We start from the raw sequence: 489,504 nt of genomic DNA on the forward strand, positions 1-489,504 counted from the left end.
ATACCCTCGTGAGGGGATACATATACATTGTACACGATGTGAAGACTTGTCTACGAAACATAATGTAGGGTAGAATATGAACGTAAGTGAGCGTTCACTTAAATACGCTTCTACATATTAAGAGCACACACAGAAAGGTCCATAAACTCACTGATGCCCACAGTCCCGGGCACGTGCACTCGCACACCTACACACAGATTAGGCTACTGCTGGGACTGAGGAAAATGGCTTTAGGGGACCCATGGCAGCGGCAGTGGTTCCCTGTCTCTGGCTTAGACAGAGCCACGTCGATAACTAATCCTGACCTTTCCCCAGACACCAAATTGAAAAATAAGAATAAGAAAAAATAAAATAGATGGCGGATGCTATCGAGACGGCCTCTGCTGCTTCCTGCGGGCGTAAGAAGCGTTCCATCTATTGGATCGTGAGGAGGGGGGGGGAAGGAAAGGGTGAAGGGATGGGTGTTGGGTTGGCGGTATCAAGTTTTCACAGGGTTCCTTCAAGATGGTGAGACAAATTCTAGCCTTGGTTTTCCTCACTGGCTCTGTCTGACCATGAGGAATCAGTCATAAGGTTGATTTTGTCTGTCATGCAATGCAACTGTGTTCTAATTAAAGATACCAATCCAAATCGAAGAGGCCGATATGACATATACATATGTAGACGTCGGCCCGTGATCCCCTTATGAGAGGAGTTGTTCCTGCACACCCTCCCTTGCTCTGTCATACCTGTTAGAGCTCTAAATGAACTTTGCCACAAGCATGGCGAGTGTTGCCACGCATCTTGCAATATAGTGAATATATTTGGTTACATTACCCTACCACCTGTGGTGTGACGCTAAGGTGGCAAAGTGCTTTTACTGGACACCCCACTACCACCAGGATGGATCTAGCCATGTGTGTCCACCATCAGAATAATTGAAACAAACATCCCATTACGAATAAAGTCCATCATATCTGGTGAATAGTGCTCATTGGAAGTAAAGAATATCAGCGCTTCCGCAACATACAGATGAAATTCTTGTCGTTCCTTGATAATCAGCGATTGTGCAAAAAGGGAAATTGGGGGAGCCGAGCGTTACGTGTTGCACGTGGAAATGTCTATTTCATTTTATTGAACAAGATGAAGCAGTGACAAAAGCACGTAGAAATAGTGCAAAATGAAACAAGAGAAAACTCATTTGAAAACAGACATCAAATTACTGCAGTCTTGCCCAATGAGATCATTTTCTCGCCCTGCCCAAGCAAAGAGCGGAAGTATCATTTGTGAGGAATCTGTGTGCAGGAATTGCAGCAGACACGCACACACACAGAACCACGGAGAAAGTAAAGTCTTTAATGTGGATGACTAAAGAGCTCTCCATTATGATTCAATAAGTATAGGCAAATAGGAACAAACATAATGTACAATCCATGTGGGTGAAACAGAGTGATATTCCTATGAGATCCACTAGGGGGTGTAAAAGTTTTTAGTCCCAAAGAGCCTGCTTCAATTCCTCTATAACTGAATCCTTACTTTGTAAGGTCCTCAGGTCAGTTCATTGCATATATTGATTAAAATCCAGTGCCTTTATAATCCAGTGTCCATTCAATCATCACAAAGTGGAACATGTCCGAAAAGAAGCTCAAATTTAAAATACAATAAAAAATATCTGAGTGGAAAACAGGAAAAGAAAGTAGAAGACATTGTACTTGTGAGTATATGTTAACATAAAAGTAAAAAAAAGGTTTAGTGCACATAGATGCAAGCTAAATAAGACAAATGACTGGAGTATAGTAGTAAACACACTATAGGATAGACTGCAGAGTGTTGAATGAAACTTCTCTTGCAAATTATGGGTGTTACGCAAAAAAACGAAACAAACCCCCCTCATCATACTTCTGCATTTCATTCCTCTCGCTCTACTGGAAGATGAACAGGTCACACTGGTAGTTGCTTGTCATTGTTAAAAATTTGGTACACTGCATCAGTGAAACCTTCCCTCATCTTTGGACACAAATAATAAACATTACAAAGAGACATTAGTCAGTCAGTGAGTAATGGGGCCAAAAAAGTAGACATTCATGTTTAATACCAAGTGTAATGCATTAATTGCATTATTAAATTAATTCATCATTTAGCATCTTGGGAGCAATGCAACAACCTGCCTAGTTATCTTTAAAAGATGGTCCACTACATCTAACAGGTAGTGGGTAACTTTGTTGTGTGTTGCTCAACAAGATTGGTCTCACTACCAACTCATCACCAATCAACATTTGGACAGAAATTTTTGGCTACATTTTAACACACTGGATCATTTATTAATGTACAGGATTCATCCAGCCCTTACATCATTAAAGCTAAACTATGATCTTCTCCTAAACCTAACCAGGTAAAGTTGGTGCAGAAAACCAATAAAAGCGTGACTGAAACTTAATGTAAAAGTGAGTGAAAACAAACTATGCAGCGATGAAAATGAAGCTCCCGCATGACAGAGGAACTTCTGTCTCTTAGAAAGTCTTCTCCTCCACACACCAAAGAAAACTGACCACCTAAGAATAATTAACCAAAGCAGCTTTTACTTCTCATTTATCCAGCAAAATCAAGTACGCATAGTCTATGTTTTAAACCCATGTTTTAAACCCGAATGAGATCTATTCAAAGGCGGAACAGGCAACAGGTCAAAGTGTCCCGTGTCCGGATGGAGCTCATCCTATACATCATCTGCTTTCCCAGGCTTTGTCAGAGAAGGTCACTGTAGAGCACCCTCCAGTGGTAATGGTAGAGCTATTTTCTGCTGTGTTTTAGCTCTTTTTAATGGAATGTTTGCCTCCAGCGATCACATCCACAGCATGGCTAATTAATCGGAGTAATTATTTGCTTAGGCGGACAAAGCGAGCGTTTTGTCTGTGTTCGGCAGTTTTCGACAGGAGAACATTGTGTCCGGATGAGGGTATGGGGACTAGAGCATGATAACTGGGGACGTAAAGACGGGTTTATGACTCATTAATAGAATAACTTTTTTCCCCTACAATATTCTTTTAGTATATGTGAGTTTGTGCTGGAGTCTTGTACCTTTGGTGCCAGTTTTGCAGTCTTTGCGTGGACACTAAACAAGCAAGTCTTGACTTGTAGGCTGAAATGTGATTCAGTGATCCTGTTAAACTTCTGACATTTGATAAAGAAACATTCAAACAAAATTAGAATTTAACAATGTGGGGAAATTCAAGGCTGACAGCTATTCTAACCCTAATATAACCTCTTTCCGCATTGCTGGACAGTCACACTCACAGATCATTTCTGCTTAGGTTTCCTCCAGTGATGTTCTAAACTGTATCTTTCAAGAAGAAGGGGCAAAATTTAGAGAGAAAACCAAGACCTTAACTACTTGGGCCTGTAAAAAGACATACTTTGAGCAGGTAAAATACACAAGTATATATAGGAAGGAAGTTCATCATCTAATTAAATAACTTCAAGATTTTCTGTTTGCTTGTACAATATGAAATATAAAATACTGCATGGGTAAAATTCACTCCAAAAGTGCTTTGTTCACAGTGATTTCATTGAAGGAATATGTAAAAAGGCTCTGCTCTCCTTGTAAAAGAAAAAGCATGTAGGTTAATAAGGCTACACAAGAGCTCTATAGCCTGTCTGGAGATATACATAATTAATAAAGTTTCCTGTGTAAAGTGAGTACTCCTTGTTTTTCAGTGGTAAATTGTATGGATTCTCCTACAGCTAAAGTCAAAGAAAGAAGGCCAGCTTACTGTGCTCCGTGTGAGGCAGAGTCTAACAACATATTTCAACATTTATGTGAGCTGGTAAATCTGTAATACAATACGAGATGGAGCACAATTGGAGTATCAGGAGAGAGCTCTGATCTTGCGGGCTTTGTAGTTACGAAAAGGCAAGAGTTTAAATTAAAACAACATACAGATTGTACCTTTTGATTATGACAATTATGGTATGTGTGTTGCTGTGATAATAAAAAAAGATGCCTCAACTGTAGCCAGATGAGCTGAGGATACACTAAATGATCTGACTTTGCAAGCACTGAAAACTTGGGGCGTATTCAGTATAAATACAGTGAGCTCCCAGCAGATAACCTTCTATAGGTGCTGTGGTTGGCAAACATAGCAGGTTGCTCAATGCACCCATGTTTCTATTTAAACAATCTTTTTGCAGCATTTTTCTGGGGTCTGAAAACAGCCCTGTTGTGCGCACTCCTTCACACAGCGAAGGCCCAGTGACAGCAAAACAGCCAACAACAACAGAGTAGATGTGGCTGATTCATTCTAGCGAGAGCCATTGAAAGTACAACAAAAAAATACTTTTAGCCAAAAAATAAAACCACTCATCCAAGTACTGCAGTCCCCAGCGATACATCCATCAAGTCTGAAGCAGTTGTTGAAAGAGTGAAGAGGAGCCAGACTGCTGGATAAAGATTTCTTGACTTGTTTCATTAACCCTCTCAAGGCAGGCGTTGCAGATTTGCAACAGTTAAAAACTAGCAACCTGATTACCCCACATACATATTTTACAAGTTTTTTTTACTCAGAAGTACCACTGCAGGACTTGGTTGTGCATTAGCAACAAAAAGTTTAATTTGAGCCTGAGAGGGTTAAACAATGCATAATGCATAATATGCTATTTCTAAAATTACAATATTGGCAATATCTTGATAAATGCTCAATTATCCAGATAAGTAAATCCCAAAAAGTTGATTCTGTTCATCTGGACGTAGCGTTTTCAGTGGGAGAAACGTTTCGTCACTCATCCAAGTGACTTCTTCAGTCTCAACTCAGCCACTGAATGAACAATGGGCTTGTTGATCAATAGTCATGAGAATTTCCATATTAATGATCAAGGAACTGACCTCCCAGCCCATTGTTCATTCAGTGGTGCTATTTTCAGTCATTGTGCAATGTACTGTTCATAAGGTTGGGGAAACCTGGAGTCAGCTGAGACTGAAGAAGTCACTTGGATGAGTAACGAAATGTTTCTCCCACTGAAAATGTTACATCCAGATGAACACAATCAACCTTTTGGGAATATTGGCAATAGATTACCCTCATGAGAAAGTCCTGAAACCGAAATGGTGTTCATGTAAAAGGTGAACTTTATGAAAGGTAATTGGTGGAATTTACTGTCTTGTTATCGCCGTGCGGGAGTAGAGCCGCTCCATGTCCAAGTCACCAAGCGTCGGTTCAGATTTGCCGGTCACATCCTTCGACCCAAGACCTGCCCATGTCGCGATTTCGTGGAACCCGAAGAATGGAAAGAGACGGCGAGGAAGACCCAAAATAACATGGAGGAGGACTTTCCTTGAAGATTTACGCTCAGTCGAACTGTCATGGGATGAAGCAACAACCGCTGCGATGGACCGGGTTCGATGGCGTTCTCTTGTCGCCCGATGCGCCGATGGGCGCGGGAGGATCTAAGTCTAAGTAAGACTGTCTTGTTAAAATGTTTGAGAACATCATCTGTTTTGTGCTGAGGTTGTGTTGGTATACAGCAAACAGCCCTATTGAACTGCTGTACTAGTACTTTTGTATTATGGCAATGCATGGTCAGCTTATAGAAAAGAAAGTCCAAATTATGTTAAGCTATAAAGATCATTCAGTTCAGAAAATTTCAAAAACTTGGTTCATTCTCTGCAACAAAAACTTTCTCTCATAGTTACCATCCAAGCAAAGGAAGATGAAGACATACCCACATTAGTTACCTGCCTCAAAATCAATTAATGGCACCCCCAGATTGGAGCCTACATCAAAGGTTCACATTTCAGATACATCTCATATTTGTTGGGACGTGACAGTTGAATAGACTTTTTGTTCAAACTGCTGCAAAGAAACTACAAACAGGGGAATTTCTTGGGAAAAGTAACACAAGAAATGCACATCAAACAGGATATTTAGTGCAAGCTACTATACCCATAATAATTAGAAATATAAAACTGCATAAGCATGCATGGTTCCCATTCTGTACTAACACATCTATGCTTAACCAACATGGCTGTCACAATGGTTTGTAGCAACATGCCCATTTGGTTTAAGCATAGCGTGACATCATGTCAGGGTTTGTAAGGGCTATCTGACGAAGAAGAAGAGTGATGGAGTGCTGTATCAAATGACCTAGAGGAAAGAAAAGTATCCAACAGGCTCGGCACATGAGGACTCCTTCAACACTTAGTTAAGCGTTCCAGGTGACTGGTTAAAAAATATGTAAGTGTGTACAAAGCTGCTAGCAAAGAAAAAGCAGTATACTTTTAAAAATAGTGGGAAATTATATTTTGATTTCCTTACAGTCGTGTTAAACCGTGTCGTGTCATGTCGTGTTACAGTCATGTAACATAAATTAGAGCATTATTTTATACCATCTCCCAGTCAGAAACTTAGCTAGCTAGCATACGTTGAGGACATTAGCATGCACTTGCTAGCTCAAGTTATAACTGGGACGTAGTTTTAAATCTAAATAAGGATACTAGTATATGACTATGTATGGGTTTGGTCACTGTGTTGTAATGGCGGTAGGTTACTCGTTACATAAACTCCATTAGATTGCAGTACATCTCCTTTGCTTAATCACATCACTGGACTAGACTGACACAGCCATGCGTCCCTACCCATTACATGACTTTATGTATCAACGAGCAGAAATAAAGGTGGCATGAACTGTACATTTAGCAAATCTTAGCAACCACATATAAACAAGCAGACCCACACGCTAACAAACTCACACTCTTGCTCCTGCCTATATTGAACAGGCTGGGTCCTTCGAGCACTCTAAATCTGTTCATCTGTCAAAGTGTCAGAGTCTATGCATCATCCCTGAGTCTTAGGCGCTCACACAAACATACACACACAAGACAGGGAGCATCTCTCAGAAGCAAAGCAGAAGGCTTTACTATATTTTAAATGAAGCAGGCTTAGAGATATCAGATTGCTCTCCATCTTATGGGAGACTGTCGCTGCTCTTGTGTGCGTGGGAGTAACAAAACATTAACTATTTTAAAGGAGCCTTACCACATCGCTTCTTAAGACCAAAGGAATAAAACAGATTCATATTTCCAGAGTAGTCAAAAGCATACTGATTATGCCGTGCAGAAGAAATTTGTTTACCTTGTTCATATGCTGACAACATACTGAAGACATTTGGGTACACATTTGGATAAATATATTCAGGTTACTCAAACAGATAGGAACTATATATATATATATATATATATATATATATATATATATATATATAATTTTTTTTTTTTTTTTTTTTTTTGTGAAGACAGATGAATATGTTTTTCTGCCAAGACAAAAAATTGGTTATTTCGATTTATGATGACTTGTCAAGGTTTTGGTCAATATTTCTGTTGGCTATGATACCTCTGCTCACCAGATTCATTTCTCATGCTTTTTTTTAAATATAGATAGACTATCCAAACCACTTTAAGAGTTCCAGTAAAACTGGCCACACTACAATCTTCTTGTTTTACAGAGAATAAACATATAAATACGTAAGAGTATGATACTATAACTATCAGATTTTGCTATACTACACTCCCCAACCTTAGTTTTATAGTGTTTTCTGGAGCAGGGTGGGGTGCAGGGTGGTGGTGGTTGTAACTGGCATATCAAATCAGAGTAAATGCCATTATCGGAAAGTAATAACACCATCATAGTGTATAAAGTTCGCCTAGAAATACTTAATAAGTCTCAAAAAAAAAAAGAAACAATTAAGAAAAGACATGTTAAGCCAGTATAAACAAGCATCACGGATGCATACTACATTCAGTTTTCACACAAAATATTGAATTACTGCTAAAATAGAGCATCGCACTACTGTGATTCAAATAAAGCAGCCACAACTAGACACACCTGTGTGTTAAAGTGGAGAGTCATGCAGATAATAAATCTCTTCGGTCAGTCTCAAGAGCTAAAGTCAACAGCATAACAACAGCCTATCTGCACCCGTGTGAGTGACTCAGCCTAAGCAAAGTCTTTCTAAAAGTCTTCAGAAACTTTGTTGGGCAGTTCACTGTCTTTACTCTTAATAGTAATAACTAGTGAAATTATTTCCCTTGTAGCATCAACAAAGTATCTATCTACCTACCTACCTATCTAGCTATCTATCTGTACAAACAGTGTAAAAGGCTTTCTATCTTCACCACAAAATAAGATCTTAAAACCTCCTTCTGCACTGTTGTTTATGTCGACTGCAATCTTTGTGAATGTTTTGTGAATGTGCGTTACTGAAAAGAAGACCTATCCATCATGGTGATTTTTTTTTAGTTCATTAACATATATAATTGTGTTTTGATATCTAAATAAAACAGTAATCATCAATACCACAATACAGGATGTATCAAAGAGAATCATTTGATTTCAAAGTGCTTTAACTGGGCAACCGTCCACCAGTAAGAAAAACGCATACTGTTACAAAGAGCAGATTCATGAGTGCTACGTGATCGTTGGTGTGTAGCCTAATAGCAGTGACTCAAGACATGCTGGCAAAAGTACAGGACATGTTATACTATCTCATAGGCATATGCCCTGCTCCGGTGGGTGACACTTAAAAACATTATAAGCTCTGTATGTAAAACTTTATATTCCGCCATGCATTTTTAAATTTACTGCAGCCTCCATGTCCATTACATTAAAAAATATGGCTTTTTGAAATCATATGATCCTTTCTGATACACCCTGTATTGCCTAACCCATTTATAATACTGAGAAAAACTCCAGGTTTCGTGTCCAAGAACAAGAACTAAATGGTCACTGTGGTGCGATTTTATCAGCTTTGACAGAATGTTATGGTTGGTCAAAGGTGAATAAATAAAAGTTTTACAATCAGTGCAAATAGAAGTTAAACTTGGATAACCTAGTCAGTCTGATCAATGTTTGCAGTCTTGCCTTGTTCCACAATCACAGCAATTAACTTGATAAGGACATTATAATAATAATAATTATTATTATTAGGAACAAAAAATAAAGCAGACATAAACCCATAAAAACATACAGCGTGGAACATTTTAGATAGACTTTCTGAAATGCTCAGTATAATAATGTCCTTATGTCATTGTACCAAAGTAACTCCACTTGTAAAGTACTTGAATTCTACAAAGAGATACTCAGCGACCACAGTTGTGTATTCCCCAGAGGCTCGGATGTAAGTGGCACCAGTACAGTGTGTGCGAATATGATTATGGTTCGGAAAAGGGCACTGAGCCTCCGTACAGGTAAGGGCAATTGTTCTGTTGATGCAGCTATAAACAAAAACTGATTCTCATGCTAGTTAGAGGGCAAAGTCATTTGCAGTATTACACTGTCAGTGGAATGGCAAAAGCACATACGCCTTCTGTTCCCTCTGTCGTCTCCTGTCCCCGTCGTCTCTTTCTCCCTCTCTCTCGCTCTCCCACGCACACATTCGCAGTTTCTGATGGCCATAATTCAAAGGTCACGGGCGCCCTGGAGCGTGTAGTATCTTACCACACCTCGGTGGTCCAACACAGCTCCCAGGTGAGAAGGGATGCTGTGGGCTCAGCATGCTGATGCAAGCATGCTCCTCCACAAAGAACAGAGCAGAGCAAAGTAATTTGTTTGTGTGTCATTGTCTTTGATTGTTGGCAGCTGTGCGTAGATTTATGCATGTGTTTCAAAACGCACAGGTTTTCCTACTTTTCCAGATGCCTTTATTGGCGGACATTGTTGCGGCGGACAAAAACATTATGTGCCAGAATCACTCTAATTCATCAAGCTGCCACTTTCTCCAAATTACCTTTGTTACAATGATTAGTTATTTTGACAGGCTTCATTTAAACATCAGCTATGAGACAAGGACCGGTGCTGGTGGACATTTCAAAAAGTTCTCTCTGAAAATAAAATGGTAAAATGGCCTGTATTTGCGCTTTACTCGTCCCTAAGGACCCCAAAGCGCTTTACACATCCAGTCATCCACCCATTCACACACACATTCACACACTGGTGATGTAGCCACAGCCACCCTGGGGCGCAGACAGAGGCGAGGCTGCCGGACACTGGCACCACCAGGCCCTCTGATCACCACCAGTAGGCATCGGGTGAAGTGTCTTGCCCAACGACACAACGACCGAGACTGTCCAAGCCGGCCAAGGCCAAGGCTCGAACCGGCAATCTTCCAATTACAATGCAAACGCCCAACTCTTGAGCCACGATCGCCCACATAAAAAAAGGTTTGTTCCAGTATTACCAAGGATTAATGTTGCAAACAAAGACACACACATACAATCAGATAGTTCACAATTATGTTTCTGGAGCCCCGATTGTTGTACCCATCAACCTTGGCTACAATTCACAACCCAGTAGTTTTGTTCCATTGTCCCCACATCTGTTTCTTTGACTGCTTTTTGTCTGAATACAAAATAAATTTTTTAAAAAAAGTCTTAAGTGGATGCCCCACAAACCTTTTTGGGGAACAAATGCAATTTTAGAGTAGGTACACAAAATTATTGAGACAGCCATTAGCTAATTGACCATTGGCTAGATTTTGTCCCAGCACAGATATTGTCCAGTCATAGCTTAGCATCTGTAGGCACAACAGGACTGTCAAACTGGATTTTGTCCCGTGTTAGAACAGATGTCATTGGTGCTGTAGTAACATCAATTCATAGAGTAAAAAATACATTTTCACACAACTGTAAAGAGTCACCCATACCGCTACAATCTGGTCTTTAAGTGATGACGTGACGAATCCTGCTTCCGGGCCCAAACTACCCTGCGTTTAATAAGGCTTTTGTGTTTTTAACATGTTTTAATGCTTTGTATCTTGTTCTATTTAATCTCAAAAAGCCCCTAAAAACAGTCAGTGATCACTGTCGGCCTCTCTCGGTTTTTATTACCGCTAATCATTTTAAAGCTCAGTTTTTAAAACCTTACGGTGTAACTACAGCCCAGGCCATGCAGCAGTATATTAATGGCTACCCTTGTATTGTGGATGGATTATCTCAGTTGTTCTCCTGACTGAAGTTCGGTTCGTTTATAGCATCCTGGCACGCAATTGCATTTGTCCCTAACCACCGAGAACCCTCAAGTTAACTTTTATCGAGTGGAAAAAAGTTAGCGTTCATCCTCCAGCTTCACTGTTTCTGTTATGCTAACATATCTTTGTCGCTAGGGATCATGTAGTGCATTGTTATATACCAGATAGCCAAACTTCAGTAACCCTACAAACGTCACTGTTGTTTAGTTTGCTGTCTTCATTTATGTCGGAAGTGATAGCAGAGCTGTACGTCTTAATTTGTTTCAAAAATCCGCCAGTCAGGACATGCTATATTGTATTTAGATGGAAGCTACCGAGCTAACTCCATGCTAACTTCTAACTCCGTTCCATCCATCCGCTTCCGCTTATCCTTTTCAGGGTCACGGGGGGCGTTGGAGCCTATCCCAGCTGTCATAGGGCGAGAGGCGGGGTACACCCTGGACAGGTCGCCAGTCTGTCGCAGGGCCTACACACAGAGACAGACAACCATTTGCACTCACTTTCACTCACACATTCACACCTAGTGGCAATCTGGATTATCCAATTAACCTATCCCCACAAGTTGCATGTCTTTGGACGGTGGGAGGAAGCCGGAGTACCCGGAGGGAACCCACGCAAACACGGGGAGAGCATGCAAACTCCACACAGAAAGACCCTGGCCTGATGGTGGAATTGAACTCAGGACCTTCTTGCTGTGCGGCAACAGTGCTAACCACCGTGCCACCGTGCTGCCCTTTCTAACTCCGTTAAATATACCTGGTAGAGCAGAACGCTGATCATTTTATTATAGATGAAAGGATTTAGACTGTTTTTAACTCTTAGTGATGCTGTAGTGATCGCTTGACTTATGGACCTGCAGCGGAGTTTGGGCCCAGACACGGCTAATGACGTCAGACTTAAAGACCAAATAGAAAATAAAAGGGTTAGCAGCAGCTAGCTGCTTCTAATACAATGCAATTGGTTAACTAATCATCAGCAAGTGTGAGCACCTCTATAAAAGCAGAAGTTTTGGCACTTTCCTGCTCTGGATCATAATCACAGTCTTTCTCAGGTAAATTTCAAAACTTCTAAGAGTCTCAGACTCTGTAGACATCAGATAGCATGTTAAATATTCAAGTTTAATTTGAAAAAGACCAAACAATTATGGCTTGTTTAGAAGAATTGGCAGGGGTCTTCTCTCTAGCACATGACAGCATGGTTTAGGTTTGCAAAGTCTTGAAATTCTTAAATAATGTCCTTTGACTGATGAGACTAAGCTGGAGATGTTTGCCACAACACCCAAACTCTGTCCCACCCCTCCCTTATACTGGCTGAAGATGTTCCTGTGTTTCATGTCATTGGCTGAAGTCTGATTCTGGCAGCCAATGGATAGTCTCCAAGGCCTATATAATCTGCCTGAAGCTACACTTCAGAGCCTTTTGACAATTTTTGTGGTTGCTGGAATGTCAAGTGCTTGAGCATGCTGCTGCCAACCTGTCTGAAATACTGTTGCAAGAGCTTAAGAGAGCTGTGAATAGATGAAAGCCTGCAAACCTCACTGAACTAAAGCAATATTGTAAAGAAGACTGGTCCAAAATCCCTCCACAATGTTGAGGTGGCTGATAACGAAAAACTAAAAACACTTACTTCAAGTTATTGCTGCCAAAGATGGTTCTACAAGCTACTATATCATCGGTTTACATTCACTTTTACATGATTGTATTTGTACAAGTCATGCTGGCTACCTTAAAATCTAGGAACCTAAGCTTCTTCACAACTGTGGTCTGTATCAGAGTATATGGTAGTTCTCTCCTTTTCCTGTTGGACTTAGGGAAGTGTGTCCTCCAACAACCCCAACCAAATCCATTATCTGAGATAGTGTTTTGTTTCATGAAGTGCATATTTACAAAGTTCTCAATTTAAAATGCCAAACTTTAGACACAAAGAAGAATAAAGCTACCTAATCCCAGATAAAATTGGCCAGTCAGCTGACATTTCAGCTGCAGCCAGCTAGAACTGCGATGGCTGCTTTTGTTCATCAATGTATGAAATCAAGGGTCCCTTGTTATGAAAAGCCCTGAGACTATTTAGATTTAGGTAAATCTGTCAAACTGTATACTGTAAACTCTGCTCTGTGCAAGTGGAAAACTTGGCAGCTGTAGCAACAGTGACAAATGGGTGCAGGGCCTAGCGAACAGTCAATTAGGCTGCAACACTGAAAAGATGCCCCCCCCCAAACTTTTTTTTTTCTTTTCGAAACTTTGTCTTCCTCAATTTTTTTTTCAGCCTGCCTTTTCTTTTTTGTATTGTTGCATTTTTTGTCTCTCTGTCGTCTTCTCTTATCCTTCGTCATAGTCGTAATCACACCTTGTCCTCCACTCACTGTACCCTCATTCCTTCCCTCTCTCCTTCACCACCTCATCTCCTCTTGTGAGTAGTAAGATGAGAATGTGTGTTTGAGGGGGGCTGAGGGGAGGGGGGTTTAATGTCAGCCCGGGCCATGATCCGCTCTGAGGAGTTGATTTGCTGCGGCTCAGCACCCCAGAGGCTGATTAGCATTCCACCGCTAACTCCCCAACTCCCTCATACTGTACAGCGGCACAACCGCCTCAGCTTTCCCTCCTTACTTCCGTTTTTTTAAAAGTTTTTTTTAAGACAGTCCTGCCATCCTGTCCCAATAATGAGCGCTACAAATATCACTCTTACGCTCTCTCGCAGCTATCCTGGAGCACCCCGTTTGATTGAGCAAAACGCCTTTCCGGTATGAAATAATTATCAGTGGGCTGAGATGGCCTTTCGTGCCTCTTCCACCTGTAAGTGTGAAGTTTTCTTATTTTGACTGCGCAGTGACTGTTGGCTCACCCCTAAGACAATAAGCTCAGAGGAGCGGCCGAACTTGTGGCCGTCTAAAAACATTTGCCGAGCTCATTGGCATTAAAGCCCCGTGTGTGAGGCTCCTGGGGTTTGATGCTTTTCCTCTTACTCAATGAGACAGCCCTAATGATAGGTGTGCCAAGGCAGCACAGAGGCATCGATTGGGAAGAAATAACCAGATTAGTCCCTCATTGGGTCTGGGAGTACGGATAAGCTACAGAACTGGGTGTCAAGATGAATTGGGCCAGATATCGAAAGATAAATGACAGCTCAGTCAGAGTTTCAGGTGCAGTTTTGACCGCCGGTGCCAACGAAATGCAAAGAAATGCCACTGAATTTGCAGAGGTAACCTTTCATACTTATTTTTAAAAGTCGCCATTTCACGATGACCTCTCTGCCGAAAGTTATAGCCCATTGTTTCCTATCTGAGAACGCAACCTAAGTGGACTCTTAATGGACCGCTATTACATTGTGTGATGAGAATACAGCTGTTTGCTTGAGCATCTGGCAATTCAATATCAGTTATGCGAGACATATCTCATGGGCAAATTGATACAGAGTGCTCCTTTATTGAACTAAAGCAGGAACAAACTTTAGGTTTATTGAATACACCCCAGGTGCTCAATAACCGCCAGACCTCATCAGACGACAGGAGCTCTCTATTGAGCAACACAGATTAAGTTTCTTGACTTGAGCCTCTCCAGCTGAGAACCAACATATATACCCGAATAATGTCGAGGAGAGAGACTTAATGAAAAATAAGATACAGAGGAATGAAAGACAGAGCATATATTGGCATCCTATTGGCATCTCTCAGCCCTCGGCCATTAATGTACACTCTGACATGGTGAATAGGACGCAGTGGCTTAGATAAATAATCCTAATGAAGAGTAAGAATTTCAAAATGCCAGATTCAAACAAAAGTGCTCAATCATCTGCATCCCCCACTCCTCCTCCCCACCCTTTTCCTTGCATAGGTGCGGTTTGTGAATGTCCCAGCATTGTGGGTAGGCATTAATTCACCTGAGCACTGTCGCTTTATTCTTTCATACATCAAAATAAGAAGTGAGTGTTGTCTTTTTTTTTGTCTGCAAGTGTATATTTACAAATGAGGGCTTTTAATTTAAAAGAATGACCCAATCCGTAGGTGGTGTCAAAGACATGATGACGAATGCTTTGCCTGGAGACTTGCTGCAAGTGATTGGTTTTCTGTTGCATCAAAATCAGAGATTCATAGATCATGATAAAGTGGTGCTGCTGGGACAATGCTTCATTAATGGCCAGAAAGGGACGCAGGCTGGGGAGGGTTTCTGAAGTTACAATATTTTTTCCCCCCTCATCTTCAGCTCAATAAGGTTTTAACAGGGTTTTTTTTCCCCATCCCCCTTTTTCTTTTTCAAATGTGGCCGACTTCAACTTGGCAGAAATTTGAAGCAAATACGAGGTGAAGGGCAGACACTTCACAGAAATGGCAAACTCAAATACTCAAAGTATTTTGCAGAGGAGCATTTCTGCTTGGAAAGATATAAGCTAGCTTACAGTGTATGTGGATGATTAGTAGGTAAGACAGTCTGCCGCCTCCTCTTTTGTATTTGTGGACATTTTCTCCTTCCTCCAATAGCAGCAAGCCTTGAAATCCATAAGGGGACCCCTCTTCAGCTTGATCTGTGCCCCTACTGTCTGTACGTGTCTTTAATAAAGACGCTGTCCTCACTTCCTGCCTACTCCCTTCTGATTCACAGCTCTATTTACAGTTCCTGCATGGCCCTGCCAAATCAGGGGCCCTCAAATTGGGTAGTTAAAGGAACTGCGGGCGGAGAAGCGCATTTTATCACCAGATATGCCTAGAAATCAATGCACCCTCTCAAATGGCTGTCTCTTTATGGACCGTCAGGGAAATATGAGTGGAAATGGAGAAGCGGGAGAGTCGTGATGTGATATGAGTGAAGGCCTTCATTCCTGAGTCTTACCTCCCGAGTTGAAAACAGACATTAACACCAAGGGTCCCATTGGTTAAAACTCCCCTTTCTCTGAGTGTATTGTGTGCAGTCATGCAAGGTTTGTACCTGATTACTGGACATAAAATCACAAAAAAAGAAAGTGAAGAAAGTACCACAGGACAAAAAAGAAGAGAGCTAACATTAAAGAACAGCAGTGTGACTGAGCCCACAGAGTCACATATACATTTCATGCAAGCTTTTCACTAACGAGATAAGTAACAAATTACTTTTCAGTGCTCATCTTCCTTGCCACCACTGTAATATTTGTCAAAACAGACAATATATACTTCAGTACTAAGTCAAATGTATCTGTAGCCCCGGTGATCTCTTTCTACATATGTAACTAGGATAATCATCAGTCTTACTAGTCATCCAGGTAGGCTAACTTACAGGGAATATTTTTCTAAGTTTGGACAAGAATTGTTTTTGATTGGTTCTCTTGTTAGAATTTGCACCGCCTGTTGTTTGGAAGCCAAATCAGTGTCTAAGCACCTGAGAGGGTGGACTTGTTGTTCCACAATAAGTGCTGTAAATTCATCAGTGCTTTACCTCCCTGAAATTTAAAAAAGGGGCTGTAATATTACAGATTTGAACTTGTTTACCCATAGTGCAAAAGCTGGAAACATGGCCATCCTCCATGTCAAACTGAAAGAAACATCTACAACCTGTTGTAGATTTTTTTTGTTGTTGCCCAAGTTTAGATCATTTGTTAGAATAAATCTCCCAAAGTAGCTAATCAAAGGTAATAAGCTCTATTATTTTGATGAAATAATCAAAATTCAATTCAGTTCAGTTTTTTCTTTATATATTTTATATAGCGGAAAAATTACAACCACAGTTGCCTCAAGGCACTTTATATTGTAAAGTAAAGATGCCATAATGATAGGGAGATAGCCCCAACAATCATAGAACCTTTGAGCAAGCAATTGGTAAGCATGGGAAGGAAAAAGTTCCTTTTAACAGGAAGAAACCTTTGGAAGAACTGGGATCAGGGAGGAGTAACTATCTGCTGGTTTTGGGTTGCATAGTTACTCACCATAAGTCTATGTAATAATGTGTATCTTTTACAAGTTTAGAAAGGAACCCTGTTTTAACCCTGCTTGTAAGCCATAGGATCATCAAAATTGGATTACATCCCATCTTTGAAGCTTGTATTTAAGTAATCCATGTATGGATAGCATGTGAATTCCAGAAGCACCTGGGGTACAAATGAACTGACAGAAAACGTCTGACTGCAAGCCAATAGCAAGGTCAGATATTCTATGGTTACAATGCCTGAGTTTTAAGGCAAAAATCTAGTGTTTTGGATTAACATCATTGGTTGTTATGTTAATTAAACCTCTCTCTTATCACTCTCTCTTCACCATTTACTGGTTACAGCAGATAGCTGTCCCTCCCTGAGGTTTCTTCCTGTTAAAACAGAGTTTTTCCTTCCCACTTTCACCATGCTCATAGGGGGTTGGCTGACATTTGGGGTTATCTCTCTATTATTGTATGGTCTTTATCTTACAACATAAAGTGCCTTGAGGTGACTGTTGTTGTGATTTGTTGCTATATAAATTCAACTGAATGTAATAAAATTGCACTGAAATCTCTGACAGACTGATTCAGCTCCACTCCCACAGTCTGCATAGCTAGACTGTGGCCTTGGAAGTGATTGGAACACCTGCCTTCAATGATATGGGTGGGTGGGTGAATGCTTTTGGCAATACAGTGTATCATACTCTTATATTACACGGTATCTATGTGGCAGAGAAGTGTCTGCCAGGTAATGCTAATATTATTCCATTAACATTTTAACTGTCGTAACAAGAGAATTAGTCAATTGTGGCATAAATAAAGTCATCTCAACTCATCACCTTATCCTGGACAGTTAAAAGAAAACAAACACTTACTCTTTAAAGGACAATAGGGTCAAACAATCATCACACAGTGACACCACTGCGTATTTCCCAATATTAGGATTAATTCATTGTAGTTCATGTGCACCAAACTGACATAAAGTAGACAGTAAAGTAACATGATAATAATAATAATAAAATTCTTTTGATTCTTTTAGTGTAGAGAAGTACAAGTAATTCACATTTAATGAACCATCCATTAACAGCCGAGTGAGTAAAATTTCAACAGTTTCTCATTTTTATCCACATATAGTCAGTCCGTTGTAATAAATCAAAGAAATGTGTCAATGCTTGGCTTGACTTCCCCGTCTTACTTCAGTGTGGTGTTTCAGGGCACAGATAATGTCTTTGTCAGGAAGCCTGACAACGGTTCAGACCTCTGACAAGAATCTCACGTGTTTAGCACCCCTGCCGTGCAACGTGAAAACGTTTCATCCGACAGCCAAGGGTCGTATTTACTACTGCATTTGAACAGTCTCTTTTGAGTTTGGTCATCTCAAAGTACATTCAAGGCCATTTTTATGGGTTTAGTGTTACTGATGCAGTTGTTTTACTGTTTGTATTCACATAGCAGTGAGCTACTACAGCAGTTTTGAAAGTCAAAGCAGTTTAACTTACATCAATCATGCACGCCACCGCTACATGCGAGAAACTGTAACGTGTCCATGTAATTGATCTGCGTGTGGCCATTGCCTAAAAGCTGCTGCTTTGGTCGTATGGAATACTCATATCAACTCAGTGGCAACCTGCTCTTTATTTAGAGGCCAGTCTCCATAGATTAGAACCCAAGGTCATTGCATAACACTTTGGACGCAGGCTGCCAACAAAGTAGCCTATCAGTCATCATCCTTAATGAATAGGGTGTGGTGTAAAAATAGATACAAAGACACGCAGTCAGAATACAAGCTTTCACATGCAACAGTGGCATTGGCACTTGGCGACTTGCACCTCTTATTATCAGTCCACATAGCTGTGTCTTTTCATGTCCAAAACGGTTATCTTTAGCTTGGTGAAGGTTATTTTAGGGACCACGTGCAGAATGAGATACACCAGACTACAAGGACAAACATTAAAGATCAGGTCTGAGTTCAATTAAGGGCAGTTTAAAGCTTGCATAGTAAACTCTTTTCATTCATTCTTACATTCTTATTTTTCTTCTACAAGAAATGAAACTGAAATATATGTAGAAAATAACTCACGACTAACAAGTCGCTTTATTTGATGAAACTGCACTGACGCATCTTTGAGAACGCACACATAGAAACAAAGCTTTTCCAAAGCTTGTGTTGATATATGATCAGTCTTTGCCCTCGTGGGATCAAGCCTTAACCAGTGCCCATCATTAGAAACTCTCTCAAAAGCAGGGATTAGCTGCTTGGTTTGATTTTAAAGGCGAGCTTAACGCCACGCTGCGAAGCAGTGTTTCTCTGTCTTTTCTGGGTGAAGATTTTAGCTTTGTTCACCTCGGACCACACGCAAATCCTCTACAGGCTGTGGTTCGGTGTGTAGCACGAATGACTGTTTTCAAAGCGGGATGCAGCCATTGTGAAATCACCCATTTGCCCAACTTGAGGCCTTGCTGGGTCAAAGGAGTGGACTGCTAAGTAATGACTTAACGCTAGCTAGTCCATAAAATGTATGGGTGTATTAAAAATCACTGCTAAATAACATGCATAAATGCTAGAATTTAACTGAGGAAACCTGTTCTACAGATGTTGACACAGCAAGCCATAAAATGTATCTGGTAATTTCATTAGAAATGCTCCAAATCGCTACAAATGGACTAAAATAAGCCGAAGCGGCTACATCCTCCTTTGACCTGTCACACAAAGCAGTAACTTTAAGCAAATATACCTCCTTTACAGTTGTCATGAAGACGGAAATTCACTATAGAAACCAATTATATATTTTTTTATGTGTTTATTTCTGTCTAAAGTTGAACATTTTAACATTTTGGAGTCTGTGAAAATCAATTTTTGCAACCATCCTTCAGGTTTTCTTCAAGTTGGCTTTGTTTGTCTGGACGTGGCTTGTGCAGCACCTGTAATCTGTAACCACACCCAGTGTCGCTTAAAAAGAACAAAAAAAAAAAGAAGATTTTTCAGGGGCTGCTAAATTACTTCTGCTAAATAACGATCTTAACATATTATATTGATAATAGCGTATGTATACATATTAGTACATTGACCGGTCTTGATGAAACTTTGCATAAACATTGCCTATTGCATTGTAAGTGCCTACTTCTACATGGCACATGCAAATATTTTATCAAAATTCCACAGCTATACGTATTTCCACATTTGACATTTCTACATGCAACTTCGTTTGCCGTGTACATATTTGCTGACGTCTCGAGTGTGCATGCTACGTTCGCACAGCTTGTGCACGCTGTGTATTTAAACAGTCAGCACAAATTTTTAATCTTCCCAGAGCAGCTGAGCGGCTGCTGATTATTGATCAAGTTACATGTTTGGTTAAGAAGACAAAGTTTGGATGAGGATCGTCATGTTGGGAGACACATTATGAAGCAACCCATTGAGTAAAATAGTTAAAAATATGACATTTAACAAATTTGTTATATTATTATCATGCAGTAATGTGTGGGAAAGTAATTTTGACCTTTGTGATGTGTTAATAAAGCATTTGTTGAAGCACAGTGTAGGAAACATTTTTCATATTGACTGTAAGAATGCAACGCCGTGTTAACATGCAAAAATCTGTATCACATTTTCAGTGATCAAACAAGCGCTGCGGGCTAGCAAAACCTGTCCATATGAAACATAGAGGAAAAAGATACATATACTTACTAAAATAAACATCTGTGAAACATTTTATATAATCACAATTAAGAAAATATAATTATGATTCTCTTAACAGTTGCTTATTGACCTGACACCAAAGCAAAAGCCTGTGGTAGTAGTGGGAGTTTGCTAGTGGGAGTAAAACAACAATGTTAAGGTTTCAGAAGTTTTTTTGGTCCAAAAGAACAAAAAAACCCCAAAATACAGTAAAACCAGCCGTTTTAAAACTCCATTCACAACCATTAAAGTAGAAAATAAGCAAACAGGTTTCTTTGTAAGGCCAAAAATACTTCAGTCAAAGTGAACCAAACCAGAAATCCACAATTAACTTCAAAAACACTAATCTTGTAGCTCTTAAATCTAACTTAATCGTGGGGTCAGCTCCAAAAGATTCTCCATTACCTGCACGAGGCCACAGCCACACACAGAAATTGAGTTTTTTAACAGTGTTGTGTCGGTTCCTTTAATAAACCCAAACTGGTCCTCGGGATTTAGAAATGCAGGGCGGCAGATGGCCGGCCCCCTCGCAGAGTGGCTCCGCCAGCTTGGGCTAGCACACATGTTCCCTGAGTGCAATTAAGTCTAGCTGACCCCTCAGAGCCCCCAGCATCAGCGGGGTGTTTCCGTCACATTCCTCCATGCAGATGCTAGCACCGGCGTGCTCTATGTGCAAACCTTTGCCATGCGTATCACACTACGCGCATATGGCCGCGCCGTGTTCGCCATGTTTAATAACGCGGACATGTTTTAGCGGAAAACGTTAAGGCAGCAGGAGACCTGGACTAAATTGAACATCCGTATGACAAATAAAGCTGTTTCAGGTTTGTACAGTAAGCACGGGAATGCAAACAGTGATAAAGTAATAATAGATTGCAAAGAACACGAATGAGAAATGTGTGCACTCATTCCTCAGCTCTTTAGTTGTTTGCTTATGCATGGGGAAGGGGGGGAGTGTTTTGCTCTCTTGCAGCTCTTAAATCAAATTCTTTTTTTTGATTGCAAAAGCAAATCACTCACCATTTGCAATGTGACTCCTGAAACAGCATCTCACTCTTCCTCCCCTCTCCTCTCCCCCCCTTATCCATATGTACAGTGAATATATCTCTTTATTTGCATGCACAGACCGCAGTGAGGCATGACAATAAAAGAAGCAGCTTAATATATCAAAAAATCTGTTTTATTTATTGCCATCTGAAGTGTTTGCTGGCAACAAAAATCATTCCCATACCAAATAGTCTTTGTAAGGCTTGACTGCTATTTACTGTCATGCGTCTCATTTTAGTGTTATGGGTGATTATGATGGGGAGGCCTGTGCCGCCATATATTAGCATGCGCTGAATGAGCTGTGGGACATGATGCCCCGTGACTGCAAGGTAAATGGAAGCCGCTTGCTTATGCAGATGCATTTACAGCCTGACATGAAGCGAAAATGGCCCACATCATTATGCAGAAGTGTAGCTATGAAGATATCCATGCATTTTTGGTGTATTTATGGTTCATCCATCAATCCTTCACCCCTCCCTTTTTTTCTGCAAGTGCACATCCTCCTATCAGCAAGTCTATTTTTTTTCCCCAGTCGGTCAATCCTATAGTCCAACATCCATCTAATTTGGGATTTGACTAAGGGCCGACCCACTGTTCTCCGGATTCCAGCAGGGAAACCGGAATGCTTCAGTAAGGCTGTCACTCTGTGGGTAAATTACTGTGGTTCCCACTGTCCTGCAGCATGCCTGGGTCAGACTACGCCATATCTGCCCCTTTCATCCAATTAGGAAATGAGTTAAAACCCTTCACTTGTGCTGACACAGACAGACATGCGCACACATACGCACACACACACACATGCGCAAGCACAGGTGATGGCCGCTGCATCTGCCCCATCGGCCGCGCTATTTCTTAATTTAGATCTCAAGTAGGATAACCGGTCAAAACACACATACAAATACACCGAGGGATAAATAGACCGTCTGTCTCCCCACTTCCCCCTCTGTCTGCCACATGGTGCAGACACACATCAATTGATTTGGCATCTCTCTTCCCGTCTCCTTCTTTTTCTCTCTCTCTTTCATACACACAATCACATACACAAGCAGGAAGTCCCTCCCCTGGGGATGCAATCACTTACACACACACACACACACACACACACACACACACACACACACACACACACACACACACACATATACAAACACACACAAATATCGGGTGGCTCGTTGCTGGAGTGGACAGGCCTTTGTGAGATAACGGGCAAACGCAGCCTGACAGGCTCGGCTGGGCCATTATTGAATTGCAGTGAAGACTATATTACTTTAGAGTGAGATAAAAGACTACATACAAGACGGATGGGTGGGGGACATCAAACAAGACTGTGTCCAGATTGTGCCAGGACTAATCCGGCTGAAGGCAGTGCTGATTTCCCCCAGGCCAGGTGCCATTTCTCCTTGAATAATTCTTATGAGGAATCCAACAGCAGCTCCGCCTTTGTGCCATAATTTGTATCGTCTCTTCGATTCCCTTCCATCATATCTTGTTTTTTGGGGGCTTTTTTCTTCCCCAGATCTGGCCCATTCTTCTGTCTTGATTCTTGGATTGGTGTTGTGCAAAACTCAGATGTTACGATTGTTATTCCTCAAAACCATTTAACTTCATGTGTTGCACCCTCGACCCAGGGTTGTTTCGCAACCATGAATGGAGGTAGGTAGAGGCGGGGATCCTCAGGGGAAATACTTGTGATGGTGTTCGGGAGGTTTGGCCTAGAATGCAATATGGATCGCAGTGGAAGCCATCTGATGTCGAGGAAACATTTGGCACCTCGTGTCATCTGCTGAAGTTGTTTGCAGTCAGAGGCGTCTTTGATCTCCAGACAAAAACAATGTAAGCAGATGCGTTGTGTTTCCTCGCTCTGAACATCTTAAGCTGCAAAAAGGCTGACAGGTATGATGATGACAATGCTGTGAAGTAAGGTGATCATTACTCACTTCAAAGAGGGAAATTAACAAATAAAACAAGGGGAAAAAAGAAATCATGACAAGAAACTGAAATAACAGTGGCCCTGATTTTCCTCTGTTCTATTATCTGCTGTAAGGTAATAGCACTTTTTTGTAGCTGGCAGCACTGAATGGCATTGAACTTGACAGTGATGCTGGCATGTCGTTAATCAAATATATAAGCATGGAAATCATCTGGGCACCCCGCCATAGGTTATGCTCAGGTGGCAAGGAATAAAATAAGTGGAGTGAAAAGAGGCCTTTCCCACAAAGATTCAACACAGTTCCTGCAGACTTTAAACAACAACAACAAACAAAAAACTAAAAAAAAAATCAAGGCTGGCTCGAATATAAATCCATGGTCCACATTAATAAAATATCAATGCTCAGTGATTTGGGAAATCGATCTATTTGAGCTGCTTCTCAGAATCAAAACATCATGGAAATGTAACAGTCTCCAAGCTGTAGACATGACACATTATTAGAGTGTCCTCTGAAATATTCAGTTGCATTGTGGTTATGTTCACATGGTTGGTGTGGCTTATTCCATGCAAGTGCACTTAACAGAAACCATGGAGTTTTTGCACTTTGTCCAGGAGAGACCAAAAAGAATGCCAGTTGTGGCAAGCTGTGGCCAGTCATGAGCTGGTTTCAAACACAAGTGAGAGTGCCAATGTCTGACACAGTCACAAACAGGTCAAAATCCACTTGATATCAGAACTGCACATACATGAAAACAGTGGCGGTAACTGTCCTGTGAAATTACACACGGTGAGTGATTGCCCTGTTCTAGCAGTGTGCTCCATGTGAGAAAGGAAAACTTAAGATAATAATCCCCAAATTGGGAATACATTAGAAAAATTGACATAGCCATAGTTTGTGAAACAATTTCAAAAAGCATCAACAAAGGGGGCTAGAAGTGACCACATTTGGATGAGAGGGTGGCGTGCTAACTTTTTAGCTAATGCTAGCAGGCGTGGTTAGCATACTGCATTTCATTGAGATTTGTCTGCCATATTAGATGTAAGACCAACTTCAGTCACTAAGGGAAAAAGTGTATTCTCCGATCATTTTGTGGATGGTTCCTGGAGGTTGCTGGCTGTTGCTGGGTGATGTCAATCGCAATGAGGATGCTGCACCAAAAACCACCATGTGAGCACTTTGGCTTCTAGCACATCGCCATGGTTGCCCGTATGCATGGAAGATGATGAGTTGCTTTTCACTCATGACATAATGTTTGCCTCCAATGTAAAAGTTGTGCCTCAACAATGCGGCCAATACATAACACAACACATTAAAGATACAATTTTAACTTCAAAGGAAGCAAATTTCGTCTCTGGTCTGTATCACGTTTTTCAGTTTTACTACCACTCAGAGAGTAGCTGGTGAGTAGCAGATAAGTCAAAACGGTCAGTCCTAACTACAGGTCACTGCGGCAAGCTGCTAGCAACAAAAGCAACTGTAAGGACGTTTTGGTTTTTTTGCCAACCAGAGAATTCATTGTTCCTTTGCAACAGGTGGTTGCCAGGTGGTGGCAGACCAGTCTCTGGCCAGTGTGTGACAGAGGTCTTATTAACTTGACAGAATATTATTATGTCTAAAATGGTGGACAAGTTAACGTCACATAGTTATTGGTCACATAGTTATTGGTCACATAGTTATTGGTCACATGGCCAGTGGTCACATGACTGCAAAACCTCAAAAAATATATGGGTGGGTGTCAGAGACATTTTGGGAATGAAATTGAAAATGCCTAAGCTGCAAATGCTTTAACCTTTTGACAGAACTAAACTGTTAAAATCTGCTCTCTAAGGCCCTTCTCATCTGTCTGGCTTTCCAGACAGTGTTTTATGAATAAAGTTTGCTTAGCAGAAAACAGTTTAAATTCCATCGCAATTATTGCTGCAAGAGTGCAAATATACTTACAGTGGCATGTCTTTGCTCCCTTCCTGATTTCCTAATGTTTTTGCATATTTGTCACACGCATCAAACAAATTTTAATATTAGACAAAGTTAACTGGAGTAAATTCAAAATGCAGTTTTTAAATGATAATTTCACTGATTAACGGAAAAAAGTTATCCAAATCTGCCTGGTCCTGTGTGAAAAAGTAATTTCCGCTCTTGTTAAATCATGAATTAACTTTGATTAACCACATTTTTTGGAAAGCTGAGTTCAGTCTCACTAAACACACTCAGGCCTGATTACCGGCAGCCCTGTTGAATCAAGAAATCACTTAAATAGAGCCAGTCTGACAAAGTAAGGCAGGGTAAAAGATCTTAAAAAAAGCAACACATCATACCACAATCTAAGGAACCACTGAGAAACAAAGTCACTGACATCTATCAGTCTGTAAAGGATTACAAAGCCATTTCTAAGGCTTTGGGACGCTATTGAACCAGAGTAAGAGCCATTATTCACAAATGGTGACAACATGGAATAGTGGTGAAGCTTCCCAGAAGTGGCTGGCCAACCAAAATTATTCCAAGAGAACATCAATGACTCATCCAAGAGGTCACAAAAAAAACTGAGAACAACATTAATGAACTGCAAACTTGTTAATGTCAGAGTTCATACTTCCACAATAAGAAAGAGACTGTGCAAAAATGGCCTCTGTAGGAGAGTCCAAGGAGAAAACCACTGCTGACCAAAAAGAAGACAAAAGCTCGTCTCACATTTGTCAAAAACATTGTGATGATCCCCAAGACTTTTGGGAAAATACTCTTTGGATTGATGAGACAAAATTTGAACCTTACGGAAGTGTGTGTCTTATTACATCTGGCATAAATTTAACACAGCATTTCAGAAAAGGAACATCATACCAACAGCTAAATGTGGTGGTAGTGTCATGGTTTGGGACTATTTTGCTGCCTCAAGACCTGGAAGACTTGCTGTGGTAAAAACATCCTGAATGAGAATGTTTGGCCATGTGTTCGTGACCTCAAGCTGAAGTGAACTTCTACAGCAGGACAGTGATTCAAAACACACCAGCAAGTCCACTTCTGAATGGCTTAAGAAAAACAAAGTGAAGACTTTGGAGTGGCCTAGTCAAAGTCCTAACGATTGAGATGCTGTGATATGACTTTAAAAAGGAGGTTCGTGCTCAAAAACCATCCAGTGAGGCTGAATTACAGAAACTGAAAAGATGAGTGGGCCAGAATTCCTCCACAGCGCTGGAAAAGACTCATTGCCAATTATCACAAATGCTTGATTGCAGTTGTTGCTGCTAAGCTTGGCTCAACCAGTTATTAGTTTTAGGGGATGATCACTTTTTTTCACACAGGGCCATCTAGCTTTGGATTTTTCTCCCTTAATAAGAAACACCTTCATTTAGAGACTGCATTTTGCATTTACCTTGTCTAATATTTAAATTTGTTTGATGATCTGAAACATTTAAGTGTGACAAACATACCAAAAAATAGGAAATCAGGAAGGGGGCAAACACTTTTTCACACCACTGTACTATGATCCTGCAATGTCTCGTTTAAAATCACTAGTTCTTTCCAAGTATGAGGTTTACTACTTGGGAGATGTAGTCCAAGTGTAGTGTTAGCCTGGCAGTGTGAGCCTTTGAGTCTGACCTTAGGACTAATGAAATCCCTGAGCTACAGACCACACACATGTGAATACGAAATGCAAAAAGACAGCCAACCGAGAGAACTATATGAGGTGAAAATTAAGAATTATTCATAGTCCTAATATAGATTCTCATTTCTACTTTGTACGTTACCTTTTTTTTTTTTGAGTGGATCTTCTGCACATGCACAACCTTTATGGATACTTGCACAAAATAATGAGGGGAAAACCTTTCTGCACACATTTGTAAACACGCTGTAAAACGCTTATTTGTGCTCGAGAGGCTCGTGTCATGCAGCAGTTCTAAAATTGAAGGCCTCGCTGCTAATGTAATGCACGTGCAAGAATGTAATCCTAACCTTTTGTAAGTTTATACAAGGCCTTTGAAGTAGAGCACCTTTCCAAATACTTATATGTAATTCAAAGAGTTTGTCAGAGCAGTTCGACTGACAGTCTGTAATCTTCTATTGTCGCCCCCTTATATAACCTTATTTTTCCTGTAATTGGAGTAGTCACAGTTCACTATAGATTAAAGTCTTTTTTTTAATCATTTATCCTAGATTGAATTCCCTGTTCACCCTGTAGTTTGTGTCAATGACTGTGAGCTAAAAGCTTTCAGACCCCTCTAGAAGAACAAAGTAAAGATATACTTGCTATTCTCTGATTGAAAAACTGGGTTGCGTGTTACCCCTCCCAACAAATGCTCCTCCTGTTGGGGGGTGTTATAGAGCAAGACAGCCTTATTGTCTTATTTATTTGCTGATGTGATTCACAACACCATAATAATAATTAACTGAGGTTATTAATTTTTAATGAGAGACCTAAATGGTGCACCCTAAGGGCCTATAACCTCTGGTTTTAATTAATATGTGGTGGGTGCACATTAGGCTTTCAATTAGAGTGAGGGGAATGGCCGGGCAATCACTGAACACTTTTAATCCATATGCTCATCAATGGTCCAAGTCATGCCTTTTTAATCAGGCACACCAGACCTGAAAAAGAGCAAAAAACACATGTACATCAGTCATTCGGCGGCAGCAGCGAGAGGAGCTAGAAGTGATTCTGGACTCGGAGAAAAGTGCCGTGTTTATTTTAATGAGCTTGGCTAAAGACAGTACTGTGGCATGGAACAGCGAGGGATTTTAGAGAGAAGAAGGAGGAGGAGAAAGTGGAGTTTTTCAAGAAGAGCTGGGAGGGGAGGTGGGATTAATGAGATGCAAATTAGTCCCCATTTTTTTTTCAAACGGTGACAGCTGAAGCGTCGCTTTGACAGGGGACACTGTCAGTCCAACAAGCCCAAATAAACACTTCTCTGTTTTTGCCGCACAAACAAATGGCTTTCCCAACGTGCCAAGACGTGGCACATTCAGCTGGCTTGCCGCAGGTGACTTAATGTCTTTTGCGAAAATGAGAATCATGTGCCATGAGGAGATACTTCCAATGCATGCGTGTTGGACGGGGGTGTTTGTACATCTTGTAAGACAATACCCCCAATGCCATCTCTTCCCAAGAGCGCACACAGAACCCAAACCTTGGCTGAATCACTGGATAAACCAGGTGTTTTTATGTATGTTGGGAAGTTTAATTTTCCTCATAATGGAGAGTCTTTGCTTTTAAGATAGATTTGAATAGAAAGGTTTATGACTAATTAGTGAATCTGTTTTTAAGCCTATATATGTGGAGGAAATGAAATGCTGCTTACTTTAATCACAAATTTAAAAAGCAAATAAAACAAAACACATGAATTTAGTTCTATGGCGCAGGCATAAAGTATGCAGATATAAATGCAGGTGAGACGAATCTTTTTCGAAATGCGTCAGAGGAGAGCGCGCAAGCCTGCATTAAATGACATCAAAGCGCTTCACAAGTAGAATCAGCATTTGAATTAGAGAAGAAAGGGGGGGAAAATAAAAATAAATTGAGACAGAGCGGTGACACGGTGAGGGAAATAAAAGCGAGATTTATGGAGGGAAAGGAAGTCAATAGATACATAGACAGGTAGACAGAGAGAGATCGGGAGGTGGGGGGGCGTTGTGCAGCAGCTAATGCACACCAGCAATTATGGGCCATCATAATCACAGCATCCAGTGACAACATAATCATAGCACAATCAGGTGGCAAATCAGAGGCAATTTGCAGACTATCTGTACAACTTGGAGGGGCTGGCGAAATTCCCCATTTGTGTGCAGCAGGCTGAGAAAGCTTAATTATCCTGATGAGGGGGTGGCAGGGAAGGCACCAGCGACCCCGGCATGTGCTTCGAGCCACCTATGAGACGAACGACGAGCGTCTTTTGAGGCCTTAAGACACCTGGAAAGCGGATCTGTGGGCATCACCGAGAATTCTGTTGGCAACAAACAGGTGTCAAATTGATCCTGATTGAGAAGACAAGGAGGAACAGATGCACGAGCCGCTTGCAATTGGCCCTGCGATCTCCTCTCCCGCGGCTGTATGTTGCGTGAGCTTTCTGCACCATGTGGGTGCGTTTAAATATATCATACATGCGCTTAAAGAACTTCGACGATGAGCTGCAAGAACATCCTATTTTCTTGCCACAGAGGCTGATTGTCTTGTCAAATTCTGGCTGCTGGCCGAGATCCGAGCATAATGATAATCTCTGAGAATTGATAATGTATTCATGTATAGGGAATGCAAAATTCGAAATCTACAAGGAGACAAAAATAACTGCAGAGGAGAAGCTCATGAAAATTTCTGTGTTCAAAGAAAAAAAGGAAACGAAATACCTTTGGGTTATGTTATTAAACTTAGAAATGAACAACAAGGAAGCTGAATTAATCTCCACCATGAAGGGGAGCCAGATAATTCCAGTTGAGCAAATTGAATTGGAATGTAAATGTTAAAAATGATCCACATGCCGTCCCTGGGTTCCTGTGAGCACGGGCTCCGAATTCTGTCTGCGCCTTTCCCTTCATTGCTCAAATATGTGGATAACAACAAAATTAATTATACATATTAATGCTTGCTTGCCAATTTTTCCATGCGCATCTCCCCGAAAACGGCTTTCTTCAAAAAGCACCCGTCTAGAATTTGAACTAACTAATCTCCAATTGCCTGGGGAGAGAAAACAAGCGCTTTGAGGGAATAAGTTACATTCTGTTGCGGCGTTTACACGTGTGGCTGAGCACAGAACTTCAGAGCTGGCATTTCAATCGGGAGCCATCAGAGGCATCCTTGGCAGATAAGAGGAGCTGCACAGGCTCTTCTGCTCTAAACTCTAATAGCGTGTTTACGCTGGAGATACACTCTGCATACAGTAGAGTGAATTGGGGGCTACACTGAGACCTTCTGCAGAAGCTTAGTTTTCACTGGCCTATATTCTAATCAAAGGAAAACTTAAATGTAATGTTTATTAAAGTGGGCCTGTCGTGCTTTTCCCCCCTCCCAGTACCATATTTTTGTTCTCGTAATGTACGAGATTAACTTTACACGATTCACAGTTCAAAATAGTCCTTCTTTATGTTAAACTAGACAGTACATCCAATATCGGAAACAAGTTGTTTTCAGTTGTTAAAGCAAACTTTCTTGACTTTTCTCCTCATAAGCAGAAGGTCTGAACAGCCGGTGGGTGTGGCTTCTATAGTTACAGCCAGAGCAAGCATTTAGAGCAGTCTGAAGTGACATAACAAGGAGCCTTGCATCGTTATTATTTGAGTTTGGCCAACTTCAGTGTGAGCATTCAAGATTGTAAAAGCAACCAGGCATAACACTGTGACCATGTGTTATATTGTGTTGGTCGTCGGTTGCTGCGCAGCCCTGATCTAACAAGACTGTTAGGGTCCTGGGTCGCCCTGGGCAGTTCTGGACATGTGTATTTTTGGTGCTGCTGTTCCTCGTCTTCCTGGTTTGTGTGCTGAGCACTGGTCTACAGGAGTCTTGTCTTGTGTGTCCTGCCAGGTGGCTGGCCACGCCTGAGGACCTCACACACCTGCAGCTGATCTGGCTCGTCGGGGGAGCCACATAGGAGTGTAGCTAAGAGCTCCTCGAGGCGGGATCGTTGAGTTGCACTCCAAGTTAGTGTGTGTCCAAGTATAGTATCGTGCCGGCCCGCGGAAGTCAATGTTTGACGGCTGCCTCTGTTGTTTCCCTGCAGGAGGAGCGTGGAGCAGAAAAGGACAGCACGCACGGGGAGTGCGGAAACACAGGAGCGGAGAGCACGAGCACGGACGTTTGAGCGAAGACACGACACGGGAGTCTAGGGAGCTAACGGGAATTTATTGTGTTCTTGTTATTTACTTCACTGTAAATAAATGCACTGCCTTCATTAAAGAGTCCTCCTTCCTCACATCCTCATGGTTGGCCGTGACAAATACACAAACTCTACTAGACCCCTGAAGGTGTGCTGTGGTATCTGATACCAAAAAGTTAGCAATTAAACCTTTAAGTCCTGTAAGTTGTAAGGTGCAAGGACTTGGACTTGGATTCGACATGTTTGTCCAGCACATCCCACAGATTCTCAACTGGATTGAGGTCTGGAGAATTTGGAGGCCAAATCAACACTTCAGACCATTCCTGAACCATTTTTGCTTGGTGGCAGGGCGTATTATCATCGCCCACAAAACAAATGGTTCAAATGTCAAAAACCACCTACTGGCACCATGGGAGCTTATTACTGCAGTATATCTTTGTGCTTTTTTGTACTCTTTAAACTAAAACAAACTGTAACAATGACATGATGTGTTAGGACAGCAAACTTTTTTCATCATCAGCAGAGTCCCTCCATGTTGATTCTGAATAATCATCGTTTCCTTTAAGCCACTGTCAGAGATCATCAAACATCCACATGTAATTTTTCTAAAGCCTTAAAGCAGCTACCATGTGTACATACAGAATGACTCAGTTGCTAATGAAAAAAATGCAATTGAAAGAGTTACATCTCCAGCGCTGTCAAGGCCGTTTGCGTTTGCTCTTCAAAACTCCTTTGTTATGTCAGATAGATTTCCTGGATTGCTCCCAATATCCTTAAGGCTTATTGGAGTGATGCATCCACACAACCCACAGAGGACACCCAAAGATAACAGGAAAAGTTGGACCTCTTCCTAAAGTGAGGTATTACGGTGGTTAGCCATGTGGTGCACTGGGATTCGAATCCACAGCATAACAGGTTTATAACACATGGTGTAAAGATTCATTGGCGTGATCACCGAAATTGACTTTTAAGTGACCTGCTTGCTATAAAAATGAGGCTAATTATGCCGGGATGGGATCTTGTCACCTTTGTGAAAATATCCCATCTATCGATGCCTTAATTTTAATGACACGTGTGACCTTTGTGAGTCGCACCCTCGAGCTAGACAAACACAGAAGAGAGATGTCTTGGCTTATTCCGGTGAGCTCAGAGATGCTCAGCCTTGCTGAAAGCTCGTTTCATCTTTTACATTTGCAAAGCCTCCGCTCTGCTTCCTCTTAGCTGTTTTTTTCCCCTTCTTTTAATTTAGTTTACTCCTACATAATTCAGATTTCACTAAATTTAAATAAAATGTTACTCACTTCCAGCTTGAATTGTCAGCAGCAGATTATTGCAACATGTGGCGGTGTCGACAATGATTAATGCGTCACGAGAGCATGGGAGCTACTCCGCTAGTGGTGCTTATCCTATGTGACATCATTTATGTTTATCATTACATGGCCAACACACCACATGCACCTCTGCATTAGTGTGAGAGGATTTTAATATGATGTCTGGCTGTCAAACACGCATCATGTTAAAATCCTCTCGTGCTATTGCAGAAATAGGTTTCGAAGACCATATGTGTGGCTGAGGGCAACAAATCATGTTTTCCACCACAGACGACTAACAAGTGGAAAAAATAAGTCAGTTGATTTTCTTCTTATCTTAAAATCGTATTATTCTTATGAGAAAAATCTAAAAATAATTGTAGTGCCTGATGATTACATTAGATACATTGGAAAAAGTTTTTCTAACACTCTATATAGGAGTGCTCTGCAAGTCCATATTTTCAGGCTCCAAAGGCCAACTGAAACTTGTATGGATTTCTTAAAAAAGAAAAGAAATGTTGACGAGTCAGCAGTGGCAAGCTGTAAGTAAAATAATACCACTGAAATGTTTATCTTGTGTCGATAACTGTGCTGAATATCTTGTGACTACAGTTTCACAGAGTACACTGCTCTTTATAACTCAGTGCTATATTCTCCTCTCTATTTGATTACTAAGACACATTCTTTTTTGTTATAGTGTTGCTATTTGTCTCGGGTTCAAACCCACATTATGACATAGGGGGTGGCTGTAGCTCAGGAGGTAGAACAGGAAGGTTGGTGGTTCGATCCTTGGCTCCTCCAGTCTGCATTTCAAGTATCAAGATACTAACCCCAAGTTGCTCTCCGATGCGTTCATCGGCGTGTGAATGTACTTAGGTAACACTGAGTATAGATAAAGTGATTGGGTGAATGTGGCATGTTGTATAGAGTGCTTTGAGTACTCCGGGAGAGTAGAAAAGCACTATATAAGAATCAGTCCATTTACATGAGCTAACCAGCTAAGTAAGGAGACACTCTCTACATCATAGTGTTTTGACCTCTTGGGCTGATCAGTCCTTTGTTATGGTTAACTGTCAACCAGAGCCTTCAACTGAATCTACCGTTGTTATTGCAAACCCTATCAGATCTTAGCACATACGTCAAACCCAACTAAGCATTACTAAAGCATTTACATGCTATCCCTTCCTATTCTTTTCATAAGCTGTATAAATGTCACACTTTCCCACTGTATGTTGTTGTATTCTATTCTAATATCTACACTATGTAACTTCACCATATACCAGTATAACAATAAACACCCCACTGCAACAAACTTTCACTAATTTCTTGAACAATGTTTACTTTGTTTAGACTGTTGTGTTTTTAAAAATGTGATGCCTATTGTATTATGCATAACATACACACTGAGATGCATAACCGCTTTTGATTTCTAGTAAATCCTTTGAGAATACCTAATAATCCCGTATATCACTGCTTCAAACTGCTATTTATGGGTTGGACCCCCTTTTGCCTTGAGAGTTGCCTTTAATTTTTACAGATTCAACAAGGTTCTGGAAACTTTCGTCAGAGATTTTGGTCAATATTGACAGTTACTGGATTTATTTACACTCTCCCATTCCACTGCATCCCAAAAATCCCAAAATTCTGATCTTATCATCTAAATATCATATATAATATAACACAATATTGACGATCCTGTGTGAAATATAGCCTCAGTTTAAGCTAACAGGAGTGGCAGCTATTGTGGTCTTCTGCTGCTGTAGCCCATGCTCTTTAAGCTTTGACCTGTGTTCAGAGATGCTGTTCTGCATATATTGTTTATTATAGTTAAGTAAAAGTAAATTAAAAACTCGAATTAGGTGTGAAAAATAATTTTAGGTTTAAAGATAAAAAAAAATAGAGTTAGAAAAAAACAATAAAACTAACCGAAACTAGTTTGTGAACTTGACTGATGTTGGTTTGGTGGATGTGTTTTCTGACTGATTTTTCCTAAATCCTGTCTCTGACATGCCATCCACACAATAACAATTAAAAAACCAAAGCTAACACTGCAGCTAATAGAAACTAAAGTGAATTAAACATTTTCAAGCAATAAAAACTAAAAGAAGGAAATCCATTCTGGAAACTAACCAACTAAAAATAGAAATAAAGTAACCAGTGGTTATTTGAGTCCCTGTTGAGTTCCCCTCTGACCTCGGGCATTAAAGAGACAACAAAAAAATGCTGATCACAGGAAATCTTCTCATTTTTGGCCTATTATCTGTAAAACCCACAGATGATCATGTAGTAAAAAATCACTCAAATCCCCTTTTTCACCATTCAGATGCCTGGTTTGGACCTGATTAATTGATGATTGCCCGATTAGATATTTGCATTGTACCGTTCCAGCTGGCAGAAAGCTGATCACTTCTGGCTCAGAAAAACAACAACACGGTGTCGGCTAATATACTAACAATGATGCCTCAGAATTAGCCTTTTTAAAACAATGGGCGATATCATGTCCTGAGTTGCATGCCTCACTTCAATGTGCAGAAAAGAAAGAGAGTGAAAAGCAAAAGAATATAACAGGAACCACCCGAGTGTTTGCAAGTTTGGACATCAGTTATTCTGAGCTGCCACATACAGTAGACACACTGTATGCACACTGATTCGGCAAATGTCTGTACTGTCAGCTGGGAAACTTGATTGATGGCTGTTCAGCGCCAGAATTTGCAATAAGTTGGAGAGAAAGACAATCCCAGCGCTCCAACTTTTAAACAGGTGTACCTTTGTAAGAGCTGTGGCAGTCCGGTGTTTAAATGCATCGAGATTATGTAAATCACATTAGTGGTAATAAGAAAAAAATCAGCTCATCTTAATGTGCTCCCACACACAGCTACATAGACTATTACAACAACTCAGCCTCCTAATAAATCTACAAGCCCTCAGTCAGTGGTCACCATCATTTGAATGACACTTCCGTGTTCAGGCAGAAATCACATCCGCCCAACTAAATTGACGTGGACCAGTTTTCCATATCAGAGGTGCTCTGCAGCAGTCAAGTGTGTGTGTATCTGTTTGCGTGTGTGTTTGACTTTGTGTTCCTGCGTGCATGTGTGTGCGTGAGATCTCATTTCTGTATCGTTTCGGTGGTCTGATGCGTGCGTGGGACTCAAGCCCACAGCGGAGAGTCAATCTGAGACATCTATTATGCACTTCATCAATCTTTTTGGACTCTTGACATTTCACTAGCTGAACAAATTGTCAGTTATCAAAACTCAATTTCAGAAATGACATGTCGAAATTCACTCCTATACCCTCCCCCGAACCCCTCCTCCACTCTTACTCACTCTTCCTCTCCCCTTTCCTCTCTCTCTCTTTGCATATATCTCCTCACATTTACCTACATGCCATCACAGAGAATTCACCTAAACAAATTCACGCACAAACACGCGAGCACGTGCAGACGCATATGCACGAGGACAAATGAAGTTCATTTTTCTCCCCCTCAACTTCTTCCCACCTTTCCCCATTGCTTAAATAGCTTAGCGATGGCAGTTATGTATGCAAAGAGTTAACGGCTGCTGGAGTTAATCGCTCCTGGGCTACCGGCGTTCCTGTGAGCAGATAAGGCCGTTTCTAAATTGATTTGGTTATGCTTCATTGATAGTAAAAGGAGCCAGGCTTTGTTTACCTAACAAAACACATACGCACACACACACCACATGCCTTATCCGATCCCAGTTAAATGTGAGTGTATTGCACGTGTAGGTGCATAGGTATAAAACAGAGGTGTGTTTGAGGGTGTGTGCAAAAGAAAAAAATGAAAGAAGGAAAGAAAGAAAGTGCTGGCCATTGACAGGGTCAACCTTGGGAAAGGATGTAGGGACAAAAATCATTAGCGTAAAGTAAAAGTGAGAGAAGGCAACACTGAAGGGCCCCAATCCTTGCTCAATCTTGTTAATGAAAGTCATCAGTCACATTCTTATGAATACTAATGACATGAGTAAGTGCAGTGCCTGCAATCTCACACGTATGTGCACGCGTTTGTTCGCAAATGCGTGCTCGTGATGTGTGCGCTCCAGAACTTTTGTATTTAATTTAAACAAACTTGCAGCGTGATTCCATCTGCACATGGCGGGCAGTGCGACTCTTGTTTGTCTTTCCTCAGATTAACCTTTGAGAAATGCTTAATCCTGAAAACTAATCTGTAACCTGTGCCACCTGCTTCGTTTTGGTGCCTGGTTATCTGGTGTGTGATAAGCTATTACTCTCCCCCCCCATCCCTTGTGAACACAACAAATACAGTGTTACTGGCGAAGACAAGCCCGAGGGAGGATTTAAATGAAGTCTCGTACCTGCAGCACCATCCAGTTTAAAATAAAGACAAGAGACTAAAGGGGAAAAAGGACAAGTCAAGGATGCAAGACAAAGTTATGTTCAAATTATTTCTGCTTATATGTTCTGATTAAACTCAATTACCTTTCCAAAACCCTGCAGGCTACATTTTTAACATTAACCCATCAGCCTCTGGAGACAATAACTGTTTTAAGTCTTATAGCCAGCAGACAGGCAAGCTTTTGTTCTGTCTTTCAGTCATTGTTTGCCAATCCAGATCATTTTTTAAACAAAGTCATCATCAGGGTATGATCAAGGATTTTGAAACTCTTTGTCACCAACTTACATGTAAACAAATCTTCCAAAATCTAAAAATTCATCAATAGAGCCCAAACTACAAACTGACTATAGATGAAAACCATAAATTTTCCAGTAAAACACAATGAATAAATGAAACAAGAAATTGCTGCCATAGAGATTGTGTATATATAATGTACAAAAATACTCCATTGAGCCACATCTCTTAGTCTTTAAATTCCCATTGTTAGAGTTATATAAAATGAAACATCTGGCCACACAAACATCTGTAAAAGAATGCGTCATTCTAAAAAGCTTAATGGATTACTGGCTGACTACTAATATGATGCCACCATTGCAACAAGCCAGTCTATTATATTTCTTAACTCCTAGCTATATCAAGGATTGGAAGTGGAAGCATCTAAGAACTTGCACCGTGTAAAGTGTATCACTGATTGTTGAGGTGTACAAATCGACAATGCTCTTCTTGCCCAATAACTGCAAACCTGCTCTGGCATTAACATCAGCACAAAAGCTGTGTGCCGGGAGCTTCGTGGCTTGGGTTTCCAGGGCCAAAAAACTCCTGTAGGTGTAAAGTGTAGGTGGCCCAGTACTTACAGCACACCTATTTGTAGAGATTACGTTAACATTTGTTAAGTTAGTATTTTAGTTACTAACCTAGTGTGGATCCAAGTCATCAGTGGTTTCAAAGTGATATTTAAAAACAGACTTTTTACCTTTCATTCATGCAAGTACACAGTGGTAATTCTAGTGCAAATGACATTTTCTATTATTAATAAAATAACAGAGACCTGTCCTTTTAGGTAACAATGACCAAGACAGAGTTGGCTGGTGATGAAGTATTAATCCTGTCCCTGCTAGCTTCTACGTTCGTTCAGGATGCTAGCTATGCTATGCAGCTGCTAGTGCTGACTTGCTAGATTAGTAGCTGAATACACTAGGCTACGTTGCTAGCTAAACTATGCTAGCCATGTCAACTGAAAAGTAATCTGTAATCTGATGCTTCCGGAAGTCATTCAAGTGGCTCGGCCACACAGTCAGCAGCATTTAGTGGTTTCGATTATTTAAATGTTAATATCTGCTCCACTGAACTTTTTTCCTAGTCTTCCTCTTTCTTCTTTTTTTCAATTTCTGTTTTCGTTGAGAGTTGTCATTAGGTTTGTCTTAATGATTAGTGTGCCCCCATCCCCATTGCACAAAAGATTTTTAAGAACTAAATTAAAAAAATGTTGGATGTAACAAATATGATACAAATATAAATTAATGTTTGCAAATTAATGCTTCAATATTCTTTTTTTCATTTATCAGAAGGTAAAGAAACACTCCAGTTTCCCCCAGAATTTATTTTCTGGCAATTATTTTCATGGTTCAGGCTTTTCATGGTTAATCAGAACCATGGACGGCCCTTGGAAGGGCAGACAGTGGAGTCAAGCGTAGTCCCCTTAAGGAGTTCTGGTCTCTAAAACTGCCACTATCACAAGCTTTGCACATTGCCACTGCTGTAGTTTAAAGTTTGACAGCCCCCACTGTCCTGGGGCTCCAAACTGTTGCCTGCCTTGCCTTGTGGCAAATGGCCCCCTCTGCATGTACAAAATATGATGTTGACACCACACACCTCTCTGTTTGATGATTCTACATCAGCATTAATGGGAAGCGAACCTGAAACTAGGAAAGCTACCACTAGCCAGTAACAGCATTTTCAAATCACACTGAAGCCTAACTACACATTTGAAGAAAATTACTAACACCTCAAGCAGTTTTATTTATAAGGACATCACCATATACAGTAGCTTAGTTGAAAGTACCAAATATAGATGGATCACGCTGCCCCGAGAATCAAGCTGAAAAACAGGCTATCTGAGGAAGTGAAACATTTATCCTCCTTGGGGACTGGATAAAGAGTTTCCCAATGTTTCATTTTTTCTTGTCGGTGTGGCAGTACACATATCTGGGCCATTTCTGATTCAGTGGTTGAAAATATATATCTAAAAATATATATCATATCCATGCATTCTCTTAACTGCTTACCCAACACAGGGGTGGGGGAGGAGCGGGAACCCTGTCAGAGGGCTAAAGGTGGGGCAGACTATACCAGCCTGTCACAGGTGTAAGAAAAAATTAAAATGTAATCAAATTTGAGTTAAATAAAGCTCCTTGAAACTGAGCTAAAATGCACTAAACCGGCTTTATGCATGATATTATTTTATTGTACTATTACCCATTTTTTTGGTCATTTTTTATCAGCCCTTGAACCGGATCTCCTGTTGTGACAAGCAAAGAGACATCCCGGTGCTGTGTAAAGGGAAAAAAAGTAACATTTCCAGCTTGCGTGTGAATGAATAACATTAGAGAACGTGTGTAAGAGAAATGCGATACGTGTTTTGCAGGGACGCACTGAGATGATTATACCAGCTGCATACGAGGTGAACTCTATTTAGTGCTTTTCAATTTTCCTTCAAGCAGTGACAGTGTGGAATTTAATTTAGCATTGCATCTGCCCGTGTAACCTTGACAAGTTTCTGGAATCATTTGATTTGCCTCTACTACTCACAATCTGTCTGTTTATTTAATGACATTACCGTTCCTTATTAAAAACCACCCATAAGTACAACACTCTCGTGTTTACAGTATACAGTATGAGGCAGAATAGGTGGTTAAGGAAGGCATGTCCACCTATTGGAGACAAACTTTGTTCAGTCCCGTACAGCCAGCCAGAAGATTTCAAGAACCTAACAGCAATGCCAAGAAAGACTGGTTTATTTAGACTGAGCCCAAATAGACTTGGTCTATTATAGTGCAGGAATTTTTTTTTCTCAGCTATTTCTCAGCTGATTTATGTTTCCACTGAAAATATTCTGACCTCTTTTTGACACTTCCCATAGAAACAATTCCCCCTTTTACACTAAAAACTGGTTGCATGGGAGGTACAGTGGATTACAAGATCAGTAGCTCCACTCAGGGGACACTACTGGCTCAAGATTTATGACAATCAGGAAGCTCATCAGAGGAAGAGGGGAGAAAAGGGGAAAAAAAAGAAAGAAAACATTGACTCAGAGGAAAAGTTCCAATAATCATAAACATCCGACTCATATTCCCTGAACAGTAAGTCCTGCGTGGAGCTCATTAGCATTCAGTGGACCCACCAGATTACTCGGGGCACTCTGTAATTTGCAATAAAAAATAAAGATGATGCCAAAACAAAAACAAATCTGAGCTGGTACAAATTAGAAGGAGCGCGCTTGGTTAGTCTGCCAAAGCAGTAAATTTCCTCGCGCCTCGCGTGAAAAACTCAGGTCACCAGGCTCGAGCACAGGCGGGGGGGAAATTAATGAGCTGTCTGTTTGTGTGACTTTATTCCCCTTGTATTTCCACCATTTTGCCTGGACAGCGTATCAATCTGCCTTTACGGTAATGATGCTGCGGTGCTGGAAATTATTGCATTAAAGTGATCGGGTTCATTTTGATTGGGGAAATAGGGAAGTTTTGAAATAAACAGCTGCACGCGTGCACACATCGCCGGTTTGACTGTTTTTGCAAGATGAAGACAAATTTTTACATTTCCCTCTTTAGAGCACAGAGTCCACCCCTGCTCTGGAGTTGTTATACGGGACATTTATCACATCTCTACAGTTGGCCTCAGCTGGTTTATCAGCCAAACCAGTGATGTCACCCAATCCTGAGATGTTTTAATGAAGCCAGTCCTTCCCTCCGTTGCCAGCGAGGGTCTCTCAGCATGTAGACTCCAGCTGCTGGCTGACACACTGATAAGCCAGACCTCTCACTCCAACATCTCACACTTCTCGTGCTGACTCATCACGCGGCCTTTCAGATTAAGAGAAAGGTCTGGTGGGTGTCGCCATATGTGGAGGCGTGGGGGAGGTGGGGGGGCCTAAACACCACCTGCCGGATCTCAAACCCTACATAACCTCTGTTTATGCTGATTGAAACATGCTGATATGGGAGAGACGTTTCGGGGGGGGGGGGGGGAGTTGGTATACAGACCAAAATAGGTTAGGGAATGAAACGCTTGCTGATGCTGCACTAACGTGGCAGATGGGAAATGAAATTGTCGGCTCTTTCCACTGCGTCCCTGTATCTTTTCACTCATCCATCCACCTAGTGAGCAATCCGCCAGCAGCAGGAAAAAAAAGCAGAGGTAGAAATGTAAGCCACCTGAAGCTTTCAGGTCAGCTGTCATGGGACATCACCCATGCATCCCCGAAGACTTGGTCACAGAGTCCTAACCTGGCAGCACGGCTGACCTCCCTTCATCAGCCTGCTGCACACAGAGTAACACAGAGGCACTGTCATACCCTGGACACCTGTGTCCAATCTCTCTGCTTGTGTATGCATCAAGCAATTTTCAGATGCTTGTAACTGCGGGGAAACATGGGTGCCCGTCTCTCGGAGCTGCATTCTAACCTGCTAAGTTGTTGTTCTCATTTCTCGCCTCGTGTTTCACTTGAGGTCGATAAAACTGACATTATGGGTCGCCGAGGAAGTTACAAAGGGCTGTGAAAGGGAAAAATAGAAAACACACAGCTACTGTACGACATCAGGGAAAGTTGTTGGCGAGTTTGTCACACTGTGTGGCTTTCACAGAATTGTACAGAACTAGTAAAACTCAAGTGTACAATGCCCTGCAGTAGTTTGTTTGGTTACTCTGAGCAGAGGAATACATATCGCACATTATCGCACATACATACACACATCATGAGACATATGATGTGTGTCTCTAGCTTGCTAGATGATTGGTTTGCTTCATTACTTAGATGCAAAACTTTCTCATCTGTACCACACAATAGGATTACCGGAGCTTCTTCTCGCTGAAAACAAGATTGATGGGTTGATGGGAAACCGGCTTAAAATATTCAAAGATTAAAAAATCTGACAGCTATCATGTTACGTCAAAGAGGCCTTGTCACAAAGATATCTGCTGAAGTTAGCATGCTTTGTGTGTCTTTGTGTATAATGCTTCTTTAGACCTCAAGATGGGATAGTGAGACAGTCTAGCATAGTTAGCACTCAGTCCACCATGTAAAAGAGAAGTAAAGGTTCAGTGATTGTATTTTCCTTTTATCTGCCTCAGTCACTGCAGAGAATGCGCACTTTTCTCACAACCAGCAGTTGTTCCCGGATGGTTGCTAACCAGTCTCTAGGCCTGTGTGACTGAGGCCATACTCCGTATGATTCCAGCCTCTTGCCAATTTTGTTAAAGGACCACTAGAGAGAACAGGATAGCCGAGAGATGAACTGGACTGCAAGAGTTTGCTTTTAGTCTTGAAATAGAGATAAGCTGAGCTGTGTGGCTGCATTTATTTGTATGTTAGTGCATTAGTGGCCAGGTCCTTACTGTAACCCAGTAGCTTTTTCCAAGTATATTTGATATTCAGTAGCTACCGTATGTTTAATTGCATTTAGGTCATTATGGTTGAATACTCAGAGGGTTTCTGCCTGTCTATTCCAGTATCTTGCCTGGCATAACTTTGCCTCATGCTGTGTACTTTTTTTTTTTTAACCCAAAGCTACAGTTGTTGTTTCCTAATTGCTTAATTAATATTATTAATGCTGCTTCATTTGACACATATGAATACAGCTTGAAAAAGACCATAAACAAGTTTAAAAAGGGATCAATGATTATTTTCACCTGATATCCTGACTAATATGTCCAGTAATCATTCTTTGCTGTGTGTGAATGTTTGTGAATTTGGTGTCTACAGTATCTGATTCGTGTGTATGAAACGACTACTATGTTTTGTTGTTACAGTTTGCATACTTGTCTCATGTGTTTCATATATTTCTACACAGCTCTGATAGGAGCTGAGTGAAACAGTCGGACAGCTAGTTCTGGTATTGTCATCTTCACATAAATCCCTGACATGGCTGTCTGGAGATATTTACGGAGAGAGAAGGCATCGGGGGACGGCAAAGTGCTGAGTTAAACTTCCCCTCATCCCCTCCCATTTTTATATTTGAACCCACAAATGTAAACATATACATTCCTATTTGCCAAATCAGTATGGCGGCTGAGATGCATGGCTGGCGACAGGAGGAGAAAGAGATGCGAGAAACGATCCATCATGCCCAGAAACTGAAATAGCAGCCCTAAACCTCTGTGGACAACCCAGGCTGTGTCTTCTGGCCTGGACTGCAAGGATGCTTTCTATAGGACCCTTGAGCAGCTCGAAGATTATGGGATGAAGGAAAAAAAATACCATCTTTGTCTGTTCCCCCAAGCTTGGCTGAGGTTCTTATTGCAGGCTATGTATCCATTACTGCCTTCCTCTGGTGCCCCTGCATCAATACGACGCAGAGAAAATCTGGTATGGCGGCACCTTCCATTGACAAAGCATGTCTGGGTGGGTCGATAGTGTATTAATATGGGACAATAGTGCTAGCCACGTGTGGCTCGCACCACTAGGCCATATCGGAGTCTCTAGCACGCCCAGGGGCTGTGTGAATGGACCTTAGCTCCACTGGGGCAGTGGAGGCTTCTTGTATGTGTGTGTGTGTGTGTGTGTGTGTGTCTGTGCTTAGACTGTTTTTAAAGCCAGAAGTCCCAATAACTGACTACCGAACCAAAGAGAGAGTGTGAGAGACAGAACAAGGGAGAGAACCATGCTCCACTGCTAACAATTTTACTACCTGCCTGGGAACACTACAGCAGAAGCATGCAACGAGGGAAAAAACAACCTGCCCATTTATAGGTGAATGTCCAAAAAGTGTTTGAAATGTGCTATTTTGTTTCCTTTCAAATTAAACTGAAATTTGAAATTAATTTTTTTTAAAGAAAAGTAAACATTAGTAGAGGCACATGTCAAAAGCAGTCTTTTCTTCATGCTGCAAGGCTTAAGTGATTTTACTCTTGCCACCCCGCTCTTGCCAATTCAAAAATAGCTAACAGCATAAGGGGGTCCTCAGAATTACAGCCAACTTCAAAGAATCATCCTTAAAGCAGGCACGGCTGAATGCGCGCAAGTACATGTTAGTTTTACCATTGCTTGGGTTTATTTATGCGCCTGTGAGGGACCCCGTTCAGTCACCAGCCAGTGCTTGCTTTGGCCTAAATAGATTTTTGTCAGTTTAATCCATTTTCTAAACTCTACATCGCTGTGTTGGTATTAGATCAACACATGGTCACCGCTGTCCTCGTATAATTTGGTTAAAAGGAAAGAGAGTAAATCAAGATCTGTGCGAAAGGTAAAATGCAGAAATCTGTATGCGTTTATCACTTTCTCAACCCACCCCATGATTACATGTAAATATTGTACACAAAAATGACACAATTTAAACCCGGAGACCGCTGACACACCATAAACACACATATTCAGTCACCCAGTATGATGTCCCATCTTGTGCCTGTATGTACACACACATACACATAAACACACGAACACGTGTGATTTACTAGTACAGATGAGGCCCTGGGAGTACCTCTGCCACCACAGCACTCAAATCAAAGCTGTCAACAGGGACCCTGGAGGAAGGGAGGAATCAGAAAATATCTCCTTGCTTTTCCTCCTCACCATGACCTGTGTGTGTGGAGATGAGATGGTGTGAGTGCATATATCTTTTTTTTTTTTTTGTCCCTGTGTGTGGAGGTAGGCTATGAGAAACGTTTGAAAAGATGCGCAAAACCTATCAGCTGGCTGTGTGGGAGATCAGCAGGATGCCAGCAGAGCCCAATTTACCTTCTCCCCCCTCTGCCTGTCCATTATACCTTGGGAAATATACACCTTTGGATGCACGGTGGCCAGAGGCTTGTTTACTTGCTAAACAACCTTGGTTGCGGAGTGGCATTTTCAGTGATGCGGCGAGGAAGATTGACTGTCCGCCGGCCCTGGGTGGGTGTCCACAGTCCTCGTGTATTCTTTACTATCCCTGCCAGCTTGCTCGCCTCCCATTACACACCAGCTCGCCTCACAGGCAGAAATGCACAGATTTGTGTACTCATCTGTGGGCTTACGAGCACATATGCAAATTTACACACACGGACACACGAACACACGCACACTTCAGACCATTTTCAGCCAAACGAATTGGCTGCTCCACGCGTTCATGATATACACCCCACCACCACCCCGATTCAATTTCCATGTTGATGAAACTGAATTTACAGTATAGATGCATCTAAACATACTGGTGTGTGAGGTGTCTATTATAGTGCAGCTGATGAGCGATTGCACGGGCTTTACTGTGCCATTATCATTGTAATCACTGTAATCATTTGACCCTCTTTTGGGTCTTTCAATGAACGTGCAACCTTCATACCTGGCAGTATCTCTGTGTGAAACGATGCAGGAATGACTTGGGGAATGGAGCAAATTGATTTAGGGAGGCAGGGGAGAAATGCCTGCCAGTTTGCTATCAAAGTTCATGCATTGTATTTACCCGAGCCCGATTAACTTAACAAGGCACATATATCACATAATTAATCCACAAGATTACCATCAAAAATCCATAAACCAGTAACATGCTTCCTTGCGCTCTGCCATTAATTATATTTGTGGCACTGAAAAGAAGAGATTGCAAGAAGGGGAGGCAAAAAAATTGAGAAAAAGGAATACACAAGATAGAGACGCAGCCATAGAAGAAGAGGCAAACCACGTTTTTAAATAAATATGCTGATTATACTGTACAGTAACTCATCATCTTCAGATAGCGATAAAAAACATATTTATATGACTATACACACATAGGACATATTATAAAGTGTCATAATTGTACTCACATACTAGAACCTGTAAAAAATATAATGGTGTCAGATGAGATATTTACATTCAGCACATACTATGCTCAGATTTAAAAAAAAAAGAAATCAAGGCTGACAACTCTATTACTGATCAATTTTGTCAAATTGCAGGAAATCCAGCTAAGCTGATTGAGGTTTTAAGGCACAAGGGTCGATTTCTAAAGCCCATTATTTTCTGACGGATATAGACATTGTCAGCTAGACATTTAGGCCTCCAGGCATAGCTGGAGGATGGTACTGGGCCCCATTGTCTGACTTTGATTCCCCTTCAACCATCTTGTTCTTTCTTCGTAGACATTCTTTCTTTTTTATCCCCATCAACCAACTTTGTTGTCGTTTTTTCTCTCGTGGTAGGAGTACTGTAAAATTATCTCACATCTATCAGAAAGTGTCTGCCACTGTGTATAACATCTTTATCACTTTTGGCGTTGGGCTGGTTTTGCTAGCCTTACCCGTGGCAGTTATGGACAAAAGAGAGAGAGCCCTGTCAGAAGGTCACAGCCTTGAGCGCAAACAAAAAGACACAGAGACACAAATCAAAGTTTTCAAGAAATCGGTAAAGAGTTTTTAGACTCTAACCCATTTCTTAGTTTTACAATCTGTGGACCTGATGCAACACACGGCGATGACTGGTTTCATATCTGAGGATAAATCGTACTCTTCTGTCTTCAAGTTCTGCCTTGCCAAAAGTGCATTCATTCTCTTTACCCTTTTCACCCGGTGTCCCATTTACACTCTTTGCCATCTCCTCCTATATTCTTCTGTCTCCATTTGTTACCCTGCCCTCTCCGTCTTTCCGTTTGATGCCAACACCTAACTTTTTGTCTTTGTGGATCTTGTGCATCTCTTTTTCTTCGTCTCTTCACTCAATGTCTCATTGCCCCCTCCCCCAGCCCTCTTCTCTCTTCTTTTTGCATGATGGTGATGGATGGGGCCTATGGATGAGTGGGCCGTGAGAAGGGCTGTGATGAAGATCGGCCTTGAAGGGAAGAAAGTGAAAGTAAGATGTGGGCGGGGCAACATGAACAAGAGAGAAAGTAGGATATGTAGAAAGAAGGACAGAGAATGAGAGATGCAGAGAGAGGTAGAGGAGAGAAAATGCATATGATGAGGGAAAAAAACAGAAGATGAGTGCAATAGAGCTGAAAGATGATAATGATGATGGGTTTAGGCCCGATAGTTTTGTTGCGAAAGTAAGAGAAGGCGTGATGACCCTGTGCTTATCCTCGGGCTCAACCCTAGCAATAGCTTGCGTTGCGGTCAAATAGTGTTTTTTGCTTAGGAAGGTTAATACCAGAATGAAATGACCCAGAAGTATCTCAGGATCAGCAATAATAAGAGGCGGTCAAATGCTATAAATATTAATGAAATGTATTTCCGTGCTTTTTTTCTTATCTCCTTTGGTATGTATTTAACTAAACGAAGGATATAATGCTTCCCCCATGTTTATAACCTGCCTGTAACTCTATCTTCAGAACAACATACTTTCAAAACAGTAGACCACCTGTGTCGTGACGACTCTTTGATCACCACGGTTTTCTTTGTGAATTCTCCTTAACATGTTTCCTGTCATTCCTTGATACGGTTTTCCAGTGAAGTCAAGGAAAATTGTTTTGAAAAGTGATAGGAAGGAATCATGCGGCTCTAATTTGCCCTCACTTGTGGTCATATGGAGGGATGGGTACCGGTATCCGGTGCCATTATGGCACCGGTTCTGACATAAACGGTAGTAACCAGACCGAAAAGCAGCGCACATTTCAGTGCTTTATTTCGGTGCTTTTTTTTCCTGAGATGTCATACACTTTGGATTCTAGCCAATCATTTTACCTTTGCAAGCGTAGTAGGCGGGCCCAGGTACGTACGTTCTTTTAGAGCAGAGCTACAGATTAAAAATGCCCAAGGCGAAGCGGTCAAAGTCTGGCTGTACTTCACAGCAAAAGATGCAAACTCAGCAGCCTGCAGCAAGTGCTTTAAGCTGATACTGTGCAAAGGAGGCAACACCTCGAATCTGATGAAACACCTGGCGACGTAGTGCATTTTGTTAAAAGCCGAGAAATGCGCCGTATTTGATAGCTTGCTGCAAGACCTCACACCGAGCACATCTACTGCGGGTGTGGTGCCTGTTATCGGACCAGGAGTTAGCAACATCCCCCAAAAACCCGAAGAGGAGAGTCCTGGCCCCTAGCCCTGTCAGTGTAGCAGAAATGATGACGGATGATGACGGCAGCAGCCGTTCTTCTCTGCGTGAGTAGCTTAATGTTGTTCGTGTGTAATTTACGTTGAGTAGGCTAACCACGTTATTACATTAATGCATGTAAGGTGAACTAGCAAACACCGTCATAGTTACATGAGGCTGTCTTCTTGTTTGATGGCAGAGCTCCCTTCACCCTGGCCAAAAAGGCTAAAATGACCAAAGAAAAAGTGGAAAACAGCTAAACATGAGAGGTTTTTGGACAAAGTTTGTGTTTTTTCCATTGTTTAAGCACTGCTTCCAGCCCAGAGTGATGCCATAAATCCCCTATAGCTTCAGAAAAGGCTAACATTGTTAGGGTCAAGTGGGTAAGGCTTCAGTCACACAGACCTAGAGCCCAGTCTATGAAAATCTCAAAACCACCAGTCATAAGGGAAAAACATGTATTCCCAACCTGTTGGCAAGCCCCAGTCATAGAAGCCTAGAGATTGGTTAGTAATCCCCTGCCAACCACTGATCCTTAGGAAAAAGAAATATATATCCCATCATTGTGATTGCTTTGGTTCTTTTTTTGCATGAAGCATGTAGACTTCTTTACAAACACCTATTTGCTACTCTGAGTAGTAGTGAAACCCTAAAGATTCCAACACAAACTGATACCATCGTACCTGTTAGCAACCAAAGCAATCACGAGGCTCGTGAAGCAGCATCCTCTTTGTGACCAATTTCAGCTAGCGTCATCCAGCAGTCTCCAGGAGCAACTCTCGAACCAGTTGGGGAAGGAATATTTTTTCTCTGAAGACTGGTTCAATCCCATCCAATACGGTGGACAACTCTCGAACAATATGCACATGAGACACCTCTGTGCACATGATTTCAGAAAGTATTGTAACTGAAGACACATATGACTAAATAATCAAGAAATGGATGACACGGATCATGTGAGCCAGTATATATTTTGTTATATTAGCCAGAATATTCGAGTATAACAGGCTATGAAGGCTATTGTTAAAGACATATTTCATCCAGGTCTTTACTACCTTAATGGTTCTCTCCAAGGTACTTTGTTTCATCTGTATTATATTTCTCTGATCACACACTTTTGAAAATAGGAACTTAAAACATGGCTTGATCTAGCTCATCTCTGACTACATATGAACAGTCAAACATAATCCTATTGTTGCAGCATTCCGTTCAAAATGAGGTGATGGGTATGCATTGCGCGTTAGGTGCCAATTTCAGAGTCTGTCTTTGATATTAAAATTCATGTGGGTAAGAAAAAAACACGTCTGACAGGTGCGCAAGCATATATACAAGTGGTTTTTAAAGTAGAAATACACAAAGGGGAAACAGCAAAATAGAGAGAAGGAGACTCACGGTCTCCATGTTTACCACTTCTTCTGCAGTCTTTGTAAGGACTAGAGATATTCCCACATAATGGATATCATCTGATTTGTACAAGGCACAATAATGGAGAAGAATGCTTTAATACTGAGTGAGAAAATCTGTTTTACTCTGCCATATATCTTTACATCCCATTGCATCCTACACATAAATGCAGGGATCTTCAGATGATAGCCTAATTGTAAAGCCCTGTGATTTTCTGCTAGCATCATAAATATGCCACATCCCATCCTGTCAGCGACGTAGCCCATCCATTCCGCTTCCTTCTTGCATTCTATTACCGGCTAGGAAATGAAGGATTCCACAAGAGACCCTAAAGGAGATCCATTTAGAGAGGAGGGGAGTGGTGCATTGGGAGATTTTTGACCCCTTTCACCTTAAAGCCTATGGGGACAGCAAGGGCTCACATAGTTCTGTCACTGACAAAGCCCCAGGGTCTTGACACCTGCAGAGATCAGCAATGTGACAACAGGAGACAGAGGAGGCCAAGACTAGGTTCCTGATGACAGACCTCCTTATGTCCCACAGCTGCCAGACAGGTGAAGAAGGTCAAAGTGAGTTAAATGTAAGGATAAATGCTGTTGGAACCAATGGAATCATTCAATAGTTGGTGGGAGGTAGCTATTTTCATGTATTTAGACCAGGATTCATGTTTATCAAGTTCCTATGCTTTGGTTTAAAAAAGACTCTCTAAAGAAAACTGCATAAGCTTTTCTTTGTTTCTGTATTCTGTGTTTTCTACACTACTGTGAGAGTACAAATGATATAAAATGGGTTGTTTTTAAGACACTAAACACAAAAATCTGAACTTAGGGCTGGCATGTATATGTTCAGCATGCCCATTGCTTTAAGGTTCATTACTTAGGATTCAGAACAAATGCCTGACAATCTCAACTGGTGCCTTTGACGCAGGGGGAAAAAAAATCTCTCGAATGACGCATGTGAATCCTAAAAATACATTCTCACCAAAAACCTGTAAAAGTAAAACACAGTGTGATACCAAATTACTATTCATCAACCCTTTTAAAAGGCCGAACCCAGTTGAGTTCAATCAAATATTTGATTTTGTACAGCTGTCAGACTCCTGAACTCTGCCTCCTGACATCTGACCCACGTTAACTCATGGACTGAACATACACACACCCACAATGGACAACTGTACCCTCAAACACAATAATAACATGGACTGAACCACCACTCACAACCACTAGCACTTTATATAGCCTCTGTAGAAACTATCTACACCCTCACTTATCTTAACTGCACTACTGTATAGCTCTGTGTAAATAATCATTCTGTACATTCGATAATCTTTAATCCTACAACTGTTTACAACTTGCATAGTTCCCATTTCTGTATAGCTGTATATCCCAGATTCTGTAAAGTTATTTATTTCATATTCTGTATAGTTTTTCATATTTATATCCTGTTCATATCCTGTACATAGCTTGTACTCACTACAGCCTGTACATACTTAGTTATAGAATATTCACAACATACTTCATACCGTGTACATTATAACATACCATAATAGACCCATTTCTGTAATATACTCACATATCTATATTATTGCTAATATATATTGTAATATATCTATATCACTAAAGCACTTCTGGATGGATGCAAACTGCATTTCGTTGCCCTGTACCTGTGCATGTGCAATGACAATAAAGTTGAATTCTATTCTATTCTATTCTATAAGCAATTGGACCAATTCAGCTAAGACAACCAAATTTGTATTTGTGTGCCTCTGCATGTGGCCATTTTATCAGCTCTAACTAAATCCAAGAAAATGGGTCCAAACAAACCACTTTCATGACATTTTGTCCCACCTTTAGTCTGCCTCTACCCTATTATTCTTGTCTGGACAACAGCAGCCTCCTTGCCTTTCTTTCAAGGTCTACAACTGTTCACATCTTCCACCTTTCTTCACTATTTGCTAACTGCAACAGTTAACAGTAGTTCATCCTATCTAGCCCACACTGGTGATGGCTTAGAGGCATCTTCATGGATTAGAGTCAATAAGAATACAGTATACGTACTGTTTCTTCTACAAATGCGTAAAGTAATGACACCCAGCAGAACTCCTGGTCCTGGCGCTGATGAAACTCATGATCACTGCTAGTTTCTCTGCTTGAAATGTGATCATTTTGTGTCATTTAACAGCTGACAAAGTTTAATCTTCTGAAAATGTCCATTGCTAGGTTCATCTAGTATTTTGCCACCCATAATCTAAATTCTTCCTGCGCCCTGTATTGACAAGAGGACTGTAGTAGATACTGTATCATTATGATGTAGGTCAAGAGTGCAAGCCACTAACTCAATGTACTGTACAGGTTTTGGCAGAGAAATGGAAGAAGAGTTAATTAGTATTGTAACATGCATCCAGAGCTTGTTTGCACATAACCTTGCGAGACATTGCATTGTCTGTTTGTATGCTATACAAATAAATCCACTAATTGATTATGCAAAGAACAGCAGTATATCAGTGGCAAACACAAACACATTGACAACCAAAGCAGAAAGTAGTGTGAGCAATTTAATACAAAAAAGCCATCCTATATCTTTGATTGACAGTGTTAAACATTGAGCATTAGGGCCACATTAAGAAACAAAGTATTATTGATGATTTTTCAGAATAGTCAAAATTCAGAGAAAAAAAGGCAAAATGGAGAGATTACGGCTTTTCCAAGGCAAACTGCCGAGGCTGCTATGCCCTCTAGAATGCCTTGTGTAGATGAGTTAGTGAAAACAAATTGATCGGCCGTGTTATTGTGTCTTGTGATACAACATACAACCTGTTTATTGCACAAGGGTGTAGCCATCAATATCCTTCTATCTGTCCACTGCGCGCCAATTCATTTTGTACAAATCCGCCCAACTCTTCCAAGTTTGTGTTTTGTTCCTTCTGACCTGCACCATCTTTTCAGCTTTCTTATATCGATCAGCAAACTGTGGATAAATCATCTCTTTGTAAATAAAAATGATTCTGACGTACTATTTCACTAACTCATCTACACAGGGCATAGCAACAACTGTAATCTCCACATTTGGACTTTTTTTCTCGAAACTGTATTTCAACTTTAATCTCAAAATTTCGACTTCATTCTCAAAATGATTAACACCATTGTTTTCTTAAAGTGGCCCTAATACTCCACCGCAAAAATAAGATGAACTGAAATGCATTCAAGATAACTTTGAGCTAAGAAAATTAATGCTACCCAATAGCTATTTCACCAAAGAATCAAATTTATTATGTTATTATAACTTGGCTGCTTCCTGGCTTTTCATAATATACTATTAAATAAGATGACAAGGTATGATAGTCGTGTCATACCTTTGCTTGTGCCTCTGTATGTGTTTTTCTGCCTGATCACTTAAGCGTTGTGCTGAAATCCAGAGGTCTCCTTTAAAGGGAATGAGCTGAAAGTGGCAAAGTCAACCCATCCCTTCTCATGCTCCAACATGATCTAGCACAGGTAAGCCCATTAACACGGGGAAAAGGTCACTTTGAGAAGTGGAAATCAAATACAGGGATTTGGGCAGGGCCATTAAGCTACCGGGGCTATTAGTATTCATGCGGTGCAGATTAATGGAAAATATGAGCCCTACAGAGGGACTGGTATTAAACTCGATAAGAGCTGATTTGCCCAACCTCTGACATCTCTGTTTTCCTATACCCAATTCTACTCTTTCTATATTAATATTAATGATTATATTTTTTTGTCATTTGAAGCACAATGCTGTTAGATTACAGGGTTTTCTGACTCACCCACCTGTCACCTCTGTGATTGGCAAAGGTGTGATTAATGGTCAACTACAGCAGCTAACCATGTAGCCATGCAGAGCAAAGTTTATTAAATTCATTATTCTTAAAGATACAGTGTGTAAAACTTTCACCACCAGATGTCAGTAGACTGCAGTTCGCCATCAACTGAGTTCTCCCTTTTTACCCCCCTCCCCCCCCCTCCCCCCAATTCAAGTGATAATCCTACAGTGGCCTTGTAGGACAAAGGTCTTTAATTCACCAAAGAGAGATGAAAAAAAAAAAACTATAATGGCCAGCGTGTTTCTATGATTAAAAACAGCTGTTTACCTCAGCTGTCAATGTCGGGTAAGATGCGTCAACGTCTCCTTTCTAGTTTGTGCAAGGAGTTGTACGGGTTAATGAGTCAAAAACGCTCACTTCTGACTCTGACGTCTGAGTTGTTGAGAAAATGCTAACTGCTGTTTTTGTGGCTGTTAGCTGAAATTAGCCGAGGCTAGCTGCTGTTAGCCGACATTAACGAAACTTTCTTTAAAGTGGATTTAACTATGGTGGACTCGGACATGGTCCTTCATATCTTGAGTCTGAAGATTTAGACAAGAATTGAAATGTTCTTTTGTTCTCCGCAGGATTATTCAGAAAGTAAATGTCCAAGGATGCGAGTGCTTGTTGGTTCTGGGTTGCATTTCTATTTGTGCTCGGTCCTTTTATTACATCTTGCCCCCCACCCCTTTTTTCTCCTGCCTGTTTTGCCTTAGACATTGTTATATTGTATACTACATACCTTCATTTAGATCATAATTCTAATTGCAAAAGCTGCCATGCAGGGCTGGATATAAAAAAAAAAGTTCTCGGCTACTGTTTTCAACTATGGCAGGGGAACACAAATCACAAACCCATTCCAATCTATTTTTAAGGGATTAATCAAGTTTAAAAGAACACGTCGGTTTGTTGAAGGACATAATTACAAACTAATCTATGTATATTTATGAGTGCTTCTCCTGGTAATATACTCCAAATGTGCCAGATGCGTGCTAGTATTTTCTGTTTACATTAGTATCCCCATGCAGCAAAGCAGGCAGTGCTGCGTGGCCTCTATATTTTATGGCAGTTAATTCATAATAGTCCACGTGTGTTATCGATGTACTTACCTTGGTTCCTTGCCCATCTCTGACAGTGAGAACAGGTTTTTATTATTGCTCAGAAATCTCAGCCCATGCAGATTGTAAAGCTTTGACATACCAGTTGCCACTCTTGGCAGATACCCACTGAAAACTGACAATACCCACCCCTCCTCCAGCTCCTACCCCTCCACCCTACAGCCGCCCCTGTCCCCGCAGCACACTCCGCCTTCCGCTCCATCTGTCGGCCAATAACCTGCTTGAGCCCACCATGCCGTTTACGCACCTGTGCCTGCCACCTCAAATAGAGCTGTTTGACGCACGCAGGCGGCATGCAACCACACACACACAAACACACACACACATCCTATATCCCCTGATAATACTGCAGTATGTCTGCTATCTGTGTCCTCAAAAGGCTGTGCCATTTCTCAGGAGTACGGCAGAGAAAAGGTACTTCATTGTTGCAGATATGAACTTTCTTCTCACGAATACACTTGCTTCCTGGGCCGTGACCACATGGGCACAATTGGCGTGCCTAAGGGCACAGTCCTACTGTGCCATTACCTTACCCAGTCCATGCTTCTGTCCACATGAGGCACACATGCCACAGGGAGTTTGGCCATCTTTTTCCTCATTAGTTATAAAGTAATGGCTGTAGTCCACAGAGCCTTGCCCTCCACCCTCCTGCACAACACCTGTGCCCACTGTCCAAAACCTTGCCCTTGCCCTAGCCCCCAAGCAACCATGTATCTCTCTGCTTCTCTTTCAGCCTTGTGCAAATACACTCATCAAATATGGACCAATTATTTTGACATAAAAAATTTAGCCAGCAAATACTAAAACATCTTACTCAAATGGAATCCCACTTTGCTTTTTTAGTATGAATGTAAGCCATGTTATGGATTTCTTTCAAATGTCTAAAGATTTATAATCAGTCAAAAGTTTAATTGAGCACTTAGATTTTAACTTACTGTTTCTAACCACATGCAGTTCACAGACCTTTACAGATTAACTCCGGTTAATGCATCCCAACTGGGTCTTGAATGGCACTCCTCCAAAGGCAACGGCTTTAATCCTTCAGTTTGGGCAGGAGCATGCCGTTCCAACATCTGTCATGCAGTTCAAATGTGATTCAAGCATCTTAAATGACACTTTGAACTGATTTTGGACTGATTTTACTCAACAGTTTTAAGAAGCTCAAACCAGGGGGACATTTATAGACTTCATTGCCACAGACAAAACCTCAGTGAAATGAATATGATTAGCACATTTTAAAATGATAAAGCATAATGAACAAATATGCATTTAAATTGCTATTCATTCTCATTGCATACAGAATCGACTACAATGCCACTTCATAGTTTACATCACATTTTGATTTGTAGTTGTTATGCTAAATTCCTGTGAGAACATTAGCTATAAGTGTGCATTAGCTGGTAAGCAGGTCATACATTTTGAGCGTATTTGATTTGCTGCCTTTGAGTAAATCTGCTGTTTGTTAATGTTAAGTTACATCTTACCAATAAAAATACAGAAAGAGCATAAAAAGGTAATGTTACCATCAGCACACCATTTTGCACAGGAGCTGTAACCGTGGAAATGAATGATATTTTGCTAAAGAGCCACAGTAATAGCATGGAAGCAAATTAGCAATTATGCTAATGGGTGTATTTTAATGGTAATTTCTTGATTATGTTACATTTGTCAGGAAGCCTTCATGAAGTCTCACTAAAGTCTTATCAGTGTATGTTTTGCTGCATGTGTAATTTATGTAGAGAAGAGCAGCTTTTATTTAGTGTCATTTTGTATGGTTAACTGTATAGCTGTGCCCGCTGTGATAAAAAGTATTGTCTTTGTCGATTATGGTGCAAATAGTTTCTTTATAATCACCCTTCATTCACAGCAAGTGTCATCATGCGCAAGAAGGATGACAGTGATGTGTTGTTCTTTGGGGCAACCTCACAAATGTTGAAAGCTTGAGAAAATGAGTACCAGTCAGATGGTTGATGTATACACTAGTGCAAAGCATGAGTGAATGTTTCACGAGGCAGTACAGTAATCTTTGCCATTCAGATTAGAAATGTTTTTTTGGGTAAGAAATAATATTTGTTATAATGCATACTTTGGGGCAGTAGAACAAAGATAGAAAGAGTGACAGATCATTAGGATACCAAGAGGGAAGAAAAAAGCACTGCCAGCGATTGATGTGACTAATAGCAGAAAACTTTAGGAGGGGCCAAGTCAACACTCTAGTACATTCTTAAATAGAAGAAATACACTGATCAGCTTAGCCACACCAAACGGTCTGAAAAAAACGAAAGAAGAAAACTAAAATGTATGATCACAACATTTTTCATTGGTTACAACAAACTCTGCAGCATCTAATCAAGTTAAGAAAACTCTTAAAGAGGTCGGCATTTCATTGTCAAAGTCTATAATCAAGCGACACCTTGAATGGAAATAGAGAGGGTATTTTCAATAAGGTGCAAACCACTGGTTGCACTCACGAATGAGAACGACAGATTAGACTTTGCTGACATGATAGGAAGACAAAAGTACGGTGAAGGAAACCAAGCATAACCAAGCAGAGACCCACAATAAGCAGCAACTGAAGGTGGCTACAGTAAAGGCCTGCAAAGCATCTCAAGGGAGGAAAGGCAGCATTTGGTGATGCCCATAGATTTTAGACTTAAGTCAAAGGAGTTTCATCCAAGTAACAAAAACAATGCTTATAAAGTTATATTAGTTTGTCCAGTTAACCCTCTCAGGCTCAAATTAAACTTTTTGTTGCTAATGCACAACCAAGTCCTGCAGTGGTACTTCTGAGTAAAAAAAACTCATAAAATATGTATGTGGGGTGATCAGGTTGTTAGTTTTTAACTACGCCTGCCTTGAGAGGGTTAATGCAAATCTTTTGTTTAACCCCTTGAGTTAAAGCTGAATGTCTGGACTTCAGTTACATCTTGATTGTCTGATTAAAAATCCACTGTGGTGGTTTACCGTATTTAAAATATTTGTTTACGGATATTTGCCTCCTGATGTTTTAAAGAGGGTGATTACAAAAAAGCTCAATTTTAAATAACAGGCAATTAAAAAAGAAAAGAAAGCAACAAAATACTGATGTACCTACTGCCAGGCACAAAGCCTTATAAACCTTAGTTGAAGGTAAAGTAGTATTTAAGTAATCCAAGTGAATCAGAGACCCACAGTCCACAGAAAACATTAAGTGTCCTGGGAAAGTCACAAGTGTCACTCTTATTCTTCAACAAAAGTTGAGTCAGATGCTTTCACAATGTCTTATCATGAACAACAAAAAAGGGTCACAATTAGTCAGCATTAGTCATTAATGAATAATTGATTTTGATTTGAAATTCAGATCAGCCAGCGTATTCCTGAGTGAAAGCCTTGACACAACAAAAAGCTTGCGAGGGCCAAGATGTATGTTTAAGTAATACTTCACAACCCCAGTGGGAAGTGATAGTACCACTCCATATCAGCAGCCAAACCCGCTGTTCTTCTTGGCAGTCTGCCTTCATTTTCAATAATCAAGAGAAATGCTTTTTAAAGAACTGAGATCTCGTATTTTGCTCCGGTGTCAGTCTAACGAAGCAATAGTACAGGCATTTATTTTCATACTTGCTCATTCAATCAGGATTAGCCTTTGTAAACCAAAGGGAACTGCTTCTACAAAGATGGCTCATTTCCCACACACTTTGTAGTGGCAAAAAAGATAAAAAATCCCAGGACCACACTGCCAGAAGACAGCAAAACCTAATCTTGAAAAGCTGCTGTCTCAATAATTATATACACAAGGTGTATTATTTTGCATTATCTACAATTTGAATCTAATTGATGTTGCTGTAAGTGCCTGCATGCCTACACAAGCTTGGTCATATAGTGTATGTTATGCACCACTACATCTAAAGGAATTCCCATGAAAACATCCCTGTGCATCCTTGTAAGTGCACTACATAAATGTAGCCCTTCTAACACCATAAAAGCATTTCCAGGGAATGCAGTTGAAGCAGAAATTGTGTTTTCCCTCATTTTTTTTAGCCATTTCTCTAGGATGTAGAGTTAAACAACTGAACCGTGTTTACAAAGATTTTGTTGACATTTAGCAACGTCTTCAAAATTGCCTTAATTGTTTATGAAAAGCAGTTCAATGTTCAAGAAACCAGTTTGAGATGATTTGAGCTTTGAGATCCTGTGGTTGTAAAGCCATGGACATGGTCAACAATATGCTGGTATGCTGTGGTGTTTAAATCATATTGAGTTGGTACTAATGGGCCCAACTATCCAAGAAAATATCCCCCACACCATTACACCACCAGCAGCCTAGACTCTTTATACAAAGCAGGATTCATCCATGCTTTTATGCTGTCTATGTAAAATTCTATCCCTTTTGTCTGCCCATCAGAAACTGAGACTCATCATATCAGGCAATGTTGTTCTGATTTTCTGTTGTCATATTTTGGTGAACCAGTGTGAATTGTAGCCTCAGTTTCCTGTTTTGAGCTGACAGGGGCACTCGGTGCGGTCTTCTGCTACTATAGCCTGTCTTGACTGAGGTTTGAGGTCTTGTGCATTTAGAGATGCTCTTCTACATACCTCGGCTGTAACAAATGCTTTTTTGAATTACTGTTGTCCTCCTGTCAGCTCAAAGCATTTTGGCCGTTCTTCTCTGACCTCTGGCATCAACAAGGTGTTTTCAGCAAGAGAACTGCTGCTCACTGGATATTTTCCCCTTTTCAAACCATTCTCTGTAAACCCTAGAGAAGGTTGTGTGGGGAAATTGCAGCAGATCAGCAGTTTCTCAAATACTCAAAGACCAGCCTGTCTGGCACCAACAAACATTTCACCTTCAAAGTCACTTTAAATTAGATTTCCTCTCCATTCTGATGCTCAGTTTGAACTTCAGCAAGTTGTCTTGGCCATGTCTACATGCTTATATGCACTTAGCTGTTGCCATGTTGTAGCTTAATAGTGATTTTATATTTGCGTTCATGAGCGGTTGAACAGGTGTACCTAACAAAGTGGCTCACAAGTCTATAGCATACTCGGTATGTTTGCGTAGATATAAATTTATACAGGAAGAAGGAGAAAGTGAGACATCAGAAACCGGGAAAGGAAATACAGGAAGAAGGTCTTGAGTTCTTGATTAACGCATACATCCAAGGGGAAAGTTGCTAGTAAAACTATTTTCTTTTACTAGCTAACTGTTACCACCGTACATTGGCAGTAATGCGTAATCCGATTACTTTTTTCAAGTAACGAGTAAAGTAATTATTATATTGCAAAAAAGTAATTAGATTACATTTACTTTCCCGGTAGCACGCTGCATTACTGTGTTACTAAACTGTGATTTTGTTTGTGAGAGTGTCTCATGACGAACGACGTGAGTGGCAGCAACAGACGTGTGTAGATCAACAATGGATAATATGGAGCGCGGGGGAGCGTACGACCATGCAGCATTTAAAGCGGGGAAGTACTGACATTAGTTTGAGTTTGATTCTGTAAAAAGTGACAAAAACATTATCTTCTGCTGTAAACTCTTCTACAGCGAAAAATGAAACTTAAAATCTGAGCAAGCACCTAGCACGCTGCCACGGGAATGTGAAATTCACAGAGAAACCCCCGGATCCTCCCACTGGCATGACCTCTGCGGCACCGGGCAAATCTCCGACATCCCCACTCCTGCTAAACAGGTGGAAATAGACTTAAGAGTGATAGGACTTAATGGCGCTGAATCTTTGATTTGTGTTTTACTTGCATCTGTTTGAAAGAGTGAGTGTAAACACAAAAACTTATTTTATTTTATATGCTGGAATATGCAGAAAACAGGTTTAAATGTTAAACAAATTTCAAATTACAAGGTCAAAGAAAATTTAATTTTTCCTTAATGCAACGTGCATAAAGTTAAAAGATTAAAACGAATAAAACAATTTTTAAAAAGAGACTTTTTCATTTGATTCAGTTTTATATGATGGATTATGCAGAAAAACTAGAATTGGGCTGAAAGGTCTATTGCTTTATTACGTATTCAGGTTGTGCTTTTAGTTACAAGTAACTAAGTAAAAAAGTAACTATTTCGTTTTGGAAAATAAATAATCAGTAAAATAATGTGATTACCTTCTTGGAGAAGTAATCAGTAATTAGTAACTAATTACTTTTTTTAAAGTAACTTGACCAACACTGGCTACCACTGCTGTGCTTTGTGAATCCTGGAATACAAAGTTAATCTGGATACAAAAATTGCTTAGCTCACAGTTACACCTCTTAGCTGGGTCCAGGATTCGGTTGGGTCTGGGTTGTTTTGGTTCACACCAAAAAACAAAACAAATGTCTGACAAGAGTACAGCTGTGAAACTCTATGAATTCCTTTAAACTTCTTTTTAGTCACTAGTTGAAAGCACCACAAAAGAGTGTTCACCAGTCTGTTTACAACTGTGTGCTGCTTCCAAAGGACTCTTTTAAAGGTGGTATGAGTGGCAGTGATATTTCTATTTTCCAAATTGCTGTGTGACAATTTTGCCTGCAAAAGATGTCTTCTATTCAAGGACCAAATGTTCCCTGTGTTGCAAGATGACCTCTCGACAGGCGAGCAATCACAGTCGTCAGCATTCGTAAGCCCGGTGCTTGGCTGAGCTTGCAGACAGAACCAACACGTTTTCACTCAGCTTGATAAGACAGTAATACTGAGGAAATAACCTTGCCAGGTTACGCCTGTACACTATCATTGATCCACCACAACAGCAAATAAGGAAAATGGAGACAACAGGATAGAAACAGGACATTCTCCATCTCTTGTGTCCTTTTAATCAAGAAATTGTACTTTTTCCTTTATACAGTCCTCAGAGTAATGCTTCTCTCCTGCTTTTACAATTTAATAACTACCTCTGTTCCTTATCGGAAAGGGTTTTTTTTAGGTGTAGGTGGTAGGGGGGTTGCTTGTCAGATAAAGGCCAGCGCTGTCACCAAACTTCTCTTTTTGCTGCAAGACAAAGTCTGTTTACTTTTCCAGTCATCTCGCTCCTCTGTCAGGGAAAGGAAATGCAAACGCTCTCTATAGAAGCCTCCTGGGTATTTTCTTTGCTCATCTCTGTACCCCATTTACTCTCTTGTTCTCTTTCATCCACTTCGGGTAGTTAAGTGCTCATTGATATTCCGTTGGTCAACATGAGGACCAACAGACCTTTTTCTCATTGGGATTCGGAAGTGGCCACTTGCAGATTGCTCCTGACACTGCCTGATGATAATTTAACAAAGCATGGCACTGATGAAAAGGATTATGACTTTGGGCAAGTCCCACCCCTCCCTTCACATCATGTCCAACACTAAATGCATTTGACATCTTGTTTTGTATATTGTGCACAACTGATGGCAACTTGATATCATCGAATCATTAAATCAAGGTGCCACAACGGCCCAGTCAGAGTCTAGACTTCAATCTGATGTTGTGGTCGACCATTAGGAGAGCTGTGCATAAACGTGCCTGCAAACATTGTAAAGAAGAACTAATCAAGGTGAAAAAGATTATTATTGTTTCCTGTAAAAAAAGGATACTGACAGAAATTTTTTATGTGTTTTATATGAGTATTATGAACAGTTTCAGTGTGATGTCTAAACATGAAGTCATCAGGAGTGACAGAAATTCAGGGTTAAATACAAAGACTGGAGTTTAATAATCTGATTAGACGTATCCACAGGAGACCTACCAAATATTTTCAGCTCTTTAAAAACTGTGTCCTTTGTAATTTAATGTGAAAGTACTCATTTATTTCAGAAGCACATCAAAATAACACCGGATCATTTTCTCTATAATCTGTCACTATACCACAGATGAAATGATAGGCAGCTTGTTCTGCATTTATCTGCGCACTATTATCAAATTCATCTTTTAAGGTTCCACTAGAACGCATTTACCAATCTGTTTCTGCATCTGCACAGTCTAATTTTTCAGAGATGCAAGGAGCCTTGCATTAGATATTGCTGACCTGAATCTCAGCAGCAGAGTATTTTGAAATAGCAGCAACTGTATAAGTTATAGAGTACACTTTGTCCCAGTTTGCAGAGCGCTGTTGAAGAGCTACAGTATTTTAAATTCCAGGGAAAAAAAAAAGGAATGCTGATAATGTCTGGGCTATCCCCAAACTCCTCACCTCCTCTGTCAATCAATAGTCTCTTTCATCGGCATGGGGTTGAGCTATCATTAATAATAGCTGACACGCTCCTATAGTGGTAATAAACTGAGGGAATCTGGTATGTAATGGTACAGTAATGGCACCTGGGCAGGGTGTTACACACTCGACAGCTGCTGATGGATAAACCCTAGGTAAATGGATTTGAGCTCATCCAGGGGAGAGGAGCTGCTGCTTTTGGACTGCCTCTTTTTTCGAGCCTCAGTGGGTGAAAGGGGCCAGTGCCGGAGAGTGGAAGTGCCGGAGAGTGGAACAGAGCAGGTGGAAAAGAGCTTTCCACATTAGACAGCGGGGTGCTGGTGGGCACTGAAAACCGAGAGATGGACATGTAGATTTAACTTGAGTCCCTTAGCAACGAGACGCTGGCGTGTTAGTAGGGAGTGAGAATGTATTAGGTGAGTGCTAACTGGGGCATGTTAAAGCAATTGTCATTCCCCCCATCCCTGTCGCCACCATGAAGATTGATTTGCTGCTTGGCATGCCATTTTATCTCCTCAAAACATAGACAAATGTGGACCTGAGGATGGTTGAAAAAGAACCAAACTTCTTCCATCATTTCAGAAGTCTGGAGAACGTAGAATTATATGATTGATTTTTAGAGTTGATGAGTTGTCACTTTAGACAGTGGGGATAGGATGAGAGAAAAAAGTTGAGCAAAAGATGAGAGGTATTTTTACTCATCCAACTGACAAGCTTGAAATATGGTCTATTCTGGTTAACCAAAAGGAACACATACATTTCTACATTAGAAAGAATTCCCATTATTTCTCTCTGAGCCATGAAAATCAATTCTAAAATGATTGCTTTCAGTGACGATGGGGAGAAAGGGAGAGAAAATAGTTGATGTGCCGTTGGCTGGTCCAATAGATAGAAATAGAGGTTGTTTTTTTCCCCTCTATTCTATTTTCTCATGAGAAATTGCTGAAATGGGGAGTGTCTAACAATTTCACTTGTTCTTTCTTCATTTTCTTGTCAACTTTCGGTGCAGCTCTTTGTTTATTTCCCAACGCAAGGACCCAAATCTTATAGCATTACATGATTCCTCTGTAGTTCCAAATCCAAGGGTTTGTTGTGCTGGTACCAAGTGCTTGCTTTGTTATCCCATTATGTGATTCGTGGCAAACAACAAAAACAGATTCTCTCACTTCATTGGCAATGCTCATCAGCTTGTTTCGCATTGTCTTTTCCCATTTAATGAAGCATTTAGCAGCAGATTAGGAAATAGCTCATCAAGTGCCAGTTTTACAGACTAAGTAACTGCTTAACCCTTTAAAAGAAAGTATTTAGACTATCTACTTCTTCTTTTCTCTACCCTACCAGATCCAACATTCTTGGTAGAGTGCTGTAAAAAAGTATTTCCCCCCTACATGATTTCTTCATTTTTTGCACATTTTTCACACAAGCTAAGCAAACCTACCTGGCCCTGTGTGAAAACTAATTGGCCCCTAACCGTCCAGAGGCGGACTTGCTGGTTTGTTTCAGATAACTGTCCTGCTGCATGAACCAAGCTTGAGTTTCTTTGTTCTCTTTTTATGAAATACTGTGTTAGCTTTATGTCAGATGTACCAGAATTCAAACCATTTCAAAAAAGTTCAACTTTTACCTTTTTAAACTACAGAATATTTTCCAAAAAATCTTGGGAATCATGAGGATCTCTTTTGGCAAATGTGAGAAGAACCTTTGTGATATTTGAGGTCAGCAGTCGTTTTCACCTTGGAGCTCTCACACGTGTTGTGTATGGGAATTCCCAGGTTCCTGGCAGAATCAGCAGTACTGAGAATAGTGGGTGTATTAGTGTGAGCTGCTTAGGTAACAAAAGGCTGTGCACCAGGAGTGGCCGGCCTTTTTCTTGCTCAGTGAACGTGGTTGATTCAATAAGGTCCTCAAAGCTAAATGCAATGTAATATGCAGTAAAACCCAGACCAGCAGTTCTTTAGATGTTGCTCTGGGTTCTTTTGTGACCTCCTGGATGAGCCATCATTGTGTTCTTGGAGTAATTTTGGTAGGTCGGTCACTCCATGGAAGGTTCAGAATCAGAATCAGAATACTTTATTGATCCCTGGGGGAAATTATTTTTTGTTACAGTGCTCCATTATAAACCAACATAAACCAACATTAAGACAAGACAGACAATACGCTAACTAAGAATAGTACAATATATTCATATATATACATACATAAGTCACTCATAAATAAATAGCTGGAAAAGAAACGTGTAGTTGTAGCAGTAACCAGTGTGTTAACTGGATGCGTTGTACAGGGAGATGGCCACAGGCAGGAAAGATTTCCTGTGTCGTTCAGTGGTGCTTTTCGGTAATCTCAGTCTCTCACTGAACGAGCTCCTGTGACTGACCAGCATGTCATGGAGTGGGTGGGAGGTGTTATCCAACATTGTCTTTATCTTGGACAGCATCCGCCTCTCCGACACCACCTTGAGGGAGTCCAGCTCCATCCCCACAACATTACTGGCCTTACGGATTAGTTTATTAAGTCTGTTGGCATCTGCGACCCTCAGCCTGCTCCCCCAGCATGCAACAGCATAGAGGATCGCACTGGCCACAACAGACTCATAGAAAATCCTGAGGATTTTCTGGCAGGTTCACCACTGTTCCAATTTTTCTCCATTTGTTGATAATGCCTCTCACTGTGGTTTACTGGAGTCCCGAAGCCTTAAAAATGGCCGTGCAACTTCTTCCAAATGACAGATGTCAATAATTTTGTTTCTCTGCTGTTTCTTTATGTCATAACATGATTTGTTGCATATGGAGATCTTTTAGCCTACATCTATTTAAGTGATTTCTTGATTCAACAGTAATCAGGGCCGGAACCAACGTTCCAAAAATATGGTTAATTCAGTTAATTTGATTGATTGCAGTTTCTGATTGATTGCAGAATGCACTTTTTATTTACTTGTGTTATCTTTAGCTATAAGATTTTGTCACACTTAGATCTGAAACATTTAAATGTGACAAAATATGCAAAAAACTAAGAAATCAGAGGACTGTATGTTCAGATTAGTTGCTCATAAAATATGTTTTTCCAGTTAATAAAACACCAACTACTTGCTATGTATTGCCTCATCCAGCTCAGTCAAAAGATGATGTCAGATGTTCAAGAGACTTTCATACATTTAAACTGTGTGATGACCCTTGTCTAAGAACTCTAAATTACTGTATTGTGTGTAACCTTTCCCAGTCTACACTGTACCGTGTCAATGGCTTTCACTCAGAGTAGAATCGCTAACCCTTCAAAAGGCCGCTTTCAGGCAAAAGAGGCGAGAGGCCATCAATTCACCTAACTGCATTCTTATTCCATGAGTGCTGGATAGAGTTTCACGGCCTGGTCGTCCAAGTAAAGTGACCCCGCCTTGTGCCACGGAGACAAGCTGTGTCTAAAATAAGCAATGGCAGAATTGCCTTCAGAAAGCCACAGGAGACATGACTCCCCTTGGCGATCTCTTCACATTGGTACTTGTTCTACCACAGAGAGGCAGAGGTAAGAATGAGTTCACTGAGGGAGATGGGCAAAGGGTAATGGATTGGGTGTCTGGTTGTGTATGCTGTGTATGCTTGGAATTACATTGTCATCGGATGATTCTGCACCTTACAATTTACAACCAGCGTTCACTGCTTGTACTATGTCATATAATGTATGTAGCAGCGCTGACCGCAAATGTGCGGTCGGGGAGGTGGATGAGACATACTGTAACTGTTTGTGTTGCCTAACCCGACCTTATCCTAAAACTAGGACGATGTGTTTGTTGCCTAAACATCCCACACATCAATAAATGGAATGCCTCCATAGCTTAAAGATGCGGATGTAAGCCAGTTTGAGTCTAAGCTTTATTGCATGCCATCTCCACACAGCTGTTATTGAATAATTATTATCTAATAATTACATCTCCAGAAAGCAACAATCTTAGCTGCTGAGTATAAAAGATGAGTATAATGACTTTACTAATCTGGCAGTATGATCGCTCACCTTTGAAAATGTGTTTTTGAACGTGTACAGCGGGGGTGTCGAATTACTCAGATGCTCGAGCCACTTCTGTCTGAGCATCCTCTGCCCCTTAGGTCTTTCCACATATGCTCATCTTTTAAGTGGTGGCGACTGATGCCCTTGAGGAGCTATTGCTGCCTCACCAAGGGGGCAACAAAATGAAAGAGGACCCGCTTGAAGATGGAGACAAGCAGTAAGAAAGACATATAGAACCTTCATGGGCAGGGAAAGGGAAAAAGAATTAGGTTATATGTGCAGAATTCAAAGGGGAATGTAAAGAAAACTACAGCTGAGAAGAAAACCAGCAAAGCCACAAACCTGTTTACCTCATATGCACACATATAGCAAAGATGCACTCATCGTCTCGCTTTTCATGTTTTTCTTTCAGTCCCCAATGCTCAGCGACCTACCTAAACTGACCCCACATCTCTAATTTGACTTCTCGTCTATCATGTGTGCATTAAACATAAATGAGATGGGCTCGCTATCCCGCTCGTGGCTTCTTTGAAACGTAGTCACTTCACTGCCACAACCTACCGTCTTGAGTCTGCTTTGCCTATTCTGGCCCTGTTCCAGTTTTTTTCATTCTCCTCAAAGAATATTCAGGGTTATTACTCTCTCCAAAAGACCTCTTAGGATGCACAGAGGAAATATGTTGACTGATTTTTGAAAGGGGATTCAGTGTATTTCTGATCCCCTGGTGGCATTGTTCACTATATATGAAGCTGCAGTGTGGTTTTCAATGGACCTAAGGGAACACATTTATGAACTGAGTCGGTGGCACTGGTAGGAAACTATTTGCCTTCAGAAGCATGACAGTGGAGGGAACACCTTTTGCAGTGCTATATTATACATTAAAAATTGAGATGGGGTGACTTTGGTCTGCTACTGACCTCTATCAATATTTGATAGCTGCGAATAGCAACTAGTAAACAATAGAGAGAGAAGGTGACTCGGGGGATAGGTGAAGGGCAGGACTCATGAAGTCCAAAGAACCGCACGCTTGGAAAATACTTATACTAGAAACTGTTGCATGCCAGTTTCATGCTTAGACGTTAGGTTGGCCTTTGCTCCTACATTTTATGCATGCCTTCTCTCAAAAATTATGCATAATACACAAAAACATTTCTCCCATTCATTGCAGGCCAAAGTCATTGTAAACACTTCACATCACATAGTATCCAGACACTTACTTGAGCAGTAAGTTACAAGATTTATCCAAATTAATTTGAACTTTAGTGGACACTTATACATTCACTAGCTGGGCCCACGTCCTCATTTTACGTTTGACAGCATTTTAGTAGGTAAAAGTGAATGCTTTGACATGAACTGAGCTGCGGTTTGGGGAAGGTCTCGAAGGGGACTGGCGATGGTTCCCAGGCCTGGCAGATCCCCATGTACTAAATAGAAATGAAGAAGTTAAAGAATTGAGAACAAGGAGGTAGGGAGGGTGGGGCACGTAAACGAGAATGAACAGCTTGCAGAACTGGGGGAACCTATGTAGATGACAACCGGAAGGAGTGTGTTTGGAGGCGTGGTCCTGCTCCTGAAATTCCAATACATAATCTCCAATAAACACCATCTCTATAGAATCATCAGGAATGCTGATAAAGAAAAAAAGCAGAAGAATTTTTAAATAACTTGCTGACTTTGCACGAAAATGAGGTTTTAAAGAGTTTCGAATTAGGTTAAAAATGGCATTAGAAGTTATACCTGTAATACCATCTTTGCTGCTGGAAAATTCTCCCATAGATTTCAGTTCAGGTTTTCCTGAGTGGTTAGTAAGTACTCACCTAGATTTGATGCTGGGTATCTTCTTGCTGGTATGATAATCACAACACTGTCAAGCTGATGGACCTTCAACTAGGATTTAGCATGTGCTCAACTCGTGGTCTGCGTGGAGTTTGATCATATGTAATATTCTGTATTAAAATCTACATCTCATATAAGTTGATTTCAAATGACAGGGTGTACTGGCATGCTCCATGATATTTTGGGATATTTTTAGAACATATTTTGAATGGCAGGTGTCTATGCTGGTCACTTGAATAAAACAGATTATGATCTTTACATTTCTCATTGAAAAGGTGAACTGATAAGATAATAAAATATGTAATAAAATAAACATGATTAAAGAACAAAAGCCACAGAAATACAGGTATACGTAGCTGTTACAAAGAAAGTGACCCATGTACTTACTATAAAAAACAGGAGAGGTGTAAGTGCTTATTAATACTTTAGGTCATAAATCCAGCATGACTCTTTTTGTTTGAGGTGTTTGATTTGATCCCCATCCCTGGCACCAAGTGTAATAGTCTCAATATCAGACTTTTCAGGTTGAGTCACTCCCACCATGTGCTTTTGTGTGGTGTTTGGCTATGGGATACTTCAGTTCCTGTCCCCCAGCTTCCTTCAAGTGAGACTTACATACAAACAACCGCAAGTGAATCCAAGTATATATATGACATGATTATTGTTACAATTTATGAAACTGGCCAAAGGATATATTTTATTGCTAAACACATCTTTAAAAGTGTTTTCACCATATTCTCGTAATAAATGCAATTACTGCACCAAAAATTGACCTTAGGCCAGTGAAGTTTCAGGTTTAAGAGCAGGAAGGTAACTCCTGACTAGTTTACCCTTGATTGTTGGGATTCCTGGGGCTTCAGTACAAACCTGCAGCAAAGAAGTGTCACTCTCAATAATGTCCTGATTTTTCTTTATAATACTTCTGATCAGGACAGCCTCTAAGTTTGCTCCTGGTTCCATTTAGAGCTTAACAGTTTCCTCCTGTCAAGTGAGAGAGCCTTGACTGAGGCTGAGTGGGCAGCTGGTGTTTGCATCTTCTCTGTCTAAAACACTGCAATAGGCCCAGAGATTAGAACTGCAAGTCTTGATTAGAATCTCATATGCGTCCTAGTCCCTGAAATTGTCCAAAAGGGATATTCTTAATGAGCCGTGGGGGATGAAAACTGTAATATGGTGTCGCGGTCAGTCATTTTTCTGAAGATGGAAATAGATCTGTAAATTCAGAAAGTTAATAGCCTGTAGATCATATTCCGAGCTCAACTTCAGATTCTCATTTAAGTTGTTCACATAAACTTGGTAATCTAAGAAAAAAATCTTCTCTTCCATGAAAACCCCCCAACAAAAATCATCAGAATGACCCCATTAATGTGCCTGCTCCACCACACGTTTATTCATTTTACTTTTGCTGATTGGACCCAGTGATGCTCAGGCAGATGATATCCTTGCATTTACTTCAGGTTTACTATAACAACATGTTGAGGTTACAGTTTGAAAAATAAATCTCGGCGAGATTGTCATGTTACGTAATCAAGTGAGTTCTGCTTTCTGGACCCTCCTAATTTAAGTACATAACTCTAGCTAAGGTGGCCACTGTAGGACAAACAGAGTGGCTGCTATTCATCTGTAGTGAGTGAGTAGTTCTGTCAGTCAACTGTTTACCTCAGCTGTCAATATGTGTCCATGTTACATTTATTCTTGAGAGGCTTTAAAACTTTGTGAAAGGAGCCCGAACTAACCAAGTTTTCTGTTGGTTAGTGCTGCTGTTTTGCTGCTGTTAGCCGCTGTTAGCTGCTGTTAGCTACTAATATTTCTGGACTCAAACACCTAGCAAATATGTTCTCACATGATGTGAGAATGTAATCAAACTGTTTATCAGGGGGAAAGTGTGTTTTTTTTTAGGACACTCAAGTGTAACATTAGCTGCCACAATATTAGCTTATAACAATCTGCTCTTTTTGTTTAGCATGCTCATTGCTAGCTGTCCAGAGGCGCAGGGTTGCATGTCTGCAGTCAATAAGTATTTGCAACAATGCCATGCATACACGAGCATGTTTATGCACGTGTTCTTTTCTTTGAGCCCTGATTTCAGTTCAGGAGAGGAGACTTGATGCGAGGAGAAAAAGGATGGGATTTTATCCAAATGCTGGTAGTGTTTTTCTTCTTTGGTAATACGGAGCTCTTCTCAGATGATAAAAAATAGGTATGATCCTTCATATCTTGAGTCTTTTTGTTTTTGCACACAAAATTATAAACGCCCTAGCTTTAGACGCCTGCAAGATGTCTTCTCCTCTGCTTTTTGTGTATGTATATGGCCTGTCTTTGGCCACACTAATTAGGAGGAACGGTAATGTCCATCCCGGCCAGAGAAGCCTTTTTTGGATATACGCCCTAATCTATGCGTATTTATAGATACAACATTATTTTTCTGTTAAATAAACTAAAAAAAAACAACTGGGTGTACTTTAAAAAAAGATACTTTAGCGCCATCAACACATGCAAGACTGTTAAGGGCAACATACACCACTACACTTATCTTTGCACTGAGTTGCTATTTTATGTAAGCCTACACCCACATTCATTGTGCCCTTTAAAGCATTTTTTTTCCTTTAAAGATTTCCTAAACTTGTTTTTTTGAAGCTAAAAAGAATGACGGTAGACGTTTGGGGAATATTATTCCTTTATTAGTCATCGATGGCATGAAGATAACACAAAATGTGGGAAGTGGGAGATGGAGATTGACACGTGACACAACAATCCCCCAGCTGAATACACAAACAACAAGCACAGCAGCACAAAAGTTCAAACGCCAGCGTGGCTCAAGGTGAGCCATTACTCTGCTGGATACTGCACTATGTTTATGAAAACAATCCAGTACACAGACACAGATCGACTTACAGTACGGACTGTCATCTCGGTGAGGGACCTCGGATTATTTAGAGACAGCTAGGGTTGCCAACCGTCCCTTAAAATACGGAATCGTCCCGTATTTCGAAACAAAAGTACACGTCCCGTATTGAGCTAATAAGGGACGCACTTTGTCCCGTAATACAGTGAGAATCAAAAGTAGTCTATAAATGTTAATGGAATTAACGCTTTGTTTGAAAACATAATTCCCAGCCCCTCTCCTGCTTTGTGACCAATGAGCTGACAGCACACTTATGACAATTCGAGTATGACAATTCAGATTACCGCTCATCTCATTGGTCGAGGAAAGGTCGCTTGCGGAGAAAATACCGGAAGACAACAGATGACCACAACAAGAAGCATGGCCAGCAGGGGAACAAACGCCGACTCTGCGGTGCAAGTCTCGGACGACAGTACACCTAAAGCTGGGCAGACACTGTGCGATTTTTTCAGTCACGTTATTCAGCTCCTGCTCAAACTGCACGATTGACTCACAGGGGTTAGACGTTCATAGGTCACGATGTACTCTCACACTATACGGCCCGATGCTCTGATGCGACCTGAGTGCTCACACTGTGCCTCCATAAAATGAAGGTTATAACAGAAAATCTGTCGCTCGCTCTCTGTCTCTCACTCACACAGACACACCACCACCATCAACTTTGCTAAATTGCTAATGAAAAACATGATCAGGCAGCTGTGATTGAGCAGCGATGTAGATCCAACTATTTTCACGGTTGTTGTGGTCGTGATCATTTGTGATGCCACATCGAAAAGGCTCGGATGAGCTTTCCAAAGTTCTACAAGTTGTGCCTCCATCGCTTGTGTCCAGATCACACGCTGCACAGCCGTGCTGCTCCATCTTTTTCACCGATGTTTACGTTTGCGCGTGAGCAGTGTGAGCGGCTGTGGTGACACCCTCGCGAGCGATTGATGATCGGGAGCTGGTCGTGAGGTGTTAATCACTTCTTGTTACCCCACGTATACTACACGACGCACGATGAAGGCCAAAATCGGTCCGATCACTCAAAAATCGGCTCAAAATGGGCCAAAAATCGCACAGTGTGAGCCCAGCATTAGAGCAGCAATGTTTGTTCCCCTCAGAGAAAGGGAAGAATGGGAAAAGGAAAACACCTGGCTGGAAAACGTTAATATGGGCATGTGCAGTGAATATCAGCGCTATGTGGCCAGAAGTGTGATAATATAATTTATTTTGTGTAATAAACAACTGCAAGGATAGATGATTACAACAAATTGATGACTAATACATAAAAGTAATACATAGATGAATAATGATGATGAGTTAAGATGCGTAATCATGGGAACAAGCGGGTTTACAAACAGGAGCAGCTGATTAGCATTAGAAAAGCTGAAATAATACCTCAACTGAAGCCAATTGTACTAAATGCACTAAATGTGCACTGTTACAAGAATGATTTTCTTTCTATTGTTTTCTATTAATTTATATAATTTTAAGTTAAGCAGGACAGAGTTCTTTTAAAGAAAGATTTACTTATATTCTCAAAAGTTAAGCATGACAGGCTTCTGTTTAAGAAAGAGACCTGTTTTATGTGTTAATGTTGTCATTTTGAGCTAAAAATAAATGGCTAAATGATCATTTGTTTCCCATGTGTTCATATCACAAAGAATAGAATATGCATCTACTTAAATCAACTTCAAGTCAAATGGTTAAAAAAATAATTTCACACACAAAAAAAGAGCTAGAAAATTCACCACACTGGGAAGGGTGAAGGCAACTGGGTCGCCCGGCCCTGGCCACGAGGTGTCCCTTATTTATTTTTCAGGGAGTTGGCAACCCTAGAGACAGCTAAATAGGCTGAGTCTTCTCTGTGGCATATTGGCCTGTCACATAAAAACTAAAACACGTGCTCGCTTCTATATGTGTCATTAAATTAGAAATCATCTCGGTAGCATGTGGAGAGAAAGAGACACAGGAACGGGGGGGACAAGTTAATCATCTCAGGGTAGCTTCTCCCATCAACTGGCAGTGACTTTAATCAAATTATGACCTTGTAAAGCATGCACTTGTCATTTGGGACCCTAATCTCCTCGCTAATGACTAATTAGCTTCATCACCTGTTCCTCTAAGCTTCCATTACACCCCCAACAAAGCTTTAACCCTTTACAGCCGATCGGAGCGGGCACGCTCTGTTTTGCGTAACTATTTTTAAATCCCGGTAGCTCTGCAACCAAGTAAGCTAGCGCAATAATTTTTTTTGCATATGAAACTGGAGGAGTTGTACTTACATCTTATGCCATCAGCTTGTCCTAGGTCACAGTTTCCTTCCACATATAGCTTTGCAAAAACTGCATAAAAATCACTTGCAGCAACAAAAACACGCTTCGCCGATCCATCAGCTGTTTGTAACACTTCCTACGTCCATCAGCGCGAACTATCACATGACCGCATGACCTGCCCGAAACCGGAAGTGACGTCATTTTGCGGAAATGTAGTTTTTTACGATCGGGGCCTTATGAGCTTGTGTTTTACTTGTTATGTGTTTTAAAAAGTTATGTTTGACTTTATGACTTTCTGTGTCGTTTCTGGGATGCTTAAGACTCATATTGCACTGCTGGAAATAGTTTATTTTGATGCATATGCTGTTATTTTGCAAATTTGCACTATAATATTTATTTTCGTTTTTCCTGCAGTATATAAAAATTGGTGTATTTCAAAAATGAAACTATGAAGACACTCAAAATAAATTTCCTGTGGTGGGAAACTAGTTTGTGTAACTCTTTTGTATTTACAGTTTTGAGGGATAAGCCTCTTAAATTTCTCTAACTAGAAATATATGTTAAAAAAACAAAAACGATTTTCAATTTTTTTGTAGTTTATTGCACTTTTTTGCAATTTATGTAATTACTATGCACCTAATGCAGACATATTATTAAAGTTTGGGCTATAATGGTTGTATTGATGTATAGCAACTTGAAATGCTCCCAAAAATGGCTCCACAGCATGTAAAAATATAATATAAGCTCTGGCGAACTTGGTTCTATGGTAGGTCTTAAAGGGTTAAGATAATGGAATAAACAAATGTGGGGGAAACAATGCCACGAACTCACAAAAAAGCGAAAAAGCAGACCAGACAGACTGACACATTGATTAGAGACTGAAAAAAATGTCTTTTTTTTGCGGTTGTTGGGTTTTTTTTGTGATTTTGACACAAGGCCACTCTTCAGCGCTCTAGAGGACAATATGGATACAAAAAAATCATTAGGAGTAATTAATCGCAAATAGCTCCCGAACACAGGTGGGGAATTGTGAGAGAAATCAGCATAGTGACGGTACCCCAGCATGAGTTTGGAGCGTGCAGACAGTGAGGTTGTGGAAATAATCTAGCGGCCTTGTGGCATCAATAACTTCACCTTCAGTGGAGACAAAGCCCTTTAGACCAGAGTTACAAATGAGTAAAGCTCACTTGTTTGCTTTTGTGTTGGGTCTTGTTCTGGATTAACTCATCTGCCTCAATCTGAAGCCCCGCACGTGCACAGCATCCTGGCTTTTTGCTGTGGATTTCCAAAAAAGGAGGCGGGGGTGGGGTGGGACGGGGGGATTGGGCGAGGGTTTTGTTTGTGCCATCCAGCGCCTGTGCAGCTGCACTACTTGGCGGCAGGCACACAAACAGGCGGCTCCCATTCATTAGGCCTTTTTATATCAGAGATACTCTCCTTCTGGGGGCCCGAAGCATCTGCCTTCACATCAGTAAGAATGAAGGGGTGGGGGGAGACGGGGGTGGAGAGAGTAAGCAGGGAAGCAGAAGAGACGGAAAACTGATAAATCTGGGAGGGAGATAAGAGGTGCACTAGAGTTGCAGAAACAGAAGAAAACTCACAGCAGAGTGGCAAACTGCGCTGCAGAGCGAGTGCAACAGCAGCAGAAAGTGGCTACTCTGCTGCAGCAAACCTCATTATTCCGTTGTCTCTCCTCCTCTTCTTCGCGCCTCCTTCATCCTCCAATCACAGAGGCATCTGGCCCTGAAGAATAATAAAAGACCTCTGGACAGGCATTCATAGATCAGACACACACATTGGGCACACGCCTCAATAAGTTATCCAGGGGGACCCGTGGGAGTCGGTTCACACAGCACGGCACGGCTGCAGAGCAACAGCATTTTCTTGAACACCGATTACCCGCTGTTGTTTTTACAGATCTGACGGCAATAATGTTTTAGACGAGCGCATTTAGTGCTGTCAGATCGCTCTAGTTTTCTAATTTCATCACGTGCAGGACAGAGTAGTGAAACCAGTGTGACCGGATTCAACAAAAAGAGAAATAAATAAAAAACAACTTGCAACTTGTTATGGCAGAAACTGTGGCCTTTGGTTCTTTATCTCATTGTGATGAATGAGGCATGTCACATCCCAAATGAAGATATCCCACAGGCCACCACCATTGCTGTAATGAAGCACTTCAAAATGATACGGCCAAGCCCAATAGAGGTTGCGCTAAATTTCATCTCGCTGAATTTCATTAAGGTATATGCCAGCAGGTGCAAGGACAGTGGCTGTCTTTCCTTTTGTTTTTGTTCAGCACGTATAAATCATGACACCCAGAGGGCACCCGCAGGTTGTCTCGCAGGGCAGAAATAAATAAAACATCAGCTCCATCTTCATACAAATCAAATTTGATGAGAAATAAGGGGGGGGGATGTGCGGGAGAAACAGTCGAACCTCTCAACTAAGACTAAGACTGTACCGGGATCTGTCAGCAGGGGATTGATCTATGATTTTGGTAGGAGATGGGGGGGAAAAAGCATAATTGTAAATCTAGCTGTTTCTCTCTATCGCAGCAATACCAGTTATGACAACAAACTGACAAACTGAACAGGGATTTTAAACATTTTCTTATTTATTTATTTTTTTCCAGCACATGCACACTTAGTGACTGAGAATTCAACAGGCTGCCAAAGTGGCTGCCAACCACTGTCAACGCTGTTTTGAAAGATAGCGGGACATTATGCAACTTGGACGGCAAATCAGCTTCATTATATCCACAATCTGTGGAAATTAACATCCACAATTAACCTTTATCTGTTGCAGACAATGCACCTCTGGCCAGGTCAGACAGCCCATTTGCATGACATTTAATATAAAGCATCCTTGAATGCAGAGCAGAGGTCTGTGATATGTTAGAAACACAGCCTCAAATCTAAATGGAAATTGTGCAGGCCGCGGACCCAAGCGAAAGAAAATAACCTTGCTTTGTTGAACCAGGCCCAAAGAATACTGATATGTGAAAGAAAAAGGAGGGAGGGGTTGGGGTGGCGGCGTAGATACAGCAAACAAAATGATTACACATTTTAGAGCAATTTCTGGGTCCCGCGGTCATAATCATTCTGTCGATAGCCTTCCAGTGTGCAGGTGCGCTGATACAGATGGTTTTATGAAGATCCATTAAAAATAATTTCGCTCATCGCCAGGCCCAGGAGGGGCCCAACCCGACAACTGGGAGACGAGCCCAGATGCCTGCTTAGGCTACAGCTCTAAGCACTCGCCCCGCATCCCTGATATGGACCACCCTGTCACCATGGAAACGCGGTCAAATAATAAAACCCGTCGAGGGTAGGTAGCAAGGCTTCTCGTGGACACGCGTGCACAAGCTTAGAATCAGACATGACATGCGCACGCACACATCTCAAGGAGAGGAGCTCCACTGGAGAAAGTTTAAAAAGCAGGCGTTTTCAACTTGGGCAAGAGTGATGGCAGCTTTAAGATAAAGTTTTTCCAGCGATGCAAATTCTTTGAAAAAATAATAAAAATAGGTGAGTAAGCACAAGGCTGCTGATTTGACTGTCACTTTAGGCTATTGCAATAACAAAAACTACTTTCTCAAAAGCATTGCTGCAAAACAAGGCAGCCAGCGAGCGAGGAATTCTTTCGGCGTGGTTGTCCTTGGTGGCAAACATTTGATGTGTTTTGATTAGACTCTGGTGGGGGGGATTATCAAAGGCTAAGAGAAATCAATGTTCTTTTAATAAAGAGGACTTGGGTGGGAGGGAGACAGACAGTTCTGTTCATGACAGGGCCTGTCTCTGCCTTATCTCCTGCTCCTCAGATCCCCTAGACAGGCAAATATTTTAACAGTAAACACCCGTGGCTCGACAGTCTGCGTGGGCCTCCTGTCACAGGCTTTTCCACTTACTACTTACCTACTCTTTCGCATGAGCAAATATGTGCTCGTATGAATATAAAACCACATACAAGAAGTAAAATGATGCATACCTGCACACAGTGTACCATACAATACCTTCTACAATTATCCCAAAGCCTCATGCATACGCATTTTTGATTTCAGAACAGTGTTACATATACTGAGTGACACCTCCAGCTGCCATCCAAATCCACCGTCATCCAGATTAGCCCGGACACCGCCAGATGCCTCACGGCCGGCAGAAGAAGAAAGGCATAGCGAGGTGCGGTGAATTCCAGTAATTAATCCCAGATTACATCCTGTGCCTCTCCATCAGGCGAGTTAGCTACAGTGTGCGGAGAGGCTGACTAGTTTGTGAGAAATACAATAATGCAAAGCCAATAGGGGCACACTTGAGTAGTCCTGAGTTACAAGGAGGTTTGCAAGTAATTGCATTGGAAGTAATGATCTGTTAGAGAGCCTCTGTCTAGAGTAAAGAGCCCCTTCATCCAGACGAAGAATAGTAGCAAACTCCAAAGGATCACAAGTACAGAGGATATAGAGCGCTTCTTGTTTTTAATTAAAATACAAACATTTCATTGAAAGTCAACTTTACTAATGATATCCCAGTTCTTATGTATGTCTATGAGTATAAATATACTCATGACAACGTGAACACACTCACTTGGGAGGGAACGCTAGTTACATGCTTATGACAGCTAGCTTGCTAAGGGTGTCTGCCTTGCATCGCTCTTGGCTAGTAATGCAGAACACATCTGCTAGTTGTGGACCTTTCCTTTGTAAGGTTAGATAATCTACTGATGGATAAAATCAACAGCTGTCGGCCATGTATAAGTGATAGAAGCAAGTATGTAGGGGATGTAGGGGGAGCAGCCATTTTTTTTAGTGACGAATATAAGACAGAAAACAAATAAATGCAAATGCAGCACAAGCTCAGGATGTGCACCATCAACTGAAAGCTCAACAGCATGCAAAATAGAAGACAAAATAGAGGACCTCCCTCACCCCCCACATCAAATTGGTCTTGTCCCACCTGACATTGGGCACCCAGCTGTTAATTAGCTAAACTATTCATTTGAGGAGGCAGTGAACACGTACAGATAAATGGTTTGGCTCACCTTTCTGCTTGTACTTGATCTTCTCCTGGTGCTGACCATGCAGCTTTGAGCCACTTTCGGAAACACCTTAATGATGCCGCAACAACACAAGTAACTGACACCCCATTAGTGCTGCTGATGATGAACAGCCACCCCGCCACACTGATGATCTCACCTTTAACCTTGTCATCACGACAAAATGGCAATCGCTATGCGGGAAACACCGTGCAAACGGCACCCGCCCTTATTCTAAAGGATGGGGAGGTAAGTGTTTTGGATTTGCAGTGAAACAGTGATTTACATCTGCTTATAACCTCCGCATGGCACGTAGGAAGGAAATGTGGAGCCTTAGCTACAAGGAGAGAGATAAAAGCTTCCCTTCAACTTCCACGCCGTGTCCCCCGCATACTGAACAGAAGCCTCTTTATCCATCAACTGAGGGGTTGTTTTTTTTTTTTTACTCTATCATCAATAAAACTTTGAAGCAATTTGTTGCCGCCCAAAAATGTTCACGCCACATTTTCATACTCTGCAGAGGTAGATTTGTTTGAAAAACTAACAGAGTGCCGGAGTGCTCTGGAATACTTATATTTAGTCTGACCTTTCCAGCTTGATTCCTTTTCTGTGGCCATCAACTCTTAATTATATAAATGAGCTAAATTAGACATTAAAAGGACATTTCAGTTAAAAATGGTGATCCTTTGATGCTGAGGCCTGAGTGGTTGATGTGCTCGGAAAAGCCACAACGCCCCCACCGAGAGGCCTCGAGAAGCTGCTTGCTTCAGATTAGGTCCACAGTCATTTCTCACTTGGGAGGGAAAAACTTTGTCTGTCTTGAAATAAACACGAATGGTTTGCAAACCTTTCAGGAAATTCTGAGTTTTGTAAAGAGAAAAGCCGGCATGTGTTTGCTGCGCGACTTCTCTATTCTGCCTTTTTTCCCCACTTCTTCCTGATATTTAATATGGAAAAGCATCAGTAAGTCATCTTCAGAGCCCGGTGTCCCCCCCCAAGCGCCCACACCCCACCACCCTCTCTGAAGACAAGCCAAGAGCCCTTGAATTAAGTCAGTCATTTAGTCGTAACAAATTAATTAAAAGAATAATTAAATCATTAACACATTAAATATGGCAATTAGAAATCTTGTCCTACATGAGTGAATTTGAGTGAATTTAATGGAGGAAGCAAATGGAGCAATGGGGTGTGCCTAAACAAAATTTTTATTTAATGCTGCTTTTTTTCATAACAACAAGCACTTTGGGGTAACCCTTCACTAAATAAATAAATGGTCGGCTAATGCTGTCTCATAATGATATGAAAATAAAAATGGGGGAACTCACAGTTCTGTTCTTTGTCTGGAAGTAATACAGACACAGTAACAGCAATGTAAATGTAGAGCCTAAGTAGATGTAGATCATGTATATAGCTTTTATAATAACTGGGAACAGCTTGTCTGGCCTCGATAATGGCTGCTGCCCCTCCCTTTCTTGTTGCCTAGTAACTGCAGCATTGCCTTTAGGAGGCAGAATATGGGGAAGAAGGGGGTCAGGAGGGCATCAAGGGATAAAAAGGTTTTCCAACCAAACTATCCGGCAGCTTACGAAGCTCCGCAGGAAGGATGGCTCGGCCAGAGCAACATCCTCTGATAGCAAGCTAAGTTATGAGCAGTGTTGTGGAGCTTGTTAATTCCATGCTGTAATGCCCTCCATATATCCCCTGTCAACAGACATGATCTTTAAGTTCCCAACCTGCAGATGAGAGCACATATACTGCAACACTGCAATATACTGCCGGACAAATCCTATTAGAGAGACGCGAGTGATGGACTGAAGTTGAGATAATGAAGATAAAGCAGCTCAGTGATGCCTCGTTCTAGTACAGGCAGACTCAGAAGTTTTACTACACATGTTCCTTAATCATATATGAGCCTGACCTATCTCTGACAGCCAGGCTGTCCATGTGGACAAAACGGTACTCAGTCAGTGTGTTAACACAAATATTCAGTAGCACAGTCCTCAGCTCCTTCATTCATCTCTTCGCTCTCATTCCACTCTTATTTCTTTTTATTGATTTCTGTTTCTCAAATTAGTTCCAGAGCACTGTGGTACTGCCAAATGCATGTATTTCCTCCCCCCCTCGCTTTTTGTTTTGTTTAATTTGCAAAATGCACAGTCAGTTAGCTAACACAGGCTGGACACACAAATATGAGCCTGATTTCTTTTTAAATTGATGTTGTCATTGTAGCTCACTGCCAAGTGGAACAGCATGCTAGAGCACAGAGAGGCTTCCCACTGTGTTCAAACCCACTGTAGAATTATAACACATAATCTTGTTCCCTTTTTTTAGGCAGGTTACGCAAATGGGACTTGCACTCTCTATTACCAAGACAACTCACAAAAACGTACCTCTAGGAAAGCAGTCCTCATCAGTGATCAGAGGATTTACTTCTATAGCTGTGTAGCACGGACCATAACTACAGACTGTATATGAAAGATGGATGTAGCTATCATCAAAACTGCGAGTTTCTAGCAGTTTGTAGGCCCTTTTTATTGCTAATGTGGGGCCATTATTTACAAAATAAACATTACATTGTATTCACAAAGACTAATCTACTGACTGAGACAGTAAACTCATCAGGTTGTTTTTCCACAGACTTCCATGCAATCAGACTTCTTTGGTAACCAGAGGAGTCGCCCCCTTCTGGCTGTTAGAAAAGTGCACGTTCAATGCTTTTTGCTATTAGCTTCATATCGCACAACAACAAGCTACCTTCATCTTTTGTATATAATCTGTAAACTTACCAATACATGCAATACTGGCCATATGTGCGATACTGACAAAACTTTAGGTGTAGAGCCCCAGAAATTTATAACAGCAACTTGGGCTATATACGTTAATACAAGACACTTAAAAGATTGTCGTATTTAGTTATTTTGGTCAAGTTTTTAACCATTTGCAAAATATAATGTTTTTATTTAAAAAAAAATTCCAATAACATTTTTTTCATTTTCAATCTGGAGCCCTTGCATTATTACCTGAAGTCACAATTTCAGTCACTTCTTAAGCAGTCAGTCTTTCAGACAGACACTATCTGACGTCCTCCTTCCTCCCTCATGCCTGCCAGTAAGACTAGCACCATGCAGTATTTTGGACAGCTACACCTGCACCTGGATTTCAAAGACCAAAGATGTTTGTGAATAAGCATCTGGCTTTGGCTTTGTTCTCTCACTCTGGTGTGCGTGTGTGTGTGTGCTGAGGTCACAAGTTCACCAGAATATAGCTGTATACATAAACCACATAGCTATTCATTGAAAGTCATCTTCATGTAAATAAATTTTTTCCATTTCTGTCTAAAACTTTGATGAAAATTGATCAAATGAGTAACCCATTGTGACTTTATGCCATAGCCTCAATTGACAAAAAATTTCACTGGAGACATTAATTGGTTGTAGTGGCTCATTTAATTTTGCACATACAATATATTTACATATTTCCTCTGGTTTTCTTTTCTCTTGATGGAATGATATGTTCCAATGTCATAGAAATGCATCTAGGCTTCAGGTCAACTTGTAAGTACTTAAAAACCTGCATTCTTTCAAATAGCCCGCAGGGGGCGACTCTGGTTGATCAGAAAATGTGTTACTTCTAGTTTATGACGTCAGTGTACAGTTTCCTCGTAAGGTAGTCACCTCAATCTCTCAAATCTAGTCTTAGCTGATACGGCACTGTGTTCATTTTGAACGCTTTTGTGCCATTTCTGGTAAAATAGTTTGGAAAGCAGAGCATGCTTTAGGCGATCCACTCCATGTGCATGAAGCGTCCTTCTGTTTCTCAGTGAGATCCAACCCTTTCCTTCTCACATTTGTTTTCCATAACACTGCAACTGCACAAAATCTCATCTTGAAGTTTCAGAAAAGTCGTGCACAAACTATTTTAGACAGATTATGTATCTCTACTAATTTATGAGTATGTATGACATAGATTAGAGCAGAAGAGCAGAAGACAGACAAAATATGAAAAGATACAAGAGTGCTTACACCACAGAAGCAGAAAAATAAAGGTGGCAGCTTATGATTGCTAAAAATATAAGTGGACATCAAGTCCTCTGCTACTCTAGCAATAAAGTTGACACTTTCAGACTGGTTCAACTTCCCCTGGGTCCAGCAATTGTCAGATAATGATCAACTGGCTTCAGAAGAAAGGCTAATGCAAATGACTCGACAACAGCTGTGTTAGGAAGTTTGCCATGGGAGTGCAGAAAAATACGTCCTCTGCTGAAAGTAGCAGGAAAGGAAAATCTCCCGACATAATCACATTGAAAAGAAAAGCGTCTCTGACAGGACATGCGCTGCCTTTCACAGGCATTATTCTAAGCGTGAGGTTTTATATTCTCTGAGACAAGCTCAACCTTGCATTATGATATGTAAAAAACTGTACGTGCACAAGGGAAGAGGAGCCAGATATAGTAGTAGTGGCTGCACGGGCTCCGGGAGTAGCATCCCGTCAACAACAAGGCAACATAAGCATAGAGCCCTAAGGGCACTCAGTACCATCAAAGGTCTATTTATGTATACATATCGGAGCAGAATGGGAATGATCTTGTCCATTGATCCCTCGCTGGTGGAAACATTTTTAGAAAGCCACTGATTATATCGGCCGGTATGTTCTGGGAAGCATTAACAGAAAAATGTAACTGTGTGCGAGTCTCCATGCTTTAGTGCAAATATACAACGAAATGTCTGCATATCAGCAGTATGGTGATAGAGCTCAGTACACAGAGCAGCATCGAGACCCCCAATGAATACTTATTTAATCCTACAAAACACAAGCGTACCTGTATAATTTGGGGGTTAAATCATCGCTAGTTTATGCGACTGGCAGTGCAGTGGTGCTCAGTGTTATCTCGAAACTGCTGTTTGTTTCAGCGATGGAGGCCCACTGGTTCTTTAGGAAATGTCACAACAGCAAGCCAGATCAAACAGCCAGCACATACCGCATCCTTATTTCTTCACATTGCAAAGTCGGCACCAAAAATACACACAAACAGCAGGTTTAAACAATCATTCTGGTACATTCCCTGAACCAGTCACTGCATGCATACAAATGTGAATGCACAAAAAAAAAACACCCTTCACTTTTTTCTAAACAACACAAATGGATGCTATATAGGAATTGATCTCTCTGTGCAGTTAATCCATCGTTGCCTCTTTAATGAAACTATTGCAAATTAGCACTATGCCCAACATTAAATTGTGTAAATAATGGATTCAAAAGTAGATTCTACCAAAGAGGCGATGCTCTGCTTCTAATTGCACAGATTTATCTGATAGCATAGCGTGTGTTGTGTGTAATCTTTCTGGAAAATTGCTGGATGCCGATTTAGCAGATATCCTGGGAGATATGTGTTGCCGCGGCTAACTGTACTGCAGGCGAGTTCTGTACCTAAAATCAAAGTGGTTCACATTCAGCGGCTTTTAACACATCAAAGTGTATACTTTGAAGGAAAAGATAGTTCTTTTTTTATCACAGTGGCAGCTGGAACTCTTATACAGCCACTGGGCCAAGTGTTAAAAACAAAGAATAAATAGAAGCTATTTTGCACATTGCACTGTGCACTGAAGTGCATGCAAAGTTATGCATGTTTAAGCAACAAACAATAATAAAAACAAGCACACAGCATAAACTTACTCTATCATATAAATATTGCAATCTTTTGTCCTGGCTTTAAACTATTTATGATGGCACGCGACAGCTCATGGTTTAATTATACCCCAATGACTAGAAGCCATTTATATGACAAAATACTATTAATATGCTTATTAAGGGCCAAAAGGATCAACTTAAATATTACCCCCTAAAACTAATGTATTCTGTATCTTTGTAGTCTATATGAATTTGATAAGATTAACTCAGGACATTAGAAATTCAGCATTTCTGATTCATGCTCGTTGTTTACACTTTAGTATGTGACAAAGTGCAAGTCATCAGTATAGATGTAAGCACAGAAGATCCACCCACCTGCTATTCAAGCTATCTAGTTTGTGAGAAACTTCAAGAGAGAGTGGACTTATTTCAGACTGTGGATGAACTGAGGGAATGCATAAAATATATAAGGAATGAGGATTTTTTTTCAGTTGTGAATCATGCAAAGCAACTCAAGCAGAGTGGAAGAATAAAAATATGGAGCTGTAAAACAAGCTCGATAGGTCATGTTTTTATAAGGTATCGATGTAGGAGTACAGAAACCCCCCTTTCTTTTTTAACAGCCATCACTGACTGTATTCATACAGTATGTAGCTCAAGGAATAGAGCAGGTCATCTGCTAATTGGAAGGTTGGGATGTCTCATGCGTCTGATGTGTTCATCGAAGTATGAATGTGTATGAAGGTTAGATAGAAGCACTACGGTGTAGAAAAAAGTGCTTGTATGGCTGGATGAGAAGGATATGTGTTGCGTATATAGAAAGTGCTATTTATGACAAAATGTTACCTGTTGTCATATTAAAAGACTTATAGATTAATAGAAATAAAGAGGCAGTAAATTTAGCTAGTTGAAAGTCTGGAGCATCGGCCAGACCCAAGCAATGAGGTTCTTCCTTGGTTGGGTGATGGACTGCACCCTCAGCATGCTCCGCACACATATTGGTGCACGCCTACACAGAGACTCTGCAAAACCACCACACCACACTCAGCTATGACATGATTTAAGCACACATTCATGTTCTTACAAGACATCTTCTTAACAAAATATTTGTGAGTGTGAAAGAGTTCATCACAGTTTACCTGAAGGTCTGTCAGATCCCAATCCATTTGTGGTGATGAACCTTCCATGCATACACAGAGATGGGCATTCATGCCATCTCTGACTACAAGCCCAGCAGTTCCACACAGACAACCATGAATGTGTCCTTCCTCAATGAGCTAAATGACTTCTACGTCTGCCAAAACCCTACCCCCTGATGAATGCCATAACCTTACTCTTATCACCATAGATGTCCATAATGTATTGGACAGTAACAACACTCACAAAGCTGCTGGCCCTGATGACATTCCTGGATGTGTGCTTCAAGCATGTGCTGAGCAGCTTGCAGGGGTCTTCACAGACATCTTGAACCTGTCGCTTGCCCAGACAGTAGTACAAGTGTGCTTCAAGACCACTTCCATCATGCCAGTGCCGAAACACTCATCACCAACATGCCTGAACGTCTATCACCCTGTTGCACTCACACCCATAGTTATGAAGTGCTTTGAGCGACTGGTCCTGGCACACCTCAAAACATGCTTGCCCCCCAAACTGGATCATCACCAATTTGCCTATCGAAGCAATAGTACAGAGGATGCTTTATCCACAGCGCTTCACTGTGTACTCTCACACCTGGACAACAAGAATACTTATGCAAGAATGCTGTTTTTTGACTTCAGCTGAGCATTCAATACAGTTATTCCCTCCAAGCTGATCACCAAACTTGTGGAGCTTGGAATCAACCATCTGTAACTGGATCATGGACTTTCTGACCAACAGACCCCAGCATGTTAGGTCAGGCCATAACTGCTCTACCACCATCACACTCAACACTGGCACTCCACAGAGTTGTGTGCTGAGCCTGCTGCCCTACTCTCTTTTCACCCATGACTGCAGACCTAGGTATGGATCCAACCCCATCATCAAGTTTGCGGATGACACCACGGTGATTGGTCTCATCAGTGACAACAATGAATCTGACTACAGGGAAGAGGTAAAGCACCTAGCTATGTGGTGTGCTGGCAATAACCTCTTCCTGAATACCAGCAAAACCAAAGAGCTCATTGTGGATTTCAGGAGAGAGAAGAGAGACATCCATACCCCCACCTACATAAATGGCACAGCTGTTGAACGGTCTCCAGCTTCAGGTTCTTGGGGACCCACATCTCTGAGAATCTGTCCTGGTCAAGTAATATCTCCAGTCTGGTCAAGAAGGTCCATCAGCGCCTCTTTTTCTTGAGTACACTGAAGAAGAACCACCTGTCTACTGACATACTGGGTAACTTCTACCGCTGTGCGATAGAAAGCATCCTGACAAACTGTGTCACGGTCTGGTATGGGAATTGCTCTGTTTCTGACCTCAAGGCACTGCAGCGGGTGGTGAAAACTGCCCACCGCATCACAGGGATTCCACTTCCTGCCATTGAGGATGTCCACAAGAAGAGATGTCTACGCCAATCACGCATCATTCTCAGGGACTCCTCTCATCCTGCCAATAAACTCCAGCTCCTTCCCTCCGGAAGACTCTACAGGACCCCACTGACTAAAACCAGCAGGTTTAGGAACAGCTTCTTCCCCACAGCTGTCACCCTACTGAACTCAGTCCCCCGATGAACCTTTCCATGCACATTCACTTGATCTTTCTACACTCTTCCTTCCCCCTTGCCCTCCCAATCACCGTGATTATTACTGTCATTCATTCTCCACACATTCACCATATGCTCACATTGGTTACCCTTATAGTTTTAGGACACTGACATAGCATAGTCTCTGTTATAGTGCGTACACTATTCACTATTATAGTCTGTTCAGAGCCCTACGCTCCACTACTGTAAATGTATTCAAAGCAGTATGTAAATCTGTTTAGCACACACCGGCACATCTCTATATATTAGGGGTGCAACAACACTTGTATCAATATTGAACCGTTTGATACAGTGCTTTCGGTTTGGTACGCATATGTATCGAACAATACAAATTTTTTTTATTTATTTTATCAACTTTTCTTCTGCCGATGCTGTCTGTGTTGAGCGCTCTGTCGAGTGCAGATCCACTGAGCGCAGCGCAAGCTAGCAAGACAGAAGCTAAGCTCGTTGCAGCATGGCAACTGCCTCAACGCTACCCGAAACTGAACCTTGAACCTGAATGTTAGATAGAAGCACTACAAACCTTGGGTAAAGTGTCCAAAAGTTGATTCTGTTCATCTGGACGTAGCGTTTTGTGGGAGAAATGTTTTGTCACTCATCCAAGTGACTTCTTCATTCTCAGCTGACTGCAGGTTTTCCCAATCTTATAAACAGTACACTGCATAATGACTGAAACCAGCCCAGTGAAGGAACAATGGTCTGGGAGGCCTGAAGAAGTCACTTGGATGAGTGACAAAACGTTTCTCCCACAAAACGCTACGTCCAGATGAACAGAATCAACTTTTGGAGATTTACTTACCTGGATGATTGAGCATGCATCAAGACCTTAGGTAAAGTGCTTGTGTGAATGGGTATAATTGGGTGAATGCATGAGTTGTATAAAGCGCTTTGAGTGCTCAGTGAGAGTAGAAAAGCGCTATATAAGAACCAGTCTATTTACCATTTATATTGTTCATAGTACATCTGTATATCTGCCCGTCTGTATAGCAATATAGAACATCTGTATGCTATACAGATCATCTGTATATCTGTGCATATATATACAGCAATACAGCTGTACATTTGTCTGTAGTTCATCTGTATATTTGGTCTCTCTGTACATAATCTGTTCATAACTATTAGACCATGATTCTACCCTTTTCTGTAGATATCAGTATATCTGTGCATTTGCCCGTAGTACATCTGTATATTTGCTCTCTACTTAACTTATCTGTATATAATCTGCTCTTATTGCACTTACTGCTCTTGCCCTTCTGATTAGATGCAAATTGTATTTCGTTACCCTGTGTTTATACATGTGTAATAACAATAAAGTTGAATCTAAACCTAATGCGATCACACTTGCGGATCACACACACACACACTTGTTTTCATGTCTTAGTGAGGACATCTAATTGACATAATTCTTTCACTAGCTCCTTACCTTGACTCTAACCATCAAAAATGAATGCCTAACCCTAACCCTCAGCCTAAACCTAATCATAACCTAACTGTAACCCTGATACTTAAACCACAAATGCCTTCAAACTCGTGAGGACAGGCATTTTGTCCCCATAAGTGACTGTTGGTCCTCACAAGTATAGTAGCATTCTAATTTGTGGTCCTCACAAAGATATCTTAACATGGTACACACACACACACACACACACACACACACAGTTGTGTTTTTATTAAGCGTATAACTTTTAGGAAGGATCATGTCAGAGGAAGTCTGGCGACCTGATTCATGGCCAGATATTCATTGGTATCACTTTAGTAGACAGCTATGGGTTTGACTCCCTCGCCATACAATCCACACATAGACACACATGCACGCACATACACAGACAGACAGACAGACACACACACACTCATGCATATATAGCCAAGTGGTGCACAGTGTACATCTCTGAGCAGACCATCAGTGGTTGTAAAACAGTAGAGTCGTAATGTCCCCCCCCCCCCCAGCCTTGGGGGCTTATTAGGAGGCATAAAAGCTGCATGCTACCTTCATTCATATTCTCCATAAACACCCTGCCAGATCGCACCTATTTATTTATTTATTTACTTACTGCCTTCCAACTCTGGTCAGTCAGAAAATATAAGCCTCTGCGCCACTGTTTTGTGCTGCATGATTGATTTGCAAAATAGGCCTGTACTGGAAATGTACCTGAATAAGGCTAGGATTTGCCTCTGTGTGTAAGTGCAAATTGCAGTGTCAGATCTCCGCGTGGATGTTATTTGTCAGCCGTAAACTCAGCATGGCGGCAATTTTTATTCCTCTCTTTACACCGATGTCTGTATAATCTGCAAAAATAGGAGCTGTCGTTGATTATAGTCGAGGAGAGAGAAAGGAGCGGGCAAATTGACATTTCCAACTCGGAAATTCGAGTGAATAAAAAAAAAGCGCCGCGTGTCTCAAATAGTTTTCAGATATGAGAATAGAATTATTCATTTCCCCTACAGTGTGCAAAAGTTCAGTGCGGCAGAAATGTGCTGCAGCTCAAGTGCAGACAATTACAGGGGCCAGTGTGCTGTTGTTGGAATCTGATTCTGAGCGAGTATTATCTAGGTTTGAAAACAGGGCCAGGCCACTGAGATCACACCTCTTATCTCCTCTGCGTGTACGGTGTGGCAGTATTGAAGACAATCTAAATCACTGCTACTGCCTCTTTCCCAACTGTCGGCTCACTGTAGAACTAGGTCGCTTGCATTACATGACAGGCAAGACGGGAAGCAGAGAAAGTTAGCGTGTGTATGTGGGTGTGTTTATAATGTGAGTGAGATCCTGGGAAAGAAATGGGAAAAGAAAATGAAGTGGAAAAATGTAAGACATGAAAAATAGAGACGTGGGGTAAAAGGGGGGGGAAAGAAGAAGAAGAAAAAGAGGAGGAAGCGCTAGAGAGGATGTTAGTCTATTGTGAAAAGAATGAGCTATACTGAAGCTACATGTCATTTGATTGCCCCTCCCCATTACTGCCATCCTCCTGCTGTCTCCCCGCTCATCCACACAGCACGGGAACATCTGGCTTTAAAGGAGACCAATAAAAGAGCCACTGGGAGGCGAGGAGTGAGCAAGAGAAAAGGTGTGGGAGAATGTGTGAAGGATAGAAAGATAGATAGCTGGCAGAGAGATAGCGGTACACAGGCAGTGGAAAGACAGTGAGGCTGGAGTGCTCGGGGGCTGTCATAACTGCAGAACCTGCCCCTTCAAATGACATTCTTCACCAAATCATATTTCACACGTGGCTACAAAGGCCACACCACATTTAGAACACTCCATCCCCTCCAGGAATGGCAACGGCATTCTGGGCTCTGATTCTCCTTCCCACCCAAGAAAATGGCCACTTACTAACCATGTGTCTACTTTTACAGCATGTAATAAAATAAATAGTACCAGCGCTGGCATGAAATAGTACTTCCACCTTACTACATGTGCATGTACGTAACAGTGAAAGAAAAGGTTTTAAAGTTAAAACAGTCTCTGGAATTCAAATCTTGTATTTAGTTACATCACGTACTTAGTTACAACAAGTGGAATTTATCAAATGTATAATAGCTGTATGTAAAATGAACAATTCCTTATTAAAGTTTATTTAAAAGGAGACCTATCGTGCTCACTTCCAGCTACATACTTTTTATTCTTGAAGCCTACAAGGCGAGATTTGCATTAGCTACAGTTCAAAATAACCAGCGTTTATCTTATATCGGCCCTTGGTGAAGGCCCCTCACTCCCCCTACTCTCTGGAACAAGCTGTTTTTGCCCACAAGTCCTCCTCTATTTAAGCTACCATTCTTCCAATTGGCTGCTCTTTAAAAACACTTTGAACCCAGTATTGGACAGAAGACCTCTACAGGCTAGACATCACACTTGTTGAGATCCTTGGAGCCATTGTCAGACCCTACACTGGTGCAGTGGGTCCTGGGTTCCTCTTGGTGCACAACAATGCCTGGACTTGTGTGGTGAGAGGATGCAGGCTGTTCCCAGAGGATGAGGAATTGATACTATTGGCTGACCTCAACCATTGACTCACCTCACTTAAATCAAATGGAACACCTCTGGGACATTATGTTTCAGTCCATCTGGCGCGGCATGGTTGCACCTCAGACTGTCCAGGAGCTCAGTGATGCCCTGGTCCAGATCTGGGAGGAGTTCTCCCAGGACACCATCCATCGCTCACTAGGAGCATGCTCAGACATTATCAGCTAGGCATGTGGGGGTGGGGGTGATATAAACTACTGAGTACCATTTTTAGTTGCTGCAGTGAAATTTCTCCAAAATGGACTAGCCTATACCGCATCATTATTTCATTTTGATTTTAAGTGTCTCTTTGATTTCAGCCCTCTGTAGGTTGATCATTTTCATTTCCATTAAATGATGTGGGGTCTTTTCATTCCTATCACATTACCCACTCTATATCAGTACAAATATCCAGCATGATTTTTTTTTAGATCTGATGTGTTTAATAAATGTTCTTTAATCTTTTTGTGCAGTGTATATGTCTGTGTCAGAAAATAACAATAATGAAAATACAGATCCACTTTAACAACAATGATTTCTTTAATGTGTCTGGTACTTGCTGTATCATTGGTTTTGGTCTTTTTTCCTTTATGACATGACTGCACTATCCTCATTTTCCTTCTCAGACCAACTGTGTGCAAGACCAAAATCCCTCGTTAAAAACACGGAGCTGCAGATACTGACTGGGCTCTGGAGCTGACAGAATGACAGGTAGCCCATTCTGACACATACCTGTCAAGCAGGTGGAGTGTTGTGCTTAAGTCGGAGTGTGATCACAGTCATTTGAAATGCTGAGCAGGTTTAAAAGAGGTCCTTAGGCAAACCAGGCACACTGTCAAGAATTTAAACCGTTCAAAAATCACCAATTCAAAACCTTTTCCAAGAAAACCACCACCAGACAAAATGTATCATGATCAGCTTTGAAACAACATCTTTAAAATAGTCAGCATCCATGAAATGCACTAAGTGTGGGCCATGTAGTCAACCCCCCCCCCAGTTGCATCATGTGCCTGGAAATCCTTGAAATCCAACAGGCAGGAAGCAACAGATTCGATTTGCATTGGTACTCAGCGCTTCAACAATCCCCGCTCCCAAAGTAGGTCAACACGAATCGGCGCCACAGAAAATAATAACAAAAGGTGAGCCCTTGCTCTCTCAGGGGTGAATGCTCCGTTTTCGTGCGTCTTAGACGCTCCCACTGCGAGATGTGCCACGTCAGCATTCTCCAAATCTGTAGGCATTATAGTGGGGCATATTAAGGCACAATATTGCATTCAGCATGCGAAGGCGCTCTGCAGCCATTGTAAAATTTTAACAAGACAATAGCGGATACACACACACACACACTGTAAATATGCAGAGTTTTGTTAGGAGGCACTGAGGCTGAAATTGTAATGATGTTAGTGTGTGACGAGGGCTCCTGCGAAGACTGAGTGCGCCGCTATAGCCTCATCCTTTTTCATCAGTGTGTTTCCCAACCCGAAAAGTGAGTTGGGAAACACACTCTATTCCTTTTGGGGGTGTGTAGTAAGTCAGGGCACTGTATATCACCTCAGCACAGGCACGGCATCCTCACGCACGCACAAACACCCACGATCGCACTACAGCATGTCCTCGCTTAGTCCCAGATTCACAAAGAAACACAGCGTGCCCTTCCTCTCTGCTCCGAGCCTCACACATCCGCACACGTGCCCTCTGTCAGTATTTGAACTGTACATGCAATGTCCAGAGACCAGGCTTCATGCACAGTTAATGTCTCTGCTGTCCAGATGATTAACGTTAGCCAATTCACATTCCCAAGCGTTGCCCAAATTCCACTCTCCTCCCGCCTCATCTCCTGTGCTGAGCTCACTCCTGGGCTTCAGGTAAAAATAGCGGCGCTAGCCTGTTTCTCTCTGCCATCACACCCTGTGCTTGTGCCTCCGCTGGGATATCAGACCTGGGAAAATTTGATTTTTTTAAGGAGAAAGGCTTACAGATGTCATAAAATTCATTGCACTACAGAACTTTGGATTTTAGGAGTGAAGATAAAATTAATAATAGTAGCAGCCCCATTTTTGTAAGTTTTAACACAGAGACGTGCCTTGGGCTACTCTGCAGCATATTGTTCTCTTTGCAAAATGATAGCGAGTTTGCTGAAGAGATAATCAGGATAGCAAATCATGTGAAGAGGAATCAGGTTATATTTGTTAAAGCACCGGTGATGGAAAAATCATAAAAACACAGTGACAGCCACAGTGTGCATTAGGACCATGAGAAAGACAACATCAGACGGTAAGTTTCTAGCAGTGTGGTTGGGGGTAAATACACTGCTACTTAAACAGCACTTTCACTTTAATTAAGTGGTCGAAGCTCTTTTTCCAAGCGCCATTCACCCAATCACACGCGCATTTATACAGTGCTTACAGTTCTATTCTTTGCCTGAGGGCTTTATCTGACATTCACGCACACACTTACATGAATCATAGGGGCCAACTCGGGGTTCAGCATCTTGCCCAAGGATATGCCAACATGCAGATCGGAGGAGCTGGCGATCAAGCCGCCGATCTTCCGATTGGTAGACGACCTGTTCTATCTCCTGAGTCACAGCCACCCCTTAAGCCATCCAGTCAGTCCAAGCTGACAAATTAGGTGAGTGCTGTCCAAACTTCCTGTCTTCAGTATAAACTTCCCCCCTTTGTGCTGCTGTTCTTACTCTGCAGCTCGGCAAGAAACATTCACGGAAACACAAAGGAGAGACGTTTGTTCCAAAAATGTTACCTCAGAAGGATCCTCTCTTCATATGACAAATTCAGACTGTTAAAGCTGTCAAGGTTCCCGTTTGTTTTATTTCATAGATGTCCCTACTTGTACTTCTTAGTACTTGTCTTTTACTTATTCTTGTCTTTTTGTCTGGAGTATTTCTTCAGTACATCTAGGAATCTTTCAGCAGCCGCATGTGTCAAACTCCACATGGAGTTTGTGTTGTCTGGGTGTGAGAGTGTGTGGGGAAAAACTGAATCAGGCCAGAGTCTTTTCTCACTCTCAGCCTTTCCACCCTACTCTCCTTATACACTTTCACTCTGTTTATGTGAAGAATCCATCGCATTAAATGACGCTGGAATCACTCATTTGCCTGCTTTCCTGGCTGATCAGCTGCTTGTCTGTCCTTTACATCACTTCTACTTTACCATGCTGTAAAATGCTGACACCATTGCTCTAGTCCAATCATATTCGCGCCTGCCTTCTTCGAACCAATCATCCTCCACTTGGCGTGGTTTAAATCTCACTGCTCTTGTATCATTCTCCCTTTCAGACTCTCATTCATGCAATCTACCTCCACCCCATCTGTGCCTCACCCGAGTCACACATAGCTCCATCTTCATCTTCACCACCACCAACACCTGGACTAATCTCCTGATCTAATGCCTATGATCACTGGGATTTTGTTCTGTTGTGATGGTTCATCATCTAATCACCAAAATAGCCTAATTGAATTCTTAATTGTTCAGTTATTCCAATTGATCTGTCCCTAGTGAAGTGCTGCTGAGTGTTGGAAAGGAAGGAGGAGCAGGGGTAAAGGTGGGTTGCAGAGTGGCTTGCAGATGTGTGCCAACTGTGAGCAGAATAAAGCTACTTAAATAGACGAACTCATATGAGGTTTGCCAAATGAAAGGTAGGAGTGTGGAGAAGGGTATCACCTAAGTCATCAGCTGAACTCCCGGGATTGTGGCCAAGCTTAACTTTGAGGTGTGCCTCAAAAGTTAAAAACAGTCCCTGTGATTTTGCCTACTGATGCATGTGGAATAAGCAATGCCGGAACAACAACAAGCCAATCACAGTAGTGACCTGAAAGTCGCACTGAGCCGCAAAAGTTTGGTTTCTGTCACATTCTCACCGGGATCTGCAGTACAAACACGCGGAATGGATAAAGGGAGCTTTAACTTAGCACTGAAACTTCTAATATTTGATATGTTATACGAGTATTCAAAGCGTCCGCTTATTAACATGTTAGCCCTAAGCGCACGAAGCTGTGATGGATATCAAAGATTTTTCTTTTCGGTTTGTTTTGGAGTCTTTCTACCCCACTTGTCACAGATCACTTAATACAACTTAAAGTAAATCTGTCAGAATTTCCTTTTGACAAGTGATGCAAAACAGCTTTGGGAAGCCTCCCAGAATTCTTGGTTGCCATGTCAGTGATAGGAGTGGATGTGAAGTTGTTGCCTGTGGCCAGAATGCACACATTATGAGTGAGTGGAAGCTTTCCAGCATGGCATATTTCTTTATGTAATGCAATAGGATCTGCTGAAGGCATTGACATAATCCCAAAACTGAGCCATCCAGACAGCATGCCAACAACATTGCAGACAAGGTATCTAAAATTGGAGTTTTCTACCACTAAACTAGCAAAGAAAGAAGAACTAATTGTTGTGTAAAAGTTCTTGGTAGAGGAAGACAGTGTTTGCTGAGGGAAGTGGCTTCACAATGTGATAAATACCCTTTTAATTGGAAATAGTTGTAGTTTGGCCCAATGGCTCCAAGCTTTATCTCACTGTACTGGTATAAAGACAATATTAAAAAAATCTGTTTACTAAATAGGGCTAAAGCCAGGCTGTCATGTGAGCCTCATGCTTCGTGTTACCTTTCTTCCTGCTTCAGATTTGCAGAGGGAAAGTATCACAATGCAAGCGCATGCTGGTGTTCACACGGCCTAAGTTTCACATAACAAGGTCAGCGTGCATAAGGTCCTGTGAGCCAAAAACTCGTTTGTTTGGTTCGAGGAGTTTTTCTACCCCTGCCTCTGTTTGATGAAGAACAATGGAAATATGAAATAAAAACAAAACAAGAATCGCTCGCTCAGCTCAGCTCTGGGCTAATGTGTGACATAATGCATAGCATGCCTCTGGATATTTGCAAGTTAAACATAAAATTACGAAGGGAAAGCTTTATTTAAAAGCCGATTATTAACTTCTCCTCCTTCCCCAGAATTAGACTGCGTGTCCTATCAGCTGCGCTGTTTGCATGTGGGCATGTTGCCACTCTCCCAATCAACATTGATTGAGTCCAGGTGCAAGTTTGTCCTTCCAAGTGAATCGATAACAAATCGCCCGCCAAATTTGTTCATGCTTGCAAAAAAAAAAAAACAACTCTTGAATTACAGTATGCTGTGCGGGTTTTTTTTTTATTATATGGAAATGGTGTCAAATACACATTGCAGACACGGTGGGCTGACATCACATGCAGTGTGCGGCACACTTCCTGTGTCCTGTGTTGTCCTTCAGCGGTGCGTGTTAGATCCTTCTGTCCTTGTATCATGTGTCAGAATTCAATACACTGTGTCTGGCTGCAGGGGTGTCACCCAGAAAGATTCCTGCATGTTGCATGTTCCTGATGGTTTGCTGCAAAACCCTCAACTGAGTGCACTGAATTCTTCTTAAAAAGTACTTTTCAGAAGAAGCATGTGGCTCAAACTTCTTGAGATTATCAAACATTAAAAGCATTCCTTACACACTTACAAGACAAATTGCTAACCATAATAATTTTGACTATGCATTGCGAGTACTGACACATATATTATATGCATAGACAGCTCCTATAGTTCTAGTCAGTGTAATACAATTGGTTGCCATCTAACGCAATGAAGAGGCTTGTCACATTTAAAAATAAGCATTCATGAACTGTGAAGACTTCCCACAAACTTCCCTTTGTCCTACAACTTATTGCCCTGTCTCTCTTTAACAAGAAGCAGGCGTGCTTGAATGGAAGAATGGCTCTGTCCTTCACACTGTCTGATTTGCTTAGGAAAGGCGCTCACGTCTAATACTAATCTGAACAACAGCAGTGGAAATCTTGGCTCGGTTTCAGAGGCTAGATTGGGCCTGGCCCAATGACCTTCTCTGAGAGAACATGGAAAGTTTGCCGGCTCAATATGTCACAGGCAGCACGAGCTTAGAAAGAGAACAAGAGTGATTAAATGGGTTGGATCCACGGCTGGCTTTAGTATATGTCGGGAGAAGTGCAGCTCTGGTTGTACTATGAGATTATCTGAAGCCGCATCAAAGTGAAATTCTCTCATTGCTAACGCGTGCAACTTTGCAAAGGAGAGAACCGAAGGAAGAAAAAAAAGTTATTATATCAATCATTCCAAAAATATTTCAATCCTTGATTCAAAGGGGAAAGTTCAGTTCACTGCGTATGAGTATATGATACGTCAGCAGGACTCAATAAGGCTCTCTGTTTAGTTTGGAGACGCACAATAATCTGCCTTCAAGGCATCCCACTGGATAAGAGCACATCCTATCCACTGAGAATCAGTGCCTCACTGACATAAACAACTGATAATTCAGAAATTGGACGTTTCTTAAAGCATAATTATAGCAACTGAAGTAAGTTTAAAGCAAATTAGCCTCACAGGAAGTTGAAACAAAGTGTTAAAACGGGGTTAATTGAATTGTAAGCCTTGTCACAGAAGATTACCAAGTCCGAGAAACACCACTTTAATTGCGTTATTACCATGTGGATTAAGGCATGGGGTATTTTTGCCCAGTAATTATAGCTTGAATGTCTGTGCATTTTAATGCACTTTAGTCAGGATGATTTGAGCTGAAATTTTTGACAGTCCAAATGCAGAGAAAAAAAACCTGCGAATGTATCTGTAATGCTCTGGGATAACACTGGCATTTCTGTTGTAATTGTGCCCATAAAATAAGGATTAAAAGGATATGTGATGATAACGGGTAATTAATTTGACAAGACGTGACCTTGATTTGGTGCTATTTATGTATCAGAGGGGAGAATCTGTAAAGCCAAAATCAAAGAGACTTTTTATTTTTTATTTTTCAGGTTGTACGGAAAACGGTTCTTGAACATTTCATGCTAATTTAATTTAAAATCCTTATCCATTTCTCAGCAGCTACCGGATACACCACAAAGTTCAGACTGTTAGGGCTGGTCAGTCCACCATGGAAATTTTATATGGACCCATGTGGGCTAGCGGATAAAGGCCCGTGACTTTTTTTTCTTTCTTTCTTTCTTTCTTTCTTTAAAGTGTAATTTCTTTGTTGATGTATTTGGCACATTTAGAGGAATTTTAGTCGTCCCGCAGACATTTTCTTGCCTGTCTATTTATTCATTGGTCAAATGTATCAACAAATTCTGAGTAAATTGTTATAGACTTTGGTTCATATATTCATGATGAGTCCTACTGAGTGACTTCATTTATGATTTAATGCCAAAGGTGGGCAGATCAATCCAAATATGGATGGTATCGATACAAATGTAGGTATCGGTACTGGATCAATACTATCGATGGGGTCGATACTTTTTTATCCCCTAAGGTCAGGATGTAGGCCACTGAATTGTCTTGCTTTTTTTTTTTTGCTCACCACTTTCTACATTTGGTCTATTGGTTAAACCCCAAAAAACAACATCCGAGCGGCTGTGGGGATCATTGGTCGAGGTCACCATGGGACAGATGTGTCCAGACGCTGGAATTTGATCATGGCTCTCCAATTAAGCAGCAGGCATCCCCACTTTCTCCTACTTCTCACATTCGTGATTTCAACAGCCAAGGAAAGCCAGGACGGTTAAAGAATGTCATTAGCCTAATGGACGGGAGCGCAGAATGGCAGGAATGAATGATTGCATTACGGTGCCATTTGCTGCAGACTGTACATTGACGTAAATAGTGCAAACAAACAATAACTGTCCATGTGCCCATTCTACTGTATTGTGATGTCTTGCTTGTGTGATACATGGGTTCAAGCTGGGGTCTGAGAGAGAGGGAGAGATGCTCTTATGGGCCCTTGGGACAGTGTGCGCAGGCTCGGTGGGGGCTAAGTAGCTCGGAACTGGATTTAGACACAACTGCCCCGATCCGCAAGGACCACTCTGCGAAAAATACAAGGAGCAGATAAGCGAGAAGGAGAGGGACAGCGGAAAGAGTATGTACAGGCAGGGAGAGAGCACTCAGCTTTTCTCTCTTTTCGAGCCATCTTGTCAAGAATGCTTGAATGGAGCCATTATGAAACCCAGATCCAACTAGTATGGGACAGTTTAAATAACAAGAATATGAAGTACATGGCTAGCCTTACACTTTCTGAAGCAGTGGTTCCCATAAGGGGTTTAAATCCCATGAGTGGGTTTTCTTTTTCTGGAATTTTCCATATTCTTTTCCACCATTTGCTCTGATGTGCGAGAAGAAAAATGTCCTTAAAAATCTCAGAAATCTGGCATTGCTTTATTTAGAGGATAAAAACCATTTCATACTCACGGATCTAGAGAATGCAGTATGTATACGAAAGCTAGAGTCACATCGTAACTCAGGTCTTTGATGCTATTTTTATTGGCAGTGTTTAGCAGACTGTAAATGACCTATTTGTATGAAGGAAACAAACATATTTGATTTGTCACTATTTTGAATGAAGTCATTAAGAAGTGAAGTCATGGAAATTACACTAATTGTTATTGATGCTATTCCATGATTGCCAAATAATTACTGATGATATGCTGCTCACATCGTCACATTTACATGCTGCTCTCTATATCAACTCGTTAATGGCGGCGCTGTGATGCCGGGCCCGATCGGGATCCGCTCTCACCAGCTGCACACTTGGGAGTCTGAGGGCGAGGTGGATGGAGCGTCTGCAGGGTGCCGTCACAGCTTTGACCCGGAGAGCGCCAATCGCGGCCTTGTCACGTTGAGTCAGTCGCGCCTCGTCTCTTTTCTTTCTTTTTTGGTCAGGTAATGTGAAACAAAAGCTGGGCTTTCTGCATCCTAACGCCTCTCTGTCAGCTGGCCATCCCTGCGGCTACCGTGAAGATTCATCTTTCTGGCAGAGAGTTGCAAGCTCCAGGCTTCTTAAAAGCCTGCCATGGCCCGGAGCCACGTAAAGCAGGTAAACACTAGCCGCGTCAAGCAACCAACCAACAGGAGCAAGTTGGTAAATGATCAAAAAGGCCGAATTACCAAGTGACCTCCTTGCGGGCCTGATTCCTGTATGAATTCTCACACATCATTACAGGCGTTAAAACACTGGGATCTTTTAGGTTTCCCTTTTTTTTGTTTTTCTAATTAATACGCCACGTCTTGGGCACACTCGAGGTAATTAACATTGTTTTTTGCCAGCAACACACAGCAGATGGTGATTGAAAATAGAGGGATGAGTCGCTCAATCAACCACCATTTGTCTGTAGCCATTAATTATCTAGCGAAGAATACATTCAGTCCCCAAAGTTGATAGTTTGGGGAGGGGGGGAAGAAGAATATTGTCCTTCTGTTCCTCATTACTCTTTAACAGCAAAAACTGCTGAAACTAGAATGCCGGATAGGGAGATTGCGACTTTAATAGCATTGTCATTATCTTCTCCCATAAGGTGCCATATGATGGAAGGCTTGTAGGAGAAAAGAGGGAAAAAAATGGCGCTAACAAAAGAAGCGTTTCAATAATCGAAAGCCAGGCAACATCTTGCGGTTCATTCTGTTTAGATTCATCAAAGGCCACTTTCAGAAATGATAGGAACCAAATGCACAGTTTTATTCGAGACGATGGGTCCGCAAACCGCCGCGGGAAATGTTTATTTTCTCAACAATCAAATCGGTGCCAGCAGGGTCACATGACTCCTGCAACAGAACACCACCGGGCCATGTGACTTAACCGATCATCCCCGAGCTTGTACATGCAGTCTGATTGGAATAACAGCCTCTCGCCCGCAGCTATTGTGGTTATGATATCATAATGTTCCAAAACCCTGCTTCTTCTTCTTCTTCTTCCAGTTCTGGCAAAAATCTTCTTGATCTTGTTTCGCTTAGGCACCGACTGCCGCCTGGCAACAGATTAATGCTACAAGCTTAAGAAATCTCCTAAAAATGAAAGGGCACAGGGAGAAGGAGGGACCGAGAATGAGAGCGAGAGGGGCACTGACAGAGTTTGGGGGACTGAGCAAAGAGAAACCTTGAAGGGACACTAGAGGCAAGAGCCCAGCGACACAGCATTGCACCCTGGCATCACTTCTTTGATGTTATTTTGTCATTGCCAACAGCTCCCTAATCCCATGTCGTTGGCACACTTTAATCTTGTTGTTATTCTCTCTGCCAGCCTTTTAGTCAGAGATAATCAGTTTCAGCTAACTTTAATTATTGTGATAGAATCTGTGATGATTCAATGTCACTTGTCTATTCATAGAGAAGGGAAATTGGTAGTCTTGTGCTAGGCCGAGACTCCCCCCCCTTTTTTTTTTTTTAAAGGGGCTCTTTATAGTAAATTAGCAGTAGTACCGCTCATGTTCCACCCCACAGGCTTTAATTAACTAGTCTCAGGTAGTCTGATCTTATTATCAAAGACTGCTTTTTCCCACACGCAGCCTTGCTTACAAGATATTAAGACGTTCACCAAAGAGCTGCCAAAATTGCGCAGTTTATTTCTTTTTGTTTTCAGTTGCTTTGCCACCAGAACCATTTAAACATTCCCATCACATTGCTGGAAACAAAGGGTGTATACAGCAAGTGCCATTTTCAGGATTTTCAACAGCAACAGCCGCAGCTAGATGCCAAATAAAATACAAGCTGCACAACTCAGCGGCAGCATCTCAGTGTTTGTCCCACAGAGAGCCCAGCCCCATCAAACCCCATTATCTCCAAGGCTACCACTTACCTCCAACTGGAGTAGAGATAGCTGCTTATCTACTGGTTAATAATAATAAAAAAGACATATAACAGATAAAAAAAGAAGAAGAAGAAGAAGCCATCCTATCATGACAGGGAGCAGAGATTTCCAGGGACAGTTTCATTCTGTGGAAAGGGCAAGCAGAAGGAGACCTCCCGCTGTAACGCGGCAGCCAAGCCGAAATGAAAGCCAGCCGCTCTCTTCTCCGGGGCTAAACAGCGGCCTTAATAAAAAACACAATCAGACCCCCAACCTTACAGTTTAATGCACATTCTTCCCATATTTCCCTTTGTGCCAGCAGAAAAGAAAAGGAGACGGTGGAAGCTCCTGGTGCGATTCCATCTCCCAGGCTAGAGGGTGTGCGTTAGTGTGTGTGAGTGTGTGTGTTAAAGAAAAAGACAGGATTGTTATAGTCATAATGAAGCCTCATTGAATATCAAGCACACCATCAACTCACTATAGCTCTCCATCGTGTTAATGAAATTGTTCCCCCTAACTTTTTAATTAACTTGCACGCTCGTGGTGTGGAGTCAAGTTGTGGACACAGACAAAAAGAAGACTGCCGCCTCCTCTCCCAGGTGATGTGAATTTCAAAGAGGGGAAGCTGCTCTGCATTAAGCCGACTTTCTTTATTAGGAGACAGATGTGCTGAGGACGGACTTGTGTCACTTCTCCCGCGTCAGTCAGCTCAGTGATACAGAAGCACGGCCGGGAGGAAAGGGGGTGGGGGGAGGATGATAAATATGTTGCGAATTCACATTTGCGGCGTGAATTGTTTTCATAACTTTTAAATCTCCCGTTAAAAAGAAAGAGAAAAAAAAATCAAGGATGTCTCCTTGATAGTAATCAGAGGGAGAGGAAATCATAATCATTCCTCAGCGCTGAGTGAAAACGGTACAACGGCGCTTGATGAAGGGACATTCATCACAAGGAAAGGAAGATAATAGGCAAGGCGCCGAAAGGAGAGAAAGTTCTTTTGGTTGGGTTTTGTTTTTTTCAAACACATTTCCCTTTATTGGCATGGTGAGGCTGATGAGAATTGCACATAAAAAATAAAATTCACAAGAAAGTCGTACAATAGGTAGAACCACAAAGGCATTGGTAAGGACTTGGCAGAAGGCAACGTGGATAGGACACAAACAGGTAACAACCCACAGCGACCCCTTGGCCCTCCCCTCCCTCCCCCCACAAACACACACACACACACACACACACACACACACACTCACACACACCGACATACACACACACGCATACATTTTCCAATAAACATATTGTCCTTCCAAAAAAAAAACAAGAAAAAAGAAAACATGATTACCCAACAAACGTTTAAGCAGTGGCAATGTCGTCCATATTATTAAAAAGTCCGCCACAGTTGAAATTTGAACCATAAGGTGTTATAATATATTGCTACTCTAGGCAATTTACAAAGCTTTTTTTTTCTTTATTATTACAATGATTAAAGCCACATCTATCAAATGGGACACGACACCATTACCCAAACGCTATACAGACAGCAAAAAAGTAAAACAATGTCTTAAAAAACACAGGTAAAGGGATTTTTTTTCTTTCTTTCTTTTATTTTTTTGGAGGGAAATCCATCCCTAAACCAATTTTTGCCTCTTTGCATCACAAAAATTAGCTGTTTCTTGTCTCCACAATCAAACTCGATGAAAGGAAGCTTGTGATCAGCAAAGCTTTTATACAAAAGTTTTTTTTTTTCCTTCCTGTGATGGAAGCCGGTTCTCTCATTACTTGGCTCGCGCTCGAAACGGGATATTAATTGAACCAGAAACCGCAAGGTTACCTTTTATGTCATGTCGACGGCGCTGTGATATCTGGACTGTGTGTGTGTGTGAGTGGGGAGGAGGGGTGCAGCATGCGATACATTGTTGAGTAGATTTTTTTTCTTCTTCTTCTACTAGGCTTTATAGAGCGTCATTTAAAATCTGCCAAGTTAAGAGCTGAGAGGCAGTTATCCAAAGTGGTGTATACACCGCACCGGCGTGTCGTCCTGTAATAGCCATGCACTAACACAACAAACACGTTCAACTCGACACATTTTAAACACACAGGGTTGGGGTTAAGAGCCGGTCACATGTGCACTGATGTCACAAAGCAACGCGTGCATTACGACATACACAGACTCAGTTACGTATTAAAGGGAAGAGCGGGTGGGCGACGACATATTCAAGTGTTTTACCGCGCAAGGTCACGCCACGGTGACGAGATGCCGAGATGCTGGGGGGAATGGAGTCATCCTAACTACCAGCGACTGGGTAATGGGTCAAGTCCAAAAATCACACAACAATAGGAGCTAAAATACAACTCTGAAAAATAATTTATTGCTTTTTATATAGTTTTTTTTCCTTTCATTTATATTATTATCATTAATCATCCTGTCATTATTGTGAATAATATTAGTAGTATATGTATATATATATATATATATATATATATATATATATATATATATATATATATATATGTGTGTGTGTGTGTATATATATATATGTATATGTATATATATACATACATATGCATATATATATATATATATATATATATATATATATATTGTACATCAAATACAAGATCTTTTAAAAAATTCAGGAAAAGGAAATTGTAAACTTTTGTTTGGCATTCACATAATCAAGCGTGAGTGGAGCGATGACGGCGTGTGTGTGTGTGTGTGTGTGCGCGTGTGTGTGTTCACAACGGCACAACAAAATTCCTGCAAAATCATTTTATTGCTTCATGTTCTGTGTTTGTACGGGAGGAAAAGAAACAAACGGAAGAAAAAGAAATAAACCCAAAAAGATTTATGCGCTGCAGATGTGACTGTTAGGGGAGAGGCTGACCGCTGGACTGATTAGCTGAATGTTTTGATTGTTTCGGAAAGGCATAGAAGGTAATATTATCCCCACCAAACCATTTATTGTACACCCTGTCTAGTGATTGCGAGTTAAATAACACAAATCAAAGGACATAACATAAATAGCAAATAAATTTCATGAGGTACACCACGTTCAGTGAGGAGTCCATAAATATTTTTTTTTCTGATTCAAATATTAAAATAAATAGATAAATATGTGTTTACACTGATTGAAAAGATGTGAATACAGCTTTCTCTCTCTTTGAAGGTAATCAAACAAGGACCATATATATATATGTATATATGTATATATATATATATATATATATATATATATATATATATATATATATATATATATATATATATATATATATATATATATATATATATATATATATATATATATATATAATGAAACAATTGGGTTAAAAAATGGGCTAACGTTCTTTGCAATCATGAAAAAGACGTTAAAAATGCATTTTACAGTGGCTGTATAAGCAAAAAACACCGATTGAGAAACTTTAAAAACAGACATAAACTACACATGGTTGACTGTTTTTTTTTTCTCCCACAAAAAAATAACTTAAAAAAAAAGAAGACACATGTTCACGTGCTCCCCCAAAACTGAGCATTCGGACACATCTTTTTTTTCTTCTTCTTCTTCTGTTTTTTTCTACAATCATGTCATGTCTTCTACACATCATGTAGGTGTACAATAATGTTTTTACAGTATTGTAATCACTACAGATCGACATTCTGAATTAAGAAATGTTCTCCGCATTTTTAAAAAAGGCTGCGTTTTACAGTGCATAGCTGTAACAAATAAAGAACTTTGATATTTACATAAAATAAAAATATTCCTTTTTTTTTATAGTATTTGTAAATACACAGCTACAATTCTCCGTTAAATGTAGACAATGATGTTACCTTGAGAATTTCACCAAACTCTTTGTTTGCGATGTAACACCGGATCCAAACACCAGATTGCAAAAGGGAAAAAAAAAAGGAAAGAATAAACAAACAAAGAAGAAAACAAACAAAAAAAAGGTCAACAACAACAACAAGAAAAAAACAAATCTGGCCAAACAAGCTGCGTGTTTTCACTTCCTCACCCCAAAAGAATTGTGGGTATTGTAGTGCTTGGAGCAACAACAACAACAACAACAAAAAAACAAAAAAAGAAAGAAAAACAAAAAAGAAAGAAAGAAAAAATAAAGTTCTTTTTCTTCTTTCAGCAGTAGAGTGCACCAAACCCGTGCAGATTCTGAGGGTTCACTGGCTTCCCAGAACGCAATGTCTCTTCCCAGCTCTTCAGCAGCTATGTTCATGTAAACTTTATTTTTGATATATTCATTTATATTGATATAGGTCTATAGACTTATTCTTATATACTCTTTGACAGAGTGTAAAACTTCTGGTAGTCTCGTCATCAAAGGAGCGAGAAACCACCGTGAGGTATCAGAAGTCCCTCTTTGTGACAGACAGCAGGTGCCACTGAACAGGTTACCTTCTCAGGCTGTGCTGGGCCTCCCTCAGCAAACTGTCAAAATCCATGGAGTCGTACTTGCTTTTTGTGGAGGCTGGATCGAAGTCGTCTGAATGGGAGTCTGGAAATGGAGCAACAAGGTTGTGCGTTTAGCGTGAGGCGGAGCTGCATTTCTTAGAAGTCGCACATAAAACAACAGGGTTCACCTTTGTGTTCTCAGAAGTGTTTGCGGTGAGGGCTCTGGGAATATTCTGCACTTACGGTCACGTGCGGCTCTAAAGTTAAACCGATAGTTTCTATGCTTCCTGCGTTTTAGCAACAGACCAACAGGAATCACGGCGCAAGGACAGAATGCTCTGCTTTTCTATATTTTTTACACAAAGACAGCAGATGTGTCCGTCCATCTCTCATAGCTCCTGTTTTTCTCGATCAACCTGATAATACATAAAGAGCATCTTATCTGTGCCAACAGACAGCTTCACAAATGGGGCCCCCCCAAAGGACTCGGCAGCACACACCTAGTGCTTTGAGAAATGGGAATGACCGTGGCAGCTGGGAGACGCCGGTTTGATCTAATGCAATGGCCAAGGGCTGGATTGTGTCACGCTGCACACCTTGAGGGATGAAAAATACCCCGCTGCTCTACTTAAAACTAATGGACAGTGTCTCTGAAAAGAAAAAAAAAGACGAGAAGATGGGAAGAGGTTTGGATACCTCGCTATTAAAAGATTCTCCCTTCCTCTCAATCTCTTATCTCGTGCTATCAATATGGGGGCTGACCAAAATAGCCCATTCCTGACAAAGAGGTTGTCGAATGAAGGCCTTTCCATTCCAGCAGGCTGATTAGTCAATCTCAGTATAATGTCTAACCTCAAGGCTTCAGGATTAGCAACTGTTTCTCTGTGTGCCATGCACTCTTTTAAAAGGCTAACGGCTTCAAGAGCGTGCTTTGAAGAAGTAGAGTAACCGCCTCATTTAATGGGAAAATTGCTCTTTTTCTCTTAAAATGACCCGCTGACCCTCTCGTAGCGTCGCATTTTACATTTCTGACCTCACATATTGCTTCCAGAGCAGTCAATACTCATCTTTCATGTTGTCTCCGAGTGGAGCAGATGATCTTTTGTGTTTGTGCAGTACTTAAAATAATGGGGCACATGCTACTTAAGTCCCAACGCTGCTTCGCTTCTCAATTGTCACCACCTTTTATCAAAGTGCATTTCTTTCCTTTTTCCACATGTCAGAAGCGGGGCATCACACCAGAAGAAGAAGAAAAAAGCCTCGATTTCACAGATAAGCTTGCATTATTTATCAAATGCGTCACTGCGGTTCGGGTTTCTGATTGAGATTCACGTGTCGGGCCAGTATAGAAGCTAAGCATGTTTACTCTGAGGAATAACTTATGTTGAATGAGTTCTGCTGTACTGCAGCTACATCCTCCACACTCTCAGCAAAGGCAGCAGATAAGCGCAGACAGAAGTAGCTGGTAGGTAGGCAGAGAGCTGCTGAGGCGGCCCCTCCCCCCAATGTAAATTATTGGCCCCTAAGTGCCACATCAAGGATCTACCTCGTTTCAGCACCACAACAGCTGGCAGCAGATGGACTTTAAAGGGAGTGGAGGGGGTGGGGAGGTTGTGGGATTTCACCTTGCTCCCACTTTCTTCTTCTTCGTCTTTTTTTCTTGTCATTCTTCTACAACATCTCGCTCCTACTAATTTCATCTAGCCCTGACTTGTCTTATTAATGAGATTCCCACACATACGTGAAAACACACAAGATCTGCTTTTAAGCTCAACAAAGTAAAAGCAAGCATCTCACGTGCACATGAGTAATGGAGTCTGCCTCGTTTTGCTTCAGATACCGAGGCTACTCGTCGGCATGTTCACAGCCCGACCTCTGAACTCTCTTTGCAATCTCGAGGCGGGAACGCCCGGCCGGACACATTCTGGGCTGTAGGAATTGCTATCAGCGCCGAGATGGGTACGTTTTGATCTGGAAGCGTCACTCAAGGCTTATTCGCCTTCCCTCCCCACGTCCCGCTGACAGTCTTGCGTGCATGCAAATGTACAGCACGACCGCAGGGGGCTGATGGAAAGAACAACAAAGCTGCACTCACCCAAGTCTGTGTAATGTGATTTGCAGAACTGCTTTTGTCCACCGAAGCACAGCTCGAACTGGGGCTCGTTTGACCTGCGTAAGGTGTGTCCATTCTCAAGGGCGGCAAAGGCGTCACAAGTGTAGCGGTACGTGATGAAGCCAAAATTGTCCCTGGTCAGGAATAGAAAATAAACACGTCAGAGTGTTGCTGTGGGGCAACAATGACTCAACGAGGGTGGGGGTGGGGGCCTTGTCGGTCATGACCATCGTTCTATTTATATGCAAAAGACAATCAATAAAGGTGCGTCTTTCAGGCTCCACGGGCCTAAATGCAGATGAATCGGGAGACGCTCTCAGATTGCAAAAGCTCTGTATTTGTCACCGGCCTCTGCTGTAAGTTCAGCAGTTACAGTAGACCCCCCCCCGTACGGTATGCTAAAACAACACTAAAGCCAAGATAGGACACAGATGCACACAAAGACAGAACATCCTGAGGCCTTACCCATCGTCCCTCAAATTCACTGCGCATTCCTCTATTTCACCGAAGAGTTCAAAGCGGCGCTTCAGCTCCGTCCGGGTGCAGTCGGACCTCAGTCGCCCCACGTACACCACTCGTCTCTCCTCCTGCTCGTTAAGAGGACAGACAGCGCAGAGGGAAAGAGATTAAAAGGGGGAGTCTTGTTTTTCCTTTCCCCCTTCTCCTTTCTTCACCGAGCACCTAATGAATTGGTCTTGATCACTCCTGTGGATACTGCCGGCGACTTTGGGGGGCCCCCCCTGTTTTTGTCCCTCTTTTCCATCTGTCTGTTGTGTTCCCTCTGTGATTGGTTCAGCCTGCTTCCTCTTATCTGATTGAGTTGCAGTTTGGAAGCGCCTTCAATCTGCCTTGGCACTACAATTCCTCTTTCTCTCTGCAACTCATCAAGCAGAGGCAGAGCGATTTTTATCAAATGATGCCATGTCTTAAGTTTGGGGCTGCTTCTTCCTTTTTGTGAAGTCTAAAAATAAAGCAGTGGGAGTGACTCAGCTATATATCACAGAAGCCTGCTTCTTTCTTTCTGTTTTTCTTTCCAGCTTTCGGGAGTCCAACTCACAATACACAGCAAACTTGGCGATGTTCCCTAAATGAGAGGCCTGTTAATATTGTAAGGTTATTCATATCCAAGAGAGAGGAAGCATAAAGAGCAGCAGCAGAGCGCCTCGGGGCAAAAAAAAAAAACCTGCTCCCTGAACCTCAGAGGACGTGAGGGTCATAGTGGAATAATTCAGGAACAAACTGCGCCAGGCTGGCTTTTGAGTATTTTAATTGCAGCTGCTAATCATATAATACAGTTGAGGCCCGAGGCTATCGTGTATGACTGGTATTATTTATTTATTCATTCATTTACTTGCCATTACTGGGTAAGTCCATTGAGGCCTGTTGGAATTCTGAAAGCTGTCTTCGGGGCAGTAGTGACACGTATGGAAATCGGATGCCTGGCGCTAAACTCAAAGTTCACCTTTGCTCATTTGAGCTGCAGCTGAGGAAAGCAAGTAAAGATTAACCACGTGCGGCTGTCCTGTGCTTGGTCCCCTCTTTAATGTTGCACACTGTTTGGAGGCTAAAAATGTAGAGCGTAGTTGCTGACGGCTGATAAACAAGGCGGCCTTGGCGTGCCCGTCCCTTTGACAGCTCGAGCTTCACCGCTGGGAATCTTTCGTCTCTCCATCGCCGAGATCGTTCGAATTACTGCGCCACCTAACGTGTGCTTTATCAACGGGTGGTAGCAGCGCCATCCCGCTGGAAACCCGAGTAATTTCACACTGAGACAAGGAGAGCGGAGATAAGGGTGGAGAAACGTGATGTTCACTGAATCTGCATGATTTTTCTTTAAAGTAGATACAGGAAAAAGAAGAGATTGGAGTGGAATTAGTGGCTATTTCCTTCTTTTTATTTAAAATTAAAGATCCTCTCCTTTTTTTTTTTTTTGCTCTCTTAGTTTTCATCTATTTTAACATTTTTGCCCCTGTGGTGTGATTAATAAGAGTCGACAGTGTTTCCAGACGGGAGACGTTAAAAATACACAACCCAGAGATAAAGAGGAAGGGCCTGTCGCCTGAATCATTCAGGAACTCACTTTGTATGTATTCTTTCAGCACGCACACACACAGGGAGAGAGACACACTGTGGCACATGGCACCGGGCTGGAGGGCTGTGTCATCCCAAGTAATCTGTGCATGTCTGTGGGAGGTTTTTGTGCGTTGTGCCACAGCAGTGATTACATGTGGTCTTTTATCAGCTTTGTTGCAGGAAGACCCAAAGTCAAGCATCAAACCCCACCCCCACCCCTTTCCCCCTCAAAAAAAAAGCTACAGAGGGAATGTGATGGTAGTTGTGTCAGCTGACTCACAATAGCTTTCTGCCTTTGTCTCTCTCGCTGCTCGGCCCTCTCGAACTCCTGCTTCTCGTAGTCCCGGCGGTACTCCTCCCTCTTCAGCCTCTCGTGCTGGTACTCCTCGTAGCTGTCATACCTGTGGAGACGAGGACATATTGCGAGATCACTCCCTCATCCTCTAAATTCGCCCTTCCCGTTGATGCTTATGAAGAACAATCACCAATATTTGCCGCGAGGGCTGCAAAGAGAAGGAGACGGACACGTTAATAAGATGTCTTTTTTGCCACCGCCACGATTGCGAAGCCCGCGAGTGAGGCCCGCGGGAGTGCCGGCGAGCAGCGCAGTCGGGGAGCTGAGCAGCTGCAACTGTCAGCACAACTTCACATGTCATTACTTTCTGCTTAGTTAGGGCTTCATCAAGAAGGAAAGTGCAACTTTCTCCCCCAGCCTGGAACAGTACGAGACATGTCCGTTAAGTTTTCGACTGATGAGCGACTCTCGGGCTTGTCGGGTGTCATTAGGCGCGTGGGTGCCAAATCAGCTCGGAGCACTGGGATGGTGTCAGTCTGTCTCTCTGTCTCTGTTTCAGCACAGCGCGAGTACATCTCTGCATATGAAATGGTCCCCTCTGCAGTGGCTCATGCAAAACTACAGAGGCAGTAAGTTGAATAAGTGGCATTATACAGCTGGGAGCGTCAGCTCACGGGTGCGGCACGAACGCGCATCAGTGTGATTCTTTTGTCACTCGTCTAATAAAACACGATCAATTAAACATATTTTCCCTGCATGTTTGTCACCCCCCCATCCCCCCCATCCCCCAACCCGTTGGGACAGGATGTGGAAAGGCATTCACAAAGAACTCAAAGGATTTCTGAGCGGTGACAGCAAAAAGTGGTGCTGTGCTTTCATGCACGCCATTAAGAAATCTTAAGAAGAAAAAACACACAGAAAAACCAAACATTTGTCGTGACCCGAAGCGTGTAACTAAAAGTTTTAAGCACATGACAAATTGAAGGTTAAATGATTCATTTAAAACAATCACCTTGGCCTGCGGCTCAGAGGAGATCGAGGCTGGGGGTGGGGGCTCTTGTGATTCCTGGAACGAAAAGCATTCAAATCTGTGCTGTGACGAGACCTGAAGGGAAAAATAAAGTTAAAAGTCACTTTTTTTGCAAAAACAAAGGAAACGCATTCATACTGTTGCAAACGTGTGACATTTGGTTAATTTGCTTTTGGCTTTAAGAACTAAATTAACCTCTTAGATATGCACAGGGCCCATTAGTCTGCATTAAAGAGCATCGTCTCCTCTCCTTGTGCTGACCTAACACAACCCTCGGAAAATGTGCTTGATTTGCTGCAGGATTTTTATACGCATCTGCGCTAGCATACGTGCACGTGCTATCTATGTTGTATGAAGACGTGGTCAATACTTATGGCCTTAGTGGCCTCACTGTAGAGCTAGTTCCCCTACACTGCTCGAGCTTCTGATGCTTAAATATTTAAGTGCTGCTGAAGAAGGAAGACCTGAATAATGGAAGGAGAGAAGTTTGGGAAGCTCAGTGAAGCAAAGGAATGCCAGTTTGGAAAGATCAAGGATCTTATGCTGCGAAATTTTAAAACAGTGAGGAGGGATTTAGAGAATTATTTCCCTGAAATTCTGTTTATCTTCTCCTGCGTGGAGCTATAACAAGCTTACTGCTCTGTCACGTTCAAACTCCAATCCCTATGCAGCGTTTTCAGAAAGCTTGTCAGTGTCAGATTTTGATGCAACGCCTTGAGACTATTACTGTATAATTTGTGAGCGAGAGCGAAGAACAAGGGCCCGAATAGAATAAAGTGATTCTATTGGCTCCGCGGAGTAAACTGACCTTTCAGTAATCATGCAAACAAACTGAGTCACAGCGGTGGAGTCGTACACTGGGAGTCACTCAATGAGCCGCTCCTGACAAACTGAATTTATTCACATCCCTCTCGGTTACTCCAGTTTGCCTCTGTTCTTTCACCAAAAGAACCCAACCAGAATCCCCCTCGGCTCTGATCAAAGGGAAGCATGGGAAATGTAGTTCTCCCAGAAAGCTATGATGATAGGAGTCTTTTTTAGAGAGGGGTTTGGAGACTATATTCCCACAGACTGGTTCTCGCTTTCATCTCTGGGGATGTAAAAGACGAGGGTTTGCCACTCAGTAAAAACAACAGCTGCCGCTTAAAACAATAGCCCGAGCATCAAACAAAAAACGGGAGCATGCAAGGGAGTGAGTGAGAAGGGGTGGGTGGGTGAGAGTGTTAGAAAGACACTCAAATAAAACTCCCTGCCTAGAGATGAAAACTCACACTGTTCAAAAGTCCAGTGCCTCTGGCACCTTTCATGTTCTGTTTTTTTTCTCTTTTGTCCTTTGTCTGTTAGTTTAGGGGGGGACCATTCAACTAATCTTTTTCCCCCATTGTCAGCTCAGATCTAAGTGTCACCTGGCATAAAGGCATCATCTGAGTCGTGTAACAACTGCAATATGGTTAGAATCTATTCCATCACAGAATAGCAGGAGGTGAAGAAACATCCTAAAAAGGCCAGGTCACGGTCTATCAGAGGCAGTTTTTTAAATATTCTGAGTCAAAATCACATGCAGAAAGGGAGAGTTGAAGGGCGTGACCATGTTGTTTTAAAAATGGGCATACAAGGTGGTGTAAACATTTCTGAGAAGTGGTTTCCTGCTTGCTATGAGTCCTGTTTAAACTGCATAACTTTGAGGTGGAGCAGCCAAGTGAAAGAACAAAAAAGGGAGAAGGGGGAGTCTGGGGAAGAGACCGATAACTTACCAGGAGGACGGGCGTCTGTCGGGTGAGCTGGAGAGAGAGCGCCTGCGGTATCGTGAAGAGGAGCTGCGGGACCCAGACTGGGAACGGGAACGAGAGCGGGACCCGCTGCCGGCCCAGCAGGAAGGTCTGCTGGGTGACAGGAGCAGGGAGGAAGGTGGAGAGACAGAGCCTCGTGAAGGGGAGCAGCTGGATGGTGGGGAAGAAGAGGGAGAGCAGGGGGCGCAGTCAAAGAGTAGATCCAGAGGGGTGCCCTCCCATGGAAAGAGGAATCGACTTTCACGGCTCTCGTCCAGCTCTAGTTCGTCGTGAAAGGCCAGAAACCCCGGGTGAAGGTAGCTGGAGGCAGGCAGCCTCTGGGGGTAGCAGTCATTCTCTCCCCCCTCGAGGGACTGAGGAGCTGTAGCATTGTTCGTTTTGCTGCTTGATTCTTTCTCCTGGCTACCCGGGCTGTAGAGGGCTTGCAAAGGGTAGCCAAAGTGCTTGTTAAGTTCTGCTCGGATTTCCTGGTCGCACAGGAGCTTTCGGCTGGTGGCGCAAAGATTGTGTTGGTCCCTGTCAATAGTGGCCTCTTGTGAGGGGATCTGAGCGGTTTGTCTGAGGGCGTGCTCCCCTAACCCCCGAACCTGGCCCGCCTCTCCATCCACAGACCCAAAATTCTGCTGTTTAGCCAAAAAACCAGGTGAAGCTGATGATGGAGGAAATGATGAAGATGACGGTGGCATGGCTGAATCCTTAAATTCCACATGCCTGCTCTCCACTTTGCCTTCAGCAGGCACTGGAGCATCAGTGGCACCTGAGGTGAATGTCATTTTCACAGCTGTGGTTGTGGTAACAGTGGCTGAGCCCCCATCCTTCTTATTACCAGCTGTTGCCTGGCAATAGTCATGGTCGCTGTAGTTACGGGGCGTTGCCCGCTTAGTGTTGCCGGTGCTGCGATACTCCTCAAGGCCGCCCCCCACTGCGTGTTGAGTGACGGAGTAAGGGAGGGTGGTGGTTGCTTTGCTCAGTTGGGCGTAAAGCTCAGTCTGTTCAGGACCCTTCCTGGTGGGGCCCCTGCCTGAGGCACCTGGGGCCGGGGCCAGAGCGCCGGGGCCCAACTCACTCAGCCTGGCTCTTTTGCATGCCAAGGCCGAGGAGGAACATGAAGACAACTTGGTTTTGAGAGATGCTTTGAAAGGATTCTCTTGACTGGCTTTGTGTGGGGGCGTGGTAGGTGGTGTCAAACCTGCGAGGGGAGGAAGAGACACAGGTTGGGTTGGGAACAGTAAAATGAAAATGGAATCATAACGCAAACCTCCCCACCTAGCCCCTCCCTCCTCTGCCTCCTCGCCCACACTCCTCTATAAACTCCCGGGTCAGTTTATGGACAGTGGACACAGATACATGGCTGATTAAAATATTCACTTTCCCTCGGCCTAATCCTATTTTATTGCAATCTTGACAGATTAATGTAATGCTTGGTGTAACTTGATATGGCTGCACTGTAATACGGATGACTTGCCATTCTCTACCTCGCTGACCTTGAAAAGATCCCTTTTCGTGGAAAAAGAAAAAAGAAAAAAATATAACCCCGGAAAGGACAAACGTAATGCATCTGATAGCAGGCAGGAAAAAAATTAAAGTGAATGTATCATATCCCTGCCCGCTTCATAGAAACGTCTGGTTTCATTCCGATGAATTGGTCGCCGTCCCGCGCCAAGACCCTTTTGCATGTGTGTGTGTGTAGTCTCAAAGAACAATTGTGTGTGTGACGCAGTGCATGTTTAAAGATTAGCCAGCACCATCCACATTTTCTGTAAGAAGAGAACTGGATGTCACCGCTCTTAATGTTGCCTTAGCAAGCCTGGTGGTGGATCACTGGAAGCACTGGGAATAGGTTAACATTCCTTTCAGATGGCATGTCCCTATTGGATGTGCCCCCCGCCTCCTCTTGCTTCCCTCTCCCTCACAGATTTACAACCAGACAGATGGCAGTTATATGGGAAGTCCTGAGATGAGCCCACTTTATAGCATTGTTAATGCACTCACACAAACAGCCGACACCATTACTCTCGTTCTCCCCTTTCCTCCTCTTCCTCGTCGATCGCCCCCTTTTCGCTTTAGTTCGAGTCTGCCGTTCCGCCCTGTTCTCTCTTCCCGTCTGCCACCTTCCACCAGATCAATCTCTCCTTCTCCGGCTCTGTCTCCCTGCATCTTTTCCTGTTTTTATCTTCCGCAGAACAAATGTGCCCACACACGCAGGCACACTCATCGCTAACAGACTCTCACTGGAGTCAAACTCAGGCACTTTGAAACACCTACGCTCTCCCCTCTTCTTTGCCATTCTTATAATGCAGATCATTCTTCCTTTGCTGGCGAATTGCACCAAATGACAGCTATTAGTATCAAATCCCGTGTTAGGATGTGCACCGGAAAGACAGCCTGGCAACGAGCGTGTGGGATCGCAAAACATAAATGTGCATGTTTCGGCTGTGTTTGGAAGGCCTGATTCACCAGCTTATCATCCTACTTATTATCTGGATGTGCCTATAAGTAGGACTGCAAGCGCCCACTCCCCTTCCTCCCTTCCTTTCCTTCTCCCTTCTCGCTCTCCTCTGTCTCGTTCTCTCGCTCACTTCCCCCCAATCCTCTTCCCCAGTCATGATAGCGAGACAGACATATATTTGCATTATGCCAATTAAATGAGCTTTGGAAATGAGAAAGGAGAGACGCAGAGAGGGAGAGTGGATGCTACACAATGCCTGAAGAACTTCTGTTTCACCAATCAAACGCCATCTGTCCAAAACAACGTACGCACGGGGTCATAAACTAGGAGCCATTAGCGATAGGCGGAAATAAATCAGAATTAGATAAAAATGTGCCTCTCAGTCAAACTTGCTAGTGATGGATGATCTGCAGGTGTGAGCACCAATCATGCGGGGCCCGGAGAGAAAGCAGTGGCGCAGCCATCGAGGCAGAAAGAGGCAAGGTTTTGGGATTTTTGGGGGTTTTTTTTATAGTTCTATTTTCTCGTCCAGCTGCAAATTGTGAAGGGACCTCGGCGCGAACAACAACTCCAGGCTTAAAGAGTTGATCCGGCAGTAAGCTAGGCAAATAACAACACACAGACCACCTCTGTGTCATGAGATACAGTAATTAAAGACAACACAGCAGTACAGGGTAAATCTATTAGCTTGATAGAGATTAGGTCTGAACAGTCAGATCCCGGGGGGGTGCTCACCGTACCTCTCCGAGAAGGGTCAAGAAAACATGCAGTCAAACAGTCCAAACCTCGCTATTAATAACTACTAATCATCATTCGAGTAGGTACAAAGTGTACAAGTCCTCACAGTTAAATTTATCTTTCTTTTAATGAGTGGTTACTACTACTACAACTCATCAAAAAGGCATAAAGTAATAAACTACTGGAAGCAAGTCAAGGAAAATTCCACCAGCGCATGGTCGACTTGCCCTGGGAGTAGAAGGTGGGACCGCCCACCTGGTAGACTGCCATTTGATTATCAGTAGCACCACCCTTTATCTCTATTGTAGTGGGATGATTCTCTAACTCTACGAAGGAACGTGTAAGTCCGAACCTAAAAGCTGACAACTCTGCTTACTGGGATCTATATCCATCTGGCTCGTATAGCGCTGAGACTCAAAAGCTAATCTCTAAGTGAGAAAGGCGCTCAGCAGCCCAGAGCTTTCTGGACTAATGACTTTCCTGCTAATATTCAATCCTACATTTTCCACAGAACGGGTTTAAGTCAGGTGAAAGGCTTTATTTGACCGTGCTTATAAAATGGATGTGTTGGAAAAGAACAGATGGCTTAGATTTGGCCACAGGTCAACAGACTCGCCCACGTGCAGTAAAAGCGGAAGAAATATTAACTGCGTTTGATTGCCACAGAGATTAAGGGGCATTGCTCTTTCCAATCTTTAGGTCTCAACAGACATCCCCCCTCTGACCCTGAAAGCTTATCTACATAAATGGGTTAAACAGCACTTCAGCCAAACTGAGAAGGACAGGGGGATACCTCTGGAGGTTTGCTTTTCCACCCCCACAGGAGCTAAGTAGAAGACAGGGGGTATTATGAGGACCATTTCCCTTGCTAGTAAATAAATAGACAAAAGGGCCAGGGCTGCTATTTTGTTTTATTGACCTTAGGTAATTAATTGTAAGAAAACGTGGTAATTACTAACATCATTGACATAAAGAGTGAAAGAAATGGATGACCTGCAATACTGCAGCTTTTCCCCTCACATTTTCATCCCTTTTGTCTTTTAAATACCAATTACATATAGTTTTTTTTTCTAATTTAGCTGAGCATAACTCAATAACACGAAAGGATGAAGTGACTGATAATGAAGAAATATCCCCAGTCTGGCAACATCTACGCAGCTGCCTGTGTCCACAGGGAATTTGAGTAAGGAAGGCGCTGATCATACAGGCAAAACTCAATTACACAGCAAAACCCAATGAAAACAGCAGCCATCTGAATTTTCCCTGCCACGTGTAGGCTAAAGCTCCTTTTACTCATACACTGCTTTCCATTTAATTTGACCATGTATGAACATGTTGGTTTCATGTATGAATGAGCCTCCTGGTCCCATTACTGCAAAGGTGATCTTTCAAGTTTGGACCTCATACACATTCACGCGTCGCTTTCACGACTGCAAAACGCCCCCCGTGAATTGTTCAGCTCAGTAAAACATGACTGTTAAGGAGAACCAGTTGAACAGCACAGGAATAAAATTAACGCGTGCGTAACAACAGCTCTCGCTCGCTGAGCCCGCGTGATTGGGGCAGGGGCAGCTTTCTCAGCAGCACCGTGCAGCGCGCGAAGACCCTGCTCTTTGCAAAGTTTTCAAACACCTGACTATACTTCACTCGTGTCCATGCGGACGTGCGCAACGATTCCTTTGCACTTCTTTGTCACTGTCGCGGTTATGTCTGAATGAGCTTTAATGCAGCCGTGACCTACGTGTAAATGACAGGATGCCATTACTTGAACAGATTGATGAAGCCAGCATAGTTGTGTATTCTGCGCCTGGAGAGGGCTTGAGTGAGCTGTCAGTCAGAGAGCATTAGGATCTGGTGGAAGGAAAGGTATATTAACTCTTCACTAACAAACCAGTGGGCGTGGTAGGGGAATGGGAGGAGTTTGCTAATAGAAGCCGAGGAGATTGGAAGACCTAATCAATACTTAGGCGCATAAAATTGATCTCCTTATGTCTTCACCTTGAACTCTGAACTGTGATGGAACTATCAAGGCTCCCGAAAGGAATGAACCCATTACTTCCTACCACAGCTATAAGTACTCGGCCGGTCATTTAAAAAAAAAATTTATATTGTCAGAAAAAGTCTGCTTACCTGGGGTTCCAGCAATCTCCACACTTAATGTGCGTTCAGTGGTTTTGTTCTCAAACGGTGATCCCTTGTAGTCACTGGAAGACAAAATAAAACGTAGAACGTCTTACTTCACAGGTGAAAGTAAGACTAAAGAAAGATGTAATGGAAATGAATCACAAAAATGCCTCAGGTTGGATTCTAGTCTATATAGCTTTCTTTGATTTTGTCTTTTTTCTGTAGTTTCCATGTTGCCTTTTTTTTTGCCTAGAATAATGTGGAAAAACTTCTCACACTTACTTTGGAGACTCTGGGGTCAAAGGAAGTGGCAAGGTGGTTGGTTTGGCTGCAGAACACAAAGGAGCATGGGTAATTATTGATCTAAGTATAACACTCATGGTAGAAGAGAACAGATCCACAAGTCTGCAACAATTAATCCCAAATTGGCTCAACAAATGCAAATATTACTACGAAAAAAGAAATAAAAAAAACACCCATTTCTAGTTAGAAAGCCTTACTATGGACACTATTGTACAGAGTATATCTTTTTTTAGATTGACCCCATTTAAAAAATTTATTCTCTTAGGATAGACTGTTCACTCTGTGAGGCAGGATGAAGTGATGGTACGTGTTTCACAGGTGTCTAGACACAGACACCACGCTCAAGACAACAAACAGATCGAAATGGAAAAAGACATACAGAGAGAGAGACGATGCCACAAACAAGACACATGACTGTGGGTGAGCCCCTCCCTAGACAATAAAGTCATAATCGCATGCACCAACAGCAGAGGAGGGGGGAGAAAAGAAAAACAAAAAGAAGCAAGAAAGGAGAGTCAAGGAAGCTTGTGCAGTTGCCCGAGGCTCTGGCCGGCTTGTGCTCCAGCTAAGAGAAGTGTGGCTTTAGTAGCGCGATTCTAGAGAGCAGCACCGGGGCTCTGAGTCTAAATGTACATATTCAGCACACTCAGCTCAATCAGCCAAAGATGATTCAAGGATTGGCTTTGCGAATACAAGACGTACAGTAGCAAGACATGGCTCACCCCTTTTCCCACCCCCTCCTTTGTTTTTTCAAAGACAAAAAAAAACCCCACTCATTTTTGAAAATTGAAAAGAGTGCCTCTGCGACTAGCAAAAAGCATTGGCGAGCAGGCTGTTTTGCTGTCATTGTTGTTGATGCCCTAACAATGACTTGTTAGATTCAAATTAGGACAGGGGGTTAGTCGTGAAATCAAACCGGGAAGTGGTTAGAGCAAGAGAGGGAGAAAAGAGAGCAGAGATAAGGCCAGTGGGGGGGATGCAGTTCATGATTACCTAACAATGGGTGGCCCTGGTCATCGGGGTGCTCGCTGAGTGCCTGCATGTGTGGGTGCCCTTGCCCTTGTATGATGCAGGGAGGGGTGGGCTCTGCAATGCTAGTATCTGGGAGGAGTGGGCTCGGTGGGCCCTGTGAGAGCACCGCTGCGGGGCTGCCCATGACATGGTCATCATCATCATCATCACCATCAACAACAACACCATCATTATCATCATCATCATCATCATCATGGTTAACATCCTCCCTGTAGCCCCCCTGGCTTGGCCACCCCAGATCTAGTCCAAAGGCCATGTCTAGCCCTGGATCTGGCTGGTTAACCCAGCTCTCTAGGTCAAAGGTGAGAGGTGACAACAGGGGCCTTGAATCAGGCTCCTCAGCTTGATTTACTCCCTTGTTTCTATCATCAGTGGTCCCTCTGAGCTCCTTCTCCTCCTTAACCTTAGAAAAAGCCCGGGCTGGACTCTCAGACCTCGCTGCTAATTTGCTCTTACTGCTCCGTAAAGGGGTAATGGGAGTATGCGGGAGGACACGGGCCTGATACTGAGCGGGCCTGTTTTTGGAGGTGAGCAGCTGGCTAAGTAACGGGTGCCCCGGCTTCTCGTCTCTTTTCTTTATAGTCACTGTGATGTGCCTATGTGGCGCACGGCTGGCACTGTTACTGTTGCTACGGCCTTGCCTGCCAAAGCCCTCACTAGCCTGAGTGGCGCCTGCAGCCTCTCGGCAATGCTCACAGCTGTGACTCGCCTCTCGGGGAGGGAGGGAATAAGAGTGCATATACCTAATAAACCTAGCGGCAGCCAGGCGGCCCGCATCGCCTGGCGGCCTTCCTTCTTCACTGGGCGGCCCGTGCTCCAGTTTGGGGCGGGCATGGCCGCAGGCGGAGCTTCTGTGGCCAACAGGGATAGTAGCACCCTCCGACTCCTCAAACCCGTCATCGTGAGCGCAACGCTGCCACTTCCCAGCCCCAAGACCAGCCATACTACACTCGCCTCCAGCCCGGCTCTCACCTCGCTGGTGATGCTGCTGTGGCGGCTGCTGCTGCTGCTGTTGATGAGACGGCACAGCCGGCTTCTTCTTGGAGGTGGTAGAGGAAGAGGAGGAAGAGGTGGAGGAGAGGGAGGAGAACGAGGAAGTGGATGACGAGGACGGTGAAGAGGAGGAAGAAGAGGCACCGAGACCCATGCCACTCTTGTCCCTGCTACTAGCACCCCCCCAGGCGCTCTTGGCTTCGCTGGCTTTGGCGTGGAGGAGGATGTCATCGGTGGCGGTTAGGTATTTCAGCAGCTCGGTGCAGGGCCGCCTCACCGGGCGGTTCTGTTGGCTGGAGCCCCCTCTTGCTTTGCCGTTCCAGGGGCTCTCCATCTGCGGAGGGACGAGCAGAGAGAGAGCGAATGACTTAGTTAGCTCCAATAAAAAGTTTTGCACAGTGCAGCTGATCTAGTTGCGAGAAATGTTAAGTATTTTATTTGGAACAAAAACAAAAGTAGAAAAGAGACGGAGGCATGGAGAGCCTAAGAGTGTGACTCAAACAGCTCGAGCGCAGTGGTTGCCCAACTGTCTAGGAGGCGATGGTGGGAGTGCTGTCCGCCCATCATTTTAATTGCGTGGCCCCCCGAGCGCCACCGCGCCACTCTGTACGCACACCACGTCCTCCGGGAGTCCTCATTCGCTCTGCTCCAGAAACGGATGACTCAAAGACACAGTATGAAAATAGACTCTGTGAAGAAGGGTTGACGCACTGCATGTGCAAACACGGTACGCAGAGCTAACATATGTCTGCGCCGCATTCACCACACAGTGAGATACAGATGTTCTTTACATTGTGATGATTTTGTGCATGCGTTAAGGCATAACAAATGCAGATTTCAGACAGTCCTACCGAGCAAGAGAACACAATTAAGTGCTATATGCTGATATGACACTGAATGCACAGTATGCCACATTCTGGCGTGAAATCCAAACGGGCGAGAGTGAAATAATCCCATTTTTTCATTTAGCAGAATTCACAAAACCTGTGATACTTACGCTGACTAAAATTAAATCTTAATCAAACCCACCCCTATAGAAAAACACTCTCTTCAGAGCCATCTAATGAGTACATCAAGTCTGATATTTTGATCTTGTCGTCTCAAGGCATCAATCTCGCCGCAAGAGCGCCTGTCGCTGCTTTTTTTTTTTCTTTCTTTTTTTTTCCCGTCCTCCAACAGGCACCATACCAAGGCGGATAAGTGGTGGAGCTAATGAGACAACGGTGCCGACGCCTCGCCTGGAAAGCCCAACAGCAATCAGCCTGTTTTCATTACGAGATGGCCCCCTGGGACAGTAGACTGCTAGAGCAGAAGTCTAACATCTTCTAAAGGCGGCCACCAAAACAGGCAAAAAAAAAAAAAAAAAGTGAGAAGGAGGGAGGGTGAGCAAGTAGCGAGAGAGAGCAAGAAAAGAGTGAGAGAGATAAACAAACACAAACAGGAAAAAAAGTGTGTGCACGGGAGTGAAATCAACAGCGTGTGCGTGTGTGTGTGTGTGTGTGTGACTCCCTACCTTGACGACGGCAGGTGGTGGTCTGATCCGGTGGTTGCTGCTGGCTGCATGGTTCTGTGCCTTGCCACCTGTGTATTGATTATAGCTGAGCTGGGAGTTTGCGGGTGCCAGAAGGAGTTTCTTCAGCTGCGAATGGACCCAAACAGAACCAGAAAGGTGGGAGAGGAAGAAGGAGGAGGAGGAGGAGCGGGGAGTCAGCGTGGGTTATGCAAATGGCACCTTTTAATTCAATTCGACTTTATTTAAACAGTGCCAGTTTACGGCGGCAGTCATTTCAGAGCACTTTACATTGTAAGGTAAAAGATTTACAATGGCAGCCTTTCAGTTGCTTTCATTTTTTAACTCTGCAGTTAAAAAAAAGACTTCTTTTTTTTAACTTAAGTGCATGCTACGTGACATGAAAAGTCAAGCCTCTTTTTTTTTCCAGTGCAGGTGTTTTTGTGTACACACCACTAGGCTTCTCTAATGTGATTGAATAAACACGCTCAGGCATTTGGCTAAAGGTCATTTGGAAGGGACCAGCATGGAATAAAATGGACTGCAATGTCACATAACATAACGTTTTAGGTCAAAGCCTATAAGCTAGAGAAAAACCCAGATGGCACGGATGTGTGTAAAAATAACAGCACCAAGGTAGGCCGAGTTCTTATTTGTGGTGGTGGGGGTGTTTGCCAAAAGAGATGACACAGGGGGATTAGCCGAGACCCTGCTGAGAGCAGACGAGATGAGATAGATTTCCTTTTCCCCCCGACTTTCATTACGTCCCGGCTTGATTTCAGGGCCCGTGGCACTGTGTCAGCCGCAGTTGTCCCCAACCACAGCGTTCGTATCACTGAACTGGCGCCACGATAGCGCTGTTATGTAATTAGCGCTGAGCAGCAAACACACTGATCCTTTCCACTCATTTCCCTCCTACTTGCATCTGCATCCCTGCTTGCTGCGACTGCACATAAATGAACACATTGTGGCAAATACGGAGTGTGAAGTCAGGCAAACGTCACACAGACAAATGACCGCTACTGGGGTTCTGGTCTTGTTGAGAAGTCTTATCTGATGTGTGCTTTGGACTGCCAAAAACACAGCGTACGTGTGAGTACGTGCGAGACCGGAGGTCAGGTCTCGGGTATAACTCATGTCTGAACTGTAGGATGGTGCTGGTGTGAGAATCGTGATAAGGAAGAGCTGTAGCTGTTACCAGGGAAGGCTCCTCGGGCTCTGGGGTGCGCGGTGAGCCGTCGGGAGAGGAGGGACAGCTCTGGTCACTGGCATTGGTCACGTCCCCATCTGCCAGGGCCTCAAACGAAGGCAATCCGTCCTCATCCACCGGGATGCTGTCCAGGGTCTCTGTAAGCACTGCCAGCAAGTTGGCCTCATTTTCTTCATCTATCTTCTTAGGAGGGGGGGGGTAGAGGGGTGGAGAGGGGGGGGGGGGTAGGGGGGTGGAGAGGGGGGAAGACAGAGACAAAAAAGAGAGGGGGGGGGGAATGGGACATTTTAGTCAGAAGAAGAAGTTGCATCCCTTTTTCTTTATTTCGGGGAAGTAAAGGTGGTGGTTGGCTTTCATTGTTAATATAGAAAACATTTGTTTTTTCTCGTTTTTTTTATTTTTATTTTTGTGCAGCAGCTGAGCTCACTGCGTTCTGGCAGCCTTTTTTACAAGAACACTAAAAACCCAAACAAAATTTGCCTCATGTGCATGTGAGTCAAGCCTGTCACTCATATTTTAAGCGAACAGCTTACTGGACCAAAATAATATCTCCCCCAAGAAACCCATTACCAACGCTGACAAGTAGCAAGTATCTGGGGGAAGACAGCAATGGGTTGGGGCAGGCTGTGGTATGGAGGGGTTTATGGTGTGTGTGTGTGTGTGTGTGTGTGTGTGTGTGGGTGTGTGTGTGTGTGGGTGGGTGGGTGGGGGGGGATAAAAGGAAACAATGCGCAGAAGTTCTCTTCTCTCTCTTCAGCCCACAGCTTCGAGAGTCGTCGCTTGCCGACAAGATGTTTGCGAGCGGCCCTCAGATAAGGAGAAATTACGACTCGCCAAAGCTAAATAAATCTGATTTATTTAAAATTGCTGGTGTGACAGGCTGACATTCACAATGGGAGGGAACTCAGCTTCAACACTTTGCTATAAATAAAGCTTGCTTTTGCTACTCGGACCCCTTTTTTGAAGTGCAGGAGAAGTTGTGCGCTCGCAGCTTATAAATGTGTGAGGAGTAAAGACAGAGAGATGAATGTATGGAGAAGGCCTTGAGATGGGGAGGGTGAGGTGTGAGCTGCCAGCTATTGACCGGGGATAATAACGGCATGCGTGTCGGGAAAAAAAAGACAGAAAAACAAAGAAAAAGGAGAACGTATATAGATCAATGTTAAGACTGAGAGTAATGCAGCTCACTTGACAAAGGGGAGCGTGTGAGTCCATGTGAGGAACGACTGTGTCTTTTCTCTCGCTCGCTCTCTTTTGCATTGACAAGTGACGACAGGAACTTAAGGTTCCAAGGCCATAAAAACCCCACGGGGCTTCGGGACAGCAGAGAGATAAACAGCCTCATCACCCTGGGACGTTCTGTGGCCAGCCCAACAAGAGCAAATCCCTTCAAGCACACGATAGGATTCACGTGGCTCGGCGATGGCACACGGCCATCATTACGCCTCTCAGATATCCACGCTGTTCCTCAGAAAAATCCCACATGCGCACGCTTCTATCTACCCTCACTTATTTAACACAATTACACACACAGCATGGACGCCGCTGTTTTGGATCTGCCGCCGAGATAGCGGCCATTTTAATGCCTCAACCCCCACCCTCCCCTCCTCCAATTTTCATTTACAGATGACACAGATATCTTGGACGTTCACTTAGCTAGCTAACAGTGAGGAAAACGTTAATCTGATGTTTATTGAGTAGATTTTCTCCTAACAACACGAACACTCAGTCATTATTAAAAAATGATAAAGGGGACATATTTCACAGAGATAACGCGGCGTAGGCTGGGGCTGTGCTGCATTGGCAAGCACATGCTTTGCAGGAAATTGCTCTGTATGAGGTGGCGTGCTGTTTAATTACTTTCAAGAAGCTTCAAAATCCACTGTGCTGGAACCCCCGCTCTATTGAAATGCTCACCGTTTTCCAGCATCCCAAGTTATTACCTGAGCACTAAGCGGATAGGTATTAACTGCTGATAAAGCCGGAGCCTTGGCTTAACCCAAACGCACATCCTAGCATGAGAAATTAAAATTTAGGAGCAATTTCAGATGATCAAAACCGAGTCTTTAATGAACTGGCCTTCTGGTTAGGCACTCATTAACCATTCAATCAATGCTCCGTTTAAGGCGTGGCTTTATTTGCCTCGCAAGAGCGACTTTAAACCAATAAATCTATATCGGGAAGAAAGTGCATTACATTAAATGTTGGGAGAGCTGTGCAGGCTTTGTTATGTCATGGTTTGAAAGGGATTGGGGCATTTCTGCAGACTCAAATGTAGTCCTGTTTAAAAAAACACACACATACACACACAAAAAATCCTCCACCAATTGGCAGACTCCCACAGGCGCACTGTATCCCCAAAGATAACCCAGAAGGGACTCTCGTATTCTGTAAGAGACACTTGTGAAAACCCTGAGTCGTGACGATCATGCAACAGCCACTGCTGCGGCTCTAGTGGAGGCACTCATAGGCCAAGTGGGGATTTGAGAAACTGGGGTAAAGAGCAAACCTCTGCTCTGGAGAGAGAGAGAGGATGATCTAATGCCTCTGTCCACGAGGACGAGCTTTTCCACGCCAGCTTAAAGACCACACCTGGTGCACCAGAGTCAATCTACTGGCAGCGACTCTCTGGCCACTTGTTTATTTATAAACAAAGTCTCCATGTGGGTGGACCTCAGAAGCTATGGCACCCAAAGGCGGTAACACCAGCACAACCTAGCACCTCGCTGACGGCCCGCGTCCGCTTATATTGATTACTACAGCAGCTGCTGAGAGGGAAAAGAGGACAGAAAGAACAAAGAGAGGAGAGAAAAATTGTCTCGGCGGGAGCACTTTCTCGTCCATCCCGCTTAATGGACCTCACCGAATTAAAGAGATCTTAACAATCCTGGGCTAATTGTGGGATCACAATATATTAACCCCACTCCAATTCTAAAGGGTGCCGTTTTGCAGCAGTTTTATTCCAAATGCTTCAATTAGCCATAAAACATGCTGGCAAGTGCTGGCAGAGCTTCTCTTTACCCCCCGCTCCTCCTTCACCCCAGCCTCCCCCACGCTGGAGCAAAGAAAGCCAACTTCAGTTGTTCATTATTAGGTGAGGCCCTTTTGTTATCAGACAGGCTGTCTTTGAGATTGTCCTTGCCTTTAACTCTTTTATTGAGTTCTACAGCACAGCATTATGTTCCAGGAGATACTATTCACACGGGCTGATAACGGAAGGTGAAGGTGCTGCTTTAGACAAACACTCGCTCCTGCACGCCGGGGCAAATAGCCAAATTAAAATCTGCTAATTGCTTCCCGAGGATTCCACGCTTCTTAGCGAATTTGCCAGCGATCAAATTTTAACGGGGGCAATGGATGATTTACACGTTTAAGAAGAACCTAAAAGTGTTTTGAAAGTGCCAGAATGACAAACCTGGTGGCTGAGTAACATCGGGACGGGGTTTAGACGGGCTAAACAGCCCCTCCGCAATCTTAAATTGAGAAGCAGAACACGTGACAGACACTCTGGGTGCGCGAAGATAAAATATCTCCCATAAAATGGGTCATCTAGTATTTAAAGTGCTGTTTATTCTCGCTGCCTCTTCCTGCTCTTTCTTTCTGTAAATACAAGCACGCCAACCAGTTAGCGCAGACAGAAAACGTGCTTAATAAATTGGCCACAAAATTGGGTGGTAGGGTTAAAGCTACGCCCTGACAATTTAATTGCTTTGCTCCATCTCCATCTTTGTTCTCCCCACCACCTCCAACTCTGCTCCCTTCTCTGTCAGATTTCAAAAGCGTTCCCTTGGATGAGGTTAAGCTTGACACGGGCCAGACCTAATCATGGCACAATCAGAAACTGAAGGGTGTGATTGTGTGTGCAGCATGTGGGGTTGTGGTATCAAGTCATCACATCTTGACTCTGCCAAGAGAAGCAGCCTTGGATTTGATAAACAAATAATGTCATTCTGTGTTATTACCCCCGGCCCCCAGATTTCAGAGGAAATAAATCAAAGTCAGGCTTGCCGTTAAGGCGTTAGTCAGGCCTGACACGTCGGCTGGTCACACAGGCACAACATATGGCAGCGGGGAAGGAGAGAGAAAGGAGAGGCAGGGAGGGTGAGGTACAACACGGCGCGCGGTGGAGAGACAAATCATGGCAGCCACCAGAGACGTCTGGTCATTTAGCATGAGCTTACTGAGATGGAGAGAGGGTGATTATGGCCTATACGGAGCGATGAAACCATACATAACACTGTTAAGTTCCTGTGAGTGTGTGTGCGCGCGTGGCCGTCTGCGCGAGCGAGGCGGCGGTGGCACACAGTCTGATGGTGTTCCAAATCATAAAACTAAATGTTAAACCTCAATTGTGGTCAGGGCTGTGAATGTTTCACGACATGTAGCTGTGAACTGAACACTCATGTCATTTTCCATGTGACTACAAAGTCAACAGAGCATCTCGTTATTTAGAAACCATTTCCAAAGCAAATGATCCTATGAAGTAGATATGGTGGCTCTACGTGTTCTGGACACACACCCAAAAAGAAAATAAAAAAAATCATAGTACTGGTAGTATAAAATCTTTTGCTTTCTAAATGGAGACAAGCTTGTCCAGCCCCGGCACCAGGCAGCTGATTTTAGCCTTCCCCGTCCTACTTAGCTGTATTTCCATAACTGGTCTGGATAATCCTTTTTTATCGTGCACAAAGTCACTATTTTCCATTTAAACAAAAACGGCATCTCTGTAAATGAGACAGTGATGTCACAGGAGTCGACTGCTTAGATGCCAGATGCCTATCCGGGTTTAGAAGGCTACGTGAGTTATAAATCAGCGAGGAAACGGTTCGAGCCATCAATAAGGAACAGGATGTGTGTGCGCGCGCGGAGTTGATGCATCTCCGGGGAACCATTTGAGACTGTTACAGCACTATCAGATGAGTTGATGGGGGAATGAGAGAGGAAAAAGGGAAAGTGAAAAGAGGGGATATCTTTCTCTGCGTTTGTGTGTGTGTGAGACAGAGTGAGCCGAAGAGAGAAAGAGAACTCTTGTTACACTTTTTGACACAGGCCAGATCTGATTGTGACACCTACCCAAGGGATGTTAGCAGTGCTGTTCTTTCTGGTTCTGTGACGGGGGAAAAAAATCCTTTGACTGGTAACCTTGCTGCTCAAACTCACCACCTGAACTCTGTCACACATCTGCTGAGATCAGCTGTCACATGCCTTCAGACCCGTCAAGCCCTTTCTGTCTAACTTTGGGTCACGCGGTCTCGGGGTTTGTGCCTTTTCGCAGAAGCACACGTGACCCGGAAAGATTTGCAATCTTGCAAAAAAAAAAAAAAAAAAAAAAAAAGCATCTCTAGAGACAATGCAAACTGCCGTCGAAACACATTATTTATGACACAACCGTAAAATAATCCAGTAACCTCTATCTAAACACGTCGTAAAACGCACGCACGCACGTCTACATATCACACATTCTCGCACAGCTAACCAAATAACAGCTCGCAGGAGGCTCCGGTCTGTCCCGGTACAGCCTCCCCATCTACAGTCCTGCCCCAAGCTGCTGTTGTTTTCCTTCTACAGCCATCCAACAGATGGTCCAAGCAACCGTTTGCTAACACCACCAAATCACACACCATCATAATGATTGGACACTCTTTTGTTTTGGCAGCTACCTCCCAATCGGCTTGGCATGTGGAAACACTGATTGCTGTGATTGCTCTGACTGTGCCTTGCTCTGACGGCCACAGCAGGAGGGAGAGCAAAACAGAGATTTGGAGCTTCAAATAAGGAATATTCAGCTAGATGCAGAGATGTGATGAGGAATGGTGCTTCTCTCTGCTTTTTTTCCCCCTTCTCTTCCTAATGGCATGCAAATAGCTATTTGCTTAAGTCAGCAGCTCTGAATGTGCACTACTAAGCAAGGGGCCTTTGAACCTACTGTTACACTGCTGATAATGTGTTGGAGGAACACAGGGAGGGGGGACAGAGTGAGTGCAGAGAGGGGCAGAAAAAAAAGAAGCAGACACAGTGTTTCCACTGTCCATCTTGCCGCTACATTTCCTGGCTGGAATGCAAATCTGTCATCGGCTGTCAAGTGCAGCTATTCATAAAACAATTACATACAAAGAGAATGCAGGCCACTTCAGTTCTGACATTTACACAGATTTGAGAACGAACCAGAGTTTGTTGTTTTTTTTCCCCAAAGAAGACTCAATGTTATTATCCTCCGCTGACACCACCTTTAGACACACACGCACACACGCGCACCTTCACAATGCAGCTCCCTGACCTTTCGGGCCCTGCCGAGCCCATCGAGAGTTCGTGGCGTTTCATTTGTCATGGTAATGTCTTCCTCGGAAAGACGCCAACCCGAGGAGAACCAGGATGGAGTGGACAAGATATAGTCGTCTGCAGCGTTTTCAAACCACAAGACGCCTCGAGGTGTGCTCCTGTGTCACTATCCCGCTGAGCATCTTTGCGTGTGCGTGTTTGTACACACGACAGGGGACCCTATATCGGAAATTTATGGTAATTGAAAAAGGCCCAATCTTTCGGGAGGGGAAAAATGCAGTCAATTTGATTCCGCAGCGCAAAAAAAGGTCACCCTATTCAATTTGCACTCAATGCCATATGTGGCACGACAGGGAAACACCTGAAAGCAAACGATCTTATCGTGGCCTCGCAGGCTTCGCCACTTAACCGCCGCATAAAGCTATTTGCTGATTACTAAATAAACGCATTATCTTTCACTTTGATTTTTGCTTGTGCGCGCAAGCCGGCGCCTCGTCGCTTTTGGATTCAGGTAGAAAGCTGCCACAGCGGCGTGTGCGCCTCTTATCCGTGTCGTGACTTTGCGAGCGTGTTATCTGAGTGTTTCTTTCTTCTTCTTCTTCTTTTTTTTTTTTTGGCCTCGCACACTTTCCACTGCCGTGTGTGTGCGGGCTGCACGTCTGGTCGAGCATGTAGGGCTGCACGAGCTCTCGCATGTTGGGTGAGCGGTAACAATGCGGGGGTGCGCCCATCTTTACAAGCAAAGAAATGAAGAAAACATCAAAGGAACGGTGCACGTAAGTCGATACAATCCCAACCCATCGATGTGAGGCAGGGATACGATGAGAAAGGATGAGGGGTTGGGAATGTGTGGGGGCATGAAAGCTCTCACGGTCTTTCTTTGTAGCTGCCAGCGCCGAATTCTGAGCTGAATTTCATCTTAATCTGGGATCTATTCTCTGTGGAATACTGATCATGTTGCCTTTTTGAATGGATAGGCTTTACATTTACATTTAGCCGAGCAGACCCGACACACCTGCACCCACTAGTAGAGTGCGTAACGTCTGCCAAACACAGAATGATCAACGGTCGTTGACCACTTGATGACAAGCGTCCAACACTCGAAATCCCTTCCCTATCTGCCCATCAAGTTATTATACAACAAAGCCCACAGCAATATGAAAAGAGGTTTGGCAAGCCAGTGTGTAGCCTGAAAATGGGTTTCTGGAAAGAGCTGATCAACAAGCAGACAATTTTAGAGCCGTTGACTTCCTGATGTCAACAGCACTATCATGGCAGACACATCCAGCAGATATATCCCAAATACACCACTTCACAAATTCACAAAACACATATTTTACAGTTAAATGGAGTCTGTTTTCAATGTGTTTGTGCCAAGTAATAATAATGCTTACACGTACATCGTAATTTTGAATTGAACACCTGCAACCCATAACCCCCATTCTTTTGGAGACACCCAGCCTGTTTCTACATCCATCTCTGACACAGCTAACCCCCCCGCGACTGACGTCTCCTTCTTAAGTCTCAGTCTAATCCAAATGACATTTTAATACGCTCAATTTTTGCTTTTCAAAAAGTCAAACAAAAAGCGGCGTTTTTCCCTCCGCGCTGACAAAATGTCTGCAAAAGCATCAGCTCCTACTGCAGCTACTGATTGGGCAGCAAGTGAGTCATCCAAGCATCGAGTCACTCATGCATCTGCAGAGCCTCCGAGAGCCTCTTGAACTATTTGAGGCCTGTGCAGACTTAAATGCTTCAGGAATAAGCTGGAGCTATGAGCATGCAGTGCACATAATAAAGCTCCTTTCAAATGGGGAGGGGTTTTTTTTCCTCTTTTTTTTCTTTTCCTCCAGCTTTTACAAACTGAGTCTCAAACAAGGGAAAATCTTCACATGTACAGTGCAAGACTGCAATAAGACACGGACAAATGCATTTACCTAAACTGTATACCAGCAACAACAAAATAGACGGAAACTTGCTTTTATTTCATTACTAACCTGTCGTGCAAGTTCGTGTGGAAGTCGTGTTACAACCAGCAGAGCCTGACAGAATATGGCAGACTGACGGGGTAGAAGACTTCTACAACTGCTGGGTTTACCAGCATAAAAATATAAGCAGGCCTTTGCTGAAGACGGGCAGCAGCGTTTTGTCCAAAACTGACAGCGTTTCACCCCAAATCGAGGCGCGCACTGATTGAAGACTTGTCTCCATGCTGTTCCCCTCTTTCTCAGCATTTCTATATATATTTTCCCCCCATTCCACTCTGTTATTTTATATTGCTTTCTCATTACTGGCTAGTGCTTTCTCTCTTACCTTTGCTCATCTCTCCCTATCAGTCTGATCAGCTCATTTTATCTCTTTGCCCAGGAGGAGCCTGCACTTCCCGCCTTTGTTGCATTAGAGAAAGAGTATAAAAGCATTCCAGGAATCCCTGTTTATATATCTTCCTTCCACTCTAAAGTGTACACTGTTAAATAGTACAAGGAAAGTTGGCCTTATCGCGCGGCATCAGCGTGACATGTTGCTGTGTGAGTGAGAGTATAAGTCGGTGGGTGGGGGGGTGGGGATTATTGGCTTAGTGTTTTGGCCAGGTTAAAGTGAAACAGCCCTGAAAGGCTCTTAGTGAAGATTACCCCACGTACTAAAAATAGTCATTTTCACCCAGTGCACACACACGCACACAGACACAGACACAGAGACAGGAAGCAAGTGTCTAACGTGATGTGTCTGGCCAGAAAAAACCCCCCCCCCCACTATCTGATCTTAGCATTGGGCGTCTCAATTCCACAAAGACACAAACACACACATGCACACACTGAAGGCTCCGCTCTGATGAGAGAGATGGGTATCCACTTGGGGCATGGGATCAGCTGGGGCAGGAACACCAAACCATGCCTCAATCAGCAGCAGTGGCCCAGTGGGAATATGTGTTGAGTGTGTGTGAGAGAGAGATGAGGGAAGGGGGGACTAGACAGGGAAGCCAAGCAGCCACCACCAGACCCAAAGATGTTCCCTTGCTTTTTTTCCAAACATTCCCTGTGGGGACTTTATTTTGGCTATATTCACCATTCTGCTTACTATCCTTTTATTTTTTTCCCTCCTCCTTTGCTCCCATCTCCCTTCCAGCCTTTCCTTCCAGAAGCGACTGTTGGGGGGCCAGAATATATTTGTTTAGCCACTGCTGCTCCAACTTGCCATGAGCCAGGGACAAATGCCTTGCCTTGGGAGTGAAAAGACAGAGAGCGGGAGAGAGGCGGAAAAGGGAGCCTACAGTGTTATGGGGCAGGCGGGTTGAGAGCTCTTGTTGTGGAGTGGATCTGACAGATGCTCCGAGATGACACAGGCTTGGACAACCCATGTCGGCATCTCTCTCTACTATACATCTGAGCCTATTTGTCTGCGCTCCCTCTCATTTATGTGTCTTGAAACGGAGCGGCACAGCAGAGCTGCGGGCCTGAAAGCCGCGGCTTGCCTTCAGCTCGACAGTGATGGAGGATTTCTTCCAGCAGACAGTGCAAACAATGTCTCGGCACAGTAAAACTGAAGAGAACTCGAGATGAGGAAAGTATGGTGTATTCTAATAAGACTCACTTGAGAAAATCATATTATACAGAGGAATATGATAATTCATACACCCTTTGCTGGAGCAGTGAACTGATGCGGGTGGTGTACTCTCAAATGTCAGCATAAATTTGCAAAATAAACGCAACCAGCATTCAGCAGGGAGTAGGAACAGGGACAATAAGGGTCTCTGCTGTGTGTGTGTGTGTGTGTGTGTGTGTGTGTGTATATGTGTGTGTGTGGGCGTGACAATTCCTCTCAGAGGGTCTATGGCTTTTTGTGCTTGTTCCTGTTTCAGCTCACAGGAGCTATAACGCCAACAAGTGTGTGAGCTAATCTGTGCTTACACAAGTAGGCAGGGCTGCTTGAGGAAAACATTTCATCACAGCATGTTTTATCAAAGCCTTCTAAAGATGACCCAATAAATCTAATCTGCCTTTACTTAAGAATAAGCGCCTGAGCATCTGTCCAATAAGGCAAAAACAAAACAAGACAAAGCACCATAATGCCTTTTGAAGGCGAGTGCCATCACATACACACACACACACATTCTGAACACACAGCATCCTGTTGGAGTAATATAAAGAGTTTTCATATGTGACACGGACCACATGCATGCTCTCACAGCACGTCTCTGTATGATATCTGAATAATGCTTTAAGCCTCGGCTTCTTATTTTACTACATACTAAGCCCATAACATTTTACTTCCAATCCAGGGGCTTTCGTTCGGGCTGGCACAAGCCCAAGGCCCTCCTGGTCTATACGTTTTCACCATCCATCTGTCCCCATGCCTCTGCATCTGTCCTGTCATTTGCTGCTCTTTCCTCTTTGTTTCACTCTTTATCTCACCCTTGTCCTGTCTTTCCACCTGTCCATCTATCATAAGCGCATCTCACACGTATCGAGGTATAGGCAGCCCTGACATGCCAAAAGTTGCACTCGGAGCCAGTTTTCTTTCATAATAGCGCAGGCTGACTCGCAGCAGAGAACAGCTGTAAATGCCTTCCCATGCATACATGTGATGTGACCGTCCCACGTCCCTGAGGGACCGCCGCTAGGACGTCCACAGTGGAATTTGAATTAAGCCCAGACCAGTGTGACACATTTCCATCACTCAAACGGTTGACACGAAATCTGAGTAGAGACCTGTGGTTCCAAAGACACTGGGTCACACTTCTATGCTGTTATCTTTGGCAGTACATTGGGAACTTATTGGAGTAACTACCCCTCAACAACTGCAGCCCAAAATAGACCGTGGACTTTCACAAGCCGGGCCAGGAGCAATAGCTTTTATGTGTGTGTGTGTGTGTGTGTGTGTGTGTGTGTGTGTGTGTGTGTGTGTGTTACAGAGGGGAGGTGGGGGTCTATCATTCTCTACATTGGTGTCAGGGACAGTTGGGACAGTGGCAGGGAAAGGAGCAAAAGGCCAGCCAGGGGACAGCTTGTGATCTAATACCAAGCACTGCTTCCAGAACAGAACGCATATACACACAGAAACAGACACAGACAAAGTATTTTTACACACACATGCTGCTTAAAAAGTGTGCAAACACTTCCCATCGACCCCTTAATAAGAAAATAAAGACCTTCAAAGGGATGCACTCTTTTTATGCAACCAACCCAGTAAAAGCCACATATCACTTTTAACTCTTTACCCCTTGAAAGCCAACTATGAGGAACCATTGAAGGTCTGTTCTGAACTGAGCGGTTTCTGTCATGTTTTAGGCCTGCTTATAGAACAAAATGACTGCGTGTGCATCAGAGGGTGGTCTCTGGCTATGCAGCTACCCTTTGAAAAACCTGGAAACTATTCTAATGGTCGTCAAACCAAGTCTTGATTGATATACACGAATGAGTCAAAGCATGTCATTAATGGTACAGGGGAGGTCTTCAAATGTGGTGTTATGGTGGAAAGAGTTAGCATGGCACTAGCCTGAAATGCACAGAGTCACATTAAAAGACAGGCATGCACATAGGAGGCCTGTTAGTGGTGATGACAACAGCAATGGCGACTGTTCAAATGCCACTTTTTGTTCTTGTTGTTTTTTTGTTTCTTTGCACACCCTAGCTTGGGCTTCTTTAGATTCTCCAGATAAAGCTGTGTAAAAGTGACCCACTGTATTTGTAAAAGAAGGACCGCCATCACTTTAACCTCTTGCTGTACTCGAACCTACTTTAAGCTGGCGACGTTACCCACTCCCTGCGTGAAAATGGCCCAATGATTTCCATGATGCATTACTTCCTGTCCCAACTGTCAAGTCAGACCCTGTTTACTCATTTGCTACTGTACTGCGTCGCATTAAAATGCAACCAGAATAAATGCTCCGGTGCAAAAGAAACAGCGGCATGTTTTTCCTTCTGTCAAAGCTGCAACCCGTTTCAGCAGCTGAATCACTTAACAACTGAACGCAGGTTCAAACTTCCAGGGAGTAAACTTTAAAAAGAGGGGCATCAGCTTGACAGCTGCACCCAGCTGTTACACGTTTTTGGAGACAGCCTTGATAATCTGCTAGCTGCTTTTTCTCAGAACGCACATATAGTCAGACTCAGTGAGTGAGGTTTATTTATTTGGAAGGAGAGGAACATGCATTAAAAAAAAATAAAATAAAATAAAAATAAATATATATATATATATATATATATATATACACACACACACACACACACACACACACACACACACACACACACACACACACACACAATTACAGGCTTGAAATCTAGCCAGTTATTAACAATTTCTCTAATCTTTAACTTTTCACTGGATGCTTCTCTGTTCTGTGTTGAAGCCAATCAAGGGGGTGGGGTGCAGGAAGTACAGCTGCAGCCCCCAGCCTTCTGATCCTTGCCGAGCAGCAAACTTTCCTCTGTCAGATTAAGTAGGATTAACTGGGTCCTGCAGTATGATGAACTGAGTGCTTCATATGGTGACTAGAAACTTTCCAAAGATGGAAAAATCCCTGGTCAGGGAAATGTATTACTTCCTTTGAAACCCCAGTTTTCACTGCTTAATTGGAAGCCCTTCCACATTCTTGGCATAAAACAATAGCTGCTGGCTTGATGAGCGCATGAAAACATCACCCGCTTACTGCGACGTACGGCGTTCACGCGCTGTCGGACACGTGCCGTAGGTGTGCGGGAGCATGTGCACTTGTAGGCACGCAAATACAAGCTCAGGCTCACAGTGGAAGTCAGTCACAGCTTCTCGCTCGGAGCTAGTTCCCTCATCGGGGTCCTCAGTGGGTGCTAAGTTCCATTGTGTTTTAAAAACGACACACACACGCACGCATATACACTCTCATTGGTATTTTTATCCATCCCCTGAGCCACTCGGTGGCTGCAAGCCATATCACTCTCAGACGACAGAGGAGCCACAGTCACACCAGCTAGTACTTAAGACCCCACCACCCCCCTTTGTGTGTGCGTGTGTGCGTGTGTGTGTGTGTGCGTGTATGTTGGGGTGGTCCACGGTGGGAGAATGTCTGGTGATATAAAGGTGGTGGTGGTAGTAGTGGTGGAAAGAATTTAGTCTGTTATCAACTGTTGCCTGCAAGACCACCGAGGACACGCACAGCCGCACAAAACACACAACAGAGACCCGAGGAGTGTGACTACAGGACTACGCTACAGGTACACACATGCACTGCCTTCTCAGATGGGGTTTTTCCTCCTGAGGCGAGGCTAAAGCATCCAATCTCAGTCTTTCTTGTCTATCTCTGGCACTGATAAAGGCTTATAATGAACTGGGGACTGGAACTCAGTCCCAAGACCAATGGCTTTATGGCCTCGGCCAGATCATCACCCGCTGACGTCTGTCGCCGGGTGAGAAAAGAAAGAGAGTCCAATGGAAAGAATAGTACAGAAGTGCAGAGAGAGAGAAGCAGAGGGGGAGAGAAGTGAAGCGGGGCAAAGATTAAAGTTTTACACTCCAACCTTTGAGAAGCATTTTGCAACACAGTGGCCCCGACTATAAATTTACTACGGACGCGTTCTTTCAGATGTGTGCCGCATTACCAACTCTGAACTGAAATAAATGCTCCAGGATTTGATAAGGCTGTCTCCCGTCACGGCCAGGGTCCAAAAAAGGGGACAAAAGTCCTTTCGGGCTTATCGTTCCTCACACCGACTCCTCCTGCAAAAAGCGTATTTGTAAACTGGCAACAGTTGTGCATTGTGTTTGGCTTGCATTCAAGAATGCGATAGCCTGGCCGTGTTTTTATCCCAGCTCAGTGCTGACCCCTCGGAGAGCAAATAATGAAATGACCATGGATGCAAAATGTCCCACAGCATTTTGCTAGCCGTGTTATGAATAATTCACGTACAATGAGAAAGACATTAATGAAGGCCGTTAATAGTTGGATTTGTGATATTTATGTACTTACCTCAAAAAGATTGGACGCTTCGTTCCCATACTGAGCAGAAATGATCTCTGATTGGTCACTGTACCATTTGAGGCCGCCCAGGAAACTGTCTGCGTCTAAGTCACTGACATCCAGCTCTGAGAGGTCAAGTTCAGGTAAGTCTGGGCAGAGGGGCTGGTCTTCACCAACCAAGGCAGCACACTGGAGAAAAGATTAAAAAAAGAAAAACATCATGGATGGTTAGACAGAAATGACAGATCTTTCATGTGCAAATCAGAAAATGAATTATCTGAGCCATCCTGCAAAAGAATAGAGGGACTGGTAATCTGGGCATGACAAGGGGAACTCATACATTTGTATTATGAGCCCGAGCTTCTCGTCTTAGTGACAATTCACGTTCTAATTCCCTCATTTGATCATTCTGGATGCCTCTGCTGATCTGCCACTTTCATGTGACACACTAAGTAGCTGGAATTCATGACTTCTCTCACTGTCGCTCCATCGATAAGTAACGGAACAGCTTTTCTGACGGGCTTGTTTTTGCACAACAACGTGCAAGCCCCGCAACCTGTTTCCACTCAGCTTCTCTTCAGCCTCCCAGTGTGCTGCTTACACTGCCACTGGTAACGGCCTCCCCGCTACTAAATGCTGCCTGTTGACATTTTGTTATTCACCAGCCACTTTTATGTAATCTATCCAGTGTGTCCTGTATGCAGAAGATGTTACAGCTTCTGCCACACACAAATCATCAGATGTGGGGGTGTGTGAGTTTGTTTCCCCCCTGAACCAGCAGCTGAACAAGCAAAAGTCTGCTTCTTCTGGGGCAAACTATGAACCAGAGAGTCAGTGGTCATTAAAAAGGAAAAATTAAAATTAAAAAAATAAAATCCCCCAGAGCGGGGATGTTTGCATGTTTACACTTTTGACTATGCAAATGCTGAACCCAGCCTGTGAAAACAGCTTCATACTGTAGTCTACACACTCCTTGACAACGCGTCTGTTTATGTATTAACGCCGGCCTTAAGAACGACATAAGAAGCCCGGATGTGTTTGGCCCGGAGCCTGAGGAGGGGTGAGAGTCGGGTTCGGCTCAGGGCAAAGCTGAGAGACGGATGCTGTGCCAAGAAGGAAAAACCGCCCAGACACCGGTGTCACAGTTCATCTGTCCTCGGAAACGCACCAACACGAATACACGATGACTTAAGACCGTGATGAGACAAATCCGTTATGTTGCGACTGCGAAGAGGAGGACAGATTCACTGCGTCTTAGGTTTCCCCCCACCCCCAGATGATCCAGTCAGACAAGACACGGAATGAAGAAATGGCAATAAAGCCGTTAGGATATTCAGAGGATGGACGTTCCTGTGCTCAATTATCTTATGGATTTCTTAGCGAACAAATGAAATAGCGCCGCCAGACAGACAGTCAGGGTGCACCACAGCGCTCCGGTGATTTACGCACGCACCGCGCATAAAAGCACCTGCTAGAGAGATTATTAAAGTAAGGAGCGCGGCGCTGATTGACAGTTAAATAGCAGGGCTTTAATACGTGCATACATTTTTTATCAGCATCGATCGGCTGAAGGAGGACACGCACATTGGTAGGGTTGAGAGTGGAAACTAAAATCGCAGTCTAAAAAAAGAAAAGATAAGGAAAAAAACGATGCTCTCCTGGAGCGTACCTGGAAGTAAGTGCAAAGGAGGGTGTCCGAATAACAAACAATCCCGAAAACGGTCTGCAAAACACACACACACACACGTCCATATACAGATACACAAACACACGTACACACAGAGCCGCATTTTAATTAGATAAGAGCTGATTTCTTTCTCATAATCTGATCACGCAGACCACAAAATCGCAGCCGTGCAGCCGGATTGCAGTCATGTAGTTACTGTGAAAAACCCTCTCTGAGGCATCACTGAGATAATGAACGCAGACAAGTACCTCTGTATAACAAGCTGGGTGGACTCGGAAGATTAAGGGGTAAAAAAAAGGGGGGACGAATAAGTATCCTTTTGATGTGCGTTATTGTCTGCATGCGCTTTAACCGGGTAAAGTAAGCTGCATAAAAAAAGACAGGAGCGATAGTGAGCTAATGACTTGGATGAAGCGTTTAAAATCAGCAGAATGTTGTAAATAAATTCGCAAGAACACGGAATGATCTACTCTAGCTGGACGCGATGTTGCCGTCCAGCCAGGGCAGCATTCCTCCGGCAGGAATGTTGACACACAGACGTGGTACCGGTACCGTTAATATTAACATGCTCCTGCGCAATGCCAGATACCCGGTGCGTCAGTGTGGACAACCTTTGCACTTGCATTTGAAAAAAAAATCACCTGGCTATCTGGACACAGCACATCAAAGGAATTATTTTCGTCTTTGGATTTCATGCGTCAGCGAAATACCTGACTTTGAGACATTTCAGTCATTTCGGCACGAAAACCTTCTCGGCACCGGAGCGCGTACAGTCCGCGGTTGGAAAGATATCCGCCAGCTTGCAAGCACTTGCTCCGACTAAACAGGGATCCTACGTGGAGAGCAATGGTCCCGAGCCCGTGCACGCGTTACAACAACTACATCTTTAACTGGGCTGAAAAGGGAGATTCCGCACATTCCCTCCACTTGTCATATATTCCCGTGTCGTATATCCCTCGCATCCTCAACCGTGTCCAGACGCGCACTAAGCCACGAACAGCACCGGCAACAGAGGAGGAGGAAGAGGAGGAGAGAGAGAGAGAGGGAGAGAGGGAGAGAGTGCAGACTTATGTGGAGATCATCGTGCCAGTGTTGTCCATCGTTCCAGAGGGGAGGAAAAAAAGTCCAGAGGGCTAGAGAGATGAAAGAAGCCGGATTTTATTTGATGCGCTCACCTCTAATTCTCTCCACACCGAGTCCTGGTTACACCTGTCCCACGCCATCCAGCCACTGAATGACGCTCCGAAAAATTAAACAAAAAAGAAAAAAAAGAAAAAAAAAAGGGGGGGGGGGAAGAAACCAAGTAAAAAAAAAAAGGAAATCCACACACGCTTCCCACTCGCTCTCACAGAGGCAACTGCTGCCCCTCGCCGAGAATGAACCGAGGGCACCTGTCTTACAACTGCTTTCCATCACATGACAAAGCTATTAAAAGTAGTCAGGGGAGTGACTCCGCGTCCACACACTACTCGCCAGTGACGCGCGCTGAGCAGGCGGGGTCTGGCTGCGCACATAGTAAAATCCTTTCCGTGCACTGCAAAAAATGCCAAACTCAAAACCCATCTATCCATATGCCGGGCGGGGGGGCATTATGAAAATAGGTTAAGAAGGGTGGTTCGTGGGATTTGCACAGACTAAAAAGAGCAGTCCTTAATTCAATTTACTTGCTTTACTGGAAGATTAACTAGAACGAAATCAGTAAGATTCTGGATGTGAACTTGTGTCTCAGCCTCGTGATCTCAGTTTGTTTGCAAATGTGCAAGGCATATTGATATTACAATTCTTCTGCAGCAACTTAATAGTAACTGTATCACTGATTCCAGGAAAACTTGGAGACCATATAATGGAGAAAGCACAAGTCAAATGATGTCTCACCAGCACTGTAAAGCACAATTTAATGAGTTTAAGCACCAGTGCAATCTGTCATATTAAGTTTCAGCTTTGTAATTATAGGTTTTTTTTTCTCCACAATAAGCAAAGAACATATTGCATTTTCTGCTGCATGAAACGATTGTTCATTTAAAGTACTTTCTCAGCCTGATCTGTTCCCGTTTTACAACCCCTCCCCATGCCCCCGGCTCTCTTTTTCCCCCCTGCAGACATGCTGCTGTGATATGCGCAGAATGTGGTTTGGCACCGTCTTACTGAAATAAGCCAGTCTCTGCCTAAAAGATATGTCATCTAGTCGGCAGCACATGCTGATCCGAATCCTGCAGAGACTGTTCAGCGTTAATGGTGCCCTCGCAGATGTGCCTGCTCATGCGCACCTACATCAAGATAACAAAGCTGCAGGATTTCGGGTTGGAGGATGCAGTGTCCATGATTTTCAGAAAGAACCTCTAATCCTGAACCATCATACCGCAGGATGATTTCCTGACGCCCTCAGAGTACATTTTTAAATGAGGCTGTTGCGCGTGTTGTCCTTTCAACCTTGTTTATGTGTTTCTTTTCTTTCTTCACTGACAGTGATTCTCAGAGGTTTTTCTCAACTTCATGCAGCAACGCAGCCATAAAAAAAATTGACTTTCGGTCTTGCCAGCTAAATCCAATAATGGAATTATAATTAGGGGATAATAATAATGATATTAGAATGTTTAAATGTTTGAATTACTGAAAATGTTCTGAAATTGCTGCACTCTTTGGTTGTGCAGAGTGATAAACTGTTCCCGTCTTTACTTCGTAGAATAGACTAGACTTTATTGTCATATATGGTTTGCAGTTCTACATGTGTTCAAAAGATTAAGCTAAAGGTATAAAAATAAACATAAATAGTAAGAAAGAAAATGCAACAATACTGTGCAGAGGTTCAGCAGCATGTGGTGTGAAAATGCACAGCGGCTGATATTCACAGATCAACACTGCAGTGTTTACTTAAAGACTCACTGCCATGCTCTTTGTACACCTAATCATATTACTGACCAATTAACCTAATTAGCTGTGAGATCTTCAACCGGGTCAGGCAGCTGTGAAAGTGGTGATGTCATCAAATCCAAACAGAGTATTCAATTCAACAATCACAAGCATTACTTTGCATTATTTTCTGTAAATATGGGGGTTAAATCATTTGAAATCCTTCCTTTTAGATTCTAAAATAGGTTTGTTCTTTCATGACTGGAAAAAAAAAGAAAAAAAAGAAAAGAAAAAACAGCTTTGTTTTTTTGGCATATAATATATAGTACAAAGAAGGTAATTCTGCCTTTTGGAAAGTAATTCTTTGTCCATTCAGAGGCAATAAAGAAAAGGACAGGTGGCAGTATTAACCATGTATACAGTGTAAACAAGAGGTGTATAGGCAACAGTGCCTCAGTAAAATAAAAACAAAAGCTTTGTGGACATTTCAAACAGTGGTTTTTCTGTTGGAGCACTGACAGGAATTCAGCAGGAGTAATTCACTGTGTGCTAAATGTTATTGTCTCCCTTTCATCATCCATTACAGCTCAGTTCTGCACTGAAGCCGTCAGGAGTTAAGCGTCAGTTGGGAATTTTCTCAGCGTTTTAATGAAATATGCTATTACAAACCCACACTATTGCATTAGACTGTAAACAAATAACGCTTGTTAAGATGTAAGCATTTTCTTGTTTGGATATTATTCTCGGGAAATTCTGACAATACATTTCTGCAATAAGAAACTCGCTCGACGGGATATTTCATCCCCTATCCGATTGTGTGTGCATGTGTGTGTGTGTGCGCGCGTTGTAAGTCTGTTAAGCCAACCTGCATGCAAGGAGCAGCTGCCTCCCAATATTAGCGATCCACTTACAATAAATCTCATTAAACACAAAATTGCACACAAAGCTGGAAATGCAAATTGTAAACTGCACCGATTATGTTCAAGGAAAACCAGTGTATGCTCAGCGTGCGTGTGTGTGTGCGTGCATACCATATGAGTGTGTGTATGGTACGCTTATAGGCATGTGAGGGCATGTGTACCACCAAATCTATATATCTGCCTCTCCACGCGTGCCCAGAGATGCCAACCAGGAGCCAAGGCGAAACCTGATCGGAGCAGGTGGCGTGTGCAGTGACCTCACAGAGCCCAGATGGACCAGCGCTACACAGTTAGTAATATAGGGGCAACATGGGAGTGACATGGAGAGTAAAGGTAGGCGGCTTTGTGAGTGCGGCACGGATAAAACGCTCAACAACCTGGACTTAAGTCCTTCTGTGATCAAAGAAAAAAAAACGTGTAGATGAAGTGGGTCGACACTGTTTGTGTGTCTAACAAATGTCTGTTAGTGCAATGACAGGAGATACCGGTCGGATAGACACTTTAAGGTTCATGGTTTACTAAAAAAAAAAAAGAAAAACAAACCTTGGTAAGAGACCAAAGCCGGTAAATGATATTTCTCCCTCTCCTGAAGCAGCATGTGAGTCACAGTCAAATGGCTTATCTGATTGTACTCTTCATGCCAATTAAGACTACAGAAGCTAAATATAGATGTACTATGATTTTCTTTCTTGAATGGCCTTTGATTCATTTTCTGTTGTTGTTTTTTCTGCGAACACTTTCTTGCTGTAGGCTGGCTGTTTATGTATGCAGTGGTGGAGATGTTTGTAGATATAGGAGTCGTTTCAAAAGAGGTGGGGGGGGAAACGGGGCTCTACAGCCCTACTGAAGTACAGGTAATCTTTGAAATGCCACAGCTTTTGTTTCAGTTGCAGAGAGCTGATAATGAATGGCTAAGTACGAGGGGAGACTGACGCAGGCTTGTGCAGAATGAGAAATAGGTGATGTTTAGTAGCCCACGTCAGAGGAGAAAGTCGGGCCAAAGCACTGCGAGCTACGGGACCAACATCACGACGTGTTCAATCATTCTGCTCCCGCGAATGGCCCGGGGGTCTTCGCTTTCTCACCACCCTTGCATTTAGCTGCTCTTATAGATATCACCTCGCAAAAGGCCCAAATCTACAAGATGGAGTGTGAAAAGTTGCCAGCACCTATTTGATGCATAGCATGTCTAAAAAACCGCTGCTAACGGCTTGAATATTGCAAACTGCTGAGCGTTAACCTGCTTCAAGATGGACCATAAAGAAAGAAAGAAAAGCGACCGCTGATCCAGTCTCTAAAAAATCAAGCAATGTGATCTGTTAAATGAGACATACGTGCTTTCACAAGGAGGCAAACTACATGGTTTTTTTTAAACAAAGGATTAGAGGAATTCAATGAAAAGTCAGTTGACAAGAGAAGTCATCAAAGCCAAAATGGGTCTAATCCACAGATAATTATCTTTGCCGCCTATTTGCATTTCTGGTCTTAGATTGAATCTGATATTAACATTTCTATTTAAGAGCAGAATTTACATGGACGGGTTCTGCGGGTGAAATTAAGATCACGAGTCGACTTCGAACGCATCCTGTTTAAATCCGCGTCAGCTGTGACTTAAACTTTAAGTGGCCGTGTCTTGTTTTGCTTTATCTCTAAATTGTGTCACTGGCCCTTTGAGAGTGTGCTTCTGCACACCATGGGTGTGTGGGTGTGTGTCTGGTGGGGGGGGCGTGATTCATATCACTTTGTTGCATGTCATTGCTCCCAACTGAATCCATCCTAGCATCTGGCCATTTTAATACATGGTGGCTGGATTCATATGAATTAATTGAGGGCAGAGGTAAAGCAGAGTGCTGCATCTATTCATGTGCCACTCAGGCCTATAATAAGACAGCTTATGCTTGGCATGGCGCGCTGTCGGTGGATGTGCTTTCGGATCTTCGGTGCACGGGGGTCGTTTTTCCACTGGATGAGTCATATTGTTTTCTCCTTATTAGGGGACAGAGGAGGAAGTGGTCACATTTCGCAACAGTCAAATGCTCTACAATAACATAGGATGTAATGCCATACAGAACTGGCTACAGGAAATGTAATGGATACACAGTGCATGCATGGGCTTCTGATATGGTGTCGAATTAATACACTGGGTTGTGTTCAAAGTAGGCTTTGCTAAATCAGAAAAAAAAAAGACAAAATACAAATGGGTTAGACTTTTAAATGTATGGCAACTTTTTAAAAACAGTTTTCATCTTTTACCTCTCAGCACTGCAGTGCATGTCCACACATCTGCTCAGGCTCCATAGGCTGCCAACTCATGCATTATAAGTGAGATGAACAGTGTGACGCTACAAATTATGCCGACGCTCGCCCCCTTTGACATACAGTAAGCTAGTGCGTTCTCCCCCTGTGAAGATTCGCCTCTCTTTGTAGTGCCCTTCAGAGGACCCGTTGCCTCGCCGCCCTGCGTGCAAGCATGTAATCCTTTCCATCAATGAACTCCACTGTGTCATTTAGCCACTCTCAGGATGGCGGCTACTTTCCCCACGGAGCATCCAGCCCATATTATTAAGGCAAATGGCATCAAGAGGCTAGGGCCAGTTAGACATGGCTGAGACTTGGAATTGAAAATAGCATCAGTCCCACGCAGGGACTGGTAAACACAAAAAAGGAGCCTGGGGCGCAGCGCAGGACCACCCTCCCCCTTTTCCTTACTCCAGCTCTGTTTTTTTTTGGGAGGTGGAGAATAAGCAGTAGCGGCCGTTCCTCCACCACCACCATCACCAGCCCCCCTCCCACCACTATGCTCAAATAATATCACGGTCACATGGCAAAGTGAGTTGTAGACTCCCTCCGAAGCCGCGTGTTGTGGTGCTGTTGTTGGGCTTGTGAGTCATGCAAGATGCATGTAGAAAGTGGCAGCAGAGAGAGAGAGAGAGAGGGAGAGAGAGAGAGGGTAACTGCAAGCACGGGCCTGGTGTGAAATGCATCTTGGTGGAGAACTAGCGCTCTGTGTAGGGACTTGTGAGGCACTTTGTGTTTTGCTTGGGTATAGTACTCACAAGGAATATTAAAATTTATGGACCATGAGGGTTTGGGTTGCGAGCGCGCGCACACATAAACAAGACTCGCACACTCCCTGTGCTTAAAATGCTTCATACCCCGAAACTTTGAAATTGCTGTAAAATCCAAACAGATGCCACATGCCCAAAGATGTAACTAGAGGAAATGAGATGCACTTGTTTCGCAGTCAAATATATATATATATATATATATATATACATATACATTTTATTATTTTTTCTCCTACTGAAAGGGCATGTGAAAATAGTGCTTGTCACGCTGTCCGCTAAGGCAGTTTTTGAAGTTTAATGCAAAGTTTAAGCTGGTGAGCCAAAAAGCCGTGGCCTGTAAAAACGGATCTGTGCGGCACAGTAATCATACAGGCAACAGAAGAACAGGAGTGCCAGTTTTCTGCTCGTTGGATCGTGTTTAACAAAGTGAAAATACGTTAACGGGGTCTCATCACTGGGCTGCGGGCAAATGTAGGTGCATTTTTTTTCTTCTGCAAACTGCAAAATGATCTCCAGTGACTCACGAGTCGGGGGGGTGGGGGCACAGCACAACAGATGTTGCTTGATTTCTAAAATAATAGAGAGGCAGGGCTCAGTGCCTTGACAGCGCAGTCCTTATGAACTCTTAACACTGGAAGAGTGCCAAGGAAGAATTAGGTCAGCTAAAGTGCGCTGCACCTTGTGGAACTCCACATTAAAACAGCATCAGGGGGAAAGGCGGGAGGGGGGCGTGTTTAGTGGCGCACAGGTAGAAATTTCTGGAACAGCACAACCGGGGTTTTTTGTGCTTCAACTCACTCTTGTATCACAGAAACGTGAGCAGAAACGTTACACCCCTGAGTCCAGACTGCAGTCTAATTATTTTGAGCAATGAAAAGAGAAGGAAAAGGGGGGAATATGAGAGGGGGGGGGGGAGAGAGAGGGAAAAATGCATGCGAATTGCAATTCTTTCATGCAGCCTGCTGCATACCGGGTGTATAACCACAAGCCTGAAAAAAATCCTTACAGCACAATAAAACTGATTGTATCATCACCTTTTTTTCCCCTTACAGGGTGCATTTCTACTAGTCTTCACATCACCTCCTAAAAGGAGCTTGTAGTGCTGGAGTACACAGTGACGTTAAAAAACAAAATGAAATAAAATAATAATAATAATAATAAAAAAAGAGCAGGGATGAGAGGAAAGAGAAGACACAGTCAATACCCATTTTTTGCCAAGGCATCCTAGTGAAAAAGAGCAAAGAGACAAAAGGAGCAGATGGATGGAGATGGAGCTAACGCTGAAAGAGAGTGTGACAGGGAGTAACAAAAGCAAGAGGGAGCTGCTGTGAGTGATAGAAAGCGTTGGACAAAGACGGGCATGAATTAGAGGCAGATATGGAAGGAAGGGAAGGAAGATGGAAGCCTAAGTACAGGAAGGCGTGATTGGGGGGGACAGGAAGTATCGGCCTGACAAAGGGTCAGAGCGATGGGAGGCCGACGACCGTCTCCCCGCGCTCTCCGAAGCTGTTCCATCTCTCATCTGAAAGATAAGCCACCTCACGATCCCCTGCTTGATTTCCCAGTGCCAGTCTGTCCACACCCAGTATCTCAGGGTTAAATCTAGTGGTTACTACACTCCCATCCCGCGCATATTCCAGTCACGGTCTGATATCTTTCTGCTTACGACGGGTATCTGCCTCACATGTCCTACATGTTCGTTTATGGGAAGGTCTAGATTTTCACACACAGATATACGCACGCAGGCCCCCGCTACCACCAGCATGGCCTCGTTGCCCCCTCGCGACTGTCACATTTTTGGAAGTAAAACTGAGTTGCAAAAATACTCCCCCCCACTCTCCCGCTCTCTCTCGTTAGCAACAACAACTAAGAGATAATGAGATGCGGATTTGAAGACGACAGAAAGTAATTGGTTTTGATGTGTGTAAAATCGTGATTTTAACTGGACATGATATTCAAATGACTTGGCAGCCGTCCATCAGCACGAAAGCGTGTGTAAGCACATTGCAGGGCCCGGGCTGAGCAATAATGCTGGCTTTTTCCTCGTGAGTAAGCAACCTCAGTGTTTTTGGCAACCAAAGCGTTCCTCGTTTTTTCCACTCAGACGTCGTTATGCCCCGAGCCGTTTCCACTGTCTGGAAAATAAAAGCGATTTTCATCACTTATTTTCAGTATATCTGATTATCAGTGGTTGAAATTTACAGCGTTGGGGAAGTGTCAGGCAGCCGCTCAGTCAGCCAACCCTTGCCCTGGCTTCCCTGTCCCTGCAGCCTCCTTTCCCGATGCCTTTCATAATCCCTCGTTGTGTGCTTTTGTGGTCGTCTGTGTCCACCGGGACTGTCATCAGTGCCACAATAAACAGGATTAATCAGCACTGGCATTGGGCACTTTGGTCCAGATGACGCGTGTAATTAAGGAGTAATTGGCATGTCATCTGTACATGAGAAAATATGACGCGCGCGGGCCAGATGTAGCCGTCTCACCGCCCTGCAACAAGCCGTGCTTGGAACAACTGTGTCCTCAAAGGCTTTTCTGAAGAGAGAGATAACTTCCTTTGCAGTGCTGACACTCGCTTCCTTAACATCTTTATTCAAGCCTGCGAGCTCCCTCGCATTGTAATTCACTTGCTTATTCATTTATTTACATGCTAACACACTTAAACTCTAATTTGCTAACTTATTCATTTATTTACATGCTAACCCACTTACTGCCGCTTGCATTCAGCAACTTATTCATTTATCCACATCCAGGATGACACAGTTACTTCCTTGAGAATTCATTTATGCACGTAGGAAGTCACTTACGTTCTCGCCAGCTTAATTAAGAGGCCCCTTCTCTTTTCACTTCACACAAAAGGATGGGTTTATGCAGCTCAATATATACTGTAGCTGCACACAATGGTAGATGGCCGAGATGGCCTTTTATGTTTAGGGTCATGCCGGCTGCAACAATAGGTCTGAACTGCCCTTATCTCTCCTTGTAAACGTGAGGCTCTGGGATAAAGTCGGAGCCCGATTTCATGGCTCACGAGGGAGGCGTCGGGATGAATATAACCGAGGGGAGTTTTTTTTTTTTAAATTCTCATATACCTTATGTTTTACTGGTTGTAAGAGAAGCCATATACATACATATATATATATATATACAGTGGGGCAAAAAAGTATTTAGTCAGCCACCGATTGTGCAAGTTCCCCCACTTAAAATGATGACAGAGGTCAGTAATTTGCACCAGAGGTACACTTCAACTGTGAGAGACAGAATGTGAAAAAAAATCCATGAATCCACATGGTAGGATTTGTAAAGAATTTATTCGTAAATTAGGGTGGAAAATAAGTATTTGGTCACCTCGAACAAGGAAAATCTCTGGCTCTCACAGACCTGTAACGTCTTCTGTAAGAAGCTTTTCTGTCCCCCACTCGTTACCTGTATGAATGGCACCTGTTTGAACTCATCATCTGTATAAAAGACACCTGTCCACAGCCTCAAACAGTCAGACTCCAAACTCCGCCATGGCCAAGACCAAAGAGCTTTCGAAGGACACCAGGAAAAGTATTGTAGACCTGCACCAGACTGGGAAGAGTGAATCTACAATAGGCAAGCAGCTTGGTGTGAAAAAATCAACTGTGGGAGCAATCATCAGAAAATGGAAGACATACAAGACCACTGATAATCTCCCTCGATCTGGGGCTCCACGCAAGATCTCATCCCGTGGGGTCAAAATGATCATGAGAACGGTGAGCAAAGATCCCAGAACCACACGGGGGGACCTGGTGAATGACCTGCAGAGAGCTGGGACCAAAGTAACAAAGGTCACCATCAGTAACACACTACAACGGCAGGGAACCAAATCCCGCAGTGCCAGACGTGTTCCGCTGCTGAAGCCAGTGCATGTCCAGGCCCGTCTGAAGTTTGCCAGAGAGCACATGGATGATACAGCAGAGGATTGGGAGAATGTCATGTGGTCAGATGAAACCAAAGTAGAACTTTTTGGTATAAACTCAACTCGTCGTGTTTGGAGGAAGAAGAATACTGAGTTGCATCCCAAGAACACCATACCTACTGTGAAGCATGGGGGTGGAAACATCATGCTATGGGGCTGTTTTTCTGCCAAGGGGACAGGACGACTGATCCGTGTTAAGGACAGAACGAATGGGGCCATGTATCGTGAGATTTTGAGCCAAAACCTCCTTCCATCAGTGAGAACTTTGAAGATGAAACGAGGCTGGGTCTTCCAACATGACAATGATCCAAAACACACCGCCCGGGCAACAAAGGAGTGGCTCCGTAAGAAGCATTTGAAAGTCCTGGAGTGGCCTAGCCAGTCTCCAGACCTCAACCCCATAGAAAATCTGTGGCGGGAGTTGAAAGTCCGTGTTGCTCGGCGACAGCCCCAAAACATCACTGCTCTCGAGAAGATCTGCATGGAGGAATGGGCCAAAATACCAGCTACTGTGTGTGCAAACCTGGTAAAGACCTATAGTAAACGTTTGACCTCTGTTATTGCCAACAAAGGTTATGTTACAAAGTATTGAGTTGTATTTTTGTTATTGACCAAATACTTATTTTCCACCCTGATTTACGAATAAATTCTTTACAAATCCTACCATGTGGATTCATGGATTTTTTTTTCACATTCTGTGTCTCACAGTTGAAGTGTACCTCTGGTGCAAATTACTGACCTCTGTCATCATTTTAAGTGGGGGAACTTGCACAATCGGTGGCTGACTAAATACTTTTTTGCCCCACTGTATATATATATATATACATATATAAAGAAAGAAAGAAAGAAAGAAGATAACCAGCAGGCTTTAGCATAATACTCAATCTAAGCTCCATGAAACACAGCAAAGATTAATCCCTGTTTATTATTATCCTATTCTTACTTGGAGTATCTGCAGCCATTTGTCAGTGCAAATGCAATTTTGAATTATATTAACATAAGTAACATTAGGTATTCTAAACTTTCACCGCATCCTCTCTTTAAATTCAATTGTTCCAGGATTATTAAAGGTGTGCCAAAGTAAATAAATACTGCGGCTCATATGTGTCTGTAACGCAATTTTGAACACGGCAAAAGAATAAATAAATAAATAAATACAAGTGGGCAATGAAAGCCCAGCATCAGTGAAACAAAGTTTGGGCATAAAGCTGGTAGGAGGGCTATGCTTGGCAGGGAGCGAGGTCAGCCATGCATTTGGCTGGTAACCTCAGATAGCTGCTGGCTAATTTGCAGTATGCCCTCAATCGCAACAGAAAGCCTAGAGCCACGCTGAGGGGAGAGAGGGTGGCCATAACGGCAAAGCAAATGGCTCATAGAGATATCCCAGTTGTTTTTCATCACATCAATTTCACGCCTTTGTTGCCAGTTTTTCAGAAATGTGACAAGATGGAGACAGGGATGAAAAAGGAGGAGGAAAAAGAAAGCAGGGAGGGGAAAAAAGGGACGGGGGGATAGTGAGAAGAAACAAAACGATGAGCTTGGAGATGCATTAAGATGGCAATGTTAATCTCGATGTTAATCTCGAGGCCTGTTCCTGGTGCAAGTGAAGTCATGCTGTCAGAGCTGTCTCGAGAACAAACAAATGGAAGGGGGAAAAAAATCTCTTAAGCTAATATCTTCACTGACAACGATGCCCACATCTCATTTTACTGATGCAATGCAGGAGTTCCTCCGGCAATTCACTCGTTTCTTTCTGGTACGTTTGCAGAGAACTGAGAAAAAATGATTTGCTTTGAGTGCAATAAGACTTATTTCCTTACTACGCCTTTACTAAAACTGTGCTTTTACTTCCCAGAAGCACAGCTGCTGATTAATGTTACCCGTGGAATTTACTGATGTTGAGTCAACGTTTTCCACTGAGATCCTATTAACTGTGAACCAGTGACGCACTACAACTAAAAGTCCTGCTACCTCTTTCATGGCATTCTTCTATGGGCTACCTTCTCTGTGTTGTGCTTCTTAGGAAAATTACCCAGTTTCCAAAAACTTCCACTAAAGATGTTACAGCTATCACAAGGTTTTATCTACAGTGCAAACATGTCTGTTTATACAGGTCGACATGGCAGATATTTAACCTGAGAATTACTTTATGGTCTCTTGACCAAACACATTTTATTGCAGTTTGCATAATTCCAGTCTTTCATCTGGTAAAACCTTCAAACAAGCCGTGTCTTATGGGGCATTATGGCACAATAAGCACCAACGTGTATAGCAGCACATGTAAGCTCTATCACACTATCTAATTATTAATCCCTATAAACAGATATCTTTACATGAGTTTTTACGGACTTTATAGGCAGGTTGCGAGATTTTTGCCACGTGCACTTTGTAGACCATTATAGTCCAAGGACTACTGGCAAATTACATCTTTTGTTGTAGTACACAGTCCCTGTCCAAATGAGGGACCTCGTCTGATAAAATATAATCTTGTAAACAGTGGTATTTTTACTGGCTTCTTAAAATTATATGAAGATTATATGAACTCCCCTAGGCAAGATTTCTTGTAATTTCTTTAGTTAGAATTTCGAGGTAGTTCTCCAGACTTCTTGATAAATGTTGGCAATGTTGGCTGCCTTTAGTTCTGTTCTCTGTCAAGATGATCTCACACTGCTTCAATCATTTTTAGGTCTGAACTCTGGGGAGGCCAATCCATGATGTTTCTTCTCCGTTTGTTTTCTATCCAGGTGTGCTTTTACTGCACTGGCAGCCTGTTTGTCATGCTGAAAAATGAGGCAGTTTCTAATCAGATGCTTTGCACACAATATTGCATGTTGGATCCAAATCTGACAGAAATCTGACAGAAATTGAGCCTCAAACTATGAATAGCCTCCAACTTGTTTTACAGATGGCTGTAGACACTCACTGTTGTACCTTTTTCTCTTCCAATTTGAAGGAAAAAAAATCAAGACTGGAGGAGGTCAGGAGAGAGTTTAACTGGACTGAAAAGTCTACTGATTTTCTGTTACAATTCTTGTGTAATTTGGCACCCTATGCCTCCTGTTTCTTTAGGATAAGACTTTTAGATGCTGTCCATCCACTACAGTTCTATAAGCAGGACTCTTCTTCTGTCTTCCATTTGTCCACTTTCCTCGAAGTGCTTACTAAACACTATTCTGCGACATGCCATGTTTTCTTTCTCATGTTATCTTTGGCAGTTTTCATAGATCGAACAAAAAAATTGGAACAAATGATGTGTTTCTGTGACAGACCGCTAGTAACAAGGCACTCAAAGATGCAGTTTGAAATCGGTTCTTTGCTAAGTTGTCTGTTATGTGTAGACACAACACTGTTTCACCTCTTGGGTTAGGTGTCTTTATTATGCTTGAATGACTCATAGGTCAGTGTTAGGTGGCTTAACAAAAAAACATTCCTCTGAAAACGGTCGGGTGAAAGCAATGGACTGAAAATGAGTAAAAAAGCAGCCAATGTTCAAAGAAAAACTTCAAAAGACCACTTTAAAAATCAGAACAAAGTCTGGCTTCTTGGAAGTAAAATAAAAACAATGAGGGATGCTGAAGACTTTTGCACAAACCTGCATAGACTCACGCAGTGCAGATAAACAGCAGGAAGCCCAGGACCGATAAAAAGTCTGTGTTTCTGCTGAGAGTCTGATGGAGATCTTTGTGAATAGCTAACTAGAATCAAACTCACTGGAAAATCTTCCATCCAATATAATTAATGACAGTGAATTTTTAATTACCCCTATGCAGCAGTAGGCTCTACAGCTTTTGTTTATTGAGCCCCACTGATACCCATATTAACAAAGTTAGGTTAATGATAGAGGTATTTTACTTAATAGCATTTTTATTACTCCCACCAAGAATGAAGCAATTAATTAACAATGGGCAAATTAAGTTCCTCTCCTGTAATGGCCTACCAACACAGGACATCATTACCAATCGTCAAAATAATTCATAAAGCGATGACTCAGGTGGCAGGACGGTGATGGGAAAAATGAATATTCCCTGGCATACGTCTGATTTTTCATTTTAGAATGGAATAAATTATGGATAAGGTCTGTCAGTGGACATGTTGGCGGTACTGCATGCAGAGTGAGCCAAGGGATCAAAGATGCAGTACGTTAAGTCACAGATGTGACATAGATTTTCCAGTGGGAGGGAAAAAAAGGGGGAAAAAAAGAAAGTCTTGCTTCACATTAGGAGCAGGTGACTATTATCTGAATAGATAAAGCAGTGAATTAAAGATACACGGAACAAATACAAAAAAGGAGAGATGGGGAAAAGTGAGGGAGAGCACCGAATGTTCAAGAAATGACATCGAATAATGGACCTCAAAGACATATATGAAAGCACATAATCTTTTAAGCTTGCATTTGAAGGTAATCTCCCATTAAAAGAACACTAGCTATTTCTTTGTGGAAGGGGAAATGCAAAGACAGCAGAACTGATGGGGACTATTGGTGTGACTTTGAATAGAGGAAAGACTGAAATGGCAAAAAGGTGCAATTTCTCAGGCGCCGGACTTCTGTGGTAAATTCTTTCATTCCAACAGAACTACTAAAAACAGTGGCTGCTGAGAAATATAATCCTCCACCCCCAACCTCCCAACACACAAACGCACACTGCGCCCAAGTACACATGCAACAAAGAGGAAGAGATTAAAGCATTAATTCAGTGAGAGGGAATAGGATCCTGGCATAAATTTAGAGTTAATGTTTTGGGGTTATCTTCTCTGCTGACTGCCGTTTCTACTCTCCGTACTCCATTGCACTCCACATACAAATGTAAATCAGGGTTACACCCTGTATCCTATAACATATAACGCCGTAAACTCTTGTTTTTCTTTGATAAGCTTTGTATGTATGCGTGTGCGTGCGTGTGTGTTTGCAGTGACAACAGGTGCACGCTCGTTTACGAACATGGAAAAATACCAAGCCGTCTATGTGCATGCATGTATATTTGTGTGAAAGGTTGCCTGTGAATGTGGGTATTTACATCGCAGACAGAAAGTTTTATGTCACGCCGCTTGGCTTGCAGAAAAAAAAAAGGCCATGGAAGACCAACAGAGGGGCAGCCGCGCCACTGTCGGTCTCTTGTGTTCTGGGGGCCTCTGGATGTCTGGAGTTTTGATCTCCTCCATACCCACTTCACACCCTGGAGGACGGGGCTGTGGCCCCCCCACACTCCCTAGCAGATCATTACATGGAGAAACCTTTGGAATGCAAGCATGCTGATCCACACAGGTATGCACACATGGGTATTCACAGACGCGGACTAAAGCTTTCTTGGCTGCTGCCTCAAAGCACACTGTGCGCTGTCTATCTTGCGTGCTGCACAATATCGTTTATTATTTAGTAAATATTGATATCTATGACTAGCTAGTTTATTGTGATGGTGCTTTGTTTTCTCTATTATTATGTTGCTCTTTGTTGTTTGCTGTCTCCTCTGTTTGTTTTTTTTGTTTTTTTTTTTTTTCTCCATACAGGTGACCCAGGAGTTCTTTTTTTTTTTCTCTCTCTCTTCCCCCCCTTCTCACCGTCTCTTCTCCCCTTTGGTTTTCTTTCTTTCTCTCCCCCTCTTTCTCTCATTCATTCCCCCTGTCCTATTTATTTAAAAAAAAAAAAAAAAAAAGACAAAGGATGAACTGAAGCTCTGCCATCACGTAATGTCGCATACTGCTGTTTCTGATGTCATTAAAAAAAAAAAAAAAAAAAAAAAGGCCTCAAAGGGAGAGCCTAGTTTGTTTCCTTGTCACTGCTGGGTGGGGCGCACCTTACCAGGCGCACCGGCTTCCTCCTGGCGTCACACTGGATACCAGCTGGTGTGTGCTGGGGCGCCACAACACATCGTGCCAGTGTCACAAACGAAGGGGAAAGTGGGTGCCTCATCATATAGAAAACTATCCTGGCAGCCTCCGTTCCTCATTAAAAATGCACTAACGCTGAACGCTCCCATTAATTTAAGCAGGCTGTATTTAGCGCGGGTAGCCTCATGTACAGTCTATAAAACACAGCAATTAAAGCAGGTAATTTTGGCTTCATCAAGGCCCAGCCGAGCGTAATGGGCCAGAAATGTGAAAAATTCCTCTAGCAGCCAAAGCTCGATGTGTGAACAGCTAGGATGCTGCCCATAGCACAAAGACAGATATGGAACTAGAAGATGACATGATTTAATCTTGCTCCTGGCTGATAATGGAAAGAAAATCTGTTAATGTTCTAGCTACGGTGTTGAAGATAATCATCTCTGTGGTTTCAATTCTTATTTCAAGACATCAGTCATCCTAATATAGAATAGAAAATGAGGTAGAAGGGTATCATGATAGACACAATACTAATAAGAGAGAGAGCACCTACCACTATGATAACACAAATGTAGAGGCAATGCAACTTAAATGGCCCCAGCAAGAACAGATGCGGCTTATTTGGGGTGTTTTTGTATTGTATTTTGTAAGCAATGTATAGCAAATGTTGTGTAAGGTGGAGGACATTCGATTATAGCATCTGTCATGACATCATTACGACTCCTGCTTGAACTTCTTATAGCTTCAAGGCGAAGTGCTAAGATGCAAGCTGCCAAAGCATGCATTCAACTGCAACCCGAGTAGGTTACAACGTGGAGAGATCACATGTGCAGACTTCAAGACTTTGCTCAAAGGGAGGGACAGAATAGCTCACATTGTATCATCTCATAGCAACAACTTTTCTTTTTTACACCCTTCTTCTCACGTTTGAAGCTAGCACAAACATATAAATGTTTTAGGTTCGTGCCATTTATCTGTAGAGCGCATCCACAAAAGACTGAAATATAGGAAACATTTTAGGTCTTTTAGTTTTTGCTTAAATTTGAAAACATGCCAGCAACTACTGACGAAACACCAATGCACAGTTGGTCACGTGTCCAGTACTGAGGTCAGAAAGACTGCAGAAAAATACTGCAGAAAAATTTAGGCAGTATTTGAAAAAACATAGAATCAAATGACTACTTTGTTTCCCTACTAGTACATGCATGTGCTGTCTCCAACCTTTGTGTACTATGCAGAACTGAAGAAGCCTTTTAGATGAGAGGTGAAACGTCTTCAAGAACCTAAAAAGAAGTCCATTAGCCTTCAACCCAGGCGCTTAAGACTATCCAACCTATGCGACATATTTCCCAATAACTGTTGTCCTCTGCTTTTTCTCTCTGTCTTTTAAGTGGTGGTTTTCTTTAGTGTTGTAAGAATTTGAATCAAGAGTTGAGTCAGTAGTAGGGAACAAACAGTAAGGACCACTTTAGTCCAAAGACTGCTATTTCCATCTGCAGCCATTTATATTCGGTGGCATGGCTCTGCTCTGGGGCCTCCCTGCCCCACGGACACAAGGAAAGCTGGAGGGGTGGGTGTCACTGACAACACATATGACACAGATTAAGCCGGACACAGCATGAAAGGAAGAGTGGAGTGGAGGTGGGTTGTAAAGTGGCATGCACATATGCAGCAACTGTGTGCAGGCTAAAGCTTTAAAAAAAAACAGCACATCCTATATGAAATGTATGAGATTTGGTTTGGTGTGTAGAATGGTATCATCCAAAACTCCAACTACGGAAAACTCACAGAAAATTACTCATAAGATGGAGGGTGATCAAAGAAACACTAAGCATGTGATATATAAACAGAAGCATGGGAGAATATTACCTGGCTGAGGAAATAGTTGATTGGACATGGGTGTGACAGAAAATTGTTGAGATAAAAGCTTACAAGAATAAGGTGAGTAATTTTAAAATAACACTAGGAAATAATTATTTTGGCAAAAGCTCTGAAAAAAGACAAAAAAATCGGAGCAGTCGGGGTCAGTGTTGGCAAAGCATTGTGGTTAGGGTTAGGTTGTTCAAGCCTCATGACTCAAGTGACTGTCATATAAATAGATGAGGCCACATTCCTAATGAAAAGACACAATCCACAAAGTAGCATTGGGGTGACACGACTTAAACACTTTACAGATTTCAGTCAGCGTCAGCGGGAGAGCGACTCCCATGTGGACGAGTGTCAGTTACTCGCTTTGTGTTCTTGTGAGGCATCTCGTAAGTGAGGCACGCTCGGGTATGTGCGGCCGTCCACATTTCCATACCCCAATAATAATTACCCTCAATTTACTCTCTGCCCCAGAGGCACGAGGAGTAAACAGTCCAAGAATATAACCACATCCGTGCGAAAATGTGATTTCACATCAGGAGGTTGCCACATGGTATGGAGGATAAATCATTTTCTATATGTATGAGAACTACTGTGCCGCCAAGTGCAAGACAAAAAGTCAACTTCGTCCACTGTTGTTTACAAGGCTCCTTTTTATGGATTTTATTTATGGCGGATCATGACCTTGAATAATATTAGTGAGTCAATAACATGAATTCACTAAATTGCAGTCACTGATAAGAGCACGCTGCAGGATTGTTTCATAATAAATACTTCCCACGGATAATGAAACTTGGGCGTGATTATGTTTAACAGTAAAACTGTGCTGTCTATGTGCTGTCTAATGAATAATAGCAGTGTGATTTTAATGACTGCTCTTGCTGCTGCCATGCACTAATTCAAAAATGATTAGTTAGTAGTTCCCTTTCTTTCCTGAGTAAAAATGTGGGCCATCAAATGTGGGACCATGATAATACAGTAAGTGGCCAATGTTATAGACACTCTACCCATGTGTGTGTGTCCTGTGCACAGTGGTGTTTGTGGAGGAACATTTGTGTGGAAATTCTGAAAAATCTTAATGTTGGTGGGTGTCTGATAACAGCTGTCAGTCCTTGTTTTTACTTTGGACATTTAGGTTTAGGACATTTTCTAAAATAATTATGTCAGTCACACAGGTCTACATAGAGACATATCAGGAACTCCCTGCAGCACCAGGTTGCTAGAAAAAAAACATACTCATAACTGGTTGCCGAGTGAATGTGACAATCACAAGGTGAAATCAGTTGCAAAAACGTATATAGCGCTGCACTGACACCCTCCTTGCAATTGCTTTGCTCATCTGTAGTTTACAAAGAAAACACAGACTTGTCTGCAAACCCTCACCAACTAGTTGCAGACCAGTTGTGAAACTGTGAAAAGGTCGACACAACACAACGCAGAAGTTTCACTCTCGGCCAATGAGTAGTTTTTGCAGACAAATTGGTGTCTTGCATGCAAACTATGGCGATCAGGTAGCCACCTTAGCAACCACCAGGAATATATACATCTTCCCTGGCAACCAGTGGCTGCAGTGCATACAAATTATTATATTAGAAAATGTAATTTTCATACTTATACGTGTGTTTTGAATCCGAAAGAAGGAGACTTTTAAACACTGACACAACTGACATTTAAGTTTCTAATAATAAACTAAGTAACACGACAGGACTTGACAGTTATGTTTGGAACAAATGCACCTCCATTAAGCAGAAGGGCTTCATATCATGTGAGCAGTATCACTGTTCAACATAAGCTGACACCCAGTGTAGTATAAACTGAATAGGGTTATATAAAAGGAAGCTTTTAATGTTGCTGCACGTTAGCCAGCTGTAAAACCACCCTGCCAGTGTTAGTGTGTAAGTTATTGTGTATAGTTCTGCCATGTTACAGATTCTGGGTCTGGGAATTAAAGCCTGAAAGCATTTGTTAAGGTATGAAAAAAACCAATACATTTGTCTTATGTGTTATGTTCTCCAACACTACATCTCCTTTGAGACGGCCAAGCTCAAACCACAACTGTTCCTCAACCATTTTCACATTCAGCTGGCCCAGACTGGGGCAAGGCAATTTGGCTCTCGGGCCATCTATACAGTGCCTTGTCTGGGAATGGATTTAGTGATTCTGATCTTTTTTTGTGCCCATGTTCTTTGTCTCCATTGTGAAGACTCAGGGAAAGAAAGAGAGAGAGGGAAAAAAAAAACAAGTTTGACCGAAGCCCAGTCAATTATCTCCCAGGTGTTTGACTGAAGTGATTGTAAGCGATCGCGGCAGTTCCCACGAGCCCCTGGACTGAGACGGGCTGGAATTAGCCAGGAACAAAACCCAATTCAGCAGAAGTGAAGAAACAGCAGTTTTGAATAAAACCAGGCAGAGAATGCAAAAGAAAAGGTTCCCTGCAGAAGATAAAGTCGAATCTTGGCTCCTTTTTTTCTCTTCTTCCTCCATTCCCCTGTTACACACAGCCTATCATATAGCCTCGTCTTTTAAACAAACTGTGGGTCTGGAATTGTGTCTGTGGTGCTTCCAATACCTTATTGTGTGAAGGTTAATTACTGGCAAGGCATGAGAAAATTACATTCTCAAAATAAAGTATTATGATTGGCCCTTCTGCTGGCTATTTTAAGTCATGCGTGGTCTTCATACAAGATAGCTGGGAAACCAGATTTTTAGACTTGTTCGATATCAAGTAACCTCTTTTCAAGTCCTCTATTAAAGGGACTATTCTGACTTGCAAATTACCTTTCTTTCCCAGGCCCCAAACACCATTTCCTCACGAAGATTAAGTTATAGCCTTTACATGAGTGCACACAGTGTTGTAATAACACAGGACACTTTTCTGTTGATATCAGAGAATTTCCTTGTGTCTTCTCACATCTCTTCCTGAGAGAATCCAGTCATGCTGAAGGGCAGCATATCTGTACAGGAAAGATACTGTGGGGAATGACATTTAGAACTGGACGGGGGAGGAAAGCGGTGGATTTCTCACTCACAACCTGAGGTAGTGGTAAGCTAACGTGTGGGATTTTAGCCTAAGCTAGCTGCTGCAGGAGACCAAGCACATTCCTCAAGTCAATTCGTAACCACTAAAGGATGGTTAACTGAGTAAAGACTTTAACTCAGCCTCAGTGAAGAGTCGAAGTAGGAGCCTGCTTAGGTTTGCATGAATCTCTTGACGGGAGGCCCCAGTTCCCAGGCAATGATTGTGCATTTTCCTCCCTGCTGGAATCTTATTTACTCTCGCCTTCCACATGAGATGGCCACGTCAAGCATGGTTTGCGTCCGCTGCGCTCTCGCCCGGCTGCTCATGCTGCACGCCAGCTCACACACATCAGTGCTAATAAATATGAAGCCTGGGGAAACTGGCTTCTCCTGGTGCGCAACGCTGGAGGTATGTGCCAAACTGGCAACCCGGAGTCAAAGATCACGTCACGAGCAAGCCCGAGCTGCTTTGGACTGTGATGAGTGTGTAAGCACAAACGATGACTCCGGGGGCTATGTGGCATTGCCACAGCAAAGCACACGCACCCACCCATGACCAGAAAATGTCATTCCTATTTTCTTTTTAAATAATAGATGAGCGAGTCTTTCAGCTGCAGCTCTCTTTGGTTCGAGTCACGTGCTAGCATATAGCTTTTCTTGACCTGACACATTTTCTTTTCATTTATAATAATCCATATGTCTCAGTTCACTGATCCAACATGCAGTCAGTCACACGTGCGTTATCTGCCAGGCTTATTAAATTAAAGCAACACAGAAGGGAATAGCAGAACCCAAAACAGTTGCTTTCCCCCATCCTCTATAAGACTTCATGATATTCTACCTCTAAGCTGTGGAAAATTTAAAAAAAAAAAACCCACTGTGTGCATGTGTCCCTGGCAAACACCTTCACACTGAATGTGAGTTGAAAAGACCCTTTGAGCAAGGACAGGTGACACCTTAAGCTGCTGATGGAGTGTGACATCCTGCAAGAAATGATGCTCCTTTTTTTCCTAATGACCCTCCCATAGTCAGACTAGTCTCTCTCATCAAGCTAATTTGTAGTGTCATTTCCTGTCCCTGCCCTCAGTAGTATCACCCCCTGCCCTCGGTTTTCACACATTAGATACCTTAATGCCATGGCCCCAGTCATTTTTATAACATTTGAAAAATAGTTAATGTGTTTACCCACACTAGTATTTGACACTACCACTATATTTATCTTTCTGGGAGAAAAAAAATTCAAAAGAATTTCAAGGCTGAGTGGATGAAGAGAAGCAAGAAATGAGCTGTGATAAGAGTTGCAGAAATAATACAGGCAAACCTCCTCAAACTGAAACAAATTGTTCTGCAAAAATCAACAAAAACAGTATTTTGAGATCTACCTGTTGTGTGATATATATATATATATATATATATATATATATATATATATATATATTAGGGGTGCAACGATATTCGTATCGATATTGAACCGTTCGATACAGTGCTTTCGGTTCGGTACGTATAGGTATCGAACAATACAACATTTGTAATTTATTTTATCAATTTTCCTTCTGACGATGCTGTCTGTGTTGAGCGCTCAGTGAATCTGTGTTCGACTACTCCGCCTAGGCTGCACTGTCGAGCGCAGATCCACTGAGCGCTCAACACAGACAGCATAGTCAGAAGGAAGAGCGCAGGGCAAGCTAGCGAGACAGAAGTTAAGCTCTACTTGCAACAGGCAAATTGAACCTCATTCAGATCTGGCGTTTGGAATTATTTTGGTTTTCATGTGACGTATGACCCTGAAGGTAAGCGAGTCATGGACTAAAGTAAAACAGTATGTTGGATGTGCCATGCAATGCTCAATTACATTGGTGTGAACTAGTGTGTTAGCGCAGTTAGCTCGTTAACGTGTTGGCCGTCTAGCCCCATGCACGGAGTGATCGGCGGTAGCTCGTTAACGGAGATTTGCCGTGTTGTGGCGTTAAGGTCATTTCAACGAGATTAACCTGAAAGCACTAGTGGGAACACAACGAATATGACTGCACATTTACGCCGACATCATCCTAGTGCAAAGACAAAAACAACAAGCATGCTACTAACTTTAGCCGAGTCATTTAGACAGCTGTTAGCACATGATTCTCCTTATGCTGCTGAGAATATAGCCCAGAAGAAGCGGATAGTATAGCTTTTATTTTGGAAAGAGCCATTTCTCTGTAATAAACTCTCTTTTCCAAAGATGAGTGATTCCTCAATCAGATACAGGGCTTGCAATATCGCTAGCCCGACGTCCTGGAGCTAGCGATTTTTTTCAGTCGGGCTACCAAAATCTTTCTCTTCCCTGCCCATCGGGCTATTGTAGGAAAAATATATGTCAATGCTTTTGCATTCTTTCAGAAATGTAGCTGGGTAATTATGTCATTGGCATCGGTGAGCCACTGTCAATATGTGACATATTGAAGTCACGTTTGAATTTGCGCTTGTTTTTTTGCTTTCACTTTGCAATCGTGCGAACTGTGTATAGAGAGCGACAGCACTGATCTGTGAGTGATGATAATTTGTGCACCAATTCCTCTGACATCGTCTTATTAATCGTTAGCTTACTATGCAAACATGACAAGTGAAATCTCCCGCAGCAAGCTTAAACATGTGAGAGGTTGATCGCGCAGAGAATCGCTGAGCTTATGTGAGTGAGCGTGTAAAAGCATTTCAGTTCTGCTGAGCCAAATAAGACAGGTCAGGGTGAAGAAGTGACAGCCAAAGAAAAGCTTACCACAAAACGGAGAAGTTATGACAAATCAGACTATAAGGCAAAAAGAAAGTGCAGCTTTATGGTTTCATGGACAAAATAATCTCTGTGGCTGCAATATGACAAGCTAAATAACCAGGGCTGCACATAAGTGGTCCGCAGGTGCGCATTCGCTGTCAAAATAAAAAACACGCACAAGGGTTAGGGTTAAATTTAAAAACTGTACTTTTGAGTTAAAATATATATTTATAATTTTAATAAATGACAAATTAAAAATGCATGAACATTTTTTTGTATCGAAAAAATATCGAACCGTGACACCAAAGTATCGAACCGAACCGAACCGTGAATTTTGTGTATCGTTGCACCCCTAATATACATACATATATATATATATATATATATATATATATATATGTATATATATATAGAGAGAGAGAGAGAGAGAGAGAGAGAGAGAGATAATGATACATTATTTGCGACCCTTGCTTTTTATCGTGTTTTCAGTAATGAGCATACAGAACAGGGTTGACTTTTTTTTTTTTTTTTACATCAATAAACCGACGACAGCTCCCACCTACTCAACAAGCGAACAGGAGATGATCTGCTGAGACTTGTGTTTTGACAGTAGCGACAGAAAACACACGCTCTGATATAAATGACCATGGTGAAGGTACAGTATCAGTATGTTTAATAGATAGGCAATGGATCCGTCATTTTGATTTGTTATAACTGAGGAGTTGCACTGCTCGTGCAAATTCTTTGCAGCTGCTGAAAATACATTGCAGTTTTTGTCCCAGTCATGGAACGCTAGACAAGCTCTTTATCCTCTTGAGGATATTTGACAGCACATGGTAGGTTGCCTAACCAGTCTAGATGGGTTATATGGATTTGGAAAAGGTATTCGACCACATCTTTCAAGGTGTCCTAAATGGGGGGTGTTCTTCAGTATGGGATATCAGACCCACTGTTGCAGACTATCTGGTCCCTGTACAACCATTGTTGAAAGCTTGGTGCACATTGTCAGTAATAAGTCAGACTTACCAGGCCTGGCCTTTGTCACTGATTCTGTTCATGATGTTTATTGATAGAATGTGTAGGCATGTCTGTGGAGGATGTCCAACCAGACATCGCCTGATGGCCTCGGGATCTCATCTCTACTCTACTCATCCCTTGGCGATTGAGCGATGAACTCCAGGTCAGACGGGTTTGCAGCTTATGAAGCATCTTGCACGACAGGTAGAACATCAGAGTCTGAGGACATGGTTCTAAGGGACAAAAGGGTAGCATTTCCACTCTGGGTGAAGAACAATTTACTGCCCAAAGTGGTAAAAAGGGAGCTGAGTGTCAGTTTACCAGTTGATCTAGATTCCTATTCTCAACTGTGGTCAGGTACTCAGTAGTGACTGAATGAATGAGATTGTGGAAACAAGTGGTGGAAATGAGTTTCCTCCAGGGTTCAGCCTTAGCCTTCGCTCAGTCATTTGGAAGGAGCTCAGAGAAGAGCCGCTACCACATCGAAAGGAGTCAGCAGAGGCGGTCTGGGCATCTGCCTTGTAGATTCCTCTTAGCTAAGGTGTTGCAGGCATTCATCACTGGAGAAAGCCTAGGGACAGACTCAGAGCATGCCTGGTGGATGGATGTACGCATCACACATGGTAACACTGGCAATGGAAGCAACTCAATGATTTTATCAATATCTGCTAGCTTATACCTTATATTAAAATGAATAAATACAATAAATAAATAAATAAATATTTTAATGATCAAACCAGTTGCTTTGAAATGATGAGCCATGTGTGAATTGTCTCTACTGAGACTGATAATGAGACACAATTCATATCATCTCCCGTCACGTACATGTTCCCATTACTGGTAAAACACACAAGCCATGATATTGTTTTAGACCAGGTGCCATTTCCACCCTCATCATAATTGTGCAAATCCTCACTTTCTGCTCGGTAGAAGAATTGAGGTAATATAATCAGTCATAAAAGGTGCCACAACAAGCAATATTACTGAGACACACCAAGTAAATCAGATTGATGCTTTCAGTAGAGAAAAAAAAAGGTAAAAGATTTCAGGTGAAAATGAAATTCTGGTCGCGATTCACTCTCCCTCCCTCTCTCTTTTTTACTTTTCTTTGTACTGTCTATTTCTCATGTCAAACAGCTTCACTCAGCCGCTACTAAAAACAGACAATATTGACACCTCCTCTCCCGCAGCAAATGGACAGATTGATCGAAACCAGAATAAATGTGGAATTGTTGCAGTCGCATTGGGATTCGTCTCTGAAAATGTAACTCTGTTACAAGGGGAGAATGCAGGCAAACAGAGATAAAAACAGAACTAATAAACAGAAACTGTCTGTAGTTTAATACACAGTGGAAAGAAACAGAAGCCAGGGTATGTCATCAAGCAAGACAGATTGACAGAGTCATCACCGGCTAAAACTCAGGGCTTTCACAGCCATACCCAAAACCTGTTTGTAACATCTTATTTCCAGCATGTACCCAGAGGCCACTTCTGTGTTCCTCAGAAAGCTGTGCTTTGCAGCCACGCTAGCATGAACCCCCTGATGGCTGGTAGAGCCCTCTGATCTGGCTGCTCACACTCTAGTCCACACTCCCGGGATCGGGGATAAAGGACCCTTTTCTCTTCTCAACCCAGTTTTTCTCCCCTCTCTCTCTCCAGCGCTCCCCCCCCCTCCCCCCAACAACATTTGTTTTAACTGCCTGCCTCAATCACTCACACTTTTTTTTAACTCCTTCCTTTCCTGCTCCTCCCCTCACACTTGACCCCCCCCACCACCACCACCACCCCTTCCCCTTTTCGACTAGCCACTGAGTGCACCCAAGGCTTTTGTGTGCAGAGTGGCTCTTTATTGAGTGTCCCGCTGGCTGATAATCTCTGTTTAGTGGTTATCGCCCCTCCACACCAGGCCCATTAATTAGGATTAATAGTTGAAGAATCAACTTTTAAGAATGCACTCGCGTAGCAACGGGGCCACGGTTATGAGACGCCACTTGTTTGCACGCGTCCTCTGACTGTGTTTTTATGAACGCGTGGACGGGTATTATTTGCGCGTTTGTCAGCGCAGCTAATCAGGGGGAGCCAGTTGTAAGTGGTATGTCTGCGGTTTATCTAGTCGATGATGTGGCGGGTGAACAATGGTGCCAGAAACAATGAACGGGGGAGCGGTGTCAGCCGAGATTGCAAATGTCTCACGAGCAGGGAGCCCTCTCGGATGTCAGATCACCATATTGTAGGGCTAATGAGATGGCGACACACTGTACACAAAGGTGCTGTAAAATCCTTTCTCTGTGATGGCTGGCTCGCTGTGACATTTCAGCAGGGGTCATATTGAGGTGAAACACAAAGACAAGGTCTTCTGAGAAAATAAGGCAGAATTGGCTTTCGAAACAAATCAGAATCAGAATCAGAATACTTTATTGATCCCTGGGGGAAATTATTTTTTGTTACAGTGCTCCATTTTCAAACCCTACAAACTCGGTTTTTCAGCGTTACGCAAATAGCATTGTCAAGTTTGGTGACACAGTCTGTTTTGTTGCTATTTCTAGCCGGTGTAATCTACATCGTGGGTGTAAACACGTTCGTTTCTTGACATGCACAAGTGTTCTTTTAAATTTCCATCCTCATTAAAAGCTACGGGCTCATTTGCTGTGAGAAGCCCCAGTGAAATAAACTCCAAATATTTGCGCGTGGCATCAAAAGGGGCTTACATTGCAGACAGCACGTCCTCAAACAAATATTGGCGAAAATGTTGGGGAGGGATTTTGTTAATTGATGCTGTCCTCTTCCCCTTTTAATCACATAAGCCCTGGATGAATCTTAGTTTAATTCGCTGATAGAATGCCTCTTTTTCCAGCCTTCCTCCAGCTCGTGCTGAAAGCTGAAGGGATCAGGCCTAATCCAAACCGCCACCCCACCCATCCCTGGGTTCTTCCCCAACGTCCCGTGGCTGGTCAAGTTCGGCCTGCTCGGGAGAACAGAGGAAGAACAAGGAAGCTGGCAGGCGGAGGTGGGGGACTGTTTGTCGGACCTGGTTATTCCGCTCCGTGGATCCCATCAGGCGAGTCGTGACATGTCTCGTCTGAGGGCACGTCCCACCTGAGTGCCGTGAAGGGGGGGTTAGACTCGGCGAAGGGGAAGAGTGTTATTACTGTCTCATCTGGTCACACTCAGTTTGCATCTCTGGAGTAGTTTGTTATATGAAGTCTGCCTGTGCCTTCTTTTTTAGTAAGTGGTCAGCCTACTTCTGCAGCATTTTATCAAATGTTCTCTTTGTTTGCATTGACTGTTAAATGAAAACGGTTCAAACTAAGATAAGCGTATCACCCCAAAGGCTTACAGCAGCAGCTCAATTTCCCGTATTCCCCCCAATTTCCATATTTTCTCGTCTTCATTCAACAGTTTTTTGGGTTTTTTTTTTAGTTCTCCAACTCTCCATTTAATAAACTGTGTACCTTTTTAATTTAGAAACGTTTAACCTCTTTATAGCCGGCAATACAAATTTGTCAACTCACGCAGAATTTACAACAAGCTAAACCTCTCAATTTGCATCATTTCTGGGAGTCCTCCAAGCTCCAAGCATTAACCGTTTCTTTGATTAACACCAGTGCAAACATCCTCCCCCCAGCCCGTTTGGCACTATGAATGCATTGACACTACAAATAGCGGTAACTCAAGACCCCAAGGGAAAATGGTCCTCTGAAAAGCTTGATGTGGTTAGTATCTAGACTTACCGAGTTTCAATCAGTGACTTTTGTTTGCGTGCCTGTAAATTCGTCACCAGTAAAGGAAGAAGCCCACGTGATAAAGGGAAAGAGGGAGGAGGACTGGTTTAAACAGCATCCCATTAGCGAGAGAACGAGAGTAAAGATAAGTGTACAGCGTGACAACTCATGCATGTAAATGTGAAGGCAGTCAAACTGATTTGCATTGTTTTGCTTTTGTCAGCTCCAACAAACATGTAGCACACGTGCACCGGTACCAGCTCGTATCTACCTTTGTCAGACATGTTTGCATGCATGTTTTCGCCTGTGCGCTACAACACATGAACATTTATGCTGCTGTTTGTATTTATATTCACTTGTCTCACGGTGACACCCAGATCATAGCATGAGTGTAGCTAATTACAACCAGTGCTAAACCTCTACCCTTTCTTAGCTACCAACACAGGGCCGTTTACTCCCTCGTGTCATATTCTCTGAACCCCTCTGTTTGACCTTGCTACAGCTGTCTCCCTCATAAACCATATTCCACAGTACCGCTGCTACCTCTGCTGCTGTTGTTGTTGTTGTGGAATGACCTTTCTTTAAGACTGTGGGGAGCCCATTTTTTTTGTTATTTACTTTTAAATACATTCTCTTTAGTGAGCAAAATGGTTCCTGCAGTGACAAATAAGATGCCACCGAATAAAGAAAAATAAAGGTTGGAGTGATGAATCATATTTGTTTACATTGTCTGAAGAGCAAAGTCTTTTGAATCATTTATTTTACGACATTTAAAGAACAACAACAAGAAGAAAAAAAGCTTTCATTTCAGTCCACATATGTTTTTGAAATTGGGAACATTTCCAGCTATGATTAATATTGTTTTTATATGTAAACAGCATTGTTTTTAGGATTTAGCCGTTAGCATGTGGAAACAATATACAGTGCATTTTGGAGTTGGTGTAGCTTTTAGGATATAAAGCAAATGGTGGCGGGTACCTGTGCGACAGGTGAAAACTTTAAATTGACCACAGCAGTATGTTGCCTCAGCATGCACACACACTGCACCCGGCTATATGCTCCCATCATGTGGCAACATATGCCGGAGCCAGGAGGCAGCTTCACATTTAGTTACTTTGATATTGCTATCGTAAACTCCATATCCTCCTGCCCACATGACTCCACAGACAAATCGAGGCAGGCATGTGACAGTCTAAGTGTTCCATATTTAAAGGATATGTCAGAGTTTGTGTGTGTAGTTGTGCGTGAGTGTGTGTGTAAATGTGTTGGAACAGAAAGGGTTCAAGTTGACAAACTGCAGACGCCAACATTACGAGAGTGAGAAAGCAAGCGCATGTGGTAGTGGAGGGGGGAAGCTGAACAAAAAGGGTGGAGGATAGAAGAGAGTCGGGGTGAAGCAGAGGGGAGGGGTCTAAATCTGTGAGAAAACGTCTAATCCCTGGATTGCTGAAGCTTCGGAAATCTTGGAAATAGATTAGGAGCTTCGCTGGCCCAGCCGCCTTTAATAAGAAGGCCCGTTTGGCTCCAAAGTCATGGCACAGCACTTGCATAATGTGCAGAGCCGCCACTTCTTGTAATTATCGTTTCCCCTATTTGGAAAATGATTCAATAAACACTGATCCGCTGTGTTCTGCGCATACTGACAAGCTGTGGATGGAACACGCAGAGACCCCGGTACATGTGCGACACCCGCTCCGGCCCGGCCACTAATCCAGATACGGGAGGAGGCTGAGGGGCACGCTAATCGAATGAGAACCGACTGTATCGACGGGAGAATCTTTGTGCATCTTCTCTCGCACCGGACAGCCACTGAGGCTACTGATACATTTAGAAAGGCCCGCCATCAGATAAAAAAAAGTTGCAACGCTGCTCACGACTTTATCTGCCTTCACACATCAGCAAACTTTGGTCCTTTTTTTTCTTTTCCCTTTTTGCACACTCCGCCACCAACGTTGCCTCTGATATCATTTCTGGAAGCATCGAGGACCCGTGGTGGGGAGGGACTGAGGTCATCTTCATCTGTTTGATCACAGTAGGATTACATTTCCCCCCTCCAATGAGCTTTGGTGGTTGAGACCATATAGTTCCTGTTCTCAGACCCTCAGAGAGGCAAAAGTGTTGAAACACATATTTGATCTGGGTCTGCTGAACACAGGGAGGAAAGTTTCTTCATTCCTGCCTTTCATTCACACTTCAAAGTGAAGTATGAATAAAACACTGAACAGATATCATCATCAAGTTGCATAAGCAGCTGTTGCATTTTAGTGCACAGATCTGCCAACGCAATAAAACTATAGTATAACCGATAAACTTGTTACAGTACGCGGTCACAGTGAGAGATTTGAAATAGCAACAACCTGAGCGAGTACAAATGCCATTCTCAAACAGACTTCAAAGTCTGTTGGGCCAATAAATAACTTCACCTTCCTATCGTTTTTGACACAAGGACACGAGGGGTGTGGTTTTTGGCATGAGTAGAAGGTCAGAAATAAATAAAGCTGTGGCAAAAAAAAAAAAATGTAATCACGGTTATGTTTTACTGCGTACACCTCCCACCCCTCTTCCCCCTCCCCCTGATGATTTCAAAGCTCTTATTTGCACATCCCTGATGTAACTTCAACATCAGCAGCAATTTCAGCGAATGAGTTTAGCATTTCAAGAATGACCCTATTACCAGACACTGTGTCAGCCAAAATCCCTCGCAATTCATTCTCATCTATTGACACATCTAAAGCACCAGTGGACGAGGCTCCACGACCATAATGGACATGTCAAAATGACAAATATTAGCTCTCCTTTCCCTCAATCAATTAAGAAAACTGGTCAATGGGAGTCTATTAATGACAGAATCTGTGATTCAGGGTCCTTTAACAAAAAAAAAGATTTTTTTACTCCAGTATAAATAACTGTCTTCTTTCGGTTTTGCTCTCCTGGCTGCATACTCTCTCTATCTCTCGCTCTCTTTTTGCCAAAATGAGGGTAATGTGCTATGAAAGGTATCCCAGATTTCACACCTTCTGGGGTCCTTGGAGATGGAGAGACCAGCTGTCCATATCACAGCACCCGTGTTCCTGGCTACCCCCGGCCAGAGAGAGCCACAGGCAGCCAGAGAGGCAGATACAGAGTGAGAGAGAGAAAAAAGACAAAGAGAAAAGAAGCCAAGAGGTATTAAAAAAAAGACCTAATCAACTAGATTTTACCTGGTGGAGACAAGAACACTTCAAAGGCATGTAGGCATATAAACCATCTACTCAAACAGATAGTAGATCGGCATGTCGTGTGAACACGTACGGCTAAGCCATCTCATTGACGCATGAAAATTCAAACTCTTTTACTTGCTCTTTCAGTCACACACACACACACACACACACACACACACACACACACACACACACTTGAGAGCCTGAGACGAGCCAGGTTTGCAAAACGCTAGAGAAAAGAGTGACCTAAGCATCCTGGAAATAGCGTTAAATCTGGCAATATCATGGATCAGAACAACTGGGGCCAGCTTGCACCCATTCTGTGACATTACCCTTGCTCAAAAAAAACCAAGAAAAAATGTCTAAAGTAAGATGTCCTTTCACTTCCTTTGTGAAACTGCCCATAAAGCTCTCCCCCACCCGCACCCAAACACCAATCGTAAATGCGAGCGCCATAACACTAGTGTGGTGTACTGCTGTAGGGTGCAATTTTCCATAGACTTGCTCTATATTGCCTTGTGAGAAAGCTGAATCAAAATGGTATGGTTTCACTTTGGAAGCCAGAATATCATTGTAGAAATAATCATAGCAGGAATTTGGTTTCAGCCTGCTATTGTATGCATGTCACAGAGGTGCACCTCTGCAGAAACCTATTGTGTGTACACTTTCCATATCTTAAATGTCAGTGACACAAAAGTTGAGACAAAGAATTGATTAAAATGTAATTACCAAAGAAGATTGATAACATAAGGGGTTTAAATTTAGCTGCAGTGCTACATGGGTAAGTATAATCTTTAAAAGTCTAACTTCAACAGTGTTTCTACAGCCTGTGTACAAATATATTAAGGCATTTGCTGTCAAATTGGAAAGAAAAACTATCAAGTCTGAGAATCAAAAGCAGGATTTATGATCATTATCAATTGTACCCAGGCAGCACGGTGGTACAGTGGTTAGCACTGCTGCCTCACAGCAAGGGGGTTCTATCTATGTGGAGTTAACATGCTCTCCTGAGATTGTGGGGGTTCTCTCTGGGTACTCCAGCTACCTCGCACAGTCAAAGACAAGCGAGTGTTAGGTTACCTGGCAATTTAATGGTATGAATGTAAACCTGAAAGTCCATTTACCATAACTGGACCGTTTGTTTTCTTGTTGAGCATAAAATGAGGAAAACATTTAATGTTAGCCTAGCAAAAACAACATATTTTGCTACTCTGCTAAGCCAAGCTAACCTGCTTGGGAGTGTTTTTCTTATCTAACTCGCGACAAAAAAACCCCAATTATTACATTTCCTAAAACATTACTGCTAAATCGTTACTTTTTTGTTATCGCGTGTACTCTGACAACTCGATATTCTCTGTTGTAACCTACCAACAGCACTAGCATAAATCAGTTTGGTGTAAACCAAGTGCAAAGCTAACTGACAGAGGTGGGTACATCAATCCAAATACGGATAGCATCGATACCAACTCTGGTATTGGTACTGGATGAATACTAGCGCAATACGATAAGTATCCTGCTAGTGAATTCTGTAAAATAAATTATTCAATTTTTGGAAAACATATACCTCAAACATGCACTGTGAAAAATATCTGAACTTTTTCCATTGACTGTCAAGTCTGTTTTATTTATAGCCTATAGCACATTTAAACAAGCTGACCCAATACTTGGTATCAGATCAATACTAAAATTTACAGTATTGCACAGCTCTACTGACCGAGGACACTGAAATCATATTTGGTTGCTATTAAAGCATTTCTGACTGCCGAAGCGTCAAGTGTGTCCCCATATTAGCCGCCAGTGCGCTCATAGCCTCGCATATTGTTAGACAATAAAACAACACACAGGACAAACTAGATTGATCCGTCACTCAGTGAAATGTGTGTAGTTTTACGACTAATTACTTTAAAATACGAGTAAGGGCAAAGCCTTTGAAAGGTGATCGCTCTGCACGCTATAACCTTCCTTTGAGTCGTAAATAGTCACATATTACGTTTTCAAAGTAGCGGTTTCTCAGAAGGCTAGTCATCTGAATGTGTGTGGAGATCACTGGAAGTAGTAGCCCTAAAGGTTTTCACCTGAAGGGAGCAGGGCCATTTATTGATTGAGGAGTGTTCATTGAACTATATCAGTGAATGATTGACTGCATGCTAATCCCGCCCATGAGTGCGGTTCAGTAGCTTCATTTTACCCCTCACTGCGTTCTGGTGGTGATCATTTATGCTTCATTTCTGACAACACATTTTCTATGTGAGAAAATGAGAAAAAGAGGGAGAAAAACCTATTTGCTGCACTTTAAATCACGAGGATTAAGTGTGTAAGTGAGTGAGAGAGTGAGAGAGAGAAAGAGCGAGCACAATACTATTCCAATCTCAAGTGCCAGAAATACTGAACAAATAAGCCACAGCAATTTATTCCAAAACGACACAAATCTTGTTCTTTTTTGTTCAAATGAGCGTTGTGGTTTTCAGGCTTGTGAAAAGGAAGACTATAGAACAAACAGAGCTAGAAGACAAGGAAGCAATGCCAACATCCCTAATTATATGCTATTCATGTTCTCTCTCATCACTTTGCAGCGGAAACAAGAGCTGATGTAGCCGTTTTGCGGGCAGCTAATTGTGTGAGCAACAGCGTGCGCTGCCAATGCATGAGTAACTCTCCGAGGCTATTTCTCCGTGCTGGAAAATAAAACAAAATTCAGCATGAGGATTTAGAGGCTCAGAAAACATTTAGCATTATTGCTACTGTAGCTCATTAGCAGTTGCTCTCCAGCACAACACTTGGTCTGTGCACAGAGCGCCTGGTTGTTTCAATCACCTGGGGTGCTGCCTCTGAAAGGCCCGTGGCCGCAGAGGCTTGCCTTTCATATCTGCACCAATTGTTGTGGCTATTTTGATTCCCCGGCTGCTCAGGCCAAACGGCCTGCTGCTTATTCCAGTCACACACCCTCCTGGAGCCTGATAGAAGAGGAAGCCATTTTGAAGGAGTGGCCAGTCTCAGTGAAATGAAAAATGTCTGGTGACTCAGTAAAAAAGAGCAATAAAAGTAAAAAGCCAATTACCAATATTTATGTCCTTTTCTTGCCCTTGTCTGTTTCTCTTGTTGTTGTTTATCGTCTAAGAGCGTGTCCCGTCAAAGTCCTTTGTCTGGGGTCCGGTTGGTTGTTGGTCACACATAATGACAAGTGAGTCTCTGAAGTCAGTATGATCCTCGGGCTCTCTCACTACCCCTGCAGTGTGACGGGGCACCGGGTCCAGGATCCTAACCCGAGACTGCCAGAGTCTTTAAGTGGCTTTGAGATGGGAGAAGTGATAGAGGCTAAGCCCTTAATAGCCATTTCTCTGTAATCTTTCCTATGAAAGGCTAAACTATGGGGGTATTGATTTGTTTGAAGAGGAGGAGAAAAAAAATGGAGGAGCGTATGAGAAAAGTACTCCATCAGGACGGGACATCTTGAAATGTGACAAAGCTGATCGTCGGTCCAGGAGATAAGCTCAGATTGAGCCCATTTTATCCGATAAACGCTGCACAGTTTGCTCCAAGAGAGCAAAACAAAGACAAACTCATCAAATCCAAGTTGACAAGACTCACAAACACTGGTGGTCTTTCTGTCTCTTTTTTTTGCCACTCTTTACTGTCTCTACCAAGTCTGCAATCTAACACAGTGTCGGTCACATCAAAGGCTTTTTTTTGTGTGTGTGCCTCCACTGCGTTGGCTTCAAGCTCGAGTCAGGCGCTCCGGTTAACAGCGCATCCATTGTCATGAAAACTGCACACAAACGCTGAGAGGAGGCTGGGAAGTAAATGTGCCACAAGTGTATGTGCCGGGAATGCTAAAGTGTCATAAGTCTGTTTGTGACAATGTTAGGGAGATGAGTGCTTTTTCGAATGACGCTAAGCAACACTCCATGCTATATCTCACTGCCCATGCCAGCGCACATTTCCCCATAGATACAGCCCTCGAGGATATGGTAATTGAGCTATTATTAGATACGGCAGCGGCAGAAGTGTTCTCTTTGTAGTTGCAGAGAATACATATTTCTCCATTTGATCTGTTTAAGGGAGTCTACAGTATATCTACCTGATTTAAGGACCTACATAGTGTCACCCTCTTACATGTGGTTTCCACGCTTGAACATTTAAGGACTAATAATTCTGCAACACCAGAATCTGGACCTGTTGTCAGCATAGAAGACACATCTCCTCCCAATGTTGGTTCATATGTCGCCCGAGGGAGGGCAGGTGGCCTCAGCCATATTTTTGGGCTTTGTGTTTGTGGTCACTTCACCTGGTCCTCCGCCCATTTCTGCTACTGAACACTGAAGCTCTCGTCTGGCCAAAGCTCACACTTGACATAATACCTTGGCTATAATTAAAGCAGCCATTCTTTTTAATAGCCTTGCTGTACGACAGTGACTGGACAAAGGGTTTTCTTTATGTCATTATCAAAAAGTAAAGAAAAATACATCAGGAAAAACTCTTTGGGCTCTCCTTGCAAGCAGAATATCATCATAAAGACACACACAACATTGTTGTTTTCTCAACCAGCTGTAAAGGCAACAATTTTCATGTCATCTAAGATAGTTCTCTCGCACACGCACACTCCCAGACAGCTGTAAAACGCCACACTCGCGCACACTTGTGCAGTCAGAAAGTGGTATGTGTGTGTCTGTCTCTCTTGCCTCTGCTTTCCTGTTTTCTTTCTTTCCAGCAGTCATTAACCCTTGTGTAGAGTTTATCTTCCACACACAAGGTTCTTGACCCTTTGACCACCAGGGGTTATTCATTACCACATGTGTGTGTGTGCATGCGGACGTGTGTGTGTGTGTTTGTGTCTCTGCTGCGAGGCTGTGTCAGGAAGCAATTGTCTTTCCAGCAGCTGCCAAACTGAGACTAGTCCTGTCAATAGGCTCAAATGAAAGCCATTGAGTGGACTTTCAAAGGGAATTTGAAATGAGTCATTTATCATTTACAGCTCGCTCACCTATAGGAAGCGACCACGTTAAAAGTGAATTAAAAAGAAATATTAATGAAAGTTTTAGAGGAATTAAATACGTGTGAAGCTTATTTGCAGCCCTTTGAGGCGCTGCAGGAAATAAAGGCTTACATATTTATAACTTTTAAAAAAGGTGTCCAATTAAATTTTAAAAAACAGGTAAATGGACACAAGAGGCGAGGGAGTCGTTACTCTCATTCATGTATAGTCATGTGTGCGAGCCAGTGGCCGGTCAAAGGTTGAGTGTCTGTGTGGTAAAAGTCCACACTGGCCTTAGTCTGTCTAAGTTATTGGCTAACAGGCTGCTTGGCTCTGAGAACTATCCTCCCACAGACGTCACCAGCACCAGGCTTATGCAAACATTATAGTGGAGTGATGAACACATGCGCGTACAGTGCACTCGTACACGGAGGTGGAGGAATACCAGCCAATTACACAATCGCACACCACTAGACGTGAGAGGGAAGAAAATCATTCACACTCGCTCCTCCCGCCTACTTTCTCACTTATCTCTCTCTCTCTCTACAAACTCAAACATCAGAAATTTCATCCTGCGCAAACCTTCACACGCGCCTGCACACAAACACACACGCACACACACTGTGAGCAGGACAGAAAAATCAATACTGATCATGGGGCCAGCTGTTTTGGGCCCATCACTCCACTGTGATGCCGAATGTGAGGTGATTCATGACAGGAAACGCTTTCCCACTCCCACGCCTCACAGAACGACAAATCCCTCTCTTTTTCTCACCCTTCTATTCCTCGTGCACGCGCTCTCTCTCCCCCTCTCTCTCGTGCTCTCTCACAGGGTCCAGGGTGATGAGAACGACACTGCACAGAAGGGGTCTTTATGCAAATTAGATCAGCGATCCCACCACACCGGCGCCCACCCCGCATCCCCCAGCTCATTTGCAAATCCATGCGTTATGGATAAAACAACCTGACTAGAGCTGGTGGGCTGGAAAGAGGTGCTTAATGCAGACTAAGTGAAAATGCTGAGAGAGAGAATGGATGACCTCCCCCTTACACCTTCCTTTTTTCCCCCTGCTGGGTAAAGAATGCACATCAAAATCAAGCAATAAGCCACGAGAGGCAGTCCTTAAATGTTGGCCCTTGTGGATAACAGCTTCTATAAAACAAAAGCAAAAAAGGAAAAAAAATGGGTGTAATATAAAACAAGGACATAATCTTTTATTTTTCATCCGTAATATTTGAATGGACGCAAACTATTATTGTCCCACGGAGCAGTATAGTTATAGTACCGGCATAAGAAATGATTTCTGGTTAGTGCATTAATATTTAAATCAACTATTATGTGGTCAAAGGTGTGCGTTTACTGGACGGTTTACAGCGGATTCAAACGTGACTAGCCCATCAGATTAGACTTAAAGGAGCCTTACTATCTGTTTCTACTTGCTTCCTCGAAGCTGGAGCTTCTTTTTTTTTTTAGGTGTGTGTGTTTCGTCGTTGTGTGTTAGAATGTCAATGAGCCTTTGTCTTGTTACCCATACAAAGCAGCAGCACCGAAACATAAATACGGGCTTTGAGGTGCGCTCATGACAATGTCAGTATATGTTGAAAATATCAGTTCAGGAAGAAAAGAAAGCAACAGCACGTCTGTCTAGTGTAACACACCAGGTTTGTAGACACACACACACACAAACTAAATCACCTGGAAATGGCCCATTGTTTTCTTAGCACCGCAGTGTGATGCACAAACACACACTCGCACGCACACAAATACACACGTACACACACTCCTTTTGACATTTGGTGATTGTTTGTTTTGGTCGACTTCAGGCATCAACCGTACCCGTGGCAATGACTCTGTTTTGGGTCCTGACTTGTCACACTGTGTGAGAGGCGTCAGGAGAAATGCCCGAGGCCAAAACTGGCCCTGTTTAGCCCCGCAGTATGCCCGTTTGTAATTGGCCAAAATACCAGGCGGCCTGTGGCCATTTGTCAGTTTGAATAATTGATACAGGGAATGGTCACACTGGCAAACATGCTGGCACTTTTAGTTCGCGTTCACATGCAGGCGTTCCCCTCATTTTTAATTTTTTTCCCCCCCAAAGCTCGACGCAATAATTTCGCGTTCGGTTTCAATGTCGTGTTATGAATTATTTATTTCGTTTCATACAGATTAACATCTAAAAACACAGGCCCCGCGTACCATTAGTCCAACTAATCAATTATGAGATGTATAGAAATGAGTGCAGATAAAAAGAAAATGGAGATTAAATTGCCAGTCAAATTAACTGCTTCTTGTAAGGGAGGAGAAGATGAGATTCTTGTCTGCTGCCTGCTCGTTAATACAGGCTTCATTAATGGCATGTTTTTCATGGTGTCACTCTTTAAAAATCATGAGGCATTAAAAAAAAAAATCTCTCTCTTTAGCAGAGGCTGATCATCCAGTCAAAACTGTCTAAATTTTAAAAATCGCTCAAAACCCCTGTTCCACCCTCCCTCCAACCCTTCATTCTCTGACATGCCCTTTTCATGCTGCACAGTCAAGAGAAGTGATAGTTTTGATGAGTGCCTTTTGTTTTATTCACATTTTCTCCGTTTCTTCTTCTTTTTTTCCCCCTCATGTCCTAATTAACTCCCTTTTGTTTCACTGTGTTTTCTAAATGAGTGCTGTGATTCTCTATCTCGGTGTTATTTTTGTCACTAATAAATGAAGGTTGAGCATGCGTTGCCTTGTAATTAGCTGGAGGAACAATGCAAGACTGCAGCATTTTTGGCCTTGGTTTATTTTGGTGTGGCTCGGAGTAGGAGAGACAAAAAAAGACAGACAGCTAGAGAGAAGCAGAGAGGAAGCACAGCCAGAACCCCCTGTAGAGAGAACATAAGCTGCGTTGCAGGACTGCAGAATATGCTGCCTTGCTTCTAATGCCAGATTAGTGATGGCAAACCATTGTATTGTGTGCCATGGCATCAGCATGAGATCGGTGTGCATGTATACAGCCTAATGAATCTGTCACTAAGTTTGAGGCAGTTGGGATTGTTCTGGAAATACAATCACGAGCTTAAGCTTTCCTGGTCCTGTGCCTTTTTATATGGATTATTATGAGGGTTTTATAGGTTGCTGTGTGTTTATTTTTCCAAACTATAACACTGGCAGTGAGGTATTGTACTTCTGTTTGTCCTAACGACTGACTGTTTAGACTGGAAACAGTCAGTCGGGTTTTTTTTTATCTTTGGTTTAAATCATTGTCAATGTACAGAGGAGGTACAACAGTGAGTGTCTACAGTCATCTGTAAAACATGGTGGAGGCTTGGATCTGCATTTCATCCAGTGGTGTTGGCGAGCTTGTCAAAATTGATGAAATTATGAACACAAAAAGGCATTATCAGATTTTGATCCACCCTATAATACTCTGATTCAGCATGACAATGATCCCAAACACACTGTCTGTGCAGTAAAAGCATACCTGGATAGAAAAACACACAACAGAACACATTGTGACATTGTGGGAGCCAACATCCAAGGAAGAGTTTCAATAAGCCTGGAAAACTTTTAATGAAGACTACTTAAATAAATACAAGCAAGTTGCCTGAGAGCTTTCAGGCTGTTTTGAAGAATAAAGGTGGTCCTATTAAATACATTTATTCGAAATGTACAAACTCTGTTTTTGCCTAAAATACTGTATTTGCATATATGTTTGCACATTTCAAGAAATCTCTGCAGCTTTTTGCCTGTTCGTTAGTAAAATATGAAGAAATAAGAGGAATCCACCTCATTAACAAGTCATTAATTTGTTCACTGAGCATTTTGTCAACAAGCAATCTGTTTGAACCATTTCAGTCTGCTTTTAGACCAAATCACTCCACAGAAACAGCTTTAGTAAAAGTGGTAAATGATCTGCTGGTAAATGCAGACAACGATCGCACTTCAGTTTTATTACTGCTGGATCTAAGTGCTGCGTTAGACACTGTGGATCATTGCATTTTATTAGATAGGCTTGAACATTTTATTGGAATTACAGGAAATGTTTTATTGTGGCTGAGATTTTACCTGTCTGGGAGGTCTCAGACTGTTAGTTTTAAAAATGATCTCTCCGAGACCTGTGCAGTGAGGCATGGGGTCCCTCAGGGCTCTGTACTTGGACCATTGCTGTTTCTATGTACCTGCTGCCTCTTGGTGTTCTTTTACGTTCTTTTAATGTAACCTTTAGTCCTTTTGTCAAGCGACACTGCAGAGGTTCTTGTCCATGCATTTGTGTCCTCACGCATTGATTATTGCAATGCTCTTCTTTCTGGGCTACCAAAGAAAAGTTTTAGAGGTCTACAGATGTTGCAAAATGCAGCTGCTCGCATTTTAACAAGAACTGGGAAATTTGAGCACATTAGCCCTGTACTGAACTCTCTCCATTGGCTACGTTGTCAGGTTCGAGCAGATTTTAAGGTCCTGCTGCTCACCTACAAGGCTTTAAACGGACTGGCACCTTCATACCTCTCCGATCTTTTACATCTTTACGTTCCATCCCGTGCTCTCCGATCTCAGGACTCTGGCCTTCTAAAGGTTCCTAGAGCCAGAAAAAAGACAATTGGAGAGCTTTTTCTTTTCGTGCCCCGTTTCTGTGGAACAACCTCCCTCAAGATATTAGGCAGGCATGCTCTGTGGAGGTTTTTAAAACTAAGCTGAAGACACATTTGTTCACCCTATCTTACATGTCTTAATTCTATGGCTTTTAGTTTTTAAATTTTTAGTGTTTTTAACTTGTATTGTGTCTTTTACCTGTATTGCTATGTATCGCTTTTATTTTTTTTTATGTTTTTAGTTTCAAATAGTTGTACAGCACTTTGTTTGAAAGCGCTTTATAAATATTAATATAAATATTATTATTAGTAGTAGTAGTAGTATTTGTTTTTTAAAAAAATGGTTAGAAATTGTGAAAATATAAAATTCCAATTGCATCATTTTCTTTTCATATAATAAAATAAGTGGAATTACTTTTGTATTAAAACATCTGTTAAAATTACTGTTTATCTCAATAATCAAAGTGATTTTATCCTAACTTGTACCCAGTCCAGTAACAGAGAAAGTATGTGAATGTGATCTGTGAATGTGCCTTTGTTTGTGTACTGGGTAACAGAAAGCATCTTGTAACTGAGCACATGGAGGCACATATAGCTCAGCTTCAGTTCCACCCCATCCCTTTTTTTCCGTTTGTGTGTCTGTGTGTTGTTCGATGCACGTGCATATCAGCATCCAAACCATATTTGCAATTCACAGCAGCCTCCCTCGCGCATTGTCCCAATCTCTGCCTACTTACACTGCTCTTTTTCTGTTTTCCTCTGTGCATTGTTTTGGCCTGCAGCTATTGTATCTGTTTAGATTGACTGGAGGTTTGGCTTTACCTCTTGGCTTCAGAATGGGAAATGGGGTAGCAGAGAAGTGAGTAGATAACAGAGACAGACAAGGTCTTGATCACCCACACTACCCACCCCCCACAAAAGAAAAAAAAAAAGAAACTTAAATGAAGACCTCTTACCAAAAAAATAGGACATGTTAATTTCCTTTCTTTTTTTTAAAAGAAAATCTCACCTGCTTTTTGCAATCCCCTGCTTCTCCCACTCATTTTTCATTTTTCTCTTTTTATCTCATTTTATAGTCCTTGATTCTCTTCCGCAATCTCTCCTCATTTCTTCCCTTTCAGGTTTAGCAGAAAGGAGGAGTGCCACTGATTAGAAGGCGTTAGAAAGAATGGACGTGCTGTTCCCATAAACTGCTTTATGCTGTCAACACCAGCTTTGGTGGAATGGAATCAGATAAAAGAAAAGAAATCGCTGAGGCCGAGTGTGTGTGTGTGTGTGTGTGCGCGCGCGTGTGTGTGTGTGTGTGTGTGTGTGTGTGTGTGTGTGTGTGTGTGCGCGCAAGAAGAGGGTTGTTGGAGGGGGGGGGGGGGGGGGGTCAATTAGGAGTGTAGCCCTCCAGCACCAGTGAGACACATGACTCTCTTGCCTACTACTGTAAAGTCGGTTTGCCCTTCAGCTGAACTTTGCCTCATTTGAGCTCAGCAAAGAGAGGCCGGACAGGGACGAGCGAGAGAAAGAGGGAGAGGAAGAAAAGGGCAGCAAAAGGACTGACTCACAGTGGTGGAATTAATACCCACACTCCCTTTACTCGTGCACTCGCACACACGCACGCAAATATTTGGCAATGTACACAGTGAGTGATGTGACACTTTGGCAGGGGACGGTGAGACGGGGGGATGGGGATATGGGGGTGCAACGTGCACTCTGGTAGAGTCTACCAGGGCAAAGGGAAACAGAAGTTGCAATGGCGTTATCAGCTGCCCGCTGCAATTCTTCCATTTCACATGGATTTCATAAACTTAAACAACAATACACTTTAAGGACAGGTTGAGTCTAGCCTGATTCTCAAAATGACGAATTTTTAAGTGAGTTTTGAATGCAAAAGTGAAGATTTCCAAAGACAAGGTTTGTCAAACTCATTTTAGCTCATGAGATCCACTTTCATCTCAGCTGGGCTGAGCCTGTAAAAGCCTTTGCATAATAAACTACAAAAACACCAAAAATGTTTCACCTTCCACTTCAAAAAAGAATGATGAACAGCCTGAGATATCTTAAGAGACAAAAAAAACAAAACAAAAAGTGCAATTTCAACAATATGTCTGAGTTTTAATCAGCTGGCTGCCAGTGAAAAGAAAGGCTAGTGTTGCAATTCAAGGCAACACGCTGGCACGGATCGTTGGCATAACTGTCTTACTTCGATTTGGTATGGCAAGCCGTGAGTAATGCCACTGCCAGGTTAAACTGACAATGATTCAAGCCTCTGGCTCAGATGAAATTGAAACACAGACAGCCACTCATGATCTGAACTATTTTTAACGGCTTGCAACACAAAGCTTCCTGGTGCAAGACGCACTGAAAAGTCTAACAATTATGCCTTTCTCTATGCAACTTTCACATTATGCAAAACCATCCAGTGGGCCAAATTGTTCGGGCAACGGCAAACTGTCGTGACCCGGTGACGCAATATTTTGTGAGAAGGGGGCTGAATGAAACTTTTCACAAGAACAAATTACAGACAAAGCATTTTTTCGATTATGTATACACTTCAGGCAAAGAACAAAGAAATTTACTGTACTTTTATCATATATTTCCATGTATCTATTACTGCACATCTATTTTGGTGGGAGTTCAATCATATCCAATAAATCATATGGCCTAACAGAAAAATAAGAGATAACTTTTCTTAATCCGAACAAGCTGATAAATTGATAACCACAAATGACTTGACTGTGGGTTTTAACTTAATGAGTCCATCCAAATTGGAAAACAGTGTTGCAATGTCCCAATCAAAAAAAAATAAAGTGCGAAACTAAAGACTGTCATGTCACTGTTTGAATTATTTATGTGCGCTGAGAATATCGATGTGCTTGGAGCAACAAAACAATAAAAGGTAACTGGCAGTGCTTTGTGTAACAGAAAGAAATACAGTCATCACACATTCAGCGTATCCGACCAGCACTCGTCACAGAAAGGAACAGATTTAGTAACAACTCAAGCTAGCACACGCACTCTTGGGTACTGTCAGGGCTTATTGTAGTTAGGATTGAAAATGTGTGAATGCTGTTATTTTTATAGTTGAGTTATATATTGCAAACTAGTCATACGTTGTGATTGTCGGGTTTTTCTGACAGTAAGTGGGGTTAAAAAAAAGTATGTCTTAAGTCAACTGGTGCTTTATTTGAATACCACTGTTGCTCTTTGAAGCAGTCTCAGCAGAGAAACAAAAGGCTTTTGGTACAGCAGACAGAATTTTCTTCAATATTGTTAGTGTTTTTGGGGGGGAAATATGAGACACAAAATATTTTACAATGGAAGAAATCAGGAGGAAAGTTGAGTCTTGAAACTGGAAAGAAGATTGTTTTTTTTCCCACCTCCCTGTGCTCTCATTTTTCCTCTTCCCTTCTCTGGCCCTCCCTGAGGTATCTTCAGTCCTACTGTTACCAAGTGCTGTTCACAGAAAAAGTTCAAATTTCAGAAAAGGTTCATGCTGGTTCTGATAGAAAGGTTCAATTCAGTTTTATTTATTTATTTATCATAACAGCAGTCACCTTAAGGTACTTTATATTGTAAAGTAGAGACGCTACATTAATAGAGAGAAAGGTGTCAGAATGCACAGTGCATCGCAGTTTGTTGTGTCAGTCAGGCTGACCTCTATCCACCAGCGTAAGCACCAACAATGTGCACATCAGGATCAATATGGACCACGGAGCAATGATAGAAGGTGGCATGGGCTGAACAATCATACTTTCTTTTACATCACGTGGATGTAACTCATCAAGTGTGAGTGTGCCGTTTACCTGGGGAACACCAGACACCCAGATGAACTATGGGAAGAGGGCAAGCCGGCACAGGCAGTATGATGCTCTCTGGGCAATGTGCTGCTGGGAAACCTTGGGTCCTGCTATCCATGTGGATGTTACTTTGACATGTACCACCTACCTAAGCAGAATTGCTGGACACCATGTACACCCTTTCTGGAAACACTATCCCCTAATGGCTGTGGCCTCTTTCAGCAGGATAATGCTCTCTGCCACAAGGTAGAAATGGTTCAGCAATGGTTTGAGGAGCATAACGACAAGTTTGAGTTGTTGACTTGGCCTCCAAATTCCACAGATCTCAGTCCAATTGAGGAACTGTGGGATGTGCAGGACAAACAAGTCCAATCCACGGAGGCTCAAACTTGAAGCTTAAAGTTTCTGTTGCTAACCATTTGGTGCCAAAGCACACCTTAAGGGGTCGAGTGGAGTCCATGCCTCGATGGGTCAGGGCTTTTTTGGCAGCAAAATGCAGGACCAACACAATATTAAGCAGAGAGTCATAATGTTATGTCTGATCAGTGTATATGCATTGTAAAAATATTACATTATCTCCACCAACAAACACATTCTCTGTAAATTAGAAGCAGCCACAATAACAAGCCGAGACTAAAAACGCCCAGATTAACTGTGTCATGTGGTGCACCTTGCTTTCTACCGTTAAACCAAGTTGTAAATATCTGACAATCGTGTTTATGTCATAAACACTTCATGACTCACAAATGAACATTCACATCTTCCATCTGCGCTTCACACACAAGTGTCATGCGTACAGCATCTGCCGTTCCTGCGACTGTTTATTTTTCTGAACTTCATGCAGGCCCCACACGTCCTGCTAAGTGGGCCAACTTGCTCTTCATTCACTCATAGCTGAATTAGCAGGATATAAGAGAGAAACGGTGCGTGTTCGTTGTACATTCTCATTTGCAGTGGCCATGCATCATCTGCTTAGAGAAATCAGGGTGAACCATCAGAATATCAAAAAGGTTGACATTTACTAGGAATGTAGTTGTGTGTGTGTCTGTGTGGGTGTGCGTGCGTGTCTTTATACTTAATCATTGTGTTCAGTGCCTTTCTTCATCTCCTCCTTGGCTCTAATACTCCAACAAATACAGTACCAACACACCTATTCGTGACGCATTTTGAGCTGCCTGTGTTTGCAGCCATTAGACTCGCTGTGGCAGAGAGAGATGGAGGGAACCGAGCAAGAAAAGAAGGAACAAAAGAAAGACTGACAGCCAGAGTGAGTGGCTATTCTCTCATGCTGACTGAATAGAGTGTCAAAACAGGAGTGAAGTGTAGCGGTACCATGAAAGATTGAACGCTCAGCGAGACTCCATGTTCCACATAGCATGTACAGACAGACGAGAACAGACAGAAAGAGAAGGGAGTCACAGAGATAATGTAGTTTGAAATAGCATAGAGGGACTCGAGGCTTATGAAAAACATCATCGCTGTGGGAAAGTGTCATGCTGCAATGGATAATAGCGATAATATAGTATAGTTATGAGTCTGAGTTTGGCATCTTAAGATCAAGCCTAGCTATCAAGCTCCACAGTAAGCCATTCCCCAACTCTTGCCTATTTGCTATTGCTTTACACTACAGCCCAATAAAGCGGCAATGCCATAAAAATAATCTTAAAAAAGCTCATCAAATAGTTATGGATTCTCATAAGTTCAGAATTCAGTGAGACGTGAATCACAAATCTAACCGAGGCATTTCCAAAAGAGCATTCCACCTGTTCTCCTGTGACTGATGATTATAACTTTAGCCGCTAATTGGCACTTAGGTGGAAACCCTCCCACAGACATTCCCTTCCTCCATCACTTCCTACACGTGCACATATACACACCTGGGAAATGGACTGACCTCATTCACGGGGCTTGGGGAGGGGGCTGCATTAAAGGGTCTCTCACTCTCTCCCTGGCAGACTGTCAAAAAGCAGGTGGTCAGTATAAGTGAGAATCATGCCCTAGTTTGGCATGCTCTGTTGGGAGCAAAGTGGTCTTTCTGACAACGCTTTTAATGGATTAGATTTTTATATGTGGATCAGGAACTTTCACACTATACTGAAGCAGCTTTCTGAACCGTAAGTATAGTTAACTGTAAACTTGAAGGAAGTTCCTGCTATTATTCTGGGATGAGATTCCTGTGGATTGCAACAGGGCCTACAATTGAACCTTGGGGAACTCCCATGTATTCCTTTCCTTTCTTACTAGCTCTCAACTAGAACTTTGAACTTTGAATGCTGTTGGCCACAAATTTAAAATCCAGGCTGCTTTTCATTGTTATACCTCCGTTCACGTTGTTTGTATTTCTTGTGCGCAAGCAATCTTTCCTCAAGCTGTACTTCAGACGTTTCATGACGCAAATAACTGCAAACTTGCCAGCTAACATGCGTGCGGTCACGCCAAGACACAAAAATGCTCACAGACATACCCGCACTCAAAGAGCACGCAGCTATAAATCATTTAAAGCACTAGTCTTCTCTGAGAAATGCTTTGGATAAAAACAGCCCACCTGAGTCCAGCAGCACATAGATCAATCACGTATCACAAGAAAGTCAAGGAAAGAGTGGGATAACAGAAAGGGGAGAAGGGGGAGTGGTGGCGGGGGTTCTCAGCACTGGGTACCCTGGGGCGTAGCTCCCTTGTTGGGAGCAGGCTCTTGCATGTGGGAGAGATGTTATATAAAATGGTCCTGATGCACCCTGAGAATCCATGCTTGCATTTAATGATACAGGATTTTAAAGTGCAAGCTATCAATGCACACAATGCACTTTGCATCAGACAGTTAAACCAGTGTGTTTACGCATAAATACACACTGAGCTGTGCCAAGGAGAGTGTTAAAGTGCCCATATTATGATTTTTGTATTTATTATATAGGGGTTTTTTTTGTGCATGTAGCAAATTGTTTGCAAAGTTACAAATCCGTGCTTCTCCTGTGGGCAACCAATGCCTCGGTCAGAGCAAGCTAACTGAGAGGAGACTAAAAGATGTAAAAAAGCAACAAAAACAAAACAGTACGATGATGATCTGTGTTGTTGTTTTTTTTAAATTATGAACCACTAAAAAAAGCACAATAGTGGTACTGTAAGGCATGAGAATCTCAGCTCCCTTCCTGACTACAACACCTTGTTTTTTCCCCTTCATCTTGTCAGGGAGAAAGAGGGAATGAGGATAAGATAAGGCCAGGCTATCTGCTTGGGTTGCCCTCCATTTGAAAGGGGCAATGTAGCAGTATGTAGAATAGGAAGGGAAAAAAGAAGGCCTATCATAAAACAAGCTTGTTTCAGGTTAGTGAAGGGCGCTCTGTGACAACAAGCAGTAATCCTTCTTCCCCAGGCCTAGAAGGGACAGAGCGATAGCATGGCAAGAGAAAAAGAAGGAAAAAGTCTGAAAAAGAAAGATAGCAACGGGTATATCTGCTGACCGTGTGCGTGGTATATATTCACAGTGGGGGGAAAATAAGTTAAGCATATGTGTTAGGTAGATAACAGCAATCTGACAATGAGGAAATCATTTAAATGAACTCTAAAGAAACTCGGGCATCCGTTATGAACTCTGCAATAATAATAGCAATAAAAGTTTATAAATTCCTTGATATCAGTATTAGATTTTTCTTTTTTTTTTTACTCCTTTGCCAATTCCCTCCCCAAGATTTGCAGATGGCCCGTGCGTCTGGAGAGAATTTTTCTTTGTTCTTGACCTAACTCAGTATCAGGGGTAGCACTCCTTCAAAAAGCCGGTTCTCCACTGGATGCAATCTATAAAATAGCTGGGTGGGATCAATTTGGGCCTGAAGACAGAGCTAGTGTCAGTCTTCCCATGAGTAGCGGGGCTGTGTGTGGCCTTATCCCCTGATGGATGTGGAGAGGGCTAGCTTTAATCCTGGACTAACAGGCAGTTCTCTGGCCCTTGATTGCTGCACAGCTCAGAAAAACAGCCCAAGGGGCCAAAAGTAGTCTTTCTTTGATACCAAGGGACCCAGGTAAGATTTATATTTGTGACTACATATGTGCATACATGAGATGAAGTAAGGAAAGGAGGAAAAATGTGCGAGAGCAAGGTTTATTTTATCATTTGTGGGCACTGTGTTCACTCCAAAACTCTGGCCATCAATAGCAATCTCGCTGAATAATAAGGTAAAAAGACCTTGAGCAGACAGAGTGAGTAGGCCTTGATTTTTACAAAAGGCAGCACAAAGTTTTAGCAATCTTCTTATGAAGATTATTGCTAGGAATACATAATATGATGGACATGAGCCTAATACAGAAGTGCTGTTTACGCAGACCACAACTCAAAAATATTTGAGTTGTATTTGAGTACAAAATTTACAGTTTAGGGTTAGGATTCCAGTCGAAGGCCAGAAACACCCTGTGCACCCTGGAAAAGAACAACAAGCATGTGGACGAGGAAGGAGGAATTCGTAAATATGCTGCCTAGTGGTGTGGAGACCTTTCAACTTTGTTTCAAGTATTTATGACTACCCTCAGCTCCTTGAACTGTGTCCTTGACAGCTAGAATGGGAAGCTTCTGTCAGTTTATATGGACGTGGGGTGCAAAAGCACACATATGGTCATAAGCATACTGGACAGACAGCAACAGGTTAGGGTTCTGCATTAGCTGAGCTTTGGTGGCTCATGGAAACGTTTAAAAGGGATGTTTTACTCTGAAGGCTTGCTTCCCTCAGGCTTTTTATGTCATAATTCAAATTATACATTATTCTCATTGTTTCAGGGTACATAACAGACAAGAAATTTTTTTTAGGTCGCACACAGTGCTTCTACGGGTTAACCAAAATGTGGCTAACATGAATGAGTAATGGAGTGTGCTAAAGTATAACGAGCAAAAATAATTCCCTTTAACACCCAATTATCTGCATGTGCCAATCCCCTGGGAACAAATACACTGCTTAAAAAAAGGGCCCCCTGTGGCGGCAGTGATGCCCAAGTCATTGAAGGTGACAGTGCCAACTTGTGCTGGCACCCTGCCCGGGCTCTCCGGGGACCACATGTGGTATGCACCATTGCACGGTTATACATCTGTGCCAACAAGCAACCCACTCCCTGCCTTTATCCTAAAATATGCCCCTTAAAATGCACTCACCTGTCAAAATGCCCTCATGCACAACGGCTCGTGCAACCTTTAGAAAACCCTCACTGTCATCTCTTCAGCTCACCCAGGAGGGCAGTAAATGAGGAAAATATACATTTTAATTGAGCTACTTAGAGTGCCTTATGCCCTTGTGCAGGCAAAATGACTGTAACTTCTATACGCACACAGTGTACAGTGTTCCGGATCATCCATCTCTGCCGCCAATGAAGCTACCTTGCCCGAGGGTGCAGCTACGTACTACATTGCCTTCCTATAGGGACAGGACCACTGACACTTCAAGTCACCTTTTCAGTCCTATTTCTACTTTTCCTTCTTTTCCTCCTCTAAAAACTTCCCTTCCTCCTTCATGCTGCTGCAAATAAACAGCAAAAAGGGCTTAAGGGTGGCCAAGGGGCTGATTTCTTTTTTCTCCACGCTCCTTCCCATTTCCTCTAAAGTTACGGTCTCCAAAAATGGGCTTTAATGGGAAACTGAGGACAAGGTAAATGGGGACTTTATCTGGCCATCAGTTTGGCAGTTAGAACTGCTGCCGAATGGGCTTTGAAATCTCCTTAAGGCAACTCTGAGGTGGGGAGAGGAAGAGAGACAGCAAGGTGGGGTCAAAAGTAGGAGAGAGAAAGATAAGGGACGTATACCGGATAGAGGGAGGACGGTGAGAAAAAGATTGCAAGTGATGGGAGACAAGGATGGCTGAAAATGACTGTATGAGCAGAGTGTACGGAGAAGAGAGGAAGAGGTGGAGATATGATCGGTCAGTGAGGACTAGAGGAGGTCAGAGTTAGATTAACCTGCATTAGGATTAGACAGCACTGTGAGGGGAACCTCGGGCCTGCAGCAGCTGTTGCCCATGGTGCCAGTCGCTTTTAACTGCAGGTTATTTGTGTGTTCAATTTGATGAAGAGTCACGTGTAAGTGTTTGGGATTAGTCAAAAGCAGTTAAAAATACATAGTTTGAATAGGAGAGGGCAAGCAATATTTGTTTTAACTTAAAAAGAAAAAATATATAGATCTCAAAAGAACCCATCACAGTGACTACAGCGTGACATTTTTTTCTGTCGCCATGCTACACTAACAAAAGCATTTATAGATTTATAATTGATACTGGCGCAGACAGCAAAGTGGGATTTACTCTAGTTTTAGACAGAAGGGCTTTGTGTGGCTCTCTCAGAATGCAATAATGATGTTTGGCATGAAAATACACTGCTATTCTAACTTGATTTATTTTGCAGCTATCATAATTTAATCTTTACTTACACTTCTGAAAATGTTTTGTAATTCATACAAACTACATTTTAATTTACTATTTATTTTTGAATACATCTTACCCAAATCATTTTATATTACTCTCAATGAAGTAAACTCCTGCTTTCTACTTATACTAAATACAATTTTAGTTTTAGTATCAATTAAACAGTAACTGCTGCATGTAAATTTTAATGAAAATTTGAGGAAATGAAATCCCACCTCTCATGTACCTAGAAATTTGTCAAAATGGATAGTTATATAAAAAAAAAAAACCTGCATCTATCAACTGGTGTTCCACAGGGTTCAATACTGGGCCCAGTCCTATTTGGTACATATATTAAATGATTTGGCTTCAGTGTATGGGTAATTTAATGTGATGATGAAGGAATGAATGCTTCTTTTTCATAATTAAAAATTAGTAAATACATCAAAAGCACATTTTTTTTCCTCCCAAAAATAAGCCACATCGTAGACACCGAGAAAATGTGTAAGATAAAGACTGCAAAAAATGTTAAAAATACATTTACAGTCAAACCTCAATGCCAAACTCGTAATGAAAGGGTCTGTAATAAGGTAACATTTAATTCTCAGCTCTTCTAGAAAGTTTCTATTAAGTGCGACAGCAAAAATATGCTTCCAACTAATCGTTCCCTCCCACTGTCTGACAAAGTAGTTGAATATACACCATACACCCATAAAACCACTGGAATCATTGTACAAAGAAGCACTTAAAAATTTAGACAAGAAGCCATTCAGTTTTCATCATTGCAAGTATAATCTGCTTAGCTGAGGAAACCTTGTCGAGTGCAAAAATGTTTGTCTAGTTTATAAGATTATGCACGGTGTAGCTCCTCCTGCTGTGGCTGGCTTCATCAATTTGAAATATACTGCAAACACAGCTACTAGAGGTGCCGCTAAGGGGGACTGAAAAATTCTACAGAGAAAAACTATACTTAGTCACAATGTCTTTTCTTGCAGAGCGTCACATCAGTGGAATTTAAATGCAACCAATTACTCATTTAAGGATAATTTTGTAAAATGTCCTTCTGAGAAGTAGCAATGCCAGCAGTCACATTTTAATCTTTCACATGACTATACTCGGACGATACCCATAGCTGGCTAAGGAGCACCTTCATAGTGATTCTAAGAAATTAAGTTGTGAACTTATGAAACTTGTTTTTTAAATAAAGAACATTAAACAAGTGCAGTGTAAAAAAAATGCATTGTGATTCGGTGCATCTGGGTCAGGACAGTCTCCCGTTGGAGGAAAAATAGAATTCCCAGTGTTGATCCTTTCACCTCCGTGCCCTCTATCACAAGGACAACATTGCTTTTCATTCACACCTACACTTGTAATAGGTTAATAAGTAGTCAGGCTTTATACTTACTAATCAAGCAGAAATACTACCAACTGCATGTTGCTTTTCCTCTCAAGTTTCAAGCCAAGAATCTAAATCAAAGTCTAGACCAAAGTCTAAACCACTAGTTTTGGTAGTGCCACCAAAAACTATTCCAGCTCCCTGGGGAGAGTTACCAGTAGCTACCAGGAAAAACACAAAAGCTGTCCTTGCTACATTTTGATTGCACATTTTAGCCTTTCTTTTTGTTTGGAGTGGCAGACAGAACTGCAAAAAGCTTAAAGGCAATCCAAACACTCCAGGTGCCATTATTGTTTAGCCACTTAGAATGACTTTTTCTTTTCTTTTTTTTCAGCGGAATTACTTCATGTAAAAAACTACAATTTTCCATTGGGTTGGTGATGCAGTCAGACAATAACCTTGCAATAACCACAGACTTAAAACTACTACACAACTTCAAAGAAAGAAGAGACATCTTTTGCATATCCAAGATCATGACTGAGCAGCTTTGCAAAAAAGAGTGCTCCAAAATTCATCCTTATAGTTGTGCAGCTGTGATTCACAGTTAGCAGAAGCTCTGGCTTGAGGTTATAGCTCCAGAGGATGTTTGACAATTTCACAGATCACACTGCTTTAGCCTGCAATATAGGATGATAACCTCTCTATTCTTAGTGCTAAATATAAAGACTTGACTGTCAGCTGTTTTTCTTACTGTGGAGACACAAAATCGCTGACGAAATGATGGGCAGCAGATCAGCGGGCTGGAACCTGGCTGATATAAGCCAACTACAGTTATTTCTTTGTAAATTAACTATTAGAAACAGATAAATAGGACACAGTTGCACTAGGCCATAACTCGAAACAGTCATCGTTAATGCCACTAATACTCTGTCTCTGGTAGTGCGCGCTAGAAACTATGACGTCCTGCTGGTTTTTAAATGAAACTTTGTGTGTGTTTTTAATAATTTACATCTTCAGTACAAAGAAAATTGGATCACACTGAGCAATTAACACACATACACACACACACACACACACACACACACACACACACACACACACAGACACACAGTGCTATGCAAAAGTCTTAAGACACCCTTCATTTCTTTATATTTTGCATCCAATGAGCCAGATTTTCCTTTCATTTTTTTAAAGCAGTCTTGAACAATAGTTCAAAGACTTGACTTAACACTTAGCTATGAGTCCTTCAAGCATAAAAAAGGCACTTAACTAAAGAACCAGTTTTGTGTCTGCACTTAAAGGACAACTTAGCGATTAACTAATTTTTTATTTTGTCTTTAGACACTTTGTTACCACAAAACACATAAAAACATGTTTTTGCATTTCTTCAGTTTCATATAAAAATGGCAATGATGATGGGGCGATTGTGGCTCAAGAGTTGGGTGTTCGTCTTGTAATCGGAAGGTTGCCGGTTCGAGCCCCGGCTCGGACAGTCTTGGTCATTGTGTCCTTGGGCAAGACACTTCACCTACTGGTGTTGGTCAGAGGGGCCGATGGCGTCATATGGCAGCCTTGCCTCTGTCAGTCTGCCCCAGGGCAGCTGTGGCTACAACTGTAGCTTGCCTCCACCAGTGAGTGAATGAATAGTGGTATTGTAAAGCGCTTTGAGGGGTCCTGAAAAGCGCTATATAAATGCAATCCATTATTATTATTATTATAACACAGTTTGACAGACATAATACAGTATTTTTGTACCAACAGGTAAAGAGCTATTAACCTGAACATTTTTATCTCAGCATGGTGTGCAGTAAAAGTATTTATTAAAACAAGACAACAAAAGAAGTGGCAGATGAAGAGAATCCATCAAATAAAATCCATTAGACCTAACACAGGACTGCAGATTTTTCTGGCAGAAGTTTATAAAAATTTTCTTCAAAATGTCTCAAGAAACCATTATTAGGAAGGCAAACTGGGAGAAAAGACTAAGCTAATGCCAAATTACACAAGAACTGAACTGAGAATCAGCAGCAACAGGTCTCGTGGAGGGAAGAATCCAAACTTGGAAATTTTGGTTTATAATGTCATAAATACACTCAACAAAAATATAAACGCAACACCTTTGTTACTGCTCCCATTCCCCATGGGATGGACGTAGAGACCTAAAATTCATTCCAGATACACAATATAACCATCCCTTCCAAACAGTGGTCACAAATCAGTCCAAATGTGTGGTAGTGGGCACATCTGCCATATTGAGATAATCCATCCCACCTCACAGGTGTGCCACATCAGGATGCTGATCTGACATCATGAGTAGTGCACAGGTGTACCTCAGACTGCCCACAACAAAAGGCCACCCTGGAATGTGCAGTTTTTTGCGCTATTGGAGGTCTGGGGACCCAGAACCGGTCAGTATCTGGTGTGACCACCATTTGCCTCATGCAGTGCAACACATCGTCGCATGGAGTCTATCAGATTGTCAATTGTGGCCTGTGGAATGTTGGTCCACTCCACTTCAATGGCTGTGCGAGGTTGTTGGATATTCGTGGGAACTGGTACACGCTGTCGTATACGCCGGTCAAGCACATCCCGAACATGCTCAATGGGTGACATGTCGGTGAGTATGCTGGCCATGCAAGAACTGGGACATTCTCAGCTGCCGTCTGCCCTGAACAATGTGAACCATGATTCATCCGTGAAGCGCACACCTCTCCAACGTGGCAGACGCCATCGAATGTGAGCATTTGCCCACACAAGTCTGTTACGGCGACGAGCTGGAGTCAGGTCAAGACCCCGATGAGGACGACGGGCATGCAGTTGAGCGTCCCTGAGACGGTTTCTGACAGTTTGTGCAGAAATTGTTTGGTTGTGCAAACCAATTGTTCCAGCAGCTGTCTGGGTGGCTGGTCTCAGACGATCTTGGAGGTGAACCTGCTGGATGTGGAGGTCCTGGGCTGGTGTGGTTACACGAGGTCTGCGGTTGTGAGGCCGGTTGGATGTGCTGCCATATTCTCTGAAACACCTGTGGAGACGGCTTATGGTTGAGAAATGAACATTCAATGCACGGGCGACAGATCTGGTTGACATTCCTGCTGTCAGCATGCCAATTGCACGCTCCCTCATTGCTTGTGGCATCTGTGGCATTTTGCTGTGAGACAAAACTGCACATTCCAGGGTGGCCTTTTGTTGTGGGCAGTCTGAGGTACACCTGTGCACTACTCATGATGTCAGATCAGCATCCTGATGTGGCACACCTGTGAGGTGGGATGGATTATCTCAATATGGCAGATGTGCCCACTACCACACATTTGGACTGATTTGTGACCACTGTTTGGAAGGGATGGTTATATTGTGTATCTGGAATGAATTTTAGGTCTCTACGTCCATCCCATGGGGAATGGGAGCAAAAACAAAAGTGTTGCGTTTATATTTTTGTTCAGTATATGTACAGAGGAGGTCAAGAGGAGGCAATCTCATCTCAGCTGGAGGGTTGGAGATTTTATAAAAATTGGTTGAACACAGAAAAGTATGGTCAGATTATGATCCACCATATCACCTGGAAAGCATTTTCCATCAGTTATCCCAAACACACTGCCAATCCAGTCGAAGCATAAGTGGATAGAAAAACCACACAGTGGGACACTATAAGTCATGGATTGGGCTCCCAAGAGCCCAGAGCTCAACATTATTAAAGCAGTGTGGGATCATCTTGACAGAGATTGAACCATAAGGCAGCCAACATCCAAAGAAGAGCTTTAAATGTCCTTCATAAAGCCCGGAGAACTATTCCTGAAGACTACTTAAAGAAATTACCCAAAAAAGCTTACCTAAGAGAGTTTAGAATCTTGTGTTGAAGAATAAATGTGGTCATACCAAATATCGTGTGATTTGATGTTCATTAGAATTATACAAAATCTAGATACTTAGATACTGTATTTCTCTTTCTGTTTGCACGTTTCAGTAAATCTCTGCTTCCATTTCCCATTTTCCTAGTAAAATATAAAGATAAGATAAGTGGTTTAACACTTCCACACAGTCCTGTATTAGATAAAAATGGCAGCCTTATCCTTTAAACATTTTAAACAACAGGTTAAATCACCTTGCCGTAAAGTCAGCCTGAAGTGACTAGATACTCTATTTTGCATTTGACTTTAGGTTTCTGTCAAGATTTATGTGCTTAAATATGCATATACATGTGACCAAGTGTCATCCTTCACACTTTCAAACACGCAAACTGTTTCACCAGAGCCCTCCACCATCTGTGGAGCTGCCCATTTCTCTTTCCCCCTTATCTTTTGTACCTGCAGAGGGGCTCTGGGCTATGTCATCTTGTCTCTAAACACACACAGACACACACACACACACATACAGACATAGATCCTTCCTCCATCACACTAGGAGACAGTGGGTTTGGCTTTCGCTCTGATCTCTCCATGCAGCCTCCGAGCCTTGGAGATAGGGTCAGCTCAGCCCGTGATGGCCTTCCAATCCGTCTCTGATACAAACAATACAGACACACACACATACACATCCCTGAATATACACAGTCAGAGAAACACACACATCACACACAGCATGGGTCAATAACCAGGGTATACCAACAGCAATCACAGGACTTCTGGACGTGGGGGTTGTGTATTTGCGTGACATTCGGTCGGATGGATTCGCCTTGTTGTTTGCCAGTCTCCCAGGGGATGAAGCCGAGGGAGGGGAAACGATCTGTGGCATTCTTTCAGGGATGATTCTCTTCTCTGTCTCTCTGATGATGGTGGCCTTGGCTCACAATGGGTACACTACGGGTCTCGCATTGAAACAATTGCTCCTCTACGGAATCCTGGTATTCTCCGTTGAGCCAGGGGGTGGTGGTTTGTACACCGTTAAAGGTTTTCATTGTGTGCGTGTGTGTCTGTATGTGTGTAAATAAGTCGGTGCATCATCGGTGTGTGTGTGTCTATCTTTGAGCAATGTGTTTAGGAAACTGAGAGAGAGAGAGATAGCTTTTATCTGTATTGTCAGGGGATAATCACACGGCACACCCTTGAATATCCTGTGCGATAAAATCTGATGCGACACTGTGGGATAGCAGGGATGATTGAACTGTTGTCTTAAAGAAATCAAGCAAATCCACCGTCGCTCTGCTTGAGATGGATACAACAAAACAATGTCAGATGACTATGTTTGGAGTATGAGGCAATCAGGGAAATAGTTACAAGGTAGGCCAACATACCTTATGCTACGAACATGAAACCCCTTTTACACCAGGGATGATTTATCTCAAACAACCCTTTAGTGGATTGAATCTCAAAGAGAAATCCTCCTATCCCTCTCTCTCTGTGTACCCTCAAATCACACAAGGACATTAAAAAAGCTGAAAGGAACCAGATTATACAAGGAGCAGACTTGAAATAGTTACTTTTGAGGTTTCTGTCAGCAAGTATGAAACACATTTCCTGAAGCTGTTAGGGGGGCAGTGTCTTGCTTATAGACTTGTTGAGAGACATGAAAAAAAGCCAAATTACAAGCTTGTACAGATTTTGATGCTTAAACATTAATGGGAGCAAAAACGTGAAGCAAACCATCTGTATATATACGAATCATCCCCTGATTTCCACTTCCTTTCAGCTATGACTGACCTGGAAACCAGCGGCCCAGTCAGCTGAAGAAACAGCTGTCTGTCTTTACCAGAACAACATGCAGCACTCAACACAAGCAGTGCTCAAGGAGGCACCACAATCTGCATACAGGAGGAATACGGCATTTAAAAAAAATCATATTATTGATATTATTTCTGATACGATGTGGAAACTTGAGTATCATAATGAACTGTCTGCGTTGATTGATAGTCAAGCACCCAGTGGGAGATTTGCATCAATTGAGTTCCAGAGTGAAAAAAGGACATCTAATTGCTTTAAAACAACATTTAAACACACACACACACAAACACACACACACACTTGATTGTTCACGCTTTGCAAAGTTTGACTTCGCATTAAAATCATCTACCTCACATTCATAGTTCACAATTTGGAACCGCGAACTAAGTTTACAGCGTTCATTTCTTTCACTTCATTCGTTACCAATAATTGACACATTCCAAACTAAATAAATTCGTGTTTGCTCCCTCAAGAATCACAAATTACTTTCAAAGTCTAAGAGAAAACAGTGTAATTAGGCCAACTCAAAAGAGATCAGTTTGTTAATGTAAAATAGCTGTCTAACGTTTACGGCTCTTTACCCGCGGTCTTAACCTTTAGTAATGATTTCTTGTCGTCATGACTCAAGCGTGCCGGATGCCTCAGCACTGAGGCATCAGATTTGAAGCTTATGGCTGTTCTGAATGAAACGTGAGATGTTTTTCTGTCAGAATCTGTTTGATTTATCCCTTTTGAGGGATAAAATCCCTCAAAATTTATTATGAACTGTCTTCGGCAAAACTGCTTGTAGCTACATTGCCCAAACTGCCACTTGCATCAGCCATGGCAGAAAGCAAACTTTGCACATTGCCTCTGTTCTGTAAGCCCTGCAGACCACTTGGCCACTACTTTTAAGGTATTTAAGAAGTTTGGCTTAGTTCATTGACATCATGATGGGCAGACACGTGTTTCATAAAACAGGAAATGCACATTTGCCTGCTACCACCGGCATCTTAAAAGGGGACAAACAGCCTAAAAATGGCAGCCGTGTCCATTAGCATGCAATCTGTAGTGCATACAGATGTGAGAGAAGCCAACCTCATAAAGTCTCTCTGAAAGATTCTCCACGCTTGACCTTACAGATAATACTTCCGCTAGATTTTGGAGTGCTTAATAAGTAATATTCTGCTAAAGGCCAGCAGGTATTTGGAGCAGGGAATCATTATTGAATGAGGCTCAGACCAGGTTTATGGTCCCAATTATGCTGGGCTATAAAACTGTGATACTGGCCGAGCAAAAAGTTTCAGCGAGTTTCCAAGTTGCTGAAGAGAGACTCCAGATTAGAAATTCATTTGAGAAATGGGATGTGTAATTACGGGGCGAAAGATGTTGCATCATACTTACGCTAGCTTTTATCTCTGGTCATATCAAGGCTAATATCTGTTTAAATATGCAAGCTTTCCAGACTGGAAGTGATTGGAATGAGACACATAATGGCTGGATCCTTATAATGACTCCTGGGTTTTGGTATACAGAGCTTTAATTTAAAGCATCACTTGTACAAATCAAATCTCAATAAGCTAACAGTTTTCAAACACAATCTAATCCGAGTAATATTACTATCTAAATGTGTATGAAGAGATTTCACCCAGAGACAGAGTGTACACAGGAGATGAGTGGTAAATATTGCATTTTGATTTCTTGGGATTAGGCTTTATTATTGATGATGAAAGGTACACTAGACATGCTAGCGCTGGGATTATGATAAAAAGGATATTACTCTTACCGAAGCCTTTAAAGCAACAAACCAAACCACGTGGAAAAGTTAAGTCTTCCATTCTCTGTCTACATGATATCAGCTCTTCCTCTCCAGTCATTCCTATTCCTCCCCACTTGCCCTAAACCCACACCTGCACCCACACTCGTTCCGTTTTTCTCTTTCATGGTCTCATTTGTCTTCTCGTGTCTCTCTCTGCCAGTCTCTGTCATGCTTCCCTCCTCCTCTCATCTTTCCATTCCCCCCTCCCTCCCAGTAACGGATTCAGGTGAGCCAATTTCATCTTGGTCATGCCTCTTGTTTGCAACAGTCAATTCGGCTTCTCGGGAAAATGGCCTCCTCTCTTCATCGAGGGCCTTTTCATTTGGACAAGTTGGCTTCTTTGCCCTAACCCTGAAATTACTTTTGGGAGGTTGTGAAAGGGGTGATGCGTTAGTGTGATATGGTGCTGTCTTTTTATCACTGGCCAAGTGGCAATAGTTTCACTCGGGCTGAGGGTAAGTAAAAGGCCGCTATAGTGATTAGGAAGATGCCATTAGCTGCAGTTTTTTCTTGGCGATACTGGACGTGAGGGCTTACTTCATTGATATTTTTGTCTGCACATTCCCCCACTCCAGCTATGCTGCTATGTGAACAGTAGCATGCTAAATGCAAAGTTTAGCATGCTAACAAAGCTAATGTGCTGAAGTTTACCTACTACACCATGTTTATCTTCTTCAGGCTCCGGTCACATTTGAATTATTGTATTAGAAAATAAAAACACTGGGGAACCTATCAACCAATACTACTTCTGCCAGAAATCCCTAAAACGACGCATGTTCCTTCATGTTTTTTCTGCCAAGCAATTAAGCTGCATAGAAGTACACGATGAGCTGTAGCATTGGGTGTTCAGTGAAACTGATTTTTCTCTGTAGCTCATTACGCTCAGAAGACCACGATGGCATGCAAAGTGGGACCGGATGTTCCCTTGACATGGTGCTTTAAAGTGAGGATGATGTAGTCAGCAGCTCATTAATGCTTTGTTAACATTTTCTGTAATGGGAAATAAATTAGGCACAAGCAATATGGCAACCTGCATTAAGAATATTCTCTCACCTGTTCATAAGCCTTGACATTTCAGAAGAGAGAGACCTTTAGCTCACCAATCAACTTTCACATTAAGTAACAGACATGAATACACCCCACTGCTGATTCAAGTGAGCAAGTGCTCACGGAGCGTGCTTCTCGAGCTGCCTTGCTATTTCTCTACCTTTTTTCCCCCCCCTACCTTCTTTATTTCCTCTCTAAGAGATCACACTTTGTCCACATGCTCCGGCTATTAGCTAATAATTCTCTCAGATCACGAGTCGTTTACTTCACTCAATCAAGCACTGCCACGCTCGTCTAATGGTGATGACCTGGGCGTAACCATGTGACCGAAACGTTTGCACGTGTGCTAGCGTGCGCGTGCTTATACATACTTTGATGATGCGTCTGTTACCTGCTCCACTGCCTTCACGTGTCATTGGCTGTGGGAAATGAGAAACCTTCACCTCAGCCTCCCAAGGAATAGGAGGTGAATGTCGTGCAGCTCTGACCGAAGGCAATCAGAGTTAGCGCTAACGTTCGGAGCTAATGAGAGAGGGCTAACGTTGTGGCTGTGCAAAGAGGGTGCAGGGCCGTGGCCAAAGCAAACATGCTGAGTTGATACACACTGATGCACTGCATACATACATGTGCTGAAAACAGATGAGCTGCTTAAATTGTACTCATTTAAGTTGGTACAAAGTAAAGACGGTACTCTGAATAGTGTACACAACGAGTAATAATCAAGTAATTTAACGTGCCTTGAATAACTTAGCTTAGCTTAAATGCTTAAGTCACACCCTGTCACAATCAACTCATTAAAATGGAACATGCCTCACTCTCTCACTTAATATTTCGCACACAAAGCAGTCCATTACAACTGCACACTCAAGGGAAATCCTGCCATTCTGACGACTGTATATGTGTCACATGTTGACATTATATCGTTATCATTTCTTGATGCACAGAAGTGGAATTAACACAATTTCCCCCAAATATCAGGCAACGCTTATGTAAATGTTGAAATACGCAAACAATGGAAATTTGAATAAAACTTGGGCGATACACAAACAGGAGAGAGAGGCAAAGTATATAAAAAAACTCCTCTACTTTCAGATAACAGACACACACACACACACACACCTGCATGTTTATCTGCTCCACTCTTCTGACCTCACTGATCCTTCCAGTAGAGAAATAGGTATAAGGAGAAAGAGACAGGGGTAAGAAGAGAAGGAGGAGGAGGAGGGGACTGGAGGGAAAGAGAGAGGAGCGGAATGGCATTATGTCTATCGGTGTGGATAATTGAATGTTGGAGCGTTTTTCTACAAGCCTTTGTTGTCCAATCAATACGGCAGTTCCCATGAGAGCTAATCTGTATTAGCAGAATTAGCCTGCTGGCTAACTCTGATGTCTCAACAGAAGGCCCTGTTTCTTGTCTACCACAGTGATGTGGGGAGACAGGATCACTGACAGCTGTGTGTGGTCTGGATGAAGAGTCTTTTACTGTAAAGTCTGAGTAAATAGAAAGCTGCACACTTATTGTTTTAAGCCTCATTCTAAATATTTTGCTCGAAAAATGGGAAATAGGTGCCGCAATTTATTGATGCATGCGAACAGAGATGGAAATGCAGTATATAAGGCAATAACAGACTTCATACAATTCTGAAGAGCTTGAAAGTCAGTATTTGGTCCGACTTTATTCTTTAACACAGTCTGAACTCTCTTATGCTTAGACTAAGCTGTCTTATAAATTTTTTTTGCATAGTCTTCAGGAATAGTTCTCCTTCTTGGCCATTTAAAGCCTTTCTTTCTGTTCTCTGTCAAGATGATCCCATACTGCTTCAATAGTGTTGTTCCCTTCCCTAAAAATTGCTTTTTGACAGCCAGCCCGAGCCACTGAGACCATTTCTGATGAGACTTCAGTGAACAGTAGATGGATCAGTTGAAGGTTCAGATGCATCTCTCAGCTCCTGTGTCAGTTCTTTGGTGGGTTTTGGCTTTTTTGTTGATTCAGCTAAAGAAATGGAACCAAATTACACATTTTAGGCTGGTTCATCTCTTGAGTTAGATGCTTGTTTATGCTTGAATGATTTATAGGTCAGTGTTAAATGGTAAAAAATAAGGAGAAGAAAACATTCCTCCACAAAATGGCACTGAAGCACTGGAATGAAATGATTGAAAAAGCAGCCAATGTCCAAAGAAACCTTTAAAAGACCTGTAGAAAGCCTGGAGAACTATTCCCTAGGACCACTTTAATAAATTACAAGAAAGCAAAACATAAAGAGGGATGGCTCAAGACCTTTTAAAGCTTTAGATTAGCTGTTAAGAATGCAAGTGTACATTAATAAATGTGCTTTTCACTGAAAGTTGCTTATGTGGTAAAATGCCCTTCTGGGAAAATTTAAAATAAGTAAAATATTATTTTAAAAAAAAGTTTTACATGATGCCAAAATAGGGATCATGGTACCACGGAGGATGTCGTCACTGCCTGTCTTTCACCATTCTGCAAGAACTTTTTCTGCCTTGAGAAAGAAAGCGAAACATCAGCCTGCGATAATTAACACCATCAATCATGCAAAGTGCTCGGTGGTTCCAGGTATTGTGCCCTGAATTTGAAAGAAAATGATGAATAAGAATGATGTGAGGGAGCTGGTGTTTACCAGTAGCGCCGTTCACACAAGTTACAGACACATGGAAAACGGCTCTTTTCAGTATTTACAAAGCTTAACATGGGACATATGAGAATTAGTAGGGTGTGTGTGGCACACTCCACTATGCTCCATTTGTGTTCAAATGCGTGTTCCACCCCATATTTGTGTGCATGTGTGTGTGTTTGTGCATGTGTATGCACAAGCATTAAGAATGAGCGGCCTGTTCGTGCTAATGAGAGGTGAAGGGAGACAGTAATTGAAACCCTGGGGAGAGTGGGAGACGAAAGATGAGGAGGGGTGGGGGCACCAAACGGAAAAAACACACTCCCTGCACTCCCTTTATTTTCACCATGGATCGAAGCAGTACGTTTCCCCGGGAAACACAGCTGGAGAGGAGGTAGCTCTCCTTGTCTCTATCTTTTCACACATTTCATGAGTGCAGTTACGCAACAAAACACAGAGTAAGGTCTCGAATGACCAAAAATAAGGGGAGAAAAGTCCAATTTCAATGAGCATGTCACCTCAGGTGGAAACTGTTTTTGACCGTCCATGTGCTCCTGGTGAAAATTACGTATAGTATACATAAATAAAGAGCTGAACACTTTTGATGTGTTAGACAACTGCTAGTTTGAGCATTTCTAAGGCGTGGATGGAATTGAAACTCTTCTAGATTATTAGTACAAACTATATAAAAAATGTAAAACAAAGACAAAGTAAACACATAAAGGCCGAAGTGTATTTTTAATCCTTAAAAGGGAAAAATATTCAATCAGTCAACTTCAGACGAAGCCACAAAGCCACTTTGTAAAAATTCGAATTCTGTAATCAACAGTATTACATTTCTGTACTTTTGGCTTCTGACAGTAGAAATAAAAGAAAGGTTACACAAGATGAAATAACATAAATCACAGCTGTGGAACATTGAATTAGTTCAGGAAGAGCAGCTGCAGGTTACATTTGTTCATCTGTATGAACTTGTTCACTCTAAACAAAAAGAGAAATGTTAACAGCTTACGTGGAGCACAGTCTCTGCTCCATGTAAGCTATGTTTCTTTTTGAAATAGCTGCGTCAATATTTATTGTTCGGCAGGTTTAAAAAATCAGTCCTTTGTATCACTTACATTCTTCATGAACAGCGTGTTTGGAAAGTTTGAAGATCAATTCAAGTTTTCCACTTTTTATGCTTTAGACTCCTCCTGAAACTAATTCTACTTATTTTTTTCTATCATCAATCTATATACTGTACTTCACTATGAAAAAGCAATAACTTTTATTTTTAATTGATTCAAAACAAAAGAGTAATTTACATTTACAAAGGTTCAAACTCCTTTGTTATGACAGTGTTGAATGAATCTGTATCCTTGATATGCAGCTACATCTTCACATGTGCACATGTCCATGTAATTGACTTTAATGGAGTTAAGAGGAAAGGTTTTCAACTCTCTGTTGTTGAAAAACAGGTCATAAGGTTCAGTGAAGTGTCTGTAAACCAGATCTGGGAAAGGATGCAAGGACATTTTGGCATCATACAGTATGAAGTACACAAAAGCAGAGTAACCACAAATGTTCTTTCTTAATCTGGTCACTCAGCCAGGCTGGATAATTAGGAAGCAGGAATAGTAAGGAAGCAGGCCTAAACAAGAACCCAATTCCCACTATGAATGAGATCCAGAGTTTCTTTGTGGACATGGGTGAAGCTTACAGAGGAATAAGCCTAAGTGCAGCACTCCACCAATAAGGCCCTTAGTGTAAAGGAGTCAGACAGAAGCCATTTCTTACAAAAAGGCAGTCTGTTGGGAGTGAGGGGGTGTCTATATTTATAATATATTATTCAAACCATTATTGATTCCTTGATTGATTGTCAATTTTCAGTTTGGAAAAAAATGCCAGCGCCAATAACCCTGGAGGCACATGGCTCCTTTAAAATGGCCAAAAGACTCTTGATTCCCATCGCTGGCTGGGAGTTTGAGAATGAGTCATGAGAAGAAAAAACGAAAGAGACGAAAGAGAGACTGAACAGTTCCTAATGGCGTCTGTGGATGAAACCTGGGTCTAAGCATCTCTTTATTAATACCATCCCTACAGCAAACATGGTGGTGGTAGCACAATGCTTCTTCCGTGACAGGGACTGGAGCAGCATGCAGACTGGAGGAAAGATGGATGCAGGAAACTATAAAGCAATCCAGAGTAAAATCCTTTTCCAGAGTGCTTGGGATCTCAGGGTTCGGGCCTGGCAGCTTATATTTCAATAACATGGTGTCCTGAAGTAAAGTGCCAAGAAAACATAAGAGTGGCTTCAGGAACACTCAGTGAAAGCCCCGTAGTCAGATGTTTGAATGATTTCAACACAAGTGCAATAGAGAGAGTTTAACTTTAAATAAAACCACTTTTTCATTTCTTCTTGTTATCATTATCATTCTGTTTATACACACACACACACACACACACACACACACACACACAAAGACTACCTTTAGCATCTACAAACTGCATCGTTATTTTTGTTATTGTTTTTTTTTTTTTTATTGGGAGATAAAAATAGCTGAAGCAGTATGTAACGGTCGTGCCTAAGGATGGTTACTCTGGCGTTGTGGAACATTTTAATAGGCTAATTAATTAACTGTTGAATATAGTTTAACCTGTTTAACAAAACCAACCATGGGCCATCTGTGCATCTGTGTTCCTTCCTGGTCACCGATAATTCAACACAAAGCCGCGTTCCCCAAAATAGAGGCTGTGTGTTCATACGTCACAGATAAGGCATTGAGTTGCTCGCCGTCCTCCTGTTGCCCTCATCGTTCGCTTGCATGAAACGATGTGCTTTTTTGCCTCTTTTCTGCCGTCTGCTTTCAAACCACTTCTTTCTTCCTTTATTTAAAAAAAAAAAAATCTGCCAAAGCTGTTTTCTCTCCACTTGGAGCTGTTGTTACTGTTTTCACTGAGTAGGTTTTCTTCTGTTCATGATTTCAGAAACCAGGCGATGAAATGAAACACAAAGCATTTTCTCCACTTCACTAATTAGTATCTCAGGTATGCATTTGGTGGAATTACGTTTCTGGATGGCTGTTGTTTTCACTGGTATGTCTGGTTGAGTTGGTTTCTTATTGATGAATTTATGCAAACAGCCCACGGAGTGACATAGTCAGAGACAGGATCTGAGTAAAACGGCATCTCTGGAGAGCGCTGAAGATGGCTTTGCATGTACGCACATATATCCTAAGAAGATCTGGCAGCAGCGCCAGTTGTGATTTAACCATCCAGCTGAATCCATAACTTAAAATGTAGAAAATATAGAAAATGTAAACTAAAGAATCTACTCTTCAGTGACCGACTGAAATCACCTTGAAGATTCCCTTTCGTGGAACAACCTGCTCTAACAGCTTTGCAACTTTAAAAGCGGCTGAGATTCAGGAATTTAACAAATAAAATTGTTGATGCATGTCCATGCATCTTTAGCATTCGTAGCTATTTACTCTCTTGCCCTTTTTCTTGTTGCTTGAGCCGAAGTGCAGAACATGTTCTGTCTGTTCTCTTCATGGGACAAATTGTGCCTCTGTACTATTTCAAGTTGGCTGTGAAATGCAACAAGCATGGGTTTACTTGACCCTGGCCATTTCTGGATGCTATGCTCTGCTACATGGGACAGAGATGCTGTAATGTTGTCATCAGGTAATAACTTCTAGCCTTATGACACCTGAGGTACTTCTCTCACTCTCTCGCTCTCACACAGACACACATAGACACACACACACACACACACACTAAACACACTCGCACAAACAAACTTGAGCATCTGGACAAGGCCTTGAAAACAGTGTGAAATTACCCTCCAGTTCAAATTGCTTATGATATTTTATGTGAACTGGGTGTTACAAGCTTGCCTTTGTCACAATGTGAGCAACTGGGAAAAGGTAAGAGAAAAAAAAGCAAGGTCTTTAATCAACTCTGCAGAGCACAAGAATAGAAACAGCGTGTGTATGCATGTGCACATATGCACACACCCAGAACACACACACACACTCCTGGAAATCTTCCCGGGAAGCTCCAATTGATACCGTCCCCTCTGGCCTAATAGCCTACAAAAACACACGTAGTCGCACACGCACACCGACCAACAAACACATTACATTCGTCGAGGCTGCAGCAAGTGATGTGAATGAACAAATACTGGGAGTTGATAACAATGCTAATGCGTACTTCCACAAACATTACAGATTTTCCAGGCTGTTTTACTCTTCTTTAGATTGCATTCTTAAGACCTGCTTTCACGTAAGCAGGTTCGGAAAAACGGTTGACATATGCTCGATTTTACTGTTGGAATGCTAAAGATTGGCAGACAGAGTTTAGCTTCATAGATGCCTAAATGTGTTTCCTTCAGAGGAATCATGCACATGTCTTGAAAACAAGCCTTTAAGGTCAGTAAATTAGTAAATTTACTGGCCTTAAACAGTAAGCCAGCAGATTTCTGGCATGAAGCCAGTCTAAGAAAAAACACTCTAAAATAACTCGTGCACACACACACACACACACACACACACAGAGAGAGAGAGAGAGAGAGAGAGAGAGACTACTGTAAATACACTGCCCTTGAGCTGACTTATCCATTAATGTCCATACACACGTGACACACAAAAGCGAACTACAAACTTTCCTGGAAATCATCGAGGAAGTCGTTTCAGAGCCATGCAACTAACTGCACACAAACAAAGGCCACATAATGGTAATGTCATGATGACTAACAGCGATCATAAATAAGCTAAAAGAGCAGCCACTAAACGGACCTAAGCTCTGGAAATGAGTGAGGAAAGAGCAGTGGTGTGGGAGGAGAAAGAGATGATGAAAATATACATGTACAAATATTAAACGGCCATATATACTTTAAAAAACACTATTTGGGATGTTTAACTTATACGGGAACCACATATGTGGTTGGTTTAGCGACATACATACATCTAGGCAATTTATTTAAGGTGGGAAGGCAACCTGAAATAAGGAGAATGCATCAATTTGTTGGAAATGTGATTACAGAGAATGGGTACAACTTTGTTATTTTCTTTTAAATAACCTCAAAAAGTTACTTTTAAGGTGATCCATTCATTTGGCTTTTGGCTTGTAGGGATTACTTTCCTTGGACATGGGCACCATCACTATTGTAACAGTATGTATACATGACAGAAAATAAACAAGAACTTAATAAGTCCGGTTTCAAGCCAATAATGCTGTATGATTTACTGTGGCCAAAGAAATGTATGATGGGTAGCGGTTTACGGTTCTATATTGAAAAATATCAAATCTGACCACAGAAATATAGAATATAAAGTTATAACAAAGAGTCTCCGTGTAGCTGGGTTCACTTTTCTAAAGGAAGTAAACTGACAAGGTAAAATATGGCGTTATGAACCGTAAGACCTTTTGTTTCAAGTGTGCTAGCCAAGGACATTGCTTGACTTGTCATCTTGGCTCTTGTTGGCAACTGCACACCAACTGCAACATACTATGAGAGTCTCATAAAATCTAGAGAGAGGTGCGACAAAACATCAAGGGTCTTATCGTGACTCATAATTCTAATGGCATCCTTGGAAAAGAAGTGATTGTCAAAAACAGCCGCACGATCTCATGAAAAACAGATAAAAATACATCGAAATTTTCTCAGATGGCTCACATGCACCATGTAAAAAGACCGTTATACTGCCACATGTAGATTTAAATATAGGTTCCCCATCAAGACTCAACATTCATGCACATGCAGGAACCTCAGCTCTCGAAACACTCCAAACAGTCTTGCAGTTGCTACCCCCACGCCCTCCAATCACTCCACCAAGCTCCCTCACTCACAGGAGCTGGGCTTGCATCCAACAGAGGGGTCAGAGTCTTACTTGTACTAAGCTAGTGCACACATTTGTACATGTAAGCTGATGCATGACACGAGATGGTGGCCGCCAGCCACTCTGAACTGTGAAGCCAAAATTCCACCATGCATGCAGTGGTAATTTATAAGCCTGCTGGGTAACTGGAAAAGTTAAAGCTGAGGACAGGAGTTCAAATGACTGACATATGCTGGATTCAGAACATTGCATGAAACAGCACAGTGTCTTGTTATACCTCTATAAAGATTTTTTTTTACGAGGTACATTCTTTGAGATCTGAACTGAAGGTACAGTACAGGTACTTCAAGCTTCCATATTTTCTCCTCACATTTAAAAGACATCCTTAATATAGATTGCTCTAACTATTACTACTATGCAGATTATCTCTGGCCACTTGCTATTGCCTTGCAGGGTTACAGAGGTTGAAAAAACATGGATGAATGGAGGGGGCAAAGAGCGGATGGTGCACCTCCCTCTCGTCTCTTCTTCCTCTCCTCTCAGAACAGATGAAGAGCTTAATCTTTGGTGCTACCTCATCAGTCCAATAATCTAATTAGGGGGAAAGTGAGGGTGTCGGGATAGATTCATACGTTGGACTGCGCCACGCCCCTTTACCTGCCCCTGCTGCCAATGTCAAGCGCATAAATCACAGAAAGAACCTCCTTTCTTTCTCCTAGTGGGAGAAAGAGGTATAGAAGGAGGAGGAGGAGGCATGAAACAGACACACTTTCCAAAAGGCCTGGCTTACATATTTCATGGCACATTACGGATGTCTTGCCTCAGCTCCACCGACAACTCATTAGGACCTTTATAAAGGGGGAGATGAGAAAGAGCGAGGAGAGGGAGAGAGCAGGAAAGCATTCTTAATACGAATCTGTATATCTGCCTTTCTTTTAGATCTTTCCTTCAGAGTTTTAGCACAAGTTAAAATGGATTACCCACGGGTGGGTTTAAGTGCAGCTTTTTCTCTCTGAATTTTAAAATGATGTACAAGCTTGTTCTCCTCTGGAGTGTGTATGGAGTCATGCACTTCATCCAATTCCAGCAGCTTTTAATCTAAGGAGGACGAGACGCTTCGCCCTGTGCATACAGAGGCTCACGATTTTCATGCACAGATCATAACCCATGCACATGTCACAACCAATCCGATGGAGCTAATCGTGCAGCAATCGGAGTAAACATCCTTGCAGGGTTCCCTTTTCCAAATATCGCACACTGCATTTGAATGACCAGTTGTCTAACCTGGGCAAGAACTGAAAGCATGCTGCTGTAGTCTTGATTGAAACTTGTGTAAAATTGCTACTGAAAAGAGCATTAATCTGATCAAAATATCAGATTAATGGGTACTCTAATGTACCCAAATGTGATATTGGTCCGAACTGCTACCCTAAAGCATGTTGGCTTTAAGTCAGAATGAACAGTTACAGATTTGACCCTTTATGGAGGTTCTGAAGATGCACATTTGATCTTAAGCCCAAATTGTCTGTGATGGCAGATTTATGGTAAATGGTCCCTGTTAGGATCGATACAGTTGCAAGAAAAAATGACGTTCTGAACAGTTTGAAATAAAACTAAAATGTTTTCTGATATGTTACCAGTTAATGCGGTTAGGTTAATTTGTGAGTCTAAACTGGCTAATGGGTATGAATGTGAGTACGAATGGTTGCCTGCCTCTCGGAGCTCCCCTGTGACCCTGAACTGGATAAACGAAAGAAAATGGATTCAGGGATGGATATTCAAAAATTACATTAGGATCTTCATCTCAGTCTAATTTAGCCACAGTCTGACTAAACTAAAAAGTGATTATTCAATGCGTTTGACCCACAAAGAGTTCAACTATAGTCGTCTTATAACTCATCCAGAATACGTTGCTCTTTAGTTGCCACTTAGCTAAAAATCTGAATTTCATTTATAGTAATGAAGAGGGAAATTATCAAAGCATCAATATGTTTTCATCCTATACAACATCTGAGTGACTGCATAATCAAATGACGAGCGTGGTAGGGTATTTGACTTTCGGCAGCAAAACTTTTGTGTGAGGAGATGATTTGTAGGGTAATTCTATTTATGAGCAGAAATCTATTTTAACTGTGTTTACTACAGATGTTGCTAAAGATGCATCACTGTGCCAGGAGGGTAAATCACTGCCATTGCTACACAGTTGCAACACGACATGTCTGTGATCAGAATGAAGGGAGAGCCGGGTGATGCACACAGAAAGGAGAGAGCTCAGCTGATGGCCTGTTGGTGGCCTGATTGCTCTGGCCTAGCGGCCCACTGAGCAGTGATTGCCACAGCTGGGGCCTCCGGGAGAGATTCCTGCAGCACTTCCATAGCTCAAAGCTGACACCTCCCACTAAGCACTGTCTGCCCAGACCAACCTCTCACCATGCCATTTGTCCTGACAGATGGAAAGACACAGGTTTGAAACTATCCTATATCTTCTTCCACTGATTTGTCCTTTCTTTTGTCTCCCCCGGTTCCCCCATCAATCATTTTCACCCACACTTACTCACTTTATGTTGCTACCTTCTCCTTTGTCCTGCCCCCCTATCATTTCCCTGCGAGCCTCTTTCATCACGTCATCCACCTGTTTCAAGAGCACAACGCACGTCTGCCTTTTCAACATTCCTTCTCAAACTCTTCCAGCCTTCGCCCTGGCATTCGCATTCATTTATTTGGATCGCTTCCACCTCGGAGGAAATAATCCACTAACTGCTTCATTCATACAGATGACATCATCAAATCCCTCCGTTGCCGTTGGCTGGATTAATCCTGCTCATTCTCTTCCACTGACTGAGTTCATTATTGAGACACAAATCCAGTCACTTTAAAGAAGGCAAAGGGGTCCGGGCTACTATTGAAGAAGCTTCAGGGGAAGAGAGTGACATTGATGGTGAGAGAGAAGACAGAATGAGAGGGAGAAGGAAAGAGAAAGTAGCTGTCACTTCGGGCCACGGTCACAGCGCCGTGTTAAACAAAAACAATGGATTTTTGAATCTGCATCGGCACAGGTTTGAAACAATTGAAGCCATGCAGTGTGGAGCCTTGAAAGGTTGGCAAGGAAGCCAATGCATGTTAATATGGTACAGTGCAAAAACTGTCTATCTCTAAAGTAATGCTGACATTCCACATTTGTATTTAGTTCACCGTCTATTGCAAAGGTTAAACAAACATTACCTATTAAGTTCAGTTTCTAATGTCCTGTCAAAAACAGTCCCATACATAATACTCTAACTATGCCTATTAGACCATGACGTGCAAAATGACTGAAGCCACTGAATATATAGGGACTCCTCTAATGAGCTACTTTAGTTGTAGTAGCTGCCTTTTTTTCACACCAGTTAACACCATAGATGTGTAAAATTTCTCTTGACAGTCCAAGTAGCGGTTTTTCCAGAATGACAGTCATTAGAATTACACAATTAAAACACATTCACTCTGTATATTCACTAATTTAAAACAATTTAGAAATGGAAAAAAAGCATGTCACAAACACAAAATTAACACGACACATCAAGAGGCCTATTGTCCTAAAAAAATCCGACGCCAAACCACTTTGCTCTGCTTCCCAGAAATGTGTAAAGCTACAAAGGGAACTCCAGCGATGCCAGCTTTGGGCATACAACACTTGACAGCTAAATGAAAGAAGCGGGGAGGCCACGGAACGGGACAGCGCACTCTCCACAGGTGCAGTGTAATAGCGGTAACACAGCTGCTCTAGCCATATCCAGGTTAGCTATTGTTGGAAAGTGTGCAGTATGTCCTGGGAATACTACAGGGATTGACTAGACTAGACAAGACTAGGTGTCTTATGAGTGGGTGGGTGGAGAGGGGCTCTATAAGCTCCTCGTCCTTGCGTGACGTAACCGCTTTGACGAACCGGCATTCTAGTGCAACTTTGACCCAGTGGCAGTTAATGAGGTCAGAGATGACACTGAGCCCGTCAGTCACATTGTGGTCCAATGACAGTATACTGTAAATAAGCTCAGCTGTTCCACATATGCATTATGTATAACAGCTTGCATCCATACGTGTGCTATCCATATGTATGCCTGTGTGCAGTTTATCCAGGATGAACGCGCACTCACTCATTTACTTGCTGAAGTTTCTCAGAGTCTTCCAGATAAGTAGGAAATATTCAGAGGTGGAATAAAGATAGTTACTTTACACCACATTAGTTCAAATGATGACTGCGGGTAGAGATGAGATCAAACTGCCTCAGTAATCAAATCAGGCAGGGTTCGAGTTAACATGATTCGTTTTGTACTTGCAGCTTTCCTCTAAAAATAGGGACGTGACAGAGTGGATTGAACTACTCTCCTACTGTAGTGTGTAGATATTATTTTTGCTCCAATTACCAGGGACATATCCATGTATCAGTACAAGCACCGATCAGATTGCCAAAATGTGTGTAGCTTGGCGTACACTTTGCTGTTCTGTTGAACTTTATGGGACGACACCGCTTCAGTTCAATTCAGTTCGGATCATATAGTACTTCACTGGGCTATTAAAGGCTATTAACGATAGCCGCAGTGTAAATTATGGAATATTTAAGCAGGAATTCCAGTTGGAAAATTACTTTTGTAGTTTAGATGGGGGTTTTTTGGCGTTATTTGGCGAGGTTTAGATGTGGAGAAGTGGTATTCCTGTAATTATAGCAGATTTTATGATGCTGAATATGTTATAAGCGCTACAGGCACATACAGGTGAGAATCATTATTAATTTGAATGCAGCTAATTTATGTCAAAAAGACAGAAAAAATCAGTCTGTATAATTTAGATAGAGCCCAAATATATAGATATATATATGGAAAAGTTATTTAACTTTAAAGATATGATTATCCTGCATGATCTTGGAAAAGTTTGTAACTGTATTTTTATGGGTCATATTGTTAATACATGCATGTATTTCTTTCTTTCTTTTGTCTTTTTTTAATGATGATGTGTATTGAATGACTCTTTGCTTTGTTTTTGTATGTTTTTTAAGTCTCAATGTTAGAAAAGTGGAGAGTTAGTGAAGAGACCTCCAACAAAACCAGACGATAGACATCTGCTGTGACCGGCGTTGGGGGAAGGGGAAGAGATGACAGAAAAGAAAAGCACAGAAAGACAAAAAACAGGACAAAACACACATTTGGGGAGTAGACAAAGGTTTATGACATGCAGCATTATATAAACTCAAGGGTGGAGAAGAAGGTGAGACTATGGAATCGTTTGGGGTCAGCTGATCCAGTCCAAACTCCAAGCTGGTTCCAGAGAAGAGACTGATAACTGAAGGCTGTGCCAGTTTAAAAAAAAACCTCACAGGGGAAGTGCTCTAAAGAGATAATAAAGTACTCTGAGTTCTTTAAAATATGACAGAGCATGATAATTCAGGACTTTTGTATTCAAGGCAAAGGATTTTGAACTAAATGACAAATTTGCTACGGACAATCACACTGAAGTGAAGATGAAGCAAAGCCTTTTCCATTTTGCGTATGCCATGAAGTTTCCTATTGCATCACCCTCATTAAACCTTGTTATAAAATTAGCCAAGTGCATTTATCCAAGCCTGTTATTTCCCTTTCTGCCACCCTCATTAACTTGGCACAATTGCCAACATGCTGTTTGGTTCACCCATAGTACGGTGGAGAGTGAAGAACATTGCAGTCTCTTCAAACCTTTTGCTTATATATTGTATCAAAGACATTTTCAGCTATGGAATGCATCATTTCTCTATTTTTAGAGATCTGTAGGTTTTAGAGAATCACTTTTGTGTCAGCTAGATGTATTGTATGTGCAGCCTTATGGAAATAGTAATGGCAGTGACAAGGGTGATTACCACAGAAAATGAAAGGCTGCAATAAGGAATAGAAAATGTGAGTCCCACCCAGCGTCTTCATGTCATGTTTCACTATTTGTCTGCCAATCTTGTGAAATCCTATCTGATATCCACACATTTGCTTACATTTCTTGCTATGTATATGTGCATGGATACCTTCAGTAAAATAAAAAAAAAGTCCCGTGCATGTGTGAAGACACCTCTTAAGACAACAAAGCCGTCTGTGGTTCAGCTGGCCATTTCCTATCTATATGTCCCCCACCCCAGTCCTCCTCCTCTCCCTCCTCCAGCAAGATGACACACATTGTGGCTGATCTGACAGTGCGCTGGCATCATTGGAGCAGGACATGCATGATGTGTCAGAGATAGAATGTCACGCTAGGGGATTCTGGATGGAGAGAGGGATGAAAAAGGGGAGCGATGACAGATGAAGCGAGATCAACAAAAAGAGAGCGGAACACAAAAGTGGGATGGAGGGAAACAGGTGGATTGAAGGTGTTAGGCAGAAAGAGAGACAAGGATGGAAAGGAGGGATCAAGTGATGGGCGGGGGTGAGGGGTGGGGGATAAGCACATGGAGACAGATAGAAAAAGATTATTTTTCGAATGCCAATGTTGCACACTCCTAGCGCAGGCGTAAGGACGGAGAGGTGACTGTTTGTAGAACACACACACACACACACACACACACACACACACACACACACACACACACACACACACAGAGCTTCATGTTGCCAAAAAGACCTGCTGGGCGCCTGCAGAGATGTGAGTCATAGTATCCATATCACTCTGCCACAACACATGCAAACAACCATATTGTGCTGCTTGAATACTGTCGTTACAGGCATTTTGACATTTCCCTGACAAAAAGCAGGAGATGTGAGAGCTGTTCCTTTGCATTAAGTTAGTGTGAGGAGAACAGAAGCTTTGTATCGCTCTGGATGGTACAAGTACAGGTAGAGCAGTGAATTATAGCTGGCCTCTTTCAACCAAAGTTAGAGCCTGTGCTGCGTGTGGAGGTAGATAGTTTGGAAGCGTGCTCTGTGTGGGCTGGTGTGTGCCAGTAAAGACATAGATAGCTAGTGGTTGTGTTTACTAATGTGCGTTAGCAGAGGACGCAGTGTGTGAAAGCAAGAGAGTGTGTGCGTGCGCGCATGTGCGTATGTCTGCGTGGTGGCGAGGATTTAATGGGATTTCCAGCTCAGCAGAACGCACCTGCTCGTCTCGCACCCCCAACATGTTCCGGCGTGTGCGCGCACCCACACACACACTCCTCCTATCGATCTGACCGCCAGCCGCAGGGTCATTCATCAGATGGCTGGACACACCCAGGTGTGTTTTACTGTTGGCCAGTGCTCAGCAGCGCAATCGAGGAGCAGACAACCATCATCAGAGACACACCAGAGAAAAGAGAGGAAGATGGAGTTGGGTGGCTTGTGTGTGTGTGTGTGTGTGTGTGTGGGGGGGGGGGGGGGGGGGGGCAAGAGGAAGAAAATGACACAATGACAAAGGGACAAAAGTGGACCTGTGGCAATTGCACAAAGTAACATTTTGTGCAAAAAATAAAAATAAATCACCGATATGAATACAACATTACTAACAGCACTAAAAGGCTATAATCTCATTTGTCACTGTCTGCGTCATGACAAAATGCAAAACAAACTGAGGTACGGCAAAAATATATTAGACGGATTGGCTTGGCAAATATATTTTGGAGAATATGTAATTGCTAGCTAGATTACACTGTCTGCTTTTCAATCCATAAAGTGTGACACATGTTCTTGCTGCACACCCTGCTGACCTGCATCTCCACTGCTTTCTACCTCAGTAAAAATGGCAAGTTGCAGAACTGCTCCAAATGCAAGTAATTCCCTGTATCTTGCATCAAATATATCCTGTCTGCTTTAGTCCAACTTCCGTCATCTTGGGGCCGTTAAAAACTGGTTTTGTGACCGTTTGTGAAAGTTACAAGGTGTCCTTGAAAAATTTCCTAGCATGTAACTGGTCAAAACGTCTTAGCTTAGAAAACATCTTTTTCTGCATCGTCAAAAAAATGTGTAAATAAACCTCTGTTTCCATGTGATTTACAAACACCACACCGAATCAAAAGCAGTTCATCTCAGCAGTCCACGATCAGGCGTTAGACATTATGCAAATTTACCCCAACCAGTAATCAAGTCTGTCAGTCGCCTAATCTGGCAACTGATAGTTACGAAGGCTGATCTCGCTGATGCTGACTGTCATATCTGTGAGATACAACAACACGACCTGACGCATAGCAGTCTCAACCTCCACCTTAATGGCAGTTTAACAGTTGCCCCCAGCGCCATAGCAACAACTCCTTGGCCTCGTGATCAGTGTACCTCCAATTCAATTACCTTGACCTCGGCGGGTGCCTGGGCCTCCCTCCCAGTCTTGCTCCTGTAGCCGGGGAAGGTTAATTGAAACGGAATGCAACATTAATTTCCTTATTAATGAGAGCAGGTGACTGGCCGCTAACTGTAGGTGAGGGTGACCTCACTGAGAGATTTTTTTCCCCAGCTTTCCCTTGTTAGGAAATGCCACATGATGTACGTGTAGTCAAAATGTGGTGTTGATGCATCTGTATGAATGTGAATCTGTGTCTTTGTGCGCATGTTGGCCTTCAGAATAAGTCATTAAAAGGTACGTTTATTGGCTGCGCTTTAAACTTTTTTTTTTCTGAATCCACATATTGTGTACCGTACTCGTGCATACGAGCAGTTTCTGTATACACACAACTTTAAACACACTCTGGCCCCAACACATTAGGCATTCAGCTTACTTTGAAGTCCTGAAGTGCTTCACTTAGGTTACGTACAGCTTGGCACTAATACTTCTGAAGATTAGCGAGCCCATTGTTGCTGTTTAAAGAGAGTCTATTGTCAGCGATTAGCTTCTTGCATTGGGTTTCTCTCTTAATGCTTGAACGGTAGTCGTTAGCTTCCATTCTCTCTCTTATTCTTTCACTGTGATTAATGGTTCAACACGGAGGGGGGGGTGGAAGCCAGGTAACCAGCATTGATAGCTGCCTGAGCATATTTGCATGACAACACAAAATGTTGTGATAATTTGCATGGTGCAGACTTTTAAGACACATTTATACGCAGGTAAAACCGCACGTTCTTTCACCCCCACATCGTGCCAAAAAAAAAAAAAAAAAAAAAAGCACATGAAAACTTCACGTGCGAGCCAAAACTTTAATTCGTCGAGCATATCCACAATGCAAGAATGCATACTCCACGTGTGTGCATCCCAGTGCCTCGCGCCCCTCATCTGTCAAAACACGATAAGATGTAAAACTCAGTGGTGAAGGGAACAAGCAGCCTCCTCTTCAATCTCCTTAAACAAATACCAGCCAAATGAATGAATTTTGAGCAGCCACTGCCGCCTCTATCACAAGACGAATCTCTGCTTTATTTCATTCCAGCACCTTCGCACAGTCTTCCGGAGGATGCGAGCAACTTGTTCTAATAAGATTTCCTGCACTCCCCACACCCTCCACCTCCTTCCCGACCCCCGTTTTGTCTCCCCACCACCACCACCCTAACCCAACTTCCTTGTTTAATCACAGAGTCTATTAAAAAGGCAATTAAACATCATGCAGGTAATATGTATAATCCATTGAACAAATCCTGGATCAAATATGCAAATAGCAGTAATGGAATGTTGATTAGTGTGCCATTTTGCCTGCACTATTGATTCAGCAGAGTTAGAGCGAGACCTCGCTCCCTTAAGTGGCATGTTGCCTGCACCCATGGTCTTGCATGAAGTGCGCAGATTTGGCTTTTGTGCTCAATTTATGCAGTGCAATTTTGGAGGGAATTCCCAGTTATTGCTGAGAGTCTTTCGTGGAGTATGTCTACACATTTGGCTGGGACAGGAGTTTTTATAAGTGCACAGAGTCTGCGGGAGGTCTTGTAGTCTTTATCCCCCCTAAGGCAAAACCCCCAAAGCTGTGTGAACATGCACAGGCACACACCGTTTTTAAGAGATACCACTATAACCGAGTCCAAAAAAGAAAGAAAGAATAGAAATGCTCACTAGGGAAATTTCGGCTGGTGAAAAACTGTCTGGCTGCTCTACCTGTGGGTCAGCCACACACCTGTTTTTGTTTTTTTTTGTTTAAAGTCTTTAAAAGACGATGGCAAGCTAAAATAAAGAACAGAGTCACACATCTATGAAGGCGGGTGTGTGTATATGTGCACAAACCCCTCGTATTGTTATGATCTGGCATGTAACAGCAGTTTAATGCGATACAAGGTGCAGAGCTCAAACAAACTGAATGCAATTAGAGGAGCATCCAGATGATTTGAGGGTGAATACACGCTGTTATCACTCTTCCATTTTGAAGTATGAAAAAGGAAAAAAACGTCTCTCTTCATCATCATAAAAAGGCAGCACCGGACACAAAGAAGTATAATCAAAGCGTGAATCGTGCGCTACAACAAAAGCTTTGGCCTGACCAAAAGATGGCATTAAAAAAGGGTTTGCTTGTTAATGTCTGTTTTGTTTTTTTGTGCGGTGGCGTCGGAGTTGACAGAAGCGACACAAACAAGAAGCACAGATCAACAGGTTATTAGCAAAAAGCCCAGGAAGGTGCCCCGACATTGAAATGTGCAAATCATTCCACCGGTCTCAAACACATAAGAAATAAATATATAAATAAATATAAATATATAAACAATAAAATAACTGCTTTATCACTTTCTCAGCTTGATGCAGTTTCTCATTGGGGGCTCTGGCGTTTTGTTTTGGAAGATTAAAAGTGGAGGAGTACAAGCTGGAGGGAAAGGAGAAAGGGGAGGAGGGGAGGGTGTTTGGTGACAGAGGATGGAGCGAGGGGAGGGAAGGAGGAAGGGAGGAGGAACAGGGGGGCGGGTGGTGGTGGTGTTTGTGTTATTGATGTGCAGCGCTGGCTCAGATAAAGGATTGGTGGGAGCCAACCAGCTCCTATCTGGCTCCTCCAGCCAAAGGCCTGTTTGCTTTCTAGGAGTTGCCGTCGACCAAAGTTTGTGTGCGTGTGTGTGCGTGTGTGTGCGAGTGAGCTGGGAGGCTGGAGAATGGAGAGAGAGATAGCGGGGAGGGTAAGCGCGTGGATGCTTTTTTCGGAATTAGATTCTGCTTCTCTAACAGCACAATTAAGGTACGATCGGAGAGAGAGGGAGGGAGAGACAGACAGAGATTCTCTGGCTTAAGCAAGGATAGTGTATATTTACGGAGTGAGCGCAGTGTCACAGATGGAATATGATTACCATAGATCCATTTCTGTCATGCTTTCAAAAAAAAAAAAAAGAGGAGGGGGAAAAATAGAAATTCCCCCGTGGCTGAAAATAATCTGAGGAGGAATCAATACGGTTAGTAACGGAGCTTCGGAAGACCTTGATGAAGAGGCAGCTTTATCAAAAATATATGCTTCATGGATAGGGGCTCTTGATTTATACAGACAGGGACCCTATGATGCCATGTGGATTACAGGCTGGTTATAATACTGGGAAAGAGAAATGGAGGGGTAAATGAAGCACTGGAGTGGGGGCTGGGTTGAAAGGGAAGGATGTCTTCGCTCCATCAGCATCTTTACTGTCATCACACGGAGCGCACCTCGTGCTGAAGCACGAATATTAAAACCTTACTTGACTTTGCATCTCTGAAAGTGATGAACTGTTCCAGAATTTGATGTGATTCGATTGTTGTTCAGCCATTGTCTGCATTACTGTGGGGTAAGAGTATTTGAGTATTTTTTCCAGCGACAAACATGGCTTGACATGAGTAGTTTTCATAGCTGGTTAAAAATGTATGTACAGTAAAGTTTGACTAAATCCTCCACTACAAACTGCTTTTGTGAAATGTTTTGGGCGTTTGCCATACTATTGTGTTTTTAAAAATACTCTTGTTATCAGTTAAAACTTTGTGAGAAACAAACACTGATCATGCAAAACCCTCTATTTTCATAATACACGGATCAGACAGGTGAAGTGAATAACACTGATTATCTGTCCATCATGGCATCATGGTGGGACATACTATTGGAGCAAGTGAGCATTCTGTCCTCACATTTGATGTTAGAAGCAGGAAAAATGGACAAGTGTCAGGATTTAAGCAAGTTTCATGAGGATTAAACTGTTCTGGCTAAACGACTGGGTCAGAACATCTCCAAAACTGCAGCTCTTGTGATGTTCTGTGTCTGTATGCATCAAAAGTCCACCACTACTCCATGGAAGGAGCAGTTATGAACGAGTGACAGGTTCCTGGGAGACTCCATGATGCCGTGGAAAGCAAAGGCTGGACCATGTGGCCGGATCAAACAGATGAGCTGCTGTAGCTCAAAGTGCTGAAAAGGTTAGTGATGGTTCTGACAGAAAGGTGTCAGAATAAACAGAGTATTGCCGTTTGTTGTGTATGGGACCAGTCAGGATGCCCATGCTGACTCCTGTCCACAGGTGAAAGCACCAACAATGGCCACAATGCCAGAGGCAGTGTGATGCTTCAGACAATGTTCTGTTGGAAACCTCCTGCCATCCATGTGGATATTACTTTGACATGTACCACCTACCTAAGCAGCATTGCTGCAGACTATGTACACCCTTTCATGGAAAGAGTATTCCTTGTGGCCTCTTTCAGCAGGATAATGCTCCTCTCCACCAAGTAGAAATGGTTCAGGAATGGTTTGAGGAGAACAGCAACGAGTTTGAGGTGTTGACTTGGCATCCAAATTTCCCAGATCTCAGTCGAACTGAGGATCTATGGGATGTGCAGGACAAACAAGTCCAATCAATGAAGGCCTCACCTTGCAAGTTAAAGTGTCTGTGGCTAAGATCTTGGTGCCAGATTCCACAGAACTCTTTCAGGAGTTTAGTGGAGTCCATACCCCAACAAGTCAGGGTGTTTTTGGCCACTAAAGGGGAATCAACACAATATTAAGCAGATGGTTATAATGTTATGCCCGATAAGTGTATATACAATGACACAAAATGGCAAAAAATGACTTGGGCAAGTGGGTGGGAAATGCTTGTGTTAACTTCTTGAACCAGTAATCTTACGAACAGATGACTAATTAAAGGAAAAATGAACCATTGAAATCTATAGTGAGTGGGATTGGTGTCTGTCTTTTGCTGTTCTGGCATTTTGCAGGCATGGCTTAGGTCCACATATCATCTATATTTCCTATTTTCTGAGCTTAGCTTCACTTTAGATTTTTTCCCCACCTGCAGTGATGCTATTTACTACCAGTGTAACGCACCACACAGTTTGAGAAGCACTGCAACTGCAAATCAGTATAAAGTTGTTATAAATCCTCACCTTTAACCTGTGATCAAGCATTTCTGTCCTGATTGGAGTGGTCCTTTTCAAGATGACAATCCATAGGGCATGAGGGGGTCACAGATGTGATGAGTATGAAAATGATGCGACTCGTCACAGACAACGCTCCCTATCTCCATTACAAACATGTCAATTGAAGAAATATCCTTTGGAAAACTGCTGTTCAATCTCTCTGGTCGCCCTCCACACGAAATAATGAAGCACATCAAAACTGTGATGAAATTTCCGTTGGTTTTTCTTTGACACCTGTCTGTGTGGGCAGTGCTTACATTTGAAGATATTGTAATGATGTTGTTCTGACAGGCCACAAAGCACAGTAATCCAATGTAAATGAATCAGCATGCACAGAAGAAAAGCCTTACAGTGTGCCTTCAATTGGGGATTTTAAGAATATCAGGGTTACCGCGATAACCATTTAAAAAATTATTTAACTGGTGCATAAACATAGCTTGTGTATAATTTTTTTTTTTTTTTTTTGGGGGGGGGGGGGGGGGTAATATACATGAACATGTCCTTGTAGTGTACAGAGTAGACGTTAATACATTCACATGTGAAAGATCCTGGTTTTGAGACTGGGAGGAGACACAAACCCAGCCCCAGGGGTTAATGTACTCATACCTTCAAGCCTGAATTAACGGAAGGGTTGTCTCAGGAAAGTGCCTCTGATGTAAAAGGCCGTATCAAATCAAATATGCAGATCTATCTCCTTGGTCACCCATTGGAAAACAACAGAGCAGCTGAAAGCACCAACCTACAAATGTATGCCCTTTTGACATGGAAAACCTGAGTGATATTTTCCAGACTTGAAGGACAGGATAATATGTAACTAGAGTGAATTAATATTTAAGGGTCACACACAACATGTTATTTATTCTACTTTACAGCTGACAGTATACGGTAAATCCAAAGCTAAGCTGCCAGTGGCAAAGTTCACCAGTGCAAATCATTCACTTTTAGAACAAAAGACAAAAGCAAGGGATGAGAAAAAATTTAACAGTGCAGCAGCACTGCTTAAAATGTGTCAAATTAAAAAACAACAACACTGTAAGGTATTTGGGGACTTTCTGAAAAGTCCCAATTAGGTCTCTTCAAAAATTGATTTCAAACATGTTCATTCATCACAACCAGCCTTTTACTTGACATAATAAAAACCAAAAGCTATTTTGAGAATCAAGTTTCCTCACGTCAAAGAAAAGGGAAAAGATTATTCTCCTTATTCTAATCTTTTCCACGTCTCCCTCCTCTGCTCCTTTCATCATGAGTGATACAGGCTCTGCGCTACCCTCCATTTGTTTGACCCTGCAGGAGGGGAACTGATGTGCTGATCCATCAGAACCGCACGGCTCCATTTACGGGATGGACCCCTGCTTCTAAAGCAGCTCCTCCAGCCGGCGCCAACAGCTGCCCGCCTGTCTTAAACACAAGTCCACCAAGGGCAAGGGCAGATTCCCAAAGCTAGCACTGAAGCTTCTTCGGCTCCAACGCTGTTGACTTGTGCAGCAGTTTGGGAGCGCTCTGTCAAAAACAATGAGGTGCAACACATCTCAATGTCGATCTCAGGGACGTACTGATAGAGCGTGTTGGCTTTCTTTCCCATTGAGCATTGCTTTGACACTAACTTATGGGCATCTGAAAGATGCAATCAATTGTAACTGTCTGAAAATGCACAGAAGGTTTAGAGCAGTTCTTCTGAATAATTAACAGGATTAAAATGTTCTTTCTTTTCCGTTATATAAAATTTAAGGAATCATGTGCCTCGGCATTACGTATAGGATATTCTATCACTGACATCTCTTCTCAGTCTACCCATTCACCCGTCCCATTCAAGTTTCCTTCTTACTGAATACGTCACAGGCTGAGCACACTTGTGTGAGGCCTGACTTTTCCATCCCATTCATGGTCTCGCTTTGCAGGGGCAACGCAGGACATATCATTAGAAAGTAGCGTCGGTGACATGTGTCTGTGTGTGTGTCAGGAGGAGAAGAAGGAGCAGTATGAGGAGAGGTCCAGTGGTGCCTAACATGTAGAGCAAAGCAGAAACCGATACCCCCTGACAAAGGCAAATGTGCGAGTGAGAAAAGGGGGTGGCAGTTGGGAGAGATTCAACCAGTGCAAGCTGGCTTTCCAATTCCACTCCGGCAGCTCAGTCATGGGACTGAAACTCCATCCGCTCTGTGGAAAGGGGACGACAGAATAGACTGTTTCAGTAGATGGTTCTGATTGAGCGGTAGTGGCGGTGCTGTTGGTGGGAGGGGCATCCATCCAACAGGAAAAGGAAGCAAAATGCCTTATTTTTACAATAAGGCACTTAGCAAATGCAATCTGTCTACACATACATGTTATGTAATTGATATGTACATTTATGTATGCTTGTGCATGTGTGTGTATATATATCTATCTATATATATATATATATCTATATATCTATATATCTATATATATATATATATATATATATATATATATCTATATATCTATATATATATATATATATATATATATATATATATCTATATATATATATATATATATATATATATATATATATATATATATATCTATATATCTATATATATATATATATATATATATATATATATATATATATATGGGCTATACCATCTGATGAAAAGCTGAACTGCATACTATGGAAAGCCTACCCCACCGCTGTTTCTGTGTAGAGTGATCTCATTGATTTCCTCTACATTAAGTAATGGCCCTGATAACAGTTTTAACACCCTGCAGATTTTAGTGTTGAACATTAACATGTCCTTTACGCCACCTGACTGATTCATCCATGGACACTTTATACTCACGTGTCCTACCCATTTCTTTAACACATTAGCCTTAATCCCCAACAGGTAGCTCACTTTCCCAGGGACCATCACAAACGCCTCGCCCCTTATCCAGCTGACTGTAACTCTAGCCTCATCTCGGGGTGCGTAATCTCGCTCATATTCCTGCCTCTCACAGACATCACCTAATCTAACCTGTCCCCCCTGCTGCTTGACCTGGAATGCAGTCGGTCATGGCTGGGGCATCTAATGCAAAGGTTAAGTGCAGTCACAAGGTAAGTTTCCATGGTGGCAAAAATACGCCACTGATTTTTGTTTTTAGAAGGCTTAGCACATGGCATCCAGAGATCCCTCCCCCCCCCCCCCCCCCCTCTCTCTCTCTACTCCCTCGTCTCTCTCGGCATCTACATTTGGCTCTCTCCTGGGCTGTGTCACGAGTTGTGTCAGTAGCAGTTGCAGTTTGGCCTGGGAGAGCGCTCGTCATGGGCAGAGGATTGGGTAAGAATCTTCCATTAAAGTTAGCCTGCAGTATGTAGCACATGATTTGAGTCAGAGTAGTAGGGGATGACTCAACAGGCACAGTCACTGCCAGATAAGGAAGAGCCGCACACACAGCACTTAGAATGATACCACTACCCTGACACGAGAGAAACAGGTCATATTTTCCACATTTTGTCGTCCCGTTCCACTTTTTTCATTTTCCGCTGGCTAATCCCTCAGCCGTTCAATTGATCCTGTATTAGATATCCATAACATTTCGATATTCTGAACTGTCCCTAATCAGATTGAGGTCAAGTGAGCAGTTTGATTTGTGAGCACAACGTTTGACAACATATCCCAGAGGCGACCGTGCCACTGCGGAGCATGACAACGGCACACAGCCATCGCACTGACGAAACAATGCTCCCGCTGACAGTGGGTCATCACAGCGTCAGCTGTCAGTGAGGTGAAGCTGAAGGCTCTGAGGAGTATTTTGATTTTGCTGACTGTGACGTCACCCCCCGGGCCGATTTGCATAATTAACAGAGCTGTTCTCCTGGAGGCTGTACAAGTAAGTAAGCCACATTAAGCACTTATTACACCTGCTTTCAATGCCGCTAGCCTTTGAAATGATACCCTGCGCGGCACAATATCAAAAACCACATCCCCGTCTTTTTATTTACTCAAAGGGTTACCACCAAAAAGGGAAATTGCACATGGAGTAAATTAAAAGACAGCACAGACTTTGTATTGAACCTGCAATCTCGAAATATCAGATGAAACAGACTCCATAAACTGTGGCATAAAAACAAACACTCCTTTTCATTTCATCCACTTGATTCTTCCCCACTACTCCTCATCACTCTTCAAAGGCGAAGGTTGACTCTCACAGCTCCGGGGTGTGCCTGTTCTTCGCCCGCGTCTGTATCCCTTGCCTCGTTACTGAGCTTCACAGACAGTATAATTTCAGCCTGACACCGCCTTGAATGTGCCGCTGTCAAGACGGCGCGCGGCAGAGCGCGAGTTGAGGGATGCAGGCTCAAAAATGTCACTTTAATTCTCAGCAAGATGTGAGGGAGACAGCAAAGAGGAGCGGGCGAAGGGTGCAGGGGAGGAGCTGCGAGTGGGCGGCTGGAAGAGGCCTTGGAACAACAGTTTAAATCATGATGGGAAAAATGACCGGCGCCCGGAGTGACTTGTGCGTGTGCCTGTGTGTTTGTGTATGCAAGAGGAGGGCTCAATGACATGTGCGAGAGTATCTGACTTTATTGTTTACGTTTTTGTTTTCTTCTCTTGGTCCGAGCATATGATATGATGGCGTTAACTGAACGTAGACTGCGCACTTCACTACACTAAGACAGGAAAAAAGTGTGTGTTATCTGTTTTTTGAGCTCCCAAGTCCATCAAATGGGTATAACAAATGCGTATTTGTGTTTGTCTCCATATGTGCGAGTGCGTGTGCCCGGCCTGTGCTCCAGCGTATCTGGCCATGACTACAAAGGCCCTCTGTTCTTAGCATGAGCTTCATCTGTGGGCCTTGTCAAACAAACGGCTCCTGGCGCCTCTCTCCTGGGCGTGTGCCATGGCCGCTGCCAGGGTCCACAGTGGCTAGTGGAGCCCCAGTTCCTGGCATCTTCCGAAGTGCTGCTAAGCATCAACGGAAGTCCCCTCCGTCCTCGTTTACATTCATTAAAACGGTAGCACCAGGCTCCCCCAGAGCGTTGGGAGGCTGCGCCAAGCCTGCCGCGGCCGATAAACTGGGGCCACCTCTCACTGCCCATTTGCTTTGCTTTCTTCTGATTTTCCCTGTGCCGCTCTCTGTCTGACATGGTGCCCCACAGCACCCCTCTGTGGGCACTGCACTCTGGTCTATTGGCAGGATTCTATTTTGGTTTTTACTCGAGCCTTGGTTTTTTTCTTTCTTTGTTGTTTGCTATGTGAGTTTAAAACAGTGCACTGTTGACACTGTTCCAAGTCTTAAAGGGCGACTACACGAAGCTGCATTTGAACCTGGTTTTTGTGTTTTTCAGTGGTTATGGCCCACTTTGGCTCAGGCCTAGCACTCACACAACTAAACAATTTCATTGCTTCTTATGTTTATTGTCTCCAACCCCATTAAATAAATGTGCAATTAACACATTACAGTGCAGGACTGGTGTTAGGTGGCCTGGTCATCTTAAGTTAACAAATGGACAATGCAGCAACTATGTTAAGATTTTCAAGCAACTGAAGAAACAGGACCAGCTCTGCTTGAATCGCTGCCAGGTGTGTGGTCTGCCCCACTCTGATAATATCTTAACATCGGCAGTGTACAGCTTGCTTCAGTTTGGCTTTAGTTTCACCTTTCTGTTCAGTTTTTCATCATTCATATCTATGATAGAGTCAAGTGTTTATTAAATGCAGCTCCAGGATAAAGTCTAAATAAATAAATACATAGTTTTTACAAAATTATAACAATGTGATGCTTCCAGCTGCTTCTAGGACTCTTTCCTGAGTTTCCATGCATTTTTGCAAACAAAGAGTTGCATATAGCACAGCATTGGTAACTGTGTACATTATTTAAAGCAAATTATCCCCAACAGACAGAACTGCACTTCACTTCACATAGGTTAGCAGGCTTATGCAGAGTAACTGTTTTTAAGCTGCAATAAGCTGCCATGCTGTAAGCTAGAGTTAAATAACTGTCTGATACGTTTACTAAAGTGCGCCTGTGTTTACTACCAAAATATAGCAGCAATATTAATAAAACCAGAAGCTTGAATTAGATGTCACTTCATGTAGCGTCAAATCTTGCACAAAATACCGTGCCAGCCGTGGCTTATTCTGTCATGTATGCCTGAATAAACAAGATGAACTCTTTTCCCCAGTAAAGATGGCATTTGAGGACCTCCCCTGTACCCTTACTGATGAGTTTTGACATCTCGGTATATAAAGACAAAGAATAATAACTATAAAGAAGTGATTTGATGACCATTAGAATAGGTTCCGTTGTACTAGATGACCATTAAAATATCTCAGAAAAGAGAAACAAGAGCTACGCCCTAGTAAAAGGGCGTTAAAAGTGAACGATTCTTTCACTGTTACAGATCAATCAATCAATTCATGTATCTTATGATTGAAAAGGCCTTGGGATTTTTCCCCTGTCAACATGGTAGCCCTTAGCCCAACCTCAAACTGTCATGGTCCTGGGCCATGTTGGCCCATCCATCCATCCATCCATCCATCTTCATCCGCTTTGTCCGGGGCCGGGTCGCGGGGGCAGCAGCCTAAGCAAAGAGGCCCAGACCTCCCTCTCCCCAGCCACCTCCTCCAGCTTATCCGGGGGAATACCAAGGCGTTCCCAGGCCAGCCGAGAGATATAATCTCTCCAGCGTGTCCTGGGTCTGCCCCGGGGCCTCCCCCCGGTGGGACATGCCTGGAACACCTCACCCAGGAGGCGCCCAGGGGGCATCCTTGTCAGATGCCCGAACCACCTCAGCTGGCTCCTTTCGATATGGAGCAGCAGCGGCTCTACTCTGAGCCCCTCCCGGATGGCCGAACTTCTCACCCTGTCTCTAAGGGAGAGGCCAGCCACCCTTCGGAGGAAGCTCATTTCTGCCGCTTGTATCCGCGATCTCGTTCTTTCGGTCACTACCCACAGCTCGTGGCCATAGGTGAGGGTAGGGACGTAGATCGACCGGTAAATTGAGAGCTTCGCTTTTACACTCAGCTCCCTCTTCACCACGACGGACCGGTGCAGCGTCTGCATTACTGCAGCTGCAGCCCCAATCCGTCTGTCGATCCGTCTCCTCCTTGAATCGCTACCTTATCGTGGTGGAGGGGTTTGTGTGTCCCAGGGATCCCAGGGGCTATGTTGTCTGGGGGCTTTTGCCCCCTGGTAGGGTCTCCCATGGCAAATTGGCCCTGGGTGAGGGACCAGACAAAGAGCGATTCAGAAGACCCTTATGAAAAGGATACCGAGGGAACAGTTTACCCTGCCCGGGATAGGGTTACCGGGGCCCCGCCCTGGAGCCAGGCCCGGGGAGGGTGCCCGAGGGCGAGCGTCTGGTGGCCGGGCCTTAGTCCATGGGGCCCGGCCGGGCACAGCCCGAAGAGGAGACATGGGCCCATCCTCCCGCAGGCCCACCACCCGCAGGAGGCGCCATAGGGGTCGGGTGCATTGTGTGCCGGGTGGCGGCCAGGAGCGGAGGCCCTGGCGGACTGACCCCTGGCGGCCAAGACTGGCAATAGGGACATGTTGGCCCAGAATTCTGTTTTAAGATAAGATAAGATAAGATAACCTTTATTAGTCCCACACGTGGGAAATTTGTTTTGTCACAGCAGGAAGTGGACAGTGCAAAAGTTATGATGCAAAAATTAGAATACAATAAGAATAAATACAGTACACAACTGTACAGAATAGAATAAAATAATATACTATATACAGTATCATGCGTCTTGTATTTTTCTTTATTTATGCCTTGGTTCCCAGGTTGTCCTGTTAAAATGTTCCTTATTTGATTACCCTCTGTGTATCTGTGAGCCCTCATTTCCCCTCCTTGTGTTTCATTCAATGTTTTCCCCAGCCCGTTATGTCTGTTCTCTCTCTCTCCTCCTGTCTGCACCTCTGTGTACTTCCTGTTTTACTTTGACAGTCTCCCGTCAGTGTTGTGTTTACTCCTGCCATGTCTCGTTATGATTATCTGCATCAGCTGTGTTCCCCGTGTGCTCCCACTTCCCTCATTAACCCTCCGTGTATTTATGTCCACGTCTCCCTCAGTTCAGTGTCACGTCGTCAATGTCTCCTCCCCGAACCTGTGTGCCTTTCTGTGTTCCCTCGGTCCTTAGTTTAGTTTTGCCGGTTTAGTTCTGTTTCTTTGTAAAACCTGCAATAAAGCACTGATTTTCAGTTCAGCTCCTGTCTCCGTGAGTTTTGCGCTTGGGTCCTCATCTGCCTTCACACAGCTAGTTCATGACACAAACATGACAACCATGCACCCAACACAAGACACAACGATAACACAGTGACCTCTGCGCTAGCTAGTGCTCTGTGATCTGTGAGGTGAACGGAGAAACATGTACGGCAGGTAACATGCCAAGTCTGCTCAGCCTTAGTCTCCTTAATGCCAGAACAATTTGAAATGAAGCGGACTGTTGGCTAACATCACTAGCTTCCAGTTCCCCTGTGATCCAACAGTGTGCTTGGGGTCATACTGTTGTAGCAAATGAACATTTGTGTGTGTGTGTGATGGATGAAGGGATAGAGTCAGGGAGGGGGGCGTGGCTGGCGTGAAGAGAAAAAAAAAATAGTCTCTGCTGAGATGACAGCATGTCTCACCGGAGGAAACTCAAAGTGTGCGTTACTGGAGAAGAGACAAGGCCTTTGGTAGAGGGACTGAGCTGCCAGAGTAGCTAAATAGAGAGATGAGGGAGGCAAGTGTTAATTACAAACAGCAAGCATGGATAAGGATAGGGATTAGGTCAACCATGGAGTACAGAATTAGAGGAAGAAGGGAAGAAAAAAAATAGACTTTAATTAGCTTTGTTGGAGGGGCAGTCACGTGTTAGTGTTAACCCCAAAGAGCTATGGCTAGTTGTCATTAGCATTCATGTAACGAGGGCTCAGTGTAACCAGGCCATGTTGGTAGCAATTACTTTAGCCTGGCTAGTGCTGACATGCTGGGACACTACACATAAAGATAGTCACTCGTACTGCAGGGGCGACAGAGGCCAAGGGAGTGAGTGATTGAAGAAAAGCGACTGGATATTCACTCCAACCAGCCTTAGCATGTCATTAACTTCCTCCTCTTCCCCACCCCCTTCCAGAATGGACATTATGAGCTTATCACATAGAGCAAAAGGGAATAATTACCCAAATACTATCCAGCGCAGCCATCTTTAATCAGAGGAGTGTGTAATTACTGCCACACAAATGACTTCAGTTCATTACGAGGCTGCCGTAACATGTCTAACGATGGATTGTTCATCATTCTAGAGTGTATTATTTACTAACACCGCAGCAAACCAGGGACAGATAAATACACAATTGTCATTAAGGAGGAAAGGAAAAATGAATGTGCTGGTCAAACAGGCATTTTTCAAAGATGCGCATTAAAAGCCTAAAGTGCTGAGAGACATTAGAGGGCAAGTGAGATAATAGAGGAACCCGGGGCGACTGATGGCATGTTTTAAAAGCAACTTCCACATGATTAACTCCCTCTTCCCTGAAAAATCTAATTTCGGCATATTTACATTTATATTTGCATTCATTCTCTGACATACTCTAATCTGTTTATGGCAGGGCTTTATTTCGTCCCCCAACAAACTGCTCGGGAAAGCAATTCTGAGGCTTGTTGTTTCTTGTGTTCCTTTAAGTACACGTGATGTGTATTTTCCCGGGGTCCAGTAGCACACTAATCTTCTGCAGCCAGATGTGCTGGTAAAAGGCAAGCCACAAAGACTCCACCACTAGACATCTCTGCATTGCTCCTGGCCAGATATGATGCTACATCCCTGGGGGCATTAGCTGAGAGCTTTGCTGGGCTCCAAATAGAACTATGTTCCTGCTCTGGAGACAGCAGCATAATGGAACAGTAAGGAAGGAGGACCGGTCTAACTCGACTTCTATCATGGAAACCACGAGTACAGCATTTTCAAAAGTAACATACATGTGTTGTGGAATGATAACTTGTTTAGTTAGCAGCGACAGGAGGAGAGTTCTTATCATCACGTGTGATATGAGTTGCAGTATCCTGATCAACAGGATACTGCAACTTTAACCTTTAAAAGCCGTGTTTGAAAGCCCCATTAATCCATAATCTAAACTAACAGTAAGATAAACAAAAACTATCTTGGCATCAGGGAATAGTGGGAGGGGCTTGTGTGCCTAAGATGAGCATATTCAATTCTATTTAATTCAGTTTTATCTATAATGTGCGAAATTACAACAGAAGTCGACTCAATGCCTTTTATTTTGTAAGGTACTAAAGACCATACAACAATAGAAGGAAAACCCCAACAATCACACGAAACCCTGTGAGCAAAAACTTGGCGACAGTGGGAAGGAAAAACTCCCTTTTAACAGGAAGAAACTTCCGGTAGAAGCAGGCTCAGGGAGGTGCAGCCCTCTGCTGTGACCAGTTGGGGGACAGGGGAGGTAAACATGATTACCATATTAGAGATATTGGCCCTAAGTAAAATTATAACATGAGCTTTTGCACATATGCTGAGTTTACCGGACACGTTTAATATCAGCTTCCAGGTTGTAACCTAAAAAAAGGACTAGCGTTATAGTCCCCCTTAAAGGAGAATATATTAGCAAACTAAGATTTTTACTAACTTTTTCTGATGTCTTTTCGTTGTCTACAAAGCTAGATTTCTGAACTGTTTTTAATTGCAATGATTACTCTTCCCAGACAAATCGTACCAGCAGAAAACGTGTTTCAGAATTTAACTATGCTGAAGCTGAATTGCATCTTAATCTGCTTCAACTATGAACCGTTTAATGTTGTGCCACTTGGAAAAAGGCAGGAAAAGCAATGCAACAACAACAAGCACCAGCAGCAGCATTTCCATCCCGATTGAGTGGCGGTAATTGTTGAGTTGTCAAGCGAGCTTTTGTGGCTGCAGACAGAGCTGGCAGAGCCCATTAGTAGAAAATTACAGAGCAAAAGAAAAATCCGCTTCTCCTGTGATACTGAAAAAGAAAGAGTCTCCCAACAACGGAAGGATCCAAACGGAGATGAAACCAACCCAAAAGGAGGCTGTTTACCTCACGTTGTCTTTGTCTTGAGAGGAAATGTCAATGGAACCAAAAAAGAAGAAGAAAAATGAGAAAGGTAGAAAATCAACTCAAGCCACCATTGCTCATTCCTCAAACATCTGACAACAAATCATTATGCCGTCACTACAATTGATTAACAGTCACCTGGTAATTGATATCAACAAAGGAAGGGTTGTTTTTATTTCAGCAACCTCAAAAGCAGCCATGAAAACATTAGAAATGCTCTTTTTATTGCCACTTGTCTCTAAGGCAACAAAGCCCAATTCATCAACTAGTGTTCAGGGCAATGGAATTAAAGCTATACAACTGTTCAAACAAGATCCCGTTTTAACGCCTGCAGTTGTTGCAAACAATCACATTTTGTTTCACCCTTTGGCCATCTACCTTTTTGACACCCGTGTGGCACATCGATTCTTGGGCAGCGTGGCAGATTGGATTAAATGAGTGTCAGCTTGGAATGGCAGGTGGCTCCAAATTTACCTCAAGTAAGAACTGGAAAGACAATACTGGATGGTCTGGCATAACTGCAGAGGCAAGCTCTTCTGTTTGGCCTTGATCTTTGTTCATTTTTAGCTGGGTGGCGCACATGAACCAACGCCAGATCTCTGGATCTACGAGTGAGCTCATTCTGCCATTTGAGGGGGTCGTCTCTGTCACCACATGCTTCACCGTTCACGTATGTGAACCACTTCAATGAAGAGCACATATGTCACCACTTCATGACATCCTCGGTGGACACACAAACTAGATCACTAGCCCAAAACAAACCTTTAATGTGTAATTACTCGCTAAAACAAATGACATTCTGAAGCACAAATGCCCGTCTGTATTTGAGGTGGTCTGCCTCTCTTGACATCTGGTTTTCACTGAATCGCAGCGGGCCCCCATGCTGAGCGGCAAACAGGCAACCCATCTCAGAAACGTGCGAGTTGGAAAACAGTTATCAAAGGTTTGTATACACCTTCTGTACAGACCACAGGGCTACAGAAGGGCAGCTGTCCATCGCAGGCGAGTATCCTTGAATAAAGTCCACCACAGGAGTTCAGCAAAAAAACAAAACAAAACAACACTTAAACTGAACTGATGCTCATATTCCAAAAGCAGAAAATACACTGAAGTGAGAGTCAAGGAAAAACAGGTTATGCAAATAAATATATCTGGCAGTTTTTACAGAGAGCTCACCGAAGTGTGTGGCTGTGTTTTTTTCTTTTTTATGAATTTGTGTATGTGTGTGCATTAAGAAGAACAGTGACTCCCCGGTGTTAATGTAGGGTCTTAATGCTTCATTTCATGCAGCACTGGTATTTCTGAAAATTATGCTGCTACCCCAATACAGCAGAAGTGAATGGAATTTCAGCCTTGAGAGAAAACAAAAGAAGACGAGGAAAAAAAGAAAACAGAAACACAATCCACAGAGCGCCCTGTCAGCAAGGTTTTTCATAGGAACTTCTCTGGGATTTCTTTGGTACAACATATTTCCAATGAATTCTCAGTGCTACATCTCTCAAAAAGATCTAAGAGCTAATTTGGAAAATGTCTTTTTGCAATGAGCTGAGAGACGAATAAAACAGAGCATCAAAGGAAAAAGGGGTAGTTAGTGGTAGGGGGGATATTTTCCTTCTTTTTAAGATAACTGGCTGCTCCATCGTCCAGCACCATCATCTCCTTGATGGACACTGAAACCCAGCAATAACCCCACCTCCCCCACTCATATGGCCTTGTCAGGCTCAGAAGCAATCTTTGCATATAGGCGCTATTACTTTCACCAGGGTGCACAAAGATCGGGGAGGGGCATAATACAGACTTCTGTTGCTAGGGAACAAAGTCACTTTAAATCTATGTGTATTTGTCATCGCGCTTGTTCCTCGGGATAAGGGTTGCCACTCGAGGAAGAAACATAAAAGGGCAAAGACATTTAGCCGGGATGTGAGGCAAGAGGAAACATGAGTTTCCTGCAATTGGAAGCACCTCGATGGTGGGAAAAAGATGAATGGAGAGAAACTGAGGTAAAGAGGTTGAGAGAGTTTGAGAGAGAATGAGAGCTTGCTTTGGGCCATGTTTTAACATGAGGAGGAAACTTACTTTGCATGCCCGGCTTATTGGGGTGTAGAGGTACGCTTGTGCACAATATGCAGGTTTGATAAATGAAACTGTTCAGATGTGTATATTTTTATTTAAGTCTGGGTGATTTTTGTCTTTGGCTGAGTATGAACAGTGGATGTGTTTGTGTGAAGGTACTTTTCAAAGTACACACACACACAAAATACACATGTACTCCACATGCTTTGTAATAGCAACACTGCTTCTAGCTTGTGCACAAGTCCTTTGCTTGTGTGTCACATCAAGTGTACAATGTGGTGTTCATTGGGAGCAACATGTCAAAAGGGTTTAATGCCAATATCTGCTCCCCTCTATGGCTAGTGCTGAAAATCAATACACCTGCGTTCTCCTTGGAGAGTGTTTGGAGCAAAGCACAGCCATACACACACAGTGTTCTGCTAGCATACGGTCTCCCCAGGACACTGGGTCGCCCCAGGCCTAAACTACACCTGTCCACCTGCACTTAGGTGGATACTAATATGTTTGATCCAGAGTGACAGGGTCCACACCTCACAACGCTGACAATTTTCTGCTGCGGGGACAAGACTCTCAGTTCTTGGTTTTACTGAGGTTAAAGTGCTGCTGCGTTGTGTATTCGTGTATGTGTGTTGGACTAAGGCTTATACTGATGTAGTTAAGACATACACTGCTAAAAAAACATTAAAGGCACACTTTGAAAACACACATGATATAGGATTGGGAATGTGTTAAGAATGGAAGGATGCTATACTGTTTGATGTAAATGAAAATTAACAACCTACAGAGGGCTGAATTTAAAGACATCCTGAAAATCAAGTGAAAAAATGACGTGGCCAGATCAAAATCACACAAGTTGAAGACTCGATGCTACACTCTGATTAAGAAGTGTTCATGTAATTTTTTTTGAGCAGTGTACATAATACTAGCATCGGAGTTTCTGAACATGATAACACAGAGCTTTCAAATCCTCTGTGTGGATTTAAATCCAGAGAATTTAAATCCCTCAAAACCAATAATATATACATTTAGCAGACACCTTACTAAAACTTTTTTATCTTTTGGTGACCACAGATGTGTTAAATACACGGATCTACAAGTGGCTGCCATGTTTAACCCAGTCAAACATCCACATCACAGGGTGAAATAGATCCCCTTCTTGTCCCTGGTGGTCTAATTTTCTACCCGAATGATCTTCAAATTCTTTTTCCCTCAGTTTTCTGGCACATTCTTTTTCCAAGGCTTAGCATCGTTTTGCTCCATCAACCAAAAGATTTATCATGTCCCGCAAAAAAACAAACAAGCGGCGTGTGGTCATCCTACTGTAAGTGTTTCTAATTACCTCCTTAAAATTCTGCAAACAAGCTATTAAAACGTCTACGTTTTTGTTTTGTTTTTTGTCCCCCTCTTATTCCCTTTCATGCTCTTTCGTATCTTGAAACACTGCGAGCAATTAGTCCGAGTGACTTTATTCATTAGAGGGCCCGTCCTAATGATTATTAAACTGCACACAAGTCAGAAAGTAACCGCAGGGCTGCATGGTGGGAGAGAGGAGAATGGAGGTGGGGGGTTGGGTGGGGGCGCTGGGAAGGGATGAGGGAGCTGGAGGGAGAGTAAAGGAAGGAAAAGACAAAAGGATAAGGATGAGTGTGTGGGAGAGATGATTGGGATTAACAGAAAAATGGGGCAGGACTGTTACGGACCAAGTTGAATGCAGCAGAACGTATTAATGGGGACGAATGGACTCCAGACCAAACTGAAACGAGCGCAGATGAGGCCGAGCTGTCCACTACAAAATTAGGACAGATCATTTGCATTGTGGCAGGTGGATAATCACCCATTAAAATCAATCATATAAATCACTCTGGCTGCCAGCAAACATGTGTATGATGCAGAAAATAAATGGCAGACGGCAGATGCACCTATAAAACCTTGCAACAAAATGCACGCACGGTAAATAGTCGCAGGTGCTCAGCAAATGTGTACACACTCGGAAAGACTTGCACCCACAGTGCAAACATGCGTAGACTTTACCGCGTCCCCGCCGCTCCCCGGCTCTCGTCAATCCACACCTGATGTTATCTGTAAGGTGAGATTTATGCACTCGCGGGAGTGAATTTATGACAGACGGCCCCCTCAGTCAGAAAGACGGCGGCTAAGAAATTGCTTTGTTGAGTGGGGGGAGAGGGAAAGAGGAAGAAAAAGCAGATTTGAAAGATTTATTTCCATCTTCGCCAAACATGCATGATATATTCAATCTGTTCATTTGAGTGAAACAATCATTTCAAGGAGGCGAGGCGACGAAACACGATAAGGCCGAATTGTGTTTTGCGTCCCCCCTCCAAAACCTCCTCCCCAACTATGCCTGGAAAGCGCCTAGTTCAGATGTATTCAGTCGTCACTGTTTCTGTTTGTGGAGGCCGGAGGGTGGGGGGTGGCACTGTTGGGGTGATGCATCATTTTCTGCCTTTTGTTTGTTTTGCTCTTTATTGATAGATTGATTGTTACCTTGGACATGAGCGGTGTGATGGAGGATCTCGGGACCAAAACACAAGTGGCAGCTCCTCGCCACTGCCTCACCAGCCAGACTGGCGAGCTCATAAAACATGATCAATATTGGTCCCCCCCTCCCCTGCCGTTTATTCATCTATTCATTTTTTTCAGGCTTGGGCTTAAAAAAAAATGTTTGCCATCAAAAGTTAAAAAGGCAGACCTCGTCCCTCCATAGTTCATACTTCAGTATCAATTTAGTATTTGTTGACTCTTATTCCTCTGTGTAGACACAGCAGGTCGGTGCACATAATGAGTGAATTTGTGCTGCAACGAGTGAAAACACTAGCTTAAGGTCATCTGGTGGTCCTGACATTAGATATGGGAAAGAAAAGGTTAGAGTGTTAGAGGTATAAATGCCCAAAGACTGTATATAAAAGACAGGTTGTTGTTTGTTTGTTTATTTTGTGCTTTGATGAAACGCTGGGTTGCAAAACTATCACACTAGAAAGCCAGCAAAGTGCAAGAAGCAGATACCTAATTAGTAAAATACAGTCAATTTAACTCATCAAAGGTGAACCATGTTCTTCTTGGATGGGCTGTTATAGGCAATTAATCACACACTAAGCTGAATTATTTGTCAGAGAAGGACTTGGAAATGCTCTAAAGGCGCCAACACAACATAACGTCAATTCCTCCCGTGCATTCAAGCTGCGTTTTTGCTGCACTTTTTGGATTTATCAATGAGGAAATAACAATCATCGCCTCAGTATAAGCAATAATAATCATAGCTCCAATATAGGGGCTCACACATGTCAGCAAATTCCTAGAGGGTAATTGCTCAAACTATTGGAATGGATGTGAACAAACAGAAGTACAAAGAAGTGGAAAAACTTGAGGGATAAACATGACTGACCATGATGAGTGGAAACCTTTTATTTGGTTCTGTTGCCTGTCACTGCATATAAAACAATGGGGACAGTAATCAACACATAATGCAAGTGCCAGCAACAATGTTGGTCACTCTTAGGTTGTATCGTAAGCTTTACAAAGTTAATCAAGCAGCCACAGCCACAATAATGCAAACTTTAAGCTTTAATAAAATGTAAATGGGTGAAAAAACACCCACTGTACAGCAGTCACAATGCTTAAGGCTATAAAAAGCACTCAATGTATGAGCCTGTGGAACTCAACCCACATTTGGTGCCAAGACTAAGGGGTCTTTCCAGGAAGTTCAGTTTTTGGCACTTGCCTGTTGGCTCAGCTGTTGCTGCTTTCTCACTATTCCTAGAGACAGGTGAGAAAAAAGGGGAAAAAATCTGTTGCCTGTATGTTAGAAGTATTCCAACTTTTATATCAAGCGTCTTAATGTGAAACCGATGCATTGATCACCACAAAGCATGAGTAGCATGTTCATTTGAGGCAGGACAACAATGTTGGATGTGCTTCTCTGAGGACTTTTTAAATTCTAAGTTAAATATACTCCTACCTTTTTTATGCACACAATGTTAGAACTAAAAATGTAATTTCTTTGAAGAAAAAGAGCTTTAATACATGTGTGATTAATATATAGTTCAACCTTTGTCACTACGGTGTGAAATGTTAGGAACAGAAGCTCACAACATAAGGTATAATGGTAGGTGATCCTTGATCAACACTTGATATGACGCTTTCGGTCACTATGACCCTGAAATCAGTGAAACCATTGATGCCCGCTAATGTTAGCGAGGCCACATGTGGTCCAAATTTAGAGTGAACGCTGGTCTCTTCTGCCATCGAGGTCTGAGTGAATTTCTCTGATTAGTGGCGGGACAGGGAAGACGACGGCATAGCAATGGGCAGAAAGGTGACAAAACCTAAGCCGAGGCACTTTCTGAGAAAAATGTGTCATGGCTCACATGCCTCGGCCAATTAAAATGTCTGCACCCAAAGCAGAATTATAGCATAGTTAACCATAATGAGTTGCAGAGTTTAAGATCACTGCCTGCAAGACATAAAAGAAAAAGTTGGAAAATCAGGACCAAGTTTCGGGATACGAGTGATGCTGTCTGCGTGCTTTGCGGCTGCGAATATTAACTGCAGTTATTAACCGTTCTAGCAGCTCACTGACGACCTGGTTTTTCTAATCTTGTTGCCTCAATCATCACCTGCATGCTGTTGCTCCAGGACAAAAATGAGGAAAAGCTCAGTTATATCAAGTGACAGCTTTTAGATTATCCTATTCTAAGGTAGGCTGAAATGTTAAAACCTTCTGCCAGTTACAGTAGTTCCATTTCTTTCATTGATTTACTGTTCTGATGTAATTTCTTGCAGCCAAAATCAATTTTGCATCTCGTGCAAGAGTAAAAGAAAAAAATACCCCTCTTTCAGCTTTGATTAGATATTTATGATTGGACTGAGTAGAACAGGGTCCTTGAAAGCCCTAGCCTTACCAGTGTGCTGTTTTTGTCTTTACACTTTTACATATGCAAGTCAGATCCAAGTTCAGACGCTGCTCGTGTGCCTATGGAGATATCTCGCTTTATCTGGATCGACATCACCTTGAATCTAACACCGACTAGCCCCAGAGTGGACTCGGATTCACCGAGGTTATAGAAGTAAAATCCCACGCCTGCTGTAGTCCCTCCCCGCCTCCTACTCTTTGTGCTAATCTCCTGGTTCGGGTCAGAGCCCGAACAATTAAACGAGGAGAGCTGAGCGGCTCCTCCAGGGGCCGTGTCGCACGGGGCGGGGAGGTTCGCTCGGTACCACTGGCGGGAGAAGATGCATCTTTAATGGATCAGGAAGTGGAGACCGAGCTTCTCGGCATCCCCGGTAAACTCTATTAGACCACATCTCATTGCCTTCCACTAATGAATAATGTATGACGCCCTGCTGGTTCCAGGTGTGACTTGACATAGCAGTTTAAAAAAAAAAGGGAAAAAGAAGTATATGAATATTCAGTGGCGGGTGGTAATGAAATCAAAATGTTCAGTATGGGAGTCCGTTTTTAGATTGAGTCTATCTCTGCTGTGCGGAACTGGTAGACTGTGCTGATGGAGAGAAATGAGAGACTTTATATGCACTGACAGGGCTGAAATTTTGCCCTGCACTTTTAATGGTTTGTCTGACAGCAGATGGAGATGTCACTGTGCGCGCACTGATGGAGGCCATTTTGTTTTGGCAAAGCCACGGTGATTTGTTTGTCTGGGAGGACACTGATGAGCTTGAGGACAGATAAATGACCTATTGGTCAACACTAAACAGACTTCATTTACCTGCTTTAACAGGGGGCTTAAAAACCCCAATGTAAAAGAAAGGTGCTTGCTTCATTGAACATGTACTCAGTCTCATTCGGCTGCCTCAGGCTCACGTGAGAGAAGAGCTGCAGACGTGTTTTCACCTCAAACCAGTGACTATGTTTGGTACTTTGTCTGGAACTGCAGACGAACCTAAAATACACAAAGATATCCTCTGCTATATTCTTCTATGTCCTTTCTCCATGCTCCACCAGTTCCATTACGGACGGAAATGCAGCCCTGGCATTTACAAGGTCCATCCAGTAGCAGAAATACAAAAAAGAAAGCTTGTGAACAAGAGAGCACAAGCCCGTCATAGACAAACGACCAAGCCTCCGAAGGTTAATGCCCACCATGTGTGAAACAGGGAGCTGCGGGGGGCCACGGGAGGCCAACATGGTTGCAAAAAGCACGTCGCAGACACCCCGGCAGGCGTGAGGGGCTCTAGCCGCTGATTAATGCCATACTTTGGCTAATTACCTCCTCAGCGGACGTTAGCTTTAATGACACGAGTCATCAGAATACGTCAGTGTGGATGGATAGCCGGTCGAGGGAGGGGTGGGGGTTGAAAGAGGAGGAAAACAGGAGAGATATCAGTGCAGCCGAGCGTCAGAGAGAGCCATCGACTGCACCTTCCCACCCCATTAGGTCGATTTCAGCATGCCTGCCACTGCGCCATCCATACCTGAATAATAACTGTCGCTTAGTCGCAACCCCTACCACCCCGCTGCCCTTCCCTCAGTCCACCAGACCAGCATCAACTGGGTCCATTTGGTACCCTGTGACGCTTTCAGTCAAACTCTAATTTACTAAGAAATAAATGGTCTCAGTAATAACAAGGGCCCGGGAGCTCCAATCTCGACCAATCTGCCTCGTCGTCCCACAACAATTCATCCCGTTGCAACTCGGCAACACAGAGCCAAGCAGCAGACAGCGGTTTCAGCTGGTGGCCCGCCCAGCTGATGAGCTACAAGTGCCTGATTGGCTCAGTGTGCTGTCCTAAAGTGTGGTCATTCAAGCCCCAGTGGAAGAAGTGAACTCTGATGGCAAAGCTAATTTGGATATTCTCTCAAGCGTGAAATATGGAAAAGAGTTACTAAATGAGCAATTAATCCCACGGAGATACCATGTACCCTCAAAAACTTAGATGGAAGAAGGGAAGAGAACAAAGTGGGAAAAGAAGCTGATTACCATTTTAACTTTCCTTAACGTTACACACATTCTGATTTACTGAATATGATGAGATTAACACTTCTGAACTGCGAGGAATCCAATAAAGTGTGCTCAAATGTTCACACGCACGTTGTTTGTCATTGCTTCTGAGCTATGTTGTGCCATTTTCTCTTTGAATGTTCCGGCTAATTGCCTGTGGACCGCTTTAGCCTTTTCATTCTCCGAAGACCTAATTGTTATGTATTGTTGTGAAGGTCCGCAGGGCTCTCCTGGAAGTCTTATTTATTTTTGCCATTCATCAGTCTGCTATAGAGCCGAATTTCCACGGACGAGGGAGGCGGAAAGGACCTTCAGACGGTGCCAAGAAGTGTTCTTAAGTGCGACACTGATGCTGATTCAGAGCCGAAAGAATACGATGGAGGAAAAAAAAGTATGAGATGGAAGGGGGTGGCCCTTGTCTTTTTGTGGAAAGGGTTCATCCCAGTGCCACAGACAACAAGTGCACGACTTAAGTGTCTGGCACTGTGACATGTAGCTGAAGAAATGGTTCTACATCTCTGTTTTGTCTCTTTTAGGGACACGAAGAGAGAAAAGTAAAGGGATGTGCATGTGACAAGATTTCAGTCCTGCCGAGCTCTTACGAAACATAACACATCATATTAACGCATTAGCTGTCATCTGCTGTAGTGCCGGGTTTTGTCCTTGAAGTTAGGGTGGACTGGCATTAAACTATTTCAATAACAATTTGTACAAGACTGCCCCCGTCTTCTTTATTCAAAGAGAAAGGCTCGGAATAATCTCCCTCATCCCCCCTGCATGTGTGTATGTGTGCCATGAACCCCACATGCAAACACACACTAATAACTAGCAATCATGATAATCTATAACTGCACTCCAACTGAGTCCCTGGACAGGCATTACAGTCATGTTGCAGGCCAATAAATAACAGCACAAATAAAGCGCCTGTCCGTTCCCCGCGCCCAGTGTGTATGCAAAATAGGTCAATAACACTATCCTGGAGGTCATTGCCAGACCGTTGGCTCCTTTATCGACTGTACTGCAATTCCAAAGGAATTAGGCTATGTCACAATTCATCGTGGCCGCAGCCTCTGGGTCTTTGACAAAAAGGGAGCCTTCTGTGGGGATGACAAAACTCATTTGTCTTACAAGGTTGTGTGTGTCTGTTTTGTTTCAGCTTTGCCTTCAGTGACCTGAATCAAAATGGAAAAGAGCCTTTTTGCGGTATGTCTTTTACTTTAAGTTCCTGCCTTTTTTTTTCTTGTTTAAGAGTGTTGGGCGGGCCTTTGCGATAAAAAGCCTCCTTTTTGTGCCACCTGCAATTAAAATACAAACAAGTTTAATCACATCACGTAATCCCGTAAGCTAAATCAGCACATCTCAGCTTTCAGCTGCTTAATTTCTCTCAATTGATATACAGCTCTATGCATTACATGTCAAGCGTTTCAGAACGGCATCCCATTTGTTCTTCCACCATCAACCTCCACTCAGTGTCATAGATTTTAGGATGTCAATTTTCCCAAATCCTTCAAGCCCTTCAAAGCTTACTGATAGTCTCCTTGCAGCACCGGCGTATGAATATATTTGTCGGTTCGCAACGTCATCAACAGCTCCCTTCCCTGCCAAGGGCTGAAACGTGTGGCTTGGTGCCCAGTTTAAGGAATGTCCTTTCCTTTTGTCCTCCTCCACTCATAATTGATGGATGATGGAGCGATTGAGCGATCTTCAGAGACAACTGTCACTGCCCATTTCATTGGGTCTTCCAAATGCATGTAATTTCTCAATCAAGGGCGTTGCAACGTTTAGTCCGGGTCTAAATTCTTCTCACATGCATGCAATACGACTATTATAATTTGAGCCCAGACACTACAAAGTAGCACACTCTTTGCAGTGGTGATAGTTGGATGAAGAATTAGCGAACGATGCTGAACGATACAGAAAACCTGGAAGCTAAAGAAATTTAGGATTTTGCCACAATGTAGCATGAAAGTTTGGGACCTTTTTTTCTTCTTCCGTGAAACTTTAACGCATTCTTGTCCCAAGGCATCAAATGCTGCTGTTCAATCAGATAACACACAAGCTGGAGAGATGCACACAAGGGTCCTTTGGCGTTTGTGTCTCGATGCACCAGCTGCAGCAATATTGGAAACCGACACATAATGGTCCTGTTTTTTTGGATGCAAGTCCACATTTAGAGACTGGAGTGGCGTCGGCGGACTAACTCGCGTGTTTTGGAGCCAGAAGAATGTGGTTTGTGACCCATTTAAGAGCTTTGTGTTCTCCACTTTGTTCCAGCTCTCTGATTAGCATTGTTTTCACTTTTTTTGCTTTCAGTTAGATTTTAGGCACCAAAAAGAAGTCCAAAGGACAAAAACCACAAATATAGAAATAGGCTTTTATCTTTTATTGTTAGGTGAAAATCTTGTGATCTCTCTCAGCAGTACACATGGAAGAAGTAACAGAAAAGAGTCATTAATTAGGATGGCCACAAAGCTTCTGGTTTTGGCCATGACACCCATCATTCAAGCTTATAATGTCGATGAGAAATCAGGTATAATTTAGTTTCATTTCTCTAATTAACCAATTTTAACTGCTTAAAATATTTAGCCTTTTTGATTCAAAACAAAGCAGTAATGTAATAGCATTAATAGTTTAACCGACCTAACACTGCAGCAGCGTTGTCAGTAGGTTTCCACTAACGTCTATCAGAGCCTTTTTTACCTGTGTAAAGCATTAGCTGCTGCCACTAAGCCAGTGGCAAACCCTGTTAAGAAAAGCTGACAGACAGACTGGGGAAGGATGTCTGGTGGGTTTTGATACTGTCAAAAGACATCTCTTCCTTCCCCTTTCTGCAATTCTTCTTTGTCCATTGCTCTACTCACTCCTCTCCCAGTCCCATCATGATGGCCTGAGCATGAAGGAGCCATCTGTCACACTGTGCTCATTCCTGCTCGGGTCCTGAGAGCCCGCCACTCACCTCTCACCCGCCTTGGCTGTCATGTCTGCTGGCTGACGGGAAAAGTGACGAGCGGCGACAAACGTCCCCAGCTTGAGTCTGTCACTAACCTCCCCTCCCTCCTTCTTTTTCCTCTCCTCTCCGACTTCTACACGAAAAATCTGCTTGCTATATCTATACAGACAGCCTTCAGAGAGCTCACATGCGATTGATTTTCTCCATTTGGCAACAGGGTGACATCCTGACAGGGAAGAGGGTGAGCAGAATAGAGGAGGAGGAGGAGATGGAGAGAGACAGGCAGAGTGTGGTATTCCCCGATCTGACCATTATGAGAAGCATGTCAAACGAGGGCGAGAGACAGAGGCCTTGACATGGGCCAGCCCACACAGGGAGAAGTGGTGAAGTGGGGAGCGATGGAAGAAGGGGAATAGACAGAAATGAAGAAAAAAAATGTAAAAACAAACAATAATAAAGGCAGGAGGGCTCCAGTTAAGAAGGGTTGAAAAGATTGTGAATGCAGAAAAAGTCTGTAAGGAAAACGACAGAGGAGAAGAAAGAGAAGTGGAATAATGAGGTGGGGCAGAGGGAGAACAGGAGGCGGGGAAAGGGCACTCTTTACAACCTCACATCGATCGCGCAAAGTTAGCCCAGCTACGGCGGCCTTACCTTCTCCGAGCCCTTCCATTCCTTTTGCCCCCCACCACCACCACCACCACCCCTCCCTCCCAGCCCCTCTGTCCTCTCTGCTTGCAGGGGCCAAAGTGATAGACAGTGAGAATCTAGTGATAGCGTTTGATTGTCAGCTGAAGTGGCAGTTATAAATTTACTCCAGGATGGCCATTTACTGTGACGGTTCAGGCAATTGAGTGAGTGTGGCACGGGGGCGTGCAAGCTGAGATACACAGAAAGAAAGATGAAGGTAGAAGGGGGGCAACCGTGGGAGGGGCCGGCTCTCTGATCTTTGTCTCCCATCATCCTTTGTGATCAAAAATGCTTTTATCGGGGCCACCAACCCCCCCCCCCCCCTTGCCTTCTCACACGACATTAAACCTTCAAAACCTACAAATGGCTGCTGTCTCAATTTGGGCAATTCAGGGCTTCTAGCTGGCTCAAAAAGGAAGGAAAAATGACCTCTGTTTCGTGTAGCTTACTGGAGCATCTGTCTTTGTTTACAATATCTTCCCTGATATTTGGAAGCAGAGGGTGCAGCCATTTCACAGCACTCCCTCACACATGTCACCCATTCCTCCCCCCCCCCCCCCGACAGACACACACACACCACCACCCCCATTCCTGGTGGATTATTCCTTCAATTTCTTAAAAGCCGAAGCCTCCATTGGGATGGTCCAATTGCAGGAGAGGGGGATAGGGTGGGGGTGCTGGAAAGCTGTTGGCATTTACAAATGCTGCGAGCGCAGTGAAATATGGGAGCCATATTTCAACACGTGTGAGGCTGAACGTGCGCGCACGCCGAGCTGCACACAAACGCGGGTGCGACGACACACCTCTGCGTAGGTCTGCTGGAGTCGGGTGCCTCGATGTGCAGGCGCTTGCTTGTGCAGGTGCTCACGGTGGTGGTAGTAGTGGGGGGTGGGGGTGGGCTTGTGTGCACCTTTGACACCAGCCTGACAGGCTCTTAATTGCGTCCGGGGGTTCCGTGATGTCACTTTTTTGCAGACATGGCACAGACGTGCAAACACACACACACACTCAGATGCTAATGTTTCACAGGATATTAAATAGCATTTTTTTTATACGTGCAACCTGTTAATTAACAACAACACCAACAAAATGAGAAAAATTGTGAACTTTGCAGGGAAAATCTGGAAGCTGTAGCAAAAAAAAAAAAAAAGAGAGAGAAAAAATGTAAAGCACAGAAGCACCCACACAGCCCTAAAACTGACATGAGCAGGAGGAAAACAAGGAGGAAGAGAAATACTACAGGCATGTCTATCTGAAGGCACAGGCTCTAACTAGCAGCTAAACTAAACAAAAGGAGCTTTGTGTCTATGTGTGTGTGTGTGTGTGAGACAGACAAGCTATACCCTGCTGTTCCCGGGTTCCCCCAGAGTTAAAATCTTTCCCCTGCTGTGTGCCCTTGTTATCAGCTCTTTGGCTCTTTTAGAAAATCTTATTTCAGAACATTTTATCCACAAGACATCATGAACGTCGGCATCAGGCCCTGGTATTTGTGAAAATTTCTCACCGCGTGCCGCTTTTCTACATGCTATCAAAAACTGTGAGTCTCCAGAGACACATTTAAAAAGCAGATTTCTAGATTTGATCTCCAAAAGAAAGCTTACCAGATTTATTCCATCGCGTGTTTCCGTTTGTTTAGTATTAACATATCCATGGGTGCTCTGTATGTGCTGAGGTTTATTCATTTAATAACATGCACTGTAAGCATATCCCGCACTGAGGCTAGGGCTCCGTTTATGGTCTAAGAAGATGTTCAGCACACACATTTGCATATTCAACAATGACACGGCCGGCAACAAAATATAAAGCATGTATGGTGGCTTTGTGTTGGAATATCTTTCTTTTGGAAGTCAGTGTAGGCAGAGATGAACACAGGGGAGGGCTATCGTGGGCTTCCCTGGCATCCTTGGGAAGCTGAGGTACAACACAGACAGGTATAGCAACTGCATAAGATAAGACAATGTAATTACTGTGGGAAACAGTATAGTGAGCATGAGCCATTCACCCACATCCATACCCACACAGCTGTATTACATACACAAACAGCAGATTATATTCTAGGCATCTTTCCGCACACAGTGACAGTTTTTTCTGCTCGTTTCTGAAATTCAGATAACCTAAAAGTGACCCGTACCGTTAGCTTCCCTCTCTGCAAACCAACAGATGCTGGTGCTCTAGAGCTAGCAAGTCATTTAATAACTCCCAACCAGAACTGCACAACATTGGTTTCAATATGATGATGACATCAAGCTGTGAGGGAAAATAACAAAGTGTGGCTGTAATTGCATTTGTAGCTAATTTAAAAAATATATTTGAATGATTTTTAGTTATCTGTTAGATAAACCAGACATTTCAAGGCTTTTGATTCAAACTGCACACTCACACTCACAGGCACACACACACGCACATTATCATGCAACCAGCCCTGCTTTGTCTATCAAGCCTTGTTTACAGCATGCACATACGAGCAACCCCACCAGTAAGTAATCAAATCACAGCGACCTTCACCTCTCTCTACAACAAGGTCCTCTACATAACTTCAGCGGTGGAGTTTATTTATTTTTTTTGCATGAGGTTAACAATGTTATATATGCACACAAGACTCACTTCACATAAGAAATATGTTTCCACACAGAAATCGACCAAATATACAATGCTTCTTAGGTTATATGTAGTACCTAAACTTTAGAGCAGCCTTCCTCAGCCCATCATTTGGGTTGAATCTGTGCTCTTTTAAGATTTTAAGAGTTAAGAGTGTCATCAGTGTGACATATTTAATGCATGTATGTAATGCTTTACTCCAAAATTTAAAAAATATTTAATAGTTTTGACATATTTGTGATAGCTGCTGAAATGCCGGGTGCACCATATGGATAAACAATCATGGGCACCCACCTGCTGTTCAAACCTTCTGTTTGTGAGGAGCAGCCAATCAGAAAACAAGTTAGCATGCCAGGTTGGTTCTGTCTATTTGGGCCCAGGATGCTCTCATAAACTAGGCTGTCGATCATAAGATTTCCCTGCCTGGTTAAATAAAGGTTAATAAAAAGAAAAGGTGCTAAAACAGCCTGTTGCTGGACCCATCGTAACATAAAGAGAGAGTATTTTTAACAGTGAATTATGAAAAGATACATGAATGGGAAAATAAAACGGTACCTCGACATAACCTAGTTGGTCCATTCTTGCCCTTTCCTTAAAATGAAGCTCTCTATTTCAATCAGGAACACTTTCATCTCTTTAGCTTGATCTTTTTCTTCATTTGAATTTTATCGCTGGACTTCAAAGTGATGTATAAAAATCGTACTTTGGTGAACAACATTTAGTTTTATTAGAAGTATCCTGATGATCCTAGATCTATGCTGGACGCCACTTAGAGACGTGTGCTGTTATTGTAATGAAAACAAATTTGCATGTTTGTATTTTCCCCCTTTTGTTCTTTTTTCACTATCCAAACCATCGTCCTGTTTAAACTGGGGTCAGTTATCCATTGCCTCCCTACCCAGGGAGTTTGTAAAACTACAGGCAATCATTCAATGAGCTTTGTATGCAGTGTGCATGGAGGAAGGGAGTGGGTGAGTCCCCCAATCATAGACACACCATTTTCAGCAAATGCAATCATGGACGAGCTTGCAGCAAACAAAGAACACGAAATATACCCATGTGGAATTATTTTGCCTTTAAACTCAACTGTACAGCAAGTCAAACGAACTAAACAAAGCAATCAGATGGAGGACGCCTCCTTAAACAAGAACGAAAACAAGAAGAAAAAGAAGAATAGAAAAAATTAAGTTGGTGGTAGCATATGCTAATGATCTGGGAGCACAAACACTTTTTTTTGGTAAAGTTTACAAATATGACTTTCGGTAAGCGCCCTGCTTTGTGTGGAAATCAGTACAAGAACATGCATAATAGGACCCAAGTCCAGTTCCTGCTAGCAGAGGTGATGGTTGGACAATTTGAAGACAGTTTGTGTGGTTTTTGCTCCTATATTTTCCTAGCAGTCAGCCTCTTTCAGTTCACCACACTAAATAGCACACATGTCAACCCTCCCGATTTTTCTGAGAGAATCCCAAATTTCAGTGCCCCTCCCGAAAATCTCCCGGAGCCACAATTCTCCCGAATTTCTCCCGATTTTCCACCTGGACAACAAAATTGAAGAACCATATCCCAGAATGGCCCAGCCAATTCCAGTTTCGAGCAATGACTACTACTACTGCAGCTATTTAGTTTTAATATTACTCTTATTTCTCTTTCTGGGTCACAAAATAAACTTTTAACATATTTCCAGGTGAGAATGTAGCTGTGTCAACTTCAAATATCTGAGCCGGCGAGAACAGCAAACTCCCGGCACATCGTTTTCAAACCCCCCCGGTCTTTCGCTACTCAGGTTAAACATGACATATAAGTCACTTAAATAACTTTTTCGGTGTTTTATTTGTTCATGAGTAAATCGGTTTGACTGAGATTAAAGTTAGTAGATTAGATTAGATTAAATAAAACTTTATTAATCCCTCGGGAGGGTTTTCACACAGCTGAATAAACGTCGAACAGAAAACTGATTAAACAGAAGTGTGAGATGGTCGAGAATTTACGCCAGCGTCCGGTTATATTTTAGACAGCAAGGAACAGACGACGAGTTTCACTCCACCGAGGGAGCTCGTGACGTAATTCTGAAGGCAAGACCGTCCCATTTCACAGTTGCTCACTTCCGGTCAACCTGGCTTTTGGAGGACGTGGCCCACTTAGATCGCAAAGGCTGGGTCCGCCAGACAATAACAACAGTGACATTGAACTTATTTTATCCGATAAATAAACTTTTGAATGTCTCCCTAATTCTGAGGTCTCAAGGTTGGCAAGTATGCTAAATAGTTAACGTGTAAAAATGAATTGCCAATTAGAGTCAACAGGTTATACTTCCTTCCTTGTTATTGTATTGAGCTCGAGTTGTACACAGACTCTGATACACACTTTGACTAGTGGATGTAGTCCCATGGAGATCTGGCTTTTCATGGTTGATGTTAAACATTGTAGAGTGAAGCAATACTGTGAAAAACTCTATTCCTGTGTACAACACATTTATAATAGGTCATAATAGGTGCCATTTTTTCTTCAGTGGCATCACTAGACCTTACAAGACGTGCAGTCCGATCATGGATTGTGTTGTTTACAGATTATAATACCCCAAATGAGTGATTCTGTATTATTTTCACACCAGAGGAATGAACATTCACAAGTCCATGACTGCTGTATACCATCAACTAATGGATGCGGGATGATGACCAGTTGGAAGATGTTGGTGTATCACTCATCCTAGACCACATTCCAGCTGTGCTTTACAGGTTTAGCAAGTGAAATGCACACGAATAAATTATTAATACTTGCTGACAAAAAAATAAACCAGTGACGTATTCAATCAACAAACCCTCCCCTACCTTAAAGTACCTAATACTACAAGCAGCTGGAATCACGGGAACAAGTTATATGGTATTATAGACTTCACCCAGACTTTTTTTGCCAGTTATTTTCTTCTTCTTTTAAGTTTTTTTATCCACATTCAGTCTAATTTCTCCTGATCTTAGTTATTATAACTGGCTTTCCACATACATTCGTCAATATGCCCTAGCCAAGCTTCAATCCAGCACACAGCGGCAAAGCTGCTAACAAAATAGCATGTAATGCATTACTCCAACTGTCAAGTGTTTTGTAACTATGTTTCCTAAAGTGCTTTTAAACAAAAGCGATTATACAGTTATCTTGGTACGCACATGGTGATTTAGAGCACAGAAAGCCCATTTAAACAGGTTGAATGATAAAATAAGGCATACATGGTACTAATTAAAGAAAAAAGCCTGTTTGAAATGCACTACAATCCACTTGTTTGTTAACACTTCCAAGTCTGCTGGTCTCTGATGAGAGTTTGTCTTTGAACTCTAAATTCCAGCTTTATATGAATTGTTCTCTGTTTTGGTTATAAACAGTTGATGTTCAGATGTTTTGAGTCTTCGGTCTAGAGTTCATCTTCTGTACTGTATGTCTTGGAGTTCAGTTTTAGTTACTTTTGTATTCTTGGTTTTACAGTGATTATTTATTTTGATTAATGGAGTTTCCCTGCGCCTCCCCTTCTCAACCTCAGGTGTTCGTTTATTAGTTACTTCTTGTTTTACTTTGATAGTCTCTTGTCTCACATGCCTTGTATTGAGTTTACCTTCCCTTGTCTCATTATCTTTGATTTGTTCCTGTTGTGTTTCCCACCTGCCTTCTCCACCTGTCTTCCCCTGGCCTCATTACCCTGTGTATATTTTGTCTGAGTCTCCCCCTTGCCCTTTGTTGTGTCTTCCCTTAATACCCTGTGCTCCCCTTTCCCGTTTTCCCTGTTTCCGTAGTTCCTATACATGTTTTAAAAAAAACCCTCTATGTGTTTTCTCCCTGGTTTGAGCTTACCCCCTAAATTATAGGACACAATAAGGGTTCCACTTCTGCATCACGAGATCTTCATTTGGGTCCACAACCAGCCTGCCACACAGCTAACTGACATTTAGAGGTTTCACTAAGTTTGTCTCAAATGCTTTAATAAGTCTAATGAGCTCTTTTCATTTCTTGTTTAATCTGAAGGCATGCAAGTATGCAAGACTTGTATATCTAATATAAAACAAAGCTTGGAATCTCAACACTTTCTGGGAGGAAGGGAGAGGTGTTTAATAAGGTGTAAGGATACATTTGGCCACTTTGGTTCTTAAATCTTTGTTGATCCATTACTGCTCCAGTTTTTTATTATAGTTTATGAAGCTTTTGCTAAATGCAGGTTTGTAATTAAAGCTAATGTGAACAAAAAGCCTTACAAACGTGTGGATTTTTACTGTGGAAGTCAAAATCACTGTATGAAAATACAGAAAGCTGGGATGTGTAATTAAAAGTCTAAATACAGTTAGTTAGTTACTCAGATAATTATAATATTCATAAAGCAACTGTAAGTCCTACAGGTTTTGATGAAGCAGATGCTTTAATGTTTGTTTTTAACTTTCTTCCTCTCCGAGGGTATTCCTCATTGTTCTCGCCATTATCTCCTGATAACAAAAATACAAAACAAATAAATACACCATCATCCCCACCTCCCCAGTGGGCAAAAGAAAAACACATTTTCATGAGGTTTTCGAAATTTATTAGCTGCTTATTTGTGTGTGTGTGTGTCTCTCTCAGAGTCTTCCCCAAAATAAAAGCATAAAAGATGAATGGATTGAGCACTCCGCTTTAAAAGCGATTCAACGGGCATAAACTGAAACATTTAAAGTTCCAGGAGTAATTCAATCTGGACTGCTGCACTTGGAAAGGAGCAAGTACTCAGAGCAACAAGCTTTCACCTCCATAAGATCTGTGAATGAACTCGAGCTGCACTCCTATTAAAGCTGCGTTAGATTCTCGCCGTTGGTCTTGTTTTTCCCCCTGCTGCGTGTTTGCATGAGGGTGAGTACAGGGAAGGCGGTGCTTGCTGGAGGGGAAACTGTTTGTTTAATATGGATTCAGGCAGTGGCATCTTACGGGCCTGCCCACTGTGGGCCTCTCAGACCTCATTGTAATTTCATTAGCTGCTGCAGCGACAATGAGGGCCATGTCGCATCAACACATCAAACCCCTGGGCCGCCGAAACCCTCGAGCCACCAACGTGTGCGTGCGGCACATAAACACGAAAGAAACACATTTGAGCACATGCATGCATAAATGTAGATGCGTACTTTTCGCACTCTCTCACACACATTCCCACACTTTCACTCCACTCTTCTCCACTCCTCATCAGTTTTTTTCCCCCTCCCCACTGGTAGATGTCTGGTGGGTAGAGGAAGCAGGATTTCTTCTGGGGCTTTCCCTGCCTTCCTGTTTTAGAACAGCAGAGCTGGGAAGGAGGACATTGTGGAGTTAGAGAAGTGGAAACGATCGGATCGGCTTTGATATATGGAACCAGCTTTGATAGTCTTTCCTTTCTTCTCACTATAAATAGCTTGCTACAGCTTCGGGGAAAAGAAGAGAATGCCAAGAGGAGGAGAAAGGGAAAACGAGGGAAGAAAGATCCCTGGGGATGATATTGTGTGCTAATAGGTACACACATGTATACACACAACATATACAGCAATCTGTCTTTCATGTCTGACAAGGACAAGAAATTGTTTACCTTCTGGAAAGAAAAAACAGCACACATAAGGCACTGACGTCTGGATGTGGAGAAGTCAGAGTGCCTCTCTGTGGTTTGGCTCCGTATAGATGGAACAGTACAGGTGTCAAAGAGGGTAATATGACAAACAGCAGCCATAATCATCAACACATGCTAGCACTTCAGTTCACTACCTGCTTTTTTAAAGCATAATACATTCATTGATTATGACAGAAAGTGTTTCCGAGCTGTGTACCTAATAATGTCCAAACCAAGAACTTCTATTCTGTGTGCCAGTCACTGTTTAATAATGTATATGGATTTCAATAGATACATAAAAAGCTAAATCTCAGTCAAATGATAGCCAGTGGTTGTTAGACTGAATTTCAGAAAATATACTCCTTTATTTGGCCTTTGCAGGGACTATTTACCTGCATGCAACCAAAGCCTGTTCAAACCTGTGTGCTCAGTACTACTTAGGCTACAAACAGAAACCCGAAAGCTTTCGTAGAAATTCTCCATATTCATATGCAAGTATCGGTTTCCAGAGATTAAGTGAAAGGACTTGTAATTTGCCAGAGAGAATGCAAAGCAACCTTTTTGTAGAGAGTACGCTCTCCCGCTGAGCTTAAAAGCTTAAAAAGGAGCTAAAAACTAATCTTTGTAAAAATTGCTTTTGGGTAACTTTTTGTCTGTGTGTTCTTAGGATTTTGTTGTGAAGCCCTGATATTTATCTTGAAAGGTGCTATCTATAGAAAATTTGACTCATTTTTTAACTTATTTTAGTTCATATTATAATATTGATTGACAGGTTACATTATTTTATGCTGTGATGGATTTTAGGATTCTCTGGTACAACTTTTTACAAATTGTGTTGTAGCCACAAAACAAGTTTGAAGTCTTAAATTTGCCGTGTCCATTCTTTGAATGACTGTGGTTTAGTAATGATGCGAATAGATAAATACCTACTTGTAGAGCATTCATAAGTGATTAAAGTTCTGGTAAAAATCAATCACAATCCACACGCCGTTATTGACACAGGCTGAGGATGTGACGTCATCAGAAAGGGGGCAAATATGGCCGCCTGACTCCTATGCATGTGTGACTGAAATGTTTATTTGCAGTTCATACATCAGAAACATTTTTCGCACACTGCTGCGACAGATATTTGCAAGTTAATGCTGATTGGAAATACTAGAAACTGTGGCTGTTTTTGATTGGATTGTTTGGCTGTTTGTGCACAGCTGGGAGTCTCATTGTGCATCTTTGGCCAACTCTGGGCCGACTTTTTGGAATTCTTGTAAAGCACGGTTAACCACATGCAGCTGAATATAGTATTTTATCATCTTATAGATGTTTACAGATGACAGCAAACCTTGGTTTAGTCCTAAATATGTAAATATGTAGATATCCGTAAGAATGTGCTCTTCTTGGATTTAAAAATGTTTTTTCATCACTGCTGGAACTCGAAGTAAATTTATATTTGACTGGAAAGGCTTTTTACTGCTCTGAAAAATCTATCTAGTTAAATCAGTAGATAAATGTGTTCAAAGAACAATCGAAGCAAAGCGAGAATCCTCCCTTGAACGGTTTCTCTTTGCGGCGTAGGCCTGAAAGGCCGGCATCCATCCTTCTTCACTGTAGCTTTGCAGCTGGCTGTCAATGACAAAGTCTAAACAATGTCAACTGCAGCAACCAGAAACTGATTCAATTTAAGACCCGCTTTGCTCGCGTTCCCTCGCAGCGAGCCTTCAAAATCTGTCGCCTCCCTCTCTCTCCAACGCCCTCAACGACACACGTCCGCACAAATCGAATGTAAACATGCAGACGGCGCGTCTCCATCAGCCACGGGGGACAGGTGGTGGCAGCTCGATGCACACCGCCTCATTTTTACCACCCAGAAACAAATGACCAGTCCTTTCATTTCCCTGCCCCGCCACGACGCTGTCCCACCTAATCACTTGTCGTCAGTGAACATGACAGAGCTTCGCCTCAAGTTATGATCCTGGATGATGACACACTTAGAGGCCGGCAAGGGAAGTTAGCGCTTCGATAGATTGATACATTTGTCGCTTCTCTGAGGACTCTCCCCCCTCCGCACGCACACCACCACCACCACCAATAAATGACAAATGAGTTTAACTGCCACCGTTAAAGGCATTTATAATATTGATCTAGCAAGAGTCAATAGCCAGCTCTATGCTCAGACACTCATAATATTACTTTGAGCGGTGCACACATAACTACATGCAGTAGTGCGCACACACTTGCATACTGTCTCTAAAAAAAAAAAAAACAACAACACAAAAAAACCAAAGGAAGAAAAATCAATGGACAGTGGTGCTGCTAGGGGAAAGACTAATGTTCCTAACTAATGAAAATAAACACATTAGGAATGTACGACGTTAACCGACCTCTGCGCTGACCTCACTCCATCTTGACACAATTAATCCCTCGTTAAGGGGGTAATTGTTTGCCACTGCTCATATTTATTGTTGATCATAGTGGCGAAGGTGCCCGCTGCGTCTGAGACCAGGGCGAAGCCCATAAACAGCACAAACGCACACGCGGTCGCGAGTGCGTGCGTGCTGAAGATAACGGCGGAGGTCCTAAAGCGCCTGTGCCCCATGTTGCCAGGGGCATCAATCGATAAGGAGAGGGAGAGAGAGTCGGCACGGGCTCTAATTGAAATGAATGTGGTGGTAGACAGATAAACGATTGGACATGTAAAGAGAGAGCAGGGATGAAAGGAGAGGGTTAGTTCAAAAGGTGGGATTGGGGGTTTTGGGGGGAGTGAGTTTTGGTTTTTCCTACCATTTCAAAGGGCGAGTGTCTGTGGGATCTTTGACTGAGAAATGTGGTCACTTTATCATCAGAGTCACCAGTTTAATGTGGGAAATGTTTGAACAGAGGCAAATTTGCACCGTCTAATAACGCTTCTTTAACCTTCTCATTTGTTTTAACCTCCTCAATGATGAAAGAATTTCCCTCGATGACAAAAGAATTTCCCTCGGGATAAATAAAGTTCTTCTTATCTTATCTTTATGTTATTTGGTCACTTGCAGCATAAATACGTCAGCGTGTCACTTCTGTTTTATCTTCCGTCTCGTCAATATTACGGTTCCGTTTAAGCGCTCTGCGGAAACAGTTTTGCTGAGAAGCGATCAAAGCCAAGAAAGATCAAAAAAGTCAAGAGCAAGATTTGAACCATATTTTTTTTTACCATTCTGTTTTCTGTACAATGTCATGACTATTTATAACAGCACTGTGTATTTTATCATCAAACAGAATGCCTTATGTACAATCAGATGATTGACAGCTGGGCTTCCTCGAGGGATAACAACCATGTTGTCCGAGGTCAGCCCTGTCGCCGTGCACGTGTTCCTCTATGGAGTCTGGCACCGGGGTACGGCCCCGACAAACACGTGATCTTAACCTCTTTGACAGGAGGGGGGTGTGTGCGCTAGCGTGCCGCTCTGTGTGCAGAGGCGTCAGCGTGCAGGCTGTCATTCCTGTCACTACACAGAGATGAATACATGAATTCTGCAGAGGAGCAGGAGAAACATTAGAAAGTCGGCGGGGTGAGCAGACGCCCAACAACCGCTAGCCTACATTAAAAGATGAGATATACTCAGATTTGCAAGTGCAAATGCTTTCTCTCGTAATGACTCCTTTCACGTACCTTGTGAGGATGCTTTGAAATATTAATGCCTGTTTGATTGGTATTGCAGGAGAGTGTGGAAAGGGGTCAAAGGTGAATAGAGGGTAATGATGTAGAACAATTGCAAGGGCTTCACTTGTTGACTACAGCCTACTGCTTGACAAATGTGAGCCAAGTGTGAAACACAATATAGACTCAGGATGACATGTTTGGGATTAATTGTTATAAGCTAACATTTCCAGATCTTCTTATAATCTTATAATTTTTTATTTCAGAAAAAGAACTAATTCTACATTTTTGTTTGATTTAAGCAGTATTGTATAGTTTTGCACAGATGCTTACAGATTGAAAATAAAAGAATAAAGACATTAAATCAAACTACCTGAGAAGTGAAGTGAAGGCGTTTCAGTATCCAAACCAAGCCAGGCCACCAGCGGAGGCACATAGAAGAGAGAAGGAAAAAATGATCAGTAATTGATAAGAAATAGACAACTTATGAGAAAGAAACAAAGACATTTAATCTATTATCTCGAAGACTTAATTCCCTTGACACATGAGTAAATCGTGTGTTGCTTCTCTGTGGTCATCAACATTTATTTGAATAGACATTTATTTGTTTTGGTCATGATTTCTGTTTTATCCTTAATGATTAAACCAATCGTCCGATTTAAAGAAGAAATAATCAATCCATCAGCTGCCCGCAAGCTAAACTGCCTTGACAGCCTAATTTGGTTGGTCATCACAGGAGCTGACCGCACCAACATCTCCGCTCCTCAGTAGGCGCGGTTATGAGAGCGGCCACTTCATTCAGGGCAACCGTAATTAAAACATGCTGTGCTTTAAGTCCACTGCAAAAATGAAGCAAATTAACCGCCGGAAAATGAATTACCATGAAACTCCAATGAGAGAGATGATGGATGACAGCTGTCCGCCACCCCTGACAGTTTTTACATTTGACTTTCTAATTAATGTGGGGATTTAATGTGTTTGTTAATTCTGTCAATAGCAATTATGTCTCTTTTGGCTAGCTTTGCCACACGGATGTGCCCGATTTTATGCTAATGTACTGTTCTGTATGTGTCGGAGCCATGACTGCCAAACGAGCCTGGCCAGCAAATGGGCTTTGGCTCCCCTTGGAGAAAGTGCTACGCTGAATATACATAGCGCAGCATATGAATTCCAGACAGCTCCGTTCTGTTGTATGCTTAAGGAAATTGGCAAGTGACTTGGGGAAGTGAATTGAAATGGTTTGTTAGACGAATGTTGGGAATGGATCGTGTTTACAGAACAATGCAGATTAGCTGATGGTGATATTAAATGGAGAAAACAGAAAACAGTGCAGCAGCATTATGTCCAGCGCTTTACTGTATATACTGTATCCCCCTGGGTTGACAAACTTGTTCGATCTGCATTTTTTAATTTGGTACTTTCTCAACAATCCAAATTTTGAAAGTTTTTTCTTAAGTTTCTTGAAATCAGAGACCTTGGGCAAAGTTTTGTAATAAGGCTGCAGTCTTGGTACTTTCTTTTTTTTAGCGGGACAAAGACAAACCCTGCCTCGTCAGCACTCCCTGCCCAAGGACAGAGAGACCATAGTTGAAGAAGTAGTGAGGGAGATAGATTTAACTTGCTGCGGGACAAGTCCCTTGCTACCTCCCACAGCTCCTCTCCTCTTTCACCTGGCCCACCACTTTCTAGTGGGATATCAATCCCTTGTCTGCCCTCTGTTTTCCCTCCATTCACTTCCACGCCTCCCACCTGCAAGCCAAACATAAACGCACAGAGGACATCAATCACAGGGATGCTGTTACTTTAAGTGACTCACTTGTCACACTCCAAGGTGTGGCTACTGTTTCTCTTCACCAGGGCTCTTTGACATCAGAGGAAGTGTGCTTAAGCGAATGTAAGCGGAAGACAAACAGTACTGATGAGGTTGTCAGCACTCATTTCACTTTTTCAATTTACCCTGAAGTGCTTCCTGTGAATTGACCCCGTAAAATACACAAATTAGAGCTGCTGATAATATAATTCTAACAGGTAGATCCAGATAAATGAGGGGTCCAGACAGACTAAGAGAGAAAGGAGAGGTACTTTTTGTGATTTCAAATGACACTTGGAATTAATGTGGTAAGCCATAGCTAATTCTTTATTATTTTATGTTTTATAGCTTGGTAAAGAAAGAGATATTTAATTAGGACATTTCTGTTAGTAAGCAGCTGGCTTGATGGATGGATGAATGGAAGTACACCAGTGCTAGTGGAACAAGATCTGTTATCCCAAACCATCACTTCCAGTTTTCACCATGGGGAATATGAAATCCTTCGACGATAATGCTGGGAGTGTCAATTAAAACCCAGATGGAAGATCAAATTCCTGGACCACACTGCTACAGTATCTGGCTTCTGATCTTTGCAAGCAGATAGAGATGTTTATCTGAAGAGAACATTATCAGCCTTTCAACAGCATGTAACTGTACCGCTAGTGACAGCAGAGGACAACTCTTGCTGTGTGCGAATGTTTCAAATGCATACAGAGTCCTGCACCTCAGAGTGGGCAGTCTCAGTCGGACCAAGACCACATCTCTCAACTCTTTGCAGCTTGCAGACAGACCCTGAGCAAATATGGGAATGCATGAGACAGTCCTCTATATGCTACACAGATATTACTCCTGCACAGTGTTGGTCAAGTTACTTGAAAAAAGTAATCAGTAACTAATTACTGATTACTTCCCCAAAAAAGTAATCCCGTTACTTTACTGATTACTTATTTTCAAAAGTAATTAATTACTTAGTTACTTAGTTACTTTTTAAAAACACGATTTACAACCTGAGTAGGTGATAAAGCGATAGATCTTTCAGCCCAATTCTACTTTTTCTACATAATCCATCATACAAAATGTAATCAAATGAAAAAGTCTCTCTTTTTAAAACTTGTTTTATTAGTTTTAATCTTTTAACTTTATGCATCAAGCAAAAATTTAATTATATGCAACATTCTGACTTGAATAAATTAGTTTAACATTTAAACCTATTTTCTGCACATTCCAGCACATAAAATAAAATGGTTTTTTTGTGTTTACACTCAGTCTTTCAAATAGATGCAAGTAAAACACAGCAGAAAATAAATAAAGTCAAAGACTCAGCGGTCCTGTTGCTCTATTTTCACCTGTAAAGCAGGACTAGGGTAGGCGGAGGTTTACCCTGGTGCAGGTGTGCCGCGGTCAGTTGAAGAATCCGCGAGTTTCTCTGTGAATTTCCCATTACGTCGTTGCGCACTCGGTGCTTGCTTGGAAGTTTAGGGGGTTTTTTTCGCTATAAAAAGAAGTTTTCTTCCCACGCACAACGGACGCTAATGTTTTTGTCACTTTTTATGGAATCAAACTCAAAGTAAGGTCAGTACTTCCACGCTTTAAACGCTGCACGCTCATACTCTCTCTTGCACTCGATATATGATCCACTGTTGATCTGCACACAGCTGTTGTCACCAACGGCGCACTCGCTTACGTCACTGTCATGAGACATTCTCGCAAAAAAATCACGGTTTTAGTAACGCAGTAACGCAGCGTTCCTACGGGAAAGTAACGGTATTCTAATTACCGATTTTGCAATAGTAATCCCTTACTTTACTCGTTACTTGAAAAAAGTAATCAGATTACAGTAACGCGTTACAAGTAATGGGTTACTGCCCATCTCTGCTCCTGCATAGATAGTGACGTCTGCAGGGTGGCATTCATCTTCTTTGTTGCTACTGATTGAGAAGCTACAGGAAATGTCAATAAACACTCCCACAATCTTGTAGATTACTGACTTCCTGATGGACAAGCCATGGTATGAAAGATTGAGCAGAGCTCTGTCTGATATGTGCAATACAGGAGCTCCATAACAGACTGTGCTGTCTCCATTTCTATTCACCTAGTACAACGTAGCCTTCAGCTCTACTCTGGGTCATGCAGAAACTGTACATAAATATTCTGATTCCAATGATTCAGCAGTATTGAGATGTACAAGTGATTGGCAAGTAGTAGAGATGACTTTGGGAAGTGGTCTGGTAATCATCTGCTTCTGAATGTGAAATAGACCAGAAAGATGGTGACTTGCTTCAGACAGATGAGGACATGAACCATTTTGACCCGATGCGGGTAGAGGGGTATCAGTACCTGATTGTCAACACTGACGAAAGGCTGAAGCACAACCCCAACACAGAGACTGTATACAAGAAGGGGAAGAAGAGGCTCTACTGTACTTCTCAAACTGCAAACTCTTTCAGGTTGCCATATTGTGAAATCTCTGAAATCATATTGTGGTATTGATCCTCCTCCAGCATGAAGCAGTTCTATTATTCACAACCAAGATCCTTTTAATTCTGAGGTGACAGATTACTTATAGACCCCCAAATCTGTCCGGGTATTAACATTCATATTTAGAGATTAGAAAAGGAGAAACCCGAGACTCTTATTTTGCAAAACTACTATACTAGCCAAACAGTACAATATAATTCCCAAATTTAATTGTTGATTTTCTTTGGTTGCTATTTAAATATTCCACTAACTCATACAAATGCTTTTTATAGCTTATCTGCTGTATATATAATCATATCTTAAACATGTCTCTCCCTCAGAAATACAGTAAAAAAGACAAAGACAAACTAACAGGGAAGCATTTTGGGGAGCTGTTTTTAGCTGAATAGGTCCCAGGTTGGTATGGAAGGCAAGGTTTTGTAGTCGAAGAAGCGAGAGGGAAAAGCCAGCCGTACCTTGCAGACACACTACATTACTTTTTCATCAGCACATGCACTCCCCTAAGCCTTGGTCCATGGGGGTGTGCATATTGAATCACAAGTACGGCCTGGACTCACTCTCCCCTGCTCTCTCATATATTGCATAGTGTAGGAACGGAGGGTATGGTTAACTAATATAAAGGCACAAACCCACAAGACGCTGTCAAAAACTGCAGACAAACACAAATAAACAGCGGCTGTGAGTTGTGCATACATCACATAAAACACACCCAATAACAAAAGAGTTGTGGGACTGGAAAAAAAAGGCAGGAAAATACACAGAAGCAGGATCAAAGTCACATTCCCACTAAAGAGGTCTTCGTCATATCGCAGGTAGACTTAATGAGGGGGGTAAAGTGTGTCCAAACAAAGCCAGCCAAGAGATGGAGGAGCAGCAGCCACCAGTGCTGCAGGACACGACCGTTGTGTCAGATTTACAACTTAACATGAAAAACACTTCTTTGTGCCCTTGACAAAGTTATCGGAGTGTAATTACAGCTTACTTGCTCTTTATTACATATCTGGCTTACCCGGTAAGCCCTAAGGGGCTGACTCCCTGTGTGTGACATCAAAGTATAGCTGTTTAAATCTACAATAATAACCCCACAGCCAAGGTATGATTATGGGAGGTAATTTGTCGTACTTATTTTTGCTGGTTTCCTATAGCCTGGAGAAATGCTTCCAGAGTAGATATGAGAATGTCCATTATTGCTACTTAAGAGAGTAGAGAAAAGGAGCTTGTAGCAGGGCCGGGGAAGCGAAGGAGAAGTCAATCAAGGCAGGAAGGATGTTCATTCTCTCTCTCTTCTTCTTTAGTGGGCCATAAAAGCTAACAGGCCCCGAACAGCGCTCACCTCGGAATCGCCCAATTGCTTTTTTTTTCTCCCCTTCTTTCCCCCCTTATGTCTCCCCCTCCCGCTGCTCCTCAGACAAACTGGCATCCTGGACAGAGGTGAGGGTCATAAATAAGGGAAAAAACGGTAGTCGCCCTCACACGCGCCTCACACGGTAATGCATGCACGCCTGCGCTGGCTGTCTCACATGCGTGCACACCTCGAGGCGCTTCTGCTTCCTCCTCACTGTAAGCAGACAGACACACAACACACCCGAGCGCACAAAGCCGAGCACGCTTCGGCTGAGGACCTCCCCAGGAATGGCCATCACTCTCTCTCGCTCTTCATTTCTTTTTCTTTTTTTCTTAAACCACAGGTGGAGGGGAGGGGGAAACACGAGCAAAACTTCTAAAAATACAGCCCTACAGAGCAGTTGGTGCCACTGCAGAGGTTAAACAATCTGAGAGCTGCAGGCAATCATTCAATTTAAAACGCACCAGGAGCCCTTGGGGCACGAGGGGAGCAGGACGCATAAAGAAATTTAACAACTCAATGTTTTACGGCCCACGAAAATGAGATCTGAGTATAGGAGTAGGTTGGGGTTGGGTAGGGGGGGAAAGGGGGATTTTGAGAGCTCTATGTGTTCCCCTACACACAAGCACAAAAGCTGTCGGACAAAAAAAAGGAAAAAAGAAAAAGAGGTCAGCCACTGAGTGTTGAGTTGAGCTCATGACCCCTTCCCCAGGACTAAAGTACACCACCGCCGGAGCGAGCCAGAAGCGTAGGAGGGAGCGGGAACAACAAATCAAGTCCTGTAGTGCTCCCTGGTTTCTCTTTTTCACCCTCACTGCTTCTCCATCTCTCCTCAGCGTCTGCCACATATGTGTTTGCTGTTTTCCAGATTGTCTGCTTTTTTTCCTCTTAATCTGCAAATAATTTAATTTTTGTGTTCAGCAAGTCATCTCATTCATTCATTCAACACTCAACCAAAGCTACCGCTGCATATGTGTGTTGGCAGGTATGCGTGCGCTCCTCTAGTCTGGCTTACTCTAATAAAACATTAACACTTTTCACCTCAAATGACTAAAGCAGTACTGATGGGAATCGGTCCTTGATTCCACCTGCGATAAATCAAAAAATAAAACAAGAAGAAGAAAAGAACAATCAGGAAAGTCAAAGGAATGAGACAAGACAGCTGGTGACACAAAATAAAAACAGACATTCGGGAAGAGGAAAATAAGCAGAGACAGGCAGATAAAGGGAAGACTGGAGAAAAAGACAATGATACATACAGATAAAGACAGGTGAGACAAGCTGAAACCCGGACAGACAGACAGAAAGACGAGCAGGCAGGAAGGCAGATGAAGCCCAGGGAGGACACAGCGCAGCTAACCAGCGAGAGCTAGAAACAGGAGCGTGTCACATGCAATGAAGTCAAGCGCACAAGACGGACTGTATTTTTAAAGACTTGAGAGGACAGTAGGCAGTGAGGGAGGTTGTGCAACCTACAAAATATTTCTATTAAACTTTTACCATTTTCTTTCAGTCGAGCAGCATTTTCAGGCGTACCTCTGCTTTAGAGTTTTGCGTTGTTTCTGCTCCACTGTACTTATAAATATTTTAATGGCTAATGTCAGTATAGTTTCCTAAAGAACAGAAACAGAACAAAAACATACGATTATTATAAAACTGTATTTATTAACTAAACTACCCAGCCGACAACCGGCTAGATTAAAATGTATTTACATGTTGATGTGTCAGAAGATGAGGCGTGGATGAAGAAAATGTTTAGAGATCCAACTAATTATTGAAGTGAGCCAACACAGGACAGATCATAAAAAACATATAATCATCAACTGGACAGTTTTGAAATTTAAGGCTAGTTTGCTTCTGTGAGCAAGAGAATGTCCAAAATACACATTTAGCTGTTTAATGTTCTGTCTCTGAGGTTCACGCCAATCTGTGCCTATTTAATGAGATAACAGCTCATTTGAATATTTATAATATAATCTGAGAAAACATAATCATCTTTATTAAAACTGAAAGACCTCTTGTATCCTAAATGTGATTAAATGTGATTTTCCAGCAAAAAACTTTGTCAAAATTATAAATAAACTGTATGCGCTTTAAAAATATACATCTTTAAAGCCTGCAAAAAAATGTCTGCAAATGCAAGCAAATAACTGGAAAAGTTAAGCTAATAAAAGCCATGACCTAACAAATATGTCAACAAAAACTTCATATCTGACAGCCTTAAAACTTGAATTGAACAATTTCTCAAAATGGATCAATTCACCAGCTTTTAGTTTAACTTTTAGTGATGTGAATCACTAAAATAATGATTCAATTGACTGCATTTAAATCTTAACCCTCGAATAAGCTCTAACTCTATACTGCCAACTCCTAACTATTGGCACGTTCCAAGTTAAGTCGCAAATACTACAATTTCCAACTTGGAAAGTCGGAGCTCCCCCACCAAACAATCCAAGGTGGTGGCAGTGAACTTAAATAGTAGAAAAACTTTGAGTCTGTACTGCAACTGTTGTGTATTTTGTGACTCCCTAAACCAGCTAAGGCCAGCACTCACCTGGATTTCGTTCTTTGTTAGAATGAAATGCTATTTTGTTTGTGGTTGTTTAATCACAGTTATTGGTTGGTCAGTAGATGAAGTCCACAGCGTTTACATTGGGAAGTAACCATCCTAAAATTCCTTCAAGCTGTCTCTGACCACAAGACCATATAAAAAGGTGAATTTTGAACTCTCGCTCTGCAGGATCACCATGGAGCCGCAACCAAAGCCATCGTCATTGTTTCATGAAAGTCACATTTTGTCTGGGACTGCAGAAATTGGTGTACAGCCAGTTTTAGGTGCATCATATTTCACCTAAGGCAGCTCTCCATTTTGCCTGTAGCATCCATTTAAACTTTAAACCTCCCAACACCTTTATTTTCCTCCACACAGACAAATAAGCTGTGGTTTCTTTAGACTAGATCAGATAATTAGTATTTTATTCCTCTTCTTATTTTAACTTAACTCCACTGCAGTTCTTCTGTGCACCCTTACTTTTTAAAAGAAAATTTTCTCCACCACTTCCAAGTCTAACTCATTTCTTGTTCATTGCACTTCTTTTATACCCTACAGTCCACCACGTTTAAAATACATTTCCACACATTGATCACACTTTTCTAAGCTTTTTTACAATTTCTCTTCACTACACCATGCACATCATTCTCCCTTCAACTTTTCTCCTTTCTGCCCTTTGCTCTCCTTGAATCCAACCTTCTTCCACATCTTTCTGTCTCTGTTCCTTTCGACACTTCTCCCTTTCTCCATCCTCACCCCTGGCAGTGTCCCCCTGGCAGAGGGCCTGATTGTGGGCCTGTTTCCACAGCAGGCAGCCGACCGCTGCATGCCCGCATTGTGAACAGGGGAAATGTGCTCCATTGTGTCTGTGCGGCGCTCGCCCCTCGATGTGGAAGTGGTCTGAATGCAGGCTCGTTAACCAATCAATAGAGCAGACGTCCTTGAAACCTCTCTCAGCTTTTGTTCCATGCATGACAAATGAGCTAAGTGGAAGAAAACATTTGGGGGTTTTTTCCCAATGCAGATTTTGCCTTGTTTGACTGGCTTTCCTGTAATCATTCCCTCATAATATAAAAAGCATTCTGACAAATCTGATCAGAACATTGAGAAGAATCAGACTGGTTTTCTTCTCAGGTCTCAATCTTACAATGCAATATAAGTAAAAAGAAAGCCACGGCGAGTTAAATGGAACATACGCTTGACCGGCATGTAAAGAGAGTTGTGGTTTAAGGGAAATGGCTCATCCTCAAATAGAGGAATGGGTTTAATAGTGGTCTAATAGAGTGCTGTGGTGTATGCATCAGGTAAATTATCCCTTTTAACCTGTAAAAGGATGTCAGCTACATTCTACTTCATTTCTGAATATGATGTCACGAACGGGGGAGAATGATTTTATTGTTAACTGCAATAGTTAAACGACCTGTTTTCAAGTAATTCCGATTATAGTAGAGTACGCTTTATGGCAGCAGACTTCTTCAACCTGCTGGACGTGAGCCATTTGGCAGCGCTCTCCGCTCCTTTCCAGACACTACCAGACAATCTTATAGACACTCAAACCATTAATTCGGACATACCAAGGGCACTTTGTCAAGCCTGTCCTGGATACAGAAGCACTGCGAGGCACAATAATGTTAAGAGATACAAACACAAACTACATGCACTATAACGACAACAAAATGCATATATAGAAAAATGTTTTTTGAACAGAAACCAAACACAAACCGACTAAACTAAAGACACACAAACAAACAGTTGTACCTTTCTCCTGTTTATCTTTATTATTGAACATATTCACGCAGTTTTCAGGTTGAGAAACCTAAGTGAACTCTTAATTTCTGCAACTTGTAGGAGCTTTTCTTGATATTTCCTGCAGGTGTTTTTGAGACTTCATCAATATTTCCAGGCAACTCTGAGGTCGTGATGCAGCATCTCAAAAGAGTTAAAGTGAAGACGTTCACTCAGCCATCCTGTAACAAGAACTTGCTTCCACTTCAGTCATTCTGTTGTTGATTTTTAATGACCCAGCCTCTTCCAAGCTTCGTGTCATGGACTGCTGCCCTGATATTCACCTATAAAAATGTTCTGATGCAATTATAAATGTATCAACTCCCTTAATTTTTTAATGTTAGCCAGTTCCTGATACTCCCTCCGCCATGTTTCACAGATGGGATGAGATTCAGGTGTTCCTTCCTTTTTCTAAAACAAAAGTTAAACTTTTGTCGCATTTGTCCACAGGAAAATGAACCAGAAGTTTCTTTTGAACATTTAATCCATTGTAAAATGCTTTCCCCAACACCGCCTGTGGTAGTAGTAGAGTACAGGTGGGGTTACTGTCCTGCCCACCACAGGGTAAAACACTTCCCCGACACCTATTCTTACCCTATCTGGTTTGGGGACTTTACAGAGAGAAGGGAAGGTTAATCTGAGCAGTGAAAAGAAATGTGAAGGGATTGCAGTAGCAGTGATTGAAAAGCAGTGTAATCCTGGGAATATTACTATGAAGGTCTGTGGTTAATTAATGCATCCCAACCTTCGTCTGCAGCTGCTTAGTGGTCATGCAGCTGAACACTTTCTCCAGTATCTGGTTGAGCTCCGCTGCCACACAGCCATAACACCCCCATTCATTTTAACTTTAAGCTGCTTACTCTATCCTGTTTAGTTTTTGAATCATTGAGCTATCCGCTTTTTTATTTTCTATTCAATTGAGCTCTTCCTTCAGTGTAATTTTATACCCATTTTATTCGGTGATATTTTATTTATTTCACAGAGAAAAGTTGGTTTTAATGCTTTGGCTGCCGTAACACAGTAATTTCCCACCTTTTGGGATGAATAAAGTATTTCTTATCTTAATATGGAGCAGCCTGTGCTTTTAAATACCCTCACTGAGTATTTTTCTGTGAGACCAGTTGGTGCACAGATCTTATTTTTTAAATATTTCAGAGATTTTTTTCTGTTTCAATTTTCTGTTTTTATGATTTGCTTGTGTGCTTTTTGGTTTTTTGGCTTCACTACAGAAGAATAATAAGAAGAAGAAAACTGACAGACTAATAAGGAGAAGAATGAGGAGAAGGGAAACGAACACGAGCGGAAGACACGGTGTACGAGAAGAATAGGAAAAGAGTAAGATGAGTACAAATTGAAGATCTTTAAACAGGAAAAAAGTGGAACTATCACTACATATAGATTAAGTACACAGGCTACCATAAGAAAAATGATATCAGTAGTATGAAATCCTGATGACACAGACTTAAAAGTGATTCAGTGACAGTGTCCGATTTACTCCCTGGCATCAAATCAATCCAATCACTCCCTGAGACGTCTAGACAAACTCTAATCACTTACAATTCAGAGCAATCACTTTCATCCCGTGATGCAATTGGTCGGTGATAGGATGGGTCTCTTTCTGGGTGACAGTGCCGCTATCATCTGGGCAGCAATTACCGTAGCACAACAGCTTTTGGAGAGCGTGACAGTGATTCGGCGATCATGTGGCAGTGAGCAGTCATACGCTGTTAATAATTAGACAGTTCGGTTAAACCGCATGCTGTATGCAATATCAGTTCTTCGCTAGCGTTATTATTCAGTTGACACCGATACTCACGCTGCTTAAAGAGCGCACAACAGAGGATTAAATAACTTTGTGAAACTGAGGGGGCAACCGTGGTGCCAAGGAAGAAGCTGTTAGCGATAAAAGAGTACGGAGTGAGTGATTTTCTTTGTCAAAGTTTTAACTCTGTCTACACGTTGACAGCTTTAGTCATTCGTCTGCGGATAAAAATAAAATAAAAGAAACAAAGGAAGCACGCGAGAAAGGGGAGGAAGGAGGGAGGGTCGAGCGGAAGAAAACAGGAGACTCCTGCTCTCATATCTCAGGTTTTACCTGTGTTTCACCTTTAATCCTTCCTATCCTATTTTCAAGGAAGAACAAGGCTTGTGTCTGTTTAGTGGAAGAATTCCTTTCCAACTGTGAGACGAAGGCTCCAAGGGCTCCAGTATTTGTCAAAACTCCTGCGCAGGCCTCAACCCAAGCCCAGAAAAAACTTTTGTCAAACATTTGTCATTCTGCCGTTGTTGTGTCTCGGTCTCACCCAAGGCCATTAAACTCACAAAAGAATAAATTACATTAATTGCCAGACTCGATGAGAACAGCTGGGCTGAGGTGCAGAACAACAACAATAAAACGAATTACAAGGAAATAAACCCCAGGTAAGAGAAGCGGCTCTTCTGACTTTCTCGGGGACGGGGAGCGTTTGCAAAGCAAAATGGCTCCTGCTCGACGTAACTCACAGAAGATTGTGCTCTTGTTTTGGGTCTGCACGAGGACGAGTCAAGGAAGATGTTCATCTTTTCTGGGGTGATGCTTACCCTAGTTCATTGTGACAACCTCTCCCCATTAGGGCCCAGGTGCATAGCTAATGAGGAGCAGGTGAAGCACACACCTGTGTGCTGCGGTAGGAAGGCGGGAGACCCAGCAACTTGACTAATGCCCTCACCTACGCTTCCTTCTTTTCCCATCTGTCTCCATCCCACCTTCCTTTTTGTTCTGCCTGAACAAGCAGTCTTTGTTTCCATTTCCATCAGACTTCGGCTGCCCCCTCATTTCTCCACTCTGCTTTTCTTTCTTCATCACACGTCTCCCTGGCTCTGCTCTGTGTTTCCCGGGCGTTTGTACCTTTGGCTGAGGCTGCCCCGAGCAAACGGCTGAGACGTACCTCTAAGAAGAGCTCGTTAGAAGGTGTGACCTTAACCCCTGATTGATTTCTGAGCATGACGCAGGGAGAGAGCTCGGTTGTAGCACAAACACTTCTTTAGATGACTGTGTGTGTGTGTGTGTGTGTGTGTGTGTGTGTGTGTGTGTGTGTGTGTGTGTGTGTGTGTGTGTGTGTGTGGTACAAAGAAACAGACGAGAGTTGAGGGTTAGGGGGATCAAGAACAAGAGAGTGAAAGAAAAGACGGTTGAGAGGAGATAGCCAGTAGAGACAGAAACTGACTATGCTCTCTCTTACTTTTATGTGCTTTTATATTTTGTTGTTGTTTTGCTAGCGTTCAGGGCTGTGCAATGAACTGAGGAGTGGCTAACTCGCTCCAATTTGTCAAGAGCTCTCTGACTGTTGTTTGGGCTGTGGTTGGGGGTGAGGAGGGCGCAGCCGCTGATGCCAGCCCTCCAATCGCAGAGTGATTACTGGGCACTGGGCCGTGCTGAGCTGGGCTGGGGCGTCAAAACATGCCGTTGCACTTCACTAGACACCGCTATATAAAGATATGAGCTGAGACCTATACGCTCTGGCAATGTTATGGCAAATTTAGAAAAACCACACGCACAACAATAATGCGTTATTTGTTTCTTCGCCTGAAGAAGAGAGATGTAAACACGTTACACACACTGAGAAGGACCAATTCAATAAAGTTTGTTTACAGAGATCAAATCTTGTCTTTTCACATCAGCGATAATCTCATCAAGCATCTTTTGCATTAAATTATTAAGTTTCAAGGTAACTGATCTCGATCTGCCCTGGTAAGGTATTCTCAGATAATCCATTTTTAATTTACAGTACTTGGGCATATATTAGAAAATATATTAATATGGTTAGAAGGGGAATTATGTGAAACCTCTTATTTCCAAGAATCAGAACTAATTTACAAAAAAAAAAACATTCCTACTTTACATCCAAATTTCTGTCGAACATCTTCTCATAGTCGAGTTATATGCTGACTAGTCTTGAACTGCAGGACTAGAATGACAATAATGCATTAACCACTGAGGAGATGATCCAGGAGTGTCAAACATAAGGCCCAGGGACCAAAATCAGCCCAGCAAAGAGTCTAATCTGGCCACCTGGGCAGCTATGGACAATGTAAAGGTGGACATAAATTTTAGACTTAAACTAAAGTTTTACAGCATACTGATAGAAACGGGAGTTTCACTGGTCAGGATCAAAGCAGACTGTATGTGGCCCGCGCCATAAAATTAGTTTGATATTCCTGAGATAATTCATTCACTAGACATTTTAGACTGTTTCTCTGTTTAAATCAAGCAGATATAAAATATGAAGTGATTCCAAATGTTAGTCATATTTGAAAGCTGCTATTTAAACCAACAACATCTGGTTAAAGTAGTTAATTATGGAAGTGAAATAGGCCGTGCTTATGTAGGGGAAAATTCCATTAGAGAGACAAAAGGAATATTAGGACTGATAAAATCAAAATTCTGGCACATTCTAGAAAAGACAACACACCGGGTTGTCAAAGTGAAAAGGTACTGACATCCACTGTAGACATGCAGTGGTGGATGATCACAGGATGCTTTCCATTAAATGAAAAAACCCTTCAAGAGAACATCAGTCTCCAGCATTTTACCTGCCGAGACCAAACATAAAGGCGGAAAGAACAACTAAAAGACAACAACTAAAGAGAGCTGCAACAAAGGCCTTGCAAAGCATTACAAATGAGGAAAAACAATCCTTGGTAATGCCCAAGGAATCCAGATTCAGTCAGAGCTCAAAGTCTGCCCTTCATCATATGGATGGCTGGTCAAACAAGCTGAGCAGACCTAACTTTAAGAACAACATGTGACAGAATAAGTTCCAATAAAGTACCAGGGTCCTAAACAAGGAAGGAATTAGCTAATCAACAAATCTTGTCCCACGTAAAATATCTTACAACTGTGTCTAGTTTCCCCCCAGTTTGTGTGAAACATTTTTGCTGTATAATGAGAAAGAATACGTCCGTGTGTCATAAACTTTCCTGTGCATGTATCTTGTTTCATTTAAACCCCAAGGAAAATTGGGCAGCATCATTTACACCTTGAGAACGAAATAGCTCTGTCTTGTTTACAGCTAAATTAAAGCAAGTGACAATCTATATTTCCTGGAAAGCTTTTGCAAAATTATGTTCTTGTGCGTCTTTAGGTACTTCAGTGTGTTTGCGATCCCTTTCTTCGGTCCCTTCGCACACACTCTCCTAACAGCGACATGTAAACAACCTTGCGTATATCAATTCCCCGTAGTAATTCTTGTTCTCTGTGCCCCGTGCCCGCATATGATTACTGATTCTGAAAAGAGGGGCCCTTCAATAGCGTCAAGGCATTTAGATTTGCATTTAAATTCTCACTGCGATGGTGTTCTTCTAAAGCAATGCAACCTCTCACTTGCCCAGGGATGAGTGCAAGGAGGGAGAGAGTTTTGATAAGGCTGTCGTCATTCATTTCAATTTCCTTATCAAGCCTAAGTACCTTTTATGAATTGGCCCTTTAAAGTACACAAATTGGAGCCATCAGTTATGCTAGTATGAGAAACAAGTAGAGGGAAGCAATGAGGGAACGTTACTGAAGCAGAGAACAGTGTGAGAGTCACGGGGAGAAAATTAGACAAACTGCAGAGAGAGAAAAGAGGAGCGAAAATAAAAAAAGACAGTGTTAATGAGTGTGTAAGACAGTGAGACCACTGTGTGAGGCAGACCTAAAGAAATGTCTCTAATGTTTAATTCCACAGGGAGCAGTCAGGGTACGGTTCTTATCATTTTATAATGATGATTACTCAGGGTCTGTGGAATGAGCACCCACTCAGGGGCCACATCGAGAAAAAAAAAAAGAGGAAAGTCAAGAAATGGCAGGAAGTAAAATATATGCTGAAGAAAAATTACAAGACATTCAATTGCAGAGATTATGTGTTTCCTCCCTAATAAGTGTGATAAAAGAACAGAAAAAACTCATGCATTTAAATATGCTTCTTAGCCCGTATGTTTCCCTAGTCTCTGTGTCATTGTGACGCTGGCACGAGACGCACCCAAACAATACTTCTATACCAAGTACTGTTTGTTTGCTTTACATATGAATAGCCCACTTTATTTCTGGAAGTACACCAATCACTTTTGGTCCATTAAATTCTAATTAGTCGAGATAGAGCCTAAAGCCTCACAGAGAGAGATAATATTGTAGAGGCTGGCAGAGAGCTGAGAAAAGGAAGAGGGAGACAGAGAAGACTGGAGCAAGACTGACGGAGCGTCAACAATGCTACATAATAGAGAAGGCCTCTGAGCTAGTTTGGGAACATTAACCCTTTCAATTTTTAAGGACCATCGACTCACAGCTCTGTTATTTGTGGAAATGGTTTCAGTTTATTTTCGTTAATTATTAGTGACGTGGGACATCACTAAAGAGAAATCATATTTGGGTAGGAATTCTGAGAAATGTGACTTGTTTTGGTTGAATCACCCAGCCAGCTGAGTTATAACATATTACAAACAACCAGGAGTGAAGTAGTTTGCAAAAGTCTTTATCTTCTATTTTTGACTTTCTTGTCATATTTTAAAATTCAGAAAGAGACTTTCTGAAGGTCTCTCAGTTTTTCTTTACACTTTCCTTTTTCACTCATTTTCAGTCCAGTCTTTTGTATCTGACCATTTTCATAGCAAGCAATAAATCATTTAAGCATAAACAAAGGATGAACCAATGTTGTGTCTACAGTAAACAGTCACCTTAGTAAGAAATCCATTTTAAAGTGTACATTCGGCACTATGTTACTAGCAACCTGTTGCAGAAACATAATCTGTTTCAATTTATTTAGCTGAATCTATGAAAAATGCTAAAGATAACACAGTTTGACAGGCATAAACCATTAGCAGAAAACGTGGCATATCCCTAAGCCATGAAAGAGTCAACGACAAAAGAAGAAGTGACAGGGCTAAATAAACTATCTACAGCAGATGCACTGTATCTGGAAGTCGTGTCCTTAACAAACGGGGGGAAAAACACAGCAAAGACCTGACAGAGCACCTGAGAGATACACCTGACCACTCAGTTCATCCAGCTACCATTCACTGAAGCTTCATCAAAAAAATTTAAGGACTCTCTGCACACCGCACCGAGATTTCATCTAATAGCTCATTTGGTATTATGATGTCTGTCAAGCTATTTTACCTTTGGTATTCTTTATAGATTCAACTCAATATATTGGATGTAGGGCTGCCAGTGGATTCAGGTCACTAATATCTATTTATGATTTGATTCCTTATAGAAGTGTCAGGATGACTCTCAAGTATACAGGGCTGTACTCTCCTCAGATTAACTCAAAAGCTGTAAAACCAATCAGACAGCGCTTCACAAACAAACAAGCAGCAACTGAAGGCAGCTGCTTCAAAGGCCTAGAAGAGCATGTTAAGACCTCATACAGTCACTGACAACAATAGATTTTAATTTGAGTAGTAAAAACAATTCATATATCTAAAATTCTGTTCGCTTGTCCAGTTACCTTTGCACCTCTGAAAACGTGGCTGTAATGCCTGAACAGCTAAAGAAATACTTTAGTTAAATGCCTTGAATTTGAGTTGAAAGTCTGCACTGCTTCTTGAATGTCTTGATTGTTAAAGGTGTACAGAAGAGTCTAGACTCCATGTTCCTGGATCCCACCAATGCTTTGAACATTATGTACGAGACAGAAAGAGACAGTATTTGCTAGAACTACCCGAAAAGCCCAAAGTTGTAATAACCCAGAAATATTATGTTAAAGTGGATTTATGCTTGACTAAATAATAAGCAATACAGTTAGAGTTCTGTGAAGTTTATCCAGAAGTAATTTGGATGTTGTTGGTGTGTGAATGGATCTGAGGCAGCCCATAAAGCAGCCCCAGACTTGGTACAGCGTGTGCCAAATAGCAAGTCTGATTAATGCACCGATAATCTGGTCCATAAATAGACACGCCAGTCTCTGTTTTGTATTTTATGTATCTGCCTTTACTGCAGCAATAACTGTTGGAGGGCTGTATTTCATGGCTGTTCAGCCGCCAAACTTCTCCTTTCCGCATTCACTCTCTCTCTCTCTCTTCCTCTCCGGCCTAACTTTGCTTTGATGAAGAGTGAAAGAGCATGTTGTTTAAAACTTTTTGGCAAGTGGTGAGAATACAAAAAAAAAAGAAAGACTGAGAGAAAGAGGCAGCTTTCACAATACATCAAGCTCTCTCTTCTTTAGCACCTAGTGTTCGCCGATACCTATGAGTCTTTTTTATCACAAGTCTCTGATAAACACAAAAAAGGCTGGCGGATTAGAGGAGGAGGCTGGAAAAGAGCCCACCACCATCCGTGAGAAGTAGGCTTGCCAACCAATAACATGGGTCACCGGTTCCCAGGCCAAACTGTATCGTGACAGAGCACTGGGATGCCAGGGCTCAACCAAGAGCGAAGGTGACAAAAGAGGAAAAGCTTTTACCACATCAGCAGCAGAAACATTTGTTCCTCACTACAAAGGGAACATGGCAGCAGTCCCTAGTCCCAAACCCCATCAGACTGGATATATAGCTCCAGGGTAGTCATGCTCTCTCTCAGACCTCGCCTGAACCAGATTCGTCTCCCACATTAGCATTCTCATGTGAATAAATAACTGCGGTGACGGTAATATTGCACTGCATGTTTAATGGGAGATAGTGGTCTGCCAGGTCACAAAACTCCCAAGCGTGAAAAAGTATGCTCAACGAACATAAGCTGGAAGACAGAAATTTCAAAACTTATTAGCCAAGAAAGAAAAAAGAAAGGCTAAGGGCCAAATCTGGCACTTTTAAGTCATCATCGAGTCCCTGAAAACAATTTAAATAGCTAGCATATACAGTTTTATGGGGGGTGGAGGCTCCATGGCAAAAAATAAACCAATAAACAATGCCCTTTATCCTCATTTGAGAGAGCACAATACTCAATCTCACCCATTTACACTCCTTATGAATATTCTAATTTAAAGCATAAAAACATCCTTTTAGTGGCCGATGGCAGTTCAGCTATGATTGCGTGCCAGCAGAAATGCAGCTTAACAACCTCTGCATGATCTCCTAACTTGACCGCTGTTTTAATTACAAATTATAATTACGGTTAGTTGGGTAAATGTGTCTACTGGGATTACAAGTTACCAAAAAAACACAATGAGCTGTGATATTCACAATTTTATTTTGTAAGGGGAGAGGAAAGGACCCTGAAGCAAGAGTTAACTCACGGTATCCTGAGATACGGCCTTAATTTATTGATACCGGTTTGTTTTCGATTTTGGGGTGAAGTGCTTTGGGGAGTATTACTGAAAGAGGGGGGAAAATTTTTCAATTATGTTGCTGGGGAGAAAAAAAAAAAGCGACAACAACAGGAGCCTTTCAGTGCACAAAGCTGCCCTGTGACTTGATGAATGGCCAGCCTTTAATGTTATGGGGGATTAAAGATAACTTCTGAACGATCAGCAGGCCAACATATAGGCAGCTCCTCTTTCACCGGCATAATAAGTTCTCAGCTGCCACTGGTTTAATTACCTCCTTTTAAAACTCAATCCACGTGGACCTCTCTTTAGAAAAAAAATTATAAAATAAGATGGCAGTAGGATTAAGTTAAGGGGGGCAGTGGTGGTCAGGTATTCCATTGATTACAAGGTACCATTAAAGATCAAGAGAGGAGGCACTTAGAGACATCCATCAGGCTTAGATTGAAGTGGTCGTAATGATCTTCCTGTACACCATAAATAAAACTGATGTGTTGCTTCCATCTCGTCCTTACTGCTCTGGATTTGTTATAAAGCAGCTTAGCCCTCCTCCTTATAGGCAAGCGAGCATCCGTTAGGACAACCCCCCCACCCGCCAACACCCACCTGTGCCGCTGAGCAACTTTGCAAGAAATCCATCAGGACTGCGTTGGGATGAACAGATCATGTTAGCTACCCCCCAGGGAGAGAGGTCATTGGAGCTATGAGTCACGGCTGTCATATGAAAAACACAGCGGAGGCGTGTTTAGACTGCCAGATGAGCATCTCAGATGCACGTTTACGCCACTGCCAGGTGCTGAACACGAACTGGGACTGGCATCTAAAGACCCGAAAATGTAAAGAGTGTCAGTTTCGCTCACTTAATTGTGAGCATTCCTGACAAAATGAAGATCTTCTAAAGAAAAAAAAAACAAATAACCTCCCCAAACAATAGTATTTCTGTCGTTTACACAGATTTCTCACCATTCATACATCACATCTGGTCAGGCAACACTGGGAAGCAACAATAATAATGGATAATATGACAACTGCTGCAGAATTTATGGAAAGGAAGTCCTGTCTTCCACTACAGAATGACGTAATATGTTTACAACATGAAGAACAATTGTAAATTAAAAACAGCGTGACAAACATCTGCTGTGGATCCACAACGCTATGAGAGGGCTGCCCCCTCTAGGTTTTCATCTCCATTTGCTTCCTTTGGTTTGTTGGTTCCAGGATTAAAGAATATTTAAAAAAAAAAAAAAAAAAAAAAGATTGTTTTTGGAGATCTCTGTTAGTTTATGATGGAAAGGCCTACTTATAAAAAAAAAAACCAAGTGCCTGTTGACCCTTACTGTGGGTGAGGTTAGTCGATGCACAGCTGTAGGTAGGTCTGTAGTGCAGGGTTAATGGAGAGCACAATTTACAGTGTGCATTTATATATTCCAGGAGGAAACCAAATTAAGCTGGTGGAACATCAAATGCTTTCCTGCAGATTTACTCACTTTTAAATAAAACCTTCCTGAAAGCATGCAAATACATTAACATTGTGGTGCACGATGTATGATTTTCAAATGGTGTTCTATAAGCTTCTATACAATGACACACAGTCCCCAATCCCCAACCCACTAAGCAATCGAGGAATGCAGCATTCCTGCTTTTAAAAGTCCACTGTGCCTCATTATTCAGCAAAGCTGTGCATCATCACCCTAGGTGATGGCGTGTTTTTCGCAGCACAACAATGCAAGCTGGGTGGGATACAGGAAGAACAACAGAGAGGTGAAATCATGGGCAGATTCTAGTCGCCCTGTCAACGACAGCAAAAAAAGAAAAAAGAAGAAGAAGAACTCCATACAGGGTCCCATGGGGATTCATGCTACAGCAGTTGACCCTCAGCTGAGGTAGATGCAGGGCATCCACATGGTATGCCCCCTACTGGTATAAGGTAATAATAGGTCACAGTACCTCCTACGGCTCACCACGAGCCAGCGAGAGCATGACAGGAACCTTTTGTATCTCTAGATGTGCTGAAGGCAAATGTACTCAGTCGAAAACAATGATGCAACGGCGCTGATCAGGTGCATGTTTATGTACATGCTCGGGTCTCTATCACTTTCTGTGCACTATCAAGTGGCTGGCCGTTATGAGGGCTAAAAGCAGCTGCAGAAATGCTGGGAACTGGAAAAGAAAGCCCTTTCTTCTGTTTTATTTAACTATACAAGCCGAGGATGTAAAACAAAGAAAGTGAAAGAGGGCAGTAGAGTAAAAAAGATCAATTAGACACTGATTAAAGAGAGTGCTTCAAAAACCACAATTTGTGCACTTTTGCTCTTTTCGTAACCAGATGATTTTCTTTAAGTCTTTACTCATTTGTATTATCATACTGCAAATAATACAAGTGATATCATGGCAGTGTAATTTCCTTTGCATACGTAATTGCTTAGAAATATATGCAGAGTTTGCCCTTGCTTTTAAAACAGTCTGTTCGAGCGCCTAAATAAAAGCTGTACTGCTATTACACCATGAGGCTGGCTGCAGGATGCAGACTATGACTACTGCTACTCTTGGAAGGGACTAACCCAGAAAAGGCAAGCAGGCAGGCAGGCTGGCTGCTGGAGATTGGGTCTGGCAGAAAGCAGGTCACACATACATCAGAGACCAACGCAGTGCATTTGCCTGTTACAGCTTAATATCCATAGAAGCCAGAGCCAAGACATACACACCACCATGGACAGACGGGGCGAGCCAGGCGCAGAGTAAGCGAGAGAGAGAGAGATGGAGAAAAAGTGAGAAGGGAAACAGACAGCTGGATGGAAACAAGGACAGAAAAGGAGAGAGAGCATTAGAGAGGCAAACACAGCTTACAGGAAAGGGAGCGCAAAAGAAGGAGGAGAGAAGGAAGAGACAGAAATGATGGGTTTGCCAAAGGTGTGTAGCCGACAGGGGAGGGAGAGTACAGAGCAAACAGGACAGTTACGGGCATAAGAAAAGAGACAGATATGCAGTGAATAAATCAATGATAGAGAAACAGAAACTGAAAAGAAAAACCCAAAAGACAAAGGTTGGTTAAAATTCAAGTGAGCAGTACATTACATGAAATAGGCATTACATCTACAAAGATACATTCCTCATTAGGCAGTAATTCATATTTAACTGTACAGATAACAGAACACAGCTAGCACGCTGACATTGTTGCTACATTAAAATCCTGGATAGATTAAATAAGACAAGAGCAGGAACACAAACAAAATGTTCTCCTCACTGCATTTCAGCCAAGACAGAAAACACATAAATTAGCTCCAGCTAACTGTTGGAAGGTTCCAGTACGCTTTCATTGTGCTATGGAAAAAGAAAAGAAATATAAAGGTGTATCAACTGAAAGAAACCAAAGGGACAACTAAGGAAAGTGCAAAAAGCGCTGACAGGCTCTATTGAAGGAGTACAGGTTGTGAAGGGGGTATAACACAAAGTAAGGGAGGGAACACGCTTGCAAGAGAAAGGGAGGGAGAGATAGCAAAGAGAGTGTGTGATAAAGTAGAAAAAACACAAGGCAAGCTCCCATAGGAGGAATGCACAATAGTGCAATAAGCTGGTGATATAATGGCCTTTTTTTTTGCTGTATCAAGCCCATTCTCTTCATCTTTGGCAACCCTCATCAAATCAGCACTCTGCCTCCTCAGGTGGCGCTTTAATTACTCAATCTTAAGTCCAGGTAGCAGACAAAACACGTTTCTGCTAATTCCACCACATTCAAACACACAAATGAGCACAACTGATGAGATTAAAAAGTTAGAAAATGCAATTAAATTTGGAAAAAAAAACTAGGAGAAAAGAAAAAAGATTACTGACGTCTATTTGGGTTGTCTTTTAATAGTATTTCTTCATTTTGTGTTGTTTTGTGTTCACTTTAGATTCAGGACCTGAAAATGTTTATGTTTTATAATTAAATGACTGATCATGAAGCAGTAAACGGACAGTGAAATTGATACATGAAGTAAGAAGTAAAATTAGGTTCTTTTACTTTGTATTTTTTACACTTTTGTCTCACTTCTCCTGTGCTTTTGATTTTGCTGCACTGTTTGCTTTTTATACCAAACCCAAACACTATATGCTATAAACTGCATAAAAATGGACACAGCTAGTTTGGGTTTTTGAAAACAGAAGTCAACAAATATGTATTAGAGAGTTACATGCTAAGTCAACACTAATTTGCATGTGCCTCCACTGGAGTTTCACCCACTAAAAATGGAACCCAGTTTTCTGGTTATTTAATCTCAACTACATTATTTCATTCAACTGCATTAAAAATGGTCCATTGGGCCCCAGCACCACCAACGATGTCCAAAGGCCCACTTCAGTGACACAAATTACTTGAGGTTAGCCTAGCTTACAACTAGTGGCCTAGTCACCTAGCTAACACCGAGCTGTCACTCAAAGCATCTCCATCCCTATATATCTGGGCATTTTTACACAGAAGAACTGAGGACTGACCAAGTGGCAACCTCTGGGACTGAAAAATAAAGCCTACACACAAGTGCCAAAAACTGCAGTTCTTCAACAGCTCCTTGAGGCTGGTTCTAAAAGTCAAACCCAAACTCGCATTATTTTTTTTGTGAGTACAATTTCAGTATTTTATTAGTCTTTTATTTGGGTCTAGACAAAAATACTGAGTCACCTACACAAAACACTATCAGGAGCTTTTGTGACCATGATCCCTTCTAAACTGATCCCCCTCTTTGCAGCTCCAGTATAACAGCTTCCACTCTTCTGGGAAGACTTTCCGCAAGATTTCAGAATGTGTCTGTGGGTATTTTTGTTCATTCATCCATTCAGAAAAGCATTTGTAAGGTCAGACATTGATGTTGGATGCTTGCAATCTCTGTTCTGCCTCATCCCTAAGGTTTTCGATGGGGCTGAGGTCAGGGCTTTATGCGTGCCAGTCAAGTTCTCCACACCAAACTCATCTGACCATGCTTTTACGAAACTTGCTTTGTGCACTGCGACACAGTCATGCTGGAACAGAAGGGGACCATCCCCAAACTGTTCCAACAAATTTGGTTGCAGAGCATTGCCCAAAATGGCTATGATTACCTATGATTATCACTGGAACTAAGAGGCTCAGATCAAGGTATAAAACATAATGATTCTTTACATATTAGCTGCATTTCTTGTTCTGTTTTACTCAAGTTATCTATTCTATGTGGTTGTGCTTGTTGTAGACAGCAAAGAAAGATCTTCATTGTACAGGGAAATATGTTTCTTTACTCTGCATATGAAAATAAAACTTTAAAAACTGAAACTGTCTATGAGAACTGAGCCTCTTTTGGAGCCAGCATCAAGCTGAAACTGGAGCAAATGTAGCTCTGCTTGGAGGTTTAACAGTTCTAAAAATCACTAATTACTTATAACTTACACACAGCTATAATTAGCTTTACTTGCATATATAATAACGTAAACACAGACTAGATATGGAAATGAAAAAAGAAAGTACAATGATAATGTTATTCTTCATGGATATACACAAACATCTTTTCATATTCAGTCATGTTTTTGTTGTTGCCATTAGACTTTATGGAACGGACAACGGTCCCAGGCGGATGCACGTCTGTAAGGCAAACCATCGGTGACATCCTAAGCACGGCTAACGTGGTTACGGCTGCAGCGACACAGACGAAGAGCCTTCTCAGGATACTCGGCGAGGCATGGCAGCACACCGCCACAGACGGGCCCAAATGAGATAGCACTGAGGCCAAATCTAATTAGGGGACGAAGACACAGCACAAGAGGCACAGAGACGGCAGAGGAAGAAATGGAAGTGAAAGAAAAGTGGGGGTGGTTTAGGAGAGGTAAACAGAGACAGCAGAGGCCGAGGGAAGAACAGTGGGAAAGAGAAGAAGGGAGTTACTGAGTGGGTGACAGAAACATAAACTGCCAGCGAAAGTGTGAGGCAGAGCAGGAAAGAGAGAATGAGGCAGTGCAGGAGAAAGGTTTGCATGCATATGTGTGGGAAAGCAAGCCGAACTGTTTGTTTACCCCCCTCCCTGTTGGTAAATGGGAAACACAGCCAGCGCCCGTGCACCCTCCTCCTCGGCCGTTCAGAGCCACTTGCACAGCCTTTTCTCAGCCAGCGCTACACAATAGCTAGCTGATGAACCTGGGGCTAACATGCCCTTTGAGCTGAGTAAAGGCAGAACGCATGGAGAGTCCTTAATGATATCAGCCCCGCGCAGCAAGCACACCAGCACCCACTTGCTAACTCTTTTATTTCCTCCCTCCCTCATCCCTCTTGAAACATCGCCTCCCTTCAACCTGTTCAGGATTGTTACAGGGAATGGACATACCAGTTCAATTATTGAGCACATAAACGCCATAGGATTTGACACAAATAGCACTAGTGCATCATCTGAACAAGAGACTGAAATTAAATTCAAATGTTTTATTTTTAAAACTTAAAAATGCTGCCTTGAGTGATCGTGGCACTCCTCGGAGGCAGATTTGATGGAAAGATTAGATTAAAAATACCAAAAGATCATTTATTTATTTTTTGCTTGACGTTCTTCTCTTCCTTTTTTCATGTTTAAATGTTCAGTGATGTCTGATGAGAAGGTAAAGCTAGAGAGAAAGACATGCCTTTTAACACATGCTGGTGCTACTGTTGCCACAAAAAGGAATAAAAAATAAAAATACAAATCCTGAGGTTTTCAAATATATTTAAGATGTAAAATCAGATATGGATGTATTGTCAGGTTGAGTTATTTGAGCTGTGCAGCTCGAGTGTATACTTGAGAAAAACTACAAGAAAGGATTGACTGAATAATTGAATTTCTGCAATTGGGAAAGGTCACAACAAATGAGTGCAGTGATTATGGAACGGCTCTTTTTTTTTTTTCTCCTGTTGAGATGTGGCCTCTGAACCTTGATCATTATATTCTGCTACTAATTAAAGTCAAGTGAAATCATCCTTTAAAATCTGAAACATGTAAATGTGACAAATATGCCAAACAAATAAATAAATAAATTAGGAAGGAGGAAACTACGCTGCACTTTATATAGGACAAAGCAGGCTCACTGTAATATTTTGGATTCCACATATTCCTCAAATATAAAGATCAATACATTCTTTAAACCAGGATTTACTGTAAAAACTCCATGCAGAGCATCAACAATTTTTTTTTTTTTAAATCAGCTACAAAAGTTTGAAGTTTTTAGCCCAAAATAAGGCTTTAAAGCCTTTCCCCCTTGCAAGTTGCATTTATACTGTGCATGTGCAAAGTTACAAAACACAGCAGCTTCAGTATTGGCTCAGTCCTTTTCCAGTGTATCCTACCAGAGCAGCGGAACAAATGCCATGGGGATCGAAAAGTAGACTTATTTCATCTTTTCTACAGTAATGAATAGATATGCCTGTCATGACATAGCTGAAACTGTCATGAACCTGTACTATGCACATGCAGCAGTGCAAAAATATGATTGGCTAATACGTTTCCCGGTTTGGTTGTTAACAGGCTCTTTGAAGACAGGAGCGGGACAACCACCATTTTTACAGTAATGGAGTTCTCATATAGATTACTACTCTGGATTCTTTGAGTGCTTTTTCCTTTAATAATCACTTTGCTTCAGGTGAAAGACTGCCGCTATACTGCAAAAGTTACATTTTTATAATCAGAAGCACAGATGTAACATACATAAAATGTATCCTTTCATATAAACCTCTGTTTTTGAGTTGAGAGAAAAGAGAAAAAGCGGAAATATGTGTAACTGGTCATAGTCTAAGAGTTTAAGTAAATGTGTAGTACAAACAGTGAAAATAGACTCTTAGCTGTTTACTCCCAAGTATAAAATCAGTCAACCAAAAAAAGACCCATTAAGGCACATTTAAGCCAGGAATGCAACGTCACCGTTAAAAACGACTGCATTTCACTCTATTTGTTAACACTAAGGACACAGCTCATTATCAGCGACAGCTGATGCATCTCTCTGCTCATCATGAATTTCCTCTTTGACAGTAAAGCACATTACAGAAGCCTCCACATTCTCCTGCAGATAAAACTGGGCTAACAAAGCACTTATAGCTGATTAACTCGGAAAGAGTACTAGCTTAGCATCAAAAACAGTACCAAATTAGACTCTGCATTCAAGAATATTAGGTAAACACAGAATTGTCTAGTCTCCAGTAATATACCAACTTTGTTGTTTCATCTTTGTTGCTCAATTAAAATGTTTACATTATGTTTAAGTTTTAAAATTGTAGAAAAAAACCCTTCTGTTTACATGCTAACCTTGCTAGCATCCTATAGCTAGCAAATGGTGCACTATCAAAACAATTTTGTTGGCACTTCAGAGAGCGCAACTTTATTGACTAGGTGGGTTTAAGGGCATCCCAATCCAATCACATTGTGTTTCAAACCACACAATGCCATGTGTGTCAAACAGTTCTGAAAAAACATATGTGCTCTTACACCCCATAAGCTACTTATGATATGTACCGAAGAGCAAAGAAACTGATAAAGAAAAAGGAGAAGGAGGCAAATCCAAACACGAGAACTTTACATTCATTATTCTTAAATCCAATTTAATGTTGACTAGAATGTCCGTCAAGGCATGTGCAGAAAGTCAACAGCAGCAGCATCGACACAGACTATTTTAGATGAATATTTTCTTCAGTAGGGCATGTATTTGCCAAAAATATTGCTGATTCCCATTACCCAAGATTGCACTGTTTTCATCAAGTCAATCAAGCTATCAAATCAACCACTAAGATGTTTAAAGTCTGACAAATGTAATTTACCAAAGAAGATCAGCATGTGGGCTACATAAGCATCCTCTCCAAAGCCTTTTGAGTGTTTGAGTGATTACATTTTCATTCCACTCAAGTTTCATGTTCCATTTTTGGCACCATCTGTATTTTTGCCCTCTTTCGAAAATGCATAATATGCTGATGCTAATAAAGCCTGAATTTGTGTACGTGTGTGTGTGTGTTTTAATTCTGATAGCTTTATCCTGAAGATAAAGCTATCAGCTAAGCTTGAGGGTCAGTTCTATCACGGCTGGACACAGGGGCTTAGCACGTTCCTTTAATTCATCAAGGTTTGATTACTTCTGTGAAGATTTTTTTCTTCAGCCTGATAACCTGATGCTCCTCAATTAATGCCTTTTCACAATCCTGCCGACTCCGACATGATCAGAGCACGCTGAGCCTCCCACGTGTCTCCGTTCCCCCAGTTTTGTTAGAGCACTCCTAGAAAGTTGCACCTTGGAGATCTTTTTAATTTTCATTTTCATTCTCCACTCTATCAACAATTACAGTTCATCAAACAAGATAAATTAATCTCTCTGGCACTCTGGCAGCGAGCCCAGGTAACTCAAGGGGACTAGAAATCCTGTCTAAAGCAGTGCCCACATACAGGTATATGTTACTTTTCGTTGACGAGTCATCATCTGTTCAATTACTGATAATGGCATGAAATAAGAGATGCAACCATCGACATATCGCAAAAATCAGCAGTGGCAGGTCACAGTTAAGAGAAAAATCATTCAAGAAAATGACGATCGATGCTTAAAACTTAACATTAAAGTCTTGTTTGTTGTATAGTATCCAGTGACTAGAAATGACAGTAATCTACAGTAAATATTATCTGAAGATACAATACAGTGACCTTAACATTCAGCTCAGCACCCACCTTCTACTCATTTACAATCAGCACCAGGGAGATGCATTGGATGACTGCCTTCCTGACCTGCATGTGCCATTTTGATTCGTCGGACCGCTTGACAGGAACGGTTAAAACCCCCCCCAAAAAAACCAACAACAACAACAACATCCCTGACAATTCTGACAGGTATTTCATTGCTTACGACCATGACTCCAGGACACACAAAACACATTAAAGTAGAAGTAGAAGTACACGTTGTCTCGGATTTATGATTGTGAGCAGTAACACGTATGATACCCAGCATCTTACGGCAGCTCTGGACTACTGGGTCAATCTCTGAGACTCAAAACACAAAGAGGCTGCTTCTTCAAAGTCAGCAATCAAACACCCACAGCACAAAAGCACATTTATCTTCAGTGGCTTGCATTAAAACAGCACGCTATTCATTTGAAAATTAAATTTGCCCACTGAATTAAAGAGCGGAAGAACATAATGGATGGATCTGGATTGTCTGGGGGGCGAGAGAAGCCCTGTAAATGAAAGGAAATGGGAAGAGAGCTGAAAGAGAAGGTATGCTCAGAGGTTTGCTGGATCAAATTGCAGTATTGTGTTATGTCGCTGGGGAAGAGTTTGTGTGCGTTCGTGTGAACTGGGTGTAGAGAAAGTAGAGGCTCTCCCCCAGTTTCCCAAAAAAGTTCAGTCACGTTGTAAAACCGTTAAAAAAAAAAAGAAAAGAAAGAAAAAGAATGCAGTGTTTTAATGTTTTGCATTGTTAAGCCACTTAAAACTGACCTATATCATTCGAGTATAACAAAGGCATCTAACTCAACTCAAGGGATGAACCAGTGTTGTCTCTAGATATAACAGACAACTTAGCAAAGAACCAATTTTAAAGTCTGGCTTTTGCAATTTGTTGCTGACAGCCTGTCGCAAAATGCCAAAGATAACACAGTTTGACAGGCATAAAATATTAATGTGCAGCAGATCAACAGCATCTGAAAGTCATGTCCTTAAGAAACGGGGGGAAAATCCAGCAAAGACCTGACATCCATCTGGCCCTTCAGTTGATCCATCTACTGTTCACCAAAGCCTCATCAGAAATACTCTCACTGAAAGGGTGGCTGTCAGGAAGGAAAGGAAGGAAAAGGGAAAAGGCTGAGGTATGCCAACTTACATAAGAACTAGACTGAAAATCAACAGGTATTATTGAGTGATGAATCCAAATTTGAAAATGTTGGCTCAAATCATCATTAGTATGTATGGAAAGGGTAGAGAGAGGTGCAACAGTGAGTGTCTTCAGCCACAACCAAACAGGGTGGAGGCTCTGTCGTGTTTTAGGGCTGCATTTCAGCCTGTGGTGATGGGGATCTCGTCAGAATTGATGGAATTATGAATACAGAAGAGTAGTGTCAGATTTTGATCCACCATGCATTACCATCTGGAAAGACTTTGTTTTTAGGCATGACAATGATCCCGAACACACCGCCAATGCAGTAAAAGCATACCTGGATAGAAAAACACTATAAGTCATGAGGTGACTGAGCCTCAACATTATTGAAACCGTGTGGGATCCACCCAAAAGGCTGATTCTGTTCATCTGGACGTAGCATTTTCAGTGGGAGAAATGTTTCATCGCTCATCCAAGTGACTTCTAAGTCTTTTGGGATTTACTTAGCTGATTGATTGAGCATGCATCAAGACAGTGTGGGATCATCTTTTCAGAGAATGGAACAAAAGGAAGCCAACACCCAAAGAACAGTTTTACATGTCCTTCAAGAAGCCTGGAGAACTATTCTCTAGAATATGTTTGCCTTATATGCCATATCTCTATCTATGTTTGTGCGTGTTTCTATAAATCGCTGCACCTAGTCACAAGTGCAGCTACTTGAAATATTAAGTAATTAAATAAGCAATTAAACTACATTAAAAACCCTTTGTTAGAAAACACACATTTCCTATTGCACCCTACTTGTTTTTTATTTCTAAGGTAATACGTTTAGGTGTGTTTTCTTAGTAACATTAATTATTTAGAATTTACGGTGCAGGTTTCAGAGCAATGCTTGCAGCTAGATTGTGTCTTTTTCAGGGAAGGCCCCACTTATGTTAGCAATGTAATGCTAAACAACATTCTGGAGAAAGAATAACTGAATGGTGCAAATCTGAGGTGAAAATATTGGAGCTTTATAAAGTTAAAAATGCAATAAAGGAGGCACTTACTTTTCCACCTTTAATAGCTTATTGTACATGAGGCAAACTGAAGTGACACTTTGCTTTCAAAAAACTACAGCAACTGGTTTTCTCAGTTGATATTTTTCAAAGTAAACCATAAAATGTAACATTTGTCAACATGCTGTATTTACGCTTAATTTTAAATGGTAAAGAGTTGAATTGATTTACAGTTACTTTGTTTTTAAATTTTCCAAACCATATTAGCCTGTTCTGCTCCAAATCAATCACAAGAAAATCAGATAGTCACTCATGGGAATGATTTTTTTTTTTTTTAATGGAGCTGCAGAGACTTTGAAGCTGAATCACAAAAGCAATAAGTAGAATAGAGAACTTCAACTATACCTTGCATTTTTATTAGGCAGTAAGCAATAAACTTTTGACTAAATCTATCTCCAGAAGTGGAAAATGTGTTAATCGCACATTAAAAAACAAAAAAATCAACATAAAAATTAGAGATGAAGGCATGTTGGTGCTTTAAATGAGATCTGAAAGGTCCTATGACCAGAAGCAAAACATCAGAATCAAACTACATAACAAATCCTATAATAAATACTTGCTGATCACAGTGGGGACATCAAAGAGTAGTGTTATTTAAACCCTTTTAATTAAATCTGAATAAAGTCGAGGGAATAAAGTCTAATACAGAATGACTGACCCTTTAGAAGAATGCAGCAAAAGCTTAACTACCTCAGATACTTAAAAATATATCAAAGAAATTAGCCTCTACTGTGGGACATCATAAATATGACCACATAATGAACATCTGCTCTGAGAGTGACTGTGATAGGGGCCATAAACCCTCTCAACTCATTCGTACTGTCTGAAGAAACCATTTGTCCTATGAAGGACATGAAAATAATTTTTTGCCCAGGTAGTCTTCTACGTCTCTCCTTTGGCACTGTTCTCCTATCTACATGTCTCAAAGGGCTTTTGAGTAATGCATTTCTATTATTGTACCTTGCGTAGTGTCACATTGGTGGCTTTATCAGGAAGTTGTTGTAGGGTGAAGCTGGAGTGGGTTGGAGGGGTTATTTTGTGGAGTTGGCTGGCATTAATCTCTGTCACTTGTCCTCTCTGATTTATACTCTTTCCCAATAAGCCAGTCTACGGCCTCCACTTCAATTGCTACTTTGTGATAGCGTTCCATGTTCAGCCTTCGTCCGCACCGCAACTTGACATTGAAGGCTTGTTCTCCAAACCGGTGGAAAATAACAAGCACGGTAAAGAATTAAATTTCCCGCACCAAGAACAAGAAGGACAAGATAATAGGAGCCTGAAGCTCCCTCCACCCCCATATAGAGAAAGCCATTCTCCTCTGAGTCTATTACGCCCGCTGCAGCTTCTGCTTGACGACTTAGATCACGAGCAATTAATCTTTATCCAGGAGTAAGAAACACGGTAAAGGCCAGGCTTGGGCACAGTCAAATTTTAAAGATGTAGAAAAGATGTTTTAACAGGTACAACGGCGGAGATGAATCAGAACAAGCTTCTGACTAATGAACACAAAGGCTTAGCTCCAGGCTATCTGATCACAAAGACTCAACAGCACAACTCCTCCAATTGCCTCCTTTGTTGTTCATTAACACGCCACCATGTATGCGGCTATCATGCCACCTACCATCTAATACCCCCCACCACCACCACCACATACACACACCCTCTGATGTGGTCCGTATATTTCTAAAGTGTTTAATTACAGATGATTTATCACCAAACTGTCATTTGGTAACTGGGCCCTTCCGTTCTCTCTCCCCACGCCACGCTCCTGCTGCGTTGAGGAGACCTTCACATCATTATGAGCGAGCTCATTTATATTAAAATGAGTATTACCAGTTAATTCGCCCCATACATTTTGGACACAGCGTGTGCCATGCATGAGCTTCGGATCGCACCTGGTTCGCGGCCACTTCGGCATACATCAAGTGCTTTATTGCAGAAGAGCTAATGCGCATTTGATCTCGCTGCGATTCCCCATAAAAACATGCAGCGTAACGCATATATCATGATTTATATGTCAAAGAGGACATTAGACATTATCCACTGAATTAAGCAAAGACCACTAAAGAGCTGTTTATGCTGAATCTCATTTTCTCGGTTAACCTCCGCTCTGGGACGTCAGTCATCCTCACCAGTCAAGGGCAATCACGACGCGTTGGATAAAGCAAATTTGAATAACCGGATAACACGTGTGACAAAAGTAGTTCATGAAAATAAGCAAACTGCACATGTTCCTCCTGAACGTACTCGCAGCAGAAGCAAAACATCCAGCTAGATCTAAGGAGACCACGCGCTTTCGCTAACAACACACAGTCCTGAAGGACTCCAAACAAAGCTCACACAAATAAGCACAAGGAGTGAACTGCCACACATACCTCCACAACAATGTAAATGAGAACCAATCCCAGACTGCAAAAAAAACAAAGATTCGAGTTGGGACGGGAATAGCTTCCTCTCTGTTCAGTGAGGGGAAATAATGAGGGTATTAAATACAGCCAACAGATGAAAAATAATAACATATCGATTGTGCACGTAGCGCTTTCAAAGGAGCGTAATGGCCTGATTCCTGGTATTGATCTGCTACTGGGCTGGAGGAGAAGCGGCTCGTCGTCCCTGTAAGACCCCCAGTGAGAATGAGATAGGTGAAGCCATCTGAGGTTCTGTTTCTTGTTTCACTCCGTACAGGCTTTATTTCAAATGGCTGTTTTTTTTCCCCTCTGAGCGGATGTGAAATGAATGCTGCTGTAATGGTCCGACATACACAATATTTTCCATCTTGCGATCATACTTACCTGCGACAATGTGGCTGTTGGTGGCAATACAGGAATGTGCATTTTGTAACGCCAGAAGAAAAAAGAAAAAGCAACAGATTTTCCACATAATATCTACAATTCGTATAGTTTCTTTCTTCAATCAATAGTATAGAGTGATTCTTTGTAATATAGCGGATTCCCTTGTGATGCAAAACAAAATTTAACATTCCGATTAGAGTTCGGCATCTAATGCAAAAAATGAAGTTTCTTTTGCTGAGGAAAGCCATTATGTGGGATTAGAATTCAATTCCCTTCAAAGTACGCATTAGTAATGAAGTGCATTCAACGACTACTATGTGTATGTTTGACTGTGAAAAAAGACAGACAAAATTCAATCTCCAACTTAAAACATATGAGCCCTAACCCACCTCTCACAAACTCCTCAAGTGATCTTATTTCTAGCTCAAAGAGACAGAAAAATCTATATCTCAATTTGGTACACTTCAACTCCGCTCCAAAAGTGCCCTGAGAGAAAACTGAATTAAACTGAGACAAGCTGATTCAACACCCTGAAAAATGAATTTAAGTAGTTGTTTCTGAAATATGTATTTGCCATGTGCAATATCGGGCTTCTCAGCGAGGCAAAACGTGATAGGACTTCACAGCAGTCCTTTCATCTGGAGAAAGGTGTGCTTTCCCAGAATAAAAACGTGCATGCCAGGGAATACATTAATCATAACAAGGTGACAGCCAGCCTGACAGACAAGCAGAGGCACGGGAACAGATTTGACGCTGCTTTCTATTCCTCAACATCTTCGAAAAAGCAAAAAACCTACAGGGCAATTAAAGGAGCGTCGATAGCCGTGTCAGCTGGATTACGGGCTGGGCGTGAAATTGTCACACAGTGTGTCAGGGGTGCTCTGTTAACAACTCGGCCCGGCTTTTGCCACAGAGTGGCGGAGGGGGCCCCTTGTGGAACGTGACACTGGAAGAAATACCGTCAAGTCTGTGCAAGGCCGGATTAGATTAGCACACTGGAACAGGTGGTCTTTTATTGGCTGCGTGATACTGTCAAGGATCCTCTGAAACTGGATGCAGCGTGTGCATACAGGCACATGCACAGGAAACATTCGGGGGGTTAGGGTGGCACAAAGCTTTTTGTGCTGGATACCAAAAGGAACCATGGCTCGCTCACATCTGAGTCAAATGTAATTTGAGAATGCAGCACATGTAGTTTGATGTCGCAGTCGCTGCTAGGAAGACAGGGAGGGTGGGTGGGTGGAAGCGGGAAAGGAGGGAGGTGACGCTTGGGTTAATACGCTTTAGGCAAAAAAACACTGCGACGTCTGCTGAGTGACGGAAAATCCAGGGATTGCCCAGCTGTCTACAAGGCAACAGGCACAAAATAACACAACCTAACGATTGAGGGGAGGCGAGTGGCGACAGTGGCGAGGGTGAGGCAGTTTGCCAAACCATTCTTCACAACCTCCAGTATATTTAGTGTCACTTACTGGAAACATATTAGCCATGAATAATACATGTGGTGATGTATGTCGCACGTTCGCTTTAGATAAATTATATAGTTGGGCTAAACCAAATAGTACGTCACCCACCCATATGGACGGTGGGGAATAAAAATGCAGGGAGACACCTCTGCCAAGCTGATAGTGGGTAATATACAGCCTCTTTGTAATCTGGCTGGAGTAAATTTACTGAACACGGCCAAAAACAGGGGAACCCAAATGCCACCTTGGCAGTCCGCACAATGCAACTGACATCTGGGGTTATTCTGAGGAAGCGAGACAGATTTGGAGCTGCTGAGGTGTTTTGATGTGATATGTATACTCTGACGAAGAGGGTCTATTGAAACTAGGTCACAAGGGATGCCAGTTTGTCAAAAGCCTGAGTGAAAAGCATTGCGAGAAACATAAAGCACATTTCTATTCAAGGAAGAAAAACCTTTTAATGTTTCTCAGGCGACGCCGTCCTACATTTACGGCTTTTTGCTGCAGAAATGGGAAGTTTAAACATTTCAGAAAACGCTAATGTACAACAAGTGTCTGGAGAATGAAAAACAATGGAATAAATGATGCGTTTAAAGTTTGCTGGGGCGCAAGAAGCAGACAAATGTAGTTTACTTGATGTGTACATTTTTATTAGGTCAACTTCTGCCAAGCATGCTTGTTGATTTGTTGATAGACTTCACAAAGTGAGCTTATGGACTCTAAGTACCACTTAAAATGTTAATCTGCAGTGTATGTGAAGTTACCTTTTCAGCGATTTTGATAACAGCCTGGTTTGCACAGTCTAAACATTGTGGATCTGAAATCTTTTACTTTCAGTCTGAGCAACTTCCCATCCCCTTTAAAACTTTTAAGCAATTTCACTCAGTGCAGAGATAACAATTACGTCAATTCAACCATTAACTCCTCAAACAAGCAGAATGAAAAACTTCAAAGAGAACGCTTTGAAACTTACAGAAAAACACTCGTGGTTAGACTGCGATATATGGAACTGAAACAAAACCAACAAGGAAGGCGTACAGTGTGTCTATTTAGGGCAAAGACTGCAAATGAAAATTCATGTTAGTGCCTTTGGAGAAAGCTGAGGTAGAGCCAGAACACAGGGGACAGATGAGATTCAAATCCCGCACCACTCTATCAGACAGTGTAAAATGAGATTTGGCACTATATCTAACACAGAATGAGTTATGAGTTGGAGAACTATTATAGCTAGATTCTAATTGAAGGTGTCCAAGAGCAGGTTTTTTTCCCCCTCTCTCTCTGTCCTCGCAGCAGCGATGGAAAACGGGTAATATCTTTTACCGGGCTAGCATTGTGAATGTCACAGTCTCAAGGTAAAGGAGGCTCCAGCTTTACTTTGGTTTGTCAGAGTTTGCATGCTGTAGTAACTACAGTCCTTGAGTGCAGCAGAGAATGTTTCGGGATGTGGGGGTAGAGACGTGAGCACAAAAGTTGAAGATATGCGCGAGATAAAAGCCTCAGCTGAGGGAATGTTTTGCCTCTGGCTATACACGGTCTCAGATGGATGATTAATTGTTTATTGCCACCTTATGAAGCTGAAGAGTCATGGGCAAACTGTGTTTTTTCCTTGTTTTGTTTTTTTTAAACGAACTGCACCAGCCTCCTTCAGCAGTAAATGCTTTATAACCATGCCTGGCCAACTTTCCATGAATTCCTATGTCCAAATTCCGTGCAGGTGCCCGTTTGAGTTGACGATTAATAGCTGCAATTTACAGCAAATGGGCTTTTGCACAATATGTTTAGCGGGGCTAGATAAAATGGGTCCCTGGCCACTGATCTGGAGACAGATTAGGTTTTTAGTCGGCTATGATTAAGGCATGAATAGGGAATGGGAGATCAGACTTTGGACCTGCAGTGTTTAATGCTGCCCACCTGTTATAAATGAGCAGTTAAATGAGTCAAGCATTGGTGGTCCCAGGCCAATTCAAGGGCATGAGGCAGCTACACACAAACTCTCAGCTCTCCACCTCTTTCTTGTCTAGCGACCGTACCGCTTTTTAGGTTTCCCCACACTATCGTCGCTGCGAGTGCGTGCAAGGTGCTGCTGCACGCACTGCAAGTCGCCGGGCCAGCGGATGGTCCACGGCTTCCTTCTGTGTGGCAAGGCAGTCCAAAAGAGAATCTCAAAAAGGACATTTATCACTGTGGGGAAATGAACAGATCTGCTCTACTGCATGTACAACCAGACTGACTGGGCTGAATCTGTAAGTGGTAATAAATTACTCTTTAAAATTACTTTTTTTTTTAAACCAGAGACTCATCCTCATCCTCATCCAAGGCAATGAATCACAAATCTGCATGTTTTTCATAACCACCAGACCCAGTGTCGCCACCGGCACTGTAACACCGTACATTTTAGTGTTTAAAAAGAGCATCTCTTGCATCTGCGCCATGAAAGTGTGGGCTCCAAATTGGGTCAACAGACTGTCGCTGCTTCTTTTCCTTCTCGAGAAGTCACTCCTTATACCTGCAGGCTGAATGTGCTTAACACGTTCTCTGAAGTTTGACTTTTATCCACACCGTAAAGCGTCTGAAAATACTCTCGTTCCGTGTGCGCGCTCGCCTTTGCCACCAAGTGTTGTCCTCGTTTATTTCTAAATGGGCTTATTGTATAACAGCCCATGGAGGACAATGTAATTTAAATGGTACAACATGAAAGCGCTGTAGAACAAGGAACTGGGGCTATCCATAGAGAGGGGCTAGCGCGGTAACACGGGCTAAAAGGTTAAAGCAGCGGGGGGAATTAATATGTCTTAATGACATTATAATGAATGGGAAAATATGGGACATCATTCATTAAACAGAGTCAAGTGTGTCAGGGAAGTGCGAGGACTCACAAACGCATTAATTATCTCGCGTCTCTCTTCATGGACGGGGGAAGAAAGCGTTGGTGGAGAGGTAATGACAGGCCCGGAACGGACATCATAAATTACCACAGGGGGGCTTCAAGACGACAAGGTCTCGTCTCACTCCTGCACTCACGCAGCAAGATGTCTTTTCATGTGTCCAAACCGTCACTGGGAATTTGGACAGAAAATCAGAATTGCCTTTTCTAACTCTTAGTCATTTCCCGACAAGAAAAGAGGGAAATGCCCTTTTTTCTCTAAAGACTTGATATCATACTGGCAAGACATGACTTGTTATTCATCATACCTGTCACTTTACGAGAAGAAGAAAAAGAGAGGGGGAGAGAGAAGCAAGCACGAGTCCGGTTTTCTACACTTTATTTTCTTGGGACCGAGATAGGAGGGTGGGGGTAGCGAGGGTTGCTCGAGAACAGTCATCCATAACCACACATACGTTTTAAAGATGATCTGATCTGGGTAGCTTCCTCTCCATCGAGTTGTCTGGGTTCCAGTGACAACTTGTGGATTCAAAAAGAGCCTTCTGTAAAGCTACCATAAGTAACTAAATTGAATTTATGTAAGTGCTTTACAATTGAAAAATGAGAGAAAAAGAAAAACAGGGTTCCTGGACTCTCTCTACACATATTCAGACTACTTACATAAAATACAGTAACACAACAACAAACTGTATTCCACCCACAGTCATGCAGATCAGCAGCTGCCAAACGCTTGATGGAAATGTACATCTTCAACTGAACAGTTGATGCATTTCTGAGGCCACATGGGAAATTAGGCCAGGGTCTCGGTGCAATAAGTGCAACAGCATGATCCGTGGGATGGTCAAGAGTAACTGGGAAGCAGAACGTAAGGGTCTAAAGAGATTATCAGGATGCAGCACATTTTCCTTATACGCAAGTACAGGACTGTTTATGAATTTAAACACAAACTGTGCCCATGGATCCTGGACAAATGAAGAAGAGATGATTCACTACCAACAAAGGTATGTATACGTTTCTAGCACTAATAGGTTTAGAAAGTTTAGCTTTAAGATTGCTCTGGAATAAAAGAGAGGCTCTTTAAATCTCTCTTTATCTCTTGAAATTTAACAAACAAATAAATGACATGGTCAAAAGTTCTCCTTCATGCTTTCAGGTGGAAGGGGAGGGCCATACAATATAACTTCTGTCTAGCTGTTTCTAACTGCAATAAACGGTAGTACAATTTTTATTATTAAGCTTTGAACAGGGGAGTGGTTTCCAAGATTAAAAGGTAAGAATATGCTGTGTTGAAACTAATCTAAAGCCAAAAAAGGACAAAATGCAATAATGATTTGTGTATGGCGATAAAATTATACTCTTCCAGGAAGTCCTTCCTGGAATTAATCACCATTATAGCTCAAAATTACACTCCAAATTCTGAACTCATGAAGCGTTTTCCTTGGGACATACTGAAGGAGTGTGACGGTTTTTGACTCACTGGCCAAAAATATGAAATAATAAAAAACAAAATGCATCAATCGAGCACACCTTTAGTGATGAAAATACATGTTTTATGTGACTTATACATTAGCTTTATTAAGAATCATTGAGGTAATATGGAATCATGTTGAATTCAAAACTAAAAGTCTGAGTAGATGCTGGTAATGACACTTTTAAATGTTTTCTATGTCAGGGACAATCATGATAATCACAGTGTACACAGGAATTTAGTGGAAGTAATGCTGAAGTCATGCAAATATTGTGCCATTTGTTTATAACCAGACAGCATTGTACCTGGTTTTGGGGGAAAACGCAATAAAGCACTTGAATGTGTGTCAGACTCGGTCAGAAAAGTTGAAAACCCAGAATTTAGACAAGCTTATCTCTTGTTATGTGAACAGCCTTCCTGTCAGATGATCACAGTGGACAAATTTCAATGCTTAGGGGTGTCAGTATATTGCCTAACAGTAATGATGACAGCCATAATATTTGATGTATTACTAATGAAATAAGTTCATAAGTTTTTCTTTTTGTACAGCTTCTGTGCTATTATGGTTACAGACTCTCTCTCCATTTTTCTGAGAGTGAACACTGTCATAAAGGGGACAAAACCCATTTAAAAAAACAACCTACCCACATTTGGAGTCTTTTCAGCTAACAGTAAACCAGACCAAGCACATGCCACAAACATTTACTCAGCAATTTTAGCCAACTAGTGGGTTAATGTTGGACACTGAATGCCTGTTGTATCGTTTGAATGTGCAGACACAAAGGACTATGTAGTCTTAAACCTGAGAATTTATAATCTTTTCATATAAAAATCGAAGCATTTCCTGCTTAGGTAGTCAAATTATTATGGCTGCTTTTAACTCTAAGTAAGAAATCTCACAAAATTATTCCCACTGAGGTAATATTTTGTAATATCCTATCCTTCTTGTTGTTACTGTCACACTGGAGCAGTGGGTATAAATCTTCCCTTAACTTGAAATTATGTGCATGTGTGTTCATAATAAAGCTATTCCATCTTGCCCCAGCATAGTCCAGAATGAAACATTCCAGCACAGAGCACCTGTTCAAATCTCTCAAACTGATTCTGCACCGATACATCACTGCAAACAACTGTGCAACAGCCTGATTTTCAGCTTTACAAATTGGTTAATTCCTCACACAATAAACCTGCCAATGTCATTTGAGGGAATATTGCCCAAACAAATGCACAACTGAGCTCAGTGAATCTACAGCTTGGTGGCCATATGTTGTTATGGCAATAGTGGCTACCCACAAACAAAACATGTAGCACAGCAATCCTGTTTTTGTTTTGTTTTTTCCTTCTCTGTTGTTCTTTCTAATCTCTTAGTGCTCCTCATGTGTCAGCGTTTCGCTTTCTGACTCCTAGAGGTCAAGTGAGTAGGTTGTCAAATGGACCGAAATTAACACAAACACAAAATAAGTTTTGGCCTTCTTGGAAAACATCAAGGTCACGCACGGTGTTCCAGGTAAAATTTGATGTGAGATTGGTGACAAGGTAATGCAGCATAGTGGAAGAAAGTGAAAGTGATATGCTAGTAAATGATAGTAATCAAGGTAACGCATGGGGCTGCTGGTAAAACTCTGGAGACTTCGGAGCCTCCCACACTGGTGCTTTGTTTTCATAGAGCGCTTAATATGAAACATGATACAGGCCTCAATAGGCCTACATTCAATAATCATATGATAAGAACCTCCAACAGGGTCTGTGAGCAATGCCTAGTTCAGCCTTTTTTGTGTTTATTTCAGTCGCTATTGGACAATGCATTGAGCGACTATGAGAATTCACTTAGCAGGCTAACAATAAGCTTCTGGAATGGTCTTCACAAAGCCCCAAAAGTTTGTAGACTATACTTAAAAGCCTGGTCTGAACCGGGACTTGCACCAGAAGCTTGTTGATCACTACCAATAGCTTCCTGCAGAGATACAACTTGCTAAGCGACATTTAAACAAATGTTAGTACACTTTTGACTCCGTATGGATTTGAGAAAATTCTAAAGTCATAGCTGTACAAACAGTTCAAATAAATTATGAAAAGCCCAAAATCTAATAAAGGCAAGAGAAGCCCTCTGAAAACAGCACAATTCTTTTGGTGTGTTGTAGATCTCAAGCTGAGACAGAGAACCATAGTCACTGTTCTCTAGACTTATTCACAGGGAAGTTGCGGCCTGTCACGGTGTGAGTGAAGAAGTCCTCAAATGCTCATGTCATTCTGGAAATGAGTAAATGATACTGAAAATTGCAGCAATTATTGCCAACTTAAGGTCCACTTCTGGGCCCTAGGAGAATTAGAGGAGAAAATACAGACTCAGTCTTCAAAGGCAATTAGTCTTCATATTGTAGTGTGTCCATTCAGCGAGTGTTCTACCCACTCATGGGACAGCACATGTGGACATGGCTAATAGTCTCCGTTAATGAGCCAATCGTTCATTATCAATCTTCTGGGAGGCACAGTGTGAGAGCGGCATCCTGTTGACACATTTAGAAGAAACGGCCACTGCATGCCGTTCTCTACGTATGCACAGCGCTGCGGTGCAATTGTCGCTGAAGGCTGCGGAAGAGCAGCTTGATTCCACGTGTCCTTGTGGAGACGGCTAAATTGGACAGATTTGCATGCAAACGCACAATACACGCACAGTTTGAGTCCCAGCTTATTCTGGAGGGGGGGATTGCCCTTTTTGTCCCCGGCCACCTGGTCAAAATACTAACAGCTGACTTGTTGCTGAGCCCTGCAATGGCGATAAATCACAGCAGACCCCTCCCACACATATACGTACAATTACACACGCTCAGGGCCAACTTGCTATGTTTTATCTGAGAGTTTGCTTTTTCTCTTTTATTTTATACAGAGAAATTACTTCTGCCTTGTTTACAACGATGCTTTGCTCTGTTAGCCCAGAGTTAATGACACTTGGACTGCTCAAGAGAAACAGTGGAAACAAAACTCTCCTTGCAATTATCATTAATGCCACCTATCTTAGGAAAACCTCTTTTTACTTTTACATAAATGAAACCTTTAGACTATTTTTCTCCACCCTGTTTACTTAAATATGCAGCTTGTTACTCTGCATCTTGGTTTCTCCACACCGTCCCTGATGTTAGCTAGATGCAGTGGTTTCTACAAGCAACCCGCAGTAATCCGAGCTCTTAAAAGCCCCGTACATTCCACCCTCACTCATTCATTATCACTTTGTCTACCGTCTTGACAGACTCCATTTTTGCGGTAGTCCAACATTCTCCATTGACCTTACAATGCTTGATTAAGGGCATTGGGCCTCTGGCGCCACTCTGTTTCCTCCATGTTTAATTAAAAGGTGAAGAAAGTCTTCTGTCTTGTGATGATGGCTTGAGTACATGATTCTTTCACTGCCAGTCCAAAAGCCCCTCTCTCATGTCTCCAGCCCCAGGCTTGAGCGTACGCAGGTCCTTTCACTTTAGGCTATTTTCCTAAGCCCGAAACTTTTCTTGACCTTCCGTATTATCGCTCCATCTTTCAGTTTCCCTGTAATATAAGAAACTCCACAAGATTATACAAGGAGACTTTCACTTCCCAAGTTGTTTACTGACAAAATGTCTTTCTTGTCGAGCAGGGAAGGAACCTATCACCATGCTCTATAATGTAAGTTACCTTGTCAAAGCCTGTTTAGAATACATCCTCAGAGGAGCCATGCAGAGAGGAACACAGGGGTGCACTTAGTGTCATTGCCGCCGGGGAGGGGGTTGTCGAGCGCTAGAGAAGCGAGGAGAGGGGTGCAGTTTCATATGTCTATGGCAATTAATGCTTATGTGACACATTGAAAAAGGTCCCCTGGGACTGACAAAGCCAACAAATTGACTTACTATTTGAGCACGAAGATGTAGGAGGGGAGGGTGGGGGGGGGGGGGTGTGGGGGGGAGCATGTGGCTTCATCTTGTCATAATGAATCTGGAATCTATTCCTGTCGGTGTTGTGATTGCGGTTTATTCCCTGTATATGCCATAAAGTACAAGTGTGCTTACAGGGATACCATGTAGTTTTTGACAAGATGGGGGTGGGGGCTGCCTTGAAGTAATGACTTTATCGTGTGATTCTTGTAACTTACAAGACAAACAAAACTGTTACTTTGCTGCTTGCTATAAACGTCTCTTTAGGGCCTGGAGCAATGCAGGGACAGAGACAGATGTTTCATTTCATGCCATGTTTTCAAACTCTAACGCACACACACACACAACACACAAATATTGCATATCTTAAAACCCTCCACTCAGTCCTGAATGATAAATGAATCTCACTTCAGTTCTTGTGCAGAATGGCCCTTCAGATCAGGGAACCTGGTGTCCATAAAGGTTCAACCAGTGATTTGGGCTTATAAGGAGTCTTCAAAATGACAGGAGTCATTAGGTGGCCAATTTGTTTTCTCAAGGGATGCTTTGTTTGTGGCATTCAACTTTCCTCAGGGAAACAAGACCAATCAGCTTCTGCTTGTCAAGGACTACAAGGGCTGCTGACCTCTGACCCCTGCTGTGGCAGTGACTAAGTTTCAATAAGAGGGTTACCCACACATAGACTTTGTCCCCCAAATAGAGCAAAGCCTGCCCAAGAATACTTGGGAACTAATTTTAGGACACTCTGCCCTCCCTTTTATGGTTATTTAGAATAAATAACCATACAAACAAATAAATAGCTAAAAATAAGAACAGATCTAAAAATACTAACCATACCGTTATACAGATATGCAAAGTTGCTCTGAAGCACTGCACTTTTCTTGTGTGGTGGTGATGTGCATGTTTATGCGTGAGTGTGTGTTGCTGTATGTGAGTTTTGGTATGGTATGTGTGTGTGTGTGTTCAGTATCATGATGGTTTGTGGAAAGAAACTGTTTCTGAGTCTGTTGGTACTGGTTTGAATGGGCCTGTAGTGTTTCCTAGAGGTTGAACATGTGAGATGCAGGATGGGTGGAGTCACTTAAGATTGCCTCTTATTTAGTGAGGTCAGTTCGTGCTAACCAGATTGACCTGTCTCTTCCTGTCCTGTTTTTTCCTACCGGCTCGCTTAGTTCTTCTATAGTGAATGTGTACTTCTGCTATCCAACAGTTCCAGCACCACCATGCAAATAATGCCAAACACATGGCAGCAGCTCACATGGCACATGGCATGTAAATACGGTAAAGATGACCTGCTAAAGTTCAAACTGGGCATCACAATGAGGTAGAAAGGTGAACGTGGCATTTTTGTTGATGCTGGACAAGCTGGTCTGGCTTTTTTAGAAACTGCTGATCTAGTATTTTCCCACATAACTATCTCTAGGGCTTACAGAGAATGGTCTGAAAAGGAGAAAATATCCATTGAGCGGCAGTTCTCTGGGTAAAAATGTCTTCTTGGTACCAGAGGTCAGATGAGAATGGCCAGAAAGACAACAGTAACTCAAATAACCAATTAGTACAACATGCAGAAGAGCATCTTTGAACACAACATGCAAATGCTAAAATTCCAGCACATTCCAGTGGGAAATTTGCATCATGGATGTGAACCCAACAAATCAGCAACAACCGAGTGATGCTATCATGTCAATATGAACCAAAATCTTGAAAAACCTTGTTGAATCAATGCCACAAAGAAGTAAGGCCACTCTGAAGGATAAATAATAATACTAATAAGGTGTACCTAACAAAGTGTGCAGTTACTGCATTACTTGTTTATTAGGGTTAGACTTGTTTTAGTTTTGTAAGTGAAACTGGGGTCATCTCGAGTTAGAATTAGTTTATTTTTAAATGTAGTTTTATTAAACTAGAACACTCAGCACCTGCAGGAGGAGAAACAGGTGGTTCTGTTGATCCATTATTTATTCATTAATACATACTTGGATTTTTGTAGAGGAACACCTAATAAGCATGTAATTTAATAGTTTTTTATAAGAAGGTTTGTGTGCACCTCTGTTTGCATGCACACACTTCTATTGTGACTTTAATTACCACATTACAGGTACAAATGTATTTTGGTACAAATAACTAGATGTGGCAGCTTATCCATTCCAATAAGTTACCCATTGTTTTCTGCTCCCTCCACACAAGACGACAATATCATCATATAAAACAAGGGTTATTGTAATGGCATGAAAGTGGTTAACAACTGAACGCCATTAATTACACCTTGTAATTGCACTTGATCAATACAAAACCTCATTGAGTAATGCACACATGTGTATAAAGTGTTTGCCTCGAGTGTGAAAGTGGCAATGAAGTGGGACTCTGTGGGGAACTCTTACACATGTAATGTCAGTTCACAAGAGCTCTCTGTGCAGCTGAAGAGGAGGGGATGGATGAGCGTTAGGTGGCATCGAGGTGGTTGGTGGGGCAGATGTCTTCTCTGGGCGGCCATGCGTGCAGGCTTGGCCCGAGGGATCTCTACCCACTATGCATCTATGCAATTAAACACAACTCGTGCTGCAGTTCACGGATGGAAACAGGCTGAAAAAATATGCGTTACACACGCGCAAGCAGCCTTAAAGGACAGGGCGGATAGGGAGAAGTACAGCGCCACAGGCAAAAGTTGTACTGAATCCAGAGAACAAAAATAATCCAACAATTTGTCATGGAGAAAAGTGAAGCACATTTCCAGTAACAGTATTAAGCATCTGATGGCAACACATGCCTCTCCCTGCAGGCTTTGACCTAATCTGCACTATTCTTAAGCTGCTCCTTTAACAGTCTTACAGCTGCTTACCTGCTGGCCCTACAAATGTACAAAAGAATCATAAAACAAACTAGATATAAATACCTACAGCAGGTCTGCATATGAGAACACAGCAGGTACTGCAAAGCCTGTCATGGGTATAAACAGTAAAATCAATGGACAGTATAACTGTCCCTTTCTTTGCTAATATTATGCAAGGCATTAGCATTCATCTAAGTATTATTAACAACAGTAGGAAAATAAGGTTTAGTTTCGGTGCACATTTAATCAAAAAATGCTAATTGTTTCTCATTAATATGCAGCGTGGAGTTTAAAGTCCAGGTTGGTCTACCTTGCTGCGGGCCGGACAAGGCTACACTTTGGATCACTTAAAAAGAGTAATTTGTTAAAGGACCGATGGCATGTAAGTCTACTACTTTGCTTAACATGTGTACACTTCTTGAGCTCAAATTGGATTGCAACAAACTCGAGCTTTTTTCCTTTACTCTTCTACGTAAATCCGAAAATAAAAGAAGAAAATGTATTTTTTCACTTCCTCTGTCAGTTTGGTTCTCTTTAGAGGCCTGCCAAATTAATTCAGCACAGTTATAACTAGATTTGGTGGCGTGCGGGAATAACCAGCATTCTGCAGTTAAATCAACATCAGACGCTAGGCTGGTCCTCTGGGGGCGCCTTGCAGTGCCTCACTGTTTCTTAGTCAAAGCAGTGCGCTTTTCCTCCAGCCCCCTGTGGAATATCTCTTAATGTAACTGGCATCTTCATTTTGGCTTTGCTCTGATGTTGCATTAAAAAAAAAAATCAAATCCTCCATTTTAACTCAGAAAAAGTAAAAGGTTTGGGGAGAAGGGGGGATAACAGAGTAGGAGACCAACAGAGGAAAACGGTGTAAGCTGTTAATGCTATGTTAATCCCCCGACTAAAACAGCTGAAGGTAATGCAGAGCTAGATAGCTAACAGGAGAGGTGAGTGAGAAAGAGTACACGGGAGGAAGAAACATCATCCGAAAGTCTTAACGTGTTAATGGAATATGTTCTGGAATAATTATAAATCTATCAAGACGTCATGCCTTTTAAACTGTGTCACCACACAAAGCCATGAGAGGAAAAAAAAGAAAGCAAAAACAAAGCAAAAACAAACAGCGTTGGTCAAACGGTCAGTTTATTGCTTTGCAATTGTGACTGTATAATTCACACAATCAAAATAAATCAAGTAAAAGATGGGCCTAAATCTATGTCTAAATTTACTGTCTGTTTCTATGTCTTAGTTGTGGTCATGGGCCCAGTTGTGCAACATTATAGCAAAATTGCACGTACTAATTAATAATAATAATCTGAACATAACAATGTTGTCTTTACTTTTACGTTAGAGCCTTACATATACAGTCGTGGAGCTGATAAATTATTGCATGGCTGTGAGACTGGGTCGTTGGCCTGGCCACCAGAGATGAGCAATAACGTGTTAAAAGTAACACGTTACTGTAATCCAATTACTTTTTTCAAGTAAGTTCTTTCTATAGTGAAAATTCAAATCTGAGCAAGCACGTAGCACGCTGCCACGGGAATGTGAAATTCACAGAAAAAATCCCAGATCCCCCCACTGACATGACTGCTGTGGCACCGGGCAAACCTCCACCAGCCTCACTCCTGCTAAACAGGTGAAAACAGATTTAAGAACGACAGGACGTAGTGCTGCTCAATCTTTGATTGTATTTAATTTTGCTGTGTTTTACTTGCATCTATTTGAAAGAGTGTGTGTAAACACAGAACATTATTTTATTTTATATGCTGGAATATGAAGAAAATTGGTTTAAGTGTTATACAAATTTCTTCCAGTCAGAGAATGTTACATATAATTTCATTTTTGCGTGATGCAATGTGCATAAAGTTAAAACATTAAAACTAATAAAAAAAATTTTAAAAGAAACTTTTTAATTTGATTCAATTTTATATGATGGATTATGCAGAAAATGGAACTGGGCTAAAGGGTCTATTGCTTTATAACGTATTCAGGTTGTGTATCATGTTTTTATAAAGTAACTAAGTAACTAATTACTTTTGAAAATTAAGTACTGAAGTTCCATTTTCTGCATAATCCATCATATAAAGTAAAGTAATGGGATTACTTTCTTGGAGAAGTAATCAGTAATTAGTAATTAATTTTTAAGTAACTTGACCAACACTGCTGGACACGGACTCTCAGTCCAAACATAAGCACAAACCCCCCACCCCAAAAAAAAGCAACAGAATACTGACTAACGAGTTTTCTCCTCCTCAATAAATGCTAAAGAAACACTTAAGTCAGGGGTGTCCAACTCCAGGCCTTAACAGCCGGTGTCCTGCAGGTTTTAGATGTGTCCTTGATCCAACACAGCTGATTTAAATGGCTAAATGACCTCCTCAACAAGTTCTCCAGAGGCCTGCTAATGAATCAATCATTTGATTCAGGTGTGTTGACCCAGGGTCATATCTAAAACCTGCAGGACACCGGCCGTTAAGGCCTGGAGTTGGACACTCCTGACTTAAGTTCAAATGAGACAATGTGTTAAGTAATCTAAAAAAAAATGAATAACGGTTTCAAACAGAACAAACCCTTAAAGCATTATATCGACCAGCTGATAAAAAAGGACTCTTAACTAAACACATAGTTTTATTACTGCAAAGGTTAATCTGTTGAGTTCTGTCAGGATAACACATTTTCATTGAACAATACCTTTCTTAAAAGCAGGTGTAAAAGAGGAAGTTGATGATTAAAAAAAGCTTATTACTGATATTACCACTATTTTGTTTGCGTAACGTCCTGAAGATGTCCTAACACTGATGGCATTATTGCAGAATGTGGGTTATAAAGTGGTGTGCACACAAATGCCTTTTGTTCATTATTCATTTATAGAGTGGATAAACATACAAGGTCACTGATTCAGGCTGTGTTGCCTTTCTCAACACTGTCAGGTGAATAAAAAAAATGTTTTGCAAAGAAAAGGCCTGAAAAATGTATTCAACACCTTCAACCAGCATTCTCAACTACCTTCAAAATAATGTAAATAAGGGGAGGACCGGAGACACAGCCTTTAAGGCGCATCAGCCAGACACAGTTTTTTGTTTCCCCCAACCAGATAAGAAGTCAAGGTTTTTAGTTCGGCTTTGAAAACCCAAAATATTTTAAATCTATTTTAATAAATAATATTTCGTGTCAGTGTTCTTCAAAGCATCAAACAGTTATATTTAATAGCCTTCAATCAAGATTTAGATTGTTCCAGTCATATAAGAAATTTAGCAGACATATGCAAACAGTGTAACAATAGAGTCCAATCATTTTGTCCAGGTTAAGGTCTCAAAACGTATTTAGAAAACAACCAAAATTGAAAAAGTAAAATGCTCCTGCAAATTTCCTCTTGACTAGTACATGCCCGTGCTGCAGCACTGTCTGGTCTGTTGGTGCTGTTGGCAAACTGATATACTTAATCACATTTTCTCAATGTGATTAAGTATAGTAATTAGCCTATTTTTGTGTGTCCCCTGCAATGCTCAGGCCCTGCTCTACTATATAAATGCCATTTTAGTACCTGTTAGGTGGTTACCAGGCAACGTGATGGCACCATATATATCTCAATATTCAAGTTTTGTGGATATAAATTACATGTTTTTGTAAAATTAAAATTATACAATGCTTTTGCTATATAAGGTGTTTTTTAAGGGGGGCATCAAGATGACATCACAATAACTGATATAGATAGGAACCTTCAGGGGCCTGAGATGTACCTGTGTGCCAAAACTAGTTGCTCAACTCCTGACTGTGTGGGACGAGTTCACAGACAAACAAACAAACAAACAAACAGGCGGAGATTTCATGTATTATATTAAGAGAAATGGTCGCTAGGTAGAGTGAAAGTGCTGAAATGAGAAGTAAATGACTATATGAAAACACATCGAGATCAAAGCTGTTCAAGTTATGGGATGTGAGACCTCTGTTCATAATTTTGGAAGACAATTGTTTCTATCTCTTAAAATACAACTAAACCAGCTAAAATGTATATGATGCTCACCATCAACCACTGGGACATTTCCTCTTCTAGCTTAGAAAAATAAGCAAAATAATAATAATAATAATAGAAAACTAAAACCCAAATGCTTTTACCCTTTCACATGTATAACCACCAGCCTAACCGCTGTAACTGAAACAATGCAACACAGATAGGAGGAGGGGGGATAAACATAGTGTTTTTTATGGCGGACACACTGAGCTAAGCAATAGCGCATGAATATTCATGTGCACCACAACAAACTGTGAAAATGGCTTTGTTAGTGAAACCAAATCCCCGGCTCATGTTCAGGAAAAGACTATACTCTCCGGAGGGGGCTTGGATTCCAGCCTGCTAAGATGGCTGCCACCAGTGGTGGTGAATGATGCTAAAAAGGCTGGCGTCAAAGAAACAGTATGGCTGAAATGTTGTTTACCTCCCTGGCAAACATCAACTAGGCCCCATGCTCAAGCACCAACATGGGTCAGTAAACGGCACCATCTCTGGCAACCATTAACTGAGGCACTGAAGTGATAAATTTAATGTCCCTAGTGTGAATTTAATATCCTTAAGTGTGAAGGAAACAGAAAAAAAAGAGATCTAAAGATATAAATCTCTCAGTTTATGTCAGACTTTACAGGCTATAAGATACTAAAATGTCTACAAGTCACTAAGAGATGATGAAATAACTTCCGATTAATGATGGCAGCACAAGTAGTTAATGCAACTAGTTCCTACATACCTCTGAATCCGAGATCAGTCCTTGATTAGCAGCCGTGATGGCACAGCTGGCATTGTTCTCACCTTGGGAGTCTCCCCATCTGTGTGTGTGTATGTGTCACTATGGCAAAATGTGATTCTGGAGACACCTACTGCAGCAGGAGCTACTGCAAAGACAGGTTTGATCCCTTGGATGGTTGTTATATTTTTGTCTGTGGACAGATTTTGTCAACATGAAAACAACTGTGCAAGCTGGAGTAACAAATCTAAACATTAGTGCAACTGAGACCAAAATGGAAAGCCAAGTTAGAAGATAGGTGTCATTACAGAACCCACCGGCATTCCAGCTGGTGTAGGGATCTGCTCAGGGGTCAGTTCACAACCACCCTCAAGCTGGGGGTTGATTTTAATTTCTGCTACACACATGTAAAAGTGTAGTTTCTACAAGCGTGATACTAATCTAACTGGGGGAAGAAAGTCAACGGAAAGACAAATAAACACTAGTCAGAGCACTCAAACCTGGCTTTGTAGGAGTTCCGGGTAGATGCGTAGGCTTCCTTGACCACAGTTCGCCATGACGAACACACACAGACTCATGGGTGAAAACAGTACTAGTGCGTGCGTGCCTGCGTGTATTTTATGCTTTTATTTTAGATCGATGTGTTAGCATGTTGAAGTCAAATGCAAGGTGAAAACTTTAAAAGAATTAGACCACTGGTCTAGTTAACGGTGTGGTTTTATGCATATTATTAATATTAATATTACAAAGATTTTAACATTGGGATGTTATTTCAAAACATATTTGCTATATTAAGTTCAGCAAGTTCGAAGGGTTACTTGGAGTCTGATGGAGGACTGATTTAAGTTTCACAAGGTGTGTAACTCTCTACAGTTACACTCATTGACAACTAAACTACTTGGTAATGCAAATACATAATCAGCCAGTGACATTCTATTATTGTAGGGGCTTTACCTTACAGTATAAAGCACCTTGATGTGACTGTTGTGATTTGGTGCTTCATGGAATGGCCTCCACAGCCAATCCATGAAGGCACCTTTGGGTCATGAATGTTGAGCTCACAAATCTATAAACACTGTGTGATGTCATCATGCCAACATGGACCAAAATCTCTGAGGAATGTTTCCAAGAACAAGGTGTCTTACACTTCCACATACAGTAAGACCACTCTGCAGCTACACTGGATGTGTCTTGTGTCTTCTCGGCGAGTTTTCAGTATCACTTCAAGCACCTGACAGAACACTGTCTGTGTAATAAATCAAGTATTATTTCTATGTTAAATGTGAAATCCAGATATTTAAAAGCATCTTTTTAACAAAGCCAAGCTCTTTTGTTGTTTAAAAGAAATTCATGTTTTTGAAAGCTAAATTGACTCTACCATTTGGTCGTTATTTAGAAACTACTTGTTAGAAGTTAACAGTTTATTTACTCTTATTCACTGGTAACTTGTCGTGATTGTGGTAGCCAAGAAAAGAATGAAAATGACAATAGAATCTGAAAGCAGATTAAAGCGGGAGGACTAAGCTTCTTCATTTTCGTGGGTGCTACAGTTGAATAGGATTTGAGAATATGCCCCTGAGATGCACATCTGCTCAGACCAAGTCCCCTTCAGGATGGAAGTGACTCTCCAAGTCATGCTCCAGTGGGTGTCTTCTGAAGCCAGCTACCCACCAACTGGACAGCTTTACCATGTGGTAAACCTACTTCATCTGTATACCTGTGTATGTGTGTGCATGTGTGATTATTTATGGCCTTTGTTTTCATCTGGATTACCAGAACAAAAAGTGTGCACAGTGTGAGCGTGCATGTGCTGACCGCATTATTTACCTACTATGTACATGTGGCTATTGCGTGTGCATGTGTGTTCACGTGCACTAGTACAGTATGCGTGCCAGCTTTCCACTGCTGCCCTCAGGAAGAATGTGTAATGGGGATAAGCTCTTTCTCCTGGCTTCGACCAGCTTTACTGCAGATGTGTTCCAGGTGTGTGTGTTTGTTTGTGTGCTTGTGTACGTGCAGGGACATTAGGAGCATGTGTGTGGCCCGAGTTAAACTTAAAAACAAATGCAATACAGCCAAGCTCCTAGCAAACTGTCCAATAGCTAAAACCATCTGCATCTGAGAAAACTGCAGCAGTAAGTCTGCACTGACATAATTATGTCATACTGGGCCATTTCAAGTTGAAACACAATCGCCAAAGCTCCCCCGTCGCTCAGTCTCTACAAAGATATGGAAGCAAGGCTGTGCCTCATTCTTCTACTACAACTATATGTAAGAAAAATACATCTTTTTAGGGAAAACAAAGATCCCCCCAAAAAAAACAAAACTGTTTAATGTGTAGACTCAATGCTTTTCAATAATATAAAATCCAAAAAACAATGAAAACTAGTATTAAAATGAAAAAGATTATCATTCTAGTTTTGTTACAAAGCCTCAAAGCTCAGTTGTGCTGTTTGGCCAGAGGTAAAGGCAGAGAAGCGGATTATGGTTGACGTTATTATAGAGCTGATGCAGCAGGGTGGAGATAGAGTTCGTTGTGGAGGAGGGTCTGGTGGGATGGAAATGGTGTTAATACTGGGGTTTCTGACCTTGGATCAGCCCCTCTAAACCCTCCATGCATGGGTACCTGTGACACCACCTCCCTCCACGCAGCCCCGAAGCTCTCCTCGCAACAAGCCAATGAGATAAAGGGACAAAGCGAGGAAGGAGGAGGAGGATGTGGCACTCGCAGGAGGCTGTTTACTTGCATTGTTAATTTCATTAGCCCTCCAGCAACCACTTCAATATTTAACATTCTCAATTTAGTCCACCCCCCCTTTTTTCCCCTTTTTTAACAGGTTTGCCACCAAAGTCCAACAATTAAACAGAGTGGCCAAAGGTAATCTATCAGCACTCTAGTCTTACTACTTAATATAGTGGCACTTGTTTTGCACTCAACTGAAGGAGGCCAAACCTTGTAAAAGCCACAATCCTTTTAAATGGGCAATCAATTTGGCAATGTGACTTTGCAGCCCTGGTAATGCTCAGGCATGGTTGTATAAACCACTGATGTATGGTAATAGCAACCTTGCAGAGGCACATAGGAAACAGAAGTGGATATGTGTGACAACTGATGCATCACTATGCAGCAACAACAACAAAAAAAGGCAACTAATTAAAGGCAAAAAATTGAACTGAAGCTATTTCCAGTTCTTCTTAAAGTATCCAAGCACCCAGGGTCAATGCCACGGTGTTGGCTCTAATTTATTGTGTGAATGTGAGCTGCAGTCAGTGTATTAGCAGTAGCCGTCACATACATACAGCGCGCCGAAGAGTGTGACAGCCTGCTAATGGCTCTGTCACAAAGGGACTGGAGTTTAGACACAGTTATAATCATGATCTCAATAAGCGTAACACCCTACCAGCAAACCAGCTCGGTTGTGTCCCCTGATATCCATACTGTGACATCATATGCGTACAGCCCCATGAAATCTAACTGCAGCCGAAGAGATGGCTTTGCATACTGCCAACATTTCCAGTTGGGAAAGCAATCGTGTGACTTGCTTCGCACGCTCCTGCAGTGCTGTGTAAACTCATAGAACCCTAGGTGAATAATATCCTGGCCTCTCCTCCAGTTTCCCCCCCGCTCACTCAGGATTGCATCGTAGGGGTCTTTCATACCAACGAGGCTGCAATTTATAAACTGTTCTTTTCACCGTAGCGTACGAGCAGCACACCCAAACCGCCTGACGTACAACCTCACCCCTTATTTGATTTATTAAACTATTCACAAGCATAAAGTTCATTGCTAGGTGTGCTGGCATGCAGAGCATTAAAATATTGCCACAATAGCAGCAAAGACCTTTTCATTATCCATTCAAAACAAATCAGACTGCAGTCGGCAGAAAATAAATCCAGACTTGTAAGTAAATACATGTAATTGAAGCAGTGGACTGTTGAAAATGCATCAGGAGCAGGCTTTTTCTATTATGGGGATATTTATCTTCCTTCCTAAACAAAAAGGCCAAGGGAGAAGGCGAGCAGGTGGGTGAGAGATGTGTTTGTTTTCTGGCACTACAGTACCGTGCGCGGGCTTGTTTGTGTGCACGCATGTGAGTGTGATTGCTGCCTGTTATCATTAAGCAAGCTAGAGTGACCGGAGGATGCACAACAACCTATGAAGGGCAAACCTGGGGATATTGTGCGTGACATTGGACGTCTGTGGGTAAGTAATGATCAGAGCACCGTGTGACAGCCCAGCCTCAGCGGCAACAATGGAGCATTGTTCGCTGAGCTACGCTGCCCGTGTCCGGCTCCTAACCACTTCTTCATTTATAGGGAAGCTCCCACATTTGCCCATAAAGTTCTACAATGACGAGACGCTACTGAAGATGCTTCCACGATGCCAATAGAGTCACTGTATTTAACAGTAATTTATAGGATTCCTGCATGGGTGTTTTCACATAGCATTTTTTGTTTTTCATGCTGAGGCCAAACAGAGGGATTTATTCTTCTTTCTAGGGTCATTCACTTATCCTCTGGTGCTCAAGCAGGTTCAAATCAGGGCCACGCCACCATGAGCATGAGGCAAAATAACCTTTAATTGAGGCATAATCCCTGAGAATTGGATCGGGGAGTGGTAGATAATGAGCAATTGTCTGTTAACAACATGAGACAATTTACTTGGAGCTGAGACATCAAGATGACAGAAGCGGATGTAGGCGAGCAGAAGCAGATTAATGAGACCAAATGCAAGTGCATATAAATCCAAATAGTGGAGCAGCTGAATTTATGTATGTGTCTTTAAAGGATTAAGAATAGTTTAAGTGTTTTGGGTTTTTTTGAGTAACAAATCCCATTTGAAGACTAAAATCAATTCGATGCATTTGTTGCCTCTGACCAAAGCCCACTTATTACTTTTCCAGTGTAAACAGGTCATAAATACATGCTATTATCAAAAATGTTCTGCTGTTTTTCAAAGTCATTTAATCGAGATGAAGAATTAATTTATGAAGCACTCTCAGCCTCCACTTACAAGGTTTACAATCTTCATTTTCAGCAAACAGCAGAGGGGAAAATGTGTAATTTATGCAGAAGTCAATATAAGGAAATGTATGTAAGTTCTAGCTTTAAACTAAAGTAAATTCTGTGTTCTTTAAATACCCATAAGTCACTGAAAGAATGGTGTGCATAATATTTTTAATGTTTTTTTTTCCTGGATCAATTTTCTACCTTATCAGTTTTGTCTATTAAAGTGTGTGGATGGAAAACAAATTAAAAAAAATAATATAAGAAATATAAAAACTACATGTACGATATGCTACACTGCTCTCAAAAAAGTCGGATCACTATGTAAAACATAATAGCTTTATTATTTTCAATTTCATAGTGATATTCTTAAATGCCTAAACTATTTAGCCAAGAAGTCTTTAACAAAGTAGTTAGACGTTCACCACCATTACTTCAAAAAATAATTTTTGAACTGATGAAGCAACTTACTTCTTGCCAATTAAGATAATTAGTTGTGAGATGGTCCGAGCAATGTTCACCTTATAAAACTTCCTTAGTCTTTTATTTTCATGTGGATAGCCTCCAATTCAAACTATAAAGTTATTTTTTGAGCATTATTTTTAGCCTACTGAACCCACCAATGAGCAAGCACTTGGCGACAGTGGGAAGGAAAAACTCCCCTTTAACAGGAAGAAACCTCAGGCAGAACCAGGCTCAGGGAGGGGGAGCTGTCTGCCGTGACCGGTTGGGGGTGAGGGGAGGAAGACATGCAAAAGACAGACTGTGGAAGAGAACCAGAGATTAATAATAACTAAGTATTAAATGCGGAGTGGTGTGTAAACACATGGAGAGAGTGAAGAAGAAACACTCATCATGCATCATGCACCTGCATCATGGGAAGACACTGAGCAGTCCAGGCCTACTCCAGCGTAACTAAGGCAGGATTCAGCGTCACCTGATCCAGCCCTAACTATACTGAATACATTTTCACATTTTCAGCCCAAATGTTATCCAAATAGTGGTTTTGGTACCACATTTTGGTCTTTTTTGTTTCAGTTTTTCCATCTCCTTGTGCTCAGGAAAGACACATTGGAACTCCTTAAAATGATCCCTTTTACAACATATTAGCATTAGCAGATATAATTCTTCCAAGTAAATGCTGCAATTAAGCACTTTGCTGGCTAGCTTTGCCTTCAACCCAAAATTTCCCCATATGAAACATAGAAAACAGCTTCATCTCATTTAATTTTTCCAGAGAATTACAAAAAAGAGGAGTCTTGATTTTATGAAGAACTACAAAAATGGATAGCTGAGGATTACCATTTACACCCAACTCGGTGACAATTTGGGTAGATTGTCAAACTTTCATTGGTGTTCACTGGATTTTCACTGGATTCACTTACAATTCACAGTTACTGGTGAACAGGATGTACTGACGCTTCCTTTTCCAGGGCATTCATCCTGGTATATACAGTATGTGCCCACAGATGAGTTTAAGAGACCATGTTTCACAACTAAGTTCAGTTAAAACAAGCTCGGCTAATTTTGCCTCGTTAGTATGATTCATGTGGATTGGTGTAAAAACCTTCGAAGGATATGCCCACAGCATTTCTGAGCAGAGAGTATGTCGTTCGTTTATTTCTTTTCTTTAATACACAAATTTTAAAACCTAACTTGATATCTTTTTAATTATTCAAAAAAGTGCTAGGCGGTTAATATATTTCTCTCTGCTGTTACAAGCACAAATCTATTAAAACAGACTTCAGGGTCAGGAGTTGTGCTGTGCAGCAACACCTGAATAAACAAGAAGACGCATTTTTTAAGTCACTCTGTAAACATGTCAGCACTGCAGGTAGCACACCCGTAAATGCCACTCAAGGGGGAGTGTAATTTCATTTTGTCTGGAATAAATAAACCTTCGTCCCTCAAACTGATTACATTCCCATTGGAATCTTTTTGGCTTGATTCCCACTTTGATGAAACAGTTCCCCGTTTAATGATGCTGTTGATTCTTATCCAGTGGGTATTACACTGAAAGGGAGGGAGAGAGTGAGGCAAAGGCTCAGTTGCTGCTGAAATCAGTGAAGCCCCCTGCAGAAAAGAAAATGGACAGACAACAGCCATTCTTGTTTTTGCTGTCATGAATAAGTTATATCAACCTCCAATGTATGAGGGAATATGAAAAACTAATTACCATATTTTCCATTAATGGGAACAGAAAAGTTTCTGGTGAGTTCTCAAACTGCAGTAAATTCAGTAATTATGGGCCTTTTCTTGTTATTCTTGTTTGGTAAGACGGGAAACTCACAATGAACAATATTCAGTGGATTTATAAGCACCCAGAGAACTCTGGTTGTAAGCTGATAAAGGAACAAGCTGAGCTGGTTTGGCGTTCTTGGGCTAAAGACAGATTTTTAACGGTAATAGGAAGCATTTATACGAACTCAAAGCCTGCCTTTGTGCCTGTTATTAGAAAAGTTAAGACAAACAATAAAAATGTCTGTTAGAACTCTTTCGGTTTGTAATTTCAGGCAGAAGCTCATATACGGTGGTATCAAACAACCCACAGCTGGAGGCGAAATAAACTGCTGCATTCATGAAGAAACATGATTGATTCATTAGGCCAATATTTTTTATTAACTCTCAGTTGTTGTAAATATTTTACATTTGAAACAGAGTCTTGCTTTGCTATAAAACACATTTGTCCCGGGAGCTCCCGGAGGCTTTCTGGAACAAATCTGCCCTGCTGCTAAGGGTGCCCCCTGTACTTAAACGCCACATGGCCAAAAGAAATACATGTGACTGAGTGCAAACATGAACTTAATATGACTTTCCTTTCCGAACACCAGAAGTGGGTTTGCACAGCTATAGGAATCTGGGGATTTTGTACACTAACCCCTGCATCGATCCAGATCAAGCACTGGCAGAAAGCAGTGGGCGTTAGAAGCAGAGCCCCTTTGATCAAACAGTGGTCATGACTTCTTCGAGAGGCAGCAGTCTCCCACTGAAGTCTGGGAACAGTGCGGAAGTCCCACAACGGATTATGTCTGAGTGTGTCAATTATAGTATGTATGTAGAGTTACTCAAGGGTAGGATCTGCCAATCTCTGCAGCTCCGTAGATCTTAGCTAAAAATAGGTCGGTTGTCTGTATTCCAAAAATTCCACCTTAACACTAACAGCATACAGTGGTAATGATCACAAGTTGTAACAAAAGTTACCACTTGGTTGTGAAGTCTATTTCAAAAGCCTTCACTTTACCATTAAGTCGTGACCATCTTCCTTATTTTGGAGGTAAAAGCTGCTAGTTACCAACTGTATGTTTATCCATTCATTATATGAGTGCTTCGCAAGTGACCAAGTTTGGCGGTAACCACCTACGAAGTCCACTCAGTCTGGAACTCAGTCATTTTTTCCTCAAAACAACGTGAGACAGTTTAGATGGCTTTTAATTTGAAAAGACTCTACAGGAATTCAATGATGGGCAGTGGCGTGTCCAGCGGGGTGGCCACCCCCCCAACCAGACTGGCCACCCCAGGTGCCACCCCAAAGGCAAAACAATAAAATTCAATCAAATATCCGATTATGTTTTCACGGTGAAGCTCAGATATCCGAGTGTAAGTGAATGCAGCATCGGCTTCCGCGCTATGCGCATCACGTTAGCAAAGGTAGGAGAGCCAAGCACGAAAGACGGCACTGCAGGAAACAATTTTTCGGTGAAAGAAAATGAGGACAGAATAAATGTCCCGGTAAGTAATATTAAGTTTGTTGAGTTTAGTAAACTTCAGTGAAATTAGAATCCCAAGGAAAAAATAACACTTAAAGAATTATTGCAGCCCTCGAATATTTCAGACAGTATGCTACTGAGGGCAGCTAACATAAGAGTTATGAGTTATAAGATATAATCTAAGTCGTAACATTGCTGTATGGAGCTGCAGATTTGGTTGCAGGTTAACATAGCTGGACTGGCCATCGGGCATACCGGGCATATGCACACGGGCATGAACAATGAGAGGTGGTGGATTGGCCAGATGCAGGTCGATGTGTAAAAATAACTCAGTTGTTTGGTGGTGGCTATGGCGGGGCTTCCACAGAGGCCAGCAGGTGGATGAGGGAAAGGGGAGGCAGGAGGAGAGCCCCGAGGCAGCCACCAGTCCGAGTGTCAGGTGAACTGAACTTCAGGTAAGAAGTTATGACCTGCAGTCTATCTGGGTCAGATATGAACCAAGTTTAGGTGGAGTTCATTTTCGTTGTGCTGACTTTTTACTGTCAGTTGCAATAACTCATACTGCCTGAGCTAGCATGACGGAGTTTCTGTACAGCTGTTCAGTTGCTATGATGTTACTGATAGTGAACTTTATTTTATTCATAAGGTTAGTTAGTAGAGTTGCCAACGGCTCCTTAAAAATGGAATGGTCCCTCATTCAGAGAAAATATTACGCGTTTGGTATTGAGCTGAGAAGGAACACAGTTTGTCCCGTACTTTAGCTAGAATGGAAAAAGACAAAGCTGGATTTATTCTGTGTGTTTACGCTGCACAGCTGCCTCTTCTTCTCTCATCTCCCCCTCCCTCTTCTGTTGCTACTTCAATCATGAAACTGATCAGTGATCAGCTGATCGGCTTTTCTCTCTTGTTTGTTTATCGCCCACTTTGTGCCAGAAAGAGGAAACCAGCGGATGTCGCGCTAAACAACAACAGCACGTTTAAGCTTGATCAGCTGTTGTTAGAATTTATTTAATATTAATTTCCAGTATCAGCTGATGTTTGCTGGAGCCACAGCTGTAAAGCTGCTGGTCATGATGTCGGTTTGTATATGTGGTGAGAGGGAAACATGAAGATGAAACCAGGAGATGTCCTTACTGGATCATCAGAGCTGAACAGGTGATGGAGAAACAGGTTTACCTTTTAGGTGACATGAATGAGTTGAAGGGAAGTTATGAACTGTTTCTGAGAGACTAATAACACCAGGATCCTTTTTTACGTAGCTGACAGCTGGTAACTGTGCAGGGGCGGGTCTAGCAAAGTTATGCCAGGGGGCCAGGTAGGGCATTAACAGGGAGAGGGGGGCACAAAGAAATACTTTTCTTTCTTATTCTCATTTAAAATATCTCGCTTTTATTAAATAATTATTTAAATCTTACAACCAAAGTTTTTATCTGATGTAAAATGTATAGAAATCATACATAAACCAACAAGACTGTACATCACTGTCACAACAGCATTTGTTTTCAGTCAAAGGCTTTATGGCTTTAATACCTGGGGGGCCGGTCTCTAGTCAAAATGCCCGATTTTCTGTCCCAGTCCAGCCCTGCAGGTTAATACTGGCAGTGTCACCATGCCAGCTGACTGTATTTCATCATCAGCCAGTGTTGTTCTTGATCAATATTACCAAAGTTTACCATAAGGCAGCATAGAAAGTATTTACTTGCTTTCAGGTTTTATTCAAATGTTAGTCTTTTCATTTGTTTCCCCACTTTTTTCCTGTTTCAAAATCAAACACCAGTTTGTGAGAAGATTATCTTCTTTTTTTAATAGGCAGGTAAAGTTTTACATTGGAACTGGCTAATTTGTCAATTGTTTGTTACAAATGTTCGTATTTTAATATTCAAAAATGTTTTTGCCCAAAACATACGTATGTGCACTATATGTCAGTAAAAATACTATGCAAATATTGATGTCCTTGACTGCTGAGTAAACACTGACAAAGCACTGATTGTATCTCTTGTACTTTATCAACGCAGTATCTAAAAACTTTGCACCGTAGTGGTTAAAATCTCATTCTAATAAGAGTTAAAAGCGCATTCGGTTATTAGGTTTATAGGATTATTGAATTATGGTTAACGGTTGGTAGAATTTTTTTTTAAACATTATCTGCCAATTACATCTGCCACCCTTCTCCAAATCTGTGCCCCTACCTGGCCCCCCCAACAAAAATTTTCTAGACACGCCACTGATGATAGGACCTGCAGTGCAGTTTTTTGAGGTATTTCCATTCTTAAAATTTGTAGCTTAAAGTTTAGATTGCATTAAAACTTTAAGTCATGGGTCAGAGCTCTAGAAAAAGACAGATATTGGACTTTGTATTAAGGGAATTTTGTCAGAGTAAGTACAGTGCAAGTACGGCTGCCCCTTCACGAGTTTATAGTGAGTTTTGCCATTTTGAGATATTTCATTTTTAATGTGTTAATTTTGGCAAACCCTCGTGGCAAGCAGTTTAAAACACCTCAGAGAGTAATTGCCACAGAACTGTTTCAAATTCCAACAGACACAAGTGTCGCAAGGCCACAGAGCCGAGGATAATACGTGTAAGGAAAACAGAAAGGTTTCTAACTTGTCAAGTTAAAAGTAACTTTTACAAAGCATTAGCGAAAATATATTCACATCCAAAAACACAAACACAAAAACCAGACAAACACCTGGAACCTAAAAATTAATAAATGTTGAAGATGTTCCAACACTGGCAGGTTTGTATTCTCTGCCAAACAAGATCAGTGTCTCAATTCCCAAAATATGTCAAGTCACTGTACGCTTGGAGCTGATCCAAGACCAGATTAAAAAATGAAATGAAGATCTTTTTTTTTCTCTCCTTCTGCTCTTCCTAAGTAAACACACTAATCCGCGCACTTTGCTGCCTCGTTACTTGGGCTCTTAATTAAAATGCAAGCACTTCTCCTTCAGGCGGTTACCAATACTTGATGCGCTGGATTACCGGCGGTGAAGTCGGACATAATTTGTTTTTCATAAAACATCGGAGGGATTAAGTCGATGGAGTTTACCGAGATTTGGCTCCAAGGAACCCGATGTCTTGTAAATGCCGAACACAAACAAGCCAACAAATGTTCTGGCATCTTTAATAGGCATTTAATTGCTCTTAATATAGAACAAATGATTATAATAACAGAGATTCCTTACATAAATGCAGCAACTGTACACAAAGAATGGGTGCATACTAATGGGAGACTTACCTGTATGTGTTTGTATTTGTTTACCCTAATTTTGGGTGAAATGGCTGGGTATAATGTTGGGAAGAAGTAGTATTAATTTGTAGCCTTAATTAGGAGTTTTATGGGTTGCCACAGTAGAGAGCGCATAAAACGACAGCGTCATCACTAATTCAACATGGCAGGCCTGCAGAACACCATCTGCTGCCCAAGAAACTGTTAATAAAGTCACAATTATCTTTTTGTAAGCACTTTATTGAGAATAAAATTTGCAAATTAATTAGCTGCAAGTCAAGTCCACCGGTAAAAGGAGAGAAAGAAGGGGTGGGGGAGAGGAAATATTAGAAAGAAAAAAAAAAGAGAGGCCACACCACCAAAGGCAGAAGCAAGCCATTTGATTCAAGAACATTGAGCAACCAAACATACCCGTGGTGCTAATGATAATTTCGGGTTTCATTGCCGATGATTTGAAACAAAGGCTTTGTTTCACTTTTTAATTGCGCCTCACATCCACTTACACGCATTTTTGTAATGAGGCTACACATTTAACCGTAGCCTCCCTCCTCTCATCACAACAAACAACACCAAAAAAAACAGAAAGAAAAAAAACCAAAACGTCTTCACAGCCAGTAATTGCGCAGTGTGTTAACAGCTGGCTATCAAAACCCAGCAGGAAAATACAATTCACCCTGTAAAGTTGAGCACCAAGCCTATTCATGATCAATACTGCCGGGCCAAGAAAGCACTTATCTGCTGTGTTTACATTGTTGTTAGTTTCTCATCAAGAATGCTTCCCTCATTACCGCCCTCCCTCCCTCCACCCTCGCTCTGCCTCACCCGCGACTCCGTTTGCTGCCTTTCCAAGCTTTTGTCAACAGCAGCACCGACAATAAATGGCCAGAATAGAGGCCAGATAATTTTGTTAATCCCCTTTGCCTAAGACCTTGAGGAGTTTAATTCATGGTGATTGTTCTGACTCCCCTCTGCTGATGATCAATATAGCCCATTTCAGCACTTTTTTTTTCCTTTTTTTGCCCGGCTCAGAAACAGAAAGCCCTTGTCGCTCCACTCTTCTTTATGAAGAGTGCACTCAGGCACACAGTATCCTTCAAATTCATCAAAATGGGCAGACGGACGCAAACAAACTCGGCGACTGCCAGTGAATTTATAGAAAATGTCACATGCTTCTGTCTCAGATCCTCTTACATGTCCAACAGTTTCTTTAAAGTTTCTGTAATTGGTTGGGGCGGGAAAATGTTGGCAGTAGCAGTGCTTAAGGTTTAGGGTGTGGGGTGGGGGGGCTGTTATTCTTTATATATGTTTCTGAAGTGCTTATCACTGCCCCCAGCAACTCAGTGCCCTCTAACCTGGTCATCAACACACACGACCTCTTCATTTTTTGTTGCCAACAGACAGACGATATGAGGAAACCTCGCTGTAAGATTAAAAGAAAAAGAAACACACATACTGACATATATAGATATATTCAGTCCCAAGTGATTTAAACAAGCGAGCGGAAGCAGGGAAGGCTATGGTTTAAAATTGGTGACGGAGAGGTTGCCAAATTAGCTGCTGGTGCTCCGTTTATTTCCTGTTTATGGCAGAAAAGAGGACACACGCAAGAGGGAAGACCTAGAAAACACTAAGCAGAAGTAAGGAAAAGGATGTGTAGGTAATTGGTCTAGTTAGCAGGATTTATGATCAATAATTTCTCCACTCACCTTGCGTTTCCTTTGAACAAAAAAACAAAAGGGGGGCGACCACCAAATTTCCCTTTTTATCAAACATTTGTAATGCCTAATTACCTGGGCTTGGCCGGCCCTCTTATGTATTGATGTGAAAACACCAGGGCAATCACCCCAATTCTCCAGTGTTTTGGTAATGAAATGTGCACGGCTGCCTATGCATAACCAGATTTGCAGTAAGCAAGTGCACAAATTAAGCATGCCCATCGCTCAGACAGCGGTACCTCCTAAGTGGCATTTGGAAAATTACCTCATACATTTTATTTGCGGGCATGTTTTGTTCACAGAGTGGTAATTGACAGCGGTGTAATGAAATTGCAAGTAGAATCGCTGAATGTGTTTTTAAAGTCAATAACACAAAATGTAATGCCCCGCTGAGCAGGAGTTTGGGAATACAATTATGATCAATTTGAGTGCTGAGGGCGGCCATTTTGAATCAGCCTCACACAGAGACAATGGGTGCCTCTCACTTGGCGAGCTCATAAAACAACTTCATCTGTATTTGTGCTTATGGGGAGACGGAGCACAGACAAAGCAGATGCATGCTGTGTAACAGCCTAACCTCTAACCGCAGCTTCTAAAAGGTCTCTCGATGGAGCAAAACAAACCTCCCCCTTTTGACAGCAGGCAGATACACAAAAGCTCGAATTACCCTCAAGGCTTCTGTAAACAATGTTGCGCAACCCCTCTCTAAACTTGCGTGTACCCCATCAAAAATTTAATTCAGTTACAGTATCCTTTTTTCGACCGAGTAATCGGCATTCAGTAGCGCCGTTCGAAACCTTTATGAATCGAGTGTGGCAAAAGCTCCAGCTGGAGCTCCACCTCAACCGTGTCACTTGGCAGCCATAGTGCGCGGTTCAGGCACTGCACTCTGGTTTAACAGCTTCAAGGAGAAGCCACACCGCGCTGCTTCCTTTTTTCTCCACTTTTGAGTGACCACTCGCCAAGAAGCCCCGTCTGATTTATCGACTTGAAAGGGTGAAAACAAGTTTGGCTGGGTTCTGGGTCTCCTTCAGAGGTGCGATTATAATAATGGGAACCTTGAGGAAGTAAGGGGATTGATGGGGATTATGTGTTTCCGAGCCTCTCTTTATCAAGTGGACGTGTGAGCACCATCTCTATGAGGACAGAAAGGATGCCCTTTGTTGTGTACCTTTGTAGGACAGACGCGCTGGCTTACAAGAAGGATACACTTTGCTTCTTAAAAGTATAATTAGTATAAATATTCTTTAAGCAAACTATCGTGTTATATAATTATATATGAAATTAGATGATGATAACTGTGATATTAATAAGATGGGATTTTTTAGACTAATAGCACTTAAACAACTGCCAAGTCTAACTTTTCTAATGTAAACATTAAAAAAACCCACATAAAAACATAGACAAGGCTAGTAGCTTGGATTGTCACACTAACATGAGCATATACTACAATCTACGCTGCTCTCTGATAATGGTATTGTCTGACTCAAGTAGGGGGGCCATCAGGATCCAACTGGTCAGACAACATGATCAGATTGCACGCTTGGTGGACGCCTTGGGAACAATGTGAATGGATACAGTGGATACATGGATACATGGATACATGGATACATACATACATACATACATACATAAATGGATACATTGTTTTTCTCATTAGATGCTCTCAGGTAGTATCACCTGACAGGACAGGTGACAGCTACATAACCTGCTGACTCCTTGTGGCTGAGTGGTTCACTCCCATAGGCCACTACGGGAGTGAACCCTCTGAACTCATCACTCGGGTTACCAGTGTTTTGTTTACCAGATGATTTGCTTGATTGTTGAAATCTGTCAAATGCGTGTGACACAGTGTCGTCTGTCCTTTATCAAAACGGCAAATCTGGTTATCTCTAACAGACAACAAGTAAAATTGCTGATCATCTCCAAAAACATGAGGGCTTTAGGTGGAGCTGTTCTGCGAAAGGGATTCTTGAAGAGATAAATAACTCTTCTTATGATGTGGGTTTCTAAATTGGGCTCCACACCTGTGATCTTTGATTGCTTGCTCTGCAGATGTCCAAAACAGGTTCCCCACAGAAATCAGGTCCTAAACTTTAAAAAGCAACAAAGGTGCCTTTACTCCTCAACTGTTGTTTTGCCTTCAATTAAAAATAGTACATTACTGTTACCTGTGCTCTTAGTGAGATGACTCAACATCATGTGATCATTCTACTGAAACTGTTAGCCAACTTCCAAACAGTGATAGCCTTAGTTTTTCACAGACATAGATCTTTATTTAATCTCTCACTGTGGAAAAAGCTGATGTTGTGAATATAAAGGTGCCAAAAGGATTGCATGGGTTTCCGTCAGTGCAAGTGGTGCACAATGGAACAAAACATCCAGGTGTAAATATTCTTCTCGGCCAATACCTCAGAGTAAGACTTATGCCTATGAGAGCAGTTGCATGCCACACATTATGTGTTGATTTTAAAGCTCTTTTGAGCACCATTTGCCCCAGAGCTTAAATCCAGCAGCCTGGGTTCAAGTCTGACCTGAGGTATTTCACTGCGTGTCTTCTCACACTTTCCTGCCTACTCTGTACTACTACAACACTATCTATTGAAAGCAAAAGCCCAAACAATAAGAGAGGGCCAGAAATCTGTTGATATATATATATATATATAATGAGGAGGAGTTTAGTGAGGGGTTTTCACTAAGAACTATCTATTCTAAGATATAGTCTTGCAGTTTGTGTCTGGTTTGTGGTCATTACCCACGAACAGGTCAGCATGCTTGACTGACATAAAGTTGGACTGCCTGGCAACCAGTATGTTATTTCCTGTTCACTGTACAGCTCAACTAATTTTCTTGTTTCATTGTTAATGAAATCGGCTTTTCTTGGCTTTGATCCTGCGAAGTTGCAGCAAATCACAAAAACCAAATCAGCACGACACCTGCTGCAAGAAAAAAAAAATTCATTAGCATGAACATGCAGCAGTAACGCTGGTGGAGCAGATGTGAAGTCCATTCTAATGACTGCCCTTTTTTTCTAAGATCTGAGTTAAGACCACGCTCATTAAAGATCAGCTTTTAGAATTCAAATTTTTGAAGAAAACACATTTCTTTACTAAATTCACACCAAGTGTATACATGGAGATTATACTAACAAAAAAAGCACATTGAGTTGTGGTGAAGAAGTAAGGGCTCAAATAAGGAAATCAAATCGTCTATAGCACATCAGTAGTCACATATGCATGTGAAAATTTCATGAAAGCACTTAGTTGCAAAGATTTTTAGCCTAAGTCCTAACAATTATCCAACCCCCCCCTCCCTCCCCCCCCCCCCCCAAAAAAAAAAAAAACAACCCCTACAACCCCTACTGGAGTAACTTATTTTTTGTTGCCAAAATTTTATACCATTATCCAGTAAAGCGCTACTCAAAAACATTTATTAGCATTAAGTATACTAGTCTGAGGAACCCTATAGTGAAGTCTTCACATTTCGACTCCATCAATTCAAGACTGTCAGCCAAGGCTGCCGCTGTGTTCATGTTTGTAGATACTAAGATTGGATTGACGTTAGATATTGCTGTTGTGGCCATGTCAATAACCTTTCAGGCTGTGAAGGCGAGCCACAGGAAGCTTTCCATTCCCTGATCTAATTAGCTGCCGCCTAAGCTAACTCAACCCGGGCAACCCCACTGACCACTCAAACCACCAACAGCAGCCAGCTGGGCAGAGGCCATAAGGTGAGCTGCCACCTAAACTTTCTACACTGATTACAGCTTCTCCCCCGTGAATTTGTGGCAGATTGTGCTTCTGGTCTACATCTTTCTGAGGCCCGCTTGCATATGGTAAAAACCTATAGGCGGGACTGAGTAAGCAGTGCCAAAGCTTCAGTGCAGCAGTAGCAGAGGCCAAATCTCGCTGGCCGTTAGCAGTTGAATGAAGATGCTTTAAGATGTGAGCCTCCACATTTCTCCAAGGAGGAGGTTGTTAAATCTCTATAGTCGATTCAATATGCAGTTAAAATTGTGCGGGTGAGCTGCCAATAAGAGCTAGCGTGCTTCCAGCCACAGTTTAATCATTTTTCAACCCAAGCTCCATCAAACGTCTAGCAGTCTTTGTAAAACTTCACAAGCACCATTTTTCACTCCTCGGTGTCAGCCATTAATTAGCAGTTTAACACGCACAGTCTGCCCAGAGACAGATGAGTGCACATCAAAAGGGGCAGTCCAGCAAAATGGCTACTTTGGTTTCCATGTGTTTATCCTCCAGTGGCTACACCCTGTAAACTTGATACCACATAGAGGGCAGTCTGTCACCACTTAGACTGCCCTCTTTCTCCTTTGTGGTCCGCCAGCTGTCCCCCTTTTTGGAATTCTTGCAGACCTGCTGAGGACTGAGCGAGTCTTCCTGTCTCTCTCGCTAACTTTTACAAGTTCAGTCAAAACGAACGAGTCGCCTCTTTGACGATGAAGCCTTTGTGCCGAGCATCTTGCCGGTCAGCTGCCGTCCAAGTGAATCGGCAGGAGGGGTTTAGTTTCACCGTCAAAGTGCAGGTTAAAAGCGATAAGCAGAATGAGCATATGCCAGGGGGAAGATAATGACTAAAAATGACTTTCCATCTCCCTTACACAAAGAGAGACAGGTACAAGGGGCACAGCTGCTGTGGAAGATTAATGGTGCTGCCAGATGTAGGGAATCTGGAGAGGGGGTGACCAGCCCATGGTGCTCTTCACCATGCTGGAGAGGACAAAGCAGCCATCAGAGAAGCATGGGAGGTGTTGATTCATCGCTACATGTAGAATATATGACTACATGAGCTAAGAGATGACAAGCTGAAGGCGCATAAAGATTCTAATAATTGTGGATTTTTATTTTTTTTTATTTTTACTGGCAGTGGTACCTTAAAAGCTGTGCCTAAATCTCTTGAATACACACAATAATCCTTAAATAATGAATCACCTTGCATTGATGACACCTTTCCAGTTATGCAAAATATATTTAAAAAAGATTGACTTCTATCCCACACCTCATTTCACTAAAGCTCTCTAACACAGGCTGAATGTGAGGGAAGTAGAAGAAGAAGCCTAGCATTGTCCGCGGCTTGCTTTATGCATAAGTGGATTCGTTAAAGGCCCAAATACCACACAATTTAGAGGGAGACTGGAAATAGATAGGAGGCTCTCCGTACCGGACAGCGGCGCCTCTCTTTTTCCTTAGAGTCACCGCTGACTCACCTCTGGGTCACCCGAGCAAACGACATGCCATCACAGCAGTGTCGATACTGTAATTTGTTTTTCCATTTTCTCCCTTATCAAGGTTAAACGGAACAGATCAATCAATCATCTTAGCTCGTGCATGGGGGTGGAAGTACCCTTTAATGTCCGAAAATAAAGGTTAGGGGGAAAAAATAAAAAGGCAGCAGAAACCTAATGCTTGGGATACAAATTTCTCAAAAAAAAAAGCAATTAACTCTGGGGAGGAAGAGAAGAAGAAGCGAAACCTGAAACAAATGCCTTCTGAAAGCCCTTCTGCCAAATCTCAGATGCGGGGGACACCAGTTCCTTGTTCTCAGTACAGAGAGAGAGTTTCAATTACATGCAGTTTGCCCTTGGTTGGGCTATTTCAATATTTTATGTTGATACATTACCACTGCAACACGCCTTCATTCATTTTCATTCAGAGGAAGGAGCTTTGAGCAAAAATAGACTCTTTATCAAGCCGTGTGCTCGGTGTTATATTATTGTGTCTGTCTCGATAGAAAATAGATCATAGAGGAGACAGACTGCCTAATACATAAATGAGAAATGCACAATTACTTTTCACATGGATTCCTGCAGAGCCGAGAGTGGCACCGCGATCGCTCTCGCGTAGCTCGCGCAGTACCGGTGACACATCTTGTGAATGTTGGCATGTAATTGGTTCAACCAAACGCATGCAGCGATATCGTGCAGGTTGTGTTATTCCTCCCAGTTTTGCATAACACAGGGTTACTGACACAATGCACATTGCTCATAAAAGCAAATAACACAGAAAGGCATTTATAGTACACTGAGGACTGGTCACTTTAAATGGATATGACATCATGTGATACCAATGTGTACCAAAGAGGTCACCAGACACCTGTGCGACATACAACTTCCTCAGACAATGTGACATTTTCATGCACGGAGCACTTGATAAGCAATGACAGATATGTGAGTGCAGGCCTCTTGTGACCTTTACAGCACATTCACAGACTCGGTCCAGGAATTTCAACTGTAGTGCTTTGAATTGTCGCTGAGTAAAGGCCAAAATGAGGGTTAATACTTCCCACACCAGGCTGTATTATCTAGTCGCAGTTTTCTGTCCAAGATTTCATGAAGCTCCTTAGCGGGGAAAGGCTTTGAGATTGATTGGCCGCTGGTATTTATTGGGCACTGATGGCCCAGGTGCTGTGGAACACAAGCATCAAGCCTTGTTTTTATATCTGGTTTATAGCACAGCTGTTTCCTCTGAGCTGGCGCCGTGCACATAATCACTGCAAAGACACATTATCAAAAGCTCCTGAAATGCAAATAAAAAAAAGAGAAAAATAGGGCAAGCTTGGAGCTATTCTCTTAGCACTACAGGCATTGGGGTAAAGGTCAAGATGCTTGGAGGAACTTCGAGGATCCCGCCAAGTTTGGACGGGGCACCAAAAGTTTGCAGCTCGTAACAGAAATGGGCTCATTAAAAATATTATACACCCCCCTCCTGCGCCAACACCTTGCCGAGGAGCTCTGCGTCCTCTAGAAACATTATTGGAGCGTGTGGCAGGTTCGCTGGAGTGCCACTCTAATCATTGTAATGCATCTCTGTTCTTTTAATTAAGGGATAATGTCCAATTTCATGACGTTTATGAGGTTATAACATCCATTAGCCTGCAACAGATGCTGTGGCTGAATAGCTAACTAGCCTCGAGCTGAGCCACACGGGTCCTCCTCCAGGCCAGCAAAGCCACACTGTCCAGCACTTACCAGTGAAAGACATTCCCCTCCTTCGTCTCCACTTCCTCTCTATTTCGGAGGCTAATTTCACATAGTTTTTGTCTCCTCTTCTGTCTGCGTATATTCCTTTTTTCTGCCTCACAGCAGAAATTGGAAGGAGATTTAAAGAGTATAGCTATTGAACTTTAAACAGCTTATAGCCATGGAACATAAAACTGGCATTTAAAATTTGTGATTGCAATTAAACGCAAGTTATTCGCAATGAGAATGTCAAAAGCAGTTCTAATCATTTTTATTGTGCTGCTTAATTATTGCGTTGCACTTTTTCCTCACCCGAGCCAAATGCTTTCTGGGTGCATAATTTCAACCTTTAACTCCTCTTCTCACGCTTATGCCAACAGCAAGATGAGCATTCTGCTCGCTAGCCCCTCAATTCCAACAAAATGAGTCTGCCTGAACCTCTCCAACACTCTATATTCTTTGGGCCAAGAGCCAGCCCTCCTCTCAGTGGTGACCTCAATTTTCTTATAAATACCTTTCCTACCCATCCCAGTGAAGGGTGAAGGACACAGTCTACTCAAAGCATCAATTGAGATATTATTAGTCTGCTGTGGCACCAAACTATGAAATATTTATATCCATAGTAGAAATTAGCAGTGGTCACATGCTAAGTTGATGGCTGATGGAAAGGCAGAAAATGGACGGCCATTTGGGGAGTGTGCAGCCCGCGCTCCTTGATGGATTTCATTATTGTGAGTTTTTGACTGCTTAGCAAAACATTATGGCTCGAGGCTAATGTTGTTAAATAACTCAAAAAGCACTTGAGAGGAACTTAGCTCGCTTTAACTGAGGTGGCTGTGCTTCAAGAGGTAGAGCAGTTTATCAACTAATCGCAAGGTTTGTGGTTCAATCCCTGCTCTGTTCTACGTGCCAAAGTATCCTTGTGCAAGATAATGAACCCAAGTTGCTGAAATCTTTTTAGTTTTTTTAGTTTTTTTAAATAAATTGCTTATAAAGTTGTTGTAAAGGAGAAAATTTAAAGGAAAACTGTTTTTGTACCTGGCTGTAACATATTTAATTGCTGAAGTTGTGCCCTGACTTCAGCTTTCAATCCCCCGAGCTTGTGACTTGGTATAAGCTTTGTCTAAAATCATAGCTGTTTATTCGTCACGGGATGTCTGAGTGATAACATATTAGCTTTTAAAGCCCCGCTCCTCACCTTATCCCGATCCACCACATCTCCCCTGAGGCTCCCCTGCCAACTCCCTGTGATGGAGACAGACTTAAATTGGCCACGATGGTGCCAGGTCTTAGGTCCAGGCTTGGAGGAGGGTGTGGGCTAGGATGAGATAGACTGTCTGTCCCCAGGGCAGGGTGAGGGTCTGCTGGGCAGCTGTCCGGTAATTAGTGCCCTCCCTCGCGCTTGCCCCCTGGCATCTGTCGGAGCAGCGAATAACAGCGCGCGTGGCCCTCATCCAGTTCTAAGGACGCAGTTCACTTAGAAGCATCAGGCTTTATTTAATCACACACACCTGCACTTAAACATACACCTGGTCAAGTTATGTGAGGGACGTGTATTTCTTTGTCTTGCAGTTGGACCACGTTTTTAAAGATGAGCCACATGAGACATGGTCTTCAAGTCTCAAATCCATTTATTAAGAAAACTTCTTGTAGGAGTCCCTTGTGCCATGCAGTTCATACCGAGCTGCGCATTCCCTAACGATCAGTGCCTGAGCTTGCACTGGCCACTTCCTGCCACAATACTGAACTTATCCAAAGAAAAACTGCTTTCCCCTCGAGCCCAATCTATCAGCAGTGCTTTAAGAAGTCCTCTAAATGGAAAAGGATGCTATGCACCTTCAATGCTTCAATATGGATGTGCTGTATCTTAAAAACATGTTATACGACAACAAAGGCACTCTACTTTTATTGCAAAAGCCCTGCCTCTGGCTTTCACAAAGCAGTTAGTGTTTACCACACTTGGCTGAGTAATAACAATGTCGTTCAGCAAACACCGCCGTACCCCGAAGATATAACTCAAGAAATTGGCGCTGGTCAAGCCTCCATACGTCGCTCTCTTCCCACTCTTCCCTTTCTCTCAATTTCACTCTCTTTGAGCTCGCCTTCTATTACTTATACGCTACACTATAGTTTAGATTATCTTGGTCAGAGTAACATGGTCTGTTATCCTTGCCATTGTTGCCTGAAGCTGTCTTTATCCAGTGTGCTCGTCCTTTCCCTCCTGAGTCTTCACTTGATGCTCACACATAAATCCCGATGCACAAGTTCAAATTCTCATCTCCAACTTCAGCATCATGCATCTGTGATTTGGAAATATGAGCGCTTCTTTAAGACAAGTCAGTTCTGACTAATTAATCCACCCGTCCATTTCCACTGAAGCTGCTTTTGGATGGCGCTCGAGTCTCAGTGCCACGCTCTGCAGCTCTTTTCTTCTTCGGGTATCAGTCTCAACCCCCTCCGCCGCGCCCGCCGTGTCGTCTTCCACGGTGCATCAGTCGGCCTCGGTCGCACTTGGAGTGAGAGCCTAAGTGTCCTTGGGTGAAGGGGGTTCCTGAGGAGCTAATGGTTAGCGCGGTATGACTAATGGGGAAAAAGCGTGACAAAATAAGACAAATGGTTTGGACCAACTTCATTACCTAAGTGACAGCTTGACGGTCCTGCTGTATAATATGGTATTTTTCATCTGTGACTCATTTGGCAAAGGAAAATGACGGCGAGAGCAGGGACTAAGTTTTTTTTATGACATCAAAGCGCTGCTTATTTTATACCTGCCTGAGCAGCAGCAGTAGTTGGGAAAGTTTGGGAATTTTTTTTAAAGCTGTTGTGAGCTTTGAAAAACAAGCATACAGTACGTGGAGCGAATTTGGGATTTGCAGTGGTGATACGGTATTCTGATACACTGGAAAGCATCTTAGGTTTTCCGACATCAAACTACCAGGCAGATTGGCACCTAAAGGCTAGCACTGGCAGACTGTTTACTCGCCAACCTCCCTTTTTTGTATTATACATCTATGGATAAGTTCTCAGTGGAGACTGAAAGCACAATGGCACATTGAAACCCTTATAAGGTATCTGTTCTCAACAAAATAAGAGTTCACAGTTATCTCTGTAGGTCACGCAATAAAAACGTAGGTGTAATGATTAAAATATTAGTAATCATACCCACAATAGAAAAAGACTTAACCAACTGTTTAATAGTAAAAGTATTTCTCTAGCTTTTGATAATGATGCAGTTCCTGTGTTTCACATCTGCTTCTTAGCTCTCATTGGAGGATTGCACTGGATAAAGCTTCATCTGCTCAATATCAGGCCAGTTAATTTTTCATGAAAGGAAAGGTCATATCATCCACTGTAATCTCAAGTCTCAGTCCCTGTGTATCAGAGGCTGCCTGTCTTATGCTGTAGCATGCATTATTCAACAAATACTTGAGACTTCTTCTAGAGGAATACCGCAGTTTGCTTCACTGTATTCCTTTGAATTACACAAATTCTACTACAATATTGCATAGGTGGCCTAAATAATTTACAATGTGCTTTCCCTCTCTCTGAGTGGAAACCAAAAAGACAAAAAAATCTGCTGTTTTTTTCTGCGTGTTTGTTTTCTTTTCTTTTTTCTGCAAAGTTGGCAAGTACTTGAAAGACAAGAAAAAGAAAAAAAAAAGTTCAGAGCGTTACCAAAGTCTAATTTTGTCTTTGAATATTTGCATAAAATCACAGAACATATGTTTGGGTTTGATTTTTCTTTTGGAGCATGAACGTCAGATTGAGGTTTTTACTTGGTGATGTATACATCCACATAATGAGGTCACGAGCCGGTTATTGTTCAGCATCTCAGATGAATTCAAATATTTTTCACCATTCACACTTTTTATTAACTCAAACTCAGCCGAGTTACACAGAATTATTTTTTTTTCTGTGGTACATCTCCCAGACTCATTCCTGTGTAAATGCTGCTGGGCCTGAGCTAGCTGCACGCTGTGTTAAAGCCAAGGAGTCGTTGCCTCTTCTGAGGGGAAGAATCCATCAAAACCACCAGGGAATAGCTAAGGTAGAGCAGCTGTCTCCCAGTAAGGAAAGTGCAAAAAAAAAACAGAAGAAGAAAAAAAGTGGCAGAGTTGCAGATGATGTGTTATTGTTGCTTTAGTCCTGACTTTCTCTTTCATCCCCTCCTGTTTCCAAACTCCAACTATACTTGCAGTTTTTTGTCTCCAGTAGCATCTTTGTCACTGTGGAAAACACTGCAGTCATTGCAGAGCACCACTTTTAACTCCCCTCCACTGCAAACGGCAGCTTGAACTTTCAGGTCAAAAACATCAAAATGATACAAAAACGCACAACGTTAAATAACAGGATTACATTTGAATTTATATAATGATTCATCTCTGCAACAGAAGCCGCCCACACGCAGGTCACTACTGAGTGAAATCCTCAGTTGACGACAAACAAGGCCAATCCAGGAGAGCCAAAAACTGCAGTTCCTCTAATGGACATTAAAGGCCTACAGCAGGGATGTCAACCTCATTTTACATTGTGGGCCACATAAAGCCCGCTGTGGTCTCGAGGGAGCAGGATCAATTCAGTTCAATTTTATTTATATAGCACCAAATCACAACAACTACCACCTCACGGTGTGACCTTTCTGTCTGTATAAAAAAGTTTAACTATTCCTAACATATCATATGTGTCTCAAAAGTTCTGGGAACTCACTGAATCAAATATCTTACAATTAAAAAACAAAGATTTTGTTGACTTAAAACGTTTTTTTCCTTCCTGAAATATCCCCTGAAATTGCCACGGTAAATAATGAAAAAACAGGAACTTTTAGTCGTTTTTCTATTGCTTAATTATCCTAACATAGCATTAATGTAGGAAAAGCTGTCAAACTTAAAGAAAAAAACAATTAAAAGTCTAAACTTCATGCCTTTTTTTCACATTTTCCAAAGCCATGCAGTGGGCCACATTAGAGCGTTTGTTACGCTGATTCTGCCCTCTGGGCTTTATGTTTGATTCCCTTGGCCTACGCACACAGACAGGTACAGATCCTTACCTTCAAATCCCATAATACACAATTTGGTTGGTGACATCAGGGTGGCGGTGTCTAACTTTTATATACACTGTAGCATCACTTTGTCTTAACAGTAGCTAAAATAATTAAATCTGGGGGAAAAAAAATCAGCATTTGCACAACTGTAATAAAATGAGCTATAAAATCAAAACAGTTTTTGTACCAGACTGTAAACATGTCATTTGCAAAACTGAAGCTGGCTATTTTAATACTAGAGTCTATTGCAGGGGTGTCCAACTCCAGGCGTCGAGGGCTGCTGTACTGCAGATTTTAGATGTGTCCTTAATCCAAAACAGCTTGTTTAAATGGCTAAATTGCCTTCTCAACATGTCTTGAAGTTCTCCAGAGGCCTGGTAATGAACTCATTATTTGATTAAAGTGTGTTTACCCAGGGTGAGATCTAAAACCTTCAAGACACCGGCCCTTGAGGCCTGGAGTTGCCCACCCCTGGTCCGTGGTAACTGACGTGCTTTAGAAGACACCCTCAGGTGGCCATTAGATCAACTTGAGGCCCCAAAATATTAAACTGGAGACTTAAACCAGTAGTTGATATCACAACATGCATCTTTTATGTGTTTCGTCACTCTGAGCTAAGGGTGCTGACAGTTTAAAGTGTCACAACACAACACTCAAACACACATAGCTCTCAGGCAAATCTAACAAGCAGAACTTTAAGAAAGGAGAGCAGAATCAGAGTAAAGCAGCACATCACTAATGCGAGGGTGTAACATGAATTATTTTGAGGTCGTCTCAGTCCCCTGGACTAGACAGAGCAGACAAATCCAGCAGATGTTCTGGATGTTTCAGTCCATGCCACAGAAAGTTATTTTCTCTCTCCCTTCGCCTCCGATCCCTTTTCTTGTTCACAGCAACATTCCGAGAGAGATCCACAAAAATGTATGAATTAAAGCCTGAACTCAGAGTCCTGCTCCCCACACTGAGTCCATCCCTCCGTCACCCTTCCTGCAGCTTCAGTCGAGGGAAGTCTGGAATTTACAGACTCCTCGGAAAAGCAGACGGGTCTGCCCACATTGCCTATCTGCCTGTCCGTGCTGACCAAACCCTGATGCAAGCTGGGGAACAGAATCCTTTGAAAAGGGTTGCAAGGTCGACTATGTACACAGTCACAATGTGTAAACATCCATTCAGAGGCCCTCCCTGAGATGATGAAGCCACTCAGCTGCACTAGAGAAGAGGGGACAGGAGGTTCAGTACAATAGCCGGGAATTTCACCTCCGTGAAATGGGTCAGCGTGAAGCAAACTTTAACAGTGAAGTGTGCTGTGTGAACATACGGTGCATTCCTTTTGTCCCAAAATGCTCTAAAAAATGAAATAATAGAAAAGAAGAAGAGTTGGAAGAGGGATAAATAAGTTGTATTTTTATTATCTCCCATCATCCCTGTGTAGAAATCATTCATAAACTGTTTTTTAAATAAAATAAAGCAGCACACATGAGCATCACTTAAAACCCAGAGTAATATATCTCTAAATACTACGTTTATAAAATTGTTGTGCTTTCATTTCAAACAGCACAATTAAACCTAGCACATAGATCTGAGCCTCAACAGCAACAATCTGTGCTGCATTTTCTGACCAACTGGAAGTTTTAAATGAAATGAAAATTGCTGCACAGTCACTGTATATTCACCTTTATAGCCTCGCACAAGGAGGCTCCTTGTGCCACACTGATTCACACATTTACGACTCTGTTCTGCATGAGATCTTTTAGTCATTATCATTTTCCTGACTTGCCCCACATTGGATAATTTCCACAGATAGGCCAAATTCTCCCATCCTGTATATTCCAGCCTGACCTTCTCTTCCGCATGGCTGCTTAGACCTACATTGCCTGCATTAACGCTGTGCATTATGTGAACTGATGATGGGTTGCTACTGTCATACTACATGGGAGCCACCAAAAAACATGAAAATGAAGGCTTTAGGTTTGCACTACATCACTGGTACTTAATGTGGTACATGTGGTTTGCCATGATGCTGCTGTCTGTAAGCACACATAAGCTGCTACTTAAAGCTGCTATATCCTACTGGTTGCAAAGGTGTAAATGACTACATGTGATGGACATCGACAGCGATAATCACCTCTGTGGTTGGTGTATTTTAATTACTACACCTCATTTTGTTATTTCTGGCCTGAAACGTTAATGTCTTAGTCACTGGAAATTAAACTGATGAGAGCAGTGGAGCTGAACAAAGAAAGCTTGACAAAGTATAGACAGACAAGGTTACCATAACACAATAGAGCAATAGCAGCAGAGTCCAGTATTTCTGTACCATATGCACTTATAAAAGTAAATGGCTGTTTTTCTTATAGTGCCAATACTCTTTTACTTAACAAGCCCACTCCCCTTTATTCATGCTCACTGGGAAGGCCCATGCAAAGCATTTGTCCATCAGCCACAAGCTCACATATGTGTAGAACATATGCAGAAAGTAAAGTATAACTCACACACAAACTAATCGTTCTGTAGTGTAGTAGTTCGCACCTTCGTTCAGCAAGTGCACGGTTCCTGGTTCAGCTCCAGCCAGAGACACAATTCCTCTTTGAGGTACCATCAGGAATGGGAACCAGCCAAATCAAGCATGCAGATCTACCTGCTGTGGTGAGCCCTTATAACAAGTGAGCGGCTGAAAATAGCTCCAAAAATTACAGGTCATGAAAGGTGTTAAGAGAAGATGAGTTATGTGACCTGCTTGATCCAGGTCCCCTCCCCCCAACCAGGGCTCCTGAAGGTAGGCGTCTTGCTGATAGACACAAAACCAACAACTGTCCAATGAAGTGTGCTTGATTCATCAAGTGCTTTGTGCTGGCATGCGGCTTTTTTTGCTTTAGATTTTACTATAATTGGTGTCACATGGTGCACATATTGTTACTGTGAAAGAAAATCAGAAGTTCGTTTCCTGTGTGAAATAAAGGACAGATTTTTGAAACTACTAATTTAGCTTATTCCAGTGTCATAGGGCGATAGGCGGGGTACACCCTGGACAGGCCGCCAGTCTGTCACAGGGCTGACACAGGGAGACAGAGAACCATTCGCACTCACATTCACACCTACGGTCAATTTTAGAATTACCAATTAACCTAACACCATGCGTGTCTCTGGACTGTGGGAGGAAATCGGAGTACCTGGAGAGAGCCCACGCAGCCAGGCAGGTATGGGGCAGTACAGGACAAAGGACCTTCTTGTTGTGAGGTGAAATGCTAACCATCGCACCACTTTGCCACCTATTAGCAGACAAAAAAGTCAAAACAGTCTGCTTACTGTGATTCAGACAGGAGAAAAAACAGAAAATGCTCACATTGGAGCATTTTACTTGAAAAATGAGTCTGCCGGGTAACCAAATATCAAACCATTTACACAGTGTTGCCTTTTACATGTGTGTAGTATAATTAACGAAATGTAGAAAATGTGGAAATGAAAAAGAATAGACAGATGGTAAACAGACGGGTGTTCTTATACAGTGTTTTATAAAGCACATCTCACTCTTCCATTCATATAAGTACCTTCTTCCACATCTAAATGCTTTCTGTCTAACAACCAAACTCTGATGAACATATCAAGTGCAACTCAGGCAATGCAGACTGCAGCAGCCAGGGATTTAACCATCAACCTTCCAATCCATAGATGCCCTGCTTTACTGGCTGACCTACAACCCGTTTTGTGCTGCGTTGTAAGTTACATGCATTATATGTAACATCTCAAGCTATTAGTTACCCATAAGGTTCAAAAAAAATTTATGAGAGAAGAAAATTCCATCACGGCACATCACGAGTGCATCAGGAATGCTGGGAGTTAATTGCCCTTCTTTTATCTTTGTTTTTTGCCTCCACAATTAAGAGCCGGTCCTTAATGGAGAACTTGGCAAGAAATGAATCGCATCAACATCAATAATTAAGAAGCAAAAGACAAAAGTCTAGCACTGAGATGAGGTGATAAAAGAAGCTACTTGAAATCTTCAAACTGTTTTCTTCCTCCCCTGGTTAAAGAGGTCTTCACTGCAGGCGAACCTCATCTGGAGTGTGTGTGAGTCTGTGCACTGAAGTGCTTTTAAATTGCCATCGCCCGGTAAAGCAGCCAAACGTGCTTCCTTTCAACTCCACCTCCCCTCCGGAGCACCCCGGTGGCCGAGCATCACGGCTGGACTGAGGGGATAAAAACGAGAAGATTCACGAGCGAAAAGCTATTTATCATTAACGATGTGCAGAGATCTACACCACCATCTCCGCTCAACTGTCCTCTTATTTTTATTTCTTTCTGTTTTTCTGAGAAGCATAAATTAACCCCGGTGAATTCGGGGCCTCCTGTACTCTGCATCTACAGTCACTTAGACGCAGCTCAGCACACAAAAACAAACACAGACATTTCACACCGAGGGAATACAAATTAACCTGAGATGCCATCAGCAATTAAGCCTAATTTCAATAACGTTCAACATTTCATATTCGTGTGTGCTTCCCCATTAGCGTAATCAAGCGACAACAAATGTTTCCCTGCATGATAATGGCAAGCTGCCTCCACTGTGTGGATAAATTGAGGAAAACATACAAGTACTGATTAAATTTGACCCGCCATGAGAAAGAACTGCACACCTTGAAGACGGCAAATTCCCACCCTGCCTCCTGATCCAAGGTCTTATCAAATAAAAAGCCAGATGGGTATCCCAAAATGTGCATAGTGAGCTAGCCTTAAAGCTCACCCAAACCCCAGGATCAATCACTATTCAAATGCACCACTCTTAATGATGTTATTGCACTGATGAGGTGACGTTGCTGTTAAGAGTTGCTTGGCATTAATATTCAAGAGTACTCCTGATCACATCGAGGAAGGTTGACATAATTAGAGCTGATGGGCTCCATAAGCATTAATATTGTAGAGCATCAGCATTGTGGGCCTCTTGCAGCATGCTCTAGAGCTTTTAATTCCCTGCTGGGAACTTCGCTTTTTTCAACTGAAAAGCCAGATAATTAAAGGGTATGACCACTGATTGTTATAAAAAGAATATGCCTCTTCTGCATAAATATCTATCCATAACTCTGGATACAAAAAAACCCCACTGCTTAAAGAGAGAGCAGGCAACTACATAACCTCTACACTCAAAGCTCCTCCAGGAGAAGGTAAACATGGATCACATGAGATATGAAGACAAAAATAGCCTCTGTCATTGGTGCTGACAACCCACAGCCAGAGCAGTGAGTATTGATGTCAATTACCAAGACTTCCATTAGCTCTGAAGTATTTTGAGAGGAGTCGGTGTTGGCCATGTCGTGCAGTTCAGTTTCACATTGAAGGAATGACCCTGGGAAAAGCAGCTGGGTTCAGCTAGAACTGAGGCTAATGGGCCTAATGCACGATACAATAAACATGTGCCTTTATAAACCAGCCGGAACTTTTACTGTGGCAGCGGGCTCTCAAATGACACGCGCTCGACATTAAGTCTGCTCATAAGACTGCGCAGCATAGTGTGATTACATTAGCGATGTGTTCAACACTGAGCGGTATGGCTCAATGAGGTGATGCTGGGATAGTAATTACTGCCATTCCGCTTTGTGCTCGTGTTGTACAGTGAGGAGAAAACAGCTGGTTCCGAGGTCACCTATCCAGTCTCGGCGAGTTTGTATCACAGACGCACATTAAAAACAGTCCTTTTGTGAGCGCAGCCTGGTGTGACACCCTCGAATGACAGCACTTGCAGAATCCTCACACATAAATATATATATACACACACGCGTGCACACACACACACACACACACACAATGCACCACAATCTGCTTTTAGCAACACTGCAGAGATAAAAACCAAACTCTGAGCTATCTCTTGAGGCATGATATATTGACCTGAGCCAGTGTATCTCCAGCCAGGTGCACACACAGGAAAACTGATACAGTGTCATAAAGAGTTTGAACCAAACTGCAGTCTAACCCTGTCTACAAAACACTAAGACAAATCTGAAGCCTTTTTTGGAGGATATGGTGATGAAAAATGGAGCAAGATAGTTACTGCCAAACTCCGAGCATGGTCTGTGTTTAGGTGTGCAGCGGGTACCAGAGCAAAGCCGAAACACGAGATATTAGCTTGAAGGACAAAATGACGGCAGGAGTTCTCAGTATGTGTGTGTGTGTGTGTGTGTGTGTGTGTGTGTGTGTGTGTGTGTGTGTGTGTGTGTGTGTGTGTCTAGATGGGTGGGTGGGTGGGTGTCTGCATGGGTGTGTAAATGAAGAGGTAATCTCAGGAGTGAATGCCTGGCAAAGAGCTAAGAGATGACCTCTCCAAGGAGGAAATCGAGGAGAAGAAGGAAAGGACTATAAAAACGAGAACATGCTCCAGCAAAGGATGAGGAAGAAATAAGGTAAAAGCTATCAGGGAGAGGAGAGGTCAAGAGGACAGCTCGGCACAGGGCAGGAAGAGCACTATGATGGGATTGGTCTGTGATGAGGACGGTCCCGACTCATGGCTCTGATTAGAGACTTTATAAAAAGCTGTAAAGGCTGCAGGACAGACTTCAACTTGCCCGCAGTCGGCACTTCCATTTCCCCACTGGTAATGTCAATCCAGCAGTTCGCCACATCTGTCCGGAATGAAATGTCCCCAAAACCATCAAATTTAAAACACACATTCATTGTTTCCAGACTGGATTCTGATGACATTTCTGATTCCCGTGCCTTTATTTGGAGAACGATTCCTGGTATTCAGTGAAATATCTACCTGTATACGGCAGGAACTGCCAAGACTTTGAGGATAAATAGCATGTTCCTGTCATAGAAAAGATGAATGCAGTGAAGTTTTGTCCTGAAGCCTCAAGCTGACTTTTGTTGGCTATCGCTAAGACAGCATTTTCAAACTTATACAACATGTGAGTGGTGGATCTGACTACAGAGGAGGCTCGAGGACCATATGGGAGCCATTTTTGTGTTATGAAAATCAGCCAGTCCAAACCAGTCTATTTTGACTCTGATCATAATTTACAGAATCGTCATCATGTTGAAACTATCAAAAAGTGCTCAGTTAGCTCCTAAATCATACCCCATACACGTCCATACAATCGGACTTATTTTGTGGAACCAGAGTCACTGCCCTCTGCTGGCCATAAGAAAGAAGGCAGGTTTAAGGCAGGCTTGGGTTTCATTCTTCAGACCTGTAAACTGCTTCTGTCTTTTACACACACACACACACACACACACACACACACACACACACACACACACACACACACACACACACACACACACACACACACACACACACTTATAGTTCCCATTGATAATCAGTTGTCTGCAAATCTAATAGTATTCCCATCAGCCTCAGCTGTAGTCCATGTTTAGAGCTAATTAGCAAGGGTTAGCATTTAATTCAAAGCACCACTGTACCAAACACAGCCTCTCAGAGTCACTAGCATGAAGTTAGACTCTTAACCTTGTTAAATTAGGTCAGCCAGGAATGATCATCTTACATTTAGTCCCAAAACAAGACAGAGAGACAGAGGGCTTGCAAGTCATGTGTGTAAGTGTCTAAGAGTCTCTTTTAGAGAGCTGGCCGCAGGGTGTGTCTGTGTGAGATATGGGCATGCTGAAGTTAAGCACCCATTGCAGCATTAGTGAGTAAAAATGGAGTGGACAGACAACACTTTGGCAAAGTAAGGTGAATATTTCATGCGAAATATGTTTGCGGCATGTGAGCACACTGCACATAGGCTCATTTTCATTTATTAGTAAGCACAAGCAGACTGACTGAGCCCCAAACAACTAAAAGGAACTGCCCTGCACCATAAACAAACACGCACACAAGTAAAAACCCATAATCACCACTCAAATGGAAAACATGCTAAGGCTTACAATATGTATATGTGCATCAGGAGAAAAATCGTGCAGTGCTATGTATAATTGGGGATGCACAGCAGCATGCACAAATAGGCCTCTTTTTTGTTTTTTTTATTAGCCTGCTGCGACCCGGTTAGTGCACTCAATTTCACAAAAAACACAGAAATCCAGCTCTTTGGCATATTCCAAAAATGTTTGTTGTGGCCGAGAAGAGGCACAACGGCCTCCTAATGTCTCCCAGCAGGGCGTATTGCATGTCCGCATGCAGCAGCCATCACTGACTGAATTGCAATGTTGCCACGAGGGCCATTTGTTGGGAAAAGAAAACTACTGTACACAGCCTCATGAATATAACATTTTTTTCTGATCCAGCATGGTGAACTGTGGTGAAGTGACAACCAGTACACAAAAAAGATGCCTCCAAACATGGCGTGCCTCACAAGCACACGGACTAATCACGTGCTGAACATGTAAGTCAGCAGAGTGAGCTACACAGACCTACGCAGGCAGTACAAGAAATGAGGACTAGAAGGTTCTATATATAAAAGAGATATGGCATGACAATCCCATTAATAATAAAGACTGACCAAACAGCAGAAAACTAAGGACAACCAGGAGGAGAGAAGGGGGTCGGTTCCATTTCAGCAAGCGCTCAAAGCATCGTCTGTAATCAGACCATGCTGCCGTCCCCCCACCCCTCTCCCCCGCCCCAACTCCTATCTAGGAAACCTGAATATGAATGCATTAAGCGAAAGGAGCCACAGAGAAGATTATGAATAAGAAAGTACCGCTGTTGATTATGCATTTTCGGCGCGCAAATACAATTTACAGCTATCAGGTCCTGTGATGATTGAATGCTGTCTGTTGCCCCCTGGTAGTTGAATGGGAAAGGAAATGAAGAGTGGCATGCACGAAGGGAAGACACGCACTTCCAGAGGAGGAGAAACTGTACACCAGGCTATCATTTCTGGTCCTGTTTACCTTCCAAAATGATCCATCAGTCAAGCAACAGACAAATCCCTCATGAGTAGATTACACAGTGGCCTTTGTTGGATGCGTAATATTTATAGTACTATTAGACTCTATGCATTAGATTATGTGCCGTGGCTCTGCGGAGGGAAACGCAGAGGAACTGTCTTGTGTATCGCTTGATTATCATGAAATGAGAACGAGGCCTCGAGATTGAGCACGAGTCTACTTCTAGGAAGCCTGGTGGAAAGAGAGAGAGAGAGAGAGAGCGCACGAAGTTTCCATTTCAAAGGATCTAACTTAAAAGCTACTCTAACAGCATAAACAGACGGAGGCACATGATACCTGTTGTGGGAGAGAGCCAGAAAAAGGGGGGAGGGTAGGTAGGAAAAAGATTGAGGGAGAACATTAAAAAGGCGAGTTATAATGCTTGTACACGTCACGCTGTAGCTCTTATCTGTTCCAAACAACACATCTGTTCAAAACAACAGCATATGAAAAACACACCACTTGAAGAATGCAATCAGAGATGGTTAGGTTTCCGTGACAGGGAGGCACCCCTTCATCTCTCTCCGCGCAAACAGAATCCTTCTTCTGCATGGCGGGTGGCGAGGCGCTGGTGGCAGCTGCGATTTCGTGAGGCTCTGCCTCAACCGCACGCCCATGCATTGTGGAGTTCACAATTATTGGCGCCCATGTGTGACAATATGATGTTTGTTGAGAGCTGCTACAAGTGTCTTCAGTAATAAGTTGGCATGCGGCAGAAAGAGAGCGGTGCTGCTTGAGTAAACAGGCAAAGTTATCTCTGATGAAATACCAAAACACACAGCAGGAAGTAGCTCACAAGCAAACTAGATCCTCTATTTGATGTAAATTACTTTTTTGGACAATTTGAATTTTAGACATGCATGCCGTTTTCAAATGTTGGGGTTGTCTGGGACTGGAAGTAACACAAAAATCATTAAAGCCACAGTCGGGTCTGCAGCGCTTTAAAAGAGTTCTGACTATTTGAAGATTTTTTAAAATGTTGCTTTGAACCACACAGATGTAAGTTACTGATGAGCCCAACCATAAACTGTATATGAAAGAAGTAGCCTCTGGATCTGAAGAGTGAAGAAGTTCAGAAGTGAGTCAGAGTTCAATCCCGCAAAAAAAAAAAAAGAAAAGAAGAGAAAAAGTATCCACTTTTAAAGAAGTCTGTGAGAATTTAATTTATAACCTCAGCAAACAATTATCTGACTTTATAAAACATCATATGCATTTTGTAAATGATCACGTCTTTTAGAGTTAAACAGACAATAAAGCAGAGGATCCTAGGGCTATTTTGAGACCCTACCAGAAGCCTGCTGTGTCTTCTGTTTCTCAGTCAGATCCAGCCATCACTCATTATGTCAGGTTGGGAATGAAGATGGACTGAAATTTATACCAGTCTTACTGACCACTTGGAGTGCTTTAGACCACAAGCCACATTTGTTTAAACACATATTCACATTTCATCTCCCTCAATTTAGAGTCATCAATTAAATGAGGGAAGAAGCTAGAGTGGATGAAGGTCACGGGTAACGGATAACATCTCTATAACACAAAGAATGAAAGCCTGAGCCAAGAGAGCCACTCAGGAGAGTCGAACAAATAACCTTCTTGCTGTGAGGCACAGTGGTGGTTATATACAGTTTATGGTCCTGTGACAAACAATTAAACAGGTCTGTTGTGATATATGGCTGTTTAACATAAACAGATACCAACCAGATTACCTCCATGCCCCATGGCTGGCAGACCTAACTAGTTTTCTTCAGTCTAAAAAAAGGAATTCAGAGAATTTATATATAGAAACTGACTTTTCAACAATTTGCTTATAATAGTTTCCATCTCTAACTCAAAATGAAACTATTTAGTAATTTTGCTACTGTGTGTATGTACAGCAATTTTGCAACATTGCCAAACCATAATTTGAAAGCTGAAGAATGAGGAGAAAATAAGATTGTTTTCTGTGCCAGTTACTAGAGTCTGTTTCAGTTTCCATTGTAGGGCAAAGACGTAGTGCTTGTTTTTTGTCGCACTGGATGACTTGGTGATCGTGTTTGCAAAAGGCAATTAATCCACTCAAACACATTTACCCAAAGTAAAAATGTTTAATTATACAGACTGACAATTACGTGACACAATTGTCTAATAGTCTCTGGTACAAAAGAGGAAAACTGTTAGTGGTTTTAGGTCCTATTCTGGCACAATACTGCAGGACTGGTGCTGATTATTAATCATGTCTAATCAGGTGACATCTGCATATTAACACTCAATTGATTTGCATAATTCTTAAACCTTTTTTTTTTGCGATTGTAGAAACTGTTTCGTCTGTCGTCGCCATGATATTTCTGATGTTGGTGAGCAGCCACTTCATGCCATAATGATCAAAACCAATTACAAATCGTCCAGTCACTCTAAAGATGATGTAGCAAAGTTGGTGCTCAAAGCTGCCCAGGATAGCTGAAGACAAATTTCATGCTAGGTTAATGCTGGCCAATTGCATGCCACTTTCAATTAAGTTCATTTTCTCTTCATAAAAGCTCACAATTTAGATATTTTGGCCAATTTTAAAGCCAAGCATGCAGCGGCTTTCATATCTTGATTCAGACTGAGCTCGGACGGGAGAGGTTAGTTTGGCTGAAACCATCCACACCTTAATGACTGAAATCAAATTAGAAATTTGCTTACATGCTTACGTTCGCAGATTGCATGTTTAGCATTCAATCAATATTTGGTGCTGTGGCACAATAACTTTTTGAAATGCAATTAGCTTCATGGCACAGGGGGGATGTATGTAAAGTGTTTCGGCATGAATAGACTTGATTCAGGTTGTCCAGTGCAATTATCTGCTGAGGGGAAAGTGGCAAACAGAGTGGCAATTTGGCTGCGGCTCGCACACAATGTACTGTTATGATTGCCTTTATAGTCCCCATTGATTTCCTGATAACATTATGACTTGTAATTTGAACAAGCAATCTCCATGAGAAGAAGCTTGCTGTTCATTTGAAAGTCATGATTCCAGTTCTTTCCGTCACTCTGGGTATAGTATTCTTTTTTTCCCCCTCCTTCAATTCTTTCATCCTTTACCCTCCTCTCTTCTCTGTCCTCGCGCTCCCTCATGCACACATGCACAAACAGATGGGAATTTCTAAGAAATTAAAATCCCATTTTTGGCTCGAGTTCAAACCTTTTCTCTCTCTTTTTTTTCCTCCCCCCTCCAAAGCTTCTGGCACAGAAATGGGCAATTCATGACAGCAAAGCTGAGCGAGCACACTAGTGCACACATTTACCCCTGGCAATTTCTTCTAACAAGATGAGGTGTTTTTCCTCTCATGTTTGATGTGATACAGGTATGGATGTTACCTTTGTAAGCCCAGACAAGTGCACTGTAATATCCCTCCGGACAAAATATGCCGGCATGACCATCCACTGGAAAACAGAGTCAGAGAAAGTGATGGAGGAGGTGGGTCGCTGGGTGGGGGCAGTAAATTCACAGATAGGGTAATGCATGTGAGTATTTACTGTGCCACTTTTCTAAAACATTCCTCTTATCTTGCCTTTAATAGACAGCCTTGTTCCTAACATGCAAGATATGAGAAGGGGTTGGGTGATAACCTCTATCTCTCGCCCCTCTTCTTATAATCAAAGTCACTCACCACTGCCAGTGTTGCACTTGCAGCGCGATTCGCTTCTCGATAGCCCACCATCCCTCTAGCAATTACAATTCTGACAGCTCCACTAAGACACGCTTCTCTGCTATAATTACCCATGGCATATTTATCCAGAATGGGTATGTAAGTGTGTGCGCACAAATGTGCCGGGCCGAGGGACTTTGGACTTGTAATAATGATCATTGGGGGACCTGATCGTCTAACGGGTGGCATGTTTGTGCTAAATAGAAAGGGAGATCCCCATTATGTTCCCTTCATTTCTGCAAGGAGTCTGTCTGCTATGTTATTATAAAGCAGTAGTTAACAAGCATGTCCTAACATGGAGGATGTGATAGCAGAGACGTTTGTATCCCTCCCACAGCTATGCTAGAATTCTTCTGTTGATGAATTACATTTTTCAGACACCACAGCACATCAGCAGTACAAAAATGTAGAGGTTTTTTTTAAAAAACAAAATTCTACTGTGCTGATGAGGGTCAAGTGTGCGCTGCAACCCAACAGGCAAAATTCCTACAAGCTCTCTCTTGTGATTGAAATATATGATGAGATAAAGAAGACAGAGCGCTTCTGGGCAAATAGGTGAGGTTGCTCCGCCTTTCCCCACTTGTGACCCTGTCTGATGAGATCACATTTTGGGCTGATGATTGAACCAGTCCCCCTTAGCCAAAAAAAAGAATTTTTGTAAATTCACTCAAGTAATTTACAAGAGAATACTAGATTATACAACAATCAGGTTTAGCTTTAATCAGTTCTTATGGAGAAGTGGAATATAATGATAGGAAGAAAACCTTAAGATTAGCATGTTTCATGTTTTATATTCAAGTTCTCAGATGCATGTAGTTGTGTAGATATTAGAGCTAAAGTTGAGCCCAATGTACACTGGAGAAGGAGGAAGGAGAAGCGCGGGAAAAGGAAGGGAAAAAGTAATAGAAATGTGAGTGTTTGGACTGGAACCATTTCTTTTCTTTTTAGGGTCATTGGCTTAGGGTGATTTTTTTTCATAGAGATTTCATGTTTCGAGTGAGTGCTTCTTTTATATCTCCCTTTTTGAACTTCTCGTATGGCCATGTCTCGTATTTCAAAATATAAAATTATTAAAGAGAAATAGAACAGACAGCAAACATAGTAAATAGGATAAAGGTTAAAAAAAATAACTAGAGTTAAAGTCTGGCAATTTCAGTGGATGTCCACATCAACCCTCAAGCTAACAATGTGATGATGGAATTTTCCGCACTGGGACCCAAACGGACATATAAAATTTAACCTAAGCTTTAAAAAAAATCGGGCGCCCCAGTGGACTCTCTCTCTCTCTATGTCGTCTATGGGCAGGACTCTTGAGGCTCTACCCAACTCACAAGTGGCTCGTTCCCCACCTTTGGGAAAAGTGCAATCAGGGGGCTCCAGTCATCGCTGGAACGTTGATCTACTTTGGTAGTAAAACCATGGCTCCTGAATGAGTTTCAGGAGTGTCTTCTTCTCAACTGATGCCCTTGGCATCACCTCAGTGTCTCGTCTTCCCTGTGTGGCTTCCCTGTATTGTCAAGTCTAGAATGTGAGAGAGAGTGTGTTTTCCCCCCAAAGGTGAGTGTGGGTGGTTGGATCGTGTGGAGTGGAAGTTAGTGTGGTTGCTCCCCTGGACCCTTCCCTTTCCTGAAAATTCCCTCACTAGTCTGCGTGATCTCCAGAAAGCACCTATTTCTAAATAAACTCTTTGAACTGCCTTTGTGAGCCCTGTTTCAGAGTCCACTCACCTGGTGCCTGACGTGACAGAAAACATTAGGGAAATAACACAAGAAGACCAAGGGATTGCATGCATGTTACATGTACGTCTGGGAGAAGGGTAAAAGGGTACAGGTGAACTCAGACAATAAGAGGGTGTTGGTTTAACATATAATTCCCTCCGCGATTAATAAAGTATTATGACAAGAGAGTGAGAACCAAATGCAGGAGGCCTTGTGGAATATCCTTCAAAATCAGCTGACAGCAAGACGAACTTATCACCCAGATTCCGCTTCAGCCTTTCCGTTGACTTCCTATGAACTTTTAGTTGTGTTTGTTTTGTTTTTTCATTAAGGTTCTGCTGCATTAAGGGATGTTCCGAAGCAGCTAGCTTTAACTAGAATTGCATTCGAAAGCATTCATCACTGAGCCCAGACCAACCATTGTTTAATAATGGCATGCTATAAAGCTGCTGCAATTGTTTTGTATCCAACATGGAGGAAACTCCACGCACGCAAGAAAAAAAAAAAAACTGGTTCTTTTAGCTAGCTAGGATTGGCAACCATTCTGGTAATATATCCTCCTCCTACTGCCTGACAGTTATTTGAAGTTCATGCTATTATGATTCCAAATCCGAATATTTATAGCGCACTTCAGGTTGGCATCACTGTGAATGCACTTGAAATACCAGGTATAATTATGGTAGTGCAGGATTTTCAGAGACAGGGAGGCACAGGGAAAAGGAAAACACTCAAAACGAAGCAATACAAAGACACCATATACTGCCTCCCTCCATTTCCCAGAATGTACATACATCAAAACAGGAATTTGCAATGTGTAAGTGTATTACACTCGAGATCCACAACATGATTCATCGCTTTGTAACTTCACAATGAGAATATTTCTGAGAATTTTAAAATTGACTTACCCTTTGGTGTTATTATAATTAATGTCAATCTGAAAACACGGAGGGCTGATACAAATTGTTCTTTCTCCAAGCCCAGCAGCAACTGGTGACTAAAACACTTACATTTTCCAGGCTTATAACTATAGGTCTTAAGCGCACCACTGACAGAAAGCTGACAACTTTTGAAAAAGAGAAATGGATGAATGTTGAATGTTTGCGATTTTCTGTTGCTATTTTAGTTGGAGCGTTGTCTGCATCAAGACAACAAATGATCGCAGTGCAGTTTTTCTGGTGCTTGTGGAGGTGGTGGTGGTGGGGGTCACGTTGTTCCTCTGACTGGCTGTCACTGCAGTTCTAAATCAGGCGTCATAGCCTCTTCTCATTAAAAACCCTCCATTAGACACATGGCCCTGAAAGCCATCCAAACAGAGCTTGTTTTGACCCTTTTACATTCCCTTTTCTTCATGTGCCAGCGAGACGAGCAGAAAACTAGTCTGCAGCTGGTGCACGATTGACAAGGTAATTTTAGATGCTCTGCAGAGGGACTCGCAGCATTTTCTCGCTGCACGAAAAATATACATACATTTGAGATTTTTCTAATCCCCACAATTTCCGTGTGAGCTCAATCCTACAGACTGGCTCTAAGACAGCGTTTCAGTCTCAATTACGTTTAATGGATGGATTAGAAACCAAGTCTATTCAGTTTGCATGTTATGCAGTTGAGCATGTGAATTGGGTTGGAAGTGCAGGGGAACACCGCTTGTTTTCTTAGGACCAGCCACTGAGGTGTTCCAGGACTGGCTGCCAAAACAGTCCGTGTTCGCTTCCGTCAAAATTCCCAAAGATAACCTTGCAGCAAGTAAGGTGGAAAAACCGACATGTCTTGCATCTCTGCACAACAGTTCATGACATGTCTCTCTGCTTTTCCTCTGCTTGGATGTTCTTTGCAACTTCAAGCGAATTATACAAAAAAAAAAGCAGCCATTCTGGCAAGGGGCAAGCTTCTTTTTTTTTTTTTTCGAAGATGAAAGGTTGGTACTTTCTCACAATACTGTCAAAACCTGTAGCTTTCTATCTAGCTATTATGCCCCAACACTAAACTACAGCAATTATTTGAACCAATATTCTGGGAAATAAACAAACTTGAAATTATTTACATGTATGTAATAAGTACTGTACCTTGGGTCAGTGTTTGACTTGGCTTTGAATAAACAGCTGTGCGTCAATTCTAACATATCTATTAGTACACTGTGTTCATTGCACACTTTATTGTTTAGTGCATAAACATCTAAAAGTTAGTGTAGTCTTAAATTAACCCTTTTTTAACCAGCAGCAGGCCCATTTTGCAAGCATTCTTCAAATGACCGTAACTCCCCATACCATTTGTGCTAGACACAAAATTCAAATGGAACGGGAGAGATGAGAGGATAAGCTATATGGAGATATTTGATGTGTCACAGTAGCACAAAACATTCACAAGGTAATGTTGTCTGAACGCAGACAGAAAAATCAGCTTCGCTTGGATTTTAACTCCTCAACCACTTTGGGCTGGGGAGAAAAATTCAAATGGTTCGTGAAAGATGAATATGATGCAATAAGATGATGTTTTGTAAATTTACCAACAGAATTACAAAATAAGTCCAGGTAGCCTGTATGATAAAGGTTAAAGATGGCAGATTCGGCACATGCAGTTGCAGGAATATCTAAAATCAGCTGAGCCTCAGACAGCAACAGAATACTTTTTTCTACAATGAAAACAAAAATTTTATGATAATCTCAAATGAATCTTTGCTATTTGTACCAATGCCATATCTCCTACTGGTTATTAAGTGATGAACACCAAGCAGAACTCCAAACTCAAGTTTTTGACCATTATGAGTTCACCATCCTTGTACGTGTAGTGTGCTTCCGGTGTGGAAGCATGAGATTCGAGGCACAGCAAGAGCGACCTAGCTATTCTGGAACTTTTCAAGTGTAGCTAAACTGCCTTTCCGCAACAAATCAATCTAAAAGCATAAAAACAACTCATTGCCATTGTACATGGAGGTTCGGAGGGAGACTTTTAGCTGGTGCCAGTAACTTTCTCTAGTCTATTCCAAGCCAAGAAATTAAAACTTGGAAAGAAAAAATATATATATACTCTTGAGAATCCTCCACCCATTAACTTCTGCTTATCAAAAATCAGCATCACGGGGGCGTAGGAGCCTACTCCCAATCCAGCCTCTTGCCCTATGGCACATACAGTAGAGCAAGAGGCTGGGCATACCCTGGAAAAGTCACATGTCTATAACCAGGACTAACACAGAGAGACAGGTAACTATTCATACCTATGGCCAAGTCGCTATTTAACCTAACACGCATTCTTTGCATGAGCCAGAATAACCTGAAGGTACCCAGAGAGAACCGATTCAGGCGCAGGGAGAACTTGTGGACTCCACATGGGAACAGTGCTAGCCACAGAACCGATCATGGCAGCTGTGTGACACTTGAATCACCGCTAAGGTGTTCAGCTAACTCCAGATGACATATCTCAAATGGCTAATGGTATGTAACAAAAAAAGATTAAGCAAAACCAAAAGGCATGTTCAGTCACACAAAACCATCTAGTTTTGTGTGACTGCAACAAACTTGTTTACCACTGATAACAAGTGTCTACAACTCACAGAAAATTGAACAAACACCTGATATCACTTTTTAGTCAGCTTATGATCAAAGTGCGGTTTTAAACATCAAATGAGAAATCTTAAAGAGCTCGATAACTAACAGTTTTTCTTTCCCCTATCCATTTCGGTGTGCACACATTCATTATGTGGCACGCTGAGGGACATGCAGTAGGACATGCTAAAAGGCCCTCTGTCTGCAAACAGGCTGAATACACACATTACTCACCCTCCATCTTTTCTAATCAGTCTTTGTCGTGCCACAGATTCATCACAGTCATGGCACGGAGGAACAGATGCCACCTTGCTTCATGTTAGCGAATGCCACAAGAAACACGGAGGGTTTTCAAATACTAAAGTGATTTACGAAGAAATACTCCAGAGGCAGATGGTTGGACAACAACACAGAACAACCTTTGGAAAAAAGGAGAAGAAGAAGAAGAAGAAAAAAAAAAAAAGAAGTAACTTTCTGTGTAACCCCTTTAATTTGTTTCATTCTGGGGTGGGAGGGGTGGCTGTTATCATTCCAATTCAAGTAATTAAAACATCACTCTGCATGTGCCAGAGAACTGCTGTTTTTCTCTTTTTTTTATTTTTCGCCTATGCACAGGGACTCCGAAGCATCAGCACATTACAAACCAATTTCCCTATATCAGCTTATATTCACATTTGATTCTGTCGCAGTGCTGATGGGAGTTGGAACACGGGTCTCTGTACACATGAATCTAAATAACGTTATGAGCCTGGCGCAGAACTCATTTATAATCCAATGCCTTGGCTGAATTCCATTATGAGCCCCCCCCCCCCTCTTTTATTTGTAGGAAATAAGGGAAAACTGAGATTATAAAAATGGCATCAACATATAGTCGCTGGTTGGAAGCGTTGGCTCCGCCGTAAAAGCTATAGCACGGGCACAAAAGGTAGCCGAGGACAAGGTTTTATGAATTATCCTCCCTTTGGGGACAGCAGCAATATATCAGCTTTGCTTGCTGAACTTTTATCATAGGCTATTGATACTTGCTCCCCCACGGGCCTCATTTTGAACTCGGGTCCAAGTGCTTCATGTAAAGACACAGAGGCTGCGTGGGGGAGAAAAGCCGAAGTGACGTCTTTCTCTGCGCGGTAACCGGCCGAACTGAGGAGGCTTAACAACGCAAATTAATCTCAACCTGAACGTGTCACCATAAGCACCTGCCTTTATCACAAACACCTCAAACACCTGTGAGCCGAACCAACATCTGGACCAGAAGCGATAAGGCATTTCCTGCTACGGGGGGGGGGAAGGAAAACTGTTTTGCATACACTGAACTTTGGAGGAAAGTCACTACACAGACACTCAGGTGTCACAAACGCAATGTCAGGATGGTGAATCGGGGACAGCGGCCCCAGCACAGCACTCGGAAACCTTGAAACATCTGGAAAATCCCTTGGTGAGCGGCTGACAGCCGGGCTGGGAGGAGGTGTCAGACCTGAGTGACACACAGATGTGCGGCCACGTGCCCGTCCGAGGCTACGAGGCTGGGATAACTCATTAATCAGAGGACCCCGCCAGCCGGAGGGTGCTACCGCCGCCAAGTGTCTCCCTCCGCAGCTCACAGACAAATTCTGTATTATCTGACAGCTTATTTCCTGTTCCTTTCTGTCACATTTTCAGCCTGAAACTTTTCGATAATTGGCACAAATGACCACAGCTGACAAATACTAATGCGCCCACAAAACATGATCTATCCTCTTTATAGTTTGAGACGCAAAACAAGAAACTGTGGGCTGTATATCATCATTACAGAGCTACTATACAGGGATTGGGTGGGGGTGTGGGGGTGTAAGAATGACAAAGGGTTACCTGTCACCTTGTCTTGAGTCGAGGCTATTTAATTACTTATCAAATAGCCTTCAATGTCAACAGACTAAATCTGTTTCATAAATGTGCATGTAACAATTTTTGACTTTTTCCACTTCCCAAGGGGAGGAAAATCAATTTTAATCTAAAGTCCTCAAGCCATTCCATATGTATGTCCCAGTGCAGCATACTGTACATCATCTGAGGCAATAAATGGCTGTGTGACAGAAGAGTGGGGAGGGAGGAGGAAGAGGAAAGAAAAAAAAACATAATTGAAGTTGTTGTTTGCATTGCTTAGTAAGGCGCTTTTTGCTGAGTGGTGCCAGAGTCGTGTTATATTGTATTGTCAACATTCCTAATGAGTTGCTCTTATAATTTAGGGAGCTGGGCAGCTGATGAAACGATGGAAGAAATAGATGTTCGGAGAAAAAAAAACAACTAAATATGAATCTTTGCCTGTCTGCCATGTTGCTGGATGATTACAGCTACTGCGCACCCACCCTTTCGCTTTTAAAACAACCCACTCGTTCTGATGCTTTTCTGTACGTGTTAGTCACTCCACAAACCCTCCACAACACTATATATAGGAATGTTATGCAAATGTGAGAAAGCTAATGCTCTTTTTTTTAAAGTGTGCTCTCTGTGAGATCGACACCAAGGTTGCTTTCTTAATTCAACTCGGATTGCATTTTCTGACCCTTAATCCCGACAATGGCATTCGGGAGGGAGGATTTCACATCCACTTAAAATACATATATATTAATACCGAGTTTGAATTTGTTTATTTCTGTCTAAATGCTAAAAGGGAGGAGCTGACTCCTTTCATCGTCGGTTGGACTCTTGGCAGGCGAAATCCCTACAAATTAGCTAGAATGACAACTCCGCCTTAAGCGTTGGAAGGAAGCTCATTTGAGGCCAACATCTAGAGACTAATCTATTTATCACACTTGGCATTAACTTGACCAAACGGCTCAGACCAAATGCAAATCAAAACATTTGTTGGTTGTTATGTATCGAATCAGTGCGTTACACAAAGCGATTTTTTTTCTCTTTTTTTGTACATTTTCATTTTTCTTTCCCCCCCAAGTGATAGAAAGTCAGGCATGTTTATACATGAAATGCCCAGTGAATATTTGCTCTGAAGGGTTTCCTCCATGAATCACAATAGCCTTCTTAGGAGGAGGGGGGGGTGAGAAGAGGGGGAGCGAAAGAGAGAGAGGAGAAGATGGACAAATCTGCTTACTTTGGAGCTTATTGAGCAGAATGAGTCATGCACAGAGATAAAACGTGACTGCAAAGCAAAAGGTAAGGAAAGCCTGACGAGAACAGAGGGGCGAGGAGATGAGACGGAGGAAGGAGGGTACGGAGAGGTGAGGCAGGAGAGGGGCGATCACGAGCCGAAACAAAGGGCAGGGAAGGGGGGGGGGGGGGTCAAGAGTATAGATGGGAAGGTATAAATATGTGTACATGTATATATATGTGTGTGTGTGCGTGTGTGTGTGGTGAGTGAGTGAAAGCAGGGAAGGATGGCAACATTAAAAAGGCCAGATGAAATTAGTTCCATCAGGTCTCTCTGATTGTTCTTTTTATAGTGTGACCTGCCACCAGGGGAGCTGCTGCCTTCTGGGAGTGTCACAGGCAGGGTTGCTGACACACAGCACTTTCAATATCACTGACTGAATTGTTCAAGGTGTCACTATTGATAGTGACACAGCACGTTGAAAAGGAACCAGCCTTCACATTTTGCCCACCACCCCACCCCCGTATCCGCTTCGCCCGCCTTCGGTCGCCGGCTTCTTCTGCCGAGGCCGATGTAATCGTTTTCACTCCGTTTTCAAAAAACTGTAAAGTCAATGGGGGTAAGGGGAAGTCCGCGTGAGAGGGTGGAGTCCTCTGCTTCAGATTTTTTTCTTCTCTTTTTTTTTTTTTTACGACTGAACAGCGTCACTGTGGCTGCAAATCCTCCTTCCGTTTCCCCTCCTCCTTGTCAATGTCATGACCCGAGTGTGGCAAACCTCAAACCTGCATTGGATTTCCTCTCATTCAGAAGGAACAATGGCTAAGGGGTTTCTAGGCTACTTGAACATTAATGACTCAGGGGCCTTTAGCTGTCAATAGGGACCAGGTCTCAGTCAGGCACAATATACCCGGGACAGGAGGCTCTTTTTAATGCTATTGATTGTTTAACCTGACCTTCAGCCATGAAAAGAAAGAGAAGGCAACGGAGAAAGGGAATGTTTCCTGAGCAACTGAACACCTCGGTCTCTCTGTTTCCCCGTCTTTTATCCACTGCTACACTCCCCCGATTTATCCTATCCTTAAGCCCAGCTTCCTCTCCCCGTCTCACTGTAGTCTTTAAAGCTCGTCCAAAAGAGTAATCCCCATAACTAAAACCAAAAAAAAAAAAAAAAAAACATATCCAATTCTAACAGGATGAGATAGCCAAAGCACTGGTTTGATAGCAAACAAACAACCCTCTTCTTTCCTCAGGACCTGTGCAGGATTATCAATCCTCATGGAAATAAACATCATTTAATATTTCCTCAAAAGTGCCACCGAGCTGTACCCATCCATTGTGCTAAGTCAAAGTGCTGTAATTCACGCAATGATTAGAAATTAAGCAAAATTTAGCATTCGGATGCCATTTTCATTTATTCTCTGAGACAGGTATTATTGTTGTTTAAAGAGCCACCTGAATGACTGCGTTAACTGTACGTTTAAGAAAATGGAAATCTGCCGGCCATCAGGGGAATTTACAAAAGCAGAGAGGCAAGTTTCAAAGCCAGCAGTTAAGCTTGTTGACACATTTTAATCTAGGAGAGCCAGACGTGCGCCTCCCAACCCATGACTTTGTGGGGAGATGTAAAGGCTGGAGTGTGCTTGAAACAGATGTCAGGCTCTCCCCCCGTCCCTCTGAGTGTGATATGGAAGCCATCAACATCACGGGCTGCATTCATAACAGCATTATTGTACCTGGGCTCGGCTCAATTGGAATTCACTACCACGCCACTGCTGTTAAGGCTCTATCTTAAAACATGCACCTTGCTACGTATGGAAAATAAGCTCGTTACCTGCTGGAGGGAGATGAGGAACCCCGCTGGCTCTCAGCAAACTCACCTTGAGGCCCAAACGGCCTTTTTATTTTCTATTTTTTTGGGGAAACAAAGTCTCTACAGTTTCTGGAAAACAAGGGATGTGCTATTGATCTTTAATTTGCATAATCCATTCGTGATTACACGGCTAATTTTCACCTCAGGTTTATCGTAACTCTGCCAAACTTTGATATGACCAAACGTGAGCGCATTTATCAAACTAAGTCCCAATTTCAGATCAGATATTTTTCATTGCAGTATCCTGGATATGGAAGGAATTCTTAAAAAAAATATCAATGAAACAGACACCATCAGAAACTCCACATCCAGAGCAACGTAACTCATGTTATGCTTTGCTGTTTTGTGTACTTAACTACAGCCGAGGCATAGAGAAAAAGCAAGAAAATATCTGATCATCTAAAAAGGGGACGACTCAAAGTGTGACACTACATGAGTCTCCATCAGATCGTCTTTGTTCCCTTGAATTAGCTCCAGTCCATCAAATCCCACACATGCATGCCCTGTGAATGAACAGAAAAGTGATGAAAGTTGATTTTCGCTCTGCCCGGGAAGGACATTTCCTGCCTAATTGCCATGCCAGTTGATGCCCTTATGTTAGAAATATGCCTACAATGACTAATGCAGTGCAAAATCTCCACCCCGCAGATTACACAAGCAATTCAACTAATGCATTTTGTCAGCTAAATGAAAGTTAAAGTGAACCGCTTGGTGCTGGGGACTTCACTGCAGGATGCACCAGAGCTCGCCGGTGGAGTAAATCAAATGTTCCTGAGAGTTGAGGCTGTGCCGTTACATCAGTGACCTCAGCTTTCACAAGACCGTCCAAAATCTAGCTGCACTGACTGACTATAGATAGCTGGATAAAATCTGAATGATTCATCAATATGTCAAAAAAAAAAAAAGATTAAAAAAAAAAAAGCTAGCTTCATTTCTTCATATTTCATTATTTCTCTCTTCACATCTCCGAAACCGTTGCTACAAACTGTAACAGCATCAGCCAGATTCAAGCAAAGAGCTGCTCAGGATCAGTGAAGTCTTCTCTGAAAGCTCCATAATCAAAAGCCAACTCACAAGCTCGGCTGTCACGCTGCAGCTTATGGGGCGCGCACGTCACCGTGAAACTTAAGTTGTACATAAACATCACTGTCGCTGAACCAGATAAGCGACAGGGGCATGCATGGGGGAGATAGCGGAGGTCAGTCCCCTTGTCCATTCATATTCTCCTCTCCCTCTCTCTGTCCCCTATCATGCTAATTATAAGATTTAGCTGTAATCCCGCACAAAGCCGCGGTCTGCCGTACAGGAAATATTTGTACTCCTGCAAGCCACTATCGCGCATATTGTACATTCCCTACACTTAATGGGTTATGGAATCTCTCCTCACCTCTGCTCGGCGGGGGTCGCACACTTACATAGTTACACGGACTTATGCAAATCTGGTCAGCTCTCCTGCAGTGTTTGTGTGTGAGGCGACGCGTGTAGTGTGGAATCGCTGGCATAGCGGTGGGAAGGTGGTGGGGGAAGGTGGAGGGGCGGGGGCAAAGAATCAGAGTGGAGTTTAACTCCCAGCGGGATAGGTTAACAGAGTAACACAGCCTGAAGGTCAATTATTCTAACTCATTTGTTTGTTTAGGGCTGAGTGGCGCTGCTTTATCAAGGCTAGCCTTGACACACTTGGATATTTGCCCTCTCAACGGCCCGTGCAAGGTAGTTTTCTCTCAACAATTGATTGAACACACACCTGCGCTTACTGAGTACATGCTGATTGCTCAAAAACAATCGGGCCGTCTCTATAGGAAGACTGCGGCTGTAGATAATTCATCAGAGGGGGTCTATTGTCTTTCACACAAAGACAGATAACTGTCCAGTTGTTGGCGGCCAAGGTCTCGGTCCAGCGGTTACGGTGTTCCAATTAGAGGGGACACAGAAGAAGGTCTTGACCCCCATAAACCTTGTCAGCGGAGAGCTGTCAGTCAGAGCACGGCAAAGGGGAGGACCCGTCACCTGGCACGATGGGCAAAAGCGGGCCCGTCGTAATGAGTGCGACATTGACCCAAGCGCTTATCTCCAATCGAGCATCTGCTGCAGATGCAGGCACGTGTGGGGGGAGGCGCTGGGGCGAAGCTGAGCGAAGCCCGCATCAGTTACGGGTTAAGAACACAACGGCACAGATGAATGAATGGCCATTCAATTAGAGGTCACCTGGATGCTTCCCATTGTCATGCACGTACCAGATTAAATATCCTGATTGCCCGAATGTGTCCTCTCATCTCTAGAGAAGCGGCAACATGTCACCGCAGAGCTGCACGAGGCCCCTTTAATCTGAGCGAGGAACGGCAAAGTGCTGTGAAGTTGCAAAATGCATCGCCCGTGCTTGGAAACCGTTTCACGTTACGCCACGAAATGGTCGGGGGAAGAAGGTATTACATCAGACTGTGAAGGAGTTATTTATTCAAGCCACCGTTTTAAAATGCATGAGATGCAAGAAACAAACAACAAATCTAAATGGAGATGATTCTTGTGCTCCGAGATGTTTTGATAGCAATAAGGAGATTTCACATGTAACACGACAGAATCTGAACCAGTTAATGCTGCATGATTAACTGGTTATTTTGTTTTGGGAGAGACAAAAATGGCTGACAGAAATCCCAGTACAGGAGTTGCTGATGGCTGTTGGTCTCAACTCTTAAAGAGCTCTGATAGTTGTACGCAGGTTGCCAGGTATCATACTTTTTCAGGTTACTTTAATTTCCATTTTCTATTATAAAATTCTAAAAAAAAACATTGTCATGTTTTCTTTTATATCTTCCTGCTTTGCTTAGCTAGAAAAACAACTTTTTTATTTAGTCATCAACTTATTTCTCTCTTTTTTTCCCCAGTTCAGATAGTTTGAAATCTGGATCTTGCGTAGGGAATGCAGTCAGGGTGAATCTATGTCCAACTTTGAAAAAAAACAAAACAAAAAACAAACAACCCAATTTTCCAAGACAGCCCTCACAAATCTTTCATCTCGTGCCAGAACAGAGGTACCGTAGGAAAAGTAAAATGAAAAAAAAACAAACCTAGCCAGCAGTAAACACAGTTGCTGTTGCAGCACAGTCACAGAAGCATAAAGCAGCGCCAGTACAACAAATGCACTTCGAGCTCTGCCTGCCCACTAACCTGCATTTCCTCCTTCTCCCTGCACAAGTGGATTCGGGAACAATCTTCTTTGTGAAAATCTAAATTTGGAAGACTTCGAGGAGGTGAATATACTCTATAAATGGGATCAATTCTTTTAAAAATGCAAAATAAATTATAAAAACACACAAAATGAATTCCACAGCTCATCAGATATTTGAGGACAGAAAACCTCCAGAATGGATCAATGCTTTGAATGAAAGGCCCTGTATCCTCATGTTATGTTTATTCAGAGTCAAGATAACTCAGTTCAGTGACTTTGTGCCACTCATTGGACATCAGAGGATTAGAGTTCCTAATTAAAATGATATTATTGCAGGGGAAGTATCCATTGATGATGGGAGCAACGTGATATTTTGTGGCCTGAGGGTTCATTTTGAACTTAGGCCACTGGAATCGGCAACTTCTACAGAAATAAAACAACAACCAGAAAGAGTTGACAGACTTCTGAGAATCCACATATCAGAATTCTGTTCCTCTCACCCATAGACTGTATGCTCCCACCACTGTGTCCACGCCATGTATGTGTGCACACCAAAGATGCAAATAAGTGCATTCGCCCTCACTTGGCAAGGCGCGAAATGTTCAGCTGCTTTTCTGCCAATAATATTTAAGCAGTCTGGCAAAAAGGACTGTTAGAACAAAGGACAGGTTAAGGAGAGACATTGTTAGCCTATCTTCAGTTTCAGTTAATACGACTGTGTATTTGCTATCTAAATAACTTTATGTACATATTTAAAGTAGGAGTCACATCAGCACTGTAAATGATGCTAATATGCATACGCTGCTTTTGCGATTAACTGTGACCTCACAGCTAGAATCCAGCGCTCTGTGTGGAGTTTGTATGTTCTCCCTGTGGTAGGTAGCCTGGCTTCCTACCACAGTGCAAAGAATGAATTCTTTTGCCAAAAGTAACTGTGGTGAATTTTGATTTTGTGACAGCCCTCATCGAGATTAGCTCAAGTGATTGTTTAAGTCAGTCCCTGACAGTATCACGCATACTTGGAAAAAGAAAATACCCATTTTTTAAATATTACATTGGCGCTGCGTTTCTTCAGCTTACCAAGAATCATCTCGCACTTATTTCAGGCATTAGATCACACTGATTATCATCCCACCTGGTCCGTGCTGTGGCTTTTCGGCTCCTGCAATATTGTTCGGTCTCACATCCTTGGAGAACTCAGACAAGGTGTTGTCACTGACAACGCAAACCATCCTCCCCTCCTTCTCCGCTCCAGACATGTGGAGGATTCCTTGACACTGACAACCAAGTGGCAGTGCTATGACAACCTGTTAGTAAGGTAATGTGTGAGCGTGTGTGTCTGTGTGTGTGTCTAAGGGGGTGTTTGATGGAAAGATGATTGAGGGGACGGAACATGGCAAAAGACATGCAGCTCTAGTCGCTGTCACTTTGAGGGGTGTGTGATGAAGTTGGTGTGTCTGCAAGCCACTTGTTTTTCTTTCCGTCTTTAACTCCTAACTGAGCACGCCCTCCCGTCCTTTCCCAGCGCTGCTTCTCCTCCTCCTCACCTCGCCTTGTCCCAAAGCCCAGCACAATACATCAACGGGTGTCCAGACCGCCGCTCTGTAATAACTCTGCAATCTCGGGAGGAAATACTCTGTCACAATGCATGAGACAACATCTTTTTTTAATCAATTGAGCGAAACAAACAATGCACGCTGACAAACACTGCCAACAACCACCAAAAACACGCTGAATGAAGAGTGATACACAAATGGAAAACTAAATTACTGTCACCATCTATCTGAGTATAGATCCCTTATTGGGAACGGATGAAAGGAACGGAGAGAAAGACGGCGGTGCGAGGAGAGAAGAAAAAGACAAAAAGAGATGAACGCGTAATCTTTAAAATTACAACCATTCTAATTTTGCCCCCTTTCATCACTTTCAATTATTAAGCGCCGCCTTTAAGAGCGTGTTACTTTATAACTACAGAAAGACCAATAGTCCCTAAAGCTGCACGTTACATTAGTAGACTATGTGGAGAGCAAACGACTTTCATTTAGCTTTACAGCTGACTCGCTTTTATGTCCCTGTGAAAGCTATCCTCAGAGCCAAATGGTCACGTGCTGGAGAACGCGAGTGGGGGAAGAGGGGGAATAAAGATAGATGTGAGGAGGGAGTATATCAGTCCATGAGCACAATGGCTATAATTAATCATCAGCTGTGTTATTTCTTATCGGGAGATTATTTAGGGGAGGAGGGGCTGCAAGATGAAAAAGGTGGAAAGAGATTGTTCAACACAGGGAAAGGTGTGCACGGGAAGCATTTTAGGTGCGATGCATTTTAACAGTCACATAATCAAATGAATATTTCAGACACAGCGAGGCAGACTCTGTAGATAAGGCTGAAATACATTTTTGGGAGAGTTCATCAAGGAAAAATTGTAACTTTCAACACAAACAGCCACAAATCTTACTCCAATAAATGGATCCATCCATTTTCTTCTGCATAGTGGGGGGGCTGGAGCCCAGATACCATAGGGCAAGAGGTGGGGTCAATCTGACCCATGGCTAATACAGAAAAACAGACAACCATTCGAACTCATGGGCAATTTAGAGTCACCAGTTAACCTAACCTCACTAAGTACATGTCTTTGGACTGTGGGAGGAGGCCGGAGTACCCTGAAGAGAAAGCAAGAAAATACAGAGTCGAACTCAGGACCTTCTGGCTGTGATGAAACAGTGCTAAACACTGCGTCACCATGCTGTCCATTGCCAAAACAGTAAATGATTTAATAAAAATCTTCTGTGTCTTTCAGCTTCATTTAATAAACATAATTTCCAATAAAGAGCTGTTTGAGTGGCGTCATGAAGAATTTTGTATATTCTCTAAAAAGCAAAGATTACAGCTAAGACAAAAGTAAAGATAAATTGTCTTTAAATCTGTAGTTACTTTGTGTGCTCATTAAGTTTGTTTTGCTGGCAGAAATATAGAAAAAGGGAGAATCTGAAAATATTCAAACCACCTCCTGCAGATCGGTCCTCTTTGTTCTGAGCTGCTCCTCAGACTAGGCATGCACAAAGTTATACAAAGATGTGTTCAGGTTCCATATGGCGTAAAAAAAGCAGTTTTTTGGCTTCATATGGGAGTCAAACCCTGTACTCTGAGATTAAAGTCGCTTTTATCCCATCAGTTTATCCTGTTCCACCTTGTCGGGTTTTTTTCCATTTTTGTTTTTTAAATACGACTCAACTGATCTCATCTGAAAAGACCTGTGATTCCCCAAAGCTTCCCCTCGCAGGTTGGTTTTTTAAAGCCTGAAAATGGAACCTGGACGAGCAGGTGAGATGAAGGAGTTTGGTTCCCTTTGAGATGATCTGAGTTCCAATAGGCTAAAAGGTTATTATGGATTTTGTTTTAGGTTTTTTTGTCCAGTGATGGTTTAAGTTTGCTGTCACAAAACTTCTCTTTGCATGTGTGGCAATAAATACCAAGTTGTGTTAAGATAAGAAAACTAACAACCAAGATTATGTTCATTTTGTTTTCAGATAAATCGATAAAGAGGCTAGCCAAGGAGAGGTATCAGTACCTTGGTAGACTCCCCACCCACCACTAATTTAATGATGCTGATTTTTTTCAACATAAAAATTTGGTCCAGCAAGAAAGGCAGAGCCAAAATGTCTGTGCAGGGATAAAAATAAAAATAAAAAACATCCTGATGATAGAAGATTTCAAGACCATGTAGCCGAACTACAATATAAAATCCAATGACAGATTACTAGATTCCTTATCTGCAAATTTAAACCCCATTCACAAAACTTAAGTTATACTGGATTTAAACTCTTGACAGTCTAGTAGAGCAAAATAATGTGTCTGAATAAAGTTCACAAGGTCATAACAGATGGCTAGTAAGATATTTGTGCAACACTGCTTTTGATATTCTATGCTTCACTACATCCCCAAACGAAACAAAACCGAGAGGGCCACATATCGATTCTGTATGCTGTGGCATGGCCTTCAGTTGGCAGTTTAGTTGCCCACAAAAACTGGGGTGAATAAAAAGTACCCAGTTCTAGTTTTCCAATGCAGAAAGACATTTTAGGAGGGAAAAATTGGTTGAAATCTTTTCCTGATATTGTGATATCTAAACAAAGAAAGAAAGAGAAAAAAAATCCCAAGCGCATATATATATCTCTACACCGAGGTGCAAAACAACTCTCGTCTAGTCTCAGGCCAAAAGGAAATAAGAAGAAACGGTTATTTTTGCAGCGAAAACACTAAAAATCAATACAAAGCATACCAAGGACCCTGGGAGCTGCTGATGAAAGCCCGTCACCTTTAACTGACCTTTAAGCAGCTTTAATTTGCTACTTCTATCAAGAGCAGGATTTGCAACATGACGCATCAGGCAGCAAAGAGAAAGTAATGATTGCTGTGGTGTAATCCTGCTGTGGTCACATTTAACATCCACATAAACATGAGAATTCTTTCAAGTGAAGGTATGAGATGTTAGGCGTTTGGGAGGAAGTTGGGTCTTGGACTGGTTTTGTTGGCTTGTCATTAAATTTCTCACAGCTTAGTATCTCCGAATACTACGGAAAACAAAAAAAAGGAAGTCTAGATGCGATCGAAGTAGAAGCAACACCAGAACCGCAGAATCTTTTGACTAGGTGGCGCTTAACTGTTTTACCATCAATACAGGATCAAGTACCCTTTCTAATGGCTCTTATATCGATGCCCTGCACTTACAGAGCCACCGAGCCTCCAAAATGTCAACAGTGGCATTTTATGTGCTAATGCCATATGGGTGCAGTGGGGTGGTAAAAAGCTTTTCCTCCTGCACGCTACGCTCAAATGCTAATACCTCGCCACTCTGTGGTCTGCTTCATTTTCACTCCCCGTTATGCTAGATTAGCGGCTGACGTCTCACAGCGAGCGGCCAGCTTGCGTTGATACAGAGGAAGTAGTTCGTGGGTGGCCATTCTGACTCAACCCCAACAGATTGGTGTGCCGTACAAAGCGAGTACACTCAGTGCTCTGCCCCTTCCAGCTCAGTTTCTGCACGGTAGCAAGGTGAAGGACCCAAGTGCAACCTGTGCAACATGTTCCACAGAAATAAAAATTATGTAACTGCCATATTTTGCACCCAGAAATAGCACAGTGGGGCTGGCACAGTGTTGGGGAGCCATGCATGACAGCACCTGAGAAGTGTGACAAAACAAAAGCTGCAGGAGACATCAGTCAACCGTAGCTTTAGCATCTTTTTTTCATTTCCCAATTTGGCTCTCGCCTTTTCACTGCTCACTTTGTTAAGGAGTTTGCCTTTTTCTTTAAACTTTATTAAACAGATTGCAGTGCTGAAAACTATTTACTCCAACAGGTAATATTTTTGTGCCCTCAAAAGTCCTGAAAATCTGAAAATCTGAAATTGTGGTCCAGTGGTAAAGATAGGTAGAGTGAGACTTGGTCTAATAGCTTTGCTCTTTGACAGGCGTACAGTCTCTTTGTTCCTCATCACACTCCATAACCCAACTGACGGCCATGACTCATTTTGTCACTCATCTCCCACACAAAGGCTGTCCTTGCCTTTTTGCCCCGTCAACTGACTCGCTCTAAATCTTTCTGTAAAGATGGGAATAGCACTCAGGCTTTCCTCCCAGAATGGATTTGAAATTAGGTAGATAACCCCTGGAGCGCTTACTCTTTCTGCCATGCCTTGCACACTTGTCACGACCTGCAGGTGTGCCAACGCCTCCTCACTTCCCCCCCAACCCATCCCCCACTTGTACCCCCATTCGGCCTGTGATGTGACAGGAACAGAGCACAGTGGTTCTCTGCAAATTGCAGGATGTAAAAAAGAAAAAAGAAAGAAAAAACGCTGAGGCCCAGAGAACGACGGTGTTTATCTGCTCCGAGATCTGCAGATGAGCTGACTGATCTAAAGCAAGCAGGGCTCGGGGCAAAATGAGATTTCTAATCCTAAACAAATTCTGAAGCAATGCGGAACAAAAGAGCAGAGCTCCCTTATTTACATAGGTTGGTATCACAAACACAAAGCGACGGGGAGGCAGTCCAGGCAGGCAAAATGTCAACCTTGTTTGAGTGACCTCATAATGCAGATTAACACTGACATAACCTGCCATTTAGACAGGCTCAAGTAATCCGGAGGGTTAAGATTATTTGAATATCAATAGCTTGTAGGCCTATTCACAGATTCATTAGGATGACCATCGCTTTACAGGACGGAGAATTCATTTTGGAATGCCTCAAAGCCGTATTGAAATGTCACAGGCGCTGTCACTGAGATTTGATCAGTTTCAGGGCAGCAGGCTGAAGGCATATTAAGCCGATTCTCAATCCCCAATCATGGAATCAAAAGCTTATGTCATATGTTGTGTGTACAGGTCATACATTTAGGTCTTGTCATGATTTAGATATGCTTAAAAGAGCATGAAATCAACGCTAGAAAAATCTAACACCACGAAAAGTCAAGGAATAACAAATGGTAAATGGTCTGTATTTGTATAGCGCTTTAGTTGGTCCTAAGGACCCCAAAGCGCTTTACACTATACACAATCATCCACCCATTCACACACTGGTAATGGCAAGCTACAGTGTAGCCACAGCTGACAGAGGCGAGGCTGCCGGACACTGGCGCCACCGGGCCCTCTGACCACCACCAGTAGGCGGTAGGTGAAGTGTCTTGCCCAAGGACACAACGACCGAGACTGTCGGAGCCAGGGCTCGAACCGGCAACCTTCCGATTACAAATCAACGCCCAACTCTTGAGCCACGATCGCCCCACAACAGATAATAACAAGAAGAAAATCTTTAACATATTTGGATGGTGTCACGTAAAAACAGAGCAGTGACTTATTGTATGTACATACTACTTTAGGCTAATAAGTGTAATAGTCATTATGACTATTAGAGCGACAGTAAATGCCAATGCTGTTTATTATTTTTATGGTTAACTAAATGTGCGCTCGTGAGAGTTTCCTTGTTTTGTTTTTCATACATGAAGGTTTGTTTTCACAATGAACATAAACGTAAATACATGGATTATTGTAAATAATCAGATCAGAGGTCATGGTGTTATTATCGCTTTTACATGGTGTACAGTAATCTCAGGCTTCTTTGTTTACTCAAAAAAAAAAGTGTTATGTCCTTGCAAATGTTAAGTATTGGATGGGACACAAGACACCTGATTCTAAACGGACAGAGTTGCACTGAGCACGATTTCTAGCACAAAAATAATTATTGACAAATTTGTGTCTGATCTTATCTGTACCTCTGCCAAGTCTGATCAAGTATAAACCGATCACCTCTCGTGGATCTGCATACTTACTAATGCCTGATTTTGTGACAAAATCAGACAGAGTTTTGGATTTTCGCCTATTTGTAAATGTTATACATTTTTATAAAGCTCAGGCGAAAGCCAGCATCTGAGATGCTTTTTGCTCTCCTCATGCAACAAAAGCTTCCCCAAACATTTACTGGCTAAGACAGCTTGGACTGTAAGCAGACTACAGAAACGAGAAAGCTTCTTGTTCCAAATATCTTTCTGCAAAAATATTCTGCATTTTATATGCACCTACTCATTTATAGTGCCGTACATGATCCTATATGCCCTATATTATCATTTCAAACTTGAAAGTCTAAACACCTACTTGAAAAACATGGCCCTTATTAAAACAATGTCATTCTTAGCCTGCCAATACTGGCAAAATGTGCTGAAGTCCTGTTTTAAGCAGTAGGTTATTACAGTACTATAGTATACTAGTATACTATATACACAATGCAAAACGTATATATTTTTGTGGGCAGTTTATGCAGTCATTGCTTCTCAGTAATCTGAAAGACCATCCTCGCAGCATAATTGTGTTCACTCGCAGTGATTGTACATCTGCCATTAAATGGTAAAGATAACGCCCACACTTAAACTCATTGCGAGTATCCAAGCATATCCATCCACTGAGAACAATTTGGAAACATAGTCTAATTTTAGAGCTATATTAATTTTTTTTAAAGAAAAAGAATCTGATCTCCTCCAAATTAATTAGGCAGGGTTGAGTGAATGTAGTGAATGCTGGGGGAGCAACCGGGTAATCAAAGATGGTCTTAAATCATCAGTTGTTCTACAATACCCCCGCAGCGAGCCCAATGAAAGAGTATTGGAAATTAAAAAATGACCATCATTTATTGGTCACCGCTTGAAGCCAGCCACCAGAGCAGAAGCCCGATGGCTGTTCCAAGGCCTGTTTGAGTCCACGTCCTCGCAGGCCCCCGCAGTCACACCAAGATTAAGAGCTCTGCCTTTCCTTATGAAAACACAGTTTCTGGGGCGATTCCAAGAAGCGGAGTCTCTCTTAAAATCAGAAAATGGGCAGTAAGACAAAAGGCTGTGAATAATTTACACTAAATAAACACTTTCTTCAGAAGAGTTATAGTTACTGTTTTAGTGTATGCAGCATTTAGTACCTTTTGAGTTTGTCATACTGTACATGCGTTTTTAATCACATATCTGGATTATGCATGTGTTGTGCACAAATTTGATGGAGCAATTGGACTCAAGACCTTCTTGCTGTGAGGCAACAGTGCTAACCACCACGCCACCCAAATTTAATGTAAAGACGTAAAATCAGGATGGGCTAAAAAGTAAAATGCAACATTGTAACGGGTGATATAGACCAGCTCTTTTCTAGTCCCATGTTGCCTCTTCACACACATGAACATGCACACTGCATATTGAATGTACATGAACATTCAAGATGCAATATGGTTTCTTCCTTAAAGACACTTTGATGTGAGGACTGCAGGAGCGACGGATGGGCCACCAAACTTCCAATTATCAGACGACCATTCAACTGACTCTGAGCCACAGATGCTCAGACACAACATAAAAGACGAGGCTTCTGTCTCCTCTTATTCTTCAGACATTTTGCATCATATGTTCATTCCTCCTGTGCATCCTCTACATGCCCTCCTCCTTTCTGAGGAGATGTTGTTAGCAGTTGTGTACACAATAACTGCTGGGCAACAGTAGGGTCACTTTAGGAAGGAAGCATAAAATTACAAAACAAGAAGTAGATTGCAGTTGGTGCATGGACACACACACGGACACACACACTATACATTATATTGACATCCAGCACATGTGAACTGGTTCCTACATGGAAAGCTCTACTCAACTGAGCAATACAGCTGATCATTCAGAAGTGCCAACCTGAAGCTTAGGGCACAAAGAAAAAAAACAACAACAAAAAAACCCCCCCGCAGAGATCAACAATCCCGTTCAGCTGACTCCACCTTATGACCCGGCCAAAACAAAAAGTCCCTTTTCATTTACATGGAGGGGAGTCAGCTGGCAATGTTTCACACCATGAGACCTTGGCACAGGCTAATGGACATTCATGCTCTCGCTGCAGCTGGCATCAGTTCCTTTCTAAACCTATGCAAAAGGTCCAGTGACGCAAGGTGGAGTATTTTGGGATGAAATGCGTGGGTTCCCAGAGAGGGACTGGATGAACACGATTCCTTCCTATTCCAGCATTCCAGTGGAGAAGTTATTTTTGGGCAATGCTTTACAAGGCATCAGGCACAGTGGAGAGAAATACCACACAGTTGGAAGAAATGAGTGCATGACACATCTGACACTGTATGAGGTCCTGCCACCAGGGATAGGTGCTAAAACAGCTATATCCTACATATAGCCATTGCAAAGCTTTTGGCTGGAGAACAAGTCTAATTTTGTGGGTGTGATATTGTTCCCCACTTCTATAAAAGATCAGCTTCACAGCTTGTGGCATGTCAGTGACTACAGAAGCCATCCCTGATAGTACGATTATATTACAAACTTCTAATGTGATAATACGAAGACTATTATGCATATCTGCTTTATTTACACTGATGAATTAGATTACACCGGTGGTTTTGCAAATGAATGTTTGTCTTGCATTTTCTGCAAGCTAGAGATGAATAACAGGGCACAAGAATCAATGTGAACAGAACAAACACCAGAATCTGTTGGCTCAGGAAGCCACTACACATAGCAAATACAGGAGGACACTTTTTTTCTTTTCTTTCTCTAATTCATATCTTCTCTTGCACACAGAGGCTCATTACATTATCAACACCTTCCTGGGCACAGTGCCATGTCCTAGATTTACACAGCACACCTTGCACACTTCACTCACATACTCAGAGCAAGAGAAGAAAAAAAACAAAGAGGCCATCATTCCTTTAAAACTTTTTTTCTGTGGTTCACAAGCTACCAGTTTCCGGGTTTCCTGTTGCAATGCTTTATGCGAATCTTGCATTTTCTCTGTTCCTGGGTTTCATGTAAAGCGATCCTGGCACGCTACTGTTCCGGACCATCTCGAGCGATCCATTACTCAGCCGTGCCAACTGCACCCTTTTAAGTATTCCAGCTTTGGCAGCTTGTAGAACAGGCACACAATCAGAAATTTCATCCCAGGTGTCTCTTGTGGTGCATGTTTCTATTACAAATGAGTGATTTTTCTTCTTTCCCAGTGTCCACATGCATAAACATGCCCTGTTTATACCCTGCGTGGATAACCATTAAGTTTACATCTCCATCAAGTCTGTGTCTCAAAATTAAAATATTATGAAACACGGTCGATGGCTAAAGGAGAGGCCAGTGTATATCACTCATAATAACCTGCGAGCAAAATAGGTAATTTCACCATGTGGGTTTATTTAAATGTGTTTGGCCCCAGGCTTTCAGAACTGAGCCAATGGAGATTCTGATTGTATTCAGACAAGGACAAATGGGCACAATGCATTCATTGAAGCTCATGCAATAATTAGCTCCCGTCAGGCCCAAGAAAGGTTGACGGTTGAGTGGTTGAAATATTAAAGTTAATAATTAGAAAAGGGGGGGAAAAAAAGAAGGTGAGGGCCAAATGTGAAACATGACACAGCTGCTTGGAGTCTAATAGTCCCCTCTCTGACATGGTGCTTGCTCAGTGGCTAGTGAGAAGGTGACACGAGGTGACAAGTGCTCGGGCGGATTTTAGAAGTGGTTGAAGTAAGGCTAACCTAACTCACTTTTTCCACCCTGTGTGTTTGTGTGTGTGAGTTATGTGCGAGTGTGAGAGTGCAGTAAGCCACGGTGCTCCACAGCTCGTTCTCCTAATCGTGCGGAAACTCAGACTACTTACAGGAGCAATGAGGGAGGTAATGAGAAAGTAATTTTTACTAATTTCAGCCAGCTCTACTTCCATTCTGTATGATTGTGTGTGCCGTCTGCATCATTACGGGCAACATCTGCAACGACTTGCCATGCATACACCACCAAGAAGGCTGAAAAAAAGAGGGAAGAAAAGAGAGCGACAAGGAGAGGAGAAAGACAACAAGCTGGTGAGTGAGTTTTGATGTGGCTTAAAGAAAACAAAGCCTGCCAATCCTCCATGCTCATACTGCCTCCTGTTGTCGGGATTCTTACTCATCAAGGTGGTTGTGGTCTGAGACAATGAAACCCTCTGCCGAGATGTCATTTCCCCCCCTTCTCCCCACAAGTCTGTCGCCAAGCAGCTGCCGCTAATCTCTGTTAGCAGAGCCCCACTAAACAGCTGACTACAGCCTTTAATCTGGTCCCACCACAATCATTACCTCCGGAGCCAGGAGCGGGATGGCTAACACAATTGCAGAAGAGTAAACAAATGGAACCCGATTTGTGTCCATTTGTCTGTCATTCCTCTAGCTTTCATGTAATCTCATTTGAATATTTGTTGAGGAGCCAAAGCTGCTATCGTTTCATCAGGCTGTTGCACACGTGTCCTTGCCTCGGGCCTGTATTTGCGCAGTCTGCCTGATCGCCCACATCCAGTTGTGGCAATCTTTGCTTTAAAATGTTTGGCCAACTTGAAGCTCTTTGAGCTTCAGGTTTTCCTTGTGCTCTGTTTCACCTTTGGTCCCCAGGAGATCAAAGAAGGAGCTTCTCCTAAGCGTGAAAGCAAATTTCTTCAATATGGTATAACCTCGTCTAGGCAACTGGAGCTCCTGGAGCTCCCCAATTCAACGCTGACTTCTATTTGATCTATAATTTTGCACTGCTCTACCACTGACTATATTTAAAAGATGATGGCACCCACTGGTTTCTCAACTCTAGAGAAAAAGTTATTTTTAGCCGTTATCCTTTATAGACCTTTCAGTATCTTTTCAAGGTCTTCCACAGTATTCAATCGCTCTTTTCAAAATAAAAACTGATATTCTACTTGATACTGATTCTGGTCATTCTTCTTTCATAGATCTGCTGGACTTGACCTACTCATTGAGCACATGGAGCACTGTGCAGAAGTCAAGGGTTTGGCTCTTAACTGGTTTAAATATGATATTAAGCAAAGAACCTTCCCAGTAAACATTGGAAAATACTCTTGTGTGTCAGCTATTATGACATCTGGAGTTCCACGGTGGTCTGTCTTGAAACCTGTTCTTATTTTCTTTGTACATGCTCCGTCAAATTCTTCACCAATGTGACAAAGTGGCACATTGGTAGGCTTAAACTTATTTACCACTTTAACCTTTAACATATTGATAATTTATCCCATGTATTTTACAGGTGGCCATAATGCTTTAGTTTAGACATTGCTGGTGTAACTTTTCTATGCATACTATCCCGGGTTTGTTTATGGTGGCATTACGTTACAATTTACATTCATGGATATGCTTTTAAAGTAAATACTGCTGAACCATCAGGAGATTTGAATTTTCTTCTGTTGACAGGTAAATGTCTGGTAAATTATGTTTGCTTATGTCGCTTTGGTTATACTTACTTTTGTTTGTCCCTTTGTTCAGGTCCTATACCCAAAACAGGTGTGTGGGAGGGGCTAGCCCAGCACTTCCTGTTTATATAGGGTCGTGACTGCATCACTGGGTACAACCAAACGAAGGGTTTTTCCTTTTGTATAGTGATGTTTATTTTCTTAAAAGTAACCTTTTGAATTGCACTGTATGCAGTGTTTTAATTTTCAAACCATTTGGCTGTGTAAATAAGTTTGTCAATTGGATGAATAATTTATTCCTGTTTCTTTGTTTAGATTGTAATGTTTGGTCTAACCTATTTCTAAATGGTAGAGACTAATGAGGTTCATTTTTGTGTAAAACAAGTGAGATTTTGACAACCAGTGTTGTGTTAAGATGGTAGAATGGAGATGCCAGGAAATAAAGTACACTTAGAAGACGTATGACCAGTCTGCTGATGCTGTCTACTTATCACTTGCTCTATACTACCTCACAACCAACATAACATCTTTTTCCATGACTATGCAGGTGATTTGCAACTATATTTAGTTTTCAGTTCACTGCTTCATAAGAAGGCTCAATGAATGCATTTTGGATATAGAAAAAAATTGGATGTACCACAGTTCAGCAGAGGTCCTATTGTGTGGCTTTCCAATATCAACCAATAGGTTGATGGTTAGCCTGGGGTTTTTAACTCCTTTTATGAAAAACTTGAATTGAAAATCTTGCAAATTTATTAAAAATAAAAAAATAAAACGAAACATCTACATACATATTCACAGCCTTTGTTACATACTTTGTTACAGTACCTTTGGCAGCAGTGAATGCCTCAAGTCTTTTTGAGCACGATGCTGCCAGCTTGGCACACCAATTTTTAGGCAATTTCTCTCATTCTTCTTTGCAGAACCACTTAAGCTTCATCGGGTTAGATGGGGAGCGTTGGTGCACAGCCACTTTCAGATCTCTTTATAGATATTCAGTCAGGTTCAAGTCTGGGCTCTAGCTGGGCCACTCAAGGACATTCATAGAGTTGTCTTGAAGCCATTGCTTGTTTATCTTAACTGCGTGCTAAGGGTCGTTGTCTTGTTGAAAAATTAATCTTTGCCCTAGTTGGAAGTCTAGAGCACTGGAGAAGTTGCCATCAAGAATGTCTCTGCAAAATGCTGCATTCATCCTTCCCTGGATCTGAAAAACAGCCGCACAGCATGATGCCGTCACCTTCCATGCTTCACTCCAAGGATGGTATTGGTCAGTCAGGATGCTTCAGGCCACAGAGTTCCAATCTCAGTTTCATTTGTTTGATCCGAGTAGTCTTCAGGTGCCTTTTAGCAAACTCCAGGCAGGCTGTCATGTGACTTTTACTGAGGAGTCTGGCCACTCTATCATCTAGGCCTTATTAGTCGAGTGCTACAGAAGCCATTGTCTTTCTCAAAGGTTCCCCTCTCTCCACATAGAAACACTGGAGCTCTGTCAGAGTGACCATCTGGTTCTTGGTCACCTCCCTGATCGTTCAGAGTGCCCGGAAAGAGTCCTGATGATTCCACATTTCTTCCATTTATGAATGATGGAGGCCCCTTGGATCTTTAACAGTGTAGAAGCTTTTCTGTATCTTTCCCACATCAGTACCTCAATGCAATCCTGTCTCGGAGAACTACAGACGATTCCATGGCTTTCATGGCTTGGTTTGTGCTCTGACAAAAATAGACAGGTATGTGTCTTTCCAAATCATGTCCCAAAAACTGAATTTACCACAGGTGGACTCCGATCAACTTGTAGGAACACCTGAAAAATGATCAGTGGAAACAGGATGCACCTGAGCTCAATTTTGAGTGTCATGGCAAAGGCTGTGAATTCTTATATATGTGTTATATTTTTGCTTTTCTTTTTTTTTTTTAAGTTACAAGAACTTCAAGCAAACATTTTCACTTTGTCATTATGTGGTAATGGGTGTAGAATTTTGAGTTGAAAAATGAATTTAACCCATTTTGGAATAAGGATACAACATGACAAAATGTGGAGCAGGTGAGACGCTGTAAATACTGTCCAGATGCATTGTATATGGGAGCAACACATCTGCTTATAAGTACTAATTAAGGGAATCAAATCAAGGGAATTATCCAGAGATTTTTTTGTACCAGTAAACATGGGAGTCTATAGGAATTTACTGACATTTGGAGCCAGCCTGAAGTAGTTAGAGGATCAGTTCTGGAAGACCAGTCACTAGATGAAGGGCACAGTTTTTGGCACTTCCACCTTGACTTTATTTCCTCATCTATCAGTTAGTGTTACTGTTGCTAGATTTAGCAACTTTACATACTACTGGATAGTTTCCAACACAATATTTATTTTAAGTATTCTACTGCTTTGCAGTGACTTCTTGCTCTTCTGGCACAGGAGCACCGCTCTCTCCCTCTGTTGTGTTCATTTGGTGAGGAAAATTTCAGGCTTCAAAGAGTGACAGTGAGCACTCATGCACTGGCTGTAAGAAGAAAGTATGAGAATTTCTGCCGCTTCTAACTTTCTTTCAGAGTTATCCTTTATGTGGCAGAAATCACAGCATAGTCATTGTCTTTAACTCATTTGTATGGTGATTTTGTCGTGCTTCTAAAATCAAACAAGTCACTGTAGGCCCCCCAGCCCTGCTGTGCAAACCCCTCGATTTTTCAATGCTTATTAATAACAAAGGCTAAAAGAATATTGTATCTGGGACAGCTTAATCATTTTATTGCCATATATGTATATCAAACTCCCACAATGCAGCGCCCGTTTGTGATAACAAACCTCAACACATATAAACCTCTCTCAAGCATTGGTTTACATGTCAGAACCAGACAAGTTCATCATGTAACGTGGTCCTGCAGCACAGGCAATGTTTGCTCGACTTGAATCACAAGTCTGTGGTTTGTTCCCAGTTCCTATATGAACGTCTGATTTGACTCCTCCACCATGAGCACATGAGGGAACAGGTGCCCGTGAAATTAAAGTCAGGGGGCTTCAGAAGTGTGGAAGGAAATGCAGAGAAACCCCTGTGCTGCAGACTGCAGATTACCTCTATATGGCGTGAGGGCCACTGGAGAGCTGAGGCAGCCCCCTGTGAGGAACCCACAGGGAATATGTTACCAGCAACTTGACAATGACATCTAGACATTTTGTTCTTCGCTTCTCTGAGGGGGGAAAAAAAAACTGGACTTGTTTGGTGATCACAGGGGTTTTGATGCTTGCTGTGTTATCAGAAGATGCAGTGCTTTGCCATTATTGAGCCCCTGCGCTTATTATAGATTCCATTAAGATGGCAGTTAAATTGGATGTCCCCATCAGCTCTGGAGCATGTTGTTTGTTTTAGAGAACGGGATGCTGAGTCACAGAAGTATTATTAAGTCTTTCAGAAGATAACAGATGAATTAAAGCAACAAAGCGAGCAAGAGGCTGCTGGCTTTTTTCCCCAGCAGCTTTATTAAGAAAATGAGAACTCAAAACACTGTTAAGGCATAATCTATATCTAAGATAAATTAGTGTTATTTAAATGATTTTTTAGTTTAGTCTTAAAGCTTGTTACATCAATGACTTGAATATGTGATGTCAAGCAATGTGGCAGAGCAGTGGTGCTGATAACAGGCAGGAGGACTGATACTGACGGTACTTTAGTCAAGGAAAAAATGATCACTTCAGTTTGTTCAAAGTAAAAGATGATGAAATTGGGGGGTTTTTGACAGAAGATTCTACAATATGTGGAGAAACAGAACATATATAGAAAAAAAACAAAACAATTTCAGTATTAAAAGTGATTTGTTTATGAATCTATGTGCAAAAGAAAAATAATTAATTTGAAGACACAAGTTTGCTTTTTTCCCCCCGCAAAGAACGGCATTGCAAGGCTAGATCAACCTCTATTACACAATGCAAGACTTAACATGGATTGTGCATGCAATGGCCTGATCAAGTTCCGGTCTACTTTGCAATAAGCTTTTGTAATGAGAGCATAATTAGAAATAAGGTGCAAAAATATCGCCGGTTACATCATCCATACTGTTGCATCCCCTAAAGACTAAATGCACTTCATCACCAGTAGCTGAAGTTATACAGTGATACAGTTTTACTGGGGGGAAAACTTTTAAAGTTTTTTCTTCTTTTTTAAAGTCGAATCTCAGAATCTTTCACATCTTGTAATTTTTTTGCCTTGTGAAATTTCTCACAGGCCTGGAGAAACTGCAGCACTATTGAGGAGGAGGCCTTGGCTTTGCTGTGGGCACTTCGGCACTTCAAAGCGTATGCCAGTTCCCTTTTCCGACCCTTTGGGTATGGCCGGTGTAAACATGTGATGTAGAAACACGGCAGGTTTAAAGAACTGGGCCAACATTGCCCAAACGTAAAAATCTGTCATAAGAAAGGTCAGAAAAATGTTGTTGCAGATGCCCTGTTGTGCTTTTATGAGTAATGTCACCTTTTAGGTGCCATCTTTACACAGTGCTACATCCTGTTTATTGGTGTTTTCTATTTCTATCTCTAGCCTGATCAGTTTATTGGTTAGCACCTGTCCTGGCTTGCATGGGGGCGGTGTGCGTGTGTGTCTGTATATGGGGGTGGGGGGTCTATAAAGGCTGGCTCTTTGTTTAGCTCTCTCTCCTCTCGTCCTGCTGCTGCAGTATCTTTAAGGTGCTTGTATATCTTTTTCATTTATTTATTCATCTTCTCTACAATAAAAGTCATACATTAGCACTTCTCCCTGGAGTTTGTATTTGGTGTTTGAGCCACCTGCAACGCAATTTCCTGAATTCCAGTATATTCATGATGCTATTTTTTTAACTCAAGTTTAAACTACTGTTATTTGTTTGAAAGTGAAATCGAATCGGAAAGAATACATAGTTTTTACCATTAATAGTAGTAAGATTAAAAAGGAGCACTAAGTCTTCCAAAGGTGAATCAATTCCAAATCAGGACAGGAGAAACAAATCCTCCAAATCACAACAGCACTGTAACTACATCTAAATACGATAGCCGACTAAATACTTACCCTTCAAGTTGCAGCAGACAATTTCAAATGACCTACTACCTGACCCATGATAATGAGATAAGAGGCACTTCCAGGATATTTCACACATTTCACCCCAATTTGAAATTGATATCAAACAAAACCTTTAACAGCAATTTCACAGGATCATCTAAGGAAGCAGCTCAAATGATGAGCAGGAAAGAAAACCTCATTCTAATTCTTCTGTAACGTACTATTTCTTTCTTTGAAGCCCAACAACAACAACAGCTCCGAATACACAGTAATCTTGTGGCACTCCCATACAACCGATCTGATTTTTCCACTGCAGCTTTCAAGACATTTTCCTTGCATGGCTGAGGTAGGAGCACATTGCAAATGAAAGATTAGTGCGATTGTGTTACATTATTGTGAGGTTCCCCTCTCAGCTTAGGCTGATTTGTGAGCCTGTTCAGCAATGTTTCCGGCACACTCCCTTTGTAATAGATGTACTGGGCCTTGAATTGTTGTGCAGTAGAAGCAGTTCAATTAATACAGCACCACCATAAAATAACTATTGAAATGACAAACGGGTAAATGAATAAGCATTTGCCTCTGCAGGCGCAGCGAGGGAGTGCGTGTCTGCTGAAATTTATGCCCGCAAATCAAGCGCTTTTGGGGACGATGATGCCGTCAACTAAATATATCCCGCTGTCGCACACAAGAAGGGGCAGGTAAAAGATGGACCCGTTATCTCTCTCACCATCGACTGATGATGGCTCATTTGAATATTTACAGCTGCATCTAAGGTAGGTAGAATGATCTCCTATCATTAGGCCACAGCCCTTCAGTGTAGCATAAAGATGCATCAAAGACAGCGGGAGAGAAAAAGAAAAAAGACATTGGCATGCACTGTGCTCAGCTCTCTCGCACAGTGAGGGACAGAAAAGCCCCAAGGTGCCTGATGCACCTAGTTGACCGTGTGGTGGGATGGAGAACGCCCTCTTGCTCTTGTCAATATTCATTTCCAGCAGCATTGACAAAAGCTGCAAGGATAAATATGCAAGAGGGCTGAAGGAGGGAGAGTCAGAACTCCTGGTTTTAGTCAACAGGCCCACAGTGTCCGCTGCATGTTGATTAAACACTCAAGTGCAGGATGACTAAGTCATGTCTGACAACTGCGGGGTGAATAAGACTTTTTTTAATTTACACTCTGCCACATCCAGGAGGTTGTCTTGTCTTAGTCATGGCTGCTGTTTTTGCTCGCTTTAATTGGACTAAGACGTTTTTGACTACCCAAAGCTGGTTATTTTTGGTATTGCATGTCACTGCTGGTTCTAAGTATATTATTTGGTTGTGCTTGTCTTGTGACATTTCCCTGCAAGATTTAATGGCTATCATTTGCAGGGCTAGGGACTGCTCGAAAAAACAGAAGAGACACAAACTCAAAAGAGAAAAGGGTCAAGGTGAGTTCATCCTGCCATCACCTACCAGAAAAAAAAAAACAGAAAACAAAACCGATCAAATCACCCTACACAGTTTCCCTTTCAGCAGTGGCTTGTAGGAAAATGGATGGTGTCCAGAGTGTAGTTCACATGGGTTTCAATTAGCAATGTCTAAATGAATTAAGAGGTTTAAAGCCATTGCTGTTCTAGAGGTGGTATTAACCTGGTGCTTCTCATTAGCCACCCCTGGCTGATAAAGAGTAAGGGGAGCGGTGGTGCAGACAGACACCTCGTGCTGACAACGGGTGACAGAGTGGATCACACTGCCTCATGAATAGTAATGGCCGCCAACTTGTCCCACTCTCCCCCATGTGAGAAGTGACGGATTCTTGTGTCAACAGGGCCCATGGCTAGGGAAAAAAAGGCTTGACAACAGACTGAGATATTCTGGAGAAAGGAAGACTGGTAAGGAGAGAGAAAGAGACAAAAATCCAGTCCTGACATGAAGGCTGCATCATAAGATTGTTTGTCAGTCAGAGCCACATTCATCGCCTCCCTGAGAGCGAGTAAATAAACACTGGGAGTGAGACTGGATTGCTACCTGGTGCCTTCAGGGTGCAGAGAGAGGTGTTGGCGTGTCTCTGTAAATCAGGCTAAGCAGCTACTCTTAATGCACTCCCCAAACCGTCGATAAGGAAAAGGAGAGGCGAACGCTGCTTTTCTGAAGAGTGATGTCACTGATAACCTGGCGGGCACACACTCTTCCCGACTGACCAGGTCTCGGCCAGTCAATAGCAGAACAATGCCACGCTTGGTAAATGCACCGGTGAAGGGAATGTCAAATAAGCAGCGAGAGACCGAGCTGAAAAAAAGTATAATGGAGTCAGAAGTGGCAGAAATAACAGTGATATCCTTCACATGGCGACCACCTAAAGCTCTTGTAGATGGAGGAGTCCTACTTGCAGTGAAATGGCACCTCTGCTCTCATTTTTCAGCATTTCTTTAATGAAAATCTCCCTCCTCCACCTTCAAGAAGAGACGGAGGAGGTTACTGAGAGCTGGGCCCTGCACCTGTTTCTTCTGAACTCCCCTCGGCCGCGGACAGAGTTTGGAAGTAGGTGTGGTTACAGGTAACAAAAGCAGTCACTGGTCAAATCTGTCAATAGAGGCCAGTCGTGACAAAATAATGTGCAACATGTCTTGGGTCTTTGAAGAGCACAGCACAACAGTTTAAAAAAAATAAAAATGACTCCTTCCAACCACAGTCACTTCATCCTATTTTAAACTAAGCCCTATTTCCACACGGCTGCCATGTGTATTTCTCACACCCAGGACAAAATTATCCCACAGCATTTCCTCTGCCACACAAAGAAACCGTGACCAAATAATCCAATAAAAATATAAAACTTAAAAATAAAAATCCATTCCTGCACACATGCTGTCCTGCTGTTACCTGAATGCAAAACATCTAACTTGCCTTGTGGCCAAGTCACTGGTTAGCGTTTTCAATGCCAGTCCAATGATCATGGTTAAGTCTCCCATGGCACACATTTGTCCTCTGTCTTCATATTTATTCAAATATTTTATTTTGTATTTTTCCTAAGACAAAAAGAACTTCTAACTCGCTCATAACCTCTTATTCACATTTAGCATCCTGCTTGCCAGCTTGTACCAATAATAGGTACACAAACAAATAAAAAACACATTTACAGCAGTGATTTTTGCCACAGCTCTAGGCTGAGAGCGTTTTAGTTCAGTCTACATTTTTTTGTGTTATTACTATTTAAGTTGTTATTCTTATATCAGGTTTGAGGACTAGATTAACTTAGTGGTAAATAATAATAATCGCATCAGCAATTTTGCCACAGTCAAGCAGCTCTACCTGTCAGTTGTGTCCAATAAATTCATTTATCCAGTGTTGCATCCATGGATTTTTTGTGTTTCCTGATTGGAAAACTACTGACAGCAGCTAGTACTACCCCTCGGCCTCCTAGCAGATACGCCTATGGTATCAATTTGAAAATCCTACATCACCTTTTTCTCAAGTATAGCATTCATGAGATTTTCAGAAAACTTGACCTCTGACCTTGAGGTCAAGGTAACTGAGATTCCACCTCATTTGAGAATTTTAGGAGATGCACCTATGGTATTAATTTCAAAATCCTCGGTGACTTCCTTCTCGAGTTACTCCATTCACAAAATGTTCAGAAAACTTGACCTCTGACCTCTGACCTTGAGGCGAGGTCATCTAGAGTCAAACTCGTGCAAGACTTTTAGTAGATGCACCTATGGTACCAATTTGAAACTCCTACATCGCTTCATTCTCAAGTTATGGGATTCAAAAACGTAGGCGTCCACGCCACCCGCCCCTATCAGCCTTTTACAGCTGAGCGGTAAAGACAATTAGACCAACAATAAACAGCAGAGGTGCATCTCTCAGTGATTTTGGGGAAATGCAGCCAAACAAAAACAAAAAAAAGAGGCAGGGATTATGAGAGCATCAATCATCAAACCTCATTTAAGAATTGGATTTGTGAAACGCTACTATTCACATATTTTCACATTCATTTCACATTCATCAGTCATACCTCAACCTGTATGCTAACAGACAATAATTACAAAAGTTTAAAAAACTAAAAACCTTCAAGGGGACCCATTATGCTAATTTCCATTCCCGTGTATTTAATTCTTGGACTAGAGTTGATTTGCAAGACTCACATACTGGGCCTTTGTTCTTCTGCTGTCTGAGTCAAGCCCCTCTCCCTCCTCTGCTCCCAGCCAGAGGTGTATGCGTGATATGACCATATTATAATAATCCCTTCACATAATTTGCTACAGAGCCAAACTGCCTGAAACTGAGTGTTTATAGCAGTCTTAAGCCGGAGCTTTTGGATCATGTGGACTGATTCTACTGATGCTGTCCTCCTTTGAAACTTTGGCCAAGTTCACATTAGCATCCTCCATTATAATAGCATATACATGGCAGAAAAGGGGGTTGGGGGGGGGGGGGCATGATCAGTGTGATATCTTGCCTAGTTTGATGTTAGACTGAATTTGGGCTGATGTTAATATCCGACAGGTGATGCTCATGTGTATTCACAGGTAGCAAGTGGCCATCCTGCGCCCTGCCTCCTGCATGCGCTACTCAGGCGTCTCCCTCAACAAGAACGCTAATGCAAAACATCTCCTATGTGCAAGAAGTAACAAAAAATTCCTTGAACATGTTTTGGAGTTCAGTTGTGTTAGAGGAGAAGGAAAATCAGCAGTAGATTCAATTCGTGAACTATATGTAGCTGATTGGTCTGTAAGGGTCAGATTACTTGTGTGGCAGCTCTTGACCGATTAACTACATTTGACCAAATAGTAGTCTTGTCACATGGTTTTAGTAGGAAATCATTTTTCAAATATTTCCACAGTCTTAAATTTAAGTGCGTTGCTGGAGCAGCCACAGTCCCAAAGACTGCATACATAATGTACTAATGTTTCACACCTCTTTTATGACTGCCTGACATGTCACATCCAAAAAGATCTCTTTTGTGAAAGAAAACACTGTTGTTAATATTGGATCTCCCTCCCTCTAGACTTTCCTTATCACAGACAAAATGTGCTGCAAGACTGACATATACTCTGTATATTTTATATATTTTATTATTATTATTATTATTATTATTTTATTTTTTTACTATTTAATTTGTAAAAATGTGTATACACACACACACACACACACACACGTAGGAAAATATTTAGTATACACATCCAGAAATGCATACACTATTATATATTGTACATATATTTATTAGTTTCAGGTTGGCCATTCTTGTATTTTGCTCGTTTGTGTTGTTGTGTTTGCACATCTCTGTTGCTTGTGGGGCTCGCACACAAGAATTTCACTCGCATGTGCTGTGCCAGTGTGCCTGCACATGTGATGTGACAATAAAAAGTGATTTGATTTGATTTGATCATGGTGCTGTTTGTCAGACAGCCCTCAGACGGAATATTTTCCCCCCCAAACAAATTGGAATGAACTATATTTTCAGGCTATTTGTTGTCACAAAATCACCCATTCTTCATATGGATGTGATATGTGCCTTGTCCCAGCTGTCAAAGGCTCAGTGGTTGCAGAATGTATTCATATCTTAAATGAATGATAAAGTATGCTGCAACAGCTCAAAACCGATGCTATTTGGAAAATAAAATGGTTTCAATAGTTAAAGAACTGTGGCCGTTGAGCAATACTCCTCTAAAGCTTGTGACAAACTGCAGTGATGCACGCTCCATTAGATAATCTTTGACTCAATTTGTTTCTAAATTTATGTTTCTAGTCGTTTCAGTGAGTCGAAAGGAAGGAAAATGTTCCCTTGAATTGGATTTTTACAGCAGAAAAATGATGGGATGCTAATCTAAAAATCTTAAAGACCATATTAAAAGCAATGCCAAGACATTTGCTCAGCAGTGTAATTTATCATGTGCAATTTTTTTTTAAATTTCCATATTAATGTGATCACTGTACACACACACACACACACACACACACACACACACACACGTCATAGCTGTTGATCATAGGCATTTGTAGACAAATTGAATATTTTGGGTTGCGTATGTTTATGTGCCTGTATTACTGCAGTTGTGGGGACATTTGTTTATATAATACTATTATGAGGACTTGGTTTAAGGTTAGGCTGTAAACAAGTGGCTAAGAGTCCCAGAAATGATTATAAACGGGTGTAATGTCCTCTGTTGGAAATATTAGATGGTATGTGTGTGAGAGAGACTATGTTGGGGTAAAGGATAACGGGGGATCATTATGAATTCTGAAAAGCTTAGCACGATTTCCGGCATCAATTATTCAAGTGTACAGCCTGTTTTTTAATCGCTCTCCTATTGTCCGCTAAACGTCCCAAATCTCCACAAGAAAGACGACCGAATGCATGCTCAGCAGGAAATGATAACATGCATCTACCTCAGGCATTTTTATTCATTTTTTAAGCTTATATGATCTGGCAAACAGGATGTACTTTAAATCATTCTGATTATCTTTCAAATTTAAGGTAATACCCAGAAAGCACTGACAAATAAAATAAGATGTTTTAGGGTTGTACTCCTCTTCTAATACTAAGACAGGATCCTAAATGCCTCTGTATTTACACTTGCTGTTTAGAGTGCATGAGTGCTTTCACACCACAATGTACAGCTACATGCAGTGCAAGATGGTGTACTCACAGCGGTCAAAAAGCACACTGTACACTTCTCACCAAAGCTCTTGTCAATGTTTTTCCACTTTTTTGGCTACACAGCAGAAATACAAGGACCACCACAGACTATACAAAAGAGATAGAACATCCATCTGTCCCTCAGCCCTTAGATCTATGGCCTCAGTAAACACTTTCTTGGTAACTTTATGCACTCAGTCTGGTTTCAACTCACACTGAACACAGCCTGATTCCAATTAAGTTAAGCCGAGGATGCTTTCTCACTCAGATCTGTTCATCTCTTGTCCAGTTTCAAAACACTAAGATGGTAAAAGTTTAAAAAAAAAACGCTTATCTAGGGGCTTCACAAAAGGAAATTCCCTGACCATCATATTTAATATACAATACATGTGACCACCCACCAATTTACAGCTAATAGTAGAATAGAGGAGATAATAGTGTTTTAATTCACTTTAGGTGAGTAAATGTTTACCAGCAGAAGTACATGAACTGAGCCAGCACATTGACAGTGACAATGCAAACATGTCAACGTTTTACTGATGTAATGTTGAACATGTTCACCATATAATTTAACATAAATTTAACATAAAGCTAAACAAGTTTAACTTGTTTAGCTTACTGACTTTTTATTATTTGATGATTAGTCATTCACTTTGCAGTAATGTTGTCCAACACCAAGGTGTTTAATTCCTAATTGCCGTACACAAAAGTCCAGGTACTCTCCCATAACTTCACTCAGAATTGCAAATTTTAGCCTCTTAAAAAATGGGAAATGATCACAACTATTAATTTTGGGTGATGATAAAGGGAACAGTAATATCAGGATCCCATGGTTGAAATATTTCAGTCTGGATTAACTGACAAACCAGCACTGCCATTCCTGGAGCACCACTATTGGGGCTAAAATGACAGACACAACTTACAATAACAATCCTTCACGTTGACACTAATTCCCTAAATGACGAAAGCTCAGACCAAATTGCCCAAGTAATGTTTCCATACTTCAAAGGCTAAGTTTGTCCAGTAGTGAATCTCGGGAATGAATGTCCATTTTTTGTTGAAAATGGAATTTACTTGTTTTCCATGGAGATGTAATCCACAAAGGACTCAGTACAGCTGTCATAATACCACAATCATTTTTCACAGAGACTCAACAGCATCAATCCTCACTTGTTCACATTTAATCAATCACTTCTCCAATCTTGTTTTTTTGTCACCCACTTTATTTTGCAGTTGGATTTTGTCCACTGACAGTCAACAGTCATATCATTTATTGTCTGGTTTACAGCAAACACAGAGGTTGATGGTCTTTTTTCTTTTGAAGGGGGTGGGGGTTTACTCTTCTGAGGGAGCTGGACGGCTCCTGTTTAAGGAATCAATTTGACTGGACAGCCTTACAAATTGCATAAAGAGACAAAGTTGTCCTTGGAGTGCGCCACAATTGATTGATGGCTCAACACACTTGCACCGTAAATCCTCCCGACAGAACGGAGACAAATCAGTCGCCGGCTTCTGCTCTCCGCCCTCCTGCACTACTTACCTACCTCCCATATCTTTTCTCTTGCTGCCTCTTCTCACACAAAATGTCACAAGACTCAAATTTATTCAAAACAAAGTCAAATTTCTCCCAGCCTTTATGTGTTGACACAAATTGTGCAAAGTGTGTTGGCAACATGCAAATATGCTTATCAGACACTTTATATGTAAATTTGCAGTCTCAGAATTGAATGACAGTGAGTTTACGTTGTGAGGCTCTTACAAAATTAAAAAGCCATTCTACGTGTAGACTAGATGAAGCTGAATCCAGCACTCTTTATTAAAATCAGCTCTGCTGCCATCCTAAACAATATCATCATCTCGTGATGTGAAAAACAAGGCATTGGCCTGTACACGTTTTAAAGCCCAAAGTTATCAGTGTCTGGGAAACAATACAAGTTCACTGGAGGGTTGTTCAGTGCTAAGAAAATGGCAGTCTTCCCTGGGGAAGCCGCACCACTGTTTGTTTCTGGCAAAAAACACTGCAGGCATCTTTCTAAAGCGCCCTCTCTAATCAGAAGTGATCCGTTCACATGTGCTATCCGCTTTCCCCCTGGGAAGGGGTGTTAAAAAAAGTGCAGTGCAGGCGGGTCAGAGACACAAGAGAAAGTAGTCAGAAATAAACATCCAGAGAGTAAAAAGAGGTTTCAACTTTAACTAGTATAAAGACTTGGCACTAAAGAGGGGTACGACAAAATATTGACATCTCGATGTGTTGTTTGCTCCTGCGAGGCGATGCCACCAAAATCAGTGCGTTTATTAAAGCATGCAATAGCTCTAACCACTCTTACTACTTCATAACTCCTTATGCTGGCACTTATCAACTAAATAAGGCTAAAGCACGTGGACATTGCTCAACTTACAGTGAATAACAAAGTCACAGGCGGAAAATTGCAAACAACAGGAAAAGAAAATTTACCAATTACTATTCATGCACATGCACACACACACATTAAAGTGAATAAATGAATAATTTCCATCATTTTAGGATTATTACTTTTTTCTGCAGTTAAACATATATTGGGACAGATGATTGTGATTATAGACGATTGCGTTGCAATCAGTGATGGGAATAACAGTGTTACAAGTAACGGACAGCAATCACTATCTGCCCAACGATCACTTTTTGGCACAACACCTGGAGCTCAGGGGAGCAAAACAATCGCGTGAGTGCTGCTGTTTGGCTGAGGAAGAATATAGCAGTCGTGGTAAGCCAATCACATGACCACTTCAAGATGACAAAGCAACAAGGTGATATATACCAGTTTTCTAAATTGTGTCGATAGGCCACGTAAAACCAGAGTCATGATAAACAATATATACGCTTTTTCCTCAATAGTTTCACCACGTTTACTGACTAAGGACAGCGCTAGCAAGCACTCTCTGCTTATGACAAAAACCCCCAAAACAAAACAAAAGAAGTTTTAGGAGTGATGGAGGAGAGAGAGAGAGAGAGAGAGAGAGAGAGAGAGAGAGAGAGAGAGAGAGAGAGAGAGAGAGAGAGAGAGAGAGAGAGAGAGAGAGAGAGATTTGTGACGTTTAGCGTGTTTGTAGTGTGTAGTTAATGTGTTGTCTTGTGTAGTTAGTGTGTAGTGTTGTGGATAGTTTTGTGTTGTCTGTCAGGACAATGAGGCGACTGCTGTCTCCAGGTAGAAACAGGAGTGATACACCTGCTGCTGTCAGACCTGCAGGTATCAGGCTGTGATGTTCTCCTTTATAATGGACAGAAATATTTGGAGTGGCACAAATAATTTGTGAGGCATCTTATCGAATGCAGAACAGCTGATTGTTCTGTAAATAGTTTGCAATGGTTATTTAAAAAGGATAAAAGGTAAATGGCTACAAATAACTTTGTTGTTTGCAAAACTTGTGCATAGGATTTTAAAATTTACAATTTATATTTGAATTAAATTTATGAAATATGATTCATTAAACATGTTTGTGGTTGTTACAGTAAATGAAAACTGTAAATTCAGACACGTTAGGTTGTGCTGAAAACAATGGTACCAAATAAGGCAAATAAACAGTTTTTAAAGGTAAAATGTGGAGGGAAAATCACAAGTAGTTAAAAATGGCCAATTATACCCTGGACCCCAGAGGGTTAAAAAAAATTTTTTTTAAAGTAACGCAATAGTTACTTTTCAAGTAATTAATTACTTTTAGAATCTTGTAACTCTAATTACTTTTTCAAAGTAACTTGCCCAACACTGGTTGCAATGTATTGAGTACTGCTGAATACCTTTATTATCTCATTTACCTCATCAGCTTAGAATAGAAAACCAAGTCTACCATTAACTGGCTCACCAAAACTGGACAATAGAAGAATCGAAAAATGCTGCCTGGTCTGACCAGTCTTGATTTCTGCCACAACAATCAGATGGTAGGGTCTGAAGTTGGCATAAACAACATGAAAGCATGGCTTCATCTTCCCTTGTATCAACAATTCATACTGGTGCAGTGGTGTGGGGAGTATTTTCTTCAAACAATCCCCTTAGTTCCAACTGGGGATTGTTTGTCCAGCACTTCATGACCACAGTGCACTCATCTTCTTCTTCTTCTGCTTCCAGCTCTATAATGATGTCACAAAGCTCAAATCACCTAAAACTGGTATCTTGAATGTGACAGTGAGTACTCACGGTACTCAAAGTCACCAGATCTCAATCTAACAGAGGACCTTTGGGATGTGGTGGGGCTGGAAATTTGCATCGTGGATGTACAGCCGACTAAGCTGCAGAAACGCAGTGTGAGAGTATATGAACAATATCTACCAATATTTCCTTTAAAAAACAATTTCAAAAAATCACTATTAGTCCCATTTTATTAAATTGCTGCATTTAAAAAAATGGTCCTAAACAGGAATAAAATCAAACCATTTTAAAAGAATCCACCAGCACGAGTTAAAAGAAAAAAATATGCACACAAGAGGGCAGAGTGGGCAAACACAAGCTGTCTAATGAACACACAACTGGATGACACAGTGGTACCAGTGGCATTTGTGACTAAGTGGGTAACAGAGATAACAGAGTGATTTTATACTGTGTTCTCTTTATTGAGTATGATCATGTTGGTGCATCCGTACACGCAGATAAAAAAACACATTACATGGTACTGGATTCAGCTGCTAAGATTCCCACTAAACAGGATGAAGGATCAGTAGAGATTTAAACTCTAAACGAGACACATTATGAGTAATATTATGTTCCATGTGTTGAATGTGTGTTAGTGTCCTCCCAATTTTCCCACTGTAATGGATAGGTATAAATAATTAAGAACCCTGTTGCCCTGAATAGCAGGAAACCAAGGAGAAGAGGGAGGATGGAGGAAAATTAACAGCGATAAGCACTGCTTGCAGCATTTTAAAGCAACACAACATTGTCATAATAAGACCTCGTCTCTGGGAATCACCAGGAATCTCTTCTGCAAAGAGAGAAGACTTTTACATTCAATGTCTCATACTGAAAATACAGCCTTTGCTGCTGCTGCTGCTTAAATGCACCAACCTCTCCCTCACTTTAATGAGAGTGAAAAATGCTATGCTAGCTTTGGCTATTTAGAAATTTTATGGCACAAATTGTGGCATAAAGGGCACAAGTCAGATGAATGACAGACGAAGGACAGCTGCGGCATCATCCCTCCATTAAAGGCGGAAAATGACCAACTGTGGCCCGAGCAGTTAATTAGCCAGAGAGGGCCTAATCACAGTTTTGGAGCCGTGGTCCTCCCCAGGTGACACACTAATAGGAGAAGCTTGTGGAGAAGTGGAAACAAGGTAACTATTGGCTTTGGGCTTCTCATAAGAAAGGCATGACTGCGCTGACCTGTGTTAAAAGAGATAACTTTTGAATTTGGTCAGCTTTAATTTGTTTTTTGTTTTTTTTTTAATAAAGTTGTTCCACATGAGGCAGTAGTTCACCACCTGATGGTTCAAATACCCACTGAGTTGAAAGACAAATCAGCCAGGACACAAGATGATTAAAAACTGCCTGTGGAACTTTCTTGTAAACCAAGTTACAATTAGTGCTGCTCACTATACCAATGCTAAAACCTTAAAACCTTCAGGTGCTTCAGGTCATTTTGCAGCACCATCCAAAACAGACAAAAGACAATCTCCTTGCCCATATTTTGAAAATTCAGCTGCTGCTAAAACATCTAGTCCTACCCCTTTCTGTCCCATCAGTCCTTTACAGAGTCAGTCAGCTGGACCTCTTCATGGTCATTTTTGATCGTAGCATTTTATTTGTATGCTACATGGCTCTAATCCAGTCTTTAAGTGATGACCTATAAACCCTGCTTCCGGGTCCAAACTACTCTGCGTTTATTATGGCTGTAGTGTTTTTAACATGTTTTAATGCTTTATATCTTGTTCTTTTTAATCTGAACAAGCCCCTAAAAAAGGCAAGTTTTTATGACCACTATTCATTTTAAAGTTTTTAAGACCTTATATGTAACTACAACCCAGCCCATGCAGCAGTATATTTATGACTAACCTCGTGTTGTGGTTGGATTATCTCAGTTGTTCTCCTGACTTAAGTTTGGTCCGTTTACAGCATCCTGCCATGCACATACATTTGTCCCTAACCATCGGGAACCCTCACGTTAACTTTTATCGAGTGGAAAAGGTTAGCGTTCATCCTCCAGCTTAACTGTGTTTGTTTTATGCTAACATAGCTGTGTCGCTAGTGATCATGTAGCACATCATTATATACCTGTTAGTCCAAACTCAGTAACCCTACAAACGTCACTGCTGTTTAGTTTTCTGTGTTCATTTATGTTTGAAGTGATAGCAGAGCTGTACGTTTTAATTTTTTGAGAAATCCCAGAACATGGTATATCATGTTTAGGTGGAAACTAGCAAGCTAACTTGCTGCTAACTTTGAACTCCATTAAGCGCCTTGAGGCGACTTTTGTTGTGATTTGGCGCTATATAAATAAAATTGAATTGCATTGAATTGAAATTGAATTAAATTTAATAAACTCTGTTTTCATGGATGCGTGGATGTTAAACTTAATTGTTACACCTGGTAGAGCAGCCACACTGATCATTTTATTAAGGATGAAAGAATTTAGACCGTTTATAACTGTCGGAAATTGCTAATGACGTCAGACTTAAAGACCGGATTAGTAGGTATCTGCATCTGTATGATTCACCCTTATATATCATCTATATATGGTCACTTTGCTATGCTCCAGCAATCCAAGCTGGCATTGGCCATAAAATTAAAGTCGAGGACAAACCAGTGGGTGACATCACAGCGACTGTTTTCATCCCTTAGCATCAACTATCAACAAGCACCCGCCTCATGTATGCCTTTTACTTGCATGACAACTAAATAAAGACATTCCTATTAAAAACAGAAGTTACAAAGTACTGCAAGTGGTACAAACAACACACAACACACAGGATGTAGGGACACATTACTGCCAAATGTTATCTGCTCCAGCTTTCTCACATCTTTACTTTTCTCCTCCAAGACATACCAGTGGGATGTCCCCTAGAGCTGCACTTGTAAACTTCCATATTTTGACATGTTTCACACATAAAAGTAGATCCTGGTGGTTATACAGCTTCCTTAACTGAAAGCAAAAGACAGGTGCCACACATGCATTTCACAAAAGAATAATCAACCATAAAGATTACATTTTTTTAAACAAATTATTATTATTTCTTTGCAATACTGTGGCATTTGTCATGGGTAGCATTTAACGTTGACAAAGTTTAACATGAAAATATATATATATTAATAAATATATTTATTTATTTATTGTCTGTTTCTAGGAACTTCTTAGCTCTTAATGGTCATAATATAACAGTTGTGAATAAGTAGGAGGACTGTAGAGGTAAAGGCGATGAAATCAGTAAACAACAAGGACTGTGAAGCAGTTGCATCCTGAAGTTATTTGGCCATGAATCCAGCATGTCGTGTTTGCTCAAGACAATAGAGGACGTGCACTCTCAAACTTCATCCCAAAGACATTTTACATACATGAATTAACCTCCTAGGACCTGGCGTCCACATATGTGGACATCACATTTTGGGTTATTTAGGCCAAAATACTCAATTTTGCTCTACATGGGCCTGATATCCACTTACGAGGACATTATACTGCTACTGTTCTATCAAAATTTTAAACAAATATCCTCATATGAGGCTCTTATTTTTCCTAAAAACAAAAATAAGGTAAAAAAAAATCTGATAAATTAATTTTTACATTCATCGGGTCCCAATATGCCCAAATATCAAAGAGAAATTCAAAATGCATGTCATGGAAGAGTTCGGGTCTTAAGAGGTTAAAGACCCCCGGGACACCAAGTACACTTTACTGTGACAATCAATCAGAACAGAAAAATAATAATAATAGTAAAACTTATCTCTGCTTCAAGTACTATTAGCTATGTAATTAATGTCATCTAAAAAAAAAAATTTTTTACAATGAATTAGCATATTTTGTAAAACACAAACCTACACCAAAGCACATTCACATTATTAATTAAAAGCTCATGTACCATTTTTGGATTCTGGTATTAATCGGTTTTCAGTAATTTCATGTAAATATTATTTGAGTTGTATATACATGATGAAACCACGATGGATCATTTGGACGCCAATATAAAATAATTCCAATAAACACACAACCAGCCCAGAGACTTTTCCAGCATGTCCTGGCTCTGCCCCGAGGCCTCCATTAAATGCCTGAAACACTTGACCGAGGAGGTCTCTTGGTCAGATGGCTGTACCACCTCATCTGGCATAGCAACTTTACCCTGAGTCTTTCCCAAATGTCCTGGGCTTAGAGATCCTTGCATCTACAATCACTTTCTTTTCATCACAACCTGCAACTTTTGTGATCATAGTTAATGTGGCAGTTTTGGGATCCACTCTCCCTTCACCACAGCAGACCAGTATAACATTACTGCAGACATTAAGCCAATCTTTCTGTCTATCTCCTGCTGCACTCTGCCCTCACTCACGAACAAGACCCCAAAATAGTTGAACTCCCACTCCAGATCAGGTACTCATCCCTGACCTGGAGTTGGCACTCCACTCTTTTCAACTGAGAGCCATGGATTCAAACCTGGAGGTGCTTGACACTCATCTGCAAACTACCCTAGTGTGACCTGGAGGTCATGGCCCAATAAAGCCATCATCTCCAGCAGGGACAAGACCACCAAACCCTTCACCATCCACAAATTGGCTGTGCCTAGAACTTCTGTCCATAACTATTATGAACAGAATATGTAACAAAGAAAAACTTTGTCTTCTCAGTCTTACTTATTGCTGGCAATCTTAACTTGACTCTCACCATGGTTATACAGGAACCAGAGCAGAAAGGACTAAAAACAGCTAAAGCTAAGAACACACAACAGACAGACACAATTTGCTTCCTGCCATGCTGGCATGTCACAGCAGAAGCAAACAGTTGATGCCTTCCTGTTGAGGTGAGTGTTGGATAGTCACATCAGCAGGTGGAGTTTTCCTCACCCTTAGGAGGTTCATAGCTCCTAAGATTGAGGTTTGTAATGTAGCAGTAACAGCTCTCCTTGTCATTTATGGCATGACCAGGCCATGCCCCGGCTGTCTCAGGTACAATAGATCCAGCTACATCTCCAGCATTCTGATAGCTTCCAGTCTGGGAAGTTCCCCATCCAGATGATGTAGGCAGTGATTGCATTTGAGTCTTTCTTCCTTTAAAATAACAGAGTGCCCCAGTATTACCTGGATATCTTGTGTTACTTTAACTTAGGACTCGCTGCAAAAGAGTGAATAAATAGTTCCATATATTAAAGCTGTACAGACTGGGATCCACTGGGAGCCCAAAACATTTATATTTTCAAAAACACCAATCAAAGCAGAAATAGAAAACAATCATTTAGCGTTATTAGAAACAACTTGATGGACAAAGTCATAAAAATTTCAAATGATTAAAAAAAAAAAAAAAAAAAACACGTGAAGAAAAAAATGACCTCTTGGGTGTGTGGTCAGTAGGATTAAGCAGATTTAAGACCCTGAAGTTACCCAGAAAAGCGTTTGTGTGCATATAAAGTAGGTCCCCCGAAATGAAATCCAGCCAGTTCCCGTTACGTAATCTAGCAAAAACTCAGCCAGCCAGCACGCACCACAGAGAAGAAGGAGGAAGAGACAGAAAGAAGAGAGGAAAAGGCAAAAATAAATGAAAGTCAGACTGTCCTGACTGATGATGGGATGCTGTAAACAGGGGAGGTTTTTTTCCTAACAATTAAAGAGTGGAGGAATATTGATTTCCAATGGTGCTCTCAAGTGACTTGCTGGCTGTCACAATGAGGCCCGGGGTAAGGTGACCATGTTTCTGCTCAACGTGATAAACCTTGCATGTCATCAGGTATGGAGGACGAGGTGTCCCCCTTTCCCAGCCCCACCCTCGGCGCATCGCAGACTGCCGCTACAGCATTTATTTGTGGTGGGATGTGGAATTATGGGTTGCTTCATTTAGTAATGAAGTCACAGAGGAGCTGGTGAGTGCAGCTAGCACGTGCTAACACAGGTGCAAGCGAGTTGAAATTAAGAGCTTTTAGAGAAGCAGCGAATTTTGCCTCCTGTGCATTAGGAGTTTTAAGCAAGCAAGATGTTATTGTGCGACTCCACATGCAGTTTTTACAGGCATCGGGGAAGGCAGACGCCTAGATGAGAGGTCAACTTTCAGTCTTACTCCTGGGATAAATAATCATAAATCAGAAGGTAAGCCGTCACTGGAGTAGATCCATCATGAGCGTCTAACACATGCACACAAATGAATGCAGTACTGCGTCAAGGAAAAAAAAGGCTCATGCAGATTGATTGGCTCTTTTAAATGAGCGAGAGCGGCATTATGTTGATCGATTCTACGGATAATTGACTGATTCTAGTGTTGTTTGAAGTTGAGTAACAACTGCGCATCAGCGCTGCGAAGGGACACAGCCTGCAGGCATCTTAAGCTCTAAGGAAGACCAGGAAACTGAGACAGGAAGTTGATCAAGTGCAAAGGAGCCTGTCCTGAGCTGCTGCTCTGTTCTGACAGCTTTGGATTCTGTTAAAAGGGTTGAAACTGGGGCAAGATGTTCTAACAATTCACTTATTAAAAGCAATTACGAAGGGGGTAGTAAAAATAAATAGTAACACAAGCTATAAAATTGATATACTTTCATAATAAAATAAGATATTTGAAAGTATGAAGCTGTGCCTAAGATCCACTGTCCATATCAAGTAAATACCTGTTTTTAGAGTCACTTGGCCTAAAAGTTAATTAGCATTTTTAAGGTTGAGAATTCAGCTAGAAAGGATGGCCTTCTCATCTAATATTCCTATACACCTTCGTCGGCAAGTCACCGTGCTCTTGAGTCTAGACCAATCAATGAATGAACTCGTTACTGAGGCATTAAAGGAAAAGCCATGGAGAAGTAGAAGTCCATTTCTGGAAGTGTTCCCACTTTGTGACACAGCAGTCCACAGCTGTTCAGAACTGACTGTTGACTGGGGGGGAAAAAGATTTAAAAAAAAGGAAATGAACTATAAATTCAAAATGAGTTTCCCATGGCAGATCATGGGGAAGATTACGAGACAGGAAAAGGTCTAAAAAACGCCCGATCACCTTTGAGTGAAGGACTCCCCCCCCCCCCCCCCCATGCTTCAGCCAGCTTTATTATGCCAAGAGGTGGCCACTCAGCAGAGGAAAGGACACTGATGCATAGAATGCAAAGCAACTTTTAATTATTCTTGGGAAAAGAGCACAAGCCCTTGGCTTGTTTACTACTTTACTGGAAACTGCTTATGATTGCTTTGTAATTATCTCCTTGATAATGTAAAATTTACCCCCCACCCCTTTCCGTTCACTCCTCTCCATAGAACACCGGTGCAGAAAGTGATCAAGCATTCATCATTTAGTCCAAATGTTTTAACTTTTACTTGGGGGAGGTGGAGGGAGGGCTAATAGATTATGGGTAATGAAGCAGCTCGAGCAGTAACACAAATAGGACTTGTAGTGAAAGACACAGGCTAAGGCACGCCTGTGTTGTGATAATCAGTCTCTCTTTTTGTCTCATGATAAGCCGAGAGCCTAACCTTCACCCAAAGAGCACATCATTTCCCCTCTGTGAGACTTAATGAGACATTAGCCATACTAACAAATGGTGGACGAGAAAGTGAAAGTGACTTTCCAGGTAAGGGCTGTTTGCCTGACCATAATCAGTCCCCAAACGCAGCTAAAGGGTGGAAACAACTCTGAGTCTCCGTCTCGACAGCTTGCTGTGGCTTTTATGACGGGCCTCCCAGGGCCCATTGAATGGCATATAATGTCTTAATATCCCTCAAATAGAACAGGTAATCTGCTTTTGTTGTCGCCTTGTCTGCTCTGGTTCAGACAGCGCAGTTTGTCTGTTTTAGCTTGTAATGTGTAAAGTGTACGATGCAACACAGCAGTCCGAAACTAATGCACGTCACATTGACATTATTCAAACCGGTACTTCAACATGTGCTTCGACTATGTCGACAGAGCAACTGCTATCATTTTCTACAAACTGCGGCTTTGCGATGCATTTCATCCACCTGTAACTCGTATCAATATGAGTCTAGCACTAATCAAACACTGGGTGATGAAGTAAAATCATTCTTGTAAGCAGCACTGAGTGGTTTGGAGGTATGGGACTATAGACGCAAGGGTGGATGGGTAAAGAAAGGAAGTGACGAGCTGGTGTGAGAATGGGCCACGTTCCCCCGCCGGGCCTCCCAGCTCAATTAGCTCAGCTCATCCCGGCTTTCTGCTGATGGGGGAAAAAGGAAAAAAAAATCAGCAACACCACACTGTGCCATACAGTCCTCAGAGTCTAGCCTGTTAGTGAGTGAATGAGTGAGTCAGTGTGCACATTATGTGTCTGCTCATGCCTCACATGCAGATTTTTGCATTTGTGCATCCAGAGCGTGGTTATGTGTGGGCTGTCTCCTCTCCTCTTAGACTAGAGCCCCACAGTGCTCTCTGTATCAAACACCTGAACCAATTAGGCTACATTCGCTTAAAAGAAAATCAAAAAAAAATCCCTAAAGCAAAGTACAGTAATGTCATAAACAGTCACGCAAAACTTAAGCTGTAAGAGAAGTTTCTCTGGATGCAGAAAATGATGAACTGGAGGGAGACCAAGACTAAAAAGTCAGTGTTATGGATTAGAGAACTCGAAAGGTTATATTCCAACACTTTTCTGCCAGCATCTTGAGGCTAAAAAAAAGAAACTTTCATGTCTATATTTTGACCTATCAAGTCTGTGCTAAAAAGTCAGGAAATAAATCAGCAACAACTGAAAAAAAAAATTGATTAAAGCTTTCTTTCTCCCGTGGCAAACCAACCGCTGGGTCATCCTGAGAACATTTTAGCACAGCGTTGTCCAAACTGTAAAGGTATAGTAGGTGGTCTGCATGCGAGATGAAACGCATTAATCATTGAGAGATGGCCTCTGGACGAGCTTTCAGGATGTCCTAAAGGAAGGGTGGGAGAAAAAAAAAGCAGGCCAAGGTCTGAAGGAGGGAGTTCATTGCTATATGACAGCATTTGGAGGCAAGGGCTGGGACCTTTTCAGAGATGTGATGCACATGCATGTCTCAAAGGCAAAGTGAGATGGAAAAGAGCACTCAGTGTTGGAGGAAAAAAAAGGAACTCAAATTGCTTGGCCAGCACAACTCAAGGCCAAAATCTATTTAATCATAGAATAAGGACAGTTTGGAAATAGAAAAAAAAGACAGTATAATATTCATGCCCTGCCGCTTCACTTGGTCACACACAGACACTTTGTGTTGTCAGGTAAATGTATTGTATGTCATAAACTCCTCTCATCCGGTCCTGTAACTCTTCCCTCAAAAAAAAAAAAAAAAATATATATATATGAATGCATGTATCACACATGCTCAGCGTGCCATAAAAATGTAGCTAAGAATGCTGCAGTGCACCAAGCCACTAGCTAAACAAACAGTAAATACGCCTGATAATGCCGACGATAACATCCGAGGCAAAATGAAAGGATGAAGGTCAGTAATTGGGAGAAGGTGGGGAGGAAGAAGCATGGCGCGGTTTGTTTTTCTCCTGGCAGGGGTCCATCTGGGCGCGTGCGGCAGGCTCTGGGGCGGTGTAGGAGCACGTCTGTGCAGAGGTTAAGAAAAGCAATTAATCGGCAGCAGAGATAATCAAAGGAACCTCCCCCTCCAGACACCTTGGTGGGGGAGAGGGAGAGCAGAGAAACGGAGAGACAGACAGAGGAGAGGAAGATGGGAAAATACTTGTTTACAGGCACTGCTGGTGCGATCAAAAGCGCAGGGGTTCAGCTCTGCCACCGGGGCCCTCCGTTTCAGGTGGAATTGATAACACTTCAGATGTACAATTCAATGTTTGTGAGAGTACTTTTACCTCCCGGTGAGAAGGCAAGGATTTTTCACAGTCTAAGCTGCATTTCCTTTCATCTCAGATTTTGCAAGGTATCAACAGATTGTCAATGGTGAGGAAGACATTTTTCCCACACATAATCAAAGAATGTAGTCTGCACTCACCCCGCTTAGACGTCAATTCAGACGGCGCGGCGCGAGAAAGCTACAAAACAAGATTAATATCACTGGAAACTAATATTTTGATTACATTAAATTAGCTGTGAACCTCAGAGAGACTAGAAGAGCATAAAAGTTGGGTTTTTTTCGCAGCTAACCAATTAACTGTACATATTATGCACTGGTGTAGTTAAAAGGCTTCTCCTGCTGCAAATAATTAGATGTTCTGCATGACAGATTTTATAGTTCCACCAGGAATCAAAGCTTGTTGCTCTCTCTGGTAGTTCACGTTTCTCTCTGGAAATGAAATGAAGTGTCACCTAGCGTAGATTTATGCCTCATAAATAACGACATAAGCTGGTCTGGTGTTTCTTTGCGACTTTAAGCACCAACTTCACTGTTAAATATTAACAAAATGACCACAGATCAACAATTACTGACAACAAGATAACACCCAATAGAGTTGCTGTTTAAGTAATTTAAAGTCCTCTAAATCGATGCCCCTTTTTAGCCTTAAAATATACCAACACTGTCACCAATACTGAAACGTACCCTATGATCATTTAGCAGTATACATCTTGGCAAAAAGGCTCTGGCAGACGGTTAGCAGGTCAGCAGTGAGTAAGGGGTGGCACTTTCACAGTCTTGATTAGATAATTATCCATCCATATCTTGGCAATATGTTGCAAGGGAACAACGCGCTTCTCATTACACCGCTGACAGGCCCTGCATCTGTGGGTTGCTATCAAAAGCAAGGTGTTCAGCAGGCACGCACTTGTTGATTAAAAAAGAAAAAAGAAAAGAAAAAGAAATAAAATGTGCCAATGTGAAAATTAGATATACCCCTTCAGGGTTGGTTGTGAGAGGTGGTAGGTACACGGAGCATATCACGGACTGAAAGCATGACAAACAATAAGTGAGTTCCTGGAATCTGGAACGGGTAATGAGGCTATTTAAAAATTTACCTTTAGCTCCCCTGCTTTTAGCCATTCTCGCTCTATTTGGAATAAGCGCTCCATCTCATATTGTTGTCAGTGACGCATTGCACTGTTAAAGGGACAAGAGGTCTCCACTGATCAGTGCAAATAAGCGTAGGCACTTGAGGACAATTTTGAGGTACTTGTACACTGATATATCCATTTTACAATGTTTTGGCATTCTAGTGCGCTGCCTTAATTCAACAGGCGTAATGAATAGCTCCATTTCAAGTTCACATATAAACATCAAACATATGTACAGCCTGGAAAACATAAGCTTTAGTTTTCTGTAGATACAAATAAAATATTTAAGTAGAGCACTGATTTTTAAGGGTGATGATGTTATCAACATACCAGCCCATATTTTTTTTAGACATCGTACTCAGATTTACACACATGCACTATGTTAGAGTTGTACAGTGTTTCATCTTTCAGCAGTTTATTTTACCAGTCGGCACAGCGCCGTCAAATTCTCAGCAGTGATGCGTACCCTGTGCACCTGACACAATTTCTGAATTAAACCCATGTGTTGTTTCAAATGGGAACTTTTATATGAGCTCATCCATAATAACAAACATACCTATCATGATATATCTTTCTACAATATCAATATATCAGATGATTTTTTTAAAAAGTAAAAACGACCATTGTATAGCTGTATAAAAATCAGCTCTTTTACACACGTGTGTAGTTCTACTTTTAATCATTTAGCCGCTAGCATTTCAGTCCCATGAAAGTTTTGATTGCGTGACTTTTACTACATTATTTTATAGTGTGTTGTTACTTTTACCTGAAGAAATAATCCATAAATTTCCGCTACCACCGTCACATTGCAATTGGTGAAAAATTTCACAAACTACCCTAAATAAATATGGCTTTTATCCCCTTCATGGTAGTTTCCTTGTTCAAGCCCTCATAACTTTGCCTTCCACAGCGAGGGGAAGTGCACCAGATAAGGAGGAGCCTCTCTTTTTTAATTTAACCACAGGACACAAGAGTTCACCATCACCACAGAATAAAGGCCTGAGATATCTGAGAAGAGAACAAATAAGTAGAAAAAAATCTGCACAGTGACAGAATACAAGATTTCTTTGCCATGCCCATACAAACAGCGCTCCGTGCTTGCCCTTTTCACCATATCTGGCCCCCTGCAACCTCCTTCTTTCATCTTTTTTTTAAAATACAGTGACAGAAAAGCCCAAATGCAAGCCAACAAGTCACTGGAACAGAACTTTCAAGGAATAATCCTGATGTAGTACGAGAACTGGAAGTGGTACATGACAGTAGGGGAGACTAGCTTGACTAGTTCTTGTACAGACAGTTGCAGACACTGGATTAACAATGAGGAAATCCTGGCTTAAAAAGGATTCCATCATTTGAAAAAGAGAGAGGCCAAGAGATGTGCAGGACTCCAGCCTGCAAATTTTCTTACCGATTAGTCATTTGAATGATAAAACTGAGAAAATTGGTTTCAATGCTATAAAAACAGAAAAGCTGGAACTGGAAAAAAAAAGCAAATAATGAATTGATTGATACCAAACAGCTGCCAATTACTATTCCATCGACTGACTAATGATGATGAGTTTGTTTCCGCTCTGAATGAGAGCTTTTATTAACCCAAGTGCCACATAGGCATCCTGACAGCTTACAATCAATTTTTCTTATACTTAGCTATAAACACTAAATATATTTGAAATTCTACCCTTTCCCCTGCCAAAAGTGGAGTACAATACTGTAAACTCAAAGAAAGGAACACATTCTCGCTCTCTGCTGAGTCTGTGATCTCTCAAAAGGCTCTCCAAATACAACCCTGTTTAAACAGTTTTTAATTCCTTCCTTGCTGTAAAGTGCCTCCACCCACAAAAAGCAAAACAGTGAAGCTACTGTCTCATTACACGGAAAAAAAAGGGACTCACGTGGATCAAATACTGTACATAAGAGCGCACACAAAGGAGGTTTCATTTAACCAAGCCACTGAGTGAGTAGTAACGGAGCTTGAGCCTCGCTGTGATGAAACATGCTGTAGGCAGAAGCAGACACATAAAAAAAACGCATTAGTTCTTACTGCTTCTGAGCGCACGCTGTGTTACCTGCAGCTTTTTTGAAACGTCTTGAATGATAGAGTTCACCCTTTTGAGTCGGACTGCCAAGCGCTGGCACACTTTTTGTCGAGACAAACTGAATACATTGCTTTTGAAGAGCGACGGAGCCTGGGAAGGGACCGGAGCCTGGAACTCCAAAAAGACATGCACAAAATGTGTGATGAAACTTTCAGCACCACGGACAGCAGCTCTCAAGAAGCCTGATGATTAAGAGGGGGAGGTGTTGGCGAGGGGGTTGTGGAGAGTGGGGAAAAAGAAGGCGATGGAGTGGAGGGAGAGGCAATAAGTTCATTTGATAATTAAGCGAAGACAGCATATTCCCCACCGCTTGCGTTTCAGCTATCCCCCATGTCTGCTCTTTTAAAAGTGGAAGCACTCACCCCAAAGAGCGCACGCACGCACGCACACATACGCACACACTCCTGCGGCAAGACCCAGCTTTTCCACGGTTTTCCCCTGTCTCTGTGTCTTAGGCTGAATAATGCAGGGCCTTTACCCAGCGCTCAAGCATGAGTGGATAATCTGGCCACAAGGACAGGCTGTGTCAACATTTCCCTTTACTGCCTTATTTATTTATTTACCCACCCGCCCTAGGACTTGGGGAGGGCGAGAGAGGATATATGTGCATGGCTAACAACGTGGTGGCTGAGCAGATGACCTGCTTCCAGGAAGATACTTATTAAAGATTTTTCATGGGAAGCATACAGACTGTGCCAGGCTGATTTGGGAAAATATGTGAAAGCATTTGAGGAAGACCATTTTATGTTAACTCTTCATATAGGAACGGGAATGTAGGGCTAATAGTCCAACCTTTTCGCTGTGGATTAAAGCTTCAGTTGTGTTGTCTGTTAATCTAATATCAGCCAGTCTGAAAGGAGAAATATGCTCATTACAGATCTCCATAGTGTAGTGGTTTTCATATTGGCCTAACAAGCAAGACCCCTGGTTTGATCCCAGGAGGAGGCACAAATCCCCCAGGGGTTGCATGAGGCTGGGCATCCAGCGTAAAAATCTGCCAAATCAAATACTCAGCGCTACCCGCTGGATGTCAGATCAATTAAAAACAGAAAATGATGGAGACATTGTTTAACTCATCAACAATATATTTGCCAAATTAGATCTCGAACCATCGTCCGCTCAGCTGTGATGCTACTCTGCTACACATGCTGCCAGGCTGGGAAAATTATGAAATGATTTCTGAAATACCCCAGCACCTTTTCCAGTATTATAGCAGCTCTGCTTTGCAGAGGTTAACACTTTTCCCTTGTGTGCAAAAGATCCCCAGTTCAAGAGTGGGGAGCAGATGCACTGGGGGCACAAGTGTACACCTAGTCCGGATCCCAACCCTGGATAAAACGGGAGGGTCCTGTCAGGAAGGATGGCTGGTGTAAAAACAGCCAAAAGTACTGACTACATCTTGATTTTCTGTAAATATAAAGATTATATTAAAAAAATATAAGCATATACCAATGTACAGGCCACTACTGACCAATAGGATATGCAAACTGATACATGGGTTAGGCTTATATAGTGCTTTTCTACTCTGGTATCAGGAGGAGCTTGGGGTTCAGTATCTTGCCTAAGACAGGAACAGCCAGGGATCAAACCACCAACCATGTGTCTGGTAGATGACCTGCTCTACCTCCTAAGCCACACAGCAGAACCACCCACTCTAGAAAAACAAGAATCCATCCAAGTGAACTTAGATTTCTTATATTTTCAGACCAGATTTCCAAACCCCCAAAGACAGCAAATCTGAAGTGACGTGTAAAAGCAAAAACGATCGACTGAGCGACAGTGTTTGAAAGATGAACTGATTACAAAAAAAGACTTAAAAACTAATTTTCTGCTGATCAGTTTATCAACTGTTCGTTTTAGCAGGTGTAAGAAAAATAAACCTAGGTAATGGCCTTTTTCTCTCTCGATATTTTCAGCTGAACTACCTTCAGTCTGCAGTTTCAGCCTTGAACAACAGCGACGTAAAGTTCTAAACTTTCCAACCCTGAAGACTGATGCAAATGCAGCAGAAGTCTACAACGCTAAGTCAGTTCTCTGCTGTGGATTTCAGTGTCTTAAATTTGTAAATGCGCTTGCACTTGACTGATGTGCCGAAATCCACTTTGCAGCCGAGGCTTAATTGTTGCACATTTAAAATGCCATTCACAGTGACTTTGCACTTCTGAGTCATGTTTTTGGGGTGGCTTTTGTTTCTTGTGCCTAAATAACTGTTACAATATGACACTCGGCACGGCCAATCAGGAGCTCAGGCTTTAAGAGCCTAATCCTCTTTAATTTGCGATTACTTGTAATTCAAAATGCTAGCCCACTAAACCACAGGAGATTGATTGTTTAAGTGTCCTCCTCTTCTGTATTGCAACCTGGATACTGATAACAGAAAAATAAATTCCCCGCGTATATATCCCGAGCTCTCACGGTGGCATTCAAGTAAATTACCATAAAAATCACTGTACAAATATTTTGGCATCAATCATTGAGCATAAACTGCTAAATAGCTGAGAGCCCTCTTAGCATTCATAGAGAATGATTTCATTGGCATTCTTGTGGCAGATGACTTTAGCCGCACGCATTCCTCCCTCAAATTAGAATGTGAGAATTAAGAGGGATTTCATATAGCACGATAAGTGTGTTTTTAAAAAGCAAAACTGATTGAGCTTGAGGGAAGAGGGAGGATGAATTAGGTAATTATCTCCAAACAGACACCAGTGCTTCTCTGCTGTGTGAGAAACAGGCCCGACACTCCAGGATCAAAGTGCTCAGCATCAGCAACAACAACAACACTCACTCCAATCTCAGTCTGCCTTACCTGATTTCCAGACCCACATGGCAACCCACGGGTCTCAGGTACACAGGTATCTTTAGTAAGAAGCCGGTGTCTTATGATCTGTGTGAAAAAGCTTCACTCATAACACCAAAAAGATCGTGTCTCTCAGATACTTCAAAGGAATAATGGCGTGTGTGTGTGTGTTTACCTCTAATTTATTGATAACATTCCCGGCATAAGATTTATTTTGTCTACTAGGTTCATCCATTATTGATTTTAAAGGCAGAATGTTTGAGTAACAGAAAGCTTAAGGGAAGTTGAGGAAAGTATTCGTGTGACCCTGCTGGCAAAACACAAAAACCCCAAGTTTGTGAAGTTGTACCTGCTCTCACCTCACGTGCTGAGTCAATCATTAAAAACCAGCCCTTTAAACTCCCCCTTTAAACACTTACATATCTCTATATATATATATATATATTTGTGCCATTTTAAATCACAGCAGCGGAAACAACGACGCTGTTCTCTCCCGCGGAGAGGGACCTGTCCTACCTGCTCGTAGCACGTCTCCCAGGTGAGGTTCACGAGGCAGGAGGAGAACAGCTCATCTTCGGTCCGGCCATAGCCGTCCATGGTGTGCCCGCCGCGTCTGGTGAAGGAGTCAGCAAGACGGAGATTTTGTTCAAGTCTTCCCTCGACGACTGCTTCTTCCTATCTCCCTCTCTTTCTCTCTCTCTCTCTCTGTCCCGCTCTCTTCTCCGTCCGGCGCCGTGGATGCTATCAAACGAACAGCGGCGGTGTGCGCGCGGATGCTGCCGTTACCTCGGTCACGTGGCCGTCGTCTCCAAAAAACCAAAGTGGGATGTGTCGGGGTGCATCCCACCGCCTTCAGGTGTCAGGGTCAACGGTGGCTACCGACGAAAGCGATGAAAAATACTTTAAATAACAAGGCAGAGAAACGACTGGATGCCTGGAGTGTGGTCGTTAGCTGTTTCTCTTTCGGTCACGGTGAGCAAAATAAGAAAACTGCTTTTTGTTTTTACGTCTTTTTTTTTTTAAACAAAAATTCCTTTCCCAGCTAATGAAACCCGGGGCATTATGAAAACAGTGACATGAAAACGGTAAACATGCCGGTAGAAAAAACACTTTAGGGAAGTTTGAAGAATTAGAAAACTTTTAAATAGTTTTTATGTCCTCGTGAACACTTAATATGTATGCCAAAAAGCTAGCACCTGTACAAGGGTTTTTCCAGGATTTTTACAAATGGGGTACCAAGAATAAGGGTGGGGTGTATGGCATGTATAAGCAAAGTCATCTGATTTCAAAGGGCTATTTTTGTAGTAACTGACACAGAATCCTGTGTTATATTTAAAATACATTGCTAAATATAAAGTTTTACATATAAAACTTTCATGTGTCCACCTCCAGACCCCACAGGTTTATGTTTATATGATAGTTGCTATCTACCAGCAACCACATCTCATGAACCCCCTATCCGGTTGTTCAGTGATGACGCGACAAATCCTACTTCCGGGCCTAAAGTAGTCTGCGTTTAATTTGACCCCTTTACCACTGGATCCTGCTGTTACTTATATCGGTCAGGTGTGTTTCCCCTCTGTAAGGAGGAAAAACAACTGTGAAATACGAACTCTGTTTCAAAAAGACAGAATTTGTGTCCCAACAGCTGTCGCCTACTGGAATAACTTATACCAGGACCTGGAATGGGAGAAGATTTGGACCTTACCGTCGAAATTTCTATTAAATAACAAAGTAAAGGAAATATCTTTTAAAGTTATTCATCGTTTTTACCCAACTAGGTCTTTTCTTGTACGTTATAAAAAGGACATTGATGTTAACTGTACATTTTGTAATTGTGTGAAGGAAGATATTTCTCATTTATTTTGGTCATGCTTATACACGAATCTTTTCTGGCAAGAATTTTGTGTTTTTGTTGTTTCCTTTATCTTTTCTGAGTTCTCTCTTTGTTACGAGAAAATATTGTTTGGTTTCTTTAAGTACCCCATGCACAGGGCAAACGAATTTTATTTGATTAATTTATTGATATTATTGGCTAAATTTCATATACATAAGTCGAAATTTTCTAACGCAAAACCATCCTTTCGGTGCTTTTTAAATGAAACCAAACAATATGTTAAAACCATACAACATTCTCAAAGTCAAAAAGCTGTCAAAACCATAAACCTATGTTCCCTGTTCAATATCATGTGATTCTATAATAGACTGTCTATTTTGCTTTTTTATACGAACCCCCTGACATTGTGTTTGCTATTTTGTATTTGTATATCTGTATTTTGTGCTTTGTCAATAAAACGTATTCCAAAAAAAAAAAAAAAAAAAAAGTAGTCTGCGTTTAATATGGCTTTTGTGTTGTTAACATGTTTAATGTTATGTATTTTCTTCTATTTGATCTCAAAAAGCTCCTAAAACAGTCAGTGATCCCTGTTGACCTCCCTCGGCTTTTATTGCCGCTAATCATTTATTTAAGCTCAGTTTTTAAAACCTTAGGATGTAACTACAGCCCAGCCCATGCAGCAGTATATGAATGACTAACCTCGTATTGTGGATGGATTATCTCAGTTGTTCTCCTGGCTGAAGTTTGGTCCTTTTACAGCATCCTGCCATGCGATTACATTTGTTCCTGACCACCGAGAACACTCACGTTAACTTTTATCGAGTGGAAAAAAAGGTAGCTTGTTTATATTATGCTAACATAGCTGTGTCGCTAGCGGTCACGTAGCACATCATTTTAAACCAGCTAACCAAACTTCAGTAACCCTACAAACGTCACTGCTTTTTAGTTTTCTGTCTTCATTTATGTTGGAAGTGATAACAAAGCTGTACGTTTTAATTTGTTTCCAAAACCCTGCAGTCAGGACATGCTATATTGTATTTAGATAGAAGCTAGCGAGCTAACTTCCTGCTAACTTCTAACTCCGTTAAATGTCATAAATTCCGTTTTCATGGATGCCTGGATGTTAAACTCAATTGTTACACCTGGTAGAGCAGAACGCTGATCATTTTATTAAAGATGAAAGACTTTAGACAGTTTTTCAACTCTCAGTAATGCCATAGTGATCGTTGGATATATGGACCTGCAGCGGAGTTTAGACCCAGACACGGCTAGTGACGTCAGACTGAACAACCTGATTCCTGACCATTACCAGTGAACAGCCGTGCAATTCATTGTATTTGTAATTTTATTTGACTGAAAATAAATGTAAATAATGAAAATAAATGCAGAAACTTGTCCACGTCTTGAAATACATTTAAGTGTAAAATACATAGTCACTCCTTGTTGTAACATTGGTATCACCACACTATAAATATCTTGTACATTTAAAAGTATTGATAACTTCTCTTCTCTCCCAGTTTAACTGAGCTGTCTGTGATTTAGTCTCTAATGGGTTTAACAATTTGTAGTCTTATACAGACAATTTGGAAACTTGTAAACACAAAAAGCACATGTGCTGACTATCAGATTTGATTAACTTTGGTAACTTTGTGCCACTCAGGTCAGCACAGTTGTGCAGTGGTTAGCGCTGCTGCCTAATAGCAAGAAGATACTGGGTTTGAATCCACTGTCTGACTGGGCCTTTTCTGTGTGGCGTTTGCATGTTCTCTTCAGATACACTGGCTTCCCCCCACAGTCTAAACATACAGTTAGTGGGATTAAGTTACCGGTAATTGGGGATTCTAAATTGGGTGAGTGATTGGCTGTCTCTGTGTTGGCTTGTCCAGTTACCTGACCTGTCCGGTGTGCACAAACTTACATCCATCCAGCCAGTTTAGGGATGGATGAAACCTTGGAGCACATTCCAGGCTGTGTGGCAGGGGTAGCATGAAGTCCAGTTTTTTGATGAATTTGTTTACTTCTTTCTTAAAATTAGAAGGACTTTTTTTTTTTTTGACTGTAACATAGCCTACTGTACTAGCACAACTAGTCCCCCAAACCCAAAGATGAATGTCTGTGTGCAAAATGGATTTTTCTCAGTCTTTCATATACTTTAAATGTATCCAAAAATAGCAGACTTTTTTGCATAAAATATAGGGGGGTGATGTAGGCAGTGCATGAAAGAAACACGTAGAAGTCACTGTCGCCTTTGCTTCTTTTAAAACAGACTCAGTTCTGTCAAAAGGTGCACAAATATTGTAGGACATAATACACGAGTTCAGTACTTAGCCTTGGCCTACATGTATCCTGATCTCTATTTGGGATTTATCTTGACTAAAGATATTTCATCCCACAAAACACCAGCTTACATTCTGTCCAAAATATGTATCCAAAATGGGGCTTTTTCTTTTTCGATTCTGTGTTCTAACTAATGCTAAAATGTAAAAGGCATGCAAACTTTCAAACCCACAGTGCACCCACACAGGTGTTTGAGTGTACCGTGTGTCTCCTCAGATCTGTGTGGGCCTGTGTACTGAGTTGATTGACATCTCTCTCGCTCTCCTGTTAGTTTTCTTGTGCCTGTTAGTGTGAGGCAACCTCCACCTTTACTATTTGTCCTATATATTCACAAAGACTGCTGACAGCACATAGTTCCCATTTTCCGGCGTAGCTTGGCCTAGCTTCAGCCTTGGCAGAGGTTTAATCATTCGGAATAAGCCAAAACAACTGCAGAGGTAAAATGGGCCTTTACTGTAAACAAAAGTAAGTTCTTGCTGAAGCTTTCTGTCAACTCTTGAAAGCATCTGTACACCATATTTGTCTCACAGAACTTATGTACAAAATGTAACAGCACATGGCACCAGATGAACATATAACCGCAGATTAATTCATTTATTCCCAGATCATGAGATAATGAGTGCTTGAATTGCCTTGTAATCAAAATACACATGCAATTACTCCACATATTTAATAATTTGTCAACTTATACAAAAAATATGGCTAAACTACTTACATTTACATACATAATACACATACTTACAAAGCAAAAAATGTAATTTGACATTTTAAAGGAAAATTGTAGGTTTTTACTGAACATCTTAAGATTTATTAACTCACTGTAGTGTTTATACTGTCTTACTAAAGTTTAAAGTGAAATCATGACGTTGCTGCTGGTGTTACTACACCTCAAAATTGTTTATGTTCCTTTGAAAATCCTGGAGGGTTGACTCATAACTCCAGAGCCTCCATGGGGCTACACAATATATCTAGACAATGCAACAAGGGGGCAGTAAGTGTTCCTTTATGTAAACCTGCTAAACAACTCTAGACACATCACTTGTCTTTCATGACTAAGATTAGTGTAGGTGGATTGAGATATTAAAATTTCTGTTTTAAAAACCCTTTTTTTCTGCATTTCAATCTTCACAACCCTGCTCTCCATGTGTTCTTCAATGTGCTTTATCATTTTTTAAGTCACAGATAGAGGCGTCAGACTGAATCAAGCCCATTATGACTGATTAAAGGCCTCCCAATTAAAGTGAAATTACAGCTTTAGACTAAATTCCTAACTGCACATCAAACCATCAGAATAATTGTACAGCATTGTGGGAAAACAAGCCCTTAGAAGCCAAACCAGTACAACATTGTGCCACGGAATAAGTGTTACCCGCGTGCAGCCATGCTGAGCACGGACAATCTCTCATTTTGCTGCTAACAGGGCTCATTTGAAGAACTGTCTTTTAGCACACCATTTATTGTGATATGAGACCCATGCAGTCAGACGGGCCTTTCGAGCGTCAGTCTTCTTCGCCGGCCTCTTCGTTTGATCAAGATGCGTGATCTGCACCCTTTTGAAGTATGGTCAATTGGCACAGTGTTGCATATTCTCTTTCCTATGCAGAAATTGTCAAGAATTCACTGCGGCAGAGAGTGGGAGAAAGACAGCGAATGTTTGCTACAGTGACTGGCCATAACCCAGCCTTCGCGTTTCATCTAGCTCATTGCCGTGAGGCTTGCGAGTGGTGTCAACATCGTACATTATGATAAAACACATTACAATCCTCTGTGTTCGGGAAAAAAAAACTTAAAATAAAGAATTTAGCAAGATTTTGATCTTTCCGTGACACTTGCGCTGAAGTCGGGGGTTGGAATGGGCGGGATTCTGGCAAACCAACTCGGTGTCTCGAAGGAAAGCAGTCTCTGATCTGGAGGCAAAGAAAAAGAATGATGCAAGCAAAACGAATGGCAGCTTGTTCTTTAGCCTTATCTGTCACCATCAGCCATAATCTGTCCTGTGCTGTAGATTAATTTAAAGATTATGGAGCCCTATACATTCGTATGGTGTGGTGGAGTGCCGCAACACGAGAGAAATCACAAATAGCATCCGGCTTCCCTCTGAGAGTGAGGCGCAGCTCGGTTTGTTCCTATACTTGTGCCTCGATCCTCTGTGTTCTTTCAACTTGTTTCTTCGTCTTGCCCAGTGACACATAAAAGCTTTTCACTGAATCAAATCAGCAGTCTGCGATAATTCAGTGTGACAATGTAACAATTGTGTTGGTGTGATCTTATGTGGGGATACTTCTATCATTCACACATCTCTCACAGAGGCTGCGGCAGCAAAACTGGGTGAAAGTTCAGGGCGGCAACCAGCGTTGTGGGGGAATAAATGAGGTTAAATTTTGTCGCCTCCCCCACTCCCCCTCTGCCCACAGGTGGCGGCTGCACGTTTCTGCACAGGTGCCTTCGGTAGTTGCGTGAGTGGTCCGAAACTGGCAGGCCATTTTTAAACATGCAGTCTACATGCCACGTCTCCCCTACATAACCAATCTATCAAGCCCTAACCCGGCGGTACGTGCATATACTCCCTGTATCACAGAGAAGGCTTGGAAAGCAACTGTCATAGATGGCGTGATTGAATTGTTCCCTTGCACTGTCACCAGAGGGGCTATTACTTCAAATTAGCATACAAATTCAAACCAGGACAGATGGATTTGTCACATTGCGGTCGCCATCTTCCTGGAAGATTGGCTGTGCTTGTGCTGCGCGATGGAGATAAGACACCTGTCTCGGTGCTGGTGGGGGGAAGGACCGGCGTGGGATGGGAGGACTGGGTGGGCGGATGGATTTCCTGAAACGCTGAGGTGTTCTGCAATAAACTTCCCTACCCACGGACTCAAATGATGATGAGGCACCATCCAGGACTCTGTGGGTGGTAGGAGATTGAGCTGTAGCAAGCTGGTGATTCACACTGTTTGGAAACAGTGAACAATACCTGTCTGGAATTTGTTTGCGGTTGCTACTTTTTGGTGAGTTACTGTCAAAAAGCCACATAAATGTCCTCCGCCCACTCCACACACGACATCAGCACAAAGTGTAAGGATGGATGCGTAACAGCTGTGGGATTAAATGCAGAGACGACTCTCATGCGGTGCTCCGCAAGCCCTTGGCTTCAACTTTTAATAGCCAAACAAAGGATGAAGCGCATCCCAGCTCGGTCCAGATTTCACTGTTAATAATACAGAGACGCGTATTCATATGTATGAACATCCATCCCCGTGCAGACGCAAGAGTAAGAGCAAGAAAATAAGACCGCTTGCTCTCCTTGTGTAGCCTCACATCAGACACTAACAAAATACAACTTGGAGACGTAATGATTTTCATTTGTAATTATGGCAGGGTGAATCAATGGGAAGTATTGAGCATGAAAAACTGTTCTTACCCCAGGATCAATTCCATATAATTTCCAGATCAGCTCAAACTAATGGGTTTTCTATTGGCTTCACTTCGGAGAAAGACTAATCTCTCTGGTACCATTTTGTGGTTTCTGTGGATGTTTCCAAGCAAAAGGCCATCCACTTAAAAACTCGTCTCCCAAAAGTCCAAAAATATTGAAGCGCGCATGCTAATTTCCTGACTTAGCATATTACACAATCTGCAGGCTTAATTTAAAACTCCCTTAGTAGCAGGTCTACTATCTCTGCCTGCCTACATCCAGACACTACAGAGATTGTGAAAATGCTTACTGGTTCATTTTTTGCCTCTATCTTTAGTTGAGGCTTAAGTATATTTCCTTACAATTGATGTAAAGTTGAGATGCAGAAGAGACAAAAGGAAGGTTATGGTGATACGGTCGACAGTCCACCTGCAGGAGAAGAAAGGTGCAGAGAAGCGGTTAAATACATTGCGTTTGTTTGCACATTCACTCGTTCTGATAACGGATTAATTCTTTTAATCGAGTAAAAAGTATGGTGCCTTCTTTGCCCACAGTGTAATGTCCGTTTGCTTTGCTTACTCCATTGTGAAGTCTTAAAGACATCAGATTTCTTCTTAACACCCATTTGAAGTGTCTTAAAATGATGCATTGTTAATTACAGCCAGGTGGGAGCCAGCAGGAAGCTTCACCTCAGCTACTTTAAGTCGGGGGCGATCGTGGCTCAAGAGTTGGGAGTTCGCCTTGTAATCGGAAGGTTGCCGGTTCGAGCCCCGGCTCAGACAGTCTCGGTCGTTGTGTCCTTGGGCAAGACACTTCACCCGTTGCCTACTGGTGGTGGTCAGAGGGCCCGGTGGCGCCAGTGTCCGGCAGCCTCGCCTCTGTCAGTGCGCCCCAGGGTGGCTGTGGCTACAATGTAGCTGGCCATCACCAGTGTGTGAATGTGTGTGTGAATGGGTGGATAACTGGATATGTAAAGCGCTTTGGGGTCCTTAGGGACTAGAAAAGCGCTATATAAATACAGGCCATTTACCATTTATCATTGAACTGGATCCCTCAATTCCTGCCTTTCAGGCATATTCTAGTATGAATGATTGTAGTATTGTTCATATGTTAACTAAGAATCTATTAGCTTGTACCCGTGTCTGTGTGATGCACACAATCTTTATTTAGAATGGTTTGGTGTAAGTCGTCATCACTGCAGTATGCTGCTGCACAACATTCAAGTTTCTGTTAGATGTTATTCACAAACAGTGTTTCTTAACATGTCTGCTTGTTCTTGACTCGTGTAACTGTGGGATTTTAGATTTATGTATTCATATGTACACACTTCTACACACATTTCATATTACATCATTTATAATGTGTTTGCAGGCCACCACGTGCAATTCTTTCTTCCCTGGTTAAAGTTATCTATCTATGGATGCAGCTCGGTAACCAAGCTTATAGTGTGACCAAGTAAGAGTCCACACACACCATATCAAGTAAATAAAGACAGCGACAGCTACGATGTTAAAATCCATCCATCTCTTACATGCTCTCTGTGGCAGCATGTAAGCTAACCTAAGTAAGCTAGTTCTGGTTACTCCCTTATTCACAAGGGACCATCACAGCAGGTGGCGCCACATATTTGATTTGGCAGGTTTTTACACCAGATGCCCTTCCCAAGATCGTGTATCCCCTCCTTGGATTAAATTTTTGTCTGTTAAGTATATGTGTATACCACTGCACTACTGAGCAAGTGAAGCTGACTTAAGTGACATTTGAAATATCTTTCGGATTAAAATATACACAAGCACTCCCAATATAATTTGGGAGTACTTCACTGGAAGCCAGTTTATAGATTAAAGGGTAAAACGAGGAGCTACGTGCTTTCACTCTCCAGCTCAGACAGCACTTTGATTATATGTTAAAAGGACAGAAACTTGTTGTGCACTAAACTGCCACCTGCAAAGCTGTGATGATGAGGCATCAGCAGAATCTTTTTCCCCTTTAGTCTTGTTCAAGAGTCCTGCTGTTCATACTCCTCGTGGTATTCATGCATCGCCAGCCACACAGAGCTTGTCTAGACTAAGCTGCTGACCCACAGAATGAGAGGGGAAAAGCTTCTCAAGAAAGTTTGTCAGAGCTCAACCAACTTCGTTTATAAGGAATCACTTCTAGTTTCTAAGTTTAATCTAGCAAGGCACACTTCTCCCAACCGCAAGGTTTACCTTCAACATTAGAGAGGCAGTGACACAAAGCAGTACAGCCAGAACAGGCTCCAGCGCAGCAGGGATTTCACACTGATCTTGCTCCGAAACATTTGCAATTAACATCCCCCTCTCCCCAACTGTTTCTGAAGCTATCAATATCCCAGTAAGAAGATTTAACTTTCCTCAAGAGCCGGGAAACGAGCTGGATTTGGCAAGTCAGGACGTGTGCGCACGTGAGGGTGAAGACAGAAAGTTTATGTACAGATTATCCTGTTATTTTAACGCAGACAGAGGAAGAAACATCTTATTACAAAAGCCATTTTATTAAGTTGAACAGATGACAGGAAATGTGACAGGAAATTATCTCCATGACAAGAGAACATTACATTTCACCTGCATCAAAATGCAGTATAAATTACATTTGATCATCATAACAAAGCAAAACAACAGCCAAGAATCCCAAGGTGGGATTTGTTATTTTGGGTGGTTTTTTTTAAGAGGAATGTTGAAATTCACATGAAACAACATGCTTCAGGTGTAAATGACTAATGACTAAACTCCTGATAACCACTCATCATCTGTAGTCCTTTTTTCTTGTAGTGCTCTAACCATGTTGGCTTAAAGAAAACAAAGTGGCCGTCGAAGGTCAATTCATCATTGATTTTAAAACCATTACGCATTTAATACACAGGAGCAAAAATAGAGTTCAGAACGATGAAAATAAAACAAATAAAATATACAGAAAACCTAAAGAGCGTCTTCATTTTGTACAGGCGGGCGAGGACGCGGCTCCTGCAGCGGCACATGCAAACCTTCTTAGTACTGAGTGTATTCCTTGGATGAGAGTTTTGCAATGATACGCTCCAACTGTCTCTTAGCTTCACACTGGGGGAAGTTACTCATCTCGTAGTACTGCGGGGCAATTTTCACCAGCCTAGAAAAGAAAGCAAGTAAACATTAGTCACAAAAATTGTCTTCGGTGTTTACTTGTGGGAGAGTGTCGTTCTTCCATATTCACACTCCGACTACTGGTGCGGGTTCGACAATTTGATCCTTAATTGGACGAGGTCACAGGGGGAGGAGGGAAACGTGCATACGAGGTTTGTTGCGGTTTTGCTGCTAGCGCAACGATGCTCATAAGTCGACTCTGGTATGACTGCAATCTTATTTTTATTAGATCCTTGTCATAATTGCTTTTGTCAGCCTTTTTATAACCATAAAAATCACAACATTTCAGTGGCTCCAGCTGGTCGCAAAGAACAAGATATCACAATTAGCTTTGGGAATGTGTGATAGGAGGCCTTTTTTTTATCATTTGATAACATTTTTATGGAGCAAACAATTAGCTGATTGTGAAAATAATTGCTAGATTAACCGATAGTGGCTGTGTGCTGCAGTGACTCATAGCTGAAATGAAAACTTGAGAATTAAAAACATTTAAAGACTTTCACGTGTAGCAGGGTCATTTTTACGCACAACGTTAGTTCCTCATAACCATCAACGTGATTGCCTGTGCTGGTGAAGAGTCTTGGTAAACATTTAAAGTGCACCAATGTTACTGGCAGGAATTGTGATGTTTATGGCGGACACAATTTGCCTTTGAGAAGCAGGCCACAATTGGGATATGTTTGTGACCAGTAGTTTATCGTGCACCAGCACCACTCATTTGAGGCAGAAATGCACAAAGGTAGTGCAGGTTGATAAATTAAAGTGCCCCTTACTCAGAATGAAACTGCTGAAACTCACCACTCGGGTTTGATGTCTGTGCATGTGCGGATGTAATTCTTGGTGGTGAGCACAAACTCGTTGTAAAGCACCCACTCCGGTTTGTGGTCCAGCACGGTGGAGGGGTGCAGCTGTACGACTTGGTTGTCCTTCACGGTCAGGTAGTGGCCTGTGCGCTCCAGGTGAGCAATCTGTTCAAACCGCAGCAAGACGGAAAACCCCATGAAATCCAGAAAAAGTCAAAACAAGTACACACACACACATCTTTTACTGGTGTGTGTGTGTGCGTGTGTGTTAATCATGCAGTCCCATTACAATCTAAGAAGTAAATTATTAATGCTTTGATTAAAAAAAAAGTAGCAAGACATTTGAGGCTAATTCGTAGCGAGTGAGGTTTTTTTTTGTGTGTGCTGTGGTCGAGCTGCATTGGCGGCTGTGATTAACCAAGGCAATCAGTCTCAATAAAGGCCTTTCCAAACAAAGACATGATCTCAAACAGTGCGAACGCCTGAACACGAGCTGCAAATTTGTCTCCGAGATAAAGGTTAATGTTGACAAATATTTAAATATTAACGCCATAATTCAACTTGTCAGGTTGCTTGTTTCAGGTAGCCCTGAAAATGGCTTTTTGCAAAACTGCCATTTGTTTTCCTGAGCTGGAAACAAATTGATTTCATTTCTTGTTATGTGCTTAAAACAAGCAGCTCGCTGGTGCGTGTGCACGAGTGCGCGTGTGTTTGCTTGGGGTAGAAGAAGAAGAAGGAGAAGAAGAAGAAGAAAAACAGGCAGCTCTCGGCTGCATTTGCAGTTTGTACAAATGTTTGGCACAAAAATACTTCAATGAGCATCAGATTAGCAGAGGAGCTGTATACAGACAGCGTTTGCTCAAATATGAAATGTCACAAAACAACAACAACAAATAAATAAATAAAGGAAAGCAAAATGATGACACTGGCAACACGATGAGAGACTAAACAGCACATCGAACCTTACAAAACTTAAGAAACAAAAAAGTCCCAGATTCACACTGACCTGCATGAAAAAGCCCGTGACCAGTGCTCGGCGGATGTTGATGTAGTAGTCTCTGCTGCTGAACTCAGTGCTCCTTCGCGGTAGGCTGAAGCGGTCCATGATCCTGGACAGCTGCTGCCGTACGTTATCTGCTGACATCAGCGAGCGGTAGTTGACAAAGTTGTCATAGCACCACTGAGTGGACTCGTGGTCTGTGTGGGAAGAGAGCAACTTAGGGTTAAGGAGCATTTAAAAAAGGAAAAAAATGAATCTAATCAGTGAAACGTGTGGGGAAACAGGCCGCTCACTCTGTTTAAAGGCATGGTAGACGTTGAGCAACGTTAGGTGGTCTCCGTCGATGTGGGCGAAGCGCATCTTGGCCTCGTCAGCCACCTTCTTGGCCTCCGTGGGTCGCACAAAGCACTGTGGGACTAAACAAGGTTGGTATAGGCCCCAACACAGCCGCCCATAGGGATAAGTTAAGCAAATCCCACAGAGAGGAACAAGGCCTCAGCTCAAGAGAGGCACAGAGCACTTCACAGGGCACACTGCATTGCCAAGTGATTACGGTGGAAAAAGGAAAGGAGGGTCCAAAGAGAAGGGAAGGAGGATGGGTTTCTCTGTCCTGATCTGCTACACTCTGGCTACAGCCAGTCAAAACAGCCCCTCCCACCCTACACCTGACAGTGATGTGGACTTCCCCCGGACTCTTTGTTCTGCCCTCTCCCCCTGCACGAACTCGCTCTGAATTGCTTAACGCCAAACCTGCTTGATTGTAGCTTTAATGGGTAAAAGCTGTGTTTATTGAGCCTCATGGTTGGTTGCTGTGGCGGCACCGCTCTCAGGTGTACTTTTGCTGCTTACTTTAATGAACTCAGCAAAAACCTGCCATCCTGAAACACCTGCTTTAAGTGCGCACCACGTCCGAGCACCTAGTTAAATCCATTTCCCCACTCTCAAAGACCCTCACGCTCCCTTCAAAGGCGTCAAGATTCATCTCAATGAGCAGCATTCTGCTTTGGCAAGCCCAAAGTGCAATTACTGCTGTAGCATGCTGGTGCTGCTCCAGCTACACCTATACATTTTGTACAGACATGTAGTTTTTTTTCCCCCCTCCCCTTCCTCGCAAATAACAGCTGACACCATTGACTTTATCAACTGCTTTTCCTGTACTGAAGTTCAGTAGGTACACATTACGCCAATACTAAGGAGACCTCAACTTCTGGACTGCTGATATTTTAATAACCGCACACAAAACCTGAAACCAGTCAGGGCTTTGGTATGCATCAAATAGACCCATTTAAATCCTTGTGTCACCACTACTAAACCAACAAGAAGGGTCAAAGAATGAATAAAGGGCTCTTAGAAGATAAAGAAGCTGCTCTGTAAATTTCCTTACAGCTCACTGGTCATTTGGGAGGAATGGCCAATGAGCACAGGAAATGGAAAGAGTAGCAGATCAGACCCAAGCAGCGGGGCCAGCCCTGAGCATTACCTGACAACATGGCAGTGATGGAGAGGATCTCATTGGAACAGTTGAATTCACAGCTGGCGATGACCATCTTGGCCAGCTGGGGGTCCAGGGGGAACTCTGCCATCATGGAGCCCAGCTCGGTCAGGTCACCGTCGTCGTTGAGCGCTGCCAGGTAGTTCAGCAACTCCAGGGCTCGCATCAGGGTCTCTGGAGCTGGAGGAGACAGAGCGGGAGAGATGGGCCATTAAAATGCTCCAAGCCCATGGGCAAAACACACACAGATGGCTGAAACAGACAATTTGCAGAACTGTCATTCTTTCATTGCAGCAACACTTGAGGAGGACAGTTTGGGACTCATTCACACACAATTATGTCAGAATTGATTAATACTGCCGTACTCCATGCTCACATTTAGAAGTGAGATAAGAGGTCAAGTTAACCGTTTAGCTAATTTAGCTAAATGTGCTAAATGTGCTAGTCGCAGCTTTGTGGGTTTCATATGACAGTGAGCTAAAACATCTGAGACACGGTTCCTGCCAAGAGAAGTCATTTGATCCTGGAGCTGCAACAGGAAGGAGGAGTGTGTGAAGGTTTCATTAATTTTATTAATGTACTGCTGCTATTTCACTGACTGCAAAAGTGTGGCGGCCACAGATTGTCTGATTTAATCAGACAATCTCATGGCAGCAACTTGATGCACTTAGGCACATAGAAACATACACTTGGTAAAGATGGACCACTGAACTTTAAATGAAACAACATAACAAGAGAAAAAAGGTGCAGAAGAGCATCTCTGAACACGCAAAACGCAAAGGAGATGGGCTGCAGCCGCAGAAGTCTGGGCCCCACTCCTCTCAGCTAGGAAAGGAAACAGGCGCTACAGTACACAGGCTTATGAAAACTGAGCAACAGAAGATTGTCTGCTCTCATGAGCTTTAATTTCTGCTCCAACATTCAGATGGCAGGCTCAGAGTTTGGGATCGACAATGAAAGCACAGCTCCATCCTGCTTGAGCAATGTAAGATGATGAACACTGTAGGTATACTTCAAGCAGGATAACAAACCATGTCACAAAGCTAAAATCATACAAACAGGTTTCTTAAATACGACAGCCATGATTGGCCTCCACAGACACCTGATCGAAATCCACTAGAGCACCTTTGGGATGTTGGTGGAACAGGAGATTCACATTATGAATGCACAGCTGAAAAATCTGCAGCAACATTTTTTTATTTGTAAAAATAGTTGCTGGTAACATTAGTCTGAAATGATGCATTAACTAATGCAAATCTAGAATATAAAAACAAGTAAAATAAAATCCACTTGGCAATGGCCTGGCAGAAAGCGCCTAATCCGCAGATTCGATTATAGCAAACAATATTAATTAACATCCTATTTTGATTTGCACACCTAATAAATTAATCTACTTAATCAATGCCAACTGGACGAAAATATTCAGAGCAATTGAGGAGCAGTCCGACACGCTAGGGTTTCCTGTTTGTGTCTTCACGGTCAGATTAAATTTACAGCTGTTAATTTAAGTAGTACATAAAGAAAATCAATCACAATCAAGCTACTGCATTTCAAAACTTCACTCTTTAAATGTGGGGAAACAGCTGGGTCACGAGTTAAAATGTACTGACTAAAAGCGATTTCCTTATTCAAGGACTTACTAAGACCTGGAAAAGAGAAGCACAGTCCATGGAATCAGTCATAAATTAGATCAACCAGCACATTAAAAGAAGTTAAAAACCCAAAGAAAAGGAAGAAAAGGTAGCGTTTCCATCACCTGCTGCGCTCTGAAGTTTCACTATGTGACGGCCAGAATTACACCAGACGTAATCATGGCAGAGCTCATTTTTCATCCTCCGCTCAGGCAATCCTAAACAACTAATGCAATTACAGGGGAACTTTCTACTTAATGCTTCAACACAAAAGGCTTCCACTGTTTGGTTAAAAGATTTTTCCTCCAGATGCAATTATTGACCTTTGGCTCCCGAGAGCTGAAGCCTAATGACCAGTTGCATGTTAACTGAAAATTAGCTCAAGCGCGGGCTGCGGCGCTCGCTCTCTTTCGTTTCTCTCAAGTGCTTTCCCCCACCCCCCAAAAAAAAAATTCAATTTCAAAAAGCAGGGAGGTGTTTTTTTATGATTAACAAATATTGATTTGGGGCATCAACGCTACTTTTTTTCCTTTCTATACACAAAGTGAGTGCCGGTCACATTACTTAGCAACAACAGTAGCTTGTGTGGGCCTGCACAAAAGGTGAAAATCTGATTTCCAAGTACCGCTAGCGTTAAGAACCCGAGTGGAAATTCAATCTATACCCAACGCGACTCATCAGAAAGTAAGTATTGACTGTCTCAACACACAAGAATCCGATATATTAACCAAGGGCCAAATCAATGAGGCGAAAGGCTAAAGGTACATTAAACCACATTGGCTTTGAAAGGTACTTCTTTGGAAATGTCACGAGGAAAATGAATCCCACCCAGCCAAGTCCTTGTGTAAATCGCTACTGATTTCTTTTTGGATTTTCCATTTGGTTGTCTGGCTCGCACTGTCGCTCCTGTGTTTAGCGAGCAGGAAGCGGGGTGGACAAAGGAAGAAATAACCTACGTACTTGAGCATTTCACGGTAAGGGGGGAGGATTAAGGTTCCAATTCACATTACAGACAAGCAAACACAAAAAACTACTTTGGGTTTGGAGGCTGATCATCGCTGGGGAAAAGGCCTGGACTCAAATCCAATATGCGTGGAAATAATAAAAAATGTATGTCGACCTTGTATCCGAACAATAATTACAGTTGCCTCAGAAAGTTGCCAATTTGAAACGAACACCTTTAAGCCAAAAACATGATTAAAGGGGTTCAATGGCCAAAAAAACAAAGAAAAAAAAACATTCTATCACGAGACTATTGTCTCACTGTATTTCCCGACTGCCCAGAGACACTACACTGACCTGTATTTTCTCCGAGGCAGGCCTCTGACACGGCATATCACAATTGATCCGCTGTAAATAGCCGTTATAAAACCCTCTCTGGGAACTCCTCAGACTTAAAGCAGACTTCATTTGTTGCACCCAACTAGCTGCAGCTTCCAGCCTGCTCAGGAGCTATTTAGGAGAAACCTTCTGCAGAGAGTGGCTCAAATCAATAAAAAGGTGATCCTCCCCCCTCTCTTTTGCCCGACTGTTCCCGGTTAGACTCGGCCGGTCCTCGTATGTTGATGTATACCCTTGCGTTTTTGCGAGAAACGTGGGAGTGGTGGTGGTGGAGGTCAGTCACGTTTCTCTGGAGGAATATAAAGGGAAGGCAATAGCCAAGGTGATAGCACTGCTATTGATGTAACCAATTTCATTCTCAAAATGGCGTTTGCCACAGTGGACGGGGAGAGATGGGTTTAATCTCAGAGGTGAGATGAAAACTATATTATGGTGAGAAAAAGGGTGGAGGGAAGAGGAGGTGGTTAAGGAGAGGGAAAGGAGGGGTGGTCTCCTCCAGAAGACGTGGGAACACACACACACACACACACACACACACACTCACACTCACACTCCTGGTGAATGCCATAACTTAGCACCTCGAGGGAGAAGAGGTCTGTGTTTTGGCACAGATCGAGCAGGATTCGGATATAATTCAAGCAACAGTGACAGGCGGTGCATAAACTAAGTGATCAGCCAGAATACTAACTGCACACATCAGTCATTTCTCAGTCTGAACAGCAATAATAGAAATTTAGAGCGGATTCCTCATAAAAACTGCAAGATACTAGTGTGTAGTCCATGTCTATCACAACACATATCCTCAGATCTCCAAACATTCACTATGTTTTATTTGATGTCTGCCAAGATCCCTTCTTTGCTTTGTTGTTTTTCCCAAGTGACGCTGCCAACCCAGATTTGATATCGTACATCAAAGCAACTGCAGCTCGACTAAATGTTGCTCGATTTCATAACAGTTTGTAAGTGTATTCATCCTGATTCAGAGAGCGCTAATCAAATTCAAGATCTCAATATTCTTTGATTCTTTGGTTAACTGACACCTGTGGTCGCTGTCAGCTGCAAAGTAATATAAATCTACATGAAATCGAACAATAAAGAAGAGCTATTGTGCTAAACCATGCAAACAGAAGGAGGTAGGCTTAAAGGGGAGCTGAAACTGCTTGTTTCAGACTGTGGATGGACATAGCCCACCGTGAGATAAACAAGGATCATTTCAAACTTTAATCATGCAAAGCTACTTAAGAAAAAAATAACATGGTGTTGGAATTGTTTTAAAAAGCAGAAGCATAAGTGATGTATCCGTTTGCGTTTAGGAATGGTTCCGATATTTGTTTTGGATCCAATATGAAGCCGATCATACCCGGAGGTTTTAGAGTAACATTTGTGTTACACTAACCTGGTGGGTCCATGAAGTCGAAATGCACCAGGTCATCAATGCCCAGTTTCTTGAGCTGCAGCACCACAGAGCCCAGATTAGACCTCAGGATTTCTGGATACGTGTTGTCCTGTGCCAGTAAAGAGGTACAAAAGAAGCCCGAGGAACAATTCAAAATGAATTCGTCAGGCCTGCTTATTATCTACTCATGCATCACTCATATGTCAACTTGAACAGAGACCGGGGGTCTGGGGCATTTGAAGGGCTATTTAACTTGTTTAAAAAAATTCCCTTTGCCACTCGGCATGATGTGAAAGAATTAGCTTGTTAAAGTGGAGAACTGGGCCCCCACGGGTCCATTTGTCACAAGGTGGCCGTGTCATTAACGGGGGTTATGAGGAAGGGTGGGAAAAAGGTGCGTTTTAGCACCGGGCTCCTGGAATGATAATTCGCTTGAACTGGGAATCGAGGAGTTCTAAGAGCAAATATTGCATAATAGAAAGCTTTTCCAGCTAGAAGGCTGCTCTGGGGGAATACAAAGTGCTTGTGGCACTGCAGAATGTGAGATATGAGAATCAATCATGTGTTTACAACTTGTACAATTTTAATGGTTTTCAAACTGCTTTGCTTCTTACCTGCATTTCTGTCTTGTAAGCTTTCTCTGTGTAAAGCCGGAAACACTTTCCCGGGCGTGTACGTCCGGCACGGCCTGCCCTCTGCTGGGCTGAGGCCTTGCTGATGGCTGTGACCAAAAGGGATTCCACTCGGATTCGTGGGTTATACACCTGAGAGGGAAACGAGGTCAATGAGTCATTTCATCTGAATAAAAACTAGGGTAGAGTAAAAAAAAAAAAAAAAATAGCTAGTATTTTTTATTCATTTTTTTTAAACCCACCTACAATCTACTATATATACAAGCAGCAAACAAAAAGAAGACGTACAATACACACGCGCGCACAATCCACCTTGGAGCATATATAATCTCTTTTTGTGCCATGTGTATGACTTGGCTCTAGGCTGGTGAAATGTCAGAGGAATAAATAACAGGCTTTTCCATCTTTGCTGCTGTCAGGTGTGCACTGCTGTGTTTATCTGGGGATTCTCAGGCAACAGAAGCAGATGATCGCGGCAGATAAAGAGTGGTGGGAGAAGATGTGGGGGTGGGGGGGGGGGGGGGGGGGGGATGGTGGCAGGGAGAAAAGGGAAGCTAACCTTTTGCTTGGCAAATCCGGGATCAATTACAAACACCACCCCATCGATGGTCAGGGACGTCTCGGCGATGTTTGTTGACACGACGACCTGTGAAAACGAGAAGACGCGAGTTAAGAAATGATCCGCCCGGGGACTTTGAAGGGACTGATGAGACCCGAGACTGGTCTGCTACAATTTGATACATAAAACTGCATGAAAATAGTTTGAGCAAACCATTAAGATGCATAAAAAACATAGCATAAATACAAAAACATCATTATACCTATCAGAAAGAAGTTCCTCTGGTAAGAAAGGTTCAGATAACCTCATACAAAGTGCTGAGAAATCAGTGATCCTTAAACATTAGAGAGAAAAACAAACGTGGATATCAGCGTCTGCTCTGATGTGAGCCAGCTCAACGAGTCTGCAGAGATCAATGTTTGCAGGCTGCCGAGCGAGCCCAACAAAGCGACACCACAACAGTTTCTGCAATCTAGTGCTATCAACAGATTTGTGCACAGTGCTGGCTTGGTGCTCGGTGTCTCATCGAATGAAAATTACTCGAGTTTTGTGTGCACACGTGTGTGTGTGGCTGGAGTCTCTATCTCCGGCATGTCGCTGGGTTTGTTGGGATGTCAGCTTCCCTCTTTTGGAAAGCTTTTCAAACCCACAGAGCAGTCTTAATTTAATGGGTTCTGTTAGGTGGCCTGCTTTTTAAAACATGGTGTGCAACAGTGGTTAGCACTTTCATCAAAACATCTTTTTCCTCCCCTCTAATTGAGGGCTGCTGCAAATCTCTCATGTGAACCGAAAACGCGTCTCTTGATATGTGCGACACCGCTGTCTGCAGACATGCCAACTTACCCCTCAACGCTGCAATGCCGGCTCCTTCAAAGCCACACTTGCAACACAACCAGAGGCAAATAACACTGAAAATATCTCACATTTAATTTAGTTCTAAATATTCTGGAAGACTGTGTCAATCAAAGTTTTGCTACACAATATATGTACACCAATCAGGCGTACCATTATAACCAACTGCCTAACATTGTGTTAGTCTCCCATCAAAGCCACACACGTGCCCATTATTCCTGCTTCAAACATCAACTTTGAGCACAAAATATTCACTTCCTCCCTGATATATCCCACCCACTAACAGGTGCCACGATGAAGAGATAATCAGGGTTATTCACTGCAGTCATAATGTTATCCCCGATCATTGCAAGAGCTGTAAGAAAATAGTAGTTACTTATATCGCTTAATAAAAAAAGCAACTGAATAAATCTGCAGAATTATTTTCATTCCAGGCATTCAGGAGTTATGAGCTGATGGATTAAAAATAGTTTAAGGAAGAGAAAAAACGGGAAAGGAAATAAGAATATAAGTGAAAATTAGCTGCTTGGTTTATGAGATGATGAATGATCCCAAACAGCAAAGATGTCAATGACAAATGACAGCTGAATCGAAGCAAATAAAAAAGATGTGCATTTAATGAGTCACATGAAACTATGGGTCTCTCACTGTCAGCATAAACACAAACAGAGGGAAAGTAGCAGGCAGGCAGATCTACAGCTACACTCACGCAAACCTTGACCGCTGCCAGGCTCAGTTCTGCTTATATAACGCTGGAAACTGACCGGACACAGAAACCTTTTTAACTCATCAAGGCGGTGGGGGCAGTGTCACAGCCCACTCTGCTGGCAGCTGCCAGTTTAAAATTTGAGGGTTTCTGGGGTGAAAAAAATAAAATAAAGATGCCTCCACACTTAGCCCCCGCCTTCTGGCCAGCTCAACATTTACCAGGTCAGGAACAAGCTGCAGGCTGACCTGAGGAGCAATTTGGTGGTAGCTGTCCGTGCTTCTTGGTTAGTCTTCATAATAAAATGCCAAGCACAAAACCAAACAGGTCTCTGTGGTCTTTGCTGATACAGGTCCACAGAACCAATTTTGCACACTTGACACACTTCCTTTGTAGCTGTGCCTCTTCAGCTGTCTTCAAGCTGTGAGCCTTGGAGACTTTTAAATCCCACCTTTTAAGCGAGGATTTTACTTCAGCCACAGAATGCCTGACTATTTAGTTATTAATGCCAGAGAGGGCTTCTTTTTCCCCTCTTTCAGCCCTTGACCTCGAGTAATTCACCTGTCGAAACCACATTCCCCTTAGCATTCAAGCCCGCAAATAGAGAGATGGCAAATGCTGGTATGAAACTGATCACATGGCACTATCTGCCAAATGGCTGGCTTTTATACAAGGAGTTCCTGGCTATTTTAATTTCGATTTAAATGAAAGTACTAGAGGCTTTATAAATAACAGGCCAAACGGTTCAAAAGCTAAAAGTACAATCATGGCCTACTGCCACAGCAATAGGCTGCGAATCTGTGATAGTAATATAAAACCACTGTCAAAGATTAAAATGTTTATTCCCAGTGTTTCTCACACACTTTGCAAACAACTTCCTGAAACTAAGTCTGCAAAAAAAATATCAAAGTTTCAGGTAATTTCGGAGGTTTGAAACAAAGAAGACAGAATGAAAAAGGCTTTTCATGTCATTACAATAGAGTATGCTCATATTAATAAAAATCCCCCTGACTCAAACCTTCAGACTGCTCTAAATGCTCAGTTTAAACTTGGGATGAGCCTCGCTCCAGACCAAGATGCTATTCTTCAAGAACCCAAAGCCACGACTAGACCTTAATTTATTACCGCTTCGATTTTACTCTGCACAACTTTGCTCATATTTGCCGTAAGATTACTTTGAATCTGCGCCGCCTTTTCCTTTTTCTTCAAGGTAATCAATGTGTGTGCATTGTAATTTATCCCGCATGATGCTTCTCAGCCAATTAAAAGATTTATTCAGAGCGCGTGTGAAAAAGGAAAACTAAGTGAGGAGACACAAGCTGTAAGAGCAGTAAGTCCGGGAATCAGAGAGAAAATAGATTTTAGTTTAGTTTACATGGAAAATGTAGTTGATGAAAAAAAAGAAGGGGAAACCTGAACTGCTTTTTTTTTTTTTTTTTTTATGAACACAAACCTTATTTTACTTGAAATAAGAAAAGAACATTATTTTATTGTGAAAATGAATAATAAACATTACTGAAATAATGCTGAATTTAACTTCCTTTTACTTGACAGCCAACTGTTGACTGTATATTAATACTTTATGATATTGCAGAGCTTTGTGTGAGGAAATGTTCTCTAACTAGACCTCATTAAATTTTAATTGAACACCCCTGATCTACAGAAACAAGGGTATGGTCATCTCGTGGCACAGAATGGAGATGAAAACGCTCGTAAGAGGTCAACTGTAACAAGGCTGTTTACATACAGCTGGAGTGAGCATACGGCCAAGAAGTGTAGTGAAAAAAATTCTGCATAGTTAACAAGACAATACAACCACATAATAAAGAGCGTAATAATAATACCCCATCCAGGTCAGTAATGGCTCATCCTTTCCTTGTGCTAACTACGTTGGGCATTTCTTGCATTTTATCACAGTGGAAAACAAACAAAGTGAAACATACTTGAGTCAATGCATGTAGTGGAAACGTCTTCTTAAAAGGTCTCTAAGCTACTGGAGACAGGTTTTATGTAAATGTAAAAGAAGGACACCTTTTCCTTTTAGGTATATATAAAAAAATACAATCCCAGGCTCTGAACTACAAAGCAAAGAATCACAAGGTACCTAAAAACGATCCCAACGACAGGTAATAGCTTGAAGAGCTGTTGGTGACCTAAAGTTTGAAAACAGCCACATGACTGGGAGACCAATTACCCGCAGCAGCAGTCTGGGATTAAAGTAGCCGGCTAAAAAAAGGGACGAGATCAGGCGATCGGACAGATATGTCAGCGGCCAACATCTCAGCGAGCAATCAAAGGCATGGAAAGCTTCAAAGTCCAGTTAAAAAAAAAAGAAAGCCTAGTGAAGGTTGCCACCCTCCTGCGTGTTGGGATGCAGTCAGTTGCTCTAGCAGATGCCTCACATGACACCCTCTCACTTTTCATGATCATATGGGTGAGACCTCATTGACTGCATTGATTCTGAAGGATTATCCAGGCCAGGCCCATTACACTGAACGCAGGCTTGCTCCTTCCAGTCTGCTGCTGCACTGGATAACCCTGGCCTCTTCATCAGTAATATCATTAGAACATCATCTCTGCATGTTATGTCTGGGTTATTACCTGCAAGAGAGCAAGTACTATAGCTAACTCGGGCCATCTTTCACATCCCCTGCTGAGGAACGCGTGCTTGTTGACAAATAAAGCCTTCCCCTGACCGAGGGAAGCAGAACGTGCAGAGTCGCTGCACCCACACTCAAAGCTCATTGAAACAGAATAGAAAAGTGACATTTGGAGGAAATATTTCAAACGTGACAATGCTAAAAAACAATCCTAACACTCATCATAGCACACTTATTAGAGACAATCTGTGAGATGCTGGAAAGCAAAGCGAGATTATGGTCTTTATTGGCAATTATTCAATTTCTGACTTGATTTTAAATGATAAAACTGCTCAGAATGGAAGATCAGTGGCTTTCCTGGAGAAATAGCGCAATGACGAGCTAGTGCTTTATGTTAATTGAGGGGTGCCTAATGCAGTCGTTAGCATGCATAGTGGCAGATGTGGCGAACCTTAATTCTTCTTCACTACTTTCTCTTGGGCTGGCTTAGATGACATCTCTGCATTTTTCACTTGATGAGTCGCTCAGTCAGTCACTGAGGAGAAGCACATTTACTTCAAGCGTGGCAACTTTAGATGCCACCTCCACCAATTCAACAGGCACGTGACAAATGGGGGGTGGGGGGGGGGAAGGACAAACTGCTGCTCTGAAGCTCAAAGTGCTCGCCGGCTCAACAGTGAGGACCAGCAAATTCACTTTATTTCATGTATGAACTGAACACATGGGTATCGTGAAGACATCGACGAAATTTATCCACCAAGAGAAGAGCAAGGTAAAAACATCACTGTTATTCAAGTGGTGCAGTCCCAGTGGGGTGAGCTCTAGCACATCAGACAAATGTCCATATACAACCGCAACCAAACGGGGGCCATTGCCAGAGCAAAGTAATATTAAAAGGCTTCCCCTAAGCAACACTGGCCATACTTCACATCAACATCCCCTTGAACAGCAAAAGAAAATACTGGCAATGATATCTGAACTTATGAAAAAGATCTTATCCAATACTGGGCCACTTAAGCCTCTGCAGCACACATGCAGCTCATTTAAACAGAAAGCCTGAAGAAATTTCAAGGCTCAGGACAGTAATTGGAGGAGGGATTTGTGCCCAAATGTATGATCTACACCACGAGGGGAGGACCTCTGTGTGGGCCTTGCTGGAAGTTAGGCTTGGGCAGTGCGCTGGTACATCAGGGTATTATACATCCCAACAGTATGATTTTCGATAGTGTTTAAAATAAATATCACAGCTTTTCCTCTTTCTGTTAAAATAACACAGATGTTTGGAAGTGAACAAAAACACAAAGCAAAAAGAAGGAAGTATGTGCTCGTGAAGAGCCAGTTGAAATTACAACTGTTTCCCTCCACAGACAGGTGGCTAAAGAGCGTAACTCTTTAAAATGCCAGTTTGACAACACCACTGGTGGATTGTGTCTATTCAGCCCACTTTGTCTGTGCCTGCAGCAGCAGAGTCACAGGACCGTTTGACAAGTATCTAAGGAAAGAGGCAGTTAGCTACTAATCTAATCTAACTCATCTAAACGTGACAAAACACTGCTGTTAAATGCTGCAGAGCTAGCACTAGCAGCTTTCTTTCTACAAGTCATAGTGTCTACAGTATTAACCTGCACTGGACGTGGCTATGCAGTGCTCCAGCTGTATATAGTAACCACTGTTACATAGTATGGCATTCACGTATTATATTCCCCAAAGTCCTGTGCCTCCATAAGAAACAAAACAATATAGATGAAGAATTTAAAGGACTTTTTTTCTAATTTCTTGTTGATTTTAAAACATTTATAAAGTACTGGAATCAGTGTATACAACATAGTCACAGGAAGAAAAAATAATAACTGGGCCACCAGTTATGCATTTCCATTTTTCTTTTTCAGAACTGCTACAAATAAGTGTTTTACACACTCCTCTATAAATCATCTACAGCAGTTTAATTTAGGATCATTTTTTAAATGAGACACATTGAATAAATTGCTTATATGTGGTCGTTTTTCCTGAAGGAAACGTATATTACACCTGGTTAGTTCGAGGATTGTTGGAAAGTTAAAAATCTGTCCTTTTTGTAAGGAAAACATGTATCTGCAATTTCTTAGGTTTCTCTTTTTTGTAAGGAAACATGTCATGTAATAAACTGCTCTTCGCCGGAGTGTAATGGCAGTTTTTTTCTTGGTTTTATTCATTATTAAACATAAATACCATCATATGCCATAAACCCTGGCAAAATGTCAGTAAGTTAGGGAAAAAAAAAAGATACCACACAAGCCTATAAGAAATACAAACTTGATGGCCGACCTGCTTAATGTGACATATTTAACTTTGACAGCCCATAAATATTTTCGCTGCTCATATGTCAGCCTGATCTGCCTCAATTAGAGGGGTTGTAGCAATGAGTCATTCATCAACACCGTCCCCTATCAGATGTTGGGATGAGTGTTTACTCATTTGCTGGCAGCTATGAGATTCGGATATTCTGTCAGATCCCTAGCCAACAGTGTGACGGTGCAGGTGGTGCTGCTGCTGCTGCTGTGGTTATGAGCCCCTGTGAATAGAAACTGTCACACAAAAGAGAGGAACTCTTTCGTGTCTGTATCAATAGAAGGATCATCCACTCCTCTGCGATCAAGTGACTGAAGGAAGATTGTACGGTGTACGGCAAGAAGAGTCCTGTTTTCGGTCATCCCATATAAAGTGCATCTTTTACACGGTTTTATAAAGCAGAGGTCTGAGGCCTGTTTTTTTCCCCCCCAGTACCAGCAGGCTCTGTGTAAATGTAGAGGAAAGATAAAAACGACTGAGAATGCAGTACTTTCCTCAGGCTCGGAGGGCATGAGTAATACCCCAGTTATAATTTAGAGCAGAGAATTGCATGCTGACAAAAGCAGCATATGTTGTGTGAGTCAGTTCTGTGCTAAAGCTGAGAAAGGGAAAAAAGTTTCAGTCCCTTCCTTCCTTCCAGCTCTCTCACTTTACCCACCTTATTCCCCATCTGGCCTTTCTACACCAACCACACTCAATTTCTCTTCACTTAGCCTCCACCCCTCCCGCCCATCTCCCCGTTTCTACCTCCCCCTCTGTGTGTTTTTATAGCAACAGGGCAGCTATACCTTTCTTCCGATGGCGCCATTTGGTTTATTGGGCGGGGGTGGCTCAAAGATCCTCTGCTGCTGCTGTGGAGGCAGCGTCGAGTACAGCGGGATGATTTTGATATCTCCGACTTCGGGCCCCAGGTCGTCAACCTCCCTCTTAATTCGCTTGCAGGCTTCGTCGATTTCCTGAAAGATTGGGAGCACGACAATTAATCCAGGTGCTGCTTATGTATGCAAACGCCAAAAGAAATAAATAAATTGAGCCGGATGCGAACAACACCTGGATAAACAATGGCGGTGAATCCGGATGACAGAGGGAAGGCAAGAGGAGGAGGAGGAGGAGGCAGCGGCGGCCGGGGGAAAGCGTGATTCCCTGCTACAGTACATTTGTTCTAACTATCGCTCCATCTCACGGAGGAAATTAAACCTGGACTGCAGTATGCTTTGCTGAGCTCCCTGTGGCTCTGTTGTCAAATGCAGCAATCATGGAAAACATGGACGCGCATGCTCTGAAGGCACACGCACAGAGCCAGACAGACTCAAACAGGGTTCATTATTCCACAGTGCAGTATTGTAGAGGGGGAATGTGATATGAGACTGCAGCGCTGATGCATAACCAGCGGCAAATCATGGCAGATCAGTTTAGTGAAGCTGAACGTTCCAGAGCCGGTGGGCTGGCAGACAGACAGCAGGCCTGAGTTGCACTAGGAATGAGGAAAGCACCATAGTGAACACTGGGTTAGGGCCTGTTCTCCAAAGAATATGACAACATCATTTTAAATCTACTAAATATGCTTAAATATTCCAGAGCCCTGGAATATGATTATCACTATCACTCTTCCCACAGATATACTTTCATGTCTTTAACATCTCTGAAAGTTTTAAGAAGTTTCTTGCATGGCCCCAAAGAACATTTCTGAATAGCTCCCACCGTTGAGAAACATTCTCTTACTTCCTTTAACACCAATCGTTTAATCTCATGAAGCCGCAGTATTATTAGTGCTACGGGTGTCACTTTACTGCTGATGCTGTTGCACCACCTGCAGGCCCGTGGGAGCAATGCAGCAGCGGAGGCACTGACGAGCATGCCCTTTGATTCCAAACTTATTCTAGTGGCGCTCACAGAGATAAAAATGGGCCACATCAGAGGTCTCTACACACCCTTTTCATCCCCAAGTCCGTAAATAAAATATGCATTCTGAACTTCTCGGGGATTTTTCATCCTCCTTTAAAACATACTGTGCTTTTGTTGAGTTTAAGCGTGACTAAAACTGACTTCATTTGGAGCCGCCGTGTGAAGCCACACTCGCCTTGATATGAGAAAAGACCACTGTGAAGCCCCTCCCTCCCTGTTTTTCTTCTGGACTGCGAATGTGTTACTAGCTCTGTTTGTCCCCTTGTTCATCGCATTAAGTCAAACCCCGCTGATGGCCATGTGCTTCTTAATCAACACAGTGACAAGTGGAAAACGGTAAATCTGAATGGATTGGTAAAATTAGCCTCAGTATTAATAGCCTATCAAGCCTCTGGAAGCAGCAGCTGCCATGGAGGGGAAAAAAAGTGGACCTCTTTGCCAAAGTGCTGGAAGCAAGCTGGCTGTCTAGTCCCTTAGGGACATGGAGACAAAGTATGTGTGTTCGTGTCCCCCTGCGTGTGTCTGTACACACACAGGGGCACTTGGCCAGTGTCGGGAACCTGTCCACCAGCTCTCCCTGTGACCCCAGAAGCAACAATCTACAGCCAAGCTAATAACCGACACATTTAGGAACTCCTCTTGACTAGCAAACAACCCCCGCCGCCAATCATGTTTTGATGTTAGCTGCTGAGGGGGAAGCTTAAATATTAGGACTTATCTTTGCTCGACAGCTGTGATAAGTTTCGACTTTCTTGTTTGGAGTTGGTGCTTCAGTTCTATTTGTTTATGGAAGCTAAATATCTCAGAGAAGAAAAATAAACTGCGGAAGAGAGAGGATGGGAGTTGTGTGCATTTCCTCTCCGTCTGTTATAAATTAAACAGTCAGATAAAAAGAGTCTATGGCTTTGCTGTGGATCTGCCTCCCAATCATTAGTCTACATCAAAGTTGCTGGGAGACTGAAGAGGTTAAGAAGCGCTTGAGGGGCGTGCTGCTGCACCCTTTGAACAACCATCTCTGCCAGACCTAACACACATTAACTTCTTTAACCCAATTAGGGGAGGGTGATAATGAACTCACCATGGGAGTGCGGTCAGTAATACCTTAGCTTGACACAGCGTGTGGGTGTGTGGGGGGCTGGACTTTAAATCAACAAATTACATCTAAACTTAAAAAAAAAAAAAAAAAAGCACAGCCTCTCAATATCCCAGACCTTTCTTCTCACTCATCGGAGCAGCTGGGATGCCACTAAATCTAAAAATCAATTAGCGCTCCTCAAAGGAGACCACTTCAAACACCATGCCACCCCAATGACTTTATCCTGTTTGTAACAAGCTGCATATTGATCCTGCTTTGACAAATGAAACCGACGTAGGTGTACTACAACAGCCAAGTAGGTGTCGACTGACAAATAATTACTGCTAATAAACACCTCACTGTCCCATGGAAATGAGAAACCCACAACAACCAAACTAGTACGTTGCAGGAAAGATGGGGACGCGTCATTGTAAACTTACATCCTCCTTTACATCCACCACTAATCACATGATCTCAGCACCATTTTGTCAAAATGCTGAGAGGATATTCACACCAGCACGGCCGCTGCTGGATCTGTCAGGCTTCTCCTGTCTAGTGATCAGGAGATTGAAACATTTGTTGCTGCTTTTCTGTGTGTGTGTCTGCGTGTGTGTTCACCCAGCTGTGACCAAATTCATCACTTTGGGCATGGACCCTGCCCTCCATTACACATCAGTGGACAACATTTGCAGGGAGGGGAAAAAAAAAAATAATAAATGACTTAATTTTTGAGATTTGTGGAAAGGGCAGAATCTGGGTCACTTCTCTCTTTTCTTTTTTTTGGTTTTATTTTTTCCTCCTCCCTCCAGCCGCTGTACAAATCCTGGAGGTTTCCAAAAACGCATCTATCAATCTGAGAATTATTAATTTCCTGTGCAGAGAGTACGCGCCTGTGTGTGCGTGTGAGTGCGCTCCAAACTGTTTATGCGAGCGACTGATCTATGTAATTAGATTAATATGATTAATTAATATGCAGATGCTTAACTTAAAGATGAAATTGATTTAATGGTTTCAATTTCTATGAAGCACAGATAGCACACAGTCACGAGTTCCAGCTGCTTAAACCTTTTATTTCATAGCAGATTAACCATATTTGTGTTTAGGACTGTTAGTCTGAAAACTAAATGAATAAATAAATAAACTGGGATTGGCCATATGACATAAAATTATAAATTAATAAACTCAGTTCTACTGTTTAGAACATGACACCAGTAACATCTGGAGAATCTGCAAGGCAGTTTACCTCTTGTCCAGTGAGGAAGAGCAAAGCGTCCCCCTCATCCTCCTCACACATGTGGATCTGGATCACGGTGCGGATGGCCGCCTCCAGATAGTCCCGCTCTGGCTCCGGTGTGTAGAAAATCTCCACGGGGTGCGTGCGTCCCGGGATGGTTAGCAGTGGGCAGTTGTCAAAGTACACCTGGAACTTACCGGCGTCGAGTGTGGCGCTCATGACGATGACCTGAACCGAGAAGGACACGGGAAATCGAGAGAGCGACGTGTTAACGCGTCTGTGAGGCTCAACGTGCTCGTGAAAGCGGTTAAAGAAAACGTAAAGACAGCAGAGTGTACATCACCATGGCAGCGAGCACTCGAATGAGGAATCATTTAACATTTTAAATAGCTTGATGATGATTGGAGGATGAGGACATATATTAAGTAGACACACGTGTGAGCAATTAAAGGATAGATGAGGACGGGATGGATAACGCTGTGAATTTAGGTTGAAGCACAAACTCAAGATGGCGTCTATAATGTGGTTCTTGGCATTACAATCCAAGTCAGTGACCTACACAGAGCTATGACAGTCCTTGTTCCTGATGTTGGATACACAATGTTCTCTCCAGATCCATTAGATAGAGTGCATTAGGATTCTGATGGGAAACGCGTCTCCCATTTTCAATCTCAAACATTTTCAGGGGCCAGCGTCTCTGCATTTCGCTTTACGCTCTGCGAGACATCATAATTGCTCTTAATCAAGGCAAATTAAACTTTCAAATTCGGTAGGCGATAGGGATGAAGGAGATAGAGGGGTGTGGGTGGATGATCATTCCCAGTAACCTAGACCTCATTTAACAGTCTGCGAACAACAATCTAACCTTTGATTCCACGCTGACAAACAACCAGTCATTATCCATCTGCTTTATGAGAATTATGCCTGGCACGCTCTACCCTATAAAACTCCTGCCTGCTTCTGTGCTCCCATCCACACCGACACGTTTGCTGTTCTGCTACTGGTTAGCTGGTTTAAAAACAGCCCTACGTCTCTGAGAGGCAATCTCCACCGTTGCTGCAGTGCAGAACACATTTCTGCATTTCTGAAGCTAACAGGATTGTTTCCTCCCCCCGTTCCCTCAGCAGATACACAGCTGTCAGGCATGAGGACACTGTCAACAAATGTGACAAAAGAGACGAGTGACAGAAGAGGGACATAAACACCGGCTGCGAGCGAATGTATCCTTAGGGCAAGTATTATGTACGTCTCCAGCAGCGTTTTAGAAACCGTAAGAGGAACACATTTTTGCAAATAATGCAAAACAACGATTGACAGATAAAACCGGAACATGTGGAAGCTCGCTCCTTAAAATCAATGTATCAGCTGCCCAAAAGCACTGCAGTAACTAATGATGAAATTAAGGCAATAGGAACAAAAACATTGAGTGAACTGAGTGTATTTCTGAAAGCTGTTTTTTTACCTTTAGGTCAGGCCTCTGGCGGACCACCTCCTTGAGGACCCCCATGAGGATGTCTGTAGCTAATGTGCGTTCGTGGGCCTCGTCCAGAATGATGACACCATAGCGCTCCAGCAGGGGATCGTTCATGGCCTCCCGCAGCAGCATTCCATCTGTCATGTACCTGGGAGAACAGCATCCATGCAGTAAACACGGTTTGTGAAGCCTGATCATATATTCACCCTCTATCATTACGTAAAACCGCATTATCTGAATAAAACCTGCTTCAAATAGAAGCAAGTGGGGATCCCAAAGGGACATCCTCCCCTTTGAAAGTGCTCTGGGCAGAACTGTGTTAATACATTATACCTGACTACTTTATTACAGCTTATTTATTTACTCGGGCTACTGAATGAAACTGCAACCAGCAAACTGCTATTGTTATTCTTGCCAGTTTTCTGCAATTATCAGTTTCAATACAGCTGTAGGCTTTAATTTGAAAAACATCCTTCTTACTTGAGGACGGTCTTGGCAGAGCTGCAGTCCTCAAACCTGATGGAGTAGCCCACCTCCTGGCCCAGCATGACATCCATCTCATCTGCAACCCTCTGGGCAACGCTCATGGCCGCTACCCTCCTGGGCTGGGTGCAGGCTACGGCTCTCTTTGGTCCCGGCAATGACCGGACCATGTCTACGCACCACTGGGGGATCTGGAACACAGCGGACAAGTCGGCTTTTGTTTGAACCAAAGAGTGTTTATAGATGTGCGAGAAACAAGAGCAGGACTGCAGGTCAGATAAAAGCAGGGCGCTGGATGTGAAGGTCAAATGCAGATGTCTGATTAAAACCACAGAGAGCAATACTGCGTTCATTAATACAACCTGCTGGGTCCTGCAAAGCCTTTACTGATTAAAGTCAAAACATTTACTGCAGCTATGCTGCTAAAAACAAAAGGAGCTACATAAGATATTTTTTAGAGTCATCCATTCTCTCCCAGTTCACTGTCTTCTTCAGCAGGAACTGACTTGCTATCCGCAACATCAAGCTTGCCGAGGCTGCAAAGCAGAACAAGGACCGCTGTCGCACAAGTATAAGATGCTGGAGTTCATGTGCAGGACAAGAAACTCACTTAAGACACAGCAGAATCATTCAATAGTCACAGAGTACATTGCAAATAAAAGATCTGCAGTGAGCTATAGTGTTACAGCAGCTAGTACTGCAGCCTCACAGCAAGAGGGTTCCTTCAAACGGCAGCCAAGGCCTTTCTGTGTGGGTTCTCTGGGTACTCCAGCTTCCTCCCACAGTTCAAAGGTATGCATGTTAGCTTCAACTGTTGGATTTGTGACAGACTGGCAACCGGTTCAGGATGCATCTTGCCTTCTGCCTTATGACAGTTGTGATGGCCTCCACTTCCTCTGCAACCTTGAGCTGGACAATCATGTCCACACATACCCACTAACAATGATTTAATTGAATGATTTATCACTATTAAAGTGATAAGATGACAATCATTTAGCACACATTAAAAACAACTTTTACTTTGGTGGTCCTTTACTATGGTTGCATCTATATGAGACCGCTTTTCTGCTGGGTTTTAAAATTCACAGTGACTGTGAGGAACACATATTTTATACCATTGCCAAAGCAGAAAGCACTGACAAGATTACACGTTTTCATTTTAACAAGTGTTTGGAAGATACTTTATATTCACCTCAGGAGGAGGCCACAGCTCAGCCAGTGATTTACTCTAATTTTCTCTCATGTTAATATAAAAAACAGACAACCCAGCTCTTTCAAGAACTTAAAATAAACTTAACAACCGCAAACTGGGAATCAGCTCAGCAACGGAACTGTTTAAAATGCATCATCTGTTCATTCCACCCTGTTTTTAAAGATATAATTATACCAATTTTAGTCGCAGAATTTCTAGCTTTCATTTAATGTGACACAGTTTCATCAAAAGATTAAAAAATATATATATATTGGAGGAGGCTAATGGAAAATTATAGAAATAAAACTGCTGCATATTTTGCTTTTCTACCTGTGTAGTCTTTCCAGAGCCTGTCTCTCCCACCAGCACAAAAGACTGGTTCCGCATCAGGATCTCAGTGAAGCGCTCTCTGTACTCCCACACGGGAAGCTGCAGCCGCTTGTTGAGGATCTCATAGTAGCGTGGCGTGTGGGGCAGGTTAGTGAAGGGGTTGATCTGCTGCTGTATACCGGGTTGCTTAAGGAAGCCGGCGATGCCTGCAGCTGGGTTCGTAGGCACCCCGGACGGCTTCACATCTCTGTCCTTGTCACGGTCTCGATCGCGGTCCCGCGACCTCTCGTCACGGTCTCTGTCGCGCCTGTGAGGGCGAGATGCATGAGTTTAAGATTTCATGAAGCACTGCCACACGAACCAACAGATTTTTTTGCGACACAACAACACATCATTAAACAAAGATACGCACATAATTAGACACAAGAGGCCCAACTCGGGACAAACATTGCTCAAATGTTAGGCCACGTCAAGAGCTTTTCTTTAAAAAAAAAAAAAAATCCCATGAAAAGGTTACTGCACATTCTTATTCACGGTGGCTTACCCACTGCAAAAAGCAATCTAATCAAGTGTAGCATGCAAAGGTCACAGATAAACTAATCATCCACGGTATTTTTGCTTCTTTTGCAAAAGGATATATTAAATGCCTTAAGATCACACGAGAACCATAAACACTGTCGCATCAGCTGCAAAAAGCTTTGAGGTGTCATAACAGTGATGCTGGGTACACACACAGGCCAGATGCATCAGATGCTGTGCTTATATAACACGTGACACATTAGTACCTCTGATACACAAGGTGGTGCCCAGTATGACAGGGCAGCCTTAAACGCTCAGCTGCGAATTTAATCAAATATGTAATACAAATGCAACTAAATTTTAACTACTAAAAACTTCTCAGCTCTACACAACTCTAGAGATTCACTGACAACGAGGCCAAACATGACTGTCAGAAGAGGGGGTGGCAAGACTTTTTGTGTGTGCTAGTAAGCATCTCTTAGCATTCACGTCCTTGACTGTGGGAGTGCTGCAATATACACGCATAGCTCCTTCATGTTCATTTACACTTATTTACGTTAGTAATGGCACTGAACTTCTTATAGGTCACATAACGGGTTGTTTTATCTCAACGCCTCCTGCCGTGTGTTTGTTTTATTTCTCTGTCGCCTAAGGTCAAACGCGATGGGAGATGCACAGCAATGACCCTGAGGCTGAATCTGCAAGAGTCCTCCTCAACTTGCTCCAGGCCCGGCAGGTGCCTATCCACACTGCGGACCCTTGCAGACAAGGTACCAAAGCAGCCCGGGGTATGACAGCGACTGTCAGGGGTCTTCTTTTGTACGCTGACCCAGCCAGCATGGTGTCCCGTGTACAACTCATAAGAAACTTTCCTTGTGCGATTTTTACTAAGCGCTGCACGCCATACCAGCCGAGAACTCAACATCACCTGCTGAGTTTGTGTGACGAAAATTTTGACCTTAGCACTAAAGAAACACTTAGCACCGGTTAGCATGGGACGTTAGCCACGTGCAGAAAGGACCAGGCCGATGGCTGACCAACTGTGTGCTAAGTGCTTTGGTGGAGAACCATTGCTAAATTTCACCTCCATATGTGACCCCATCAGTAGAATAACTGAACACTTTGTTACCTGCTGGAGTTAAATTGTTAGCTGACCGTGTTTAGCATACGTGCTAGCATAGCTAGTTAGCGTCAGAGCAACAACAATCAGGCTGCAGAGGTTTAAAAACAGCACAACGGCTTAACGCTAAAATATGAGGACTACCGTCACATACCCATCGGAGGACCTCTTTTTACTCGACGAATGATCGTCACCCAGATCTAAACGATGTCGCTTAGACATCTCCCACTGGTATCAGTCCAAACAGCGGCTAATTATTCCATTCAGATTCTGCCCAAACCGTTACACACCGGCAAAATGGCGACCGGAAGCTCTTACCTCATCATCATTATCCTTGACAAAAATGACTCGAAAGCCGCGATTTTACTGTGAGACCCGCTAAGCACGCTGTAAAAAGAAAAAACCCAAACAAAATCGTCCCGACTTTACTGACTCGTGCGCATAATGCGGTCCATGAAGGTTATCGCGGTGCCCGCAGATACAGTGCAGCGGGTTTGGGATGTGGGGGAGGATGCAGGAGGTCCGCTGCTTCTCTCGAGGAGAGTCGGGATGATGTGCCCGCCAAACAACATCATACGCACACATACAGACACGGGCACTACTTCAGGCTCGCCCCCTTCAGTTCAGAGCTTTGTGTCAACAAAAGATCAAATCATCTGGAAATATTTTTAATGTGCATACATTTAAAAAATCTATATGAACACATCAGAATGCAAACATTTGTTCTGGGGAGTAAAACTGGTGGGGACCCTTAAAGCCTCTGCGGGGACTCAAGGCTGTATTTCAACCTTTAAATTTACATATTTGTATCTACTTAATATTTTTCACATAACCAGAGCAGAGCTGCCGGTTCACATGCCACTGCAAAGTTGCTTTTCTACGTGCCTAATAAACTTCAAAAGCCTCTGTTTGTGCATGTTCATATATTCTGTTATTTTCAGTTAACTTAAGGCAAACACTGACTTCACAAATAACAAATAACACATGCAAAAACAATTTGCAGTTTGATTTAAGTAATGAGCTTATATCCATCGGTTAATTTCAATTTTATTTATATAGCGCCAAATCACAACAACAGTCACCTCAAGCCACTTTTTATTGTAAGTTAAAGACAATAAAAACAAAGTAAACAAGCACTTGGCGGCAGCGGGAAGGAAAAACTCCCTTTTAACAGGAAGAACCCTCCAGCAGGACCAGGCTCAGGGAAGGGCAGCCATCTGCCCTGACTAGTTGGAGGTGAGGGGAGGGAGACAGGACAAACGACTCAATGTGGAAGAGTTCCAGAAGTTAATAATAACTAATGACTAAATTTAGAGTGGTGTATAAACACATCTAGATTGAAAAGAGGTGAGTGGATCAATTCATTCATCCATCCACCCTTCACAGGTCGCCGGTCCGTCGCAGGGTCCTCGTATCCATTTAAAGCCCTCTTAATTAACACTCTTTGAAAACCCTTTTTTGGCTGCCTCCATCAGGATATGTATTGTCATGCACTCAGTTTTTCATTAATGGGTGCATTAGCCTAATTATTATCTTCAGTTTCATACACATGTACCACTTGTCTAAAACTAATCCAATAAGTTTGAGGGCTCTTATCAATAATTCATGCTGTATGTGTGTGTCTGTGTGAATTAAGCAGACAACTGTGGAAAATACTCGCAGGCTCTGTTAGAATGACTTCAAAATCCCTCTTTCAGTCTCTGCAGTTATAAAGTGATGAATAATCCGTCGCAGAAGACAATCATCGCTTTTGACACAGGTAATTACTCAGCCTGGACTTTGCTAACAAGCTGTATAATAGCAGATGGTTCATTGCTTATAGCTGATGGATTGATGGTGATGGTTAAAGAGAAGTCAACGCTACAGCTATAAAGTAATATTGGTATAAAAGTTAAGGATAATTTAAAATACTGGGCAATTTTCTACCTTGCTGTCTGCCTCTCTTTCACAGGCTATTAAATATCAGTGCAATTGTGTATGAAATAGCTCTGGCAAACATATCTGGCAGTGAGAGCATGGATGGGGGGCAAATCAACATAGCCAGGCAGTATCTTAAATCTGTCTAGGATAGAACATATGGAGAAAGGATGGCCAGCGCCAGGGATCACAGGGGTCATGAGGTCCTCATCAGCCTTTGTTTTAAGTGAATGCTAACATATCTCGCTTCAATCCAAATCAAATCCAGGACTTTTGTTGAAACTTTCCTTTATATCACCTAAAGTAACATTTCAGAACCTGAAGCACAGAATGACCACAAAGAGACTCAAAGCTAAAGCAGCTACAAAGAGGTGGATGCACAACCGTACTACAAAAGAAATACACAGTGGGAAGCCCAACCTGAAGAGACAGTGCAGCTAAAAAGAGACAGAAAATGACAACAAAAGACTACAAAGTTATGCAAAGCCAGCACAAAGAGATGGCAAATTATCACAGACACACAAAACAAAACTACAGAGAGATGCAAAATGACATTGTAGTTGTTTTATGATTCCTTTTTTTAGTTTGAGAGAGGGGCACAGTGAATTAGCCTGAGTAATTTGTAGTATAAGTAATAATTCTGTAATATTTAAGTTAACTTGAACTTGCTGTGCTACTTAGGTCATGTATTTCCATCTTATCAGCGTGTATCCATGTTAGCTACACATACTTCAAAGCAGTTTGTGGCTTTGCATAATAAACCAATACCGTATTAACAAGAAGTTTTAACAAGCCTTGTGGCAACCAATGAAATATCATAAGGATCAGGCGTTTTGAAATGCTGAAAAACGGTAAATTCAGTGTGCTTAGCACGTAGGCAGCTGGCGTTGCAGGGAAATATGCTAATCATTTCCCAAACGTTCAGAATGCTGTATATAGAATTAGCTTAACTGCGAAAGTCACTTATTTAGGCAATTACAAACTGAAAAAATGATTCGGGTTTTGATGTCTACAAATGAGCAGGAATCTATGTAAGCACGCTGCAGGTTGTGGGAATGAGGAGGATGTAACGAAGTAGTGAGGATGCATGACGGAGAAGTGGAGTGGGAAAACAAGTCCAGCTCATTCGAAAGTGAAAAGTTAAGACAAACTTGAAGGAAGCTGCTGGTTGTTCCGTCTTTTTTAAACCACAGGGCTTACAATACAGAAGGAGCTGTTATATCATTGTCATGCAGGAGTCGGTGAAGAGACTCTTAGGTCTATGCAGGCTTTGTACACCTCGATTTGGGCAGGCTATCTCATTCTTCCTGGAAGATGCTGTCAAGCTTCATCACACTGGATGCCATTTTGTATGGAGGATTAAGTCTGGGCTTTAAGGACAGTCAGACGCTTGTCCTGATGCCAAGGACAAGTGTCTTGGCTTCACGACTCCAACCCAGTGTTGTCTTGGCTGCAAGCTTTGGCAGCATTCACTCTCCCTTCAGCGTAGACTGGCCCCCCCTTGTCCCCGCTGCTGAGAAGCACCCCCTTACCCCCCCCCCCCCCCCTCAGTAGAATGACAACTATGTCTGGCAAATATTAGGCATTGCTCCTCATTTCACTTTTAAAATGGCCACACTGTGGTAAACTCCAAGCAGACTATCAGAAGTCCTTCATGCAAGTTTCCTTCTTTCGGTCTAGCTTCATAAAAACCTGACTGATGGAGTGCTGCTGCGATGGTTCTCCTTCTGGCACATTCTGCCATCTCTGCAGGGGCCCTTCTTGCTTGGTTACTCAGTTTGGCCAGATGGTCATATCCCAGGATTCTTGGTGGATCCAAACCTCCCCAGTTTTGCGATTAATGAGGCCATTGTGCTCCAGGGAGTGTAAAGCTTTAAAAACAGTCCTATAGCCTTGTTTCTGATTTGGCTGCTGTAGTGAGCGTACCCTGTCAGTCCACTATTTAACTCTGCTGTTAATATGTGTCTATGTCCATTTACTGTGGAGGAAGCTATAAAACCTTGTGAGAGGAACCCAACAGAAGTCGATGAGTCACTTCTGACCAATGACAGCGATACAGAGGTGAGTTGTTTAATATATCCTTAACTTTTATGTTGTTTTTGAGTGTTAAGAGGCTTGAGATAAGGAAGCAAAAATAATCAATACAGCATTATTTTTCTCTCTCTTTTAAATGTACTAAAAAAATGACCCACTGTACCATTAAATATGAAAATGTTTCCGCATTAGCAGTATCCTGTAATTACCAAAGTTCTATGAAATCTGAGCATAATTGAGGACTACCTCGCTCTCATCCAGAAAAAGTTCAGTCCAATTCCCCTGTTGGTTAGGGACAGTGACATCTGCAGCTGGTGCCCCATCACTGTTATCACATCAGCAGGTCCTGTCAGCTCTTATCACACTGGCCCACCATCTCCTATCTTAATAGAGATCTGACTGTATGGTGTGACTACGTGCTGACCCTCCGTGTGGCCTTTTTGCTTATCGGCTGTCCACAAGTTCTCGTGCCTCCAACATTCAGAGTTTGCTTTCCTTGCTTCCCAGCAGGGTCCCGGGAGCCATGTTGTTGTTAGTGTTGTCAGTTTCAGTCTTTCCACTAAGACATTTGGAAACTGAATACATTGCAGGTTGCAAAGAACTTTCAGGAGTTGGGCAGACAGTACTTTGTGATGAAACTTCTCTATTACTATGACTGATGCCATTTTTGGTAATTGGTACTGGCCTTTGCCTGGGCTCTAAGGTCAGAAGTTCAGATGGCAGCATAAGGCTTGAAGGAATGCCTAAGTTGTCTTGCGAGGATGTATCTTTATTTTTCATTATTATATAGGTTTATATATTTTATATTTCATCTTACATATTCAATAAACTCTGTTAGCCTCCTTTTTATGTTGCAGCTTAAGCGCTGGGTGATAATGACCTTCATACGTACAAGGGTCCAGCCTGCTCAAGTTAGCTTAGCTTTAGACTTTATTTTAATATATGGTCACTTGACTGTATGTTTGGGGTTGTTGTCCTGCTGCAGAATACATTTGGGGCCAATAAACAATCATTTATATTTCTGAAAGCATTCTTTGTTTACAGCATTTTTTCCACACCTACCTAAAACTTTTGCACAGTACCGTACACTGCTCAGATAAATTACAGGAACACTGGATATCCATACTGATGCAGACTGGTTAATGTGTTAGAAATGCAGGGATGCCACATCGTTTGATGGAAAGGAAAATGATCAACCTGCAAAGACAGCCCAAAAATCAAAATGAAGCAGGAGGTTAGTCTGTTTTCCTGGAATGTCATTGCAGAGCATTGCATACTCTCACCTCATCACGCCTGCACTGTTGTGCAACAGGAGGAACCCAGGACCCACTGCACCAGCGTAGAGTGACAATGGCTCCAAGAATTTCATCATTCTACTGCCTAGTCTGTAGTGAACTGTACATCCCTCCATGGATATGCGTCCCGAGACCATCACTGACCCACCACCAAACTTGTCATGTCGGACACTGCACTAACATCTGGCAGGACAAACCAGATGTCAGGAAGTAAGTCCACTGTCAGAGGCCATAAGAAGATCATTTGTGACCTTCACTAATGTTGTTTCTGTACTGCGATGAATTCTGAATCCCGACTATAAGTCTTCAAATAAACCTTTCCTCTGCAGATGATCAACCAGCTGTTTTACAACTAATCTTTCAAGCACTACATCTCTTCTTTTTGGCATCATATAGCTTAAACAGTAGCAAAAACCAGGGCTGTGACCCATCGGGATTACATGCACATATGCTGACATCATTATATCAAACTTTGGCAATATTTAATGTGGGCATCATAATAAGAATTCAGCCAGTATAGCTGTAACACAGATGGTAAAGAAAAGGATAAACAGTCCACTTTAACAAATACAAAATAAACACACTCATTGCAGCAACAGCTTATATAAAAGGGGCAATTATGCAGAGTGCATCGTTGATACTTTAGAAACTCCATCCTAACAAGTACAGAAAAGATGACTGACACATGTATCTTGTGTTTCTTCTTCTTCTATTGTCTCAGATATTAACAGCCTTGTCAGCAACAGAGCAGAAAGTCCTCAAATTGCAGCACCCCGAGAGCAAACCTGCATGGCTCTGTGAACTCTAGTGTCTCAAAGGGACTACATGATATAAAACTCAGGTAAGCGTAAAAAAGCAAGGTGAGTGAATGGTGAATGGATCGTAAGGGCGCTGATCATTACTGGTAGGGGGCACCTGGTTGGTATAGTAATTAACCCTGCTGAATGGTTGGCCTGGAAACTGCTGACTTCAAACGCCCCCATCCCTCGAAGTTGCAGAAGACCCACAGATGATGGGGTGTCAAAATCTCCTACATCCACCTGGCACCCTGCTCACACTTATTAGAGCCAGTGAGCACTGCTGTGACCTGGCCAGTGTCTCCCACTTTTCATACTCCAGAGTGCGATAAATGGGCGGCCAGGGAACAGAACAAAGCGAGTTAATACTGACAAGCCTATATATAATATATACAATACTACACAAGGCATTTGAACATCTTAAACATGTAAGGGTATCAGATGAGCACAAAGAGACAGAAATCACAGAATGGCCATACGCACACAGAGGAATTATTCTTGTCTTGATATCTTTTAACACAAATATACAGATGCAAACGCACACCTACGTGATTTCAGCACATTTTTTACTCGCAATACAGTGAGGGATGTCGCTGTCAAAGATAAGGGGCTAAGATTACTTTTTGGCATGGGCTACTTCTGTAGCCTCATTTTTATCTGTCGTGGTGATGATTGGCTACAACAGCTCTCAGCAATTTTCTTTTGCTCTCTGGGGGGGGCTTAATCTTTCAGCTTGGTGACAAGACCAAACACCCACCAATGAAATTCTGATGGGTAACAGTTAAAGAGGCAGCGTCTCTGCTGAATCCTAAGCAAGTATAAACTCATATTATAACATCATACAAGGTTAATCTTAGTGATAAGTATTTTATCTTCAATAGCAGATCCCGACACTTAACTCATCTTCACTGAGAAAACATTTTGGAGTATTTCTGGCATAACATGGTTAATGCAGGATTTCTGGAGGATGTACTGACCTCAGTGTTTGGTAGATTACTGTAAAACAAAAAAATCAAGTATTAAACAGTTTCTTTATATAAAGCTAGGAAATGGGAAATAGGTGCAGCGATGAAACATTTGCAAACATACATAGAAAAGAAGCGTATAAAGCATAAATAGAGTTTGTAGAATCTAATGAGCTTCAAAATCACAATCTTTGACAATCTTTAGTCTTCAACACAGCCTGAACTCTCTGAGATAAGCTTTCTTGTCATGTCTTTTAGTAATATTCAGGAATAGTTCCTGAGGGTTCCTGGAGGACATTCAAAGCTCTTCTTTGGACGTTGGCTACGTTTTGTTCTGTTCTCTGTGAAGATGATCCCACACCGCTCCAATAATGTTGAGGTAGGAACTCTTGGGAGGCCAATCCATGACTGAAAGTGTTCAATTGTGTGTTTTTACTATCCAGTTATGCTTCTACTGGACTTAGCAACATGTTTGTCATGCTGATTTTATGGCATGGTGAATCAAAAAAAAACCTATGCTCCTTTTCTGCACTCATAATTCCATCCGTTTTGACAAGACTTGGATTCAGCTAAAGAAAGGGGAACAAATGGCAGGTGCTGGTCACAAAATGCTTGAACATACAATTCAAAATTGGTTCTTTGTTGTTTGACCGTTCTCGCCCCTTTCCACTTCACCCTCAACACAGAGACCTGCCATCTTCAGAAGTTTCCTGATGACTCTGCGATGGTTGAATGCACCAGCTAGGGTGATGAGATGGAGTAGCGGGCTGTGGTGGACTCCTTTGTCTCATGGTGCGAGCAGAATCATCAGCAGCTCAGCGTGACAAAGACCAAGGAATTGATTGTGGACTTTAGGAGGACCAGGAAACCAGCGACCCCTGCTTTAATCCAAGGGGTCGATGTGGACATAGTGGAGGACTATAAATACCTCAGAGTACACACTGACAATAAAGTGGACTGGGTTAAAAACACCACTGCACTCTACAGGAAGGGCCAAAGTCGTCTGTATTTTCTGAGGCGGCTGAGATCTTTTAACATCTGTGAGTACTCGTGATTTTCTATGAGGCCAACAGACTCAGTAAACTTACTGTATGTGCAAGGCCAGTAATGTCATGGGAATGGAGTTGGACTCTCTAAAGGTGGTGTTGGAGAGGTGGATATTCTTTTAATTCTCTAATGGACCTTATTTTTGATTAGTGGCCCATAATTTATACCAGTATAGACATATAGTAAACAAATGTATGGCAGATGTATGGGCCTGGTTTCTGATAATACTTCAGAATCTTGTTTTAAGTTCATGGTTAGAAATATGACAAAACCTCCCCCAAAAAACACGCAACATGGAGTCAGCCCACAAGAGCACCCGATGTGGCTCATTCTTCCACAGTCACCCGCCTCTCCCAACACATTACTTCTTCTCTAACATATGCAAAGCTGACTAATTTCCTTAAGCGATTCACACGCTTGCACACAATCAAAAATTGGTCAATGACTTTATGAGGAAAGGAATCGCAAGCTGGTATCATCTTGCAAACTGATTAGTTCAGTTTCCATCTGGTTTATAAACTTAAACCTGCTGCAGTGTGCCAAATCAGCTGCCTGGCATGGGGCCGACGCTGGGTGCGCACCACGGCTTCCTAGCTTGAATTCTTTCCCTCTCCTCGCCTCTATTTTGTGTCAGAGATTAAAAATAGCAAGTGGCCTTCTGCAGAATAAGCAGTTCATAGATTCTGGCTTTGACGCTGCGTTTGCCTGGAGAGGCCAGCTGTCACCTGCATGCAGGCAGAGTAGGCCTCGCCACTGATTCTCTATAGACACTGGGCTCTGGACTTTGGCTGTAAGACAAAACGGGTGTGTTTGCGCATCCACTTTATATTGCAGGACAACTTCTGGTGTTTATAACTTTGTTTATGTTGAAGATAAACAATCACACTGAGCAAAATGTGCATGTGGTTGACGATGTTGATTTTAGAAAGGCATGCAGCAAATAAATTACTGACATACAAGCATCCACTTTTGACCTATAGCTAATGCCAGTATCAATATTTTTAGTTTAATTGATTTTTTTTCATATTTTTTCTCGCTTTTATCCAGAGAAACTGTGAAATTATCATTATAAATAATTGCTAAATGTTTCTTCATCACACTGTCTTTGAACACGTGAGGCTCTAAATAGAGAATCAAGTTAAGCACTTCAAATCTGTCACTCAGTAAAGGACTGAAGCTGCTCCATTTAGAATTAATGAGACACCAACCTTGTGAACACTTCGTTGGAACAAATTTCATTTTCTGGTCCAGAACATCACTATCAAACCTTAATGTGTGTGTGTGTGGAAGCTCAAACAGCTATTACACCAGGTTCACAAAGTCAGCCTCCGTCGGCTGAAGTTTTGATCAGATAAAATTTCTGCCTGGGTGGTTTCTAGCTTAAGAGCTGCTACAAACATCCAACTTTAAATCCCACAAGACCACTGGTTCGCAACCTTTCGCTTATATATCAAAAGCCCTGTCAGATAAGCTGAAGTACTCCTTTGACACAGCCCATCACGTTCCAAACATTTCAATTGATGGTAAGCCAGATGTTCATTGTAAGTCTTAACAAAATAAGTGAATATTGTAGTAGTCATATTCTTGTACAGGAGCTGGTTGGGTCTACTTTGTGTTTGTGCTACTAACACTTGGTAGAAGCTGGATGTTCATCAATCACGGCACAAAAATGTACTTTTCACCACCTACTATTTTCATTCTGTAGAGCCAGAAGGCTTGGTATCATGTTTGCAGAAAGCCTGCATTTATGACTTTAGGCTAACTAGTTCAACTATTTTAATGGTTTGGGTCTCGCTGTTTACCGCCCACATAAAATAAACATTTTTCTTTCTTTTTAAAATAATAAGTTCTACTTTTGATGTGTGTGTGTGTGTGTGTCTGCAGGATATAAAGGACCAATAAAGATACGGTCATGTGGAAAAACCAAGTACACCCTTGCTACTTCCACTGGCATTGTCAGGGAAATAGCAGCCAGGTGCTGCTAATTAAATGCACTTGAATAGCTGATCATCAGCAGGTGTGAGCACCTCTATAAAAGGAGAAGTTTGGACAGTTTGCTGCTCTGGCGTTGTTGTGTGTTGACATAATGCCACCATCGTCCCAGGAAAGAACAGCCTAGCAAATTCAGTTGAAAGGCAAACCGGCAATTCTCAGAAAAGCTGCAAAAACCTAAGATCTACAACGTAGACTCTACGGGCCTCAGTTAGGTTAAATGTTAAAGTTCAGAACAATACAATTACAAAAAGCTGAAGTATGGCTTGTTTGTAAGAAGTGCCTGGAGAAAGCTTCTTCTTTCTCAGAAGAGAATGGCAGCAGGGCTTAGGTTTGTAAAGTTGCATGACAACAAACCACTAGACTTTTGGAACAATTTCCTTTGGAAAAATGAGACCAAAGTAGAGATTTCCATATTTCCATAATGCACTGCAACACATTCAGTGGAAACCAAACAGTACATCAGCACAAACACCTCATACCAACTTTCAAGCATGGCGGTGGAGGGACGACGATTTAGCATTGTTTTGGAGCCACAGGACCTGAAGACCTTTGAGTCATTGAGTCAACCATGAACGCCGCATACCAAAATATTCTCAGTCAAATATGAGGCCATCTGTCTGAAAGCTAAAGCTTGGTCTGAATTTCTGCTGTGCGTGAAAGTCTACAACAGAATAAATGATGAGACTGTGAGACACTCATAAAATCATATAAAAAAATAATTATGTAAAGTTATTACTGCTAAATGTGGCTCTAGAAGCTACTCAATTATGAGGTGTACGTATTTATAAGAGTGCACAGATTCCTATGAAAACTTTCTTTTTCACATGACTGAAAGTCTGTATTAGCTTAATCTGTGAAAAGAAAAGTGACAACCACCAATGCTGCAGGTTTATACATTTATAAATATCAGCGAGTTCCACATATAAGGCACATGTAGTGTAGTTCAAAAATCAACTGTTAAATATGGAAAAATAAAAATGGACTCATTAACAAGATTCACCCATAATGCTGAACAGACATCAATAGAATCTCCGGTATTAAGATTAAATAATTCACAATTATGTACACATTCATTACAAGTTTTGGTATGAAAATTTGAACTCATCTAAGAGTGACAAAAAATGCAGCATTCAGTTTATTAACATCCCTTAGGAAGAAGAAAGCAAACAAGTGGGATTATCTTATCGCAGGGGAAAGGAAATATGGGGCATAGGAACGCATGTTGCCATATTTGTTATTTTCCTAGCTACAGTGGGGCAAAAAAGTATTTAGTCAGCCACCGATTGTGCAAGTTCCCCCACCTAAAATGATGACAGAGGTCAGTAATTTGCACCAGAGGTACACTTCAACTGTGAGAGACAGAATGTGAAAAAAAAATCCATGAATCCACATGGTAGGATTTGTAAAGAATTTATTCGTAAATCAGGGTAGAAAATAAGTATTTGGTCAATAACAAAAATACAACTCAATACTTTGTAACATAACCTTTGTTGGCAATAACAGAGGTCAAACGTTTACTATAGGTCTTTACCAGGTTTGCACACACAGTAGCTGGTATTTTGGCCCATTCCTCCATGCAGATCTTCTCGGGAGCAGTGATGTTTTGGGGCTGTCGCCGAGCAACACGGACTTTCAACTCCCGCCACAGATTTTCTATGGGGTTGAGGTCTGGAGACTGGCTAGGCCACTCCAGGACTTTCAATGCTTCTTACGGAGCCACTCCTTTGTTGCCCGGGCGGTGTGTTTTGGATCATTGTCATGTTGGAAGACCCAGCCTCGTTTCATCTTCAAAGTTCTCACTGATGGAAGGAGGTTTTGGCTCAAAATCTCACGATACATGGCCCCATTCATTCTGTCCTTAACACGGATCAGTCGTCCTGTCCCCTTGGCAGAAAAACAGCCCCATAGCATGATGTTTCCACCCCCATGCTTCACAGTAGGTATGGTGTTCTTGGGATGCAACTCAGTATTCTTCGTCCTCCAAACACGACGAGTTGAGTTTATACCAAAAAGTTCTACTTTGGTTTCATCTGACCACATGACATTCTCCCAATCCTCTGCTGTATCATCCATGTGCTCTCTGGCAAACTTCAGACGGGCCTGGACATGCACTGGCTTCAGCAGCGGAACACGTCTGGCACTCCCTGCCGTTGTAGTGTGTTACTGATGGTGACCTTTGTTACTTTGGTCCCAGCTCTCTGCAGGTCATTCACCAGGTCCCCCCGTGTGGTTCTGGGATCTTTGCTCACCGTTCTCATGATCATTTTGACCCCACGGGATGAGATCTTGCGTGGAGCCCCAGATCGAGGGAGATTATCAGTGGTCTTGTATGTCTTCCATTTTCTGATGATTGCTCCCACAGTTGATTTTTTCACACCAAGCTGCTTGCCTATTGTAGATTCACTCTTCCCAGTCTGGTGCAGGTCTACAATACTTTTCCTGGTGTCCTTCGAAAGCTCTTTGGTCTTGGCCATGGCAGAGTTTGGAGTCTGACTGTTTGAGGCTGTGGACAGGTGTCTTTTATACAGATGATGAGTTCACACAGGTGCCATTCATACAGGTAACGAGTGGGGGACAGAAAAGCTTCTTACAGAAGATGTTACAGGTCTGTGAGAGCCAGAGATTTCCCTTGTTTGAGGTGACCAAATACTTATTTTCCACCCTGATTTACGAATAAATTCTTTACAAATCCTACCATGTGGATTCATGGATTTTTTTTCACATTCTGTCTCTCACAGTTGAAGTGTACCTCTGGTGCAAATTACTGACCTCTGTCATCATTTTAAGTGGGGGAACTTGCACAATCGGTGGCTGACTAAATACTTTTTTGCCCCACTGTAAATTCTTCCTGCAGGGCATGAAGTTTGCAACTCCATCGATTTGAAGATTTTCTGTTCCTGTGCAGCAACAAGCTTGTCTGGATACAAAGTGCACTTCGAGCTTTGTCAGTGGTGGCTGAAAAAGTGCTTTCTCTCTCTTTTATTGACTAAAGCGGTGGAGAAGACAGCTCGTGAGCACTGGCTGTGTTGTGGGAATGCAACAGTGGATGATTAATGCAATCATCAATAACGACGACAAGGACGAGGATTTAAATAAGCTTCTCGGTTGGATCATGCCAAGTTGTCACTATGACAGGAGTCACTCTGTGCAGAGGGACACTGAACGTCCCACTCTCTTGTACTCGACACCTCTGCAGCCTGGCTCTCTGGAGCTGACACAGAGGCTTCTTCATGTTCAGGTACATTATCGGACTCACTGTTCTGGGATTCACAGGGCCGCTGACCCACCTCCGAATGACTGACAGAAGCTTGTTTAATTGAAAGCCACTGAAGGTCTGATTCAGTTTGTGGGACATCCAGCGCCAGAGCTGCTTCCTCTCCTTCCTCCACTGTGGAACCCAGCTCTTCATCATCATCAACTCCTTCTATCTCATGCCCTGCCTCTTCCACAGGGCTCCGCCCCTCCTCCAGCTCTACGCCTGCATCTTCTGTAAGGGTCACCAGCTCCCCCCCCCTTCTGTCAATCCCATTCGTCTCCACCCTGTCAAGAGTCTCCAGGCTGCTGTGCAGTGCAGGTGCGTCTTCCCTGCTGACACCATCTGTGCCAAGGTCAGCGCCAGCGGTGTGGCACTCCCAAGATGATTCATGTGAACTTCTGTCGTCTAAAAGAACTGGGAAAAGGAAGATGAGATGACTGGTCATTTTAATCGCTCACTTGATCTGAAGCTGGAGCCAAAAAAGTTTTTTAAAGAAAAAGAAAAAAGGAAAACTTTCTAATGAGTAGCTAGAGACAATAATTATTGTCATAACTGATAACAGTAATAAAAAAAACCAACCCAAAAACCACACACACGAAACGATATAACAAAAATTGCATTAGACAAGAGTTTAAAATGCATGAAAAAACCGAAACAGCAGCCACAAATGAAAAAGCCCGTATTGATTCTGCTAGAAAAACTTTCCTCTCTCAGAGTTGGATCACAGTGTCAATGTAGAAACTTATTTCAATTACTTATGTGACTGAAGTGCTTCCATGGCAACAGGCTAAATATAGCAGCGGTGCCCCAGACAAGGGGACGCAAGACAAGTGTGACGCCCTGCATCTCAGCAATAGCAACAGCTTAGTTCTGCTTCTTCGCCAAAATATGCTCTCACTTTGGGGATTACTGACCCATATTTGTGGATGTGCAGGCAAAAAGGTTAAAGACTGCACACATAGAGTCCCCCCACCCCCACGCACACACAGACACGCAAAAACACGCAAGAAGAAAGCAACATTACTTGAAGTGGCATCCATATTTATAGTCCTCCCACCCTGATCCCCCCACCCTCTTTCAAAGAGAACATGGCAGAAGTTTCTGAATGTCAGTGGGCGAGAATTTGCCTCACATTTCCAAAATGCCATGGCATTTGGGCATCTTGCACCAATGAGGAGCAGGGAGAAGTGGAGGCGGGAAGGGAAAGGACTTGGGTTAAACACGGAAGGTAGAAAGGAGTGTTTAGCATGCAATGCCTAATTGCAGTGTTTACGCCATTAGCGGTAGGAGTTCTTATCATTGACTGGAGAAGCCAGTCACTCGCAATTACACACTCACCTTTGGGTGGATGCACTCTGGGCTGCATGTTTGGCTGAGACGTGACACGTGTAGGACGGAGCTCTGGCTGAAGGTTCTCATTTAGTGTGATACTGTCTCTTGTCCCTGTAACATCAGCGCCAAGGAGAAAACGCTCCCAGTTACTCTCTGGTCCAAATGAGAACAACAAACAAGTGATATGTAGAGGGTTTTTTGGAGGGTGGAGGAGTGTTAGATTGGATGGAGCACATGTACGATGGTGCATGCAAACACAGGCGCACGTATGCATTGCAGTGCTCACAGGAAGAGGCTCCAGCTCCCTCTCATCTGTCTTCATTAGTGATGGCTGCACGCCTCTTAGGCTGACACCATATGCTACTCAAAAGAGACTGTGCACTATAAACCAGACGTCACGAGTATACACACAAAACTATATGCACAGACACTCGGCTGGAAGTTAGCAGCCTCTGCCGTCGCACGTAGCCTGTGAACAGGCGAACCTCTGCGTGTGTCTCCGACCGTTCAAGTGTGCGACAAGAAAACAAACAGGAGAACGAGAAAATGGATGACTGGAAGACACAATGCATGAGAATCATGAATGGTGAACGGACACCATATTGTTATGAAAACAGTCCATATTGTTATGGATGCTCAATGTTTACACTGACATGGGAACAGCGAGCGAGGGAGAGACTGTTAGAATTCGTCGTACCAGCTGGGTAAATCAAAAGAAGCAAAAACAAAAAAGTCATGTTGTCTAGAAAGTTCCTCTAATTATTTAACTGTGAGACTGTGTTTAGCCATTAATATGCTGTTAGGCTGTTAAACTGCATTCCTTTTGGTTACTTCAATAGGCCACTACTAAGATATTTAAAAATAATAAACTGTCATAAAACAAAACCAAGATCAATTTTATGATTGTTTTTGACTAAAAACAGCCCGATTAGCCAAATATCTGCTAAATAAAGCATAAAAAATCAATACAATATTTCCACAAATCATTTGTGATTATTCTCTTGCAAACTGCAACAACCCAGTACAACACAGACTGATGATCTGTGGAGGCTTTTATATTTTCACCCAGATACACTTTGAGCTTGATCTGGTCTATTTTTGGCACTAATAACAACTGCTGTGTGAAAAAGACTTGACCCACGAGTCAGAAAACTGAGCCTGATGATGTTTTATGGCAAGTATTGTCAAATCTAATCCCACACGTAACATCAGATCCATATAAGGTGGTGCAGCAGCTGAGTCTAAGCAAACAGACCAACCCTGAGCCACTGCCATCATTCAAGGCCAAAGATATGCAGATATGGGCCATTTTGGGCAGACATAAAAGTGCCATTTAGGAAGATGCTAGAATGCTGAGCAATATATCGACATCACATAGGTAAGACTGGCCAGTAGTGTGTGAAACTGCATCTAAACTTGCAATTGTGTTAGGACAGTTTAGATTTATTTTTAGGAGAACAGTCGAGGAAAACTTCACCAGACTGCCTTTTGAAGCCAGTAATAAAGCGATGCTGGTTACTGGATATGCAGACGAAGACCCAGACTGAGCACAGCAGCTGTGTCTCCATGAGGCGTGCAGAACTCAGAGATAGGAGGCACCAGTGGTTTGCTTTGAACCCTTACTGACAGCTGCCTGTATCGTCATCTAACCACCTCTACACCTCTTTGAAACACATCTAACAAACACGCAAATATATATGTGTGTTTATGTGCATAAAAAAGGACTATTCCATATTATGTGACACCAGATCATACTGGATATTAAACACTATATCACAAACGGGAGAAGTGTACATAGCTGTCAGCTAGTCACAGGAGCTTACACTATGCAGTGCTGTCTAGCTCGACATTGACAGGAAATGCCTTCCTCTTAACTGGAAAAAGTCTGTCAGTTGACCAAAACAGGGTGCATTCTGTATCCACCTCTGTCTTTTCAATCTCTGATGCACTCTGACAGGTTTTCACTCGCAGTGTTACATTTCAGCTCACACTCATTCAGCACAGGAGGTGGGGGCGCTGAACTGGAGGACTGGGGTGGGGGAAGCTATCAATCACAACTTTATCTGACTCACCGCATCGATGTCACTGTTATTGTTTTTGGCTCTCTCTCATCCGTAGACAATGTAGTCACCTCTAGTGTTTTCCGGGACTCAGGTAGGCAGCCAAGGCCCTCCATCCTATCCCGTTTGCCTTTAATATCAATCAGCCCAACTTCATCTCGCATCAAGGCCACAGACGCTCACATCTCTCTCTATATCTCTGTCTCCCTAACTGTGGTGGACAGCGTGGTCGTCAGGCACTCTGGGCCCTCGTCTACAAATTCCCTAATAACGGCACATTCCCCTAAATGTGTTTGTAATGTGGGCAATCATTTTCAGTAATGGATGCTTGTCAGTTTTATGGCGGAGAGAATGACGGTCTCATGACAGGGCACCTCCATCCAGCCGCAGCCCCTCCACCGTTCAGTCTGCTTCATAGACGGCACAACATCTCCCTCCAGTGGAGATAAAGGGGAACTGCTTTCTAAGTGAGCAAGCACGGTCCCCTTGTTTCAGGCCGCAAATGTTTTTCGATTATGTTTGGTAAATAGTTTTATATTTTTGGACTGGTTTTGCTCTTCTGAGAGTCGGACGTCTTTACAGGACAGGAAAAGTCACCAGCTGTGTCTTTGAGGAAAATCTGACAGCCGATACAGCATTTTTTATACTTCAATTTTAAATACAAATATAGGATCAAGGGTTAAAAAGTGGTTCAAAAATTCACTTTCTGATAAAATAATAAGAACTTTGACTTTACACTCTCATATACCAAAACTGTATATGACAAACTGTCTTCAACAAGGCTCTCATCTGTATTATGAGAGCCTCGAATCCTTCTACTACTACTACTCAACAGTACTGTGCTGCCCTTAAAAGAAGCCCAACTGCATCACTCAAAGAAAGCGCTTTTTTTTTTTTTTTTGGTTTCTCTTGTGAGTAAAATTTAAGACAGGTCCACTGGACCGAGAGCATCAGTGTGTGGCACTCCGTCGGCCTGATTCAGTCAGCGGTATCATGAACAGACACATGAGCTGGTGGTCAATGGAGTCAACACATTGTAAACGGTGGGCATGAGGTGACATGTTTTCTGGGCGTCTTCCCAGATTTGTCCTGGCATGACATAGTGGAGGGCATGGATGAACTAAGTGGGGCAGAAGGAATACATACTCCCAATTCCCACAGATACGTGGTAGGTCAAGCCTGAGACGCAGCCAGAGAGGAGAGAAAGGCACAGTGTTATGAACAGAAAAGCTCATTAATGAAAAAGACAGGAGAGGAAATGAATTTAAACCAGCAGGCCAGCTAGAACGATCCCAGCAAAGATCTCCGGGTCATTTAAACAACCTTTAAATGCATCAGATGGACAACACTGAGACAATTATTAAATGATTTTAACTTAAATTGAAAATCATATTTATTATATGGATGCACTCCAATACTGTATCCATGATTTTAGGAGATTTTACATAGACTTTTAAAATAAAAGAGGTCCTAATTTGTTTAAATCAAAATAACTTTAAAGTCATCGTTATATTATCTTTTTCTTGTTGTTAATGGAATATCTATGTAGTAGATGATGACTATGATAGTAACAGAAGATTATTAAAAGCTGTTTTAGCTGATTAGCTTAAAGTTTAAGTAGTCGCGTGTCTGGAGCTTCAGCCTGTGTGGATTTAAACAGACAGAAAAAACAAGTCAACTTTCCAGTTTTTCAGTTTTCTTGTTCTTAGACGTGAAAGATATTCCATGAGGAAAAATCCCCAAAAAAATTAAATAAAAATGAAGTACAACAGTGTGCACTTCTCTTCAAAGAACAGAGCAAACTGGCTCTAACCAGAGCAGAAAGAGAAGTGGGAGGCCCAGTGCACAACTGAGCAAGAAGACATCAGAGTCTCGAGTTTGAGAAACAGATGCCTCGCAGGTCCTCAGCTGGCAGCTTCATTAAATGTTACAAACATAACACCAGTCTCATTGTCAAGAGTGAAAAGGCGATGCCGGGATGCTGGTCTTCAAGGCAGAGCAGAGCAAAGACAAAGCTATCTGACACCAGCCAACGTCTGATCTTTTGCTTATCTTAATGTTTTATTGGCTACACACACACACACACACACATTTATGTTTTCTAATGATGTGGGAAAGATTACATGTTCTCAGCGGTAGTCTTCAAACGATACATTAATATGATTCATTAGTTTTACTCATCATATGTGATCATTTTTCCAAAAGCACAAAAGTGTCTCAAAATAAACATTGCTGAACTACTTTTAGTTTTTAATGGATTCATAAAAGGTTTGATGGTGGAACAGCTTAGGTGTTCAAAGACCCACCTGGAAGACTCCATAATCCTGAAACCTCCAAGGTCTTCAGCTTCCTTTCCAAATCTGCAACTCTATTTCCCAAGATCCTGCAGGCCAGGTGAGAAGAAGGGTCAGTGTGTGTGTGTGCGCACACTTATGTCATATTCCAGTGTTTGCTTTATAGGAGGAGAATTCTTGTAACAGCTAGACAAACAATGTAACTGTGTTAGGGGGTTAAAGGTGAAATATTACCATTATGATGCCATCAGCGGCAAAGCAGGAACTATTAATACCTGTTGCTGTGTCTCTGGTGCTGGATGACCAAATTCTTCTCATGGATCGTCTCCAGGAGAGCAGTGGCGAGAGACTTGAGGTCGGCGATTGACTGAGGCGTGGCTGGTAGACTGCAGCCCTGCTCTTCCAGAAGCATCTCTTGAACTAAAAAGGAGGGAAAGGGGGAAAAAATCAGGATGGGAAGAGAAAGGGACAGAGAGCCACAAATGGAGGGAAGAGAAATGCCAATAATCCCCCAATAAAACTTACACAAAAGTTAAAAATAGGTAACAAAGAAAGCAGGGTGATATAACAAGAGACAGGGAACACAGCATGATAAGAGTAAGACAGAGATGGAGAGTTAGAAACAGATGTCTTCTAGGTGACACTCTCCTAACTTTAACTCCAGAGCCCACTGTGCTGCTTCTGCCAGCAACTGTCAGTCATCATGGCAGGCTCATTTCCCTGCCAGTGGTGCTCTTTACCACTCAGAATACAATTAGTAACCCAGCTGGTGTCCGGCAGTGGCTCGGAGGATCGGCAAAAAGAGAAGTTATTAAATAATCCATTGAGACACGGGTAGAAACAAAGGAAGTGGTTGTTATACTGAAGACACGCCATCAGTTGTAGAGTTTATTTGGCCTGAGAACATTCGCATTAGTGCCTTTCTGCAGTTTCCAGATCAGCTAATACTACATCTATTTATGTCTGAGTTTAAAGAACTCAAAGTGAGCTGAACAGGTTGTGTTTTCACCTTGTTTGGCTGAGAGGACTCCAGTAAGAGGACTGTTATTTGATTTCCCATATGTGCTGGAGTTTTTCCTCCTCTCCAGGGCTGTCTGCAGGGACAGAAAAACAAGAGAATAAAGCTCACCCTGCTGATTCACACGAACATTTTAGTAAAAAGCCACTTCCTTTGCATTAAGAACGTTCACAAAACCATACACATGTAAAGAAATTACATGCACCGAGTCAGGCAATGTCTGTGTCACATTTTAACTGCAGCATTCAATCTGTACCTTGTACTTCATGATGTTTGACTTCAGCAGGTTCACCTCCTCTTGCAGTTGATTTAAACGGTCATGTAAATACCTACAGGAACAATGATTAGAAAGACACCCAGCAAAGTCAAAACACACATGACAGACAGAGGAGTTCCACATTACATGTATAATCGCTGTGCACTGTGAGCAGGAGGCAGTGTCAAAAAGAGCATTTGGTAACGTGAATGACTCTTGTTTATGTTTGTCTTGCTGTTTGTCATTTAGCTCACCCTCTGCCATGTAGAACACAGAAGTCACAACATAAAAAATGCATTCATATGGAAATGAAACCAAGCATTCTCTTCATCCATGCTTTTTGATCTTTTGTTAGCTAACGTCCACCCCGATTAAACATGACTACCACATAAGACGTGGGTAAAAACACTGAAGCGCATGTACAGTAAGGAAGAACATGTCCAGTACTGCTTAGTTAAGCAACAAGAAATGGCCATCTAAATAAAGAGAGAAACAAGTTTATATTATTTCAAAAAAAGGAGGTCAGTCAGTTCATTCAGTTTCCCCAAGTGCCATCTCAAAATCTATCAACTGTCTTTCATGACAATTGCCTCCAGACAGGAAGACCAAGAGAGAAGTTTATTAGGATTACAGCCTCAGAAGTCAATCATTGGCACTTCAGATTAGAGCCCTCCAGTTTGATAGGAACCAAACACATCTCAGCAGGAGCTGTTTGGAGGACACTGTGCAAATCACACCTTTATCATCTAAGAAACAAGAAATGGACATGCACGTGTCTCTCATTGTTAGTTATGGCGAAGATGGTGTGATACTGTGAGGACATCTGCTAGTGACACTGCTGATGATTTACTCAGAATTCATCCTGCAGCAATTTCTGACTTCTATTATTATTGCACAATAGGGGAACATTAAAGCCCCCCTCTCAAAAAAAGGATGGTGTTCAGAATCAGGAACACCTGGCATCCACGGACATCCAAACCTAACCACTGTTGAAAAGGTTTTTGGATGAGATGCACCACAGAGTAAGGAAGAACAGCCAGGAGGTGCTCAGTGTGTGAGAACTCCTTCAAGACTGCTGAAAAAGGTGATGATGAAAGGTAGCTGAGAAAATGCCAGGAGTTTATGAAGTTAATACTGAAGTCAAAGATGTCTACTTTCAAGATTTAACATACCTTTTAGTTGGTTTACACTAATTACGTTTATTAGGTAAATTCGAAGTTTGGTATTAAATAGTTTTGATGTTTTAGAAGATAGTATTGGGACTGAAAAATGTATTTTAAAAAGTGTCAAATGATGACACTTCTGTCTGGCACATCTCTAACTCACTTGTTTTCCATGCACAGGGCGTCCACATCAATGATACGAGCCTCGTGGTTCCCCAAAATATGATTCAGCTCCATATTTAGTCGCTCCGCCTTCTCTCTGAACACAGTGCGTTCAGCCTTCACGTCCTGGAGCTCGTCTGTCAGTGCTTTCATGTTGTTCTCCATCTCCTCCATCTAGAAAAAGGCATACAGGCAGAACTGTTTGTGAGGGAAGCCACGGAAACGTTCACGTGATGGATATTTCAAAGCTTTTGCTCATTAAAGTAGAGTTTGCTGAGGCTGCATTCACTGTTTTTAGCATTCAGCAACTCAGGAGCTCCCCTGCTGTTTTAAAGTGAGCAGCTTCCACTCTAGTAGATAACAGTTAAGTGGCTCCACTGCGGGTTTCAAAGAGGAGGAAGTATTGTTTATCAGTCTAATACATTTACTGTGTTTAATGTGCAGAGAGGATTCTGCCAATAATAAAATGTTCTACTCTGAAATTAAATTCAAAGCACATGGACAGTAATGCGCCGAGTGCATTTCCAAGCAAAAAGTGTGATTCACTATGGAAAGTTTTAAACAAACTGAATGAATTACTGAGCTTACGTCTACTGAGGAAATCTATAATAAATGTCTGTCACGAGGCCCTGACTAGAAACGAACAGTTCCAGAAACGTCAGGTTTCTTTAGAAACTTAATAATTAGATAAATCAGTCTTATTAATATGTAGTTAAAAATGATACAAGTCACTACTTTGTTCTCTACATAAACTATAGGACAACTTAACCTTTCAATGAGTGTAATGAACACTTGACCTTTGACTCCTGACCTTGAGCCGAGGTCATGGAGTTTCAAACTCGTCTGAGATTTTTAGTAGATACACCGATGGCATAGATTTAAAATTCCTACACTGAGTTATCAAATTCAATAACTTGCATGTCTACATCGACCGCCTGCCCATCAGGGTTACGACAATACCCAATCAACCAAGACTATGAAAAGCAGAAAAGAACACTCTAAAGTAGTTACAATCTGCACCAGTTACTGGTTTTCAATAGAAATTGTCACTACTGAATCACTTACTACTGGACTCAATTGCCATTTACACTCACCCTGTTCATCCTACATCCATTTACCTAATGACACACACATTTTCAAACCCTGAATGGACAAAAGATTCAAACCTAGATCATTGTTGTGAAGTGACAGGGATAACTAGAGCTGTGCCATATCATGTCATCAGCAACAACACCGGCATAAAGTTTTATGTGATAAAAAAAAAAATGACATAAGACCAAGTATATGTTGGAGCGATTTAGTGCCTAAAAAGGGAGCTACTTCAATAATCTCCAACTAAGCACAAGGCTTTGTAAGATATGCAACAAAAAAGTTCCTGCTAAATGTGGAAACTACAAACATGTTTCACTATTCCATCAATCGTCAGTGTCACTGGAGCACTCCCTATGACAGCAAAAGTGAACAGTGGATGGAAATTACTGATGGAGTTATATGTCAGAAAACAGGACTTTGAGCATCTGGTTAAACAGCTCAAACCAAGCTCCACCACCCCACATAGAAAATGCTTTTATTTGTATTATTTGACAGTACTGTGCAACTGCTAATATGTTACAAAGCGATCTTAGGACTTTACCAATAATTAACATCCTAGGTAGTGATTTAGACTTTTTTTTTTAAAAACAGTCTTTCTTTTGGATTAAATTTGTAAATGACATGTCCCTGGACGGAGTTCCCTCCTTTTCCTTAATCCTGTAGCAACATCCTAATGAATATTCCACAAAAGAAGAAATGGACCTGAAAATGGAGGATTAATTGCCAAACGTATCAAAGTGCTTTAAGGTAAGAAATACGTCCACCTGTAGCCCAGCTCTCTCTAGCTTGCAAACCAGATCCTCACGCTCATGGGCGGGGAAATGACGCACCCCGACCTCTTCATCCCCCAGCCTCTGTCGAGTAATGGTCATCCTCAGGAGCTGCAGAAAAGAGAAGTTCAACTTTTTACTTCTCTTAAATAGTTAATCTCCATGTACGTTTGTGCGAGTACCCCTGGTTACTTCACCTTGTTATCCCCCTGGGCCTCTGCAAGCCTCTGAGTGAGCTCCTTCACCTCCTCGGCAAGCTGTTTTGTTCGTTCCCTTGAGTCCCTCAGCAGCTGAGCCAGGTTCACCTGCGGAGCAGGAGGAGGAGAAGAGTGAATGCACAACAGCTTGTGCCAGGCCAGACAAGGTTCAAATACCCCAGGAAATCACATTTAATCAGCATCAAACATTTTCCTTCTTCAACTCAAGAAAAAAAAAAATGCCTCTTAACATCCACAAAATTTCAGAGATAAAACCAAAGCCAGTCCACAATCCTGTTCTAATGAAAGAGACAATTATTTAGTGCCATCTAGTGTACACATTAGTATTTTCATTTTTCATTTCACTGGTGTTTTGTTACTATTTCATTGTATTTTATAGTGCTATTCAACCAGCAACTGTTCAGTGTCACGGTGTCCCTGAAAGCACAATAAGACAGAGTCATGCAGGGCCCTATGTTACAAAGCAAGTTCAGCAGAACATCTTTCTGTTATCTGGATTCACTTAACCTAACACTGGCAGTCAGGATAAGCAGTCACACAAAGCTGGCTATCAAGGCACTAAGTTAATCCAAGGTTTCCCCTGCGCGTTCACATGAAAGGGTTGGCATTGGCAACATTCAGAAATAGCAATTATCGATGGGTTTACTGGCATCAGAGTAGGTCATCTTGCATAGGAAAATAAAACTATACTGTACGAAAAATATGAAGAGGTTAAAAAAACATAATACAGACTAAAACCAACACAAGTGCCTCAGATAACACAGCAGCATGACAGGAAAAGCACTGTACAGCAGTTTAGTGTTGAATGAATGTGTGAGCACTTTCAGAGCTTTGGGCAGTAAGACAGGAAAAGGCTTACAATATGAATAAAGTTTAGGCTATTTGAAGATGCAAACTCTCTATATTAACAAACTTGTCAATATCACGACTCTATCATTAAGTTTAGAGGGCAGTTTCACTTTTTATTTTCTCAGCTATAGATCTAGTGGTGGAAGTGAAGCTAACAGAAAACAAATCATGGAACAAAGTTGCATCTAAGAATCCAGATTTATCACTGATGTTGATCAAGGAAAGACAAAGACTTCAGATGCCATTAAAAAAAAACTTTAGACGCTCCTATTCTGTCCTTCTGTCCCGTGCACAGAGGTCCCATGGATAGTGCCACTATTTTCCAGAAAACTGAGCAGTCAGTAGATGAGGATTTCATGCCTGCTGATCTCTAATCTGGGAAACATCCTGTTCCATAGCAGGTTAGGTTCACAGCATATGTTACCATGGCGATGTACACTGATAAGGAGTGAGCCACCTTTGCAGTACAGAAAAGTCAGGTTTAACCAGGGAGTTACCTGGAAAAGACAAAATCCTGCTTCATAGTGCAGGCCTCAGGACTTGTAGAAGACACACCCACCCTAGAACAACAATAGTCTGGGATTCTCACCTACTTAAGTGCATTCAATAAGGAGAGAGAGAGGAGTCTGATTAACCTACACCCTGATATTTATCCTGCAGCACAAAAGAAATGGCCTCTGTATGCCAGCACAAAGAATTTCAAATAAACAACCAAGCTGTGAATTTAACATAAGCATTGGATTAACTGTTTATGAATTACACACATTTTTAATAGACATTACCTCATTTAACTGTACCTATTAGCATATGTATTAATAAAATTAAAACTTACTTGATTGCGTTTTTCAGGTGGCAAAGAGGGGTCACCATCCTGAAACATGAAAAAAAGACTTCTATCATCAGCTGCAATAATACAGCAAATACTATAAACTGTAGCAGCGTGTAAATGGAAAACTGAATATCTACATTTAGCTGCTGCCAAAAAATTTAAAATATTTTCTTTTTTTGGGGTGGGCTTGAATAGAGAAACTCTATCAGAATTACACAAAAAAATGGATATTCCTTCAAGAAATCTAGAAAATACATAAAGACAAAATCAGATCAGGATCTGCAATATTAAGCAAAGTAATGATCCTGTTAACATGACAAAAAATACCACAAGTGTGAAAATGAATTTCAACATCTTGGAGCGGACTGTCGATTCATTTTGCTCATGGCTGTAAAATACTTCATGCTAAAGGGTGGTCACAAAAAAGTACCACCTTGAAGGCTGAACCACTCACAATGAGTTCCCTGTACTTCTTCTTGAGTCCCTGGTGGCGTTCTCTCAGCTGGTTGGCCATCAGCTTGTACTGGTCTCTTTCCTGCTGACAGGTGTCCAGCTCTTTGGACAGGATGAGGAGGGCTTCCTTCTTACTCTCCAACTTCCGCTTACACACCAAGAACTTAAGCAAACAATGCACGAGAGCCATGGTGCTATGAGATATATTACTGTTGACTGAATTGGCAGTAATGTTTATTTCAGGGACCACAGCTGGACATGTAACATCTGTATCAAGCTTGTTCTTGGTTTTATCATGTATCTTTATGTTTATCTTATTCTGTGATGGGAACGGTTACATTAATTGTGCAAACAAAACCAACCCTAACCTGTTTCCCACAGGTGGAAAAACACACTGGAGTGAAGTGTTTGACGTACAGATAAGGCCCACAATAATGAACAGTGGAGACCGATAGCAGTCAGACCAGCTTATAACCAAATAGCAGCTCCTATCATGCAGCACGGTGTGCTGTAGTAGTTTTGTTAAGTTCAGTGCTTGCCATGTCTTTCAGTTACAGTAAAATAAATCAAAACAAACAAACATTTTTTTTTTCATTACTGCGTTAAATGCTAATTATTTTCTTATTTCTATGGTCTGTCAAATGTTATAAAGGTGCAGGTTATTCGATATTTGCGGCATATAGTGCTAATTAAATTAGCCTACAAGCTTAAATTACTGCATTAGCGCCAAAATATACACACGCTTACCTTCATATATACAAATAGCTTACTCGGTAATACCCTTAACAGGTTAAACGCGAGCCCACAGGTGGGTCTACCCTATCAGTACACAGTAGCATCATCATATAGGGGTGGGTTGGTGTATTTGCACCAACACAGTCGTATGCTATCAGCTTAACGGAATAGCTAGCAGAAGCCATCAATGAAGAGCCCACCGGTGTCAAAAAACGTTGAGCTCGTGCGTCTATTAATGAACGTCCAGGTGTATGAAAGCTAAGAGACCGAGGCTCGTTTCCATATGGACACCGGGAAACATCTATAAAACCGGTCCGTGTCTGCAGCTGTTTACGGTCTCTCCCACTCACTCACCTCGCTGACGAGCCCCTGCCAGTCACTCTCACTCCTCTTGGAAGACTGCATTATTCGTAATATTTTGCAAAAATGTCACGACACACCAGCCCCCCTCTCCTCATCCGTTTGTTTATCCTGCAACGTCACTTTCTTAGCCTCCGCTGTCAAGTTACGCAGAAAGACAAAACATGGAAACGACTTCCGGTACGTATGTGAAAATAATATTATATTTGAAGAAATTCAGTTTTGGACAATTTTATACAATGAAGTTCTAAACGATTTTATAAGAACGATTCGAGTTATATATATAAGAGATTTGAGATAAATAGTGGGGAATCAGTGAAGCTGACAATGACAAAGCGGAAATGGGTTCCTTCATAATAAAAGCAGAAAGTCTTCCACTAAAAAAAATCCGTTTCAGCACTTTTTGGAGAGGAACGAGCAAAACGCTTAAATAATACAAATTATATGGGGAAAATGCACTGTTTTCTTTATGTCTATAGACCCTGTAAAGTTTGTAAACAGTGATGGCCTGGGCACTATAAGGTCTATAGGGGGTTCCAGAAACGTCAGGTTTCTTTAGAAACTTAATAATTAGACAAATCAGTCTTATTAATATACTTTGGGGAGGGTTACTCCCACCAGGTTTAAATCTGGGCTCCCCACCATTTCACCTTAGAACTGAAGAAGCTTCTCGGATGAGAGGTGAGACGTCTTCAAGCAACTTAAAGAAGTCCAGACGCTTTTCTTTTTAAGCTCCTTTGCCTATAAGGTCTATAGTGATCATTTGGTAATGTGTATAATTTGTAAGAAATTATACACATTGTGTGAAATTATACATCATTTCCAGAAGCTGTTGCTAATCCAGGGACCCTAGGCAGTTTATATAGTAAATTTAATACCGACTGATTAAGGTGTTTAGCCCTGCCCCCCTTTTAACCAACTTTATACCAATCAGATACCCCTCGCAAACACCAGATATCAGCTTATAAAGGCAGGAGCTTGTTGAGAGGCGACCTGTTATAGAAAACCTTGCTGGGAACCATCAGGCCAGGCGTTTTCACTCTAAAAAGCCTGAAACAAACAAACAAACAAACAAACAAACAAGGGCCACTGCTCATTCAGTGTTAATAACATAGTAAAGCATGTGCTGTAAATGGAATGTATTGGCACTATATAGCCACCATTACAGATTAGTATTCAGTTATACTTAAAACAATTGACTGCAGGTCATGAACTCATGAAAAATATATTTGAGATCATGCACAAGAGTGCTGAGGGGTTATTTTGCCCCTGTACAACTGGACATATTTTTAAAGCCAGTCAAGTTTCTCACCCTTGGCCTTGAGAAAGAACCCAGGTTCAAGACATTTCAGTTTTGGTTTCAGGTTTCAGATCTGCAAGATACTATGTTTTTAATTGAATGAAATTAAATGAAATTCAGCATTTCCACATTCTGAAGCCTGATTTCAACTATGCTGGCGAACGGAAGAAGCACATCTTTCAACTTTTTTTAAAAAAAAAAAAAGGAATTTATTTAGCTACTAAACATTAAATTTGCAGTTTTTTACAATATGAACATGAGATAAAATCTTTAATAAAACATACAAATTCTAATATATTTGGTAAATTCTCAATGACATTCACTTTAATTCAAATTACATGAATAGAAAAGTTGGCATAGTACATAATACTAGTATACAGTTGACATGTTATATATAAATTTTCAAAAATGAAAATGCATACTTAAGCTATGTATTTGCTTCACACAACCAAAATAAAATACATTAAAAAAAAGGAAAAAGTAGGTTTATCATTTTCCTATCTGGAATAACACTGTCTATAAAAACAGAAGTGGAAGAATTTATTCATAAGTATCGCCAGTGTATTTTTATTTTTATTGGGCGCCAGTTTAGCTCAGCGCGTTGTGCAGATGCCCACATGTCATATGGCCGAGAAGGGCCGGCCCAGGTTTTAGTCTGACCCGCGGTCCTTTGCCTCATGTCTTCCCCCTTCTCTCTCTGCTCCTGCTTTCCTGTCGTTTTTCCACTGATCTATCTACTAAAGCTGAAAGTAACAAAGAATTTTTATCACTAACATTTGCAAATACAGCCACCATAATAGCACATTTTAAATTAACTACTAAATATAAAGCCATACAAATAACATTATTGACATCTAGTACTAGTAGCTCCCTTAAAATAACATCTCTCCTTCTATCAGGATTTGGAAAGTGGTCACAATGAACAACAGGTGCAAAACTTTGGCTTATTGTGCAGAACAAATTTTGATTTTGCTAGTTTGGTTTCTGTGGTGTGCTTATATATACACACTTGAACAAAATATCCTTCAAAGCTTTCATTAACATCTGTACTTCTAATAATAGTATTTGCTTATATACATTTTCTCTGAATGGTTGTCATGCTGTACAGGCCTTAATGACAGCCTTCATCCTTACTGAATTCAACTTTGTTTAAAGTCACTATTGAGACTCCTGAACTGGGAAACTCAGAGGGTCGTCCGTACTTGTAGACATCATTGTAAAGGCGGTACAAATGTCCTTTGTTTCTTCTTTTTGAAACATTTCCTTCTTTCCTTCTAAATTCCAGCCTTTATCCTTGGTAAACTTGTAAACACACCCAAAGAGATCAGGAAATAACACCAATACGTCAATGTGAGGAAAATTCTTGAGCCTGTGAACAAGGAAAGTTTTATTAATGAGTAGTAACAAGAGAAGTAAGCTTCCAAATCTGTCATAGTATCAGAAATATTTGTGATTTGTTCATATAGTTACAAGAAATTAACATATATACACATATAAATATGTGTGTTCATGAATTACATCACTTTTCATTTAGTTTAACTTACTCATGCTCATTGAAATTGCGTATAAAGCGCAGTAATCCCAGTGTGGTTTCAGGGTACGGCTTTCTGCCATCCATCTTCTGAACCAGCTCTTGGGGAAACTGTAACAACAAAACATGGTGGTCATGAACTGGACTTTAGGAATACATAAGTTTGACCTCTCATCTGTAAGTCACCTTATTTTTCCACAGTTTGAAGGATCCATTAGCATATGCTTCTAGTGAACCAATCAGCTTTTCATCAGCCTTTCGACAGTTTGCCACCTCCTCCCTGTTGCCAGTCTTCCTCAAATATTCAAACTGCCTGGAAATAAAGTTGACATTATGCTTTATAAGTAACAACATAAAACTAAGAGGAAAATCTTGAATAATAACAGGAGCAGCAAAAAAGAGTCATGCTTAAAAAGACAAGAACAGAAGTATGGGAAAATAATTTAGTAATTGCTGCCAATGTTAACATGCCTTTCTGAGTACAAGACAGTTTGACCTCATTTTCCCAACATATGTATTAAGCCTAGCAATAGACTGAAAACTTTCCCCCCATGCCTGGGAAAATGATTGAAAATCCTTCACAGTTTAGGCTCTCATGAGCAAATCTATTCTTGCTTTACTAAAGTTAAACTAGAAATCACAGATTCTGTTACAGCATGACTTCCTTACTCTCCTAACATGAACATCTTTATTCCTGTTTTACAGTGTCAAACCAGGAATCGTACATCGTGTTCCAGTAATCAGGAAAAATTATTTATTACTCAGCATGACTTCCTTACTTTTCAGAAGTCCAGAAGAAGGGATGGTCCAAGCATTCTTCTACTGTGGGTCTGTCCTTTGGCTCTTTGTTGATCATCCACTCGATGAGATTCTTTGCCACCTCATCTTGAATGTGATCCGAACTGTACTTCCCATGGTAAATGTTGTACTCGCATTCATAGGATATGCCAAATGGATGGTGGCCTCCAGAGAGGATATAATAGATCAGCATCCCAGCCACCTTAGCAGTAACACATCAGTTTAGGTATTTTTACCAAGACATCTTTCAGTTAATCAAGTTTTTATGGATCTGTATTACCTGGATGTCAGTGCTTGACTTGTATGATATGACAGATTCTTCTGCTTCTTTTGCTAAAGTCTCTCGGGCCATCCAGCATCTGGTTCCTGCACTGCGTGTACGTAAAGTTGTTTGGCCTTTGAGTAAGCGTCTGCTTATGCCAAAATCAGCTAATCTTGCCCTCCCAGTAACATCTGCAGGAGGCATAGCATACAAAAACCCATGAAACTAAATCATTAATTTATATTTACCTGACACATGTTTATTTTTTGTTTTTCCCTTAATTTCAAACGTGTCTTACCAATCAAAACGTTCTGGGGTTTGAGATCTCGGTGAAGAATTTTAGGATTTCCACAGTGAAGCACCTTTAGACTTTCAAGAACTTGTTTCACAAGTTTCTTTAACATCACTGGGTCATGGTCATTGTTCCTGATATATTCTTCCAGGGTGTATTCACAAAGTTGCAGACAAAGATATCCAAAGTTCTCGTCCTCTGCAGCATCAACATATCGTACGATATAAGGATGATCGAGTTCAGGGAGTCGTAGGATTCCTTCTTCATTCTTTAGCACTTCATAGTTGCTTTTAGACATTCTCTTAATGGCAACTTCTGTGCCGTCCTCTCTCAGCCCCAAGAAGACTTCAGTACCATCACTTCCCTTCGCTATTCTGAATTCTGCATCATTCACATAAATAATGCTTCTGATTCTGGATATTTTACTTTCGTCTGTGCAAACAAGTTTCTTCACTTTGTCATTCCACCTGTTGCTGATTTGAAGCCAGTTTTGTTTGTTTTTTGATTTTTCGATGGTGTTGTATTCAAAAGGTTTTACATTTAACGTTGATTCTACAACTGGAAACTTTGATGTTGGATCAGTTGCTGCAGTGGAAACTTCATCATTTAGGTCTTCTTGCTTTTCCTTCTTTTCAATCTTTCTCTTTTTCCTGACTAAAGGTGAGGCTGTATTTCCCTCACATTCTGAGTACGGATTCCTTAAATAGTTGTTTAGACTTCTCAGCACCTCCTTCAGCTTTTTATTAATTTCCATTTTTACAGATGTAAGTATGTTCTTGGGCACTGAAGTTATGCCCACTGATGTAAAAATATTAGATGTCTGTTCAACTGACAGCAGGTTTCCAAATATACCGTACGTGTAGACCCTGATGTTAGGAGAGTACCCATTTACAAAAGGGGCAACTGTTCTGCATAATTCCTCTAAAAAGTCTAAGTCCCAGTCCTTTGTGCCTTTTGTTTTCTGTGTTATTACATACAGTGTCTGTAGCACTGCTTCACAAACACCACTGTCTTGGGAGTCAAGCTGTTTCAGCAGTTGTGGGACTATAGCCAATGCATGCTCATTTGTTATTTCATCCATTGTGCAGAAAACTGCATTTAAACGTTCAACTGCCAGCTTTACTTTTGGCTCAGGGATGTTTGGAAAGCGACTAGCTGCACCTGCAATATAAGTATTCACATTTCCAGTTTCCGTTAGCCATTTAATACACGCCTGACAGTATTTTTCCCCTTTGTTCCAAAGAAAGAGGGATTCAATCATGGTCAGATGAGATCTAGGATCCTCTAACAACACTTCATCGTTGAACATTTTAAACACTTCTTCAGGTGTTTTTTCAAAAACTGCAATTTCCATTTCCAAAAAAGGTCTGATTTGGGAACATACTTTATCTCCATCTCTCACTGAAAAGTGATTAATCATCTGAGATATTTTTTTATTGTTAATAAGCGCATCAGAATCATGGTCATGCATGGGCAGCAGTGACACAGTAGCACCAGCAGAGATGAGTCTTTTCATGATCTCCTCCTTGTTTCCAATGGCTGCAACTTGAAATGGTGTGTGTATGTGCCCTTTCAGAGGACTCAGGAGTCTACAACTCCATCCATCTGGATTAGCTTTTGCCTTAAGCAATAGATCTACAAAATCAGGTGGTGCACTGGACAGTGAGACATAATGCAAAGGTGTCCAGTGGCGTTGAGAAGGTTCATTTGGTTCTGCACCCTGATCCAAAAGGTAAGAACAGATACCTCTGTTGTGATTTACAACAGCAGCAATCAATGGAGTTATATAATCACTACACTCTCTACAGGGGTAAACTCTATTAACATTATTGGTTTCTAGTAATTTACTGAGCTCTTTGAGGTCATTATTAGTTATGCACTGGATTATAGGATGTGTTTCTGTTGGTGTGAATACTGCCAGATGTTGCTGAGAGATGATATTCATGTTTTTCCTTCAGATTACCTGTGAAAGAAAAATCACAGAAATTAGTCGAGTTATGCTGGTTCAAATTTAATCTTCAGAAAAGCTAAATGAAAATCAATAAAACTGGAGTTTAAAGAATATGAACAGTTTGTAAAAATTTTCAGTAGTGAAAAATTCTATTTCGACTACCACACTGGAAGATTCATGCATAAAATAATATTTACTTGCAAACACTGACACACTTTGTTATATTTCATCAATTTTATTACTTTTACTTTGTTATAACTACTCATAAACTTATCCTTGTAGGTAAGAATTTTGTAATCACAAAATAAGGAAAACGCTACTTTCATTTTACTTTCAAACTGAATTGAGCAAATATGTAAAATATCAACATTTCAACATTTTATATCTACAAAGGTAAAATTAACAGCAATCATTGTATACTGTATATTCAAACTTTGAATCATAAAATCAGAGATGGTGGAGCACAAAATATTCTAAACATTATAATGATTTCAGACTAGAGTGAATCAAGTCTTGAAAATTAAAAATTGGCACATATTTCACTACATTATTTTCTGAGTACCATCTGTAAACCCCAGTATTTTATTATGTGGACAGGATCATCACTAGTTGTCTCCTGCAATTTGAGGTTTTTATTAATATATACTCAAATATGGGACTTTGCAGGAATGCCAGACTTCTTCCCTCCATATTATAATTAGGGAAAACTTAGATTTTTAGAATATTCTTTTTGATGTATGTGTCCCAAATTACAGATCCGGGTTTATTTTTAGGCTAAGAAAGATGTGCATGCCCAAACATTGCCACAAATTTCAATGTGTGAAAGAAAGGTCTGAAAGTGTGTCGACAGACCATTTTTCAAAAAAAAGGCGTCTTCAAAGGTATTTGACACATCAAGCTAATATTTCAAAGCAATCATAAATGTTCCCATTTTCTGTTATGGAAATGTTATTAAGAAAACCTACAGACAACAATGAACAGTAGGCTAACACCGTTTAATGAACACAAGTATGCTTGGGAGAGAGACGCCATCGCGGGGTTGACAGCAGCAGGGCCGTGCAGAGAGGTTTAAAGGGGCGGGTGCTCAGTTAAAAAGGGGCAAATTGAACCAGGCTGAATAACAACAACACACATTCATCAAGAATCTAATATGGGCAACAATGTAAAGCAAACGTAGCCGATCTTTTACCTGATGGGTACAATGTTGCTGTTGAGGTGTTTCTGCTGCTCCTGCTGCTGATAGTGCTGGAGGGCAGGGCTGTGTTGATCTGAGACTGTAGACATTAAAAAGTCCATAGGAGAGATGGTAGCTGATTAAACAAGTATCATGAGATAATAACAAAATGCAAAGATTGGTGACAGCGCTTGGAACCATAAGGCAACAAAAACTGTCAGAAATAATTTAGGCTCTGCCTGTGAATCACTCTTTGCTTCTCTTCTTCCTTCCATCCCATAATTTCATCTATCACTCTCCACTTGCTGTCTATGTGAGAACAAGGCACAACTTGTTATTGCAATAAACTATAATCTAATTATCCACACCTAACAACTCTTGCACTTAATCTATAATAAAATGATGACAGAAAAATGTTATAGCACTGCCTTTAGTAGCCTCACACAGCTCTACTGTTTCCTCCTCATGTCCTTACCAGCCATGTCTGGACAATGTTATATCATGAGTAATAATTTAAAAAATCCATCTACATAAAACACACACATGCACGCGCACACAGTGACATTTTAGACCTTCTTCAGAATACTGTATATACTATGGGCATCATGGTGCTGATCCAGAATCCTTACATTATTATTCATTACTAGAGCTACAATAATAAAGCAATGAGGAGGGGGAAGTAATAAATATGAAATAATGTCATTATGATGATTCCATTTGTTTCACTATCCACTCTGTGCAGGGGCAAAGCTTATTACATTTTTAAACTGTAGAGATACAATAATTTTACTGCTGTAAAATCCAAATTTTGTCATATTTAAAATATAAATCTAATATAATCTGCTTCTTAATGTGTGTTCTTTAAAATACAGCGTGTGTTTTTTAAAATATTATAATAATGCATAATTATGTGGACATGCATATTAGATCGTTTTTTAGTGAAATATAATCCCTCCAGAAAGGCAGGAAAAGCCCGGAAACTTACTTTAAAACTAAATATGTTTCTAAATACTTTAAAACTAAATATGTTCCCTAAAACGGTGACAGAGCTACAGACCCATGACAGCCTTACACAGGTAGCCAGCAGCTATGACCAGCACTACTTGTGCAGTTAATAAAAGGACAGGTAATGTTTGTTGCGCTGTTGCACACACAGCACGCTCGTTTGTTTCAGTTCGTCAGTTGCAACAAGACAGCTTACCAACGTGTACGTAATAAGCTAATACTCCTGTACGCTGTACACCTACTTACTGGTTTTGTGGCATCAGTCTGTGTCTCTGAGTTAATTTGTGTTTCTCCTACAGCTCCGGACAGGTGTTGTGCCAAACAGTGATTGTCTGCCAGAAACTGATTGCCGTCCGCGGGAGCGCGCGCAGCTGCTTAAAGCTGCAGCGCCCGGATTACTTGCGTTGCCAGCTACTTCCGTGCAACTGATATAACGTGGGGGGAAAAAACCCAAACACATTTATGCCTTTGTTATTAGGCAAAGGTATGCATTTATGGAGCTTTAACGTTTCTTGTAACCGAATTATGACGCTTATCAGAAGGTTGCTTTCAGTGTTTAGCGCAGTCACGAATGACTACACGCATCACGATGGAATAATTAATGCCTACAGGTTTAGTATGTCTACTCTCGTTGTTCATATTTGTTATAAGACTGTCGAATAGTAGTTAAAACAATAAAGACCTATTGTGCCAGTATCACCATGACTCTTTCTTGTTTGTTCAGAATAACGACTGAGAACATGGCATTTTAGCGCTACCAAAAAGTGATTGTGGCCTATATCTTGTCACTGAAACAATATTTCGGCTTCAAACTTGTTGGATATATTCCAGAAGGGTTACATGTGATATATTATATCCCCAAAACTCTCCAAGAACTGCTGAATAACTTGTACAGGAACAATAAAACTGACAATATGCCATTTTCAAGCTGCCAAAAAGTGATTGTGGCCTATAACTTGTCACTGAAACAATATTTCTGCTTCAAACTTCGCGGATGTCATTTAGAAGGGTCATATGTCAAATATTACATCTCAAACAGTCCCTTAGAACTGCTGGATAACCTGTAAAGGAACATTAACATTGATAATATGCAATTTCAGCCTGCCAAAAAGTGATTGTGGCCTATATCTTGTCACTGAAACAATGTTTCTGCTTCAAACTTGGTGGATGTCATTCAGAAGGGTCCTATGTGACATATTATATCTCAAACACTCTCCAAGAACTGCTGAAACACTTTTAAAATAACATTAATACCGATAATATGTCATTTTCAACCTGCCAAAAAGAAATAACTTACCGTGCCAAAGATGAGCAATTCCAACGCGGCATCTGAGCAATATCTTCCTGCTTCTCGAAGCGGTTCTTCCTCTTTTACGGGTCTTCCGGTTTCAGCAATGCAATGAAGTCTGTACTTGCTGTGACGTTTTTGGAGAGATTGCTACTCTTGAATGTTTTTGGGGTGGGGAGCTATCAGGTCTCTCGGTTTAATAAAAACATACAAAAAATAACTTTCGATAAAAAACATATATTATCAAAGAAAATCACGGTATCAGCTTTCAGATTGAGATAGATGTGGTTTATGAAAAAAACCAACAATCACTAGGTATGGCTGTAAAAGAAAAAAAAAAATCAGTCTCAGTGTTTCATGTTGAACGATGTAAAATGCATCAGGACTGCAGAAGGAGCTGTAATGGAGGATGCACAGGTGTGTCCTTGTATTAGGTTGGCTGTAGCTTGGATTGTAATGGCTACCACGCAGAGCTCTTTCTTCATTTTCTTTTTTGTCTCTTGCTGTTCCGAGGAGATCAGCATGCCATGGTGTCTGACCTTACCCAATGCTGTTACTACTGTTAGTGTATCAGCAGTCGTTGCAATTCTCTCACGGTGAGGGAGAAACTGCAACCTTCTTGCCCGAGTCTCTGAGTTTGGCAATTTAATCAGACTCCCCTTAATCTGAATTTGGTATTAGGTTAGGAAGACTAATTGGGGCAGTCAGCTTCTACTCACCAATTCAACCAAAACAGAGATAAGTAGAATATCTTAAAAAATAAATCAAGACAAAATAAAATGAGGATTTACAATATTACCAAAGCATCCTCGTGATACTGTTTACATGACACAAATAGACTTGAAATTTCAAAATGAAATGTAGTAGGCAAAGTGTCTGTGTTTTTTTCTTTAAAGTATAAACATAATATATAATATTATTATGTTATAATATATAATAATCACAACCCTGAAATAGACAAAAAAGTGTGATACCTTAAGGAACTGGGAAAAATTCAAAGTACTCTACAAAACATTCATTAAACTAAAAAGATCACCAGAGGAAGCTAAAGTACTGACCATTAAAAACATGGTGGCTCTCGAAAAATATCAATGAGCAAAATGATCTGGACTATAAACAACGTAACAAACAACCACACACTCATGATGCACACTCAAAGAATAAACTCAGCTACATCTGGAATAAACAGTTGCATCAGTCAGACAGTTGCAGAATATGATCAACTAGAACAGAAAACATTTAACTATATGGATCACAATACACAGGACTTGGAATATGAAAGATCCATTTATTAACACAATGTACTGTATGAACCTGCTCCCGAGAATTACTAGACCTACCACACTCAAAAAAATGAATGAGGTGGATTGTTCAGTGTATATTAATTATTTATTTTCATTTTACTTAAAATATATGTTTTTGTTAAGTTAACATATGTTTTTCTAATCAAGTCTACGTAATTGTGTCTATTATTCAACGTACATAATACTAATGTGTTACTTGATCGCATAACATTTAAGTTAAGTCAATTAGGATCGATATACCTTGTATATCCACAAGGTGGCAGTAATGCAAAAACAGTTGTAATGAAACCGCGCAGAACAAGAAGGTTTCACGGCTTGTGCCTGCTCATGCGCAAGACTTCAAATTTAACTGAAAAAGGCTGTTTTGGCGCCAAACTACTGTTTCTTTGAGAGGTAAGACCACTTTTTTTCTTTGACTATGTTGTGTAGTATCTATATGTCCAGCATGGTTATATTTTGCGTTTGTCTTACAAGACATGTTATATCGTTTGCGTGTGCTTGTTTTACATTAGTTTTACTGGGTCCTGGACATGCTTATTTTGTGGACTGTGTAAGAAACATTTTTATTGTTTTTTGTTTTATTAAGGGATTAGCTACAGGGGTTCATGGGGTTATTCTTTCAAGGGGTTATTTTTCCATTTGCTTTCTTGGGATTCCTTTTCTGTAATCCGAGAGTCGGAAATATCGAATAGGATAGCAAGGATAGCATAAAGTGACATTTAAAATCCAAAAAGTCAAGGGCGAAAGCCACTGTGACACCATTGTTCTGCTCTATCAGTAATCTGTATTATGTAAAAATGGTCTGTAAATACAGCATGTTTCCTAGCGGAGTTATACATATCAATGTAGTTATAAATTACAGTTTGTGAAAGTACACACTTAATTTTTTTAATAAAATTATTCAAGACATATGAGTGGACAGACAATGGAGGTCGACAGACCTGGTGATAATTGCTTCTATAGAAAGTTAGCACATGGCAGTGTCAATCTCTTGCTTTTCTTCTGAGTAGTATTTTATTTAGTTGTAATTCAAACAATAATTTGCTTCTTGAAATTAAGTAATGAATTTCTTGTTTTACTTTATAAATCTCAGATCCTGCCTTTACCTGCTCCCTCCTATACTGATGTGGTGTATGTGGTATTGCTGAGCTTGTATGTGGTATGTGAACTGTTATACTTTTAAAAACAAAACTGTTTTATAAGTTAAGTTTTATTTTGGGACCCATCCCATGCCCCTGTTATTTCTTCTCCACATCTGAACCATGGTAAAGGTTGCAGTTCAAGGGCCTGAGGCATGAAATTCTTTTCAGATCAGCTGTGATCAATATTTTTTGGAACTTGATAAATAACAATAAAAGCTGTAATGGCTCCATTAGCATTTTGTGTAAATGTTTGTGTTAAAATTATAGCTTTAATGAGGTCTTACTACATTAGTTTTAGTTTGTATATGTGTACATATAGTATGTATATTTACAGTACAGTATGTTGTGTTTGTTGACATATTTTCAGGTGGAAGCAGAATATGTGAGGATTACTACTGCTGCACATGTTCCAAGGCTTTTTACACAACTTGACCAATACACTGACCAGCTCATAAAAGTCTTAAAGAAAAAAGGAGGCGTTGCAGGGAAGAAAATTAGACAAACTTTGGCCCCAGCCACACAGGTGCGTTATTCTGTTGGTAGCAAAATATTATGGCTAATAAGATCATTTTCAAATTTAAACAGCTAGTGTATGGTAGCTGCACAGTGCACTTACATTTATATTAAGCAAGACAAAGTTTGGTACTCAAAACGTTGGAAAATTTAAATTACCTAAACATATGTAAAATCTGATCCCTTGATTTAGGTTAAACCAGAAGTGAATGTTTTTATGTTATGTTTTGAATGCAAAAAAGATGATGTATTAGTTTGTCTTTACCTCCATTATGGACATATATAATGTGGTGGAAACCCTGCCCAACAGGTTAACTATTCATGTCCATGTGATGATTAGTTGGTCTTGTGTACATGTCTATCTGTGCAGTGGATATGTCATTCATTTTGCGTATAATGTGAGTTTCTGTCATCCTAAAGTATATCTGTTTTCTCTTCCTGTATCTCTGCCACTCTCTACAGAAGGAAAGTATTGAAAAGGGGAGGGAGTGTGTCCTCAGGGCACTACCTTTTTACCTGAATGAAGACCCAAGCATCCTCTTCAAAGAATAATTGGTTGGTAATTTTAGTTTAGTTTTTTATCTGTATTAAACCAAATTTTGAATAACTAATGTTGTTGCATGTTGTTGTTGTTGTAATTTGCATGGAACCTGTTTAAATGTTTTGGGAAATCTTCTTGTATACCCAAACTATTTATATTTATCGTTGAATCTGTAGTCTGAAATAGTGGCACACTGGGGTGCATGTTCCTAATATTGTGTTTACGTCATTAAAGGGTAGCTTTGGCCCTTTTTCTTTCTTTTTTTAAAACTGGATGCCATTTTTCTATGTTTTTGTGTCTAAGCTACAGCTGTTCAGAGGGAGCTGGAACAAATTACCCTTGCTATCTTTACCATCGAAAGAGCTGATGCCAGCACTCCTCCAGCCGATGTGGGTATAACCATCTAGTGTGTCCTGCATGACCTGGAAGACCTGGCCTCTGCATGTGCACTCTTAATGGGTGGGATATATGCACTGAATCTCAGTTAACCTCAAGACTGAAAGCTTTCTTTGAAGTACTTCAGAAGCTCTTCCTTCATCTGTATGTCAGCATACTCTTGACCAAGGTACAGTTGCTCAAGAATACACTGAATGAATAAGCCAACCTTTAATTTGGATGATGAATGTTCTGTCAGATGGACAGAAGTTTTTCGGAGGCTGAATGGGAATAAAATGGTAATTTGTAAATGACAGATAACGGGAAAATTACATTTAAGAGAAATTTAGAACATTTTGAAAAGTTTGTAAACTACTACAATTTGAGAGATTTTACTGTTGTGGGGGGCTAGTAAGAGACAATCAAAAGTATTGAGATTTAAAGGATTTAATTGAGAGATGATACTGCACCAGAAATGTTGAAGGGTGGTGTGTATATTAGCGTTCAAGGCATATTGTTATGAGGTGGAAATATGTTCATATTCAGTTTGTGTTACATTGTGTGCATTGTAAAGGTAATTGCAATACATACTAAAAATAAGGGTAAGTTAGGAGGTTGATCTGATATCCTCGTGTTGGTGTTGTTCCCAGATCATCATACTAAATGTTGTTCCAGGATCAACATTGCAAGTGACCAATCAGAATGTTGTGACGTCATACTTTTGCGACTTCGGGAAAAACCGGCGTAAAACAAAAAACTGTACTTAAGCTGCGTGAAACCGCCTCTGTCCGCCGATCAACGGACCCTAACCCTAACCGTAACCCTTTAATAAACAGTAAGCAGAATTGATATTGTCCTTGCAACATTGGAATTTCATAAATGCACGAATGGCTTGGCGCGCAAAAGAATAACGTCACAACAATGTGACAACATTTTCATGATGGTCTGGGAACAACACCAACACGAGGATATCAGATCATCCAAGTTGGGAATGCAGGATGAATGTATATTTTGTGGACTTTTAAAGACGAACAATTGTTTCCATGTTAAAATGTTTACATCTGAAGTTTTTTGCCCAAACACTGGTAAAATAAATGTTGACAGTGGCGAGTGTTAAATGGTTACTGCTGTGCTGTTGCAAAAAAACTGAACGCTGACAAGCTGTTTTATTGTTAGACCATAATGTTGGCATGTTTTGTTAAAGTTTTATTTGGGATGGTGATGTAATTTTCTTTGATTGCTAATATCAGTGGACTATTTATTATTATTATGATTATTATGATTATTATTATTGTTGTTGTTGTTGTTGTTGTTACATAAATTTTTTTTAAATTGTGGCTGTTGAGGTGGACACTTCACTTTGCATTGTTAAAGGAAAGCACTTCATTGGCATTGTGTTACTGGACTGACCCTAAGCAATCATTGCAAATAGCAACTTTGCTATCCATTTTAGACACTAAAAGAAAAAAACACTCACAGACCTTACTAGCATCACATGTGCATAACTCAAGTGTCATCTTATCAATGTGTTATGTGATCTTCAATGCGTTTTTTTTTTTCTCTCTTCTATTTCTGGTAGATACAGACATTTAATTTAAAGTCTTGATGTTGCATCTGTCTACATACTGTTAATTACTAACCCTAATGAGCTGTTGTGTTTTATTTTGGACTGGGTTTACACAAATGCTCACTGAATGTGTTGGCAATAAAAGAAATTTTAAAAAATAAGTTGGATGTACTTAATTCATTTGTGTGGAACCTGTTGACAAAATAGATTTATGTAAAACTAATTAATAAAGCACAAGGTGGCTGAAAATATAATATTTGAATTAATCTAACTTAAATTTAACATTTTACTGCCACAAATAAGAAATGTGTTGAAGTAACTAATCTAAACTATCTAACCTGAAAATATATCATCTTTGTTCATACAACATAACTTGATTTAGTTAGTCTTAAATATGTCTTGTTAATCTTAAGTAGTTTTTTTAAATTAGATGGACTAAAGATTTTTGCTTTAAACTAACATAATTCAATTTCGTGGAACCTGTTGACAAAATAATTTTAATTAAAGCCAACGTTTCATTTTTTTGAGTGCAGGATCACATCACATTGTGGAATTCTCATAGACAACATTTTTACAAATGACACAGAATTGTGAAGTACACACTTATTTAATAAATTAAATAAGTGTGTACTTCTTCCCACTCCTTTTCGATATGTAAATGAATCAGAACAGGACAGAAATTTTAAAGACAAAACGGACTCCTTAATATCAGCAAACAAACAAACACTATAATACAATTAATCATGGTTAAAATTGTTTTTAAAAAGTGCTGTTATTAATATTTATTAAAAATAAAGTTCCTACTACTACAAACTCCCTGAAAATAATATATCTCATCCTACCAGCATTTGGAAAATGATTACTATAAACACATGCAAAACTTTTCAAACAACTATTCAAACAGAACAAAGTCCCTTAATGCTTTCAATAACTTGTCTACTGCTACGAATTGCTTGTGTCTTTTGTTTCCCGTCGGACTGCTTGTTAGACTCTATCAGTAATGGAAAGAGCAGAGGGGTGTGGTATTTCATCACAGCCAGAGGGAGGCACTGTGGAACCATCAAACTACAGACCCCAGTGCTGATAAGGCAAGAGTTGGGGAATGGCTGCAGTCACAGCATTGTAAGATGTTGAAGGAATAGAAATACTTAACTAAAAACGATAAATCCAAATAGATTAAATCACAGTACTGGTTTTTTTTTTCACTTTTATGAATGCTAGCTATATTTTCAGGAGAATAGAAGTAGTACTTGTGTAACGGAAGTGCCTGAGATGACTGAGAGCCCATGTTTAAGAGGTGACTGAGAAATGTTACTAATTTAAGAAAACTATGAAGGAGTTGATATTCAACAGGTCATAAAGTCAAGAGGTGGAATGACTATCCTGAGCTGAATCAACAGGTGGAAAAGAAGAAATAATTTCAATGGAGGTAACATAAAAACACTGACACTAGATCTGAGAGAAATAGAGAGAAAATGTGGAAAAAAGATTAGTATATAAAATACAATGTTAAACAAAGCAATTATCCCCTTAAAATGAGATAAATACCATGCATAATCTCTAAAAGTTGATTCTGTTCATCTGGACGTAGCGTTTTGTGGGAGAAAGGTTTCGTCACTCATCCAAGTGACTTCTTCAGTCTCAGCTGACTGCAGGTTTCCCCAATCCTATAAACAGTACATTTGCATAATGACTGAAACCAGCCCACTGAGGAACAATGGGCTGGGAGGTCAGTTCCTTAATCTTAATTATGCAAATTCTCATGACCGTTGATCAACAACCACTGACCAAAACCCACTGATCAAAACCCACTGATCAAAGACCACTGATCAATGGCCATGAGTACCATTCACAGAGAATCTGTACACATCTTGAACATGATCCAAACTGTACATATTAAATGTTGGACTCTCATTCAAATGATTTTGACAATGAAGCACCTTTAGACTTTCAAGAATCTGTTTGACAAGTTTCTTTAACACCAGTGTGTCATGGTTTTTATTATTGATATATTCTTCCAGAGTGTATTCATAAAGTTGCAGACAAAGATATCTCGTCCCTGAAAATCAACATATTTTATGATATAAGGACGATGGAGTTCAGGGAGTCGTGGGATTTCTTCTTCTTTCTTCAGCACTTCGTAGTTGCTTTAGACATTGGCCATTTCTCAGTTCTTAAGTACACGAGTCCGTACTCATATTCTCGCTTCTTTGCGACTTCGTAGTTCACATGGCATTCTGGAGAAATGCGAGAAGGTAGCGCGATTTGTGTACAATTGGAACACCAGTGTAATTGATGATGTTACAGGTCAGCCTAACATGACCAGGCTGGCTCAGCCTGCTCAAATATCAATAAACAATACAATAAAATTATATATAAACATTACTGTGTGTGTTTTTCTTGAAAAATAATGCATGAAAAATATTTCATAAATTACTTTATCTGTATAGATATTTTATATTATATAGCTAGCAGACCCCATCAATGAAGAGCCCACTGGTGTCAAAACAACGTTGAGGTCATGCGTCTATTAATGAACGTCCAGGTGTATGAAAGCTAAGAGACCGAGGCTCGTTTCCATATGGACACCGGGAAACATCTATAAAACCGATCAGTGTCTGCAGCTGTTTACGGTCTCTCCCCCTCACTTACCTCGCTGACTAGCCCCTGCCAGTCACTCTCACTTTTAGCACTTTTTGGAGAAAAGTGAGCAAAACGCTTAAATAATATAAATTATATGGGGAAAATGCACTATTTACTTTATCTCTATAGACCATGTACAGTTTGTAAACAGTGGTGACAAAGGCAATATAAGGGTCTGTAGTGGTCATTTCCAGAGGAGGATATGTGATGTGCATAATTTGTAAGCAACTAAGCGTTATAAAAGTCATTTCCAGAAGCTGTTGCTACTCCATGTAGCCTAGGCAGTTTATATAGTAAATTTAGTACAGACTAATTAAGATGTTTAGCCCTGCCCCCCCTTTAACCAACTTCATACTGATCAGCTACCCCTTGCAAATGTGAGATATCAGCTCTCATGCTATCTTATAAAGCCAGGCGCTTGTTGAGAGGCAAACTGTTATGGAAATCTTGCTGTGAACTCTCAAACCAGGCGTTTTCACTGTAAAAAGTGGAAAACAACAAACAAACAAGGGCCACTGCAAATTCAGTGTTAATAACATAGTAAAGTATACACTGTTTTTCTCTGATTCTCTGTCTTTAAAGGTAATGTATTGACATAATTTCGTCACCATTACAGGGCGGGGCCCATGGCTCAAAAACTGCAACAGTTTCATACAGGTGTTTTCAGAGAGATAGTATACATTACCTTGTAAGCGCCCCTCTTCTTTTTTATTTTTCTCTTTCTGTGGTCTTAGGAGGACTTCCACCTTTGCACTCACTGCAGCCTCAACAGTTGTTGCTTGTCAGCAAGCAATCATTCATGAATATGCAATTTCAAATACACATGACAGTCTTAAGCAGACATATCTGAACAACACCAGTGTCTGTATCCTGTGCGTGTGTAGGTGCATGTGTGTATGTGTTTCCGGCCATACTATACATAGACATTCGACCTTTCAATGAACTTAAACTGTGTGTTTGAGGTATGCAGAAAAGCAAAAGTAAGCGTCTTGCTAAACTATAAAAACAGGAACTTGCAATAGGTCATATCTCAAATGCACATTTGAAGGTGGGAAGTCTTGCACCTCTAAGAAACAGAACAATCTAGTTCCTAAAGCTATAATGGAAATTATAATGTCGAGGCTGCTTCCTCTCATCTCATGGTGCACAAGTGCACACAGAATCTAATCAGACCTAATAAGAATGTGATTTTTATCAGCATACAAATGATTAAATATTTCTAAGCATAAATTATTATATGTTCCTAAGCACAAATGACAATTTAAAAAAAATTCAATTCTCAATGTAACCACAGTGAATGGATTTATCTGGATTTGCTTTTTTGCTCCATAAACTGTATTTATCTTAGTTTAAGTTGTTCAGCAAATTCTATTTGACTCCTCCCCTCCTCCTGTTCTGCCCAGCAACATTTATATGATTTGTTTAACAATGAGGAAGTTGTCCTGTATCACCGTCAACTTTGATATAAGACGACAGACACAAGGCAGAACACCGCGAAGTACAGACTGAACATGTTCCTTAAAATTATATTTATTTTGTCTACAGCAGCCTGTGTCGAGGCTGAAGGTAGGTATCATTATTTCCCCATTACTGGTTCATCTATAACTTTCATCGTGTAAGATTTATTTATGATTTATTTGTTTGTAATTTAGAGTATTTTAACACTGTGTTTTTAACTGTCTTGTCACTTGATCCTAGGAAGTCATACACTTTGTCACATCTATGGATGTTTTGACTCTAGTGATACTCAAATCTGTACAGCATTTGATGGTGATGAAATATACTATGCAGACTTTAAAAAAGATCTTCTGATTTGGGAGAGCAAAATTCCCACAAGTTTTCGTTCACCTGACGCTTACAAATATGCAGTATTATATCGAAGCATGTGCAAAAATGACATGTACAGATGGAAGCCAGACAAGTCTGTAATAAAGAAAAAAGGTCAGTGAAACTCAAACTGTTATGTTTCCTGTTCAGTTTTCACTGTTTATGCTGCAAGTTTTTTTAGATCTTTTTTTTTTAAACGAGAAAGTTGAATTTAAGCAAATCATGTGTTCATTTAATTTAGAGCCACCAGAATTCATGATCTACCCCAGAGATGAAGTGATAACAGGGGAAGATAATACCCTCATCTGCTTCATCAACCGCTTTTTTCCTCCTTCGATCAACATTAAGTGGACCAAGAATGATGTAGAAGTAACAATGGAAGACCCTTTCATCAAAACTTTGTCCAATCCTGATGGAACTGCTTATGTTTTGTCCTACCTCAACTTTGTGCCAGAGAAAGGAGACATCTACAGTTGCACTGTGGAACATGAAGCAATGGATGAGCCTCAGACCAAGTTTTGGGGTGAGAACAAAGAAGCTTCAGATATTTTAGCACATATAATACGATTTAATGTTTAGAATTCATCATTTCTTTCTGCTGTTCTCTAGAGATGGTTGAAACAGAGGAGATCAGCAATGGTCCAGCTGTCTTCTGTGGATTTGGCCTGAGTCTTGGATTGCTTGGAGTTTTCTTAGGAACCTGCTTTTTTTTTTAAAGCAGTGCACTCTGGTCCCACTGCTTGAGATGTATACTACATATTGTATAGAGCTGCATAATCCTTCATTTGTTTCCAGCAGGCATAACTTTCCTCTGTGGTTACTGACAAACATGAACTGTCTCGTATTTGCATCACCTGTGTAATGGCATTAACGGCTCATATGCTGTTAAAAATAAAACCATCGTTCTTTGGCTGATATGTCAGTGTTTCTATAATAAACCTTTCGCTTTCATACTGTGCAATAAAGCTGAACGGTGATATCAGCACTTTTCCCACAGACATTTTCAGACGTGACGCGCTGCTGCACATTTTTGGTTTGTAGCATTAGTGCAGAGCTTGAAGTCTGCATTACTGGTATTCTAGCATTGAAATATGCCTTATTAATAATCCATCACTCTAAAATCATATTAGGTGCATTATGTCAAGTAGAATGAAACCAGACTAGAAAAAAAGAATGTATCCATAAACATATTAAACACATTGTTGCTGAGACGTCTACCTGATTGCAGAGGTGGGACCAAGTCATTGTTTTGCAAGTCTCAAGTAAGTCTCAAGTCTTTATCCTCAAGTCTCAAGTCAAGTCTCAAGTAATGTCAGGCAAGTCAGAGTCGAGTCTCAAGTCACTGGTGTAAAAGTCCGAGTCAAGTCACAAGTCTGAAACTTTGAATTTCAAGTCCTTTCGAGTCTTTAAAAAAAAAACGAAAAAATAATGTTGCAGTTATGCTAAATGTAAATATTAGACCATGTAATTTTTTAATCTGTGTTTTTCTCAACACATGACAAAATAGTGATCTTAGAAAATATACACAAATTGTGAAATTGCACCTCTTTAAAATGCAGCTCAATTAAACCTAGCTCCAAGAATAATTTTCACCGACAGTTCTGAGATAAGCTGCATGTTATTCTTGGATGCGGTTGTAGGACCGGCTTTAAAATCGCATGACAAAAATATCATACACATTAAAAAAAACTGTATCACCAACGTAGCCTGGAAAACATTTGCTAGTTAGATGAAGTCAGCTATCTCATCTTAGCATATTTATATGCATATTTATAATCATACGGTTCTTGGAGTGAGTGCATACACTCATGAAGTTTAGTAACTTCCGGTCACTGCAACAAGCCCAGGTACAGTTTACCGACGGATGGATACAGGACCTTGAAATGCACCGTGTAGAAAGTAAAGACCATCGTACATATCATAAGTTTACCAGTCTCACAAATCGTCGTCATAAATACACATTCGTTAACCGTTTATTAATAGGACCTTTGAGCTCAACGGTAATTAATTAGTAGTGGAAATAATTTCTGGTACGCATCACAGAAATGTAGCAGTGACAA

The 489,504-nt window shown here is 41.9% G+C and overlaps 5 protein-coding genes and 2 long non-coding RNA genes across 20 annotated transcripts; 3 read left to right on the top strand and 4 right to left on the bottom strand.

Moving 5' to 3' along the window:
* Window positions 1-105,022: 105,022 nt before the first annotated feature.
* Window positions 105,023-406,381, bottom strand: ppargc1a (peroxisome proliferator-activated receptor gamma, coactivator 1 alpha). 9 transcript variants are annotated; one of them, XM_085267096.1, is made up of 13 exons: window positions 406,150-406,381; window positions 137,988-138,167; window positions 123,752-123,943; window positions 122,557-122,682; window positions 120,012-121,377; window positions 118,998-119,043; window positions 118,722-118,795; window positions 113,369-114,593; window positions 111,597-111,689; window positions 110,570-110,690; window positions 108,682-108,803; window positions 108,199-108,350; window positions 105,023-106,206 (listed from the first exon to the last, which is right to left on the bottom strand). In XM_085267096.1, exons 1-13 carry the CDS (start codon window positions 406,228-406,230, stop codon window positions 106,103-106,105), a joined length of 3,882 nt encoding a protein of 1,293 aa, XP_085123222.1. In that variant the 5' UTR covers window positions 406,231-406,381; the 3' UTR covers window positions 105,023-106,102. The 9 variants fall into 9 exon arrangements, with proteins under 9 accessions (XP_085123222.1, XP_085123221.1, XP_085123227.1 ...); XM_085267095.1 differs by having other exon boundaries at window positions 123,752-123,946; window positions 406,150-406,380; XM_085267101.1 differs by having other exon boundaries at window positions 121,023-121,377; window positions 406,150-406,370.
* A 9,335-nt stretch (window positions 406,382-415,716) lies between these two features.
* On the bottom strand, window positions 415,717-441,579 carry dhx15 (DEAH (Asp-Glu-Ala-His) box helicase 15). Of its 2 annotated transcripts, none has more exons than XM_085267105.1 (14): window positions 441,353-441,579; window positions 439,396-439,702; window positions 437,871-438,064; window positions 437,379-437,538; window positions 435,926-436,144; window positions 432,491-432,658; window positions 425,217-425,303; window positions 424,640-424,789; window positions 424,026-424,134; window positions 419,646-419,837; window positions 418,459-418,581; window positions 418,172-418,362; window positions 417,161-417,330; window positions 415,717-416,348 (listed from the first exon to the last, which is right to left on the bottom strand). In XM_085267105.1, the coding sequence occupies exons 1-14, from the start codon at window positions 441,361-441,363 to the stop codon at window positions 416,231-416,233; spliced, it is 2,199 nt and encodes a 732-aa protein (XP_085123231.1). In that variant the 5' UTR covers window positions 441,364-441,579; the 3' UTR covers window positions 415,717-416,230. The 2 variants fall into 2 exon arrangements, with proteins under 2 accessions (XP_085123231.1, XP_085123230.1); XM_085267104.1 differs by lacking the exon at window positions 441,353-441,579 and adding an exon at window positions 441,189-441,330.
* A 5,425-nt stretch (window positions 441,580-447,004) lies between these two features.
* Window positions 447,005-450,909, top strand: LOC146580368 (uncharacterized). The gene is made up of 3 exons (XR_014891257.1): window positions 447,005-447,121; window positions 448,301-448,421; window positions 448,729-450,909. It is a non-coding gene; the product is annotated as an uncharacterized LOC146580368 (long non-coding RNA).
* Window positions 450,910-452,470: 1,561 nt separating this feature from the next.
* On the bottom strand, window positions 452,471-468,058 carry ccdc149a (coiled-coil domain containing 149a). 4 transcript variants are annotated; one of them, XM_085267108.1, is made up of 13 exons: window positions 467,926-468,058; window positions 466,838-466,999; window positions 466,387-466,425; window positions 464,685-464,792; window positions 464,482-464,598; window positions 462,627-462,799; window positions 461,301-461,373; window positions 461,036-461,120; window positions 460,302-460,446; window positions 460,039-460,115; window positions 458,879-458,911; window positions 455,679-455,783; window positions 452,471-454,754 (listed from the first exon to the last, which is right to left on the bottom strand). In XM_085267108.1, exons 1-13 carry the CDS (start codon window positions 467,974-467,976, stop codon window positions 454,195-454,197), a joined length of 1,728 nt encoding a protein of 575 aa, XP_085123234.1. In that variant the 5' UTR covers window positions 467,977-468,058; the 3' UTR covers window positions 452,471-454,194. The 4 variants fall into 4 exon arrangements, with proteins under 4 accessions (XP_085123234.1, XP_085123235.1, XP_085123233.1 ...); XM_085267109.1 differs by lacking the exon at window positions 458,879-458,911; XM_085267107.1 differs by lacking the exon at window positions 458,879-458,911 and having other exon boundaries at window positions 455,679-455,825.
* Window positions 468,059-469,454: 1,396 nt separating this feature from the next.
* LOC146580370 (uncharacterized) lies at window positions 469,455-477,623 on the bottom strand. The gene is made up of 8 exons (XM_085267112.1): window positions 477,542-477,623; window positions 475,255-475,339; window positions 472,121-474,077; window positions 471,841-472,013; window positions 471,542-471,762; window positions 470,949-471,075; window positions 470,776-470,873; window positions 469,455-470,600 (listed from the first exon to the last, which is right to left on the bottom strand). Exons 3-8 carry the CDS (start codon window positions 474,057-474,059, stop codon window positions 470,390-470,392), a joined length of 2,769 nt encoding a protein of 922 aa, XP_085123238.1. The 5' UTR covers window positions 474,060-474,077; window positions 475,255-475,339; window positions 477,542-477,623; the 3' UTR covers window positions 469,455-470,389.
* A 1,616-nt stretch (window positions 477,624-479,239) lies between these two features.
* LOC146580371 (uncharacterized) lies at window positions 479,240-483,135 on the top strand. The gene is made up of 4 exons (XR_014891258.1): window positions 479,240-479,995; window positions 480,346-480,501; window positions 480,954-481,046; window positions 481,336-483,135. It is a non-coding gene; the product is annotated as an uncharacterized LOC146580371 (long non-coding RNA).
* A 3,945-nt stretch (window positions 483,136-487,080) lies between these two features.
* On the top strand, window positions 487,081-488,359 carry LOC146580372 (H-2 class II histocompatibility antigen, A-Q alpha chain-like). 2 transcript variants are annotated; one of them, XM_085269590.1, is made up of 4 exons: window positions 487,081-487,183; window positions 487,316-487,558; window positions 487,686-487,967; window positions 488,054-488,359. In XM_085269590.1, the coding sequence occupies exons 1-4, from the start codon at window positions 487,129-487,131 to the stop codon at window positions 488,158-488,160; spliced, it is 687 nt and encodes a 228-aa protein (XP_085125716.1). In that variant the 5' UTR covers window positions 487,081-487,128; the 3' UTR covers window positions 488,161-488,359. The 2 variants fall into 2 exon arrangements, with proteins under 2 accessions (XP_085125716.1, XP_085125717.1); XM_085269591.1 differs by lacking the exon at window positions 487,316-487,558.
* Window positions 488,360-489,504: the final 1,145 nt, after the last annotated feature.

Source organism: Mchenga conophoros, linkage group LG3, assembly GCF_057382185.1.
Source record: "Mchenga conophoros isolate Kocher_MC1m ecotype Shallow Benthic linkage group LG3, M_conophoros_male_GT1.1, whole genome shotgun sequence".
NCBI classification, from domain to species: domain Eukaryota; kingdom Metazoa; phylum Chordata; class Actinopteri; order Cichliformes; family Cichlidae; genus Mchenga; species Mchenga conophoros.

What these genes read in the sequence shown, in the direction of transcription:
- ppargc1a (XM_085267095.1), bottom strand. Translation starts at nt 406,230, where the DNA reads ATGGACGGCTATGGCCGGACCGAAGATGAGCTGTTCTCCTCCTGCCTC. An exon ending in GTGAATTTGAGGGACGATGG is followed by an intron (nt 108,351 to 108,681) that starts GTAAGGCCTCAG and finishes ATTCCTGACCAG; the next exon opens with GGACAATTTTGGCTTCATCA. An exon ending in ATCACATTACACAGACTTGG is followed by an intron (nt 106,207 to 108,198) that starts GTGAGTGCAGCT and finishes CTCCATTTCCAG; the next exon opens with ACTCCCATTCAGACGACTTC.
- dhx15 (XM_085267104.1), bottom strand. Translation starts at nt 441,256, where the DNA reads ATGTCTAAGCGACATCGTTTAGATCTGGGTGACGATCATTCGTCGAGT. An exon ending in AAAAAGAGGTCCTCCGATGG is followed by an intron (nt 439,703 to 441,188) that starts GTATGTGACGGT and finishes TCGCCCTCACAG; the next exon opens with GCGCGACAGAGACCGTGACG. An exon ending in TCACGGGCTTTTTCATGCAG is followed by an intron (nt 417,331 to 418,171) that starts GTCAGTGTGAAT and finishes CGGTTTGAACAG; the next exon opens with ATTGCTCACCTGGAGCGCAC.
- ccdc149a (XM_085267107.1), bottom strand. Translation starts at nt 467,976, where the DNA reads ATGCAGTCTTCCAAGAGGAGTGAGAGTGACTGGCAGGGGCTCGTCAGC. An exon ending in CAAACATCATGAAGTACAAG is followed by an intron (nt 461,121 to 461,300) that starts GTACAGATTGAA and finishes CTGTCCCTGCAG; the next exon opens with ACAGCCCTGGAGAGGAGGAA. An exon ending in CAGAGTGCATCCACCCAAAG is followed by an intron (nt 454,755 to 455,678) that starts GTGAGTGTGTAA and finishes TCCTTTTCCCAG; the next exon opens with TTCTTTTAGACGACAGAAGT.
- LOC146580370 (XM_085267112.1), bottom strand. Translation starts at nt 474,059, where the DNA reads ATGAATATCATCTCTCAGCAACATCTGGCAGTATTCACACCAACAGAA. An exon ending in ACCCCAGAACGTTTTGATTG is followed by an intron (nt 472,014 to 472,120) that starts GTAAGACACGTT and finishes TGCCTCCTGCAG; the next exon opens with ATGTTACTGGGAGGGCAAGA. An exon ending in TTCTTCTGGACTTCTGAAAA is followed by an intron (nt 471,076 to 471,541) that starts GTAAGGAAGTCA and finishes CTTTATTTCCAG; the next exon opens with GCAGTTTGAATATTTGAGGA.
- LOC146580372 (XM_085269590.1), top strand. Translation starts at nt 487,129, where the DNA reads ATGTTCCTTAAAATTATATTTATTTTGTCTACAGCAGCCTGTGTCGAG. An exon ending in AGCCTGTGTCGAGGCTGAAG is followed by an intron (nt 487,184 to 487,315) that starts GTAGGTATCATT and finishes ACTTGATCCTAG; the next exon opens with GAAGTCATACACTTTGTCAC. An exon ending in GTCTGTAATAAAGAAAAAAG is followed by an intron (nt 487,559 to 487,685) that starts GTCAGTGAAACT and finishes CATTTAATTTAG; the next exon opens with AGCCACCAGAATTCATGATC.